Genomic DNA, 576716 nt, shown 5'->3' on the forward strand with positions numbered 1-576716 from the left:
GAAGTCCCATCATTTTTAACTAATTCTAAACAATTTGAGGGGACAGCTTGTCAAATATAGATACGCAAAGCCAACATATATACGTATCTGTGTGATGTGGAACAGGTTGTAATGCTACCTCAAATAAGTCATTTAGAAGGAGTGAAGAGAAACTGAACCTCATATAAAATGAGACAGGGTGTGACTAATGTGGGCAAGTCACACTTGGGCCCTTAGCCAAGACAGAACAAAGTCAATGGGAGGCTTAAAAATGCAGCTCTTCCTTTCTGGAAAAATTTTTAATTTAAAATGACAAGATTAGTGCGCAGCCCAGGCAACCCTTGTGTCAGCAGTGCTATCTCCTTTTATTTTTTACATCTGACAAAAGATAAGGCTTCTCCAAAGATTAATATTGCTCAGTTAATTAACTAATATATGAGCAGATGTTAACCGCTTCAGAAGTGCCAAACATTTCTGTTGTTATTCACTGCAGAGTCAGATGTTTCTAGATTACTTTTTTTTTTCAGAGCAGTGAGCAGGTTTTGAAAGCTTAGGGGCACAGTTGTCACTGGCTTGAACCACAACTCTGATTAAATCTCCACACCGGGCTTCAAAACCTGCCCTCAAGGCAGGGCTGTATCCTGCCACTTCTACGCGTATGAAGAAAGGCAATGTTCACAGAGTGCTCCCGAGTATGGCCCATAGCTAATTAACACTGCCTCATTTATCTCGTCTAGCTGAGAAGCGGGACTGGTTCCTGTCACATTTCCAAGTGATGTCCAATAGCTACAAGTCATCAATAGGGGACTAAAGACACAGAGTTTGGGAGGCTGTGTCTGGTGTAAGCTGAAGCCCCAGAATCAAATGCCAGTTACAGAAAAAAAGAAAATTTGAAGCTTACTGAATAGATGAAAGGAAGAAAACTTTACAAGCACCATACTAGCAAGGCTACATTTTGGAAACTGCTGTCAGTTCGATCTGAAAGGATTAGGGCTGAGTTCTCACTTCAAGGGATGGCGGTACCACAGAGCTCCATTTTGTTGGATGATTTCTGGGAAAAAAAAAAAAAAGTCTCTCCATCTAATCAAGCACTGCTGTAAACAGCAGTCTCTGACCTATCACTTCTACAGTTTGAATACAAATCTCCACACGCTATCTGAAGTGCTATGTGACGTTTATCTAATTTCTTGCCCCTTTATAAAATGTTCTGCGCTAAAAATGCACAGGAAAAACCAAGCAGTCAAGAACCTAGCACAAAATGATCTATTACAACCCCCTCGCCCCTTGACTTCTATTTATGCTGCTGGGAAAAGAAATGTTAAACATCAATTTTGATAGGCAACCACCCAGTGTCCTACAAAGTTTTTAACTCTAGTGCAGAGAAGCTTTGAAATCAATGCAAGTCCTGCTGCTCTACTCCCACAGGCCGCATTCTTGCTGCATGTGATAAGCTAAGTAGCACTGGGTGTATTCAGGTTGAGACCTGCAATTAAAACCCAGTTTCTTTAAAAAGCACAGCAGTTTTCATGTTGTGAGAGGAGCTGTGCCTCTTTCCAAAATGAGAGGTAAAACTGAAGTTCTAACAAAACTCTTCTCTTTCTTGAAGATGCTGTATCACTCTGTGGTAGTGGCAGGCCTCAGACTCCAAAAGGAGTACGTTTATTCTGCCTAATAAAGTTTTCCCTTTGGAGCTTTGTAAACTGTGCTGTGTGTTTTTGTACAGCCCCAGTTACTAATTCAAAAATTGGCTACATGTCACTGCTGTCACCATATCTTTGAAAAACACTCGAGCATCTTCTGGAGAAATAATATTAAGTGTTACCAGTGCATGTGCCACATATGATTTGTAAATCTGTAACGTAAAGCAGTGCATGATCCATACAGCCTACAATAAATACATAGGTGAAGGAGGAACATTCCCTGAATATAAGGAATTTCTATTTATTCAGGCCTTAGATGACCTTCTCTTGAATTTCTTACCAGGTCAGACAATCTTCTCTGAGTAAGTGGAGCAAAAAGAAAAGGAAAAATAAATAATTTCCTAAGCATTTTCAGGACACTGTGATCGACAACTCTATAAGCCCTACTACAGAGAAAAAAAAAAAAATCTCAAAAACCAACCAAACAAACAACCAAACCCAAACAGAAACAAACAAACAAACAAACAAAATCAGATCACACTCAACCAGATGTAACTTCCAGAGAGCTAAAAATCTAAGGCTGCATCTGACTGTCCTGGCTCACAGACCAGCTGCCAAATCAAATCCCAGAGGCTGTCCCAGATGCAACACAACACAGCACAGAAACTAATGGGGGCCCATCAATTCTCAATCAAGACTTTCCCTAATCTGCCATCAATCACAGAATATCATTGTTATTATCTCAATTGCCAATATGCTCTGGAACTCCTAAAGCTGTGTCTAGAGATTTTCAAGTGTTTTTTATCCTACTACAATATTGAGCTGCTGCATATACAGAAGATGAATGACCCTTTTTAGCTCTTCCTAAAAACTTCTTTCTTCTGACCTATAGGCAGCAAAAGTAAGATCATGCTCAGCATAACTTTGTTTTTCCTAATTTATGAATCTGTAGCGGTTTTTAGAAATGTGTGTTTGAAATGCATGGTGCACCAGGGTTCGGGAAAGCTCAATATGATAGTGTTCAAGATCACATGACAGTCTCATATTTTTTTATGAAGCAAACCTCAAATTAATGAAATCTTGAGAGATATCCTGGCTTTCCTAAAACACAGTGCATACCTCAGTCTGCTACAAGGCTAGGGAAGAGAAAGGCATTCAGTAGTCAATATTTTTTGGTAACATCTGGATTAATAAAAGTCAGGCTTTAACCTAAATTTCTGGGATTTACTTTATGTTACAGAAGAACCAAAATGTATTTGCTACTAATGAAACCCACAAGACAAGTCAGTTCTTGCCCTTAAAGCATTAGAAAAGTTTCCTTTTTAAAGAAACTTTGGAATTATTACCATACAATTTGCTGCATGCGAAGCTACTGGGAGGCAGAGATCGCTGTCAGGAGCATGAGGCATTGAGTTGCGCTTGCTGCTTATCTATTTCCCAGTAGAATTTAATCTTTAAAGCTCTCTTTTGCCAAACACCTGCACAACCAAACAACTGCTTCTATATCATCTTTCCCCATTCCCTCAACAGTCAGAGCTTCCTCAGCCTTCCCCTTCTAAATCTAAATGGAGCTGGAAATATTCCCTGACTGGGGCACAAAATTCCAGGTAGGATTTATGAAAGAGTAACAACAACAACAAAAACTCCTGATGGATGCTTGAAATAAAGGGAAAGAGCATCTGTCCTGAGCTCTGATTTTTTTTATATGTCATGTTTTTCCTGAACTTTCTATCCTGGACAGTTAAATCCAGTCCTGATCAGACAGCCTAGGTGTTAGATTAACTGACTTAAGCTCTCAGAAATAACACCAGCTATATGCCACGGAGACACAGTCTGGTTCTACCTCGCTGCCCTTTCAGAAATAGTTCCTCTGGGTCACCTGGACCTTTCTTCACAGAGCCTGGCTCCTTCTTGCTTCAGGGACTCCCAAGCCCTTCTGAACTGGCTTCTGAACTGGCTCATAGTGCTCCAGCATTCCTTGCCAGACCCCATGCAGTGCAGCCAAGCAACCAGTGGGATATCACAGACATATCAGCATCCTGAAACAATCCTCTCCTACCTCTTTTGTCATCACCCAGAGTAAATGCCCAAGAACCACTGTTCTTGCTCTGGGGAATCATACTACTTTTACCCAAAGCTGTCTATTTGTGCAAAACATAATGTCTCCAAGTCAATAATTAGAAATACCAGTGTTTTCAGCAAAACCTTACCAAGAACTTGAAATTGTTAGTTAGTTCTTCTGTAAATCTTACCCTAATCATTAGCAGTCATCCCTATTACATTTCTATTGGTAAATTAAGCAGCGCCCGGAAACATTCCCAGTCACTGGAACTAAGTCAGTTGGGCTGTTAAATTGTTACTGTGGTTCCTGCCACAGTTTTGCTCCAGGTTATCTAGGGGCCTCCCAAATATTCCCTGGCCAGGCACAGGAGATAATAAGGCTAAGAAGTACAGTCAGAAACTGCCCACTCTGTGCTAGAGGGATGAGAATTTAATGCCGTGGACCACCTTCTGTCAGGCACAGTCCTAGGCATGTTTCATTTCCTAACACAGACATAGGCCCTAGGTCTCCCAAAAAAGCCACAGAAAAATAGATGAGATTCAAAAGTAAACATAACAGAAGCCATTCAGGGTAAGACAAAAAAATAGTGAACATTTTGATCAAGAGATCCTCACCAGAAATACCAGCCCTGTTCCAGCTATTCCTAAAGTCAATTACCATAGCTCCCACAGCATCAGACAGCAAGAAGCCGGTTCACCACCAGGATGCAAAGTATTTTACATTTAAAATCAACACCATGAACTGCATCCAGAACTAAGCTGAAAGCCAGGAAGACTTGAGAGCATAAATGTTATCAAGTTCCCTGAGGAAAGCACAGCTGAATTGGGAAGCAGCTGCATCCTTCCCCAGGCAGAGTGCATTGCAAAGGTTGACGTGTAGGGAACAGCCTGGATCACTGCAGCAATGCTTGCATCTAAAAAAACATCACAATCTTCTAGCTAAGAACAGGTAGAAAAATGTACGAGGTTTGTTCCGTTCTACATCAAGAAGTAGCCAAGGGCTCATCTTGCCTCGCATTTAGTGAATTTGGCTTCAAAAGAGAAACAGACTCTCAGTTGCTCCCTCACTTATATAATTTCTTTTCTATTTTTCCCTACGAGCCACCTTAATTTCACCTCATTCAGACCAAGTATCCGCCTGATCACTCTTTCCCCATTAACACCACAGGGAAGCTTGGCTTGCTGCTCCATCCCTTTCACAAGGAAGAGAGAAGTAACAGATATGTCTGCACCCAGCTTGGTGGGCAGAGGTGCTCATGCTGGGTGAGTTGCTACAATGAGAGACTGTAGACACTGGAGAGGCCTGAAAAGAGACTGTTTCAGGCTGGCTCCCCAAATGTAGCTCTGCACAGTGCTAGTAAGCTCTCAGCACTGTGCTGCCGTGGTCAGGGGGCTTAGCTAGCCAGCGGTTCTGCCCCAGGCCAGCAAACTCTGCAGCCACAACCTCCTCATCGTGGTGAAGTATGCGCTACGAATCATAACCCATCTCACTTGACTAGCTTAAAAAGCAAAATGAAACCCTTTTTCTGCAATATTCATAACAGCAGTTTGGAATTCACTGCCACAGGACATTGTGGAGGCTGAAGAGTTAAGTAGATTTGAGGAAGACTTAGACAAATTGCAGGAAGATCAGCCATTCGTGGCCATTAAACACAGCAGTATGGATGGGACCTCTTATCCAGAAAGTCCCTGGACCACTGAGTGCTGGGAACGCAGGTATTACTCTAGGGCAATGATCACTCTTACCTTCTTCATCCAAGCATGTGCTGTTGGCTCTTGGTGGAGACAGTGTCCTGGGCAAGATGGACTTTGTCCTGAAACAGCATGGCCATTGCTACGTTAACTTCTGAGATGGGCCACTGTGTACACTGGAAGTGCCTGGTACAAAGGACTGAGACAACCCACAGGGAACACTAAGGATAGCTGAGCATCATACAAACTTACTGCACAAGTTGTCTCTGGAAAGAAAGAAACCCCTTCTCTGCTTGACCATTTGAGAGGCATCCAAGTGCCAAATCCTTTGCTAAACAAGAGCAAAACCAGTCAATAGGTGCAGCCAAGATCTGGTCTTCCTTTTATTTGAGCTATCTAAACATTCCCACTCACAAGATTAAATTTTCTCTGCGTTGAAAGACAAAACACTTCTACCACTACTACAAACTCAATCTACTTTCTTGCTCCACATAATAACTAAATAAGGCTGTGGAAGTGTACAGGACTTGCATTTGTTCAGTGAAATCAAACAGATAGAAGGCGCTTCACGAACCAAATGCCCCTTGATTCCACCCTACTGACTCCTAATCCACAGCAAGTGCAGTTTGCTCAACAGCATACTCTGTCGACTTACTTGAGTCCTCCCCACAGGACACTCCAAACTCCAGCAGCCTTGTGCAAAAGAGAGCGTCCTTCAGCACCCAGCTTACCCTAGGAATAGGAAGAGGGGCACGTGGACACTGGGGCTGCCAGAGAAAACAGAGGTCCCACACTCTTGTTGAAGGATCCCATTCATACAATTGATTATGACAGGACAAAAATTTAAGACATGAAGAAGTTTGCCTTGTCACAGAAGTAAGCTTGACACAGACCAGTGTCCACTGAAAAATTAAAGATGATTACTTGTCTAATTATAGAACATCATAATTTATTACATGTAATTTTGTCAATTACAGCAGGGTATGTAAAGGAACAGCCTGAAAGAAGGGATTAGGAATATCGCAGCTACAATGAGGAATTATCATTTTTACAGAATGGGCCCAGTTATTGTACGTTAACACTTCAAGCCCTGGTTGGGTTTGTCGGAATTACATGCACTTAACCTCCTGTGAAGCACAAACTATTTAATTGACTTCTTACTAACAAAGCATGCCAAATTCATTTTAGTAGGGATATTAAAAGAGGACAGACCATGTCTACATTCACACTGGACAATCAGCTGCCCTCACCTAATCTCCTACCTCCAGACCATTTTCTAGTGCCCTTTTAACCCAAAAGGCATGTGATAAAATATTACTCAGAATATAATACACTACTGAGAAAAATACTTTCTTGTTAACTAAGGTTTCTTAACCTGCCTGAGAACTAAGAGGCACCTAGATCCAGTACCCACTGCAGTCAATTTACAATCTTTCATTGACTTCAGTCAGGCCTCAGGCATAAGACAATGTTCTTGTCTTACTCAGAAAATATAGATCTGCTAGGGAGGAGAACTGCTACAGACAAAGCCTTGAAAAGAGAACTGAAATAGAACTGTGCAGGGCTCTATGAGTTTTGGGGTGTTTTCTCTTACATATAAATATTTTTTCAACTGCATTTATCAGAATTAAAAAGCAGAGCATGTGAAGATTTTTGCCACCTTCAAGTCTGGGTTGCTCACAAACAAAAACAAAAAAAAAAAAAAAAAAAGAAGAGGAAAATAAACAACACAAAGTCTTCATTGTTCCAGCATTAACTTGAAAGGAGCAGGAAGCTCCTTTTCACCCATGGTACCATCAGCATAAGTAAGGTACCACAGTTAAAACAACACTGAGGATGTCTTGCTAGCTTAATAATCAGAGCAGGAATTTTGGAAACAGAAAGAAGCTAAATGTGGCAGACAGATCTGCTTTGTGGTTTGAGAAAATAAGAAATAGGGGTTAAAATTATGTTAGAGGTGGTGGGAACAGGAAAGGTCACCTTCATTAGAGTTGACCATCATCCACAAGTCCAGCCAAATTTACCCTGTGGAGGATCTTTGAGGTCTGAGTGACAATAAAATTATTTCAAAAAACGCAACAAGATGTGACAGAAAATTCTCTTTATTTAGGTAACTGTTACTGGATCCCTAATTGAAGGGAAACAGGGACAGCTGGAGGGTAGCAGCAGTCCTCTAGAAGGCAAGAGATAAGGAACATCTGCTAGCAGAGACCTGAGTGAAAAAAGACCTGTCTGGGAATGGACATAAAATATTAATATTCCCATATCTAAGTTCCTCTAGACAATGGAAGAAATGAACAGCAAACCTTGAACAAACAAGACTTTTGCAGCAGATCTCTACTCTGTGAAATTTAAAGTCATATTTCATGGTATGACATGATTCACAGGATGCTGCTTTGCTATTGTGCTTCCCAGGAGGAATCACAACACACAGCCCTGGAGACTGTGGCAGCACAACCCTTTTAACTGATATACCTCTTGGTGACAGAGGTCGGCCACTGACACCACAAGGTATAAAGCCATTTCATAGCCAATCCAAGGCCCGTTTTGGAAGCAATCGCTGTATTTTGGTTGGAAGGCTCTTCCAGGATTTCACCTCTGCAACGATAAGGAGCCACTTTCTCATTTCTAGCCTTTTGCTCCTGGCCCATTTATATACCTTCAGTTCTTGTACCACTTTTGCTTTTTTCTGAGCTTTCCCATTCGTCCCACCGGCATTTTCACAGACAGCAGCTCTTTCCCCTCCAGCCTCCATTTAGCTAAGCTAAACAAGAAAAGCTCCTTTAGTATTTTCTGATATGACATGCTTTTCCTTCTCCTGTTCCCTACAGTAACCCTTCCACAGACTTTTTCCAGTCTGAATGCAAAGCTGCACACGTGATCCCAGACACAGTCAGAACAAGCCCTTGCAATAAATCCTACCATTCTCCACTGGAAATACAGGGATATTATCTTTTACATACCTGCAGTGCTGCCAGCATCACCCTTAGATCAATCAATACACCAAAGATTTTCCTCTGGAGAAGCAGCCCAACCCTCAGCTCAAGTGGCTCCACTTCCCTGCAGTGCTGCCCGTTGAAAGGACTCAGGCAGGGCATAGAGCAAAACCATTCCTGTAGGAGGAATTAAGCAGGAGGAATTAAGATGCAGCCTTGCATCTTAAGACTGTATATTAAGCCCTTCTCCTTGGAAATGGGAAACACTGATTTGAATTGTTCTATTCTCAATCTATCTCTTCTACTAGCTCTGCAGTATTCCAGTATTCCTTGAAAACAAAAGCAAAAAAAAAAGTGGTATTTAAGTTTCATTGTTGAGACACTTATTAGGGTGATCAAGCACCCGGATGGATCCAAGTGGAGAGACTGAGACCCTTCCCCTCCTGCAGCATGGACATGGGGCCACATAAACTCGCAGGCTGGTTAGGGAGTGTACAGGTATTCAGCATCCCTTTGGGTAGCTTACAAAAACTGCAGATAGTTTCAGTGTGATCACTGCTGCACATGACAAAATCATTATGATTTTTCTTTTTAAATCAGAGCTCTCAATCACAGAGCCCAAGTAAAAGCAATGAACCGTGGTTTGAACACTCCCAGCTTAATGATCATCTGTCTGCACTCGTTCTGCCTTTCCCTTGTCATCAGAAGACAGAGGGTATTTTGCACATGAAAGTGATTCCATGCAGACCTTTGAGCACTGAAAAGGTCTGGTAAGTCAAATTCAAGTTTAATTCTTCTCCTTCTATGGCTTTATAACTGCAATAATTTTTGGGCAAAGATAATTGTTTGATTTGGTTTACCATCCATTTAAGCGCAAGTCTCAGGTGATGTCTGCTTTATCAGATGAGAGACAGATAGAGCAAACCATGACCACTCGCAGGTCACACAGGGCTGGAAACCACCCTTGTCTTGCACTGGGGAGGACAGGGACCCCCACATCACATCAGGGAACAAGCACCAACTACGAGAGCTACAGGCTGTTCTCCAAGCTGTGTTAATTCTGAAATCTTTGGGGACCTGTTCCTTGTGGTTCATCACTGAAGGGTTCAGGGCCAGGGTGACACCAACAAGCAGGGCGTTAGGAAGAGGACGGTGATCAGAAGCAGCTTGGCTGCAGGGAGCACAGTCCACACTGGCAAGATGAGGAGCTGTGCAGGCAGCAGTGGAGTGGGAAGGGCCACTGCCACCTTGTGCCCCGGGAGGATGAGGAGGTTGTTGCTTTTGGACAATGAGGTGGTGAGCGCTGTGGAAGCCACCACAGCTTTCCTGGACTGTTAAACTAGCAGAAGCTCTGATCTATTTCTCAGTGGTCCTGTCTCTCAGGAGGCAATTTCATCAGACTGAATGGCCAAATAGATGTTCCAGATGGTTTATTAGCTAAAACTGATGGCAAATGTATTCAACTGCTGTGTTTTAAGCCTGTTATCTACCTGCAGCAAAATCCACATTGCCAAATTTTTCTGTCTCTGTCTATCCACTCCTATGTTCGATTTGCACTCAGACCAGCTGACATTTCTTGCATCATCTCCCAGCATGAGCTACTGAGTGATTTCAGAGATACTGACAGAATTTGCAGCCTCATAAGTGAAGATTTACAGGCACGCATGCTAGGTAAGCTGGAAGATTTGCAATGTAATGCTTCTGACAGTAGAAAACAAAGCTATGATAAAGCACCGATGACTGGACAGTATGTGGGCCTGCAAATATACGAAGAGACATCAGCTTCATGGCTGATGTGAGTTACTACACATCCAGAGCTACTCCTCAGCACTTTGCAAAAGCCCTTTAACACTGCGCATGTGTATCTCCTTTTTGCAATGTGATGCAGAGCTTAGTGCAACTTGCTATCAGAAGTTTGAATCACCAAAGAAACGGGCAAGACTGAAGCTCGGCTGCAATGGGAATCGAATGTTATCTGGACAGGGGCAGCACCACACCCTGGTGGGTTCAACAGGGTAAATGAACTGGAAGGGAGATGAGGCTTGATGTCAGACATCATCCCACCCAATTCAGTGTGCTGCCTGCAAACAGCCTTTGCACAAATGCTGCAGAAAACAGCTGGAGATACTGCAGATGTGAAAGGCCCTTCCCAGACTATTTGAGAGGAAATAAAAGCCACTGTTGCTATTCCTGGGTTTGGCTGAGGAGTATCTCTGAATGCATCAAAAGGACAGGAAGAAACAACAAGCTCTTTTGTGGTCCAAGCATACTCAGCTGAGGGACCTGATATCAAAAGCCTCGCTGCAAAATGCTGGGGACTGAGCTGTGCCTGTGTGCAGGTGAGCAAGGAGAGCAGCCCTCAGCAGGAGTGGTGAGCCCGTCTCAGCAGTCCCCTGGCAGCTGTGTGACCCAGGGGCTGCAGCGATGCTGAGCCGGACTCAGGCGACAGAGGATATTTCTTCAGCAGGTACCCAAAAGGCTGCACAGTAGGCAGCACTGACACATTAAGACATTTTCTTGACCTAAAAAGAAAAGTGCACAAGCAACAATACAGGAGCCAAAACCATGTGGTCAAATCAACCAGAGCAATCGTACTCATCAAACCTGTCACTGAGAACTGTTCAGCAAGGGCTACAATCAACACATCTGCTACCCAGAAACCACAAAGGAGAAGTCCTCAATGCTGCAGACTCCCTGTGCATTGCTCGGTACTCAAGCACCTGGGACTGGAGCTATTTATCTACTTATCTATTTTACAGCTCTACAAAGTTGCTCTACAGTGCTTCACTTTGCCTTCTATTTTCCCACAGATGTTTCAATATAAATTATAGTAATTATCCATTGTGAAGAAATTAATTGGCATTAACAATTGTGTGAAATGTAATTGTTATCAATTTCATGGGATTTCTGTCATGTTCAATCGCCCACATAGCTTGAACAACCTGCATATTGTGGAAGTATAGATGTATAGATTATCCTCAAAGGACGAGTTATCAGGATGTGGTTTGGTCCATTTGAGTTGGAGCTTTGGGACAGACATGAGTTGTCTGAAGGAATTTGTACGAAGTGGTGCTAGAAAATCCTTTCTAGGGCCAGGCAACATTACAGAGGAACAAAAACTGTAGCTTATCCTCATAACATCCTTCTCACATCATAGATATTCAGAACTCAAAAATGCCATAGCTAATTTCCATCTTTAGCAAAAGTGATGGGACAAGAAGAATTTTAGCTGGAATTTTCATCCTAAAGACTGAAAGAGCACTTTCCAACACACTTTTCTGGAGCTGAAGTTAGAGACTTTTGGCAAGGCATTTGAAGAAAGAACCTAAACCATTCCTCTCCTATTCTGGAGTGTTAAATGGGACTTAACAGAAAGATAAGAAAGAGCCAGTTTGAAGCAGATTTAATCGTGTTGTTTGGTATTTTCAAAATAACGTCCCCAGACCTCTCACTCAGTTTAGTCCCATCTTGACAGCGATGTTACTATTTCCATGACTGATTTTGCTGAAGTCTCTATAATGAGTCTAAATCACAGCCAGTTTAACTACAGATGATGTTCTTACACATTTGGGTTTTCTCATTCTTTTTAACTCCTGACAATCTTTTCTTAGTAATACCTTACAAATGTGAATTGCAGAGATCAACAACTTTACTTTTTAGCATTCACTTGTTCCATGAGGAGACAGAAAGTGGAGTAATCCAAATGACACCTGTATAATTGACCGCTCTGGATGGAAGTACCCAGACTTCACGAAGGCATTGCATCATAGCATTTCTTTTCTAATTATTTCCAGCAGCTGTTTAAAAGAAGATTGATTTTGCTACTTTTTTGTTTTGTCCCTCCCCTGTGGAAGTTTGTTAGCAAATGTGATTACTCTTGACTGATGGCTAAATCACCCTTTTGACTTTAACTTTCCAGTTATTTATGACAAACACAACCCCAGCTGTTATTATGTGACCGTGGCCTTTTGCAATAAACAGTTCTCTCTCTGTGTTGCTCACCTCCTCCTCCCTACACTGCATATATTTTTTAGATAGAAGTTTGAGCCTTCCAAGAAGGACTGGCACTCTAGGGCCCTTCTCATCCCAGTGACCCCTTCTCGGCACTCTCTACAGCCTGAATCCATCTTCTACAAAGCACACAAACACAGGCCAACTGAGGTGGGAAAGCCCTTCTGGAGATCCTCTAGCCCAAATCGCTGCTCAAAGCAGTCACCTAGAGTAGATTGCTCAGAGCCATGCTCAGCTGGGTTTTGAATATCTCCAAGGATAGAGACTCCATAACCTTTCTGGGAAACCTGTTTTAGTGCTCAGTCATTGTCGCAGTAAAAAAAAGGTTTTTTCTCGTGTTTAAATGGAATTTCCCATGTTTCAGTTTGTGCCCATTGCCTCTTGTCCCATCACAACACACCACTGAGAAAAGCCTGGCTCAATCTTCTTTACTCAGCCCATCAGGTATTATATACATTGATGAGATTCCCCTGAGCCTTCTCATTTTCAGGCTGAACAGTCCCAGCTCTCTCAGCCTTTCCTCGTATGTCAGATGCTCCTGTCCCTTCTTCATCTTTGTGGCCCTTTGTTGGACTCACTCCAGTATGTCCATGTCTCTCTTGTACTGGGAAGCACAAAACTGGACATAGTACTCCAGATGTGTCTCACCAAGGCTGAGCAGGGGAGAAAGATCACCTCCCTTGATCTGCTGGCAACACTTTTCCTAATGCAGCCTGGGATGATGGTGCTGGGATCACTATTTCTAGCATTCCTCACATAACAGCATTGATATTCTCCTACCACCACTGCATATAGCTAGCCTAGTTGAACAGTCTTTTCATAGACAAATCATTTTGGATACTTACAGCCACTCTGATCTACCAGTGCTTCCATAAGCTTTTCCTCCTCTGTCATCTACAACTGATAAGATCTCAATTTGTAATAAAGGTTTTGTTATTAGTTACCCGGTACCTGACCTTTCCTTTTGTACTGTTAAATTTCAAACCCTTTTGATTACTGCAGTCCTCAAGGTCACTCAGTTCTTTCTGAAGATGGTATGAATATTGTACATTTGTCCAATACATAACCTTTCTTTTTGGAAGTTCTCATTATCTTTTAAAAGTTTCTCTGGATGGAAAACCTCTGAAGTCTTAAATTTCTTATTCATCTTGCTGCCCTTTTCTCAACTTTTATTATTTCTGCTTTGTCCTTCATCTTATCTGCAGTCATGCACCATAGCAAAGCCCTCCATCTTCTTCGATATCAAGAGGAATGCTTGACACCACCCATTAATTTTCTATTAGCTAAACACAAGCCATAGATACCCTGCAGCAGGAATAACATAGGTAGATAGCGCAGGTACATTCAAATTAGCAACCTACGTCAAACCAAACTGCTTTCAGTCTGGGCTGTTAAACCCACTTAAGAAACAGTCTTGTGCTTATGTTGTACTGGGACAGATAGCTGCTCCTTATGTCTGAAATGCTAGCTTGGTTATGTCAATGTAAGATCACAGAATGGTTTGAATTGGAAGGGACATTTAAAGGTCATCTAGTCCAACCCCACTGCAACAAGCAAGGACATCTCCAACTAGATCAGGTTGCTCAGAGCACCGTCCAACCTGGCCTTGAATGTTTCCAGGGATGGGGCATCCACCACGTCTCTGGGCAACCTGTTCCTGTGTTCCACCACCCTCAGTGTAAAAAATGTCTTCCTTATGTCCAGTCTGAATCTACCTCCTTCTATTAAGTCACATGTTGCATTAGCCAGAGATCATCACTGAGCTACAAATGATGACTGAGTTTCTTCCTAAAGTCTTACAAATAAATCAGAGCCTAAAAACTCTATATACAGAACTGAATATGTTGTCTGCGATGGATGTATTCTCACTCATGGAATTGCAGATGCTATTCTTTTACTTCCTTTGGGAACCTCTTCAACTGATTTAGGCATCAGTATGTAGGACATGTGCAGGACAAGAACAGGAAAAAAAATAGAGCATTCTTAACAAAGCTCTGCAGCTAGATTATTTACCAAACTTTCAAGCCAATTCAAAACCTTTTAAAAAATCTTAATTATTTATAATTTATATCCTAGCCTTAGGCAAAAACACATTTCCAGATAATAGAAGTTCATATGTGCTCTTTGGGAGTGGGGCCAAAAGTATGCAGAGTTGTTAATAGCTATATATTTTTTGAAATTGAGAAGCACATGGCATAGCCTTGCTCTATGTTGTTTGCGTATGGAGTTTAAGGTATTGCAATACAGTTCTCTGCTTCAAGTTATTTGTAGCTCTGTGGTGAACAGCTGGGAAATGGTCTTTCCTGAAGTGGTTGACAAAATACATGGATTTTTTTTTTTTCCTCCAATTTTCCTTTGGTGTTTTTAGATCTTGTTTGAAAAATTGGAAAGCCCTTAACTCAAAACCACACCAGAGTATCAACAGTTAAAAACATGTTTGGGTTCCAATCTGTTATCAAAAACCAAGAAGTAAATCAGTAAATCTAAATTTAAATAGAAAGCCATTAGTTTTGGCAGTGTTTTTTATGGGAAAAAAAAAACACCACATTAAGGGAAAGTTTTGCTTATTTCTATGAAAGCTGAAGACAGACATACTTTATGAGCACCCAGGAACCTCACAGTGGGTTCATGCTGAAAACAGCAGCACTGTTCCCCCTGCATGAAAACCCTTTATACTTTGCCTTTTAGGGTACTTTTCTGATTATTTGAGGACTCAGAGAATGAAAGCAGAAGAGAACCACAGCCCTGTTCATTACTGCAGAAGGAACCCCACATAGTCCTTTGTCAATCAAGTAGTCCATGAGAATGAAGCACTATCAGCAATTACTGCGTTGCGAGGGGTGGAGATGAAGGCTGATGGTTGTCTCCACTCGCAGAGTACACAGACACCAGAGACCCGCCTTTAACTTATACACCAGCAAAAGCTGTTAAATACACAAGATATGGTGAAACAAGGAGCAGCTAAAGTTGTTCTTGTGCCAGGCAGCAGTATGTACCTTTCCCATGGGGAGAGTGAAGATGCCCTGCCTGCCAGCACAGCCCAGGGTGACAGAAGGAGGGTTATCATGGTTTAGCTCTGCTCAGCTGCTAAAATACCACACAGTCACTCACTCACTCACTCCCCTCACCACACCCCACAGTGGGACAGGGAGGAGAATCAGGAAAGAAAAGAAGGCAAAACTTGTGTGTTGAGATAAAAGAAGTTTAGGAGAACAACAGAGGAAAAGAAAACAGAGATGGAAAAGAGAAGAGAAAAAAAATAACAAAAAATACTTAAGCACATACTTTATAGTACATCTGTTCTCAGTGGATCCTGATGCCAAGCTCCCCCCCAGGCAGAAGAACCTGCCCCATCAGCACTGTTCCCACTTAACATACTGAGCATGATCTCACATGGGATGGAATAGCCCACTGCTAATTTGGGTAAACTATCCCAGCTGTTGGCTAATTAGTAAACTGTCCCAGCTGTGAACCCAGCCACAGGGGCCACCAGCTCCAGTTCATCTGGAGATGTCACCTTTGGGGAAAAATAAAACAAAACAAGATACCCCAAATAAATGAACTTGCAGTACTCCAGTTACCTCTGTCAACACTCACACTTGCTCTGCGCCAGCACTGGAAACCTTGCAGATAGTCCCATCCTTACCACTGCTGGCTTATATCATGTCTGTTTGCTGGGAGGGGAAGGGAGCAGAAGCTCAGGAGCCTGATGAAGAGCTGGCAGTGATCTGCTGGTGTTGGGGAGGTAAAAGTGGGAGTGCTTGCACAAGGTCATTTCAAGCTGAGCTGTGAGCAGACATAATGTACCAGACACCTCTCAGACTTTGCCTGTGAGACACACAGAAAGTATAACTAAAAGAACCAAGTTACCACATGCCATCTGATCTGGAGGAGGTGCCTTTGTGTCCATCTCACTCCTCAGCAAACTGGAGGTATCAGAGGGTGGTTGCTGCCACCAAAGGAGGAAAAAGGGGTCTGGCATTTACCTTGACATATCATGAGATGAGAATGTGCTTACAGGCTGCTACCATCCAGCAGCTGACACACACAAATACAAGATCACAAATAATTTATGGTGATTCTGTTTTTCAGATTTTTTTTTTCTTGTTGCACAAGTTATTGCCTAAATGATTGGCTTGTAGAGAAGTCTTCCTGGCCATACAGCTTCCCTACAGCAGCTAAACAAACCACTTACAGGGAAAGGCAACTGCAGGAATAAAATTTCAGATGTCCTCTTTAAATTACAGCTACTTGTTTGAGCCAAAGAGGAGGCAGCGGTTACCAAACAAGCCTTTTGCTCTCTGCAGAGCAGCGTGAAGGATTTCACAAAACAGTCTGCGAACCTTTCAATTAACATCCTAGCCAGTGGGTCAGTGATGTGGAGACCTGCAAAAAGAAAGAACAAAAGAATGCTCAGCATTCATTTTTCAGATCACAAGTTTTCGCATATGTAAACAAATACTTTCATGAGTATGTTCGCTCTTTCCTCTACCAAGTAGTGGTTTTATAGCAAACATAAATTTTCTGCTCTAGAGAAAAAAAAAACAAGAATGCATAGGAGTTAGATAAATTACAGATGTAAGGGAAGTGCAGTGGGTTCTTACAACACTGTAGCCTTTATGTTTTGATAGGCAGGTTCCCAATGGGTGATAATGCAGTTTACTTACAGATAAGGTAAAAGCTAACAATTTAGGGAACATTACTTTTAGGGAGAGTTGAATGCAGCCAATAAATCCTGAGTGCTGGACTGCCACTTTTCTCCCTGTTTTGAAGCATGAACACAGTATAAAAATGGGATGGATCCTACCTATCCATAAAACCAGGGTAAATTACAATTAAGTTAAAATTCAGAAAACAGAATGACAAAATGGCTGAGGTTGGAAGGGAGCTCTGGAGATCATCTAGTCCACCCGTCCACCCCCCGTCCACCCCCCCCCAGCTTGTTTAGGTGCTTGTCCAACCCCCCTGCAGATCAACCTTAAGCTTATTCCTACTGAACTGATTTTCACAGGACTTTAGGAAACTGACTGATCTGAAAGATCAGACTGCTTAATGTTTAATGGGCAGGAGAACAAAGTTATTTACAGAGCAGGGTCTCCAGAGTAGGTAACCCAGCTATTGCTTTTAATAAAATATAGTGTTTCATAGGTAGGAACTACTTGGTGAAGGATAGGTATTAAAGACAGCAAACTCAGAAGAACATAAGCAAAAAATACTGAGAAAATATAATATTAGAAAAAGCCTTGCAGAATAGAAAGAAGTTGTGACACCCAAAGAGCAGGGGATGGAGTTCATTTGCACCCATCACAACACATACCTGATAAAACCAGTAAAAAGACAGCTGAGCAATAGCCACCTGCAGTGCTGAGTCAGAAGCAAGCAGTGCAGGAACACAAAACATATGCACCAGGTAGACCACATGACACAAAAAGTGGCATTGTGTCCAGCAGTAGAGGAGAAGGTTCTGAAGGACCTGAAAATCCAGCACATACAGTATAGGCAACTAAAGGCTGTCTCTTATGAGAGTGGGTCTCTCTGGCCACCTCAGAGAAAAAGGAAAATGGTGGTCATAAGCTACATGCAACTATGCAGAAATATCCCAGAAAGATCAGAACTGACAGGCTGGACAGAAAGCTCATCATGTTAACAACTTCCAGCTATCTGTTAGGAAGACAGAGCTAATGGTGGAGGCTCTTTGGTGTGTCCTCCACACGAGTTATTCCATGAGGCCATACTAAAAGAAGTCCTGAAACTCTGACAAGCTTGGCAAGAGGCAAGATCACCTGGTGATGTTCCAGCAGCTGGCAGCACCAGAAAGCAGCACAATAAATCCTAGAAGCACTCCTCCCAAACTACAGACAGCATGACCTAGAGGCAGACTACAGCAGATCGCAAATCAATACGTAGCAATGCAATTTTGGTCACCTTTTAGGAGATGAAGGAATCCAACTCAAGTGAAAGTGACAATGGTTAAAAATACTAACTCCCCAAAAGAACTGAAAAGGGACACAGCTGGAATAGCAGTGTCAGATACAGAAGAGGCAGTCACCCTCACAGCAAATTTACCATAAAAACAGCACTTCAGTGACCTGCTTTACAAGGAGTGGTTAGAGCAGAATTGCTGCAGGAAGGTGTTCCAGTGGGGAAGAAATCCAAATGAAAGAGAGCATATCATACTCAGACCGAAAAAGGAATTATTTTCCTTTGACCCTGGAAGTCAGAACTTTGATTAACACATGCGCAGCTGCACAGTAATGATTGTAACAGGAATCACATCCCTTGGGAATATCCTTGGGAGAAATCTGACTCCTCTACTAGCAAAACTTCAGTACATGATCTTATAGTTACAAAACACCAGTAAAAAGTAAAAAAAAAAAGGCTTGTAACAGATTCTTTCTCACATAATGCTAAAGAAGAGGAGGGCTTGAGAACAGGGACACATGATATTATAACAATTGCTAGTGTCTGCAAATAAGAAAGCCAGCAAAAGTCATGAGAGAAAGAGGGAATTATCGTACAAGCGAAACTGCTAAGAAAACAGGTATCATCAGGCAAGGCTGCACAAAAACAAGCAGCTCCCTGCAATGCTTATGAATTTTGAAATGGAAAAAAAAACCCCACAAAAATGAAAAACACAAAACCCCCTGAAACTTAAACCCAGAACCAAACAAGAAGACGCATACTTGTCTGGCCCTACATGAACTCAGAAGATAGAACATGTGTTTAGAAATTGCTGCATTTGTTCAAAATGCCAGAGAGAGAACGGCGAGGAGCTGCTGATAATTTGTGACACTCCTCGCAGAGTCTGGCAACTGATTTATTTGAACACAGGAAAGCTCTGTGTGATGATAGTTGATTATTACTGTCATTTTTTTCCAAGTAATTCAGCTAAGCTTCACATTATCCAGCACAGTAGTGAATGACATAATATAATATTTGCCAAACCTCCAACAAGCTTGTTTCAAAGACAGCACAACACGCAGGACACTTCCAAGACTGCAGAGGATTGTGCTTCATACAGAGAAGCTGCAATCTATTTCAAATGTGTGTATGACTAACCAAAACCAGATGTAAAAAGCCAAGAACAGGGGTTCCAAAAAGTGCCAGCTGCAGGCCTCAAAGTCTTCACATGTGCCCATTAAAGGGGCTTTTGAACTGAGGTCGTCCTCAGCAGAGCCAGCTGAGCTTGAGGCCATAGTGGCTACAGCCCCTTTCAGTTGTCTGGCTGGCCATTAAGAGACACTTAGATGTTAACTACAGCCCCAAATCTCACTTCTACAGAGCTGCTGGCCGATGTGAGCTTGGAGATGCCCCAGCCATAGTCCTGTGCTGAAAATGGCATGCACCCGCCCCTCCTCACCAACTAGAAATGTCTCAACCGCAGAAAGCACCTTCTGCTGCCTCCCAGTAACAACTGCAGTGTTAATTGCACAGGTGGCAAATGTTGCTGCAAAGCTAAAACCACATTGCAGAATAATATCTTAGTTGCTGTATTATATGAGCTCTACTGTATCTGCAAAGCTAGCACTAGATGAAGTTGGTTTGGACTGGAAGATCTAGAGTGTGTTCTCTCAAAATCTGGATATATAAAGGCCAACATGAAGGCGTAACAGCAAGCAGGCCTAACAGCCAGATAACTCCATTTACCAGATTTACCGGATGAGCATCTGTGCAAGGACTGATAACACCTTGGTCAGGTCTTTCTCACAAACTCAGCGTACGAGCATATTAATGCACAAGGAAGCATTACCAAGAATTGCCTGGCACAAGGGAAGTATCAGCAATTGTCAGTGGTTTTTTCTACTTTTTTTTAGTACAACAAGCACTAGAAGTCAGTCATTTTCTACTCTGCTCACTCTGTAACAGGTGGGATGTGCAAGCAGATCAAGCAGCTTTTTTCTTTTAACAAACCCCCAGTTCTTCCAGCAACATTAGAAGCCACTTTTGGCATATTTTTTTTCTAGGGTAACACACTGAAAAGCTGACAGAGAGTTTCAGCTGCAAATGAAAGAGAAGTAATCCTGAGCAGGGGTGGGACTGGGATTGCTCCAGCAGAAGGGCTACACACGTGCGACAGGAGATGATGGCTGTTACATCTGTTGAACATCAAGCAGTTCATTGCAACTTTGCCTGCTGGGAAATCAGGAGTGCCGATCACCTAGGATTTTGTTAACAAAAGGCTTCAATCTGTTACATCTAAAAGAATCTGCAGCCCTCTGCTGCATCTAAACTTCCTTAAACAGTGATGTCGCTCCCACCAGGCAAATTGGTCTCTTAGGGGAGACTGTGCTTTTGCTGCAAAGAAGCCCTGCAAGGATGAATGCCGCAAGCCCTGGAGCTGTTCCAGCAGCACGTGGCCAGATGTTGACACATGAGGTGGACAGCACTGCTTTCTATGCCTCTCTCATTGGCCATGACATGCAAAGAACAGCATTGTCACTGCAGCACTGCATTGGTGTACCGGGATTTTACACTGAGGCCTTTAAAAAACAGCCAGCTGATATTGACACACACTGACACAGTGAAGGAATAAGCTGTAATATCACTGCAAATTCAACTTCCATGGAAAAATTCAGCAAGGCTTTCAGTATTCATCACAAGAAAGACAGCACTTCTCAAGATTCCTAAATAATGTATTAAAAGCAGAAGAGTTAGGTTTTCCTTTAGTTTCTGTGGCTTTTTTGTCAGCATTTAACATTACTGATCACAGACTCTCACTTTTCATCCATGGGAGGTGTATTGTAGGATTCTCACCCAGCAAGGGCTGTGTCAGAGCTGTTCCAGTACAGCCAGCCTTGGTGGTCTGCAGGATGCTCCAGTGAGACCCTACAGCAGAGACACTCTGCCTCTGATGTGATGCCAGTTTTTCCGTCTGGAACATGAGGGGCTTTTGGTACTACTGGCCTGTGGCCTGTGTGTTGCTTTTGTGCCCAGGGCACATTCCTGACAAACACATGTCAAGCAGCAACCTCTCTGGAACTGGGCGTCCAAAACAACTCAAGTAGCATTATGTGCTTTGATACACCCCTGTACCTATGTGTGCGTTACAAGTAGGAATATCTTCTTTTTTCGCTTGGCCTCAGTCACATCTTGTAACATCAAAGCAAAGGTCACTTAGCTAGTTCCAGTGCCAGCCACCACAACCTTATCTTTTCTGGTTTTCCTCCTCATTGCTCTTCTTTCTATTTCAGCTGAACACGGCCAGCGTAACTCCATTTACTTTTCCCATAAGACGGTGAATTTTCAGGCCACTGCAGCAACCTGTAAGAACTGTCCTTAACCAATTCTTACCCCCAAGGGAAACAATCATCTTCCTGGGTTGCTATGACCATTCCTTCACTTCCTTTTGGGAAGAACAGTCAACCCAAACTTTTACTTGTGCAGACACCACTGTCCAACATCAATATCATAACCAGAGTTTTTCCACCCTGACGATGTCCTCCAGTGTATTGGCACTTTTGTTTGGGGAAGGTTAATAGGGGTCATCACCAGGGAATGGTAACAAAGAGGACAGCACAGGGTCTGGAGACAGAAGTATGGAGATTAGGTCAACGCCATAACGTCAGTAGCTCCTCTTTCAGAATAGCTTCTCCCTGGCCAAAATCACTTCTTATTTGTAGTGACTTGCTCAGCCCAGAGGAGCAGCTGGCCATACGGAATCTCTTGGCTGTTTCTAGGGCTTATTACTGTATACACATCAGAAATAGTTTAATCTCCTCAAAAAAAAAAAAATCTAGGATTAATGCGGTATGGGTTTATTTTAGACACCATTTTTGCTCCAGAAGCCCTGGCCTGTAGGGACAGAAATGATGGAGGAATTCTTCTCTTTTCAGTGAGCATATGCATGTGTGTAGCCAAGTTTTGAAACAAAATCAGCTTAAAAATTCCTGGGGTTGATTGTTTTCTTCAAAGGTAATTTGTCCCTGCGTAATCACATCTTCTCAAAGAATGGCAGCAGGTTGATGCGTACCAGCCTCTGCTGCTTTCCAGGCTCTCGGTGCCTCTGCAGGTCTGTGCATCTCAGGTTGCTCTGCAGAGGCCTGTAGTAACACACAACTTACTGACCTGCAAGTAGCTCAGAAATTCAAATTACAACTTTGGCAGTGGAGAAAAAAAAAACACCAAGTTCTCTTCAACTTCTGTGATAAATAAAAAAATCATAACATTTAATAAGAAAGAGGTACCTGCTAAAGGTTATTCCTTTGTCTCCATAAGCTTCCCTCCACAGAAACCTGCACTCACTACAGCAGGTTTCTTTGCTGTTACATAAATCTGGGTGGAGGGGAAACCCCATCAACCAAAGAGAGCATCTGCAGCATGCAGGATAGAGGATTCATTTGTCAGAAGTTTTTCTATGTCCACTGCAGGTCTGTCAGTCAGAGAACTCTGAAAACAGAGTTGGGTTAACACTATAAGATACCAAGTGTGGTACCTGAGCTGTCTTGGAGAGACCATGTCCCTGCTGCGAGCTCTGCCTTTCCCTAATGCTGCACTTTACACAGAGATATTAGTGAGATGCAGGCCCGGTACTTATTTCTCTCTGTATCCTCTGCATTGCATGGATATGATTTTCCATACCACATTTCATCATGACCAACATAGGACTGACCTATACAAACTACAGAGAGGTTTGAATAACATTTCCTTGCATTCCTGGCAAGCTCTGATGTGGGCATCATTTCTTGTTTTACCAAGAAGGTAATATCACAAATAACCAAGAAGAACAGGGGGGGCTGGCCTTGTATGAGGCTGGTAATCACAAAAAAAAAAAAAAAATCAAATTTTCTTTGTACAAATTATAAGCATTTCCTAGAGATCACACCAGAAACATCTTAATTAAGAGCTTTAAGATCACAGTACAGCTGAGATTTCTTCTCTCTTTGTCTCTCTGGTGTTTCTTATATAGAAAAGGGTTACTTGCCAAAGGATCCCAATTCAGTCCATGCTAAAGTAAGAGGGAGTTTCCCTTTCGTCTCAGCCAGTGTTGAATGAAACCCAGTGTCCTCATACAGGCCACAGCAGCCACAGCTGGACTCCTCCATGCCTTCCCTCTTCTTCCGAGCAAACTGCCATGACTTTGCTGATGGAATATGTGGTTTCGTTTCTTTTCTCTTCTCTTTGTCTTTTCTCAATAATATAAATTTCCACTGTAGATCGTTGGTAGTAAAATTTTCAGTGCAGTAAGCAAAGGGCGGTTCAGTCAGACGACTTCCAGTTGAGTTTATTAAAGCTGGAAACCACAAAGAAGTGGTGATAGAAAGTTGAAAGTAATTAGAGATGTTTAGCAGGATGGTGTAAGAGTATGTTATGGTTTTGATAAGTTGGAGAAACAGCCTGAAATTAATAACAGAAATTTCATTAGGACAAATATAAACTTGCTCACTTCAGAAAATATTTCCCCAGATGCAGAAAGACTAATACTATTAAGACATCTTCAGAAATTTACTGGCAAGCCCTACTGGTAGTGTTCTCATGAGGGTGATGTTGAGATAGCAGGGAACAGCTGCATAATCTGATCAGGGTTTTCATAAATTATCCTTAAAAAGAAATACCTTAAAATCTTCCCTGAACAGCAGAGGAAGGGCCATTGGCTTCACTGGTTTTCATTCTCCTCAATCTTGTCCCTGAGTGCTATAAAATCCACAGTAATTATATTTAAGTAGCTATAATCAAGAATCTTGAAGGAGGATATATGAGAGACCATAAGCAGCAGTAACACTGGTGCCATCACTGTAACAGTCACAGGCAGAGAGGAGCCAGGGAAGGCAGCACAGGGTCGCTGGTGGGAGAAGGAGAAATCCCCATCGCTCCTCCTCTGCATCCCTAGGAAGTGACCCCCAATGCCGTGGCAATCTCCAGGGGACTGATGCCAGGAGGGCAGCTTGCTGGCATGAAACTCAATGAGAAAGATGGCTTCTCCTGAAAAAGGATGGAACAGCAGTTCATCCAGACTGTGGTTCTCCAAAAACTTTATACTGTCTCCAAATCATTAGGACATCTGCCAAACCACAAACACACACAGTGAAACATGCCTGCTTAAACCTGAGCCCCATCTCCAGTCATACAGACTTCATCACAAATAGAGCAAAGTAACTTTTCCCCACAACTACAAGACAGCATCTATGGCTGCACCAGAGCAGTAAGCCAAAATAAATCACTTAAGGATATGATGTGCAGTGAATACACCTACAAACGGGGATCTGTGTAAGCTCATTCCACAAAGCCCTCATGGGGAGAGGGTAAAGGTGGGGTATGTGGTCCTTCTGTTCACTGAAGTCTTCTGGTTCTCTTCCTGTTGAAGACTTAGCTTATGCAATTTTAATGTTAGAATCGTAGAATCATAGAATAGTTAGAGTTGGAAAGGACCTTTAAAGGTCATCTAGTCCACATCCCATCCCCCCCGCCCCACAAGGAGCACAGACATCTCCAACCAGATCAGAGCTCAGAGCCTCATCCAACCTGGCCTTGAATGTTTCCAGGGATGGGGCATCCACCTTCTCTCTGGGCAACCTGTTCCAATGTTCCACCACCCTCATTGTAAAAAAATTTTTCCCAATGTCTAATCTGAATCTACCTCCCTCTATTTTAAAACCACTAGCCCTTGTCCTATCACAACAGTTCCTGCTGAAGAGTTTCTCTGCATCTTTCCTGTAGGACCCCTTGAGGTACTGGAAGACCGCTATAAGGTCTCCCCGCTTTCATGCACATGTTCAAGTGCATGTTCACGTGCTTTCTTTTAATCCTCAGAAAATAATAGTTAAAATCTGTATTTATTGTTTCCCTTCTAAGAAAAAGGCATTTCATAGTCTTGACAAAGCCAAAATACTCTGTCCATTCAAAGACTACATCCAGCTAGGCAAGGACTCCTAAAGACAGGCTTGTTTTATTTGTCATTCATCCAGTTCAGTCAGGAGATTTCAACAGAAGTGAACCAGGCAGGAGTCAGTAGTCCCTGCCAGAAACTATCTGACACCACCTATGACACAGACCTCTAGGTCCCCCTAACCACCTGTGTTAGACCAGTCCCAGCCCCAGTGTTCTTTGCTTTGGTCCACAAGGTCCTTTCCCCATGCACAGCAGCCACATCTTTCCTCCTACACAGAGCCTGTGTGCCACCCCCCACCCCATGGGAGAGTGACAGATGCTCCCGGCCCACATCTCACCTGAGGTGCCCTGGATCTGGACTCCCCCATCTCTGCAGAGCTCCTCAGAGGCCCACAAGCTGCCTCTCCCTCCCTAAGTTTGTCTAAGAGCAACCAAGAGGTTCAAAATTTATCATAGATGTGGGAATAAGCAAGCAGAGAGGTGGGTAGGATAACTGCAGAAATTTTGTCCCCCTAGGAAATGGAGAAGTCTTGTCTGGGAGGGGTTAAGCCTTTCCTAAATTCCCAAGAAACTTGAAAGATGACTTAAAAATCTTTATTAATCATATACTTTTCAAAAATTTTCCAAAAATATGTAAACCTACTTTCTCAGTGGTGACTGTTTCTCTGCCAAGTCATAACTTAACATCACGAGCCATTCCAGCAGTCTGAAAGATTTTTTTTTTAAGTAAAAGGCAAAGTCTTTCTCATGTTCATCATTACAAAAGCAACAGTATATACACTCACAGAGTCCCAGCTTAAACAAACAAAAAAACAGATAAAAATGTGTACTCAGAAGCATGTAAAACCAGAATATAATAAAAATTCAAGTGTCAATCTTACTGCATCAATAAAATTTTAGTACCAGTGACTCTTTTCCCCAGAGGGCTTGACACTTCAGATCTGAAAATGTTGTTGAAATGATCACAGGGATAAATTTGGAAATATATTTAAACTGTGAGAGAATGTTAATTTAAATTATGGTAATATGACCTATTAAAGAAAGAAATTAAAGTCTCCCAATTGATTATGTCAAAAGACATTCAATTCCAAAAGGAGTTGAAATGCCAGTTATGCTTCAGTTTTGAAGGGGCAGCGAGAATATGAACATTGAATTCTCCGGCTATTTACAGAAGTGATCTAGTGGCTTTCAACCTTCTCCAGTTTTCAGATCCCTAAAAATTTACAGCAGAGGATCCCATTTAAGAAAACACAAGCTTACTCACAAAAGGCTTGCTTTACATGGTTGCTTTTACTGATCCATGAGAAATAGTCTGTGGAAATTAAGGGCCTGAAAAGCCGCACTCAAACCCCACTGAGGACAGATGCTACTTCCACAGTTAATGGATACGAAGGCAGCTTGCTGTCAGCTTACAGCATGCCAAAAGTGAGACTTAGATTTGGATTTGCAAGGCACATGCAGGCGCAGGTGCTGGTGAGACCACGGATGGAAAAGTTCGGGTGTGCAGATGTAATTAGCAGAAGGCTTCACCTGTATGAATTGCTTAATGGGAGGATAAGGAGGTATGGGCTGCAAGAAGACTTCTGCTACCTAGGAGAAGAGCAGATGTGGTGAGAGGTCATAGGGAGACCTCACTGTGCTACAGCAGGACTGAACTCTAGACCCATACTGCCAGATTTCCTCTAGACTGTCATCCATTTACATTTCCAACAGCAAGTCACTGTAAATCAATGTTTTTTTTGGAGAGGGAAGCCCAGATCCCCTGTACTTTTACTCTGCTGCTAACAGCTTGGCCTACCATCAGCACCTCCTCTTTCCCTTTGCCCTCAGCTGAGGGATGGGGCAAGGAGAGCAGAGCCAACAGCTCCAGACAGTCTCTTAATCTCACCTGAGCAATTAGTTCTTTATACATGCAGGTAAATATTTCATTCTCTCCCTGGCACAAGGCAGCAGAGGCAAGTGGGAGGCAAGGGTCTGCCACTAGGGAATGTGGGGACTGGAGCCGTTCTTTGACCCACCAACTCCACTCCGGTTGGTTTGGCCCTTCTCCTCCCAAACTGTTAGCTGTTTCAGGCACTTCCTTTCTCCCTTTTTGCACAAAATCTAAGTTTTCTTCAGTCGTGAATTTTCCACGACTTCCAAAACCTTCATAATTCTTACAAATCAGAATGTTTACATTCTGTCCAAACAAGGTCATCCAGATCTTCTGCTGCAGGGACCAGGACAAGCAAAGTGACTTCATCACCTTTGTTCTCATCCTTGATATTCAGCTTCCCTTTTTAGGATCACTTTATGCATTTACAGCAACACAGCACTGCTGAGGACAGTGCACACACTATTCGTCATGGGACAGAACATCATGCCAATTATTCTTCATCTCTCTTTTACAAATAACAGGTAAAAAACAGACAGAGCCTCCTGAAACATGTTATGTAGTCTTGTATTTTTAAATGTATTATGATTATCTAAGAACTAGGAGGCCAGAACTAGAAGGTCACATAGACGTTAAAGGAGTAAAACCTACAATATCAAGTTAATGCAGACTAGTGAAAGTTGCCCAAAACTCGACTTTTACCCAAATAAATAAGTGGACAAGGCATGGCCCTGCTGTATTGCTGGAAACATAGTTTATTTCCATAGCTCTAATATCAGCTGTGTCCCGTGTCCCCCAAAATTAAAGGCACATATGCACTGGCAAATGACTAGAAATTACAAGACTAGGCCTGTGCCACAGAAAGGAAAAGGGTTATATAAAGAATTAAATCAGTATGACTCATCCCGAACATTGGGTTTGAAGAATGTTAATAGTACTATTGTGGTATCAAGCTGGCTGCTACACTTGGAATTTCCATTATAAATCCTATTTTCAAGGGTTTATAACTTGGCTGTAGTATAAATTCAATCACAGCTGAAACTCAACACACAGAGTCTCGTGATTGGAAGCAAAAGGTTTTTCAAAGAAAAAATTATTTTGGTTGTTTGAGGTTGAAGGAATGAAAAAAAAAGTAGAATTGTTAGGGAGAGTTGACACTTTTCTGCCCTCCTGTAGATTACAAATGACCTATGTATTTAAACTCAGGATTTCATAGATCATTAATCCAGAGCTGAGAATGCTATCTCTAGGTGTATGGAAACAAAACTCATTGATCTGTTACCCTCAAAGAGCTACTAGAAGATATATTCAACAGCTTCCCCAAAGTTACAGTGTAAGTTTTGATATTCAGAGGAGCAAATTTCAGCATGGGCATGAACTGCAGAGCTTGCATCAATTCCTGAGCGACTAATGGCACCATGTTTCAAGTATGGAGTTGTCTCCAATTATGTCCAGCAAAGCCATCCTATTGGCATCACGATGGATTTGCAGGGCAGGCAAGCAATCTAGGTTTCCAACAGTCAGCTTACGTACATTCATGTCGTCAAACTCTGGCTGCACCAGAGGCTTCATGTGATCCCTGCACTTTCTATGGAGGTCAACAAGACCTGCGCAGGTCGATAAGCAGAGTTTTAGACATGGTCAGTGCCTCCTAGACGTGAAACAGCAGAATACATCCCAGTGAGGTGTCTTGTTCAATCCACCACTTACCTGGACTCTCGCCCACTCCTCTCTTCCCCTGTATTCACACAGCTGGTTAACAGTAAGCATTTAAACAATCTGTTAATCCTGCATTTTCAGTTCCCTAAGCGCACACTTACTTTCTCTACCTTAGTTGAGAAAAGACCACCGCTTCCACCAGCTTCCAGAAGATACATCTCTCAGTTAGTCTTTGGGCTGAGGCCTTTGTTTCTACACAGTTTATATGCAAGGAAAAGAGCAGGAATCCATTAAATAACAATGATTTTGAATAATCCGAACACGCAGCATGCCACATGCTTACCAGCTGAGCCACACACCGACAGTGAGGAAAGCCTCTACCTGCAGAGTCACCTTTGTGTTTTTAAAAGAGGGCTCATAGGAAGTACCCAAGGCTTCAAGTGTTTCTGAAAAGATGAGAGGCTTGGGAAGGACGTTGCTGGCGAGGCAGGAAGGGTGCAGTGGTGCTGCAGGACGCAGGGCTGTGCAGGGAAGGCCACACGAGCCCTGGCAGAGGCTTCCCACCAGCCAGTGGCTAGCGGGGCCCCAAAAAGGCTCAGCAGCCCCAGCCCACAAGGTGAGGTCACCTCAGGCTGGTCCTGCTAGCAGGGCAAAGCACTGTGGTGTGCCAGCATATAAATGATCTACATTAGAAGGAAAAAAAAAAAAGAAAAGTGTGCACATCGGCATCTGGCAAAAGGATTTCTCTTAGGTAAGCAGCTTTCACTTCAGATCAAGCTGTTTACTCATTCCTCGTCAGATTTTTAATGTCAGTAGTGGTGGTTTGGAGGGTTAATAGCACTTTAATGATACAGGTTGCAACCTAATTGGAAGCTTCTAATTGAGTGCTTCTAAATTAAAGTAATTAATTGCATCTATGAAAATTTGATGGGGCTCTTGTCAGGTGTCTATCTAGATTGGAAGTATTTCCCAAAAGCTGCCGAGTTAATAAGCTTCTTAATTTCATTGAAGGAGATTTTGTTTCATTAACTTTCCTCACCTGCGTCTGTCTAGACTTGTCAAAATAATTTCACGTGAACATCAGACCACCTCGATGCATCTCAAACACATAGCTGCTACAAGGACTCAGATTGTGGGCCCTTGAGACAACATGTATGAAACATTTCAATAATGGCTTTGATCTTCAAATTTACAATTTTCTTTCTTCCTCTTTTTTTTTCCCTTCACATGACATATACGTTGGCTAATGAGCAGTGCCTGCCGGCCTCCACAGGAACCACAGGGTTCAGGCAGTGCAAGTGGCTGCTCGGCCCCTCACAGGGACATCTGCAGGAGCTGGGACGCTTGGACCTAGTGGGCTTCATCATGGCTCCAAATTCATCCTTCTGCTTGAACTAAAATCAAACCACTCAAAATGTTTGGGTTTTTTTCCCTACATTAAATCAGTGTTAAGGGGTGTCCAGTAGGTTCCTCTGGGATGGCAGTCTCTGCTTCATCTCACCTCCTGTTTGGTAAGTGGTGTTTTGGCTCATGTAACAGCCCTCAAATAATAGCCCCAGATGTTATAATCAGAGAAGACAACAAATTGCTGAACAAGCCTTTCCCCATGTCACAGAGTTTCAAGTGCTGAGCAGAGAAAGCCATCAAAGACAGTCAAGAAGTGTGTTTACGGGTGTTTAGGAACAAAACTGCTTCGTTTGCTTCAAACTAAAACTGGCACAAGCCTACTGGTGGGAGGGAAAATGAGAGCTCGTCTGGACTTCTTCCATCTTAAAACAGAAGGGGAAATCTCTAGGAAGCAAACCTACACACTGAGCAACGAGGAGAGCTGAGCCTTGGGAATCACCTGTGGATTTTCTAGACCAAGATGGGTGCGGCTTCTGCAAAAGGTAAGCTTCAAAATTAGCCCCAGCATGGCAATGAGCCAAGAGGTACCAAGGTACCACTGCAGGGATGCCCAGCAGACAAAGTTGGGGAGTGGTGGCCACATGGAGGACTGACGGTCAGTGGAGGACACTGGTTTGCAACCTGTTGAGTCAGGGACACCCACAGTGTTGCTGAACTGGTAGACAGAAAAGAGAGAAGAGGCTTCGCTTAGACAGAGGACTACTTCTACACCAAAATATTAAAAAGGGAGGGCTGGCACATCTTCAGAGCATTCGGGCTGGGATCATGCTTGGTCACTTCCTCACTGCTCCTTCTCTGGCCATGATGCTCCTTGGTGAAGGAGCACGTTCCCAGTCCTCAGTGAGGTGAGAGAGCATCGTCTTCTGAACTGAGCCACAGTTCCTCTTAAAATTAATTTTGGTGGCAGCACATATGGACTAGGGTACAGTGCTAATCAACATAAACAAGGTTGTCAAAATGAAAGAAACAATGATAGATTGAGTTCTTAACTTATTATTGAAGAAATCCTGAAATTGCTTCTCTTTAAACTCAAATACTTTAATTGCATTTGATGCGTTGTAAAATTCTTCTTACAAGCAGAAATACATATTTTTTTAAAAAATACTGAAGAGACGTTTTCAAAGGACTTAAAAGACATTTTGTTATTTTCTCAGAGTAATTAAACAAAAATAAAAATAGTGTAACTGTTATATCCAAAATAAGGCGGAAGGAACCCAGCAATCTAAAACACTGTTGTAAAACAGAATGAATTAAAATTGTACCTTCCATTACAGAGAAGTGGTGAATCTATGTATATTAGAAATATAATGAAAAAATATGTAACACCTGAAAAATAAAACGATAAAAATCCATGCCATCTGCGTGTTCCACAGCTGCTATAGCAGATACACTGCTGTGTTCCTGTGGGCTGTCCCCTGAATACCGTCCTTGCTGCACTGCGTGAACGCGTGTGCTTTTATTGTACACTAGGTAAGTGCCGTAATACAGAAACATGAAACTTTGCCCATAATTTTTAACTGCATAAGGATTTTTTAAATAGAAAACACCACAATCCTTTTTCGATCTGTGAAGCTACTCCAAACAAGGGAAAGTAAAACTTAATTAAACCTAATTCAAATCTATTCCCTATCTCCCAGTGGAAAAGCCTTATCTACAAGGGCCCAGCTGCCAGGCATGCTGAGAGGAGCATATTCCGGGTGGTTTATGTTAAGCACTCATTGCATTGCACGTATAAACCGTTCATATAGCCAAGGCTGGAACTCACATCTTTCAAGTGAGAACACAAGTGCCACAGGCATTCACTTGCATGCTCTCTCGTCCCATGATTTTTTTAATGCACGGGGAAAAAAATCCCTTATTTGATGATGAAGAGAAGTGGACTTAATTTCTTCAGGCAAGGGAAGTTTGGCCTTGGTCTCCTGCATGACGGAAAGAGCATCTCTCATCCTAACTACTCGATTGTAAAATAAAGGCTTGATCCCTGCTCCTTTGTTTTGGCAGTACTAGCCTTCAGGAAAAGCTTCCAACTGTAAATCCAGACTGATGAAGGTGCTTCCCTTAGCTCTGAGAAAAGATCTGAGTCCCAGAGAAGGAAATAATTTTAAACACATCCCCATCTGAAGTGACCTTCGTTAACTGGCATAGCTACTGCCTGTTCAGCAGGCTGCCTCCTGCTGCCGCCCTCCATCCGTGCTTAAATCTTTCTCTACGCCTTGCAGAGAGACAGGCCTCTTACCTGCAGCTCTGGAGTCTACTGTCAAGACATAGCGACTAAAAACACTCCACATAGTGGTGCACAAGTACTTTTTTGGGCAGCCATTCCTGTTTCACAGGTCACACACCCCATGTGTCAGATCATCAGCCCCTTGAGCCTCATGTAGCCCAGTCCAGCACGAAGGGCCTGGGGCACAGGACATCACTCTGACCAGTCAACTTGTGGAGCTGTGGATGACAGCTTGGCTCCTACACTTTGTGGCTCCTCCCCTTGGCCTTCAGCTTCTACACACTGTTGCACACTGTGTGTGCTGCCCTCCTCCTACCCAGTTGTTTTAACAATTATTTTTCCCCCATGTTAATTAGCATAGCCACCAATGGCTTCACTAGTCACATAGCCCAAGGCAGGCCAGTAGTTGCCACCATGGTTTTCATCTGCTTCTGTTTCCCACCAAAATTGCAGAAAAATGAAATGTTACCTTTGTTATCCGGCTCACACAGGATTAATTAGGTCCATGCTGGCTGGCCAGAGGCAGATAAGTCTCATTTCCCCAGGAAGAGCCCCAGAGCAGGCTGTAGCCATGGATGGATCTACTGTAGAGATGCTCAGAGACTGGGAGACCTACCAGACAAACAAGAAATGTACAGTACAGGACTTTCTGGCTAACACTGATAATCAGAAGGCTGATTCTTCAGCTAAAGTATCTTCTACAAACGGATCAGCATACCAATCATAATACCAAGAACTGACACTGGGAGAATCAAAAGACAAAAAGTCTTAATAATCTTTCCTCAGTCAGATGCCTTCTCAAAATCCACTCCCTTCTGCATCACCCCAAGAGATTAAGCCTATAAAAATTTATATATTTAACAGAACCATGGAGCTATACCTACTTCTCATTATAAGACTTGCCTTCCTTTGTCTTCTTTCTATGGTGTGTAACGCTTTCACCTCTTTTCACAACTCTAGAGTAGAGTATATGCTTTCTAGGACAGGGAATTGGCTGTTATTATTTATTTATTTAGTTGTTGATTTGCACTATGAGGAGACCAGCACATTTTTGGTTTTTTTTATAATTAAGTAACAGACTATGAACTTGATTTCATGTATCCTAAACTTGATAACATTCCAGATAACTTTACGAAGACACTCTGTAGAGTAAGAATTACAGCATCTGTATCAAAATAGGTAGTGAAAATACTGGTCTGATTAACAATCACACAGTAAGGTGGAATTTAAGCTGAGTTTGTGGAGCTATTCATTCAGTTTTATTCATTCAATTTATTTCATGCAATCTAGTAAATATGTGGTAACAAATCATAGAATCATAGATTCATAGAATCATAGAATCATAGAATGGTTAGGGTTGGAAGGGACCTTCAAAGGTCATCTAACTAAATCCTTAGTTATTTTTTTCTGTACTGCCTTCAGTACTGTCTTCTCTCATATTTCTGGACACTCTGTAATAATTAAATACTTTTACATGAAAACATGCCAACTGGTTATTTCTAAGTCAGTGCAAGCAGAATTACTCTCACTGAAAAGCTAGGGTAGTTGCTATAACGTTTACTGAAACTATGAATGTTTGCATTTATAGAAAAAAAAAGTGATAATCAATATCCAATACAAAAACTGTGAATACATTTTTGTACCTCATGGGGATTCCTAAAGGTCTGAAGGGAAAATTCCAAGCCAGCAGATAACTTCCCACGGGAGCCTTGTTCAAAAAGAGGACTTCACTGGACACAAAACTCATCAGAGAGATTTTAAATTTGGTTCACAAAATATCATTCCAACATTTGAGTGTTTATTTAGGATCTAACTGGGACAAAAAGCACTCTTACATTGACTTTGAATCTCCCAACTTCAAGAAGTTTATTTTTTTCACCCATCCACTGAGGATCTTTGTCTCTGAGAGGTTTCATGCCTCTTCCTTCACTCACCTTCATTCAGAGGTGATCTCTGGTTTCTCTTCACCCCACGTGATCCAGTCTGTTCAATTCAGCTGCAGTCAAGTGTCTACAGCTGAGTCTACTGCAGGCCTCACTCGAGAGCTGCAGATGTTCTCTAGATCTGCCTGCTCTACGCTGTCGGCACTGCCAGAAAATCAAGTAAAGCAGAATTCAAGCTGGATGAAAGTATTGACCCTGCCCAGGCACACCTGCCTCCGCCGATCTCGTATAAAGCTCTGTTGAGGAGCAGCACTGACTCAACCCTGTCCAAGGAGCACAATACACTTGCACAGTAATATAACCCAGCACAGTAATGCATCCCAGCCAAGCATAAACAACATAAAAGAGCTTCTTGAAAAACTTGTTGGGGATTTTATGGCTTTTTTAACCCACTTTATCTGTTCAGCCTGTTCAGCAAGACGTTTACAATGTAATGTAAGGCAGGAGAACAAGAGCAATTTATTCTATATCCAAAACAGGACAAATCATAGAATCATAGAATCATGGAATGGTTAGGGTTGGAAGGGACCTTCAAAGGTCATCTAGTCCAACCCCCCTGCAAGGAGCAGGGACATCCCTGACTAGGTCAGGTTGCTCAGAGCCTCATCCAGCCTGGCCTTGAACGCTTCCAGAGATGGGGCCTCCACCACCTTTCTGGGCAACCTGTTCCAGTGTTCTATAACCCGCAACGTAAAAAATTTTTCCCTAATTTCTAATCTAAATCTACCCCCCTCTATTTTAAAACCATTACCTCTCATCCTATCGCAACAGGCCCTACTAAACAGCCTCTCCCCATCTTTCTTGTAGGCCCCCTTGAGGTACTGGAAGACCACTATCAGGTCTCCCCGGAGCCTCCTCTTCTCCAGGCTGAACAGCCCCAACTCTCTCAGCCTGTCCTCATAAGAGAGGTGCTCCAGCCCTTTTATCATCTTCGTTGCCCTCCTCTGGACCTTCTCCAACTGGTCCATGTCCTTCTTGTGCTGGGGGCTCCAGAACTGGACACAGTACTCCAGGTGGGGTCTCACCAGGGCAGAGTAGAGGGGGAGAATCACCTCCCTCCACCTGCTGGCCACGCTCCTCTTGATGCAGCCCAGGATGCGGTTGGCCTTCTGGGCCGCAAGGGCGCATTGCCTGCTCATGCTGAGCTTCTCATCCACCAGCACTCCCAAGTCCTTCTCCTCAGGGCTGCTCTCAATCCATTCCCCGCCCAGCCTGTACTTGTGCCTGGGATTGCCATGACCCAGGTGCAGGACCTTGCACTTGGCCTGGTTGAACTTCATGAGGTTGGCACAGGCCCACCTTTCCAGCCTGTCAAGGTCCCTCTGGATGGCATCCCTCCCTTCCAGCATGTCGACCGCACTACACAACTTGGTGTCATCGGCGAACTTGCTGAGGGTGCACTCTATCCCACTGTCCATGTCGCCAACAAAGATGTTGAACAGGGCCGGGCCCCGCACGGACCCCTGAGGGACGCCACTCGTGACCGGTCTCCACCTGGACATCGAGCCGTTGACCACCACTCTCTGAGTGCGGCCATCCAGCCAACTCCTTATCCACCGAGTGGTCCGTCCATCAAACCCATGTCTCTCTAGTTTAGAGAGAAGGATGTCGTGCGGGACAGTGTCAAAAGCTTTGCACAAGTCCAGGTAGATGATGTCAGTTGCTCGTCCCTTGTCCACCGATGCCGTCACCCCGTCATAGAAGGCCACCAAATTGGTCAGGCACGATCTGCCCTTGGTGAAGCCATGTTGGCTGTCACCAACCACCTCCTTGCTCTCCATGTGCCTTAGCATGGTTTCCAGGAGAATCTGCTCCATGACCTTGCCAGGCACAGAGGTGAGGCTGACCAGCCTGTAGTTACCTGGGTCTTCCTTATTCCCCTTTTTAAAAATTGGGGTTATGTTCCCCCTCTTCCAGTCATCGGGAATAACTCAATGCAACACAGAGAAATAAAGAGAGAAACATTTTTAAAGCAAGCTAGGGATCTCCTTTGCAAAGCACTTTCTGGTTTTACTTTGCTTGCTACCAGCATGTTGTCCTTCTCAAGGGGATGGCCAGATTTGAACGGCCAGTCTGAGTGGCACTGAGCGCGTGCGCAGCGTGTTCAGCACCGTTGCTAACAGAGAGCCAGGGATGATCTCCTTTGCATACGCATTCGACATACGAAACAGCTTCCCTGCAGTACAGGGGACTTTTTAGCAAAGCGCATGGTTCCTGCAGCTGTAGTGGGAGCCGAGACCACAGCCTGCGGGGACGTTCCTGTCCCCTACTGTGCCGGCTAAGGGCTCTGATAAAGGCATTCACAACAGGGTATCTGATTTTACTGAAAGGGTGGAATAGGAGAAACTGGAGGTGAAACTTGCACCCCCTGCTCAGCACTTCCAAACAAGACCCTGCGCTTCAGTTCACTCTTCTGGTTGAGCAGCACTTCTGACTTACTCAGAGGATTTGCCAGCCTACAAAACACATTGCACCAGACAGGAGAAGCCTAGTGGGACTGGCAATCAGAAAGATGGGGTATAAAACCCAATTACTCAGGGGACTAGTCGATCACTCTTAATCCCTCAACTGTTTTAAAGTCTCGGTGTGACACTGGAACGCACCCAAGGCTCCTCGAGTTACAACCGCCTTCACAGCGTTTCAGCCAAATGGAGGTGTACTAAAGTAAAAGGGAGTTTGACATGGTCTTCACAGGGCCCCTAATCTCTCAGGAGTTATTGAAATGGCAAAGATATTTGAGTCACCTCTTCTTCTTTAACTGCCTAATCAGACAGATGCTTTCATTGTCTGATTTGTGCCAACATAGAGATTGAACTTAAGATTCACATCTCGTAGCTCCTAATTTTACCACATTAGGGCTCAAATGAGATACAGCAGCCCAAGCTCTTTCCAAATGGTAGCCTGCAGGACTCCTTTATGAGGTGAGTTTAAAAAGACCTTTGATACTTTGCTAATAGATAGCCTTCATTATTTACAGATGTTAGAATGACAAAAAGGATTCACTGCAGAGCTAAAGCAAGCTGATGAGCTACAGTTAAATTGTATCTAATAGATAAGGAGACATTGCAGTACAATGGACTTTAAATATTTCTGCAGCTCTGCTTTTCAATGTGTTTTTAATACATAGAGAATTTTCACCCTCCTCTGCTGGACTTTTGATCATAAGGAGGATAATTTCTGGGACAATTCCTTTCCTGGAGCCCATGTGCTCCATTTATACTATGCGAGATGTGATCTGGCTTAGTGTCGAGGTGTTTTAAAATAATTGAGAAGGGGGAGAAAAAAAGGCATTTTGTGATAATTTCTCTTCTCTTGATAGGCAGGAACAAAGGGAGCTTTGCAGGATTATTTCCTACTGAAGCCTAGAGCATGGGATGCCCAGTCCCAACCCAGTGCTCTTTTTGATATGATGCAATATGCTATCCAATGGGCTGAGAGCAAATATTGGACCACAGGTTAGAGGACAACATTTTTCCTACTTTTTCTTTTTTCATCAGGAAGAAAATAAGCAAGGCAGCCAGTGGCTGATCCTATGCAAAAGGCTTATCCATTTCTCTGGTTATTAGCTACAATTAACTGTGTAATCATGCAGTTTGCTGTTTTATGCTTCCTGGCAGGCTAATATATTTTATCTGAAGCAGAGGGTGCAATGTGGGGGATTTAATTGCTGGGCCTTTTGTCAAACAACTGTCATCTCCTCCACATGCACAGTCTTTGCGATATTGTAAATCCAGCTAAATGAACAGGTGACAGGTTTCCTCTCCATGTAAGGCAGAGAATAAGAGTAACCACTACCGTCTTTTTGGTGCTTATATAGAAAAATTAGAGTGTGTGTCAGCAACTGGAAGATGAAGAGAGAACCTTACAACCATAGCATCTGGAAACCTCAGCCGAAGTGTGTGCCCTGCTGAGCAAGGCCCTCATCAAACAAATACATAAAACCTAACTTCAGTCTTTAAGAATTCACAGCTTAGACACAGCCTGGACAGAGAACAGGGGGTAAACTGGAACCAGAAAAGGAATGGCATTGCCCAGTGTGATGGTGAGGTAGACAATCCTTTCAACTCTCTATTCAGGTTATTCTTCCTTCCAATGGTACGATTGGTCCTGTTGTATTGATTTCTTGTTCATTAAACATGAAGGATGACACTTTCAAAGATGTCCCTTTAGCTAAGACTCCTGAGTCCTATTTACAAAGGCAATTTTCAAGATACCTCTGGCAGACAGCTATTTACCCAGGTCACTGAGACACTTCAGATATTTTTTACCCAGATGTTTAATTAACGCAACAAGAGGGGCAACACCAGCATTGCAGTCTTCCCCCATTTCCCCTTGGCCCTGGCCCTCAGGCTTTGCTCAGAGAAGACAGCAGGCCAGGCTGAGGAGCCACATGGACATTTGACAGCCCTCCTATGTGCCAGGGAAGGCTGCCACTGAAACTCATCTGAAGCACCGAGGCAATGGTGCAGTGAGATTAACCAGGCCCCAAGTCTGTGGCATGAGTCCATTACATTTGTGCAGCCTCAGGAACTATCTATTGCATGTGATAGGAAATACATTCATATGTGCGTAGAGGCTTGAGCAAAAGAGCCGACAGATAGTAAAGGCCAAATCCTCTTTGCATTATTTACAGACATACACATGCCCAACTACCTACAAAGAAGAGATCACAGCTAAGTGATAAATAATACCTAGCTTTCACACGAGGGCAGCTCTGAGAGATTTCCCATAAGCTCAGAAGCACAACTCCACAAGTACCACCACCACTCAGACACTGCTAATCACAGAGGAGGGCATTCAAACCCAGCCTGGGTCCATGAGGGGTGGTAGTAACTTGGGATGTAGAGGTCTCAAGCAAAACCAGAAGTGATGCTCAGGCAGCTCAGGTACTTGCTGATCTTCCCTTGGCTTACTGGAGCAGGGCTTTTCTCAACATGAGGCACCTAACACCTGACAAGAATACTACTCTGGCAATACTTCTTCAGAAACAGTCTTTGACACTATTTTTCCTAAATGACTGATTATTTCTGTTTAGCCACCCACCCAGTAAAGGGCTATATTAAGCCCCAGCAGCACTCCACCCATCGCCTAATGTATTTTTTTAGTGCAATATGCTTATGACCTTGGACCCTTCTACTCTTTTAATGCCCAAAGAACACCAGGGCAGAGCACTAACACAAAACAAAAAGACCATAACAGGGCAAGCAGATGCTGACAAGATGCAAGCTGAGCATCCATGGAAGTTTTTTTTCCCTGCTTCTGAAAGAGAAACCTTCAAGTAAACTCTGCGTCATCCATGCCCTTTGTGCCATCATCCAGGCAGCCTGGCTCACCAAAGCAGGCCACATTTCCACCTTTGCAGTAATTCTCTAAAAACCTGGGCATCACTGTGTCCAAAAAGTGGGGAAAGAAATCAATTAGGTCCTTGTGCATAAAGTCAGCTATAGAATAAAATGGTTAAGTGAACTACAGCCATCCTGTCGAAAGACATCCAAGACAAAGTAACAGCATTTATGACTCACTGCCATCTCGGTATGGGTTAACACAGTGTCCTCAGGGCATATATTTAAATTAAAATTAAACCAAAGATGCTGCTGCACAATGGAGATCTACTCAGAAGAGGGTTGAGGGGGTGAGTGGTGCTGGTTCTGGGCACAGAAATAAGTGTGTTTCCAGTAACCAGGATGGATGCCCAGTCCTGGCAGCTCTGCTCTGAAGATGCAGAGTGGTGGTTAATGTTGCAAGCAGATGCAGTGGGAATGTATGGATGAAAGTACCTGTAATCTTCAGTTCCCATGGCTCCCTGCATCTCAGTCACCCTCAGAGAGCTGCCTCAGAGAGCTGGAATCAAAAGAGCCATCTTATTCCTAACTTATGATGTGCCACAGTTTGTCTCTTGCATACATCACAGTGTTATCCATCTCCTTGTAAAAGGACAGAGATAACATCCTCCTCCAGCTCATCAGCATTTGTGTCCCCAAATAAATTAACTACAGCAGCTACTTTGGTTTTCTCAAACAAATTAAGATTTTGTTCTTAAATTAGGCTACAGAGAAAACATGTACAGCACAGGGACAAAGAGATTATGGGCTTCATTCTCAGGTTGTTTATTGCTGCTCTGCTCCAATGTCATTTCAAGGGATTTTCTTTCAATTTCCAAAAACATGACAGTGATCAGAATCTCAATGTGCCCCAGTTCTCCACCTGGACAAGGTCAATGAGTTTCTGTCCTAACCTCTGCTACGTAAGAAAGAAGATGATGCTTCACTCTTGTTATGATAAATTACTTTTATATACTCATTCAGGCTTTGATCCTCGGAGTCAGAGCTGGCACTAATTTCATCAGATACAGAGCATGACCCTCACCCTTAGTCCTGCAAACACGAGACCTCTATTTAAAAAGAGACTATGCAGCTGTTAAATGTTTGAAGTTCAGTTCTAAATAAGGCTGCCTAAAACTTAGAAATTTACATGCCTTCCTGTTTAGTTCAGTAGCATATAGAAATGCTCCTGGATTAAATGGAGCAGTTTGTGTCACTGGGAACAAGATATGCAAAATATTTCTGGTGACTATTATTCTCCAGCTAAGCTGGAGAGCTGAGGTCACTGCCCACTGCACTGCTGGTCCTGTCCCATTGTTACAAGGTGTTTCCCACCTCTGTGTACATATGTTTTTGCCTCCTGTCATTCCTAGAACAGGTTGCCCAGTGAGGCTGTGCAATCTCCATCCTTGGAGATGTTTGAAACTCAACTGGACTGGGAAACCTAACCTAACTGGAATCACTTCAAGAAGGTTGTGGGACTAGATGACCTCCAGAGGCCCCTTCTAACCTAAATTCTGTGATTTTTTTTCACAAGCATATGAAACAGTAGTTACCAGTTCTTTGATTTTTCATCATATAGCTAACTGGTCATTTATTGACCACAAAGTCAGGTAGTTCTGTTTCCCTGACTCAATGTCATGGGTGTAAGAAGAACAAAAGGGTAAATCAAAGGGCTTTTTCAGGAAAGAGTTACTGCATGGTATACAAAGCAAGCAATACATTTCAGTATTATTTGGTTGAAATGATAAAGAATAAGGCTCTCAGAAGAAAGAAAATTATGAATGACTATGAAAATTGGGTCCCTCTGCCAAAACCAATAATTTTGCCAGAGACATTACCTACATCAGTAGACACTGTTCCCAGTTTTGCTGGGAAGGCAAAACTTCACCTCAGCCAGAACATTGGGTCAGCACTGTAACAAGTACCATGGGTGGATCAGTAAAAGGCAATCTTCCTCCAGGTGAATGTTGAGCTACAAATAATCTAATGCTAAAAGCCCTGGATTATTCTTTCCACCTTTGAACAGATGTCCTGTGCATCCTTGGCACTCACTTAGACCAATTCAGCACAGCTAACTTCAGCTATCTAAATGTAATCATCTGCTTGTCCAGGCTCTACCCGCAGCAAATGGAGAGCGAAACACCTCCAGATTCATCCCTCTTACTTTGGACAGGTGGCTTAAGTTTCCCATTGGGGGTGCCTATCTCTCACCCTTCACCCCTCGTTGTCTCTACACAGGGTAGAGATGTCTGCTCACTTTGCCCATTGAGATCACAGTCCTGTGTACCGGTTATTTCTTGCCCAGTTTCTATCTGGCACACAAAGGAGCACTTGTCCTTGTCTGGGGCATCAAGGTACCCTCACCGGACAAAGCAGGCAGACAGCACTGGCATGGCCAGGAGCAATGAACAGACCCACAGTGCTATCAACCAACAATGCGTACCCCCAAGAGAGGCACCAAGAGACCCAGTGTGGGGAGGAGACACACACCCGGCCTCCCACAGCTGCTGGACCTGCACACTTATGCAACAGAAGTGGAGAGATAGCTAAAGTTTTACTGGTAAAAGGATTGGTCTAATTCTATTTTATGTTCAATTACCTTGCTTTAAAAAAAAAAAAAAAGAAAAAAAAGAAGACATTTTGGTATTCAACGTGGAACGGTACTTTATCATAAGTTCCCTGCACAGCACCAGAAATGTATGATATGCACTTTGAATAAATATTTAACACCTAAAATGCAGACTCCAACTTTGATCAGGGACCACACTTGGGAATAAATTGTCATTGCTTTTTAAATTGCTGCAGTTAGGCTATAGCAGGTTCTACACAGCGGTTATATAAAGCTATATACAAGGAACAGTTTCTGTGCCACCACACCAGGAGCAGGGTATGAGTTATACAACACTTAGACTGAGATACTCTGTCCAAGGGAAACCATATTCCTCACTCTGGGATCTCATATTGGACATTTATACCCTGGGCAAAAAAAAATTGGATTTTCATTGGAATACATAGTTATTGCTCTTATTCAAACACAGCATTAAAAATGTGCAAAGTATTTTTAAATCCAAATTAGAATTGAATTGCAGTAACTGTTCAATGCCAGGTCTTCTCTTCCTCTGAACAAAACCATATCCAAGACGCAGGGCTCAAAATGTAATTAATCCACTGCTGTTCATTGGGAATATGCCAAAGTAGTTGTAGTGTCTGTTGTTCAAATAGCACTGACAACCGGTCCCCAATACCGACATCGTGGTCGTGGACTCTGGTTCCTTCCACAACAGTAAGCACAGAAAGAAGTTACTTTCAAACTCTCTTACATATGTGTGAAAATAATCAGTGGGAGGAAGAAAACAAAACAAATATAATTATTTCAAGACTGTTTTATAGAGCACGCAGCATTGCAGAACCATGTAACTATTTCCAAACTCCTGGCACATCCCTGTCAGGAGCATCAGTTCTTATATCTTTTAGACATCTTGTATGCTTACAAAATTAAAACGTCTTTCCCTCTCCAGAGCCTTAAATCATCCCAAAGTGATGTAAAAGAAACACTAAAAAAAAGCTAACCTGTCTGTGGTAGAAATATTTTCAGTTGCCTCTGCAGAACCAACGCAGCCAGCTGCTGTGTCCCCAGGATGGTGGTGAAACTTTTCATGATCTGGAGCAGAAAAACGCCGCCAACTAGTAGCATTCTGCAGCAAGCAGATGCTCTTCAGCTCTCTCCAAGCTGAGCTGAACTGAGTGTCCAGAGTCATACAGCCACCCCACTGCATCTGCCTGCAACAGGCACACACAGCTCTCAGGCACGCAGCGGGTCCGACGTGCTGCAGGTACGGTACGTCCCTGAGGAGGTACCTCCCTGCACAGAGTACGGGCACATGCAAAGCAGAAATCCCAGCCACAACTTTGCAAACCCAGGTCAAGGCAGCTCACTGGGGCAGGTGAGGGGGACCCACAGGAACCAGTTACACAGCCCCACAGCACATGTCACAGGACCTTGAGACCTCAGCTTCACATCCTATCCAGGCAGTGCTGGTCTAGCATGACCCCACCTGCAGTACTGCATCCAGCTCTGGAGGCCCCAGGATAAGAAGGACATAGAGCTGTTGGAGTGGGCCCAGAGGAGGGCCACGAAGATGATAAGAGGGCTGGAGCGCCTCTCCTGTGAGGACAGGCTGAGAGAGTTGGGGCTGTTCAGCCTGGAGAAGAGAAGGCTCCAGAGGAACCTTATAGTGGCCTTCCAGTACCTCAAGGGGGCCTACAGGAAAGATGGGGAGAAACTCTTTAGCAGGGCCTGTTGTGATAGGACAAGGGGTAATGATTTTAAAATAGAGGGAGGTAGATTCAGACTTGATATAAGGAAGAAATTTTTTACACTGAGGGTGGTGGAACACAGGAACAGGTTGCCCAGAGAGGTGGTGGATGCCCCATCCCTGGAAACATTCAAGGCCAGGTTGGATGGGGCTCTGAGCAACCTGATCTGGTTGGAGATGTCCCTGCTCCTTGCAGGGAGATTGGACTAGATGACCTCTAAAGATCCCATCCAAGCCAAATTGTTCTATGATTCTATGACATTTGTTTTCTTTCCCCAGGACCAAGACACTGTTACATGTGTTGGCAGTGCTATCTACTACGCTGCCCCAGTGCCATTTCTCTTGAAAGCTTCAAAGAGGAGAGAAAGTAATGAGTAAAACTGCTTCGCTCTCTCTTCTTACAGAAAACAGGTACAGGGTCACTGTGCCATTCCAAAGAAAAAAAAAAGAAATAAAATCATTTCCCAATGAAGTGTGTACCTGCAACTACTCCCTCAAACCCTTTCATCCCCCCACCCCAACTTACACCACTCCAGAAATCAAACTGGAGAGCTTGTGTTTCTGTCCATAATTGCCATGCCTTGAGCACAGGTAATAACTGGAATTATTGAGGGTGATATCCTATCACCTAAATCAAGACAGCATATCCTAGGCCTTTATCAGATATGAGAAACTCTTCCATTCATCCTGGGTAAGGAGGTAAGCCTGGATCCAGACAGGCTTTTAGCTCCTACCTCTCACCAAAAGCAACAAACCCATAGGTACCTGCATGCTCCCGCGGCCCCAGCAAGGCTCATGCTCTCCAAGTCGCTCGTGCCACAACCCATTTGCCGTTAAACCCACAGCCCAGGGGAGGTGGAGAGCAGCACATTGAAACTCCACCAGTACACACAGAAATGCAGCCTGCATATTAAAGCTTTGTCAAGCATAGTTACTGTATAATTTTACCTGTTGTGATGTGAAGAATTTAAGTCTGGCTCTTCTTTGAGGTTTCTAACAGTCATTTCAGTTCAACCTAGTGCACGAAGCCAGCCTGGAAAGCCCGAAGCTACTCCCTGGCCAGCACCTTCTGCAGGCTTTCAATCACACCAGCAAACCTGCGAGCGTCAAAGGACTTATTCCGGCATCACCTGCCTGCCCCGTCGTTTATCCCAAGCAGACTTTCACAAATGCATTCTCTTTACACCAGATTTTATTTGTGTTTTGCTCATTTGTAGCCATAAACATCTGATCCATTAAGATTTACACTTTAGTGAGCGGACTTTCAGCCCCCAGAGAATGGTGCCAAGTGGCAATGGAGCACCAGAAATCCCTCAAGGCATTCCCAGCAAGGAAGATGGAGGCACGGTTCGGTCACACCTGGTTCGGTCACGCCTGCCCCTCCAGGGACAGAGCCCCACAGCCCCTGCAGCCACCTTGCTGGGGCTGGCTGGGGACCCTACTCACCTCCAGGTTCTCCTCCAGCAGAGGCTTCTTGCGAGTCCTATCAGCCAGGCTGGATGGAGTACATTGGAGAAGCCACTGGTACCATACTCCAGCTCAGGAACTACCAGTGTAAGAGGAGCTGCAGGTCTCAGACGACTTTGGAAAAAACTGCGGAGCTGTCATCCCTGTGCTGAGGCTGAGAAGGGCCATCAGCTCTGGGCTGAGAAGAAGGAAAGTCTGCAGGTTGCCCAAACGGAGAACTAGTCAACGTTGGAGACCAATTGCTACAAGACTGTGCTCGTGATAAAATTGGAAGTCACTGGGAAAGGGATAACATTGGCTTCATGAAGACTAACCAAAAGAGAGCATTGCCAGGGGAAAACATGAATATATTTGCATAAACAAATTCCTTGCCCAGACTAACAGAAACAAAATCTTCTCTTGATGACTTTTTGCAGCTGGAGAGAAACAGAAAATCTTTCTGTAAATATTGAGGAGATTTTCTCTGCTCTTGTAGTTGGCCCAAACATCAAGGGAGACAAGATTACATCTAGAGTGAGAAAAGGCCAAGTATTTGCAGAAAGTAAGAAGCATTGTCTTGGGAGGATGCTGCAGCCACCTGCCAGAGGAGGGGACCGATGCTGGTGGTCAGTAATGTCCCCTGCAGGACAACGCTGAGCTTTCAGACTCCTTCTCTGACACATGGTCCTGAAGGGACCTGGAGGGCCAAAATCAAGAAGGCTACAGCAGAAGCAACACAGAAATGGAGATAAGTTATTTTCATAGGAAGGTAACCAAGCTTGCAGGAGCTACTGAGCACTTTCTGTGATGCCTCCTTGTTCTGGTTTTGTTAGTGAGGGGGGGCCTAAGGTGGTAGCTTCTGTAGGAAACTGCTAGAAGTCGCTCCCCTTTGTTCAGTGGACTCGGCCGGGCCTAGGGCGGACCTGCTGCTGGCCAAAGCTGAGCCGATTGGTAGCAGAATGTCCCGTGATAACACCTCTGTGATAACGTATTTAAGTAGGGGAAAACAGAAAAAAAAAGAGGAGAGATGTGAAGCAGCTGAGCGGAGGGCAGAGACGGGGGAGGAACAGGCCTCGTGGGCCTTGCAGGCCTCACCCTCTGGCCTCCCGCCGGGCAGCTGACTGGGCCCGGCTCCGCCTGGCCTGGCTGTAAGAAGTGGAGAGGAGATGAGAAGTGAACAAGGTGTAAAAAGGATCCTGAGAGGTGTCTGCCAGCCTGTTGTAAGGAACGGCTGCAGACGCCAAGGTCAGTGAAGAAGGAGGGGGAGGAGTAATGCGGCTCCTGGCCAAGATTCCTCTGCAACTCGTGGTGAAGACCATGGTGGAGCGGGTTGTCCCCCTGCAGCCCATGGAGGTCCATGGAGGGGCAGAGATCCACCTGCAGCCCATGGAGGACCCCATGCCGGAGCAAGTGGAGGCCTGAAGGAGGCTGTGGCCCGTGGAGGGCCCGCTGGAACAGCTGTTCTAGAGGGACTGCACCCCGTGGAAGAGATGACCCACGCCGGAGCAGTTTCACGAAGGACTGCGGCCTGTGGGAGGGACCCCACGCTGGAGCAGAGGAGGAATACGAGGAGTTCTTCCCCTGACGATGACACTGCGGCGTAAAACAACGCGTGATGAACTGACCGCGACCCCCATTCCCTTTTCCCCACCCCGTGCCGCTCGGGACGGGAGGTAGTATAAATAATGTTAAGCACGGGAAGAGGGAGGGGTGGGGGGAGGTTATCTTGTTCCCTGTCTTGTTCTCCTGCTAATTTTAGAAATAAATGAATAGTTTTCCCCAAGTCGAGTCTGTTTTGCCCGTGACGGTAACTTTAAGGATTTCTCCCTGTCCTTATCTCAAACCTCGAGCCGTTTTCCTTATATTATCTCCTCCTATTCTCTTGGAGGGTGAGGGGAGCGAGAGAGAGACTGCGTAGTCTGGTCCCGATTAGGGCTGAACTACGACACTCCTCAACCTGGATGAGAGACCTTCCTGGAGCACTAAGAGATGCAGAATGCCACCATGGGGAACTGGAGTTACCTGCTGCAGGTAAGCAGATTGGGAACTGAGAAAGTCATCCTGTGTCAGAGACACTTGCAAGTATTTCAGCCTGTCCCAAGCACACACCAACCGTGTGCCCGCTCTTGAAGACAAAGCAGCACAGGAGCAGGGCACGGTGCTATAAAAACTAATGAAGAAGTCCCACCAAGTGTCAGTGCAGTTCACGGCACGAGTGAGTCCCACGTGAGGAGAGGAGGCACGGGCAGCGGCCAGGATGACACAGGCAGGCGCGGGCAGCTGGTTGGAGGCAGCTGCAGCACAGGCAGAGCTCCAACGTCTGCAGACGGTGACAGAGCTCTGCAGAGCGCAAAGCTTGTTTGAAGGCAGGAGGAGAGAAATGAGAACAGGAATCAATTACAGAAAAGCAGATAGAGCTCGTACCTACCACAAATGAAAGAAAATTGAAAAACAGTCACAGCCTTCAATAGTAATAAAAAGAAAATTGTTCGGTCTGTGGATGAGAGGCTGAGAGCAGACCCAGCAGAAGTACACAAGGAGAAGGCAAGGCTGCTTGACTTGGCTCTTTGCAGGAGAACGGACATGCTGTGGGTAAAGCTCACCCGCAACTTTCAGTGAAACCTTTTAACCTTGTCATCATGAGCACCTCACTTCTAGAGAAATAAAACAAAAAATCAAATGTGGTAAACTAAATACATGGGGAATTCTTTGCCAGAGACATCCAAAGCACTGCAGGCAATTTGGGAAGATAATGCTCCATAGCAAATTGGGAGGCAGATATATAAAAGATCAGATAGCACAAAATCAGTTGTGGGATCCCTCTGATGAGATGCAGATGGCTACATCTGAGCTAGCCATCCCAGGCACCCTGTGTGCTCACCAGAGGGTTTTCGAGGGGACAGGGTCCCCATGTCATTCCCTCTTTCTTTCCCCTGTGAGTAGTGGGAAGCATACGAACGGGAGACAGGATACATGAGTTATGGGAAAAAATAGCTGGTTTATTTTATAAGGTGAGAAACACGATCTTAACAGAGAAGCTGCACTGTGAGACACCACGGGTGGAAGAGCTGAAGTTTCCTGATTCACCTCTGCTTATCTGTGTGACCTCGATAACCTCTTCTCCAAAGAGTCTGTAGACTAGGCTACACACGGCACACACACACGGCCATGCTGGTTAGAGGGTGATTGACAGTGAATAATTAAACTGCCGCAACCGTTCTCCAGACATTTCACCTTCTGATGGATAGACGGAGATGTATGTCTATGTGACAGAGAACAAAGTAATTACAATGTCTAGGTCTTCACTCTTTCCAGTCTCTGCCGCCTGGCAGTTTCCTCAAGTTGCCTCTGTCTGTAGCCAAGTTTTAATCACTGGTAAATCACACCATATGACTTGTGCTTCGGAGCGCTTTGTCAACATCAAAAAAAAAAAATATTATTCCCACAAGGAATCCAGCTGGCCTCTAATTAGCTTTCAGAATATATCAATTAAGGTGTTAATGTGCTGTCCGATGATGAAAGCCACCATCCCCTCAGCTTCTAGAAGATCAATAAAACTGTATGATATGAAATATTCACCAATCTATTTTCCTGGCAAATTAATCAATACAGGAATTTTAATGGGACCAATCATTAAAGAAATATTATCAGTGCTGAAGAAGACCCAAAATCAAATGTATACATTCGAGTAACATTTTTAAACAGTTGCAAATTTCTTTCTGGTACTTCTCATTGCTGGGAAAAGACACTTGCAGAACAGTGGAAGTACCATCAATGTAGCTAGTCCCTGTCCTGAGCGTCGAGCTATGTGTTACATGGCAAAGCTATCTTTCTTTTTCTGAGGAGCTATCTCCTAGCACTACCTTGGTGCCAAGGAAATGTGTATGCAATTCCAGAAAAAAAATGCAAAAATAAAAAAAAAAATGCATTTGTCCGCAGTCCCTCTGCTATAATGTATTTCTGATGAGAGAGTGGCTATTAATGTTCACCTCTTTAGAAGTCCAATGTATTTCATGGCCATCTGAGCAGTGTCCAAAACTCCTAGAAGTCAGGTTTGCTGCATTTATGCTTCGTTTTGAGATTCATTTGGGTCTTTTCCATAACCAGGAACAACAGGAGGTTTTGCTATGTGATGCTGGGGGACGCCTGTGCCGCTGGGAAGAGGGCGTAAGCTCCAACATAGGAGAGGCTTGCTCTCAGAGGGACACTGCCCAGGACAAAGGATCAAACAAGATGTTGTTGCCACATTAAAACCTCTCACAGAAATGCTTCTACACACCGAAGGAAGAATTCTCATCAGCCCTAAAAATGGGTCACGAGTCAGCTCAGCTACACTGACAGAGGTACAAAACGCTACAAGAGCGTCTCAGCTGCTTCAGGGACTGTTATCGCCTGCTATAAAGCACTTGTCAAACCAGAACAAAAGCTGAGTCAACGGCAGATTTCTCATATCAGCGGTGAGAACACATTTGCATTACTGCTTGCAATGAAAGATCATTAGTACAAGGTGTTTGAATACGCTGGGAAGCAGCAGCAAGCTCGTGGGCAGGGCAGCAGCACCGCAGATCACCACGAACCAGAGGGCTTCAAAGTAATCAAAGCCCAGCATTCACCACAGGGCATCCCTTTCCCCACCTCCCCCTGCTCCCAGGCGATGCCCATCTGGTTCGATTTCCAGTCCCTTCATCTCCCACGCTGAAGGCTCCAGATTTTTGCTCACTTTTCACATGAATATACTGAGCAGACCAACCCACAGCTGGTCTAAACCAATGCAGTGCCATTGGGGCAGGGCTGGTGGCCACCAGCTCAATTTCTGGACAGAGAAGGGACAACACAGAAGTCTCTTGGCCCAGGCAAGCAGGGTTTGTCCCCTTGTAAATCTTTCCAGACAACCCTTCCTCCCAGGCTGCTCCTCAGGGGCTGGAAATAACCCTCTGGGGACATCGCCACCAGCGCCACCTGCCCTGCACCTTTCTTCTAGGTGGAGGATGGGCGCAGAAACAGCCTGCCTGGGTCTGTGTCTTCTGTTTGGCAGAGCATCTCTTCTGTTTAATAACTAAGACCAGTGCTGGAGCAGGGATTAGGATGGGCTTTTCACATCTAAGCTCAGGTTTTACAGACTCAAAATCAGTCCCTTGTCTCATTCCAAGAGTTTCTGCAGCCTTGTCTTGCCAGCCACCAACTTCAATGCCAAATCTGTTGTTTGCTTCAGGAGAGAAAGTGGAATGAACTTGCAGCGAGCTCAGGGGCTACGCTCAATGCTGTTGCATGCTGCTGTTGCCTACAGTAGTGCCAGAGCAAGGTCCTACTTTGAGTATTTTCAAACCACGATCAAATCTGCTTCACAGACAAAGGAACTTTCTGGTTTGTCTCCTGAATATGGGGCACTTTTTAATAGCTTCTCATTTTTAACATTACAATGAATTATAACCCCTTCATGACTCCGTGTAATTACTTCTGCAGTTGAATTGCGTATGTATCAAGTGCAAATCCCTGAAATAATAACAGATACAGCAACTGCTCCTAAACAAAAGGTACAGGCTGGTAAAATCAACCAGACACCTTCACAGCTTCATTTCTGCACATACAGTTATGGTCAAAAAGTACTTTTCCCTCCTTTAAACATCATTCCTCCACCAAATTCAGAAAATGCCAATCAAGTGATGAGAAAGCAATCAATGGTGTCCCTGCTAATTTACAGATTTTTTTTTTTTTTTTTTTTTTGGCAGTGGCTGATCATTGCTGAATTCTTGCAAAGCTGTAAGAAACTTCAAAGCCTGACGTGAGCACACTTACCTCCTGATGCATCAATTTGCACCGCACACATTTTTCCTCCAACAGCCATCGTACGGCCCATCGCCACCTGGCTGTTGCTGCTGTTTGGATCAATGTGTTAAACAGAAGTGTTATTCATGCAGAATTTTGTTTATAAAATTTATAAAAGAGATTATTCTTTATAAGCCATAGAGAAAAAAAAATCAAAGTGATCTAACATGAACAAAATGCTTTTTCCCACGTATCAACCACCATGTTTCTGGGACAGCACAGGTAGCCTCCCAGAAGGCAGAAAAAGGCTGCAGCCCCATATTGCCCCGTGCCTGACTCACACACAAATTATCTTACTGAAATGGCCACAGGTCTCCTCGGAACTGGGCTCAACTGTGCTGAAAGCACCCTGACAAATACCATTCCTACAGAGCTGATGCTCTTGAAGGCCAAAAAGACAGAGGATTTGTCATACAAGCAAATTGTCCCAAAGTGTCTCAGTTGGTCATCTCATAATCAGTCCAACTTCCACATCCTTTGTTTGGGTTGCGGTCAACAGCTCAATGTCCAAGTGGAGACCAATGACGTGTGGCATTCCTCAGGGGTCGGTGTTTGGACTGGCCTTGTTCAACATCTTTGTCGGTGTGGACAGTGGGATAGAGTGCACCCTCAGCAAGTTTGCCAACGACACCAAGCTGCGTGGTGTTGTCAACACACTGGAGGGAAGGAATGCCATCCAGAGGGACCTGGACAGGCTGGAGAGGTGGGCCTGGGCAAACCTCATAAAGTTCAACCAGGCCAAGTGCAAGGTCCTGTGCAGGGGTCGGGGCAATCCCAGGCATAAATACAGGCAGGGTGGAGAATGGATTGCGAGCAGCCCTGAGGAGAAGGACTTGGGGATGTTGGTTGATGAAAAGCTCAACCTGAGCCAACAATGTGCGCCAGAAAGCCAGCCCCATCCTAGGCTGCATCAAAAGAAGCATGGCCAACAGGTCGAAGGAGGTGATAGACCCCCTCTATTCCCCTCTCATATATATATGGGTGAGACAGAGCAGGTCTCCACACCATGGCAGTGCTGTGTACCTCCTAGCAATGAGGGCAGAGCAACCTTAACACATCCTTGCAGAGCTCTACCAGTGGTTTCTCATGGCTCTTCAGCTCTGAGGTTACTGCCCATAGATGAGCAACCTGTGCTGGAAGAGGACAGACCACCACCATGGCTGTAACAGCCTTACATGCCCATGACCCTGCCGTGCCTAAGCCCTGGTGCTTCTGTGGTTGTGTTCTCCAACAAGATCAGCTGCCTGGAGGAGACAATCCCAACTCCTCATCGAAATGCAAGGAGTACTTGATGGTATAATTATACTTCAGCCCCGAAGTTGCTGAAAAGCCCTGGCAGTTCCTCCTTTCAAGACAGTAAAGGGCTCAGGGGAAGGGAGAAATGAGTGAGAGTCCATTGGCAAAACAGTAAAGCTGGGAAAAACTGGAATTTTGAAGGGCCAAGGCCAATATGCATTATTGCACTGGAGTGGAGTGTACCATGTCCATCATCCCTGCTCACCACAACAGCAAGATGTGCTCAAGACTCCTCCTAGGACAGGTCACCAGTGAAATGTGCATCTCTTCCCTCCTCCTGCCCAGACTGGGGAATCCAGCCCTCCCTGCCCCCACTTCCAGCCCATACACCAGCTCTGCTGGGTCACAGTCAGCCCCTTTTTCTTGGCTAGGTTCACCCTCAAGAAACCTGAGACAAGAAAAAGGCTCTCCCAAAGTCTTGTTACCAACTTACCCTCCCTCTCATGCAGGGATTACCTACGTGGACTTTTTAAGAAACCTATGCCAATGCATAAGGTGGCATCAGTAGCTGAAATTCTGCTCTCCCTTACATCCACACCTCCCCACCATTGCTGATACAACTGAACCACTGCCCAGAACACAGAAGCAGTTCCCCAAAGCTGCCCCCAAGACAACCTCACAGGCTGTTTTGTTTTCCCAACACTTTGGCTAAATGTAAGGCCTTCAACACAGCTCCAACCAGTAAATGCTGCTCAGCGTGAGCACAGGTGACAGGTCACAAGCTGGGGTATCATTTCTCTACAGTTGGGGTCAAAAGTGAGGCTTTTTTCAGAAACGTCAGCCCTGAGGCCACCTCTGCTCTTAACAAATCAGCAGGACTTTTATTGCTGACCTTGAGGCACAGAAAGTGCCAAACATTTCAAAGAGCTGACCCAGTGACTTTCAGATGCTTCAAGCGGTACTTAAAGCACTGTCACAAACACACAGGGTACTTATTCATTCATCCTGCCTTCAAACGAGGATGGTAGGCTGGTGCCAGCAGTCCTTCAGGCACTGATGTGAACAAGAGGGAATTAACAGCAGACTCTCCCAAGGCACGCAACAAACTTGGGGTCTCTTTTTGAAAAGGAGGGCAGGGGCACTGGCAGAATTTGCTTCTAAAAGACCATTGTACCGAGACCCAGGTGCTCTTCCCAGCAGTGCCGCTGGCCCCGTGTTCACCTGGGGTCAACAACCCTCCTCATAATACGAGTGTCACGCTGCAAATCAGGATCCTTAAACCCGCAGCAGAGACTGTGCACTTTCATTAGCTGCAGCGCAATCCCAGGCTGGCAAATGGCAATGGAAAAACCTATTTTTAATTGAAACGAGCCATGCTAGGCAGATTTTCATTAGCGTTCATATTTAATACTAAAATTGCTCTTCGTAGGGTAATCGCCAATTAGTCTGATCAAGATCATGGTTTTGTTAATGACATGGCAAGTCAATGCAGCATTTTCAGTAAAGTGAAAAACGTCTCCTCTTTCTCCAAGTTGATGGTTGTTCATTTCCAGTCTCTGCAATCTTCCTTACGCTGTGCATAACATCGGCCTCTTCAGAGTTCACATCGTTTGCTCAGTGCTTGTCCAGAAGGCTCAGCATCCATGTACGGCACCGCTTGTCCAGAGAGCATCTGTTGCATCAAGGATGCGCTCTGGAGTTGCAAAATAAAATCAGAATGTTCTCTCCACAGTTCTCACAGTGGACCAGAGACCACACAAGGACAGTTGGCTGCTGGATGGGACACCAAATATTACGGAGTACATCTGCTCCTTCACTCATTAGCCTCTGCTCCACTGAACCCCAGGCAGTTTTCAGGTGACGTGCTGGCAGTATGGAGGTGATACGTTCCTCGCTTCAAGCACACATGAACCATGATGAATCTGCAAAGTTTTATGTAGTTGTAAAAGAACTGCACAGATAACCAAAGACACTCTCCACTGGTAGGCAATTAAAACATTGTAGATGGCCCATGAGAGCTGCCCGGACACAGACTCTGACCTCGCAGTACACAAGGACTAACGATGGGGAAGCTTTGTCTCCGGTGAAGGGAGAGTACACAACCCTGACCCGGGAGTCAATGACTATCCTCACACGGGCACACATGTGTGGGAGGACTGCCAGGGGTTTGCAGCATCATCCTCTGCTCTGCACAGACCCCAGGATCCTCAGAGGGACCTCCCAGCCCAGCCCTGGGAGAGGGACATGGCAATTGCTCAGGGAACAAAGGCAGATGGCCAAGAGGAGTCAAGGCGGTGGTAAATAGATGCCGGGGGGGGGGGGGGGCTGTCTGCACATTGGACCTGACTGCCCGGCATGTCTGTGGAGGTTTTGCCACGGGGAGGCCATAGAAGGAAATGAGACATCTCGCAGGAACGGCACGGGTGTTTTGGAGACCACAGCAACACGCAGTGGCAGCTGGGGATGGACAGGCCAACACAAGCTCCCTGCCAGTGCTCGGACCACCACCAGCCCCTCGCAGGGGCGGACCACAGGCATTTTGTTGGTCTGCTCCAGAGCAGGTATTGCCTGTCAAATGGGCAGTGATGCACAATAACACACGGCAGACCAGGAAAACGGGGAGGTAGGGGGCTGAGAGCAGGGGTGGGAGGATATTTTAGATGATTTACCATAGAGGATCAAACACTGAGCTTTGTATTTCCCTAATAAAACATTCAGCACATGATTTTGTGGTGTTACTTGTTCCTGCAGAAGCTGCGGCTGCTGCAGCCACATCCATTAACCGAACACAGAATGGGCGCTAACATCACTGCAGAGCTAAATAGACAAGCTCATATTTTCACTTAATTAAGAAAAACTGTCCCTTTTAATGCTTTATGATTTGACTGACAAGACTAAAATTTCAGTGTCTGTGCAGGCAGTCAAGAGTAGATGAGAAAATGATGAATATTTACAACACAGACGAGAATATTGAGATGAGATATTGAATATTACCCGCCCGAAATGTGAGTGTGAATTGTTGTAAAATGTCTAAGGCTTTATACTACCACAGAGAGAGTCGTATTTTGAACATTCAAATAATTCTGTGTAGTTAATGCAATGAAAGAACTCATATTAAGCACATAGTCTTGCAAAAGAGCGTAGCTGGCCAATCACACATCAAATAATGGGAGAGGATTCAATCAAATTTTGGAAAAGACCAAATGACTGCATTGGCACTGGCCACCACGGCAGCCTCAGGGGATGACTGCTCACGCCTGTTCCCCACAGCTGCAGCCACCAGACAGGAACAGCCGCTCAAGAGCTGACAGCCGGGAGAAGACATCTCCCCCTGGCCAAACCCCCTCAAGCCATCTCTGAGGGGCCCAGACAGACTTCAGTAGGCAGAAGAGGACACTGGCCACCTCCCACACCAATGTCTCATCCTTTCTGGCTTTGCTTTCCTTGGTGTTACCTTACTCCTTGTTCTGCCAAGGGTCTCCCAGCACTTGGCTTTTTTCTGTGCCATTTGTCTCTGTGTAGACCCCATCCCACTACATTAATGCAGACACCGCTCTTAGGGACTTAGGCATCTTCTGGTGGCCTCGCTTAGCAGGACCAACTGTCCAGGTCCCACTGGGGTGGGAGTGCATCAGCTGCTCAGCCCTGGGCAGAGGGAGTTTGCGGCAGGATGAAGGTGGCCAAGTCCTGCACCCCTCTCCTTTGCTTCCACCACAGGAAAGAGAAGATAGAAATAAGAACCTCAGATGCTTAGCAGGGTAAATTTGGGGGGGGGGGGGGGAAGAGCTTAATGCAGAATTTCACCCTTCCTTGATATTTATTTAGCAAGTTTCTGGAGGAGAGCTGCTCTTTTAGCCAGGCAATTCTGCATCACTAACAGATTGGTATTGTTTATGCTGAAATTAGGTGCTGAAAAAGCAAATCAGTTTGCAAAAAAAAATATAAATGTATCAGCATCTCCAAGAAGAGGCAGAAACATTAAATAGGCTTAATTAGTCACTAGACAAGGAACTAGATTGATGCATTCTTACATATATTTAAGAAATGCAAGCTTTTCATCCTACCCGGAGCACTTGATTAGTTAAGCTGAAGAACTTGTCTTTGTAAAGACAACTCTTTGAACAGCTGCACGGGTCAAGGACCATCTAGCTCAGCAGCTACAGCCACAGAGCAGATGCTGGACAGGAGCACAGCCTGAGGGAAGGCAGCAGTGAAGCCTTTGCCCTGGACGATGAGTGCTGATCCCTTGCAATCCCCTCCGCTGGCTTTCTGCTGGGTGTAAGATTAGGAAAATAAACTTACGGAGTTAAAAAAAAGTTGTCAGTGGGGATGTATGCTTGAAAGAAAGCTCCTGGCCCAGCCTCTGACAGCTGACATCCTTGTGTCACCTGGTCACTGCCTTACGCTGTAGCACACGGGTTTGCCAGGCACATCAGCCACAGCCCGGTGCTTCTGTTTGCAACTGTTACTCCCCTGTGACAGGGGAGGGAGGAGTTTGGCAAGAGGGTGCCAAAGACAGGCTTGACAGCTCCCTACAAGGCTATCGGGTGTTCTTATCTTCCTAACGTAGGATAGGGAGATTTACAGAGGAAAACTCTAAAAATAAAGGCAAATATAATGGTCTATTTAAGGCCAGGTTGGAGAGGGCTCTGAGCAACGTGATCTGGTTGGAGATGTCCCTGCTCCTTGCAGGGGGGTTGGACTAGATGACCTTTAAAGGTCCCTTCCAACCCAAACCGTTCTATGATCCTATGATCTCTTGGAGGGAGAAAGGGGCTCATGTACCACATGTTGCGTTTCAGGCAGTGTTAGAGTGAAACAGGATGTTTGCTGCTCACCGTAACCTCGCTGGTTGCTTTCTGTTAAACCACGCCCCAGGTCTCTGTCACACAACTATCCCCACAGGTTGGCGCCTCACTGAGGGCAGATGTAGCAGCACCCATGTAGGAATTGTGTGGTTTGCCATGACCTAGGAATCGTGAGCAGGACGCCTGGTTTACCTTCAGGGAACAGGATCCATCTGCAAGCTGACTTGCAGTTATTTGCATGTGCGATATTGTGTGGGTTAACATCAAATCATTTACTGAATTCCCAGATTTTCTTTGCACCCACTAATGATCACTTCAGTCAAAACCAATCAGGTGAGTGTTGCATAGACACTGTGTTTGTTGAAAGGAAAAAACCCAAAACCTAATTGTTGGGATGTTGGCATAGGGTAGCACTCACATGGGGAATCAAATCTCCCAGTTGGGTGACCAGGTGCTTTCTGGTGGCAACAAGATTCTCCATTGCAAAGGTCTTTGTGGCAGCATCTTCAGCTGGATTGGGAGGGACTCCTTGAACCATTGTTTTGCTCAGTTCTTCGCATCCAACTGGTCTTGGTCCTACGTGACCACCCATCCGCACGCATAATTCACTGCTATTGATGTACCTTAACCACATACAAAACATCCTTTAAATATCTTAACTAGGTACAAAAGACTGTCTCGTGCAATCATTTTTGCAGGAACAGTTTCTACTGACTATTTACAAATGTCTTAACTGCACACAAGAGCCTAAGCATGTTTCCAGGAGACTTCACCCAGGGTGTTAAGGTGGGCACACAAACTGGACCAGACACAGCAGGAGTTGCCTTGGGGAAAATTTCCAGCACTGTCCAAAATTCCCACCTGGAGTCAAATACTGAATTGTGAATTGTCAATTGTCTCATTTGAAGTTGGCCCATGGGCTCCAGCCACTCCATCACCTCATCGCTGCAGAGCACGGCCTGGGGGTGCCTGGACCACCCAAGGAACGGACCTCTCCATGGCTGGGTGTGCATCTCTGCGCTGCCCTGACACCCAGCTTGATGGTCACACTTGTCATAACTTAAGCCCCATAATCCTTGTCACTTTAGTCAGAAATTGCTACGTGGAGGGTGTAAGAGACTTTTACTACCTCTGATGTTACTCATAAAAGAAGCTGCCTATGACAGAGCAGGGGTAGCTGCGAGGCTTTAGCCGCTGTGTCAGGCTGCCCAGGGCTGGAAGCCGAGGCTGAGCTCGCACTGGATCAGACCCAGAACAAGGCACACTCACCCACCCACCAGCAGCCCTTTTACTGATGAGACAGGGCGTCCATTTGAAGCACATCAGCAAGTTTCAGAGCACAAGCAAGAGCGTACTGGGATAGACTTACCTCATTGCTTGGGGAAATGATTCACATTGGTCTGTGCTTTAAGAAGGGAACACAAAATTATCTTAAAACCAAAACCAAATCCCAGTGTTTTCCACAAAGGCCCAGTAACATCTCCAATTAAATAAAAACTGTACTTGGGGCAGTGGCATTAAAAACCTGTAACCCTGCTGAGATGTAATTTGTAAGACATTTGTGGTGACTAGTAAGCTTAAATTAGTTCCTAAGCCATATTCATTAGCTTTCACTGAGCCCATGGAATAAAAACACATTGCATTTCAGTATAATTGAATGCAGCTGGTAGGAAGGATCACACGAGTACGGCCATTAAGCGTTCAGATTGGAGGAACCATTTCCCTTCCTTATGAAGTGCAGCACAATGTATTTCTGATGGACTTGCAAAAAAAAAAAACAACAAACAATGAGCCCAATTCCATTTCATCTTAAGTATGATAAGCTGAAGCACATCAACACGGCTAACAGCAAGTTCAATTTACACCCTGCACTTACGCATAGCTTTTTCATAACAACTGAGGCTTAGCACCAGAGGAACAAGCCGTGCATGAGAGAGGACTCCTGCAGCCCCGGAGAGGCCGTAGCCAGCAACATTATCTTCTTCCAGGATCCCATACATGAGTAGGAAAACAACGCTCATTAGTTTCCTCTTAATGCAGCTGAAATCTCAGCACGGCTACTTCTCAACTCGAAAGAATTTCAAAAACTGCTGAACAAAACTAATTTAGTTTAATTAAACTTATCTATATTTTATAGAAAAAACACATCTTAGGTGATGTGCAAAACTTAATAGATAGCATTCACCTAAGAGATTCCACTCCTGGGTAAATCTGCCAGCTGATAACCCGGTGTGATTTAAGCAATCATTTGTACATGACTGAATCTGATGAACAGTTTTCTTTGCAAAAAATGGCTCTGGCCAGACATGGACAAAAGTAGGCAATGCACAAGGCATTCTTGGAACAGATCGATTACTCAGTGCTGATTTAATCGTAGCAATACCTCCTCTTAACAGGCCTGAAAATAATCTTCTGCACTAGGCTTTCTAATTTGTTGATGCTCTGGACTGACTCATTTGCCTTTGAAGTTTGGGGAGTACTTCACTATAAAAGTGTTCATTTGCTATAGACTAAGGCCTTGATAGTAATTTTTATGATTTACAAAGATGACGACAATGTAATTTTCTGGCATCTAGTTCTACCTTTTAAAGATAAAACTTGCAGATCCTTCTGAGAATAAAACATTAATCCGAAAGGATGAGACTAAATTCAGAGGAGCTGCAAACACCAGAGAAGAGAGCAATAAAACAAAGAAATCTAATGAAACACGGTCCAAAAGTGAAGGTAATAGTCTTTTCTTACTAAAGCTATTGATTGGAAGTTTTATTTCTCTTGGAGTTAAGATGTGTTCTGGATCTTCCAGCTTGAAACACGCTGGGTGCAAGGTTTGGCTACGCCCTGCTCAAGGCCACCAGCAAATTAACAGCAAAAGTGGCTGCTGCCCAAGAAAAGTGTTTCTGTCCTTCACCTGCCTGTTAACCAGCCCTCTGCCCAGTTAGCAAAACGGACAGTGCAAGGATTCATTTGTTTCAGGACCGAACCAACCAGCTTAATTTCAAGCTCAGGTTATGAGTCAGAGGAGGGTTTCCTCTGGGGCAGTGACCTCCAGCATAAAAGCAGCAGCGTCCTGAACCACAGTGGCCATTTCTGCAGCAGCAGCCAATGTAGCTCAGCATCCCTGCTGCAAGGCGTGCTCAGTCTCTCAGAAGAAATAAGGATCAATCAGGTCAAACTAGAGAGCAGCACGATAAGGAAAAATACCCATTTGCAGCCTTTACTAAGAGCCATTTTCTTCTTGTGTTTTTTATCAGTTTTATTGTATGTATCCAGGATTACAGGAACCCACAGGGTCACTTCAGTGTCTTCAGATCTTGTACTATTTTTTATAGTCTGAATTGAATGTTCTCTACTACAGCTCTCTAGTTTTTAATGTTTTGCTTCAGGCATTTCTCTGTCTCTATGAGCCTGGCCAGACAGCAGGACACACCAGTCAATGCTCTAGCTGGACTCAGCCTGTTACAGGAGGAATAAAATATATATTAAAAAAAAAATCTATTCATTTAATATTTGAAGAAAAATACTCATTTCAAATGTTAATTTGCAACCACTTATCTTAGAGCCTAAATTTCTTATACTTTTCACACAATTTAATGTGCTGCATCAATAATGTCTTTACAAAGTGAACACCCAACAGAAATTTCTGTGGTGCTGAGCCAGAACAGTATCTTTGCAACGACACATTTTATATGCCTCATGAAAATACTGCAAGCTGGACACCTTCAGCAGCTAGCAGATTTAGTGTCAGTCTATTTAACTAGTCTAAAGACCCAAACTCTTCAATGCTCTCACAACTTTTACCTGACTTCCAGTTTCCATCCAAAAGAGGCTTCAAATAAATTGCAATAGATTATCCAGTAAAGAAATATCTCTATTATTTTGTAGGCAATGAGACAAATCTGACTAAAAGCCCACTAAACTATACCATTATATAAATGCCTAATGTGTATTTTCACAATTAGCTAAATGTACCAGATTTAGTCTTAATGCTATACCCAGCTATAAATCATTCTACCAGCAGCAGGAAATGAATCGCTATCACTATAAAGCATAAATGCAAACTAATATGAAAATTCATTATTGAAAGCAAGATTCCTTCTTGGTGATTTAAGGCTCCCTCCTGGCCAATGGCCTTGGAAAATACCCACCCTCACACTCAGATGTCGCTACCCCTCCTGAAGGAGGGGGCTTTCCCCCGCTCCTCGCGGAGGGCTGCAGCCTACGGGGGCGAGAAGCCTGAAACCCATCCCAGGGTGCTCACAGCGCCGGACACCGCAGCACCAGAAGGTTAGGGTCCTGCACAGAAGGCAGCTCAGATGCCAAGTGGGAAGATACTCTTGCTAAATCACAAGTGATTTAGGAGTTGTGGATTCAACTACATAGTCACCAATGAAGTCTTTATTACAGGCAAGCCAAATTATTTCCACACTTTCACTTCTCCTGTGTAAAGCCAGGATTATAATGCATGTGAAGTACAAACATGCGAAAGTTTGGGATTTGTTCAGATGCTACCACAGCAGATGCCGTACCTGGGACCAGAAGAGAGAGATGATGGGTGGCAGCCTCAGCTGGCCGCACTCCACCTGCCCGTTAGCCCTGGACATGCGTGGCAGGTCTTTTGGCAGCAGGTTGAGAGGTCTATGGGTGTGAAATGCAATGAGCTGCCTGGAAAACACCCTTCAGTCAACTCAATCCCTGCATTTCTGAAATTGATATTTGGTTTGTGTGCTTTGCACCTTTTTTCTCACTCCAGAAGCACAGCTAAAAGCAGGACTGATCAGAAGCTTCTTAAACCAGACCTACAGCTGACAGGAGTGAAAACCCAGAACCACAGCCACTGCCTCAAAATGCTGAATCCTGGCTTTTTACGCAGCAGTTCCCAGTTCTAAGACACACTGATAGCATGGAGCATCTGCCTTAAGCTCCTTTGCTCTACTTTTTCACATGGCTCCACTCTTGTGGGAGTCACACCCTAGATACGCGCCTCTCCTCAAGGACAGTTATGTCTGAAGTAGACAAACGTAAGGATTCAAGAAACAATGGCTCTATATCAGAGAACGTAAGTACATTAGAAATTCCATTATCCTAAAATACAGAAGAGCACTTGAAAAATTATTTTATGCAGACAATGAAAACATCACAAAAATAGAAGTGCAGCACAGTCCTTCCAATAATCTTTTAGTCTTACTGCTCACTGGGTAAGAATACTTGTCTTGCACCCCAGCATACAAACAGGAACACTCCAATAAGAAATGGTAAATGTTGTCTTTGTTCTACTTACTTGTCCCCCCAAAAAAACTATGTTTAACCTTCTCAGAGCAAAGATTTGAGTTGAGAGACATCAGGTGATATGCAAGACAACTGCTCACCACAAAGTACGCTATCAATCTGAGATGTATACACCACTGTACGGATTATCATCTACATCCAGCTCATCTTTGAACAGCTTTCTGCTGCTGATGCTCCTCACACTGAAGTTTATCACCTTCCTCCATGGCTGCAGGAGCAGGACCTCTGCTATCCCAGTGCAGAGGCATTTGTTGACACTGCTCACCACATTCACTGCAGCCGTTCACGTGACAAAGCCTAAGCACAGGCACAACAGCATCCTATCGGATCCTTCTTCATTAACAGATTCATCAGCAGTTCCTATTCCCAGACCACGCTATTTTCTAGGCCCACTGTGGCACCGTACACTAAACAACACTGTGCCTCAGCTGCCAGGCAGGTCCCATCTTTCATGTTTAGCTGTTGTGAAATTCAGTCATTTCTTCTCATTCCACACTGTCAGGAAGGAGCAGATGGCAGATGTGCTCTGCCTATAATATTGTTTTGATGATACCCTGCCTGCTGGCAGAACAGCAGAAGCAACATTTGGAGACAAGAATTTGCAATATATTTTCAGTTTTGGGTAACTGAGCTAAAAGATCGCATGGGGCACAGGGAGAGGAAGAAAGGCTTTTACTGAACTGGTGCTGAAGGATTTCTGTAACAAAAAAAAAAAAATCAGAAAAAGTAATATTGAAAACAACTTGAGTATTTACTTTAGTATCTTCTTCATATAGGTGATGGGAAGACCAGATAGATACAGCTTTTTGAGACACCATGTACTTTAGGATTTGCTGAAGGGAAGCAACAGGGGAAAGCCCTCAGGCATTTGTACCTACTCAGTGTTTTGCACTCTACTTCGCAATGTAAACTTCACGAAGACATGGGTCTGCTGAAAAAAAAAGACAATCATCATTTTACATGCCTGTTTGTTGTCAAAAAACTTGTGTTAGCAAACAAAACATTGGATGTTCCTGCTCTCCTTCATTTTCTCGCACAGCAGCCTTCCCTTTGCCCAGCTTATTTCAGAGATGTGTAGAACTCTCAGCAGTTTTCATCATTCTCCATAATGCCTGCAAGGGTTTACCATGGTTTTTTCTGAATGCTGTGCCAATATTCTTGAGGGGGTAGTCAAGAATGCAAGCAAAAAGACAGCGCATTTAGCTCACAATTGGCACATTTGGGTGCAAGCAAGAAAATCTACTTGAATAACAAAGAATTTGGTATTGCATTAAAATTTTTCTTTTGCTTCAGAGAGAATGCCCACTTCTTGCTCACTTCTTCCCTCCCCCGGGGAACGACCCACACAGCGTATTTCTTGCTGCTGCTCATCAAGGTGCAGCAGTTACGGGTAAGCATGCACAAAATCTGTAATGAACCACGATAGTTTGATGGAGTGAAACTTAAATACACACTCAAAAATAAATTATTTTACATCATTAGATTTGGTCATAAAAAAAAAAAAGCAGCTCACTTACAGTTTTAAGTCTGCTACAAAATCTACCTTGTGATCAATTTTATCAGGCAGTGGTATGCTCTACCTTTTCATGGCATCACTGTTCACAGTCAAATGCGAGACAGTTTTAGCTTCTAAAAGTGGTTTTCTGAATTGCCTAACACCAGTGACAGAATCATAATAGAAACAGTAACTGGAGGATAAACAAATGGTTTCATAACAAAGCTGGAAGAGACATCAAAAGTTTACACCAAGGCTTCGGAAATGTTTAATAAAATATTTTTTAAGTATGTGCATGATACACAGAAGAAAAAATGCATTTTATGTAGTATGATTTGAGCTGCCAACAGTATTTCTGCTTTAATTATTTTAGTACACATTTATCTTCTAAAATAACAAACCTGACACAGTCAGGAAAGGAGCATTCTGTTTTTATTTAAAGATTAAAATAGAAAAAGATAACTGCTTGAAAAGTTGGAGATTTTAAATTATGAACGTGTTACTGCAAAATGACATCTGGGGATTTAGGTTGGAAAGTTCATTTAGAAAGCCTTATAAATCAAACTAAATATTGTCTATAATCTATGAGCCAATCTAAGGCAATCCCATTGCACATGGAACTCACTTATCTATGTCCGCTGGTACCCAGCTGCCCAGATGCCAAATTCATTTTGTGTAGACTACTGACAAAATTGTGGATATGTCCCAGAAAAGAAAACATGCAGAAAAATAATTAGCTGTGACTGTTGAGCAGATGTAGTACAAGCTCTTCGTCCTCTGCCAGAGAAAGCCCAGTATCCAATGGCAAATCGGGGTCCTCCTCTTGGCTGAATTTTGTCTTCTTTCTTTTCAGTGGCATTTCTTCCGCCGCGGTACTGTTGCTATAGCTTCTTTTCTTTCTTCCACTCTTCTCCTCAGGTTCACTGCAGAAACAAATTAATTAGTCTTTTTAACAACTGTGGTAATCAATATCATCATGTAATCAAACAATTCATTTTAAACAAGGCAAATTTATGTTAAGATAAGAGCAAACAAAATTACAATTCAGCAGGGTGAAGCAATAGAAGTCGATGAACTCAGAATGTCTAAATTAGAAATGCTTTCAGGCCGAGGTGGTGCTGGATGTTCTGCTGTCTTAATTGATTACAGTATATCAAGATATTGCTATCAGTCATGTCTAATACTTGCTGCCTTATAGAGTGACAGACAGCTTGACAAAACTGATTTAGAGATGTGTCAGTGGACCTTGACATGCATTCAAGACCTTGTCTAAAATAAATATGCGACAAAAATAAAAATATGAGAACTCTCACTTCATTGGTGAATCCTACATTTAATACAGTTTTCGTTGGGGTCCATCTCATTCAAGCCACTCTTTTCTCTTCTTTCAGCAGCTTTCCTTGGAAGCTATTAGCCACCTCTTTGCCATGAAAGGAAGAGGAAAAACCCAAACGCTGTTATTTTCCCTGGTGAATTCCCATTTCTTCTGCTGATTTTCTTAAGACTTGAATAAGTTGCCTTTTGCAGCCTTCAATCTTAACTAAACAGCTGTGTGTCTGTTTTAATACTCTATCACATGGCAACATGACAGCAACAGCGGGAAAGCTCAAGCCTTCATGTATCCTCATGTGGTTTTTGTCCAAAATATAGAAAATCTGCTATAATCCACCTTATCTAGGATTAAAATAATCTAATCTAACAAAATGTATTCGAAGATATAATATCCATGTACCAAGATATAGAGAGCTGGTTTTCCTGTGCTGTAGGGTAGAATTTACTAAAAAAAAAAAATAAAAATATCATAGAATCATAGAATAATTTGTGTTGGAAGGGACCTTTAAAGGTCATCTAATCCAACCCCCATGCAAAGAGCAGGGACATCTCCAACCAGATCAGGTTACTCAGAGCCTCATCCAACCTGGCCTTGAATGTTTCCAGGGATGGAACATCCACTACCTCTCTAGGCAACCTGTTCCAGTGTTCCACCACCCTCATTGTAAAAAAATGTTTCCTGATGTCCAGTCTGAATCTATCTTCTTTTAGTTTAAAACCATTACCCCTTGTCCTATCACAACAGGCCCTGCTAAAGAGTTTCTCGCCATCTGTCTTAGAAGCCCTCCTTAAGTACTGAAAGGCTGCAGTGAGGTCTCCCCAGAGCCTTCTCTTCTTCAGGCTCAGCCTCAACTCTCAGCCTGTCCTCACAGGAGAAGTGCTCCAGCCCTCTCATCATCTTCACTGCCCTCCTCCAGACTCGCTCCAACAGATCCACGTCCTCCTTATGTTGGGGGCTCCAGAACTGGACGCACTACTGCAGGTGAGGTTGCACCAGAGCAGGATAGATTGGCAGAATCACCTCCCTCATCCTGCTGGCCACGCTCCTTTTGATGCAGCCAAGGAAGGCAGTTGGCCTTCTGGGCTGCAAGCGCACATTGTCAGCTAATGTTGAGCTTTTCATCAACCAACATCCCCAAGTCCTTCTCCTCAGGGCTGCTCGCAATCCATTCTCTGCCCAGTCTGTATTTGTGCTTAGGATTGCCTCGACCCATGTGCAGGACCTTGTACTTGGCCTGGCTGAACCTCATGAGATTTGCACAGGCCCACCTCTCAAGCCCATCAAGGTCCCTCTGAGTGGCAGAATGCAACCCTTCACTCTCCAAACAAGTTAACTGAAACAAAATGGCATTCTCAGTTTTTCATGTTCGTATTTTAAAGAATATAACAAAAATTAAAATGGAACTTCAAAGACTTGAGTTTTGGTTTTTCTAAAATAGATAGTTAAATTCAGATTTCCAATTAAAATTCAGCAAATTTCTACCCAGAAAGTTCAATTTACTTAAAAATAAATATTTCAACATTTTTTTTTTAGATTTCCCTAATTTTTATAATTGCTTAAGTGTAAATGTAATGTTCGTGAAATATTTTGTTTAGATTTGTAACAATTACCAACAGCAGTTATAACAAATAGCTCAAATTGGGGAATATTGTCCTTCAAACAAACACAGCACAGGAACCCATCACCCAATTCCAACCACCTTCAGCTGCCCACCTTGTTTTTCCATCAGTAGGACTAGTTACTAGTCTGTGACTCACTGGAAACCAGCCCAACCCAAACATTAACGCAAAAACATGGCAGTTTTCAAGAAGTTCCTGAATGCTCTCTGAGAGGGATTGGCAGCACAATGCTTCCTCCTCTTCCTGGCTCACACACTGTGCTTTCTGGCTGCCTCTCCATCGAGACAAAGGAGTAACATGACATCTGACAGCCTTGCATTGGACTGCAGACGTGTGCCATGCCTCCCGCTCTTGTCCATCCCACCTTTCACAGAAGAACAGTGCCAATTCCTGCCTACTCATTATAGTAGAGAGAGAGGAAGGGAATCCTATGAGAAACACCTTCCATTCCCACAATTAAAACAAATGAAACACCCTACCTTTATATTGTCCATCCCCTGCCTATCCAAAAGAAATAGTGCAAAGCAACCTGACCTAGTGAGAGATGTCCCTGCTCACAGCAGGAGAGTTGGAGTAGTTGATCTGTAAAGGTCCTTCCAACACAAACTATTCTGTAAAGGTCCCTTCCAACCAAAACTATTCTATCATTCTATGAATAGCTGATGATTGTGTACCAAACACTTTTCCTAAAATTGAGACATTTCAAAGGATAAAGCAACTTTGCCAGCTTTAAGTTCTCATTTGCATGGGGGTGGCTTTTCAGTGCTTGCTACCAAGGTTTATTTTATTCCTCTTCTGGGGAAAGGACTCTCTATTTCTCTCTGTAGTCCTTAAGACATTCCGTAAATGCTGAAGCTGTACTGACAGTATATGAAATATTCTGAAGCACTCAGACCTCTCACTTTTCCAAGTGGCCAGTGTGGGGTTGGGCTGGAGTTTCATGGTGTTCACTTTGATCAGGACAGAATATAGGGGTTCACTCTAAAAGCGTAAGGCTGAACCTCATTAAGTAAAAGCATTTTAGCTTGTTTGCAAAAGAGCCAATTATTTCCAGAATTTTAATGGACTCTGAAGCCCAGTTTGCATTCATAAATGACTAACGCTTCATCTAGGACATCAGTTCAAAACATCTTAGCAATTAAAACAATGCAGAAATCTCACAACTTACGAAATAGCAAACTTTAAATAATAAAAATTATACTCGTTTTTGGAATTTCAGAAGTCCATAGGCCTAAATGTCTGTAAGGGGTAACATTTAAATATAAAACACATTCAAAAAGAACTGTGAGATTTCTGTTTTTTCCCCCACAAACAAAAGCACATCAACACAATTATGATTAACTTTCATCATAAGCTTTGTGGGAAGACTATGCTGAGTCAAGCTGTTTCTTATTATTACTGAGGGATCATGGTGCTCGATTAGTAGGGCATACTAAAGACGTACCTACATATTAGCAGCTGTATTTTCACACTAATTTGACCCCTACTGGGCTGTAAGCTGGAGAGGTGAATAAGGAGGAATGTGTAAGACAGGAAGCAGCATCAAAAGCAAAGCCACTGAGTGAGGAAGAGAGCTAAAGGCTTGTGTTTTTATAATGCACAAAAAATAGAAGCAAAACAGTATTTGATAAAGGCAACTTAGGAAGGAAAGCAGAGACTCATGTGGAACATGCGAATAAGATGTTCATAATTCTGAGATGCAAAGAGAAGACAGACAGTGCCTGTCCATAGAATGGTTTGGGCTGGAAGGGACCTTTAAAGATCATCTAGTCCAGCGCCCAACCCCGTTCCAGCAGGATGGAATTTTACCAGCAGTGGCTTGGGTGTGGAGAGGGGCCATATTACTCTCAAGGAGCATTCAGAGATGTAGCTTTTACAAAGGGTGAAAGTAGCAATTTTTCAAGGAAGCCAGAAAAACACCAGGAGAGATGTCTGGCATCATGATGCTAAAGGGTACCCTGTACTCCACCTGGGCACCTCTCCGTAGCTGTTTGGACAGAAAGCTCTTTGGAGGAGATGTAATAGGTGTAATTCTCAGGTGTGTATGTTAAAGGGCTGAGTGTGTGACAGCAGCTACACAGCAATGACTTCTAAACTTATTGTCAACTGAACTCCCCCTTGGTCTCCATCGACCAAAGGCCTGTCAGCCCACCCTGCAGAGCCAATCTTTTTATCGTTGGTCACTTCCCACGGACATAAATGGCCCCTTATTCCTCACAAATACACAAACTGATCCACTACCAGCTGGTGCCCACAAATAGCAAAAACAAAATAAAGTTATTCTAAGGTGAACTACTTTCTAACAGAACAACCCAGTTAGAAAGCAACCCCACAATTCAGATTCAAACCAAAGCCAGTGCATCTTTTTGTCTTCTATTTATAACCCTTAGAAAGTGGCATGTGCAGCTGGATTACAATTCCTTCCTTTTACCATCTGGTGCAATTTAGCTTTTCAGCCGCCTGAACGATCCGCATGGTCTGAAGCTGCCTGATGGAAGGATTTACTGGGATGGGCTGTTTACACAGGCAAGGAGGTACTAACAGCCAACTTATCAACAGGCACAGCAATTTCTTTGGTCACCGTTTGCACAGCTGTTACAACAAAGGAAGATACTATCGTTTGATTGGTAAAGTTTGTTACTCAAACAGTAAAGCATGGTTTATGAATCCTGTTCCTTAAATAAATGCCAATATATACGAATGGTATCTGGGAAACCGGGGATCTAACTATGACCCTCACAGCTATACACCAAAAGCCTCTAATTTAACTAAAAAATAATCTCACAAGTCTGTTTTGGCTGTAAGGTCTAGATTTCAAGTGCTCGAGAGTCAGCCATTTGAAACGTACAGCCATGCAGCCAAGTTGCTGTTGTTTAAACAACGTGGTACTGTGAGATCTCTAGGGAGGCTCTGCTTCAGTTAGCATTTATGAGAGATTGCTTTGGAGCCCAGGTTTACCAGCACTGCTCTGGAAACAAACTGCCCTTGCCACTGAATTGCAGTCCATGAGTGAAGTTTCCAAGCTGCAGTATAGCACACAAGCTCCTTCTCAAATAAATGTACAGGACTAATGAATAAATCTGCTAATAAAATACAGTTCAGAAAAGTTAGGAATAATTTATCCTATAAATATTGGCATTTTGGTGATCAAACATGCTGTGCCACAAACCTTTTTCCACCTAATAAATTTTAATTCACAAGGCCATGGCAGTAATCCTAATGAAGATTAATTACTGCAGTCCCTTTCATAAAGCCCAGTGCATCTTCTTTCCTTCTTGCTGTCAGAATGCTACAGCACATAGAAATGGTAATGAAAATATATCATGTTGTGTTATTTCCCTTACTGGCCATTCCACTGATATAAATCAAAACAGCTCTAAAACTAGATTTATAAAAACACAATTGGAGGAGAAGGGATGAATAATCTACTTGTAATGAAATACCAGTGTAATAATACTAAAAGCAAAAGATAAGTCTGTCTTGGAGCTGAAGGACCACAATCTGTAAGAAGAAAAAAAAAATTAAATAGAAATCAGACCAGCAAGAGAGTATGCTTAATATTTCTTACTATTGCATGGGAAGCATACAGAAAATTTGACAGGAAAAAGCACTCAAACCAACCATCAACATCTCACTCCTGCAGCAGTACCTGACCCAGCCCTGGACCACTGAGGTTTTTGTTCAGTGTATTTGAGCTAAGCAATTTCAGCTTATCTTTACACACCAGTCTGAAAACTGAAATAATTCAGGGGTTGATTCTCATATGGATCAAATATCACTGCTCTGGGTTGAAACTGCTCCAGCTGGAGCTGACTATGGCTTCAGTGAAACCATTTTGATTTGCTGCATGTTCCTCTGTCAGAGGCTTAACCTTCTCTGAAACGCGCTGCTGCCTTTGGAGATGCTGCTAACCACCTACCTAACCCTCACACCCATCTGCTCCTCCAGTTCAAATCTGTTCCTCTCCTCCCCTTCCATGTGACCACTATCATCCTCCAATTGTTGATAGTTAATTTCTGAACTGCAGAATTTCAGTAAATACTCATCCCATTTCTCCTTCATTCAGGCAGACACCTGCTGATGACATACTTTTTAAAATAAAAAGTATACATAAAAAAATTATTTTTTTTTTTAAATAAAAGGCAATTTATGTAGCTGACATGTTTACAGGAACCACAGGAAAAATCTAGTCTGATCTGCCGAGCAGAGGTTAACAAATTTCACTAGGAAATTCTACCATCAGGTCCATTTAATATAGTGGGCTACCGTATAACTATCGTAAAGACTTCCATGGCATAAAAAAATAAAAATATCATATCTCCACCAACAGCAATCCCATGTCTCAATGTCCAACTTTGCAACTAAACAGCATGATCAAGCCCTTAAACAGAGACCTTTGAAAATGTCTGTCTTACAGTGCTTTTCTGGTCATCACAACATTGAAGTTCTGGCCTTCACAAAGTCACTGGTGTGACCTGCATAACACATGTTAAAGGAGCACCACGATTTGCAGATGAATCATTTCAAAAGACAATGTAACCTGCATCAAGAATCACATAAAACTTGGCAGGTCAACGTCAGCATCCTGCGATAAGAAGGAGGTACAAGAAACTGCAATTTGCCCACAGTTTTCAATAAAGGAAGGCACACAACCAAACAGCACGGGCTGCTGATGGGCCATAAAATCACAAACAAAACAGTACCAGAACTAAGACATTTCTCCTTTCCCCTCATGTCCAAGATCTTTTCCATGCTGATCTAAGAGTTAATACGATCAGTCACACCTATTAAAGATGTAAAGAAGGTAATGATGAGGTCAATTGTAACTTTGTTCCTCCTCAACATTTTTATTTAAAGAGGTTGAGGGATTAGAAATATCAGAAACTCAATTTGACCGCAAAATTAATATTTAAGAAATCTAGCTGCTTTTCTTCCACCCTATCTGATACACTTAAATTTTTCACCTCATTAACAATTTACATTGATAGCCTTAAACCAAATATGATGAATGTTGCTAGATATACAAAAATTAATCTCATATTACATGCTTGGAGTCATTAATTACTCTGCTTGTAGAGGTATGGCTGGAAGGGAATTTTATTCAAAGGCAAATTTAACTTATGATTTGTATAGCTCCTCCAATTTAAAAAAAAAATGCTGGGGGGAGGGAGAAAAGATTAATAATGTTTTTGACTTCTTAAACTATGGACAGATGGTCTATTTTTAAAGACTGTTGAAGGAAAATACTCTAGCTCTCACATACTTGCTTTGAATTATCTCTTTTAGACACATTTTTTCCCAGTTAAAGCAAGTAGCAGCTAGTATAGCCCAATGTATTGCTATTTTAATTCAATACTTTGAGCAAAATCTCTGAATTTTGGAAATATAAAACAGAATAGAGTTGTATTTTCTACTCTTAAAGCCTAATTTCACTGTGTGCTACTCTCGGCTGATTGTTTTTGTTAAAATCATTAGGTCAATATTTCCCAGCCTCAAGAGCAACTCATCATACAACTCAGTGACAGCTCTAAGAGAGATGCATGAGGCATGAGTGTTGACTTAACAGAAACCCCCCCTTCTCACTGGCAGCAAGATTTCTTGCCTGTTCTCATATTTATTCTTCTTGACCCACCAGATCCCTTCATCCTCCCATCTCCTTTCATGCATACATCCCCTCCACCTCTTTCCTCCCTCATGCAAAATCAGTATCACTTCTCTATGGCCTTATGCTCACCCACCAGCCTCTTGAGCTACCACTTCCTTTACCCACTGGCTTATTGGTCACTCAAATTCTCTCTTCCTCTTTTTCCGGCTCTAAATGGATTTCCTTCACTGCATCCTCTTTCAGTTGTGCCTCTTCTTTCACAGAAGCCTCCAAAGAGGTGCTCAGAGCACGTCACAAGTCTCCAGACATACTGACACTGAGCCTCAGAGCTGACTTCAGAGCTAGAGAACAGACTGCTACATTTTTCACCAACCCACACATCTGAAATAAACGTGGCTCCACCAACACTGCCTACTGAAAACAGCCCTTGGCCTGTCCTACTGCACCAAAATACACCAGGACATTGCCCAGAAGAGCTTTAGTTGTCACTATCCGATGTCACAGCAGTTGTGGACAATACGGAAAAACACATGCCAGTACTTAAGCCCACATCCTTGCCAAATCCATTTAGCCTGTACAGACATGAGTGATGTTCCCTAGGCAGGCCCAGCCAGCATGGGATTAACTACCACATGCTGTGCCACACACAGGAGCCATCAATGGCTTTTAATTCTGACACACTCCTTTTGGGCACTCCTAGAAATGTAATTTTGTCCTAGATCCCGTCATCTTCTAAACCTATCGGCACGTTGTTGCCCACTGCTCTTACCCTTGTGAGCATCCCCCAGTTTTTCACTCTCCTCCTCCTTTTGCATACCTGCCCTAGCTGTTCTCACTTCAATTTAATTACCATCCTTAGCAATGACTGACAAATCCACTCCTGGCCTGTCCCTGGCTATAATATAATACCAGTGTCTCTGCTATCTGCTTCTGGAAATCACTGCTGATAATAAATTCAAAATTGTGCTCTTTGATGTTTCAGGTTTATCTGTAGGACTTTTCCCAGTGCCGAAACTGATGTGGCTTCTTCTAGACAGCCCAGAATGCCACGTCTAGCTAGACTGTTTGAAACTGCTCTTTGGGTCCTTGTTAATTCCCGTTCAGCTTAAATGCTGGAGAAGAACTTGAAGCAATTCGACTCCTTTCCAAATTTCAGTCCTCTTGCCTTCTTAACCAAGGCTGAAAACATCTACTGTCCACTGCCCTAGTCCTCCAGCAAACTCAGACAAGACTGAAAAGCAGCAAAGTATTCAGTCCAATTGTGTAAAGATGGAAAAATGAACAAAAACCTTTAAAAATCCCCTTGGAGAACGTTAAGGACCTTTCCTACTATTAAGAAGTCAATTAAAAGTCAGGATGAACAACTGAGACCAGTGCTCTGTCTGGAAGTTGACAGAGGCTGGTAATGAAGCTTCAAGTGGTGGCAGTTCTTGAGACATGATTTTTACTCCAAGAATGTCTTGCTCCTAGCCAGGGAAAGCTTAAACCCCCAAACTGATACCAGAAAACTGACCCAGCCAGATTATAATCCCAGAGTGCTACATGGACACCACAGATTTACACAAATATTTTCCTTAAGGAAGAAAAAGCAAATTGCAACTTTGTAGTCATAAAATGAATGCCCAAAAAACATAACTATGTAAAAGTCAGTAGGGTTTGCATGGCAAGAATGTGTTGACATTGCAGGTGAAAACCATAACAAAATTTATGTTTTAACAGTTTCTTTGCAAGATCACATTTTAAAGAACTGCACAATGTTGAGATTTTAAATGGCAGTCAACTACATTTTCAAACATATGGAAAATCTTAAATCAATATATCATATTAAAGAAATTATAATATAAAATGTGTTTTATTTCATGAGCCTTGGTGTGTCCTATTCAAAATCTGAAATATGATTTTTAGACAAATTACCTTCTACACATGACTAAGTTCCAAAGACCAAATAAAATCCAGCCTTACAAATAAATGATCCTTTGCCAAACTCAAGGAAAAATTCATAATTTAAAAAAAGAAAATTTCATTGGTAAAACTCTACTAGATGTTAAGTTCTATTTCAAATACATGGATACAATGCAGATAGCAGTGTATCATGGAAAATGTTCTAACCTTGCAGTTTGTTCTAAAATCACCTCCAAACATAGTTCAAAGAACATATTTAAAGTACACTTAGTAAATTAAAACCTGACAAGCACTAATAGGTGGCAGAAAAAAATCCATATCTCAACTCCAGTTGAATCATATATAGAGTGTATTTTTTGTGCTCAAAAGTTACTCTCTTCAATTCAAAGTACATTCAAGACTAGTCTTGCTGGGATAACTGAAATATTGTAGACATCAAAGTTCCAAGAAAATATTCCCTGAAAAAGTAACTCAGGTAAGGACAAGTCCAATAAAATGGAAAACCAAAAAGGATTAAACTGTGTCCGTGTGGTGTTAAATTTACATGTGTAAACCTGATATACTGAAAACAAGAAAAATATTTTTTATAATCAGTTACCACATGGGATTAGCTGTACTTTCAAAGGGAGTGCTCTCTGTCTAGTGGACGGAGCATTCAATGGGCCCTCTGGGCCACTGAATTTTATTCCCAGACCTGTGTCACTGCCATGATCTTAGGACATGTTACTACCTGACTCAACATTCCTGCCTATGAAAATAATACTGACATCCTTCTAAAGTGCTCAGAGATTTGCTGAGGAAAAAACTTTGTCAGAAATTATTACTACATTCCAGTTTTCCTTTTTGGTATGTTCTTTCTTTTCCAACCTACTTCACAGGAAGGAGAAATGACCAAGGCCCTAGATCTTCTTTGAGTCTCAGCTCTCCTTAAGAGCAGGTACTCTGACTCCAGGGGGCAGTGATCATCAGCCAGTGATTCCAAAAAATCTGCACTGATTACCACTGCCAAAAATCTGTCCACCTCTGTCAACTTTTATTCTTAAAATCAACTTAAAATCAACTCAACTTTTATTCTTAAAATCTTGAGTCTAGCTGACATCTTTAGGGAAAGGATCAATACAAAAAGTAAAAAAGACAGAAGTGATCTTCCCTGGATAAATGGTTACTTAACGATACTGAAAGTAAACCAGACAAAATTGCCAATTTTAAACTGACTGACCCCATAACTGGTTCAAAATGCTTATTAAGTAGTTATGCTACAAAACATTCTATTGTCAAGACAGGTAAGCCTAGCTATGGCTACAAGTTGAAAGAATGCAAAACCTTGTTTAAGAAATGCGGCACTAAAACATTACCTTTTTCCTACAGGAAGTATGCAACAATTTAGCAGTAATTAGAAATGCCTGAGGTAATTAAATATTTAATAGGTAGTGGTGTGACACAAGGTTTCCTATACTTGGTTGTTGGTAACTCCTTCCCACCAGCTCAGTTGTCCATCAGCTTAATGGATGCCAGGAATCTGTCCTTCAGCAGCAACATACAAACCAATAAACAAGGCAAGTGTTGCTCAGTGTCCAACCACTTCCCAAATCTTTATTTCAGACTTTCTGAATAAACTCTTGGTTTTACTCCTTCTAGGAAACAAACTACCAAGATTCCCTCTCTACTTTGTTACCTGCAGCAATGCATTACTGCAGAAGTCAGCTCAGAATTTGCTCTCTAAGGCAAAATGACAGAACCAGCACTGCTATGGTCCCAGATGGAGAAGCGGTAGCATCCTGAAATACTTCTCTTGGCACCTCCATTAATGTCCTGTGTAAATGCAGAACTGCTAAATATACTTTTCTTCTGGTCCTTGTCTCACAGTTAATATCAGACCAAACAGAGGTGGCACCTTCCAGCAAAACAGGGTTTTACAGGATTCTCTAGCTCAAATTGTTGTCTTATATTCAGGTTTCACTCATAGGAATTTCATACATTAAAAAGATAATATTAATCATAGTACTGATGTTACCTGGGGGAAGCTGAGAATAAAGTTTCACCATACATAGCTTTTTCATTCATTTTACATGGAGTGGAGATACTGAGTCAGCTTAGGGAAGTGAAAAAACAGAAGGAACTATAATTGACTTAAAGTCACCCTTTTTCTCCCCCTTGCACAAAGAAGGAGCAATTTACTGCAGCTCAGAAGCAGCAATGCATTTTTCTCATCCTTGTCAGTTCCCAACACACAGGTGAACAGGCTGCAGGCGACACGGTCATCAGCCGCTTAACTTAGGCCTACTCAGTCCTTAAATCCATGCCCCATCACCCAGTCCTACACACTGCCCCCACAACATGCAGTGACACAGAGCTAGGAACAATCTAGGCACTAGGATTTAGCCAATTCACATGTGAAAAGCAAGAGATTTATGATCCTAGACGTCTAGAAGAGAGCAAAACAAAGATCTGTACTCCCATGTAAGTGTCACAGTCATGTTTCTGAATGTGTTACACGATAGGCTGTTTGTCAGAAACACACAGATAGACTTCTTGTTGCGGTAAAGCCAATGACAAAAACTACACAGGACTTCATGCAGTATCCCTATGTCTTCTGCAGTATGTACTGAAGAACTGCAGTGTTGCCATCATCTACAGATCCTCATCCTCACCCGGTGCTCTTCTGTTAAACTAGAAGAAACAAAGTCTTCTGGTTTATATAATTAAAAATATTGGTTTAGATTAAGAGGAAAAGTTTAACATTGTTAATTTTTTCATATATTTGCTTCTAACTCAGATTCCACTTCCTTTGTAGTGTTGAAGAGTTTGAGCAACACTGAATCATAAAACTTATCAAGTTTCACTGTGCACAAATTTATTTAATATAGCGCAGGTACAGTGGGCTCATCCAAATCCTCAAATGACTTCAATGTTTTTCCTTTCAAACAGAACTTGTAATGTGACAGCAGAGAAATGTTATTTCTAAAACACATGAAACCTCCAGGGAATTAGTCAAGATTTTTTGCATGTGGAACAGTCTCACCGAGATCCTTTCAACACTGATTCAAGAACTCCTTCTCATACAGCTTCACAAAAGAAAATAACAGCCTTTAGCACAGATTTCTGCTTAGCATCTGCTTCACAAACGAACTTAAATACTAAGTTCCAGGAACAAGAGGATGACTGTAAAATGAGTTCCTAACATCTAGACAAAACAGTTTCTAAAAAACATACACATTTCAACAGGTAGGTGGAAGATATTTACATACCTATAGCTGTCTTCACTTTCTGAATCCTGCTCTTCATCAGAATCTTTGTATTTATCAGGATCTGGAAGAGTACTTGGATCAAACTCTTCTTCACTTCCACTGTGAGCAAGAAAGGCCACTGTTTCCTCTTCATCCTGCCAGGTGACAAACCGAGAATTACAAGACAAGCAGACAAGTCCATGTTACTTGCCACAATCTCACTAATGGGGATGTCGTAACAAAAAACATCGCCCTCAACTACAGTCAAAGGCCACCACCATTGCAGCCAGGAAAACAGAATCGTTTCTGTCATCATCAGTGCTCTCCTCCAAAGCTGTCAGTTAGAGATTGAAGAAATATATTCAAAAAGAAAGCACAAGGATTTATGTTCAAATTCTAACTTCCCAATACCATCATCTTAAATCTACCAAATCTAAGAGAGATTTGGGCAACAACTAACCAACGGTCATCAGAGAGCAAGTGTTTAAGTAGCATGAAGCTTGACTGCCTCACAGAAACACACTGGCAAAGATATACGGACACAGAAATCATGCTGTAAGGTGTATTTCATTAAATACTCTGATTTAAAACTCATCTGAGTGTCCTTGCAGTTAAAAATCAAAATGGTGCTTAAGCTGAATGAACTTAGGGAGTTTCAGCCACAAATGATATATGTTCTTCAGGCTTCCTCCCAGACGTCCCCATTCCTCCTCTCTCTGGGGCTCAGCTTCCCTCCCATCCCCACATCACATCTTGGGGTGGGGTGCTGGTGTTGCCAAGTTTCCCCAGGGTGCAGGAATGCCTCTCTTAACAATGCCTCACTAATTCCTTAACAAAAAGGGCACAGAAGATGCTGCTCCCCATAAGTCTTGGATAATATAACAAAGCTGACTGCTTCTGCAAATACAGATTCTACTCCATGCAGTCCTGAACTGACGGCATCACTTCTGTAAATTTTTACCAATAGGTGTGAAGAAAGCAGACAGACTGGAGGGCACATGCAATTGTATGTGCACACAAAAATGCAAACAAAAATCTTACAAGGCATTTCTAAGCAATGTGAAACCTAGATCCATGCATATTTATGCTGAAAAGCAAAAACAAATGCAAAGTAACTATAATTAAAGACATCACTACCTCCAGTTCATATATCTAATCAACACGTACACAGCTGAGTTTCCAAACCAGTACTCATTTAAATGATCCCTCATTCTATGAATAACTTCATATCATTAAATATTTAAAGTTATTTTTGGTTCTGATTTTTCACCATTCCCATCTATCACCAGGGTTTTAAAAGAACACTGTCTTTATGTACACACACCTCACCACAATAAAAATAAACATAAAAAACTCTAAACCCAAAGAAAAACCATACCAAAGGTCCTTTTATATCTCCATCCAGAGTGAGTGAAAGGAAATGAGCTGGTGAAGGGTAAGATTAGTCACCACTGCAAGAGTCCCTTAATGCTTGCCCAGTGACACTTCTGCAGTGCACCAAAAGCAAGCAGAAGAAAGGGATAAAAGCCAAATTTGCAATCAGAAGGGAAAAGAAAAACATACTAAACACACATTTTGTTCTTGACTCTTTTGAAATACTAGTGAAGGTAATTGTATAGCCAGGCGCACAAAATCAGTAAAAGCATCATCAGACTCAGCAGCACCGTAAGCTGCCCAAGGTAACACAGCCACTGACCGAAAAGTATATTGATCACCACGAACTTCAGGTGCTACTTCACAACAAAGTTGTTTTTGAAAAAAAAAAAAAAAAAATTGCTTACAAAAGTATCTTCTACCTCATCTTTTAGCACAATATTACAGAGCAGAACTAACTCAACAGAAAACTATTTTGAAGGTCACCTTGTTAATGAATTTCCATGTCTGAAAAGCATTCTGCATTAAATTACAGTTTATTTCAATTTCCCTTAAGCATTAAGTATTTGCTCTTTACTTGTCCCTCCCATTGCATCTATTCTTTCAATACAACTCATGCATACCAATTATATATTTTTTAAAAAGGGAGAGAGAAGTAGTGTTCAAAGCTGTTGTATGGAACAAAGTATTTTTTAATATGTATGTGTAAAACTATGCACCAGTGTTCTGTAATACTAACATTTATTGGCAATCATCTTTTAGGACTTGGTTTGCTCATTCATATTCTCAGTTACATCAGTAAAATGTTGAGACGGCACGGTTTCCTAAGTTTTGTCATTTACATATGCACACATAAGACAATTGCACACACACAGATCAAACCTTCGCTTTCATTACAGATTCACATTCATTTTTTTCCAACAGAAAATTTGCAGAGATGTGTTCAAGGTAATGCTTTCTATAACAAAAGACATAATTGGCAAAGATGCCTCTTTAATTCATCAGGAATCATTAGGTCATATTTCTTGTAAGTATCACTGGTTACATATTCATTAAAACATTCGTAAGACCCTGAATTGTTAAGAACTTGAACATGAACATTTATCATCCACAGCTGAACAATAGAAACTCATTATTTTTCCTCTCTTGCTTCAGACTTACATGAGCCAGTCAAGAAGAAGAAATCTTGTGACTTAACTTCATATTGCTCAACATAAGTGCTGGAGAAAAAAAGTAAAATCATAGTTCAAGATAACACTTGTAAAAATTCTTCATATACAAATAAGACCATAGACTCATAGAACAATCTGGCTTGGATGGGATCTTTAGAGGTCATCTAGTCCAATCTCCCTGCAAGGAGCAGGGACATCTCCAACCAGATCAGGTTGCTCAGAGCCCCGTCCAACCTGGCCTTGAATGTTTCCAGGGATGGGGCATCAACCTCCACTCTGGGCAACCTGTTCCAGTGTTCCACCACCCTCATTGTAAAAATTTTTTTCTTTATATCCAGTCTGAATCTACCTGCCTCTATTTTAAAACCATTCCCCCTTGTCCTATCACAAAAGGCCCGACTAAAAAGTTTCTCTCCATCTTTCTTATACCCCTTAAGGGTACACTTTAAGTACTGGAAGGTCGCTATAAGATCTCCCCGGAGTCTTCTCTTCTCCAGGCTGAACAGCACCAACTCTCTCAGCCTGTCCTCACAGGAGAGGTGCTCCAGCCCTCTGATCATCTTTGTGGCCTTCCTCTGGACCCTCTCCAACAGATCCACTTCCTTCTTACGTTGGGGGCTCCAGAACTGGATGCAGTACTGCAGGTGGGGTCTCACGAGAGTGGAGCAGAGGGGGAGAATCACCTCCCTCAACCTGCTGGCCACTCTTCTTTTGATGCGGCCCACGATGTGTTTGGCTTTCTGCGCTGTAAGCACACATTACTGCAATTCAGCAAGTCAGCAAAATTTCTGTGCTGGAGGCTTTGGAATACTCGTTGCCTTCAACCCTCCACACTGTACCAAATAATAAAATGATTACACTCTACCTTACTCTAGTTCTTTTGGAAACACACACCATACGAGGCAAACAGGGCAGGTTCCTCTAGAGCTTTTGCCCTGCTTCCCGACAGAATATCTCCAACTCAACTTCTGGTTGTTTTTGTTACAAGATGTAACGACAACTTCCTCTCTTCGCAAAGAAGGCTGAATGGCTGTTGGAGCTCAGGTAAACATCTTAGGTAGGCTAAGAGAAGCTTAAAATTAAGAAACTGATGTGCCTTTTTACGAAAATTTGAGTCAAGGGACTCAAATGTTCAAAAGAGCAGAACAATGTCTCATTTCTACCAGGCATTAGGCACTCAGATGAAAATTAGCTATTACCACCAGATAAAAAGGGAGAACTGAAAAAACATAGCATGAAAACTTGCACATACATAAAAAAGTTTGTATTTTCCAAGATTTAATTTATAGAATACATATTTATTATGGTACTTAATTTATATCTACTTTAATAGGTATTTTAAAAATCCAATTAAATTGTCTGGAGTTACAATTTTTATGTTCAGTTCTGTTAGCAATTTAACAGTTCCTAGCAGCCAGGTTGAGTGGGGAGAAAGAATTGTTTTGGCGCTATCAGTTCTGTCCATAGTATTTATAAAGCAGTGGGGGGATATTTCTGACCAGCTAAAATCAAAACCTTTAAAGTTTGTTTAGAATTTGAACAGACTTGATTTGAGTCCATCAACAGTCATACTTATACAATATTCAGTTCTGTTTGACTTATGCCATCCTTCAGCTTTTGCTAGTAATATGGCCTCTTGCGGTAAGTGGTGTTTGTGATTTTAATGCTAAGAAAAGGTAAGCTTTAAATTCTGCTAGGAGGCTCCCCTCCACAAGTACATGACTTTTAAAAATTCAGCATATTATGGCTCATATTAAAGGATATTTAAAAATATAATCCCTTTCATGATCTGACAGCATCCCAAATTTTAGTAATTTTCTTCTTTTCGATAATTATTTTTCAGATAGAAACGGAAGTTGTTTCTGCACCATGTTTATGATGGAACACGTTCACAGAGAGGGTTTGCAGCATTTCCTTTAAAACATCTTACTCTGGATTCACCTGATCACCCTGTAGGGTTTTGGTTTTTTTTTTTCATAGCCTGTAACCCCAACCCACAACACTGTGTCCTCAGCTGATGCATGATTGCTCTGATATCCCATCATCTACATTGCCCCAAAGGAATACAGCTATTCTGGCAGTTCACAAATAGAAATACAGCTTTTGATGTAGCTAGGGTGTTTGATCCAACAGTTGCTTTGAAGATCAAGACCAAAGCCTTAGACGATACTGAAACCTGACTGAGAGTCAGTGGAGTGAACCAAGTGCTGATCTGACGTACAAAGAGCTGCCTAAACCATGCCAAAACTGGACAACTACACTCCATACCACCTAATGCTCATCAATAGCCTTCAAATCCGAACACAGAAAGCATAATTTCCACTGAGGGAAGGATCTTGCAAGCTAAGAGGGGAAAGGGCACCTTTTGACCACATTTCTAAGATGTGTGCAGTGGTGTTTAAGGTTAACCTTTGTGAACTGTGACCAAGTCACGCGGGCTTTCTTCCTGTTGTTGTCTACCCTTTGTCATCTGCATCAACACTGAACATTACTTCCGATAGCTACATACACATCCATTCCACAATTGGTTTTGCCACTCCATCTAGGCTTGTTTCTTCTTATGGGTAAGTATGAAGTCATATACAAAATGGTGGGAAGAGCAGAAAACAAGTTGTTGTTGCAGGACTTTCTGTTCTCTTGGCCTGAAGCATACAGACACATTCAAGTCACACCACACAAAGGAGATGATGTGAACACGAACACGGTTTCAGAAGGACTGGCCAAGTTCCATGGGTCTGGCCAGAAAAGCTAGTAACCAAAAACTGAAGAAACCAAGGTTGCAGCTTAGTCAGACAGACATAGCCTTTGCACTACCATGATCCAACTGATCTTCAGGCTCTGGGAGAAGTCAGCCATAGCTCCTGGTTTTCACACCACTTTATACAATGTTATCGTTGGTTTCCAGTAGGAGGGACAGACAGTTCTTAGCTTCATCTTCAGAGTGTTTGCCCTTCCCAATCACTAGCAGTCACACTAAGGTTCAATTTTATGCAGTCATTCTTTATTTCTTTTTAAGCAGTCTGGCATGTTAAATAATAAAATTAGCAAGATTCTGCTGGCTAAACTAGGCTTTTACCAGTGGTCTGAAATAATGTACATGAAAGGACTTAATTTTCTTTCTTGCCATTCCTAAATGCCTCACATTTTATGGTCAGTAAATGGGTAACCCTGTGTTCCAAACGAGCACACACTGATGCATAAATACTGACATTCACACCTTTCCTGTGTAACTATAGCAAAGCAATTTGGGCTGAAAATGGCTCCTGCCACAAGCACAGTTTACAGCCATTGAAAATACACACAAAAAAAAAAAAATCATAGAAATTTCCACACATTCACTTCTGGCTTTTTTATATTAGTAAAGCTTCTGTCATTTTCATAGTAGTAAGTATATGTTTTATTTGTAGACTTGGTCTCTGCAAAGTACTTACAGTCCAGATCAGAATTAGTAGCAACACAATGAATGCGTATAGATAAAAATAATATAATTTGGTTAATGTACAATTAAAAATTCATCTACTCAAAATGAAACGCTGGTAACTTCTAAATTTACTCAAAGACTTTTTTTTTTAAAAAAGTAGTTGCTCTTATTTGCCTTTGAATTATAATGGATATATCTTGTAACTTGACCTTATGCTTTTCATTTTTTTATTTGCTCTTATAAGGCCCATGTGGAACACATATTGTAAAGACAAGATTCTTCAAACTTTTACTAGTCACAATTACCAATGTGATTTTAACCAAAGGGTAGACTAATATAATTCTGGTGGGAAATGTCAGGATAAAACTGTGTCCAGTTCTGGAGCCCCCAATACAAGAAGGACATGGACCAGTTGGAGAAGGTCCAGAGGAGGGTTACAAAGATGATAAAAGGGCTGGAGCACCTTTCCTATGAGGACAGGCTGAGAGAGTTGGGGCTGTTCAGCCTGGAGAAGAGGAGGCTCCGGGGAGACCTGATAGTGGTCTTCCAGTACCTCAAGGGGGCCTACAAGAAAGATGGGGAGAGGCTGTTGAGTAGGGCCTGTTGCGATAGGACAAGGAGTAATGGTTTTAAAATAGAGGGTGGTAGATTTAGATTAGATATTAGGAAAAAATTTTTTACAATGAGGGTTGCGGGACACTGGAACAGGTTGCCCAGAGAGGTCGTGAAAGCCCCATCCCTGGAAACGTTCAAGGCCAGGCTGGATGAGGCTCTGAGCAACCTGATCTAGTTGGGGATGTCCCTGCTCCTTGCAGGGGGGTTGGACTAGATGACCTTTGAAGGTCCCTTCCAACCCTAACCATTCTATGATACATAAACTTAAACATAATTCATGTTACAAACATGAAATTACATCTTAAAAGAAACTAAGTTACTAGTTGGGTAGCGCCAGAAGCAAAATACACACTGGAATATATGAAATTTTGACAAACAGAAGTGTTTAGTCTACTGCATAGATTCTTGATTTTAGAGACTGCTTGTATACAGATTTCGGAGTAGTGCAAGCAATAGTTCCCATGTAATGAAACACAAGTATGAGCACGTTGTTGTTCTGTTTGCCACAACAGAACAAGTCTGGGATCTTTAGTACCATAAATAGTCTCTGGCATTTAAGTTAATAGAGTACCAGCCTCATCTCTGGCAAAGTACAAAGGTGCCTGCACCTGCCAGGCCAGCAGCTAGACAGAGATGCTACCACGCAATCTCTCTCTGAAACAAAATTGATTTAAAGCATGTAATATACAAAAGCTTCAAACCAGAAAAGTCTAAAGAATTTTTACTTTGAAATCTTTCTAGTGCTAGGCTGTCAGCTATCATTTTGCTTGCAAGTGAGCAAGTAGTACAGGCGAAAAAGGAAGGGTTTTATTTGCTATGCCTTATTTAAAAAAAAAGAAATTAGTAAAAAGGTCTGGGAGAATTAAATGTGCCAACAGACATGTCCAAAAGTCTAATGCCCTCTCAAAAAAACCAGAAAACCACACTGCAGAACACTGTTTTTAAACTTATATTCTCCATATGTAATCCTTGGACTGTCTCCTTACACTCCCTCTTTCTCTCCACTTTTAGGTTCACAGCAGTCATGGCTGTCAGCTCAAATACAGAAAGTAATTCTCCAAAGTAGTCTCTGTGTTCCAACATTTCAACACATCAGTCTTCTCCAGGGAGCCCCAGCATATGTCCACAGAGACAGTGCCTACATGAAAGAATTTTCTGTGTTGTTTTCTGGCACTTCTGAACGAGCCTGAAGGAACCGTGTCCTCTGCCATGTGGCAGCAGAGGTGTCCCACCGCCACCACCGCCCACAGCAGAGACCACTCCTTGCTTAGAGACAGGTGTATTTTTCAAGAAGGAACAGATCAATGGCAGCACTGACAGGAAATAATAAGAACGGAAACCTCCTAAGTCACGTAATTCTGTAAACTGGTTACTTCTGCTCTCTTTCTTGAAACAATTCATTTGTATTCAGTGCACAAGAAACAGCAACACTGGCGTTAAGCGCTTGTCCTACGACAAGGCTTTAATGTTTCCGCTGTACTGCTTGTCACGTACTCTAAACACTTGTACAAAATACACACATAAAATAGCACATTTACAGGGCGAAAAATATGAATCAAATTAATTCCTCACAGTGAAAGTTATTTTAACTGCCACTGGTGCTTCTACGTGCAGAACGGAGGAAAAGACACCCAGCAGTAGCATTGCTGCTCACGGTACTGCCTCAGTCGCTTGCTGTGTGAACAAGACCTTGTCTGCCTTTGTTCAGTATCTATTTAGCAGCAGCAATAGATTCATATTTGTTCAAATACACAAACAAGTAACCAGAAAATCAGAAAGTGCCTGACTAATGGGGTCAGGGTCATTGGCAGGGTCATTTATTAATAATTTTGTTGTTGTTGTCAAATCCATCTTCCCAAGCCATAAATCCCTTTTTACTAAATTTTGCAAAAGACAACTCCTGGCCCAAAGAGCCTAAGGGTTAAATAGAAGACACAAGAGAACAGAAGAATACAGCCTGATAAAGGACAAGGAAGCAAATTGCTTGGGGAAGATTTTGAGCAATGGCCATGACCCAGCAGGAGACCTGCCCTCTCCTATTTCCACAGGCATTGCTGCAAAGCGGATCCTGGATGAAGAAACCGAAAAAACTTCTGAGGTAGAGTGGCAGCCATCCACCAGCAGCTTTTGTCAAGTGTGAGGAAAAGCTGAGGCCAAAAAAAAATCAGTGAGAACTAAGCTTTTGATAGCAATTGATAGATGAGAGGCCATGAAGGGTGCTGATTGAGAAGGAGGTAGAAAAACAGTGAACAGAGAGAAGAGCTAGGAACGTGTATAGGAGTTAAACGAACAACAGAACTAGGAAACACGTGGCTAAACACCCGAAGGCACCTCTTCCTGTGGCAAGTGGCAAAGCCATGAATGTTTTGCCAAAGAACACAGAAGGTGTTAAGAGTTTACATGGGGTCAAAAAGTAGATAGGTAGGTAAAAGTAATTAAAAAAAAAACATCTAACAAGGGATAGTAAGCACAGCAGTGCTGTGCCTTTGCCCCTTGAAGTCCCTGAGCTGCAGATCTCCCCAACCAGGGAGTGTAACACGATCACAGTTTGAAATGTACTCTGCAGTTACGACTGCAGATTTTCCTGCTCACCAACTAGAAAGAACTGCCAGATCTGACAGGGAAATGGGAAGAAAGTCACCCTCATTTCAATATGTAGCCATTTATGGAAGCAACCTTTTTTCCACTGCTACGTTATATTCTATCAATCTTTCAGGGCTTCTCGTACAAATAGCATCGTTTATTAAATGAATCTGGTGAAGACTACCATCTCATTCTCAGCACAAGAACAAAATGTTTGTAACGGTGCAGTGAGGTGAAAACAGAAAGTTGAGACAACTTTCCATCAAAAGCCTAAGCCTATGCCTAATTATATCCATTAAATATACCTGTGGTGATCACATGAAATGGCTATTCAAGAATCCACACTGTACTACCTCAAACAGTCACTGGGTTTTGTACTGCTTCTACCTTACTTCCAGTTACTGAGTAACAACTTTTGGTTTAGTAATTCAAATACAAGTGGTATACAAATACGAATAGCAGAAGATCTGGCACTCACCTGTAGGTGTAATTAGAGTACTATAGACTTCTAACTGACTGCTTGCTACTCCCGAAAAGTCCACACTTGCAGCAAATCAGTCTCAAATATGCTGGAAGCATTGAAGGCATCTTTACAAATGCTAACCTAGGACACCACAATTTTCAGCTAAAGACATAGTATACCTTATAGCTGTTCATTTGCTTGCCTGTTCATTTCAACAACATCTGAAAAAAATCTCTATACTGCATGAAGAATGTATTATATCCATAACAACAGGATACAGTACACTGCATGATTGATTACCTTGGCATTTAGCACTTGTGGGAACAGCAGTTGTGAAACACGGCTCTATTGGACTCCCAGAAAATTGCATTTTGGTAAAATTGTCTGAACAATCTAACTTTGGTATGGCTAGATATAATGTTATTAACACTGCACAGGCAGGTACAAACTTTAGCTTTTCATACTGTACCAAAATGGTGCTATTTGACATTTGCTTATCAAGGAATCAGAGATAGTAAAGTCAGGGTAGATCAATTTAAATAGGTGTTTTAAATCAGTAATCATAATGATGATTAAAATTAGTAAACTTTTAATTCACACAGTGGTTTACGTAAGTAAGCAGCGCTACTTTTGTTTTTATTTCAGTATCCTGAAGGACAGTTGTTTTACGCTGGACTTTACACAAAATTTGGTACTATTTCATGCTAACTCTTTAAAGTGCCAATTTTTCCTTATCCTTTTTCTTTTCCATAATGACATTAGCAAATTATAAAAAAAGGATCACTTATTTGCCAAGCTATTATTATTCATTTTTCAATCACGGTTAGTGTCAAGTTGACTCCTATTCCATTTTAAATTGAAACAGATTTCAACCAGAATTTTAATTATTTTCTAAAATATGTATCTCTCATATTATTTGAAAGTCACTAATTCATAATTTAAGTAGAACCACCTTAAATATAGCAGACACACGGAAGAAAAATTAAGTTCATCCAAGCAGATGCTGTATTGTAAATTTAACATTTATGGTCCCTTCCAACCAACCCAAACCATTCTATGATTCTATGAAGGCATATGTTCTTTCTTGCTGACAAAATTTACTACTTCTGAGCATGCTATCTTATGAGACTTTGGTTTGGCTAACAGCCTCAGACTTAATTTATATTCACAGAACAGAAGAGGACAGTAAACAAACAAACATACCCAGTTCCTCAAATCCTAATACGTTTTTCAACCTTTAAATGCACATTAAATTGAACTGAACAAATATATCTAAATGAATAAAATATTATTTCAGAACCAGGAAAGGATACAACTTCTGATGGAAACACAATTAACTTTCCTAGTTGTTTCTAAATCACATCACTATCTGAAACTTTATCAGAAACTTTATTTATTGTTTATTTTTAGGTTATTCTAGTAAATTTTTTTTCATAGATCATTCCTTAATACCTTCATTTTACCTACCATTTTTAAATTCTCAAAAATAAAAGAATGTATCTAACAAATTAAAATATGTATTTAAATAACTGGTTTGGTCTTTTTATTGAGCTTTTGATTTTTAGCTCTCATGTTCTTAATAATTATAAGATGGCTCCTCACCGCCACTCCCCCAAATACTTGCAACACACATACAAAATGTCAAGGAAAGGGAGAACAAGAAGGATAAATGTTAATCTCACTGATTTAAAAATAAATCACAGCATGCTTAGAAAGCTGTGAGGGAAAGTAATTTTAGCCTAACTTTACTGCTCATTATGAACTCCAGTGCAAACAGCTCATTTGCTCTACTGACTTCTGGGCATTACACAATCTGCTCGCAATTATGATTTGCCACATATTAGTAAATACTGGAAACAGAAATAGCAAACTGAAAACAGGATCTACCGGCCTGAGTGTAGACATATTGCCAGTTCCCATTAATTCATGGGCCACAACTGATATAAAGGCATAGGTTTTTATTACCCTAACAGACCTCCACCACCATGGAATTTAGTACAGCTCCGTGACATGATTTCTCTATAGGTCACATTGATGAAAAGCACTAGCTTCATTACAAATAAAAATAAATACACCAAATAAAACATAAGCCTGACACTATGTAATATTCATGAGTTCATACAGTGTTACTCTGTAAAGTTTAGGCTCTAACTCTGCATTATATTATCATCCTCCAGAACCTTTGCTTGTTTTAAACTAACAAAATTAGTTAACCCCAGATTTCAGATTTGCCATAAGAAGCTCAAAGACCTGACCTAGCTGAACTGCTGTACCAGTAACTTCTTGAGCCTGACAGCAACTGGATGACTGGTTAATGCCACTACACTGATAATTTCAGTTCCCACAGACAAATATTGGTAAGTGCTCTCTGACAGAGGGAACACCCAGTGAACAGCCGTATTCCAAAAATCCCAAAACTCTGTCTCTCGCTTTCCTAGCTGGGATGTCTTGAATCCTGACAGAGAAGCCTCTCTAACACATGCTCCAGTGCAGCAGTCTCAACAGCAAACAAAGACTTTCAGAAAAACAGGGCAGGTGGCCACCGACTCCATCCCCTTCTCTGGTGAGTAAGGTACAATTCCATCATTCCCATCTTTGGTTTTGAAGCCTTCTGTAATGAGGATCCCACCGTCTCCTCACAAACTTGTTCCAGTATTTACATAATCTCACCACTGGAACATATTTCTAGTCTAATACTGAATTCCCCTGTTAGAAACTTGCTACTTTTTGCACCAGTCCAAGAATAGATCATTAATTTACTTTTCAAGTATTTGACCTGTTTCCTTAATTTCTCTTCTCTAGATCACATCAGCTAACGTACAAGCTCATCAGCCTGGACACAGGTTTGAAGAACACTTTTTTGGCCTGCTGAAAACTGAGATGCAGAGCTGTTGCTTGTCCTGCTCAAGGACAAAAAGACTCCGCAAGCCTACTTTCTGAATGGACCATCAGTTAGGAAAACAAACACATCTCCCAGCCAGTTTGGCTTCCAACCAGCAGACAGAGATAGACTGACTGATCAGTCTGACACGTGCTTATGTTCTCATGCATGAGGAGAAACTAGCAACTGGAGAAGGACAGAGAAGCAAAGTGCACCAGCAGAGCATGGGAGAGGAGAACGGCTGCTGAGCGGTGCCCTGCCCGGGGAGTGGTCAGGGGTCCATCTCAGCCACCTGCCCCAGCTGGGCTCCCCTGCTCCAGGCAGCACTGTCCACCCCTTCCAGTCTTCAGGGAGCGCTGGGAGCCCTGACGCAGCATAAAAATACATAAAACAAACAATGGAGGAAGCTCCACATTATTTGTTTTCACATTGAACAAATTCAAAACACACAGTTATATCATTGAGAAAACATTAACAAAACCTTCACAGTGAGTTTGGTTTCTGTGCCATACACTCAAATTTGAGAACTGCAAGCAGCCCTAGGATCCAGGCTACCACGAGGTTCTGGAGCTTTTGGCTACATCTCACCACCGGCGCCCCCAACTCACAGGCCTCAGTGTGCTAAGCTATGCAGCCCCAGCAACCTGCTGAAGAAGCAGGCACCTCAGCGTCTCTGAGGTCCCTATGGGAGTCCAACAATAACCCACCCATTGCATCAGACTGCAGGATGACACTTCATCCTGTAATTTCTGTTTTTAATGCAAATCACCACTTCTGCAGAAAAACAAACAAACCAACCAATCCAACCAAACTCAGATTGACCTAAGTGTTTTACCACTGGCAGAAATAAATGCTTAAACATCTTTCCTAAACCACTGAAGGGACGCACAGGATCTCCTGTGGCCATATTAGCACCTCCTTCTCAAGATTTACTTGGGTCTGAGAACATACGAAGCCACATAAAGGCTCAACTAGCAGTCATCGGTGTTTACCATTTCAATCTCAACAAAAATCCAAACCTAGCAAGCGTAACATACCCCATACATAAAAACTATATTCAATTGCTACTTTCTTCACTACCTGTCATGCAGTTATTTAGATTTACATAATTTTTCAATTCTTGACCTGATACTTAAAATGATAGATGAAAACTGATGTTGATTGGTTTTTTTTTTTTTTTGCTTAGAAACCTTTTTCATGTTACATTGAACAAAGATAAACAAACAAACCAAAGAATTATGACTTTGAAACAATGTTAAACATTATTTTATAGACAGCAGTATTTCTCCATCCGAGAAATGGTGGACCCTAAGTGCCTGGTCCTCTTTACGTAAGTCACATATCTTTGCACAGGGAATATTTTATCTTGAAAATAATATTTTTGCTTTCTTCAGGGCTACTCTTCTTTGCAACAGACAAGTTTAGGATTTCAGTTTTATGGAGTAACTAAAATAATTTCTGCCTCAGTAGTGCCACCTGATTATAAAATTCAGTTCTGATTTCATTGCATCCACAAACCTGTCTCCTACCTCAGGCATGTAACTTAAATGTATTACGCTTCCTTTCTAAGTTCTTCCAGTTTACAAAATTTTGAGGATAAAATTTAATGACCTATTGAAAATAAATAAATCATTTGTTATATCACCTTCTACTTGGCATACAATATCAGCACAGAGAACATTTGCTAGAGGTACTGTTAAGCGAAAATCCTTGTTACATTATGCATGACTTCCCAAAGCACTGAGTACATAATATCCATCATGAAATCCAGAATATATAACTAAATTTAGAAAGAGGCACATTCAGAGCTGTGATCAGCATTCTGACATCTCCAGTTACGAGTTTTAATTAAACTTGCTTTTTGTATTAAGTCTATTTTTATTAAACACACATAGAATAATGTTTTATACATTATGCATAACTAAAAAGATATTAAAAAGTTATTTGTAAATGCCTTTTCTTAAAGGGACTTCATAATTCAAGTCACTGTTCCGTAACTCCTCTTCACAGTTGCAATGAAGAGGCATCACCACTGAACATTATATCTTTGAGGGCCTCAGCCATCTCTCTGGCAATCTGTTTCAGCACCCCAGATACTACTTCCAGTGACAACAGGCTGATAAATGAGATCATTGGATGACAGAGGGCATGCATTACTTTTTTGTCAGGAAGTAAATTATCAAAACATAAAACCAAAGAGATTCTTGGGCATCTCTGATGCATCAGACCAACCCTCAGATTCCACCATTCCTGTCCTTTGGTACTAAGGATCTCTCATCACTAAGCAGAGGTCTCACTCTCTGTATTTTTAATATGACACATCACATTTAAAGAATCTTGTAACTCCCTACTATCACAAATACGAAACACAAAGACGCACCTAGATTAAAGCTCTGAAGGCTGAAGACCTAACTGCCCGAAACGTCTCCTTTCTCTTGGAAGCAGTGTCTCCCAGAGCAGAGATAGCAGAACTGCGCAGCAGCAGCCCGGTAAGCTATCAGTTTACTGCCCTGCGTATGAAAGCCACACAACTTGATTCTGGACTGTGCCTGAGTTGGGGTGCAATCACAGCTGGTTCAGGTTCATCTCAGTCACTTCTACTGTGAAGTCAGAAACTGCCAAAAGAAAGGTGGTTCCTCTCCAGTCACAGGTAGGAGAAACCCTCTCAGCAGGCTATTCCCACTCATGTTCCCAGGTCTTCCCCACTGTATCTTCTCTGACAAGCAATTCACGGAGTCCTATCACCTAACTCATGAACATCACATGCACGAATACCATGCAGTTCTGCCTGACCATTACACATGCTGTCAGCCTGCACAGTCACACATTAGAAGTGCTTGTATCTTTGCCAGACAGGAGAAGCTGGCAATGCCTGTTCAATCCAGCATCTCAGCCTTGTGAGCATGAAGGATTGCTCATCCAACAAGAAACAGCAGTAAATTTATCAAGTGTTGTCCCCCTAGATATTCCACTTGCAAAATTAAGAGTTTCAAATGAGTCTCAAGCAAGAAATTAAATTAGAAATTACCAAAACCAAATAGTACTTCTTAAACAACAAGGGAAGCCCAGCTTAAAGGACTCAGTATTTTGAGCTCCAGGAGACCTAATGAGAATGGTGTACTGACACTGTGACACAAAAGACGAGTGGTTTTGTGGTTGGTTTTGTTTGTTTGTTTTTTACCGTTTCAATGCACTTCTTCAAAGGCTCCTCTGTCTACATTTGCCAAGAAATAGTTTTTATTAATAGAGGCTAGTACTATAGCATTCAACATTTGCCCTGGATAAAAACATTTGCAGAATGTTCCAAACCAAAATTCCTTGGAATCAGCACATTTATCTTTACAAATTCTACATCACTTCCTCTTTGATGCCAATCAAATGCACAAACATAGATTTACTGGCTAGCCAGTATTAAGTAGAAGCTGAAAGCAACTCTATCTTTGAAAAACGCCTTTCTTGAAAGACCAGAAAGCTATTCTCCTGCTGGAGACAAACCTGCTTAGCATCAACGTGAAGGAACTAACGACCTCAGATTAATCTGAGCAACTTCACTTCATTTCCTGAAAATCAGACAGCTAGAATGCAGCACCTATTAAAAGTTTCAGTACTAATTCAGCACAAATTGTGCTTTAAACTGCCTTTTCTAAACCTTTGAAGTAATCTATACTATCAGAAAATTCAGGTTTTACATGCGTATTTCCTCTTGCTTTTCATATCAGTAGGTAGCCAGAGGCTGGCACGGCCACGTACTGGTAGAAAGAATTTCCAAGACTTTTTGTGCGTATTGAGTTGTGCAAACAAGCATCTCATACAGACAACAGTCACAGACAAACAAAATATATAGCATCTATTAGAAGTTTCAGAGAAGTTAAGATTTTGTGTAGAAAACCTAAAAGATGAGTCTTTTCAAAATATCTCTTGACTACATCATTCCTGTAACAGATTGTGTTCATACGCTAATGAAATGCTGCATATACGTAACAGCTCAAATAAGAGGAGGTAAAATGTTTTAAAGATATGTGCAGATAAACTGAGAACTACCATCAAATAATCAGCATCAGAAGAAATTCAAATATTGGAAAGCTGTTTTGGTTCTAGCTTTGCTGTTTGTGCTCCACTGCTAAAACGTTGTTAAATTCATTTTATCGCAGGCATGCAGTGTACTGCATTTTCAAGATCATCTCATTTCATTTTGTAAATGGGAAATATCTAGAACGTCAATCCAGAATTTTCCTGGAGAGAATTTTGGACAATCAGTACTGTCAAATTTTTTCTTAACTTTATTTTCCTATTCCTCCTCACTTTTTCAATCTATTCAGTGCTTCTGATACAGCTTGGATACTGCACGCTGCAGCCACTTTCATTTTGTTAAAGAACACTTACTTGGAAATGAAGATGCACCAAATTATATTCCATAGCGTTTGGAAAGAATTAGAAGTGAACAACAATAAACCTCCTGCATGCTAAATAGAGTCACTGCAAGACATACAAGAACGATTGTGCCAAAGTGTTCTTGCTGCTGCTCCACTGACATCTCTGAATTTGAACAAATGTGGCTCATGAAGCTGAGGCAGAATAAAGACAAAACTGAAATGGAGATTTTTTCCGAAGTGCTCCATTTGTAGGTACCTTATATATGAATTTTATTTTCTTTCCAATATAGGCAGAACGCCACGAACCAGTGTATTGCATATGCTGTAATAAGTCTGAAGAGGCTTTAGCTGATCAGTCTTAAATCTCCAGTTTTGTCAAAAGGTGTAAAAGAGCCAAATGAATGGTTTAAACAGAATAATTCTACAGATGGGTAAAACTGGCATTTTAGAGGAAAAAATAAGAACCATCATGGCACATTTGTACAAAATGTAGTTGAGAGCAGTTAATTCTGGAACCTTTCCAACACTGAGAGGATGTTGATTTTTTTGTTGTTTTAACTGAACGGTGATTTGAATGCGGCAGTAGTGTTATCCTGTGTGAATGTTCAACTCCCTGTACCTTATTGATACTGTGATTTAAATATAAAGAAGACTATTATATGTGCATTTTTCAGCAGATCATGCACATTTTTGAGAGAGACCTAATGCTCATTATTTTTCTCACTCTTAAAAACAAAGCATTAGATAGGAATTGCTCAATGCAGTACACACGCAGACTGGGATTGTTAAAAATAATACCAAGCATTGGAGAGAGAGAGAGGGTCAAGTGAGGTTCACGCTGCTTCAAAAATCACGGCCTATGAACAGCATGCCAGCCCCTCCACAGATGCCATACAGAGGGCTTACATTCCCCCTGCCTCTGTGCACTGACCAGATGAATTTGAGATGTTAAAGAAAAATAACTGGCTAACAGAAAGTGAGCTGCACATACACTGAGCCCTTTCATGCTTTGGTAGTTTAACGAACATTTCGCTAACCTCTCCAAAATTATCATAACTAATTTGCTTCTCCATTTAACAAAAGTAATGCATGTTGGTATATGACATTTTCAAGATTTCTTTATCACTTTTAATTATCTGTTCTATTATTCATTTAAACTCAATTCTGTTTAGTCTGTTAATAAGAGCAGTGATTTACTCTGTCATATATCAGGTATTTGGAGAACATTTGCACAGCTACACCAATTAGATGTTCTCCTGTAGTCAGGAATTTATAATATTTAATTCAAGTATACAAAAGAAAATCCAGTAGGCTACAGCGGAAGGGCTGAAAGACTGATTATATCAATGAATTCACATACAGGAAACAAAACTAAGTTTATTGTACACTCTAATTTAAATCAGGCACGCTTATTTCTCCAGGATTACTTCCAACCAGCGGTAAACATAATTTTCAAGAAATTATCTTTCCATAGAATGCTTTACCCTATTTGAAGCTGCTCAGAACCACAGTAAGATGTGATCTCCTATGGTCCAACGCAGAAGAATATGTAACCACTCCAGTCACCTTCAGTCAACAGGTGAGCTTTCTTCACACTACTGCGCAGTCTAGCAGTACAGAGATGGTCAGCAGCAATTTTACGTCAGAAGATTAGTTCAATATCTATCAACTCATTCTTAATTAAACAAACTGACATCTCTCCATCAGTAATCAACACTGACAAGATCAGTTACGAGCAGTAACCAGCCAATTTCCCGTTAAGATTGGCTCAGAGGAAACAGGCGTATTTGCTTTAATCTGCTCTAAGTGAAAGCATAAACGCAGTCATGTGTTCCAAAATATGATGGTCATGTGCCCATGTTCTCCTAGATGAAGCTAATCCCGCACACATAATTACACACATCCAAATGCTGTTAGCTTCTTGCAGCTTTTCAAGATCTCAAAGATATTTTTAAGTGCTAAAATGGGCATATCAACAATCATATATTACACGTGGTTTATCAAATTTCTGTCACATTGACCGGATTACAGCTCACAGAGAAGCCTAGAGTTTCATTCCCTTTGCTCTGTGCCTATTCAAGCAGTGTTGTTTTGCCCGTACAGTTTTAAAAAACTGTTATCTATAGTGCCCTACCTTTAATGCTAGCTTAGATGATGCTCAAAAGAAGACTAGACTCCATTATTCTTAGCTAATTACCTGAATAAGTATAGGCTTTTAAAATAAATTCTAATTATAAATGTTAATGAGTAGAATATGCAGTTATTCACAGTTACTTTAAAAATACTAGCAGATATTTTTAGGATCAAACAAATTTATCTTGGGTTTGTTACAAGCTGTTCAAGTTTAGCGTTTATTTTCCTAAACAAGTAGTCCAACTCCATAAAATAAAGGTGCCACATTTAATGTAAACAATATTTACAATGACTTGTTTAAACAATTAGCTACATTCTTAGAAGTCAAGATACAATCTGACAAATGATGGACTACTTGCAAATGTGCTGAATTTGCAAAAAAAAAAAAAAAAAAATTACAAAGTCACTTTCTTCATTTCAGTCTCCTTACTGGGGGATGAGAAGAAAACAATAAATTCAAACTACTAAACTCATCTGGAATATCTGAGATAGGCTGTGCTTCCAATCATTTTTTTGGAAAGCACACTGGACACACGAGACTTGCCTCCTTTAGTTGTTCAAATGTTTGTGGCTGCACTCTAAGTCATCCCTATTAAATGGCCTCTGATTTAAGACTCAAAACCAGCATTTAAAACAAGTAACTAGCAAGTAACGAGGCTGAAATTTGGGAAAATGGGCTCAATTCTCTGCTCCAGCCCTAAGTCAGAAACGAAGCCTAAGGAATTCACTCAGTTTCTCCCTCTGCTCTTTGCCTGCACACAGGAACAGAAGTAAATCCTGATCACAGACTGCTGTAAGGAAAAGCACATTAAAAGATCACGAGGCACTCAGTACTACAGTCACATGGTCTGCAAAATTTAGAAAGGCTAAAATACTGGATAGAAATCTATTAATCTATGTAGGTAGCACGCCTAGGAATAGCATTTCAGAAGTGAGAGCTAAATGATAGTTTAAAACTTCAGTCCATGAAGACTTACACAGCACTATTTTAAACGAGGCTTACATTCACCGGCGATTCCATTAGACTAAAGGCAGACCCACTTCATTCAGCAGCTCCTTGCAGTGGGAAGGCTGTCCTAAGGCCAGTTTCTTAAATACGACTAGAATTACAGAGGACATCTCCTGCTCCTTCAGTAAGTTAGATGGTTGTGGGTTTTGGAATACAGGCAGCAGCTTATCACCAGCCTTTGTCACAATTTTCCAACAGAGAACTCAGTATCTTTGCTTACAAATGTCATATTTACAATGCATGTTTACAAGAACAGGAAAAAAAAATGTAATGGTTGATGGGCAAGGAGACTTCTGTGCTGACATCTTCAGCATTATACAGCTGTCTAAACACAGAGACATGCAAAAACTGACTGAAAATAATTCCATTGAATGGTGAGAGTTGCAGATGATAACTCCAGCAGCTATAGATCTGTTTGAGTCAAGAAGACAGTAAAACATTCTGAAAAGACTCTATGATTTTCGTTTGATAATGAAACACAAATCAGGGCAAGTAGCTCGTTTTTTAAAAAATACTGTTTATAACACTATTCACTCTGGTATAGAGCTTGTGATACAAATATCTGAAAAGCACTTAAGCTAAAAGTGCCTTTCTAAGGATGGTACTATATACAAACAACTTCAAAGATGCTAGGCATCTTACTACCAAAGGTAATTTTAGAGATCAGTATGCAGAGGCACAAGGCCTACTCAAAATCACCACAAAGACAGCAGATCAAACAAAAAAAAAAAACAAAGCCAAACTTGAAAATTTCATTTTCTTGCTGTGTGTTTGAAATTATTCTCTTGTGCATATTCTGGATTAATATCAAACACCTTCCACTTTGAAAAGATCTGCAGTTTGTTTTGAGGAATAGCTAATAAACACTAAAAAAAAAAAATCATAAAACTGCAGGACAATTCTATATACAACATAAAACTTTCATCGTGGCCAAATAATCTTTGTTCAACAACAGACATAATTAGAAAATACTCTCCTTCTTTGGAATACTTCCAGACTCAGCAACCAGGAGAAATCTTGCTGCCGCTGTCTGTTCAGGAACCAGCACGCTCTTCCTCCGCAGACCCTGCTGCTCAGGCTGTAGCCAGAAGCCACCCAACAGGCAAAACCAAAAGACTACAGCAGCGTTGCTCACACACAGTGAAAATACAATGTTTATGAGAACTGGTAATTTATTCTGACTAAAATTTGTAACTTCAGGCTTAAAATGGGATAGCAAACAGCAACATGATCTACAGGAGTCCCTGTACCAGACAGAGAAGGAACAACTATCAGAAACCAGCTCTGAATGAAATTTTTGCGATTCCTCTTGCTAACATGAAAAGTTAAAAATAGGAAGCAGAAACCACAACGTTTAACATAGAAATCCATCCTTACATTCACAGATTTTAACATAAAGAAAGGCTCCAGAAGAATATAGGTCTCAGATGGTCACAAACTGATCCTCGTATTAAGTCAACACCTGCTTATTGAGGCAGATCAGAGCCTTGGATTACACAATAATTTATACATACTAATGTTACTTTAACAGGTGCAGTGATAATTTATTAAATATCTTCTAGGCAGTCATACAAAGGCAAATCCTTCCAGAAGCCTGAAATATTTTGATGCTACTGTGAATGCTTTCAGTGACACGGGGTGGGGGAACCAAACCCCAAATACATTTACATATGCAGGCTGTATTAATCTTTTTAATACTCTTTTGTGTTCCTACCAAGAAGCCTTCCAGGAATTTAATTCATTCAGTGTCTGACAATCAAATGCAATTAGTGATCTGTAAAAAGATAAACAATTTCAAACAAAGACTGTTTTTGAAATGCAATGCCTAATGAATTACAAAGGGAATTGTCTTTCAGACACCTATCAGAAAAAAAACAATACAGCAGATTTTCTTTAGCACCTGGAAGACTATTCTTATGGATTTGTAATAATCAACTATAAGTATGTCAACTCCTTTTTAAGCAGAGCTGATTGACAGAAATAGTCTTTTAGTTGGTGGATCAGAAGTCACTAATACTATCTACAGAAATCTCTCAATCTTTGTCTACATTTAGGTGTTTTCTGAATGTTTTCAGTATCACTGGCATTACCAATTATAAGAACAGAGACATTTAAAAATACTATGGGGTAAACTAGAAGGTGAACTCTCAACAACTCCTCACTGACTCCCCATAAAGTGCTTTCATCCCAAGGTAAAGCAGACCACTCTCAGAAGAGTAATGGCTACCTAGTCTGTTTATGAACAAACACGTCTGCACAGAGAAGCCAGCATGCAGCAAACTATGACCCCAAGCTCATTCCTGACCTATGTCCATATAGCAACTCCATAAAAGAGAAATTAAATACAGGAACCTGTATTTTCTACCATGGTACGGATGATGTCCACATTCACCAGTCACAGAGGAAACTGGATGGAATTCTCTCACAAGTACACTTACCAGAAAATTCCTTTTTGCAATGCGAGACTATGATGTCAAAAGTCCTTTAACCAGCTATTCAACACATCATACAGTTGCATATTTCTGATAAGCTTCTAAATAAATTATCTTTGAGGTTCATAAATAATCTATCTTCCTCTCTTGAGGCTCAAACAGGGACCTGGCCCTTCTGCCAACTGCAAACATCATTGCCACATTAATCCACTTCAGAGACGTTGACTTTTGATAGACTTCAATAAAATTTTAAATATATGTCTTCCAGCATGACATCTTTTTTCTTTTCTATGAACTCTGTCTGAGCTACAGTCTGACCTAATAAATAGAGCAGACCTAACTGGCAGAATTCAACATAAATCTGTTGCTTACAAGATCATTCACACAGCATTCCAACATCTATTTTTACCTCTTCTAATTTTAGCTGTTTCTTTGCTTTACATCTGTCAACCAGGACCTTTATGTAAGTTTTGCATAATTTCACTGGAAAATAAAGCAACTATTTAAAGAAAGAAAATATAATATGTAGCAGCATAGTGCTAAGACAGGAGTTCTGGAAGAACAAGCAGGTGGCACAGTCATTTTTTCAGTGCCAGATTTAGCTACTGCCTGCTATCTGCAAACCTCCTACTAACTGAAAACTCCAAGGTCTAACTCTAGAAGTAGAAAGATTGGAGGAAGGAACCCAAACTGAGTAAGCTTTTTAGGGAAGAGATGGAAAGGCAGGTGGAAAGAGATATTTGGAGATCCCTAGGCCGGTTTCCCACACCAAGTGGTACTATCACAAACACCAGACCAGGTCAGCTGAGGCTTTGTCCACCTAAGTTTCAAAAACCTCTAAGTAGAGAGGTTCATCCTCTTTGGACAATCTATTTCAAATCATAATCAACACCAAAAAAAAAAAAAGCAGAGACCTCGATAACATTCTCTCTCCCTTATTTATCAGAGGAAATAACAGTTTGTGAATAAGACAGAAGCAACCACCAAAAAATTCAGGAATCTGTAAAAGAAAATGAAACAGAGTAGAAGATCATTTCAGAAGCCTAGTAGATAAAAGCAACATACTTGGACAAAAACAAGAGGAAAAAATAGTACAAGATACAATCAAAAAAGCATAAACTCTATGCAAATATTTACACAAATCATGTGCAGTGACAGCAAACGCAGCCTAGCTGTGGAGTTTTTGTTCAGCTCAAGCTCAAACCGACAGACACAGCCAACCTACAAAAAGGATTTCTGGCTATCAGTGATACAGGAATGGAAAGGAAAGGCAGTGTAAGGGTTTACTTCTGCACAAAAATGACTGCATGAAAACAGTAGTCCTAAATCAAACCAGTGGCCCTGTGAAAGCAACCACATCAAAAGTTCAGAAACAAATTACGCAAGTGAGCACATTCAGAAGGCTGCTGCCCCATTACAAATTTCCAGCCTCAATAAATAGCAGGTAAGGGTTTCCTGAAGCAGAGACAGCATTTGAGCAGCTATGAAGCACTGATACCTGCCTAAATTTGTCTGTTCTATTTTTAAGTACAACTCAAACTTCAGATTTCTCATTATCCAGTCACATTATGATCTAAAATATTACTATATTCTTTGTAAAAAATATCTCTATTTACTTTTTTTTATCTTTCCATTTTTAATTCCCCCTGTCTCAAACCTGCTGTCAGTTCATCCATCAGGCTCCAGCAGTGCACGTGTTCCTGTGTTTTCATCTGTCCACAGTGCAAGACAGAATCTTTTACAGGAATCATTCAGTGTATTTGCACATCACCTTCTGCATCTGTCCCACTCACTCTACATCCTTTTAGAGAGGGGCTGCCCAGAAATGCAATGTTGCAGACATGTCTTCTGTTTTGTTCTGTATTTCTTTTCTAATCATTCCTTTGCTGACGACAACTGAACACTGAACTGACATTCATTAAGAAAATGCCGTAACTGCTTAACTTCCAGAATCACGACTCTGAGATGTATTACAAATTCAGATCACAACCCGGTTAACATGAGCAGCTCCCTTTCCTTCACAATCAAGATATGGAACTAACATTTCAAAGAATATCAAGCAATTTTTTAATTTTAAAACTGAGAAGTCAGAACAGGTAAAAAGCATCACTTTCAGCCAGTTTCTGTCAAATTATCAGAGAATCAGTGATATTTGAATAATCAACCAACAAGAGAAAACGAAAAGAGGATTCTATGAAACACAGTGACTTCATGCAGGCACCGAGAAAGAAGAAACAGAAATGAAAGAATATTATGGTTTTTTTTGTAGAGCTAAAAGAAAATTTTAAACCCAGAAAGAAGAAACAAAGCATACATCAAATGGCACAATCTACTGACATACATTGTTGAGATATCATCACTCCAAGAGTTCTTGAGAGCACAGTTTCATCATCCAGATCAAGCCTCAAAATGTTATGTCCTTTTACAGTAAATTCCCTTCCTGCAGTAGCTTTCCAATCTCAGAAATCTGCACAAGGGCATTTAAAAATCAGCAACTAAGAGGAAAGATGGGCATTCCTTTTCTTTTCCTGCACCAGGAGGTGAGAGGGGGGAAAATCAACCTCCACTTACTTCTTCTCTTGTTTGGAAAGAAAGGTTTCTTTCTTCTGCTCTTGTGTATCACTCTCAAAAGGCAGAAAGGTATAGTGATGGTCCACAGAGGTCAGCTCTAACATACATCTCAATTTGATCTACTCACTGTCAAGAAAACCAGTCTCAAACTGTAAAGTCTCAGTTCCTTCACCATGTGAAGCCTCTGAATTTCGCTTAAACTTTCTCATACTTCTGCGGTTCTGCTTTCTCAATTCCTTTGAGGACAGTTCCACTGAAATAGGTGTAACACTCAGAGTCTCTCCAAGGTCTATGAGACTGGTAACGACTTACAGGGAGGGAGACAGAAGAAAAAAGAAATTACTTTTTTACTGTTGGTGCCTTGCAGTACACCTTTAACATATTATTTTACTTATACATGCAACTTTAATTTTGTCTAACTTTTACAATGCTTGTTATCATGGCAGCAAGGTGCTCTTGAAGAGCCCTGCACACCATGCTCAAGTGATTTTGTTTTTAATGAGGTCCTGATGGAAGTCAAGGGAGGACACACGAGTGCCAAAATATTCAACAAGGCACTTTTTCCTTTTTCCTAATTCAGTGAAGCCTGTTTCCAATACTTGTTTCATCTCTTTGATGTCACAGCATCCTTCTTTATGCTGCTCTGTACTTCTGGGTATAATGATAACATCACAGTAATTTTGCCACTGTACAAAGCTGAGCTGCTACAAACAGGTACTGAAATGAAACATCTGCAGAAATGTCACTAGCAAACCCTTAATAATCTTTGTGGGTCCAAGATATGGCTAGAATCATTACATAAAGTTTTTATTTGGCAACCGTTTTGTTTACTTTTAAAAGTATTTAATGTTACTGAACACCTAATGCATAAATAGAAGTGTTCATTAAAGTACAACTATGCAAAATAACCTTTTAAGACAGCACACTGAGAAACGTTTTCAGATACTGCAAATGGATAGTTAACATGCTCGTATTTTAACACAAATAAAGAGAAAGAGCTATTTTACCGTAAGTAAAGAGGAAGAGCAGACTTGAGCTGGAAACCTAGTATTGCCTATTTGTCCAAACCAGATATGATGAATATGTGACTGACAGCCTAACTGAAACTCTGAAACAAAGTGATTTAATAAAATGTTCACACCTCAAAGGGGATAGAGTTCATTTGGGAAGGACCCAAAACTCACGTGTTTGCACCTAAATGGACACCATCTTTAGTCAGAAAAGAATAATTGAGAGTAAAGCTAAATCAGCCACTTAGGTAGCACTAAGCACCTACACCAGTACCTCTTCTTTGAAAGCATTGAGCAAACATTAATTCTTAGAATATATTCGCTTTTGTACACACTATCTTCATTGTATCATGCTCAGACCATGATCTAATACCTCACTGGCCAAACCGGCTCACGGATAATTATTCCATGTGCTCTTCTCATTGAGGTAAAGTAGACTTCACTCCAGTTTAACTTTCTAGAGGTAACAGCACCATAGAAATGGTGGCAAGTCTTAACCAGGCATCAGAAAAATAATACCAGTGAACTTCAGAGTTCTTCTAAACTAAATATGACAGCAACAGCACATGAGTGATTTTAAAATTTAAACAGAATAATATAATATTAGTCAAGGAAGTGTGTTACCTTTTGTATTATTCATAGAATTTTACCACATAAGTGCCTGGGAAGGATTAATTTCACAAACTCTATGCATCTCCTAAGTTAGACAATACCTTGAACAGTGATAATTACCCTAAGCGCTGCTTTTGTAGATATGTGATCTGCTAGAATATTAGGTGATGGGAAATAAGAAATGCTAGTAACTTTTGACATTTTTATCAACACGTGAATTATCAAAGAAAATGGACTGTTTGAGATTGCCATTTAAAATGAAGCCTAATGATCTTTATGAGCTTCCAGCTCAAATAGCCACTCATGTTAATCACATAAACGGAAGTTGACTGTGACTGTAATTAATCAATCACGTTCCCTTGTCCACCCACAATTTCTCTTGCTGAAAATTTCAAAGCTTTGGCAGATTGTCCAACAAGAACGAACAGAGGAGAGCGATACACTTGTATAAACGAAGTCTAATCCTATTACATGCTGCTGACTGATTTTTTTAAATCAATTCATCCCTATGAGCATCCATTTGAAAAACTGATTTCTGATATAATATACTGAAATACTGTACTGCATGAACAGTTACCTAAAGATCATACATTAACGGAGTACCTCATAAAACTGCTATGTTGCTACTCATATAACTACACACAGAAAAAAAATCAAGTAGCATATAGGATCAGAAATACTCTCAGCTTTTCACTGTGATTTCTCTCCCTACTGACTAATGCTTAACCTATCTTTCTATCAGTAGTAACTGTTTGCTTTGCATAACTGCTTGCAAGGCAATTCTACTTATTTATAAATATTTTCCACAAAGCAAGAAGAAGATCAGCCTCAATATACTGTGAAACTGCAGTAACGCATTTTTTAAGATATGGGACCATTTTGTCTGCCATGTCACAAACAGAAGGGTACTTGCTGACCTCTCCTTAGTCTACAGGGTCCGTTGATTATATTTGTTATCTACCACCACATGGGCAATGGTTGGAAAATTCAGCACAAAAGAAGCCCAGAACAAGTACAAAACCCTATAACTACAAGGTCCCCTTCCCAGCTGTTGTTCTAAATGTAGAACAATGTGAGAAAAAAAAATAAATCTAAGATTATTATAGATACGGTTCAATTCCATAGTAGTAATTTAGAAAATCTCACATGGCAAGACACTAACTTCCCCCTTCATCAGTAAAATGGAAGTTCAAAGACAAGGGGAAAATCAAGTACCAAACAAAAGAAGGAAGAAACTGCACAAACACACATGAGGAAATGAGACTACAGGCAAATACCACGCAAACAGCAAGGCAAGCTGTGATTATGTATGAAACAAAAATCACCACTAACATCTGGGCATCTATGGAGTTAAAGCAAACCTATTTCCAGATCTCAGGGAATTTCAAGCACCATGAAAAAGAAAAAGGATGGGTAGGAATGCCACGACACACTTTTGCAAGACCTGTGTGTAGAGTTCAGCATGTGCACAGTCACCCCAACTACAGATTAATTCATACACAAATCACAGTTCTCAGCTGTTACAATACAACAAATTGTACTTCCCAATGATAACAAGGATAGAAATGATACTAAGGCAATTAAAGAACCACATTAAAAAGCCCAATCTCAATTGTTTGGCAAACAAAGCATCTGCAAACCAACCCTTCACAGCCTTCAATGAGCAGCTATTACATTTAAGCATAAGCTCTGAGAACAGCACCCTACTGCTCCATGTTCTCCATGTCCAGCTTCATGCACACATTCTGCCAGTTTTTAATGGCATCTGCACAGGGTGGACAAGGTGGGGAGGAAAGGAAACTGAGCTCAATCCTTTTGTTGTGCCAGATCCACTCTGTGCCATGCACTGTGGTGTAAGCCTGATTCCAAAAGGAACTCTACTTGGAGGACTTTTCCCTATGAAGAACTTTTTTTACTTCAATGAGTTAGGAAATGTCTTGACATCTCCCCTCACTTGTCTTTTTTCTCTATTAACATGAGACCTTTTTCCTGAGTTTTTCCTCATGTTTTCTGGACCTCTTTCTACTACATCCTTTATGAGCTGAGAGGGACCAGAACAGCACATAGCTCCACAACTACACTGAGGCTTCCTGGATTTACACCTCCCAGAGAAAACTTCAATTAAAAAAAAAAAACAAACCACCAAACAACAACAACCAAACCAGGTGTCGTGCGAGTCCATGCTAGTTCTAGCACAGTTCTAAAGACAACTTACATATCACAATTTCTGGTCCAGAAAAGAACTCAAGTTTCCTGGATCCAACTCCTATTTGCAAAATAAATGTTAGCAAAGAATAAAACCTGAGTATTCTGGAAAATACAGACAAAAGATACAACAGTTTGGAAAAAAACCAAAACATTACATTTTAGAGATAAGGATGTTAGCAATAGGCCAGCTTATAGTTTATGTATACTTGTTGTTTGCCAAAGGATTTTTATTAATTTATCTAACAGAAGGCACTCACACCATAAGCAAATGCAAACACTGAATAGCTGGAAAATGTACAGTCTCCTCCACTCATTACTACACACTAACCAAACTCCGCATTGAGGATCCGGCTCTGCTGGAAGTGCTGGCCAGACAAGGGAAAAACAGAGTCATCTCTCTTGATCTGCATCGCTATATTTTGACAGCAAGAGACAAGCACTGACAACTTTAATTCTGGCTTTTCTTAGCTTACAAGTAATTAGCTTTGAACCTTTACTGATGCTCTTTTACTAAAAGGTTTCTTGTGAGAAGATAAATGCATGCAAGGAGTAATACAGACTGAACCTCTTCCAGCTCTCCGTACAATGAAGGAATGGTGGGACTGGAAAAATCAACATTTATCCAGCAGTTCCAACTGGAACTGCCCAGCCGACATAAATATAACTGGTATGTATTTATTTGAAGAAATGTCAGGAGAATATGAAACAGTACAGAAAGAAGAAAACAAAACAAACAAAAAAAAAAACCACACACAAAACTTTTCCCTAAAATGCTAAGCACATTTCCTGAGGCTTTGCTCCCAGATGATGCTATTGCCTTTCTTCCTGTGGTTTCCCACTGCTTCTGCTCTTGGTTTCCACAAGGCAGAAAGTAACCAAATAGCAGCAGCTTGAATTTAGCTCCTTTGGAAGAAACAGAAAATGGGATGAGGAAGCTGCAAGAGGTAAGAAACCTGGAAATCCTCAAGAAATTTCACAGAAAACCAGAGAAAAAAAAAAACAAAAGGGAAAAGAAACATTAAACAGAGAAAAAATAGAAAATAAAAATTGTGCAGTGCCTTAAGGAAAAGAAACCTTGAGGGAGACCTGGAGTGAACACAGGAAGACACAGGTCCTGGTCCTAACAGATGCCTCCAAATAGAAGGTAGTGCTTGATTTGGGGAAAGCACAGGGCTTACCAGACTCCCCATGCAGTCTGCTAAATAACCATATGTGTCAGTTACTAGTTTGGCATTTCCTAATCACAAGCTGCTTGGTTTATTAACGCAGCTGATAGTGTTAAACAACAGAAAACCTGTTACAAACACTGCATGCTGTGGTACAATATGGGATACTGCACTACTCCTGATCTAGTATATCTGCCAAAGGAGGACTGATAAAACACTAAATCTTTATAAACTGTCTCAGAAAAAAAAATATATCTATTGAGAGAGTCATAAAGAGCTTTTTCCTTTTCTTTTAATGTTCATGTAAGTTTCAGCATAAAGCAGCTGGAATCCTGGTGACTACATGACCCTGGACTATTCTGAAAACAGCAGTCAGAAGAATTTTTAAATGTTGGCAACTGCAGCATTATCAGTCAGAATGCAGATAATGGTTTTCTGATTGCGCAAATCAATTTTCATCACTAGTAGCAATTACGACTGCTGAGAGTAGTTATAACAGACTATGTACAATACTGTAAGCAGCACATTCCAAGAATATAAGCAGGGGGAATGCTGAGAAAACAGAGCTGCTTAATTTAAAACTAACTACAATTACCTGCTGCATGAGGATGTCAGCATCATCAAAACACATCTGAAAGATTACCCCTGCTCATCAGCCAATTAACTCATCTTTAAGAAGCTCATTCCCGAGATATGCAGCAGAGTCCCTGCATGTGAAGTCTAAGAAAGTTTCAAGCACATAAGGTAAGTTGGGAAGTGTCTCCAAGTAATATCAGAACAAACCAAGATGCAAAATAAACAAGTTTGAACAGTCTAATTCAACTTACTTGTGAAATACAACCATCCACATAATATTTATACAGACAGAATTGAGGCATGTGAATACACGATTTTCACAAGAACAGAAAAAGACCTACCAATCCAGAAAGAATTTCCACTTCCTAAGTGAAAGCTTTGTGTGAAAGCTGCTGCAAGCCTCAGATCACTACTTCTGGATTGTCTGGGATTTCCCACATCTTCAGGACTGAGCGTGGAGGCAGAAAAGACTGTTAAGATCTCCAAAAGTTCATTTCCAGGCTCTTCAATTGTACTATGCTGGTTAAGGCAAAGGACTTTGGTGAGGCAAAGAGAACAAGAACATCACACTACAAACAACAACTTGATTTGCTGCTCAAAATGTATACGGAACACAGCAAACAAGCTTGGTGTAACAGCTTTAAAATCTGTGCTTTAGAGGGAATGAAATTTCAAATATTGGTTACTAGACAGTACTAACTAGTAGCATAGAGCAAATTAACAAATTACTCTATTTATCCGCAGAGCTTCTCAAGGAAATTCAAAACAAACACAAACTTGTAATGAATAAATAAAGCTACTTACAGTTTTTTTAGCAGATGTACAGAACACAAGAGCTAACAGACCAGAGTTACTTCTAAACTAAGGTTAATTGAACTGTTTTAAGTAAGAAGTTTGGCTGAATAAAAGGGATCTAATTCACATGGTAATTTCAGTTGTAAGCTCCCCACACAAGAGATACTGGAAAATTTTGTGGCTGAACAGAAGTATCATTGCTTCATTTTCTGCTTTCTTTGTGGTTTTCAGAATCAAGAATAATTACTGATGAAGAACAACTCTAAGTCCTTTGCAACTCCCAAACTGCAGTGACAAGATGCAGCCTGTCCTGAGGCTGTATCAGAACAACATAACCCTCTCCTGAGGTCTGCTATGAACAAAATGAACTCCACACAATCTCTACATCCTCCAGACCACCAGAAGGATGTAGCCCTGAAACCCTGCTCCAGCTCCAGAAATTGCAGGGAGCTAAAGCAATGGCTCCTCAACACCATCCATAAGAGGCTCATGAGGTGAGATGCAGAAGTAAAGCACCTTCACCATTAACTGTCAGCATGCAGGGCATCCCATGAGACTTTCCTGAGAACACTTAGTGATAAACCGATCAGAGGGATTTAGGAACCTGTATTCACAGGAGGCACAGACCAAATTCCTCCTTCACTCCTGTAAACTCCTCTTCGTGCCAAAATTACTGTTCACATCCACACTGAACCTAGAGCTTCCAGCCTAAACACCAGGTCATGGGCCAGATCTCAACGAAAAGGAAATTCAAGGCAGAAGCAGAGCTGTGAGGTACGAGAAGTCAGTTCCAGTAACCACAGGAATGACAAACAGTGGATGCAGAATTTTCATTGTATTTTAAAGACTGTATTTCTCCCACTGGATTACTAGCAATAGCTACCCAAGAAATCTGACTCTGCCCCTTTCTTATTTGAATTTTGCCACACCCTGCCCCATGGAAGGCAGTGAAGATTAAAAGAAAATGGTGGTTTCAAGTATTTCTGGTTAAAATCTCAACAGAGCACAGCACAAGGAGCAGAAAACAGAATGCTATACTGAGGATTATACCTTGCACTGATGTGATACAGGCAGATATCAATGCCTGAATCTGTCATATCTTTAAGTATATGCCTCCTGCTCACCCAGGTGTATTTTGGAGATGTGCTCACATAAATCCCTTCATAACAGAGTAGAAAGATTCCTAACTTCACTGTGACTCCATGAAAATCTTAAATTATATATATAAACTACATCAAGTATATATTTTGTAAAATAGGTAAAATCTCATACACAAGTTCCTCAGGGAGTAGCAAAATATGTTGGGGAGAGAGCAGGGGAGAAAGAGAGGCAATGAGAAAAGCTAAAGCATACTTATTATCCTATTCTTGCTGTTAAATTTTAATGCTCTAAAATTATTCAGCAATAATTCATTCCTATGAAAAAGAGCCCCTGACAACCAAGTGCTTGGATCTCTCTCAGAAGTTGTTTGTTTTCCAGCCCGATAACAATCGCCATCCAAAACTTCACTCCAATGATTTGCCCTCTTCATTCTTTCCTAAAACAGAAAAATCCTCTCACAAAGGAATATGTACTCAAGCTGGACTTCTCTAGGTTTCAGCAGGCTACATTTTTCTTACGGACCTTGGGTAAACAGCCTCAGGTCTGCTAGTCGGTCCTTTTTTCAGTTTTTTCTGTCTTGCCTTGGACACCACCATGGTGTAATTGCTATAGGATTGCCAACGGCTGAACTGATGCACGCAAACTTGTCATGACTGAGCAAGTTTTACTTCCCAGCACTGCTTACAGACACTGTCCGAACTATTTCTAGCAGATACTGACACCTTCTTTTAGGGGATAGTTAGCACTTCTTGCATGATGTTCGGAGTCGATGGCTGAAGATCACACAGCATGTCAGCGCTGGGGCAGGAACCAGTACCTTCTTCTGACTCCTGCTCTGCTCCTCCACCTTGACCCATAGACCTGTTCAACTGCTCATGGAAAATGCCTTTACTAAAAAAATAATTTTCTTTAAAAAAAAAATCAAAGCCTTCCTCTCTTCATAATTCTTAACATATCAATACTGCTAAGGCATCAGGACAGCAAAACACTGAACTCACTAAAGGAGAAACAGTCCTGTTTAGCTTCACTGCAGTTAACAATTGCAGAGCAAGGATCTTTAAATGCTGGTTGAAATCTGAAATAAAAGCCCTTTCTGTATACCAAGAAATCACTATGTGATAGGTTACTAGAAGCAAAAGAGTAAAGTCAAGAGCTGAGCACTGCATGGTGCAGGGATGTCCTGCCTGGGGCCAGGGGCTGGCTTCATCAGGTAACTCCCAGCTGCTGCCTCAGAGCAGTCATCCATCTTGCTGCTGCTTCTGCACAATGCTGGACCTCTTGGACAAAAGACAACACAGTTGCCTTTCTCGAGCATAGAGTATGTTTGAGGGCTTGAGGACTGCAATGTTATCAGTACCACGTGAGGACACAATATTTGCTTTTTTTTCATCTTAAAACACTGCATTTGTAAATATCTCATCAAACTCTCCTAAACTGGGAGAAAATTAAATATCTAATGATAAAAAATTCCCCAAAAACTAAGTTTCCAGTTTTTCTTCAATAGGAATGTATGAGGAAACTTTTTATCTGTTTTCACAGCCTTTTGCACTCAAATTTAATCAATGTTTATAAATTCCAACAAATACTTTCTCCAAAGCATCCTTTAAGAGCCCTCACTTCTTATCCAGTTTATTTATTGCATAGGGATTTATCCAAGGTGGAGTCAATAACACTGCAGCTACCTACTCATCTAATCCCCTGCCCAAGCACATTCAGCAGAGCGTGCTAGAATCTTGTTGTTCAATTCCAGCTGCAGGGAGCCTGCCCCGTCCCAGTGCAGCGAAGGCTGAGCAAAATCTTCCCCGCAATTGCTCCTGTGGCACCAGAAGAAAAAGAAGGAGGGCCATCTCTCCTGTGATCTATCCTTTTTGTTGGCATACAGACAAAAAAAACCCTGCAGTCATGCAAGGCATTAAAACTTTGAAATGAAAGGACAAAAAAAAAAAAAAAATTAAAAAAATTTAAAATGGAGATACTCCCCCTCCTCCCAAAAACAATATGGGAGTATAAAACTGAAGGAATGCTGTTATTAAAAAGGGTAAGCTATGAATTAAAAAATTACAGGTAGAGTAAATGAAAAATGTCAAGAAGTTAAGATTCCTGGCACAGGAAAGGGATGAACATGTACAGGACAAAGACATTCTAAAGGTAAAACTATCACAATCCAAGAATCTAAGATTAAATTAAGACTAAGATTAAATCCCACAAGTGTATGTTTTAAAGGCTGAAAACAAACAAACTGTAAACCATTAAGGTTTAGTTCCAAATAAATTCTTTTTTCATTTTGGAAGAAAACAGTATACATTAAGAATAACATGCTAGGCCCTATCCAGTCAGCTGCAGGGCACAACCAACAACAGGACAAGAAGAATTATACTAAAGCAGAGATGCAAAAGTCATAATTGATGAATTGTTATTTCATGTTCAGAGTGGGAAAGTAAGTTGCTGTTTTGTTTATGTCAGACACAGTGAGTTGTGTACTAGTGAAAGATAATAAGTAATGCTCTGTAATCCAAGGAGTTTATAAAGTGAGCGAGACACAGCTAATAAAAGAAACAAAGGGAATAAAGCAGGTAGACATGGAACAACAGATTATGACCACAGTTGATTTGAAGTGACTGGCTACTCATAATTATTGACCTAGCCCATTTCTCCAGCTGCTAAACTGCTTTAATATAGCTAAAAATACCTTTTCTGCTTTTTTTTTGGTTCTCCTTATTGCTTTCTCTTTTAAGAAAACACTACTAATTGCTAAAAGAGTTGTGTATGGCAGAGCAAGTGGGTCACGAATCATATTGTGAAAGCACTAGTGAAAATGTGAATGTTTGAACTTCTGATTTAAGTAGCATATATTTTCTAAACTAGTTTCTGTTTCAATAGTTTCTGTGTTCTACTGTTTCCTCCTTTTTTCTTTCCCCCCTGTGTGTCCCCTAGGAGCTGCTTGAGTCATATCCTGCATAGACTATGGAGAGCTTCAGCTACTGTGGCTTCATCTCTAAGATTCTGTGAAGCAGGGAGCGTTCTTAATTAATTCCTCAGACACCCAGCAGACTGAAAATGTCACCTTTATCTACCGTCTACTGTTCCCTTCCACTTCCAGGCGTGAACTGCCCAGCTCCAAGCTGGCAGCCTTTCCCAGTGGAAGCGTTTTCCCTTCAAATAAGCCCCACTGAAAATGACAGGACTCGGCTGCACACAGTTCTGGCAAAAATAGCCTCTAAACAAGAGAAAAAGCCCAGCACTTTTCATCGAGGAGACATGTCAGCTCCTGAGGCTTGCACCTTCTTGCAGAGAGCGCTTCAGGAGTAAAATTAAGTCAAAGTAAAAGCAGCTTTACACAGTTGCTGCCCTCACAGAAAGCATATGCCGATCTCACACCAGACCAGGACTACTTTTAAATGAGCTTTTCAAGTGCAAGTGTGGCACAGAAGAGAGGCAGAGGTGCACCAAATTGTGGCTTTATCTTACACATTTTTGAGGGTGAGGCTCCACATTTAACCCGTACTGCAGCCACAGACACACAAACCACACGGACAGATCATCCCTCCACAGAGATCAACTTCATTCATTTTCCAACAGGACAGAGAGATTAATTTGGTTAGCAACAAATAGGATAGGAGAAGTACATCAGCAAGCAGATGCTTTTGAAAGGAATGTGTTTATTTCTCCAGCTGCTGAATAATGATATTGGGAGGTTTTTTATTCCTTAAAACGTGGCAAAATCAACAAGCAGCATTTACAAATGTCATACAGCCCGATTTGATCAATGTTTTCTCCCTATATTAAGATGTTTGTTAATCATTCATTCCATAATTTTCCTAAAATACTTGCTCAATACATCAAAAAGCATGCATCTCTATACATTCAACTACATGCAGAAAATTTCTGTTGCTTGATTGGGGAGTCACTATGCCAATAGCTCTCACAGCTTGCCATCTCTGAAGACAGAATCATACTTATTACTTAGCATAACTATGCTTTTCATCTTAAACTATAATTACTTTCCACTTCAGAACTACAGAATAAAGCATCTTCCTATACTTAAGCCTCCCAGCGCATGGCCAGTTTGCAAAAATTGGACAAAGATTAACAGTTTTCTCATGGGAGTAAGATATTTGCTAACTGACAAGAACAAAACGTAACTATTCATGTGTAGCATAAGAAGATGCAGCATCAGAAATGACACGCATTACTCTGTCCATATTCTGGAAAATCATTGTAGCTGAATGAAGTCTCAGTTTTTAACAACCAAGCAACACGAAAAACTAGAACAGCCTCTAGGAAACTAGTAACATACATACGCAGAAAAGGATAGCAAAGGTTTTCTTTGTGGGTCTAACAAGAGGAAAGAATAAACTTCAATGTAAATACTTGCTGTTTGAAGAAAAGGTTCAGAAGAAACAGGTTTAAATGATATTTGACCCCCCCACTGTCGTGGTTTTGTTTAGTAGGGGGGGGGCCTAAGGTGGTAGCTTCTGTAGGAAACTGCTAGAAGTCGCTCCCCTTTGTTCAGTGGACTCGGCTGGGCCTAGGGCAGACCTGCTGCTGGCCAAGGCCGAGCCAATTGGTAGCAGAATGTCCCGTGATAACATCTCTGCGATAACGTATTTAAGAAGTGGAAAACAGAAAAAAAGAGAGAGAAGAGAAGATGTGAAGAAGCTGAGCGGGGGCAGAGGCGCAGAGGGGGAGGCGCAGGCCTCATGGGCCTTGCAGGCCTCACCCTCTGGCCTCTCGCCAGGCAGCCGACTGGGCCCGACTCGGTCCAGCCCGGCTGCAAGAAGTGGAAAGGAGATGAGAAGTGAATGAGATGTAAAAAAAGATCCTGAGAGACATCTACCAGCCTGTTGTGAGGAACGGCTGCAGACGCCAAGGTCAGTTCAGAAGGAGGGGGAGGAGTAATGCGGCTCCTGGCCAAGATTCCCCTGCAGCCTGTGGTGACGACCATGGTGGAGCAGGTTGTCCCCCTGCAGCCCATGGAGGTCCACGGAGGAGCAGAGATCCACTTGGAGCCCATGAAGGACCCCGTACCAGGGGAAGTGGATGCCTGAAGGCAGCTGTGGCCCGTGGAGGGCCCGCTGGGACAGCTGTTCTAGAGAGACTGCACTCCGTGGAAGAGATGACCCACGCTGGAGCAGTTCCACGAAGGACTGTGGCCCGTGGGAGGGACCCCACGATGGAGCAGGGGAGGAATGTGAGGAGTTCTTCCCCCGACCACGAAGCAGCGGCGTAAAACAACGCATGATGAACTGACCGCAACTCCCATTTCCTCTTCCCCCCTGTGCCGCTCGGGAGGGGAAGGTGGTAGAGATAATGTTAAGCTTGGGAAGAGGGAGGGGTGGGGGGAGGTTATCTTGTTCTCCGTCTCATTATCCTGCTATTTGTAGTAATAAATGAATAGTTTTCCCCAAGTCGAGTCTGTTTTGCCCGTGACGGTAACTTTAAGGATTTCTTCCTGTCCTTATCTCAAACCTCGAGCCGTTTTTCTTATATTTTCTCTCCCTGTTCTCTCGGAGGGTGGGGGGAGTGAGAGAGAGACTGCGTAGTCTGGTCCTGATCGGGGCTGAACTACGACACCCACCCCCCCAAAAAAAAACTTAGTGTCTGCAAGTTATAAACAAGACCAAGTATTTAGAAAAAAACAGCATCAGCACTGCAGCTGAAATTGCAACTCACTTGATATACGCATAAAGAGTCTGCAATTCCAAAAAGCTTCCATACATTTTATATATTTATACACACACATATACATACACACATATCCATGCTTTCTCAGTATCCTTCCACAGCAAGTCATTATAACCACATCAGAGCAAGGGAGTAAGAAAAGGCAAGCAAACAAAAAATGCCTTTAAAGAGCCATTAATCACAACATTGCTTATTAAGGGAAGGAATGAAATAATCTAAAAAACAGTTTCAAACCCACAATCAGTAGCTTGTTCAAAATAACAAAAATCATTACCTGTGCATTCTTATTCCTGGCTTCTCTCCTTGCTGCTTTTTCTTTTAGCCGCTTCTCCTAAAAGAAACAAGATGCACAGTTTTAAAGCAAGCTCTTATTTTGTGCAGGTTTTTTTTTTCATTTTAATATTTTAAGATTAAAGTTGAGCCACCTAGATATTTTTAATGCACACATGTTATACTGGTGGTATTCACTCTAGATGTTACTGATGAAAAATGATAAATAAAAATATCTGATTGAGATATCATTCATTCTTCCTGCTCTTAAAGGAAACAAAACTACAAGAGTGATTCAAAGTCACATTTTATCTTCACTGAGACTTGTTACTCTTAAAAGAATGATGCAGCTCAGTATTTTGACAAAGAAAGTATTTGTCTCTAAAACAAGGTAGTTAAAACAGCACCAAGACATCCAACTTTTCTTATTTCTCAGTGGCTTAACCAGAAATCAAACTCATTTAACAAACCAAGATGATAATTTTCCTAAATTCAGAATTGCTAAAGCAACTGGGGACTGAAAGCTAAAATGTGTTCTTCCTAACTTTCACATCTCCGTTATTACAAACACTCCACATTTGCTTAGTAATCGCATTGATTCAGAAACCATAACCCTCTACCAAAGGGATTCTGCTATGAGAAAATGCACAAACGCAATGACAAAATTCAAAGCTGTCTGCCAGATTTCTGAGCATACAAAAGTGGCCAAGATATTTAATTCAATTAACATTTATTGCTGCCTTTTTTTTGTGTTCTTATTGGGATTGGTTTATTTTTAAACCAACTGAAAGATTATCTCTAATTTAGACTCTGTCAGGTCCTTGCAACTGAACATCCTTTAAATTATCTGTTTCATTCAGGTGAGTGCATGTGTCCCTTAGAAAAGCGCACCGCTCCCTCTTTTTTATTTGTATTAGTGATGCTGATGACACTGGCGTTGAAACTTTTTTATGCTAGTATAAAAATGTTTATGGAATACAACTCTCTGTTTCTTTGAGCAATATAGGCCATTCCTAGCATCAGCACATTTAGATCTGAGTCTACATAAAAGGGGACATTACTTTAACATCAGTCCAGGGGCAACACCTCAGCTCAGAGAAGGCTGAAGACCAGTCACATTTCAGCTCACTCGTGGAAGTAACGAGAAGGCTACAGCTCCAGCACTCCTTGTGCCACGTCATCACGATGATGCTGCCAAAGCATATTGGTAGGTACCACACAAAGTTGCTTGGAAAAGCAGTGTGTTTGAGTGCAGACGTGGGAAAAGGAGAACACAGCTGCCAAGATTTTCAAAATTGGTGTCTAAATACAGTTTGAGTCATTTATCTGATATGTGCCATTTCCTATTCTCCCAATTGCTCAAACTAGAGAAGTGTTAGCTTACTTTCAAACTCTCTTTCTGAGCAAGTCAACCTCTTCTCTCCAAACTAAACAGATCCATCCCCTCCCCAAAAGACAGAGACAAAACTGCACCAGGTTTGTGTCTCTGCTTTATACAGTTCTCCAGTGCTGTATGCAAAGTTGTCTGGTACAAACACTTCAATACACCCAGACCTACATGCCAGGGCATTCAACACATGCTATGAAACAAAACAAAAACCTCACCACTGCAGACACATACAACAGCTATCTTATCATTTCAGGTTTGTTAAAGTTAGAAAAAGTAATTTAAAATAATAATTACATTTCAGGCCACAAGGGCATCATAAGAAGCAGAAGAAGCCACCAGGATCAAGTACTGTCTGGTACAGAAACAGGCAGTCTACTCTCCAACAAGTTAGACCTAAGCATCATGACCTCATGGTGATAATATAGTCATCCATGTTACGATTCCTTATTTTCAAAGTCAAATTTGTACTAATTTCTGTTCATTTTTACTTATGCTTTTCTAATGATTTTACTTAAGTTTTCCTCTTTCATCCACTCTGTTTTTAAATGGTTTAGTTGTGCATGCTTCACTTTTTGGGGTCACCATTGGGCTTCTCTCATTTTTCTGCTAAAACTGTGATCATTTTCAAACACTACCACTGAAAAAGTGAAAGACAACAGAGCTAATACATTAGATGTTAAAAAACAGGATAAAGCAGCTTTTAAATTGGATAGTCCAGAAAATTTTAGATAGAAGAATTCTAAGGTATATGGAAAGGCAGTGTCTTAACTGCAGCTGCAGGCTTCAGCCAGTACAGCAGCAAAGTCCCTGCTCAAGGGATTTACAAAAGCGCACTGAAAAGACAGCTACGAAATCAGGAGACTGAGGTAATGCCATAGAAAAGAAGTATGGCAGACAGCATAATATACATAAGTCTCTGAAGAATGGTAAAGACACTAAAATATTCTAAAGTTAATAGGTGCAGAGATTGAAATCAAGAGTACAAAAGAAAAACAAGAGAGAGTAGCAATCAGCAACAGGAAGAAAGATGCAGTCAGGATCTTTTGGTTTTTTTTTTTTCAGGGAGAGAAAGGGAACTTAGTTCCTTCCCAATGAAAAATAAAAGCAGATTTTGCATAGGGTGCATGTATGTCAGCACTGAGCTGCAGTTCGGAGTGCACTGCAGAAGCCAATGTCTAATCAGCCGCGCTTATGCTGTGTTTCATACTACAAGGCAGTCTTCAGGAGCACAGCTAATACACTCCAACCAACATTGGGCATTCACAGGTTCACAGGATCATTCTAAGTGAGAGGGACATCAGGGTCTCTGGTCCAACCTCCGGATCAAAACAGGGTCAGCTCTGAGATCAGCCCAGGCTGCAAAGGGCCTCATCCAGCTGGGTCAAAATCCAAAGGTTAGAGACTGCACAACACCTCTGGGCAACCTATGCCCCTACCTGACTGTCCTCACACAGAAGTTGTTACTTTTACATCCATGCTGAACCTCTTCTTTTACCTTTGGTCAATGTCTCTCGCTGTCTCACTCTGCACTGCTGCAAAGAGCCTGGCCTCATCTGTCTTCTCCATGACCTCCCTACAAGCACTGGGGGCTACTGTCAGGTCCCTCCAAAACTGTCTCTGCTCCAGACTGAAGTCCAGCTCCCCCAGCCTCTCCTCACAGGACTACTATCTCAGTGACTTCAGCCAATGCCCTCGTGTACTTGGGGTAGTGGTGGTGTGTAGGATGTCATGAAAACTGAGTAGAGGGACTACTTCTCTCAAAGTGGTTCAGTTCAAAGCATCAGATAAGAGTTAATCCAGTATAACCCACCACCACAGAGCATGCAATCTGGCTCTCAGCACAAACTATCTTATCCATAATCTTGCTCTTATTGGGCTATTTCGCTTGCTAATGCAGGAATAGCCATCAGGCTTCAATTCCAGAAAATGATCCTATTAAGACACTGTTTAAATTTATACACAGCTTCAAGCACATGTGTAAGTACACACAGTGGGCTGAGCAAATCTTAAATACTTTTCCCCAGTCAGGACCTCATTAGAGGACACCTCTATATTCTACTGTGACAAGGTAATATCCCCATATAATAAAGACACCCTTTTATATGACTGCATAAAACCCAGAAATTAACTACCTTGCCTTAGGTTACAAAGAAATGCTACAGCACAGCCAGGAACACAGATCTCCAAAGACTCAGATGAGTATTTTAATGATGATGTCATTAATTCTCACATTGCTAGTGCTGGGAAGAGATATGGGAACATGCAGAACACACATGGACAACATACTTTAAGACAGCTGTAAAAAAGTAATGAAGTGCCCCGCATGTGCAGTACAACCAGAGGATTAGGCCTAGAGAGCATGGGTTCATGAAAGGCAGGATCTCCTTGACCAACCTGATCTCCTTCTATGACCAGGTGACTCGCCTAGTGGATGAGGGAAAGGCCGTGGATGTTATCTACCTGGACTTTAGTAAAGGCTTTGACACTGTCTCCCACACCATTCTGCTAGAGAAGCTGGTGGCTCATGGTTTGCACAGGTGTACTCTTCACTTGGTAAAAAACTGGCTGGATGGCCAAGCCCAGGGAGTTGTAGTGAACAGAGTTAAATCCAGTTGCTGGCCAGTCACAAGCAGTGTTTCCCAGGGCTCAGTTTTGGGGCCAGTCTTGTTTAATGTCTTTATCAGTTATCTAGATGAGAGGATTGAGTGCTCCCTCAGTAAATGTGCAGATAACACCAAAATGGGTGGGAGTTTTGATCCGCTCAAGGGTAGGAAGGCTCTGCAGAGGGATCTGGACAGGCTGGATCCACGGGCCGAGATGAACTGTACAAGGTTCAACAAGGCAAAGTTCCAGGTCCTGCACTTTGGTCACAACAACCCTTTGCAACGCTACAGACTTAGAGAAGAGTGGCTGGAAAGCTGCCTAGCAGACAAGGACCTGGGGGTACTGATAGACAATTGACTGAACATGAGCCAGCAGTGTGCCCAGGTGGCCAAGAAGGCCAACAGCATCCTGGCTTGTATCAGGAATAGTGATAACTGGGACACACACATGCGAAAAAATAACAAAAAAGTCTGGATTTTCTTGGAATATCTAAAGTGTAACACAATAGGAATGCCAGATTTTATCACTCTTCTATCAAGCTACAAATCATTACTTGTAAAAATAGCATACAATTTAGAGATTAAATGGATGTTTCACTTATTTCAATTTACTAAGGCAGGAAAACAAAATATTATGTTTCAAGGTATGAATATGTTCCTGGCTGACATTCTGTTATAGCATAACTTTAAACACAGCACCATGCGGTTGTCAGATAAAACTCTATAACATCACAATCTGATTAAATACTCTTATCTATTATAGTGAAGTCAAGCATCCATATTTTCTTTTGCATTTATATTGAATAGTTCTCCTTTGTACCCATAGAGCACTTTCTTCCCAGCTGAAAGATCTAGTCATGTCCTTTCCAGGCTATCAACACTGAGGATGAGAAAGAAGTTTAACCAAAAATCAATGCAATAATTTGTTGTAGCTTAACTCCAAGAAAGTGCTTCCAGCCCCTTTAGACCAAAATCAAGCAATCTCACCTTAAAGGCAGTAGCCAGAACATTCATTTATCACCTTAGGTTAGCAAAATAGTATGCAGATTCTGAATAGTAGGTAAATGCAGATTATCTAGACATCATTTAAGCATATAGGTCTACTTTCCTAAATATTTCAGGAACAGACATATCTGAGATGTCACCATCTCCCCAATCCTATGTGTCACTTCTGTTCGCATATACAGTAATCCTACCAGTCCTTTTGATCCTGTCAGAAAAATCCCACTGCCATAGTTCACATTGACTTGATCAACCACCATATCACCCACGTCTTTTTCCAGGTCTGTATCTCTAAGGGAAGAGCTCTCACTCCTAAAATTTTATTCTAAACTATTTCTTTCTCTAAATTCATATTTCTGCCTATCTTAAAATATAGGCTGCTTTGTCTGAGCCCAACTTAGCAAGAAAGTTATTCTCCATGTCACTAAAAACAATGAATTAATACACTTCAAATGGAACAAATTCCATGCGTCCACTAGAAACATCTACTTAATCAGAAGCCACTGGTCTGAGATGTTCCAGTTAGTGAGGTTTTGGTCCATTTAATTTGTGCCATGTTTGTTTATTTATTAATCAAAACACTTACGTGAAAAGGCTTGCAGAAATTTCAGTGTATGCCATAGATGTATTTACAGATCAGATTCTGCTCTGATAAAAATAGATAAACACACACAGTTCACTACACATCTACTTTCCTCAAAACCACACTGGTTAGCATTGTATTCCTTTCATTTGGTTCTTCATTAGTGGTATTACACAGCTCAGAGAACTTCTTAATCAGCTTTTTAAAACTTCCTGCAAAATACCTTTTTTAATCCCCAATTACACATCTAGCTAACAAGGATGGTTAACAACCTCAGTAATCACAGGGATGAAAGTTTTTAGTCATCATCATGTAATATGGCTAAATCATTTGACTTTCAACTAAAGAAAGAAGAGTTACAGCTACTGAAACCTTCCACCTTTCCTGCACTAGAACCAGCAGAACCAGCTCTGCCTAACAAGGAGCCAAAGCCATGGATAAAACTGCTTCCAATATACAGAAAATCTGCTCACTGTTCTTAACTCTGAAGTTGAGTCGTCTGCCATTGGCCTCTTTTCCCACTCAGATTTCCTCTTTCTTTCACTGTAAGGTTTTTAAAACAAAGACTCCAACACACTTATTAAAAATAAATATTCTAACACTTATATTCCACATTCTCAAGTTGAGGAAAAAAAAATAATTAATAGTAGCATGGCAGCTCTCTCTACTTGGTGAGGTTAGGAATATATGAAAGATGCATATATAGACAGTTTATAAGCCAAGTTTTCTTTCAAAAAAAAAAAATGTCGATTTTTAAAACTGGAAGTTCTTCCCTGCCTCCCACGCCCCCCCAGAAAATCCCCTCTTCCTTTGACTGTCATCTTTCTACAGTTGATTAAGAATTCATTTGACTTTGTCTAGCAGGTTAGCCAGGATATTAAAAAAAATACAGGGTTTATTGCCATGTATTATTAACAGCTTTGTTTCATACAGTAATTTTTCTTTCACCTTTTTAATTTGCAGACAATTTGTACAATGAGTCTCCTTTCCTTTTCTTAAAGAATTTGTCCATAAGTCATAACTGCTCAGATTTACATTAAATAAATTCCTTCAGCTGGTGCTGTACTGCAGTTTTACCAGCCTAGAATTTCACTGGCCTCTTCTATTTGCTTACCTAAAGTCAAGAAATTATTTCACTCAATACAACTAATGCATCTTATGGCACATTTAGCCCCCAGAGCATTAAAAAAAGCCTACGGCAAACCTACTTCCTGTAAAAATTTCTTGTTCATCTGAGTAATCTGGAGTCTTTTTATTTAAATGCTCAAGGAACTCCTGCAGGTTTTCATCAAAGATTTTAACACTGCATTTTTAATAACTGATCCTTTGCATACTGAGGCCATAATTTGGAGCTACCAACCTCTATTTAACAGCTGAGGGAATGGTCTACCACACAACAGTTCCTAAAGGTGGCCAAGGTTTGGAACAAATCACTTTGCCCGGAAAAATTGGGCTGTCATTTGCAAATACAGCTTAGTTGATACCAGCACCTGATATAATTTCTTGGTATTTCACTGTCTCTTGTTATTTTAGCACGATCTAGCTAGGGACAGTCAGTTGTGCTCCAGAAAATATACACACAGCTGTGCAAAAGTTCATAGCATCTCTCAGATACTGGCATCATCGTATTCAAGAGCTGCTCTCCACTCAAATTTTAAAGCACAGATATGCTCTGAAAAGTGACTTAATAAATGGCACCGTGGTGTCCCACATTTGTCTTCTCTCAGAATTCACACCCAGTTTGTGCTGCTTATATGCAAAATATGTTTTTATTATTAACTGCTCAGCTTGCAAGCAACTTGGTATCAGAAAAGCCAGCTCTAATAAATACAGCACCAGCCCATAAAGCACAATTATAACTTCTGCCTACACAATCAGCACCCATACAAGCCAACAGAAAAATCAAACTGTGCCCTCTTCCTTGGTGGTTTTGCTCTGCACAAGTGGACGGAAGGAAAACTAGAATTAGTGAGAACTATTTATTAATTACTTAAAAATAAACAGAATGAGGGAGGACTGAATAAACGTTGAATAAGAAAATTCTGTTTCAGTAGTCACTTTTTGGCCATTACTACATTTTCTATTTGTCTTGTTATAGAGATCAGCAAATCATCCACATGCAAGCAATGCTCTACCCACCAAAACAAACCAACATTCCCAACTGCAACATAAAATTGAAACAATTTATTATTATTTCTTTGAATATTATTTTTTTTAAATCTGGAAATTAAGTATAAATTGGTTACTATTAAATGAACAAATCTTAATACCTTCAGGGGTACAGATACCTTCAGGTATCTACAGAAATCAAAGGGATTCTTTCAAATGAATTCACAGACCCTTCCATCCTACTCTGTATATAGATAAACAAACACAGAGAGGTAAACGTAACCCTAAGTCAACTCAAAATACAGTTTCAACTGAATTACATCAGGAATTAAATTAGTTAATGGTGTTTAAAAGTAACATTTACAGTTGTGAACGAAAATCTTACTGACAAAGTCAATGGGAGTTGCACTGCAAAACACATTAGCATTTTCTAGAGAGAAGGAGAGGGAAAAGGCCAGTGAAGAAGCGCTTCACCTGATTCTGTGGCTGCTTTTGGTTTTGAAGGGATGATGCTGTTTTGCAAGTGGGAATTCATAATCTAGACAGGTCAGAGACTCTTGAGCTGTCTTAATGCAGCCGCTCTCAAGGGAACACGCAGGTCTCATACAGCAAATCTGAGAGAAGGCAGAAAAACCCCACAACTATCTGCACCTGCTCATGCAGGTACAGGTACCCAGCAGTACCCAGTCCTCAGTGAGCGAAGGGAGCAGCTCCCATGAGAAGCTGCCAGGTTGCCTCCAAGACCTGTGACAGATACAGGTGAGCATTTTGGGCAGTTGTACTGTTACATCCTCCGGCAGGACAAGCAGCCTAGCACTGGAAGCTCCCTTACAGCAACTCCACCGTAGCTGAAGTTAAGTGAAACCTGCACTACTTCAGCCTCCACGCACAGCTGCATTTTCTGATTAGGATGTACACAAACAACCTACCCACAGTTATTTCATTTTCTTATTTTTCACACCAGGAAGATGAGGCCAAGAACTCTGATTTTGCTGGAAAATTCTCAGAAAACGTTCAAGAGCACTTGAAGCCTTAAGTGTAGCCCATCCAGCTGTTGCAGTGAAAGAAAAGCAAACAACAAGGAAGCCCTTGCATCCGCCAGCAGCACAGCAAGGCCAGACAGATGCTACTGCTACTACTGAAAAGGGATACCTGTCAACCCTCTTGTCAGTGCTCTTATCTTAACAGCTCTGCACTTGGAACATAACAGCAGCATTGCCTGCACACAATAGCTATGAAAGAGCTCAGATAGGCTTTCTAACAAAGTAATACTCCCTTACTTACACATCTCTCCATCTCTCATACTTTTCTTCTTTGCCATTCAGCTAAATGCTCCTCTCAGCAGCAACATCTTCCCTTTATATTTTGCTTCTACATTGGCACATTCTATACATGAGAAAATTTTATCATCCTCACGCAGCACCACATTAAACCAACTGAACAATTACACTGAAATCTGACAAATTTCATCTCAAAGTGAAGGACTTTTTAACTGCTTTACTTAATAAAGAGCATAACAAATACTGCACTGAGATTTTTTTCCCTCCAGATTATTTCCTCTGAAATATGATGCAATCTCTCTTCAGAATTAATGTATTGATTGATTTCAAACTACAAATACTATTTTTACAGGTGCATTTATCTTCCAGCATACTGAATGGTTTGCGCTGTATAGCATCTATTTTTCTTTTTATTAATTGCATATAATTTTTTAAATCATGAGTAAAAATTTGATAAAGAAAATCTCTGGGGGATCTTTCCTGTTTCTTTCTGAATACTGTTATATACAGTATCCAATGGTCTATTACAATATGCTACAAGTACTTTTAGCATTAATTTATAGAACTGCAACACCTTGAAACATTGCAGAGGAGTTGGACCAGACAACCTTTAACGGGGTCATCAATCCTAACTATTCTATGATTCCATTATTAAATCACAACTACTCTGTCATCAACAGGAACCATTTGCAAAAACCAGATTGGGAGCAAGACAGAGCCTACAGCTCCAGTTGGAGAGGGGCTGTCAAAGGAAGGGGCAAGGCGCAGGGCGTTCTACCCGGAGAGCTTTCCCATCGGGGCCATGGCTCAGCCAGCACATGGGGTTGCTCAGCCAAGGCACGGGGTGAGCATTGTGGCAGGGGCTGGAGGTACGAGAGAGATGAAAGCTACACCATTACAGTAGGAAGTAAATCCCAAGAAATGCAGTGTGGCACAAGATACACAATGGAAAAATAATCTATTGTAAATACCAGCTGACATGTTAACTGATTTGGTCACAGTGTTGTTCTACGAGTTAAAATTGCCACCATTACTGCTTTAAAAAAAAATAAACTCACAGTTTGATTCTAACCTTTGGCCAACTGCAGGTTGTAAAGTAAATTAATTCCTCCTTCATAAGTGAGCCTGCCTCTCTTTCAAGTTTCTGCATCAGGTGCATCTTTCATTGGATCAGTTCAATCCATACAGATTTTAGGTCATCGTGAGGTGACCGTAGCTCTCCAAGTACTCTCTTCAAGCCTGTTGGGTATCCTGTATAGCTGTATAGTTCCTTTTCTTCCCCTAAATGCCCCCAGAAATCTTCATGCTTTTTAAGCATCAGCTCTAAACTCAGTACTGACCCTGTTATATTATCCCTAGTATTATAACTCCATTTTTCTTCCTCAGATGAAGCATCCTTTCCAGATTCTGAAGAACTGTATGTGAATTAATATAAAATTAATAAAGTTACAGTTTCTCTCCTTCTCTCTCCCCTATTTACTGATGTAAAAATTATTAGGAAATACTCCATTTGAACTCCGTGTTTAAATCTACGTGGATGGTCTCTCTAGGGATACCCTGAATGTAATAATGTGGTTTGAAAAGATAAGGTCAAGGTCAATAACTGTGTAAGGGCCCTATGGCATGGGTATTTTGGATATACCAATATATGGATATATATTTTGGATATTGGACATACTTAGGGCCCACACTATTATTTAAGGGATCAGTGAATGTGAATGTGCTTGTGAATCAAGGGAGTGAGGGTGTTGGTAGTTCTGCTAGACACTTCAACCTTGATCAGCCAGCAAGAAGGAATAAGCTTCTGCTGCCTGTGCTGCTCCTGTTTACGTGAATGCTGCCTGTGTTTGTCTTTTCTGCCTCTCTTCTCTCTGTGGCCACCCGTGTGTGTAGTGTGTGTGCACATCTGTGCAATATCTGTGCAGCCCTTCTAGAGCTGGGTCTGTAACCTGGAACAACAGCAGTCTCCATCTAACAGACCTGCAGAAGAAGCCTCCTGGGTTGAAATCCATGGGATCTGGCTTCCCTTACCACTCTGCAGTCTTCCATTTTCAAGAATGAATTTTAATCAGAAAGTTATTGAATAAATTCACTGCGGTAAGCACACTCTTCCTGAAACTGCAAGTTTTTTATTTTATAAAAGTCCTTCCATAAAGTCGGGTATGATGAATTTCCTCTTTTAGCTTGGAAAGAGTTAATTAAGTAATAATATTTGTGAGAACGAATATACAAAGAGTGAAATATCACAGTGTATTCTCCTCATTAAAACTATCCACTCTCCCATTAACAAACATGTTTAGCGAACAAGAGACAAACCAAACAGCGGTACTCTGTTTCAGTACAGCTTCTAGAGTAGTTCTTCATTTTCCACTGACTTGAGAACAGTGTGAGTAAAACTAAGAGACCATGTACCTTTGCACTTCAGGTGGTACAAATCAGCACCATTTCCTCAGCACAGGGGACACAAAATACCTCCAGTTTCCTCCCAGCAATAGCAGAATCTTCTGAAAGATCCTCCAGTGACCTGAAGTCTAACTGCTGTCATGCCTCTACAGCCGTGGTTGTTTAACTCCTCCCAGGGAGGCACAGTGCACACCTTACAGTATCAGTCCCCTGAAGACAGCTTCAGTTCGTTTGTTACTAACATTGCCCAAACAAAATAAAATCTTCAAAAAATTTCTTCTAGTCATCTTCTCACATTGATCATCCCAAGTTCACAGTGTATCTTACTTGCTGGAAAGTGAAGTAAGAAATAGGGCTCCTATTCATTTTTCCTTTGGCACCAATGGGCATTTTTCTGAGCTTGGGTTAGTACAGAGCGAGAGGTTATTAAGAAGTGAGATGAATCCCTCTCTACCACAACAGCACATTTTCAGTTGAAAACATAAAAAAAAAAAAGGAGTGTGAAAGCATGTTCTGAATACTTTATTCACTTCTCCCTTTTCTGTTGTTTATTACATTTTACACAATTCAAAAGAGCTCAAATCTATACCTCTCGCTGGGCTGTTATTAAATATCCATTAACGCAGAATTCTTTTCACATCATCTTGGCCAGTATTACTGCCCTTTCCCTTGTGCTCAACTGCTAAAATTTACCTTGGTTACAAAACTTCAATAAGCATTAATTACATCACAATCATACTTCAGATTTTTATTTATTTTTATCCATCCGATTTTCATTTTTTCCCCCCTTTGCAGAGGAAGCAGAGGATAACAAAATGTGAGACTCATGAAGGAAACCTAATTATAGCAGAAATGCTTTGCAAGTTTCCACAAGCCTGAAGGCACTGCAACACACATCTCATCTAATCCAAGCATCTCATGAATGCAAGAAAACATATTTCTGATCATACTGAAAACTGTGCTCATTTAAATGACATTCACAAATGGATTTAAAAGCAATGGCCTGTGGATACTTTCGGAATAGTTCTGCTCTTCAATAGAAACGGTTTCACAAGGACAATTTATATTAAGATGACAGGCCATATCCACCTAAAGAAAGCTATTTCGTGCAAGTTTTGATTTTAAGAAGTTCAACTTTTCCCCAAAGATCTTTTATCTTTGAGATTATACTGAAGAAGTATAATAATACGTATGGAACCTGACCTATAAAATTAAAAGCTTTATAAATACACTGTTTTTTCTAAGGTGTTTTCTCTACATCCACTCACAATCTAAATCAAAATCTGAACCCATGCGCAAGATACAAAAAAATGGATGCAACGTGCTTTCACAGCCTTCTGTAAACTATTTTGTTATTCTAAGTCATCATTTGAAAGGTAATGTAGAGACTTCTGGGATTAGCATACATTCAGCTTCACAGGACTCGATTACTGATGCACCTAACCATGTAGCAGTCTGGTACATTTCCTTTATACAAAACCAAAACACATTCGTCTCTAGAGGTCTTCTAATCTACCTATATAATAACTCTATTAGAGTTAGCATGTTTCAAAAATTGATTTAAAGGAATAAATAAAAACTGCCAAACATACAAACCAGGAAACTATAACAAGCACCATCTGCAGTAGGAAGCAAAGGAATTAAGAGAAGGAAATATGATTTAAGATACAGACATATGAAACTTGCTGAAAGTGAAAGAACACAAGAAAGTTAAATTGATGAAAAAAGTTAAGTAAAGATCTTGAACAAATCTGAAGCAAAAGTGGAGAGGAAAAAATTAACCTCGGCTTTTTCAAAAAGCTAGGAAGAAGAAAGAGAGAATTGTAGGAGAATTCAGTATTCGAGGTGGAAAAACCAAGAAACAGAAAATTGTCACATCTGGCTTTTAGAAAAGATGTCAAATGGACAAAGAAAAACTCTGCAGCAGTCTGCTTGCAGGAAGGAAATTAAACAAAGATGAGAATGAAATAATTAGCGTTATTGCAGAAAGGAAAGGTCAGATGACAGAGTTCGTGCTGTGCCGTGATGTATTTTGGCTGATAGTGAAATACGGAGGATTTTAGAAGCAGCAATGACAGTCACAAGTGATGTATTTAAGACTTTGTATAAAAAAAAAAAAAAAGGGACTGCTGAATGTCAGTGAGGGGATGTATAAGTCAGGATGAAAGTGTGTGACTTCAAAAAGCTCCTCTTTCAATGACACAAGAAGGGGCACTAAGATATCCGTACTTTGGCAAAATCTGAAGTCATAAAAATATGGGAAGAAAGTCTCCTAGTCTTTTTGTTGCTTTCATATCCTTTCTTGGTAACACACTTGAATCTTTTGTAGGTTTAATCCTATCTTTCCAAACGAGGCTAAGAAATATCTTATACCATTAGTCTGTCAGACTTCTACAGCCAACCAAACTTCTAACAGCAAATCCAGACAACAATCAGGCACCGGATCAGGCTTCTGCAGTGCAGTCATGATACATGGACTTGGGCAGTTCTTTTTCCCTCACATCACTGCAGTGCCAAACAAAGATTCAAACTCACCTAAGTATCTGCTGTGGAGTGATTATGTTATCTTTTGGGAGGGGAAACCATATGAGGTGGGAGAATTTTGAACACCATTGGGTAGTCACTGTGAAAGCGGCCACACGATTCCTTTTTACTGTGAGGCAGTTCAGATTTTTCCCTAGTGTTCTTTCATCAATTAAGTACTGATGAGAATAACTTCTTAAGCCAGGTAACAGACAGCCCTGCCACAGGAGATGCGATACCGGACGTGATGGACGCCAATGCAAGTGAGCTAATTGGTGATATGGAGATGGGAGCCAGCCTGGGCTGCAGTGATCATGCACTGGTGGACTTCGCAGTCCTGAGGGAAATGGGTCAGGCAAAGAGTAAAATCAGGACCATGAATTTTAGGAAAGCAAACTTCCAGCTCTTGAAGGACTTAGTGAATAGGATCACATGGAAAACTGCCTTCAGGGACAAGGGAGCAGAACAGAGCTGGCAGATATTTAAGGAACGCTTTTCATAGAGTGCAAGAGTAGGACAATAAAACAACACTTTTTAATGCTTTGGAAATTTGAAGTTTTGAGTGTAAAGCAGGCCTTTCATAACACATAGTCTTGGGATTTCACATTTATCTGTTAACTGGAAAAATTCAAACCCTTTTCACAAAGACTAACAGAACAATCCCTGAACTCAAAGACATCCAGCTGTGTTCCATATGATTGGTATGTGACAAGTTCAGAAAACTGCTTTGGTCCATGACAAATAATACAGAAGCAGTTTGCAAACTTATGGTCTGCTGTTTAAAGGTTTTTTAAATGTCAGAGAGAAGCTAGGCTGCAGATACTGAAGTTTTCAAATTACAGACAAATTATATGACTCTATTTGAGTAATTCATAAAGTTAATTCTGATAGCCCGAATAACATAAATGCAAAAGGTGAGCACTTTTGCCTACCTGGTATGTAATACTGAATGTTGAGCAAGTGGTAGTCTGAAGGCAGTTCAGAGACACTCTTTCACTTCCCCTTACCCCTACACATCTTCAGCACTGGTTAGCTCACGTATGGCAAATCACACTTTCTTTTTGTGAAATAAGACCTTCCACTGAACACTGCTTAAAAAAAATATAATGCTCCTACTAAACTCTTACCAGATTTTAAAGCTGTAAATAAGGCTCCACTGTTACCAACAACTGCTACTGCATAAGGCTTTGTGTTTCCCAGCTACTTAAGTCAGAAGAGTCTTCCTGTGTGTAATGTAGTCCTGAAAAACCTGATGAATTTAAATGAAATTCTACTAAATTTATTTCACAATATTTTTGAGTATTTTTCCTCACTGAGCAACCCATATCACAGTATCTACTTCTGGACTTCAGTAATTGAGGGAGAAATCAACTTACCCTATGTTTTTCCTTTATTTTCTTCCTGTATTCTTCTTTGTCAAATTTGTCTTCTTCTCGTAGTATCTCTTTCGCTTTATCTAAGTTGATACCACTGGCATCATCTTCCTCATCTGCTTTCGCCAAAGTCGATTTCTGCACAGGTGGCCACTGCTGCACTAACTTAATCATACATATCAATGAGAAAAATAATGGTTAGAACAATTTTTTCCACATCAAAGTTTTGATGCCCTAAATATTCCAATCCTTTATTTCTCTAGACTAAATAAAAGTGTCATTTGCAAAGGAAACAAACAAAACTTTTGCACAATACAAACTCAGATACTTTATTTAACACAACATCCAGTAAAAAAATAATATTTGAAAATAATGTCTCCACTACCCCATCTTTCTGTTTAATGGATTCACTTGAACTTCTTCGCCTATTTTTCTCTCTTTGCCTAATGAAATAAATAATTTATAAACCTGCTAGTCATCTGGAGAGAAAAATTATATTTGCTTTCAAGAAATGACTCTCCAAAATACATGCAACAGAATAAAATAACAGTAAATCTAACCAGTATGTTTTCATGAAAACAATCAATATTCCAACATATTAACGGAGAGAAAAATGAGATAGGCCTTCATCACACAGTACACAAAAAAAAAACCCATGACTGCAGGTTCAAGTTTTGGGGGAAGCAAGGAGGACAGATGTAGAGGGTTTTATTGGTTATTGTACAAAAACTGGGTTGTAATGTTTGATGATTCAGGTTTGACTTGTGGGTGACATGCTGAGCATATCCAGCTTCCCTCAAATATCTGAAACTCTGAACTGAAGATAAAGACCACATATTCACCAAAAAATATCTCCACCTATATCTTATGAACAGACATCATCTGGGGGTAGTCTTTGAGAAATCATTTTTGCTTATGGATTGGTAAAGTAGTAACTTTAAAAAGAAATTATATGGCAGAAAATATAGCTCAAATGGATACAAAGGGATACAAATGCAAAATCAAACCCTTTTGGACTACCTAATGCACAAAGGGTGTTATTCACCTGGATACTGATGAACTCAACCCTTCATTTTGTAAAATGGAGTTTGTGTACCTGTATTTTCTAGGCAGATACATGTCCTAAAGGAGTTTAATTTTATCAAAGAGAAGCATGTGGAGTAGAACAGCGAAGCACAGTTTTACATAGCTCAGAAAAAAAAGCAGGAAAAACATCCATAGCTGCAAACTTTATGTTTCCTTAAATATGTCACCCTTCCTCTTTCGTGCTACTTTTCTAACTATAATCTTTGTGCTAAGTTTTTATTTTCTTCATCCTTACTCCTGTTTGCTTCATTGCATGGATACAAAAAACATTTGCATACGTATTTTAAGATGAGACAACAGCTTTTTAATATCTAAAAATATCGGAAGATACAATTTCCAGTCAATGGGGCAACCTCTAAAACCTTTTACATTTTGTCTAATGTCAGTAATTACATGGCTATACCCCCTTCACCTGCAATATAAAATACTTTATTTTCACTTGATCACAAAAGCTATTTATATGCTTGTAAAGGTGACCTCTGTTTTGGTTTATGCCTTACTGCAAAAAAAAAAAATGCTACTTTTTTCTTAATGCTGGAAATGGAAAAACAACATACACAGCATATGAAGCTGTGAAATCAAATGTTAGAAAAGTTTATGGAGTGTGAAGGCCTGCTAGTGAGGTTATCGCTACAGTGAAACCCCAAAGTGACTAGCCTCCACAACAGTTCACTTTTGTATAAAATCAATACATTCTTCCAGGGGCTATTAAAAGATTCAATTAAATTACTGGCAAATTTCAAAGTACTGCTACATCAGCACAAGTAGGCAAAAATTTGGTACTTCCTTAGCTTTCCTAGCAACACTTTCAATCTAGGAATAGCGAATGCTGGAAAGAAAACCAAAGACTTCGTCTAATTATAGTAAATTAACTCAAGACTTGGGGGAGCTTTGGCAAATATCTATATGAAAACTGTTTTAAATTTCTGTAAGAAAAAAAACCAGGCTCTTTATTCCACCTGAAATTGAAGATAATAAGCAGAAAAGAGGCACAATCCTGTATATCCACTCACAGCTCTCATACAAATATCTTACATATATAAAGGTGCAAAGAAGCCGGTGCTCAGCCTTTTTCCCTGGAATTGAACTCTTAATGGAAGCCGAACAGTTTTGCAAAACTTAAACCAACTACAAAAACTACATTTTTGAATAATGTATCTCTTTATATACATATAAACTATAAGCATTTTTGTCTTTATAGAAACTACAAATTCAGTTCCCACCAAAACAGTTATTTTGAATTGATCTTACCTCTCCATCTTCAGTAAAGACTATTTTTGTGTTGACTTTAAATTTCTTCTTCAAGATTTTTTTGGCTTCTTGGGTTTTAGTTGGTTTTTTCTTCAACTTTGATTTTGATGCATTCTGTATAAAAGAAAATGAGAACTCTTATAGGTTTTTTCCTAGTCACAGATCATATGCTTCAAACTTTCTTAAAAGCAATTAGATATATTAGAATGTAATTCCTAAACCACACAAGTAAGAGTAATTTTCAGTAAAAACTAGCTAACAGGTCTTTTCATAAAAGTGTTTTAAACAGGCCATATCATGAGAAACTCATTTACTCTGTTAACAATTCAGCATAACTTAAATCCTATCAGCAGTAGGGCACTTGACTCATTCAAATCTCTCTCACCTTCTGGAAAAGGACATTAGATTCACCAGCTTACGTTGTCTGATGAAAGAAATCCAGTATAACTGACTGAAGCCTTTAGCTACAGGTGATCAGATACCACTTTCATCTCGGTTGTCATCACATTGTCCCCAGGCACCGCAGCCCACCAGTTTATTTCTGTGTCAATGAAGGGCACAAGTGGCCATGTAAGAACATTTCTATTTCTCTTGTCCCTTGCAGTCCCATTGGGGTGAAGAACACCAGTGCCAGGAGTTATTTACCAAACTTAGCATTAAATAACATTTAGAGTCACAAAAGTTATTAGCATCATCGCAAAAAAGCTGCAGTGAAACAAAGTGGTGAAGACACCAGGGAAACTAATGAGTTAGCAGATTGTGAAATCCAGACATTAACACTGTTTAAGAGGCTGTGGGTTCTCTTTCCTGACTACCACTGAGAAAACACCACTGACTAGAAAAAAAACCAAATATTAGCACAACATTATCTCTGCATAAAACACATTGACCCTGAAGTTACATTTATTTTTGTGTTCAATATTGCTGTTAGAAAGAAGAGTTGAAGAGGTCACTTCTATTTTTGACAGACATTGAGGATTTATCGACATTTTGGAGGTAGTTTGCAAGTCTGGGAGGACCATTTTAATTCTGTAAAATGCAGTAGAAAATAAGTTGTCACATCCACAGATGGCCCATCTAGGTTTCTACAGAGCCACCCATCTGGTGGTAACATCATGGAACCAAAGAACGTGAAGTTTCCTGACCTCCAGCTCTTCTTCTGAGAGCTCTCCTTTCAAGTACAAAGACCATATATGTCCAGACACAATACACACAGAGAACATTTTAAGCAAGAAATGCTTAAATAAATGCAGGAAGTATTTTATAGCAGAAGATATTCTGCAGGAATACATGGAGACTCCATACGAGAACACCCACAACCCATTCATCATCCTGTAAAGACTGCAAAGCTCTGTTACTCAGGAAAAAGTGCTTGAAAAACAGTCACTAAACTATCTGAACTTCTGATAAACAATAGAAAGTGGTCAAAGCAACCAGAGAGAAAAAGGAAAAACTGAACTTCTTTCTCTCACTTTTTTATTTTAGTCATTTTAATCAGTTTCATGTTTTATACCAAATCCACTATAAAATGAAGCAAAAAAAAAATTAATTCAGAAAGTCACTGTCATTACGGTCAGCCCAGTAATGCACTGAAATATTAACTATAAAACAGAAAAATTACAGTCTTCCTAACAGGAAAAATGGTTTGTGACAGCTACTGTGCAGTGTTATCAAGTAATGATCATATCTATTATAGAAAATAGTAACTCCAGCAGCACTTATGTCCTCAGGATTGTCAGACGGTTTTTGTTGCATCGTGCAGCTACTACTAACGAGTCTCAGGCACACCCTGAACAGCCCAGAAAGCTCTGCTCTTTCCTCACTCCTGTCGCTTATCCCACAAACACAACTTGTGTGAGAGTCTCTGCAAGCGTAAAACGCTTACCGTGAAATATGGACTACTTAGAACAACAGGAATTGTCCAGAGGAAGAATTTAAAGAGAGATACACTTCAAAGTGGTAGGATGACATTTTTCACTACCTCAACATTTTCTTTCACCATTTACTTTTGGTTTTGTTCCTTTTTGTTTTTCAGTCTTTCATTTCTGCACCGTCAGTATTATTGGTACAAACATAACAGGGTAATGTAAAAAACAGGTGACAAAGTTTAAAATTGGTACATTAATATTTTGTTAAATTATATTTAAACATACATGTCAGCTGTTTACATTTCTTGGGTTAAAAAAAAAAAAAAAAAGGTTTTCCTGGCTGAAGAGCACAAATATTCAATGGGCTGTCGCTGCATGCATACATATACAATACTTCCAATTGTACCTCATTCCTTCTCCCTCCTCTGAGTGATGTTGAGAAGTAAAAGTACTTCAATGCTGCAAAGTGCTGCAAAGTGGCAAGGCAAAAAAATGGGATAGGATGAAGCTTCCAAATAGGAAATTTCCTTCTTTTTCAGAGGAGGAACAAGAGGAGGAGGAAACAAAAGGGAAGCTAAATTCCCTTACTATACACCTAAAAAGCATAGTATAAGATCAGTGTATGAATTTGGCAGATTTACAGTATCCAAAATTAAGGAAAGATAAGAGATCAGAATTTTAAAAAGCATACAAGAAATAGGATCAGTATAAAACTTTACATACCCCACAGATAACTAAACTGTGTTTTTTACTAGGATGCTTTCATTGCTTTACTAAACGGAGCACACTTCAAATACAATGGCTGTCAAGGCTCCCTCAGCTTCAGACACCATCCCCTGACTGACTATCACAGTTTAAGACCAAACTAACAGCATGGAGACCAAGTGGGCTCAGACACCAAAACATTTTTATCACAGATGTAGGCACAATTTTACAATCTACAAGACTTCACTGATCAGCCGAAGAAGAGCTGCAGCCCAGGAGGGAAGTTGGGTGGGTTAGTGCAGTGGTTCCTCCCAAGGCCTCCCTGTCCCATGTAGGAAGCTACATGGTCCAGGAGAAGAGTGAGGGAGGTCAGACATGGGCCATATGCGGTTCTGGGACTATCATAGGGTCCCATCAGTGCTGCTTTGGTTCTCTTCTGGGGGCCTCTCTCACAGAGTTCTGGAGTCTCTATATAGTCCTAAAGTCTCTCTTTTCTGTCACCTAAGTCTCTTCCTCCATGTGTCTCCAGTAGCATCTTTCAGAGCCTCTACTCCCCATGTCTCAAGAGCCTCTCCCCATATCTCCTGCTCCAGTGGCTGCCACTCTCTCTTGAATGTACCTGAGCCAGGAGTTCCTCCAACTGGCTGCAGTCTTGATGCAGGATGGGTTGTTTACATTCCTCTCAGCTCATGGCCTTCTGATCCCCTCACACAAATACCTAATACCCTCACCCAATTTTCCAATGCCACCGCCTGTCTTTGCTTTGACTCCCCCATTTGAATGGCTACATTGGAACATCAGTTCCTCACCAAGCAGAGGTCTGACTCATCCATTGTAAGAACCGTAACACCAATGGACAGCAGACCTCAGGCCTTCCTAATCTTCAGTGTAAACCCCTGGCTCCCTGCATTTTCAAGCCATTCTGCTTACTCAATTCCTCTTTTAATCTTTTGTAGTAGAAGACACCTGACAATTTACAAGCAGCAGGTTGGCATTTAACCCTCATTTGCCGCGGCTTCCTCTCTTTTCTTCACAATGAGGTCACCAAATCAGCAAACGGCAGCTGCTGGAGGCTGCCAAAAGATCTTCTCCATCTGTTAACCTCAAGTGCTGCAAAGAATACAGCTGTGGCAGGAGCCATTACTCCTCTCTAACTGCTCAGTAAAGAACTGAAATCTGGTGTCACAGGCTTTGCAGGCAGAAGCACTGTCACATCAGCAGACATGAGTGAATGGAGGGTTTCTGCTGACAACCAGACTTTGCCCCCAGTGCCAGAGCAGTACATGGGCCCGGGTATTCCAAAGCAAGCTGCAAGTGCATAGCAGCTCCCCACACTGACTGGCTGACTCGGAAAACTTTGTGCATCAAAACCTGCTCAACTAATATCTACATCAGTAAACCTATTTCTAAAGTTGAATTATACCACCGTGTTTGCAGCTGGTACAAGTTTCCCCTTTGTCCAGTGGACTTGGCTGGGTCTAGGGCAGACCCACCGCTGGCCAGGGCCTAGTCGAGTGATGACAAAATGTTCAGTGTAACGCCTCTGTGATAACACATTTAAGAAGGGGGAAAATTAAAAAAAAAATAATTTAAAAAGGAGAAGTGGTGAAGAAGCTGAAGTGAGGGGAGGAGGGGTAGGTGTGGGGGAAGGAGGTAGAGATAATTTTAAATTAAGTTAAGCCCAGGAAGAGGGAGGGGTGAGGAAAAGTTGTTTTTGCTGCCTCTCTCATTATCCTGCTTTGGTTTTCTTAATAATAAATTGAAAGTTTTCCCCAAGTTGAGTCTGTTTTGCCCGTAACAGTAACCTCAATGATGTCCCCCTGACCTTATCTCAAACCTCAAGCTTTTTGTTATATTTTCTCTTCTCCATTCTCTTGGAGGGTGGGGAGAGCAAGCGAAAAACTGTGTAGCTTGGTCCCGAGTGGGGCTAGGCTACAAAAACCATCAACTAAGCCACCGATCTGAACAAAGCAGGCATGCATGATCTGGACACAGGTTTCCACATTGCTGTTAGATAGCAAAGGGATTCTGTGGTTGACCTCAAGTTGGTAACAGAAGTTAAAGCACCAGCCGGTGCATGCACATTTCCCCAACAATGAAAGAGGCTACCTGCTGCTCAGCAGCGCACACACTTTGCCCATGCCCAACAGAGACAGGCCCTCAAGCCTCACCTTGTCTTCTACAAAGACTTCTACAAGACAAATAGTTAAATTGATCAGACAAGCTCAGTGATAATCAACCTCTTTAAAATGGTATATAACCGTTAAGCAGTAAACGTTAGAGTCACATGAGTTTATAAAAATTTCATAAAAAGTAGGCTCAGCTGCAAGGTTGGGGGATTTTCTATTGTTGCTAATCAAAAGCCTAAATTTCTTCTTCCTTTTTCACATGCACATGCCAGTGGCTTGCTGGATTATTTAATGAGTTAGAATAAAAACTAGCTCTTAGAAGCAGAGAGAATTCAAACATTTTGATATATAATCAGCAACAATACAGCTAATACGCAAGTTATTTTTTATTTTTCTCAAGGAGGAGCAGGCTTTTGTTTTCTGGCTTAAGACATCTGATATTCTTAGCTGAATCTATTACAAAGGTTTTCTAAATGAAGATACTGACAAGATTAAGACATAACATTTATTATTTTTCAATTATATTTTTTTTCTGAAAAGACAGGGCACCAGAAACACAAATGTCAGTAAATTTTTGTATTCTAATACAGAATAATTATTCTTATTAATATTATTTTTAAAGTCAATAGTTTAGATTAAGTAGATAATCCTCAGTAACTCAGGATCAAAGCACTTACAATCTTATACCATAACCAAGTGTTACCTTTGGAGTGTTTACATTTGATGATTTGTAAGTTTTTTTGTCTATAACTATGATTTCCTTTTTAATTTCAACTCAACACACCCGTGAAAGCAAACACAGTATATTCACTACAGAAGCTATCTCAAGACAGGACTACAATATTATAGTAGGGTAAAATATCAGTAGGAAAAAAAGAAGTTATAATCAGTTTTCCAGTCATGTTAGCTGTAACAAACATCACTGCTTTTCTAGGGTTTTGTGGGCTTTTTTTCTCCCCTCTGCCTATACCTTACAATTCCTAGGAAGAATGGTGCTGTACCTGGAAATATTTTTCAGTCTCTCCCTACTTTATTACATTACTTTACCCAGAATTCAACAGCAACTACCTCTGAGAAACAAAAATCGATGTGGTACTCAATTTCACAAGCTTGTTTTGTATTTCTTCAAGAAACTGCCCAGAATTGGAGCAAGTATTATCACATTTGTATTATCAGCAAGCACGTCAATCTCCCTGTCAAGCTACCGAGTTCAGACTCAGGAGTCACTCCCCACAGAATGACATAGGCTTGCCAGAGTGAAGCTACCAAACCTCAGACAAAGGGAATGGCCATGTTCCTTTTCATGCCATAGACAGTATACAGATGTGGTTTTCATCTGGCAGGCACTACAAAACTTTCAGAAGACTGAGTATCCCCCAACCACTACTCTAAAGAAGCCTAACCATAAAGCGTTACCTCTCAACCCCATAAATTTCCTGAACTCAGACTATGAGGCTTTGATTACCTACAACAGAGATAAAGTCAGAGAAGATAAAAATTTTCACTCATTTTGACAAATATCTAACATTAGAAGCAGCAATAAGATACAAACTTCACACCTTACCCATAATTATGAAACATAACAGGGAAAGCATCAAGAGAAGCAAAATAACCAGACTTTGAAGTCCAGTCCATATTACTTCAAGCATCTACGAAACTCTAAACACCAAGAAGCTTCCTCTCAGTAATACAATTTGACTCAACCAACCATCCATCTTCCCATTGAATATAAAGGATCAAAGAAGCAGAAATCTTAGGATGCAGTATGACCAGAAGGAGATGTATGGATGCTACTTTCCTTCATGATCTGTGGTACCTAGGCGGTCTCCATCTTAATTTCCAGCTCACTTCTCTGCAATGACAGCTATTTCAGCCTTTCCCGATTTCTGCTGACTGCTCAGAAGCCACACGCCAGTTCGTGCTGTCATGAACACCAGAACAAACTGAAGCCACCAGGAAGCTGCAATGCAAAGTTCTTCAAACCATCTGTCCACTTCCACAACACAACTATCCCAACCTTTCCTACAAAAAGAGCTTTTTTGTTTAACATGTGCTGGGTTTTTTTAATGTAATGCAAGTGAGGTTAACTTTGCTTTAGTGAAGTATTATAAGTTATTTCTTTTTAAATTCAGTGTTAAAAATCAGGAAGCTTAAATTCACAAACACTAACCAACCGACTTGCGTAGCATCTATACACATCACAGAGCACAGCTTTTACCGTGACAGCTGTGAAGATACAGAGATAGGCAGGTTGATACTCAAAAGGCCAAACCAGCACCCCTTACATGTTGTTCCATCTGCTTCTCTAGGAACTTTTAAAGCACGAGTCATGTATCAAGATCAACATGATCCTGAATTTTTCAAATGGTGTCTTAAATTAAAAGCGTGTATTGATGGGGTTCTTGTTGTTTTGGGGTGTTTTTTCTTCAGAGTGTGTTTCTGTTATTTTGGTTTTTTTTAACTAGTATCATGAAAGATTTCAATCCAGATACTGAAAAAGCACAAAGTCAAAATTACTGGTTGGTAATTCCTTATGTAATATTACAGTTTGAACATGCAAATTCTGGACAGCTAAATTATTTCCTACATCTATGCATTATTTACTTTCTAAAGCTATTGAAAGAATGTTGATTTTGAAAGAGACCATTTTCTAGGGTAAATCAACCTACACAGAGAACTGAACACGGCTTTTAGAGTAACAACTGTGAAGATAAGGATAAATCCAAGTTGGTATTCAAAAGAAAAACAGCACTCTTTGCATACAGAATCGCATAAATACAAAGCCTTTTAAAATCACAGCAACAGGAGAGGAAAAAAAAAAGAGAGAAAAAAAAGAGAGGAAATAAGAAAAGCTTCTAATAACCACTATTCAATATTGCTAACCACATTATGGACAAAGGCCGCAAGACCAGCAGTCCACCACACTATCACTCCCATTTAAATTGCCCTTCAGATCAAAGAAACAGCAACAGATACAAGAAACCACAGCAAAGACAAAACTGTGCTATGGCAACCACACACTTAGATGATGCTTGCCTTTGTTTTTGATTACCGTTAGGACAGAAGATTACATCTGAATCCGAATTTCATTACAGTTCTGTGCTTGGTTCGAGAGGATGTCTTACTAAATAACATACTATTATTTTCCAGAAAACAAATTCTGTTAAGCTGCGAAAACTGGAAAGAACTAAATATTAAAACCTGAGTATTTAACACATTCTTTCTTTCTTCCAACACTTACATTTGGGAGTTTTGGCATAGGCTAAACAGAGATAGAAGTTGAAGTATCTTTTCCTTGCAAGGCAGGAAAAAAAACCCAAAGATTTAAAAAAAAAAAGATGTTGATATAGCAAAATTTACACTAAATTACTGAACTTATTCTGGGAATTACAACCTAAAAATCATAACCATCTAAACAATGGCAAAGACATCAGCATTTTCAACACACACTATCTTTACAGAACACTGGGTGTTCAATCAGTAGCTCTGCACTTCCAACTACAAATTTAGATGAGAAAAAATATTTCTTATTCCAGAAACATTCCTACCTCTCATTCATGTTAAGAGGTTTACTTCTGCTTTAACTATTTCCTCTTGTTTCTTCACAGGTAATTTAGAAATGCCTGGGTATCATTCCTACTCCTGAAATGTCCTCTGAAATATAATTCCTGAATCCCCACAACAGCATTTATTATCTATATATTTAAACCCAATCTTGAAAATAAAAAAAAAAAAAAAAGAAGTGCACCTGTATCCTTCCATTCCTGAGAAAATTTGCTTTGCCTTCATGTTCTATATTAAAAAAAAAAAAAGTTAATGTTTTACTCAGATATAAAATCCCGCAATACCAGAAGGAACCATGAATAAGCAGCATTGTACAATCAATTTTTCACGCTTTTTCCCTCCCTATCTTTCCCTCTTACGTTGCATTCCTTTTTTTTCCCCTTGGTTTTTTGTTGTTTATTTTAATATCTCTCTCTCTCTCTGGCTCCTTCACATAACAGGAAGATTTTAAAGAATGCTTTAGTGAAGAGCTGAGTTCCTCCAGCCCACAAAACAAACATTCGATTTGCATACTATAAATTATGTAATTGGACACATAACTCTACTATCTGCATATGCCAACAGTTTTTTCATTGATCTGCAAAATCACTGCACCTCATTTTCCAAATCTTTTAAGAATATTATAAAAGAAATAAGGCAAAAAAAAATACCCCCTAAGTTTATCATTGTAAGATCTAACGTGAACAAAACCACTATTTAAGAAATCTGTGAGTTACAGTAATTTGATAATATCTCACCCTGAAAGATGTCTCTCTAATGCACTAGACCACAGAACTCTTCAGCACAGCTACTGCACGAGCCTGAAAATCTCCATTACCTGTGAGCATAAGCAGCAACGAGATCCCTCTCTAAAGCATTAGACCTTTAGCAACATAAGACCATGACTTCTTATGCAGTTTACTTAAAAGAAAGGTAACAGAGAATAGTTAGCTACTTTACATATTTCTAGGCAAAAAGTACATTAAGTTATAATTTATTATGTCTGACTAAACAAAGATAAAGACATTCCAGAAGACTGTAATTCAAAATCAAACATATTAACATAGCTTGCGTTTATTCTTGGGGTTAACGTTGGTAGAAAAATATATTTCAAAGAAACACATACAAGCCAAGACATCCTAATAACTCAAAGACTGCCTCAGACTGAAAATATACAAATAGTATATAATAGTGATTAATACCACTGGTAACTGCAGTGCCAGATCAAGACATAAAATGTTTTCATTCCACCTCTCCCTGTCGTTATAAGGTAATGAATCATTACAACACAATCTTCCCCTGGTAAAATCCAACAGTAACCATTAAATTCTCCAGTACTTCTACAGCCAAGAGAAGTAGATTAACTGCTTGCAGTTATCCTAAACTGAGCATTATGTCTTAGTAAATGAACGAGTGTTCCTCATACAACATCAATTAACAAGCAAAAGCCATGATTTTGTTGACTGCTATTCATGCTCCCTATTCCAGAGCTTCCATTTTTGTGAGCAAGAAAAGGCCATCATGAAGATGCTATTTCCAGGAAAACATGGCAAATTAGAAATAAAAGCATGAACGTGTCTTTGATGCTGAACTAAATTACAAATTACTTCAAACACAGCTGCCATAAAGGTCTCCCCGGAGCCTTCTCTTCTCCAGGCTGAACAGCTCCAGCTCTCTCAGCCAGTCCTCACAGGCCCTCTCATCATCTTCACGGCCCAGCTTGGTGTCACTGGCAAGCTTGCTGAGGGCACATTCTATCCCACTGTCACTGACAAAGATGTTAAACAAGGTCAGTCCCAACACCAGCCCCTGAGAAACACCACTCATTACTGGTCTCCACCAGGACAGTGTGAAATGCTTTGTGCAAGTCCAAGCAGATGAAATCAGTTGCTCTTCCCTTAACCACTGATGCTGTAACCCCGTCATAGAAGGCCACCAAATTTGTCAGGCACCAAATTTTGTCAGTGAAGCTATGTTGGCCATCACCAATCACCTCCTTACTTTCCATGTGCCTTAGCATAGTTTCCACAAGGATCTGTTCCATCTACTCTGCTCGAAATACTCCGAGAAATGTAATCACTGAATGATACAGCAAGAAGGCAATGCTGAGCTGACATTTAATGAAGTGAAAATTTGAAGCTTTTTAAGGTAAAGAATAAAATTCCCTTTTTCTAATACGACTGTATTTTCTAGTAGTTAAGACACAGTTATTCTAAAAAAAAAAATAATTTTCTGCATAATCATTAAGGCAGCCAAGGCTTAAATAAATGCCATAACATTATTAAAATTATGGCTTAAAAACGCTCTGTAGAGGAATCTTATGTCAAAAGGTGAGATGAGAAGACCACATGTTGATGCTGTTTTCCTTCAAGGTTGAATGTATTTTACCATCCATGAACAGTGTAACACTCTCTTTCTCCCTGAAAAGCCACCACATGTGGCCCCTGGAACACAGTGGAAGCCAAGACTGAAGCTTCTTAAAACATTTCTTTCACTACTTTCTCCTGATCTGCTATCAGAAATTAACAACATAGTTACTTTGCAAAGATAAATATATTTATCTCAGCTCTCTCTCTCTCTTCCTCCTTTTGTACATGCCAAAACAAAAAACTATGCCCATTTAATTACCACACCACAATGATATCATAGTCACAGGCTATGACTACAAATAGCAAAGATTGCATATTTTTTTACAAAATACTCAAAATTTATTTTTGTTCATTTGAGCAGCATAAGTTTTTCTGCAGTAGATAACCATCATCATTTTTTAAAGAGTTTTAGTTCACACTTAGATTGACACAGATGGCACATACTCCTTCCCCTTTCGAGGCCTCTAAACGTATTTTTCTGAATGCACAAGAGCCAACACAAGTAAAAGCATTCACCTGGCCTCCACCTGGACATGGCACTACTGAGGTCAGTTAAAGAAGAGGTAATACTAGTTGGCAATCTGTGAGGGTTTATCTTCAAGATGAGGCTTGTCTGAGCTTAGCTCCCAAACAGGGAGTGCACAGTCTATCTCAGAACCACATCACGGCCTGCTCCACAATGCCATATACCAAACAAGCCGCTTGGCATGGGAGATCCAGCTGGGGTAAACACAGCCGCACAGGAGACACGAGGAAAACACACCACAGAACAGGAGAAAAAAAAGAGGGGTCAACTGAGCAAGTTGCTCACTGCTGGTAAGAGATGTGAGAAGAACATAGCCAGTTTCTTCCAACCAAATGCCCATTAAGGATAATCTGGAAAGACAGAATGTCTTCACAACTAAAGGCTAACAGAGAAGCCACAATAACAACCATAAAAAAATTATTTCATGCCTATTATTTTTCTTCTTTTAAAAACACTGAGTATTTTGATTCCTTTCTCCGTGTATTCAATACAGACTAAAAATGCTGCCAGAAGCAGTCTCATAATTCCTGTGTGCCGCTCCTTCAGTCACGCTCATTGCTGCCCTTTGCTAGCACAGGTCCTTTCCCAACACTGAGAAAAGCTGCTTCAATGATTTAAAATTGGCAGAAAGCTAACACTAAGAGGACTGCGAATTGTATTCTATTTTCACTCTTAGGGTCAGACAAGAACTCCCACAGGCTCACGGAAAGGAGCAGAGCTGCCAAAGGAGCGACATGCAGTCCCTTCAGTAACACCAAGCATCTCAGCCACGCTGCTAGATGGAAATGCATCTTAAATGCATTTGAGAATCCAGGTAAGAAAAGAAGCAAAACTTACTCTGAAATCTTATGGTACACAATGAGAACCTCAAGCATTGATAAACATGAGGAAAAGTGCATCTACTCTCTAGATTCCTGTATAGGAAAAACATGCACATGTGGCTGGTGCCACTGCCATCACAAGTACATGAAGCACACAGAGCAACCCTGCTCTCCAAATTCAGTAAATCATTATGAGAAAAAATACTGGAGGGCCCAACATCCACTTGAACTGGCACAGCCAACGGGACTGAATCAGTCTACTAGGGTTTTGCTTTTTTGTTCGACCACAGAAATGCCCTGGGAAAAATCTTTGCCAAAAATAATACCCACTTAAAGTTGTATGACAGAGTTTGATAGCTGCAAGTACAGCCATCTATATAAACAGGTGTTTAAATCTCAGAACACTAGCAACTACTTGTCTTAGGGCTCCAAAACTGTCGGCAATTCCACAGAGTCTGCAGTTTGCAGCATCTGCCTTCCCATTATCTTTTGAAACATTTTCCCTTTAGCTGAAAGTCTCCACACGTCCCTTCTTTGCAGGAGTCAACTTTTAAGAAGGGGTCAACTTTATATAGAAGTTTACATAACTAATATTTTCAATTTTTTAAAAAATTATTTTAAAATCATACACATCTCTGTCTCCAGTAGAAGCAATTAAAAGTTTTCATTTGTTTCAGCAATATATTTTCAGATCATCTAAACTCTGACTAACTCCCAGTGCTTAGTTATGAGAGAGAGTTAAGAATCTGTTAAGAACAAACGGGAGGGCTCAAAACAAATTCACAAGTGAAGGATGTCCTGTATGGCCACAGTCAGCTGGTCCCAAACTCCTCTCCTCTGAGCTTATGCCTTCAATAGTTTTCTTCAACTCAGTCCTGAATCCCTTACACATAAAGGGGTGTTGCTAGAAGAAAACACTCATGAAGGTGATGTTGCTTCATTTAAAACAGATATTAGTATTTTCTCAGTCCTTCTCTCTCCTCTAGAATTCTGTGGTAGTTTGTCGGAAGTTTTCAGCATTTTTCAGACCGATGAAATAAACTCCACTAATTTAAAAATGTTTTCAGTTGCCAGGATACAATGACCTAAGTACAGTAGGCCGATACACTGAAGTACACTAAGACTCCCTCTGTTGCTTCTGAAGCAACTGCATCCTGGGCTGCATCAAAAGAAGCGTGGCCAGCAGGTCAAGGGAGGTGATTCTGCCCCTCTACTTCGCTCTGGTGAGACTCCACCTGGAGTACTGTGTCCAGCTCTGGAGCCCCCAATATAAGAAGGACGTGGACAGAAATCCACAGATTTCTGTGCTGAAAGACAAATTACTAGGGCAGTAGTGATTCTCCCCCATCAGTCCCACGGTCTTTGCTCTGCGGGGTTAGCAATGAAATGTCCTGATGGCACAAAGCTGGGAGCTGTTGCCAGCTCAAGAGAACGAGCAACAAATTACTCAAAAGAACAAGACAGCCTTGAAAACAAGACACATTAAAATGAGATGAAATTCAATAGCACAAAGTGCAAGGGCTGTTCAGAATTTAAAATTTTAAGTGAGACCTCAAACTGAAGAAAGAACAAGAAAAGGAATCATGCACTTTCCATCACAGGATGGCTGAGCCCTACTGTTCACACAGTCACTGAAGAGACAAATACACGCTCTAAGACCTCTCGGGCAAGCCATTGCCAGTAAAGGCCAACACGGATTCATATGACTACAGAAGGCAGTGGTGCGAACTACACGGCACACTGCTCACCTCTAGCTTCTCAGACTAAGGCAAGACAAATTCAGATGGAGTAAGCGCAGAGAAGAGTTACTAGGATGAAAAGCCCACCCTTTGAGAGGAAATGAAAAGAGTTAAATGAAGCATCAGAAGGAATATAAGAGCGTTCTTTTAAACATATCTGGGATAAACACAGGAAAGGGAGAAAACACATTTATGCTTAAGAACAGTCTTTGAACAGGAATAATGAGTATAAACTCACCATTAAAATGTACGCTGGAAAACAAACCAGGATAAAGAATAACCTCAAAAACAGCTCTTGCAAACGGGTGTAATAAAAGCAAACACCCTTTTGTAGAAACAGCTGAAATAATTTTATAAAAAGAACCAGATATGTTTGATATGTGGGCTCAACCTAATCAGAGCATTAGACCCTGAAAGGATCAGGACTCAATTTGTTGTTAAAAACAACAACAAATGCTGCAACAGAACATTAATTAAGAAATTTTTTAAAAAAATGTTTAATCCATATTTGGACCTATGACAAATCTTCAGTTACTTCAGCAAATGTAAGTATGCTAAAATTTAGTTTAAAAACTTTGAATATGGTCAGTCATTTCAGTTGTCTTGAAAGTGGACAAAAAAAAAAAATGTTCCATAACGTTTTAATTCCAGTATGTCTACTTTATACAGTAGCTCTGCTATAATATTTTTTTAAATGGCTTCACAATAAAATCATATATTTAATATTCCATAAAGGCATAGACAACACTCCATAGTTCCCAAATAATTTTTAAAATAAAGTGTACTAGTGATAAATAGACAAAAGAGAAATACCAAAAAAGTACATTAAAGAACAGTTTAATCTACAAGGATTAGAAAGTATGCTTCTATTTTCCACAAGAGCATGTTTATGTTCCATATGCTATAAACAAACGCCTATATTCTAGGCTTTTAGGAAATATTTCTATGAATTATTGAAAGAAATTACTCATTTTACAGCAAGATACTAATTAATTTTTCTTCTAGAATTCAGTATGGCTATTATTTTGTGCAGCATCTTACATTCTTCATACACTACTGCTGCACAAAATGATAGTTTGATATTGGCAGCATTAAGAACGTAAGTGGAGAAACTGTTACAGATATCTGAGCTTTTGCTTTGAACACAATAAAACTAAATAAAATATAGAAATTAAAAACTGGTAAAGCACATTCCACAAATTTTAACTCTGAAGTACCTCACTTGGAAGTCTGAATTCTCAGTATTCCATAAAAGTTACCTCCTTAAAAGACATCTGCTATCAAAAACATATTCTGTACCTGGCCAAACTACTTCAGAAAGAAGGTCAAGAGTAAACTTTGATGGATACTAAAACTAAAGAGACAGAAGTCAGGAAAAGGACATTTCAGCTTTGCACTGTCAGATGCCAGAGGCAGATCCAATATGTCTACAGAATTTAAAAACCTTAGGACCAAACGTGACTGATTTAACTATCAATAACTTCATAAGTTGACTACTTAACCAAACTTCTGCTTCCAGAAACATTAGCGCTTAGCATTTCCAAAAAGCACTGAATCAAAAGCATTGATAAGAAAAGAGCAACGCAAATACATGCAACACTGGGTTTCACTACAGAACCAAAAAGCACCACTTTTCTCCCCTCTTCAAACCAGTTCCACTTTCATACTATGGAGGACTCTCTATTTTTCATGTCACAGAGATGTCACATTGTGATGGTTTAGCCCAAATCACCACACAGTTTCTCGCTCACTCTCCCCCTCCCCAGGGGGATGGGGGAGAGAATTGGGAAGGAAGGAGAACTCGTGGGTTGAGATGAAGACAATTTACTAAAATAAAAGGGAAAACTACAATAATAACAGAATATAAGGATATTAAAAATATACAAAGTGAACAATATGTGTTTTCTCACCACCCGATGTCCCAATGACCGATACAGCCCGTCCCAAGCAGCGATCACGGAAACAAAACCGAGCAGCAAGCAAAGGAGCAAAAGGGAGCCAGCAAGGTAGGGGGAACGATGCCAGCAAAAACAAGCAGGAAGGATGGATGCCAGGAAGGCAGATACCCACCCTCGCCTGCCCCCACTTATATACTGAGCATGACGTTTATGGCATGGAATACTCTCTTTGGCCAGTTTGGATCAATTATGCTGTCTGTCTTTCTCCCAGCTTCCTGCATCTGCAAATTAGCGACACTTGGAAAGCAGGACGGTGTCCTTGGTCTCATTCACAACAACTGGTATCATCAGGGTGTTTATGAACATTCTTCACACACAAAATCCAAAACATACCAGCTACTGAGAGGAAAAATTAACTCCATTCCTGCCAAAACCAGGACACACATAGGCAAGATAACGACTTCCACTGACCTTTAAAAACCAGATTATTTCTTTTTCTTAAGTCTGCAGTAAGGTTTGTTCCATGTATTTTTACAGAATTGTTCCACTGACCATGCCATTAAACTATGCACATAGATGAGCTGCTGCATCAAGTTAGTTCTGAATCAACTACCTTTTGATTCGATTATCAATTTTTTGTACCTTAAAAAAACCACTACGAAGAGGTAATGCTTTCCTACCTTATCTCTAAACAGTTTGAGAGGGGAGACAAATCCCTAGACTATAATTTGGCTTCATGTCTTCAGGCACTATATTTTTAAAAAGCATACAAAACACCATCAAAATGTAAAAAAATCCAGCATAAATTCCACCTATTACAATGACCTATACGAAAAGGGAGTTTGATTAAGTCTTCAGTAAGTACAGCATGCAACACATCTCTCATACTATTGGACTTCCACTATTTTTACATATTCATTTAAAATATCCACCATTACAAACAGTAAAATCCTTTAGCAGAAAAGATTTAAAAAAAAAAAATCTGTGCATTATTATATTTAATACTATGAGTACATCTCAGACAATAGCATACTTCCCAGCTTATATATTCATTCATGACAGTTGTTTTGAAAGTAGAACAAACATCTGTCATTCACAATGCTAATTGTCTTTAAATTTATGGCAGGCAATTAACTGCATTCTAATACCCAGAAGAATCTCTCTTCCTGAACTGCATTTACAACTCTACTACTGTCTCTGGGAAAATTTACATTCTGGTTATCCTATGTGAGCCATAACACTCATATTTAAAGATTCTTGGAAGAGAGTCAAGCTGAAATCAAATTAGTAATTAATTCTAAAGGAATACACTGGACTTTACAGACATTAAAGAATAAATGTAATCTACTTGTAGTTGTTTCATCATCATAAATTAACTTTATTTTTCTATAATATTACACACTTTTCTCCTCCCTTTAAATTGAATTGTAGTACTTTTGAATAAATGTGGATTTTGCACTCTGCATAGACAGAAAAATAAGTCTACAGAGATAACATACAAGTGTTTCTTGTTAGCTATTCACCAAAATATATAGCTCAGACTTGGACAGCTCTTGTGCTTACTGAAAATCCTTAAATTTTAACAATGACATTTCACAAACCAGAGGCGATGGAAATGTATCACTGATTTAGCAAAGAATGCTCTGAATCCACCAAAGGGAAGACATATGGCAGCAATCGGTCATCCCCATCTCTCCCATTGTCACACCAAGGCCAACACTGCAGCCACGTCACATGAAGGCACAAGCAAGGAGAAGAGGAGTGGCATTACCATTCGTTTGAGCTCTAAGTCCCAGACTAATTGCAAGAAAAGGTTCAACATTTGATGATGGAAGATACTTCTACCATCCAAAGAAATGTCTCCAGTCTTCCCACAGCTGGAGGACACATCAGGTACACAGGTCAATAGCTGCACCATACCAATTTAAGCAATACAAACTAAATAACACTTTCCCACTCCTGAACCATTTTTATGAGTACTGCCAAAAAAGCTGCCAGTTGTCCATTTTCAGGCTTAATTCCCATCGTTGCAATTCAGAGCACACAGTCTCCCGAGAAAATTCTCTAAATTAAGAAATTCTCTCTTAACAGACATCTCTTGGCTGGACCTTACTGCACTTCTCTACCACCAAAGAATTATCCCATTTGAGCCTTGGCTAAGCTCTCTGCGCACACACACAAATTCCTACATTGCCTTAAGTGAAGAAGTAAGCTGGAGCCACCAGGCACACCAACGCAAACAGCCTGGAGCTGGTAACACAGTGGGGACACAGCAGCTTGGGTTAGCACAACTGGGCCACTGCAATCCAATCATGACCCCCTGCTCAACCCATGCTCAACCTCGCTCCAGTGAGATGGGAAAGCCAACCTCGCTCAGCTGGAGCAACTTTACACACACAAATTTAAGGAAACTCGTATAGTGAAGAATCAGGAGTTTGAAAAAGTAGTTTGAAACAGATGAGAGAAAAGGAAAAAAAAATAGGTTTAGGCCCAAGAATCTGTTATCACTACTTTAAAAAGAAAAAAAAAAAAGAAAAAAAGAAAAAGGGTTTTGCAGACAGATCTATTTCTTACAGGTAATCTCTACGGGCTAACATGTTGGTCCTATTGCCATCTCACTAGAGGTCTCCATTAAAAAAATAAATCTAGAGAGGTAGCATAAGAGATAAAGAAAATAAGGAAATACTCATCTCTTACAAAAAAACATAGTTTCTGAAGCAGTTTCAGAGAATGTACAGGTCACGTACAGCAGATGATATTTGTTCAGTTAAAAATAATCTGTCTGAAAGTCAAGATTTCTAGGATGGTGAAAAATGTTGCCCATTTAGATTGCAAGTGTCTTCACATTCTGCCAGAAGCCACTCATTGATCACAGCTGGAAGAATCCCAAATACCACTTACCCAGAAAGTGCACAACTGCAGAATGTAAAGGCAGCCAGCCAGAGTCTTAACAGCAAAGTCAGGAAAAGAAAGAATATCAGGAACAACGGCAGATCAACTGCCACCGTGGAAAATGGATTTTAAACATGCGCATTCACAGTGACACATCTTATTCTAGATTAAACAAAAACATCCCCTTAAAACTTTTCAGCAGAAAAATAATTTCCTAAAAAGATCCTAAATAAGAAACTGCTGAGTGGGAAGACATCTGTGTTCCCTGCATCAGTAGTGATCTTCTTCTATTCCAACAGTAATCCAAGATGGAACCACTTCTCCGAAGTAAGTATTTTCTCAAGTTCTATAACTGTGATAATGCAGTCAGATATAGCTGTTACAAACAGACCAGTTTGTAAGAACAGCCAATTTGAGCTTCTGCACAAGCTGCTGAATTTAAAACTACAAAGTATATTACTTTGAGATAACGCTTACGGCATTTCATACATATATTTTTTCAAAGATCATATATAGCAGGAAGAAAACTCAAGGAAGTCATTTTTCTTACTGTATCTACAGAGACTGAGGTTATCCCATTGTATTGCTGCATAGATATTGCTTTGATTTGTTTCAAAAGGGAGAAGATCCTATGACTTATTCCTACTCTGGTAAGGAAAAAAATTCTGAAATGCTTTTACCAGCACTTTTTACAGTGCTTCCATGCTTGAACAGTACAGCTTTTTACAGTGCAGTAAGTTTTTATCATGCAATTCAACAGATTTTATTCCTGTAGCTATTTGCAGAAATGTAGGTAAGATTCTTTTTAGTTACCATTTTCAACTGCTCTGAGGGAAAATATTTAAAAAAAAAATCCAAGTTTAGGCTAACATAGACAAGCAGAGCTCCAGAGATCATTACGGATAAAAGCTAATCTTTCACGTCAGCCTAGTGTGCAACTATCTCTTGTGCTTTGTCTAGCATGAAACTTTCCTTATAAAGTAGGGAAATTTGATTGATTCATTTTTAAATGGAAAAAGCAGCTCAAGGTACTCAGTGGTCAATAATCAGAACATGACAAGAAGCATGATAAAAAGTTCACACTATGTTGCACAAGCAAGCTTATTTCAAGGGCATAACCACAATATATGTTTGATCTGTTTAGAGGTTCCCAGAAGATAACCGCCATAATTTATTATCTTATTTATTTGCTTTGTTGTTTAGAAGATCAGTAGGTTTTAATACTTAGTACAGCTACAGGAAAAATAATGAGGCAGCTACAGGCCATCTGTGCAAAGAGATCAATATTTTAGCTAGGATAAAACGAGAATGTTCAGTAATCAAAACTACATATTACACAGAGCTAGTCCACCAGTAAATATTTCTTTTGAACATATTTTTATATCTACCTTTAATACAAGCTTATGCAAACCAGATTATTAACTTTAGAATCTATCTGCTCACTTATTTACACTGCTTTAATAAAATTTGTCTTTTGGTAAGTCCCACTCTCATTGTTTAAAATAAAATGTATGTGAAGAAAAAGCCATACTTTTACTTAAAAAAAAAAAAAAACAAAAAAACAGTAATTCACCCAGTAAACCGAATTTCAAACGAACCGAGAAGGAAATATTTCTCTTCCTCTAAGGAAAAAAAAATGCTGAAAGTGGCAGTAGGTATTTGCCATTAAAAAAAAAAATCTTGACTTTGAATATTCAAATTGAAAATGTGAGCGCACTTCCCACAGCAGAAATAAATTCCTTTTCCATGCACATTTGCTCATTCAGGTTTTACTTGTTCATAGGTTGCTCATTTGCTAGGACTGTGGTTCAGACAGTCATTTTTTTCTTTTTTTGGCATTTGGGGCTTTTAAGCCCTTCACTTGCAAAATTATAACACTTGGATTTCAAAGGAGCCACCACGAGCTTGTTTTCTGGTAGGGGATTTTCAAAATCATCATAAGGACGTCAAAACTCTAGACAGCTAGCATGCTCCTCAATTGCTTGGGTGGTTTGAGAAATTAACTTAATTTTAAAGGGAATCAGGCATGAGACTCCTTTCGAACCTTCTGAAAAGCTCATCTGGAAAATTTCTGCATTTCTAGAACAACAATAAATGAATCTGAGAATTATATTTTTCTTTCAAAGGCTGGGGGGGGGGGGAGGACAACTACTTACAATTTTAAAATACCTAACACAAAACAATTTTTATCATTATTACTTTCTAGCCTCAGGGTACTCTGCACCTTTAGCCATAAGCAGTTCTCACTGATGCAACCCAAGACATAGAACAATAGTGGTGAGCAGTTTAGTGACCAGCAGGTACCTACACAACAGATAGGCATTCTGCTGCCTGGATTATTATTATAATGCCATTTTACAACAAAGCATTAACATTCACCCTAAGTAAGCCATTAGGCAGTCACTGTTTGATATGCTATTTTTCAGCTATAGAGGAGCCATTTTTACTTAGAAGATACAGGCAGAATATGTAATGCAGTACAAATATCAACTATGTACAGGGTAGATATATACCACAGAATTCTTTTTTGTCTTCCAAATATTCTACGGAGCAAGTGGCAGGCATTCTGCAGAGAGCAGGACTGTACAATGCAGATCTAGCACATTTCTTACCTGAAGTGAAGAATAAGAGAGACTCAGACAAAGTGAGGACAAAGCAAACTGGAAGAACAGAGAAGCACACTAGGAAGCAAAGGAAAACTGTTCTCTCCTAGCTGCTTCTGCACACAAAGCAGGGTGAATTTGAGCAGGAGGTAAACATTAGGAGTTCTGAATCAACTGCCAGAAAAGCATCACTTTCCTTCTCCACTACAGGAGCAGCCTTGGATGACTGTCCTTCCCAGGAGAAATTAAGCTTGTGATTTTCCTCTCACACAAAATGCTCCAGCTCCTTGCTAAATATTTTCTTCCCTAGAAACCTTCATACTCTTTACATGCCCTCTGCTACTGTACCCCCACCACAAAAAGGTGGTGTGGTACTGGACTGCAGCACCACCCGTACTTCAAATGGCACAACTTACCAGCATCAGTCTTTTTCACACAACTACCTTGGATTCCCCGTTATTTTTGCTATTTTCAGAACCACCTTCCAGAGTCTCACCACATCATATTAAGCTTGCCTTCATAAGCAGACATACCTCATTAATGTATTGGCATTCAATTCTTGTTCAGAAATTTTGTTGACAAATTTTGTTTCACATTAAAGTTCCCACATAAAACATTTCTACGACCTTCTGGCATACAAAAGCTTAGAAGACAGAAGTTAGACTAAGCTGCAAGAAATCAATACCAGTACTTATTATCTGCCTGACGTAAAGGCTGCAGATGACACAGATATGCCGGCAGGGATCAGATATATTTATACATCTAATGTTGTAAATTCTGTAAGCGATGTGGGCCCTGCCCTGCAACCGTCAAGATTACTCAGGACAAGACACTACCAGAAGTCCTGAAAACGTTACAGATGTGATAAAACTTTATTTTCATTAAGCTTTGTGAAAGCCTCTCAGATGTGCATCTTACTGCTACAATGGCCAAAAGAAGCGAAGGAAATAACTAGGTAAGATAACAAGCTATGTCCAGCAATGTTTTCTATTGCAATATCCACATTCTTCACATTTTCCCCATGCAAAATAAGCTTTGCTCGTCTTCCCAAATCATATTAAGTTAATTAATTGTAGTTTCTCCACTCATCTTTCTCTTTAAAATGTATTTTCAGCATCCTGCTATGTATCCAGTTGCATTTGATCTAACTAATTTTATTAGTTGCCACAATCAACTCTGATGGAAAAAGCTTTTTGAGAAAACAGTGATATATAACAGTCCCAGTATTTTAACTCTCAATAACAGGGGGAGGGGAGGGGAAAGAAAAAAAAAAATAAAAATCAAACTTCTATTACTGAGATGAATTGAGTTGACTTAGCTTATCAGGGCTTAAAGGATGATTTGGGCAAGGGAAGCCAACCACTTTAACAGCTTTAGAAAAAAAAAAAAAAAAAAGTGAAAACTCCAATTCAGGCAAAACTTGGGAATGCTGTATACAAGAGAAGTGTTCTCATTTACGTCCCCAGTAATTTTGCACTGTATGAAAGATGACTACTCTTAGCTGGGTAGCCATAGTAAAAATCTTTAAAATCTCAGTCAAATTTAGTCATAACAGTAATGCAGCAATAGAAGAAAATACTTCATTGCAAGACTGGAACAAATTAACTGGATTATTATTAAAGATCAACACTCATCGATATTCCCTTACCAAATGTAATCGCATTAAGCAGGTGCCAGGCACCCACAGGTCTGGATGCTGAACGCAAATGAGAGCTGAGGAACAACACTCTGCCGCCGTAATAACCTTTACCAACCAATACTGTGAGGCATATCGTTATATGCACACACACACTGCTACAGCCTTAAGGCAGAACGAGAAAACGGTGCACTACAATTAAAAAACAATATTACAAAATTTCCCTCCATAGCTGGGCAGATGGTACACTAGAACTACAGCTTATTACAACACTCATAATTATCTCCAGTACTTTGTGTTTCCATCTGTCTTTTGCGTCCACCTGTTTTCTCGCCTTAAACTGGCAACTCTGCCACAGCATATATTCAGTATGCTAAGTGCCTAGGGCAACAAAGTCCCAGCCTTTCCTTCATCTATGTTAAACAAAATCTAAATTGCATTAAGCTTGTGCATGGATTATTTAAAATGTACATTATTAACATTCACAAATCATGTGTTATATTTTTGTTGATTTAGTAAAGGAAATATATTTTCAGTGTTCTCTTGCCCTCAAATGCAAGATTTTTATTTTACATTGCAGAAGAGGAACTGCAGAATTCAAAGCTACAATTCAAAACTACAGAACTCAAGATAGAAGCTCTCTCCTTTTTATTATCTTGCCTCTCCACTTCCTCCAACGCTACTTAGTGTTCAGCTTGCCTCATTCCATAAACCTCAAGGATTAGTGTTGGTCCACAGACCAAAACTCAGGAACTAGCAACTTAGATGCATTTTGGAGCTGAAACGCTTCACTAGATTCTACTGGACTCAGCCCAAAGTATCAGAAGATTCCCATTGCTCATAAGACATAAAAATCTCCATTGCCACAGTAATGGAAAGCACAGTGAAACGCGAGGCATTTATTTTTATCCTGCTGCTTCCCCATTGGCAGTGTTGTGATTGCATTAAGTGCTCCTCGCCCCCAGTTTCTCCAGCGTTATTTGTCAGTAGTTGTAGCCTGCAAAGGAAATTCTCATTTACTGTGCCACCGGGTAAGCATCGCTGTGAAGCAGCGCATCTCCTCTGTGTCCCAACCTTCTCCTTTACAAGTCTTCATTAGTTGTGTCCTGGAGGCTGTACTATATAAGAAAATACAACATCAAATGCAAAACCTTTCTGCCCAGATCAGATGTGGTCTTACTGCTGAGCCGTTGCCAAATCGCTCTGCTAAAATACCACCTACATTAGTGAAATACGTGGCTAAGGCAAGATGGAAGTAAGCAATAAATCTGATAGAAATCATTTGATCAATTGTTTTAATAAGGAGTTTAAAAGTAAACTGTACCTGTTAAGCCTTTATACCAGTCTTTTTTTTCAAATGCAAACTGTTAACCTTCAAGGCAAGCTTTATGCTTAAAGATCCATTACTGCCTTTGCCTGTGTGTCATCTAATGAAGGTAGTAACGGGGGACTATTTACTCTAATACCTTTGATGTCTTTCAAATTAGATCCATTAAGCAACTTTTATTCTGATTGCAAAATTAATATCCTACTATTCTCCTTCTCTATAAATTCTTCTTAAAGCAATAAATACTCCAGAAATTCCAAAGCTTAAACACTGTACGATATTCTTTCTTGTAGAGCCTCCAGAGATGTATTTCCTAAATAAAGAGAAATTTCAATAAAACTTTACATCAACCCAAAATGTTTCTGAAAAACTAATGTATTCAAGAAGGCAGAAATGCAAATTCCAGCAAATTGAGGTTACATAACGCAGTAAATAAAAAGTACAGAAGACAAATAGCAAGCTCTGAGAATAAAAGCCATCTGAAAAAAAACCAAACAAAAAGTATTAATCCAAATAGGCATCTTCTGAAATTCCTTTTCCTTCTCTAAAGATCAGTTTACCCCAAAACATTTCATGCATTTGCTTTTTTACTTCTTCTACATATACTACTTATAGGGCTATCGTTTCTTCTCATACATTACTTTTTTTTTTTAATTGTTTATCTCAGTGAAACTGGGAAAAGATACGAAGTGAAAGGAGAGATGAAAAACAAAAAGGAAATTTAGAAGATTTAACAATAAGGTACAGTCAGAAAGGGAATAAAGTTAAGATGCAGCACCACAAAGCAGTAGAGCTGTGCTTTGAATCACAGCATTAGCTCAGAGACTACATCAACTTCCACAGGCAGCAAACGTGGCAAGAAGAAAAAGAGAAAAAAAAAAATTAAAAGCTTTTTTAAAAAGCAACACAGTAGTGCAAAGCTAAAATTAAAACAATTTTTACAGAAAGACTTTCCAGTTTTATATACAAGAAGGTTATAAAAGAAACACCAGGCTAAAGGTAAACAAATGAGCTCCACAGAGGCACACAAAAGGCTAAAGGCACATCAGGTGGGACAGAGACATGCTGACTAGAAGGTGACAGACCAGCAGAGATAAACAAAGTTAAAAATTTCAACATTAACTGGTAAAACAGAGATTCATGATCTGTTAAAAGCAGATTTGAATATTTGTCTCTATGTGCACGGCAATGATAGAAATGCTTGCTTGTTTATAGCAACTATAATGATCACTTTTATGCAGTTTTATTTGGATAGCCTGAGAAAAGCTTCCAATTGTGGACAATTTTGATATAACTATCAGTCACTCGAAGCAATATTAAAAAATGAACAAAAGAAGGAACACTAGGGTAAAAAAAATAACAGGGGATGATTTAGCATAATTTTAAACAAAATACATTTGTCATTATTAAGCTACTAAAAATAAGTATTTTCAGGAGAGTAAAGTAAAATTAAAGGATAGAAATCAGGGATATGACGTCAAATAAACTTTTCAATAAACACGTAATAAACAAAAATAGCCCGATTCCTACAGAGATTGGGATGAAGTACATTAAGCTATTTGCTGGCTACATTAAATAAATATTTATTTCTTTATTATGAGAATGAACAGATTATAACTTTTCTACTGAATACCAGGGTTTGTTTTTTTTACTGCTATCGTTGGCCTAATGGTCAATAATGTCTGATATGAAACAGACATTAAGAAACATCACTTTCTTTCCCCCAAGTGCTACAGAAAGCTGATAGGAAAAGCACTGCATATTCCTGCTATAACACGCTAAAGAAAAAAGATCTCAGTAACAACAGAATTAAAAACTACCAGTTTGCACCTCACAAAAGCAGGTTTTTTGGGAATTGTAAATACTATCCACAGAGTCAAATTTGGTCTGAGGTCCCTGGAGATAGCACTTAATTCTCTCCAAGGAACTGATCCCTCTGGACCTGCGCTTCCCAGATGCAGAGTATCAGTGTCACGAGCTCAGGCACCTCCTGCCTTGCATACCCCAAGCATGAAAAATTAAAAGTCCCAAAAGGGTAGGCTGAGAAACTAAGAAACTAGAGATCAGCTGGAAGACTGTTGGGCTTCATTAGGAAAGGTGTTTTGCAAACAAGTGTGACATTCTTAAGAATACAAATCTAAGTTTTGGCTTAGATCTCATTTTGGCTGGCAGAGAGTTAATTTTCTTCATAGTAGCTAGAATGGGGCTATATTTTGCATTTGTGCTGCTATGTTTTGGGTTTGTGCTGAAAACAGCATTGATAACACAGAGATGTTTTTGTTACTGCTGAGCAGTGCTTACACAGAACCAAGGGCTTTTCTGCTTCTCACACCACGCCACCAGCGAGTGGGCTGAGGGTGCACAAGGGGCTGGGAGAGGACACAGCTGGGACAGCTGACCCCAACTGACCAAAGGGATGTCCCGTACCATATGGCGTCATGCTCAGCATGTAAAGCTGGAGGAAGAAGGAAGGAAGGGGTTGACATTCGGAGTTATAGCATTTGTCTTCCCAAGTAACCATTACGCATGGTGGAGCCCTGCTTTCCTGGAGATGGCTGAACACCTGCCTGTCAATGGAAAGTAGTGAACGAACTCCTTGTTTTGCTTTGCTAGCATGCACAGCTTTTTCTTTACCCATTAAACTGTCTTTATCTCAGCCCATGAGTTTTCTCATTTTCACTCTTCCGATTCTCTCCCCCATCCCACCAGAGGTGAGTGATCAAGCGGCAGTGTGGGGCTTAGTTGCCAGCTGAGATTAAACCACAACACTAAACAAAAACAAACTTGTAGGATTATAGAGCTTCTTGAATAAATAACCGAGAATCCTCCAAGGAGCACAAATAGGGATCATCGTGAGAGGGAGAAGTCATGAAGTCAGCTAATAGCACTGAAGACAAACTGATTCCTAGGACTGCACATAAAGACGGAGTAAGAACAATACTGGTGCAGTTGTTACGCAGGAAGAACGAAGGATTACAGGTTACCTGAATGTACTTTCAGAATGATATAGCATAGTAATAAACTAAGCCTAAAGAAAATAGAGCAACTATCAGCAGATGACTCAATGGGAAGAAAGGGTCTGGAATAACATTTGGTGGAAACAGTAACAGAAGATAAAAAAATATAAAATAAGACAAAATTCAGTGGGAGTTGACCAAAGATGCCAAGCTAAACCAATAATCTTCAGTTATCAGAAGATTTTAAGGAAAGAAATGCAGAAAAATCTGCTCTTCAATAAAGTTTTTGATACAGTGCCACATGGAAAATTACTACTTAAGTCAAAGAAGAGACACTGGTGTAATTTAGCTACGAGTCATCTAGCAACACTGAAGACAGCACGAAGGTGTTACTGCAAGTTTAAGTGCAGGACTGCAGAGGAGGTTACAAGTCCCTTAAGCACAGTCTAAATGGCCTGTAGGCGGCACGAGCAATTGATAGCATAAGTAGCCTATGAATGAACCTCCCAAAATAACTCCAGCAGCTGCCACTGTGTGATTTGAGACTCCCTAAGCATAACAGAAGGGGGGAAGGGAAAAGCCAAATAAATCGTCAGTGGAAAGGCAAGGAAATATGAAGAGTTGGAGGGAGGAAGGAACTGCTGAGATAAACTGAAGTCCCACTGGCTTGCTTCTAGTAGAAAAGAAAAAAAGGCAACGAGAGCAAAGGAACTGCAAACGCACCTAAAGGAGTTGAATCTGCCTGGCTGTCGATGGCCATCTCCAGGCCCTCAGGATTATCTGCCTCCAGCTCAGCTCAGCGAGCTCCTACCAAACGGCTCCACACAGCACGGCTTCTGCTGGCACAGCCGAGCTCCTCTCCTGCAGCTGCTGTGCTCAGAGGAGTCCCTGTCTGCATCCTGCTCGCTCGCTGCTCGGCTGCCCACTGCCCACGTGTACCGTGCTGGCAACAGAAATCTCAGTCTTGGCATGGCTCTTTTCAGAATTCTAATTAATGAATTTTGCACAAAGACTACGTTAGTGATATTTTCTGAGGAAAAAGAACAGGGAGGCAGTCACAGCCTGGAAAGGCCAGGAAAGAACATAAAGGAAGAAATACTGCAGGATGAGAGGGCAGACCCCCTCATATGTTGATAAAGAGCTAAGTAAGAGAAAGGAGTGAAGGACATTTTTCACGATGTAGGAAGATTGTTAACAGAATCTTCCAAGGATTTAAGCCAGGATTTATACTGCTCCACACATTCCCAAGAGATTTTGAAGCAAGAGTGAACAACTAGGTTAGAAAAAACTGCAGACAACAAACTTAATTGAGAAGGCATCACAGTGATATTGAGCAACTTGATAATAAAATGATGTACTGAATTACAGAAAACACAAAATAACACAGAAAAATGGCTATGCAGCACTATCTACACACTTATAGTCTCCCACTTACAGAGATCCACCCACTTAAACATCTCAAAAGCACTGTGCATAATTATTCAAACATGAGCTAACCACTTAAGCGCAACCAAAAAAGCAAATAAATCAAGAACAAAACACAAAACTAAATGTTATATAGTAATGATACACTCTGCATGCTGATAGCTACATCTGCTCTGATCATCTTGCCTCAAAGACATAGAGCCTTTGCAAGAGATAAAGAACAAAGCAACACAGATAATCAGAGGTATTGAGTGCCTTCAGTGCAGAGCAACCACAGGCAAATCCTATGTGTTAAACAGACCACAGGGATGAGAGTGTGTAATATAATAAACCCTCCAGAAAGCTCTCCACACAGTACAGAATCAAACAATATGCCCCTATAATACTGAAAGTAAATACAAAATGTGAATAATTTAAATTTTGAAATAAAACCTGCACAGGAATCTAAAAAAAAAAAAAAAAAAAAAAAAAAAAAATAAAAGAGCTGTAAACCAGAAGACATTTTTAATCATTACAGAAGTAAAAGTATGGGTTCCAAAACAAGTTGGAACTGGGAGAAAAAAAGGAGAGGAGGGGAAGAAAAAAAAAAAAAGAGATGATGGTGTTTCTAATATGCAATCATAGGAACCTGAATCCTGAAACCCAAGAGTTCATTCCAAGACTTTGTGTTCCTTAAAAAAAAAATTCCAGATTATAAAATTCTTCTAGATTTCAACAGCTCATAAAGAAAATGCTGCGAATATGAAAACTTCAACCAAATACAAAGAAGAAGTTAAAAGAAAAATTGAGACGAATGAGAAAATTTTGAAGGACTGTAAAGTGATGAATATCCTGGTGGCATACAAGGTTCAGTGTGACCTTTCAGAGCAGAAATAATAGTTACATTCAGGAAGAGAGATAAGGATACAAAGACTTGACAAGCCCAATATTGTTCCAACATAGATCTGACACGAGAATCTTCTTGCCTTCTAGCTATATTCCAGAAATACACTATTTTGTACAGTACATTTAATCTGTAGAACTATTACATTCAAACTATGCTATTTTATAAACTGCATCAGACAGCTAATAACATTTAAAATTTTGTGTCTCTGTCCAGAACCAGCAACTTAATTCCTCCCTTTCCTCCAGTGACGTACCTGTACTTCAAGAACAAATAGAGAAGTGGCGTCATCTGCCTTATCTTCTCTGTAAAAGCTGTGGCAGATTTTACTGCTAGAGGAGACCTTAAAGAGTTCTCTGAATTCTTAATACTGCAGTTGCTATGCAGTCTGGAGGCAGTGGCTGCAGAAACCTTCCCTGTTTTGTTGCTACCACCAGCACTGATAAACAGTCCTGAGCAAAAGGCCAAACACTTGACCCAACTTGATAGCTTTACTTGATCCCAACAAACCCTCAAGTAAAATACTGAAAAACAAGTGCTTAGCTCCCAGAATCCCATTACTGGGCAACCACCACTGTCAGCTCAACACCTCTGTGGAAAGCCACACACGCATCTGCAGAAGCAGCAACGTTTCCTGCGGGTGTGAAGGCTTAAATTCCATTAAATACACCAGTGCAGATCATTCAAGGTTGACTGTACACTGTAAGCCTCACTTTTGGATGCAGTGATTGGGGCTGGGCATGCTGTGAAATCATTTTTTGTTCATGATCTCAGTCTTCTGTTTTAAAACTTTACCATTATTTACGTCCCCAGTGGAAGCACAGAATTTCAACTGAACATCTAATAGGAGCTTTGGGTATTCAAATATTACATTTGAAGCTTTCCTAAGCAAATTAGGGCAAACTATAAATCTTTGTCTCCTTTAAATTGTAAGTCACATTACAGTAACATCTCAATATCAAAAATAAGAACCACATTATGAACTGCATAAACATGCAGAGAAAAAACACTGACTTTGTAAGAGAGAACAACACATTTATAAGTCACTATGTCCCACTGTTTGAAGTAATCTCATAAGGCAGGGACTAATGAGAGTAGTAAGTCATGAAAAGGTGCCCCCCAAAGCCTGATCAAGCACACTACAATCCTCCATTTGCAGGGAAAGGAAGACAACCTGGTCCTGAGGAATGCAGTTACAACACTGAGCTGAAAAGGACAAGGGTTACAGTTGGTTTCAGTGCAAGAAAGACATTGCCAAGTGTATGTCATTAATCATCAATACTGGGACATCTCTCCATCCTGAATGCCTGCCTTAATCACTACCAGGACTACATCGGGTCAGAGGAAACGGACTGAAACACCTATTGACCTACAAACTGCTCACCACAAGTATGTGCAGGCACATTTGCAGGGATGCATATACACATATTCACTTAATGTATACTCTGCTAAGAACAGAAGTAAATTGATATAGTAAATCACAGGCATTTTGTGCTGAATAAATCTCAGTGATAATCAGTAACAAGTAGAGAGGAAAGTTACTCAACAAAAAAAATAAGCACTAAAAAAGGCATAATTTAAATTAAGCCATAGAATATACTATCAGCATTACAAGGTGCGTCTCCAGTGACGTTTCAGTTTGCATGAAAGGATGCTTTTGAAATTATTCTCCTGATTATTCCTACCTACCATGTTTTGGCTGGCACACTAGAGCAGTCTCAGAGCACATGAAACGGGCTCCTTCTGCATGAAACAAGACTTGCAGATGCACTCCAGGAGGGGACCTTACATGCTCCGATTGCTTATTGGCAGTCGATCCAGAGGAACAGAGATCAACTCCAAAGTAAAACCCTATGTGTGCAAGGTAAAACATGGGGGTTGCTCTGCAGATTCACTCTTGCTGCATTACACTACTTGCCTCTGCAGCCACTGACGTAAATAATTCTGTACTTCCACTCTATCAAGGAGAAAGAAGATAAGTCAACAGATTTCACAGATTTTAAGTGTCTTGCCAGTTCATACATGCCCACTTCTCCCCTCACAGTGCCAGCTTGGTATACAGTCTTTTACAGAACACAGCCTGCCTATGTGCTGTCACATATGGGAGAAAGTGTTAACATACTGATCTATATTTTAGTGGAAACAATCATTTAAGGGCTAGAGACCATTGACAGCATCATGCTATATTTGCTAACTAAATTAATGTGCACACCAAAAAAAGCCTTGCAACCTGCTGATGAAGATTCTTCTTCCAACTGCAGTATTTGTTCCAGTGAAACCAATCCATAATCACTTGGCTCCTCACCAAATTCACCCTATGTACAAGAATTAGGCCTGCTGAACTTACTAACAGTGGACAGTAAATACAATAGGATCAGAAGATTTTGGAGAAACAAAGGCAATACACTAGAGATGGAATTTATTCATACATGAATGAGACACATCTGTGTTACCAGGGTGCTCTGCCAGAAAGGCTGGTAATGACATATCTACAGTTAAACAAACTATGTTAGGACACGTTGTTATTAGATCTCAATGAAGGAGGTTCCTGACATGGTAAATAATTCCCAAGAAAACAAAACACTCCTGGAATAGGTAAAGAATGAGCACGAATGCTCCAAAATGTTCTAGGAATCAATGCTTAGAGGTGTCATTTTTCTTAATGCTAAGAGAGAAGAGCATTTCAGGTTATTAAAATTCAGTGTTTTCTGTGGGCGCAGTGTGCCTTTCTCAGACTCCTACTCTTCCATTTATATTTTGTCTATATAAAACATGTCATACAGTCAGTCAGAAAAAAATATTTTAAAGCTTAATCTCATTACACATGAGCATCCTGTAATGGGGAACAGCCAGGTAAGTACAAGTCCCTAGAATCTACTTGTACAATCAATGACTCGCTATCCTATACATTAAACATCCTTCTGTTAAAGTTTTTTAAATGCCCAATAGAACTTTATAACCTTGCAGAGGCTGAAAGATGTGTCCCTATCAGTGAAAATGCTTGGAACTATTTAAAACAGCAGGCACTGGTGCAGTCCTCTCAGCAGAGTTCTCTCCCAGTGAAAGAGCAACAAGAAACATATGCAACAACTGACGCTTCTTGCACAAGTGACACGCAAGAGTCTTCCCACCAGCTCCCACAGAGCTGTGGGGTCACACCACACTCTCTCTCTCCCTTGTCCCTCACCGTTCCAAGAGACTTGGCTTGCACATAGCGATGGGGTGACCTACAAAGCACCCAGCGCCCCTCTGTAGAAGGCATGCAAACCTTAGCTGCAGAGAAATACTAGGGGGAAATCAGCCAGGTAAGTCTCATTCCAGACTCAAGGCGCGGGCAACTTTGACGCCTTCAATATTGAAGACAATGTTCACTCCCCGGTTTAAGCTGAGAAGATGATCACTGAATGATCGGTGTAAGGATTCAGAATCAGAACGGCAGGTTTTCTGCTGTTGTTTCTAAGAAGGCAAAACACAAAGTATGCAGCCAATTTGCAAACTGAGTAAAACACTTGAACATCAGGTATGGACCAACAAAAAGATCTCTTGGCTTTTACAATGTGTATGTCTACATCAGTACAAATCATTTCCTCTTGACAAAAATAAACAGCAAGAAATTAATAAAGAACCTATTTTTCTTTTTAACACATTAAAAGCTCCAGGCTGAAGAGGGAAAACAGAACATATACCAGAAGGTCCACAGTTGAAGTTTAAAATATTATTAAATAGCAATACTCCTATTCATTAAGTTATCACATTTTCACCAAATTAAGAAAGCATCATAACTAGTTTTCACTTTAATTTTGTACAGTTAAACTTCCAATCATTTCATTTAGTATCAGCTAAGTTATCAATATTTATGAGTGGAAAAGGTCCCGAATGAAATATGTATTATCCTCCACAGGCAGCAACTTGCTTACAATGACACTAGCACAGGGGATGGAAACTAGTATTTGCTTTACTTTACGCAAAAGGTTATTCCACTACTTCTTAAACATATACATCTAAAGGCAATTTTAAAAACCTATCTCATCCATATCTCAAGGTTCATTACCGGGGAGGTGAGAAGCATTTTAACACAGCAGGTCTTGGTCTGCAATGAACCTGGGTGTCAGTGGATTTCTCTAAGGACCCACTCTGGCTCTAACATTTAAATTCTACCAAAAAAAACCAGCATCATTTTAAAGGAATAGAGATTGCACTGGGTGCTCTGAAAATACAATCAAACCTATGTGATTCTATGCAGTAGCTCTAAGTATCCCTCTAAAACATTAAAGTACCACTCAAATACCTTCTCAGAACAAGTACAGAAGCACTTACAAAGCAAAATCTGCCTTCACAGTTAAGCACAGTATAAGGCTCTTGACTTAGTTTGCACTCAGTGCAGGGACAGGTAAGTCAACAACAAGTTGAAGTCCAAGTATTCTGCTGAATTAGCACAGCACGGCCCTGGAAATCAACACTGATCTAGGCAAGTATTTTGTTCTAATTGCTATATGGAATGAAGGAAAGTAAGGCAGAATAAGTTGCACTGTTTAAGACCAACAAAGGGAAAAGTCACCACAGGCAGAATGAAAAATAAGTTCTGTTGGTGTTTTCATAACGAAAAGCACTAAAAGAATACTACACTTCCTACTCGACTTTAGGGGTAGTCCAGTATTTTCTGTAAGACTTCTTAAAAAAATAAAAAAAATAAAAAAATTTCCCCCAAAAACTCCGGAAGGCAGCACAATCTCAAGCCATATGAGAAAAATTACAACTTGGAGCAGCAAAATTCTGGTCCCTAACTTTTAAATCTACAATCTCAACTCCAGTATTTGCACCTGCATCCAAACCAGGATGCATGTTTGTCTGCTTCCAGTTTCAATTTCCACTTTCAACTGGACAGAAAGTTAAGAAAAAGAGAGCAACATAGTAATTTTAGAACCTATCCCAGAACTCCTCTGAAATCAGCAGTAATATTTGCTTTTTCCCTCCCTCACCGCAATAGAGGAAATGAAGGATTAAGCAACTCTAAACTCAGCCCTGGTGTCAGGCTTGCCCACATCTTCATATCAGACCCCTAACGACAGAGGACAGTGGTGGTTCAGCTTAGGATAATTTAAAGGTTGACTGTGCTGCCTGCCACATCCATACCACATTACCGTATAAAGGTGTTCAACCATCAGCTCTGGAATTTCTGCAGAGTATAACCATACGTTTTTTGGCTTATCGAAGTGTGTTACTTCACCCTGAAGTGCCACACAGAACAGGTTTGTTCAGGAACTGATTGCTGAGTGTGTCAGGCATCCAGCAGTGCTGGGTGTGTTGCAAGTTAAGGTCACTGCGCTAAACAGCTGATGCTTGGCAGTCCTGACTATACTTTGGGACGCTCCTCACGCTCCTTAGTTTACAGGCCGGTTCACCAGCTGTATTACCAATCTGTCACATAACCACATTAAAACAGAATCACAGAAGGACCTCAGAAGATCACCTGGTCCAGTCTTTCATGGGAAAGGGAGCCTGGATGAGATTATCTAGCGCTCTGTCCAGTCACATCTTGAAAACTTCCAGTGGTGGGGACTCCACCACATCCCTGGGGAGGTTGTTCCAGTGACCGATTGTTCTCCACATTTACTGTTCTTAAATTATTTATTTTTGAAAATATTTTATCTTGATATTGTGCAGCTCTGAGAAATTCAGGAGACATCATGCAAGTGCTTAAAAGAATGAGAGCCTTCACCCTACAGGTCCTGCCATTTAAGACACAGAACAGCACGCAAACCTTAGCTAGCAGGCAAACCAGCAGAGTCTGAAACTCCTCCTGCTGCAAGCCCTTCCATGCTGAAACCAAGGCAGTCTCACTTGACAAACTACAATCCTGCTGACTGCCTTGCAACAGCTAATCAAAGCTCCCTGTCTTACCAGCACAGAACTGAAAAGTGCTGCAACAATAACCTGACATCTTAATTCTGGGCATAAAGGCACATTTTCAAATCATAAAGCATTCAACACATACGAATTATGTTTGTTAAAACACTCCTGTGACACCTATGCAAATATTTCACAATGTGTGAAGAGACCAGAGACAATTATAGTTTGAATCATTATCACGAAGTCAATAACTACTACTAACTATTCTGTAGTACCTTTTGGAAAGGCTTTCATTAACTTAAGTTTCAACAAATGGCCAAAAGTCTAAGAAGTTATGCACACTTGCAGGCTGGATAAGCACACAAAATGCATCGTGGAATGTACCAATAAAACTATTTCCAAAGGTAGAGTCCTAATTTTCCACCTGTCATTTTAGTTACACAGTATTAATAAAATCGTAATTTCAAACTCTAGAAACACAATCCAGTGTTGACTTCGAATAACATCTTGGCTATTCTGCAAATCCAAATCCGCTTTTTAAGCTATTACAAATAGTTTTTTAGAATAATGAAGGGGTTTAAAACAGTCCAGACCTTTTCTCTTTTTGTCTCGAGAGTTCATTTTTCTACATCAGTTAACATTTAAAAAAACTACTTGTACTGAAAACTCTTTTGTACATTTGTGTCAAAAAACAACAAAACCCAAACATTTGCTTCTGAGACATCCTAGACAAATGTTAAAGCTCTATTTTTGAGGACATATTGGCAGGCCAACAATTCAGGCTACAGTAACTTTCCATCTCTGAATAAAGAGGGAGGACTTTGATATGCTTATTTCGTACCTGTGCTTATCAATACATCATTTTTATTTTGAGCAGATACAGTCTGCCCAATTTTGGCCAAACTTGCCATTGTGTCACCCTCGCAAATCGTAAAGTAACACAATGGGAGACATGGGAGACCTTTTGTAGGGGACATCTGAATGTGAAACTGGAAACAACAATACAAAGACTTAAAGAAAAGGTTATTTTTGTCTTTTCATAGACTTTCACTAAGTTAAGTTACTTTACGAGTCCTTTTAAAAGAGACAGTATACAGAAGTTTCCTATTTAACAAGGATGATGTATTGAGCTTTTTCAATCTGCCGCTCCAAGAAAACACCATAAAGCACAAAAGCTTTTTTTTCTCCACACAAATTTGAGTGGTTCAAATCAATGTTTGTTGTGAAACAGATTGAAACAAGCCAGTGCAGATAAAATATGTCCAATTTCACTGTGATTCATTTTGGCTTATTTTACGCATTAAAACAAACATCTGTATACCCTCGGATTAAAATAGATATCCATATGTAATTTCTACTGCACTCACTAATCTCTTTACACTTGTTATTTAAATCTTTGAAATCACCTTACTCTTCAAATTACAGCACTGCTAAAGCTTGTTTTTCCATTCACTCCAGACAATTTCTGAGACTGGGCACTTGCCGCTCACAGGAGGCCTTACACTCTCTGCCTTTTCCCGACACTGCTGTGTGACAGCCACAGGCCCAACCACCTTATCCCCCACCGCAACCCTTTGCAATATCTAATTTGTAAATGGATCAGCTGTCAGCACTGAAAACAGCATTGGAAATTATTGCTATTGCCCTTGAGAATACCACTTAATAGGCTTATGCAAATTATGTACCTTCTATTTATTGCCCTAACCAAATCCAAAGGGAACACGTTGTCAGTCAGAGCTCCTCTTCCCAGTCACATCTTCAGCCCACTCCATCGGGTGGCTGAGCGCAGCACTTAAGACTGTCATTCCAGAAATAATAAAAGCTGCTCTTGGGACGTATCGCCCATGGAGTCTTAGCAAACTACAAAATTACAAATTCTATTATTTGATAAAAACCTCTGCAAGCAAGATGCTTTTAAACTTTTGCGTTATTTGAAGTACATCTTCACACTCAAGTGAATGCAAGGAAACGCATCAATAGTTACCGCAAGCTGGTTGCTGCCACAGCCAGCAAGAAGCATTTCTAAAATGAGAATAATCACATACTTGGTTACGCAAATGTATTTTATACTTTACTTTTAAATTTTCCTGCTTCAGATTTAAGTACCAACTCTATTTTAAAAGCATGGGGCACAGGCCAGATGAGCTGAATAAGGTTAAGACCCAAGTGCAAAAGGAATAAACACTTTCTAAGAAAGTCTAGAGACCCGAGCTGTACTTCTTGGGGTTTTGACACTGTTTACAGAGAGAGGAGCTTTCAAATTTCAAACTACCTACACATGAGCATACCTTGCTTGAGTACTGGAAATGCTAGCAAAGTGAATGCACGTGCAGCAGGCTGTCAGCCTCAGCGTTTAAGTATACGTATAAAGATAAGATTGGTTTCCCAATTTATGAATACTCCACTTGCCAAGGCATTATTTTCATTTGCCAAGTAAGCTGCAGTACTGCAGCCTGTGTCACAAAGCTGATTCATACTTAATGACAGAATGCAACATTTTCATAAAACTGCCCATAAAAATGCTATTCCTATGAACTCATCAGGTTTGCTTTTATGTAGGGAAGGGAAGAATTCCAGAGATTTGCATACATATAGCTACTGTCAAAGTAAATCATCCATTTATATTTTAAACTCCAACTGATCACTCTGTGCATATCAGGTAACTTTTCTCAGCAGCTGTGAAGTTATTCAGGGTTTCATATCAAAGATCATGCTCAGTACTGACTCTGTCAGGAAAAGTTACAAGCAGGAGGGTACGGGTACCAAGTCGCCTTTACCACACACTGCCGCTCTCTTAAGGACAAGTCCAAGTCTGCATCTATTAATCACCGAGTTACACAAGCTTTTTGGCACTAAACCTGTTTGCTTTCAGAAAGGGTGAAAGGAGCACAAAACATTTATTTTAAAGTAGCATTTCAAGAGGATATACTAACCGTCTCCAGCAGAAGTGCACAGAGCAAGACTAAATTCTAGTAACTCCACTTTCCAGTTCCCTGCTTGCTCTCTCACAGCACAAAGACACCAAAGCTCCAGCTATGACTCTATTCTTTATCATTTTAATCTACAGTTGTGAAATTAGAGTTTTCTGTGAATGAAGGACAGAAGGAGAACAGTCTCCCTTCCACACTCCTGGTATCTGAAGGAGGCAGATGTGTAAGAGACATATGAACATGCTATGTGTGACCTTAGCCTGGTTACACAACTGTCGCTACTACAGTCTGGCTGTATCGCTTGATTTTTGTACTGTTTCCTCATTTGAAAATAAAATATTGTATCCACTGAGACAGTATAATAGGAATGCTTTTATTGAATTCTGTACCTCCTCTATCTTTTCTGCCAAGTAACTTCTCAAAATTAACATCCCACAGGAATACAGATGATGTGTAAGCAGGTACCACACAACAATACAAAAGAATCTCCAGCCAACAAAGGGATGCTGATTCCAAATTCAAACATTTACTAGAAAAAAAAATCCTTCCTTTTAAAAAGGAGAAAGCTGCTCAAAATGAAGTAAGGAATAAATGCTGAACATTCAGGGCTGGATGAAAGATATAGCTCTAGCTATCACATAACTATGGAGCTAAATACGAAAGATGCTTCTGTTCTCCATAAAAAAAAAAAAAACAACCAAACAAACAAACGTAACTTTTTTGTTCTCCCTTACTTGTGGCTGACTGGTATTAAAAAAAAAAAAATCAATTATTTCTGCAAATAAATTTTGTCATGTGAACAGTCACTAATGCAATGGAACTTTAATATTTGTACTTTTGTTCTAATACAAACCCTGGTCTTGCTTCATGGTAACAATGAGTGTTAACTAAAATAAACTTAAGAGCAGTTTCTTAAAAGAAAGGCTCATGCATATATCCACTGACTTGTGATGCTGCAGAACGTTCTTCTTGCACAGGAGAAGTAGCATTATTCAGGTCTTCAATGTGTAGAATCACAGAATCATTTAGGTTGGAATGAACCTTTAAGATCATCCACTCCAATCGTTAACCTCACACTGCCAAGTCCACCACTAAACCATGTCCCTAAGCACCACATCTACACATCTTCTAAATACCTCCAGGAATTACATACCTCCACTTCCCTGGGCAGCCTATTCCAATGCTTGAACCCTTTCAGCGAAGAAATTTTTCCTAATATCCAACCTAAACCTCCCCTGCCGCAACTTGAGGCCATTTCCTCTTGTTCTATCACTAGTTACTTGGGAAAAGAGACAAACATCCACCTCACTACAACCTCCTTTCAGGTAGCTGTAGAGAGCAATGAGGTCTCCCCTCAGCCTCCTCTTCTCCAGACTAAACAACCCCAGTTCCCTCAGCCGCTCCTCAAAGGACTTGTGCTCCAGACCCTTCACCAGCTTCGTTGCCCTTCTTTGGATGCTCTCCAGCACTTCAATGTCTTTCTTGCAGTGAAGGGCCCAAAACTGAATACAGTACTCAAGCTGCGGCCACAACTAGCGCCGAGTACAGGAGGACGATGACTTCCCTACTCCTGCTGGACACACCATTTCTGATACAAGTCAGGATGCTATTGGCCTTCTGTACTACTATTCATTTAATGTATTTACTTCCAGACCTCTAGTACCTTATTTCTAAACATGAACCTATTCTGCAAGTCAAGCATGAGGTTTCTTCCACTCTTGTTTGTTTGCTTGGATGACTCTGGCCATAAAATTTCATCATGAGAACACTGCTAAGGCCAATAACTTTACAGTTTATGCAGTACAACCTTCAATGGCTTTTTTAACAAAATGAAAGGAGTAAGAATTGACAGCAGCCCTGAAGAAGGACTTGGAGGTGTTGGTTTGTGAGAAGCTCAACATGACCAGACAATGCATGCTTGCAGCCCAGAAAGCCAGACAGATCCTGGGCTGCATCAAAAGCACAGCCAGCAGGTCGAGGGAGGTGATTCTCCCCCTCTACTCTGCTCTGGTGAGACCCCACCTGCAGTACTGCATCCAGTTCTGGAGCCCCCAACATAAGAAGGACATGGACCAGTTGGAGAAGGTCCAGAGGAGGGCCACAAAGATGATAAGAAGGCTGGAGCACCTCTCCTATGAGGTCAGCCTGAGAGAGTTGGGGCTGTTCAGCCTGGAGAAGAGGAGGCTCCGGGGAGACCTGATAGCAGCCCGCCAGTACCTCAAGGGGGCCTACAAGAAAGCTGGGGAGGGACTTTTGACAAGGCCATGTAGTCATAGGACAAGGGGTAATGGCTTTAAACTGGAAGAGGGGAGATTTAGATTAGACATAAGGAAGAAATTCTTTACTGTGAGGGTGGTGAGGCACTGGAACAGGTTGCCCAAAGAAGTTGTGGATGCACTATTCCTGAAAGTATTCAAAGCCAGGCTGGATGGGGCTTTGAGTGACCTGATCTAGTGTAAGGTGTCCCTGCCCATGGCAGAGGTGTTGGAACTGGATGATCTTTAAGGTCCCTTCCAATCCAAACCATTTTATGATTCTATAAATACTACAACAAATATTACACACTTGAAAGAAGTAATGTAATTCTCTCACTAAGCTATAAACTTCCCAGAAATTTGTGCTTTAAAGCTACTACTTTGTATGAACATTATTTTGATTTCTTGATTTAATTTGTTTTGTCTTTATTAAGAAACAATTACAGGAAATTCAGAGAAAACAGACTGGAAGGATGAAGAACATTTAAAATAACTTTAATGCACAGAGAAAATAAAAACATCAAGCATCTTTGCCCTTAAAAAGAAAAAATATATTAAAAAATTTTAAATGCATATAATAAGTGCAGAGATGCACTCTGTTTCATAATACAGGAACAAGGCATTATATGAAATTAAAAAGTCACAATAGAACTAGAAGGTAGGAAACAATTTTTCATATAGTACATAATTAGATTGTTAAACTCATGCACAGGTAGCAATGCATGTCAAGAATTTGGTTTGATAGAAATGCATTACACTTTACAGAACTACAGGGTATTTGGGTATAATAATATCGCCTAAAAGAAAAAAAAAAATCTGCAAAAGGCATTTGTTCAATCTCTTTCTCTCCATGTTTATTTCTAACCAATAAAAATAAAAATGCATGCTCTGGAACTCTTGTGGAATCAAACAGGTATTTTTAAGCAAAATATTTTTCTTGAAACCGAATTTTGAGAGACTTCCTTCATATCAGAGAAGCATGGAGCGAAGCAGTCTCCAATTTGAGAATATCATCAGCTGCTCCAATTTGAGAATATCATCAGCTGGTGGCTTTTTTTTTTTTGTAAACACAATTTAAAACTGTCAGTATGCTGAAATTTTCCCAACAACCGGAAGTATTATTTTTTACCATGTCCACTGAAGCCACCCAGCTCTGACAGGTGTGGCAGTTGCCAGCACAGAAGTCCTATCCGGTGAAACGCAGGGGGTTTATGCCAGAACTCACGTAGCTTCCACCATTCTAATCATCTGAGCACTCCAAAAATAGCGATGATTTATCCTTTCAAAAACATAGTTTTCTTTTCACAGGCGAGTAAAGACAAATAATTTAGATATGTGCACCTGTAAATCTATGAATGCATTTACAGGAATTACCATTTAAGCTTAAGCACACACGTTAAATGCTTTGCAAAAGGGCCTGAAAGATCGGGCGAGCTGCCCCAGGCCATGCAGAAAGGACTGTAACACTTCCTAAAGCAAACTTTCTCTCTCCTTCTGAAGCAGTTACTTTTTCTCACCTTCTGAGGTGTATTTATTCAATGCAGCACTTTGCTGCACTCAGTGTGGTAATGCCAGCATGAAGAGGAAGGGATGCTGCTGCTGCCTCAGTGTTTTCTCATTCTGTGCTGAGCAAACACTAAAAATACCTTTTTTTTTTTTTTTAATGTGCTTTCTCCCCGCCCCCCAGACAATACGAAAAATAATCTCTCCTGTTGTCTACCACTCATCACTCTGCCTACAGCAGGCAGCTATCAAATCCAGGTCTGGGACAGCTGGCACATTTCTCCAGCTACACAGCTGGGATTAGCAATACCCCTCAATTCAAATCTCAAGAAGAAGCTCTTAGGTAGGCTTTTTGGTTGGGTTTTGTTGTTGTTGTTGTTTGTTTGCTTTAAGATTCTTTCAACAGAACTTTGAAAGTCCTTTCATCAACAACCCATACATTAGAATATCCTAATTAGTCCAGACCCAGTATTCAGAAGGCTTGCCTGTTGTGTGTGCAGCTAGCCACCAAAGCTTCCCAGTACAAGTGCAGCCCGTTCAGCTCTTAGAATTCGTTTATTCATTAACAATTTGGGGGTTTGCCAGCCCAATAGTAAAAGTGACAGATGTTCACAAAATCATGTCTGATAACTGCAGCAGCTTTCTGATAAAACAAGTAGGTTTCACTGGCTTAACTGCCATTAGCATATCCAATGCAAAATAAGGAATACAATAAAGAGGTAAAATATTAACAATTCATACATTTTAATTTAACTCGTGTCCCAGAAGAACTACACAATTCTCATTGCTACTGGTAAACTCCCATTTCTTTTTACACATCAGTGTGTTTCTGCCTTCTCTCCTAAAATCTACTATTCCTCATACACTTCTAATTATTGTATATGCCTTTTCGTTGAGCAATACCCTCTCTGAAATTTGCCTAGAACAAAACAAAAGCAAAAAACTCAGATCTCTTCCCTCCCTTAGAGCTAACACTAAGCAACAGTTAGGCCACTTCTGCTGCCCCTGGCACACAGGGGGCATCTGCCAAGGTTCAAGCTACTAATCATAAGCACATACACTGAAGGAAATCATGTAGGCTGAATAACCCAAAAGGAACAACTTGGTTTTCCACAAGTCTAGCTGCTCATTACCATACACAGCCATAACGTAAGTGCTATCCTCCAGCATCTCAGTCTACACCTGAAAGTAAACAGGATTGCTGACGTTACAACTATTCCTGAAAAGGGGTTGGGGAACTCAACACTGTTCCCTGGGATAAATAGGAAATCTTCGCATCCAGCCTGGATTACACACAAATATGAGCTCCAGATAGTATCAACTCATTCTCTTTCTTGAAAATCTGACGACCAACATTTGAGACTAAGCATAAGGCTGGGAAATTGGGCAGATTTATCTTTCTGCACAAATAAAACCGATTGAGTGAGAATTTTTCTCTTCCGAGTCAGCTAACTCCTGTGTTTGTGACAGAGTCTGCACTAATGAAAGAAAAAAAACAGAGAGGAAGTAAGAGAGAAGAGAACACAAAATGAGGCACAGCTCCTGCACCAAAAAAAAAAAAAGTTTGCCCTATAACCACCATATGAAATATCACCAATACCAAAATTGCCTGAGAGAGGGGTATATCCTGCTTCTCTGTAGCCTTTGCTAATCATGTTCTAAAACAGGGCATCTTCCAGAGGATCACAAAACATGGAAAAATTCCTGTTAAGAGAATGGTGGTCCTAGCTGAGACTAAGAAATACCACAAAAACTAAAATGTTAATCATCAGACTCTTGCCACTTGCATTAACAAAATCAATCCCATATAAAATGTGCCGAGTTCAGACACTCAACAATAAGGTTTCTTAGGAAAGACATTGGAGGTAGAAGTATTTGGGCAGCATCTTTTTCACAGATATACAAATACACATATATATACACATCAGGCTGAGAGAGTTGGGGCTGTTCAGCCTGGAGAAGAGGAGGCTCCGGGGAGGCCTTAGAGCGGTCTTCCAGTACCTCAAGGGGGCCTACAGGAAAGATGGGGAAAGGCTGTTTAGTTGCGATAGGACAAGAGGTTTTAATGGTTTTAAAATAGAGGGGGGTAGATTTAGATTAGAAATTAGGAAAAAATTTTTTACGATGCGAGTTATAGAACACTGGAACAGGTTGCCCAGAGAGGTGGTGGATGCCCCATCTCTGGAAACGTTCAAGGCCAGGTTGGATGAGGCTCTGAGCAACCTGACCTAGTCAGGGATGTCCCTGCTCCTTGCAGGGGGGTTGGACTAGATGACCTTTGAAGGTCCCTTCCAACCCTAACCATTCTATGATTCTATGATTATATATATATATATATTTTTATATACACACACATATATACATATATGTATATGTGTATATATTTTATTTTTTATGAAATGAAATATATCTAAATTAATATTTTATATAAGGCATTTTATCTTTATACATTACATACACTTTTATATATATAATATATAAGGGTTAAATATTTTATGTATACAAGTCATACTTTATGGGGGGGGAAATCTAAGACAATCCACCCTGGCACGCAACTTAGTCATGCACTGAAACCTGAGCAACTAGGTAGCCTAGTAAGTCAGTAAATTAACTTAAGTGAAAAGAAAACAGGGTCAATTCCCATTCATCTCTGATCTACTTGCTGACCTTATCCTTATGACAACTATAAATTTAAACTATATTATCCCTGCAATCCTATTAAAGTAGGAGAAGAATGCAATTTCATCAGATAGAGTTTGACATTCAGATGCCCCAGGTCTCACAGCACAAGCACTGAATTTCTATTTTGTACCGAGTCATTTTAGGCTGTGAACACGGCGAGCGCAGTAGCTATACACTCCAGCAGGATCTCAGGAAGGACAGTTTGAAAAGGCAGATGACAGATAGCCCTAAACTGCTCTCGTTGATAGATTTCAATCCCCGCCACCCCCCGACTGAAGGTAAGAGAAGCGCAAGATAGTGAAATTCAGTCTCAAGATAGTGAAATTCAGTTATAATTCATCGATCTAGGCAGGATAGGAAGTCCTGCTTTCAGAGCGCTTGAAAGATAAAAGCTAGAGCTCTTCCTTGGTAAGATACACAAAAAGAATAAATAAAAAAGGAAAGGGTAAGTTTTAAAAGCCCAAATGCACTGTTCTATACTCACATTACAGATTATAATGAGACAAGCTTTGACCTTCAACAGTTTTCCATCATTTTGCAAATGCAAGCAACAGGGGCTACGGGTACCCAGCTCCTGAACAGTGGACATCAATGTACACAGAACTGCCCAGTAATTTTAAGTAACCTATGTGTAACAAAAAAGAATATTTTTACATAGCATGGAAACTAAGCTCAAAGTATGTGCTCAGAGTAAACAAACCAAATATAGGAAAACAAATCGGTTACAGGTTCACAGTTAAAAATAACAACCTGGATTTCTCCCATCACCTTAAATTTCCTTAACTGCTATATAATCTGCCATGACTGAAGAACTTGAGTCACCCTACGTATCACTGTGCTCAAACACACAGCTATGCCTGTGAAAAACTTCATGTCACCCGTATCTAAACAACTGGTTTGTTATTATGCTGAGCCACCTCTTTAAACATACTGAAGGTAAATCCTGGTCACTCACACCTGTAAAGATCCCTTTGAACTTTGAGAGCTTCGTACCTCTTTGCAAATATACTCACAGCATTCAGCAACACATGGCACTTTTTCTGTAAATGACAAATGCCCACCACATTTCAAGGAGGAAGAAATTCTAAAGGAATTGATCAAAAGCACCCAAGAGAATAAAAAATATGAAAACCTGCATTTACTCTGGAAACTAATTTAGTAGATGTGGCATTTGGAAATTAAATACTCATATTTTACTCAATTTGTAGCAACATTATTAGCTTAGCTTACAATTTTCCTTCCCCCTTACCAGCCCAAACTGGAACATTATTCTCCTCCCCTTTCTTTGGGCATACACATACTCTATCTCTTGAAAGTCAACCTGAGACACACTTTTTCCACACACACTGTTTCCTATGGTCCTTCTGCCCAGGTACTGAGCTCTAGGTTACATCCCAATACAACCCAAGTCCTCTGAAACTCTACAGAGTATCACTGAAGACTACTTGAAACACATACAGGGGAAAGAACACTTTGATCAATAAAACAGATTTTACAGTTTGAATATTTAATATAAACATTAACCTGTTGAATATGTACCTCCATAGAACTTCAGTTTGAATTTATATTAATCTGGTTTTGATAAAAATACTTCAATGTAGATTTGAGCCTTCCTGCTGCAAAAATGAGAACTAATTTAATCGGCAATATATCTTTTAGAAGCACTGAATTTCTCAGATGAATAACTTCAGTAAAGAGCTAATAATTTTTTAGCAGTAAAAGCTTTATTTAGACACAGTTATACGTGAATAAAAACCGCTTTTGCTAATTTTTGTGGATTTGATCTAGCTTCTTCCTTACGTTCAGACTTCAGAGATAGAAGCAACAGTACAACTAGCCATTCCTCCAGTTTAAACACTAAAATCCCTGCCATTAATTGCCCTTTATCTAACTGGGTGAGTATCTTCACCCACCAGAAGCCATGCAACAAGTCACGCCTTCAGGAGAGGGGGAACAGGGGACACAGCCATAGCCCTGTCCATGCAAACAGAAGTAACTGAAGGGGAAAAAAGGAAAAAAAAAAAAAAAAAGAAAAAAGAAAAAAGAAAAAGAAAAAAAAATTCCAGTCTGGCACCTGTCTCACCTCCACAAAACTCAAGCACCCTAAAGAGCCTCCTCCCTAAGTCCCTTCTTCACCATAACCGTGAAGAAGATATTCTTCTTATCTGATGGATGTATCAGCTGCTGTATCAACTTGGTAGCAAACATCCTGCACCAGCAGAGAATGTGCCCTTTTCTAGATTCCCCCCAAATCAGAACGTAAAGTAAGATCTGCTCCAATTTCCCTTACATCTCTTTTCAAGAAAATATCTGAGGAACTGCCTGGCTCTGTAGAAATTATGGCAAAGAAGTTCCAGTACAAGAGAATACGCTGGTAGGCTGGTACAGCTACAGAGGCAATAAATTCACCTAGTGAAGACGCATACAAAAAGGATAAGCGAGATCAGTTTTCAACCACATCATTACGGCCTACCCCAAAAGCAGTACAGTGTGGATGCCACGACAGCCCCACCCATTTCAGAGACCACAACGCTCACGCTCCATTAAGGTGAGTACATAGCAACAGCACCACTTGAAATTCATTTCACTGTTATTTCAGCAACTAAAGTAAAAATTGAAAACAACATGCCAAGACTTCTGTTTCACTGAGATGCTCACACTTGACAGAAAGATTCAACCTAAAATTACATTTCAGTTCTCCAATGTTTTTTCACTAGAAGAATTCAACATTTTTCATACCACTACTTACTTGTTAGTCTCTTCTCAACATACCCAGTAAATATTATGATAGCTGTCTCTGTTTTAATCATTAGCAGCTGTTCTACATTACATCATGAAATGTTTTATAAGACTATTATTGCTCATAAGTGCTTTAAAAGGTGTCCAAAGATAAAATAAAATATGAAGATGTTATTTTTCCAACCATAAAAGATTAGCAGTAACAGAGAAATATCAAGATTGATTAGCTTCAACAACCCACTGAAAAATTTATCTACACTAAAAAGAATAAAATACTTCTTGAAAATGGAGAGAAGTCAAAGTAATTTATGCTTTAAATTTCCCACATTAAAAAAGGATTGGGAGAGTGCAGCCACAAGAACAAAACTGGCTAATGAAAACATAACATTTCCTTGGCTTAGAGTAAATGTTCATCTTGAAACCAAAGAAAAATTACCTCAGATGTGGTATACAAAACTTTTATTTTAAGGCTTGCCTTGTTAAGCTAATGATAATACTTGAACAAGCAAGGATTAGAAAATTGTCCCAAGTCCAGTCACTCAAAATATTCAACCTTCAACTCCCACACCATCTCTTCCATACCTAAGGAACTATGGGATGCCTTCCAAATTACTTGCAACATTTGATAACATTCAGTAACAAAGTGTCCCTAAGCTAAATACTGCCTTAATTTGCACTTGCACATTGCATTTTCAATTTATATCATATCATTCACCTCCTCCATAACAGTATCACATTTTCTTCTCACACTCCTCTGTGTGCTAAAATAAAATCTCTCTTGCAGGTCAAAGGAATATTTGCCGGAATATCTTTATTTTCAGCTACTATCCTCTTATTATGTCCTCTGCTGTCTTTATTCTTCAATCCCATACTCACCTCTTCAATGCAATGTGAAAAAAATGAGTTAAAAATCACTGGAAAAAGTTACTAGTCGTGGTGGATTTTTAATCTCTTCATGTCTTCATATCCAGACAGGATGCCTTTTGAAAAGATGCACTTAAGCAAAACTCAATTTTTGCATTCAATACAGGAGTAACAGAGTAAAATATCAGAGTTTTGATATCCAGGGAAGTCAGACCAGATGACTGCTTCTCTTTACATCTATAAAATGTAACTACTGTAGTCTAAGAGAGCTGTAAGGAAGGGGAAGGGGGGGATCACACACCAGATGAATAGTCTATATTCTAAACTGCAGTAGTGAGCAACACACCAACACATATTTTTAAAAATCGGCGCAAAAAGGTACCATAAATTTTCATGAAACGTGATGTTAAGAGAGAGATGGGAATCTGCCGACAGTATCCTATGGGCTCCCCAAGGATCAGGCTGGAAAGATGTCTCATGCATTTGTGATCCCTGTACAAAACCTTTCAGCTCTGGTCTCTCCCCTTATCCCTCCTTTCTCCCTTCAGTCCCCTCTTGACATCAGTCCCAACAGCTTCTGTCACAGGTATTTACAGAGCTTCCTTTTACAGTGCGTCTCCTTCTTCCAACATTGCTTCTAAACTGGTCTAAGAGCTGTATGTACTAGAAACACCCGTTCAAAATTTGTGTCCTAAAGCTGGAAATAAGATGAGTATTTATTTTCAGTCCACTAATCAAATAATATTAATTTTGCTTAATGCAGAGATTACAGAAACAAGGAAAGCTCTTTCACCAACATCTCCCTCAAAAGCCATCAATGACAGATAGTTGTTCTCTCTCGAAGAATCAAACTCTTAACAACATCCAAGAGCATCTTCTAAACATCAGTTTGTTTACTCCAGGGGCACGTCACAAAGCCAACGCACTGCTCAGACACCATGCTTTTGCAGGGAAGGCAGTTTCAGCAACTCCAGTTTAAAATGAACAGTGGCAGTAGTAGCTATCATTTCAAATAGATACTGGCTTGTATTCCCTTCCCAGCATACTCATAGGAAGGATGGCATGGCACAAATATCTCAAATACAATCCTTCTCTTCCACACTGCTAGGTGATAAACCTAGTTTTAATCATCACAATACCAAGGAGGCTGGCTTATCTTCTCCAGCTGCCTACCTGCACAGTCTCTCTGCAAGAAGCAGAGTCAACATCACCACAGAAAAATACCATGAAAACAGTTTTAAAAAATGCTTTGTGGCCTTGGTCATGTAGAGGACAGATTTGACAGAAATTATACTTCCATTTAGCCCCTCAAAAGGTTACCTTTGTCATCTTGTTTTCCCATGGGTTTCCCCTACTCAAGGACACCAACGCTTCTTCCCATCTCTACGCTCTTCTGAGGGATTTACAAATGCACCCCCATTTTCTTCAGGCATGTTTTCCAGACATCTCGCTTCTCAAGCACAACTTTATTACTTCACAGGGGTCTGTACAGACATACAGGGCCATAAGAAGCAGACAGAGCAGTCTACATTGATCCAGCGAGCATCAGCTAGACCAAGATTTCCTGCTGGAGGAACAAACACACATGCAGCTCAGGCAAAGGAGCAGAACAACCCTGTCGAAATAAGCAAAGAGCCACCACAGGAACAGCATAGTATAGGTAATGAAGGACTGGAAGACCTCTAAGATTTCCTCACCAGGCTGGCCCAAAAGCAATTTCTACTTCATTTATTTTTGACTGAAATAAAGCTAGCGGCTGTGGCCTTAATTGTTTTAATTTTCTTTCAGTCATTCAAACCAAAGCTCCTTTATGATATTTTTTATCCCCCGAGGCAGGAGCTGTTTCTTTACCCAAGATGGAGAGCAGAGAGCCCAGCCTGCAGAAGGTAAGAGACTCCCTCCCAGCTGTTCCTGACAACTGTGCAACTCTTCTCAGTTGAAACAAATCAGTGTCTCCTGGAAACAAGGAGCATCAGCTCCATGTGATCAAGCAGATTTTCTGTGATCACTGGCCTAGTTCCTGGTCAGTCAGAAGGTCATTGCTTGGAAACAGTGTACTGCACGCATTTTTCCTTTTTAAAATAGCCATTAAGTTACAATTTGCATGTTAGTGATACTGTAATGAATTACCCTGGGACACATTTTGGCTAACAGCTGATGAATCATCACCAAAACCACAATTTTTTTTCCCCATAATTATGCAACAATTCCAGCTAAAAATGACATAGCTCAGATATGAATTCAGAAATCTGTCCCAAAATATTGTTTAAAATGTGCATGGGTAGCTTGTTAAGGAATTCTTACAGTAGCAGATGTCTGTATCAGAGAAGACATTCACATATAAAATAAAGAATAATTCTCATCATTTTAACTGCCCATTGTGCTGACAGTAATCGGGAGACTCCAGATATGTATTTGTTAGTAGGGCTGCTTTATCACTATTTCAGGAAGCGACATTTCCTTTAAAAATTAGTGCTGTGTAATTTCTAGTAGCATTTCACAATTACAGCACTCAACTTCTAGAAAATCACTTATCCAAAAAACTATGTCATAGTTATAAATGCTTCCAACACCATCACTCAGCAAGCATTCAGGCACTAATGTTTTTAACGGAAATCGTGGCATTTTAGAATTTACAAATCCTGTGGAATCAGAGAATATTGATTACAACTAGGCAGTTCTAATGCAGAGTACTTGGCTCACCTTCATCTATAAAACTGCTGCAATATATTAAACAAGGCTATACATCAGTGATTAAGCACAATTAAAACTGAGAGTATTACTGCAGGCTTGGGTAACCTACTAGAAGTATTTAACAAATGATATTTTAGGGAATTATTTTAAATCATACAGTACCCTAATATTTCTTGAGATACAAGACCATGCATCTCTCTGTCATTTTGGGTCTATTTCAGTCACAAAACAGTGTGCCTCACTGCAACCTCAATTCGCTCCAGATGCTGAAACCTGAGCATGTAAGTAATAGTCTACCCTGCTCACATCACTCTGGACTGCACAGACCATCAATCTACCAGCAAGACCTTCACTAAAGAACAAGTTCCCAACTTACATTGTTAAATGCAATCTAAGTACTTCAGTACACGTTAAGTCACAGAAACGCCTTGCAAAATAGCTTCCTCTCGTTAGGACAGCAAATGATGTGATGCTTCAGCAGGTTCAGCAGAGTAAAGACAATTTGTGAGGCTGCTTCAGATGGCACATGGAATTAAGAATTTTTTAACCAACAGCTTCAGTAACTGAAATAAAAAGGTGGCACTGCGTAGTTCAGGAGTGTGGCTACTAACTTGTGAACATTGCGTGCTCTAGAATGTAAGTAGCACATTGCAGCCAGCTGGAAAAGCCACTGACTTGTGAACAACTCCCACCAGACCTCAGGAAGCCTTTCTTGGCTCAAAGGATAAGGTACTTTCTAAAGAGCTGCAACAAAAATGTTCAAAGCAAGTCCCCTACACATGGCATCTCTCTACATAAGATTCTTATTTACAAAAGCAATAAAGGCCCAGAAGATGTGGACACGAAAAATATCACAGTTCACAATGGTTCAAAAGCACTTTCAAATGTAAAGCTTTCCACAGAAGCTAAGCCCAGCACATCAGAATTATGTACTCCATAGCTTATAACAGGGAAAGCTAAGATCTGTGATAAGGGCAGATATTAAAATAGAATTCCTAATTTATACTTTCTATCCAGATTTTAAACATGATTTGAAATGTTTAGGATGACCATTTTATGCTGCAAACATACCTTAAGAGATATATAAGCAAACACTTACTTGAAATATATAGCTTACCAGTAACTCAATAGAGAACTGTAATCCTACAGATTTCCCAGTTTTCCTAAACATCACAGGGACTGACACAAATATCTGGAATGCTGCCTTAAAGGTGCAAGAAACTCAAATATTTACAGCAATTTTTTTCATATACTACAGAATTCTCTAGCACATTGCTAAAAAAAAAATAATTTAAAGAGAAATCATTAGACAGAAATCTGAAGACAGATGTGGAACAGACAGAAGGGTGCTAAAGTAGCTAACCTGAAAGAGCAACAAAGAAAGATTAAAACAGTAAGTGACCCATGGGTCTGGAGTTTAGGGTGGATTATAGGTTTTTACAAAGGACTGTCAGAAAAGCCTCTGTTACACAATTTAACCTAGCAAGTCAGTCATGAATATTCTACTTACAAATAATAAAGCCAGGAGAATGAACAACCCTGCAAACCTCAAGAGCAAAAGTTGTCCAAGAACACAAAAAAATGGTTTTGCTCTGTCCTTTCTGTAGCTTACAGAAGTACTCCTGAATGACAAGATTTTTTAAAATTACATAGAATATAATAACTGGACATCATAGACACTCTTAAAAAAAACAAGTTTGGTTCTACTTAAGGTACTGAACTTGCATGGAAGGAAAATGTGATTTCTTGAAAATTTTTCATCCGGTCTGTGGAATGTATTCTGTATCGCTTGCTGTGCATAAAGAGGCTTGAGGGACTGTCAGCAGGTTTCATTTTCATTCATGGCTGATAAAAGATATTTTTTCATAACACTTGAAGCACTTTGGCTAATATCCAAATACAGGCCTACTTCACTTGTATGCAAATATTTTGTACTTCATATAAATCATAACTTGCTATAATTCAAATAGAAATACACAAGCACACTGTTGCTAGGCTGAGAACCTAAGGCGCTTATGCTCTGTAGGAAGGAGAATTTATGGTATATAATGCATTACAGTATTGATTTTTATTTAACTTAAAAATAAATAACGTCTATATTTTCTCTGTCAGGATGCTAGCTTTGCAACGTATCTCCAAGGAATAATGCTCTTTTTATAGCTAGGGGGATGCCTGAAGCAGCTTTCTTCTCCTGGGCACCACACACTGCTACAGCAAAAGCAGAGATGGCTATCGGTAAGGGAAACAATGCCACTACCAGAGTCAGACAGCTCACTCCATTGCTTCTTACCTCCTCTGAGCACTTGCTATGTCACTGTCCCCCTGAAAAGCACCGCAAAGACAAAGTTACACATTTAATACAAACTAATATGAAAGTATAAGAGTAAAAGCTGGTAAGAGGAATGAGAAAACACTTCACACAGAAAAAGTAGTACATATAAACACAAGATTGGTGAAAATCTATCTAATAACATGGAAGAGAAGGAGAGAGATTCTATTCAGAAGGAAAAGCCAATGTAAAAGAAGCAATCAAGATGAATCACAACTCTGAAAATTAATTTTTATTTCTCTAGGCAATAACAAGCCTTCTTCTCAACATTACCAAAGAAAATTCTAGAGGACTATGCCCTCACTTTGGTGCACACTGAATTATGTTTCCTTGATCCATTTTCTATGCAAAGTCCACATTACAACCAGCTATCACTCTCTGTTTCTTGGCATAGACTTGCCTATCATCTCTAGTTAGGCAGATTTACCCTTGCCTGTTCTCTCCCACTTTTACAAACAGGTACATATCCAGGTCATAGTATTTCAGCTTACAGTGTGCACGTGTCTGAAGTGTCAGAAAACGTCACTGTATGTAATATTATTGGACTACAAGGCAAGCCAGCTAGCTGAGGCAGAATAATGACATATAAAATAATTTCCCTCCATAGCCACAGTATTCAAACAAATGGCTCTTCAAGAGTGCAGACTAACTCCAAGGAAGCTGCAGGTACTATTTAAGGCAGCCCTCTGTAAGCTCATGCTTACAACAGTGTTCCAAGCAGCCGGTAAGTACCCCCACATGAAAAGTGTTAAGCATCCATAAATCAAGAGATGAGGGAGCAAGGACGGAGTTAGAGCAATCTTAAGAACTCAGTAGTTTCATATTCTCTATCCTAAACCAGAAAAACTGACAGCAGAATACAAGTCTGACAGTATGCAATGTCTGACAAGATGACTAAAATTAAAGTGTAAACAAAACTAAGGAAAAAAAACACTATAGGCTGAATCTTAGTTCTCAAAATAAATAATATTTGAAGTTTAAGAAGTATAGCCTTTGCATTTCCAAATGCAACAACTAATTTCATAAAATTAGTATTAAAAACAAAGTCTGTAACCAGGGAGTACTGTGTTAATACTGTTAAATGCACTTTAAATGAATAATTTCCATAATGTTAACCCAACAGCTAAATACTGCATATCCGCTAATGGCTCTATGCACAAAGCTGACCTTCTTTCTATGCATAAGAACACTGTACTTCTAAATAAGTCCCATGAGTTATATCACCAGCTAAAAATCCTGACATATTCAAGTAAAATGCATAAATAGGGCAGCAGGCGGCTAGTGCATAGCTCTTAAAAAAACGAGCTCAGAAGCTCATAACAAAATTGTAATATCTGCCAAGGTCTTTCATCTTATCCACAGCTGCTTCTTTTATACAGCAGTCCAGGGAGAACAGATTTTTCTTTGTATCTGTTGTCACAAAATGAGAGAAAGAGTATGCATGTGGCCAAGGGCCACACTAAGAAAGGCTAAGAGGAAGGAGTGGAATCAAGTCACAGGTCATGCTAATAGAGGAACTAACATTAGATGTGTCTCAGTTCACACCATGACACACCTTTCTCTGTTAGGTTGGGTACCACGGGCATTCAACAAAAATTATATGTTCTTAGAGCATCACACAAATCCCCTTCTATTTCATCCTCAGTTTAAGTAACCTCTGCTCCTGTTGCCTAGTTCCTTTCCCTTGTTACAAAGACAGATGAGCCCACCCCACCTGTGATCAAAGGTCACGGCGCACCACCACCACATGGGATACCTGGAGCCACCCCAACACCTCCTCTTGCTCCTTCTTCCACTGGAGGAGCTAGAGAAGAGACAAGGATAAGGAAGCAACAGTGTCTCTAACAACAGCTATTCTAAAATTGAAATGGAATGTAATGTTTCCATTTACAAAAACATTCTGAAGCCCAACAATCACAGTGGGACTGTTTTGCTGTCAACAATAAGCATAAAGTAAGAACAGTGAAATTGGAAAATCAATCATAGACATTAAAAGCATAAATCCAAACTGAATTCAACCTTTGTGGGCATACTCATAATGTCCCAATTAGATGATCACAGACTAATGTTTCCACAGGACTCCTACCTTATTCAGCACACTGAATAGATTTTTAAAAAATCCTCCTACCTGATTCAACCGAGTATATACTCTACGTTCATAGTCCTAGACTCTCTCCAGCATTTGATGCTATTAATTAATGCACTGCTTCATCACAGAAATGCAGCCACAATCCAGTACGCTGCAGTTAAACTGGTTCTGGAGTCCTCCAACACACAGCAACAGGAAAACTGCACCCATACTGCTCGGTGCTTCTCACACCCCAGAGGAATCAGCTCTGTCTAGTTCTTTGGATATGAACTGATCTACCTTAATGCACTAATAATCACTTAAAAACTTTTATCCAGAAAACAAACAAATGTGGAAAAAATATGAAAGTGTTGCAAGTTAGGAATTTATTTTTTTTTAAACATCCACAAAAGGTGGTGCTGAGGTATACACATAAAAGATGCACAATGCGTGAATCTTTCTAAGTAATTTCTATTACGTGCATTTGTATACCAAAATATTAAAAGACAATATATTGTTGGTGATAGAGACTTTTATCCTCTTATTCCTACCTGAAAAGAGAATCCTTACATTTAAAGCATTCCACAACTTATCAACAATTTTCACAGCAACATAAAGCCATAAACACCACACCATATGCATCGATCGGGACCAGTTCCCACAGCTAGGCACAGTATGCTCTGCATTTCTGCTTTCCAGAAATTACATATTGCACTACCACAAGCATTTCTGTAGGAGATTATTTAAATTATATTTAAGATATTAATGATACAGATCTTGAAACTTTTTTTTTTTTTGTTCACAGCTGCTTAGAAGAATAACTAAGTATTTCATTCTACACCTCTATGTATAAGAGGTTTCAGGTGATACAAGGTCTTCCACACCTGCATGCCGAGTCCAAACCACTAACGCTTACTGCTGTTTATCAACGCTGAATCACAGAAAATAATGTCTGACTTGCCAGAGCATAAAATAACCTATACATTTTAATGCTGGAAAACTGTTAAAAGGTTACCCAATGAGGTTCCAAATTACTTTCTAAATCACTAGTATTTTTCATAAAATTTCTTTTGTCTGTTCTTTTATATAAAAGTTTCTCCTTTTACCATTTCCTGAACAAAACTTCCCAATTCACTTTCCAATATGCAAAACCAAAATGAAATTGTCTGTGTATTTCAGCATGGAAAATTGTGGAAGCAATATTAAAGCTGTGAGAACATAATTCTTTAACTACAGGCAGAAATCTTTTACTCTACTTTGTTTTTAAAATAGCAGTATCTTTTCTACATGAAAGAAGGAGGTAGATTTAGATTAGATATTAGGAAAAAATTTTTACACTGAGGGTGGCAGAACACTGGAACAGGTTGCCCAGAGAGGTGGTGGATGCCCCATCCCTAGAAACGTTCAAGGCCAGGTTGGATGAGGCTCTGAGCAAACTGATCTCGTTGGAGATGTTCCTGCTCCTTGCAGGGGGGTTGGACTAGATGACCTTTGAAGGTCCCTTCCAACGGAAATCATTCTATGACTAAATGTAAGGCAGTGCCAGGCAGTGGCTGTGCCCGGGCAGGGTATCTCAGGCTTAGAATAACAGGAATAGAAAGGTAATTCCAGAAGCATCCTCCTCCTATAGTTCTGGGACAAGATGGCAAACTGCAGCAGCCTCATCACGGTAGAAGAGAGAGTGCAAGCAGTGGTTACGTTACTGTGCAACTGCTCATCTTCAAAGTTAGCTGATAAAACTAGTTTGTAACACTTCACTACATACTAAAGGAAAGATGCTGCTTACAAATGCAGTTAGTGGGTTGATTAGTGTAAGTTCATGACAAGTGCCCTGTGCTGTTAAATAACAGCACAGAAAAAGAAAGATTTAAAATATCACTTGAAAAAACAAACACTTTGCTAAACAGGAGGTTTCCCTTCCATGCACGTAAGTTCAGAAAAACATCTTGCTGAAGCAGATGGCTATTTCACTTGGATCTCTTTACTACAGAGATATAGTTGCTAGATAGCAAAGGATACGCAAAAAAAAAAAATCACAACATGCATGTATCAAATCTGCTTTATAGAAATACGAATTTTAAAAAAAACCAAAACAAAACAAAACCACCCTTACCATAACATTGCATTCAAGGATTAAATGAAAGTAACATTTTTCAGAACACCAAGCCCGGACAAATCCTGAATTATGAAGCTATTTGCCAAGGAAATGAAAGCTCTACATGAATATTTTTAATAAGCCTTTATAACCATGCTTTACAGGAAGTGTGTGCACTTTCTCTCTCTCCCTTTTCTCTGATACTGGCTTAATTCCTAAGAGCAAAGGTCCTGTTGAACGTAAAATTCATGGTTTGAAGGTTACATTATTGTAAAGATCATTTGTTACGATGTGTACCGGGAAGTGGCTCATCATGTATTGCAATTTGGTTCTCAGTGCCACAAATTTCCGTACAGCATCCAAATTATGGCTGAAAGTGGCAGCTATTTTACAGTGGTACAAGCAAATTAGTAAGTGATAAGAATTAAAACTGTCAAAATCTCCCAAGAATTCAAATCATGTTATTCATAAATTAAAGCAACTACAAGGATATTCATTATGGAAATAAAATTACTTTCTGCCAATAACATAAAATAATAAAAGTGTAAGTCACACCACTCATCTTTTGGGAGCAATTCTGACTTCCGATACATATGGACAGCACATCTTACATATGGGCAACACATCTGACTTCAATCGAGCATTCTGCTAAGAGCAGAACTTTCTCTTTTCTCCTACTCCTTACTTGAAGCATGTCCACTATAATATCATTCAGATTCATAAGCCTTACTATAAAGGGAACTTACCGGTGCTGAATTATCTTTAGCTTCCACACCAAAAACATTCCGTCGTTTCACGGTCAGCAAATCAAGATCTTTAGTATCATCATCATCATCATCTTCTTCTTCTTCAAAGAACTGCATGGAGTCTGGGTTTGGAACCTTGCTTGATACAGGAACTTCCTTTTCCTCCTCCTCCTCAGATACTTCTTTCGATTCATCCTCAGACTCACCACTCTCCTCAGCACCTTCACCGGAAGCAGAACATTCCTCAGTTTCTTTCCTTCTCTCCTTTTCCTTTGTCTTGTTAACAGAAACCTTTCCAGTGAAATTAGTTCCACATTTCTCCACCGCTTCATTGTTTATCGAGGAGATGGTATTTTCATTTTGCTCTGTCTCCTTCAAGTGATCTGTCCCATCAGCTGCCTCGTTTGCACAGAGCTGTTTCCGAACTTTTTGAAGAAATCTCACACGAGGTGCCATTGCAAGACCAAGTGATCTAAAGCATGGAATTAAACAAATAAATTAATCTGAAAGGTAGATACACAAAAGTTGACTAAACTGGAAGTTCTCATCAGTGGCTCAAATGATTCGCTTTCAATTATGGTATTGACAGATTTGACCAACACATTTACAAAACAACACTTAGCCTACAATAGACAATCCAGGTTGAAAAATACAAGTGAGCATTGGGAGAGGAAGGAAGATAAAATAACTGAGAACACTCAAGAACAGTTACAAATCCTCCCAGAAAAGAAAGCAAACAAAGAACCTGAAAAGCTGCAGACAAGAGCAAATTATCTATGCTTCACAGTAAAATACCGTGGAAGAAACACCAGTGTAATTTGGTATGGAATATACACAGATGTCACACTGATCTCTGTCAGTGTCCTTCACTGCCAGAAATGCACCCAGAACACTATCCCCACCACCTCGCGGTGATGGAAAGATTAGAAGAACAAACACCATATGGATAAATAAATGACTAATTGCAGAAAAAGCTGAGACACACACATTTCTCCCTTATAGCCAATGTCACTTGTCTGCATCTCTCTACAGCAAGGCTTTATCTTCATGGCATATGTAACCAGCAGTTACGAGTCAGCTGTAAAGAATCTGAGGTCACTTCTGTAGAACTGCTGCACAATACGACACAGGTTAGTGCTTCATTCTAATGTTATGTTACTACATTTACTAAATACACAGCATATTCCATTAGTGAACTTCTTCAGAATGTTCTGAACACATGAAAACACAGCACAGTGACTTCTTTTACTGTATAACAGATTCAGACCAAAACTTAAAATAGTCTGAAAAAGGTTAAATACTCCGAGAAGCTATTTCAAGAGAAGAAATGTGTATTACTTGCCTTGCAATATACGCTACTTCTATGTTTAACATTTAAAATACTTTCAGAGGACAGGATGAACAACCATTTGAAAACAGAAAATCAACTGAAGTCACACAAATCTGAATTAACAGGCTTTCCACATAGTCTGATTAATAACCAAAACAAACAGAGAAATTGCTTTTGCTGTCTTATTTATTTCACTAGCCAGCTTTAGTCCTCTACGTTAAGGAGTTCAAATGCATGGTACTCTACTAATAAGGAGAGCCAAGCTAATCAAGAGTTTATGGTCAGGATCAAAAGAGCAGACCAAGTAAGATTGTCACAGTTGGAATCCAATCAGTTAGAAGACCGAGATGTAGCCTTCTTTACAAAAGTAAAAGAAGCCTCCACATCGCGGTTGCAGGCCCTGGTGCTCTTGGTACCCGAGCCACCCTGACACCTGCCCAAAGGGCAACAGAGCAGAGCACAAGCAACAGAGATTTCCAGAGTGCATTAAAGACCATTTCTCCAAGTCAGCTGGATTAGCCAGCTCTGGAGGCACTCTGCTGGAACTGCTACTCATGCACATGCAAGTATACTGACTTCTAAGGCCAGTGAAGGTCAATAGCAGGCTTGGCTGCACAATGAGAAAAGGTAGTTCAAGATCTTAGAAGAATCAACAATAATGACTAAGAGACTAATGACCCTGGGCTCTGAGAGAGGAGACTGCAGCTTTTTCAGAGATCTGCATGGCAAGATCAGAAAGCTCAGAACCTTACAGAATAGTTACAGAAAGCTCAGAGAAGGATGGCTGGCTCTCACAGGTGATTCAGTGGGAGTTGCGTGACAAATGCCCAAACTCTACAGATCACTGGAGGGAATACTGAGGTCCATATAAGTAACATCATATGAGGCTGAGATTAACTAGTTAACAGCATGAGAAATACAAAATCTGGCTACAGGTGTATGAAGACTGGAAACAAATGGAAATAAGCAATTAGGAGCAGGTTTTTTAGTTGGAAGGAAACTGGGGTCTAGAAAAGGAAATACAATGGCAGTGAGAAGGTGGGCCAAGAAACAACAAAGGGATAACAAGATGTGCAAACCCTCTGCCCTGACCATGCAGTAAGGGTGAGGTCTACATCCACAGCCAGGGGGACTGGGGTGAGAGTACAGTGGGTGCTTTCCCTGGTCAGTGAGAGGACAGACAGACGTGAACAGATGGATCATGCATCATGAACCAACAGCACCTGCAGCTATCTACTGCTTTGTAACATTGATCTGTAAGCAACACTTGCAAAATCAGCAAGAAACTAAATTGTGTGTATCAGATATTTTCCAGATAACTTGGCTTCAACCTGCTTTATTTATTCTCTATGTACCAATACAGAGAAACAGAGAAAAATATGCTGCATTCCTACTTCAAGACACAACAAAATTATATTCCTTGGCAGCCCCTCAGAGCTGTGACTAACCTGTCCATCCAGCACACTCACCTGTTAAGATTTGCCCCTGGAAACTGATATATGTATGTTAGCATTTAACAAAATAAAATGCCTGAGAAGTAAAATATTTCGAATCTCTGCCTCCTCTTTACTTTTTCTCCTATCCAGGAGGCCAGACTAACTAATTATTCCTTTCCATTCCATTTTTTGTTTACATTTTCTTATGTTCTCAAAGCTGTCCTTCGTAATGCAAGCATTGAGGTTCTCCTTCACCAAACTTAAAGGCTGTTTATGTTAACACAAGGCCTGTGCAAGTCCTCCTCCAACAAATTATTCCCGATAGTAATTTGTAATGAAAGGATAGTGGAAAGAATACTAATGTACCACAGCTTAAAGGTGATGAATCTCTAGACTATATGTGTGTATATATGTATAGACATGCAAACACACTTTTCTTATTTTTTCTATAAATTGTTTTCTAGATGCATATATAATAATTTTACATAATATATAAATAACTTTTTATATTTAAAAAAAAAATTAAAAAGACTACTGCTTTTCTGCCAACTCAATCAACAGAGCTTAAGAGAATCTCAGTGCACAGACATGCAAGGCAAGAGAGCAATGGAGAAAGCCGGCAACAGTCTGACAGACTGAAATGCAAACCTGACAGGGTCATTAAGCAGCCTGTTTTCTCTGCAGGATTTTTAGTGAAGTAACATCTATCAAGCTAACAGTAAATCTCCACAGAAAGGCTGAAATACTTTTTGGAGAATACACACAGAAGGCAAAGGGAAGAAAGGATTCTTATTCCAGGCTTTGCCATGAGTTTGCGCACGGAATGTAAACTGAGGTTGCTCTGGAATGCAGAATTCAAACGTACCAGACTTTGAAGGCCTTTCAGATAAATTAAGATGACTGATCCACTGAATCAGTGGACGTGCACTGAACTGAAATACACCTCGCAGTCTCCTGGGTTTAAGCAGACTAGCAGTCTGGAGAGTGGGGAAGAAGAGTGCCAACAAACTGTTCACTTAGAGCAGAATCCTGAAATTACATCACAGATTTACTATCTTCTGACTTTTTGATTACGCTTCCATATATTTCACTCTCTTGATTAAACCTCTCCTACTCTCTCCAAACAACTGTCTGGTTTCTTCCATTTTAATACAGGAATGACTTACTAGTAACTTTGCAAAGCTGAGATTAGAATTGACTTTGACGAAGGACCAAATTCTGGCACAAAGGCTTGAGAAAAACAGAACTGGACTACTCTGTCCACGTCAATATCAATACTAGACGGCACACCATGCCGAAATCCAGAAAGAGATGCTTTGAGATTCCAAAACTTCAGCATTACTGGCATGTGTCAGTTTCTTAACATACTGGTTAAATATGTGTGGTCATCCCTTAGTCCTGACCTGCTGCCACTACCCTTTACATTCAGCACAGTAAGACCTACGATAAGGTTTTAAAGATGCTGAAAACTCGCACAGGTGAAGGGGGCAGGCAATGCATGTAGGGAAATTTTTCAAGTTTTTGCTAATTCTCCTTTTTAAAAATTTCTCAGTCCATAAAGTGAGAAAGTATCTTCTATAATATGCTTATGTACCTTAAAAAACATAATCATGTTAACTGCAGCACAGCACAGGAAGACCAGGTGTTCTACAGTCTAATAATTTGTCACATTTTAGTTCATTATGCCACGTGCCAACAAGTTTGAAGACTTAAGTCTTTTCTGTATGAAATTCCAGAGTTGTAAAATTAATTTACCATGCATCTTTGAGCACCCTTCCTGCTCCCTTCTGACTAGTCTATGTCCCATGAGATTATTCAAAAACTTCACATCTTAAAACAATCTCAGATAGTTGTCATCTGTAAAGTCAAACTGTCAAAATTAATTTCCCTCCCATACAAAATGTGGAACGGTTCACATATAAGTACAAAAATAGACACAGTAAAATAGATGCTATTCAGTCCAGTGCAGATGTTTCATCTTTACTAAGTGCACTGAATCTTCTGAGCAGTAATTTATGTCCAAGGAGCAATGTCCCAATCACATTCAAAATGAGACTGCAATGTATCATCTTTAGATACTCCAATTTCTTTTTAAATAATACACCTTACAGGTTGGCATTTAGCAAGGAGACTGAAGGGCAAATCTGGAAAAAAGAACAACAAAAAAACCCACCAAGACCTATTGTTCTCAATCCTTTTACTTCGCAAGTTTTGTCTTCAATATAGCAAATGTACCTTCTGCTGTACGAGTTATTTCTCTCTGTAGAGATATATTGTTTTTACGTTTAATTTCTATTTAGAATGCCTTTCAAAACAGCTATTTAAAGCTATTACATACTGCAAAACGTTTCACTACACAGTTTTTGCTTTCCAAGTTGATCATACTTACAGGGCATATTCTGCTAGAGGCAATTTGAAAACATCAAATACTTCCTTATTCTTCATTAAGTAAACTGAACGCAAGTAGGATACAAAACACTGGAAGAAAAATAAAAGTATTTTAACAAAAAAATAAACCATTCATCAACACATAAAATTAACATTATACTGTTGCTCTAAACACAAAATAGAATACCACTATTAAATTCTCTAACATCAATTTTAGACTGAAATTCTTTTACCCAATACCCATTAGCCAAAATTTATCAGTACTACAAAAGTGATGTCCTTCAAGAATTCAAATATTTCATTAAATGCACATGAATTGGCTGAATTTCCCAAAGGCAGGTCATGTTATTTTTGCTAGAAAGAAAATACGGCAAATTAGGCAGGAGGAGACATCACGGATTCAATTTGTTTTTCTCCCAGCTTTTCTGAATGTTGCTATGCTATTCTGACTTCTGCATGAGGTGGAAGCAAGAACCAACTGTGTTGCTATCAATCTGAGGTGCCCTGACTATCTCAGCCACTAAGAGAAAGTGATTGAACTCAATGTAGTTGCCTTTCACTGTGGCCTAGGACAATTCATATTACCTTGCCTTTGCCATCAGCTCATCACATACTTGCAGTCAATGAATGCAACCCAGCTGAACAACATAAATTCACTATACAACATTTACTAAGACCAGTTCAAGGTTGAAGTTTCAATTAATCCCAGAATTTCACCAAGAAAACTGGAAGCACAGTATAACAGAATAACTTAATCTTGTGTTGTATTTTCCCTCCATCCTTCACAAAAGGAAAAATTCTTATTCTTCTCATGTTTCTTTCTTTTACATAGTCTATTTCTGCCTATCAGCCGCAGTATAAATACTGAAATATTTTAAGTATTAGAAAAGGTCCTTGGATTTCTGCTGTTTGTAACCTAATTGCTAACACATGCCAAAATTCCCATCATGAGGCTTAAACCAGCAAACACTAGCAACAACAGCAAATTAAGCTCATGGGGTTATATTCAAGCACACTACAATCACACCCTTGTTCAGTTATGTACAGGCATCTATTAGAGAAAATTATTGTACTACTAATTCACATGGAATTTTAAAAAAATAAAATAAATTAAAAAAAAAAAAATCTATTTCTTGTTATCCTGAGACAGAGGTTTAGGAGTTAACAGTTAGGAGGACTGATCTCTTACGGGGATTCCTTAAATGCGTATTAGAGAAAAAACATTTCCAAAGGTGAAAAAAGAGATGAGACAGTAAACTAGGTAATATCATAAAGTCACACTTTTCCCCTTGGCAAACTGAAATAACAACTATTAATTGTAAGATATGTAAAGCTAAGAGATACTGAGTCAGCAATGCACGCTGGCAGCCCAGAAGGTGAACCACATCCTGGGCTGCATCAAGAGGAGCATGGCCAGCAGGTCGAGGGAGGTGATTCCGCCTCTCTACTCTGCTCTCGTGAGACTCCACCTGGAGTACTGCACCCAGTACTTATGTTGGAGCCTCCAACATAAGAAGGACATGGACCTGTTGGAGAGGGTCCAGAGGAGGGCCACAAAGATTATAAGAGGGCTGGAGCACGTCTCCTATAAAGACAGGCTAAGAGAGTTGGGGCTGTTCAGCCTGGAGAAGAGAGGGCTCCGGGGAGACCTTGTAGCGATCTTCCAGTACCTAAAGGGGGCCTACAGGAAAGATGGGGAAAAACTTTTCAGTAGGGTCTGCTGTGAAAGAACAAGGGGTCATGGTTTTAAAATAGAAGGAAGTAGATTCAGACAAGACATAATGAGAATTTTTTTTACACTGAGGGTGGTAGAACACTGGAACAGGTTGCCCAGAGAGGTGGTGGATGCCCCATCCCTGGAAACATTCAAGGCCAGGTTGGATGGGGCTCTGAGCAACCTGATCTGGTTGAAGATGTCCCTGCTCCTTGCAGAGGGGTTCGTCTAGATGACCTTTAAAAGGTCTCTTCCAACCTAAACCATTCTATGATTCTATATACTTTTCAAGTCACTCAACATGTCACTACAGAAGTAAACTTTCATTTGCTTATTTTTGCAAATGCTAAGTTTTTGAGTAAAGTTTCTGGTCCGGATTATGTCTTTCAATTAATTTTAGCAGTGGAAAGTGCTAGCACAATCCATTCAGCTGCTACCAAGAACGAGCTGTGGAATAAAACACTTGTTTGCTCACAACATTAATCATTTTACAAAGATATCTAGAATCTTTAGGAAAATGCTTAACATTTGACAGATCTCATTAATCTACTGGTGTCTAGCAAGCAGTGACAAAAATAAATGACAGAGCTTCTTTTTTCTCTGCAGTGACAGATAAAAAAAAAAAAAAAAAAAAAAAGAGGGTTCAACAAGAAGTATCTTTTCTCTGAATCTGGGAGTTGCAGATCTGAAGATCTGCATGAGTCACTACATGCCAGGGTGGAAATCTCGTTCTGCCTTTTGGATAACCTATAAAGCCATCCACTTACTTTACTAGTATGTCTCTGGTACACGTGGTCTAGAAATTAATAAATGATAGCTAAAGGGCAGAAAGAACGCACCTGTTGCACACATATCAAGTCCTACAATAACTATGAATGAACCACCAAGCAAATCGCAATGTGCTAACTCACATCTATCAGCTGTCAGCAGGGTTCAGCCCAGTGAGACTCAAAACAGTTTTTCAAGTTTGTCATGGACTGTATGCAAGGCTATACTGCTCTATGTTCAAAGAAATGGGCATCTAATTAGGGTAAGAGGCTTCAAAGATCATTCAGTAGTAACACAATGATGACTTAAGTCTTCAGCTGACCTCATCCAGTGCAAACACTTCCAGCAAAAGATACTCCCTGCTCCAAGAACTTATATCCAAACTAGAAAAGTTAGATATAGCATAGAAGAGCTGTTCAACTTTATAAGAAGAGAAACAAAGTACAGAAAGAGAAAATTACTTCTTTGATTTTTATTTAGTTTCTCTACCTTCACTTCAACCTCCTTCTAAAATACTGTCATGTCTCTTGGGTTTCATTAAATACCCCTAAGACTTGGTCACTCTGCGCATGCACACTGGAAAACAAGTTTAGTCAGTCTGAACTTTTTTCCTGCTCTTCCATCAATTGCTTTTGTTCACTGCTATTTTTAGCAATTTGATATCATTTCCAGGGTTGTTTTTTTTAATAAATGAACATTACAAAATTATTATATGAATTCATTTATACCATTATAGAAAATATTAATGTTGGGCATCAGAAACATATCACAGCTCTATTACAATAGTAGCTAAATGCCCTCCAAACCACCTGAGATTATTGTACAAGTACTAGAAATGCATAAGGCCACAAGTACTATACTCTACTGATTTGCTACATTTAAATTTTGATTTACAGATGTATTTCTTGGATAATTGTTTTAAATATTAAAACACACGATTCACTGCTGTTTTGACAGAATTCGAGTATTGTGTTCAGTTTTGGGCCCCTCACTACAAGAAAGACATTGAAGCCCTGGAACGTGTCCAGAGAAGGGCAACAAAGCTGATGAGGGGTCTGGAGCACAAGTCTTATGAGGAGCAGCTGATAGAGTTGGGATTGTTTAGTCTGGAGAAGAGGAGGCTCAGGGGAGATCTCATTGCACTCTATAGCTTCCTGAAGGCAGGTTGTGATGAACAGGGGTTTGGCCTCTTCTCCCAGGCAACAAGCAGGACCCGAGGAAATGGCCACAAGTTGTACCAGAGGAGGTTTAGATTGGATGTGAGGAAAAACTTTTTCTCTCAAAGAGTGGTCAGGCACTGGAATGGCCTGCCCAGGGAGGTGGTGGAGTCGCCGTCCCTGGCATTGTTCAAGAGGCAGCTTGATGAGGAGCTACAAGATATGGTTTAGTAGCTGTGGCAGCAATGGTAGTGGGAAGACGGTTGGACTAGATGATCTTATAGGTCCCATTCAACCATGTGATTCTATGATTCTAAGTAAAAAGGTGTGACTGAAATCTCAGGCTGTAATAGCCTGCACATCCCTCTGGGTGCGATGAAGAATTTAATGGACAGACTTCACTTCAGCGTCCCAGTACCCTCTCCACAGTAACATTCAAACTAGCAAGAAAAATACATTACTTTTTTAAACTGTTTTTCAGAACTGGATGAACTGACATATTAAACATTGAAATTAAAAGAAATACCAAAAGGCAGTATCAGTCTGTAAGAGGAATTGTGAAATTTTCAAAGGAGCCCAAATTTGATTCACCCTCTCTCTTTCCAGCACAGGAACCATGTCCTATCAAATGACCCATGAAGTTTATTGAAGCAATCAAGAATTTTCTTTTTTCTTTTTCCTTTTTCTTTCTTTCCTTAAACAAAGTAAAAGCATCTTGAAGTAAAACAACAGGCTTAGAGGATGCAATCACTTAGACCTCATGTCCTCAACACAGTAAACTACATCCTACGTGAACTTCTGTGCATAGCTATGCTGTTTCACAGATATCTGATTCGTTCAGGTAGGGAATTTATTTCTTACAAACGTCAAGAATTTGGCAGCTTGCAACAGACAGGCTAGACAGCACAACACTCGTGTCTTTGAGAAATCCAGCATTCCAGATAAGGATCCAAGGTCAGGATTTCATTTGCCTTATTTTTATTGCTTTATTCACATTGATATGTAAGACTACTAGGGCATATTTGCATAGTACATCTGAACACTCATACTTAAGTCTTATTAAGGAGGGACACTTCTATGCTAAACCACTTCTCTGTACTTCAGGATTTTCAAAAACTGAACATATATACAGTCTGTCTGCAAGATGGCACTGCATTGCTACCCACAAATGAAAAATGGCAACAAAAATGGTTTGAAAGGATAATTAAATGGTAATTAAAACTATTTCAAAATTAATTTAAGTTTTTATCTGTAACACTGACAGGCAGCCCCTGTTTGATTTTACTCATGTTGTTTTTAAATTTCATCATTATTTTCTTTTGCCTAATTCAGAATGATCTTTCTCTGTCTTTTAAGAGATCTTAAAAAGTCAAAGCCAGAAACAGAGAGGTTTGTTAGTATTTTAATTCCAAGATGATGCTGGCTTCCTCCTACTCTTGTCCTCCCCCAACCAGCTGCTTTGTCACTTCTGATACAAATTGGTGTAACTGCAACTTCCTGCGGCAGTTGCAGATGATCATAATACGTCACCAGTACATCTAGCCTGTGCAACGTTAGGATGAAGCTTGCACTGGCATTCTACTACATGCTCTACTGGCATTCTACTTTTTGCACTGCAAAAACCTGGGATATCTAAATGCCCAAAACAGTTTTTAAAGTAATCCCTTGAACACTGCCTTAGATTTTTTATTCAAAAAGCTCCCACTGACTTCCTCAGGCACTTTGATTTAAGACCCCTTGTTCAGGGAAGTAAGAATGACGTTCCTCTGACCCACTAAGCGTCTCTACTGCAGGCATCCAAGCTAGGTCACATCACACAAGCTACCTCTGCAGTGCAAAGAAACCGCCATTCATCCATCCCCAAGGGTTTTTAAGTATCTATGTCAGAATCATCCTAGAAGTGCCTATTCCTCTCTATCAGCTAGTCTCAGGCAGACTAGCTCACACAGGACATCTAAAGTTAGGTGAGATTAACCTTACCTTAAGAGTTTCAAATAGAGCAACTTGCCTCATTTTACATTCGAGTTCAGCAGAGAGGCTACAACTCTCAGTCTGTCTTTAAGCATTCATGATCCCCTTTACATTTTACCCCATCACTCAGGATTACCAGAATATCTTCAGGTGTCATCAGTCCTCACACTAGCTTAGATAAACAAAAAAAGTTATGTACACTAATCCAGAGTTTCTGTAATCTTTTCCTTAAATAGAACTTGTATTTCTCAGGCTTTCACATTTATGGATTTTTGATAATTTGGCCTTTGGTAATGCTCTTTAAATCCGACCTATGTATTAAAAAAAAAATTAAAAAAAAAAAAAGAAAAGTGACCAGAGATATTTTCTTTTTTTTTTCCTTCTAATCATCTTGTTCCCCTGCATCTCAATTTGAACTCCTGATTTTGCAGAGTTTGGAAGACATTTGGTACAACTACAGAATTCATAGGCTCATGATATCCACACTGTTCAAAAACAAACAAACAAGCGAACCAAACTCAGAAAACCAATGCACTGCAGTGCTTCAATAAAACAAGTAGTAAGCTCTATTCCAAAGAGTTCAAGGCCTAAAGATACTACAAAATCAGGGAAAGGTCAGTAAATGTGTCTAGTGATGGGAAGAAGAGGTAGTGTGATGCCCAGAAAAGTTTCACAGGCTATCTTCCATGAAAGTGTTATTCCAACAGCCGTTCTATTTGACCAGCTTGCCTCGAGAACTATAGTGCAGCAGATGACTTACCCTTTGAGCTTTGTCTTTTAACTCCTGATCTTGAGCTAAGAAAGCTTGCATCCTCTTTTGGATGTCTGTAAGTTTTTCAGGATTAATTCTAATTTAAAAAAAAAAAAAAAGTGTAAGCAAGCTTTAATTATTAGAACATGCAAAAATAAGCACCTATTAAGTTCTCAGGAGCACCTTCACATCTTTTGCATTGCTTTCATATGCATAGAGCTGAAAAAGCTCAGAATGGAACCATATTAAGGATGAAGCGTACACTCCTCAAACAAATAATATAGAAAAGACAAATGAGAGTTAAGACTTTTTATCCAGAGACAGTTTTCAGTGAAGGCAGTGAAACTTCTTCCAAAGTGAAGTCAAAATCAGGAGTAAAGAACTTCTTGAATTTATAGAAACACTGAGAAAAAAAAATATAGAAGCAGCATAATGAATTATAGTACTACTTTATACTGAGACAGTAGTCTTCATAAGGAAATCCTCAGCATTTCTGAAAGCTTAAACAAGATCCACTGCCCTGGGAACACCGAAATTTAAGTAGTTCTTTCTTACAGCCAGATGAGCAAAAATAAAGGACATTGTGATTAAATAGATTTAAGAACTCAACATATTGATCAGGTGAATAAAGAACAGTGACTGTATTACAGAAAATGTCATTAAACCTAGCAAGAAGTTACACAAGTCCTCTCCCATACTCCGGATTTTTACATCTATTCCAGTGATAGCAACACTATTCCAGGTTTATTTGCCCAGATCTTATCTCCTTCTGGTTTTGATGTGCTAGTGTCACTCAAGTCCCTCATACGACCTACCAAATGTGGTAGGAGGGCAGCCCTCAAGTAGAGGTCAAAAAAGATGCACAATTACTGGATTTCTTAACTCGGTTCTTGCTGCTGTGTGCAATGTCATCCCGTATCATACAATAAAACATAGCCTTTGCTTTGAAGGAGGAAAAAAAAAGTATCAAAATAACGCTTCTTCACATAGCACTATCTCAGTCTAGAAAACATGACTGATTAAAAAACATTTTATAGTCACTTTCTGTAACATAAGCCACTATGATTATCAATTATTCTTAGTAAATATGAAAGTAGCAATCAAGCAAGGGGTCGAAGAGAATCACCAAAGAATACTTTCAATATATAAAAAGACATGAAGTTTTATCCCCTCACCATTTCAATTTCTAATCTCTGTCAGATACAGCCAGTGGAAGGCTGTAGCGAATACAAAAGCTATTTAGCTACAGATTTAGTGAAAGATCAAAAAGCCGAGTTCCAGGTTCAAGCCAGCAAATAAATTACTCTGAAAATGTAAAGACATAAGAGAGAAAAGAAGAGGCATGAAAAATTCAGTGGGACACAAACTGACCAACAAGTCTTTGAAATGCAATGCAGGATGGAATGCACACAAGATATCAAAGACATAAAGTAAACAGAGAGAAGGCTCTTCTAGATTTAATTCTATAAAGCAAGACTGAGAAGGTGACAAAAAAATATTCATGATCCTAAAAAAGGAAAAATGGCAGAACAGCAAAATAAAAGCAGTGGTTTGCTCAATATCAAATAGTATAAGAAGGTACAAACATAAAGTATACTACCTCATTGCAGAGGAAAGACAGAACGAAGAGTAAAAAGCCTGGCTACATGAAATGAACATGGTTACAACAACCTGACCTGAAACTCAGGAAGAAAGCCTAAAGTAGATTTGAAGACAAGTATAAAAATAGCACAAGTACACTGGGATAAAATAAGAATTACAAGTACAAAATGAGATACTGAAAGTAAAGAAGGGATAGCATGAATACAACAACAACAAAAATTAACATGAACACCAGTAGTAAGACAGTCTAGAAGCATTGGATTGCTGTTAAGGTATGGGAAAGCTACTAAGAAACGACCTCAAGGCACCTGAATTGCCCAGTGCCTTTTTTCCCTTGTTTTCAGTTTAAGTGGCAGCTGCAATCGGACAGCTAACAGCTACAGCGCAGTCCAAGCTCACACCAGAATCGCAAATCAGGGGATAAAAGGTACTTAGATAAATCAGTTGGGTCAAAAGAAATTTGCTCCACAGCAACTAGAGAGAAAGTCAAAGCACTCTGAATCATCATTGTATCTATTCTTAAGAACTCATCTGAGATAGATAAAAATCTATGAGACAGCACAGGTAAATATACTGCGGGGGGGGGAGGGGGAATTAAAAAAAAAAAGCTAAGTCAAACTATTAACTTTTCTTTATATTGAAAAAAGCAATTTGTAAGCATCTAAAGAAAACAAGCAAACATACAATGGCCAACATAGCTTAGTCAGAAGCAAAACACAACTAATCACATTGATTATGCTTCATGACAGGATTAGCAGGCTTCAAGATGAAGAAGAAACAGCAGATGTCATATTTGATGTCAGTAAAGCATCTGGGAGTTGCACATTCTCGTAAGTGACAGAAACATGGTCTACATTAAATATTTAAGTAAATGCAAAACTGGCCTTGGAGCTGTACTCAAAGAGTAGTCAGAACTGTCAACTACTCACTGTTGTCACTGTCAAACTCAAAATGCATACCAAGTTCCAATTCTCACCTAGGCCTGCTATTACTCATTATTTTCTATGATTTGATTACTGTAGGAATACAGTAGACAATACATCATTTGGGCTCTAAGCATAAAGGCCAATAATCTTGGACACAATGTAACAACATTTTGTTGACGGCACATAAATGTTAGCTTGAGTGATTTGGTTGAAACTTGCAAGAAAAGGGTTTGAAAAATACAGAAAACACAAGATACTTGACAGTTAAAAGTAAGGCAGGATAACATGGGGTAAATCCAAGCAATGTCAACCAAGAATCTGGTGCCCCAAGCACATTTTGAGGTTATGTGTTTGTTAATAAATGAGTAAATTTGCAACACTGAATATTAAAAAGAGTTGTAATACTGGATTATCTCCTCTCCAACACTGTATCATGACAGCCGCCCACTGTCTCATGCTGTGCTTTCAAAAATAAGAAAGTTGGTCACTGTTAAATTGGATTTCAGTTTTAATGAGTTTGCATGTTCTTTCCTTCTGAGCAAATAAAACTCTTTACAATAATTATATACCTGTGACTATTTGGAGGGAGAGACAAACCTAAAATCTAAACACGTAAATGAATTATTGTAATTTATAAGCTTGTCTGAATAGCTAAGAACCAGTGAACTAGAACCAATTATGCAAAGACTAGAAGGGGATTTTATGACATTGTCTGTCATTTTAACTAGACTGTTTCTTTCTTTTCTTACCCTGTGAGTACAAATCTTCCATTTAAGGAGCAGCACAACTTTTTGAAACTGCTGTTTTGCCTAGCAGTTGCATAAATGGCCACACCTGACTGTGCCACGATACAAATACGAACTCAGCTTGCTTGGTCTTACGAACTGATCAGACAGCACTCTCCAAATTCCCTGGTCAGTACGCACTGTGCTTTCCTCTCATTTCCCCTGTTTTTAACACCAGGATACAAGCACTGCTTTAAATAGATACTCTCTCTTCCCCATCTTCTCCAAAGTGAAATTTAAACAAAAAAGTTCAACAACCACCAAAAAGATCCTGCTGCCACGATGTAGCAAAACAGTTTCCATACTCCATCTAGCTTCCAATCAGCAGCAGGTTTTGCTCTGCGCTCTCAGCCTGGAACCTGGCTCCCTATGGTTACAGGGGATGACCTGGAAGGCCGGAGAGAGGAGGAAGAGCTGAGACCTGAAGAAGACTGTTCAGAGTTGCCAGCCTCATTCACGTACAGGTGCATAACCACACTGATTAGTGACAATTTCTTACCATCCTTCATTACTCTAGAATTCAAAGAATATAGTATAGTTAATTTTGAGCAGACCTGGAGGTCTCTAGTGTGTAACATGACCTTTTAGCACATCTTCTATTTCCTGTTCTTCAGTTAACTGATTAAGAAAGATCACAATAAACTGAAGAAATAGTCTATTACTAAAGACGAGACAGGTAAGAGAAACAAGAATTATAGAAGATATTTAAAAAATGGTATTTGCTTAATCTGCAAAATAAAAGAAGAGAAAGAGACAGCATGATAATGTTCAATTACATTAAAAGTAGTTGTAAAAAGTAAGAGAATACATAGTTTTACATATGTTCTTAGCACGAGACAAAATAAATATTTCACTTAAATTACTTAAAAAGCTTATCAGACAACTGAAAAAAAAAATTAATAGCAGGAACTGTGGAGTATAGATGAGATCACTTGGGGAAATTGTGAAGCTAGACTTGTGAACTGGCAAGCTAGAAAAGCATCTGATAAGAATCATTTGTGCAGCTGATCCAGCTTTTGGGAACAGGGTAACCTCTCAAGGTCTTTTCCTTCTACAACACTACCAAAAACTCCCTTGCTTGTCCAGCTCCAGGCAATTCAAGCACTTTACTCCATCAGTATCATCAAAGACTCATCACACCTTTTTCCTGTAGAAAGAAGGCTGAGTAAGACAAGCCATTAGTCACTTACTTGATTTCACTGATAGGTACTTTCCTCTGTGCCAGCTGTTCCACCATGCCTTTCTCTTCTGAGGGAAGCAACACTAACAAAGCTTCACCACCTTCTTTGTACCTGATCAGGGAAAAGAGACAGAAAAGAGATCTCAAGCAAACATGCAAAAAATACAATTTTTTGTTTATGTTTTCAATAACCAATGAGAATTTACATTTGCTTCCTTATAAGCAGCCTAAAGAGCAGACAAAAATTCTCACTTTACAAAGGGAAAAGAAAAGGCAAACTAGTGAAGTGATTTGTCAATATCTCCACTTGAGCTGATTTCAAAACTACACTTAGAGCCCTAAATTTCTGGGACTAAGACACAGATTCAGATCAGTGGATCTTCTCTACACTAGATCAGAAATACTTCTGTAGTAATCAAATGGCACTTGATCAAAGCTTACAATACTAGAAGATCTAGCTACTTGCATTCATCCTTTACCAATAGGCAAGTCTTTACACCTGTTAACAACTGATGCTCCCTTGCACATCCTGCAAGTGAAAGAAGGTAAAAGCTAGGAAAGGGTAAGTGCCTTGATCCCAAACAACTCGTACTTGCATGTTCAATAAAGGCTACTTTTCTAAAACATCACAGAGGCATCATTGAAAGAAAAGCATAAAACCAGGAGTTCTTTCATTTATAGAAGCAGGGGTTTTTTGGGGGGGGGGAGGGGGGGAGGAAATCAGACTGATCCCATAAGAATATATCTAGTATTCACACTTCAATGCACTTAACAGCTGTATCAAATGTAGATGACTTGGTAATTACTCAAGATACACAGTTGGCAAAGAAATAAAAACTCTTTTATTCTTGAAGCATCTTCATGTTCACTTTGTTTTTGTGTAAGAAAATGTCAGTTCCTACTTTTGGCAAACTCAGCAACTTGAGGACATTTGTAGAGAAAGAAATACTCGACACCATTAGTAAACAAACAAGACGATGGGTTTAAGTCCTACTGACAAAGTAGTAATGATGAGTTAGCCTATCTGCACTATCTACATCCGTATCTATTGTAACACGTGTATTATTAATTCATTCACAAATAGTTCTTAACAGTACAGATTGATAGGAAAATATTGCATAGAGTTCTCCATTATATAAAAAAACACCAAACTAAATTTCAGAAATATGCCGTAATTGGACAGAATCGAACTCACAGTCAACTGACGAGAGCAATGTGCAGGTCAAAGCAAAATAAGAGAGTGGTAAGTCACTATGTAAAGCAGCTCTAACTGCCAAGAGCTCCTCACAGGGAAGTCTCCAGGCAGCAGCAGATTTTAAGCCTATACATAGCTATGACTACAAGTATTCCATTTATTTGAAACAGAAAATATTCATCGCATTATTTTTCAAGTGTCATTTTATATCAAATTATTTACTGCCTTAACAGGCCTTTAGTTTGGTTCCTACTCCAGCCATATTTGTCTCTTTTTCCTACACTGGTAACTTTTCATCCATCTTAAGCATATCTGGCTTGTGCTTTGTGTTTTCCATATGGAAACTTAACTGTTTCTGCTATCTCTGTTCCACTCAGTCTGTTGCCCTTTCAGAAGTCTTCAGCTTCTGCTACTCTATCATACATTCTCCTGTTGGGTCTTTATGCCAATTGCATTCACTCTTCTCCATGAAGAGAACCATCAAGGGAAGGATTCTATATAAAAGGTATGAACTGTCAGGAGAAGGGTGGGAGACGTTACCAGCTTGTCTTTGGGTCAGAGACCACAGAAAACAAGACTATGCCAGGGTAGGTCACATATCTTTCCAATAAAAGCTCAGCAATGACAGAAGAAAACACCAGTGTTTGTGCACAGAAAAGGGGACATAAGTGCTTTTTAAGCAAGTATTAGTCAAGACTCCTTGGCTTAAGAGAGCTTTTAAGGTGGAGGCAAGAGAGCACAGAAGGATCTTCTCAGGCACACCAAACAAGATTCATGCCATTAACTGACAAAAATCATTTCAGATGGAATACAGGGAGCCCACATTTCTCCACGCATAAACACTTACCACTTGGCAAAAACAGTACTGCAGAACTGTTTGAAAACTATAAACACTATCTGTCACAGCATAGCAAGCAATGCAAGCAGCAACAAAATCTGCAGTTAAAACACTCCCACAGCTTTTATTACAGCTCTCTGCTTTCATTTGACGAATTTGAAAAAAATCACAACAAAATGCTCTAAGATGGGTGGTTTTTTGCCCAATGCTATAGATGATCAGTTTGACTTTTAAAGATAATTTAAAAATACTTAACAAAACGTTTTCATCATCAGATTTTAACCCTTACATCCTAGATTTTGAAATCTTACATGGAAATCAAAAAAAGGAGAGTCTCCACCACATACCAATACTACATAAATTTACTGATTTTATGATTTTTGGTAAGAGTACCAAAAGAAACAGTGAGACATTTGGACTTTGACCCAAACAATACTGCCTTAAGACTGCAGCTGAGGGAGACATGCTGTACAAAAACTATACTAACTTGACTTTAACCCATTTAATTAGTAGACCTAAAACGTTCTTAATGCAGAAATATCAGCTTGTAGAATTTTCCTTAAACAGAGTTCTAAAGCAAGTCATACGCTTGGTTTAAGTCAATTGATTATCTTTACCAACAGCATAGGAAGACATAAGTCACTGCTGACCAAACATCTTATGAATGTTTGGGCCCTTTGTATAATAATTAAGGTTGGGAATAACTTGCTTACATAGACCAAGTGCACCTTGTAAGAAGGTGTATATATTTTAACGCAGCCAAATTCCAGATGATATTTCCACAAAGTGGGTGCATATCGGACACTGACACTGTTTCAACAAGCAATGAAATCCTGGAAAGCCACTGAGCCTTAGAAGACATTGCATTTTATGGCAAAAAAAAAATTGATGATTACAGTTCCAAGGCAGCTAATTATTCATCAAAAGAACCTGAGCTCTCAGAGCACTGTCAGAAAGAAAGATGAAAATATTCTCTTTCATCTACCCAAGGCTTGTATCAGACAGGAAGACAGAGATAATATTGCTGCCAATACTAGTCTCACCAGTTTACAGTACAAAATAACACACAGCTCTGCTCTTCTCTTCAAAACAGATGCTACAAAAGGAAAGGATTCCAAAAAGAGCTACGAGAACAACTCAATATCTGGAAAGCATATCTATTTAGCCTCTTAACAAGAATCTTCCTCATTTGTCAAGATGACAAAAAGTCTTGATCACACTATATGAACACCTACACAGGATGATTTTTGCAGATTCCTTAAATCTAGTCAAAGGCATTAAGTGATTTGTGTAGCCTTGTTGCTTATGGCATTTCTTTTCCTGGAGTGTCTGACTTGGCATTCTTAAAACAGTTGCTTTATTATATTTATTTTACTCAGTGTGCAACACACTATGAAAGACCAGTGCCATAAAAATCATGGAGGAAACACCCATCAAGGGTCAGAGAGTGCAGATATCCTCCCCGCAAGCCACAAACTGAAACTTTGGAATGATACAGTACAGGAAATATCATTTTACATTACTTTCACTTTTATAGCTTTTCCTCCATACCCACAAGGTCACTCTCAAAACAGGATGCAGGATCAGATGAACCTTCAGTCTGACCCCTGAAAGGTGTTATTGTGTTATTATCGCTATAAACATATATGCTGAGTCAGTTATCTTTCCAGAAAGTACAAATTCAGGAGATTCTAAAGGCATATGCCACAACTAATTCACAAAAAGAAAAGAAGCATTAATTCTGATTTCTATGGACAACAATTAATTCAAAGTTTAGATTAAATCTTTCTTAGCCTTTATACAGGGAAAACAGTAGTACAACTAAGTTAACAAACAATCACATAAGATAGACAAGGATGACACAGAGGTTTCCAAACACCTATATTTTCTCATTTTTGGCAACTACTAAGGGAAAAAAAAAGCTACATTAAATATATTTTTCAGAGCTGATGTTTTCAGAAATTCCAAGGGATTGAAAGACATCTGGTAACTATTGATGCAGGGTAATGTTTTTCCTTACTTATTTTAGAAACATTCACTCTTTTAAATGCCAATATACTTGAAGTTAGGGAGGGCCCTAACTAGGTCCTTGCCCATTTTTATATTGTAAGTGTGATTTAATTAATTAAAACAGGCAGTTTAATATAAACACTGTTCTTCAGAGATAAAAATTAAAATGAAATCATTACAGAATTGAGAAAGCTGAAAAACAAAAAAAATCTTAAGTACCATCTGGGAAGGTTTGCATCTGTTCAGTGATCCCAATGGATCTTTAGTTACAGAAAACAAAAATGTTAGCCTATTAGAAAAAGGAAAAAAAAAAGTTTTATGTGGGCAGAGTATTCTCTTATTTCTCAAAAAAAAAAAAAAAAAGAACAACATAGTAATGTGTTAATAAGAAAATCATGGTCTTAAAGATAGCCTCAAAAACAGAGGTTGTAGTGGAAAATTGAAGTTTTCAATAGTATTTTCTCTGTCTTTCACACTAAAATCTTCTATACTGGCAAACTTATGAAAGCTCAAGCTACTAAAAATTGGCATAAACAATAAAGAACACTTAGATTTTTCTGCTCAAATTTGTTTCCATTACAATGCCTAAAACATGTGGCTAAAGAACATCCCTCAGTGTCCAGTATCCTAAGGGAATTAAGTTCTATACTAAAGCTAATAAAAGAACATTTCTGTTATTATTTTCAGCAGACAGACAAAATCTTTAAAACTTTATAGATGATAAAGCAGCAAAGAGTGAACCTTAGCTATAGAAATCCTTCAGCAGGAGGATCACTTATTCTGTAGATGAGAAGACATTAGAAGTTGTCCCCATTCTTGCTTACTGCAGCCATCATCACCAAAACCAAACAACTGTCCTAAAAGGCTAAATCACTCTGGTGAATTATTATTCACTAAGTATGCACCCCACCTCTGCTGGAGAAAAGTAAATTCAAAACCTCAAAGTAATCTAACTTTCTTAGACTGTGTAGTAATTGATATTACTTATCTTGTCATCTCCTCAAGGTGATCAAGAAACCAGAGCGGTGACTCATCTTTGCATTGCAATTTTAACAGTCTCTTAGCATACCAGATACGATTCATTCCAATTTTACAGAAAATTGCATCTTACTTCCAGAAAGTCTTTGGGGGGGGGGGGGGGGGGGGGGAATAAAAATCACATACTTCTAGCTCATTTCTGTCTTATTGCCTAGAGTCTGTTGGCTTCAATATGTACCTAAAATGCAGCTAACTTCTCTGCAACTCAATCTTCACTTACAAGCAAGCAAGCTGTGACAAATCATCACTAGCACTATAAAGCAAAGTGTAGGAATGATATATTTGCAGTGAACGCAGATGAGAAAAAAGAATGCCTACAATCAAGGGCAAGAACCAAAGGCTGGACAAGAAGGAACTGGGGTAAATTATTTAGGACAACGTAGTGCTGGCTAATTAGAAATAGAGAAAAATGGTTTAAAATGTCAATAACATTTTCCTAGCAAAAATCACAAAGAGTTGCCAAATAGATTCTGTCATGATGAATAAACTATGCTCTTGATTTTAAGTGGTTTTATTTTATTTATTTTTTTGGTGTGAAATTAAACTGTCTTAAACTTCTGCTAAAAAAATCACCCTGAGCCAACAGCTAGCATCAAGCATGGAGGAACTAATAACAAGGCAACCATTCAGTGAGGACAGGATGACAAAAATGACAGGATGATGCTTTTTCTGCAGGCCAAACAGACACTCAATTTTTGCTAATCTTAACCTATTCTTGATAAGATCCAACCAAAGGCTCCATAAACCCCTAGCTAATAAAGCAAACAATATTACCACTATCACAAAAGGCAACAGATTAAAACATAGTGGTTATTAATCAGTTCCACCTTGCCATGCAGCTAGAGTGGAGCTGCTTCTAACTACATTCAGAGTAATTTTACATCCTTGCCACAAGCATCATAACATATAGTTCAGTCAGATGTACCATATTTTAACTGTCAGTGACATACGAGTCACGGTGACACCAGAGTAGGAACGGGAGCCATCTGATTGATGGTCATCAGGCACCAGTGGTCTACCATAGGGCAAATATCCAGCAGGAAAAAAAAAAAAAAAAAAATGGTAAAACAATGGAAAAAGAACTGTATGGATAGCCTGTGTGGATATGCAAACCTTACAGGAAATGTTATACAGGTTGTCTTGAACAGATGTATTGCAACATGTTTCCCTAACATTTGTGTTTCAGAAGATATAAGTTGATGCCAAATTTCAAGAGAGTTAAAGGCAGTATTTCTGCTTTGTTTGGCAAGCAAAAATAATCTATTTTTAAAACTGGCAAAGGAGAAAATAGAGATGATGAGATAATTGTAAAATTTGGAGGAGGATATAAAGATACTTGCATTACAGTTTCCTGAATTTGAGCATTTCCCATTGCAGAAAACTCAATATAAAGGAGGTGATAATGTTTTTGAAGATATTTACCACACGTGAACATGCAAGGAACCGTAAGTATATAATTTTTATGCTTTGGAGATCACACATCTACCACCATATTAAAAAAAAAAAGTACCTTGTGGGGTTTTTTCAGTCTGTAACTTAAATGGAACTTTATCAAGTTGTCTTGATTAAAGATCTAATTTTAGCCTAACTGGGCCAGGATGGATAGTATCAACATATGCTGTCATTTCACCTGTCAAAATACATAGAAGGAAGTAAGGTATCACTGTAAAACTTGTGAGCTTAAATCAAAGCCCATTCCTAAAAAGCCTTGCATTCCAAGCCAACAAGCTACCTTCAGCTACATTAGTTTTGCAGAAACTCTCCACAGTAGATCCCTTCAGAGAAAGGAAATCAGGCATCAAGGAACCCAAATCAACTTTCTCGACTGTCTCTTTCTCACCCAGATCAAATTTGCTAGAGACTCACCAGAAGTAAGCAAAAGACTACCTTCCTTAAAACATTAAGGTCAATAAGTTAAGTATTTGGAACAGCATCAAAATCAAGATCACTGAATTTGCCTGGTTTTGCACATGCGTTACGACACACTCTATGTACTTTCACTCTTCTTCCACTGGACCCTTTGTTCATCATACATGGTTGCCAAACTATTAATACAAAACTATTTAATAGTTACTTTCACTTTGAAGTGAAGTTATTGACAATGTAAGGTGATCATTTATTCACTGTGCACCATTCGCACCCTTCTCAGAACATAAATACTCTGGAGCACTTGATTTTGCAACAATAATGTTCTTTAAACCTTTGCATACAATTTTGGTTTCCATAAAGAATCCAGAACAAGATCATGCCATCACGTGGAATAACTGACAAGCAAAATCCAAAAAGCAGCACAGATCTCCACTTCTAGAGCAAAGACTTAACCCTGTAAAGACTGAAAGCATATGCCAGTGAAATGATATAGGAATTTGTTAACATACACAGTATTGCAATTGAGACATGAGGACAATGGAAAAAAAAAACAAAAAAAAACTGGCATAGTACAGTTCTTCATCTGATGTAAGAAGTACTTGAAGAGAGAATCACCATCTGAGTATGCAAATACACACCAAGTTTTTGGAAGCTAGATTACAAGTAGTGACTTTCCAATCTAGAGGTTAGCTAAAAACCTAACAATCATGCTTAATATAATACAGACTAGAAAAAAGTTAGTGAGTCATGTTCTATTATTTCTAGCATGTAATTCATATGTTATTTTAAAATTATTTTTAATTCCTTGATAAAATAACTACAGTACTGAAGGAAAGAGCGTTTCATTTGTCTGTGTTGCACTCTTTATATGTAAAGGAACAATATCAGACACGTATAAGAATACATCCAAAATATATAAAAGTGGACAGGTTTATTCTGAGAAGACCTATTTCAATCTGATATGCATATGAATAAATCTGTTCACCCATACACTATCCTTCAACAAAGGGAAACTAATATCCATATCTACCGCCTCCCACAGAAATACAATAATTCATAGTTTTGTTTTAAAATTCAGCTATTAAATCCAATTATATAAGCTACCATTTAAAAACGTATTTCTTAAACAAAGTAACAGCTTTAGGGCTCTCATATCAGGCTCAATTCAGGCAAAACTTTATTTCCAATTATACTATTCTGTGGGCCTTCCAGCATGATGAGAACGTGAAATCTAAGCTTCCAACGAAGAAAACATTATTTCTCCAAGCCTAGGAGCAAGAAGAGTTTTATCTACTGTTTATCATATGTTCTACACTGCTGGGTTTCTTCCCCTAACATGTTAACTTGTTATTCTATTTTTTTTAAGCAACAAATGAGCACAGAAAACAAATGCATGAATATCATCTACAGGATCAATGGTCTCTCTTTTAATAGGTATTTTTCTTTAAAACAACAAATCTTTAACACGAGATGTGTGTGCACTGCTAACTGAAACTGTGCTGTATCATCTACAGCAAGTCCTACCAAAGCAGCCCAACAAAAAATACAATAGCTGAGCAAACGCTGCAGACAGCCCACGTTCACTACTGCTTCCATGATTCAGCCAGGTAGAAGAGCTCCCTCCCATGGGTTGTGAAAAACCCAACATACCACAGATCATTTAAAACAAAAATAAATAAAAAGCAAACTGGCTTCATTTCTTGGTTTTGCTTTCGCTCACTTCTTATGCTAAGTTCGCTCCTGTTTCTCCATTGCACAGACCTTAGATCAGTATACTCCGAAAATTAACAGTAAATATTGCTACGAAGTCAGAGATTGCTTCGGGGTTTATTTTGGGTTCCGTTTTGTTTTCCTCTGATCACTTAATATCCTTTTTCCTTCTCCTGTCTGGACAGTAGCCCATTTATATCTATCGTCAAGTTCTGAGAACCACGTAACTGGGTTTTATTCATATCACAAAACCATAATCCCCGTCATTCAGTCATACTGGCGAGGCATCCTTGTTTGCAGACAGCTTTAGTCACAAGAAATAATGGACAAGAATAGGCAACGGCTCACCAACCTTATCATGCTAGTCTCAGAATAAATCAAATTGAAAAGGCCTTGCGAGGTTGTTGGGTCCTCCAGCCTAGACTGTAAGCAACGCATTTTCCACAGCAGCTGCATCCACTCTACTGTGTTAAAATACACGTGCTTATTTATTTTTTATCACAGCTTACAGGATGGCTTCATGCCAGAAGGTAACAACCTCAGCCACTTAATATTTCAGTGTATTGGAACACTATGAAGAGGATGCCATTATGAAGAGAATCCTAATGGATAACATGGTGCCAGTGAGTACGACTGCAACATCACAGGCTGTCACAAATGTAGCTAGGGTACAGTGTTTAACTAATTTAACAAGTTTAATGTGAATTGCAAGTAAATATGTGGTGTCTACAATTTATCAGAAACTCCAGTGGCAGTTAGAATGATTGCTTGACTGCATTATAATATGAGATGGTCTAAATACTGCATTTATTTTCCCAGAAACGTCAGTAAAAGTGACATTTCAATGGGCCTTAATCACAAAAGAAATAATCAAACAAGGAGCTGCCATCTTGACTGTACTGTTTATTCAGGACCTAAGACATGTATCCCTGGGACTTATGTCCCAGTGGAGGGGGGGGAGAAACACCCACCAAAAAAAAAAAACCAAACCCCTAAAGCCAAACAAGCTTCCACCATTGGAAAAATGTTCCATTAAGTCACTCACATTTTCAAATGCTCCATTTGCCACTTGCAAAGATTACTCTAAAGGCTTATTAGTCTCGCTTTCACACACATCATGTGCAAATACCTAAGAGCAGCCTCAATAAGCGTCCTTCAAAGCATTTTACTTCATGACAGAATAAGATCATTATATGACCTGACCCTTTCACCTTTCCAAAATTTGATGTGTGTGTATTCTTCAGTATTCACACAGCATCAAAAAAGAAATATAGATCTTTTAAGTTTTTACTCATACTTCTTGGCTTTAATCACCATACGAGCCAGTACAAAGATGGTAGGCAACGGAGTATCCTGCTTTGGGAAGATGGACTTTTATTATTACATTTGTTTTCAGAATGTAATTTACCAAAAAGAAAAAAGCCTATGTAGAGCAGACAGAACACACACACCTGTATGCACACTACATTTAAGGACAAGAAAATTACACTGATTTTCCCAAATCAGTTTAAGCACATAAGAAACCTAACCAACAAGCTCGGATTAAACACCATCAGAAGTCTGAGTCAGACCTAAAGCCTACATAAAGTTCTGGATATACGACAGATAAAAATTGCAGAGCGAAAAGATTTATTCTGTTTAATATTCCACTCTCAGTGTCTTTAAAAAAAAGGCTTCTGACAGAAACATCACTAAACTCAAGTAACATTTTTAATAGTCTTCTCTGAAGAAAAAAAAAAAAAAAAAAAAAAAGGAGCAGAGGGAGGAATGTAATGCTACGACAGAAAGAAACTAATTACTGAGACGTGCCAGGATACAGGTACATACAAAATACAAGATATTCATGCACGAATAGAAAGATAAAACACACTTTTCAGTGTCTTTTCTACTCATCAATGCAATCATGACTGAAAGAAAAATATTCCTATATATATATATATGTTTCTTTCATGACATACAATTTACAAATTATGTTTTGAAAAACAGTTGGGGAAAAAAGTGACTATCAATGTGCTTCAGAAATTATTATCTTCTGCTGTCCCCTAGTGGCACTGTAACTTTTTGAAAAAAGTTGATCAAAGAATATTTTCAACTGTATGCTTCATAGGCTACAGAACAGAAGGCATCAATAAAAACTAAAAGCCAGAAGAAATTAGTTTTGCAGACATTTACTACAAGTAGCTTTTATTTACTTCAAATTTTTGAAACTAAAACACACAGGAAAACACTGCGATCTAGTATTTTTAATTATAGACATCAAGAGACTGCATGACAAAAATGTAGCCAAAAATATTTATGGGCATGGCCATGGTATTCTCAGTATTTTAGAAATTCTGTCACTGAGCTAGTTAAGACTTTAAAAATACACTTGAAAATGCAGTTGGAAGAAACAGCTTCCAATCTCTCCAACTGTAGCATACTTTTCAAGCTTAAAAAAGAAAAAAACAAAACAAAAAAAAAAGATATGCCAACTCTATTACAAAGTAAAAGCATTACTGGACAACACCCAGGCTTTCTTCATCTTACTTTACTATAAATCAGAAATGCAGGAGTTGCAATTTATGTTCTTCAGTAGGATGTAACACAAGTGAAATGCTACTTAGGGAACACTCCAGCCTCATCCACTCAAAAATCAATCACTACCTTTACCTTACATAAGGCTTTACAAAACTGTAAAGCAGATGTGGGAACACATCCACAATTGTTAGTCAAAGGTTTTTCAGCCCCATCCCCAAAACAATTTCTCTCTTTACTTTCATATTTGCTTTTGTATCACAAAATAATTTTATTTCAAAATTAAACAGTATTTGGCATCCCAGTTTTAATTATATTTTAACAGTCTCTTAATTAGCAGAGATATTTAATTTAGCTTTCATTCCATGCAATTATACACTCTCATAATCCATGAATATTTGTAATTATCTCTAACCTCATTAATGAGGACTACTAAACCGCAGCTCATTTTTATCAAGTTTCTAGAAGAAACACAAGCTTCTCATACTAACTGTAGCTCTTGAAAACAAGTGAAGTTTCCTACTCAACACTTAGGAGTTCACGGAGAAGTACATTCTCAATTATCCACATCTAACACTGCATTAGCATATCTACTTAGTGCACAGTATTTACTTAAAAGGATTAGACATCTCTCGTTTCATTTTCAAATATTTATTTCATGCTGTTAAGTTCACTGAACGAATCTCTTTCAAGGACTGCTTTACTTCAAGGACAGAGAGAGCCTGTACATCTCTCCAAAATGAAAGCCCACTGTAGGTCGAACCTTCCTTGATCTTTGTATTGGATTAAGAGACAGATAAATCGGATTAAGAGACGGAAAATACCCATAAATCTTTTCCTACAGAAGGAATTTGCTTTCAGTATCAGTCATCACCCTGCCAGCTCAAACAACTTGTTCAGATGTACTCCCAATTTCAGTAAGGTCTGGCTACTGAAAAATTCACATAGAAGGAAATGTAAATGACAGCCCAGTGAAACCAGGGGCAGGCATCCGGCACAGCCCATGGCCTATGGGACAGGCCCTCTGCCCCAATTTTCTGTCTAAATCTTTCTCCCAAGCCATCACAGAAGGTTGTATTTAAGAGGCCACTGAAGACAGAGACTCTTAAGGTTGCAAGGCTAACAGCCTTGTCAGAGTGACACTTTATTAAAAGCATTGTGGAAAAGGAAAGTTAGTTGTCTTTATGTAGCTGCTTCCCCTCTTCAAACCTACTTACAATCGCTCTTCTCAGTGGCTAATGAGAATTAGGACAAAGCCTGAGGACTGTAACTCTAGGGAGGTGCTTTAATTCAGTGTCACGGCTTGGCAAGAGCTCAACAAGGCCTCCAGAAACTGCCAGTTAAATAGTGCCAAATATATTGTTTTCCCTTCCATGATTACACTATGCCATAAAGACAGAATTCCAAGCCTTCTGTGGAAGTCATACAGGATTAAAAAGCAAGGAAGGTGGGCAGGGTGGGGAATAAAAAATAAAAATAAAAACTCAGAATTCTAACAGAATTCTGACAGATTCTAACTCAGAATTCTAACAGAATTTACTGATTTTGTTCATAGACAGTTTCTTTCCAAAAGCATTAAAAAATGTATTATTCTCTTCCGTTATAACAGGTAGATAGGAAAATGGAGGACACAGGAAAGCATGGGGCAGAAGTGTTACCAATTACAACAAAAGTATGGCCAGAACTGAAAGAGGGCTGGAACTACACACTCCTAGTCACCAAAATTTAACACTATCTGATTGAGAAAGACAAACTTCAAACACCTACAGTGCAGAGTGCTGAAGTCCTATTCTAAGAAACTGTTCTGTCATTAGGTTGACAACTGCCTATATTGCAAGCCCTACTACAAACAAATGAAATTATGTACAAGGTGTAATGCCAGGTCTTGCACTTCATCGTTCAGATAACTGAGTGAAGTTTTTGATCTGCTAAATTATACGCAATAACAACCCTTGTTTCTCTTAAAAATCTACTTCAGACACCAAGGATCAGGTTTTCAGCTGCCTATCCAGACAACTCCCTTCTGTCATAAAGGCTTAGCCACAAATATTTTAACTAATTCTATCCCTAAGAATATAATTCTACAAAAGACTTAGAAAATTAAAAATTTAACCTGTAATTAACATTATTTGATGTCTTCCTCTCCAGATTAAAATAAAGAAGAAATATTTCCGTTCTTTGAAGTCTTCAATGACACAAAAAAAAAATTAATCCACAGTCTAAAGTCTTATTAACCTACAAATGGCAGTGGTAAAACAAGCTTTTCCACCCACAAACGGGCTCAACTCAGCCTTTGAGGTAATCCTGCCAAGTATAAAAGAAGATTTTTGCTTCTTCTCTATTAATCTTCCCTGATCAGATTAAATAACTGGGCATATTTTTTTCTTTCTGCTGTAAGGGAGTTTCTGAACGCCACTAAGAAATTATTAACTCAAGCCTTTACTTCAAGTAATTAAAGGGGTCTTTTGGTGATAACAGCCCTTCTTTCGTTCCAATTTATATCTTGATTTTTTTCAAGTGAGTCTTTAGGCTGTTATCTGTCCCTACAGTGATCTAGTTTTAAACATTAAAATATTAATGAAAAGTAAAAACCAACCTGGCTGTTCTCCCCACTCTGTGAATGTATGTGTTCGCATCTTCTGGACAATCAAACTGAACGACCCAGTTCACTGCTGGAAAATCTGTGTAAAGAAAAAATACATCAAAAATTAAGCTCACTGTACTCCAAATCCTCCTATTCCAGAGCAATATATTCTTTTCAAGCATTAATTCCTGTAAGAATCATCATTTAGGCCAATTTACAGACATTGGGTGCAACCTCTGAAATAAAAGTAAAATTAATTGCTTGTATTACCATATCATAAACAATCATCCTCTTCAAAGAAAGCTAAAATTAATGGTGCCTTCATTTCATAAATTATGACAGTGCACTGAACGGAACATAATTTCACACTTGACAAGAACAGACATGCTTTGTGGCACACAGATAAGACACCATCACATTTAATAATTAAATAACAATATCTGACCCACTTTTCACCTACAGCATCAACATCCTACACCACCAGGGTATGAACTTAGCTGTGGTGAGACAGCACTACTTCAGTTGTCCATATAGAGTATCATAGTTCCCCTCAAAGACGGGAGGGGGTGACCAAGCCTGACAACAAAGTCAACATTCAATGTGAATGATATTATTAATAAGCATTTTCTAACTGCCACACTTCATCTGGCAGAAGCATGCTTTGCATTAGAGTAAGTTTGTGTTAATTCCTGACCAAATCTATAGCTACACTGTATTCCACAACCATACTTACACTCTAAACCTAAACAATCACATTCATATTAGCTCCTCATTAGTGAGATTTCAGCAGGCTTCACTTCTGCCTTCAGGTTTTAGACCATATTCCTTCCTTTCATAGCATACTGACAAAACCTTACATTTCAGACAATGGAGTTTGCTATCAGAAAGAAGAACAATTAGATTTCTGAAAACAGTCTTGTGTCACACCTAAATACTTGCAAGTACTAAAAAAAAAAAAAAAAAAAAAAAAAAAAAAAAAAAAAAAAAAATCCAAAGCAGCCACAGAAAGTATAAAGTAGAAAATTATAATTCAGAAGGTAACAACCAGAGGAAAGAAACTCAAGTCAAAACAAGTCCTATAAATATTCTTGGTTTTTTCCTCGTCTAGTATTTTGCCTCCTTAAAAATACAGTCCTGTAATGCCATTCATATTTCAGACATTAAAATTTATTCAGGTTTTGTTTTCCACATACTGGTAGATTAGTAATTTTTCATACCCTTTGGAATAACCCAGAGGATACAGGCATATCAGAAATATTTAGAACTGCTGAAATTGTGCCTTAAGGCATGTTGTAAGCAAATACATCACTATTTGCATTTTCTCTCGTTCCAGATATTTGTCACAGAACAGGGCTGGAAAAACTAGACTGTCTACAGGCTAAAATAAATAAATAAGTAAATAAAAGACAGCTTCCACTGACTACATCACTAACAAATGCCATTACAAAACTAGTGACAACACAGGTCATTCTGGGCCAAAAAGAAGCACAAATGAAGTGCGCCTCTTCAGTAAAGAAACAGCAGAACTCTAAGCAGCACAGCTCTTCTTAGATACCCTAATGAGCTCTTAAGCAAACTACAGCTTTATTTCTTACAAATCAGGTCAGTCTTCAGAGCATGCTATCACTGATAAAGTCTCAATAGGGTTAGACCACAACTTTGTGAATAACTGTTGCTTCTGTGGTACATACCCAGGCCACGAGCTGCTATATCTGTAGCAAAAAGTACTGCTGCTTTTTTCCGAACAAAACAAGTGTAGACTTCCATTCTTTTCATCTGATGCTGCTTGCCATGGAGTGCCAGTACGGGAAGACCAGGCTGAAGCTTACAGAACACTCTGAATAGATACTGGACCTACCCGACAAATCAAGAAAAAACAATTAAAAATGTTAACATTGCATGGTAAAGATCACATCCAGTATATAGCAAGTGAGTTAGCACATCAAATGAAATAAACTCTTCTCCACAGCAGAGACAAGAGATGTTATTTTGAAACTTTGTCACATGCCCAGGTTCTAAAAGAGGAAATTAACTGTGGCACAAGACTGGCATGCCTTTTGACAGCATTTCCTAAAAAGAACAAGAGCAGGTAACAACAAGAACGACTTGGGACATAACTAGTGAGGCCGTATGCAAGGGAACAAAGCATCACAAGTCTGTTAGGCAGCACTGGAGGGTGTAACTTGCAACTCGAGCAGTCTACACAGTCTTGTTTTATTATTTGAAGCTTCAACAGCAGCTTCTCTTATTAGAGCAGTATGTTTGCCCCTTACATATAGTACCATGATGCAGCATTATTTTATAGCAGACAGCTCTCTAATATTTTTTAAAGAAAATAGTTACAGAAACTGCATAGATTTCAGGAACAGCTGCAGCTCGGAGAATTTCTGTATGACTAAGCCCACCACCTCACTGTACTCACCAGTCAACCACAGAACAACAAAAATATTGTAACCTCTTGCACAAGTGGAAGAGCTGCAGTGAATATTTACTACATCATTATATGTTGTAAAATATTTGATACATGCAGCAGTTACAGGAATAAACACCTATGCCATACAAACACATACAAATAACTTCAACAGAGTAGACCCAAGACATTTGTACAAGTAGATGCTTGAAGGGTTACTTCCTGTACAACCATAAGAAAAACCTTTCCCTGCACTATTTCACAATTATAATTTCTTATATAGGCATTTTTAAAGCTTATAAAGAAAGTAGGTACAACTATTAAAATACTCTGTAATCCAACTACAAAATTTGTCATGAGACAAAACTGAAATAGCTGGCCCTTAGTGGCATAACTTTTAGCATTCTTTTTTAACAGCAGAGCACAAAAATGGCTGAGTACACTGAGGTCTCCAGGATCTGCCTGGATTGAGCCTGGGTCACCGAGTTTCCCAGCAGCTAGGCCCTGCACGACATGCCTACAGGAGTAGGTGATGTTTGGTCCTCCCCCCAATTTCCTGTTGCAAACTAGTCCAGAACCTCACCTCTTTGGTGCCTTGACATCTACATGAATGTCTTAATTTTAATAGTTTTAAAATGCTACAAGGGATGCGGGCAAATAGCCATACCTCTTTACAGCTTGCAAAAAACACAATGCTCTTCTTTTTCAAGTGACTTCTCAGGAAAGAGTATAACATGTTTACTTTTTGCTGAAGCTCACAAACAACATAGTTCTGATCCAAAGTTGCCGGAGTACTGAAAAAAAAAAAAAAAATCCCAAATATACATTTAGATACCGTTAGTTCCCATAACATTAAAATGAGAAAGAAGGAAAGGGAGAGAATATATAGGCATACAATATCTACAGAGTTGCCTGTCCTTTCTCTTAAGTCAAGAGCATCTGAAAAATACGCACAAGAAGGAGAAGAAAAAAAAAAAAAAAAAAGCAAAAAAAAAAAGCATCAGGCTGGAAAGTTGTCCCACTTTGAGGAACAAGTCTTAGCAGCTCCACTAGAAAGCTACTCTTGAAAGATGAATTAATTTCCTTACTAAAAGCCAGTGGGGAAAGGGGATGACTTTTGACATTACTTCTAAATTCATTTACTCCTAGCAAACCAAACTCCTTCCACATCTAAGCAGCGACATTCAAATTGCCTTGACTAACAATGCAATTTTGTCTGTTAGTCCTATTAAAGCATCATCTGTGCTTAAGGCAATGTCAAAGCACAGTCTAATCATAAACAGAGAAAGAGCATTGATGTACTACTTCTGATGATACCCTGACACGCAAAGTGACTTTGTAAAGCTCTGAATTGTCATCTTAACTCATCCCTCCATTCTTTACAAATAAAATAAGCCAAAAAAAAAAAAAAAGAAAAAAAGAAAAAAGTTCTTTGTCGTATTTGTCCTTGAAATAAATCTAAATGTTCATCTCTCACAGCTACTCTGCTTCACCCTAAACAGACTAAGGGTATTCAAAATTAATTTTATTAATGGTAATTTCACCCTCCCAGGTGGCACAACACACTGCTGCAGTTTTTATTCTGCTAGTAAATTTGAATTATGCCACAGCACCTTTTGCTTTGTAAGTCTTTCAGAGGAAAGTGTTTCATAAGCAATAATCTATTGTACGCTAAGCCAGTAATAAATACTGTCCTTTTTTTGATTCAGCTTATTATCTAATTGCAGTCTCCTAAATATTTAAAATTCAAATGTAATTTAAAATAGACTTCACAAAAAATGTTAGATCTGTGAAACAGATGTCTAGTCAGTTCTCAAAATCAAGACACACTAGGCTTGTACATCCCCTTCTGCTAAGAGGCTATTGACCAGACAATTTTTTCAGATACTCATGTTTATTTAAGATGCCTTTGATAAGACTACTGATTAAAAAAAAAAAAAAAAAAAAAAAAAAAACATATTTGCAATATAATACAGAGATAATAAAATCAAATAGTTAAAACTGCCTCAGGATTCAACCTGGTTCTGCTGTTCAATTTGCTGATGATTTCTCATCTGCTTTTGGGAAAGCCATTTTTATCGCTGTGCTTCACCCTTCTCCTGCATCTTACGTATAGAAATATATGCATGCTTCATAGGAAAAAAAAAAAACAACCATACATGTTCATAAGCAATTTGACACTTAGATGACAGAACCCATAGAAATGCAAAATATTAAATAACATTCTTCACTTAGATTTTGAAAGAAAAATTGTGCCAAAAAACAACATGCATATTTTTTTCATTTAGTGACACATTACGTTTTTTTTTAGTATGGCAGACCACATACTTCACTTCTCGCAAGGTCCTTCCATTCTGATCCAAACACAAATTTATTTTGTGTGCACAGTAAACGCAGCATGTCAGGAAGCCACAAGACTTACTGCACATGGACTAGTGACAGATGCTTTCCTTTGGGCACCTAACACTGAATACACAAATCAGACTCTCATTCTGCACTTTCCCAATACAGTAGCATTTCCTTGGAAAGCCAAATTTATCAATGGCATGCAGAAAAATTGTATTTGTGCAACATATCTGGTGGTTCTGCACAGTGTATGCACACACAGGAGGTAAGGAAGCCAAACAACAAAAAAGTAGTAGTTCAGAAGTGAGTGATACAGCCAGGATGCTACTCCATCCAGGCTATAACCCACTCGGGGCTTGCTCCTGAGGAAGAAAATTTCCAGTCTGCGAAGCTGCCCGAGGAGCCACAAGGAAAGCATAGGTTCAGCCTCCCTGTAATGAAGCAGTCAGAACTACTACCCTCTTGTCTGGAAATTCCTTGCTTTCAGGAAGGCACAAAAGAGGATCAGACACCATAGAAAGAAGGATGCAAAATGTAACTTGTGATGCAGGGAACCAACAGTCAGAGAGCAGTTAAGTACGATCACCATCTGCTTAACTCTCCCAGAAGACGAAAAAAAAGAAATTATCTCAACATACCTGAATTTGGCTTTCTCGTGAACCCAAACATATTCTGGATCTTTCAGACTCAGACGAGCAAGATCCTTCACAGATTTTGTTTGTGTTGCAGAAAAAAGCAAGGTCTGGCGTTTCTTAGGTAGATTTTCTAAGATTGCATTCATTGTGTCAGCAAACCCCATGTCTAGAATTCTATCAGCTTCATCGAGAACTGAGTTGAGAGACAGTTTGAGAAAATCTTGTTTTAGCTTCATTTATATTAAAAAAACCCACACATCAAATTCATATAGTACAAAAATCCAGGCCTACTTAAACTGCAGAGATTAATTTAATCACTGTACATGACAGGATTCTCTTTAGAAATTAATGTACTCCATAAAATACGTTTTCTTTAAGAACCTGCAATAGAAGTCATAGCATTTCCCATAATCTATGCACTACAGCCCTCAGTTTCACATGCTGAAGCATAAAAGATCAGCATTTCAAGTAAATAGTTCGGCAATTTACAGACAGACTGCAAATTACAAACTCCCTGTCCTATTACTGAAACAAAAGCAATCAGCGCTGTACTATTCATGACAGAGCAAAACAGACCCTCCTGTCCTAAGCTGAACTGAAACCACTGAAACACAGGGCATAAACAGAGTGGCTCTGAGACAAAGCTTTAAGAAAAGGGCCTATATTTAAAGCAATTCTTGTCTAACTGCCATGAGTTGTACTAAGTGTAGCAAGTATAATTTCACATTTTATCAGCTTCATTAGCCTCTTAATTGCTTTTAAGTTCCTCAAGCTATGCCAAAAATTATGCAGCTCTTAGCAGCAGGCAAACCTTTTCATTACACTGAAATTTTTATTCAGGTTGGAAAGATGAAAAGAAACAATGTTAACAATGCTAACAAAACAAAGAAAGGCACAGCAATCTGTCTTAAAATTCAAAGAAAAGTGTCTTCTAGAACTGGTCCAAAATACACACACTGCAACAGACATTCCATATAGTTAATTATCATGTCAGAAAACACAAGAGGCATAGCCAGAAAGGAAAGGCCAGCGTTAGTCATGACAGATCTAAAGGATTATATAGGACACGACACTTGATTTTGGGCTCCTTACTAAACTCACCTGCTTGTTCTTATTATCCTAAGGAAGGCATGCTCAACAACTGTTTCAGAGAAAGTACACATAAGAAAGGGGGTTTGTTGTTTTCTTTTTTTAATTTATGAATGTGTGAACTTCAATGCCATTTCATCTACATACCATGAGTAGGATAACCTTTTTACCCATGGAAGTGCTCCACACAACTATGAAATGTTACAAGATATTTCTGAGTACTTTTTAGTACTCAAAAAACTTACTCAACATTTGCAGATCAGATGCATAGAAATATGAAGTTTCATCCATATGCTGTAGAAGCCGTCCTGGAGTGCAAATTAGCATATTTATGTGGTGGATCCTTTCAGACTCTTCTTTCAGATCCTGAAAAGGAGTTAAACCAGCTTAGCTCTAGTTGTTCACACTAGAAGCCCAATACAAGAGATGGTCAGGCCAGCTTAATTTATCAGTAGTTTTTAGAAAGAATAGTCAAGGATCAGCCTTTCCTCTTTCTACAGAGACACAAGAATTTCTTCAGTATGTTCACATTTGTGGCTTGAGCAAAAAGTATTTCTGAATAATCTAAACTAACAAGATAGTCCGGAGGCTTGGCAGGAAGGTCCATCCATTCACATAACCTGGAAAGACTGTAAATACACAAAAGCTTCAAAAGAAACAGAGTATACAGGCAGAAAATAAGCAAGTCATTGACAGGTTCCCATTAACTGCTTCTTCCCTGACCTTTTATTTGCAGGGTTTCCTTCCTAAACTAGCATTTAATGCAGTACTCATTTATGCTTCCATACAGCAGACTCCAAGACAGGACACACCTTTCCTCCAATGATAAGGCCAGCTGAGAATTCATGATTCTTTCCCACTTTACGCAGAACCTTGAAGGTTTGATATGCCAGTTCCCGGGTAGGCGATATTATCAAAACTCCCAGTCCATCAGCTGAAGTCCACTGATTGCGATACAGGAGTTCCAAAGCCTGAAAAAAAAAAAAATTACCATATTCTCATTACAAAAACCTCAGAAGGAAAACATATAACAATGATAAATTTGTAACAAAAAGTGTCATAAAAATATAAAGCCACACTAATTAAAATAATGACTTGAAGAAATATCAGTATACATTCCACGTAGTTTGATTATGTATCAGTTGTAACTGACGGTAATGATACCTGCTGTAGCAAAGCTCCCCTGTACCAATGTACGACAGACAGTAATGGGTGGTAACTCAAACGTTTTAATGCACAATTAATCCTACTCTGCTAAATTCTGGAAATTAAGCCTTAATCTTAATTTATATGAGAACAGAAATCAGTATAGAAAAACAAAGGGAACTTCCCTGCTCCTAAGATTTTTGTGGGGATCAGAACGAGCAACTACAAGAAAGCCAATTACTGAGGCTTTAATTCTGGCTATAGGTTTGCAGTACTATTCACACATGCTGTATACAGAGCATTCCAACAAAAGTTGCCATACCCCTCAGACCAGGATTATTTCTGTTTATGAATTCACACTGCAGAAACACTGTCTTCATCAACTAATCCAAACACAAAAGATTTCACAGGTATGACTACCTGAAGCACTCTGAAATACTGAAGGCTGTTAAGCATCCTTGTACAATTAATTTTTTTTTCGCTCTTCATCTCTACAGCTCCTATCTGACCGCTTTTCTCCCCTAAAACTGTTTTAAAATAAGATTTGTAAAAAGAAGTCCTTCTACTCCTAGATGAACTAATTGAGCAATCTCACTTCTGCTTCTCAAGTTCAACAAGACTATTTTGAAGCCAGCTACAATTTTTATTCCTTATTAAACAAAAAATAAATTTTTAAAAAACAGCAAAGTATAAATCTTCTCAACTAGAGAAGTTATTCAAAAGACCTACTACTATACCCATAATTACTAACAGAATAGACTCAAAATAAATTTATGCTCAAGAAAATGCAAGTAATATTTAAACAAAAAAAACTCCATAATCAAAATAGCATTTATTTTTCCCTTATCTAATGTTCTGGTTTTGTTAGTGAGGGGGGGCCTAAGGTGGTAGCTTCTGTAGGAAACTGCTAGAAGTCGCTCCCCTTTGTTCAGTGGACTCGGCCGGGCCTAGGGCGGACCTGCTGCTGGCCAAGGCCGAGCCAATTGGTAGCAGAATGTCCCGTGATAACGCCTCTGCGATAACGTATTTAAGTAGGGGAAAACAGGAAAAAGAGGAGGAGAAGAAGTGAAGCAGCTGAGCGGGGGGCAGAGAGGGGGAGGCGCGAGCCTCATGGGCCTTGCAGGCCTCACCCTCTGGCCTCCCGCCGGGCAGCTGACTGGGCCCAACTCGGCCCGGCCCGGCTGCAAGAAGTGGAGAGGAGATGAGAAGTGAATAAGATGTAAAAAGGATCCTGAGAGACGTCTGCCAGCCTGTTGTGAGGAACGGCTGCAGATGCCAAGGTCAGTGAAGAAGGAGGGGGAGGAGTAATATGGCTCCTGGCCAAGATTCCTCTGCAACTCGTGGTGAAGACCATGGTGGAGCGGGTTGTCCCCCTGCAGCCCATGGAGGCCCACGGAGGGGCAGAGATCCACCTGCAGCCCGTGGAGGACCCCACGCCAGAGCAGGTGGAGGCCTGAAGGAGGCTGTGGCCCGTGGAGGGCCCGCTGGGACAGCTGTTCTAGAGGGACTGCACCCCGTGGAAGAGATGACCCACGCCGGAGCAGTTTCACGAAGGACTGTAGCCCGTGGGAGGGACCCCACGCTGGAGCAGAGGAGGAATGCAAGGAGTTCTTCCCCTGACGATGATACAGCGGCGTAAAACAACGTGTGATGAACTGACCGTGACCCCCATTCCCTTTTCCCCACCCCGTGCCGCTCGGGAGGGGAAGGTAGTAGAGATAATGTTAAGCCTGGGAAGAGGGAGGGGTGGGGGGAGGTTATCTTGTTCCCTGTCTCATTCTCCTGCTAATTTTAGAAATAAATGAATAGATTTCCCCAAGTCGAGTCTGTTTTGCCCGTGACGGTAACTTTAAGGATTTCTCCCTGTCCTTATCTCAAACCTTGAGCCGTTTTTCTTATATCATCTCCCCCTGTTCTCTCGGAGGGTGGGGGGAGCGAGAGAGAGACTGCGTAGTCCGGTCCCGATCGGGGCTGAACTACAACAGTTTGCTATATAAGGTCCAAATCCTAAGATTTTAAAGAGGGGAAAACCACTCATCTAAAAAAAAAGTCTAAGGAACTGAAGAAATTTCACCATTCTACTTAACGCACTTAGTTTTCAAATTTTAAAAGAATTAGACAACTGGAGTTGCAGGAAAGCAGATTCCCGAGAAAAAAAACAAAGCGCTTCCTAAATCACACAGGGTCTACTAATGTAAGGATCAAAATGGAATTTTCAAGTGTCAGAACATTCCTAGGGCCAAAAATATACTTCTTTCAGAATCTCAAGCAGCTTTATTAAATTAGTATCTTGGCTTTCTTTGAACATTTAGATGAGCTGAATTACAACTTTTCTCCCAGGATCTCTAACCTAAGCTGTCTAACATCCAATACTTCACAGATAATGTTGAGTATAAATGGAAGGATTTAAATTACTTACTGGGACAATAAAAGCCAGAGTTTTGCCTGATCCAGTCTTCGCAGCTCCAAGTACATCTTTGCCTTGTAAAGCCAAACCTATGGTTTGCCTCTGTATCTCTGTTACCACGCGATACTGAGCTTCCTGCAATCCTAGTATTTGCAATGCGGGAAGAGAAGAAAGAGTGCAAGAGGGGAAAAAAAAGAAAAAAAATATATTTATTTTTGTCTTGCCTGGAGCTGTATTCCTCTGTTTAGAAAACACTGTACATGGCAAAACTTACCTAAAACTTAGTTTTAAGCAAAAAAAAGTTCAGATGCAGATAAATAATACATTCATTTTTATTTTAATTACTTTCTAAAGAAAACTTTTTTACTCACCTTTTAGGGTTTTCTTTGACAATGGAAAATCTGAAAATCTTTGAATTTCACTTGCATTTATCTGAAACAAAGTAAGTTTAATTAGTGTTTACAACATAACAGAGAAATTAAATAGCATTCTTTACGTTGCTGTTAACAAAAATACATAGTAATTCAGTATGACCTGATTCAAGTTAGCTGGTCAGGCAATCTATACTAGTTTGACCTAAGCCAAACCGCTCTTCCACCATAAACTGTTTAGTATGTAATAAGATACACTTTAATCATATAGGCTACTAGCACAATTTAAAGCTCAGATCACCATGAAAACATAGAACAATTTTGGCTGAAAGAGATCTCAGGAGGCCTCTGGTCCAACCTCCTGCTCACAGCAGGCTGGCTCTGGGGTCAGGCCAGGCTGCTCAGGGCTTCATCCAGTTGAGGCTTGAAAATCTCTGAGGCTGGAGACTGGAGAGCCTCTCTGGGCAACCAGTGCCTGTGCCTGACTGTCCTTGTGGAGCAAAAGCGATCCAGACCGAGCCTCTCTTCTGTCAACTGAGACCTGTTGTCTCTAATCCTTCCACCCTGTGCCATCTCCTCAATGATCTCCCCAGGAGTACTGGGAGCTTCTGTAAGGCCCTTGTCCCAAACCCAAAGCCATCTCTGCTACAGACTAACAAGCCCAGCTTCCCCAGCCTCTCCTCTCAGAGCCAGCTCTAGCCCCACCATTTCAATGGCCCTCCAGTGAACTTATGTCTTTTTTGCCTTTATTGATGCCACTGATACCCTTTATTGATGTCTTTTTCCTATTGGGGGGGGTCAAAACTGGATGCAATATTCTTCAGGGAAAAAAAAAATTAAATCGCATTTTAAATGATAACGCGGTATGCAAGCAAGGTTTACATTTTCTACAACACAGTTGAAGTCTTCTGCCTGTGAACATACAGATGGATGCCCACCTAGCTTCCTGTCTTCAGTCCTTCATAACTCCGCTGCTCCACTGGGACCATCAGAGGAGAGCGGTCAGCTCATGGTTCCTGAGTGAGCCCCAACAAGGAGTCAGTGGGGCCACCCCCTCCCCAGAAGGCCCTGCAGACTGGCAGGGATCAGCACCTGTAGGGGCGTGGGACTCATCCATCTATGCTGCCACACATTCACCATCACATCAACAAATGACAAAAAAGAAAAATCTAGTAACAAAGTACCTTGGTTATCTCTTCATTATTGTTTAATTTTATCTCCTTTATCCACTGCAGTCATTCTCACACTGGAAATTACACACAATACTCTCTAAGAGGGATATACTCTCACGTCCAGCAGCCATGCTACCCCATTCCATGCCACATGCAAGACAACAAAAGCATATGAAGACCTAACCTACCCACAGACCGTGTGCCAGAGACCCCAGCCAGTGCTCCTCCCAGAGGGGAGCTTACCAAAGAGCTACTAATTCCCTAGTCCCTAAGAAGAGACCTGCCTCATGCAGAACTCACTGGAGACCCCTGAAGATCGGAGCACATGGCACTTTGTCACAGTCACCACTCCCACTAGAACCAGGTCCAGGGTAATAGGGAAGAAATAGGAGACCAAGTGGAAAACCTTGTCAGGGACCAGAAAAGGAGATATGAAGGACTGAAGACAGGAAGCTAGGTGGGCATCCATCTGTATGTTCACAGTCAGAAGACTCCTGGAGATAGAAGGCAGCAAAATTGCAGAAGAGTTGAGACCAGGAGTCCCCAGAACTATCCTAATACAAACATATGTTGACCGTGTCTTCAGTGTGATGGATACCTGTCCGACCACTACCAGCCTCTCTTGTTCAACCTCTATAAATACACATAAACACAACCTCCCACTACTGCGTCCTTACCTATGTTGCTCCAAGCTCCACAGAGACAAAGAATTATCACCCATATCCGAGAAATAGATGCATGTGCAGATGCATCAGTACATATTTATACAGCAAATAAATGCAAGTACCTCTGGAAGCAATTAACAGAGGTGACCATAAGACTGTTATAAACAGAAATCTATGTAGACTGAGTTGAAATTAAATGCAAGTATTAAATGTATAGGATGTGTTTCAGGGAAAAGCGACTGCATTTAAATATTACGCAAAATATTTAAGGCTAGGAATAGAGGAACAGACTACTGTGGAAAATCAGAATGGGGACTACTCAAACTAAAAAGTCTGAGAACTGCACATTTACCAACTGCAATCCAGACATACCACCCTAAAATTTATTATAAGAAAGGAATACTACAGACCTCACTATGGAAAAGCAGGGGTTACATCGTTCCCTTAAAGAATGTAGTTTCATTAACTTACTGCTTGTGTGTATTCCTTTTAAACCTCTCTCCTGCTTACATACATCTGTGAGCAATGCAGTCACACCCGCTGATGAAACAGTATACAGAGAAACAAACACTGTGTGTGTGGGGGGAGATCAAAGGTGTAAAGGCAGCATCAAGTGGAAGAGATGCTGGCTTCCCAGAGATCATTTTTCAAAATATTTCTGCCATTTCACCTCTGAGACCAAATGCTCAAGCTAAATCTTTTACTTCAAGTGTTCTTGCTGCCTTGTTCTAAACAATTAGATTTTTTTCATTGTCATCATCGTCCTCAGATGAATCCAGATCAACTAAGGGCATATGACAGATGAACAGGGATAATGTTTTGCCATTCAGTCTCACAGATGAAGAGGCTGTAATCCACTCAAAAAAGCCAGCATCTCCTCCAGTTGATGATTCTGGTGATCCTGCTCCTGCCTCTCAAGATGTCCATGCCATATACATATAATTTCAGCACTCAGGAGAAACATACTATTTAAGCTTCTGCACATACACGTCTACTACATTAGAAAAAAAGCTATCCACTGAACTTGACCAGTGATGGGACTCCAAAATAAGAGATAAAGAGTAAAGAATAGCTAGATATTGCCATAGTACCCTAAGGTAACGCAGCAGGCTGTTTTGCATATGGCATTATCAAGTAAACGCAAGCTATTATCAAATGTTGAAACTGTCTGCTGTTTATGTACTGCCATGTGGTATACAAACAATAAGCCCACCATGCTGGGATCCGTCCAGAGAGTTCACAAACTGTACACAGCCCTTATGAAGTTGCTTTAACTCAGTTTCTCTCTCTTGCTCAGACACGCACCCTCCAGAGATCATGCAGAGGTAACTGTCTAAGCCTAGGTTATAACAAGCAACCCAATAGTACTCTACTAATGTAGGAGGTTTTTCATTCCACAATGAAAGACATACCTACCAGTGGTTATCCTACTCAGAAAAACACAAGCTTCTAACAATTTGAGTAGTCTGCTTGCACAGTCAGCATCTAAGTCCTCTGCTACTACAGTGAGTACAAAGATATTGCCAAAACAAGTTAACTCAAAATTTATCCACAACAAAATGTATTAATCATTTATGTAGTTATGTTATGTAGTTATGTAGCCGCAAATTCAGCAAAAGTTGGCAGGAGGTAGAGCAACACCACAGGCAGAGCACATCTGAGCCGTTATTCACAATTACAGTACCTTCCACTACTCAGTATGGTTCAAAGGACTGCAGACGAATTCAAGGGACCCTGGGTGACAAAACCAATACCACTGATCCCAGCTGTAATAGTCAAATACCTGTTTCCTGACTTGAGGTTAAAGAACAAACTCTCCTAGTGTGAAGCTTCCCTGTAGAACATCTGCTGTGGTGACAAGCGTGTCCCCTCTCCAACAGCGAGACACCCATGCTGCCTGGTCAGAAGGGCCAAGCGCCACTGCTCTCAGCCGCTCCCACCATCAGCTCCAGCCTCCCCCTCTCCTCGCTGCCCTCTCAACCACCCACCCCGCTTCTGAGGGGCTCGCCATCCCGGGCCCCACAGGTCACCTCCGCCGGGACTGCGGCTACTGCCCTCTCCTCTGCCCGGGGGGAGAAGGGAAAGGAATGGAGGATCATCCCCACCCCATGGAGGGGGAAGCCCTGCCTGCCACCGAGCAGTGCCACCCAACAAACCTCTTACCTGCAGGCTCCGCTAAAGGCCTGAGGAACAACTCTGTCAACTCGGCGTGCTCCTCACCCCTGCCCAGGACCCCCCTTCCCTCCTCCCACCCTACCCCTACACGAGGAGAGGGGAAAGCGGCCAGCACGCCCGCCCTGCAAAGCCCCCCGCTCTCCCGCTCCCCAGCCCGGCAGCACCAGCCGCCCGCCCCGGCCGTACCTCGGGGTAGCGCTGCACCAGGCGGCCGATGCCCTCCCGCTCCACCTGCCACTCGGGCCGCTTCCGCTCCTTCCGCTGCAGCCGCAGCCTGCTCGTCCGCCGGGTGTATTTCTTCTTCCAGCGCTCGAAGCTGCGCACCGGGTCCATCGCCGCCGACCCGCCGCCGCCATCGCCGGCGGCCCGCCCCATGCTGCCGCTGCCGCCCCGCGTGGGACACACACGGCCGCCGGGGGCGGGGCTGGGCGCAGGCCGAGCGCGTCAGCCGGCCGCGCCAACGGGGAGGGCCCGGCTCGGCTCAGTTTGAATCGGATCGGATTGGCTCGGCCCGGCTCGGCTCAGCTCGGCCCAGTTCGGCTTGGCTCGCCTGGACTCGGCTCAGATCGGCCCGGCCCGGCCCGGCCCAGTCCGGCTCTGCCCGGCTCTGCTTGGCCACCCAGGGCGCAGCGGAGGCCCTTGGGCCCCCTCTGGCCTGTGGCAAGCTTGAGAGGTTGCACAACAGTTGAAGAAAAGTCATGGTTCGTGTAATACAACCCGAAAAATGAGCTGTTGGTGCAGCATGCAAAGTATGCTCTGTGATAGAGCTTACCAAACGAAAAAGGGAAAAAAAGAAAAAAAAAGCCTTAGTAGAAAAGGAGTATGTGCTTAGTACTGGCATAAATTTTGTCCTGTGCGATAGGGTGGTGTGGGGGATCGGGGGAAGCGTTCTGTGACAAGTCTGTTAATGCTTTATTTTTTACTTTGTTACAGGGAGAAACTGTCAAATTCTGCAAAAATCAAAAAGCAGTTGAAAGACATGCAGTGGGCCTTGTGTCTAAGATGCTGGATTTAAGCTCCGTTTGACGGGTGCTCTGACCCTGCGTAGCTCAGAGCCTTGATCTGTGCGAAGGGTTGGCAGGATATCGCAGGGCAAACCACAAACACACGGAGCTGGTTTATGCCAGGTGGTCTAAGGGTGATCTCTATGAGAAGCACGTGTCTCAAAAAGTAACTAGATTTAATCAACCTGCAAATGTATATTCTGCTGTCTTTAAAGGGAAAGTCCACGTGGCTCCGCGGTTGTTACACGATCAGAAACCATTTGCTGAGTCAGTTTTAGCACTTCATCAGCACACAGAATCAAAAACAAAAACAGGCTGCAGAGTCATTGAGCCACATCAGGAAAAGAAAATTACAAACGTATTTATGCAATGTCATAAGAAGGAAGTAAAGACGTTGATGAGGGGACCATAATTACTGTCTCTGATGAGGGTTTGGGATTCCAGAAAGCCGAGGAAAAGGGGAGTGTCTCTTAATTAGCTCCACTTTTGCCATACGTATGTTGAGTGTGTCACTGAAGATGTTTTCCCTCCTCCCTGAGACTGGGGAAACCTGTGATCATAGAAATGTTTGTTTTCCCTTTAAAATACATTAAGTTCCTAATTTCAGGAAGGACTGGAAAAATCGCCATTAAACACACCCCGATGGGATCTCTCCTCCCAGGTACAGCTTTGAGTACCATGGTTTTCTCTAGGGGTTTATTTGCTGTTAAGACAAATAAGGAAGGATTCCGGAGGTTTTATTCTTGAAACAAAAATGTTTTTTTTCCAGAAGTATCTGGTGAAAAACCAGTCACAGGAGGTGCTATTCCACCCCAAAGGATGTGCTTCTGGAAGGTGGTGGCACATCTTTCCCAGGACGACAGCTCATTAACTTGACATACAAAACAAGGCCCAGGTCTGACAGGATCTGACTGTCACAGAGCTCAGCTGCCACTTCCAGTGTTTCTGTAACAGAAAAACAAACAAACAAAACCCCCTCCCATGTAGAATTCCTGCTGTTGCAGCACTGGAGTGAGTTTAGCCTTTTTGTAAGTAAATGCTCAGGTAAAAGTGTTGTGTTTGAACATGCTGTCTTTGCTCACCTAGCCTCTGTTTTGCCTACAGGCTCATCCATCTCCAAGCAGAACAGCAGCAGTGATCTGTGAGTCACTACAGACATAAATCCTCAATCAAAAAAGTCATATGGAAAATAATCTCTTGCCATCATATTTCTAAACTAACTTTTAAGGCTGCTGCCATGAAAAACACTTTTAATTACGCTTCTGTGTTCCCAATGCTTTTTAATTATTTGTTTGCTCATTGGCCAAGAGGTCCATATACCAGGAAAGGAAAACCAGAAAGTCAAAAGTGGCCTGTCCTGTGTCCCACAGGAGAAGGGAGAGCCTCTCAGCCCTGTGCTGGGGGTCTGGGAGCCTGCAAAGGCCCGGCAGCCACGTGTCGCTCGGTTTTCTCTGCTGTCCTCCCACCCTGAGGGGCTTGACTGAGAAATGGCAGCCGTTCGTACAAGTTTCCCTTTTATACAGGAACAAATTCTACCATGTTAAATTTGATTTATTTATAATGTACAAGACAACCAGTTGTCTCATAATAGTACTGTCCCTAAAACTGTGGCAAAACCAGGGATCCTTCTGAGTAATAAAGAGCAAGAGAGAGAAAAAAAAATGTTTTTACAAGCTGACAAATAAACAATTCAAGCACCGCCTGGTTATTTGCAATTTGGAGAAATGAAGGAAGGCAGTATGGCTATAACAATAAATGTAACAAGGTTCTATATAAGACCACAGAGAAGAAGGCAATTTTTTTAAATTTTAAACTACTTTTTTCAGTAGCAGACATTCTCCATAGATTTCACTCTCGTGCATGCTTGGTCTTTCCTACTCATAAGCACAAATGTGTATGTGTCTGGGCAGGGTTATTTATGGTGATGAGGAGGACAAGGGGCACCAAGTATCAAGGTCAGGGCCCTGAGGGCACTCGTAGACCTTAATGGCCCTGACCAGCCTCCCCTGACGCCTCCTCCTACACCCCTACCCCAGCCCAGCTCCACCCTGGGGCTTCAGGCCCTGCCTGAGTTGTGTCATACCTCATGTTGGTCCCCAGCTCAGTCACAGGCGTGCCTGTACTTGGCCATAGACCCCACAGATTGGGTCTCAGAGCTGCAGACTGACTGGCTTGACCTGGGACCTGCTTTGTCACTGTGGGCCTACCCGGTCATCAAAAGCTGTATCTGACCCTGGTTCTGGCCACCAGACCTGATCCTCAGCCTCATCCTTATCCTGATCCTCATCCTGTCCTGACCAGGGAATTGATTTCCCAGTTTGCCCTTAGATCTGCCTCGTCACAGACCTGTCTGATGAGCTTGGTTGACCCTGGCTGCCACCCATGAGCATGCCCTGCTCCCTTGCTCAGGGGCCCTGTTATCAGACTTGGTTCCCGGCTCTTAGGGAGCAGTCAGCCCTCACTGTGCCCTGTTAATCACACCCTCATCTCTTATTCTGGGTTCATCCTGAACGATGACAATGGTGCACAATCTTTGGTATCCTTTCATAGAATCATTAAATCTTAAGGTTGGAAGAGACCTCCAAGATCATCAAGTCCAACTGTCGACCTAACACCATCATGCCTACTAAACTATGTCCTGAAGTGCCACATTATATTCTCTCTCGACAAACGTCAAGGCCAAGTTGAGTTGTATCACACTGCTGTTGATCCATATCTGTGTTGTGGGGCTTTCTTCGTGGCATGGACTTAACACAGTTGGCCCTACACCCAAATCCTGCCACTTCGCCATTCTTACCTGTATTCTTTCTTGCATTTCATGGTTGGTCTTAATCTCTTGATCTGCTGCACGTGCATCACTCCCTGCACTCCTGCTGTGCCATTTCTCCTGGTACCTCATGCTGCTGCATAGACTCTCATTCACATGCCATGTACCCCAGTTAAGTATTTCCTTTGCAAATATCTACAGGAATTTAAGATAACTAGGGGTTGATTTTATTTAATTAAAATGAAATGTAACATTCTGTATGCTTAAGTTGAACATTGGGGTTTCCATTAAATGTTTTATTTTGTACTAAGCTGTTTTCTTTCCATTTTTCCACATAATCTTGACCACCTGTCTAAAGAAGTAATCAACAAACCAGAGGAAGTGACCCCAGAAATACAAAATGTCAATGAAATACCACTAAAGCCTTCCTCAATGAAACAGCCAAGTGCTAGGAGAAATTCCTCAGCTGAGAGGCTCTTGACACTCCACTCCTTATCCTCCAAGTCTTACTTGCTATGCTTCAGGAGATTTGAGAGAAAGCATGTGCGAATATGCGTCTGAAGATTGTGCTTGAGTGTCTGTGAATGAGACATAGAAGCTTGAAAACATCCGCAGTGAAAGGATGGATCTTTAATGTCATATTTGCAGTACTATCATGTAACTTCAGACTGTTTTGAAAAAATTACAGAAATGGCAGTCAGATTTGTGAATTTTATTTTTAATATAAGTAATGTTCCTATAAGAAACCGCATCCTGGGTTGCATCAAAAGAAGCGTGGCAAGCAGGTTGAGAGAAGTGATTCTGCCCGTCTGCTCTCCTCTGGTGAGACCCCACCTGGAGTACTGCATCCAGTGCTGGAGCCTCCAACATAAGAAGGACATGGACCTGTTGGAGTGGGCCCAGAGGAGGGCCACGAAGATGATGAGAGGGCTGGAGCACCTCTCCTGTGAGGACAGGCTGAGAGAGTTGGGGCTGTTCAGCCTGGAGAAGAGGAGGCTCCAGGGAGATCTTATAACTGCCTACCAGTACCTCAAGGGGGCCTACAGGAAAGATGGGAAGAAACTCTTCAGCAGGGCCTGTTGTGACAGGACTAGGGGTAATGGTTTCAAAATAGAAGGAGGTAGATAAATAAATGAAGAAAACCCATAGAATTGGGTTTTCCTATATTGGGTAGCCTTATAATAAATGGGCTGTTGCTCAAGAAACTAAATTTTAAAAGTTAAAAGTTAAACTGGATTTTCTAAAACACAGTAGATACACTCTGCTTCAGTAATTCCTGGTCTGAGCAAATGGGTAAGTTGAGATGAATAAATACTGTCAGTTATGACCAAGAATATTGTCTGGTGTAATTGAGAGCTTCTACTTTCCTCTTAGTAATGAGCTGCTGTTTCCCAACAATAAAATAAATATGATTTTACAGATGACATTATGGGCTTTTCTTGGCAAAGTAATAAAATGAAAACACTTTTACCAAGCATATAAATTACAGGAATTTGGTTTTATGTAGACACTCCAAAATATATTCTGCTCTGGAAAAAAAGTAGTCATACTATTACTCTAAACATGAATGCATGGTCTGTCATAAAACTCTTGGAACAAACTACTGGTTGCAACTTTGGCAATACAAACATATGTAGGCAACATAGAGTTAATTCTGAAAGATTTCTTACAGCTATTTGAATTTAAATGTTCCTACCACAGAAAATTTTGGAATTAAGTATTTTCCTTATACATTGGTAAACAGTTTTATAATTTGAAAAAGCCAACTATCATATATAAAATAATATTAGAAAGTAGCTGCTTCTTTTTCAATCCTGAGCCTATGAGAGGACAAACGATATCTTCATGGAGAGAAATATGTCCCTCTTCAAAGCAGTCCTTCACTCATTCTCTTTGGCCACGCACAGTTTAGTAGCCACCACTATGGGAACAGCCCTCAGTTCTTAAAATTGTCCTTCAAAACATTTCCAAATTGAGATTCTTTTAGGAGACAGAGGTTATAAGCTGTTATCCTTTTAAAACCTGGGGTGAAACAGACTGGGAAAAGTGGAGGAGGAGAGAGGACTTATTCTTTGCTGTTCTCTTGATTACCTGGAATTTGACTAAATGCCAGTTACGTTCATCACAATGACAGCAACCAACTTACTAAATGTTTAAATGAAAACTGCCCTCCAAAGGACAGATTTAAGTTTGCACTTAATAAAATTAAACTTTGTGCCATGATACTTCAAAAACACTTGATGTATGTGAAAAACAGCAATGGGGGAAAATTAACCAACTTTCTTGAAAATCAGAAGCAAAACCATGTTGTCAAGCCTCTAGAAATGCCAAAGAATATAGATATTGTTGGTCAGGATGCATTGGATGATATTGGATGACAACAGAATGCTTTAGGATTTAATAAGATGACATAAACACATTTTTTTTCTGGAATTGCAAAGGACTTTTTGTGTTCTAGAGGACTGCTGGTGGTGATTCTAATATTCATTATTTAGTCTGCAGGGTCCTCAAAATGAACTTTTTGCCAATGAAAGCCCACCAGAACATTGGAAAAGTGTTGCTGAAAGCCCTGACCAAAGAGAACACTTCCATAGCCGAGGAAAAAGTTTTCATTTAGATTGTCAGCCAAGGTGACCACCTATAAAATGGAAAGTAGTTTTTAAAAATTAATTATTTACTGTGTCATACTTTCAGTCTTTAAATAAAACCATCTACCTCTTCAAAATGTTATGATATGGGTTTTTTTTAGTTAAAGACATATGATGGAAGTTAAAACAAATACAAAATTGAAACACATGGAAGTGTTTTTATTGAAAATTATAACCATGACAAATCTTGCAAGAAATATATGATGAGTTTTGCTGAAACTTGTTTTCCCTCACAGAGCTGTCAAACACACCTAGGCTCTGCAGGCCCTGTCACCTCTCTGCTCCCTACACTTTGCCCTGTAGCACTTTGGACTTAGAGCTTTTGGTGCCAGGACCACAATGATGTTCAGGTTTATCTAAGCCACTAGAGGCCGTAACAGACCTGTAGAAATAAAAATGAGTAATAAACTGTGATCATAACAGATACACCCTAAAAGGAACCATTAAATAATCAAGCCTGCTTTTTTTTTGTGATGGCCAGGATCTGCGTACCGTGTCAAGGCATGGGTGGTTATTCCAGTTCAGGGAACTCCATAAATGTGTGTTTAATTTTGAACACATTTGACAGTTCTTTCGCAAACTGAGCTGATTTCCTGACTCAGATACAGAGTTGACAAATCAAATTACAGGAGATTAGTTAACGTTTCAGATGATCACACATTTTGGGAGAATGCCATTTCAAAAACAGAATCATATACACCATGATGTTACTGAGGCTTAATATGAAAATGACACATTTAAATGCTGTCCTTTAATTAGAAAATAACTTTATGGAAAAAAAAGGACTTGCATTTATCACTGTTGTTAGGCTCTTTGTATTTCAGAGTCATTTCAGGAGACAGTTCATGTGTTGTTTTGCCCAGCTCATTAGCATAGCACAATGTATTTAGTTTGTCAGATATGTAAAAAATGGCCCTGCACCTTTATGCGGCAGGCACTTATGCCTTATTATCCTTGGTTTTATATGCTTGATTATTCTTGCATTTGGAGAAAGAGTCATAATTTATTGTTTTGATTCTGTAGTTTATTCAGTAGGCATATTGCTCAACTCTGAGGTGCACATTTCCCTCCTATTTATAATGACTTAGTAACACCTCTTCGTGTGGCTGTGAAGTGTAATCCACCCAACCTGTCTTATCTATCTGCATATTTCTGGCTGTAGAAATCAAATTTTGTTTAAAATATACTCATTAGAGCCATATGTGATAGTAATGGGTCATGAGACCAATTTTAGAGAAGAGACATGGCCTGGGAATCAGTCACAGAATGGCAGTGTGGGAAGGCAAAAGGAAGCTGAACATAAACTCCCCTGGTAATACCTGTTTACGCTGATAGAAGTGAGGCTGAACCTATGCCCATGTCCATACCATTGAATCGTTCCTGCTGACAATCCCTGTACTTGTGCTTTGGTAGGAATCAAGTGGGGGCCCATACAGGCAACAGCTGCACAAACTGTAAAGTTGTCAAACCAATTTTATTCCATATGTAACTGCAAAGTCACATAAAAAATAAATTTGTCTTCATGCTTTATTATTTCAGTTGTACCAGATTTCTCAAGTAGAAGGTGTTGTCAAGACTCAGGTGAAAATGATACTGTCACTGTAGCATGTATCCATACCGTCATGGATAGCTGTGTGCGGCCTCCAAAAACCAGAGCGATCACAGCATTCTAAAAAAATGGAGACAGGAAAAAGTACAAGATTTTCTTTCAGGGGAGCAATGTGGTGATGAAGTTGTGCAGATTTGTCTACAGTTCCCTACTGATGGATGGAGTGTGTGTAAGAACATAGGAAAAAAGCAAAACCGGGAACACTGTTAAGAAAAAAAAAACAAACTTTTTTATGGGAGATTCTGGATACTTTCTTTAGACAAACCTACATAATAATTTAACATTTCTTAACAGTTAAATACCAGAGGTGGGATTGAGCTCCAGACTGTAGGTATATACATAGAATCACAGAATGGTTTGGATTGGAAGGGACCTTCAAAGGTCATCTAGTCCAACGCCCCTGCAAGGAGTAGGGACATCTCCAACCAGATCAGGTTGCTCAGAGCCTCATCCAACCTGGCCTTGAATGTTTCCAGGGATGGGGCATCCACTACCTCTCTAGGCAACCTGTTTTGGTGTTCCACCGCCCTCATTGTAAAAAAATTTTTCTTTATATTCAGTCCAAATCTATCTCCCTCTATTTTAAAACCATTACCTCTCCTGCTATCACAACAGGCCCTACTAAAGAGTTTCTCCCCATATTTCTTATAAGCCCCCTTTAGGTACTGGAAGGCCGCTATCAGGTCTCCCTAAAGCCTTCTCTTCTCCAGGCTTAACAATTCCAGCTTTCTCAGCCTGCCCTTATAGGAGAGGTGCTCCAGCCCTCTCATCATCTTTGTGGCCCTCCTCTGGACTCACTAGAACAGATCCTTCTTATGTTGGGGGCTCCAGAACTGGATGCAGTACTGCAGGTGGGATCTCACAAGAGCAGAGTAGAGAGGCAGAATCACCTCCCTCAACCTGCTGGCCACACTTCTTTCGATGCAGCCCAGGATGTGATTGGCTTTCTGGGCTGCAAGCACACATTGTTGGCTCATGTTGAGCTTCTCATCAATCAACACCCGCAAGTCCTTCTCCTCAGGGCTGCTCTCAATCCATTCTCCACCCAACCTTTATCTGTACCTGGGATTGTCCCTTGCTCAGGACCTTGCACTTGGCCTGGTTGAACTTCATGAGGTTTGCACAGGCTCACCTCTCAAGCCCATCAAGGTCCCTGTGGATGGCATCTCTTCCCTCCAGTGTGTTGACTGCACCCCACAGCTTGATGTCATTGGCAAACTTGCTGAGCGTGCACTCTATCCCACTGTCCATGTCGCCGACAAAGATGTTAAACAGAGCCAGTCCCAATACTGATCCTTGAGGAATGCAACTCATCACTGGTCTCCACTTGGACATTGAGCCATTGACCACTACTCTCTGAGTGTGGTCATCCAGCCAATTCCATATCCACTGAGTCCATCTGTCAAATACATCTCTCTTCAGTTTAGAGAGAAGGATGTCATGTGGGATAGTGTCAAATGCTTTGATATACATATAGGCATCTAAATGGAGGGCCTTGGTTCAGTTGCTCTGTTGCCATCTGAGATGCTGTAAGGCATCCTGCTGGAGCTGCAGCACAGATCTCTCATATGCCCAGATCTCCTCATGTCATATCTGCCAGCCTTGTGCAGATGCTTTTTTACCCTAAGGCACAAGATGCTTATGTTTAATCCCACTGGAAACTGTAGAGCTATTTGGTTCTTTTTGAAAGAGACATATCATTCAGTCATCTGAATACCCCTCTAGAGTCCATTAGCTGTATAGATCTCCACTCACTATAATGGGAGCATGACATGTAGACACAACATTTAAGTGCCTACAAGCTGGAACTGACTGTCCCACATCCCTCCCCAGAGTTTAATGTGCACCAAATGTAAAGACTCAATAAGAGGCATGTGAAAACATGGACATAAAAGGCTTCGCGGAGCCTCTCAGCAGATTAGTGTTCCAGTTTCACTTCATTTAGCAATCCTTTAAACCATTTTAGCGTCAACAATAACACTCAGGAAACAGGTTGTTTCAGCAGATGTGGTTGATTCACAGGCAAATTTAAAGCCTAAACAAATCTTTCAGTGGCTATTTTTTGGATCCGGTTTACAAAATGTTCAGTATCCTTTAATGAAATTAGCATTAGCATCTCTATTTCAGATTTAAATTATACAGGTTTAACGACTCATAAAAACAAACAAACGAAAAACCCCATAAGAGCTCTGCACAACTCTACAGAAGATTGGTTCCTGCCAAATTCAGGAGCTTGACAGCCAGAGCCGCTCAGTCTAAGCTAACAGGCTGTGCTGCTCAGTAGAGTTTGGCAGCATAAACTTCCCATCAGAGCTCCGGCTCACGGCTTCCAGAGGGGACGTGGATAACCATGCAACTGTCAGCACTTATCTGTGCAGATGTTACTTGGCAGTCTCCTATTTTGCTCACAAAGGAACAGATCAACTGTGCCTGAACAATATTTAAGCTACGTTTAAAAGTGCCTCTTGCATAAATAAATACTTTGAAGAGCAAAGGGAAAGCACCACTGGAAATCTGTAGGGTTTTTTCTGGCCCATGATTTTAATCACTTTTGGAAGTGATCTGAAAATGGAGTTAGGAGTGAGGAGACAAAACCTTAGTACTGCTCCTTGTCTGAGCTATGTTGTGAGTCTCCCTGTGCCTGGCCGTGCACCTCACTGATCTGGACACAAACCCTGACGCAGTGAGATGACTCCCTGGTTTGACCTTGGACCTTGGCTCACCACAGACATGTGTCTGGCACTCACTGGCATGTGGCTGAGCTTGGTGACCACCACGGGACCTGCTCAGCTTGCCCTGCTCAGGAGGCAGTGTGGGACTGTGCCCCGTCAGTGAGGGGGACACTGGGACACTGTGCCCGCCTGCCTGGCTGTCACTCTGCACTCCCAGCACATCTTCCTCTGCAGAGCAGCCCTGCTGCTCCCAACAGTATGCTCTCTGGTGTGACAAAGGATTTCCTGTGAAGACTGAAATAACTGGCTAGGTAATAAAACAGCAATTAAAATTCAATGTAAATAAAGGTGAAATTATACACATGGGGAACAACCATCCCAACTTTACATGTACCAAAGATGGGCTCTGAGTTCATTTTTACAACCCATAAAATCTGAGTGATATGAAGAGACTGTTTCTATTATTCTTATTTCTTATTTAGGCATTCACTGTCTATCTAGCTATCTAGCTAGAAATTACCCCATAAGGGACAAATAGGAGCAAATAAATGTAAAAGCAACAAAAGCCCCAGAGCTATTGCTGTATACCATTATGTTGTATTTGTGTACGTTGTCCAGTTGGATGGCTACCTGTAGAGCTTTAACAGCAAAAGTACTTGGCTTTCTACCCCACCCCGACTGTAAACGGTCTGTGAAGAATTTGTACCACATGCCGGTCAGTAAAGCAAATATTCTGTGCTGTGGCTTTCCTCGTTTGGTACAGAAGAAAACTGCATGCACTCATTCACATCAAGCTCCATTGGTCATTTTGAGTTTTCCATACCATCTGGCCCCTCAACAGCCTTCTGACATCAGGAAATAGTAGCACCTTCACTACACAGAAAGGGTAAATAAAGCAGAGAGCATCTGAGTAGCTTATCTTCTCCTAGAAGAAGACCCAGAATATTTGTGTCCCTGTAAACACAGCAACTCAAACACTGCTGAAACTTGAAATCCAGTCCTTACTGGAGTTTTGCTGGAGATATCCATAAGGCTGAAGTTTCACTCTGCAATACTTCAGACGTGGAAAGAAAGAAGCTCCTTTTAAGGATGAATAAAACTAAGAAGCACATCTAATCACACTGAGTGTTGGTAGAAGCACACCATGGCAACAATTCATCAGGCACGGCCTCTGTGCTCAGGATAGTATCAATGGGTTCAGAGAAAAACAAATATGAATTCAAATTTGGAGTGACAAAAAGCTTCTGTTCTTCCTACCATTTATTATTGTTACTGTGTTTCATTATAAACCTGCTTACTGTTTGTTGTGCCATAAAAATTGGCGTAATACGTATCCGCATAAGAGGGCATATTACGCTATTGAATGAGATACAAAGATAACAGAAAACACAGGTCTTGCTTAAAAAACACGTGCTTGAAAAGAAACTAAAGAAAAGAGGAGAAAACCCAGGATCCAGAGGGAGATATTTCAGTTTAAATTTAGGAAAAAGGAAGGGGCATTTGTGTCATTATTTATGTTCTGGTAGAGAAGAAAAAGATTTCTTTTCCCTAATGTGATGTTGTTTTAAACTGTGCAGCATGAGTGAACTTGGTGGACTGAGCAGGAGTCAACTTGATGGATTGAGAATCCAGACCAGTAGCTTTAATTTACTCACAACTGTCTGTATGTTTCGCTTTGTCTTCCATTTAGTCACCTTTCAAAAGCAATAACAACCAAAACCGCCCATTCATCACCTTCTCTTTGATCCTCGCTCTTGATAGCAACTATTTTGCATCTTCATTCCAATCACTCCACCCCATTCCTTGCAGTAATGTTAACTCGAAACTTCCTGTTGGCGAGTGCCTGTCTGCAATGAATCCAATTACTGGGGCTCCAGGGAGGGGTTCGATGGGCAACAAATGCAACGTGAAAGACAGATCGGTGTCACAGATAGATTTTTGAAAGCTGTTCACAGTCCTCAAGGCTATGAGGCAGGCAAGGCAACTGCTACAGGTCGGAAGAGGCAACTGCATTTTTTAGGCCCCCAAAAATCCTCGTACAGGATGAAAGATTCTGTGTCAGTTCTTGGCCAGTATGAACTGGAAAAATGTGCTTTGCCCAAAAAAGACCTTGGAGATATACTGTAATTCATGAAGTATGTGACCATCCATTCAAATTTAAAAAAAAAAAAGTAGTGAAAAATAAGCTGTTGAAAAACATACTCTTTCTAGAAAGACAGAAAAGCCTTTCTAAATCCTGTGATAGACATAGTTAATTGTATCTTTTACAGGAATTACAGGCCAACCACATTATGAACTATCAAATCATCTCTGTTTGTGCTGATGTGATGTGCAAGGCATTTATCTGAAGAGTTCTGGCAAATGGTTCCTCACAGTATCTGGCCTCAAACCGTGCTTGCCAGCATAGTAATGGGATGTTTAAACTCAACGCCATTCCCCAGCTCCTCAACAGCTCAGCACAGCGCTGCAGGGGAGCGTGGAGGAGCAGGGATTCACAGCCACTCTTCTGCGCTTCCTAACAGTCGTCAGGAGGAGGCCATACTCAGAATATTAAACTCTTGTGAACAGATAAGTTTCTGATGAGCTGCAGATTTTTAACAGTCCTTGCTGTAAATTTATCACCATTTCTGTTGTCTATAGCAGCTTAAATGTGCAAGAAGCATTTATAGTAAATTAATTTTGAAGTATCTTAATGGTCTCAGTTGCCATTCCTGTGTTGGATTACCTTTTTACTGGATAGATGGAAGCTGTCCTGGAAACCTTGAAGCTTAATTTTCATTCATATTCTGTGGTCTAGGATCAACCAATAATGGTTTAAATTTACTTAAAAATAAATATCTTGGATTTACTTCATTACTTTCTTCTGCAGTAGGAGATGATTATCTGAACATAAGCTCACAGTTTATTACTCTGATCACTTAACCACATCATTTTACCTCTGCAGCGTGTAAATCTAGAAACAATGAAAAGAAGAAGAACAGATTATGACAAGAGAGGAATAAAACCCAGACACATTTGAGATTTTCATTTTACTACCATAATGTAGCCTTTAAAAGCAAGTTGGGAAAGTACTTAACAGGCTGGATGGTCTCCAAAAGGTAGAAGGCTCCTACTGACAGTTATCAAGATATCAGCATTAAAGTAGTTTCTCATATAGAATTCAACATGAGCAGCTTTTCAGTGAAGAGTGCAGATATAGAAGCTGTGTTTGTTTATATCATATATATTTGCATGCCTTTAGAGACCTTTCTTCTGACTCAAGGCCCAATTTTGCAACATATGAGATGAAAATTGGTGACATATGAGTTCCCCTCTTCTCTTGAGTTTCAAAATAAACAAAACCAACTTTTGCTTTCCTAAAATGGATCCTTCAAAACCTGAGACATATGCTAATTTTACATCATTTTACAAATATTTGTGCACTTATTTAGTAATTGTCGTTTTGGTCTTCCAAGAGCTTCCAATTAGAGCGATGAAGTTGCACTGTAATTTCTCACATACCATTGTAGTTTTTTGCCTTGTTGCCGCTTATAACACCCATAGCATAGCTACATACTAGGATAGGTAGACTGTTATATGGCAGCTCTACAGCTGGTGGAGTTACATCATTCACAAATGTTTAAATGGATACCTGCACTGATATCACATTTAGTGAGATGAATTGATGTCATCAGTCTTCTGCAAAGGCTTCTATGTAATAGTGACAAAGAAACAAACTGTTCCCACAGATACAGAAAAAAACTCCCGCCAGCAATTTGACTCAAAGAACACTGAATAAAGAGATTCAGATCATCAAGAAATCCAGCATTACTGTAAAATAATATGCAGTTGCACTGGAAAGATGGAGTTTATCTTTTTGTCAGGAAGACAACTTAGGAGAAGTGGGTGGAAAATAACAGTAATATTCCAGGGACTGAAGAATAGACAGAAGATAAGAAAAATCCTCAATGGCTCCATTGCTTTGTACTTTGAACAATCATTTACATTATCACCAGATGAACATAATATGCTAGCATTGTTATTAACAATGCCTCCAATTTATAATCACTTTGCACTGGAGCAAGATCTTATTTCATAAAGTTACTAACAAATTATTGATATTAAGTATATGGTTAAGCAGATCCCCGTTTAACAAAGTTACTCATCCAGTTTGCAAATACCTCAGTATATATAAACTGTATTTAATCCAAGCAGCTAGACAGTATTCAGACTATTTTGTTGGATTGTTTTCACTGGAAGAAAAATATCCATTCTCTCTTTGCATATCCTGGTTTTCCAAATCATCTATCCAAAGTCCTGTTTCCTAACTACAGAAACAGCACACAACAGCAGGAGGGTAACTTCCAATTCAGAAGCCTAGTTCTATTTCCAGATAGGTCTGAGTTCAGAATTTCTCATCCATATAGAATCACAAGTACCAGATTTTACTGTTTGTTTTATTCCTGTAGTGGAAGACAGGCATGACATGAACACAAATTCAATGTTTACTATTTTCTGTTAAATGAGAATTATATAATTCCTGACAGTGATAATAGAGAATTATATGTCATTAAGTAATGTGAATTTAAAATCCAAGAAAAGATTTGAAGAAGGCTGTAAGCCATTGACTAAAACTTACTCCTTCTTTTGGGTTTCCCTTCACATCACAGTACTAGTGCTCTCCAATGCTCTTTCCAGCATTCCAGTTGCTTTCATACACTCACACAGTCTGATTCTCATGCAACAAAATCAGCATGCTTCCCTTTCCTCATTCTAGGAGTCGCTCTGGTTTGATCATTCACTAGAGTGGAGCTGAAGCCTACTGCAACTAGGTCAATAATATTTTACCTTCATGACACAAATCAATGACCTAGTCAAAAGTATTCTCGCAGTTCAGAGTTATTCCAAATATATTGCCTGGTCAACTACCCACTAGTAGGCTTTGTCAGATTAGGCATTGCCTCTCTGTGCAAGTGATCTGTGAGACTCTCCACAGCTGTCTCACCATCCTTTTCATGAGTTTCTCCTGCCCCCTCTCCTAGTTAACGATGCTGATGATTGTTGTGTCTGGATGCTGCAGGTTCCAATTTAACATTTTTCTGTCTCTTCAGACTCTAAGCTCAGTCAGAATTTTCCTAATCTTTTACTCAATCTCTCATTTGCCTTTCTCAGAGCCTGTTTTGTTTCACCCTTGGCCCTTGCCGTTGCTTCCATCATCTCATGCACCAGCAAGGTATCACCACAGCCCATGCTGGAGCCAAAATTAGGTTTCCCAGGTAGGAAGGTCATTCAGTAGGTCCTTTCCTGGTTTCCTCTTTTAGCATTTTCCAGGCACAGAGCCAGGACCTGGGCATTTTGCCCGGACACACTGCTCTCCCACCCCACCCTGGACCTCATGTCTTCGTGCCTACCTCACCTCTGGAGCCGTGCCTGGGGCCGCACCCCTCCCTACACCCCTGCAGTGGAGCCACTCCTGGTCCTGTCCCAAACACCTCTGCGTCGGCCCCACCTCTGAAGCCATGCTCCAGGCTGGGCTCCTCCCCACACCCTTGGCCTTGTGCTTCGCTGTCGGCTTCCTCCACGCGTTTATCCAGCAGCGGAATCCAGCCTGGGTCCATCAAGCTGTGGTGCTTGATGGCTTGAATTTGAAATACAGACAAAACATATGCATAGATACAATTATAATTTATTCGGTTTGAGAATAGGAGAAAACATGGGCTGTAACAGTATGCATCTCTCCCAGATAAGCATCAATCAGACATCTAACATGTTATGGATTTTTAATTGATCTGTAGGTTGACATACAACCTACATAGCCATCCCCAGACACATCAGGCTCCCCTGTAGGTACATCTTCCAGCACAGATGTTCCTCTTCTCCCATGATGACTTTGCTCCAGCAGCAGCAGAACAGGATCAGCACTTGTACTGGGTCTGGCTGGGATGGAGTTAACTTTCTTCATAGCAGTCCATACCCTGCTGTGTTTTGCATTTGTGACTGAAAGAGTGTTGATAGTACACCAGTGTTTTGGATGTTGCTGAGCAGCGTTTGCACAGCGTCAAGGGTTGGGTTTTTTTCTTTTCCCATTCTTCCCCCTCAGCAAGTAGGCTAGTGGTGCTCAAGAAGCTGGGAGAGGACACAACGAAGACAGCAACCCTGGCTGACCGAAGAGATATTCCATGCCATATGACATTGTGCTAATCAATAAAATCTCAAGGAAAGGAGGAGGAAAGGCAATATTTGTGGTTAAAGCATTTGTCTTCCCGAGTAAGTGTTATTACTTGCAGAGCTCCTGCTTCCCAGGAAGTGGCTGGACATCTGCCTGCCAATAGGAAGCAGTGAATTAGTTCCTTATTTTGCTTTACTTGCACATGCAGCTTTGCCTCACCTATCAAACTGTCTTTATCTCGATCCATGAGTTTTCAGCTTTTGCTATTCCAACTCTCTCCCCCATCCCTCTTCGGAGGGAGAGAGCAGGAGACCAGGTGGGGGCTCAGCTGCTGGCCAGGGTCAGTCCCCCACAGCTTTCAAACTACCTTGGTCTTGGCTGACAAAGTCTTTTTGTTGCCCTAAATTAATAGAGATCTGTTCTTTGTCACCAGGGCTGATGGAAAACAAGTTAAAGTGTCACCATCAGGGCACGGAGGAAGAACTGGTTTTGCTCCTTATGTTGAATGAGGAGGTGTTTGCATGAAAAAGTATTTTTGCTACTCTGATCTAATCATCCATTACAAAGGTTGATTGTAAAGGCATAGAATTATTTCTGCCTTCTTTTTGAGCATCTTTTTCCCAAGCATCACAGTGCCAAGGAAATTAAGGAGAGAGGGAAAAATTTTTGCTGTTCTCGGTGGCAGAATTCAGCTCCTCCTTAGATACACAGACTGGGTTTTTTGTTACTATTCTTCCCATCCCCAGGGCAGCAAGTCCAGCTGCTAACAACATTATTCTTGAGATCATACAAAAAGTAGCTGCCATCACCAGAAGCTGCCCATACAGGGGAGAGAAGTTAGGGGTGACAGGCAGCTCCTAACTCCCTCTGGATTAATTATTTGTTTGTGTGGGAGCCGTACTGCTGCTTCTACTGCTGCTGGCAGCTGCTGCTATTGCTGAGTAATAATGTGTCACCCAGGTAATGCAACATGTTGCTTTTCAACGTGCTAAGACACCTAGGGAGTCAATCCAACCAGATTAAGGCAGCCAGTCCTAACAGTGCCATTTTCTGTTTCCTGGGGCAGCGACTGATCTCAAAACCAGGCTGTCAGGTCTACCAGCACCACTATGTGAGGATCCCCATAGTGCAGTAGGATTGGTATCAAAGGACCTGCAGATTAGGCAAGTCTTTGCAAGTTAACCAGTATCCATGCCACATGTGGCACAAAATCATTATTGTGAAATTTTACTAATTTGGTAATGCCTGTTGCATGCTGATCATGTGGCAACATTTCCACAGTCCAATCCAGCAAAGTAGATTAACACGACTGTTTACTGAATATATGAATTTCAGATGAATCCCAGCTGTTACTAAGGCTGTATTTTTCATTTGCTCTTGAAAAAAGAGGCATCTGCGTAGTTCATGTGAGCTGGTAAATAAAATAAGAAGCTAAAACTGAACAAGTCATTTTGACAGCTCTTGTGCCATCAAAATGCTTTTACTAGAATTTTTGTGCTAGTAATTGAGAAAGTGAAACTCATCCTATCTTTATAGTGTTATAAAACCTGTGTGTAATTCTGTCATCTGATGAAACAGACCTGTATAAGACAAAATTTATGGATGGTATTACAGGAAAATGAGGTCATATACAAATTCTCCAGCATGTCACCATACCAAAAGTTACCAGAAAATGCTGTGGTTATATCAATATATATATATGCAGCTTCTAACACCTTCCCTGTGAATTACTGATACAATTTATCTGTTTTTCATCATTCCTCATAAAAAACCTATTAGATTACATATCACTGTCACTTTTAATGCACACAAACTTCATTATTCTTTCAGTATGAAATATAAAGTCTGCAAGTTAATTAACAAAGTGATAATTTGCAGGAAAACGACTGCTGTAGTTAATTCAATTGGAACAGGAAAGATTTCTTAATTCTGCATCCCTTCAGGACCCAGAGTTTCAGTTCGTCTGCACCAAATTTTCTTAAGTACAGGTTGACACAATTAGAGTAATTCAAGCACAGATTTACCCAGGAGGAGAGCACCAAAGGTGCTGGAGTTACCCTATTAGCATTACATGCTATCATCTTCAGTAGTCCCTGACACGCTTACACAGACCTGCTGTTCACAAGTGGCTGGATTTGGTGCTGCAATCAAGGGCGTTAAGTGGATGAAAGCTAGGAATGGCACAGCAGAGCTAGTCTACAGAAGAACTGCTTGTTTAGCAAAAATCTCATGCCACAAGAACAGGGTAGGGAAAATAAAAATAAAAGCATTTGATTTTGCGTCATTGTTTGCTTCTAACCTCTCAAAGCTGCTTATATTCCCCTATCTAGTTAAATCCTGGTTTTTACTACCAGATGCACTGGAGAGTCCTTTGCCTTCAGCCACTCCCATACCAATCCAGTTCTTTTAATTTAATTCTGTTATTAATACACAGAGTTGCTACTTCAGTTTTTAATATGTTTTAAAAAATCCTTCAGGCTGACTTCTTTTGCCTTTGCACCAGGGTTGTCAGACAGGGGCTGACTGAGGAACCTGTAATGCACAGTTCTCAGAGCCAAGGAAAAGACAGCCTTCTCTCTCACACTGCTCACACAGCTCCTGGTAGTGTTCTGGCTTCAGAATCTGGCTTTCAGAATTAGAAAACAGAAGTTTAGAGTTTAGTCTAACTCTAGAGTTTGTTAATCTCTCTCAGATGCTAACTCCTTCCTTTAACAGAACTCCCTCTCTCAAGACCTCTGTACCACTTGCACATGCAAATTAATGAACTGTGAAGCCAGTTAGATATTTAGCATAAATTCAGCAAGGAGGAAAGAGAACAAATCATTTGGCTTCACCTCTCCCATTAGTGCCAGCAGAGGCTCCTGGTTACATCTCACGGTCACAGTCATGTAAGTGCACGCCCACCATTTCCTCAATTCATAAAATCACAGAATGGTTTGGGTTGGAAAGGACCTTTAAAGGCCATGTGGTCCAACCCCCTGCAAGAAGCAGGGACATCTCCAGCCAGATCAAGTTGCTCAGAGCCCCGTCCAACCTGGCCTGGAATGTTTCCAGGGATGGGGCATCCACCACCTCTCTGGGCGACCTGTTCCAGTTCCCCCCATTGATATCAGGACTGGATTACACCCAGGCTACATAGTAACTCTTCCATGGTTTCTTTTAGATAGCGGTTCATTTTCATCACCTATAATAAGCTCATAAAGTTTTTATCAGATTTTCCAACTACAACTCCATTGTACTCAGTGTTATAAATAGTCCTGTATGACTGTTGTTATCTGGGGTCCAGCACTGGGGAGCTCTGCAAAACCGGCAGCGCAAAGCAGTTAGAGTCTTCACTTAAACAGAGCAATAACATCCTGCTGGACTTTGTTTAATGTATTACAGGTATTAATTAAAGGGCTGATCATCTTCTGGAAGGAAACAACATCTGTACTTTCTGATGTTACTTGTATTAGAATTATTAAATACACTTATCACTAAGGATTTCTCTATAGTGCTCAGATATTTAGTATAAAGGATGGAAAAAAAAACCAACAAACCTAATTTACAAAAAAATCCTGTTCAAAGTATAACCCATATTTATAGAATATCCTTTCTCATTAAGCATTAGGTATCCATTTCTCATCAAATTTAGTTAAGTATCCTTGATGAGAAAGTAAACAAAAATAATTGACAGGTCTCATTAAATTCCCCTTAAAACATACAACTATTGACTTCAATGGCAGCTGAATTAAACCCTAAATTAAGAGCTGAATTGCTCAAGATTAAAACAGTTGTTACTTGTTTGAAAGCCTGGGGACAGTTCATTCATTTTTAGACTGTATTGGTACTCTGCCTTTATTAAGTGTACAAACAGGTGGGATGGGATTCCTCTCACCTAACTTTAGACATACGCAGCGTACCCTTCTGAGCTGGTCATGCCAGACTCCATTTATATGCAATGGAGAGAAAGAGCCTCTTCTAAGGCATGATTCACCTGACCTATTTTAGATGTCTACCTTAGAATGAGATAAATGGTGTACTATAAGCATTTGGTTTTCTTCATTGAAAATAAAGGTAATTAGGCAAACTCATTTAAAGGGAGCTGTCTGCACTGTAAGTGTTTACATTTAGTAAAATGAAGACTTTCTTGGACGGCTGAAGACACTTAAACTCATTGTCAATGTATGTGGAAGAGGATTAGCCAGTGAGTTGAACTGAAGAACAAATGTGTCTTTTACCTGATCTTCCAGGTAGAACTTGCCTGCTATAAACAAAGCAAGGGTAAAATATTTTCAGTCAATAATACTCTTTATGTTTGTTCTTCTGGCATACTATATACACAGCTGACCAACATCAATAGCCGCTGATATTTAAAAGAAGGATGTGAGTGGTCTACTCCTCTGCGTCCACTGTTAGGGGTACTTATGCAAATCGGTTACAGTAAGGATTTTTGCCTTATTCTAGTGATCCTCCTGCAATAACAGCACTCTTGGATTTAAGCGCTAAAAAAGAATCACAGAATTATCTGTGATGTAACTAAGTTCTAGACAATCTGCTGCTTAGCTGGAATGGAAGGCATTTTTACTCCACAATTCATATTGGTTTCCCCTGGTATGTTCACAGAGGCATTCTGATTTTGCTATATCATAGCTGCTGTACCTTGTCCTCCAAAACAGAGTATGTAAATAAAACCAGAGTTTTCTCTGGGGCATTAATAACTACTTGCTTCAGGGTTCAAACAAAGAATGACATGCTTTTAACTCAAACAATTTAACTAAAGATATCATTAAGTTTTTCTGTTATGCAATTTTATTTTAGATTGTGAGATTTTTGTTGTGTTTCATTTTTAACTTTCTTAATTAAATAAAAGTTTAAGTAATAATTTTTGTAGGATGTATTAACTTTCTTCTTCACCCAGCACTGGAAATTATGAGATTCGAAGGACACCAGTCACTGTTGCTGATAGTTACTAACTCTGATGATCTGGTTATTATTCTCTAGTAAAAGATGAGCTGATGTATATCATGAAACAAACTTCCTCACAATGGGTTACATATACATTCTGCAGTCAGTATGCAGAATCATTATATATCTCAGCAAATCTCTGGTTTGAAGATTTAAGTGTGACATATATGCTATAAACCACTTGGAATCACAGAAGCGTAAAATAGCCTAGATTGAATTTGGGAGGTCATCAAGCTGAATCCCATGCTCAAAGCAGGGCTAACTGAAATGTTAGATGCTCAGTGCCTTCCCCAGTCAAGTTTTACGTATCTGCAACCTCCCTCCCTAAACAATCTGTTACAGCATCAGGCTGGGCGGAGCTTTGAGTAACCTGATCTAGTTGAAAATGTCTCTGCCTGTGGCAGGGGGGCCGGACCAAACGATCTTCAAGTGTCCCTTCCAAACCAAACCATTCTATGATTCTATGTTTTGGGGTTTTTTTACAATGGTGAATAAGAATTTTTTCATGCAATTTATGTCCATTGCCCCTTTTCCTTTTGTGGTGGACCTCCAAGAAGATCACTCTGTAACCACCCGCTAGGAAGTTGTAGGCAACAATTAGATCCCATTAGCCTTTTCTTCAGACTGAACAAACCCATTTCTCTCAGCCTCTACTCAAGTGTCACAGGCTGCAGCCTCCTAGTTAGCTTTGTGCTCCTGCACTGGACTTGCTCTAGTATGCTAATGTTTCTGGTATTTGGGAGTCCAAAACTGTACACAATATTCCAGACGCAGCCTCTTGAGTTCACAGGGAATAGCCACTCTCCCTGGTGTGCTGGCTACACGCTTACTCATGCAGCCCAACATGCTGTTAGCCTTTGTTGGTGCAAGGACACAGTGCTGGCTCGAGTTCAGGTTGTTCACCATGACCCCCGGGTCCTTTTCTGAAAGACTGCCTTCTAGCCTGATGGTACCCAAATTGTATGGTGGCATAGTATTTTTCAAGCCCCAATAGAGCTTTAGATGGCCTTTACTTGCCTTTTTTTTCACTTGCCTCTTTTTTTTTTTACTTGCCTTTTTGAACATCAATAGATTTCTGTCAGGCTGTTTCTCTAGCCTGTTGAAATCCCTCTGAATAGCTGCCCTGCCCTCCAGCACACCAACTTCTCCCCAAAGTGAGGATGCATTCCATCTCATCATTCAGGTCACTAGTGAAGAAGTTAAATAGTACCACATTCAGTATCTAACTCAGAGGAATACCACTCCTAACTGGCTGCCAGTTAGACTTTCAGCTACTAACCAGAACTCTTTGGGCCTGATGGTCCAGTCATTTTTTCATCAATCTTGTAGTCCACCCATCCTGTCCATCTCTCTTAAGTGCAGTTACAAGGATACAATCAAAGATGGTCTTGATAGTCTTGCTAAAGTCAAAATAACCAATATCCATTGCTCATCTCTCATCCCCAAAGCAGTAATCTCATCATTGAAAGCAGCCAGGTATCTGTGGTAAAGCCATGCTAGCTGCTCTTAAATTGTATTTTTTTTTTTTGTGAAGAAAGAACAGATATATCACCCTACCCAGCTATAGCAATTCCAGGGGCTATAGATGGCTTTATGATGCAGCAGTCAGATTTGGGCTAACTTTTACATAACAACACATGCAGGGGGAAGCACAGGCACTCTTGAGCTATGTCTGTAGTGTCATGTTAGGTTGGACCTGAATTTGCATGCCTTGCCTGTATTCCTCGTGTGCTGGTTCACATAAGCCTGAATCTAGCATGACAAGACAGCTGGCCTGGTAAGGAATTAACATACAACTAGAGGAGTTTTAGTTTGAACCTAATTCCTGTAAGCAGTTTGGATGTAAAATATGCACAAGTCACTTAAATTGGCCTACTCTTAGTCCTATAAAGTTGTTCCATCATATGGAGCAGCCCCACCTATCCCTCAGTATGCCTCATATCTTGACACCACTCTGCTTCAACTTAACACCCTTCTGTTAGCTGTAGTTAATGAGCTGCAAAATTTTTAAGACCTTGACAGTGAAAAATGTCTGGTATCAACATGCAATCTGTTTGGCCCCCAAGTATATAAGCCTTAGTAGTATCTGTAAATATCTGGAAATTGTTTTGGGGACAGCCACTCCAACAAGATCTCATGGGAGCTGGTCATGATCACATTAGCAGAACAGCTGAACAGAAGGCATAAAAGAAGAGAAAACCTCAGGAATGTCTTATCTAAGATAAGGAGCCCTCTGCAGCCACATAGAAGACTTATTCATGACTGTAGTTATGGATCTAGCTGTGTGGCAGGTGAGATCCCAGAGACAGATCTCTAACATTGAGGCGTTATTGTTCTCAGAGAATGCCCAGCTAAGGGTCCACAGCTAGTTCAATTCACAGCCCATGCAGAGAAGACAGTACCCTGCTGTCAGCCCATCTCCCCAAGTTTCACATACATGCTCTCCAGGTATGTTTGTTAGAACATGCAAATGTTCATACTGGTTCAGAACACAAGTCCACCTAGCTCAGCATCCTGTTGCTATGAGTAGCCATGAGCCTAAGGAAGAACAAGAACAGGGCAAGTGTACATGAATAGTCAAAATGTGACTATTCTCAGGTCAGGGTTTTTCCCAAGTGGTTTTTTTATTAAACACCCGTGAGTGAATCTCTCTTTTAACTACTTCTGCAGTCTCCCCTTGAAGCCTTTTTCATCCATAAAACCATTTGGCAAGGAGCTGCACAAATTCATCTCCTTTTGCTGGCATTGAAATCAGCTTCTATTAGCTACATTTGATGGCCTCTCATTTTTATATCTGAAGAAATGCCGAAGTGAATTCCTTTCCACCCTTTCTATGCCATATAGAAATATAGAACATACAGAATTCCATATTCTAATTCCATCATGTACATAGAGAACATATATGAATACATATACAGAATGTATAAATAGATGAATCTATGTTCACATCATATAAGCAGTATAATCTATATTCCATACAGAATTCCATACTCATATACAAGTTGTAGGCAAACCATGGATTTATTTTTCTTACCCAATAAATTCTAATATTTGGTTTGGTTTTCTGATGGTTTCACAAGTTATGCATATCATAAACACTTTACTTCCAAATGCCCGGAGTCCATTGCTTACATGTGAAAGCTAGCTTATATGTGAAGCTAGGGGTGTTTTTCCACACATATTTCTTAGTCACTCTGTCTTACAAAGGCCTCTTGTGGTCCTTCATAGTTTGCCTTTGTCCTTACTATCCTGAATATCTTCTTATCACAACTTTCATACCCCACCAGCAAACTTTCTCACCTCACTGCTCACTTCTTTTCCATCCATTATACTTAAAAGTATAATGAACAACACAGAATCCAGCTCAGAGCTCTGGGAAACTCCAGTGGTAATAAGTAACCAGCCCTCCTTTCCTCTCTTTCCTAACTTGTAACCTGCTATCTGCCCGTAAAAGGACCTTTTATTTAATCTTATGGCTACTACGTTACCTTGGAAACCATTGATGATGGTACTGTCAAAACTCTTCAAAAGTCCAAGCAGATCAGATCAACTTGGCTGTTTTTGTCCAAATATTTGCTGACACCCTTCAAAAAAAGGATTGTAAAGTAGGACTTCCCTTTACTGAAGCCACACTGCCTCTTACGAGGTAGCTTGTATGAACCCAGGTAACCACTCATTCTGCCCTTTATTACAGTTTCCACAAATTTTCCCAGAGGCCTGATGCATAATTCCATAGACCCCTTGATTCCCTCTGAAAACTATTTTACAGCTGGTATCTATTTGCCACACTCCAGTCCTCAAGGACTACAGTGAGCAGTTACAGACTATGATAAGTCTTCTTAGAACCATTGGATGAAATAACTTGTAGTACTGGTGATATGTTAGTTTTACAGTCATTTCAGTTTCAGACAGATGCTCTTCTGGAAAAGTGTTCTGACATGTGGGTTTTCCTAGTTTCTTCCACAGTGAACATCAATTTCTTCTCTGAAAGGGCCTTCTGCTCTCTGTAGTGCTTCTTTTATACCCTCATCATTGATCAGCCCTACAGACTCTGATGAGCTTCTTGATATGTTTGAAGAAGGGTTTAGTGCTGTCCTTTAGTAGCTTTTTTTTTTTTTTGGTCTGCTTAATTTTATTTTTATATGTTATCAGCCAGAATTTATGAGTTTTTCTATTTTCTCCATTTGGATATTACTTCAGCGTTTTGAAGGTTACCTTCTTGCTTCTAATAACATCTCTTCCTTATTGTTTAGTCATGCCTGGTTCCTTTTACCTTTACTCAAGCCTGTCTTAATAGGTTGCATGCACTGGCACATAACCTCAATATATTAAATGCATAATTCTGCTTGGTCCCAGGTACTGGCCTCTGGTGATTACGTTTATGTGCATATTAGTTAAGGAGGAACAGAAGGTTATGTAGTTTCTGCCAAGAGAGCAGATGTTACATGCGGTACTAGCCAACATATGGCTCTGTCAGTCAGGGCAGCAGACATAGAAGTACACCCGACAAAGCAGAAATCCTCCATCATTTAAACAAAACAGTTTCCCCCTCCCATTCCAAGCAGTGGTGTTATACTCCAGAGATGTACTGATAACCACCCTCTTCCTTCTTCATCAGCCTCTCCAGGCAACCCCCTAAAATCCCAACCTGTCTTGCCCTGTGAGGGATCCAGCTCGCAGTTTTCTCTCCAGTCTGGAGAAAGCACAGTCCCAATGAGTATTCAAAATGAAATTAGTGATTAAAAGAATCCTAAGAGTAAGGGAGGAAGAAGGACACGCAGTCAGTCATGAGCAAAAAGCAAACTGAAGGGGTGTCATGGAGTCGTTGTCCAAAGTAGCACCAAATACACCGAGAGTAGCATCAGAAAGTGCAAGGGTCAGACTGCAGCCACTATTTTGGAGATCTCTCTTGTCACCACTTTTCCTTGCTGCCATGCAATGCATGCTGTTGGGGTATCACTCTTCCCTCTCTTCTGGTAGGCAAAAAACAGATCGTATTTTGCCATGATGCCCTTTTGCCATTCTAAGGAATCAACAAGTCTATTTCAGCAGAAACCACCACGTACTGGAAAAAAAATTGAGTTCATATAGACAATGTATGGGGTAGGAAGGCGTTGGGATGAGAGGCAGCAGCAGCAGCAAGCAGGACTTGTGAGATGAGGAAATCTGCCATGTTGGTAGGGCAGAGTGAGGGAAGGCAGCAGCCTATGCTCAAGGGGTTGGGAGGAGAAGAAAAGCAGGTGAATAAGAGTCTCGGTGAGAGGAAGTGCTGGAGGAAATTGTGAAAAGGAGCAGTCCACAGCCACACAGGCTGCAAGATGTGACTTGTGAATGTGGTGTACCTTGCAGATTGGCTTTCCCTGTGGGAGCAGGCCTACTGCCTGTGGCGGTTTCAGGGTGGACAACGATAGCCTGCGCTCTGCAACCTGCTCAGCCCAGTCCTGGCTCCCTTCTTGCCTCACGAGAGGCTGTGTAGTATGCAAACGACTGTAATAAGAAGAGCAACATTTCAATGTTAACATCGAGGCAATCTTCAAAGCATACCACTTCACAGTTTAAACACCTAAATGAAAGTCCAAAGCTCTTTTGAAGTGGGAGCGGAGGGCCCAGTGACAGATCCTGGAGGACGCTCACTGCTCAGCGGGAACGGCTACCTGTGGCAGTGGGAACCATGCACTGCAAGCCCCCACGTCCCGTGAAATTCAGCTGGACCTCTGGTTGTTAACTTAATACAGATAAATCAACAATGACTTTTAGAGTAAACTGAGATATAAACTATGGACTTGTTAAACAGAGGTAGAGGCACTGCTTTTGTTCTTACAAGCAGTACGATCAAACTATTTTTTACCTAGGTTAGTGTTAGAAATATTTGTTTCAAACACAATAAGCAGATTTAATACATTTTAAATGAAGGACACCGCATATTTATTCTTTGCCTTGCCGTGAAGCCTTTTTCACCTAATGCGGGGACTTAATTAAACTAGCCTTCACTAATCTGCATGACAATTTACACAGTAATTAGTTCAACAGGACTAGACAAGACCTTAGAGTTCTTCCAAGCCTCAAGGCTGATAGGAGCCTTAAGGCCAATTGCTACAAGATTCACCCAACCCTCCTGCACATTCCCCTCAATTCCCTAGCTACAGATCAAGTTTTAGAAACAGCCCCTCTGGCTTCCTGGAGTCTGACACTATGAAATCCTCCACTGCGAGTAAGTGGAGTTAACACCACGCATTAGTACAACAGTATTTGTGAAATGCAGTTTTGGAAGAATTTTCCCTGTAATTAAGGTATGTGTGTCAGCATCCTCTTCAGTGGCATTGGCAATTAACATTACTAATAGCTGTCTCATGTCTGCAGCCTCTCACATGCTATTTTGCCCTCTGTTTCAGGTTGCTAAGCAAAAGAAATGCTACTTATTTACAAGAAAACACTATTGTAGCTTCCTGGAACAGCTGTTAACTAAAAATCATGGAAAAAAATTTGAAGCATTGTCATAGTTTAGCCCCACCAGCAGTTAAAATATGTAACTTCCTTTGCAAACTTGTAAGAACACGCACATCCTTCCTAGGTATTCTGTATGTATGTGTTTATTTTTTACGATAGAATCATAGAATGGTTTGGATTGGAAGGGAGCTTTAAAGGGTCCAGCTTCCCTGCAGGGAGCAGGGACATCTCCAACTAGATCAGGCTGCTCAGAGCCCCTTCCAGCCTGACCTTAGATGTTTGCATAAGAATTTTAAAAACCACAACTTCACCAATAAGATAAAAAAATTGTTTTCAAGGCAAGAGTGGGCCTGATGAGGTTCATTGCAATGGATGTAAAAAAAAAAAAAATGTTATCACATTCCCTTTCAGCTCTGGGAGCAGATCTAATGTGAAGCAGAAGCACCTTGAGCAATTGCTTCCCACATCCTGCAGGTGCCAGGCAGAAAGGGAGAGCGATGTCTAATCCACTGCCTGGGAGAGTCCCAGGGAGAACTCCACACGCTCAGCTTCTGCCGGTGAAACAGTCACTCCACTATGCTCACGGCAACAGAACGGGGAGGGCAGGACATTTACCCTTAGAGAGAAGTTCTGTAAGCTTCTAATGCACCAGTGGTGGCTGTGGCTCTTGCACCTTTAGAAACAACACGCTTGGACTTTACCCAGAAGCATCTCCTATACCCTATTAAAAATTCACAGCGTCTTTTCTCTGTGAGAGACATCTCTCAATATCTTCTGCACATCATAATTCTTCATAGTTTTCGTTACATTTTCAACAGTTGTCTCATAGTCTTGATTTTGTTGTTTGGTCACCAGGAATCAGGAAAGTTCCTCTTTGGACCAGACTAGTAGTGCCAGAAGCTACACCAAAAGAAGACGGCTCCTGCAACCTGTTATTCCCACTGTGCTCTGAGGTCCTTATTTCCACTCGCACCGCACGACTTCCTACTGGGGAAGCATTCTTCTACAGCCCCACATCAGCCTGCTATGGGGTGGGAAGGCGGCTGCGAGCCACCCAGCCCTGCTCCTGCTGCACACTGCTGTGCCGATGTTTCCACTGACTCACACTTCTGTAACAGAAATGGCGTTTAATTTTCTTTCTCCATATAGCTGTGCTCACATCTGCAGATTGGTCCTGAATAAAGCCCTTCTTCGACGGAAAAATTTCAGAGTACGTTTTAGGATCATAGAATGGTTAGGGTTGGAAGGGACCTTCAAAGGTCATCTAGTCCAACCCCCATGCAAGGAGCAGGGACATCTCCAACCAGATCAGAGCTCAGAGCCGCATCCAACCTGGCCTTGAATGTTTCCAGGAACGGAAACAGAGGGAGTAGTATGATCAAACTATTTGCTCGCTATGCAAAAGCATCTACCACCTCTCTGGGCAACCTGTTCCAGTGTTCCACCACCCTCACTGTAAAAAAATTTGTTCCTTATGTCTAATCTAAATCTACTCTCTTTTCGTTTAAAACCATTACCCCTTGTCCTATTGCAACAGGGTTAGGGTTAGAGTTAGAGTTACTTTACTAACTACTCAACCCGTACAGCGTACCAGATAGACACCTACTTTGGACAGACACCCTTGCTTGTGCTGCTGCAGCCCGGCGCTCGGTGCAGGTACCGATCAAACCGCTCCCCCGGCTCCGGCTCCAGTAGCGGGGCGGCCTGGCCTGCCCTGGCCTGGCCTGGCCTGGCCTCGCCTCCCCGCCCCGCCCCGCCCCGCCCGACCGGGCCGCGCTCGCTGCGGAGGGCGTTGCCCAGCGCGCCGGGGCGGTGCGGGGCTGTGCGGGGCAGGGGTGGGTCCGTGTCCCGCCGTCCGGAGGGGAGCTCGGTGCTGGCGGGACTGGGCCATGCTGGTGTCGGCGCAGGCTGCCGCGGGGTCAGCGCTGCCCGTCCGCCTCCGCCCGTCCGCCCGAAGAGGAGCCGCGCCATGACCGCAGCGCCCCAGGGGCCAGATCTCAGCTTTTTGAACGAGGAGGAAGCCAGGGCGATCTTTCAGGTGCTGCAGAGGGACTCGGAGCTCCGGCGGGCTGAGAAGGACAGAGTCAGGTACCAGGCTTAACACTCCCCTCCGTCGCTGCCCACCGCACCACGGGGGGGTGGAAGGCGCGGAGCCGGGTAGCGGCGGGTGGGCGGCCCCGCGGGGTAGGGTCTGCGCCGGGCAGGGCCGGGCCGGGCCGGGCCGGGGCAGCGGGGGAGCGGCAGTGCCTGCCGCCACCACCGGCCCGGGCACCGGCAGCGTCGCGGCATTTGGGAAACGCGTGCTGTGAGTGAGGCGGCTCTGAGTCACGGCTGCTGCTCCCCGCGGCTCCGCTCCTTCCCCGACGAGGAGGAGGAGGAGGAGGCGGCCCCTTCTGCCCTTCAGCGTGCGGCTGGCAGCGGGTAGGCTCAGCACCGGTACCCGGGGAAGCGGCGGTGACGACGGGGAAGTTTTGCGGGACTTTACAGGGCAACGTGGCGGCTCTCGGGAACATCCCGGAGCCCATCCTGGCAGCTTTTGGAAACCAAGCCAGGCACTTTCCTGTGGAAGGTTGTTCACAAGACCCTTTCAAGTGATATAACTGAATTCCCTCCGCATTCCGGTACACAACATCTTACATGAGCCATACGGAGAAACAGAACAGCCTTGAGCTTGTTTCTAGCTCATAACTCCCCTGAGTGCAATCACCAAAGCTGTTTGTGTTGATAGTGAAAGCAAAGGTCAAGGAATTAATAAAAGTTATGTTGGAAAACGAGCCGTTTATTATTAAAGGTTGTCATTTCCAGATGAGACTTGAGGTACCCTGTGAGCAGTTTGCAAGTGACAGGCAGTGCCCTCTCAGATTCACCACTGGACACTTTTCACAAGTCACACTTTCGTGTAAGATGTAGAAGGAATGTTAATGAGTAACATTTCTGTCAAGTGGATTTTTGTACTGTGTATTTTGTATTTCAGTGAAGTAGCTTTTATGATGGGCATGGTTAAACATTATGTGTCAACACTGACTTGCATCCAAAGCTTGTCTTAGTTTTCCACAGCGTGTGAACCCGGGCTGAATTTGACAACTTCTATCTTCCTTAATTTGACATTGCATTTCTTTCTTTCTTAATGAATTTCTGGTCCATGTGTGCCGTTATGACCCCCCCCCCCCCCAAAAAAAAAAAAAAAAAGGAGGAATATTTTGCTGGATATGGAGAATGACATAGCTGGATAGCTGTAAGTGTAAAAGTCTGGATAAGACTAAAGCTGGAGCAGGTGCGGTGAGGCCTCCAATGCTGTAGAGAGGCTTATGAAGCAGAAGCCTGCTCCTTAACTCAAGGCTTTCACCTGCCCCAATATTTGTATTTGTTTCTCAGTCTGTGTACTTAGGACTTTCTCAATGGAAAGTGGTCTCTCTCTGTGCAAAAGCTGTCAAAATAAACATGATATGAGAGGACATTTCTGGTGATGCTTTACTGAGATGGAGTCTACTTTAACTCTCAGGTGAAGAGGCATTCAGAAGTTGAGCAGAAGATAGGTGAAGTGTTTATGATCAAGGCGCCATACTGAAATCTAGGTTAAACCCTGGATCTATCAAAGGCTTTGTATGTCCCCTTGGGCAAGTTTCTTAATTTCTCTTGGGATTAATAAAAGTACTTCCTTTCTCACTCCGCTTGTCTACCTGGTCTTATTTAGACTGTCAGCTCTTCAGGCCAGGGGACTCCCATCAGGAGCAGACGGGTTCCAGCCTGTGTGGTGTTGCCCTGTGCTACTGTAATCTAAGTAATAACAGTGGTCACCCTGGAGGGCCAAATCCTGCAGTTCCTATATGACCACAGTGAGCTTCAGAGGCTGTAAACAACATTGTATTTATTCCTCTTGGTCCTATATGCCTGCCCTCTTGGCTCTATGTCATTCTTATTACTATTATTTTGATAATTAACATTGCACACATTTTTTTTTCAGTTCAGAAGTTTTAAAATAATGCCTGAGCACTGTGGCAGCCCACTCCTGGGATGTTTTCAAAGTGTGATTTTGATGCTATTTGATTTGTGCCATCAATCAAACGAGGCATATGGATGCTGTGGAATGGAAGGAGCAGTTTCATCAATACTAATTTTTTGCTTGAAGTCACTGAAGCGAGTTGTCCCCCAAACTGCTCTTGAGCATGGTTTTGGAAAGAGCTAGTTGGAGCTGGACAGGGCCAGGGAGCAAGTCAATAATAAGCAGTGGGCTCACTGGTTAAGTTTGTTCAGTGACCATCTTCATTTACAATACAGCTGTCCCTATATAGACCAGCCTAGACTGGATTGACGGAGGGAATGAAGCGTTTGCTGGCAGACCACAAATCAGGTTCTAATGACTGTGCTGATCTTGTGCATGCTGTTTGATGTCATATGAGCAAGCACATAGCTGTTTGCAAATCTCTTAAAAGATCAATGAAAAATTGAAATCCATTCCCAGATACAACTCTGGAATAAAAAAAAAGCAGGAACGGGTTTTTATCTTTTTACAAGCTACATTGATTCAATAAAAAACGTTAACACCAGTTAATTTTGAAAGATAAAATCAGAAGTAAGATCAAAAGATTAATGCTGACATCCTGCATGGCTTATCATGTCCAACAAATTACAGCCATAGTTCAGAGGAGTTGATTTTCACGTAAACACAAACGTCTTGCAGTGCAGCATGAAATACTGACCTCCTCAATGTCCTCCTCAAGTGCATTGAGCTCTCAGCTATGTAACCGTAATTGTTTCCAGACGAATATACTTTTTTTTTTCTTTTCTTATTGCTTACTGACATTGGAAACTTGATAGAACCACTTCACGCAGACAGCCCACGCCTCCATGAAATTAAAACATATTGGGGGCATTCTCTGGGAAAAGGCTAGTTGTTTGAAACAGCCCCTCTCCATTTCCCTTTCCCTTTCTCTCTGTAGCCTTTATGTGGAGCAGGAATGTGTGACTCACGTGGTCAACCGCGCACATTCGTGTAGCTGTGAGCCCCGCTTTTGCTGGCCCTCCCTGTCCCCCCGCTGCCCCAGCACATCCTCTGGGTCCCGCTGGCCCTTTCTCGGCTCCCTGGGCAGGCTTCGGACCCCTAAGCCTGGCTTGGAAGACCTCTCGGTATTGCTTTCCCTTTTATGCAGCAATGAACTGTGTGACCTGTTGGACCTTTATTTGTTCTTGCTACTAACAGGGAGCTGAGGTCCTGATGTGCCCTGGGCTGCTGGTTCCCACGACTGCATTTTTTTTTTTTTGCCTGTTTTCTCCTTTCCAGTGCCCTCTCGTGGCCCCTCTCAGCAGCACCTTTGCACAGCAACAGCAAACCAGCCGTACCTGACTCCTTTTCCCATGAAACGGGTTCAGAGAAGTAGCAACAGTCAGCTTTGGTGTAACTCACATGACTGCTCACTCTTATATACACTGAGAATAATTTAGAAACTTAGTAATCGCTTATTTAATAATTTTAAAAAAAATACACATTTGGACTTGGGCCACACTCAGCTTCAGTATTCTTTGTTGTTCATCAAATCCAGTCTCATTCATAATATCAATTTGGAGAAAGCCTCGTTTATTGCAAGCATTAGTGTAGGAGAAAAAAAATGGAATATAGGGTCTGTATATCAGTATACATGCATTGTTCTGTAATAATAATTGTGATGTTAAGACAGAAATCCCGCTCAAGTCACAAAATGCTATTTGAGTAAGCCTGGTTAATGAACCTGATGATTCTGCAGATGCTTCTGGAAGAAGGTTCCTTCTCCCAAATATTTCAATCACAGTTAGATGCCAAGGAGGAGAGAGGGAGGAACCTAGCATGTCCAGAGGGCAGTATCATGTTCAGATGGCTCCCTAACAAATCAGTTTCCATAAGGATGCAATGAACGCTTGCTGTAAGCAGTTATTAATACTACAGGTCAGCTTTCCATATGTAATGAAATAGGCTTGAAAATCGTGACATAAAAACATTCCAGGTCTTATTTGACTTCTGGTTTCAAGGCTTCGAGGTGCACCCAGCTCATCTTCTCAAGCTTTGTTCTGCAGCTGCTGGGGCTAGAAATTAAAAAAGAATTGACAGCTCATATTTGCATGCAGAGCCCCAGGTCCCAAAGGCTTAACAAACCTGTAGGTGCTTCTCTTTTCTGTCCTTTCTCCAAGAAGCTGATGGGCAAGGTGGACAAGGGAGGCTGGCTGCTTCCTGTCTCTTCAGGACAGCACTTCAGAGCCTGGCAGAGCCGAGGGACTGGCAGTTGCTGCAGGAAGGCTCAGCAGCAATAAGGCATGAAGCTATGAAGGATACAGAGGTGGAGCTGCTGCCTTTTACCTCCGAGGCAGCTCCTCCCTTTCCAGAGTGTGGAGAGGCGAACAGTGTCCAAGCAGGTGTCTTTCCAGTCAGATTTGGGGCTCCAGTGCTTCAGACTGTCTGAGCACTGGGTGCAGAGATGTGCCTCCACCGCTGAAACAGCACCAGGGCCCAGAGAAAGCAGCTGAGACAAGAGGAACCAGGAGACATGGAGCCAGCTACTTACAAGAGGCAGCAGGTAGGGGGTTGTGGCATGGAAACAGGTAGCTGGTACATTTGCAGGTTGTCCAAAAAATGAACAGTTGGGAGATACAGTAGAAGAGCTACAAATAAAGAGAGAATGTATTTAAAAGGACAGAAGAGCTCTGAATTCTTGAATTATTAACATTTATTTAGGAGATTTGTCTGTTTTATATAATGCTTCTGACTACATACAGTAGTCTTGTGTTGTTTTAGTTTAGTAATCCTTGAGAAAAGGGGAAATAGTTATCTTCCCTTTCAAATGAGGCACTGAAAATAACTGAGACTGAGCCACTGAACAGGGAAATGAACCCACCTCCCTGAACAGCAGCTCACCTGCTAGATCATGTGTTGAAAAGTAACTATGCCTGTATTGTGTAAGGAATTTTTTCTTTTTTCAGTAGGAAGAATGGGAAAAAAAATAATTACCAGCTCTAGAACATATCTTATGCATCAGCCACTGTCTATGAATAGGAACTGAAAAAAAGACGAAAGGGAAATGGAGGTTTTGGGAGAGAGGAGCACTCAATCCCTTTGCTTTAATTTGTTTTACTTATTTCCAGGTTGCTTTATGCTCTTGTTTTTTTTATTTAGTAGATTTAGTCTCACAGATGACAATGAGATTAGATGGCAGCAAAGCAGAAGTTTGTTTTAATTTATCCTCAAATTCAAAGACGAAAAGTGAAATAAATTAATTAGTACAGTCAGCACTACTCACTGCTCCTCTCTTGATGACCCATTAACAACATATGATTCTTGTGGAAAAGATGAATCCCCTCCTTACTTTGTTCTAGAGAGTCTCTACAACAAATCATTTGGACATAGTTATTTGTTACAGGAACACAACTGTTCTTACTGCCTTACAGCAGATTATTTACTGAGTTCATAATTTGTTGCAAGTAATTTCTTATTGTCTTCTCTTGACTGACATTTGCTCTCAGACATCTGGGAATAAAAATGATGAGTGGGGAATGTTGGGGTTTTTTTGCCTTTTTCCATACTCATAAACTTGGAAGGCATTTGTTGCAGAGGTACAGACATACTCCGTGCCTTCTTGGTGGCTCAATTATTTTGTCTTTCTTACAATTTGAGGGGTCTGACATTGCAGCCTTTATTCTGGGTTATTCACAGAAGTATCCTGTTCACCGTCTCGCAGCCTCTCAGAGACTAAGAATAACTTCTTGGGTGTTAGTGTTCTAGACTAAGGGCCAAACTCCTTATAATTGCAAAGAATTTTTAGAATCTAGCCCAAATACCCATAAGCTGCGTGGGTGAGGAAAGCAGGCAGGATACCAGGACAGCACCACATGGGTATATTGTTGTTCCACTGGAGCTCCCTCCCTGAACAAAACATTAATAAAGAAATTCTTTCATAAGAGATACTCCGCCTGGGATGTTTCAGGACACAAGTGCTCTATTGTGTCTTGTTTGTGGAGGAGATACTATTATTATTTACTACTGATACTGTGCCAGCAGCATGTTTAGTGGTTTGTAAACACTTGCAAAAACAGGTCCTTGAAGCCCTGGAGCACTAATATGCTAAAGAAGTGTAAATACAAGCAAAAATGGCAGGCAAGACTGTGATTTCAAAACCTTTACTTGGTCTGGTAAACAATTACTGTCATAAATAATCCTGCTTTTGGACTCCCCTTGTTTGAGTGGAGATATTGTAACCAAAGCCAATTAGTTAAGTTGCATATCAAGTTTTTTCCTCATTGCTGTTTTTTAATAATCCTATCTTGTGGTAGGGCCTGGAGTCAAGGACTGGAGCTTCCTGTGAGCTGAGGAAGAGCAGGCAGTAACAGCAGCATGTGCCATTCTCTGTTTAGGTTATTAGCCCTGTGTGTCTGGGCTAACTAAATTGGTGTCTGTGGTGTAACTCCAGTTTTACATCTACAGAGCATTGCTGCTCATTGGTCTTGTCTTTTTAAAGGAAACTTATTTCAATGTTAATGAAAGGTCCATCCTTTCCTCCAACACTTTGCACTTCTTTGTGTTGGAGAGCAGGGGGGTTTCTACAGTGCATATAGCAGAAGGAGACCCAGAAGCACCTTTTGAGGTGTATTATGTTTGCAAGAGCCTCTCTGGTACTGCACTGAATGTGTTTTGTCCTTATTCATGTTACAGGGGTCACAGGGGCTCCCTGTGGGGCTGGCAGGGCCTCACCGCCAGGGCCTGTCCCACCATTCCACCATCCCAGCAAGACAGACAGGGGCAGCTCCAGCCCCATCTCCACGGTGGCTTGGCAGGGCCCAAGCCAGGCCATGGGGTTGAGTCAGGGTCAGGATCAGGCCCTGTGAGGGTAACCAGGTCCACCGCAGCCCGGTGATCACGGGGCAGGGCCATGGTGGTGATACAGAGCCAAGGTCAAGCTGTGAAGTCACATCAGGGTCCGGCCTTGTGACAGTGACCAAGGTCAGCCATGGCCCCATGATGGCCAGGCAGGCCAGGGATGGGGTGGCTGGGCTGAGGCTGGATTGGGACGTCAGCCCAGGGGTCAAAGTCTGGATCAGCGTGGCACTGGCCATGGACCGACACAGCTGGGGATGCAGCTAAGGCAAGGCCCAGCGGGACAGCCTCTAGTTAAAAGCAGCTCCCAAGGGATGGAGGAGCAGCCCTTGCTGAGGCTTCTTTCTGGCTGTCTTCACAACAGCTTTCTTCAAGGCCACCAGCTCTGCTCTTTCCAAACTGGCCCTGGACCCGTGCAGCCAAACCCGCAGGAGCAGGAAGGACATGCTCAGGGCATTCTCACCCATGCTCATTCAAACACAGGCCTTGTGCCAGGGTTCAAGCTAATGTTTGCACTTTCAAGTGACAAAATACTGTAAAAAAATGAAAAATCATAATGATTATTCTTCTTATTATTACCTAGCCCATCTAGCCTACTTTTTGATGTCACCAGGGCTGCCAAAAAGAAGATAGTTGTTGAAACTGATGAGATTTAAGCCAAGAGTTACTGTTAAGCCCATGGGTAGACATTTTCTAAGTCCAAGCTTAATAGCCAAAGTAGAATTAATTGGCCTTTGTCTAAATGGATAAATTGACCAGGATGCAAGAATAAATAGGTCAGCACAGCAGCACAAGCTAGCATTAACTACTAACTAGACAGTGAATATGAGGAGTTACTCTGAAATAGCCAATGCAGAACAGGCTGATTTTGTTAATTTTTCTATGGAGCTGTGACCTAGTTAAGGACTCGTGCACCTTGTGGGAAGTCTGTGCACTTGCCAGGTTTGACTTTACCCATAGTAATGTCTCTATGTTCTCAGCACTCTCTGTCTCCTCCACAATTCAAGTGCAGAAGTTAAAATAATAATTGACATTAGTGGAAATTGGAAATGGCCATCAGGTGGAAGACGACAGCTTCCCATACTAAGCAAGCGAAGAGTCATGGAGGTGCATGGAGAAGAGAACTATCTGAAATGCTGAAAACATCAGCAAAGTATTGTTACTCTTACTTTAGCTCAGCTTTCTTTATGTATGTCTATTAAAAGTTGTTTGTAATGCCAGTGGCATGTGCGGTAGAGTCACTGGGCCTCTGGAAGGTAACACCAGTGAAGTGTAACACACGCTGCCTGTCATTGCTGTAAGGAAAGGAAGGAATATCAGTCTGCAGTGAGCTGCCTTGGAAGGACTTCGAAAATGTTTTCAGGTGCTGACTGCTTCCATACACTGTGCCCCAGCACCTTCAGGTCCTTGCACATACTTCAGAAATAATAAATTGGTTATGCCAGGAAGTCAAAAAAGTGTTGTACAGGAATATGTCTGATTCATTTTCAGAGTGGCTGGATATCTCCCCTGGTACTGGCATGGCTGTGCTCCAGTGGTGTGTTCAGGTTCCATGTGTCTTGTAATCCTGTCAAAGACTGCAGCACACGCGTTCCGTGGTGAAGCCCAAGGCACTGGAGTTTTGCTAGGTTTTGTCCCTGAGGTACTTCAGATTCTTGGGTCCATCTAGACTTGCAGCCTTTGCATGGCCTGTAGACATGACTCTTGGAGAAACCTGGCTAACGGCTGAGAGCAAAGCTTGTCGGGCTGTATGTCAAGGCTTCAGCTGACTTTCATTGCTTTGTATTAGATACTGTTTTGACAGCATTTGAAAAATGTTGCATGCATCTGCCTTCTTTTCTTCTTTAAAATTTAGGTTTTGTCAGTGGTTTATGTATACTGAACTTAATCATCCTTTAAAACTTTTTGCTCTCTTAATCTCGTTTTAGAATCAAGTGGAGTTTGTCCCAATAGAGTTTTAAGCTTTGGGCACAGAGACCTCATTTTCTTCTGTGTTCCATAACTTTAACTAAATAGACTAAGGACTGACCTCAGTTTGGCCTTTCCTGTACTTGTTTTAAATTGAAAAATTACTTAATTCCCTGGAGCTGACAATCTGAAAAGTTTCACAACTTACATATTTAATGTTAGAAATGCATTAAGGCAAGTAGGGGAAAATTGGGACTTTTTCCTGAGGATTTGTGCATCTAAATGTTCACATGAAATGCATTTCTAAACCTTCTTTGCAGCTAGATTATTTATTATGTTAACACTGTTAAATGTAATAAGCTATATTTCGATGCCTACATTTTAAACTCATACCAAAAATTATATTCTTTTTATCAGTCTTACCTCAGAAAGAAATAGGTATATGTATTGGTACCATACTGTGACCAAAACCATCAAAACCACGAAACAAAAGCTAAGAGTAAATGATGAAAAGTGCAATTTACACTTTATTGCACATAAATTACACACAGTTTAATTCGTGTTTGGAATAATCAAGGAACTGCAATAGTGTTTCCCCTGTCTTTGGATTTCTAGATACAGAGGCCTGAGTGCAGAGCCGCAGTCAAGCAAAGCTGCAGCAGTGTAGATGAGTGCTCTGCAGTCTGTTTCTTCCTGCATTACAGACTTGCGTGGTCTTAAATACATACTTATATATATAAAATTATATACATATAAAATTATATTTTAAAGTAGTATTATACTATAGTATTTCTATTTCCAGTGGAAAAGTTGTGATAAATTATGACATTCCAAGCCACTCTAGCAGAGGATTTGTGTAAGTATATATTGTATGCATGTATATAAGCATTATATTTCCAGATGAAAAACATCTACTATGTCAACTTCTAGAGCTTACATTCGTTCTTATGACTGCTTTCCTTAATTTAAAGCAATGGAAATGAGGCTTTTGTAGTGTTATAGTAACACATAAACTGTGTGCAGGTACACTCTTAACCTTCTGTCTTACTTCTGTTGTCCAGAATCTTGCTTCACCTCTGTGTGAGACTCTGCACAATTACCTGGAATTGCAAAGGTGTATTTTGAGAGCCCTAGGCTTCAAGCTTAACTCTGTACAAACAAACGTCTAAGCCTGTCTGGAGCCTCTCAGTTTTAGAGTTCTGTCCAGACCCATGGGCTATCATACACAAACCTGCTTGCAGAGATCAGACCTTGGTCTTCAGTTGAAACCAATTCCCCTCATTCAGAGTTCTCACCTGGCCTGTGTCTGTTTTCTTGTTTTTCCTCCTTATATTGTTACCTTGGAAATTTTTTGCATAAAGAAAGTCATACAATAACATGAGGAATATGTGTTTGTAAGGCAGTTAAATTTATAGTATATGGCTGAGCTGTAAATTCCTTGCATAGCCAGCTGTCTCTTTGCATGCTATCAGCTAGCAGCTCTACCCTGGAAGAGTAAATATGTCTGCTGTTAATCATTAGCTTCAAGTTTACTGATAGACCTAAGAAGATCTGATGCCCAGCCTTCCAGCCCATCATGTGGCACACACAGTATACACCTGTATTTCCATGTAAGATTTCGGAGACAGAATTTCAGGAGCCCAAAACTTACTCCTGTCATGCAATGTTTTTGTATTGAGACTACATCTATCCCTGAAAACAAATCAGAATCTTTGCATGGAGAATTATATTCTTTGCACCTATTAGCATGTGTTATTGCTAATGGAAATTCCTATTAATGAAGTCATCTCAGTAGAGATATTAATTACTACCATTTAGAAGCTATGTGACACACTTTAAAAATGATAGGTAGCCTTCCTTTCCATTGCATCATGGATTTGTTTTGTTATTACCATGTAATATTGGTAGGTAGCTTGTGAGTATTGACAGCATAATACAGTAACACCCTTTTTTTTTAACCTGTCATTTGCCACCTGTACAGACAGATTGTAAATCGTCTGTAAAACATTCTCAGAGTGGAGCTTTCCCCTGTTTCACACTCACTGCAGAGAAAATGGCGGAGAGTCAGCCTGAGCTGGAGAGTCACCACAGTTGTGACATTACTAGCGGTATTTCACCTCATTCACTCTTGTTGACCAGCAAAGCTTTCATAGTCTAAGTATGTATAAACTAAATTAAAAGATATATACTTACAACCTTTTCTGTTTATTCCAGCAGGCCTGAAATAATATTTTCACCAAGGCAGCTGCTAAAGAAATAGTTTCATGTTAAGAGTAAGGTTTTGAGGCATTGTTACACCTTGAGATGGGTGATTAATCACCCTCAGCTCCCGTGGTCTCAGTTTTCAATGCTCTGTGCTTTAAAAACTTAACTTTATGAAGACAGCCATTGAGCTCCTGATTTCTGAGATTTAACTGAGAACTTCTAATTCCTGAGCTGCCAGAGCAGAGAGGAGTTATGTGGTCAGCATGAGAATGAACCTCGTCCTTGCCCTTACAACATCTCCTAGTTTTCTGTTTCAAAGCAAAGTGCCAGTCTGTGTTCTTGCCCAGGGGAACAGCCAGAAGCTTCAAGAGGAAATGGAGTGTTGGACTTGGTGAAGGAAAACAGCTGCTAGAGTAAGTGATCTGCAGTATATTAATTGCTTAGAGTTTAATACGAGAAGTTAATGCTTTGGGAAAAAAACAGAGGTAGCTTTTAGCCACTGTACAGAGGGTGCTTAAGTTAAAAAAAATGTAGACACAAAAGACATTGTGAATTACAGAGTGGAAAGAAGTATTGAATGCACAGTGGGAGTCCCATGAGAATGTTTCATATATGCTGACAGTCTCGCTGTCTTTGGATTGTGTGTAATCAGTGTACACATTGCCACCATATTAGGCTGTCTCAAAGCAGGTGATCGGCTTTAATTTAAAAGAATAAATCTGCTGAATAGAGGTAGTGTAATAATGTCAGATTTTGTGATTTTTCTACTTTTTAATTAACAAGAAGAGAAGTGGAAATTGAAGGATTTTCCCCATCAGCAGATAAGATGGAACCTCAGTAAGGGCAGAAAAGATGCTCTGTCTTTTAACTCGCGTATTCCCTGACACACGTGACAGAACTTAATGTATGAATCTGATGTCTATTGTCAGAAGAGTGTTCTGAGGACGAAATGACATTTACTGTTTGCAGCTATCTGCTTTAAGTAGCCCTACTTGCTGCTTGGAAGGGTATTTACAGGGTGGGTATCAAAATAATGTGCAGAACTGCTATAATTGTCTTTAATGTACAGTCTGGGAGGAAAAACTAGATAATATTAATTCCCTTTTCACTTTCTCCCTGCTTCCGTCTCCTGGTTTTGCACATTTCCAGAATATAAATATTTAGGGTGAATTGTAAGCTGGCAACTTGATGCACCCATCAAAGTGGGATTGAAAACACATCCCATAGAGTTCAGTGCTGGGCTGCGAAGTGTTTCCCCTGTCCTTCAGGTGAACCTTTCTTGGCACCTCCAGTTACTCCTTTCCATCCAGGGCTGTCACCACTAGGTGACTCTCCAGCAGCCTGACCTGATGCCTGTTCAGGACAGTGAAAGTCCTTCCATTTATTGATATTTGCGTCATGGTCAGAAAGAAACACTCAACTAACACACTCTTCAGTCTTCCTTGTTGTGGCACATCCTCTTTGCCCATACACGTCTTTAATTTTATTGGCCACGTCCTCAGACAAGTAAGTCTTCTGAAGGCAACTTAGTGGGTTAATGGGCACTATAAAATCAATACATAATAACAAAAATGACAGCAGCAGTAACAATAATGAAAAAGATAAAGACTTAGATAGAAAACTAGTATTTTGAGGGACGAGAAAATAAAATCTGAGTAGTGGCTTAGCAATGACCTAGCAGGTTAGATTCAAGCATTACTGCCAACACAACATTTTGTTCACCGAAATAGAGGAGGCCTTGACTTTTCAGAGAATTACTGCAGGAATGCTTAATTTTACACATACAAAAGCCAAAGAAAAAACAAGTGCATTTTCAGTTACATCTTTTTACGTTGTCTTTTAGTGTGCGCAACCAAAACATGAGAGTCAGTTTTCCTCTCTGATTCACCTACTTCTGCATAATGCTTTACAAATAATAATGAAGCTGACTTGGTTTATTGACATTAGCCAAACAGAAAACAGTAAAAAATAAAAAGAAACAAAAGATTACTGTATTGTGAGTAAAATTATACCAGCTACTAAGAAGAAAGACTGCCTTAGAAAATAGACCCGTTGTGTGTCTGACAGGCTAGGAAAGAGTATCTTGGCTCTGTGTATCATTATTTTTCTTCCTGATAGGATTAACCTGCCACAGGAGCTTCTCTGGCACCTGATGGTTGCTGTTGGAAACCAGAATGTTGTTGTTATTGCTATAATTTGTTTATATGAAATGGCAAATAATGTTTTTTTCAAATTATTTCAGCTGGGGTAATCTTTGCCATTGTCAGCAATACTTCTTTTCCCCCCCTTTTTTTTTCAAATAAGATGACAACTTGAAAGTATGTCTTTAAATTATTTTTATAAAATTAAAAGTAACTATAAGTAGAGAAAATGTTCTTGCATATGCATTTTAGAAGTACCCATGGCTGTGATAACAGGCAGAGTTTTCTAAAAAATTATCTGTCCATAGAAATGAGAGAGAGATGCACAGTTCACCAGTGCGGTATAATGTATAAAGCAGTGGGAAGGTGATAAATTGAAGCAAAAAAATTAGGAAAGAACTAGTTCTTCAGGCACTGTTTTTTAACATCTCTAGCCTTTTCTCACTGACAAAGTATGGAATATAAAGAGTAAAGACATAAGCTTGTTTTAGGTTAACTGTTTTTGCAAATTATCTGCCCTGTTGCATTTTTTATCTAATACTTTTGGCACTGTTTTTGTCTGCAGTCCTTTCAGCCTTGTCTTCCCAGACACTGAGAGCTTTGATCCAAGGAACAAATACTGATCTACTTATCCTTCGCCTGGTGCAATTCCTCATGCTCAGTGGTTGCTGTGTATCTGTTCTCTCGTGAGGTATATGTGAGAGTCCTTTAGGGCCAAATCCTGCTTCTGCTGAAGTCAATAGGAATAATAATTTCCGCTTTGGCAAAAGTGGGATTGAGTGCTCTGTCCCCTGCAAAGAGTAAAGCTGTCCCCAGATGTCCTATTCGGCAACCCAGTTTCTCTTACCTTACACATCTCTCTTCTGCTTGATATTCAAGATAAAGATGGTAGAGAAAATACTTTTCCTCTTACAGTAGCAATTAAAGCTCCTCATTATCCTAACAGGAAGCAGCAGGGGGAAGCTTACAGCTCTTTTCACAATATTTATGATAACCCACATGAAAGTCCAGAATATTCAAACATTTAGGTTAACTTTTCCTGAAACACGTCTGTATAAGAAATACTGGGACATCCTTGTGCCAGTAAGGAAGAGATGTTTTTAAAAACAGTGCAAAGGAATTGCTCCGGAGTGATTCATTAGTTTAGATGCTGTGTAGGATAATAGATGGGAAAAGGTAATGAGGTGTAGCCTGTGAGGTCATTTAGGATTGCTGCCTGCTCCAGTTTGTGGAGCAGTCTCCTGTAAATTATCCTGGGAATGGAGTTGCCTTTAATCCTGCAACAGCTTACAGGTACTTTTCCCAGTCATAGTGATGTTATCTCCTCTCTAAAGGAAGTGGCTCCAAGCATCCAAAGTGGATGTAGAGAAACGAGGAGGAAGGATGGATGGCGCAGGCCGGGAAGCAGGATTAGTACAGGTGGTTTAGAGGGCAGTAGGTGTTCTGACACTCTTACGGAGCAGTGTCTCAATACATGATTTGCAATCCAAGTGACAATAGCGCTGCCTCAAAGGCAAGTTCATTGCAATACTGACTGCAGATACCATCTCCTGCTGTAATTGTTTCTTGAGATCGGCTTACCTTCTAGTTCACAACTGTCGTTCATTAGTATCATGAGGGGGCATGTCGACTTGACAGAGCAGGTCTGTAGGGAAATGGTGTGGTTTGGCTGGGAGTCATCGCAAATGAGAAGTATTTAATAGTCATGCGATGCTGCAATTACATATTATATATCATATTGATATTATTTGCCACTCGCATAACAATATAGGTGGGCTTCAGTATACGGGCCTGCATGTGTGTGTAGATGTAGAGATGCAGAGGAATTTAAAGGGTTTGTTTCCTGAGTTGTGGATGGCAGGACAACTCAAAAGCAGCACGCTCACAGGTCATGACTGCAGATAATGCCAAGCATGTACCGGCAAAGACTTTACGGCGTGTAAATGTTAATGTCAGGGTTTGTGCAAGATCTTTAATACGTTTTTGGGTGAAAGGCGCGTTCAGGCAATGCCCGATGTGCTCGGTAAGCGTGGGGTTTGCGGAGCGGGGCGGGGGCGTGCTGCGGGGCGCGCTCTCGGGTGCAGTTCTGCCTGCCGCCGCTAGGCGGCGCCCGAGCCTCGCCTGCCGGCCGCCCGTGGGCGGGGGTGGCCGGGCCGGGCCCGAGCGGCGCAGGCGGGCCCTGCCGGCCGGGCTTGGGAAGTTCCCCGGGTGGACGGCGAGGGATGGTCTCCCCTTCCGGGCCTTCAGCTGTGGGCTTGTTTTCCGGGCAACCGCGGTGACTGCCGCCGCTCCCCGGAAGCCTCACGCCTGGCTCCGGGTGCTGCGGCTCCTCCCGGTGCCTTGGATCCCCTTCGCGGAGGCCCCAGCAGTGAGGTCATGAAGTTGGCGCTTGAGAGCACTTTCTTCATCGCCTCCTCCTGCCTCACATTACTGCTGGGCTGTGTTCTATGCCGCAGATGGCGTTTACGGTGTTTAGTCACTCCCATGGTGCGGTAATATCTGTGATGATTAACATTTTTGCCTTTGTAATAAGTTTATTTTGAACGGCTAGTACTTGTACATGTGTCAGTGTAATCTTCTTCAAGAGAAATAGTCACTTACTGACCAAAAATGTCTCTCCTGTCCTCCTGTTCTCCAGATGCCACCAGATGAAAGTAGGTGCTAGTATCGACAATATATCCTGTATCAGTTCCAGAAGGACAGGCATCAGTTTCCAGACTAGATATTTAATTTCAAGTTTGTTTTGTGAAGTGATGTTGTCTCAGAGAATATGAGTTTTTATTTAAATTGATAGGTGAAATAATTTATGTTCTCTGAGAGCATCTGTGTTCCTAGACATGGGTTTTACCACTGATTAAGGTGGAAGATTTACATGAAAGCCTTGCTAAAACATTAGCATTACATCTCCAGGCTCTGCACGAGGTCTTGTTCTGTTGACATGAGAATCAATTGGGGCGTGGATTGGCTGCATTTGCATCTGTACTTTAGGCACTTGTGTAATGTCATTTGAAAACAGCTAACTTTGCATGTCTGTTGCACTATTCTGACTCCTTTGCAACTGTACCTTGTTCTTTTAGGTCCAGATAAACAATTCAGTCCTGTGACCTCCTGGTCTAAAACCTGAACCTGCTGCTAAACAGCTTCTTCAGTTGCAGCTGCCTGTGTGTAGCTTGTTCAGGCTTCGTCTCTGCATGGCAGAACATTCATATTCATTATTAGTTGCTTTCATACATATTAAACACAGGCAGAATCATTATGCAGCAAGGAAAGAGGAAAATGTGATACACTCATCGAACATGGTGCATTAATACCTATTGGCTGAATTAATAATTTACCATTTTCCTTTACAAAGAAAATGTGTAGTGGGCACCACTGTCAGGCCCTCAGTGAGCTGCTTCTTGAAAATCAGAATAATCTTGTTACTGCTTCTGCTTAAAAGAGTGAATGAATATTTAAAGAATGTCTTTGTTAGAGTATTATTTATTGTAATTCGATTATTGGTTGAACTTAATCTTCCTTTCAATTAGTTTTATAGTGCTTATGAATTATTACCTCATTTTTGCAAGGAAGAAGGATGCACTTCTTCGAGGCAGAGAATAATGCAAACATATGAGTTGTCCACTTAACCTGGGCACATAACCTCATTGTTAAGCTGGAGAATTCTGCTGTCGCTAAAACTTTATGTGATTGCTGTGAATGTATCATGTCCCATTATATGTTTTAAAAAGTCATTACATGTAGAAATAGACTGTAAATACTTAAATGAACAAGAAGGAGAGTTCCTAATGATGTGCCTGTAATATCTAAAATAACTTAAAAATAATTTGTTCATGTTCTCTTTTCCTTTCTAGCAAACTTCTGAAGAGAAAGAAGTCTGAAACAGGGCTGCAGGGAGTGACTGGAGAATGGTTTGAAGAAATACAAAGAAAAAAATTTCAGGATTACACTGATGTCAATAGAATGCTTAAACCACCACTAGAGCACCAGCTAAGGAAAAGCAAGAACACCAGTGAGTTGCATTTTTCCATTTCCTTATCTATATGATAATGGTGACCAAACCAGTGTCTTAGAGCATTTCAGCATGTAATAGCTAAGGAGTTTCTGAAATTGCATTGAGTTTTTTCTCATGTCAAAGTTTTACCAAAGATATATTTTCTAAATGACTATGTTTCTTTAAGCAGGTTCTGTTAAAACCACAGTTGGGAGTCACAACAGAAAATCTCTGGTATTCTCATCCTGTAGTTAAAATTATAGAACAGCCCAGGTTGGAAGGGCATCACAAGATTATCTGGTCCAGCTTTTCATCAGAAAGGGAGCCGGATGAGATTATCTAGTGCCCTGTCCAGCTGCATCTTGTAAACCTCCAGTGATGGGGACCCAGGGAGGTTGTTCCAGTGATTGATTGTCCTCACTGTAAAAAGTGTCTTTCTTCATCATGATGAAGTTGCTGTAATTATAGTAAATATAGTGGTGGTTTCCCAATCAAAGCAGTAGTGTTTACTTTGTACAAAAACTGTTTCAGTTTTACCTAGTTTTCTTAAAGAAGCTAGAAGCACCTAAATGGCTTTTGGAATAAGTAAGTAATCTGGGTTTGGGTGACAGAGATTTGACTGTTCGAGTGGAAAACTTTTCCTGGTAACGCTGGGCTAAAGCCATGCCAGAGCTGATTATCAGGGCGGGTGACAAAGCCTGGAAAGTTGGGCTGACCAGGAAGCAACTTCTGGAGATCTCATTTCACAGGTTCTGTTGCCCATTCAAAATGAACATGCCCAAGAAACACAGTGTCTCTGTACCAAGCGGGGCATTCTGTACTGTCTTTATCTTCCATCCAGATAGTTTTTATGCGTAATGTATGCTTTTATTCCATTCATATTTCTGCATGTTTTTCATTGAGCTCTTCCTGTTCGTGCTTCATAGCAACTAGAAGCAGAGCCATGTATTTCGAAACAAACATTTAAAAATATCCTTATTTTAACATAAAATTTTCCCTGAAACTACAGACCTACACAGAACAGATCTCTTGTCTTTCCTGACTGGTTTTCCACAACATCCCCTCTCATCCACAGCTATCTACTCTTTCAGAGATGGTCTAATTGATGCATTAACTAACTAAACTCTGTGTAATTTTCGTGGTATTTAACTTTGAAAGCTGCTGTTTCTATTTCAGATCTGAAGAAGGGTTTGTGTCCCTCAGAGGCTTGTCTGACATTACCAACTGTATAAGTTGGTTTAATAAAAGACAGTACTTCTACCCGCAAGCCTTGCTCTGTCTACGTCCCTAGACTATCCTGGCTATGGCAGAGTCTTATTAGGACTCTGCTGATGTCACCTTCATTGTCAAGTCAAACAATGCCACCAAGAGGTTAGGGTCTGAAAGGCGTAAAGGATGCAGCATTTTTGTAATACACAGTGATTGTCACTGAAGTGAAAGCCTTGTATTACACACAGGATTTAAATCACATGACAAGCTGCCCCTTGCTGTCGTTATCAGTGACACTTTGCTCTCATTTCTGATTTTGCTTTCTCCTGCAGTCATTGGATAAGCCATTTCAAGCTGTTGTATTGTTTCCGGTATGTGGTATTTTAAGTGGGGGAGAAAAAAAAAAAAAAGATGAAGCGCTTTACTCCCTAGTAAAGTTTTGTTTCCTTATGTCTTCTGGTTTCCTGCGGCATGTTTTAATAGAAGACCCTGCAGTTTCTTTCCCTAACCTGTGAGCAATATTCACCCTCTCCTTCACACCAATTGCCAGCTGCTTTTACAGGCAGACTGGGTTTATGTTCTGTTTGAAGGAACCAAATCATAACCTTCCCAAATAAATAGTTCATGATATCTTGCATTTATAATACAGTTCTGATACACAGTTTGTAGCAGAAAAAAATATATTCCAGTGGCCATGGGCATCCCATCATAAAGAATTGTATGATACAGAAGACACCTGAATCTGAATTACTGTTACGTAGTTACATTACCGTCTATTAAGCCATTGCATATTCAGGGTTGTCATATTTCTATTTCTTATGAAGGTGAAAAGAAAGTGACTAATGATTGTGGGTGCCTCAGTTTTCAAATGTCTAATTTGCCTGTATTTTTAAACAGTTCTAGTTTTCAAATGGTTGAATGCTGATTACTTTCTGAAAATCAGCTTCATTTATCTCATGTGCATCAGCCAAAACCAAAAATACTTTTTTTGAAACTTCAGACCTCTTTAGCTTTTTCTTAGTCTTCTAGTTAGTAATTATAAATGCACGTCTCATAGTCTGTCTAAAAATGTCAGTAAAACTGGATTTTCCTAGCATAAAAGGTAAGCAAAAGAAAATTGTTTATGAAGACTTAATTTTTTATGTATATTTTAATATTGTATTTAGTAAGAACTTGAAACAAATACAATTTTTATAATATTTTTAGATCATAAAGAATTAAAAATGTCATCTCACACAAATCCTCAAGCACAAAAGAACACTTCAGCTTCCTTTCTGGGGTTCAGATCACCTTTTGCTTGGCTGTTCTCCTTTAGAAAATCAAGGAAAAACCAGACTCAGAAGGAACAACGGTGAGCTATAATCAGAACATACTTTATTTCCAGCTTTAAAAAAGTCTATGAATTGTTCTGTGTTTTGCTTAGAAAACTTTGTTAAAATTATTTTTCCTATCTCTTGCTTTTCACCTCCCTGGGAAGACTGACTATTACTTGGTCATGTAATATGACCAATGAGGGATTATCTGTTCTGTGTCAGAAGAATGAGGACTAAGTTGCAAGTAATAGGTAAAGTTTCTTGGCTAAATCTATTTTGCTCAAGTTTTGCATAAAGGCTTTAAGTGTATGAAGCCCCTAGACTTAGCAGCAGCTGCATCCTATTTAATGCCCTCCCAAGAGGACAAGGTGTAAGGCACATGGGGATCTGATGCCCTATGGCTGTGATAGAACAGCAAAGCATAGCTTTCCCAGGCCATGGCAGAGTACCAGCCTCAGGCAGCTCTGCTGCATCAGTTCCCACCATTTCTAGCCCAGAGGCAGCTTAGAGGCAGGCCTGCAGCTGCAGGACAAACAGGGCCACTCCCCAGTGCTTTTGTCTTCCGTGCTTCGTCAGGGCTTTGGTTTCAACTGGATCTGAACCAAAGATGGTCTCATATGCACCACTGGAGGTGCTGTTTGAAGAGCATCCTTCTCCCTTGCCATCCACAGGGTTAAAGCTGCTATTCAGAGGGAATGGGGCTGGAGGGGCTATGCTCGAGCTAGTTAGGCTCACTGTTCTCTCCTAACTTTTATCCTACGTGGTCCTGCATGTCAGCAACACCTGAGCGAAATATTATTATTTTTGTGTGCACCTTAGGGTAAGGCTTGGGACTGGCAATGATAGGTAAAAGTGCATTGTGCAGTGCTGTGAAATCTACGTATGAAGCTGCAAGATCTTTGGCACAAAGAGCTGATTTTCACTCTGTTTGTGACAATCAGGCTGGTATTCTGCTCCGTGCCTGGGGCTCCTAGGTGGCATGACGCTAAGACAAGGAACAGCTATAATAAACAATGACAGGGAATGCAAGCCTCTAAAGAAATGATGATTAGTCTGGTAGGTAGGTTTTGTAGCACAGCAGCTTGCCATTGTGGAGTGTTTGTGTCAAAGCAGAAGGAGATTCAAGGAGAGGTTTGAATAGAGGCTGTGAGGTTAGCTTTGTGGATGTTTACTGGTAACAATTCTCCTGCATAGCAATGCAGCATATTAAAAAAAATAATCGCAGAGTTTTAACACTGGTCCATACATGTCATCTGCTCCCTCCTCTTTCCTGTGACGTGGTAATGCCCCCTGGGCTGGGACACAACAACAGGGGACTCTCTGCAGCCCTCCCTGCAGAATAAAGGGGCACTTGTGTAACAGAGTCAGATTGCAAGGGCGCTTTACCCTGGTGCACGGTAAGGTAGCCAATGCACAAGCGAAGGCGTGGGCTTTGCTGTAGAGTCTAAGCATTGGAATTATTTCTTAATTTATGAAGGGAAAAAAATAAACTGTGCCTACTCATTGCATCAGCTTTTCTAATATGTGTTTATCTGGCTTTTCCACAGAAAATCTATCATATCTCAGGCTCAGATGCCTTTGATTTCTTACGGAGCGTAGCTTGAACAATAAACAAGTCAATCCTGACGTGTAACTGAGCTGATTGCTACATTTTCTGGTCACGCCTCTCTGTCGAAAACTTCCCCCACCCTTTTCTAGGTGTTGCCGTGGCATGTGGTTTGTTTTATGCATAGGCAAAGCACTGAAATAATCTGCCTCTCACCAGGTAGAGTTACTCTGGAGAGCTAGTGAAATGCAATAGGAGGCAGCACTGTAAATCCTGTAAGTAAGACTAACTGGCAGAAGCTTTTAAATAGCTAAATATTAGAGGGTCCTTTCTGTGCTGGAGAGACAGTTTCATCAGCTGCAGTGGTGTTTTGCTGTGAGAATAAATTATGGATGCTGCAAAAAAGAGTACGCTTATGTGGAGATACAGAAGATGCTGATAAAAGGTTTGTAACCGTAGTCTGAAGGTAGTGAAATGTTTGATCACTTTTGGTTCAAAGGTGTTTGGTGTTCTTGAATTCATCCTTTTTCTTTTCTAATATGTAAGTGTGATTCATACTGGAAAAGAGATGCTGTTTAATTGTGTTTTCAGCATATTTGAGTTACGTGTTTGTTGCTTAGTTAGCTTCTTATGTAGTATTGATAAGAACAGTATAGAAGAAAACAGATTATACTCTGACATTAGACAACTTGGAGATGGACTGGGGAAGACAGGTGCCTCAGTTAAAATACTAATTCGCAGCAGATTTTAATTAATTTATTTATATTCTTGTTACCAGTAGTGACAGTAGTATGTAGAGTCATCTTTTACTTTTAATCTTACATTTGGTTGTCATTAAAAAAATATATGTGTATATAAGTGAAAAAGTTGAAAATATAACTTCTCGTTTTCCATAGTGAGTAGTATTTTTTCTGGTGGCAGATATTTCTTGAGCAGTAACTTAACTTCTTTTCTGTTTATGCATAATAGATGATGTTTACAAATATGTGTCTTTGTGCGCGTGCATGTGTGTGTGAAATAATGTAAACATTGCTCAATATCCTTAACCCAAAAAGAAACCAAATTACTTTTTCCTGAAATTAAGCAAAAGTAAGCAAAATTTTAATTTTGAAATGCTGAAAAACTTAAAAGAGTTCAGAAAAAACAATTAGGCTGTTTGAGGAGTGGAGGATTGGCATAGGGAAAAGATTAAAATAACCTTGTCTGGATAAGTTGGCAGGGAGGAAAGTAAAGCAGGATGCAATGACCAGTTATTTCTAAAAGAACAGTGACAACAAAGACATGGAGGAATTTAAAATAGTGCCAGAGGTATAAATAAAAAAATAATTTTTGCCTAGACTATCAGAAGATATTTCTAACTAACATGTCTACTTCATGTAGCTTCACTGCAAGGAGCAATTAGCGCAACACCAAGCATAGCACTGAGCGCAGAGAACTGTATAGCGACTTTGCACACTAAAGCTGAAGAACAGAGCTTCTAACAAAGCTTTTACATTTTTGTTATGCATATAATGAAAATGAAGGTAACCTGCTAAGCCACAGGATTTCATTGAACTTGGTTTGCAGGAAATCTTTGTAAAAACTCTGAAACTTAAGTTTCATTCTTAATTTGTTGTAGAAACATTAAAACATATTCCACATTCTTTTAGTTTAAAGGAAGAGCTACATACATCTCCGAGTACTGGTTCTGTAAACTTAATTCACAGTAAGCCACTGAATTAATGGTTGTTCATATTCAGTGCTACAAGGAACAATTAGGAATTTCAGATTCAGATTGTTTGGCCAGATCCTAAGCCCACTGAGGTCAACAGGCTTGTTTCCTTTGGTTTCAGTTGGACCCTATGTCAGGGAGGAATCCTGGTTTTACAGTTCACAATTACAGAAGCAAAAACAAATTGCGCCTTTCAACTGTTCTTCCCTGCCTGCAAGCACATTGCAAACAAATGACAAAGCACTTCAGGAGGAAAGGCTGGGCCACAAAGAACCTGCCAACAAGCCGGTTTATACTTGCTGTTGAAGCACAATAAAGTAGTCTACCTGAGCACAAGAAGATTTTAAGAGCTTAGGAACAAGGTAATTAAAAAAAAAACTTTGAAACAAACAGGACTGAGCAGAACTGTCTTTCCCTGCTTCACTATCTCTCCAGAATTAACCTCCTGGGAAAAAAACAGTTTCTGAGACAAGGAAGAACTGGCAATAAGCACAAGCTGAGCAACATTTCCTTCAAGGCTTTTGAAGGGACTGGGTTTGCTTAGTTGTAGAATAAGGATCTGCAGACTTGCATAGACTCAGTGAAGTCAAGTCCAGTTCTTGTTTCTTTAGTTTATTTTGTATTTGTATGTCTGCAAGTCATCCCGTAGAATGGAATACCTTTTATGTTCAAGGCTTGTTGGCTTGTTCTAACCACTGCATTACTCACAGATGCTCTAGCCAGTTCTCTGCCAAGCCCTTGCAGTCCTACGTAGCTTAGGAAAGCAGGCAAGCCTTCTACCATGTGTTAAAAATTGGTAAATAAAGGCTGTTTCGAGTGAGTAGCAGCAAGTTCCAAAGTTCACAGTGAAAAAATCTGCTGTTTGTCTGTCCTCCTTCACAGGGGCAGAGCACAGCTCTGTGTCTGAGCAGGGTGAAATGGAAGAGAAAAACAATAGAATTGCAGATGCAAACCACTTACAGATTTACAAGTAGTTAACTTTGGCTGTTTGTAGTACCTACTAAATTACTGAGGAAGTAATACCATCTTATCATAATGCTGGATTAAACAGTTGCTTCATGGCTGTTGCAGACATTGAGGTATCAGTAGGTTGAGTTCATTCTTGGCTGTGCAGCTACGACATTTGCAAGCTGACAAGGCCAAACTGAATGGTACATTTCCGCAGCATTTTTTTGTTAGCAGGGTTTTATTTGGAGGAAGGATGAATTCTTCACAGAGCAGTCTTTTTTCAGATGCTTCTCAACAGTTAGTAAAGAGAAACTGCTGGATATTTACTATCTGGCAAAATTACATCATGTTCCTTTTCAAAGCCAATATTTAAATCCTTCTGCCTACAGATACGACAGTTCTGCTAGCCCATCTTCAAAAGTGGAAGAAATGGCAACGGTAAGTAGCTTATCAGCTTTATTGTCAGCAATATTTAAACCACAGATTTTTCAAAACCTAGTCCCCTTTGTTTAGGGTCTTGGTATAATGCCTGTTTAAATAGTATTGATGCAGTAGAATGAGCTTGCCCTGTTAATTATACAAATCCAAAGCTTTTCTAGGTAAGCCCTAAGTCTAGCTCTGATCAGGTTTCAGTTCTCTGTTAATGATGGAATAATTGCATGGATAATTTCCTAGACCAAAACCCTCACATATTTTGGCAACTGTAACCAGCCTGCAAATAGGTCAAAACACTGAATAAATAATCTAGTGTATTTACTTTGTTTCGTTTTGTTTGTACAGGTGGGAAAAAGAGTAGCTTGGGCAGGCAGTAAGCTAGAGCTTCTCCTGCAATATTTCCATGCACAGAATTACCATGTAAATGTAAATTTTGACAGTAGGAAATTATTTGTTGTCTGAATGTTCCATTTTTTAAGCACAAGCTCAATTTAAGGATGAAACAACAGATTTATTTCTGATGTAATTTAAATTACAGGAAATCTGTTGAAATAAACAGGTTTCCTCCAAGGATGATATTTGCTGTTTTAATTACTTTTTTTGCCCTGTATTACTACCATGCCTTTCCTCCTCTTCAGTTGTGTGGTTTAACCACAGAGGGGACTAAGAAGGTGTACAGCATATAATCACAGGTATAGAGGAGAGAAATTTGCCACCTCCCTTCTCTCATATTTAAAAAACAAAGGGTTAACCTATATTAATAAATGACTGAACAAAGATCTTATCAGAGAATCCTGCCTATTATATAAATAGACTGTTATAGCTAGACAAGTAAAATATTGCGAATATTGAGAACTAAAAAGTACTAAGGGTCTTTATTTAAAAAAAAAAAGGAGGAAGACTCTCAGCTAAAATAAATCAGCAGTTCAGCACCCGTCTGCACTTCTGCCATCTGAGGCTGTGATCTGAGAGAAACATGGATGGGATAGGAACCTCTCCAGCTTAACATGTAAACTAATCTCAGATGGGCGATAGGATGACATTTTCCCCACTGCTAAGGCAATTTCTCACAAACCCCTAAAGTGCTGTCTTGCAATGTGAAAATTGACTATGGTGTTAAATTATTACATCTCTGTTGGGAGGTCACCGTGTGAATTTTAAAATGTGCTGGTCAAGGAAGAAGTGCTTATGAAAAACTAAATTAAGAGATACAATGCAATAAGGATGCATACAGAGGAAGTGAGTAAACTATGCCCCTTATAATAAGGTCATTGTAACTCATGTATCCAAACCATGCTACAGTATGAGGACAAGATGAGCAAATCTCCTTATTACATATGTAACAATCTCTAACATGAATGCAACTTTACAATCCTCAGTTGTCTATTTTAATAATACAGTATTTAATGGACCCACAAAGAGTTTACTGACCTCTGTGACTCGTGACACAATTTGTGATGTGACATGTGAAACGTGATTTGAACCCACATGTAGAATTAAAATCATGTTGCCTTACAATTTTTAACAGGCTGAAATGTGTAATTCCCCGATGTCAACTGAAACAAGTGGTCATTGTTTTGAGGCAAACCAAAATGAAATGATGGAGAAAAGTACACAGGAATGGAATGAACAGCTAGAGAAGGAGTTTTTCAGTGGTAAGTGTATGTCCTTACTTTGTTCTGATATTATTGTTAGAAAAGTGACTGTGGTGACTGATTTCAGAGAATTTTCTGCAAAAGCATAGGCTGTGAAGATAGGCTCATTACTTTCTAGCTTAGTGGCTCCTTTTTGCTGGCTTCATCTGACAGCAGAATGTCTACTCTGACATTGACTTCAAAATGTGCCACTGGTCACTCTTAGAGTGCGTTTCATCTCATACTGATCCAGTTCAGAAGAATCACAGCTTAAAAGTACACTTTTCTCTCTGCTGGTTCTGACAGGAACCTATATTGCATCCTTTAGATACAGACATACAGTTATGTGTGAAGAATTTCATCCCAGTTTCCTGCATGCGTAATTTTGATAATTATTAATTACTGGACCTGTTTTTATGAATTGTAAAGCCTCAAACCACAGAAGCAAGAGGCATTATGGCATTCAGTTAGCGTTCTGGGAGCCCTTACAGCACCAGTCAAAAGTTGCTGATTCTTTTTTTTTTTTTTTTTTTTTTTCCTGATTGCTGGGAAGCAAGGCAAGATCAGACCCAGCCTGTGGGAGTACAGAGGTGTTCTTCAATAATCTTTCTTAGATCTATGACAAAAAAAATAGCCACAAATATTACTTTCTACCACCCAAAATTACAAGAGGTCGCAGACTGAAAGATTGGGAACCAGTGGGAGAGTCAGCAGTGCTGGAAGAGGAGAGCACTGCATGGTGGACAGTGGTTCTTCTGAAAGTCACATCCCTGTCACTGCTTTTGGGTGGCAGTAACTGTGCATAGTTGGCCACTGACAGAGGAAAACTGTACGTAGCTTGGCTGATGCCCTGCAAATGGAAGTCTCAGAACCAACTAGTCTTTTTTCTTGTTCTAAACTGACTCTCTCATGAGTCTTTTCTGTGCTGAAAAGAAACTTAGAAAAATGGAGAATTTTAGTACATTTCTATCACCTTTTATTCCAACTATACATACCCATTAATGCTGTCTTAATCAGTCTGTACTATTAGCACAGATCTGTAATGACTGATCAGTTAGACTTTTTTATTTCAATGGATTAGGAAATGCTGTAACAAAACAGCCATATCCATTTGAGTTTATATCATGTGTGTGCTATTTTCAAAATACAAAAAGAATACCATTAATGAGGGCATAATTGGTTTTGACAATAAAAATACATTAAATACATTACTGTCACTCAGTCTTATGACTGAATATCTTGGTTAAGTGAGCTGTATAGTGTTTAATTCCAGTTCATGAGACATACAGCTTTGTTGGTAGAATGATTCACAGGTTCCTAACTATTTCATTATCCTTTTTTATCCAGAAAAAGCAATTTTCAGTGCTCATTTTAAAGTAGTAAGCTACACTTTAGTGAAGAACTTATTTTCTGAATGAAGTGAACAGTGGACATGCCAGGCTACTGAATATGCTTGTTTGATGGTTTGCCGGATTCTGTGTTTTCTTACAGTTACATCATAACTGCGCTTTGTGAACCCATAGGAAGGTCCATGTTTGCTTACTGAATTATTTTCAGGAATATTTTGCTTACAAACTAGATTTGGAAAGTTTACATATACACACATATAGATAGCGCATGAGTAAGAATTCAGACTTCAGATTGTTTTGGTTTTCTTTTAAATAGCATAAAGGCTAACATTTACATAAGAGCAGTTTTAAGATCAGTCATGGAACAGTGCATTTTTTTTCCTTGTAGTCATAATGGGTGACCACTGAAAGGTCCTGTGGAGGAAGAATGTGTGTTTTGGGAAGGGTTTTGAATGCTGAGAAGCCGACTCCTTTCAAAACCAGTTCTGATTATTAATGTAGTACATGAAACTTTTAAAAATAAATAGTCAGAAGATTTAGGAAACAAAACCTAGGAAACAAAAGGAAACAAAATCTGGTTTTTTTTCCTGTGCAGTTCTAAATGATCTGGATGACCAGCTGGCCCAGGAACAAGCCCAGGACCCATTGGACAGGACAGTTTCTACTAGTAGTGCATCAAATGTCCAATACAGTAGTGCATTCCCTACTTTAAAGAGACAGACTGCTAGTAGACGGCAACACAGAAATGACTGGAGTGACATGCCTAGCACATTTTTCCCAGATGGACTGAAAACAATAAGAGCCAAAGATGAACACAAGATTTTCATCAGACCAAGGAAATTACACAGTGCATATATAAACTGGCACCAGACAGCCTTTCAGGAAGATTACAAATATGGTGATCCAGTTGATGGAAATCCTCATCTGCCAAGCAGCAGGCTGTCTTCTCTTTCTTTCGGAAGGTCTTCAGAAGGTAGCTTGTATCCTCCTTCTGTAACACAGAACAGTGGATTTAGGCACAAGAGTTGTATGAACAGGGATACAGCTAACAGAAGTTACTCTGTATGTTCCCTTCAGAGATGTCCATCATCAGTATCTTCTGACCAGCTATCAGCATCTAGTTTACAACATCCATTGGCAAGGGAGAGCAACAATGGTTTTGTACCAAGGTTTGGTCGACAGACCCCAAAGAGAATTCCTCTGTCTTCTATTGTATGGAACAACACACCAGACTCTCCTAGACAAACATCAACTCAAGAAAAAATGTTTAGAACCCAATCACTGATGGAGTTTCATGCTACAGACCATGGTAAATATCCCACCTCGTTGCAAGAAACCAAGAAATACGCATGTTACCACTCAAAACACCACTACAGAAGATCCATTTCAAGCAGTAATTGCTTTAGTAGAGTTAGTTGCCCTGACAAAGTTACTTCTCCATTGCCCTTTGATAACTGGGAAAATTATCCATTATACAAATCGGAAAGTAACCTCTCTAGATCCTACTGTAGAGCTACTTCTTCTCCTGGCAAGCTGTATGCAAACCAAAAAAATTCTCCATATGGAAAAGACGACACCTATCCTTCTTGGGCTGATATTCCTCAGTATTACAGTGATGAAGCATTTATTTCTCCTGATGCCAGCTTTGAAGTGATTATGGCCAATTTAAATGACCAGCAGTGGGCACGTACAAAGAGTGCCAAGTTTGGTTCACAGCGCCTGCAGAATGATTTTCATGTGTATTGTCCAGAAAATACGACTATCAGAAGGATAACAAGAAGCACAAGTAGAACTCTTTCAGAATTTGCCAAGGGCTGTCAGCCTTGGCTAAGTTGTAACTCCTCAGTTTCTTCATCTAGTATGAGAAATGATGAGTCAGTCTTTCCTAATTTGAAGGACCAAACAAAACCTATAGGACTGAACAGGAATGCAGTCACTGTTACCCAAAGAAGTACTAAGGCAGACTTTACACAACCAGAAAAAGCTGAAGATACGAAACTGCCAGATGAAGACATGCTGTTACAGTCAGTTTCTCAACAAGCAGATACAAACTACATCAACACCCAGAGCTTTCCCCGTAACAGCCCTGCTTCGGCCATGTTGCAAAGCGATGCATCTCTCTTTAACACAGTGAGATCAAAGAGACAAACCCAGGTCACTGCCAGAGGAGATACTGCAAAAATGTACACATCAAATGGTGAGAAAAGAAATGTACAAATGAAGGAAAATGACTGCACACCCAACAGTGCGTTCAGTCAGCCTCCCTGTATTTTGCCAGCTGATGAGAGCAGGAAGGGACCTTTTCTTCCAAGTCAGAAAGAAGGGGAACATAATCTGCATTATGCAGCAAAAAGAGAGAGCATCAAACAGGATAACTGGAGTGCAGAAGCCATTACTCAAGCTACTCCAAAGGGGCAGTCCTCACTGCTGAAGGTTGCTTCTGCTCCACCCACTGAAAAATTAGCAAACTGTCAAGGCATGTTGTCCTGTCCTCCTGAATGTTCATCTAGCTCCTCTCAAAGCTCTCCACAAGTGCTTTCTCATAAAGACAATTTTAAATGTTTAGAAACACTAACTAGCTCTTCAGTAAATGGCACGGTTACTGAATCTGAAGCAGAAGCTGGAAAAACAGCTCAAGTGAGCAGAACAGGTGTTACCAAAAAGATTTCACAGAAAACACTGCAAAATACAAGCACTTTAGTTACTAAGAACTGTAAAGGACAATTCACTACTAGTTCTCCACAAAATGGAAGTTCAGAAAATATCTATGTCCATAGCTTTGATGGAGACCCCAAGACCTCTGAACATAGTTTAAGTTATTTTTGCCTTGAAAAAGAAAGCAGAAAAATAAGGAGTAATTCACCTTGTATTGAAAGGCTTCACAAGCAAGACAGCTTACTGAGACACAGCAGTAGCTGCAGCTTTGCTGGCTCCCCTAGCAGTAACAGCCTCAAATCTCATGACCCACTTGTTATTTATTACACTTTGCCTAGAAAATCAGCTAGCATCGCTGGTAGTATTATGTCAGATACGCCCATCTCTTTACCTAGAGAAAACAGAACAACATATGATTGTTTATGGTCTGAAACTCCACATAGAGCGGATGCCTGTTGTTCTAATCAAAGAGATGTGTCTTGTTTAGACTCAAAACATTCCTTTACAAGTAACAGAGAAAAAGATTACCCCAGTCCTTTAACCAAAAGTCCTAATGATTCCTTAAGTAGTAGTACATCACTTGAACTGACAGACAGATGCAGATGTATAAGCAGAAGAGAATCCTCTGTGTTTTCAGACTCTAAGGAAAGGGGAAATTTTTTGCAGAAATATAAAACTACAAGCACATTTACAGTTTGTGTTGATGAAGATCATATCAAGTATCATGAACTAGTTTCAATTTACTACACGTTACCACGGAGGCATTCAAGAACATTTTGTAACCTCTTTAGAGATGATCCAGAGGATGCAGATTTATCTTGTCCCAAAGAAAATGCTCAGTCACCAAGAATACAAAACAAGAAAAACGAAGGTCATGTGAGTTTAGCAAATGTTTTTTCCCCCAGTGCTCTGGAAAAAGAGGTGCCTTCATTTTCTTCTGACCAAGTATCTTCAGCTCTGGTCGCACCTCAGAAGTTAGGAACTGCTGTGGATAGTGAAGAAAAGAATTCTCACTTATCTCCTAGCTCTGAGAATATATGTACTTCAAAGTCAACAAGTATGGTACATAACAGGAAAGACAGTTCAGCAGATCTTTCATTAGCAGAAAATGTGCTTTCTGACATGGTGACAAAAGAAATTCCTTTTAGTGGCCCACAATCCACTGAAATAGTGGCTAAGTCAGGTAAGGCTATTTCTGATGCTTCAAGCAGCCAAAATACAGAAATATGTCTAAAAGAAAAGAAGGAAATTTTACAAACAGCCACACCTCTGATTTCCACTTTATCAACCCCTCCCAAGCCAGGCAGACGTTTAGAGAATCCTTTGTACTGTACTTCAACAAATAACAATATTATACAGAAGGGAAACTCTGAAAACTGCTGCCAGCCCCCTCCAGTGAACACCAATAAAAATCTGAACAGTTTACTCCTCCACCCAGGAGAGAAAAGTTCCCTTGGAAGGAACGGTAACACACAGTGTGCTGACGTGCCGCTTCCTCCTGTGGGAGACACGTACAGGGATAGTACCGAAGTCAAACAGAGAGTGAATTTCCGACACCAAACCACCCCTCTGTATAATAACAAACATAGTGGGCTGCAGTTAAGGGCTGACAGTTCAAGAAAAAACGCAAATGATTTAAACTCTTGTAGCAAAGTGCTTTCAGAGTCTCAGGCCAAAGCATCTGAGGTAAGTACAGCTTCCAGTGCTGATCCATTACTTCAGTTAGACAGAGTGGTTAGCACAGAGACAGATGAATTAAAGAATTCAAAAAATAAAAAAGAGCAAAACTCACAGGGTATTTGGATGAGTAAAAATTATAGTGGTTTGCAGAAATCAGAAGGGCACAGTGAAGGCAGCTCGAACATTAACTGTAGAGATAAAGCCCTCAGGGTTACAGAGGATCAGAAGATAACACAGCGTGCAGAAGAAGAGAAAAAGCTTCTCTCTGACTGCACAAGAGACAAAGTCAAAGATATAGAAAAAAGGAAAAATAGGCCTTCCATTAAAAATAAATTGGCAGCTGTTTACAAAACAAGCCGAAAATTTTCAAGTAAAAATTTGCCCCCCAAACGGCATATAAGTAACATTTTTTCACAGAATGATGGAAGTGCCACTTCTTTAGAGGTCAACATGTCCCTTGACTCATTGATTTCAACGGATTCCCATCAGCCATTCCTGCAGTCAGACAATGAAAATCAGAATCACATTTTGGACCCTGATAAGAACACGCAACGAATAAGAACAGCTGAGAATAAGACAACTGAAAATCAGAATGATCATTCTTTGCTTGTTAATAACACTAATTGGAGGACTTCTCCAAGCTCATACACCCAGAAGGAAGCCATCAGTCCCAAAAAAGCTCCAGTGAAAGTAGAAAATAGGCCAAGTCTTACAACGCTATTTCCAGATAAAGCAGTAAATGCAAGAAATAAGAATTTCCAAACACTTGATCTCAGGTTGGAAAGCAAAAGCCAGCCCATCTCTCCCAGTGCTACTACATCAGACTCACTGGACGGTGAGAAGAGAAGAGCTAGCAGTCGTGCCTGCAGTCCTCCCTTGCCGCTTTTAACTGACAGAAACTCCAACACCTATGTAAATAGCTGCTTGCAGGCAGACATATGTCCAGAGCAAAACTTGACTCCCCAGACAGTGCTTGGTCAGCATCAAAATAGCTCTCGGTCTGCTAGCTTAAAAAATGCTAACTTGCGTAGCTATCAGTTGCGCAAGAGTCATGCCAAAAGCCACCGTGAGCGTCACCTTTCTGAGAGTATTTGTGCTCGAGATTCCCATGAGACCTTTGCCTTGGGAAGCAGTATTCTACCAAAAGATGGTATACATGGGAAGAGATTTAAATCTTACTCAGAGCTGTTGTCTTATGATGAAAATGAAAACTGGGCATCGGATGATGAAAAATGTTACAGCACTAGAAATTTGATGTATCCTTCTGTTGAATTTGGTATATTTGGCAAAGAACAGCAGCTGGCTTTCCTGGAAAATATCAAGAGGTCACTCACAGAAGGGCGATTATGGAGACCTTGTCTTCTTAATAACCCTGGTGTTCTCAGAGACGGAGAGACCCCTTCTATAAACAGGGCTCAGCTTTTAAGCTCCAGTTCTGCTGGGAGCAAAATGTCATCGACTGCGTCATCCCCCCAAGAGCCAACTGATTTCTATGAGGAAGACCCAGCAGCTTATTCGGACTCGGACAGTGACACCACCACCGATGACGAATACTACCTGGATGAGATAGATAAAGAATCGGAGCTATGAAGGGCCCGTGGTACTAAGATGGCACGATAGCTCGGTAGTTTCTGGGCAGGCAAAAACATGGAAAATGCTTTGAGCCAGTTCTTGTGCTGCTATAAATTGGTACAACTTCATTAGTTTTAAAGAAGTTAGTATGTTATGTTAGCTGAGCATTTGACTTTTGTACCAAATATGTGGCTTCACTATTGTTGTTTCTCCTAGCAGGGAAAAAGAATGTTAAAAAATCCCTTCCCAAAATAATAGAAGGTAAACAACTGTGGAGTTTTGGGCAGTGTAGCTCCAGAGATGGCTTTCCTCTGAGTCAGCGAGCAGTGGCTTAGGCTCCTGCCAGCTACGCGGTGCTGGAATGGATAAATTCTAGCTTGAGCTACTTTTTCTCACAAGACTTAACAGAAAACCAAGAGGCTATTTTTTTTTATAAATTGCTGTTTCTCCAGTTTTCCTCATTTACCAGAGGAAGCATGATAGTGTAAATCCATCCCACCCAACAAACACTCCCCACAAAATGAAACCTGGTCAATTTTTACAGCATATTCTGTATGATTGTTCTTTTTCTGCCTTCCTGGGAAGTGTAGCAGCAATGTCGCTGGTGGTGCTTGTTCTGCCGTGCAGTTGAGGCAGATTCCACACTGGGATTTTTCTCCTCAGCACTGCAAGAGCAGCGAGCAATGTGAGCTACAGAAGTGCTGCAAGTGCATGGGAAACAGCTCAGCATGGGCACAGCACTGGAAAACTCAGTGAAATTCCTGAGGATTTTACATATGAAGTAAATAAAAACAGTAGAAAATGCTCTCTGCCTTTTGCTAAATTACCATCCCTTTTGGATATTTTTCAACCATTCCCACCGTCACCGCGGTACTTTGTATCCTTCAGACTGAATGGCTGTAGCCATTTGCCGGTGGCTCTTCTTCAGCCACAGTAATAGTATAGTATTATTACTCAGTAGCCAAAAACTCGTCCCTGGCCATTAAATTTCTAACTAAGCTTTGATCTCTTTTTATGCAAAATCAGAAGTGGCTCACTGAGCCAGAAGATAGTATTTTTAAATAATTATACATTTTCTTCTACTTTATTTCTAATTTCACATATAGTCTAAAAGGATGATCCATATTTTTTATACAGTTTTTAATTCAATAAAATTTCTGTAGGACATAATTATATTTTTGTAACTGGAAGGACAGTATACTGGTATTTTAAAATAATATATTTTACAAAAAACAAGCAATGCTTGTATCACTGAATACTCCACAAGAAACTAAAAGATGAAAATATTATAGTAGGTAACTGGTATCCTTATTTTTTGTACTGTAAACTTCGTTGAAGAAGTGGGTCTGTAGTTCAAAACTGTACTGATATGTAAGTATTATTACTTTATACTGGGGTGATTTGTTGTACATAGAAGGACTAATAGAAACGACGTATTTATAGTCAGAATCGATCTCTGTGACACGCCTGTTTCAGAAGGATATAAGCACATGCTGACATATGCAATGCTGGAAGGAAATGACTACTGTGTGATTGCAATCTTGTAAAATGTGGTATTCTAAGGAGAAATTCTGTAAATGGCTCTGTTCTGTCTGTACAGGGTTCTATAGAGTAAGACAATAAAACCAGCTGAGTATCAGTGAGGAATTCCTGCTGCTGTATATTTCTGCAAACTATGCTAATCCAAAAATTTGGAATATCAGCCTACATAAGGTAAAGAATAATAAACTAAATGTTTACAAGGGACGTAAATGGTCATACAGTATTTCTTGACTACAAGTAGATGGTTTAGAACATTTTTATTTGTAAATATTTTCTACCTGTTCAACAGAAGTTGGATTAAGTTCTCACTTTGTTGGCATAATTTTTTTTTCATTTGCTGTGCTCTGGATATACAGGAAATCAGGTGGCTTGATTTAATGTAAGCAAATAAAAACTACTTTTGGTCATAAGTCAGTTGTGGAAGACTGCAGCCTATTGAGGATCTGTGAACTCGTATTTACACCGAATAACTGTATTCTGTGAAACAGTCAATTGTGTGAAAACATAGGGAGAAGTACATTTTGAACAGCAGTCAGTGCCATTCAGTTTAGCAGAGCCAGATTTTGCTTGACACCTTCGCTCTGCCAAACTTTTTATTTGGCAAAAGTATAAATGTTCATAATTTATAGGATTTTCATATTTAAAATTATTTGTTTGAAATAAATTATGCATTCAAATGAAAAAATGTATTGGTACTGTGTTTATTTTTCACTTACTGTGAATAGACAGTTTATTAAAAAAAAATAATAAAATCCAGCATCTTAGTATTGTTGCCAGGGTGCTGATGCAAAGGATGCCATAAATTTAAAACAGAGCACCCAGCCGCGGTCCGTCACGCAGCTGTAGGCAGTGGTTACGCCGGCTGGGTGGCTCAGTCCTGCCCCGTGCAGAGGACGGATGTGCCGCCTTAGCGACGTGCGTACAGCTGCCGAGTCACTAGTACACAAATAGTTCTCCATCAGCGTAGCATCATTACAGTAGCCGTGTTAACCCCTTTGCGAGCCACACGCCTACATCTTGCCTTGAGGAGCTGATACTCCACGTAGGGGCCAAGGGTGGTACTTGATGAGTAGTTTTATGAGGTGCTGGGCTCCACATGCAAATCACTTTGGCTGGAATTAGGCCTGAGTGGAGCCTGGCTGCCACGTGCAGCGTGATGGTGTGTGAGACTCGCCACTGTCTTTCAACCTTAATTACTACAGCCAGGGTATGGGGTGCCTGAGTTCAGTGGCGCAGTCCCTCAGCCTGGTTTCAGAAGGAAACACAGTTTATGAGCTAAGGAGGTGTTTCTGTCTAGATCTCTGTCCACCTATTAGGTCACTCGTGTCCCCAGACAACTTCTGACTTTTATAACATCTCAATGACATTTGAAAGAACAGGCAGAAATCTCGTGGTTTCATCACAGGGAGCTCAGGCCGGGAGGGACCTTAGGAGGTCTCTGCTCCAACCTTCTGCTCACAGCAGGCTGGCTTTGAGGTCAGGCCAGGATGCTCAGGGCTTCATCCAGTTGAGGCTTGAAAATCTCTGAGGCTGGAGACTGGAGAGCCTCTCTGGGCAACCAGTGCCTCTGCCTGACTGTCCTCGTGGGGGAAATGGGTTTCAGGCTGAGCCTCTCATCTTTCAACTTACACCAGCTATCTCATCCCTCCACCCTGCCCCATCTCCTCAGTGATCTCTCCAGGGGCACTGAGGGCTTCTGTAAGGTCCATCCTCTCCCCAAAGCCATCTCTGCTCCAGGCTGAACAAGTCCAGCTCCCCCAGCCACTCCTCACAGGGCCAGTGCTCCAGCCTCACCATCTCAGTGGCCTCCTCTGAATTTGATCCAGTTTATTGATGTCTTGTAGTGGGGAGCCCAAAGCTGGATGCAGTTTTAAAATAGAGGAAGGTAGATTTAGATTAGATATTGGGAAAGAAATTTTTACAGTGAGAGTGGTAGAACACTGGAACAGGTTGCCCAGAGAGGTGGTGGATGCCCCATCCCTGGAAACATTCAAGGCCAGGCTGGATGAGGCTCTGAGCAACCTGATCTGGTTGGAGATGTCCCTGCTCCTTGCAGGGGGCTTGGACTAGATGACCTTTAAGGGTCCCTTCCAACCCCAACCATTCCATCATTCTATGATTCTGTGCTCTAACAGCTACTGAGTGGAGGGGGATAATGACTGCCCTTAACCTCTGTCTCTGCCTCTGTTCACACAGCCCGGGCTGCCGTTGGCTATCACTGCTGCTGTTGGCCATTGTTGCTGCCAGGACCCACTGCTGACCCATGTCCCCCTCACTGCCCACCAGAACCCGAGGACGATTCCCTCAGAGCTGCTCCCAGCAACCAGTCCCAGCCCATACCAGGTGCCTCCTTCCCAGGCACAGGGCCCCAAAAGCACCAGCAGACCATGACCCATTCCCCAGGTCCTCCCTCACCCTGTCCTTGGCCCAGGATACCATTTCAGCCCAGCCTGGAGCCAGTAGTCCCTGCCCCAGAGACTATGTAGGACATTGGTCTCCATCTCCCCACAGCCCTTCCTGGCCGGCTATGGGCCCCGCCAAGCCCGGCTCCACCTGCAGGCTGACATCCCCAGGGCCCTGCAGCCACCCCGGAGCTGTGCCTGACCCTGGTTCCCCTCACAGGGCCTGATCTTGATCTGCAGATTGATGTCCCTGCCTGACCTCAGCCCTGCCCTGTCCCCACAAGCCTGTGGGGTGATGTGGCCTCTCAGCTGCCCCAGATGCTGTTTGTCACATGTGGGGCGGGCCCTGGTGAGGCCCCACTCCAGCCATGGTGCTGTGCTCCTCAACCCCATTTCCCAGGGAGCAGCCCGCCCTTGCTGGTCCCCAGCACCCAAGTGCAGGACTTTTTGTTGAACTTCATGGCCCATTCCTCCACCTTATCAGGTCAGGATGGCAGCCCTGCTCTCAAGCACACCAACTTGTCCTCTTGTTTGGCAAACCCAGTGACGGAGCTCTGCATCGCCTCATCCCAGGCCAGGTCCCTGCAGTGCTCCCCTTGTTACCGGCTGCCAGCTAGAGACAGCCCATTAACCAGCCCCCTCTAAGCCCAACCAAACATCTCGATGGTTTTTTATCCACCTGGCTTTTCTCCATCCAGACCATAATATCCTGACTTGGATACAAGGGTGTTGTGGGAGACAGCGACATCTTTGCTAAATTCAAGGTAAATGACATTCCCTGCTCTCCCCTCATCCGCAGAGCCAGTTTATTGCCAAAGGCAACTGGGTCAGCCGGGCATGGTTGGCCCTTGGTCAGCCCACACTGGTCCCAGTCACCTTCTTCTCCAAAGGTGCTCCCAACTGGTGCAGAGGGAGAGGGAAGCCGCCCTCGCTGATCCCTGCACTGAGGGCAGCAGCCAGGGATGCACTACCTGGCCAAGAAGCACACAGATTAACGCTAAACGTGTTTTCTCCTGCCTGTTTGGAGTCTCAAACACGGTGTGTCGGTGCAGATCTGTGGTTATCTGAGGTGAGGGAGTTTCAGAGACTAAAGACAAAAGCAAGGAGGAAACTAGACTTGATAATTCCACTTTGAAGGAACCTGTTTCCATGGTCTGTATGCATAGAGACTTGAAGTTCATGTTATTCAAAAACACGCAGCATTCAAGTTCTTGCATTGTTTTGCATGTGAAAATCCAGGCTTGCATGGAACCTTGACTTGATTCTCCTACACCTTTGTAAGCCATCCATCTACCGACACCCTGAAATACTTCCTAGTAGCAGCAAATGCTTCTGATAAAAATGATACAACCACCTTAGGAGACAAATAATTTGAGGTTTTCCCTGTTTACTTGTACTATAATTTTAAATCCATTAAATTACTTTGTTGTTACATTTTCTAGAGAATAATACCATGATCCCTGACTCCCCATCACCATGTGTTACACCACTGATGAGACCCACCCGTACCTTACCTGCAGGCCCCAGGAGCACCCTTCAGCTCTGGAGCGTGGGTGCGTGTCCAAGCCATGCTGGGACAGGGGCTGGGCTGGGAGGCGTGAGCTCAGCCTCCACTCCAGGATGGGAAGTTGAGCTCAGTGGCAGGGAACAACATGCCAGAACATCCCAGCAGGGTCCTTGCTCTGTCATTCCCTCTTACAGTCACTGTGGGAAACTCTAGGAACAGTGAGGACGAATTTTGAATTGTGTATTTTTTTTTTTTTACAGCAGTTTCTGTCTGTACATAAACTGATACAGGCAGTAACAATTCATAGAATCATAGAACGGTTTGGGTTGGAAAGGACTTTAAAGATCATCCAGTTCCACCCCCCCTGCCATGGGCAGGGACACCTTCCACTGGACCAGCTTGCTCAAAGTCCCATCCAACCTGGCCTTGAACATTTCCAGGGATGTGGCATCCACAACCTCTCTGGGCAACCTGTTCCAGTGCCTCACCACCCTCAAAGAATTTCTTCCTTATGTCTAATCTAAATCTCCCCTCTTCCAGTTCAACGCCCTGACCCCTTGTCTTATCACTACAGGCCCTTGTCAGAAGTCCCTCCTCATCTTTCTTATAAGCCTCCTTTAGGTACTGGCAGGCCGCTATCAGGTCCCCCCGGAGCCTCCTCTTCTCCAGGCTGAGCAGTCCCAACTCTCTCAGCCTGTCCTCATAGGAAGGTCAGCCCTCTGACCATCTTCGTGGCCCTCTGGACCTTCTCCAACTGGTCCATGTCCTGAGGAGAAGGACTTGGGAGTGCTGGTGGATGAGAAGCTTAACATGAGCAGGCAATGCGCCCTTGCGGCCCAGAAGGCCAACCGCATCCTGGGCTGCATCAAGAGAAGCGTGGCCAGCAGGTCGAGGGAGGTGATTGTCCCCCTCTACTCTGCCCTGGTGAGACCCCACCTGGAGTACTGTGTCCAGTTCTGGAGCCCCCAACACAAGAAGGACATGGACCAGTTGGAGAAGGTCCAGAGGAGGGCCACAAAGATGATAAAAGGGCTGGAGCACCTCTCTTATGAGGACAGGCTGAGAGAGTTGGGGCTGTTCAGCCTGGAGAAGAGGAGGCTCCGGGGAGACCTGATAGCGGTCTTCCAGTACCTCAAGGGGGCCTACAGGAAAGATGGGGAGAGGCTGTTTAGTAGGGCCTGTTGCGATAGGACGAGAGGTAATGGTTTTAAAATAGAGGGGGGGAGATTTAGATTAGAAATTAGGAAAAAAATTTTTTACGATGCGAGTTATAGAACACTGGAACAGGTTGCCCAGAAAGGTGGTGGAGGCCCCATCTCTGGAAACGTTCAAGGCCAGGCTGGATGAGGCTCTGAGCAACCTGATCTAGTCGGGGATGTCCTTGCTCCTTGCAGGGGGGTTGGACTAGATGACCTTTGAAGGTCCCTTCCAACCCTAACCATTCTATGATTCTATGTCCTTCTTATGTTGGGGGCTCCAGAACTGGACGCAGTACTGCAGGTGGGGTCTCACCAGAGCGGAGTAAAGGGGCAGAATCACCTCCCTCGACCTGCTGGCCAGGCTTCTTTTGATGCAGCCCAGGATGCGGTTGGCCTTCTGGATTGCAAGTGCACATTGCCAGCTCATGTTGAGCTTCTCGTCCACCATCACTCCCAAGTCCTTCTCAGAGCTGCTCCAAATCCATTCTCCGCCCAGCCTGGATTTGTGCTTGGGATTACACCAACCCGTGTACAGGACCTTGCACTTGGCCTGGCTGAACTTCAGGAGGTTTGCACAGGCCCAGCTGTGAAGTTCTACAGAAATATTTTTTCCTCTTGAAATTCCAGACCAGCTGCCCGCGGACAGGCGGCTCTGAGCCTCCCTCCTCACTCCCACACCAGCTTTACCGGACTTTCCCCGGCTCCCGGAAAGCGCACACGCCCGCACCCCGGCCCTCGGGACCCAGGGACCGCTGCGCCCTCCCTCTGCCTCCTCCCGGCCCCGGCCCCGGCCCCGGCCCCGGCCCCGCGGGGAGCCCGGGGTCGCGGACACCCGTGGTTTTGCCGCCCAGCCGAAGCGCCAGTGGGCCCGGCCGGGCTCCCCGCTCGCTCTTCCCGCGGGGTGCGGGACCTCCGGCCCCTTCCCCTGCGCTCCGGCGGGGCACGGCCCGCACCCCCGGCAGGGTCGAGTCACATGGGTTTTGCGGGGGGAGGTTCTCGCTCCCCGGCCCGCCCTGGGCTCCCGCGCGGGCCGGCCGCTGCGACTCGTCCCGGGCCGAGCGGGGAGGCGGGAAGGCGGTTCCGCATCCAACCGCCCGGGGCCGGGCCGGCCCTTCCCGCGCCTCCCTCCGGCGCTGCCTGGCCCCGGCCCCGGCCCCGGCCCCGGCCCCGGCCCCGGCCCCGGCCCCGGCCCCGGCCCCGGCCCCGGCCCCGGCCCCGGCCCCGGCCCCGGCCCCGGCCCCGACGGGCCGCCCCGCAGGGCGGGGAACAGGCGGCAGCTGCCGGCGAGGAGCGGCAGCGGGGCCGCGCAGGCCCAGAGGAGGACTTGGCCCCCCGCCCCGACCGGGGCGATGGGGACCCGCGGGCCGCTGCCGCCGCCGCTGCTGCTGCTGCTGCTGCTGGGCGCCGCGTTACCGGTGCTGGGGGCGGCGGAGCCCGTCAGCGCCCAGCAGAGCCTGGCGTGGGGCCCCGGGCTGGAGGCCGGGCTCACCGTGCCCGTGCGGTACTTCCACATCCAGGCGGTCAGCGCGGCCGGACGCAACTTCTCCCGCTCCCCGCCAGGTACCGTGCGTGTGCTCGGGGCGGGCAGGGCCGCGGCACGGACACTGCCTGCCGCTGCCACGTCCCCGGAGGGGCTGGTGGGAGCTGCCCCCCTCTCCCCTCCCTTTCCCTTCCCTCCCCGCTCCCGAGCGCTCGCTCGGTCGTCGCCGCTCCCCGGCTGTCCCGGCGCGGGTAGAGCTCGTTGTTTCGCTCTGTATTTACTGCTCGTGTACACGGTACTGAGAGGATTCCTACCGCGTGTGCGCGGCCTCTTTGTGACCTGTAGTTAGCAGGCTGCTGCTTGTGAAATGAAAGAGCAGACACACGTTGCACAGGTCTTCAGAGCCCCAGGTGCCTCAGGTCTGGACTTTCTGCAGCTGCTGTTGCAATTTTTGCAGCTTGGTGCTGGATGGCAGCGCCGTTTTGCAGTCGCTCTGAAGAACGACCAGCACGCTCGGTGCCAGGGCGGCCGGGCAGAGCCTTGGCCTCGAACAGGTCGTGAAGGTAAAAGGGTGTGGAGCTCAGTTGGGATTCTCGTGCCAGTTTAAATATCCGAGATAAACTGATGGGAAGTAGATACCTAGAAGCTATTTTTTACCTCAGTGTGTTTGTGTATGTCTGAATTTACGTTAATAAATAATTTATTAACATATAATTTATGTTAATAAATTCAGTGTTTTTGGGAATGTTACCAGGTCCTGACGATGCCTTCTGGCATGGAGTAGTCTCCACTCGCACCATGACATTCTGTAGCCTCCAAACCAAGAGGCTGCACATGTGCTGCCGACAGGGAAGAGCTTTTGGGTTAGCCCGTGCTAACTGCTGAGCCATGCCAAGGATTATTTGGGAGAATCCTTTAACAATTTAGCCATGCAGTGATATGATCATATGATATCATATTCTAGTGCATGAGCACTGTTTAATGTACTCATATAGACACAGGCTATAAATTTCAGTTCTCAAATGATTTTAAGTGTTCAAATTCTGTTTGTAAAATGTCAGTAAGAATTGCAATTAATAATATTTACTAAGTCACTGCTTTCCCATATAAACTAAATACATCTCAAAATCTCCCTGCTGGGATAGCTAAATAGTGCACATTTTCACCTCCACTGCACGGACAAGAATACCGCCATCAGAGCACGAAAGCTGCAGTTAAAGCTTCGCAGTTTTAAAGCTTGTCCTAATCTATTAAATTGTGTTTTGTGGATTAGAATTTCAGTCAAGTAGGTCAGTCCTTACTGGTATCCAGTGTGACAGTTACATGGGATAATTAGCAGATTTCAAATCAGGTGAGTTTTCTGAGTGTCCAGTCTAATCAGAATTCGTGTGCACCATTGCACACCACACAGTAATTCCGACCTACAGGCTCTTAACTGTTTGACCCGTCGTTTTAGGAAGAAGCCAAATGATGCAAAATTCACTTTTCCTAGAAAAAAATATTGCAAAGATTTAAAAAAAAAATCACTGCTGACAATATAGAACTTACTTTTATATAAACTGCATATTTTTTTCTCCGGAGGCTTGGATCCCCTTATCCTTTTCTGCTAGGTTTTCCCCTAGGTTTAGCAACTGCCCACCATGTCTTTATGTACAATTGACCATGACAAAGTCACCTGTTAACGGTTTTTCAGATGATCTATTTACTCTGCTAACAAATACTTTCAAGGCCTCCCAGGTATTCTTTTACCAAATACTTTCAAAAAGAGAAGTGTCACACTTCTTCCAGCGCTCATTTCAGCATAGCTAAACGGTGCATCTCGGTTATGCTCACTTTCGTACCTGCAGGACCTCCCTTCAGGTCTTTTGTTGACCACGATGCCTGGGCTTTTGTGACAGTCGCACACAGCTTCCTGCCACGACCTGTATTTCTTTGTTCCTGGATGTATGCCCTCACATCCAACTCAGTTCAAGTACGTGCTGCTGAAAGGAGCCCGTTTTGCTAAGTGAACCAGTTTTGTTCAGCTGCCTCTTTATTGACTCTCCCACCAACTTCCATCTGTGAAAGTAACCAGCAGCGATTTCATTAAAACAGTTGAGGATAAAACCTTCTTTTCAGGTCTTTTCATTTCTCTTCTGCGTACATGTCAGAAGCAGGGTGACTGGGTTTTTTTGTTCTTTTCCAGCAATTTGCATAAATCAATACCTTGTTACCTTTTCTCCCTTTCCATCCCTGCATTTTTTTCACTTGTTCATCTATGCATGGAATACCTCTTTTACAAGCTATAAAAGAGAAAAATATCCCTGCATAAAGCAAGGTTCATCATCTGGGTTTCTTAAAGTATCTCATTTTGACTATGTCTGTATTTTAGTCTCACATTAGGATTGGCACATTAATTTTTACTTAAAATGCTGTCCCAGACAGGTTTTCAGGGTAAAACAAAAGTACTGGTAGTGATGATTCAACGAGGACACATTTTGCTTTTATAATTTCTTTGGATAGAGAGAAACAGAAAAACAGGAGTGAAAATACCATGGTAACCTTCCTTCAATTTAAAAAAAAAAGAAATCCGTGAAAAGCTGTTATAATTAAATACTGTTATAATTAAATAGTACTTAGAGGCTTTGGCCCCATGACACATTGAATGCTGTAAATCATAAACAAAAATCCTGTTGCCTCCAGTGAATAATTTGTACTTATATTAGATATTCAGTCTCCCTTTTCTTCCCCGTTGCTTTCAATGGGGTTAGCTTTTTCCCAGAGAGCTTTGTTATCAGGTCACTCTTCCCTTACCAAATGCTTCCTGCATCTAAACCACCACCGACTAAAAGTAGCATACCCTTTGGGTAGATCCAGAGCTCCTCATGTCTCTAGAGCAGTACGTGCATAACCAGCTGGAACAAAGACGTGATTCGTCCAACTACTGCTAGGCGATAGTCACAGGGAGAGGATACTTGGCTGAAGTCCGCTGCTTTTAAGCAAGTTGAAAAAGGGATCGGCAGTGACATTTAGAAGCAGAGATGTTCATTCCTTCAAGTCAGTCATTCATGGAATCCATTGCCAGATTCAAAACGAGGGGACTCACTCCTCCACTAAGACCTCTGGCAGTATTTAGTTGAATGAGGAACAGAAGTTGTTACTCATCTTTGGAGAAATGTGTTTTTCCTTTTATTTGGATACAACTCCACACTGTCCTCATGCAGAAGACCATGCATGAGGAAACCACCTCCCTGATGTTTTCTTCTCAAGCCTTTCAAAAGACTTAACACAGTCTTAGTGTTTGTGCTGGCACTAGATTCAGAATCTTCAGTCTCTGAAGTCTCTTCACACTGGCAGAATGAAAAGCAGATACTGTGGTTATAAAAATACGGATCACACAAGAACAAATGAATAAATTGCTCTCCCAGATGTCTTACACCTGAGTACATTGTCTTTCTCATTTAATAAAACTGTTCCCAAGTCTTAACCACAGGGTCTCAAGCATTTGCGGTGTCATCCTAGTTGGCATTTATTAATTTTCTCTAATCCAAATCCAAGAGAAGTCCAATTCCATCAGAATAATTGTGAAGAATAAAAATTAAAATAGTCCTTTTCTTCTGAAGGGAAGTCTTTCCCTGTTGCCTTCTCAGCTGCCTGATATGCAAGGCTTGCCTCCCCTGGCTCAAGAATATCCATCCTTACTAGCTGGAAATCAAAGAAAGATGGCAGGAAGCCTATATGGATGAACAAGGATCTTCTGGCTAAACACAGACAGAAGAAGGAAGCATGCAAGAGGTGGAAGCAGAGGCAGATCACCCAGTAGGAATATAGAGATGCTGTCTGATCATGCAGGGATGGGGTTAGGAAAGCCAAAGCTCATCTGGAGTTAAATCTGGTGAGGGATATGAAGGGCAACAAGAAAGGATTCTGCAAGTACGTCAACAGCAAAAGAACTGTAGGGAAAATGTGAGCTTGCTGCTGAACGAGGCAGGGGACTGGTGACATGACACAGAAAAGGTCAAGGTACTGAAATGCTTTCTTGGCCTTAGTCTTTACTGGTAAGACCAGTCTTCAGGAATCCCAGGCCCCTGAGACCAAAGGGAAAGTTTGGCACAGGAAAGACTTACCCACAGAGGAGGATCGGATTAGGGAACACTTAAAAATCTGGACATACCTAGGTCTGTGGGGCTTTATGGTATGCACCCACGAGTGCTCAGGGAGCTGGCTGATGTCATTGTGAGGCCACTTTTTGATTATCTTTGAAAGATGACAACACAGAGGTTCCTGAAGACTGGAAGAAGTCACATGAAATTCAGTCTGAACACAAGAACACTTTTTTTTTTTTTTTTTTTTTACTGTGAGGGTGGTCAAACACTGGAGCAGATTACCCAGAGATATTATGGAGTCTCCATTTGTGGAGATACTAGAAACTCAACAGGTCACAGTCCTGGTCAGGCAGACTCTTCTGAGTAGGGGCATTGGACTAGATGGTCCCTTCCAAACTCAGCAGTTCTGTGATTCTTGTCCTTCTTGTTTCTTGTCTTCTTCTTGTTTCTCCGTTATGTTTCTGTTATCAAGTGTTGCATGGTACAACATGATCTTGCACAGAGCAAAGAAGAGCTGAAGGATATCAATGTAGTTCTACTTTATGTCATTTTGAAAGGTAATCAGTAGCTAGATGTCAAAATATGTGAAGGGGGCAAAACTATACTTCTCCGCCTCTTCTCTGATGATGACTCTGCTTGCATATACAGCAAAACAAGTTGAGGAGCTCTCAAATCAGGAGCCAATCTGAATCAATTCTACTCACATAGATCCAAAGCTGTGACAGTCTTAGACCTAAACCGATATACCATTCATAGAAATGGTTCTGGAGTTTAAATCTATTAGCATTGTTTGAGCTATGCTTGTGCTTGCCCAAGGAAATGTTACACTGCCTAACTGTACTGCTGATGTGCCTTCAGCCTACCACCTAGGCAAGCAGGGAGGTGTCCACTCATCGTTCCTCTGAAAAGGAAGTACCATGTATCTGGAGCAACCCCTAACATTCCTCTACTTCTCAGAAGTCAGAATTGCACTTCTGGAAATCATTCTGGACTGATACTTTATCAAATGAAGGCTTCTCATGATAGGTCTGCTAGCTACCAAAGACAATATTCTGCATTCCTTAGTTGGCACTTGCCACACTGGCATTCCAAGAAGGAATTAATGCTTACTTCCTTTTATTTTCTCAGTATGTTGTCAAATGAAGATATTGTGACTGGCTTTTTGGCATGTTTAGCTGGCATGGACTTTGAACAGTAAGAAAACTGAGGGTTGATTACAAATAATCCACATTTTATATTCTTCCATTGGAAAACAAAGCAGAAGAGGGTGTCTGTTCAGCCTTGAGAGATTTTTGGTGCCCACAGACATTGACTCTATGTTTATTTATAGAGGGATCCAGTCTGACAACAGTATCTGGAAGAATCCGCATTACTCAGGGTGACTCCTCTCTTTGTGAAGAGGCATGACATCCATTGTCAGGAAGTACACATCTGAAATCATAAGGATTCTGCCTCTTTGATTCTGGAGACTCTTGCACAGTAATTGATTTGAATCCAGTTTCAAGATCCGGTGCTGAAAGGAAAACATGATTGGTCGTTAAATGATTGTTGTACTTATATACCACACTGGTGCGTTATCCCTGTCCTATTCATGGATGTAAAGTATGTTAAGAGATGGATTGTATAGGAGTAACTGTAATATCTCAGTCTTTTAGTGCTATTGGGACACATTCAGACTTTAGTAACATCTTTATCTGGATTTTTTTCAGTTTCCTTTCCTTCTGAATACTATTTTATGGTAACATGCATTACATTTGTTTGGTTTTCCTGCTCTTTTTTGAAGAGTAAAGTTGATGATGACCATTTGTGACAGAAATAAGGGACTATAACAGATTTATGTTTATGCATACACATGTTGTCCACAAAATATTCCATGCCCAGTTAAAAAGTCACAGTGCATTAATGATGAAATGCTGTGATCTTTAAGCACAGGTCAGACAGATATCCAGGGAACATCTCCACTGTCACTGTCTTACCCAGTATCTTATCTTATTCAGTAGCTGGGACTTTAAATTTGCAAGACAGTCAGCTGCAGCCCAAAGGTGAACAATTTGTATCTGACTACTGCATGCTGCAACTGCCTTTCCACAAGCTGGCAAGTATTCTTTTCTCCTGTTTTTATAACTTGGTTTCCTGTCTCTCTCACTCTAGAAGAAATGATTGTTCCTCAGAGCACTAACTTGAAACTTGATAATAAATCTAATCTTTGCTTCAAAATACTGTTAGCCTTTCCTTCTGTGTTGTAATAATTATTTAAATTTTTATCTCCATCTACAGGTTTTTAATTTATTAGGTATGTGATGATCAAGAAAATTTGGTAGGATGACTATCCATCACTGGAAATTAATTTTACTAACTTGGTATAATAAAAAAAAAATCCAGTGCAAAGTTAAATTAAATTCCATGGATTTAATCCAGTAAAGTTTGCTTTCACCTTTATTTCATATATGTGATTCTAATAGCTTAAATTGCTTTTATGTGTTTTTCTTTTCCTTTTTTTTTCAGGAAGAACACAGTTTAAAGTGGTAATTCAAGCACTTTCTCCAAAAGAAGTCACCAGAATTTATACTCCTCGCCCTTTGGATAGAAATGATGGCACATTTCTTATGCGGTATCGAATGTATGGGAGTGTCAGAAAAGGGTTAAAAATTGAGATACTTTATGGTGATCAGCATGTAGCTCAATCTCCTTATATTTTGAAAGGTAAAGGTATTTTTTAATTTAATGTAATGTGTGATAGTAGCTGCAGAAATGCTATGGACTAATTTACTGCTAGAGGAAGAGGTGGGAAATTAGAAGTTTGTTTGCCCTTGTTCATGGGGTCTCATCACAAATGTCCTCCTTATACAGAGAAGCAAGCAGTGACAATCTCTACACATTGCCAAGTTACAGGACCTAGATGCACAAGCATGTAGATTGTGGCCTCTGACTTTAAGGTTCTGTGTCTGGACATCTCCTCTTCCCTCCTGCGTAAGGAAATGGGGCAGATTTGGTAGGGAATAAGAGAGCAATGCTTGTATTTTTACTGGTTTCAAGTGGATATTCGCTTAAACATCATGTTACTGTTATCTAAAGTAGAAAATGCTACGTACAAAAGTAAGGAGTTTGTCTTGTTCCCAACACTGTATAATGTAAATGTCTGTGTGATTTCTAAAAAGTGTGATCCCTCATAACAACAAAGATACTGTTTCTCTAACCAGACAATATTTACTTTTATTTCCGTTAGCCCAGTTAAATTCAGCGCAGGTCTATACTATGGAAGAACTATTTAAAAGTGGGGAAGACAATGCAAATTGTTCTCTCATTCCAGATCTGCTTCTTTAATTTCCTTCTCTTGCTCTCAAATTGATAGCTGTTTAGGAAAGAAAAAAAATATGAAGTTACTTCTCTGGAGAGTCTTGTTTCAGTTCATCACTACTTCTTCTAACCAGAATTTGGTACTTTTTTTTTTTTTTCTATAAATAAAATTTCCTAAATACAAACTTGGAAATGTCTTCAAAATAAAGCTTCTTCTTCAATAAAACTGTCCTGAGTCCTTAAGGTGGTAGCATGCCTTCTTTTTGCTGGTGCACATTTGCCAGCAGCCATGATACTATGACACAGGACAGAACCTGTGATTTGAAGTCTGTCTAATAAGGACTTTTTTTTCATGCTCTGTGAGGCTTTTGCTTATACCTAAGCTCTCTGCTTCAAAATGGCAGAAAGAATAGTTGATTGCACATAAAGAAAACACCTAATGCCAGAGGTAAAGACTACTGTACCAAAGTTCTGATTTAGGCTAAAATTGAAACTGTAGTACCTGAGCTTTGGTAGTTGTGGATAGTTAGAGCAATTCTACGTATTCTGCATGGTTGGCAGGTAGGACAATGGAGCTTCATTTTGCAGATTAATTTTACCCTGATAACAACAAATCTAGTATTTTGATTTCTGAAAAAAAGAATGTTGCTGTTTTCTCAGTGGCACTCCTAAATCCCAGAAATGTTATAGGGAGAATGATTTCCCAGGAATACTTTAGAAAACTTGGAATAAAAAAGATTCAAGCCACTGTAATTTCTAGATGTGTATGCCCATGTGTTTAGAGAATTATGGTTGATGTAGAATCACAAATGTAGATGCTCAGTAATTTGTTTTCTGCAGGACCAGTTTATCATGAATATTGTGACTGTCCTGAAGAAGACCCTGAGATCTGGCAGAATGTTATGTCTTGTCCATCTGAAGAACCTCAGATTACAAAGGACTTCATTTCTTTTCCCACCATTGATCTTCAGCGAATGCTTAAGGAAATCCCAACAAAGTTCAGTCAAACAAGAGGTGCTATTGTTCATTACACTATTCTCAATAATCACATCTACCGTCGCTCCTTAGGGAAGTATACAGACTTCAAAATGTTCTCCGATGAAATGTTCCTGTCACTGGCAAGAAAGGTATCAGTTTCAATAATTTAAGACTATTAAGGCACATTCTAATATAGCAATACTGCATTTGTTGTATCTTCAGATTTATAATTCGTGAAGTAAGATTGTACTTCTGTTTTTTCATTAAGATGACAGTATATCTTTAGGGATCAGACTGTAACTAATTTGGGGGGGTTGAGCTTGAAATTGCTAGGAAAGCTGCAGGGGCTAAGGTCCTACTGTGAGCCTTTTCCTGGCCTCTGTGAGTGTTCCTCAAGAAACTTGAAATTCATACCTTAAGCTCAGCTAAATCTGTATCATCTAGTAGGTTTATTGATTCTGCATGACATAAGAGAACTGAGGAATATATGTAAGAGTGACAAACAGCTTCTACCTTTGTGTTATTATCCTTTCTTGGGTATGTATTTAGGTTCGCCTTCCTGATGTGGAGTTTTATCTTAATGTTGGAGATTGGCCAGTTGAGTTTCGGAAAGCTAATGATACACCTGGTCCCGTACCTGTCATTTCATGGTGTGGCTCTGTGGATTCAAGAGATATAGTCCTTCCAACGTATGATGTAACCCACTCAACTCTTGAAACTCTGCGTGGTGTCACAAACGATCTCCTTTCTATTCAAGGAAATACAGGTAACTTAGAGATCATGGATTTCAAAAGAGAATTTGTACATTCCATCAAAGCAGCAAGTTGCTTTCAAATAATGTGTTAAAGTCTTCCATTCACAAGAGCCTTAGGAGGTCTCTTAATACAAGCAGGCTAGTCTTTACAGATTCTAAACACTTTCAGCACTGCTACTAAGCAGGTGTTTAATGTGGATTTAGAGCCAAAATTTAAGAAGTCCAGTTTACAATAATGGTGAACTTTAACTTAAAGGTATCCAGAAGATAGCTACTGTGATCTGTCGCAAGAAAAGTAAATATAATGAAAAGGCCTTTCTCCTCAGTGAAGGACTTGAATATGTTCCTCCTAATCAAATTGCAATACTTCCTGACAGTGATGTCACCCGATATTGCTTACATAAAAATGAATTTGAATCCTTAAAGAAGTAAACTAGTACTATGCTGCAGCCTCTTTCAAAGAGCAAAATACTGTCTGCATAAAAAAATATCTCAGAGTGTGATCTTCTGAATTGTTTTTCTAGCTTTGAAGGAAGAGTCAGTTTTACTGACAAGCGTCTAACCCCCCCAGAAATTAATGAATACTTAGGGCTCAGACAAATGGCATGAACTCCCTAAGGAGTAAAACTTGAGTGAGGAGGTATTTCTTTTTATTTGATTAGTTCACAGTTTCTCCTCTCTTTATTAGTTTTTAAATTAAATATTTTAATTATCAGTTTGAAGCACTCTTCAACACACAGTCTTTACTGACTTAGTACAGCTGCTTTTCCAATTGGGACAAGATAAGTGGAGACTTCAGTAGGCCCTTTACAGAAATTTCCAGTAGAAGGATGAGGAGGGATATATTTAATGCTTTTAAAAGCAGGCAGTAAGAAGAGTTTAAGACTTTCAGGCTCTTGCTAAGTATCTTATGGACACAGTGTAGCCATTTTTTTGCCTTTTTAAGTCATCATTAAGTGATTCTTCAAAGACCTAACCAAGTTGCTGGGTAACAGAAGTGGATTTTACTAAAGAAATTTTGGTTATTGTGACAGGCTTTATGGATGGAGAATTACTTTAATTATTAGTATTTTACTTATATAATTTGTTTGTAATCCCTTATGTAGCTTTCAAGTTATTTCATATTATTTAAATATAAAATCGTTGAGTGGAAAAACAATTCTCTGCTTTTCCTTTTATAAGTGTCTCATTTTCTTGTCCCAAAATTCAAGCCAGAACTAGGAGTTTAAACCCTGTGATTAATAAGTGATTATAGATTCACGAGAAGTCATGCCTGTTTTACCACGTCTCTGAGTGTAATGCCACTGTCATAGCAAGTTCCTTATTTGCACTAAACATATCATGAACATTTCATTACTGTTTGCTTTTACCTTATCACTCAATGCTTGTAGGCCCATCCTGGGAAAACAAAACCGAGCGAGCCTTATTTAGAGGTCGAGACAGCCGAGAAGAACGTCTCCATCTTGTCAAGTTATCCAAGGAAAATCCAGAACTACTAGATGCTGGAATAACAGGATATTTCTTCTTCAGAGAAAAAGAAAAAGAGCTGGGAAAGGTTCAGCTGATGGGCTTCTTTGACTTCTTTAAGGTAGCAAGCAAATTATAGTCTTGAATGAATTTTGCTGTCAAGTTCTTACCAACTGAACAGACAAGGCTTACTTTTGCTAGTTCCATTCAGTAAACAAAAAAAATATGCTACACTGGGAAACGCTGGTCCATGCAGGGTAGATAGACCACCTGTAATCAAAGTCATAGTGTGATACACTTCTGAAGAAAGCCATTATACTTTTTTTGTGGAGTCCCTTAGAGTTCTTGGGAGATTTTTTTTTTTTTTAGATAGATTGAGAAATTTGATTTCTCACCATCCGGGTTTTTTTTTGGGGGGGTGGGAGGGCAGTAAATATGAAAACAATGGACACAACAGGGCTTTGAGCTACCTGGTCTAGTGCAAGGTGTCCCTGCGCAGGGCAGGGGCGTTGGAACCCGATGATCTTTAAGGTCCCTTCCAACCCAAACTGTTCTATGATTCTTTGATAAATTGTGTTCATTCCAAGTAGGTTATGGATGTCAGGAACAGTCCTTGTAGTAACAAGTTAGAAAAATAGATGAGTGTTTTTGTTGCACTTTAACACACAAATTCCACTGCAACAGAGCTATAAAACTAAAAGAGGCAGAGTCCTGTAAAAAGCAGTTATAATATATGGCAATTGAAGTTGTGTTCCAGAGATGAATATATCAGAAATGCTGTAACAGCCAAGAGCATCTGCCAGAGCAGTACATTCATGGTTACTTTTAGTATAATGTTTCAGATTATTCCATACTATAATAGATGTTTCAGATTATTCTACTTAATAATATAATTTTAAGTAAGAATAAATTCACTCTTCTGAATTTAAGTATACATTATTCTTATTTCCTTCCCAGCTCTACCCCTTGCTCTATCCCAGGACATTTTAATAGAATACCTATCAGGCAGTTCATGTGACACAAAGGTTCTTGACTGTCAGTCTTGGGTGGAAAACAAATTATTTTTCCATTATGTTCTCCAGGACACCATGAAACTACACGTGCTTAACACTAAAACAGGTTTGAAGATGAGAATTAATAAACACAATTATGTTTTACCTGTAAAAATAATCTTTTATATGGTCAGTGTTCCAATTCAAAACATTTCACCTTTTTTTCCTCTTTCTTCACATTGTAGTACAAATACCAAGTGAATGTAGACGGGACTGTAGCAGCTTACAGGTTTCCATACCTCTTGCTGGGTGACAGCCTAGTATTGAAGCAAGATTCCCAGTACTATGAACACTTTTATATTGGATTAAAACCATGGAAACATTATGTTCCAGTTAAGAGAAACTTAGAGGACTTGCTAGAGAAAATCAAATGGGCTAAGGTAAGTTCCGTTACTAATTCAAGTTAAAAGTGATAAACAAAGATGTAAATAATTTATCTTAATACTCTCTTCTTTTTGTATTTCCACATATGTATTTTGCATGAACTCTACCGAGATCTTTGGGTAAAGAAAATACATTTAGTAGAAGGTGGGAAGGCTTTAATTCAAGTAACAATCTGTATTCAGGGGAATACTTAAGAATTCATTTTAGGTATATGCAGAAGTGTTTCGTGAGTCAGAGCCTTAGTACGCTGACTAATGCGGGTAATTTTCAAAGGAACACCCAGAATCCAAGATACCACTTAATTAATTCTATTGCTTTTCTTTTTAGTTCCTGGCTAGAACAGAAGTCATTGCATATTCTGTTTGAACGTACAAAAAATCACTGCTCTGTAACATGCTCAGAATAAGAGGCTGGGATTCTGTAACCAAACAAACCGGTACAATTACGTGATTGAAAACACCATTTGTGCTTTAAGTTTAGCTATTGAGTTAAAAACATAGGAAAAGTTTCTGTTCTGACAGTACTGTAGTTCTTCATAAAGAATCAGATGAGAATACTAAAAGCTTTGAAATACAGACCTAAAAAACTTGAGAGTAGGTACATTAATTCAAGCAGAGGTTTTTTTAAAAGGAAAACATTTAATTGCATTGCATAGGAGAGGACAACAGCTGTGGCTTTATCTTCTGTAAAACTAAGTATGTGTGGGAGGTGTCAGACCTGAGTTTGAAGACGCTTGTGGCTTGGACAAAACAGTAGAGCAGTAATGAACTGGATTTTCAAAATTGTACAGTTATCCATGAAAGTTGTTATTGATAGCCCTAAGGTACCAGTTGTGACCATAAAAGCAATCCAGTATTTAAAAAAATCTGCAATTTAAAGTGTGCCTTTGCACTCTACCAGTAATTGCCCATAAAGTTGCAGATTTGAATACCCCTTTAATAAAACTTCTAATGCCAGCCAGGCTTTGAGTAACTCACTGATTGCTCTATTATTCATTTGTTTTGTCTCAATTTTCCAGGAAAATGATGAAGAAGCAAGAAAAATTGCTAAAGAAGGACAACTAATGGCAAGAGAATTACTTCAGCCTCACAGGTTTTACTGCTACTATTATAAAGTGCTCCAGGTCAGTACAATAGATCACTTTATTACTTCCCCGCAACTGCTACTGATGCTGCAGATTTCATATTCAGTCCTTACTTATATCAATAGCAGGCATGGTTCATAGTATTCACAGGAGGTCAGTGTGAAGAGCTTTGCTAAAACTTGCTTCATCCTTAAAGAGGCAACCTGACATAATAGTTGTTTTACAGAATCAGAGATTTTTTTTTTGCCACCATCCCCACAGTCAGACCTGTTTTCAGTGTTATTTGGTACGTAGTTTCTAATAGATGTAGGAGATAAGAAAGCTGTGTAAAGGTTCCTTTTCCCCTTCATACTTATCCCCTCATGAACCATTCCACTGTATTACAAAACAATGAATACATGGAAGAGAAATTCCGGAAGTATGGCTAGTAGAGTGGTAAGCGGTAAAGCAGGCCAAACAGTCATTGCTTCCCTAGGAGATGCAAATCTCTAGTGAGAGAAGTTTCTGTTCTCTGAAAGTACTAATTTCTTTTTCCTGTTTTGCTGTGCGAAGTTAGATCTCAGCTTCAACAGCCACAGGTTGACACAAAGCTTGGAACTGTTCAGTGTACTAAAATGACAGCATTATCTGCATAAAGTGGTTAGAGGCAGAAATAATGACAATATTCAAATTACCATTAATAATAGGACAGGGGAAAACATTAAAGGAGGTTTTCAGAGGCAGTGTAGCCTACTAGTAGGTGTGTTATAAAGACACCTCGTAAACAGGTTGTAAACAATGCCATAAGGAACCTGGATAAAGGCAAGCTTGTGAGTGGAAGGGAGGGGGAAAATTCTGTTTCATGAATTATACGTTGGTGCTTATAGCATTCTTAAATGTTGTTTACATATTTCAGAAATACGCCAAACGCCAAGCCAGCAAACCTGAAATACGGGATGGAATGGAACTTGTACCTCAGCCTGATGACCAAGACTCAGTATGCAGTTGCCACAGGAAAAAGCCTTTAAGGGAAGATCTATAACTGTACCAGATGGAGAAAATCACCCACTTGCAATGCAAGAATTTAAATAGGAATTAAGCTGTGAAATCTAAGACACTTATGCACTAGCAAACATTCTTAGTTATGTATTATTCTTATATTTACATATCCTTTTTCACACTGACTCTGATCTGCAATGTTGGTTCCCACAATTTTGTCTCCATGACCACCACCAGACAGATACTGAGCCTGTAATGGGAGTGTCTAGGGGATTTGTTTGATGTTCTGCATCATCAGGAAGAAGAGCACAGTGCTGCTCGTGTTCCAGTTGGGACCTAGTTACCAAAGTTTTATGAGGAACCAGTCATCCACAAAAGATCCTCCATGAGTCAGCGCAAGTTATTCTAAAGAAGCATTTGCAACATACTAAAACAGCGTTATGATTTCTTCATAAAGTTTACCCTCAGTGTTACATTGTTTATTGTATACAAAACAATTTTCTAACTAGACAAAGAAAATTAATATTTGAGATTTACAGATATCAAATCTGGTGTTGTTTTGAGATTATTTTGTGGTCTATGACAGATAACAGAATAGAGAACATGATATAATACTTACCGAGTTCAGAGGAAAATGGAGAGGAAGGGGAGAGATCAGAAGAATATTTTTGTAAGCACCATGGCTGTCAATCACCAAAATGAAATGCTGCTTTAAAGCAGACTGTAGCTATCACAGTCCCAGTGCTTTGAGTGCCAAGACACCGCTCTGAAGAGCTTTCCCTTGCCAATGACCATGTATGTGAATATAGGCACAGATCCACAAAAGGACATAGGTATTTCAGATGAGACCAGGTGAAATAGTAGTGTTTTAGTTCAACAATACAATCTACAGTATTCCAGGCTACTTGAGTATTGACACATCTGAAATTTGTTAGTAGACTTTCAGACCACCTAGGTTTAACTTCTCTGTAGAGCTAAGGATGCTGCCATCTTTTTCACTGGGATTCCTGAACTACTTTTTCCTGTGCCTGAGTCCCCAGAGGGATCTTAACCATTTCCTGAATGTAGATCATACCTAACCTTATACTGAGATCAGACAGCAGATCAGACTTCATTGTTTTGGTTCAAACATAGAATCATAGAATGGTTAGAGTTGGAAGGGACCTTTAGAGGTCATCTAGTCCAACCCCCCTGCTAGGAGCAGGGACATCCCCGACTAGATCAGGTTGCTCAGAGCCTCATCCAGCCTGGCCTTGAACGATTCCAGGGATGGGACATCCACCACCTCTCTGGGCAACCTGTTCCAGTGTTCTACAACTCGCATTGTAAAAAATTTTTTCCTAATATCCAATCCAAATCTACCTCCCTCTATTTTAAAACCATACCTATGACAGAAAAACTTATGTTGCACTTTCTATGTAATAGTCTAGGGGCTGGAGACCATACTGAGCAGTTGTGAAGCCAGTTGTCCTCCTTGGTTTGATTGAAAGCCATTTTTCCAGAGAGTGCCTTAGCTCCAGACTGGAGAGGACGTCTTCAGGTCTTCCACTGAAGTGTGCAGCCATGAAGCTAACAATACAAAATTCACAGGGCCAGAAGGAGCTGGTCATACCATTGCAATAAAGAGTGCCTTTGGGTGGGGCGGAGGAAAAATCCTTGTCCTGGATATGGCTCCCAACACTTCTGTTGATTTTTGCCCAAGTTTGTCTACTTCAAAATGCATAAACAGTCCTGGAAGGAGAGACCACTGCCAATACAAAGACCAATGGCCAGAAGCCAACCTGTTCCTGTCCTCTGCATTTTCATTTTGGCTAATGTAGCCTGCTTGAGCAGCTTCCTACTGAGCTACACTCAGATAATGTCTTCCATGGAAACCAAATTCTCCTTACACAAAAAGGAATGGAAATGCCTTAAGATGTGGACTTGTCTAATTGTTTAGGTGACCAAAGTTTAGTGCTCCGCACCTCATGCAGGCTTCATTCTTGGTTCTACACTGCAAGTTACTCTCATAAAATACATAAAACAAAATTTCTGCACTAGAACAGGAAGAAAGACTAGAATTTCCAGTATGCTAAATAAGGAAAGAACTTCATGTTTCTAAAGAGGTTAATGCAACTGTCCGTCAGTCATTTATTACATTATGCCAGTTAAGAAAAAACCTGGAACATGTTGCTCTACCCATCATCCTCTTTGTCCTGGTTGTAACACTAATATATATAGTGGTTTTGTTTTTGTTTAGGATGACAATCAGTTGTAGAAATTCAGAATATGTTCAGCTCATCTGACATAAAATTTATTACAGCACAATTCAGGAAGAAGGTTCCATTGCTGAAGCAGACACTTGAAACTGAGTATGTCTTCTTCCTTCTGTGTGTACCGTCATTTTTACTATATGATATGATCTTATTTTGTGATATTATCCATTATACCATGTGCATTTTATATTCACCAGTATTTATGGAAGTGGTGTGCTCAGCAAAGGCAATTAAGCATACCACATGGTTGAAGCAACAAAGTTTTCCACCTTTCACACATATATTACAAATGGAAAGTCCAAAAATTATCTGTTTATTTTTTAAAAACTGGGAGGGAACAGGGGGGAGTCATGACACATCCTTTAGGGTTCTTTGGAAATATCTGTGTAGGAAAACTTTCCTGGGTTGAAACAGAAGTATTTCTAACTGGAAGAAGAATCAGATAAAATCTAAATGGTCAGGAATAAATGTGAGTATTTCATCACTTCTTTCTTCCCTTGTAAAAAGGGAAAAAAAAGTATTCTAAATTCTTCTCTTGACAAAAAAAAAAAAAAACCTCCTTGCTTTTTTAATAAGCATCCCTTCAAAGCAAAGACTAGTTTGTCACAGAGTGCCTTAAAGGTGCTTTTATAGCTTAAAGGCAAGAAATATCCTGGAAAATATGAATACATTCATCTTCCTGCCAAAATCAAAAAACAGTAGAGACATGGTAGAACTTCCATTAAAAGTGCATAGTCATTTGAGAAAATGGTTCAGTTTATAACTACCGATCTTCCAAAGATAAAACAAGGCAAAGCCTCTCTTCTTTCCATTGGTGGTACTATATGCAATGTCAATTGTAATGAAGAGCAAACGTAACAATTGCACCCCCAGGACAGAAAAGATGTCAGATCTGTTTTAGTTTGATGACAGGATGATAGTTATTGGCCTGGTATGTTACAGGAATTGCTAACTATTCAGTAAAGCACGTTCAGACAAGTAAGCTGTAATACATGCATTGCACTATTTTTAAGCGACATACATACTCTAGTTTCTATTACTCTACAGTAGTTCTTGAACAGCAACCAAGTAAATCTCTTGTACACCTAGCAGTTGGTGGTAATTTTAAGAAATAGTTACCATACCACAGTACTGAATTTTGCTCCAGTAATTTCAGCTTTTAATGCACAACATAGGATTTAATATGGAGAGTAAAATCTGTCCTGTTTTCATCAATGTTAGTAATTTTTAACACTGTAGAACTTCTCACTGATGACAGAGACTGGTAGGTTTGTTTGAAATAGTATGTCCTGAAGTACAGGGACAATATTTTCAAACATAGGAATCTACATAGTAGTGGTCTGACTTGCAAAAATGTTGATCATGCAGAGTCTTTACTTAAGGTGTCTTATTATTTTCAGATCCCTTTAACCTTAACAGTAGCTTCATCCAGTGAGCACTCCAGAAAATTAGTTCTTTTATGTTATGTCATATGTATGTCCTAATATATTTAGGCACCTACATTTGGAAATGCTCACCCAACCTCAATTTCATCTTGAAATGAGAACTAGTTAGGCGTGATCTGTTGAACATAAAGGAGAGATAAATTCAGTACATTTTTAGACTGTATTTTTTGAGATTTACCTCAAGAAAATGAATATACTAGTTTCATGACAGTATTGTGCCAGATCTGCCTTGTACAATCATAATTAATAAAACCTGTAATCAAAGCCTCCCTGATGGAATGTTAGATTCAAGCATCCATCCTGGGAAGTACACGCCCGACATTTATTACATTAGAAAGTAAATTATTTAGTTAGGGAGGAGAGCTGACAGGAAAAACATACATCACCTGTTTGAGCACGTTTGAGAAGCTTGCAAAGAAATGATAATAAGGAAAAAAAGCATTACATAAACCTAGGGTATCATCAGCTCCTTTACCACTTCAGTTTTTCAAAAGTGGTCTCTGTAAGGGCAGTGACGAAGTGCAAGATTTTTATATAAATGTGTTATTGTTTAAATTCACAGGATTTAACCACTAGAATCTTCTCGTCTGTTAATACTTCTACAGCATTTTAATGAGGCTATACGAGTACTAATGCTTGGCTTTTGTTTTGAGTTGTTAATAATGTAAGAAATTACATACTGTAGAGAGTTATGGCACTAATTTTGTATTTTTCTGTAAGAATATGGGGAAAATTATTATTTTTCATGTCTCTTTGAAGACATTTGAGACATCTGTAGCACATACCTCAATTGAATCCCATCATGTGAGTGGTGATAAGCAAGAGGTGTATTAGCAAAAATGTGGCCAGCAGGTCAAGGGAGACGTTTCTTCTCTTCTGTTTGTCCGTTGTGAGACTGCAACCGGAGTACTGTATGAAGTTTTGGAGTCCCCTATACAAGAAATACATTGACATAGCAGAGGAGATCCAGCCAAGGACCACCAAGGTGATAAAGTGGTTGGGGCACATGAAGTACGAGGAAAAACAGTGAGCAGGGTTAGGTCAGCCTTAAAAAGAGAAGGCAAGGGAAAGAGTACTTTGCTGAACTCTAAAGGGAGGGTGTAGAAAAGATGAAGCCAGACTTCTCAGAGGTACACAGCAGAAGGCCTACGGACACAAGCTGCAACATGGGAAATTCCAATTAGATAAGGGAAAAACTTCACACTGATATCCCCAAGGAGATGAAGCTTGGCCTACATGACCTCCAGATGTTCATTATTCTATGAACTAGATTTCAGTCATACAACAAGCATTTATCTAGTCACATAGCAGGAGGATAAAAACATCCAGCTCTTGAGTGTCTCCAAGAGGCAGTGCAGCCTTTCTCTGTTGACACTTTTGACAGTATTCATGTTTATGTCTCCCTTGATAATATTGACTAAGTTTTGCAGATATTTTAATATTGGCTTAGAAGTCTATAAAATTATATATTAATATTATATATTATTACTATATATTATCACAATCTACCATAGTTGTGCAGTACACAGAGGAACCGACAGAAATAGGATACATTGATTTAGCATTATGTGCTTGGACTGATTGAAAGTGCAAGACTTGCTCTTTCAAAAAGCTGAATATCCACTTTACATGTATGAGACAATTACAAAATATTTTGAGTATAGTTATGAACCATCAAAGTAATTAATTTGCAGCAGTCAGTGGGAATATTAATGTACTTTATAAGTTATACATATACTGAAATGCCAGCATACTTTGTAGGCCTCTGGTGAATGAGCATGACATATTCCCATCCCATGGAGAACACTAAAAAAAAAAAAATCAGTCAGTATTTATCTGTTTATCCAGCTGTACCACAGATACTCAGGACAGCTCAGCAGAATACTAGAAGGGCATACCTGAAATAGGACAGAGCTTCACATGACTACCTTCCTGCTGCAAACCCATGGAATACATTACTCTGGATGGAACCTGCGTAAAGCCGATCAATTCAAGCTATACTTGTGAGACCATAATTTCCACCATAGCTTCCACTGTAGCTCCGGGAGGTTGTTTAGCATTAGCAGATGTTGGTGCTTACCTTTGGGTCAACAGTAACCACACTTCCACCTTCTCTTTCTCCCAAAATGTCTAGCCAAGCTGTTATACCACTCCAACTGTAGGGATATGTTACCTTATGACTGATAGCCAGGATAAACCAAAATGGTTGAACTACGTTAGCTTCCTGCAGGTCTGATACCTGATTTCATTTTGCATGTTACTCTCACCAAATTTTTCACTGTTGCAACAGAAAGACATTTCAGTATTTTATTTATTTTAACATGTAAATCTCCTGACAGAGTGAAAATGGTTAAGAGTAAAAATCAGATTTGCTTCCAAATGATAATGGTTTTGCTCCTATACTCAAAACCATCAGCTGTTACCTCAGGAAGAAGGCAATTTTGTCAGTACAGTTCATTTCATTTAATGACTTTTTAAAAATACAAACCATAATATCCCAAACCAAACCAAAAATCACTCTGCTGGTAAAAGTTGTTACTGTTTTTAAAGAAAGATGGCTGTTACAGGTACTTTGGTACGTTCTTTGTAGTGAAGGCAAAGCATGAAGTGAACTTCATAAGCAAAATAAGTTTAAAGGGATACTTCAGGAATAGTCTGTACTGTATTACTGTACACGGATACTGAACTCTAAGATTAGGTAATTCCTAACAGTGAAATCAAGAGTCAGGGTTACACAATAAGATTTTATCTGCTAAAATATAAGATGCTGAAGAATCAAGAAAACATCATATCTCTGACATAACCACCCAAACAAAATCCTATACGCAGGTTCACCTCTTTCTGGAAGGTGTCCTTTAGATAGTTTATTTATGCTGTTTGGTAAGGTGAGCTATTTAAAAAATATCAGGAAATTTGTGTTGCTGATAGAAGCTGCCAAGAAATTCTGCTTTCCTCTGCTCTACAAACAAAGCTACTTTAATGTGGACTACCCCCTGCTGACCAACTCCAGCATCCCCCTTTGTCCAGTGGAGCTGGCCAGGCCTAGGGAAGGCCTGCTGCTGGCCAGGGCCGAGCCAATTGGTGACAGTGATAACGCCTCTGTGATAATGTATTTAAGAAGGGGAAAAAATAAAAAAAATCAAAAAAATAAAAAAAAAGAAGCAGAAGCAAAGGCAGAGAAGGGGAGGTGCGAGCCTCGTGGGCCTTGCAGCCCCTCACCCTCTGGCCTCCCGCCAGGCGGCCGACTGGGCCCAACTCGGCCCGGCCCGGCTGCAAGAAGTGGAGAGGAGATGAGATGTGAAGAGAACCTGACAGGCGTCTGCCTGAGCCAATTGTGAAGAATTTCTTGTGAGAGGAACGGCTGCAGGCGCCAAGGTCAGTGAAGAAGGAGGGGGAGGAGTAATGCTGCTCCTGGCCAAGATTCCCCTGCAGCCTGTGGTGCAGCCCATGGTGAGGCCAGCTGTGCCCCTGCAGCCCGTGGAGGCCCACGGAGGAGCAGAGATCCACCCGCAGCCCGTGGAGGACCCCACGCCAGGCCAGACAGTAAATAGTTCCAGTTCACTGGAATTAAGACCATAGCTATTGCTATTTACTCTTTTGCAAGATAATCTAGTTCACTCATCACAGTTCCATTCCAGTCACAGAAACACACACTAGCAATTCCATTTATTTCAAAATGAACAGAGACACAGGAAAATTGGCTTTTCCCTATAAAACTTACCATCATATGCTTGTTCATGAACCAAATGAAATGAAATCTTGGGGAAACCCTTCATTAACACACAGCTCTACATACCATTAGCAACAAATCCAAGCATTTACTTGAATCTGATGATTGAACTACCCTCATAAGCAGTAGGCATTTTCTCCATTCTAGTCACAAGACAGTATTATTCCAAAGTCAAACAGTTCTTCTGTTCTTAAGTTATCACCTTTAACCTTCTCAAGCAACTATGGTGCCCTATCAAATCTGTTTGCTATATTATTTTAATATTAAGTTACACCCTGCTTTGATGACATTCACTAATGTGTAATAGTTGTCAAACTGGATCTGTTAAGTAGGTTGCTAAGTGCAGTTGTCATCAGTTCCTTGATGGGTTATCTTGTTAAGGAAACCATTACAAAATCAATTCTGATGGGGAATACAAATGATATTCACATAGAAAGGTCAAATTCTGGTCCTGTTAGAGTAAATGGCATAGGATTTTTGCTGAGTGCATTCATATTTGTAATAAAAAATAAGGTCTACAAGGTTACCTGATCCAATGAAAAAATTAAGTGAGGGAAAATGATCTACTGTTCATAGGCAAATGAAAAATTAGCTTGAATATCTTTGGCTTTGAGACACAGGACATCTTCTAAGAGTGGCTAAGCAGTTTCCTATTTCTAGGGATGTAATACCTTGACAAACTGTTCCCTAAACCAATTCCCTTTTATCACTCCATCACTTGTCAAGACTAGCCAAAAACCTTAAGCAAGTAAGAAATTATATGCAGAACTCACAAAGTTATGGAGAAGAAAATTTTATTGCTTGCCAGTTAGGTTTGTTTCTTGTTGTTACACCATCAAGTACAATTTTAACAATCTATGCCCAGATTTGAAGAGCCTAATGAATGTGGCCGATTGATAAACTATGTAATTTTCAGGGCAGCAGGAGCAACATCAGCTCTCACTGAACTAAAAAAAACTGGCCTTTGAAAATTACATCATCTCAGACTGTAGTCTCCTACATGTTTCTGAGAACAAAATGGTCTGTTCCTAAGGAATTTTCAGTTGTATAGAAAAAGATAAATGTATAATGATACCAGTCACTTAAGTGAACCAATTTAATAAGTAAGTGAATAAATTCAGGCATTTTATGGAGCTTCTTACTTAAAATGTTTTGGCTTTTACTGCAAAACTGTGTTAATAACAATTTTATTAATTTTTTACTTTTTAACGGATCACTATGCTACATTGTCCCAAGTTAATAAATTGTTAAAAGCCCTTTTCTGTAACTCAGCAATTTCATAAGAAATAAGTATTTTCTGATTAAATAAATATATTCTGATAGTGCCCAAAGACTTAAACTGGGTTGCCTGAAAAAGAAGACAGAAAGAACTAAGCTAAGGCTCTCTTTCACACAAGAAATATTGTATATTGGATTGAACCGAAACCTATAAAGTTTCTTCTCTTTCTCTTCTTGAAAAATCGTCCCTCAGTTAGCGTCACAAGATCTGAGAGCCATGACACCTCTCCTAGCATTCTCCTGTTACCAAGCAGAATTCACTGACAGAAGATAAATTAGCCCCTGTCTTTTCAGTTAGGTTAGCAGTTATTACAGGGTCCTCTCTGTTCTTCCAATGAACAATGTCATGTATTTATCTTCATAGCTATATATTTGTATAATAATGTACACACATTTGTATTCTTCCTGTATTGTCAAACTAATACTTGTCTGGATTTAGGTTGGCATTTTAATTTAATATGAAATTACATGTGATTACTTTCTGTAATAATTTTTAATTTGGAATACTGATGAGAATGAAGGCCTCTGGCAAGATCTGGCTCTTAAAACTGGCCTGAGCACCCTTTAAAAGCTATCTTGTGAGTTAGCACAGTTGGAGATATTTTCAAACAGAATTCATATTACTTACAGCTTTTTGATCGCTGTTTCACAGTCTTTGTCTTTGAAACCAGTTGGAACATCATCAGTAAATCTAGGGTGGCTTTCCTCTGGTGCTTTATGTCCTCTTATTCATTCAAGGGTTTTGAATCTCATTGTTACATACAAGGTAAAAGTTTTGGTGAAACAGTATCTCCTGAATTAATCAGTACAGACATTCTTTCCTTCTCTTTTATCTGTGTGAATGTTATTGGTTTTGTTTAGTGTGGGGGCTACAGAGGCAGCTTCTGCAAGAAGCTGCTAGAAGTCGCTCCCCTTTGTCCAGTGGACTCGACCAGGCCTAGGGCAGACCCGCTGCTGGCCAAGGCCGAGTCAGTTGGTAGCAGAATGTTCAGTAATAATGCCTCTGTGATAACGTATTTAAGAAGGGGAAAAACAGAAAAAGAAGTGGTGAAGAAGCAAAAGTGGGGCAGAGAGGGGGAGGCGTGGGCCTTGCAGGCCTCACCCTCTGGCCTCCCGCCGGGCAGCCGACTGGGCCCAACTCGGCCCGGCCCGGCTGCAAGAAGTGGAGAGGAGATGAGATGTGAAGAGACCCTGAGAGGCATCTGTCTGAGCCAGTTGTGAAGAATTTCTTGTGAGAGGAACGGCTGCAGACGCCAAGGTCAGTGAAGAAGGAGGGTGAGGAGTAATGCGGCTCCTGGCCAGAATTCCCCTGCAGCCTGTGGTGAAGACCATGGTGGAGCAGGCTGTCCCCCTGCAGCCCATGGAGGCCAACGGAGGAGCAGAGATCCACCTGCAGCCCATGGAGGACCCCATGCCGGGGCAGGTGGATGCCTGAAGGAGGCTGTGGCCCATGGAGGGCCTGCTGGGGCAGCCATTCTGGAGGGACTGCACCCCGTGGAAAAACAAGTCATGCTGGAGCAGTTCACGAAGGACTGTAGCCCATGGAAGGGACCCCACGCTGGAGCAGGGGAGGAATGTGAGGAGTTCTTCCCCCCGAGGAGGAGGGAACAGTGGAAAGTGACAAGTGATGAACTGACCACAACCCCCATTCCCAATTACAACCCATGCTGCTCAGAGAGGGAAGGAGGTAGAGATAATTTACATGAACTTAAGCCCGGGAAGAGGGAGGGGTGGGGGGAAGTTGTTTTTGTTCTCTTCCTCATTATCTTGCTTTGGTTTTATTAATAATAATAATAAGTAAATAGTTTTCCCCAAAATCAAGTCTGTTTTGCCTGTAATGATAACTTAAATGATGTCTCTCTGTCTTTATCTCAAACCTCCAGCCTTTTTGTTGTATTATCTATCTCTCCCCTATCCCCTCGGAAGGTGGCGGGAGGGAGCGAGAGACTGCGTAGCTTGGTCCTATGTGGGGCTAAACTAGAACATCCATCTAGCTGACCTAGTAGCATTAACCATATTTAAAATATTTATGTTTTAAAAATTAGTTATTTTTTGCACTCGATGAAATGAATAATACAGGATAATGTGCTGCATAATAAGAAGGATTAATAAATCAAAATGAAATGTAGTATCTTCTTTCTCTGATTAATTAAAAAAATTCCCATTACCTGGGACTGGATCTACAGTGTGACTATGAAAGTATCTATCAGGTCTTCACATTATTGACAAAGAAAGTCAAAGTAGTACACATGCTGCTACAATATCTAACTGATCACAATTTTAGCTATCCAGAAATAAAGGGATTTATTATTTTATCTAGTAATCTGTGATTTAAGAAACAGAGATTCCACTTACAAAAGTGATGGACATATTGCATAAAAATACAAAGGGACATACATATCCATTTAAGATGGGAGAGATTGATTCAATTGCATGTCTTCAACTGTCATTGAAACCATTGACAAAACTGACCTTGCTGACAGTGGGTATTATTTCCTTCTTTTTAGATTATTCTTTAGGAAATGAGATGCTCTCTCTGACAGGCAGGATACTCACCGGTGTTCTCCTTCCTGAATGTTCATGATTCAATAATAGTTTAAATGCCTAAACTATTCAGTAATAGAAGTATCATACTAAACAAATACAACATTTAAAAAAACCCCAACACCTTTTTGGTGCTTCTGTTGACAGAAGCCAACAGAGTAATCAAAAACCCTAAATACTCTCATCTCACTTTTGTACATACTTAAAAACTTGTAAGGGAGAGGAATTGTCTGGTTTGCCCCTCATTGTACCCAGCAGAGTTCAGCAGCACACACGTTTCTTTGTAGTCTGACTTTTCAAGGGCTATAAACACACACCAGTTGCACTTCACAGTGATTTATTTTCTGAAACAGTTGTCTTTACGCCCTTGTAGCTCTTTTTGGTGAAGAAACTTCTTGCATCTCTCTTACTTTAGACTGCCATGCCCTTGATCTTGGATTGCTGCAACGTGGCAGGGCTGAGCTCTTCCCATCAACTCCAACGATCCCTGTCGCCACAGGACACTGCCCACTCCGCAAACATCCGCATCTCCCCAACCTGCTCCAGCAGCCGTTACACCCTTCCCTGCCCCGAGCTGCAGGACTGCCAGCTCACGGTCAGTCACTCTCTCTTCCTGTCTTGCTCCTCAAGGAAAAAAAGGCAGGTTTCTCCTCTCACTCCCTGCATATTGCTCCGTGGGACACTGCTCTCACTGGTGCTTCCTTACCACAAGCACGACCTTAAATTTGGAGCTGAGGCAGGCAGAGGCCTTCGCAGCCCCCAGCAGACCCGCTGGCAGGAGGCACAGTTTATCATGTCACGACATGAATTTCAGCTGGGGGAAACACCTGTCCATCAGACTGAGAGGGGAAATAAGCACCTTGGAAAGATAAATGAATCCAGCAAGGTAAAATGGAGCTTGTTTCACCGTTCAGGAGTTGGGATAGCTTTCTGTGATCTGCATGAAAGCGGTTAAGATTTTTGGAGGAAGTACTATGTTTGATAAACAAGGCTGAGTGAATGGACAGCCCTGGGATTTTTCAGTAAATTTTGAGCTTTTAACACAGTACAAATATTTTAAAAAGCATCCCCTTTTGTATGCTCAAAATTACAGACCAAAATGAGGGGTGGGAGCCATGAATCTTAAATAATTAGTTTTCCCTTAGGGCTTAAACCAGTACGTTTTGGAAAGTAAGCAGTTTTACAGATGAACTGGTTTTATTTTTGCGTATGGTGGAGTTCTGATCACATTTTAACAAAGAAAGAAGAAAAATGAGTATGAAAGTAAAATAAATTTGTTGGCTAGAAGTACTACCCAAAGCTGGATACTCAGATGGATGGTGACAGGCAATGTCTTTAGCCAGGAGGTCTTAAGCATGGGTCGTTAGCAACAGAAAATACCGACTCAGGATGGACACCATCTCATTAGCATTTTGCATAATTTTCTGCATTTAAATTTCTGATGTTTTTTTACAGAGATGTTTACAGATGGTAGAAAGTCTTCTGTCTTTCCTCACATAAAACCTTGTTCTCTTTTTCTACCTTTGAACATGAGGTTTATGTAGGTATCATCACTGACAGGGCTGTTCTCCGCTCGCTGAAAAGGTGTAATCTCATTTGCAATAACAGAAATCGAGTTTATGCGTCAAAAAGAGAAAAAATCATTAGTAATTTAATCACTGCCTGTGATTAATCTTGCTGAAGCAGAAACATTGATAGCTTTTTCTTTTAACCAGAGGATGTATTTTTTGTGTTGCTCCAGAGATTATAGAGGGCAAGTTTTATTTTATGAGGATCAGATTAATAGTATTTAGACATTTAAAAGTCCCTTTAGCGCATGCTTTTTGTGCCACTGATAATGCAGATTTGTTCATTACTAGGTACTTTTCCCAATCTAGTGCTTAAGTCTTCCAGGAACTATCCTTTATTTTCAGTTAAAGTGGGTTTTGTTCTTGCTTCAGAGCTTTATTAGCAATAATTTTTATTTATCTTAAGTAGTTCTTTTCCTCCCTGTACTAAGAAATGTGTATCCCATTTATCTTTTCAAGAAATAAAAATTGTATTCTGCAAACCTTTCTGTTGATTTGAATCCTTTCTGCTGCTTTTTGGAAAAGATGCACTCCTGCTCTGATTAGTTTGTGTGATACAAGCCTCCGTCACCAAACGTGGCTACAGGCAGGAACAGCACTGTGTCCAGCTCTGTCCCAAGTCAGACGTGGTGAAAATGTGTGAGAGGATTTTGCTTTCCGTTAGCCCTGTTATTTTCCCTGGTTTTTACTTGGAGGATTCTTTAATGCCAGCTTGATCTCTGAAAAAAGGTTCATAGGAGTGGTTTGCAAAGACACTTTTAAACATGCACAGGCAAACTAGTTTAATTTTGCATGTAGTCATGGTGAATGATCATGGGAATGATCTGCTTGCAGTTATGAATGACCTTTAAAAATTAGGTCTGTTATCTCACCTTGTCTCACCTCCTAACAGTTAGAAGTACAGGAGGCATTAGAACAACAAAGGTATGTGGTACATTTATAGATAACAAGGGGTTCACATGGAAATTGTAAAAAAAATATAATTTGTAACTAAAGACTATGTCATTATATACAGGGTTGAATTAACGTTGGATAAGAAATCCCATGTATCCCAGTCTTAGGGATGATCACAGAATTATTCCCAACTCCCACTGGTATCCTATTCAGCCTCCGGTCCACCTCTCATCTCTTTTCTGCTGTCTCATGATACCTATGTCTGTTTTCTGGATCAGCTCTGATCAGAGGCCGCTCACAGACCTGCTCCCTCCCACTTTGCCTTCTGTCATCCCCGCTTGTTTCCTTCCGTGCACTTCTGTGTATATCCTTTTTTATCTTCCCAGTACTTACAGAGGTCGTTCTTCCATAAATAAGGACCTGTCCTACAAGTTCACTTGTCCAAGTTACCAGATGAGTGTAATGCATCGATTATACATGTATCCTCTGTCATTACTTAGAAAGCTGCGTCGTCTGCCTGCAGTATCAGTCTCACCTTGTTGTCTTTGGATTATTGGTCATTACGAGACAGAATAGACACAGCATATGTCCTATTGAAAACTCTCTGGAATTATCTGCTCTGCCTTTTACTTAGAGTTTTTGAGTTTGACGTCAGTTTTTAATCTGCCTTCGCTACATGAGTTCCATGGCAGATCTTAAGGTCCATACAGAATGTCAAAATGCCATTGTTTTTTGGCATTATATCCATTGCTAAGAACTCACTGACAAGCATCAAGGAGGAGAAGAAAATAATCTGGAAGCTCAGGTCAGTTTACCCTAACATGTTGTACTGCAATGTTTCAGAACATCTCTGCTCTCCTACCAGTAGACACAAATCAACCCATGGATCAGTGGAGTTTGTGGTGTTACATATGCTCCTTTTTACCATAGTCCATAGGGTGTGGTGAAGGACCCATTTTGGGGACTTCAGGTATAGAGGGATAGCCCTCCTCAGGAGGACAGCACTGTATTGCTGGAGAGGAGTGTTCTTCAACAGCCCCCAACACAAGGACATGGACCAGTTGCAGAAGGTCAAGAGGAGGGCCACAGAGATACTCTCCTATGAGAGCAGGCTTAGAGAGTTGGGGCTGTTCAGCCTGGAGAAGAGAAGGCTCCAGGGGAACCTTATAGTGGTCTTCCAGGACCTCAAGGGGGCCTACAGGAAAGATGGGGAGAGACTCTTCAGTAGGGCCTGTTGTGACAGGACTAGGGGTAATGGTTTCAAAATAGAGGGAGGTAGATTTAGATTGGATATTAGGAAAAAATTTTTTACACTGAGGGTGGTAGAACACTGGAACAGGTTGCCCAGAGAGGTGGTGGATGCCCCATCCCTGGAAACATTCAAGGCCAGGTTGGATGAGCGTCTGAGCAACCTGATCTGGTTGGAGATGTCGCTGCTCCTTGCAGGGGGTTGGACTAGATGACCTTTGAAGGTCCCTTCCAACTCTAACCATTCTATGACTCTGTGGTAACACCCATGAGTAGTGACTGATGGCTAGAAAATAATTCAAGGAAGGATCTGGATATGATGACCTGATTTTATTTGAAAAAAAAATAAAAAGGATTTTGGGTAGGATTCAAACATTTTTAGGAGTAGCTGTGTAAATCTAAGCTGGAGAAGAAGAGCTGAGTTTTACTCAGTGTTTTTTTTCAGGACAAATAAACTGAGGGATCTAGATGCTCTGTTGCAGCATCCTTTCTAAGTACAGAGTGTGGGACTGTGCTTATACCAATATGTATTTCTCTCTGAAAGCTCTTTCACTATTAGCTTATTCTAATGTAAAAATAAACTATTTCTTCTAACAACGTGTTCAATTTATCTTGCAGGAAATCAGACCATTTCAAAGACTTCTTAAATTCTGTAAGGTTGGACATGGGAAAATCTGTTCGCAGCTTTTTTTCACAACTGCAAAATGAAAAGACTATTACTTTTTTGGTGTATTTGCACTTCTCTGCAGGATGTGCATATATTTCAGTACAAGGAGGAACTTACACATTTCAGAGGAACGGATCCTCCCCTTCTGGTGCAGTGTGTTGACTCTCAGGAGGTAAGGGCTGTACAAGTTAACACAGTACAGTGCAAAGGCAGATACTTACGTTCTACTAGCAGCTTGTCTCCCTGTTTTCTGTTTATGGCATGGTGTTGTAAAACAAGGCTCGTTACAGGAATATAAATCAAACAGTATTTTTGATTGCCCCCAGTCTTTTCTGGGTCCCACAGTTATGGATGCACTGTGAGGCTGGAAACAACTGGAACTATGATCGCAGGGAAAACAAAGCTGAACATCAAAGTAAAGACAAACAAAACAGAAGTGAAGAAAGGAAGAGACTAAGCACACAGAAGGCAGCTGTCTTTTAGAAGTAATTACGATGGACTGGAACTCATTTCTTAAAAGCCACTTGAAAGCTGTTTGATAATTATTAAAATATTTATAGGCCAAGTTTACTTCCCTTGCTTATTCCTAGGAGACTGTAGATGGTGTATTCTTTAAGCAGCTTTGTCTGTTTGCTAGAAATCTCATTATGTTTTGCATGTTTTCTAGTTTCTCTAGTAAAGGACCTAAACCTGATCAAGAGCCTGTTTCTGTGAGTACTACCAAGTAGTTGAAGCAGGGTATTCACAGTAATATACCATTTCTGACTTAATTTCTCAGTAGAATGAAAGCATTGTAGATTATTATTTTTCTACTTTCAGGCAGAGTTGTTAGGTGTTGCACCAGGTGCTTTCATCAAATTCAGCCTCAGTGCTGTAAGTATCATTTTACAGTATCTGATACTCACTGTGGTGTTTGCTCTGGATGCACAAAATTGCCACGGTGTGAAAGTGTTAAGTATATTTGCATTCGTTAAATGTATTCAAAACTAAGCAAGTCAGGGTGGATAAAGGCAGATTCCTAAATCCATCATCCCTGCAGTCCTAAGCACTTGTCAGTCTTATTGACTCAGAGATTTGTCGTTGGTCTGCTCCTAAAAAACACAGCTTTTTTTTTTTTTTCCTTAATCTTAGTTTTTCTGTGGCTTTCAGTGGAACCTGGTTTTTATGGCAGACTTTTAGTGGCCAGATTTATTCCACCTGTCTTTGGTCACTTAGCAAAAATACATCAGCAAGGAGCACAGTTGTTCAAGGTCCCTGTGTCGTCAAGAGGAAGAAATTGTTATCCCTGCACGGCAATTAATATCTTAGCTGTTGTAAAATTGCTCTGAGGAAGTACCTTTCTAGCTCCGGTAGCCGCAGAGCGAGCCTATGGTGCATAGGCTTCTGCTTAAATACTACAGTGAGATTTTTAAAATGATATGAAATGCTTAAATATTATTTTACTTGAAATGTCTTAGTACATGCATCTGCTTCAATTTAGGCATAAAATACTTACCTCTTGATTTTTGATATTTAAATAACTTGAAACATCATAGTCCTATCTATATATCTCATGCTTTTAAGGTATTTAATTAAGAACTAAGAATTACAGCTACAACACCTGAAATTGCTGGAAGGAAGCTAATTTATTACCAAAATTATTGCCCTGTTGTCTGGCGTTTTTACTATATTTATGCTTTTCTTCTCTAATTATTTGATTTCTGTTGCAAACCTCCTCCTCCTCCTTATTTAACATTTTTTATGGACAAAACATCATTAGTATAGCTCACATCAATTATACATGATGCTGCATTCAGCCTTAGACACTACTTAGACTTTTGTTCAAGTTATAGTGTAGAGGCTAGGGTGAAAAGTTAATTTATTTTTTACAAGATGATCCCCTTCAGTGCGAGCTAGTGGTTGTGGTTTAGTCCCAGTCACCACACAGTTTCTCACTCACCCTCCCTCTCCCAGTGAGATGGGGGAGAGAAATTGGGAAGAAAGGAAAACTTGTGGGTTGAGATGATGACAGTTTACTAAAATAGCAAAGGAAAACTACAATAATAACAGAATATAAGGATACTAAAATATACAAAATGAACAATGTACGATTTCTCACCACCTGATGTCCCAATGACAGCAAGCATGGAAACGAAACTGAGCAGCAACCAAAGGAGCAAAAGGGAGCCAGCAAGGTAGAGGGAACGATGCCAGTGAGCGAGAGGGATGGATGCCAGGAAATCCTGGCCAACCCCCACTTATATACTGAGCATGACGTTTATGGCATGGAATACTCTCTTTGGCCAGTTTGGGTCAATTATTCTGTCTGCCTTTCTCCCAGCTTCCCGCATCTGCACGTTAACGAGACTTGGAAAGCTGGACAGTGTCTTTGGTCTCATCAGCAACAACTCATCAGGGTGTTTATCAACATTCTTCACATACAAAATCCGAATGACACCAGTTACTGAAAGGAAAATTAACTCCATCCCTGCCACAACCACGACAGTTAGCATGAAGTAAGGAAAGAGTATGTAGATACCAGAACCATTTAATAACTTTCTAGAGAAAAAAAATGCACACACTATCTGTGCAGTAAGTTAGAACTCCAGATGAAAGTACTTACAAAAGGCAAATATTTTGTGCTGGACTCATCATTGCCAATCATAATTCAGCATTTTTTTCTGAAGTTAACTGGTCATCACTCCAGACACAGATGGTGGTCATCTTTGAGAAAATAAGTACATACTAATCACTCTTATGTAGGTTGACACTATGGAAGAAAACTGTCTTTCCACAGTGAAGCATCATACACAATTATTGCCATGAACCCTCCTCCGTAGCAATATGTAGCAGGGCTACCGGTCAGCTGAATCCCAAAGCTTTAACAGTCCATTAAAGTGTGGTTTGAAATATGCAGCTGTTGCAGTCATCAAGATTTCTACTTCATCTAAACTTTTGAATTGCTCTAAGGGTTAACTAGTTTTGTTGTCTTTTACTGTTGGCATATGGTTTTGTTAATCAAGGTTGTGATACAACTGCATGTGTACTTAGTGTATTTCAGAATTTACTTGTTCTTGACTGTGCTTTTGAAGAGAAACAGACAATCTCATAATGGCAAATGCAGTTCTTTGCAGCACTTTCTGTCTGTATTTCTGTATTTTATATATTTATTATATATATAATATTTTAACAGGTCCCGTAGTGATAGTGTAGTGTCCATTAAACTAAAAGGGTAGATTTAGACTAGACATAAGGAAAAAATAAATTATAATGAGGGTGGTGAAGCACTGGAACAGGTTGCCTGGAGAGGTGGTGGATGCCCCATCCCTGGAAACATTCAAGGCCAGGTTGAATGGGGCTCTGAGCAACCTGATCTGGTTGGAGACGTCCCTGCTCCTTGCAGGGGGGTTGGAGTAGTTGATCTGTAAAGGTCTCTTCCAACTCTAACCATTCTATGATTCTATGGTATTTAGCAGTTAGTATTAGGAAGTGTGTGTCTTCTTGCACATAACAAAAAATGTCACAAAGGCAAGACATCAATACATGGGAGTGATCTCATGAATCTTTCAGGAACAACACCTAGTTCATATTATTCCACAAGAATAAATCACTCTCAGACCATAAAAAATCTGAGTGCTCTACAAAAGGAAGCCCTAATCTTTTTCTTAGTGGATGATAAAGCATTTTTTAGTAAATTCTGTGTAGTTCATAGAGAGACTTGGAAGACCAATATAAAAATAATGAGTTATTCATAAATTGGATATGTTAAATGCATTGTGGCAGCCAGCATTTGAAGTAAATTACTTATTTTATATACAGAACATGTTGTAACAGCCTCCTCCTCCAGCTAAGAAATCCATTAAACTCGGTGTATCCATTATACTTGGTGTGTAGCCAGCAGGATCACTTGGTTACCAAGACCATTTCTAAGAAAGAGTAATTGGGCAATGCAATAGGATAGAAATGCAAACAGAATTTTTCTTTTTATACCATCAGATTAATTTATTGAAATGATTTTACAGACATGCATTTTCTTAAAGCATTATTTAACTTTAAAAGCTTCAAACATGCCTATAATTAAGTGATAAGTTGTTCTTTCACAGCAGCAAATTGTAAAAAGGACCCCTCAGCTACATCTGTAGAGCAGATGCTGTAGTGAAAACAGGAAACAGTGAGTGAAGTGCTGGAGAGACGGGCTGAAAGCCACATCCAGTAAACGCTTTTGGGATAATAAAAAAAAGATACTTTGAAATAATTAGAAATAAGAGGGGAAAAATAGTGTAGGCGTGAGAAGGAAAGCAATTGAGACGGACAGTGGGAACAGCGCAGACAGGGAGCCCACAAGCTTACGTCTGTGTTTTACATAAAATAAAGCTGGTAATTTGGAACTGAATGATGACAGAACACTTTTGCTTTAAGTAATCGTTGTATATTCCGAGGAGAACCACGGTCTCAGAGGTCTGTATTTATCTTTCCGTATATAATGCCTGCCTCAACACAATACCTCGTTTATTGTCATTGCTTTACGAGACCTCGTGTGGAAATGACAGGATGAAGATAAACAGATAAGAGATAATTATAAACATATGTGCGACACACAGAGGTTTGCACCCACAGTGGTTTTCACAGACCTAAATAAATTGATTTAAAACTGGTTTTAATTACACCGGTAGGACTGCTCTGTGCTGATAGGGCATCAGTGAGGCCTCAGTTTCTGTGTTTTGACATAGCCAAGGGGCTTTTAGTGTGTATGATCTACTTACGGATTGTGCAATGTATAGGTGTGTTAACATACATCACTGACTGGTTAAGGTAGTGAGGCAAGCCAAAAAAAAGAAAACAAAATCATACAAAGAGCCAGATTCTCTTCTCATTTACATTTATATAATTTAAATTGTTTGATGTAATTTAGGACTTACTGTCTGGAAAAAAAATTGGCCAACAAACTGATTTTGTGATAAATAATAGTTTTTAACAACAGAGCAATGCTAAGTATAAATTATTAAGTAAAAACCCAGAGCCTTGATATCAGATTATGTCTTATAATTACAGAAACTAGCTTGTTAGATGTGCAATCTTAAGGAAAGTTAATTCTCTTCTATCTCCGTTTCTGTAACACGAATAGAACTGTCTCTAGCTTTGATTTTTTTTTTTTTTTTAAGTTTTAAGTTAGTGTTACAAGGATTTGTAGCACGTATAAGTAAAGATCTGAATTATGTCTTTATTTGCATTTTCACTCTTTTGTTTAGACTTCCAGTTTCTTAAGTAACAGCACACTTGTCACGATAAGACACGATATTGTGTCGACAGAGAACAGAGAGGAGAGTTACCTCGAACGCTTTTTGATTTGACCAGCCTGCCAGTTTCCCAAGAAAGATGAGACTCTCGTATCCGACCAGCCTGCCACACTGCGTTTAAGGACAAGGGGGGTTTCCTCGAACCCTTTGCCATTTGGCCAGCCTGTCAGGCTGGTGCTGACAGCATCACGGGGACAAATCCCTCTGGACAGCCCACAAGGTCGGAGGGTGGTCGCCTAACCTGTTCAGGGACTCTTCACAGGCCACGACACTAAGACAAATCCCTTATATCCCCTATATCAATTATTAAAGTTTCCAGAAACTTATATTTCTAGATAAACAAATGTTATTATATATATTTGTGACATGATAAAGGTTCGAAGACAGCCGGTGATAAGATAATGACTGTGAAAACAAACTTGAAACAATATATATCTATACACACACACACACAGAACTTGTGATAAGCTTTAATAGCTAGCAAGATGTTGGTATCTAAGGGCGCATAACACAGAGCTCTTACCCAACAGGCGTCCCTGTGTGGGGGATAGAGAGGGTCAGCTCGTCAACTGGTCCCAGATGTGCCGATGGAGGTCTTCCCCAATATCTCCCTTTCCTTCAGCCATTTTTAGATGGTTTTTAACTTTTATGTGGAGCTTGAATGACTCTAGTCACACATACCTTTGTTAGGATTGGTGTCAATTTTTCTTGCTTTGCTTTTAAAGCTATAGACTAAAAGAAATTCAGAACACATGCTCAGTGAGGGGTGGTCGCACCTCAGAGGCAGGTAGCTTTTGGGATGGAGGTGTGTTTTGGTATTATAATGACATTATAATGAGCAAAGTTCAGCTACAGGACACGATTTCACCATCATTGCTGAGACAGTAGTTGCGATCCATTTTCCTTGATAGCAGCTATGCGATTATCTTTGCCAGTCTTGATAACAGGGATGAACCGTGGTACCTCTGTACCACTCTGTTCCCCATTTCAAGGATGCTGTACATTCCATTAGGCCAGAGTCGGCCTTGTCCATGGCAATTGCATTCCGTTCCCACAAGCAGCAACTTTGTCTTACCTCAAGACTGTTTTTAATATTATAGCTTATGTCGCGATTGTCAGCTGAACTTTGGGAAGCAGTATTTTTCCATTCCCCCCATTTCTGCTGTTTTTCCACAACAATACCTATGAATTGTCACAGACTCCGCACCATAACTTAAAAAGAACAGAAACTTCTACTCCCTTTCATGTAGAAGAAGCAGACTTCATATCAGGACCAGATGTAATACTATAGAGTTCACCTTTTCTCTGAGGAAGACATTATTCCAGTGGACACAAATCCTAAGTGGCAACTTTGCTAATATTTGTTTATATTTTGCTCTACTCCATTGTGATGTGGAGTTGTAATTTCAGCAACAGAAGCTGACTAAACAAGCACTCCCTGGCTGAAAAAGCAGATACCAGCTGCTGTATAGTGGACTCTGCTGTTTAGAAACACAAATGGCAATGGAGTCTAGTTCTGCTCAAAATCACAGTTGCAATAATTTCCCTTTTCAGAATGCATTTCTTCAGAGTACAGTAGAAGGCTTCTGCACAGTAGATTGCTGAATTAATGTGCAAACTTTATACTGGAACCTGAAAAACTTATTACAAAGTGATACTTATTTTTAGCACTTATCACCAGGAATTTTAATCTTTAACCTGTTTCGGAAACATTTACTTAAATGTCTTTGGCAGTCCACCCATAAACTGTTATTCTTCTCTCTCTGTCCAAGGCCGTTTGCTTTACTTATGGCAGCTGATAGAACACAGAAGCACTGCTCAGCAAAGAATGTTATAAGGGGATGTTTCGTTGCAGTCAGTATCGCTTTTAGGGAAGATGAAGCCTAACCACAGGGCTTGTCTGAAGCATTATCCCTAAGCTCTAAAGAACCATTTAATTCATCTTGGATTTTGCTTAACTGAAGTCTTTGTCTATACTGCTAAATAAGAAAAGGGCCAGGAACCATGCTCGAGGGCCATGGCTCAAGCAAGTTGGATTCCTGATTCTTCACACTGCTTAATAATCATCTCATTTCTGGGCTCTGCTTTGGACAGCACCAGCTGGCTCTTTCTGAGCAATACTCATCTTTAGTTTGGCAGAGAGTTCATTCCAGGAATAGGGTCCAAAAGAGACAGTGAGGTAGCACTGCATTGCTCCTCCCAGCTACTCACTGGCCCAACAGGCTTTGTATCCTGGAACACTCCCAGATAACCTCATGTTACACCCCAGTCATGCAACACAGGGTTCAGCGTCATCCTAAAGCTGCAGATTGGTCTGCAACAGAGAGGTATTTCAGAAACTGACCAGAAGTCCCTCCTAAGGCGATAAAATGTACGTGGCACCCAGAAGAGCCCCAGACAGGGATCCATCCTGGCAGACAGGGATCCATCCTGGGACTTGGCCTGTGGGCATAGTCAGAGAGTCTGCTAGAGAAATGAAACAAACCAATGTGAAGACAAGCAGAGTGAGAGATACTAATGAGGCTGGTTAGGTACGGCTTCATTTTTTGTCTGATAAGAGTAACTGACTTAATTTTTAAATTTTAATTGAATAAGCTGATGTTACTTTCAGATTAAAGATTTGTATAATGTAAGAGTTATTTCAGATATTTTGGCAAACTTCACAGAATGGAAATCTTAAAAAAAGGAATACTGCTCTAGTCCTGAAGTGCCAACCACTTGAACACAGGTCAGGAGCACTCCAAGAGTCTCTTGTCCACGAAAACATTTGGTTTGGAAGCTGCCCATGGGAAGTACTCAGCTGAGCAAAGACTCTCCTGTTGACAAGTGTGATCTACAACTTGCATGGCATGTTAGGGGGCTGGGAGCGGGGCTGGAGACTGAGGACTGTGACTCTCTGTCGAACAGTTATTGTCTTGATAAAGTTTATGGTGCACTACCTTGCTCCTAAGGTGGGGGTGGAAGATACGTTGTGGAACGTGCATACCACAAGTTTCAGCTATTGTACAACTGTGTAATTTCAGATTGACCTTTGGCTGACTGTAGGCACATTTAATTATTGATGGGCCAAAATCCAACAGTAGTGTTCAGTCAAAGGTAAGCTCAGGGGTACAATGACTGAGTTTCTGGAAATTCCAGGTAAGTCATGAGTGATGAAGTACCTGAGGACATTTCTCCAACAGAAGTTTCACTAGAAAAAGCTGATTTAAAATAAATATATTGCTGCTTAAAAACTCTTCCCCATCATACTAAATCACAGGCTTATTTTTCTTAGAAATTATATTTTCTATATGTAAATGTTTAAAATTACTAAGATGCATTCCAAGAAAAAAAAATAATACTAAAGAGGCAACTTGACTTATTTCTAGCTTACTAATACAGTAAATGTATTTGAGGGCCTCAAATACTAATCCACCTTACCATCAGTAATAGCGATTTGTGAGAAAACCATTGTTCAGAATTAAACAGCATTTCCACCCAGGTTTTATTTTTCTATTCTTATACAAGGAAACTGTGTATCTATACGTGATACACTTCTGCAAACCATTCACTTTCTGATTTTGACTTTTAAAAATCAAGGTGTTACTGGAACAAAAAGCGGTCTCTGGTAGTTACAGTTTGGCTACGTGAGGCTTTGGACAGATGACAGTTACCTCGAGAATGTTAGATTAGTTGAACTCAGATCTCATAGCAACAGGATTGTGTCATGCTGATTGGGACACTGTTTTGGAGACGCTAAGGTTTGTTAATAATTCCAACTGTTTTAATATGTTTGTCAGCTAACTAGTGTTTCACTGCTACGGGAGCTTACAAATAATGTAAGCAGGTTTCAATTACATTACAACATTTACGTGCATTTTTATTTGCATTTCATTCGGCTTGAACAATGAAAATGTATGGACATTCAAAATACAGGCACCGAACACCAAGTTAACAGCATCACAGAGGAATAATTAAATTTCTTAAGGAATAATTAAAATTTCTTAAATTTAAATTATTTCCTCTGAAGTTAGACTTTCCTCAGACAATTGTATTCATATTCATTATTTCAGTTTGCTGTAAGTAAAAAAACCCTGAATTGTACCCCAGCAAGATAAAAGTCGTCAAGTGGAGCATCAGTCACTCATGAAGGCTCTGCCAAGTGCTTTTATGCAATGTTCATTGATATGATTAGCCAGAGTTCTAGTATGAAATAACCCCCAAAATGCCTAAAGAATTTCCTCTATAGGAAGCATGAGGAAAAAATTCCAGAAATAGTACTCAATTTGAAAAATCTGTGCTTAAAAATAAAAACTTCAAAGTGCTTTTTGTTTAATCCTTTCCTACCTGCCATTCTGTAATTGCTTGGTAGGACTTTTCTCCCTTTCTTAAGTGTCATTTAGAATTCACATACAGAGTGCGTGCTGTGAGGTAAGTTCCATTTTCAGAGAACAAATCACCGTATCCCTGGATAAGAGCTCTTCCCCACAGAAAAGCCAGGATGCACTTTTGGTTCCAAAGATCAACAGAAATTTATGTCAGCTCCATGAAAACATAATACAAAAGATTCATCTTGCCATGTTGACATTAACTTATAAAACAAAGATACAGCATAAAAATTGTGGGAACACTGTACAAATAAAAATCAGTTCAATGCTAATTAGAACAGAAATCCTTCACTTACACTGCTGTAAAAATGGACAAAGTGTAAACTAAGAAAACGTGAGAGTATGCCAAATTTTACTCATATTTTTAAATACAGAGCTGATTTGGGAAGATTTATTAAATACACCAGTGAAATGTTACTTGAGTGGATTCTCCTATTACCTGTATTCATTGACCATCCAATTACTGTAGGTCTTTTTATTTCAGAAGGAGCAATGTCTTCTGTAAAACTACGAGTGATCAGAATGAGATTTTTGTGCTCTGCAACTGCAATGTTTCTGACAGGTGTTTATTCAAGATACAAAAAGACTGATTGCTTTAGAGGTGTATATGGCATGCTAGGCTTCATTGTATAGTCAGTCTATTTTATCAAGGAAGCCTGAGCTACAAAAGCTAAATATTTCTAATTCTTTTATACTATTAAAGTAACGTTATAAAAATAAAGTACCAGCATAATTTAATTTACAACAGGGAAAAAAAGCATCCGTATTATACTTGGCTCAAAGTCCGTCTCTATATAAAGGAGTGTCCACTTAACCAAGCTAAAAAAACCCAGGCCCAAGAGTCCTCAGTTCATTAAACATGAGGTTCTCTGGTTTTCTTTTACATTCACTGTAGCACTAAAGTGGCAAATTCCTCTTTTGAAATGCACTTTAGCTAGTTATTTTGTGACTCCTGGTTTTCAGATCATCCATTCTACAGTCATGTTACCGCACAGAATGATTATATACAAGACTCCAGCTATTTAACATTTACGCAAAAGTGATGAATCTTGGGCTTTAAGAATATAAAGCATCCAGCAAGCCCAAGCAAAGTCTTTGCAGGTCACAAGGAACATCAAAACGCTGGTGGGTGTTTTATACTGTATGATGAATATAAATGGACAAAAAACATTTTCTCGGTAACAGGTTATTGAAAAAACCCCAAAACATCCACCGAATACTAATACCTATAAGCCTTCACAGCTGCTCCTGATACAAGTTTTAATTGTGAAATATCAATGAGAAATGTTAAGACACTTGCTGCATAAAAATAGATTTCTTCTAAAAATGTGCTGGATCCTTCCAAGTCACACCCAAGGTTTCCATCCAGGAAAGAGTCGGCACAGATTTTTAGGGTCCATGGCCTGCTGTATGAGGAGGTTCACCTGCCCTCCCACGCTGAGCACTGTTCCCTCCTCAACACCCTTCAGCTTCTCCTGAAGTCTCATCAGAACACGCTCAGCCACTTTGTTAAAACTCTGGTCATCACTGCTGGCAGAACAAAAAAAAAAAAAAAAAAAAAAAAAAGAGGTGCACTAGATGTGGATCCTGAACAACATGAGCAACATTCAGTAAGAAAACCATAAAGCAAGGCAACAGTGCAGTATGCAGACAGTAAGAAAAAGATTTTGCACCTGGCTTTTCTTTTACATTCTCGTGGATCAGTATTGAGTGTAGAGCTCATGTCAGCCTCGTCCTCTGGTCTCTGCTGCAAATACAAAGCTTTCAAGGGGTTCATGGTCCAGTCGAAAAGAGGATCATAGAGCAGCACCTACACAGTAAATAAAACTCTAACTTAAACTGTTAATCACTGCTAGTTCAGTGCCCGAGCAGGACAGAAACACTCAGCTGGTAATGCCCACACTAACCACAATATTAGGATCCTTCAGTTTTTAAAAAGAAACCAATAGAATTGGGCTAAATTGCTTAGTAGACAATCCAACAATAAAACTGCAGTTGATCATTTGTGGGTATTTGCGTTGTTCATACTTGACTCAGTTTTGCCACTCAGTCCCACCTCAGCAATGAAGAGATGATTTTTTTTAATACACTTCTAAGCACGTAATTATTTTTTAATGCATAGTATAAGTTGCTTTTTAAAAGTCAGTTTAATTCTCATCTTTGTGACTTATGCAAAGAGGATTTAATTCAATCGGCACTACTCATGCTCGGAATGTTGCACTATGGCTAGGAGCATTTAGATGCTGGGGAGGGAAAACGGCATATGCCTGAAATAAATGCAAGCTGGTCTTGATTTTATTTAAGATTGCATGAATTAACAAATCTGACCAACACTACTAAATTAAAATTGAACAAAAATCCCTACATGAATATATTTGGTATAGTAATGCATAGGAAAACAAAGACAAGAAACCAAAGATATTCTGGCAGGTTACTATCAGAAAGAATGAAAAAATGCTTACCTCTACAATAGTTAGCAAAGCTTCTTGAGAATTTCTCATAACAGCCATTGTTTTCTCACAGCATCTAGAAAATATTTTATGTATTTTTAGGTTCTTTACAGTACAATGGAATGGTATTTTCATCAGTTAAATAACGGATATTTGTACCCTTCTTAAAGGTTAATTTCTAACAAATGAGTAACCTCTCTGATGTTTCCATTTGGAAAAAAAAAAAGTGTTTCTGAAATGTTTCTACACATAGAATTAACCACTGAGTTGAGGAATACCTCAATACTGATCATTGAGGTGTTCCACAATGGCAGAATTGCTCGGCTGGACGAAAACGTGTGTGCCAGAGGTGCTCTGCAACATGTCTGAGAATCTTGGTAGGGTTCCTTAACATGAAATGAGCAGATCCAGTACCAGAGACATTAAGCTATTTCTGAACTCTCTGCAATGACTTTAGGTACAGAAATGGCTACCTACAATCACCCTCACGTAAACTGAGCTTGTGGAAGGAATACAAAACTTTCCATATGGGACAGGTACTCCAGTGAAAGCGGGATTACTCCTCCTGTCTGCTTCAGAACAAGAACACACACGACAAAGTTAACTGACTATGTTCACACCCAACCCTGAGATGGCGTGTCTATGCACTTACACCAGTACTGCTAATTACAAGTCAGTCTGGCTGAGGCAGAAACCGCATCTGCACCAGTGCCTTTCATACTGCATTTACTTAAGCTGGAGCCAAACAATTCATGTTTTTCTGTATCATGTGACAAAGGTTTCAGAAGTAACAAGAAACAAAGTAACAAAGAAATTTGAGAGCATCATGTTTAGAACAGAAGTGGCAGTGACTGTTCCTTCAAAGGACAAAGGTATTATTAGGAACTACTTATTAACATTAATTGCTACCTTACAAAGACCACACTTACCCTATGTACATTTTAAAAACATGAAATTTGGGGTTTGCAAGTACTATGGTCATGAACATCATTAAAATCTTGAATGAGAGAAATGTCCTGCTTTTTAGGGTTCTCTTTGGTCATTCTGGGGAAAGGATGGAGGTTCACAGAAAGTCAGCCCTTTGGGGATTCTTCAGTTTTGCAGCTCAAATCTATTGTGGGATTTGTATTTTGCACTTGCATAAGTGATATCAAATATATGATCCAAAAGAGGAAAAAGACTGCAAATTACTTACATAAAACTGAACAGAAATAAGAGACAGAACAAAATGGTTCAAAGAAGCTTAAGAGCTCTAAATAATATAGTATAGCTCTGAAAGTAACACATAGTTCTGAAGCAAAAAAAATCCAGCAGTCTAAATCAAGGGAAGAAATTTAGCTGTGGAGCCTTTGGAAGCACTGAGCCATTCCTGAATTCCACAAGAGGATGGCAATAACCCAGTAGTTAGTGAGGAATATGGAAAGGTGAGCAACAATAATGAGCTTGTAATTGGTTATATGAGTATATGAATTAGAGGACAGCACTTAGGTTAGATATTATCAGAAATCCGAGTCTCCTCTCAAGCATCAGAACTCTTTAACATGTAACAATCATAATGCTGAAAGTACTCTGCTGCCTCCTTATCCCTATGCAATACAGGAGCACTTACCTTCTGAAGACTCCTTCCACGCCAGTAATACCCATTCCATCCACAATGTCCCTGGTTAATCTAAATGGAACTGTCTCTGGGGTGGGAAGGATTTTACCTTGCTCAAAAGCAACCCCTAAATGAAAGGATAATAAATGTTTTTTAAAATGTTGAAGTAAAGAAAAAGTAAGGTTCTCTTGCCTGCCCCACTTACCCAGATCTATATGCACTAGTTCTGCTGTTTGTTCATCTATCAAGATATTCTGAACATGTCTGTCTCCAAGTCCAAGAATGTAGCCAACTAAAAGAAAAAGGTAAGTGCTGAAACCATATTTACATGCCATAAAAAACAGGGAAAATTTAACAGAGAGTATTATTAGAATCAGTGTAACATGTGCAAACAAATTAAACGTGAGAGTATTTCTTCCCCCCATGTATACATATTACTCCCATAAAGAGCAAATGCCGTTCCACAAATCCAAGAAGGTTAACCAAATGCAACTGCAAAAAGGTTATTTTCATACAGATGGGTATTGTTTTATCTACTCCACAGACTTCTTGCTCATTTCTTTCTGTAGACACATTAACCAAGCAATTTCACAGCTTTAAAAAAAAAAAAGATAAAAAGCAAGTGCACAATAAAATTAAAGTCTGCTACTATTACTATTTTAAAGAAAACCTTTTAACTCACAGAATCATATAATCCAGAAAAATGGATTGGACAAAATTCAGTCCGTAATTCAGTTGGGGCAGCTCAACTATATCTAAATAGTTCCTGAGTAATTCTTGCCTAAGTCTGTTCTAAAAATCTCCAGTAATGCAAATTATAAGATCTTTCACATAAGCCTATTTCAGTGCTTTACTGTCCTTAAATATGAAACCTTCCAAACAAAATCCCCCGTCCTGCAAGGTATACCTGTTACTGTTTTTCTATTAGCTAATGGACATGGATTGCAGTCCACGTAGCAGTAGTGTTCCCTACAAAAATCTTTCATCTGAATTCCACTAAACTCTAGATTTACTACCTTTTTTTTTTTAGGAAAAAAACCCAGTGTATAAACAACATGCTACATTAAAAATAGGAGCTACTGCAATGTATACAATCTACTATCAAATGTCTTCCAGAGACTCAATACAGACCTGAGTCATCCAAAGGAAATCCACAATCCAAGCACATGTATTTCCTTAGTAAGACAGAAATATCAAAGGAAAAATGCCAAAGCTTAAAAAACCATTTCAGCCATGGCTGATGATGCCAGTATAAAGAAAGTAAAAGATTAAGCTTTTCAACTCAAGTTAAAACATTTGAGGCAACAGATGAAATGAGTAAATGTTAAATCAAAAAGAACAGAATTAGTCAGGAAGAAACTTCAAATAAACTACCAGAATCTAAAACCACAAACCACTACATAAAACAAAGAACCACAGAATTTCACTGCAGAAACTGCAGAAAGGGGTGGGGAACATATGTGAAATCTTAATTATAAAAATAATGCTGGTGTTCTTGCTGGCATTTTTTGCCCCTCAATCCCCTTTTTCTGACATGTGACAAAAGCAGAATAGCCACTATTTCTGAAATGGGATAAATTAGTTGTTTACATAACATAAACGTTCAGTGTTAACAATCCAGTAAAATACCTATAGAAGATGTAGCCACACTGCGGGTGTACGCCAACCGTTTTTCAAACCACACAGCTGGATCCAGGAATTTTTCCATGCAGAAATAACGAAACACAGGCTGAAAGTTCTCACAAACTTTCATGAAGATGTTGTACTTCTCTTCAGAATGTTTCTTTTGTGCATCCTTTAAAGAAATAAGAAATGTTTTCCCCATGACTGACTACTTTGAAAGGAAATTATATTTTCCTTTGAAAGACATACCTTCCTCCTTCCTACCCATCTCCCCTCCATCAAATGCTGTTCTCACTCCTTTCTCTTTGAGCTATGAATTAATGTCTTTTTTACAGCAATCACTAATGCACCTATCTGTCTGTTTTAGTAAACAAGTACATTTTCGTACACAACTCATGGGCTACACGTGAAAATCACACTCCCATTTCTTTGGCTTAGCAAGTGTATCTGTTTTATAAGCATGTACAGGTACGCACATCTTGTTGGGAGATCCTTCCCCCTGCATTCTGTTCTGGTACCTTTGCTTAGCTGATGGCTCATGTGAGAAAGTCATTCTCACTCATTCACATGCAGAAGTTGCACAAAGCCAAAATTACACATACTTTCATCCTGTCAGTACTATACAGATTGAAAAGGAAATTATTTCTTGCACAATCATGGTGATATAAAGTAAAATCTGCAGTTTTCTACATGTATGCTGAGGTGTTTTCTGGCACTAAAGTAAAGCAGCTGAATCCATCTAGCAGCTACCTACCATCAGAAGAAAGAACCTTCCCCTACTTGTATCTACTGAACCAAGTATTTTTCTGCCATTTTACATAAAGTTAGTCTTCTTCTGGCTTAGCTCCCTGAACTGGCTCCCTGTGGGGGGTGCAGGGTACATGTCTGTCACGGTGGAGGAAGCCAGACCCCTTCACATGTCTAACAGCCATTAAGACACTACATTAATCTCATCTGCATTCTAAAACCATATTTTTATTTTCAATGACTGGTATTTAGAATTTTGGTTTATTCATGAAAATAAAATGACTTTTCAATGCAATGACAAACATGAAAAATATAAACTAAATCTATAAGGTAACTTTATACTGACTTTGTTGGGTCTCTATAATGATGGTTTTGGAATTCCAATAGATTTATAGTCTAGAAAAGAGTTCACAGACTTCCTGGAGATTCAGCTGTATTGAAATATTTTCCTGGATTTCCAATTCATTTAGCAAATTTTGATTTTGTAAAAACTCTTCCTAGGCTGCATTTAGATTAGTCTGAAGAACAATTAATTCCATGCCACTGGTCATATTCATGATTATGGACTAAAAGCATAGCTTATAATTCTCTGTAAATATGTAAAAAAACCCCAACCCTCTGTGTAAAAAAAAATATAAGCCAGGTATTTTTCTTTAATTATTTTGACTCACCATCATTATATTCTGACACTGATAACTGGAGTAATCCTTTGGCCTGTATCTCTTGTGAGCTCCCTCATCGACATTCACAAGAAACTCCCCAATGGGAGTTGTCCCCGCACACCACTCAAGAACACCACTTCTCTGAGAAAGGGGAACCACCTGTAGAAACAAAACCACTGCTGCTTGGGGGAGGGTTATACACACACAACTATGAACATGGATGCTGCAGAGCATGCGTGCCTATTTGTGTTTGTTTAAAAAGAGAAAAGACCAAACCATAGAGCTGACTACAATATATGTTGTAAATGCACACGTATACATATATAAAATACACTCAAGGTTTTTCTATCAAATACTTGCAAATTGCTTCCTAGCCCAGAGAACCTTCCACTGGGTACAACTTACTGATTATACTCAATTTGCACGTTTGCATCTGTGTTTTGGATGACCTGTGATTGCCAACAGCTTGCTATGCCTGAATGGGACAATGCAAGTATTGTGCAAACTGCACATAAAAAGTAAAATCTGGAACAAACACATGGCAGCTGCGTGAACATACTAGGTTCGTTTTAGTCTGCTTCCCATCCTAGGGAACAGTTTCTCACTTTTATAACTGACTGTAACAGTCACCTCAATTGCTGCAGCAGACAGAACTGGCCAGAATGAACCATCTCCTGTTCTCAGAGAAACAGCTACCACCTGTTTCCTTCAATTTTCTTATCAGTGTCTCTTTATATCATAATGCAACCCCCATTCTTTTCCCTTGTTCTCATTCATTTTTACACACATAAAAAACTGAGTCTTCATCGAAAATTATTCAAAAAAATTTGACTCTATCTCCACCTGTGAATTCTTAAAACTATGCTGGCAATTCAGATAAGCTATGTTACAGATTCTGGGGTGCAAATTTCTCATCTGTCAAAGCCAACAACTTCTAGTTAAGCGATCACTTTTTCACAGGTCACCTCCACAGCTATTATTATAAACCCAAGCACATAAAAAGGAAGGGGGAGGGGAAAGGTCCTGTTCAAATACATTTTCTGCATTCACAGTAAGAATTTATTCCTGTATTTCCAATTCCAGCAAAAACAGCTCTGCAATTCAAATTCTGCATGAACAGAATCCAGATGGGACTTCTGTATTCAATTGTAAGGAATATTGCAAGATTAAAATTAATTATTAATTAATTAAGGAATCTCGCAAGACTAAAATTAATGAGAATTCATAAACAAACTCACATGCTCAAGTTTAATGACTAGCAACTTACAATTCAAAGACAGGGCATGACTTAATTTCTTTTCAATTTTAAGTTCATATAAAGAAAGGTTTGAGAAGTATTTACATATATATTTAGCATCATATTTTTTTCTTAAGGATTTGGAAAAAATTAAACTGTAATAATTTTTCTAATTGCAATAACTAAATTGTATTAATTGTTTACTCCATACCTTAAGGAGCAGTGACTATTTTAATAACACATAAATAAATATTGGGTTAATAAGAGGAGACTGGGGAAATATGCTTTATCAATAGCATTTATTCCTCTGCTGCAGCAGCTGTTCAGGGTTACCTTGTATCTTCGTATAGTTAATTTTCTTTTTCGTGTTTCAGTGTTTTGCTGGAGCAATGTGTTGCACATCTGGAAAACCTGTTGCATAACAGCATCTTGTCTCAGGTCATCACGCCCCTTTAGCATAACCAAAAAAAACCAATTAAAGAACAACTTCTAACATTCAACTTCTTATTCTGCAATTTAAGAAAACTATTTTTAAAAATTCCACAAAACATAAGTTACTTTTCCACAATAATCACCTGCAATAAAATGCTTCCCTCTGTATTTGATTTTCTAATAGTGCTCAGCTGCTTAAGATGAACCATAACTAATGTAAATCATAATCCTTTTTTTTTTGACAAATGTTATTTGATTAAGGTTTTGATCAATCAACATGCCTTATGGTACCCTTTTAAAAAAGAGATGTTTCATTCGCCATATTTAGCAATCCAGCACACAGCTGAAGCAGCATCAGTTGGTACTGCAGTTCTGATTACTGGATGCAGATCTAGTGATTCACACTTCTCTTTAAAACTTTCAAAACTACCCCATACTTAACAGCAAAAGAGAATTCTCCCAGCAGCTGCTGAATGTTTACATTCAAAGACAGACAGAATTAAATAAATTTGAGTTTAAAGAGAAATAGTTTTTTTAAGAGATTTGTGTTCCTATGTGCATATTTTTGACTGTCTCAGAACTGTAATTCTTTTTATAAGGGGAAGAAAAAAAAAAAAGAGGTATTTAACACAAAATGTTGATGGCTTTTATTTGCTGTACACTCCAGGTCACTAGTTGAAACATGACCATGCAAGTCACAGGGCTGGTAGTTGTCAGGTAAGCTACTGAATATAAATGCATTGTTGAAAAATAATTACAAAAATATTTGATATTATTACTTATTATTACATTACATTATTAATTTTATTATATTACTTCTTATTTAATTACTTCTTATTTTATTACTTCTTATTCAATTTACTTTATTAAAGCATTCCTGAAGTAAGAAAACTGACACTGAACTGTCAAAAGTCTGCTCATGGTACAGAAGCGATACATGAGAAAACCGACACGAGAACTTAAAAATTCCAACATGCCAAATCTCTGAGATGCCATTACAACTGACAGAACCTACCTTAACCAGCTGCCTCCTTTCTTTACCGTCTGATCCTACACAATCTATTATTTTTGGCAGATTCAGGCCTCCTGCTAATCGAAATTCTGGCTTAAAAGACCTTATTGTTACCAAATTTTCATACTGTCCTGTAGGATCCACCTGAAATTATAAATTACTTTAAAATGAACATAAATATTACCTCAATTTCACTCAGAGAAAGTGTTAATGAGTTCTTTGCAAACCTCGTTAGCAGACTATATGCTAAACATTAATATGAGCATTCCATCCTCTACAAGGACATTACCCACAAAGGCTACCAAAATACGCCGAGCAAACGAGTGAGTCTGCTTCCTCCTTGTTCACCTCACTGGTAGAGGGGGCCTGGTGATGCAGACTTCCACTGAACAAGCTCTGACACAATTTCAGCCTGTCCCAACAAGCATTCTCTCAAGAAATGTTCATGTACAGTTGGGGGGCATTAGGCTTAGAGCAGGCTGCAAATGGACCCAATCTACAATCCTAAAACTGTTGCAGTCTACAGGATCCGTATTGTCAGCCATCCTCCATACCCTCATGCCGAAAAGCAAACCTACTCAGTCAGCCGTAAGGAAATATCCCTCCAGCTGTTTACATCACTGACCTCCAACTATTTCAGATAGTTTGTACCAGAGAAGAAGGCAGGGAAATAAAAGGACAATCGAGTCATATGAAGGAGCAACACTTGGGGACAACAGGAGCCCTACAAACAAATGCTATTTAGCATGAACGGCAATTTCTGGCCTCTGAAATCAAATGGCGTAATGTCCCTTGGCTTGTTTTATTTAGTTTTATAGACATAGCCTGAGAGGCTTCAACATAGGGAAGTCTGGTTTCATAACATGTAAATTTTAGGTGGCTGGCCCAAAAAGCAACTCTACACTCCTGAAACTGGTAAGTTTTCCAGGTAGAGTGTGTGGCATCTAAGAATGAGTGCTTATGGGCCCGTCCAATCAACCACTCATGCTAACGGCAACGGATCATTCACCATTACTGGATGTAAAAACATGTAAGCTGGCCATTTAGGAACAGCTGAAGAGGCCTATCAATTCTCACAGCCCTCTGGACATCAAGTGCCTCCCTGAAACCCTGAGCTAGCTCCTACAAAATAAGATCCTCTCTGCGATTTCGGTAGCACATCACCCCTCTGGATAATGAAAGACTAGTCAGTGGGAACAGCGGCAGTGGCAAAGCTGTCTTTGTACAATAAGCCACTATCCAGTAAGTGTAAGACTTGGGGTCAAGGTTTTCTAAAGCCTAAGGAAAGCATCTGTCGCTGCATCTCCCACTGGACAGAGAAGGTACCCCTGGTAGGCTGACTTGTAAAGAACGTGGGAATTTGATGAAGAGATATATGCCCTGAATGCCATTATAAAAATTTGAAGCTGATTTGAAGATTTGATATTATATATATTATATATATTTATTTCAACCTCAGTCACCTTAATTTCCATGGTAGGAACAACAACATGCTCCAAGTTCTTCAGTTTAATAATTGGCTGGTCAGCTGGAATATTTATTCCTTCTGTAATTAAAAGGAATTAGTATTTTTTAATTCAGAACTATAAACATATATCAAAGTTCACAAAAAACATCCTACGTGGCTTTTGAGACCCAAAACCTCACTGCATGCTTCTGTCAAGCTGATGAAAACGACCACAGGACAACTGGAGTTTTCTGGAGTTTCATACTCAGAAAGCCTGAACCTTACAGTGCAAGTAATTACTACAACTCTTAATCCAGACTAAGTTCTGCATTTTTCAAAAATAGGACACTGTGCTAGCACAGTATCTCCTTTAACTAAATATCAATATTTAGAAACATACTTTTTAATCTAAGAAAATAAATTCTATCTTCACTATTAAAAACAAAAATAATTTTTCCAAGACTTACTTCTTTGAGATTTCCATGGTGTAGCATCCACATTTGCTAACGTGATGTAAGCATCACAAAGTGCTTCAACGTCTCTAACCATATGAGCTCTCCTTTTTCTTACAATATTGATTATATTGCTAGCAGCCTCCATTCTGTCCTAAAAAAAACCCCAATGGAATACAAATATCAGATCTTGCAAACTATACCTTGTAAGATTAAAGATGCATGATAACATGCAGTCAATAAGTGCCAGTGAGATACACCCTAGGAAAACAGAGCAAATTGCAATAATGGACAGCCCTTTGTGATATGAGCAGAAATAATCTGAATGACAGTTCCGTGTTGTCTAATCTGATATAACAAATAAAGTCAAATATTATTTGGGATGGTGATGGAGCAAATCTGTCCAGGCAAAGTGCAAAAAAACTTGCAAAAATTCTTCAAAAAAAGAGACAGGCAGTTTTGGGTCTTCTTCCATCACCTTCCTACTTCTGTTATTTCCTCCCAACTGAAGAAAAAGTCTGTATGCAAAAGGCAAACATTGGACCATGTGTCCCTTCTGTGCTTAACTCTAGGAGACTATGCTGAGTTTAGCATAATCCTAAGGGTGGGACCACAAAAGATCTACAAATCTGAGAGAAAGGCAAAAAAAAAAGCCACACAAAAATGTGGTGAAAAATTGTACTGGTGTCAGGGATTAAGAGGGTAATGACAAACACCGATGCCAGGCCTATAGTGATGGGGGAAAGAAGGGACATTAATCTAGATATGAGATTATTCCAAAGACAGGTTCCAAAAAAATTTAAGCAATAACAACATTAACATGAAGCCACAGTTCAGGATTACCCATCATAATGGCTTTTAACTTAAAAAGGTTATATAAAGGAACAAAAGATACACTGCACAAGGCTAAATACTTAGATAGAACAGATGTTATCACTCAAAGCAGAAAAAATACTCCATTCAGTACCTAGTTTTAACAATAAACCCACTCAAGTCTTTGTTGCATCTAAAATGCCTTTTACAGAATCAAGGACATTCATCACAAAATTCTTCGCAATAATTGGGGCTATTTGTTGCAGGAAATGTTAACCATGTTTTTGTTCAACCCCACAATTACTTTTTTCAATAATTAGCAGCAATGTATGCACAAAAGGAGGGCTTTTTTATTATTAAAAGTCCTTTTTTCCTCCTATCTTTCTTAACAAAAGTCAGCTGCTAAGCTCTACACTAAAATACTCAACCTGATTTTTATTTCACATTTTAACAAAATAAAAGGACTGAATGTGATTAATAGGATAGAAATTTTTGTAGTCACCACATCAAGCTGGGAGATTTCTTTTGGTGCATTTTTAATTAACTTATTTCTTCTTATTGCATCTGGTTTTGTGAGGAGTTCATCTTTGTTAGCGTTTGCCAAAGCTAATATTATAAACAAAGTATGATGTGGATGATCCAGTGAAATTCTAGACATTAGCTGTCAAGAAAAACAAAAAGGTCCCATTACTGAAAAAGGTACAGAAGAAAATATTACTTAATTAACATTAATAATTCTTTTGAACTTCTAAGGTTCCTATTAAGAAATAAAAAGTAATACTTAGTTGGTATGTCCATAACTAAAATATATTCAAAGTATATTCCTATATCTGCATAAGACTATTCTTATATAACAAGAAAAACAACTAACTAGCAAGGAAAAAAGTCCCCAGTCTTCTCTCTCTGCCCCCACTGTACTGATTTTGCATCACTCAATTTTAATACCCCTTTATCACCTACATAACTCAGCTATAGCTGCACAAAGGAAGATATATATTGTCCAGAAGTATGCACCAGTAAGCCAACCAAGATATCTTTAGATATGAAAATCATAAATTACATTATTCAGAACTTGATGAAATCCTAAACCACCCATCGTCTTGGTTCCCATGCGAGCAGCCAGCTGGTACATCAGAGGCAAAAACTTGTATGAAGGGATCTTCTCTGCATTTTTCTGTGGTAGAGAAAAATTCAGTTAGAAAGCTGGACTAAACACCAAAATAAATTGTAAACATAAAATACCAGGTAAGGGCTAGCAATTTTGATTTTGTATTTTTTTTTAAACTGAGCGTAATCATTGCTGTGTGATCAAATGGTAACCCAGTGAGAATCACATCATCTTGGTCCATGTCTCCTGAATGCTGCAAGTCCTTAAAAAAATACTATTTTCTATTCTGTTAGAGCAGAGCTTAGATATAGTGATTCATTTCTAGATTCTTTGTGGCAAGAGACAATCCTAATTTAAAAAAAATATATAATCTAGTTTAAAACAAGAAACATTTCTGTGTTAAAAATATGAGTAAAGGAACACTTTCGGGTTTTCAGTTAATTATAACACAAAGCGAAGAATTAAGTTATACAGATCTCTGTTAAAAACAGATGATTCCTGTAAGAATTAACAGATTTCTGGCATGATCCTAGAAAGTACAGAACCAGCCAGAGAATGAGAACTTTACTGGTCCCTTGCTACTGTCTTATAGAGACAATTCAAAAGCACATCCTTTCACCAAGAAGTAGGTATTATATAAGGTGGAATAACATACTAAAGGCTGTTGAAGATGAGTAGTACCTATGGTATGTAAAGAACAAAGCGACAAAAATGAAAGATCATGAGATATGCTAATCATACAGACTTGTCAACTTAAAATGCTAAATTAAATGAAGTTCAGTTAAAATGCATCAAGAGTTACAGCTCTCACTGATGAGAAACTGATGAGCAATGATGACTGAAAAAAGTGAGTTTTGAAGGAAAAGTTAAGGAGATACATAGGAAAGCATACTGCACAGCACTGTAATTCATCTTCTAGAAACACAGGAGGACAAGGAGAAGAAAGATGGATAATTCAATGTCTAAGCGTAATAAGGAAAAGCAACAGCAGACAGGCACCTTCATCATTTCATTGACTCTGTCAACTCCAGAATTTTCAAGCCACAAGGAACAGAGTCGGAAGATCCACATATCATATTCTTCTCCACTTAGTAAACAGCTGATGTAGTTCTCCACCGCTTTACACAAGAAACGTTTACGATCCTCAGTTAGGGCATGTATAGCACATTCATCCAGTTCAAGTTCTCGCTGAACCTTCACTGTATATCTATGTGAACAGAGGTTTTTAAACAACAAATTATCTCTTAATAAACTTACAAGCAAGGCTGTCCCTACATCTCTTGCTTACTAATTTAACATTTTTAAACTCATTTTGTATGTACAAGCACAGTAAAATAAAGAACTGAGAAACCAAATTGTGGGAGCTATTTCTTTGGTGTATGTTCGCACAGACCCAGGACTCTAAGTAAATTTTCAGTCAGTGTCTTCTTTCTTTTTTTATGATTTAATCTCAGTACTGGCGCAAATGTGAATATCCAGTACAGATCATTGTGTAAGGACAACTACTGAAGGTCAAATTTTTCTGCTCACTTGCAATTACTCTTACTAAATCTTTAAGAGTTCTGTATTAAGATGAATTCTACACTTTCACCAAATGTGTGATGGAGAAAAATCTCAAACATTTGTTTTTTACTCTGTAATGTCTTCTCTGTCAAATAAACTAAACAGATCCAGGGAATAAGTGTGAATTCCAGCCCACGATCATCCATACTGTTTAACTGCTGTAATGTGCCTTGGTTTAATTCTGGCCCACACTAGCTAGCACTCTCCTAGACCATGTTCATGCACAATACAGAAACTACTTGCAACAAGCACTACAGATTTGGCTGCTATTTTGTGAAGAGAAGGAAAAACTCAGCTGCAGAGATGTGACCCATGCTGTACCACTTGCCCAGAGGGACAGAGAATTAGTAAAGATGGAGCCTTTGATGGCTCCATTGCAACCAGCTCTCTATTTCAGTGCTCACCTATTTGCCTGAACTCTGCGCTCTCTTAGGAGCCCAACCTCCTCCTTGGCCTTCTTCAGTAATGCCTGCTTATTTTCAAACTCTGAGGATTTCATGTAATTCTCAATTCGCTGGTACTGACTATCTGAGAAACGAGCCAAAGACAGGAAAGCCTTCATCTTTCCATTCTTCAGCTCATCACTGCTGTCTCCACTGTGGCTTGCAGCAACTTCCACAGCCTAAAAGGGAAGTTACAATAAAAAGATTGATGATCAGATTAATATTGCTGTGTAATACTTGGTTAAACTCTATTATCACAGAAAAACAGCATGGTTGAGGTTGGAAGGGACCTCTGGAGGTCATCTTGACCACTCTCCCTGCTCAGGCAGCATCACCTGCTTGAACAGGTTACTTTATGTTGCCTATGATGGAACATATATGCATACAAAATAAAACCTACCAGGCTGAGTATTTTTCTTCTAAGTGACTTAAATCTTTGAGGAGTGTATCAGTGCAAATGGTCAAAAAGATAATCCTGTACAAAACAGCTTTAAGAATCATACAGGAGTCTCCTACAGCTATCTGTCTTTTAGAGTAACTAAGCATGAAGTTTGACAATAGCTTTATGACCTTATATCATAAGATGGTGAGAAAAAAATAGAATATAGGCCCAAAAGTGCCAAAAAAAGAAAGAAATAATATGTGTAAGTTTAATCATCAGAGTGAAGAAACCATGTAGCGAGTAACAGAGGAAAGCAACTATGTAGAGTTTCACAAATGAGCATGAAATAAAGAGTAGGCAAGTATTAATAAAAATGTTTCTGCTATTCACTAAGAGTTTTTTAAAAATTACAGTGTGAGCACTAGTACAAGACTTTCCAGCACCTCGAAACAGACTGTTATGAATACAATCCTCATACTGAAAACACGTAAAGTGAATGATCTGTCCTGAGAAGGAGGGTGGAATACGAAAGGGACACAAGACAGCAGTCATTATCACTGAACTTTTAAGCGGACATTACACAGAAGTTTCACTATGAATTCTGTAAAACCTTATTCTGAATATTTTATAAAATTACAATGCTACACAATAGTATGTGAAACTGTAGTATTTTTATAAGAATTCGTATTTTCAATCTATAAAAATAAAGGCTGCATTGTAAAACTGACTTGACCTTTTAACAACATATGTTAGCACAGCATTATCTCAAAGTCTGCACATTTAAAAGACCGGATGCACCTTTTCTAAGTACTTCTGCATGATGACTGTAGGGTTTTCCAAGCATGTTTCTGCTAACCAGGTTCCGCATAGCCTCAGACACTCTGTATACATCAATTTCAGATGAGGATCATTCTCAACCTTTGAGAAAGCAAGTTTTGTGGAAAAAAAAAAAAAAAAAAAAAAAAGAGGGAGGCATCAAATAAAAATACATTTTACATATGAGGTAGGCAATTTATAAAGCTTTTAAACTCTGAATATAATTCAATCACTGGGCCCTATTACACATAATGTATCTACAGAGTCATTTACCATCCACATCTACAGTCATCAATAACCTTAAATCACATTCACATTCTATGTTAGACTAAAGGAGAGCACATATTTTTAAATACTTGACAGTTTGAACAATGAAAAGCAGAATAAAACAATGACAAAATGTAATAAAATTTAAATTCAGAGCATGTTTCCAGAATTGTATGTTCTAATATCCCCACTTAGTCTGAAGTACCACAGTACACTCTGTAGGAAACATTCAGGAATTGCAATAACTATGTGTGATCATTAAATTTTTCAGACAGACCTCTACATGGAAACTTGGTTAAAAGTGCTCTGAGAAGACGATGGAGCAGGTTTCTAAAGGACTTGTCTCCAGATTGGAAGCTCAGCTTTAACTGTGTAGTATGACATTTCCAAAACACTTTTAGTACAGGGTACACATTAAAGACCACCTGATGAAGATGGCACCACTGACTGTGAAATACTGAAGGATGTCATAGGCTGTGAAAACATAAAACCTCCTTATGCGGACAGGGTAAACCTAGCACTGGAAGGTGAGAGAAGGACTAAATTTTTGGAGGCCCTCATCAACTCCATTCATGGAGCAATAATGAAAATCAAAAGAGGAGCAGCAGCTCTTGATTTTGCCCTGATATGTAAGGAGAGTTTGGCCTCAAATTATCCAGCTTTTCTTAAGTGTGATATTCCTTAATATGGATTCAAAGTGAATGTTTACTACCCTCCAAAAAATATCCAAAGAAAGCCATCATAGGTAAACACAAAGGTAAGGATGATGAATAAATTTTTTTACCACATCAGTATGCAAAATGAAGTTTTGACAAAGTAAAAAAGAAAATATATTTAAAAAATCATAAAATACCCTGCCAAATAAAAAACAAAAGAACCCACCATCAAGCTGTCCAAAAGAACCAAACAACTTGAAAACAAAACAAATAATAAAAAAGCATTTTAAAAACATATTAGGAACAGCTAACCATCAGACAGTCCACTTGATAAAAAGACAATAGATTTATAAAACAAAAAGCACTCTGAGAAGATAAAGCAGAAAAAAATTAAATTATTTGCATTTGTGTTCACTGTGGTGGAGCTTGAAAAGTTCCACTGCAAAGTCTTTCTTTCTGATGGATTCAAAGATCTGTCTGCCATTGAAGTGTCAACAGCAAAGGCTGTTGACAAACAGGCAAAATGAAAACTATCAACTTACCAGGATCAGAATGTATTTTTCTGAAAGGTCTACATAAATTCACAAATGAAAAAACCTACTAAATGAGGTATAAAAGCTTTTGCTTAAAACTGCCTTAATATAGGAGTAGTAGCAGGTGGCAGATGTGACACCAACATTTTAACAAGCTCCAGGGAAGCACAGGTCAGTAAGACTCTTATCAGAAGTGGCCAATTAGTTAAAAAAAAAAAACAAAACCAAACACCAACACAAAGAGAACTGATGTATTAATAGGATGAAAAGCCAGAATAGCTTTTGCAAAAGGATATCACAGAATGACAGAGAAGTTGAGGCTGGAAGGAACCTCTGGAGACCATGCGGCCCAACCTCCTGTTGAAAGCAGGGCTTAGATTTAAGTTTTCTAGGACTCTCCTAAACTGAGTCTTGACTATTCATTTCCAGCAAGGCAGATTCCATCACTTCTTTGGGCACACCGTTCATAGTGTTTAGTGGTGAAGAATTTTCTTCCTGTATCCAGATGGCATTTCCCTTGAAACAACTTGTGCCATTGCCTCTTGCGTGTTCACTGTGCATCTCTGTCAGCAGAGTTACCTCCGTCTTCACTATAACTACATTTCAGGTATTGAAAGACTGTGACTAGATCTCCCTAAGCTTTCATTAAAGGTGGCTTCACTTAAGGCTGAAAAACACGAACCCCTCCAACCTTTATTTCTTTGCCAAGTTCTCCAACCCTCTAATCATTGTGGTGGCCTTCTGCTGGAGGGAATAGAAAACATTCCCTTCCTTCTCTTCTCCAGGCTGAACAGCCCCAACTCTCTCAGCCTATGCTCATAGAAGAGGTGCTTCAGCCCTCTGATAATCTTTGTAGCCCTCTTCTGGACCCACTCCAACAGGTCCATGTCCTTCTGATGTTGGGGGCTCCAGAACTGGATGCACTACTCCAGGTGGGGTCTCACCAGAGCAGAGTAGAGGGGGAGCATCACCTCCCTCGACCTGCTGGCCACGCTCCTCTTGATGCAGCCCAGAATGTGGTTGGCTTTCTGGGCAGCAAGTGCACATTGTCAGCTCATGTTGAACTTCTCATCTAACATCACTCCCAAGTCCTTCTTCTCAGGGCTGCTCACGATTCATTCTCCGCCCAGCCTGTATTTGTGCTTGGGATTGCCCTGACCCAGGTGCAGGACCTTGCACTTGGCCTGGTTGAACTTCATGAGATTCGCACAGGCAATATAAAACAAAGTACAACATAAAACTCAGCTCAGTGTGCTTGTAAATGAAGGAGGATTCAAAGATGTGAAATAGCACCCCAAATCATATCTATGCTCCTTGATAACGGACTAGTTCAAGGGACAAAGTAGTCTGAGGTACAGTAGTGAATGTTTATCAGTCAAACTCTTGCCTGGAACTTCTGTACACTATGATACAGCTTCATACTCCCACCTCTGCACAAAGATTCCCTACAGACATCACGGAAACGCCTCCCACAAAGAGATGATTCTTTAGCATAAAATATATTATCAGTGTCTCCCTATATTAGTCTTTTTCTAACACAATAAGGACCAGAGATAAAATCTCTATTATTCCTCTTCTTCTAACAAAAACATGTACATTATTAGAGTTCCCAGCATCCTGGCTTGTATCAGAAATAGTGTGGCCAGCAGGAGGAGGGAAGTGACCATCCCTCTGTACTCGGCACTGATGAGGCCTCATCTCAAATACTGTGTTCAGTTTTGGGCCCCTCAGTACAAGAAAGACATTGAGGTGGTGGAGCGTGTCCAGAGAAGGGCAACGAAGCTGGTGAAGGGTCTGGAGCACAAGTCTTATGAGGAGCGGCTGAGGGAACTGGGGTTGTTTAATTTGGGGAAGAGAAGGCTGAGGGGAGACCTCATTGCTCTCTACAGCTACCTGAAAGGAGGCTGTAGTGAGGTAAGTGCTGGTCTCTTCTCCCAAGTAACAAGCAATAGGATGAGAGGAAATGGCCTCAAGTTGCGCCAAGGGAGGTTTAGACTGGATGTTAGGAAAAAATTCTTCACCAAAAGGATTGTCAAGCATTGGAACAAGCTGCTCACGGAAGTGGTGGAGCCACCACCCCTGGAGGTATTTAAAAGATGTGTAAACGCGGTGCTTAGGGACATGGTTTAGTGGTGGACTTGGCAGTGTTAGGTGTACAGATGGATGTTATGTTCTTAAAGGTCTTTTCAAATCTAAATGATTCTATGATTCTATGCCTAAACAATTCTGCTTGGCCATTAGTTTCTTTAACTATTGGCACAGAACAAGATGATACATCTCTATGTAACAGTTTTGTTTAAAACAAGCTATTTTTTATCAAGGAAAATAATCTCTGATTTTAAAAAGCTATATATTTCACACTGGTAGCACTGGAGGCAAAATAATGAATAATGAATTCTAACATTTGCTACTCTTACAGACTCGCTTTGAACATCCCTGAAAAGATTTGCTAATACAGATTTTTTTTTCTTTCAGACATTTTGAGAGTACAAAATAGATTCCGTAATACTGCAGTCTTAATTTTCTTCCAAGAGAAAACTTCAGAAAGCGGAAATAGAATCTTAAGTATTTTAATTCCCCTAAGTTTATACATTATACAACACATACCTGAAACCAATCTGCATCTAATTTTTTTATCATCCTTTTAAGAATGTTCAGTGCAAGACTCTCTTCCTTTTTAGCCCAGAAAACCTGAGCTTCTTCTAGTTGCCATTCAGAAACTTCATATCCTGTTGGATTGTATTGTTTGATCTGAAACATAGCCCTTTCTGGAAGCTGAAATTGAAAAAAACCATTACAAACAATTATTTAAGTTAAAGATGTATCTCACTGCAAGTTTTGCTTTCAAACTCCATCTTCACACTCTACTTGGGCAGCATATTCTGCCTATCCAATGCTATGAATTTATTTACCATAAAGAGATTAAGTTATTTTTCTGTACACTTGCAGAAAATTCTGATTTACAACAAAAATAGACTACGGAATTAAACTTCAAACTCCAAAACAAAGTATCAATATTTACCATATATATTATATATGGACTCATAATTCTAGCTTAGTAATTATCACATCCTAAGAGACTGCAGAAAAATAATAAGAAAAATGGCACCACCATCCACTAATTCTTTTGCATGTCTACCTCTTCACTTGTATCACTGGTGAAGTAACATCCTCGTTATTTAGTAATCTAATACCACTATGATAGGACAAAGAGCAAACTATCTTTTTAACAACGTCAAAGACGGAGACGAAAGTGTATTTTCACAAGTTGTCCAACCAATAACCAAATCAATTAAATTTTTAAATAAGCAAGGTAAATAATTAAAATGTAAGAATGCCTGTAAATTACAATGTAAGTTTGAGTACTTCAACTGGTGGTCAGTGTAATGATTCTGTATGGCACTCTCTTCCTTTTCCTAACAGATGACAGTGGCACCAAAGAGGAGGAAAAGCAGTTAGTTGCAAAGAATCCTTCCTCAAAAACTTTCCTACATTCACACACTTAGTGTTGTTAACTACTGCCGGGCCAAAATAAAACTGTTATCGTCCCATGGTTTGAAAGACTGATAAGGCCCAGAAGTACGTCCCAAAGGCTCCACATGATCTACAACACTGAAGAGGCTAGAACGATAGTGTTTTCAGAAACACACTAGCTCAATCTTTCAGAACCTTCTAATTCTCTCAAAATACGGTGCCCAAATTTTAATCTTCTGTAAGTAAAAATCAAAGTGAAAAAAAATTAACTTCTGTTGAGGCTTTTACAGGACTCATCATGACAGTGACAGTGGCTGGGCAGGTAGGAGAGAAAAAAATTCTGAAGAAGTAATCTTCCCAAACAATTCTGGAGGCACTGAGTAAACTCTGCAAATTTATTAAATCAAAAGACAACTGTTCTACTGATTTCATCATTATACACAAAAAAGAGTTAGATGCTTCCTGAAATCAAGGTTTAATATGGTCCCACATATGTGAAGTGCTGAAGATCTTTCCAGGTTATATATTTAGCTGAAACTATTTTCTGCAGAGGTTCTTGGAGGAGAGGCACTACCTAGAACAAGCCAAGTCTGACTCTGGACCTCAAATTAGCAGCTGCAGAAGTCATTGATACTGCAAATCCCATTAAGTCATTCACAGAGAGAGATTCAGCACAGTGCAACGGTGCTTCGAGAGTATAAAACCTTGAAGACAGCACAAAATATACAGATGCAATGGAATTCCTTCTGCAGCTTTACTCTGGAACACCACAACAGTATGATGCAAGTGAAAGCTGGATATATAGAACTGCACCAAAATAAAGTAACAGAGCTGTAAGAGCACTCTTCACTAAAAATATCATTATATTATTTACCTCAGAGTAGCTTAAACTTATGAAAAAAATTCAGAAAATATGTCCATAAATACAGTTTATGGATAAGTCCTACATAGTTTAAGTCTCCAACTAATTGATTCGTTGAATAAACTTAGAATACAGTTAATTGTTAATACTGTTAAAATTAATACTGAGTGATTTTATACTGAGCTACTTTATAAACTAAAAATAATAATTAATTATTATTAATTAATACTGAGTTATTTTATAAATTAAAAAACTAAATATCCATCACTGATCTTTCCTAGAATTTGTTACCTGTGTATTTTTAGCAGTTCTTGCCAATCTAGAGAGCTCCACTAGATGTTTGGTCAGGATGTCTTTAATACATTCTCTTTTGGTATTTTCATTCTCCTTTTCAAGCAAGATCTCCAAAACTACAGTGCGCAGAGCCATGATAGGTTCCTGGAAACGGAAGTCACTGTCCTTGAGAAGCTGGGACTGTCTCTGCCATTTCAAATACATATCATTCAGTTGCTGAGTAGTAACAGATCTGCAATTGTTACCAAAAGAAAAAAGACCTGTTATTAATTCTCACTAAATATTAGTGAAATGTAAGATGAGTAACAAAAGTAAACTACTGAAATAGTTCACAATCTATAGTTCAAAATCAAGAAACAGTCCATAAAACCCTACAATAATTAATATGCAGAATAAACTGGCAAGCTTCCAGTTTTAACAAATATGAAGATCAAGAGATCAACATTAATAAGGTGAACAAGTCCACTGTAAATTTTATTGATTAAGCATCAAGAACTGCTGTGATAAAGGTCCACCAGAAAGGGAATCACATTCAAACAGAGGGTTACTTAAAAGATTAGAGACCAAGATTCCTGTTTTGTTATATAGGTCGTATATGGATCGACGTAAGAATAAATTCCAAACTGTGATATTGTAGCTGTGTAGGGTGTCATTATATCTATTATTTAGACATAGTAAATGACTGTAGGATGACTACAAGCTACCAAATTGATACAACTTATAGCAGAAAAAATTCAATTTTAATAGCACTACAGAGATAAATACCTTCCCATGACTAAAAAGCAATGTTAAGAATTCAGGTAGAATACTGATCATAATACTAGTCCATGAAGAAAGTGATTCAAACTGAAACTTTCAACAGATTTATGGGATTCATCAAGGAAATGGGAAACATTTTTAGAAAGGAAATTACAAGAGGATGACTCAGTTAATTAGCAAACCAAAGGCTAGGAGATATGACAGCTATCGTGAGTGTACCAGGGAACTCAAAACAAAGGAAAGAAAACAATTACTTGAAATACAATGTTGGCATAACATCAAATAATTAAAACTAGACCATGAATAAATCCAGTCTGGAAATACACAGAAACTAGATTTATCTTCACATAGTAAAGCTAAAATCTATATAACTTTTAAGATTAAGTTTGAAAATAAAATTTGTTGAGGTCATTTTATTTTTGTGCTAGACTTGATTACCAGAAATCATGAAAACTGAGAAAGGAGTAAGAAACAAGCTCAAAAAATACCTGGAGAATAGCAGACCTATATTTTCCAACTCTCCAATCAGCTGTAGTCTGCACAGAGTTGGATATAATGAATAAACAGACTCAAGACTGCCTTTGCACAGCTCTTCTACTTCATTCACTCTATGGATTCAACAGAGAAATAGTAAATTATTTTTTTAATATCCACAATAATTCTAAATAATCATAACATCATTTCTATACAGTTAAAAGAATTTAAACAGCAAAACTATTCAGTTCAGAATTATTCTGTATTACCATCAAAGTTCAAAAAATTAAATCTGTCAAGTAAATGAAAACATGGTAAGCATATATAAGCTCCAAGGCCTGTGTGACAGTTCAGCTAAAGAAGAGTAGTCTGCATTCAAATCCACTTAAGAAGACTGCAAAGTAAGGGATGTACTAGAGGAAATGTATCTTCAATAAGCACACAAACTGTATATGCACAAAAGATAAATTTAAGATAAAAAACTTAGAAATGAAGATGCAGTCCAGAAGTACCGATTTTATTCTATGCATGAAGTCTTTCTTGAGGCCTGGAAAACCCTATAATAGTCTTTTATACATAACTTGTGACTACAAACACACACACACTCCATCTCTCTCTCTCTAAAAAGCCGAATACTTGCATACAGTTACCTGGCATCTTTAAGACTGTCATAGAAAGCAGAGAATTCCTTATCTCGTAAAGACTGAAGAGCATCATACAATGATTCATGGTACCCTGGTCTTCCTGTCTCATCTCTTAAAAATAAAAGTAACATAAAAGGAAAATTGTATTTCTCTACAAATCAGTAAATTTTATTTTTATGACAAATATTTTAGTAGTACATTTTCTGCAGTTGGATGGATTGTTGTTTTGCATGATAAAAAATAATAACACAACTCTACATTTTTAATTAATTTAGTATTTTATAAAGTCAAGCTGTTCTTTTAAAACAAAGAAAAAAGTAATTGTGAAAATGTTTGGAATATGGAGAATATGTTCAAGATTGTATCAACAATATATGACACAAAACCAAATGCACAATAAAAATTTAATCATAACACATTTCTCACAGTATTATGCTGAAAGAGATATATTACAGAACGTATGCAACTTCAGTTCAGAATCAACAATTTTTTACATTTAACTTCAGAAATATTTTTAAAAAGGAAAAAAAATAAAGAAAATTGGAAGGGTGGAAAAACTCAGCGTTCACTTTAATTTTCTCCTTTTTGTCCGTTTCACTTTTCTTTTTTCTTTTCCCTGATCCTCCTCTTTCCTGCCATCTCATTCTCTCATCTTACATGTTGTTTTTCTGCTCCTGCATTAAAGCTGAATATTCGGTTTGCGTAAGAGGTTTATAACCACAACAGAGGTTTATACAGACGCTAACCCAGGGACAAAGAGAGACCACCTATATAAAGTTTGTTCTGACTGTGGCATGACATATGCCCTTCAACAGGATATGTCTGTCAAGTCTTCCAGATGCTTCTAAACAACCATCTTAAGACAGTGCAGGAGAAGAGAATGAACACCAAGAGTATGTTCCCCACATCCATCTCTCTGTAAGAGTCTCAGGAGAAAAATCCTCCATGCTCCTGACTACTAAAAGTTCATGAAGAAGGAGTTACTGAAGACCTCATCATGTAACTTCTGCTTTTGCCAAGATGTACTGAACCTGTTTTGTATTCCTCCTAAAATTTGCGATCATGTAGCTGTACTAGGAATAGACGGAGTTCACACTATATCCTAATAAATAATGCCAGGCATCCAAAATTACACAAGGGAGGAGATTACTCCTTATGAGGGAGTAACCATGAATCAACACTGGTGTTGCATATTCCAGTCTTGATAACCTCTTGTGACTTACCGAGTAATATCTTCCTCATTTTCTTATAAATTAAAAATTAAGGTCTATCTATGTACTCAAGATACATCTACTATCTGAGTCAAAACCAGAAAATTTCAGTTTATATAAAAAATAAGCATCAACAATTTACCAAGAAAATGAAAAGTGATCTGCATACAAAACAGACAGGTCTAAGTGAAAAAGACTGCTTTTCAGTTCAATGATTAAGATAAATCAGGTGATCTGCTTCACAGAAATTACATTCTAACATTGTCTTTTTGCTTGGAATTGGAAACATTCCCTTTCATTTAAAAGAACTAGCAAAAAAGTAAGTCGGTTTACTTGACAGAAGAGATGTGGCCCCACTGCATATTCCTCCATGCTGCCTGGTAGCGCATTTCCTGTAGCTCCGCACACCACTCAGTGTTTTCATGTTCCAGTCCTTTCAAATACACAGAAAGAGTCTGGCAAAGCCCAAAATTCTGCAAAGCCTGGAATTAACAAAATTAGTGAAAGTTGGTTTTTCTCCTTTAATAAACTGAACGTTTTTTTTTAAAAGGCTTTGTTTTACCCTTGGAAACAAAGAAGCCTTTGCGGGTAAGGCAGAACCATAAGTATTTCTAAACTGAGCACTATATAAGATGAAAACTTTTAAATAAGACTACTAATCACACTACTGATACCTTCAACCCCAGAAAAACTGTTTCATTACTACTGTGGCTGGCATTCTTTGAAATAAATTTCCATGTTGTGTTTCAAATGAACTATCTGCTCACATTCCTCCATTCCATCATTTCTGGGTAGTAAGCCAAACCTGGTTTTACTTCCTAATGAACTGCTTTTCCTGGTGGGGATTTGAAAAAGTTTCCTACAACTCCTGAACTCTTATCTGATTGAAAACCATAATGACTTTATAATGCTGACCACTTATCTAGATTATATGGGCAGGCACTATGAAACAGAAACACAATGGAACTTTAACAATGATACTAAATAATTTGGGGAAGGAAAAGTACCACAGGAAAATGAAATGAGAGAAAACACAGATATACTTGTGCTATGGTATTACAGGATCGGTGTAAAGATTTTTTTAGGCTAAAAAAGCAAGATCTCTTTATTTTTAAGAGATAAAAATAAGACAACATAAATTCTATTTATTTATTTTATCAGAAATATCACAGTTTCAATAGGATAGTTGCCATAATGTAGAGGTTTAAAGAATGAGATGGCAAAAATAACCAATCACATCACTTTTTAGATCCTGTCATTTCAGGAGCTGGTCAAATTCTGTATAAAATTAAATAATTTTGAAATATCTAATGAAATTTATTACCCAACATAGGGATTACGGGTGAGTGATAAGAGGACTAGAAGCCTTAATGTTTTCAGGACAAATATTGAGTTGTCTTATATTATACAATTTGGATGCCTACGACAGTGGGCTGGACTTGATGACCACAGAGATCCCTTTTAGTTCTAAACCAATTTTGCATTTCCTACAAATGAGTCTCAGTACAATGGATATCAATCCCTACATTCATTTCCTATTATAAAATAAAATTACCTCTATTATTCCTGCTTGGCGAGTAGATGGAGAGAGGCTTGCTTCAAGGTCATATGTTACAAGGGCTTTCTCCCATACTGCTTCATGCTCATATGTTCTTATCCTGTTGTAAGTTAACCAAAAGTTTTCAATTTAAGTTACTTACTAACAAATGAAAGCAATTACTTTAAATAACATAAGAACATTAATAAATTATACCGTGCTAATGGCTGTAACATTCTTCCTCCACCGCAGCCATAGAGACTGTCAGGTTCTCCAATGCTTCTATATATGTCCATGAGAAGGTCCTAGAATATTTGCCATAAAACAGTGAATTACCTCTTTTGGAACCAGTTCAAGTGAGTTTTATACATATCATGTAAGTTTATAAATACAAGACCTTCCACGTAACATGTTGTTATCACTGTTTAATTTTCCTTTATGCAGTACCTGAGCCTGCTCATCATCTCAGGAAGAAAAGTGTTGTAGTCTAGCAAAACCCTTCATGACTACCTAAATTCTCTGCTAAGTTATTAAAAAAACAGCGCTGGGCCTTAGGTGGACTGGTTGAAAAGCAAAAGGCAGTAATACTGAATGAGCATCAGACATACCAGCTAAGCAATGCATTTCAAATATATGCAAGCACAGTTCTGGAATAATGACCTATGGAAAGAAGTAACTTAGACAAGGCTACTAAATCAGATTTTATGTACCAAATAAATTTGTAGGGAGATAATATTACTTTGTTTTTTATTATTACAACTTGCTACACCATTTGCTGATTTTTAATGAACATAACTCTCTGACAAAACAAACTGGAAAATACTTGGCTGGTTACAACCATGAGGCCAGTTTGTTTGAGGAACGAAGTCTGCTTTGCTGCAATTTAAAATCTGCCAGTTAATTAGTGTTTCAAGTCAACAAATACTCAATTTAACTTGACCGACAAGGCCATGGAGTTCACTTTCAATTAGAGCATGAGGAGAACTTTGAAATACGGTTTTTGAAGTTGAACTAGATCTGCCTTCAGCTCAGATGAAACCTACTGTTAATTCTAATTATGTAAGAAGGTTTGCTTTCAGATTTTGAAGCAGACACATATACCTGTAAACCTATGCCAGTTTCTTCTTTACTTTTTTCATTCAAAATAGTAATAGTTGTTCTTTGACTTTCCTCTTCAAATGTCAAACTCTTAGCTGCTTTAAAAGACGACCTAAAAGAAATGTTTCAACTAGTAAAGTTAAATGAAATTTCATACAAAGAACTAAAGAAATTATGAAAAAATACTTCAGATGTAAGGGGGACAAACACCAAATATAAGATCAGGCCTGTCACATCCTCAGGTTATTCAAAATGGCTCTCCACCAGAATGATAAAAGTGATCAGCTGAACTGAGAATATCAACATCAAGGGATTTCAACATCAAGGCGGTTTTTCAGAGAAAAAAAAAACCCCACTCTGTAATGTCTAATCTTTTATTAAATCAAATTGCTTTTGTGAATGCCTGAAGCAGGAACGCTGTCTTCTGGGAAAGAATAAAAGCAACTACATAATATGCTTACAACCATACTTTTGTTATACGTTCATTGCCTTAGAATTATGTCACCAAAATGAAGCTAGTAACCTAGTTCCATATTTTCAACTTGCTAGACCAGAAGACAAAGATAATTGTCCATTATAGAAGAAAACTTCTACAAGGATAATTCAGCTCTACCCACACAATTCTCGTCATCATTCTGTGGTTTCTCTCCTTGATTCACTTCTGGCCATAATTTAACCATGAGCACACTATTAATAATGAGAAATAGAATCTGAAAAGTGTTCAATTTAGAAAGTGAGATTCAACACATTTTAGTATTCAGAAGCACTAGCTTTAGTGAAGTTTCTCCAGAACACACACTACTAAGAAAACTTCTTTGTTAGAAGTCAAAATTAGACTACTTTGTGTGTGTCACAGCTAGCAAATTAGCAAGGCTGGGAACACATTCAAGGAATGATACAAATATTTTGTTTAATATACACACCTAAGGAATTTTTTTAAAGTTTCCTTGACTTTTCATGTAACAAAACCTTACTGTGACACACAAAACATGATCCATTTCACCAGAAATGTCAAGAAACTGCATTCCTCAAGTCTTGTACCTTTTTTGCTGTTTGTCTATATTTATCTTGTCTGCGTAGATTTCTGCGTAGAGCAAAGCTGTGAAGTGAGCAGCACAAGACTGTGCTGCTATAGCAACCTCAAGATAATTCAGATCTAGCCAGAAGCTGTCATCAAAAACTGTACCTGAAACAGATCTGATTAAAAAAGACTTTAATATTGTTGTAACAGACCTTCTCTTTAACATTAAGCAAAATAAATCCAATCTAACTATAAAGCCTTCCAAAAGCTAATTTTACCTTAATCCCCCCAAAATCCATATCACAAAAAGTTTATCAGACAAAAAGTTTTCTAAAAACTCCTTCAACATAGTTAGAACCCTTTAAGGCCAGCCATATCATTTCTGTAACAAATGCAAGGTGACTACTATATCTTCATTCTTTTAACTGACATGTTCTCTATCACATCCTTCTTCCTTGATCTAGAGCACCAACAGATCTTAGAATAGTCATTATTAAATTAAAGCAACATTTTGGAAAGTTATAATTCACCTCTTTTGTCTTCTTAAGTAATCAACAACAGCAAGCATGGCTCGTCGAGATACTTTATCCAAACTTCTATAATTATGGGTTTCTGGCTCTGGGATGCATATTTCAAAAGGAAGAATATAATGAACTTTTGTCATAACCTATGCACTTACAAAATAAAAGGTGTATTTTGTACTCAGTAAAATAGCAAAAAACTTCCTTGGACAGCATTTCCGAAATCAAATTAATAGTTTGTCACAAAATGTATTTCCCCTACATTGCAGTAGTTTATAATTATCTTTATCAAATGATCTTTGCATTAGTAATTTGTGGATTCTACTTCTTATAGAATTCAGAGATGATCCAATGTAATTGCACAAAGCTCCATAATAGACCTCTTCACTTACGCTTGAGCCATATAAAGTTATTTTAAAGCCATGGAAATAGAACCATAGAATAATTCGGGTTGGAAGGGACCTTTAAAGGTCATCTAGTCCAACCTCCCTGCAAGGAGCAGGGACATCTTCAACTTTCCATGCTTCGCTTCTGGATTAAAAAAAAAAACCCACATGGCTACAGGTTGCATTCTGATCATTTGGTTAATATTTTTTTTTATTTTTCTGGATACATTTAATTTATAAATTACAAGAAGCAAGAAAGAGGGAAAGGATAAGCAAAGTCTTGATTACTACTATACTACAGTAAGATGCAGAACTAGAAACCTCCCCTAAAGAAAGGAAAAGCTACGTTAAAAAAGAGAAGTATCTGGGCATTTCATGTCTTCCAACAAATAGAAATGAACAACACTTACTTTCCACTGCTACCAAAGACTTTACAGAAGGAAAACCAACTCCTTCTTTGTAAGTCATTTCCCACATGCTCAACTTTGAAAAGACATACAGTGGCAATATCCGACTCTCAGTTCCTAATGCACCATGACATTTTGCTCTCCAGGTCCATTCCCATGTCCTGCGCTACTTGCAAATGTAGATATAGCGTCCCACAGGCAGGGTCCAATTGGTCACCACTGCACAGTCAACGCCCAAAGAGATGGCTACTTCCTCTTTAATAATTTGATCAGATTAATAATCGAAAATCTCTGAATGAATTACATTTGGGTACCAGAAAGTATTAACGAGTCAGGGGAAGGAAAAAGCACTGGCCAAGAAAACTGGAAAAAAAAAGTTATTCTTCAAGATTTGTTGAACAACAGACCAAATGACTATAATGGTAACTATCAGCTGTCAGCATGGTATTCATACTCCCTTGCTACAACAAGCTTACAAACAAAAAACGAAAACAGTGTCTGTTTTTTCATGGCATCAGATAGAAATTCTAAATTCTGAGGAGAAATAACTAAACATGTATTTTGAAAGATTCATTCCACAAAAAAACTACATTTCTTCTTCAAAATAACAGATTCAACTGACATATGATTCTGTCCAGACTGACACGCACCATGTTCAAAAGATTCTTCATTTTCAGTTTAGTGGGTCTGACTCCTGTCAAACAGTTGGCAATTTATGATTAGGTTTGGTTTCTCAAGCAGAGCAGTGAATTGGCATGATGTACACACTAGTTATGCTTTAAATTACCAGGATTAATAGCCAATTCCTGTATGTCAAAATGGACCAATGGTAAGACTCTTGTTCAGAAGCACTCAACTGTCATGTCTAACTGCTTGGTCTTTGCCACAGTTTGGATCCTGAAGGATTGGAAATAAATTTATCTAGGTTTTCTAGGAAGATTTTTCTCCTTATTTTGATACGGTAAGAGTTTTTCCTTGAAGAAACTGGTAGTCACCAGATGCTTAATTTTTTTTTTTTAATACAGCTGATGTTCTATCATTCCAACTCGGTATTAGCATATTTTTGCTTTGTTGGCTAATGCACCTCCAGTTTATCTGTAAACAACTACTTAGACAACGAGCTGCGTGCTACTTCATGGGTTGTTTTTTTTTTTTTTGTTACCAGGGCAGTTTTTCATCTGAACAACTCCTTTTAAAGCTTTCACATGTCCCTTTTTTCCCTCTTATTGCCTCAGTAAGATACAGAATCACAATGTCTGAAGAGGCTCATTGGTGTCACTGAACTAACTTCAAGTTTATCAAACTTAGAAAACTCCCTTTATATTTTTCATAGAAACTTGCATTACTCTGTACATCTGAATGTTAATTTGTGCAGTAGTTTCCCTGGCTGCTTACAGGAAAGAAACAGGAAATTGTTAATCCTTTTCTATCTTACAAAGTGGGACAATAACAAAAATATTTGGATTGTGGGAACAGCTTGTTATCGGACTTCAAAAATGTGAAAGAATACTGGTCTAGTCTTTCTGGCCAGGCTAGTCAGCATCTATACAGAGTACCTTAAAATACACCTAGTATCATTAGGCTTATTTACACCACTCTTAGTACAAACTGCAGTACTAAGGATTCCTTTACCTTTCTGGCAACCTGAAGCTTGCATGACTTGCCTGTAAAGAGACTGCAAGACATTGTACAGACTCATTCCTTTGGTGATTTGTCACTGAAGAAGGAAGTTAAAAGATATGGCAGACTAGCTACCCCTCAAACAAATAACTCACCTGAAGTTACTGTATTTGTGTGAAGTAAGGGATATGCATAAATAAAAGAAATACATTATTTCAGCTCCTGAAAACTAAGTGCATGCACCACTCCCATAGTCTAATAACAAAGATCTTATTTTTTACACAGATTTCTGCTAACTTCAGCCACAATCTAACTGGAAAGGCAACCAACCAGCTTGATGAGAAGGTGCTTTGCTTTTAATGGAACTCAGTGCATTACTCATACTCAGCTGCAGCTCTTTTGGTTACAACTTCCTTTCATTCTGCTGGAATGGAACAGGTCTTTTGAATGTAGAGGGAGACCATTATCAACATTAGGCAGAAGCTAAAGCAAGGAGAAAATCCAGGCAAAAATTGCCTTTAATAGTTCTTGTTTGAGTAAAAGAGGAATTTAACTGCCAAATAGTCATTTTCAGAGACAGTTCAAGACTCAGTCTTGCAGCACACAACATTGGATCACATCTAAATTCAGCAAGTAATAAACATTATCCAGTTGTAAATAAGGGAAGAAGCTATACAGAAGAAGCTACTTGGGTGCTGCCAATGAACAGCTTCAAAATTACTGGTATCTCCACTGAAAAAGATTGAACAATTGGCCAGATGCTTCTAAAATTCTGTCTGCCTACAAGTGCGTATCATACGTTTGATGTCAGAAGATAATTTTTTCACAACCAGAATCCCTCTTTCAGTTGAAACAAAAATATTATGACATTACCTGAATCAGAATTTGGAGGTGTAGTAGATCTACTAGATGAGGCAAATCTGCAACAGGCTGTAAAAAACTTCTGGATATGAACTGACAAAAGATTTCTCCAAGATTCATTTGCGTCATGAAGAAGGATATCATGAATCAGGTACGGAAGCAAAGTTTGACACAAGTCTGTTTTCACCTAGAAAACAATCATACACAGGAGCTGCTAAGAAAAAGAACCAAAAGCCTTTTTTTCTCAAGTTATAACCAAACTGACAACTACTCAAACAAACTCGTAATGGTTGAGAAAGAACATGTTGTATGAAAAATGTAAACCACTCAATAGAGCTATGCTGGCATTCAGTTAAAGTAGTTATATAAAGTTCATCTATGTTGATTGTTATCTCTCAAATCCTGTATTTCAAGAGTCTATTTTACAGGTATCTGCAATATCTGATTACAAAGGATCTGAATTACTGTTAAGAAAAAGTAGTAACTTAATAGCAGAAATTACTATTTGCTATCAAGATGAGTTATCACATATTTTTGTGCATCACGGTGCACATACATATACATATACACGTAATGCGTAATTTAGCTCACCTCACATAGTGGTTTCATTAATTGGAGAACTTCATTTTGCACACCTCCACTGTCCAGTACTGAACTAGTTAGGCGCTTGATCCAAGTCTCATGACTTTCTCCCAGAGGAATCCACAGGTTTGTGTCATCCAAAGTTTCTAAAGGAGCCTCCATATCAGTAGCAGGTACTACAAGAAACTAGAAGGAAAATATAAATATTGCAAATATAAAAAAATTCTACAGCATTTAGAAAAACCATGCTGCAATCTACACAGATTAAAACATTAAATATTAATTGTGTTTTAATTGATTGACAGTATCAATTTTGTTCATGTAGATGTAAAGTTTTATATGGAAATTTGAAAGTATTAAAATAAAATTTTAATGATAACATCCACAAGGCCACATGAGACATCAAAACTTAGGTTACAAACCAGAACTTTGAAAACTACAAAATATCTGATTTATGGTTAATTATGCACCTTTTTCTCTGATCTATTTTCCACTAAGTTTCTGCATCAAATGATACTGGAATCCTGAGAAAGAGTGTATAAGATTACCAAGTAATCGAAAATCGTTTGTCTAATAACGAAAGTACACAGCTTCCTAATGTTAAATTGGTAATTTCTTATATGAAGAAGCCGCAAATACTGAAACATAAAGGAGAAACAGATGTACAAAAGCAATCACATTTGCAATCAAACTGATGAAAAGTCCAAATTTTTTATTCATCAAAGCCTATCTCAAAAATATTTTCAAATTTACTTTTTCAAAAATACATATTCTTATGTAAGAAGTACCTTCTTCCTAGATGTTCTGAAAGGCTGTAGATAGATTAACATGGGATCAGCTTTATTTTTATAAACTTCCCAAAATTCACTGCCAGACTTGGTGGCTAATATGTTTTTCAAACAGGAAACAGCAGCAGCTCTAACATCAATACTGAAAGAATAACATACACAACATAATTATTCTTAATTTCATTCAGATATTTTATTTTCAAAATCACCTTTATAAACATACAAGACAAAAATGCCACAATCTAACAACGTGTGCATCAAATCTGAAAATTTTGGACTAGGATATGCCATTGCATATTTTGTTATAAAGCAAAGCCTCAGTATTTACTCCACAGCACACTCCTCTATGGCACAGAAGAGACTCTCTGGTTTGAGTCCAACTACAAAATTTCTAGGAAACATCTATGCTTTACTGGGTAAGTAATCTAAGCCTTGAAGAAGCACATGGTTGGACATTAACAGGTGTTAATAACACTTTCAGAGTGTTACTCTTAGGTGATTTAAACAGTTTACAACTAAATGGCTCCCATTAAGCTTTGAACTAAATAAATAAGCATACTCACCAATTATCTGTTAAAGCAGTATTTATTTGAGTTAACATTACAAAGACCCACTGAAGTATTCTATCTTCAAGGAAGTCCACTGCTTTAGAATCCAGCGCATTTTCAGCACACTGAAGAGCTATGGTGGAGAAATCCACGGGACCTATTTCTCCCAAGCAATTTCCAACAGCCTCTGGAAATGCAGGTAATTTTATAGTTTTATGTATACTAAAACAAGGTCTCAGCCCTAAAAAGCTGCAATTAATACAAACTGCTTTTAGAACTGAGATTGTTACGGGGTCAAAAGCTGCAAATATTTATAAGTAATCACTTGAGGAGCTTTATGATTAAAATTATATGTATACAAATTTTGCAGCTTAAAACTCACAAATAATACACTTTTCTAGGAGCACCTATGGCTCTGGATTTTGCAGTTTAAATCAGATATGGATTTTATTTTTGCTTGTGTTAGAAACAGGTAAGTGCAAAAGGTCAGAATCACAGCTACTAAGACACGCTCATTTTCATTCCCTAAGGGTATGAAATACAAACAGCAGCCTGTGAACACAAACTGTAAACTTACACAGCCTGTAAACTCAGTAAGAACTAACCTACATTTTACATAAAATAATGTATCAATGTATTCCTCATTTGCATCCCAGACAAAATATTTTATAAAAATACATGACTACATACAAGAAAAAAAACAAAACTGACCTTTAAAACAGTTTCTAAACAGAGATGTAAGTTTGTCAGAAAGAAACCAAAACCCATTTCCCTGCTCTTTCCTTCATACTCAGCATGTGTCTTGAAAACATTTCAATTTTCTAGAACGTTGTTTTAACCACCAAAGCAAACAAAAAACAGACTGAAGATACACAGGTTGTGTTTTGGACTAAATTTAAAAAATAATCTAAGGAAACACAATGCAGAAAAGGCTGAAACTTACAGCTTGCAGAAGTGCAGAAGAATGTATCCTACTGAAGTCCTATCCTACTGTGAGCTTCAATTGCTCAGCATTTGTAATTATCAGTTATCAGTCTTCTAGACAAAAAATATATTAAGGTAAATGTTCTCTTAACTTGTGCTTCTGTCTAGTTTAGACATCTCATTTCAGTAAACATCACCTTCATAGAGGTACTCCCCACTTGGGGAAGAGGAGATTTAGATTTTAGTTTTAGTGCTTTGGATCAAACATTAATCGGGTCCTCAATGTAAATAGTGAGAATAATTTTAACAGTACAGAAGAGGCTTTAAGACGGAGAACAACGCTTTTAATTTCCACTAAGATATGCCTTTCAAATTAGTCCTCTTCAACTCTTCTTACTATTTTTCAACGTAATAAAGTAACCCTTTATTTATTTGCAATATTTATTTAGAGTACAGAGGAGACCACGATCTAAACTGATGACAATTTAAGTCATTAGTCAAAGCTGTAAAATACAGTGACTTCAAAGAAGACGTATCACCCATTTTAACATTATTGATTGCTGCCTCTGGCAGCAATTGCAAAATAGCAGTGGGAAGTAACACCAAGAATGGCAATAGTTTCAACCTGGGGTTTGCAGTGACAGCCCTAGGTTGCCCGTGGGCCTAACTTACCCAGCACTGCTTTTTCACCAGTATGGTTAGCGGCCATCTTGGACAGCTGCAGTAAGCTCACTACCAATTTCACGACTACAGAATCTTCCGGCTTTTCTATCAAACAGAAAGAAAAATAAACCCTGAAAACATCACTGTGTATTTGTAATGTGAACATATCAGAAGAAAATATTGCTTTAGTATCTTTTCTCTACAAATGTCAACATGCATTCTTAATCTTGAAGCAAGTTAGTACTAAACAGTACATTACAAAAAATTTCTACGCATTGGACTATGCCAAAGAATTCCCAAAATTAGAATAAACAAATGCTATTATTTTCAGTGTTTTGATGCAGAAATGGTAATTAAAGACATGAAATATCAGCATAAGTTAGTGTAAGAATTTGAAAAAGCGAAGTCATACTACATGACTCCACTGACAGCACTTAAGCTAATATCATCATTCTGTTCTAAATCCAAATTCAAGGAATATCCCAAAATAAGGCTTTCTCATAGGAATTTCACAGAATTTGACTAGCTTTCAGCTGCGTAACTCACTTTGCCAAATTCTAAACTCTCAAGATCGATATTTCCTTATCTGTTTCCTGTCTGCCTGAGGTTTTCTTTTTGAATAAACATTCCAAAATGTTTTTGATGTTTCCAGGAACAAGAGCTAGGAAAAGATATGATGATTTGCCAATGTGAAAAAAAAAAAAAACAGCTGTATTTTCTTTAAAAAAAATCCTGCTGCCCTGTTGAATGGAATGGAAACCTGGAATCAGGCTTTATGCTTGTTGACATTTTTATAAAAACGAATACATATATGGTCAAACTACCATAGTTATTTCTTAAATGTTATCTTCCAGCATATAGTTTTATAGCCTGTATCAATAACTGTTTTTTTTACTTATTTTTAACACTACTACTACTACTGATATTTTTTTAAAAGTTATTTGTAAGTGCTTAATATACTCTCAGTATAAGGCGAAATCAAGGCAACAGGCCCACCAAGCCTGCTAGCCCTCCTCCACAGAGCAAGTATTTCGTCTCAGGTTTTGGCAGCCAGCAGATTGGGGATTTCTGAGTATATCTTCATTCATACCTAATAATCTCTATGAGATATTTCTAACTCATTTTAATGTCCATTATGCTTCTGATCTCCACAATAAGTAGCAGTAAGTTCCACGCTACATATATTTTGTTTGGAAAAAATGTGGTTTATGTTGTATAACTGCTGACAGATAATTTAATCTGTTCTTGTACTGTGATAAAAGTGGTAAGTGCTCCCTATGCAGCCTCATCGTACCAGTCATCAGTTCATACTCTCCAAATTCCTATTCAATCTCTTTTCCAAGCTCACAAGGCTCTCCTCTCATTAAAGTCGATCCACACAAGCTTGCTGCCCTTTTACTAACTCTCTTTTCAAGCAGAATTTGGAGACTAAAATTGTAAATTATAATCAAGATTTAAGGATAATGCACTTACACATTGGCCTTATGACAGACTACTATTCTTCCCCAAATTTTACTTTGCACTTATTTACAACAAATTACATAAACTCTTTTTATCTTTCTGTCATGCACACAAGCTGAGGAAGACTTGATGTAGAGGAGAAAAGTGAAATGATCTGGCACAAGCATCTGAAAATCAAAACAGGAAAGAACTGGGTCTGGACTGAGGGCTGAAACAGAATGCTTGGATATGGCAACGTTCAACTAAACTTAATCCTACCGTTTTAAAAACTTCTGTTAGCTTTACTTCCTAGCATATTATGCCTTTAATAAAATCTAGCCTCATTACATTACAAAGAGTAGAGATATTTATATACTTAATATAAATGAGAAAACACATTAAGCGGCCATAAAGCAATATACTCATATTATACATTATCCTGGTCATTCACAATCCTAAGTGCCCCATGCCAAAAGCTGGAAGGGCATTTTACCTTCTCTGCCATATAATATCTCATGTAATATTTATAATACACTCCGCTAAAAATACTTCAGATTTTGCATGAATAATAAATGCCATTCTACTCTGCATGTGAAATTATAACAAGGTTACACTGTCAAGCATACAAAAAACAAGACACAAAATAAAACATTCAATGCCAAATTAGAATACAGTTACATTGCTACACATCTAAAACCAGAAACAAAAGAAACAAAATACATAATCAGACATCAGTACCCTTGGAACTTTTCAGGAGATCCTTCATCTGATCTTTATATTGTTCCAACTGTTTGCGTAAATCATACAGTCCTTGAAGTCGTGTTAAGGGCAGTGAATCACAAACACCAACTGAGAGAAAGTGATTAATTTCCTGCAAAACAACACTTTGTATTAAGCACATACAGCATACAAATAAAGGCTTCAAGTAAAGAAGTAGCTCTCTGCAGTCCACACTATGGAAATTAATAGATGCAAAATAAGAATGGAGACAAACATCTCAGATTTAAATTAGATGTGGATTCTTTTTATTGCCAGTTCCAGAGACTTTCTCAACTATACCTACAGCTAGAAAACTGATTTTCTTTTGAAAGTCTGCATTACAAAAAAACCACTATGTCATGAGATATATTTTTAAATGTAATTACCTCCAAAAGAGAATATGGTCCTTTACTGTATTTTATCCTCCGTTGAGTTGCTCGCAAATCTTTAAAAGCAGGATATTCGGGAAAAGGATCTAAGCATCTGATTGCTTGGTACAGATTTTCATTATCCTTATTATCTATCACCAGATACTTCAACAAGCCTAGTACCTGAACATAAAAAGTGAATGAAAAAAAAAAAAAAAAGAAAAATCTTTTTGAGCCATATTTCTTTTCTAGGTTATAAAGTTTGTATTTCTCCAAGTTCCATTAAACTGAAAGCTCTATTAAAAAAAACTAGTAAGATAATTTATTCAAACTGTTAAAAATTACGAAATATTTAGAGGCTTTGCAAAACCACAGATATAGTCTAAAATGGTGAGGCACTTTTGCTACTCCCCCTCCCAAACAGACATCAAACCTTTTTATTATCACAGCCTGCAGTTTTATCCTGTCGTTTTGATGAAACTGACTTCAAATACTGGCCAATACAATCATTACAATATTGGCAATGATTTAGCAACACACTGCACCCAAGCAGTCCTTCTGATGTTATTACGACTTTATTATTCTTACTAACTACAGTGCTGGTAATTTGGAATCTGGACAAATGCCTAAATATCATAATTTACTGCCCAAATCACTGAACTCTGGCAGAATTTGTTTTATAAGAGATCGACAACTTCAATAATTTCTTGCTAAAGGGGTACCATACTTTCTTTGCAAAAATGCTGCTTCTACACATTACTTAGAAATCAATGCAACTGGATATTCAATCCAGAAAGCTTTGAGGAGTCTAGAATCTAAATGATGAGTTTTTTATTTGGAGACTTGTATTTACCTGAAAATGATTAAATAGCCTCCATCAATGCTAGAAGAAAAATAAAGAGAAGAAATTGAAATGTGATCACTAGAGGAAGGACTTCTCTGCAGGAGAATGATATGAGAAGTTTCATATTTGATTTCCATTTCAATTCAGAGAAGTTTCCGCCCTCTCCACTTTGTTTCTGCCCAGGGATGCCCTTATGTTGCCTTTGCAGTTGTGCACGTACAACTGCTTGCAATCTGGTCATAATGATTAAGCTGGGAAAAAGATTGCCAGGTTATTTTCAACTGGATCAGCATAGCCCTCCAGCTGAACAGGAACTACAAGAAGGAGGACAATGCAGGGCTACACTGCAACCATGAAGGTGCATACGGTACCATGGGACCAGGTTAAGCCAGAAGATAACCATGAGGACTGAAGTACAAAAGGCATAGTTTCCTCATCTTCAGCTACTAATTATAGATCTCCGAATCCAAGTATATTTCCAACCCCAGCAGAATGCACGTACAAATCATCACCAGAAGGAAAATAAGGTTTCTCACACAACAGAAACTGCTTCATTTCCCTTTTAAGGCCTATTCATTACATTAATTTTAATGATAACTTATTAAATAAATAGCTGAACTACTGAAATCTGTTCTTTGCATATATTTCCTGGATCAAGAGCAGCCCTGAGGAGAGGGACTTGGGAGTGATGGTAGACGAGAAATTTAACATGAGCAGGCAATGCGCCCTTGCGGCCCAGAAGGCCAACCGCATCCTGGGCTGCATCAAGAGGAGCATGGCCAGCAGGCCAAGGGAGGTGATTCTGCCCCTCTACTCTGCTCTGGTGAGACCCCACCTGGAGTACTGCAATCAGCTCTGGAGCCCTCAACATAAGAAGGATGTGGACCTGTTGGAGAGGGTCGACAGGAGGGCCAAGAAGATGATGAGAGGGCTGGAGCAGCTCTCCTATGAGGACAGGCTGAGAGAGTTGGGGCTGTTCAGCCTGGAGAAGAGGAGGCTCCGGGGAGACCTTATAGCGGTCTTCCAGTACCTCAAGGGGGCCTACAGAAAAGATGGGGAGAGACTGTTCAGTAGGGCCTGTTGTGACAGGACAAGGGGTAATGGTTTCAAAATAGAGGGAGGTAGATTTAGATTGGATATTAGGAAAAAGTTTTTTACACTGAGGGTGGTGGAACACTGGAAGAGGTTGCCCAGAGAGGTGGTGGATGCCCCAATCCCTGGTAATGTTCAAGGCCGAGTTGGATGAGGCTCTGAGCAACCTGGTCTAGTCGGGGATGTCGATGCTCCTTGCAGGGGGGTTGGACTAGATGACCTTTGAAGGTCCCTTCCAACTCTAAGCATTCTATGATTCCTCTTTGTCCTCTAGACACCTTCCCCTTCCAAAGATCTTAATCATATTTTCTGTGAAATCATCCACAGAGCTTTGTAGGTAACTCCTTGGCTTCTCAATGTGCTTGTACTGATAAGCTTGCCATCAGCAGTAGTTTTTCAATGCCTATGTTCTCTCTCTTCTTCTTAGTGGTACCACTGATTTAGTACCTCTACTCAACTAAGGTAACAATTTTTCTGAAACTTACCCTCAAGGTTTTAAACCTCTTTCAGATCTGGCTGAAAAAGGCACACAGATTCAAAGCAGATATAAAAGGCATTACAACAGCACTAAAACTCTTTAAGAAATGTGATTTTTTTAATGAACTAATAAATAATTAGAAAGTAAGTGATATAGCAATCTCAGCAATTATGATACATCTCAATCACTGTTTAAAGCCGTAGGAATTAAATACAGAACACATATTGGTCAAAATACAAGTATCAAAAGTAAAAACACTTTCATTAAAAAAAATAAAGGTACAGTGTTACATCTCACTAATATTTTTTATATAAATCGACAAAGCAGAGAAAAAAGGAATGAAAACTGAGCATGAGTATAGATACAGCTTTAACACCAATGATACTGAACTAAAAAGCTAACAGATAAGGAATAAGCAGCAACTCAAACCTACCTGTTCCTGAATCTCAGGCTGGTCCACAGCAAGAGGTATTAGGGTTCCCACAATAACATGAAGGTGGCTCTCTAGAGCATCATTGCAACACACAACTGCTGTGTGGCAAACATGATGGAGAAGATCACAACAGAGTGAAAAGATGCGCATGGACATGTCTCTGGTAATAACAGGTCTGTCACAGGAAACAAAAAAGTGAAATTAAAGAAATAAAAACTGTCATTGTCTCAAATATTAACCTACTACATACAACAGGGAAGAACTGTGAAAAAGTAGAAATATAAATAAACTTTATAGGAGGAACTGATTCTAAACTTTAAAATTTATCAGCTCAATCAGTTGTAAAGATTTATCTCAGGAGACACAGAAGAACTAACACACACAGAATTTAACTGATCACTTTAAAAGAACTGAGTAACAAACTTAAAGAAAAATATAGTCCAAAAAGAAAAAAAAACCCAACCACAAAAGGCTTTTAGATTATTATTTGCCAGAACAATGTTGACAGAAACAGAACAAAGTGGAAAGCGTGCTCTCTGAACCCTCCACCCTTCTCTCTCTTACATAACTGTTAAGTTTTTTTTTAAAAAAAAAAAAAGAAAAGAAAAGAAATTCAGGTTACAAATGACACCTGGGATTATCTAGTCCAGCTTCCTGCCTGAGGCAGGGTCAGCTTCAAAGTCAGATCAGGTTTTCAGGATTTTGCTGAGCTGAATTTTGACACATTCCTTAGCCTCTCTGAGCAACCTGCTCCAGTATTTGACTATTCTCACTGAGAAAATCTTTTCCCTTATGTCCAACCAGAATTTTCCATGTTGCAACTTGGTGGGTGCTACCTCTTGTCCTTTCACTGTGCACTTCTAGGAAAAGTCTGTCTCTACCTTCTCTACAAGATATCTTCCCCACCAGAACCTGGAGAATAGAAATAAGATCAATTCCACTTACCCCACTTGGGGGTCTTCCACTCAACCCATCCCAATTTGTCATTACATCTCATGTCCTGCCTGGAGCTGTCCCACACCGAACACAGTGGTTCTATTGCAGCTTCCTAAGAGTTCAGAGGGGAATGACTACGTCCCTCAACTCGCTGGCTACATTTTTGTCAGCACAGTCCAGAACGCAGTCAGCTTTCAGTGATGAAAGGCACATTGTTGACTCATCCAGCTTGTCCTCCAAGGCTCCTGTGTCCTCTTCTGCAAAGTTACTTTCTAGCTAGTCAGCTCCCAAGCCTGTGCTCATGCATGGGGTTACTCCATCCCAGGTGAAAGACTCGGGGATTGTTTTTGTTCAACTTCTCAATGTACCCATCGTCCCATTCCTAGAGCTAGATGAGGTCCTTCTGAATGGCAGCCTTGCCCTCTAGTGCATCAACTGTCCCCATCCCAGTTCAATGCTGATTGCAATAAGTCTCATAATAATGGCATTTACCATAAAATCCATATTTTTCAATATTTCAGGGTACAAAATGCTTCCAACAAGTGAAGCAATCAACTTGCACTTAAACTCAATTACATTTAGGTGAATAACTGTCTTGGAAACCCAAAGCTAAATCTCAAGTAAGAAAATATCTCTAGTCCTTATGAAAGATAAAAATCTCTACTTAAATATTTAGGCTGGGGAAGTACCAGTTTTCTCAATCTGAAGACAAGCTAAGATAACATGTACCAATTCTCACTCAATTTGTTAGCTACTTATTGGTGAGAATGTAAATGTCAATACTCTTTATTAACTCAGTAAGCACATTTTATTTGACAGTGTTTCACCTTGCACTTAACTCCACAGTCTCCCATATCCTTTAAATTCTCAAACATGCTTTCTGTCATCAAAATCTCACAACACTTCTAATTTCTACAATTTGACAGCCTATTACTGATACATATTCTGCAATATAGCGAATATTTAAATACAAGGATAGCATAAAACATTCCACATTTTAGTAAGCTGTAATTTTAAATTCCAAGATTATCAAAGAAAGGCAATTTAATTTTTTTCCTTCAGCAAATTTCAATTATTTTTACAAATGAATTAACATCTACTAGTGATACTGAAATGGAAGGTTACAAGAACAAGGGATCACAGACAGGAAGAACAAGATACATTTACCATATTTACCTGGTATTGATGTGGTGAATCAGCGTGTAAATTACATCTCGGAGGACAAAAGCCCATGCTCCTCCTAAACCATCTTTTATCTCTTTGAGTAACAGATTAACAAACAAGTGATAAATTGTAAGAACTCGGTGTTTCTTGTAGATGTTGTTTGTATCTGATGCATGCTTACAAAGGGCTAGAAGGATTTTCTGGAATGAATCCTAAAAATGAATAAACTATAAGTAAAAAAAAATTGATAATGCCAATACAGATTCACTTTACATCAAGAAAAAAGCATAAGCAATAGGGATATATATATTTTTTTAAAGGACATGGACAAAAAGGCTTAATTATTTTTACTGCTTTAAACAAACAGAAGACCTATACACAAACCAATTCTCCAAGCAGGACTATAAGCCCCATACTTCGTAATTTTCTTTTTTCTTTTTTTTTTTAGCCCACATGCGAAAGGTTATGCCCATTTTTCATAAAACCAAACAGTTATGGTAGTTTTCACCAACAGGAGAAACACCAAATAAAACCCATTAAAACATCAAGTAGTGCTTCAATCTATATTCTTTCAAATACAATGTTCATACATACAAAATGCATGATTCCACAGAATATATCAATACAGATGGTAACTGTTAAAACTGTAAACTTGAATTTACAAAAGGTAACTATCTGAAAGTACCAGGCAGATTGTGTTACATTTTAAAGAAATTATTCCTGGACATTAGGAAGCATTTCTTTACTAAGAGGGTGGTCAAACACTGGAACAGACTTCCTAGAGAGGTGGTTGATGCCCCAAGCCTGTCAGTGTTTGGACAATGCCAACATGCTTTAGCTTTTGGTCAGCCCTGAACTGGTCAGGCAGTTGGACTGGGTGATCACTGTAGGCCCCTTCCAACTGAAATTATTCTACTCTATTCCATTTCATTCCACTGGCTGGGAATATTAACTTTTACACTCAAAAGATTTAGACAAACGTGGCCCCAAAAAAGTATTTTTTCTTATTTTTAGATTGTTTATGTATAGGCAAAGTAAGCTGTTGACAACATATGCAATAAAACAGCATAAACTTTGAAAAGATAGGTTTCTAAGGAATTATGTTACAAGACAGTAATACGTTTATGATTTATTGCAAGGGCTGCATAATTTTATATGCCTTTGTATTTGCCTTTAAACAACTGAAAATAAGATGTCTAAAAATACCACAGACTATAAAATTTCACACTGCCAGTAAGGGAAGCAGACTTTAATATCCTAGTTGTAGATAGTATTTAGATAAAATCATCCAAATGTAATTATTTTAGAGTGTTCTTCAGACATATGCCAAAGAAATAAATTGCGTATAAACTATGTCTGGTACACACAGATTTCCTCAATCTTTAAATAATTGTCTTTACTTACACATTATTTTATATGTATTATACAATGCATGTAATAGTTCAAGCACGCAATTTTTGTAAGGTTACTGTGTCCCTGAATTTAGGACTTCTTCCATTTCACAAGCCAAACAAAAGAACAGAAAGGTTTCTAAGGCTGTACTTCTTCCTCATATACACATGATGAAAATGCCTAATTAAATCAAGATGTACCTATAAAAGAAATTTTATACTCTAAGGAAAAAAAACCCAATCATTACACACTTACTGGGCTTTTAGAAAGAACTGCTACAAGACTTTTTAGTTTGCTTTTATGACAGTTGCTAATATAGTCCAAGGTTGCCTTGATCACATAAGATGGAAAATGAGGAGGATTAGGAGCAGGATCCAGTTCCCTAAGTGAATAAAAAAGAGATTTTTATTTTTCTTTCCAAAAATCAAACCCCATGTAGTAAATAAAATAAGTCTAATTGAATAAAAAGGTAACTCCTGGGAAACTTCTGCTTTCAGTAAGTAAGAAGCACCAAAAGCTTCAGCAATGACATACACCTTATTTTTAGCTGCCTGCTGTCCCTCTACGGCAGCTTTCTAAGTTGTATTTTCTTAATATTCCTTTATTATTTTTTGAAATGTCATATTGCTAAAAACTCACACATTTGTCTCATCTAAGGTACTTTGTATGAAAAATAATTGCAAGTCTTGGATAAAGCTTCTGCATTTTGTAATTACAGGAACAATTTGGTTGAGAAAAAAGTAAGTGTGAGTCTCTGCATTACAAAAAAAAAGGGTAGTCAACTTTTCTGGGACCTTGAAAAGAAAAGAAATGCATTATGGTAGCAACAAAACAGTAAAGTCTAAGTTTCATCACTTGTATTCTTACTATTCCTCTCTTAGAAAGAAAAACTTTGGTTACAAGCAGACACCTTACTCTGTTGATAAACTCACTGAAACAAAATTCTTTTATTAAACGTTCTGAAATCCTCAGCCATTTAATTTTTGGCAGATTTTCATAGAAATTCTTTGGTTTCTTTCAACTTTCTATTTCTACAATAAAAATATCTTCTTCAATAACTTCAGAAAGCATTAATGTTTTTTTTTCCAAATAGTTTGTATATAAACATTAAAATCTGGAAAATTATTTCCAGATACAATTATGCAAATAGTAATACTTACAGGACAACAAAAATGCTAAAAAGCTCATAAAAATGAAGATATTTATGGCAATAGAATATTTCTAATAATCAGGAATTAGTTTATTTGGCTTTGCTTAAGCAATCTCCTTACCAAAGACAAGAGCTGCCCCTGCAAGAACTGTTAAGAAATGGTTCACTTCACTTCTCAGTGACTTCCAGATATTTAAAGACTTTTAAAAAAATCACTTTAATTTAGACATTAAAATCTGACCAATTTTACAGAGAGCGCCATCCATCCAAATTTGAACTAATCTAAATTGGCATTGCCATAGTCCAGCTCACCAACATACGATGGCATTCTCCTGCCCACATTCCTTCATTCCATTAACTTACGTATGACAGAGGTTCTCCTTATGGATACTGCAGAATAACTCTGTGAGAAAGCATGTCTATGATACATCATTACTAATGACAATCAAATCCTTCAAGGCTATCTCTTCCTACGCCTGAAGAGCACATTTTAATGCACAGTATTATACAAACACACTGAGCATGTAGAAAATCTATAGACAAATACCTTATGTATTTACTTAGATGAGCTCCTCCTTCTACTGTGCTACCAGGTGGTTCATGTAAGGTCATCAATAGTTCAACCACAATCTCTGGTAAGTTATTATGAGATAAATTGTCAATTTGCTAAAAGGGCAAAAAATAGTGCTTTAAGAATAAAAAATATTTTAGCTAAAATAATTTTACATTTCTTCTAATTCTGAGAAAATCTATTTTTTCCTGTCTGACTTCTCTATTTGTTCGATTACCCATGACATACAGTTCATTCAGAAGTTAAGCCTGGTTAAGTCTTATCTATGGCAGTCACAGATAGAACAATTTGCTTTCCTACTGTATCTGGAAAAAAAAAATTATGTTTAATTTTACTACTAGTTCTGAATATAGTCTGCCTCTGGGGAAGATGGCTCCTCATAAAGTATTAACAAAGCATTTTAAGAGGAAAACATTACTTATTTAAACAGATATATAACAAGGAAACTCAAGGATGTACAATGAATGGTAAAATTTTTTTATTACATTCTGAAAAAAATTACACTTCAAGTCAACTGTGTGCCTGAAAGTTTCTATTGCATAGCTACTTGAAAAACTTAAGAAAAAAAATTGGCTAGTTTGGCTTTATTAAAATAATAATTTTGTATCTATAAACTTCAACTATTTACATTTTTACAGAATATACAGAAGTTTATTTCAGGGCTCTTAAATGCTATAAAACTCAATTGACACATTTAAAACAGATACCTGTTTTCCTAAGCAGTTTTCATCCTTAAGCATGTCGTAGACTTTAGAAGCTGTATCTCTTTGCTCTGCTACCTCACTCTTTCCATGGTTTTGATAGGCAAAATACGGGAGGATATTCACAAGTATCTTTGGAAAACAGTCTGCCAGGACCTGCCTCCAGTCTTTTTCAATCTTGTTGGCAAGTGATTTCACATCTTCAAACTGACTTCTAATCACCAGGTGTGGAACCAAAACTTTATAACAAGATCTACACAGAGTAAAGACATTTCCAGAATTTCCTTGAATTGAATTTTAGAAAAAAACCCTCAAATATAATACAGCAAACAGCATTCCTCTACTATGTAACTAAATTTGTAATTATTCAGTTATTGCAAAACAAAAAATCTTAGCATAAATATAATATACAGCATACTTGGAATATACTTGAAAAGCTCTCAATACGTTCTCTTACAAGAAAATCCTGAAATTTGAAACCCTCTCTTACAATAATAAATAAATCTAAAATAATTGCTTTCATACATACTTACCTGTAGAATTCCTCAAGGCTAGTATAGTTCAGAAGAACATAGGGAAAAGCAGACAGGCTATATCCACTGTCATTTATTTTCAGCCACTCCATCACCAAATAGTCTAAATGTGATGCCATAAAATCTTCTATACTTTTATAGCCAAAAATGTCAGATACTTTTTTCAAAACCTGTGCATGAAGTAAGATTGCAGAAATAGCATGTAGAGTACATGACAGTGACAGTACTACACCTCCATGTCCCCATTAACCCAGCCTTTTAATGAATATTTGTATAACTCAGCTCCTATTTAGTATAAGCAATTTTTTAAATTTGTATTGCCATATCTCCAAAGAGCGCAATCAAGGAACTAGAACTACCCCATGTGAGGTGGTATGCAAAGAAAGGACAGCCAGTACACATTTTGTGGGGTAGAGACTCTGTGTAAAAACAACAGGCAACAAATGGAAAGAAAGGATAAAAAAAAGACACATGTGCACATGTGCACCAAAAAAGAATGACAGGCATGAAAGGTTGCAGTATAAACAGCAATTATTTCAGTACACCCTTGTGAATATCAAAATAAAAGTCCCCAAGATATACCATCTTCCAATATTCTGCACTTATGGTATGCATTTTCCACATTGCAAAACTCACTTTAGTTCTACTGGGTAGAAAGATTTTCTTAAATGAAATCTGAAATCTTCAATGTATAAAAATCTATTTGTATTTCAGATCTGTGCCTTTAACATACAAGATTTACCACTAAAATTGCTTTTTATGATGTCATTATTTCTATGTAGGTCATTAAATATAATTACAAATTAATTCAGATATTGAAGTCTGACATTAGTCACACCTTTACGAAATTTAACAGCTTTCAATACTGACAAAAGCATTTTGTACCATTCCAATTTTAACCTAACCTTAATTAAGAATCTAAATATAAAATGGGATTTTATACTCACCTTTTTCACAAGGTGAGGTTCTAATCCATTCTCTTTCACAGACTGGCAAATAGCAAACAAAGCTTGCTTTTCACAGACTGGACTGCAGCACAGAACCATGGTTATAAGCATCAGCAAAACCGCTTTTCCATTACACTGTTTGTCCAGAAGATCTTCAGGACTTGCATCACCCCTGACCTTCAATAAGAAATAATGAAGAACTCATGCAAATATTCTGTTAAAGCAATATCCTAATTAATAAATGAGCATAAATAATTTAAAATTTATGGCATTGATATAAATACTGATGAACATCTTGCTTTGGTTGCTTAAAAACTACTTGCCCCAGCTGTCTGCTCCACTCCTCAATCAGAAGTTACTGCTTCCAGCATGCGAGCACACATGGTGATACCTCATATGCTCCAGTTCATATTATAGTCTCGGCAGCTTAAAAAAATGCAACACACTTAAAAGAGAAATGATGGAGGCATCGAGAAGACAAGTCTCCTTTTTGCACCTCCTTCATGCATACGGGAAAGAACTGCCTTGTAATTCAAATACAATTCTTCCCCTATTAAGGCACAGTGTTGACAAGTGATTAATATTGAATAAAAGTAACAAGAAACTGCAATGAAAGGGCAGAAGGTAATAGACAACAGCAAGATGAGGTGACAGAACAAGGAGCCAAGGTAATAGAGAAATGAGATGACAAAGCTGGAGGCAACAGTATAGAGAGATGACATGAGATGACAGAGAGATGAGGCCTCAGCAGCGAGTCCAAGCTACAAGAAAGCAGGCAAAGGAACAAAGAGAAAATGTAGCAGAGAGATTACATGTAGATAGATGATAGCATGACAGAAAAAAAAGGGAAAATGTAGATTATTTAGATGACAGTATGGTAGCAAGGAAGGAGGAGAAGTGAAAGACACTAACAAAAGAATTAACAGTTAAAGAAATTCCACAGGAATATACACCATTGTACTTCCAGTTACTGCACTGAAGTAAAACTTCTCCTTCTTGTGAAGTTTCTTCTGAATAGTTTAATTTTTTAACTAATTTTTTGTTTTCTGAAAACCACTGCTCTCACACCACTGGAAACATGACCTTACCGAAATTTACAAATCTGTTTTTATACTATGGAAACACCTAATTTGAATTTACATTGCCTCTTGTTCACTATTTATATGTTGTCTAGAATATGGAGGGTCCATTTTCCTTTGATTCTTAAGTGTTACAGTACTGAAACCCACAACAACAAATAGTATGATACCGAAGAGCAGTGAAAAAGTTTACAAACTTCTAATGTGGGCAAAACACTGACTGACTGGATGTGTAAAGCATTTCCTGACTACCACCTTTTTTCATCACCTTAGATTATCGGAAGTCTAAAAGAATTAATGTTCTTGGAAAATTAAACATGATCATTTTTAAAGTCATCTTACTCGTAAGATGAAAACTACCCAAAATTAATAACTAGATGTTCATACCAGATTTCTCATTCCTTCTTGAACTCTGAGATATGCATTCTCAAAAGCCTTTTGTTGGAGCTTCAAGGGAAGAGGTTTTGACATTCCAGAAGAATCCCTCTGTTTCACATCTTGAAACAAACTTCAAAAAATGAATAATAATTATTAGCATAACATTTAGTCTACAGAATTACTGTCTATTCTGCATCTCAAATAGTAAGATTCTAATTTTCTGAATATGATTATTTTCTTCTTAACTTTCTTGTACAGTCTTTCCTTCCTCTCCCTCAAACATTGTCAGTAACGCTGAGAATATCTATTGGGGCAAAATGGTGGAGAACTGCCTGAAAATATCTAAGTTTCCCAATCTCTGCCACTGCAGGAAGCCAAACTTCAGTTGTCCATCATAATGGAACATTTCATGCCATGAAGTACTTTGGGAATATATTTATTGAATAGATGTACATTTAAAAAGAGTTTCTCAAATAATTTGGGTTTTTGTAGATAAAGGCCCAACCCACTTTGCAACAAAACTGGGAACGCCACAGTAGATCGGACCAAATGGTACTCTAGCCATTTCTAAGTGACTAATAGTAGATAACCAAGAAAAATCACTATATGCTTGCCTTATATGCATAATATTTCCCTGAATATAACATCTGACTACAGCTGACCTAGGCAGATCATGAGTTAGAAGTGGTGACCGTATTTAGTATCCTTCAATGATCTCCTCTTTCGTGAATTTGTTGCTTTTTCAACCCTTGTAAACGTCCAGACAGTTGAAGGTAGGAGGATAACACTCAAGATAACTGAACATTGTACAAGGAAGTAAATAATATTTTCTAGAATCTTAAACCTGTCAGCTTCACATGATGTCTAGTCTTTAAAGCAGAAAAGACTGCCAATCTTCATTCTGTTCCACTCCAGATTTTGTAGAGTTATGTTATACCTCCTGCAATTCAACTCTTTTTGTGCTGAAGGGCTCCAGTTAATGCAACCAATAGCTGTGCATAGTGTTTCACGCTTTTGAACATCCCTCCTCTACTCCCATTCCGGTTCATTTATGTCCTTTTTGATGTATGGAGAAAGAACTATATACAGTATTCAAAACACAAGATCCTTTGAAAAAGTTTTTATGCTACACAACGAACCTAATTTATTTCTAGAGGATAACTACTTTCTATTGAAATTTTGCATAATAAATTTAGTGTTAAATTTGCTATCGTATATAATTTTTTTATATATATGTATAGTTTCTCTCTCTCTCTCTCACATCACAGAATAATTGAAATGTAGACAAAGTGTGAACACCTTCAACTAAGTATCTTGGTAGGCTTTTATATTCTGTCAAGATTAAAGCCCCAGAAGTACTGAAAAGAGCAGCTATACAGCAGCAGAAGTAACATCCAGTTAAGTAAAATTAAGTGTTATTCTTATAAAAAGAAAAAAGATCTACATTTTCACCTTGTAATTGACTTTGCAGCAAGAAGGCGAACTTGATGGTGACTGTCTGCGAGAAAATGTGGGAAAGCATCACTCACAGGCAGATCTTCATTTAATACATTAAGGATCGCCCACTTGCAGTAAGGATCAGCCTGAAAAAAATTAATATTGTGGTTTAAAATACACAAAAGACCTACAATGGAATATACACCGATGCATGCAAAAGATCTTTAGATACTGTTTTAAGAGCACCTTAAGTATATACATAAACATGCTAATAAATGTCAGAAGTTGTGAGATTACCTCAAGCAGGGCTTTCATGCAGTTTAAAAGGGCCACTCTCACTGGTGCTGTGCATTTCCCTCCTTGAGCTAAATGCCTAAAAATAAGGAAGATTTGAATAAAGGAAAAAGTTGACAACAATTTTGAGAAAAAGTCTAACAAGTTAATCTCTGCTGCTCACAGTTCATTCTTTTGCACTCAACAGGTATGTTTGGGAGGACTTGACATTTTTATTGATAATCTGCAATTGTAACCAATATTCATTTTTGGTTGCTGAAGTTATCACTTGTTATAATTACTGATGCAATTCAGAGTACAACCAGTCTTTGCTAATATACAACAGTGTAGCATTTACTGCTCTAACACCATCTTCAGGACGATACGATTGTTTGCTACAAATACAACATGACACAGAAAATCTGGAAAGTTAAATGCTGCATAAAGATATAGGATGCCAACAGCAAGACACGCAACAGCACTACAGTCTTCACACTGATAGCAAAATTAAAAATTTTATGCCCAACAGACTTCTGCATTAAACAGATAAAACATACCAAAAGGCTCCAACAACTGTCAAAAATTGTCCTTGGGCATCCCCTGTTTCTTCAGCATGTGGGTTGGACTGGGCTAACCCCACTGCTATAGGAAGCAAATTATTTAGAATTACTTTACAAACTTCTTGATCTCGGCGGTACAAAGAACACACAGCACTGTGAAAGAAAGAAAGAAAAAATATTTTTAAACACTAAACAGCCCTTAAAATCCTCTAGCTGCTGAACTAAAATAGTTCTAACACATGCTGAATAGTTTCTCTCTTACGAAAGAGGCCTAAGAAGCATAAGAACATCATCTTCAGGCAAGACGTGTTCTTCAACAGGGAGCTCCTTCAAAAGGACCAAGTACTGGTGAATAAAAAAAAAAAAAAAAATTGAAAACAATACTTAAGAAAATAAACAGACAAAGAGAAAAACAATAAAATATTTCCAGTAATCCTCACATGAAATCACGCAGCAAGGATAACTATTGTCAGCTCTCACATCTGAGACTGACCATCTTTTCATGCAAAGACTGTCAACACAGTAATATGTCTCATTAAATTTTTAGTTTTGGCAGTTAAAAATATTTCCTTTGTAAACTAAACCACAGATCCTTTTCTACTACAGAGACCATTTCTAGCTATTTAAGTAATAATTACTGATAAAGGTAAGATGTTTATACTTCTTAACTCTTTATTTTCTGGCTTACAACAAATTCTAACCGCTCCTTCCCCAACCACAAAACACTTCGGAACACTAAAAGCAGTCATTTTGATGTCTTTTCAGGGGATAAATGACAAGACAAAGACAAGAATATACAAATTTAAAAACAGTACAAATAGAGAGGTGGGTCTGCTGTAAAAAAAGCTCACACTCACCACGTGCAGATGCAATGGCTTAGCACTATCAAAGACACTGCTGTCAGTAAGCATTAACAGCTTCCTCCGTATATCAGAGGCTCGGAAGCTCATTGCCTGAATTTGGACTGTAGTTACACAAATACATAAAAATCTCAGAATTTCAAGGAGAAGTAAATCCTGCTTTGTCAACTGTTCTTCAGCTAATGGGCTCAAAGCACCTGAAAATAAGATTTTCACGTAAGAAACGCTTCTCCAAGAACAATTAAAAAGTTGATAACATTTTAGGTCTTTACAACACTAATTTAAGTTCTCAAAATAGATAACTAGCAAACTTTATTTGTAATTGAGCAGTTACTGCATCAGTAACAGCTTCCTGAGTGTGTTTTCCACTTCTACAAAGGCCCTCTCTAAAACAGAGGCTTTTAATTTTATGTGCCTGTACCTATGGCTGATTTCTCCATCATGGATACGATGAACTCAGCGAAACCATCTGCAGCTGTGTTTTTTTTGTGTTGTTAACTATAACTTGGAATATATTTTCAACTACGGATTCAAAGCTTCCCCAAAACTGAAATTATGACGACTACTATGCTAATATCCTCATTGAAATTTCAATTATAACCTAAACAAATTAGTTACAAATGCCATTTTACTGTCACACTTAGAACTCCTGTAACTTTCTGCAATCACAAACTTTATTTATTAATTTACTGGATGACTGGAGAAGATACTTCTGCTGTTTGTGTCATTTACATAGCACACCAATTTCCTTCTCATTCAATAATAAACAGAAGACACAGCCCTGATTAAAAACTAAGAGACACACTATTTTAAGAAAGATTTTAAAACAAAAGAGAACATCAGTATTTGTAGCTTCTAACAGGAATAAACAGACAGATTCATGCTCCTGTCCCTCTGCAGGTCCAGAGATGTAAGAAAGCTGACCTTGTCAAGAATCACTGATCAGGAAAAGGACAAAAGTTAAATAGGACTACTTTTAACAAAATGAAGCACAGTCTAATGACAGAGATACAGACACACTTCCTAGTCTCCTCTTTGCCAAAACTTCTGCCTGACTTTGAAAAAGTCAGCTAGCTTCTCTGCTTGTATTTTACTATTTACTAAATAAAAAACAAATTTCTCCTTTCCAAATGAGCTAGAACACTTCACTAACATATTTAGAACACTAACAAGGTACAAAAGAATTATTATTTTTTAGAAAGTTCGTGGTTCAACCACTACCTGCTTCAATTATTAATAATGCAGCACAATTCTGTATCTCTGTCATTCAAATAAAGAGCAATCTGTAAAAACAAGCTTTTGCAAATAATTTTGGGCAAAGAGAAGACTTACCTGTTACATTTTGCATCTCACCAGATTCATTTGTATCACTGATGTCAGTCACTGAATGATCATCAAACAGATCATCAGATACCTGGTTATCTACTTCCATTATACTCTCCTCAGGGTCATTCCCCGTTAGAGTCACTTCTCCCACTTCACTTGGTTTTCCAGTAAATGTCATCTGACAAAAACATCACATCCTTTTAAAGTTGTTTTTTAAGGACAGGAGAAACACCACAGACATAATGCAAGGAAAGGCACTACAGTTTCCCAGTGAACTAGAACAGGTGAAGACAATAACAGCTATGCTGAATTGATTAATTTCACCCTTTGTGATAAAACTGTCTTCTACACACGTGAATTGTTTGATTTGAACTATTCTCTTCAGGACACAAGCTTTCCAAGAATAGATGCTAGCCTCTGTGTTTTAGATGATGCCAAGGACATCGTTAGTATTTAAAAAGCAGTTCTCTCTACAAGACTCAGGAACTTCTCACTGTACTTCGTAACCACAGAAAAATGAAAGGAAGGCATACGAGCTTTTCGTGGACACAGTAATTACTACTTTCCCTACCAGATGACAAGTTAACAGAAGGTAAGACTCAGCGTCTTCTTACCTGAAAAAAACAAAGGATTTTGCCTACCTAGAGCTGACTACAGGGTGTGCCAAAAAGAGAAGTTTTGAGAGTTGTGTTAAACACCGTGATGTGCCATCCTATTACTTTCACCAGTGAGAAAGGAGAGTCATTTACAGTTAGAAGATTTAATATCTATTATAATAAACACCTTTAAAGTGTTTTAAGGCATGTAAGTCCATCAAATGATGAAATAAAAAGAAGTTTTTAAAACTTCACAAGTGCAATAAAGTGAAATGTCATGTGATATAGAATTTTTTTTCTGTGGAATAAAATCTGCATATACTTTTACTCTAATATGGTATTTAAAAATTTCCAAAAATATAATTTGTTATTTAATGTGAGTCGGTATGCTAACTTTGATCAAAAGTTATCCATCTGTTCTCATTTTCCCCCTGCGTCTGTGTTCATGTGCTAAATAGAAATTTTTCCAGTTAGGAACACTCTATAAAACTCAATGTATTTTGATTTATTTTTTCATTAATAAGAATCTCATTTGGATTGCCTCCAAATTATTATACTGTAAAAGCAATCCTCTCATCAAAGAGCACTGCATTTAGAAACAGACAGAATGTACTTACCAGATTTTTGCAAATATCTACAAGATCATTCATAAATTTTGATGTCAACAAATGCAGGAATACGTTAGACAGCATCTTATTAGCACTGTTCTGTAAGAAAGCAAGATGTGCAGATAGGTTAATTCATTTTTTTCATGTACCATATGTATGATATCAACTTTGTAATCTCAATAATGAAGAAAGAAATATAAATTCCTTTATAAACTTTACCTTGGTACAATTGCATAAACATTTTGTACACTGCATTATCAAAGTCCTCAATGAGTTGATCTGAGCATCTTCATTCAGTTTGTTTTTCGACTGAGAAATGCTTTCCCCAGCATAATGAATGAGAGACTGGTAAAAACATAATACAGTTAAAATACCTCAGTTAAATTCATTTACACATTAGCACACGCACAGCACACACATAAGAGACAAAAAGACAAGATTCTCATTCATAGAGCTTTGATATTTATAATGTGCATCAATGAGTTTGGACTTTTTTTTCCTTTGATTTTTGTTTCACTCATTCTGCTCTAGAAATGACACAAGATGGTCTAGACCTGCCTGAATCATTTGTATTTTCATTACAAAAGAAAAATACAGCACTTCTCCATAATGTTTACATTTTGGGTTTCCATATTTAAGCAAGAAACTACTTAAGATAGTAGTAGTCATACTAGTAACAATAATTAATAATAGCAGCTGTCTTTGTAATGTTTTAAACCATCAAATGATCTCAACGAATTCCTGCATAAAAGACATATAAATGAAAGGACTTGCTATCCTCTAAGTAGTCCTTTGTCCACATGCCCATGATTGTTTTATTTTTTTAAAGGACTGACTCAGAAATGTACCAATATTTAGAATATTCTCACTGCAAAACTGATGCATTGGCATACTGATAGAACTTCAGTGACTCCTCTCTTTCAGCAGCAGTTTATTTAAACCTCTCTCCACTGCCTTTTTTTTAAGCAGAAACCAGTGGAATTATTCATGCTCTGAAAATGTGTCAATAGAATTTTAAAAATTGTTTGATATTTAATGGTTTATTTAACGTTTAATAGCTCCCAAACACATCACTGCTTACCTTAGCGTTCTGGAACAACTGTGATTTACAAGCATCCTCTTCTTTCAGTATACCGGTGTGGCAATAGCAGCCAAGAACACCAATCAAGAGACTAACACATCGGACAAGGTGTTCTGCAGCAACCTTAGACTAAATAAAACACACAGTATAAATATCACTGGTTTATCATTAAACTTTTTCACCAAAATACAGAATTCTTTAAAGTCTTTTTGAAACACTTTTATATACAGATTTCACCAAAATTAACGAAGATTTGCATCCTAGTGCTCTGCTTTGCAGTTACCTCAGTTCCCTAACAAGTCCTTTTGGCTCTCCACATTATCATATTTTATATATGTCTCATGGACTTACACTTCCTTCACAATACTTTAAAATCTCCCTTTCTTTTACATTCCATCATAGCAATACTTCCAGCTCTTCCCATGTGCTCTGTCTACTCTACCTCCTGCCAGGAGAAGAGACAGTACGAGCTAGTCAGGAACCACATCACATTCCTACTGCTGTCTCTTCTGATCTTACTAAATTCATAAGTTGCTTCTTAGCAGCTACTCTGTCAACAAACAAATCACATAGATGGTTGTAAACACATGCAAGCCTACAGCAGGAGTATTTTAGAGATCCCTTTTTACCTGTCTAAATTATATGGATCAAAGGAAGAGAAAGAGGAGGTAAATAATTATTTGTCTTTATCAGGAAGGGAGAACAAAAAGAATTGCCATTGCATTCTTGAGAAGTGGTTATCTATAAAAAAAGATGGGAAAACTTATGCACAGATGTAATTGTTACACAGGCAAAACCAAGGATAATTTTTATAGCTCCTAACTGCCAGTACCTTGTTTCAAACTTCGGTACTGCCTCTTGGCTCACCAAATACCACAGGACCTTAGCAGTGAATTGCAAGGAAGGCACACCACTATATTAAAATCAAAGCTAGCCTGTCAAAGAAACCAGAAGTTTAAAAAGCCTGCTGCTTTTGTTTTCACAAACTTTTTACCATTATGTGGTGGGTCTTCCTCTACAAGTTAAGATTTTTCTCCAAAGGAGAGATTCTGTGGTGTTTCAACAACTGGAAGACACAAATAGGATCACAGGACTGTTCAGGCTGAAAGGGACCTCTGCAGGTCTTTGGTCCAACCTCTGTCTGGCAGCAGGGTCAGCTCTGAGGTCAGAACAGGTTACTCAAGGCTTGACCCAGTCAGGGCTTGAAAACCTCCAAGGATAAAGACCGCATAACTTCTCAGGCAGGGCAATCTGTACCACTGCCTGACTGTCCTCATGTAGATAGAATTCTCCTTTTATCCATTGTGAACTCCTCCTAACTCTGCCTGTTGTCTCTCATCTTCCTGCAATACACCACTGTGAAGAGCCTGGATCTGTCTTCTAGGCAATCTTATAGGCACCAGCAGGTTCCCCTAAAGCCTGCTAAGGTGCCCCCAAAGCCATCTCTGCTCCAGTTTCCTCTGTGTCTCCTCATAGGTCAAGTGCTGGAGCCCCCACCATCTCAGTGGCCTCCACTGAACATACTAAATGTCTGTCTTGTACTGGGAGGCCCAAAACTGCATGCAGTATTTCAGATGCTGCCTAAAGGCACCAAGCAGAGGGGGATAATCAGTTCCCTTGAGCACTGGCTGTGCTCTTGTTAATATAGCCCTTATTTGCAGTTTTTTTTAACACTTACTGCTTTAAACAGCTGCCTCTTTTTACAAAATCTAGCTATCTGAGACCTCTATGTCTCAGGCTATCTTGGCTAAAAACTTGCAAGAGCTTAAAGCATTACAGGGCCACAGAAGTTGAAAACATCAAAAAAAAGAAGGGTAAGTTGTTTATGTGGCAACTTAGCAAACACTTCCACTTCTACACAGCTTGTATGTATTTCCACATACTTATGAAAACTATGGATATTTTGCCAATGATGTAAAGAAATTAAGATTTCTCTTATTTCATATTATTTGATATAGTTTTTTTTAAATGCTTGCAGTTCATTTTTATCAGCAAAAGGAATAAAAATCTATATACTTTGCCTTGAAAATATATTGTTTAGGAGCATGAATATAAGGATGTAACACTAATTTCTAACTTACCTTAGGAGAATAGCTGCTTAAAAGCTTTTCTGACATTGTTAAAAGACAGTACTCCAGTGTTTCCCTAAGATTTTGGTTGATGGCAAGTCTTGAACCAGTCACATTTTTATCTGTACCATTTACTGCAAAATCAGTGAAAATATCCATTTCATCATATGTTGTCTGCAGATACAGCTCTTCAACATCAGAAAAATTTTCTTCTTTCCCTTGCAAGTGTTGCACACTTGAAGAAGAGACAAATTTTTTACTTTAGCAGCCAGTATACAACTTACAAGTCTTTAAAACTATTATTTAAATGCAAGAAATAAACAAAAGCAAAATAAAATACTTTATCTTTTTGTGCTTCCAAACTCTGGAATGATCTTTAATTTGGTTGATCTTTAATTTCTGATGTGACTTTCATTGTGGAAAAGATACTACCATTTTAGCTCTGTCCTAAGAAACTGCAAAGAAAAACGAAGCCTGCACACACATCATACGTTCTAGTGTGGTTCATATAGCAGCATCTGGTTTGTATTAAGATGGCCGACCTACTTTACACAATTGTTGCAGAAATTCAGAAAACCCTTGAAACTAGTATTTTTAACTTCTAGTAGGAAAATCTTAAATATCAGAAAAATTATACACAGTTTAGTTTCATTAAGAGGAAACTGGATATAGTCCAAGAGCTTGAACATATGCATCAGAGCAAGATGCGACAGCATTCACAGAGTGACTGCGACAGACTCAACTAACACGTGGCTGGGGCCACAAATACAAGTGGAGTGGCATGAAGACATATGGACAGGAAGCATCTAGCCAACTTTCTACTTAGCACCTATCTTCAAGAGAACTCTTAAGATATATGTTTCCTTTAGAACGGAAGGTAATGTTAAAAAGCATGAATACGTGTATATTTGTATGAAGTTACAAATTATTCGAAAAATATAATTGTAATGAGTTAAAATACCTAATGTACTTATGGATACAGAGACAAACATTTAACTGTATCACTGATGAGAGATGATAAATATATTCCTTACAAAGTATTTCATTCAGTACCTAAAGCTTTGACTCAGTCAGCAAGAGACTATTTTAACATCTGCTTAAAGCATCTTAACACATTGCAAAAGAACTATTATTTTAACGGGGTCTGAAAGATGTATAGAAAGATGGAAAACAGCTTGAGGAATTATGCATTTTATTATCTCTGCTTGCTAAAATGACAAATATAAGAAGTTTAAGTATCTACAAGGACTGATTTAAAAACATACCATTTAGCATCATTTTGGAAAAAGATCATGGCAGCTCTACAGTTCTTCATTGTAAGGCTCACAAGAATTTTTTGTAATATAAGATGAGGAAAATCACTGAAAAAAAGGAAAATTGTTTTTATTTTCTTGCAATCAGACAAGCTCTTGGGATTCCTGAAGCTCACCCAAACATCAACCAGATTAACACTGTGTATCTTCAAAGCTTAATTTTCCACTTCACATTGCTAACACATAATTCATATACCTGCTATGCTATGGACAGATAACTAAATTATGTCCCCGGAATGACACTCCACAGTAAGCTCAAAAACCCTATAAACTCTACCAAAGCACTAACCTAATAAAATTACGCAAAATCACTTTTCCCTGTGCAATTTTCTGTGTTATAGGGTGAGCTTACATATAAAATTATGCCACAAAGACTTTACCTGCAGAGCACAGGAGGCAATTCTGCACATTCTTCCATTTCTTCCTCCAAATAGGAGGACAGTACCCATTTCATTATCGCCTCCTTTAACAAGGATTCCAGATTTTTTTCACAATTATTCTGTTCCATTCCTACATCCAAATTCACTGGCACCGAATAGGCAGACATCACTAATGATAAACAAGATACAGCAGAACTGTAACAAAAATGGAACACAGGGCATTTGTGAGAAACAACGTGGTATTTGTTGATCAGCACTCTAAAGCAAAGTCAGTATTTCTGCACGCTCAGAGAGTATGAAGTACATAAGCAAGTTAATAAACATGCATACTGGAAAACTCCTTTATTAGAATCTGCATTTTCACAAGCCATATTTTGGCTATTAAAGACATTTCCTGTCTATTTTAAACACTGTTTCAGAATACCCATTTCAGAATCAAAATATATTTAGAAGAAAACACACTTTTTAATTTCAAAAAATCTACATCTCTTTCAGTCAGATTTTATACTTTTAGTTAGATTTTAGTAAATTTTAAATTTGAAGATGCCTGCCTCTCCTCTTCTGCCTCTGCTTCCAGAGTTACGCATGTACTTATGCCAATTTCAAATGCTTAAAAAACAAACATGGGCGGTTCCCAACTAGAAACACAGCCACAACAACAATAATACTGTTTTGAATAATACAGTGGTTTTGGTTGCACAGTAAAGAGCAATTTGAATCAGACACAAAATACTATCTTTGCTTCCCATTCTACCTTGAAGGCTTGCATGCAGGTCCTGAAAATATCTTCCAAAGTTCTTTATCTGTTACAACAAGGTTTCCTTGAATCATAGCTCCAAGCAGCCCAAAGCTCTCCACTTCAATTTGCTGGAAACTTATGCTACGAATAGTAAGAGACCAAATCTTTGCCCAGGCTCTCTGGAGCTCCAACTTGTGGGTGCTTTTCAAATCCGTTTTCTGGTTTTGACACAAAGCTACCTCAGTAAGACACTTCAGCACATAGGGGGTCCTTTCTCCTCGGCGCTGCTGAGGCAGTAACTGGTGAAGTACATTGAGTAAGGGAGGTAGCTCACTGTTAGGAAGACTCATGGGATACTTTGATATTAAACAAGCTGTAATCTGTAACCTTGAAAACACAAAGTGAAGCAATTAATATCGAACATACACAGATTTGCATCTTCAAAAGTAAATGAACAAAGCATTCTCCGATTGTCATTTTGCATTAATATTTTCCAGTACTGAGCTGATTTGTTCACTATGAAAGGTTAAAAGATCCAGTATTTGTATTGGTTTTAGTTGTAAAGGCTGCTTGTCTAGCTTCATTATCACTAATAATTTCTTAAAAGCTGACTTCACTGATTTCTAACAATGTCTTATAAGCTGAGTTCACTGATTTCTGTCCACAAGGGAAGAAAATTTCAGGCAAGAAAATTATTCTGGTCTACCCTGTTACACACTTTGACCACGGACTGACCTCAAGGGTGAAATTAAATAAACAGGAAACAATACAACAACACATCTGCAGATAAGAAAAATAAAACTTATCAACTGAACAAAATGTTAAGCTGAAGATCATAAGTTGGAAGGGTTTTGTTCATAGCAACAAATGCAACTCTACTCAAATGAGTAAATTACAGTACTCACAGTATTTCTTGGAGATTGACACCTCTACACAGACTGGCATGTTAACTTCTCAATCAGATCCTAAATAGCCACTTTGCCTCAATATTGTGAGTGATAAACACACATACACACACACAGACCTGCTGTCCCAGCTCAGGACTGGACTCACAAGCAGCTATACTGTTCTAGTATCTGGTACAGCAGTTTCCAAGAAAAGTCAGAAAGACAGAGGGAAATCATAAGAGAAAAAAAAAATCAAATGTAATCTATTTTAGCTTAAAAGTCAACATTCTTGAGCTTAGGACTACAATAGTAACTTCTGGAAAAATCTAACTGGGGTCTTTTAACAACGACCTGATTCCATGCTATGCTCCGCTATGGAGTCCTCCTGCGGCAGTCAGTGGAAGAAGCCATGTAGCTATACCTCCATTTCAGAAGCCGCTCATGTCAAACAAGATATCTCTCAATCAGGGTCCAAGCTAAGATGCCAAGACTTGCACTTCAACAGTTTTTAGGCCAAGTATTATGGCAAACTGTTTGAACTAGTACAGATGGCCAAACTGCCAATGGTTGCCGTCCTACGACAACAGTCAGCTTAAGAGAGCCATAAATCTCACGCTGATTTCCGAATACTCATAAGCCAGATCACACACACACCACTTTAAGACTGGTAATATCTAGTACAAAAGACAGGTAAAAAATCAGAGGCAGTAATATCTTATACACTACAACACAGTTTACCAGACTTCATTTGTGATTTCTTATTTTAAAGCAAGCACGTCAAGAACACTACTCACTACTTTCCAAATGCTGTGAGAATCCAAGCTTATTGCTTAGATATTTATTTACAGTTTGTACAGATATCTAGTTTGACGGCACAACGTATTCAGGAGAACATGTCTGTAGTGATATTTGTTTCATGTAAAGATATTATTACCAAGGTATAACATCAAAATCCTTCTGTGATCTTTGCAGGTTTTCTCGAACTACCTCCCAGCCCAGTTCAATCCTCCTGCGCTTGCTTGGCACTGTTTCATCACTGGACTCTCTCTGGGAAATGGCATATGACTGGGTAATTTCCAGAACTTTGGTATCCTCTGCAAAAACCTTTTTTAAAGAGAAATCAAAAAGTACGCAAATAAAAAAAAAAGTAGGATTTATGGGAAAAGTGAAATGTCAAATTAAACCGGTCCATTTTTTACTGTGTATAAAGCCTCTTAAAAGGCAATCAGCATTATTATTTATTATTTTTTACTACAACAGAACCTCTGCTTATAGTCTAATAAGCAACACTAGTGAAACCTAGCAAATTTAGGAGTCCACACATTTCTAAGCTGAAAAAAAATTAACAACTGAACACAAGAGAACACAGACAAAAGGTACTAATACTTCAGTAAATGACTTTGAAGAAATGTTAAAGCAATATTACTTTAAAAAGCAAAACATACAACACAGCAACTATATAGTCAACTTTATACTCAACTAGAAATGTTACCTGATGACAAATATCTGCCATTAACTCTATCAAGTTTTCCTTTACAGCAATATTACGTGACCCTGAAGAATACTTTCCTCTACTTCCGATGAGATTTATTTCATTCACCAGCAAATCATACAGGTTATGTAAGATACTTTGCCATTTTGGTGAGTCATATGCACCTGTACATGCAAAAACAATTAAAAGATAACATGTACCACCCACGTTATACTATATGTAAACCTACCTAGACAACACAAAATACAGCCAAAATCAGAGTAAAGCATACAAAGCTAAACAAATGTAGGCCTGCAAAGCAAGTCTTACAATGGAGAATAAATAAAGTAAAAATGCAAAAAAAAGTTAAGAGATAACTTAATCAGTGTATACAAGTAATTAGGGTAGGAAAAAAGTTTCTAACTGGAAACACTACAATGAAATGCAATGGATAAATTTGGACTAATTGTAAACTCTTTGCCATTTGTAGATAAAGAAAAAAAAAAAAGTAAAATAATGATGCTACTACTGAAATAGGCCATGACAAACAAACACAATTACTGAGTGACGATCTCTGACCAGTTTTACGCACTAAGTCAGATTTAGACCACAGTAGTAATTTCTGGGCTTAAACAGATCTGGTAAAATAAGAATACACGTGGCAATCTAAACTCAATCTAAACTATTATTCCTCTTCCCCAAACACTTTGTGTTTTGATTTAATAATTAAAATAACCTTTTGATTAGAAGAACAAAATCAAGCTTCCAAGGAATTAATACAATTAATATTCTTAGCGCATACAATTTGAAAACCCATTTTCCAGTTTCACTCAATATTAACCTATAGCATAAAACTACTGACAAGTAACCATCACTCTCACTAATGTTTCCAACATTCAGTATCAAAATTCAGAAAGTTGGCACAATAATTCGAACAATCACATATAGCAATATAAAAAAAACCAGGAAGCTTTTTATTGTACCTTTTCCCTGAGTTTTTGCACCTTTTGGATGATGAATATGAACTTGGAGACGAAATAACTCAATTATTGATTCCTTCAGGGAATTCTTTGGTCTATATTGAGTCCATATATAAAGCACTGTAGGCAAAATTTCTTCCCCTACTTTACAAATCCGTATGCGACAGTTGACAGCAAACTTATTGCAGAAGATATTCATTGCTCCAATAATATGATCCAGGCCTGCAGTATTATTCTCCTGCCTGCAATATAAACCAAACACTCAGACTTCCAGAAGTAATAACCTTACTTCTTTTCACAGGAATTGCTTAAATGTAAATATTAGCAAGTAACTGCATTCAGAATATTGTCTGCCTAACAAATGCAGAAGTTATTAATATTTTATAGAATTTATTAAATTGGTGTTCAAAGACAGAACAAAATATGTCTAAAGAAATATTACCTGCTTTACTAAAGTCTAATGCCAATACTTAAAATGAGTTATTCTCTGAAAATAGGAATTAGCATACAAAAGGAGCACTTGCAACGTACCTTGCACACTGCATTGCTTTTGAAAAGAAGATAAACATATCAGAACTCAACCCATCAGTTTGGGAGCAGTACCCCCTCATAAGCGTGTGAATTATCCTAGCCACCAAGACTCTATTAATCTTCCCAGAAGGTTTGAGGTATAATTGGCCATACAGGATCAGTAACTCTGCAAATGCATTAAAAAGAAGTGTATATTATAAATATACAAATATATACAAAATCATGTATATTACAGAGAATTACATAAAAATGCTTGAAGAAAAAATAGTATATTAAATATACAGAAACCACCTTTTTAAATTCAGCTGCATGTTATTATTTACAAAACTTAACTGGGAAAAACACTCTAATCATATGTGGTCTTGTCTACACTGGAAGTAAAGTTAAACTCATTCTGAGCTAGGATACAATCTGCTCTGCGTTAACACAGAGCCAAGTAGCTACAGTCATATGGTCATCTTTCCACAGCTCAACTTCTTCCACACTCAACTTCTACTCTACCTTGACCCCTCAAGCACAGTGGGCTCCATGTGTTGCAGAACACACAATAAAAGTACTCAAAAACGATTTACAGCCACAAGTATATTAACAAATAATTTGGCGCAGCAGGAACAGGTCAACAGACCAGAACAGTTGGTACTGAGACTCCTCATATTTGGATTACGCACAGTTCTGCTAGTTCACTTCAGTCTGCAGATGCAACACATCCATGCTTGGCACTCATTTAAAAGTTTTCTGAAGGAAAGGCCCCTTCCATTGATTTTTTATTTCTTATTTCAAGGCCCATTTAGGAACCACCACTGTCCTCCATCAGCCTCATACAAATCACAGTAGCACATTACTGCTCCAGCCATCACCATCAATTTAACAAGACACATATAAAAGCGTGGCTGCTACTCGATTTATGCCACCTGAATAGAGACTTTATGAACCAGTCCCCACTCTGCAAGTTGTTGGAAGAGTTGAAATTCCCTTCCCTGCCCGACTGAACTTCCTCCTTTTTCTCCAACCCCAACTGCCTGCACACCAGTCACTACCTAACAGCATGGTTTAGTGTATTTTCATGCTGGAAGTGCTACTCCTGCCACCTCTCCAGTGCTCCATGTTCCCAAGCCTCTGTCAAGCCTCATGTGAGTGAGCCAAGTCCTGCTACCAGTCCTGCTTATAAACCTTCATGATCCTTTCAAACACAGCTTTCATGCTGTCCTCCATCTCCTCCCTCCTTCAGCCCTGCAGTACTGCAGCGTCCTCTCGGGGATGCCTGCAACAACACAGGCACCAGATGGGGGTGAAGAGGTAGGGGAAAGAAGCTGCTGTGGAATCCTCCTCTTAAGAAGAATATGCAGAAGAAAAAAAAGCAATTTGTTGGTCCTTAAATATATGTGACAATGCATGGTTCTGTTGTTTCTTGCCATCCTTCCGACAGTTCTCAGAGTACAAAGGACATAGTTTTCTGCAGGTGGCAGTAATATTTGGGTAGACCCAGTTCTGCTTTAAGTCCCATAGCAGACAGGTGAAATCAAGCTCTGAAAAGCCTACGACATGCTAACTTCAGTACCAGGGGGTGGCACAGCAAATAGTGCATTTGGACATTTAGATTAAGAAAGACACAGTGTAATTTGTTAAGCAGCAAGAGTGGAATGAGGCCTCCTTGGCAGTATCAGTTCCACCTTGTTTTGGTGGCTGGTGTTTGCTGGAAGATGAATCTTCTGCTGCTTTGAGTGCCCGAGGGGGTACTGGATGAGGTGTTTGAGCTCTAATGGAATATCTTATCCGTATTTGCAATGAATGTGCGCTGAACAAAGCAACTACCTTCCTAGATTAAGGAACAGTTTAAGCTTGCATACTATGGAGATCACACAAATGGCCCACATCAGTGACTGGCTACCTGGAATTGTAAAAGTTTACTTATACGTCTGTTGCATACTGGACAATACGCAGGGCTGTGTGTGGGGAAGGGAGTGTCACCATACTGCCTGCTATCTCACTCAATAACAGACACTCTGAATAAATGGAAACCTTTCAACCTACTATCATGGTTCAGGTCAGGACAATAAATGTACACATTAATTACTGCCCAGTCATTTGCATTTTGAGAAACTACAAACAGAACACCATGAAGTTGCAGAAAAAATGTTGTTCTCTCATTCTCCTCTCATTGCTGACACGAGCAGCGGTTGTCAGTGGTCAGGAGCAGTGGAGTGTTAAGCATGTTGGTTCTGGCTATGCAAGCTTGCTGCCAGGCATCCCTAGAGGTCCTCCACAGTCTGAAGGCAGACAGGACCTCATGCTGACACACCACCAACCGTCCGCTCATTCAAGCTGAGGTAGATGAGTTTTCATGAGGTGGAGAGTGTCTTTCAGATTGTTTTGTGTATACTGGTCAGTACTGTGCTCTGAGCTGCAGTTCACTGACTGGCGTAGCAAATCACCAGCTCATTGAAGCAGGCTCAGCTATGAGGTCAGACCATCTGGTGTTGTTGGATCACTCATTCTTGTGTAAGTTTGTTTCTGCTATGTCTGCCAGTTACATCATTCTTTCCCTGCAATACCTGCCTAACTGTGCTTCATCTGACAAAAAGTTACATCTCCAACACCTGCACAGCACCATGTGGGCCCTCTGGCATTTGCCTCATTGCTCAAGTTAAACCAGCTCAGTAGGCCACGACACTTTTCCTCCCCTTGCTCTACACCTCCCTAACAGTCACTTGTTTAATGGTACATACTGGGAGGTTACTTGCATTGTAAATTACATCCTTTGCAATAGTCTCCAGGCTCAAGGCTTGGAGATAACAGAAAATATGGTATATCTGGTCAATCCCATGTTTATTTGTCCATAATTTCATAATTCTGTTTTTTAAGTGAGGCCAATTAGCAGGCTCAATTATTTTTCTGGTGTCCCATATCTCTACAAAATTTCTTTTTCAAGACCTACTATAGTGCTAAGAGCAGTGGCATAAACTACTGGGCAAGTCTCCAGCTGGCTTGCAGCACTTTCTTTAAAACAGCTAGGACATACTGATTCCCCTTACGAGGCCTGCCCAAAGGTCCAATATAGTCTACTTACCACAAATCTCCAGTCTGCTAGTCTAAATGACAGCTTTCACATTCAACACCTTTTTTGGTTTATCTTTTTTCACTAATAAACAAATATCAAATACCTTTATTACTTGTAGAATGACACCCTTAGAGAAATCACTCTTCAGTCTTTCTTTCCCAGAGATAGGGGAATCTCACTGTACATTCCTAGTCCAGGACTTAGTTGATTGCAGCAGCTTGGGTAGTTCAGTCTAATGGATAGTTGTTGATTTGTTCTTTGCTGGCTCTTCCTTTTGGGACATAGCTAATGACATGTCATACCCATAGACTCTTTTTTTTTTCCAAATCCTGTATCATGTTTTTCCACAAGGTAGCTATCCAAATAGTCCTCCTTCATCTTTGCTAATTCCTGTTTCCACTGTGTAAGCCAGTCCCAGAGGGCTCTGGTCACCATTCAAGAGTCAGCACACAGGTAAAATCTGCGCTATTTCCTCTGTAATGCTGCATTAACAGCCAGTCTTATGGCTCGGGCTTCTGCGTATTGACTTGGCTGTCCTTCACCTTCATCAGCTTCTATTACTTGTTGGTCAGGATTCCAAACGACAGCTTTCCATCTTCGCCAATGGCCACCAATTAGGCAAGAACCGTTAGTGAACCGTGCAAATCACTAATCTTTTGAAAGCCTGTCATATTCCAGGGCTTCTTGAGCATGTGGTAATACCTTGGGTGACACCCCAAAAGTCACGATGTTTGGGCCAATCCACCAACTCCTCCAGTAGGCTAGGGCATCCCTGTTTCCCCTTATTAATCTATTCCAGGTCACACTACTTGTATGGAAAGTCAAAGGCACTTCTCCTTTCAGCTAACAGCGAAGTACCAGCAAGTGAGGCACCAGCAGCATTTCCAATTCCATTGCCACTACTTCAAATGCTGCCCATATTCCTTCATTGAAGCCCAGTATTTCTTCTTCTGACAGGGAATAGTTGGTAGCCTATAGCTGGATCTTACTGTTGCTCAGGTTGTCACTCAAATGAGCCCATTTTCCTTGTGACTCGGTACAGTGGGCTCACGAGTAGACTGTATCCAGGGATGTGCGTTTAAAATCTCACCATTCCAAGAAAAACTTGTGTTTCCTTTTTATTGATCAGCGGTGCCATTGCTGTGATGCTGTAAATCACATCAGTAGGAACGCAACAGCACCCATCTTGCCATTTGACACCAAGAAACTATTTCTTGCACACATCTTCTCACCTTATTTCTTTTGAGTTCAGCTCTTGCATTTAGTAAAAGTCCAGCTATCTCTTTGCTTTTGTTACACACCTCATGGGCAGTGTTTCCCAACACTACAATGTCACCAATGGACTGTAAGTGTTCTGGGGCACTGCTGTCTCCCAAAAGCTTTTGTACAAGACAGTGACAGGTGGGACTATGCTTCCATTCTGGTGGCAGAAGGTTCTAGCAATATCGTAGTCCTCTCCAGGTAAAGACAAACTGTGGTTTACAATCAGGGACCAGGAAAACAGAAAATAAAATGCATCAGCTGTGTCAATGGTTACATACTGGGTAGGGCTCTTTGCTTTGAGTCCCTACTGTAGTTCTAGTATACGTGGTACTGCAGTGTTCAAGGGTGATGTTACCTCATTCAAATATCAATTATCTCTGATTAATCTCCAGTCCCCATTGGATTTTCATACAAGCCTGATGGGACTGTCAAAGAGCGAATGGGTTGGAAGACCTACCCCATAACTTTCCAGTCCTTTTCTAAGACCATGTACAGGAGTGAGTAAATCTCTGTTGGTCCAACAACGTCACCAGTGCACTGAGTTGCAACCAGCAACCAGTTGCAACTAAAGCGATGTCTGTTGCAGCCCTGACAGAGTCAGGTAGTTGAGCAGAGGTGTCCTCGTTCATTTCTACAGTGGCAATACCAAACACCCACCGACGTCCTCACAGGTCCCTAGAATACCTATTCTTTAAAAAGTCAATGCCCAAGATGCAATAGTCACACGGTCGCATCACCAGTTCACAGGGCTTCCAGGTTCCTTTAGTCAGACTGAATTCAGCTTCTACTACACACAGCTCCCACCGGCCTCACTCAACTTCTTTGATGATGCAGTCAGTATATACCAATATGACAACTCCTCCTTGTAATTTTTAAGAGTGTGACCATCAACTTGCAGAAGCTCAGAACTTTCAGCAGATAGGAGTGCCTCATGAATAGGTATTTGCTTATCAAATTTAATTGCTTTGGGGCAACAGCTGGAATCCATGTTCTTACTTTCAACTCCTGTATCAGATCACTGATTTTATAAACAGAAAACAGACTTCTCCATTGTACTCCAAGAATGAAAAATAAGTATTAAAGTGTAATCGCTAAGAAAGGTTATGATAACCTTCACAAACCTCTTTTAATAAAAGCAACTTGTTCAATTTAATGGATTTAAGTCTGACTGCCTCTAGATTTATGGCCTTCATTTCTGTCTCACTTCAGTACTTAAATTCCACTGTGCCCCTTATGAGCTCATGTTAAATTTTTTTCTGTTACACGTCCAGCTTCCATCCATACACACACTCAGCTAATTTCCATATTCCTAAACTACCTGACTACCACACAGCAATTCCCATAGGCTGACACCGCTTTGTTTTCTACCCTCTTCATGACTGCTAGTCTCAGGCAGCTTTCCCATACAGTTCCAGCTTTCCCTTCAATCTTCAACTTCCAGTTCTATCTGCATGGCCAAATGGAATCAACTTCTCTAACTTCTGAGATCCCATACTCAGGCTCTCCAGTTACCCAACCACATCTCCCATCCTGAATGGTTCCAGTTCAGTTGCTCTGCTTTGCCAGCCTTCATCAGGTTTTTTGTCTCCCCTTTCACTCCCAGTATAACCAGACCCCTCTTCTGAGTTCTTCGCAGGTTTATTTCCATCCCGTAGTTAAGGAACTTTCTTCAAGCTACAGAGCAGAATATTTTCTTATAAAATGCTTTTCAGAAATCCAAACTCAGGACTTTAATGCACTACATTATGGAGATAAAGGTAATATTTCTACACTTTCTCCAGAACTGCACATGCAACACCCAACAAACTAGACTGTAAAACTTCTAATGACATTTTTTTCCCCAAATTACTGTTCTATTACATCAACAAATGAAAACAGGTGAGTTGAGAGCTTACTAAAGGCCAGATGATCCAAAATTCAAAAACATTCCCCTCTATGCTAAATAAGTTAACTGTCTTGAGTTAACTCTCAATCCTCTGAGAAGTGAAAAATTATGTTTGCAGTTCTACTCGGTTGAGGTTGCATGCTATACGATTACCCAACTTTTTAATCTGGTTTAATCTATCTAAATCTTAAGCTTTCTAGTTCTTTCTTTATATGCAATATGTGCATAAAACAACAGTGACTCAATGTTTTTTTAGGACCTTCATAAGCCAACAAAACTCAGATAATAAAATTTAATAGTAATACATAAACTATATCACAACTATACCAGCCCAATACCTAATAACTTGCACACACTGCACACCAACACCAGTTTCACTGAGGCTGTTTCCAGCACACGCATTCCATGGATTTGTTATACATGTTAAGCCCTGCGGAGACCATGCATACAAAACCTGATTTTATGTAAGTATATTCATTTCAGCAAGCAAAAGGAAAATAGTATGCAGAAAGAAATAAATAAATTCCTAACGTTTGCTGCTTTGTTTATTTCAACTGTAAGCCTTGAAGGCTAATACTATTTTACTCCATGTTTTGTGTAGTGCCTCACACAACAGGGCATCAAGCAAATTAAAATGCATCCAAACATGCTTCTGTAATAGGCAAAGATATTTGTCAGTAGGCTTAAAAATGTTACCTGTCCACTGCTGCTGGGATATCTCGCACCAGTATTTCCTTACTGAGAGGATATCTTTTAGAAGTATACTACTACAGTCAGATCCATAAGCAGCACAACTGGTTGGATCTCTTATAATTTCCATGACATAGATCAGAAGTTCCTGACATTTCAGTCTGGGTCCTCCTACATGAAGAAACAACGTGAAACTGTAATTAACTCAAAGTGTGGAATTAATTGTCAACGTTTAGTTTAAAAAAAAAAAAACAGCCCTACAGTTCAGAAAAGTTCTGTTAGGAACCATTTTCTTAAACAACTGTTTATAAGAAACAAATTACTTATGAGAGGATATATCAGTTACGTACACATTGGATAATTAGAAAAAGGCACTAAGAACATCAGCAAGGACAGAGAAGGAGCACAAAGGACTGATTCACATGAAGATATTTAAACTGTAAACACCTGGAAATGAGCACTCTATCTGGTAACTTACTTCAGACTAAAAATTTGGAAAGCAAAGCACAAAAACAAAACAAAACAGGAATTACGTATGAGTATAGATTACTGACTTTTATTAGCACATCTGATGAAATACTTGACCAAACTTCCAACTTCTTGCATCTTTTTCTGTCTAGTAGTTTGGGTTGAAGCAGATGCATTTGGTTTTGTCAGTTGCAGGTTTTTCATTTCTTTCTGGAAATACTTCTGCAAGACACTTCAAAAATAACAGAGATATTAATCAAGGATCTGCACATTTATGGTTAAAGTAAAATAACTAAATGTTGGTTTAGCTAGAATATCAGTGCTTGTTGTTCTGACAGTTCTAATTAACAAAGACTAGAACCAACTGAAATATATTACAGTCTAAGCATAATGGAAATAATCTGGAAAGGAACTGTTAGTTTTAAAGATAATCCAGAAGCAACTTGAACAGGAACCAAACATACCGTTTATCATTAGGAAAAAAAAGCAATGCTAAGTCTTTTTATTTATGCTGCAACATTATACAACAAAATAATAAATACTGTTCATTGTTTTTAGTGGGGAAAATCTTCAAGTCCTATTTCTCCATAATTTAAAATTAAAATATATATTAGATTTGAAATCTAAGAATAAATTAAACTTTTCACTGGCTTTGTCACTGTAGATTTTCTGACCTACTATTGGTTTTCAATTTAGCGTCTCTATTTCTGTATTCCTTTTATATATTTCTAATATATTATTGACCATCTCAAAAATAACACACAAAATTTGTCAAATACTTCCTAGGATATTTTTGGCACAGCTATGAAACAAGAACTATTCCAATACTGTCCAATTAAAAAACATAACAAAAAGCCAACCAGCTTAAAAATAGGCCAAATAAACAAATTAATGATGTTTCATGTAAGAAAACTGCAACCATTCACAAAGAAGAAAAAAGAGCTACCTAAATACAGCATCCCAGTTGAGTTGTTTTCCTTGTTTAGAATCAGAATTCCGGTCCAGCTGGAGAACTGTTTCAGAATCACGGAGAAGTCGCTTGAAATTGTCAATTTCCTTCTGAAAAGGTATTTCCAGGGAAAGAATGATTAATGATTCCCTTAACTGATAACTGAGGCACACACACCAAAAGAAAACTTGTTACCCTTCGCTCCACAGCTTTCTCATTTTCAAGGCGCCGACAACAAATGAGCAGATCATGTAATGCAAGACTCATTGTTCAGTTTAACAGAGGAGTCATTTGTGTCTGCAAACAGAAGAAAAGGATAAAATAGTAATTACTTTTCTTAACACAGAGCCAAGTCATATAGTCCAAAAATTGGGAATGCAATATATTGAAAATCCACTATCAAACAAAATCACAGTGTTATTTCACTGAAAAGCTCATTTGTCTCTGGGTTAGTCTTACTGGTCACAAGACTGAAGCAAAGCCTCACACCAAGAATGTGAACTATTCCCATAGGCCACAGCTGCAGACTGTAACTGCAGAGACCCCCTTCATGTAACTATGACTTCCTTTTTATGAGTGGTAACAGAGTAGTCTTGGTCAGACAATATGGAGTGAAATTATAGTAAGATTAAAATGACACGGAGCTGAATACATTCAGGCAAACAGCACCCACTTCCAGTAGCCAGCTGCTATCAGCAGCTGTCTTAACCTGATGCTGCCAGGAGAAGGTAGCACTTTGAAAACTCTTCCTCTCTCACATCCTACATTTTCATAGCTATCACACTGACAAATCCCTCTGGATTCAACACATCAAGGGATGCTCGAGTACCAACCATAAGAGGAAACCTTTTCATTCTGTGACCACTTAAAATTATGCCTCATCTCCTTTAACAGAAATTGGAATTAGCTAGACCTCGTCTTTCTGATTTACACAAAGTTATGCTGATGCAGATCACAACAATGACATTGTATACAGCTTCCATGCTTCTCCTTTTACCCCTTTAAAGCAGCCCCAAGAAAAACTCTGCCTGAAAAAGATCGAACAAGTTGGAAGCAACTCCAAGCATACGCTGCCACAGTTGCAATAAGCAACTGAGAACGGGCGTTCAGGATGCAGAGCGCTGCATCTTGAGCACCTACATGAGAATATTAAAATATCCACTTAAGAGTTGTAAAAACTTCAAATATCTTAACAGTATATTTATTTCCTTCAGCTTCAATGAAGATCAGGCTGGGACTAAGTATGATCAGAGTTATGGTGACCGATCAGGTGCATAGGAAAGGGAAAACGTGGTAAGTGTGAAGGCTGGCTGTACTGTACAACCGGACTCATTCACATGAAGTGCTCTCTGCTAACTTCCTGCTCCTGCTGAAAAACAAATAGAAAGGAGGAGGCAACTTTTTAAACAATAATGGCTTCTAAAATACTGATGGGCTGAAAAAATGGTTGACAAGGAACTGTGGCAACATGAGTTGTATGCTGTACGGAGTGGGTATCAAAGGGGAAGCAGTCAGTCCTCTCCTTTGCACTTCATGGTATTTCAATTGCCTCAGCAGTAGTGAAAAATTCCCAAGACTGAATCCATCTACTTTCTTTTACTAGTCACACAACTCTCTATCACGCTATGACTGTGCAACCCCTACTAAAATTACTTAGAGCAAAGAAGGAACACACCAAAAAAAACAAACAAAAAACCCAACCCAACAAAAACAGGCAGAGGTGTTTACTAAGGAGATGCAGAGACGCTCACGCAGAGGCGCCCGGGGCGATCCCAACTAACGGGCCCCACTCCGCCGCTCCTACGCGGCGAGCTCTGGCCCACCCACACCCACGATGCCGCCCCACGACAGGCGTGAAGCCCCTCAGGGGAATGCAGCCGGGGTCGCCGCCCGCCCGGGCCCCCCACCTCAGGCCAAGGGCCGGGCTCACCACCTCCCACCGGGGTTCGAGCCCGCGGGAAGGGAGGCGAAGGGAGGGAAGGCCGAGCCGCCACCGCGGCCCAGCCAGGGTCGGCAGGGGAGGGCAGGAGCGGGCCCACCTCCGAGCGGCGCGGCGGGCGGCGGGGGCCGGGCAGGGAGAAGGAGCGGCCCCCTCCCCGCGCTCCTCCCGGCGGCGCGGAGCGCAGCGCAGCGGCCCTCACGTGTGGCTGCGGGCAGACCTGGAAGCGGATGCGCGGCGGCGGCGGGTTCCGGCGGAAGGGGCCGGGTCCGGCGCTGGCTGGCGGAGTTTCCGCGCCTTCGCCTCGGTGGCGGGGCGGCCGCGCTGCGCCTCCGGGAGCTCTGCCCCGCTGCCTCCCGTCCTCCCTCCGCCGTTCCCCTCGCCGCTTCGGGCCATGCTGCTGCCGTCCGACGTGGCCCGGCTGGTGCTGGGTGAGTGAGCGAGCCAGTCGGGGCGGGTGGGGTGGCCGCTCGCCCCTGAGGTCTCAGCTGGGGGAGCCGTCCCGGAGAGTGAGGTGGCTGCGCCCTTGACCCTCGTCCCCCCGCGCCGGGGGTGACCCTGCCTCTGCCGCCGAGGCCCGGCGGTCCGCAGGCTGCTCCCCCGGCGGAACGATCTTGAGGGGCTCGATCTTGAGGGGCTTTGGGGCCTCTGGAGCCGCCGCGGGCGCAGGGGAGCCGGCCAGGCCGCGCAGGCCCGGCCGCGCTGCGCCCCGCGCCCTCTCCGTGGGGCCGCCGGGCCCGGGGCGGGTTCTCGGCGGGTTCAAGAAATTGGGATGGTCTCTGGTGTCCGCCCACAGCGAGGTGCCTGGTGAATGGGGTTTAACAAAGTGTCTGGCTGCAGGAGGAGCACGGGGGTGACCCAGAATACCAGAGGAGACTGGGTTAAGGTTCAGGTGGTTTTTCGTTGCCTCCCTGTTTCTGTCACCTGTGAGGTCGGGTTGAGATGGTGGGTCTGTGCAGTGCTTGTGGAAAGGGCAGAGTAAGTGTTTTCAGGACAGTGACTTTTTAAACTCACTTTATGCTTTGGATTATTTGGATACTGTGAAAGATAAGAACAAGTGGATGGTAATCAAAAATACGAATTATGACCCACGTATTAAAGCCCCACATGTTGGCACAGGTTACCAAGATTCCCTGATAGCTTGCATTGTGAGATTCAGTTGTCCACAATTGTTTTTTTCATCTAAAGCCACTGAGGCTGATTTTTTTCTTCAGTGTTCTTGCAGCACAATCTATTTTTAAGTACTACCTGAAATGTTTCTTACTATTGTCTTGAGAAACAAGGTTAGTAAGAGATGCAATGTTTTTATTATTGTGAAGTAATAGAGGATTTTTAGAAGCATCATGCATTGTAAAAGATTTAAAACCATGCAAGGGAGATCTTTCACTGTACTTTTCTATTAAAAAGTTGACTATGTTACAAGTTTATCTCGCGTGCTTAGCAGAGGCTTGCGGATATAGTGGACAATCTTGGCAACGTCATGTGTACTAAGGATGATCCATCCTACCTGGTGTCTGTTGTGGCATGGTGCATGCATCATGCCCAGAAAAAATTCTGAGTAACCTAAGGTGGTAGAACTGGATATTCCTTGTAGCTCTTTCTGTCTTCTAATAGGGATTCCTCTTACATGAGGCATCTCAGAATGTGGACGAATAAACAGGCTTCCTAGTGCAGCCCTTCCTCCATCTTCCCCTCCCCTCAGCTGAGTGTTTCTAGTGCTGTGAAGGTTGATGAATATTGGTTTAAGAAACAAAAGTAAAATGATAGAATGAGCTTACCCACAGAAAAATACTTAAGAAAATTTATCTTTTTCTAATTAATGTAAGAGTGAGTTTGTATTATGATTTAGATATATGTTATTACGTTTCTTAAGATAGAACAAAATACTGAATCATTCCTAGTTCAGAAGTTACTGTACCTTTTGTGCCTTTGATTCGATTTTGGTGATGTTAAAGATTGTGTACTGTTATGTCATTATACAGCGTGTGCACAAACTGTTCAGTTCAGTTGCACAGAAGATCTCGATTCAGGTATTTTTAAACTTTGGAATGCCTTATTTTGCAGGAAATTGGTGTATGTGCCAAATGTACCTGTATGCAGGCGTTTGATGATTCCTTGCAATACTGTAGTAGTAGGTTCAAGAAACAGAAAATGCAACTTTTTGCATAAATGTCCAGATGAGTGTGATTTTAAGAGCAGCCATACCAGCACAGGTCAAAGCTGCAGCTAGTGTAATACCTGATCTTCCATCCAGGCCAACAGTGTGGATGGTGTAGTGGATAGGAATAAGAGTGGCATGTAATTTTACACTTTCAGCAATTTGTGGCTTGAGAGTTTTCTAGCAAAATGTATTTGAAAAATTAAGTAGGCCAGCCCTTTCTTTTCCACAGGTACCACTAATGTTTTCTGTCAGATAGGCCAGCTCATACACCATGATTAAACTCACAATGATCATTCCCAAACTGTGTTTAACTTCCAAATTTGCTTCTTTGTTGGAGAGCTGAACAAGGGCTTATGTGTCTGGAAAATGGTCCTTTTTTTCCAGCTATACTTGAATCTGCTGAACGATACTTGTCTTCGTGCAAACTTAAAGGCCACATTTTTCTTTAGGTGTTCCTGAACTGAGGTGGACCATTTGGGGAGAGTCCACTGAAATAGATACGCTAGTGTGTATGTATCCTGCCTTGTATAATTAGGCACATATTTTATCCTTTCTTTAAAACATTGCAAGTTCAGTTCTGCTACAAGCAAGAAAGAGGAGACATTTTCTTTTGTGGTTCTTTGTTCTGGGATCCTTTGTTCAGATTGGTCTGTTTCTATCTTTTCATGTTTAGAGCATTTGAAGATTAAAGCAGGGCTTAAAAAGTTTGATTAAAGCAGAACATACTTGCTGAGGAATGGGGTTTTGGAAAAGTAAACTTTACTTCCTGTTAAGGTAACTACTGAGTCTTGGGGTGTGTACAGTGCACAAGTTGCAGCTAGTACCTCTATTCAAAATGAAAATTACGGTACGTGAGGGGAAGAACCTTTTTACGTTATTAATTTTTGTACAATGGCAATTTTAAAGATAAATCATGTACACTATTTCAACAGCTGCACAGGTTTTACCTGTTTTAAAGCAGGAGGATACATGGAGAGTTAGTGTTACATAGCAGTGCATTTTATTAACAAAATATTGTAGAATTCCACTCTATTAACAAACTGGGTTATTCAGAGTTAGTTAGTGAGCCTCTTGAGTCAAGAACTTTTATTTTCTTGTCTATACAGTACTGTCTGTACTGAAGATCAATCAGAAACAGTTTATATTACCTCACTTCTTGTCTTGAATAGTTTGTAAATACAGTGTGATATCAATAGTATTTTGTGCTCTTTCTGGTTCTAACTATTAAAGAAATATTTGCAAGATACTTTTTCAAAATAACTTTACTTTCCTTGTCTAACATACAAATCTTCACCTGATTATTTCAACACTATATGCAGCTGGTCGTAATGCTTTGATACCTATTGAGCAGAAGTAATGAATGAAATAGCAAACTATCCTGTCTGATTTGTTGCAGGGTATTTACAACAGGAAAAACTGCTAGCTACCTGCCGTGAATTTATTTTGGAAAGCTCAGATTTGAAAGAATATGCAGAGCACTGTACAGAGGACGGGTTTATTCCAGCCTGCTTGCTGGTGAGTTTGTATTTGCAAAGCAGAAAGTTAAATTGTCTTGCATTCATGGAAAGGAAAATTAAGATTTCTCAGTGAAAAAATTACTTTTCAAATGCTGCTTAAAATGTTTAGTTAGATTGCTCCCTCTGTTTTGTTTTTTTTTTGTGGTGGGTTTTTTGTTGTTTTTTTGTTTTGTTTTGTTTTTTTACATCCCATAGTAATAGTAGTTATTTGGTGTCTGTTTTTTTATATTAGTAAGGAACATTGAAGCGTAAAATATGCAAATTGGTTTTGGCACATTACATTTAGTCTGCTTTATAGCTTTGAGGTTGATTTATGGAAGAGTGTCACAAGAGTTTTATTGATTTCAGGGTTGCTCTTGTACTTTATTGGCAATTGCTTTGCTATCCTAGATACAGCAGCTGGTAATGCTCCATTTCAAGTACATATTAAATATTTAGGTAAGGTACCTCAGCTTTGTCTAAGGCTGCCAAATTTTGTTGACAAAAACTGTGTTTCAGTTCAGCTTCCTCTTTGGTCAGTATCATCTACTTTGTCCCAGGTGAAATGTGGAACTTTGGGTGTGCATAAATGTGCAGCTGCATATGCAGATGTGTGGATATAGCTACAGGGTAATTAGATACTTCTCATTTTTGACATACACAAAATGGGATTTTTAATATAGTGTCCAAATTACAGGGGTTAGATATTGCTATGTATCAACCTTTTAATGTTTATATGTGCATTTTCTTCTTGTTTTCCATTTCATTCTTCTAATATATCAATTAATTATATGATCTAGCATTTTGTACTCAGTATTCAAAATCTGGGGATCTTTTGATGCACCTATTGAAAACAGACCGTTTAATTTATTTCATTTACAAGTGTTTAATTGTCTGTATGTTGGGAGTAGGGAATTGAGAACCAAGCTATGGCCAGCAAAAATTAGAAAAACCGAATGTAGATAGATTGTCCAGATTTTTAAAGCTTTTAATTGTCTTCCTTTTCTCGGTACAAACATTTTTCCTGTTTTTTGTAGAAAAGTGATGATATGATAGTCTCTTAAGAAAAAAATCTCACTGCAGCTCAAACAAAGGGCTGTATTTGTCATACTTTGTAGAGTTCCCACTAGCAAACAAGACAAGAAGGTACAACATATGATAGTGGTGACTTTAGGATATTAATTTTCTTTGTTTCACATAAAATAACAGAACAAGCAAATATGATATGAAAGTTAATTCTGTGTGACTGTTAAGAATTTTACTTTAGACAGAAGTTCTCTTCACATTTGCATCTTAACGCATGTTGCGTTCCAGGATGATACATACTCATTACTCTGTTACAGCTGTTCATCATCTTATTTTTGTGTTTTTATTCCATAATAACAAAGATGAGTGGAGGTTATGCAATTCTAACTGCTATACAAGTGTTGTGCAGTGAGATCAAGCGCTTCAGACTTTGTGTTCATAATGCCATTTTGTTCCATAGATTGCTTTCTACCTAGTTTGAGACAACTCAGCACCAGCAGCATACAGTTCCTTGTGCTGAGGGTCAGTCTACTAAAGAACTGTTTAAATATCATGTGATACAGCGGATGAAGTATATGTTATTAGTGAAGATTCAAAGATTAGTATTTTTTTTTTTTCAGTCTCTGTGTGGAAAAAACTTGACAACTATTCTTAATGAATACGTAGCCATGAAAACAAAAGGTAAGCCTTCACAATGAGATTTTACTTTATTTTTCTTTTTTATCTGTTGTGAACTCCTTGAGGAGAAGGTAGGATCTCCACCTGTATATGGACTTAGAGCAGTACCCCATCTAGAAGTTGAGAGTTTCCATATTATGCGGACAGCAGCCAAATAGTGGATCGGCATCTTGTGAGCAAAATTGATTGATGATCTTAGTTTGGATTTGCCAGCATATATTTTCACTTCAAATTTGAGCGGAACTTCTAACAGAATAAGGCAAAAGGATATAATAAACCTGTCCCAGGGTTGCACCACCCTCATTGGAAAATATTTTTCCATATGTCCAGTCTGAATCTACCTCTTTCTATTTTAAAAACATTACCCCTCGTCCTATCGCAACAGGCCCTGCTAAAGAGTTTCTCCCTGTGATTCGTATGAGCCCCCTTTAGGTACTGGCAGGCCCCAGACCCGCCTCTTCTCCAGGCTGAACAGCTCCAGCTCTCTCAGCCTGTGCTCATAGGAGAGCTGCTCCAGCCCTCTGATCATCTGCATGATGAATGAAGCATCATCATGATGAGTGCCTTTGCCTCAGTTTCATTTAGGCTTCTAAAACTGAGAACTGTATCCATGATAAGTATGTGTTCATATCAATCAAATTACTTAAATTAGGAGTTAGGGATCTATAATTAACAGAACAATAAGGCAACTAGACACCTAAAGTTAGATGATGTCTGAAACAGCCCATAATAATTATTTTGCTTGTGATTTTACTTTTTCTCAACATGTATCTCTTTTAGGCATCCAAAATGGTTTTTTTATGGTTTATTTTAGAAACAACAAGTGAAGTTCCAGCAATGATGTCATCTCTGTGGAAAAAATTAGACTATACCCTTTCTCAGATCAGGTAATGCGGTTTTGAAATCAAGAAAGTAAAATTTTGTCCCAAGAATGAGTCCGTATGTTGATCAACTCGCCTTATCGTGGTATGAGAATGGTTTTGCTCTCTGTTGCCTCTGAGAGGTGGTGAGAGAGATAGGTATGTGAGAGTTGATAGTTGAGTAGACATTTCAAGATTTTAAGGCAAGGACTAGCAGATAAGGAGGGCATTAGTGTGAGTATGTGGCCTTCCTGTAATGAAACAGTATACTAGGACTCATTTAGAATCTGATACCACTGTGGTTACTCATGAAAAATATAGTAGTTATCTTCATTTGAAGAATCTGTGACCACTGTCTAAAAGAATAAAAGTAATGATCAGTAGATTGAAGCTTTCTGAAATAACACGTGGTTGGGATCAGACTGACATTAGCCATATGTTAGATACTGTCGCAATGTGTGGCTGAGTGTTTCCATTGTGTTCCTTGTATTTATGTCACCTGCTTTATTTTTTAGGAGCATGCAGAATTCCACAGGATTTTCTGCTAATCAAAGAAGTAAGTAACCGAGTCAATTCCATGGGATCCATGGGGTTTGCATTCAAATTGTCTGTTTTGGCAAAAAATGGGGGAATGCTACAGCAATCAGTAATGCATCCTTAGTCTTAAAATGTTGTCGAATCTCTGCTGCAGTATTTTTTTTTCAGCCTGTCTGTTGTCTTCAGTGCAGTCTGTGAATTACTATGATGACCAAGAAAGGAAAGTAAGAAAAGCAGAGCTTTTTGCAAGGGGCTTAAATTTTCTACATAGCATTTTCCTCTCTGCTGAAAACTTTTTAGAAGTCTACACAGTTAAAAGGTTTAAAAACTGCTGCTTCAGTCCTGAAGCTATTGACTTAATTCGTGGTTCATAGAGGAACTGAAAACATAACCAGAATAATTATGCTGCGGTTTAATTTCTGTAGAAGGGAAATATAAAAATTTATTACAATCTTGAAACAATTACTTTTTATGCATACAAACATAAATCTAAGCAAAATATGAAAAGATACTTGTTCTATCTAGAATTGTTTCTTTCATTACATAAACTGCCAAATGAACTTTCAAAAAATAAAAGTTATTTTACCTAAAGGTAATTTTTTCTCTCTGTAGTACTTCTACTGAGTAACCAGTGTGAGAAAAGAGAACGTCAAATATAGGTAGTGATTGTTCTTGGATCTGAGATTCTCTGGATCAGGTGGTGTTCTGTTGTTTAAATTTGTCAGATTTAGACTGGTAAATAAATGCAAACTTGCATTGGTTTAGCTATTTCAGTTAAGGTCAATTATGTGAGTGGTGTATTATGTAAGGAAATGTAATTTTGGTATGATTTATTCCTGTAAATATTTAAGCAGTGAGGCAAGCATGGTTACAGGGTCTATGTAAGTTAGTTGTACTACTTGAATTCTTTTGGCTCGAACCTGTAACAGACGAGATGAAGATGGGTGTTGCTTACTTTTTGAGTTTCGTGAATTGCTGAAGCACAGAAAGTTTCAGTGGAGCATCCTTAATTAGGTCTTGGAAAATCAGCAATCTTTTAAAATTACTTTATCATATATTTTCAACTTGTCCTTATTATCTCCAGCACGTACAAGAAGTGGAATTGTAGAAATGAAAAGACAGAGGATGCTTCAGCAATCAGCTCCTCCGAACGCAGGATTGTTGTCAGTAGCCCATCAGTCAGCGCCACAGAATTCCTCTTCTGTTATATCTCCTCAAATTATTCACAGGCCAACGATAAATCAAGGTGTGTCACAGACAAGACTGAATACACTGTTTGGGCACCAGTCACAAATGCAAGAAAACAAGATCACCAGTAAGTTGCACACTTTTTGAAACCTTTTTGTCTGTGAAAAATCTGTAGATATAGATGCAAGTTTTCCAGGATCAGGACTAATCGTCTTCCACCAAAAAAGTTTCAGAAAATTCACGCTTTGTTCCTTGAGCTCTCCAGGCTGGTTCAGGTGATTAAAATAAAAGCTGCAGCCAAAAGAGAAGTGGCACTTGCATACTTACTTGCTAATGTGGCTTCGGAGATCAGAAGTGTGTTAATTTGTCATCATTCTGTCCTGTGTTCTCACTCTGACCCAAAACACTTGTTTTAGCAGATAGGGATGATCCACATCAAGTGGATGTTTTTTTCCAGATATATTTAAAAGGAATGGTTCTTGTTTTGATTAGATTTAGTATTATTACTAAATTATTTTGCATGAATTCCCAGGAATTGATTGGAACATGATAAATGATGTATAGATTTCTATAGTGCTTTAAGAATGTGGCATCATGATCTTTTTTTTTTTCCTTTATAAAGCAGGAGATTTCATACACATTCAAGTTCCAGCGTTACAGGAACGAAAGCTTCATTCAAACTTGCTTTCTCCAGGAAGACGGAAAAGGTAAACAAGGGATTTTTTTAATGTTTTATTTTTAAGATCATTTTGAGATTATGCAGTATTCTAATCTCTAGTGTAATTTTTTTCAGATGGTGGACTTTCACATTTAAGATCCACTGAGAGTGGCCAGTGTGTGAGGTTTCACAAAGAAAAAGAAAGTCAAAGAACTTAACATTAGACTAATAGGAGGCTGCTTTTGCTTCTTTATTGCATATAGCAAGTCTTTACAGTATTCCAGTCTTAGAGATAGGTAAATACTCTTGGAGTCTGAGATTTAGTATTCCTTCTAAAGTATCTGTATCAATTATGAAAATTCTCAATATTGATAAAGATGTCCATTTTAGTCTGTCTTTAACTTAGAAAAACTATTGCCTTCAGTAAATTTTGTCAGCATAAATTTTTACATTCTCAGTTAAAGTGGTGTGAAAATCTGTTCTTACACTAGGTTTGCATTTTTTATTCTTTGATTCCAATGTCTTTTTGTTTTTACAGAGTTGATTGGTCTCTTTGTGTTCTATTTGTTGTCTTTATCCCTGACTAAATCCCAGTCAGTGGTTGTGCTAATCATTTTTCCAAATCCTTACTCATTTATACCTTTTCCAAGTCCTCTCTATTCCTATATTACTTTTTTATATATAAGTTACTTTAGTGCCACTGCTGATTGATAGTTTCAGAAGAGTCTACACCATGATCTCACATAAAAACATTACATTTCCTATTCATCATCTAAATTCTCATGCAGCCTAACATTTGTTTGCTTCTTTAACAACGGCTGCTCCTTGAAAGATCTTTATTTTCAGTGGCGATGCCCAAATCTTTGTCTTGAGCGGCAATTATTAGAACCTGTGCTACAAGTTAAAGTAACATGTACTGGAGGGGGAAAAATACTGAATAGAGGACATGGAATTCAATTTGACATGGTGCTGTTTACCTACAATCTGTATATTTGTTTGTAACTTCTTCTATGCAGTCAGACACAATATATGCATACTACATAATGAAACAGGTAGCAGATTTTATTGTATTTCCAGTGTACAGTTAATTTTCTGTTGATTAAAATCTTTCATTTGCTAAGAAGGAAGAGAAACACTCGATTTACTGACCATTAGGTCTATTGTTTCCTATATTCTCACAAAATACATCATAAATCTCCTGGCATGTTTCAGTGAATCTCAGAAGAGGAAAAGTACTGCAACATCTGGACCTCTTCCAGCACCTAGAAGTTCTCAAGACCCTGATGAAGTAACAGTAGAAAAAGAAAGTGAGCCCCTTGAAGAATTCATAGATGGTAACTTCCCAGTGAGTATATACTTATGGAAGATATTTATATTTAAGAAATAAATTCAGACTAGTGAAAACTAGACTTTTACATGTTGTTTATCTTGGGCATTACAGAAATTAACTTTAGAAGATAAATTTATTGTTTTGTGTTTGAACCAGCTCTTATTTGTACTAAACTAGTGAGAATGGCATGGCTATGTGGCGGGGGGGTTGGGTTTTTTTTGCCTTGATTTATTGGGTCTGACCTGTAAGCCATCAGAGTACAGTAATTTTTTAGAGAATGGAAACCAGAAAGGACAGTAAACCTTGCTGTACTTTAGGAGAGTAGAAGTACAAAATGTTTTGGGATGGTTTTCATAGCAAAGTCAGGCAGTCACAGATTTGCTGTCTGTTATAAAGAGTGTTCTCTGTGTTGAATTGATTTTTTTCTTTTTTTTAACCAATAAGTTGGAAATTCGTGCTCCTTTTCTAGTGATGATAAAAATCAAAACCTGATCACTTTAAAACTGTGCTTTCCAGCAACTGGTTATTGAAAATGCCAGAGAAAAAATCTTGAGCAACAAATCTCTTCAGGAGAAGCTTGCTGAGAACATTAACAAAATCTTGAGCAGGTAATAAAAGGAACCTCTAAACTTTATACGTACTATTACTTGTTTTATTTTTGAGTTCTGAACTAATGGCTAATGTGTTCCAGTGATGGCAATGTCACTCAGGCCCCTAAACAGACAGACAGTGGTCCCACAGAACAGGAGACTTCAATTGATGAAATCCTTGGACTTCAGGTAGGTGTGGATTGCTGTGTTTACATTTTTTTTAAGACCAAGCACATGAGAATGATCAGTTACAGGAACTATGCGGAACCTCTGCCTGCTGTCTGACATCTGAGATTGCTGTCCTCTTTCTCTTCTTTCTTTTTATTTGTTTTGCAATACAGCTAAGCCTTTCTAATGGGTAGCTTATGCCCAGAGGCAGTTCCACAACTTCATAGGCATTAGTTATTATGTATGGTGGTGGGCAGGTTTGAGGAGCTGAACTGATAGGATACTACTAATATTTTGCTGGAGTTAATTTTGAGCCAGTTTAGCACTCTGAATTCATTCCTAGCCTGTACAAGGCAGGAGAAGCATGCCGCAGGGTCAAACGCCAAAGGAGTGGGACCGCTTCTGATGGTCTAACGTTACCCACAGACAGATCTAAGTACACTGTCCCACAGTCACCAGCTGCCTGTCTGTCATTGGATCTTTGGTACCAACTTCTGACTGGGGATCTGGTCAATAGCTTTATAAAAGAAAAAGGAATTTAAAATATCTTTGGTCTCCAAACACATTTAGTCTGATCTAGTTTTCTCATTTGCTGCAAGATAAATGTGGATTGTCTAGTATAGCAAGATAAATTGTCTCTGGAGCCTAAATAGGGGTGTTTTTTCTTCAAATTTAAAATAATCTGAAAAGAAAACAATTCTTGTCTGGTTTTCTTTAAGTTATGGAAGTAACTGTCTAACAGTTCTCTATGTCTCATCTTTTCTCAGGGTGAAATTCATATGTCAGAAGAGGCTATACAGGACATTCTAGAACAGACAGAATCAGATCCAGCTTTTCAGGCCCTCTTTGACTTGTTTGATTATGGTAGGATATATTATTCTCAACTGTACCGTTACTCATCATGATGAGTTTTCCTAAGTACTGCTTGAAGAAGCAAAGGTGATTCAGTAGGCCTCTTTTGCAAGAGAAATGGACTGTATGACATCTGTGTCCCTCAATTCAGAATTAGATTTTTAGATACGTTTATATATGACCAAAAGTACAGCATTTTCTTGTGGCTGGAACACTGATTTTGTGCTGGCTCAGTGATTGTTTTATTGCTATTATTGTAGACTCTTCTGGTCTAAAGTTTGTATTTGTTTTTCTGTTTTGTTGTGAATTTTTTTATTTGTCTGATCAGAGGTATCTTCATATAAAATAGAAGGATGTTTCTATGCTATTTCTAGATTTGTAATGAATATAAACAAATAGTTCTTTGAGTTTAGGATCACATTTCTTGAATTTGAAATCTCTATGCTTCGTTTAAAATTTAATAATCTCGTTTGTGTGTAAAATGACATATTTAGTAATTCTTCATGCTTTATTTTGAAAATAGGAAAGAGCAAGGTAAATAAGAACTTACCTGCTGGTGTTTCTGGTCAGAGTGGAGTAGAAAATGCAATCCTGGTGGATGAGGATAACCTGGAAACACTTGAGAGTTCTTTAGGAACAGAAGAAACTAGTAGATGTAGGTGTTTTTTTTTCTTTAAGATCTCTTCTAATCTGTTCACTTTTCCTTATGAAAATATTTTTAGACAATTAGTGCATTTCAAAATCTTTGTTTTCAATGGTAATATCCAATCTGACATTTACACTGCATGAACATACAGGTCTGCCTAGTCTGTTGGAAAGTTTCAGTCTATTCAATTTAACGGTGGTCCATCAGTGAACTTACAAGTTCTACTTGAGAAGCTCCTAAATGAAACTAGAATATCTGCAAATCTCTTTCCTTTTTCATAACAGAGGTACTTGCAATATTCATTGTGAAACACATAAAGATAATATTTTACACCTAACGATATTAATCTTTTTTCTCTATTCTGTAATATATTGGTTAATTAATACACAAATTCTTGCTCTGAACAAAAGGTATGTTCAGTCTGTCTACCCGTTCTTAACAGTAGTCCATCGGTAGCAGATATTTAGTGAAAGTATATGAGAAATAGAGCCAGGAGTTCTCTATCTTGAGATGGTTTTTGTGCTCCTGGAAATCTGATTTAGTGACTTGAGCCATTTGCTTATTATATTTAGACTTATTATTTATGTACAAACTGATGTGCCAGATTGCCTAATGTGCAAAATCTAAGTATACGTTTAATATACTTTCCACTCAGCTTGAAAGTAAGGATGAGTAGCATTATTCCCACTTAGTTTCATGTGAAACAGTTTTCCATTGAACTGATAAGTTGCTTCTAAAGTACTGTAAAAGGATCATCCATTCTAATAATTATGGAATGAATATATTCTCTGTTTTACAGGTGATAATTCTGGAGAATCACTATCCTGTAAAGGTTTTCAGCTAGGAGAAGCATCCTGTGCCTTGAAGACCAGCATTAATGATGATGATATGGCTAAGAAAAATCCAACCAACGAACAGTTGCATGGAAACTGTAGACCAAGGAAGCAGACTGAAGTACTTAAAACCATTAGCCCTGAACATATTGGAGAGCTTGAAATAGCTTTTGACTCTGTGCCTGGTTTGACTGAACATAACAAGAGACAGAGTTCTGATAGCGAATGTAATGAACACTGTGAGGATTCTTATGATAAAAAAGAGTCTTCTGTGTTAGTATGTGACAGTGAAAGAGCCATGGAAATTGGAAAAGGTCCGCTAAGTCATAGTGCTCAAAGTAGTCCTAATTTAGAATACGTTCATTCTGGTAGTCCGCAGGTTTCTTTGATTTCATTGGCTGAAGGTACTACAGCCAGTGAAAACAAAACACATTCTGGAAGTGAATGTCACTTATCACCAGATACATCACTACCTGAAAAAACACTTAGTAAAAGCCCTTCTGATGGGAGCCCTGGCCACAGCGTACCTTTGAGAAAAAACAGTTCATCGATTTCTAGCCCATCAGCAGATGCAGGAAAAGAACAGGCTGTAACAAACGATACAGCTGCCTTACCTAGTATTTTACAGGAGAACTCTAGCCACCACTCTAACCATCAGGAACAGAGTTTGCAGTCAGACTGTGCTACAACATCTGCAGTGAAGATTTCTGATCTTGACAAAACAGAATTACAGCTTGAAGTTGTTGATACTTCTAACAAACCTTATTCCAATGATCAGCATACACTTGATAAGCCTGGTAAGAAAGATTTTAACCTCCCTTCAGGACTGCTGAACTCAGAGGGAACACAAGGGGAAATGCAAGAACCTTCATCCTCTACAAAAGTAGATGCTGATAATATATATTTCTCCTCTGGTGAGGATGCATGTACAGAAATTTCTGTAGTATCCACTGAAAATAATCTTCCTACATCTGAAATATGCCATTCTCCTCTCCCAGAAACTGCATCCTCAACAGATGAGTCGGGTACTGAGGCCAAAGGTGTAAGTGGTGTGTCTTCTAGCAGTCAACCAATGGATGTTGATCCTTCTAATATAATGTCCCTCAAGATCATAATCAGCGATGATCCGTTTATGTCTTCGGACACAGAGTTAAATAATGCTGTTTCCAGCATCACTGGAGAAAATTTGCCAACTATAATATTGTCTTCTCCAGCCAAATCCCCAACCAAAACTGCAGGCCTGTCCAAATGTCTAACTTCAGAAGACACAGAGAAAAATGTGGATTCAGCTTTGTCAGAGCAGAATCTTCTTGTGCTGAGACCTAAGGATCCCGTGGTCACCTCAGTTAGCACTCAGAATGAAGACTGCACTGGTTTTTCAGTTGCAGGTACAACTAATCTTTCCAAGGAAGGGGGATTTATCCAGTTGATGCCAGCAACAAGCACAGCTTTTGGGAGTTCAAACAACCTTTATATAGCCACCTGTGTGACTGACCCAGCTGCCTTGGGCACAGCTGTAACACCGTCAAATGTCGTCGTACTGCCTGGGAATTCCATGCCGCTTGCTGCCCAAGCTCCAGCTGTACAACAGTTACGGACTCCTCCTAGATCCAGCAGCACATTTGCAGCAAACCAGGCTGTCTCCCCAGGTTTCCCACAAGGTAATCTCATTATTAGAAAACGACTGAAAATGTGTTGTTTATATAGCATTTTTATTGGGTTTTTTTGTAAGTGCATTAAAAGTAAACTGCATTTTTAAACACTGCTCTATCTTTCCCCTTGAAACTAGCCAGGAGTTTTGTATTTTTTGAGTACATTAGTTGCTACTAAAAACAAAGTAAAAATTATGAAGAGTCATTGACCAGGCTACTTGGAAAAATAATAGCCTCGTATTTCAGAAGCTTAAATTTTATAATTTTAACAGTGATAAATTTAGGAAGCGTATTTTGGCTTACACTAGAAAAGATTCCATTGTTTCAGATAAATAAAGAGTTTGGTTGTTTTGTTTGTCTTAATAAGATTCCTGTAATAAATAGAATCCTATGTGTTATGAGTACCTTTATTTAGTTTAGATAATTGGCTAGGTATAGATACTCCTTCCAAAAGTACTTCGTTGTTTTGTTTTGTTTCATTTTTTAAAAACCTAGTCTACACTAGAAGTACATGTAAACAAATATAAAAGTGTAACGTTGTTTATTTCCATAATATAAAATCTCTGCTGGTGCAAGCATTTTTATTACTATAGTAGTAAAAATTTTAAGTGCTTTTTAAAATATTAAACCCAGCTATGAACCAGTTATAATCAACACATTTAGATTTCTTTGCAAAACTGAAAGCTTGTCAGAGTTATCCATGGATTTCTCTTTAGTCATTTTGTGGTGGTCAGAGGTCAGCGCAACAGTGTGTGCAGGATTTGAGAGTGCTGGCCTTTTCTATCACTATGGTTTCTTTATGCAACTATCGTCTTCAGGCTTTGTTCACAGGGAGAGAAATAGAAGTTTGCCCCTTCGTCTACATTTGGTATTTTTCCTGGTGGTGCTCATATAACTGAAGAACTGTGTGGAATCAATTTTTCTTTAACTTTTCAATTAATGTGCTATAATAGTTTCCTTATTTTATAATTTCTGTTTATCTGGCAGCTGGACACTCTTACAACCTGTTAGCAAAACTAATTTAAAACATCTATTTGAACGATGATTTAAATAGTTAAGTGGAGACTTTGGGTTAAATAGCCTAAAGTAAGTCTCACTGTGCTTCATTATTATTTATTTTTTTTTAATAGCTGATCTCAAACCTATTAATTAAAGTCTTTGTGTACTACATTTAACACCTCCTGCCAGCCAGGAATATCTATACCTTAGATGGCTCCATACAGACAAAACTGGCCTTCCCAATTTCTTGTGTGCTCATAAGGGGAACGTGCTAAGGGTGCACTGGAAAAAAATAAGCAAACAACTTTTGAGCATTGTTATTGTAGGGAATAGAATGTCAATAATAGTTAATTTTTGCTATGCAGCAAATTGAGCTATTTAATGTTACTTTTTCAGGGTTTTTTTTATAAATTACTTCAAAGTTCAAGCCTTAACATAGGTTATACTTACTTCAAGCGTAAGTTTGAACCATTTCTTAATGGTTCATTTAACTAAAGAATACAATTTAAACTAAAAATAATAGCTACTTACCCAGTTTTCTAGTAGTGATATATAGTAAGGACCATGAATTTTTTTAAAAAGCCGGAGCTTTTCTTGCCACAGGTTTGACCATGTATAATTTTAAGAAATCCTGTCTTGAAGCTTTTCTTTTCACTGAAGTCTTTTAGTTTCTGTACAATTTTAACATTTGGATATTTTTTAGGTTCTGCCATTATAATTGCGTCTCCAGTACAACCTGTTTTGCAAGGAATGGTGGGAATGATACCTCTCTCGGTAGTAGGACAAAACGGGAATACGTTTTCAGCACCTACCCGCCAGGTAGCGCATCACAAATAAATCTTTGTCTTTTCAAAATTAAAGCTGAAGTGATAAGGAGTCTTCTGGTAAATTTTAATGGAAATTATGATTCTTTCAAGGTTCTACATATGCCTGTAGCTAATCCAGTGTGCAACAGAAGTGTCCCAAAACTTCCCATCCCTCCCAAATCACAAAAGATTCCTGGAGCAAGAAACAAGACTAATACAGGTACCCACCTTGCATTCTTGAGAAGGGCAGAAGAAAAGTGGGGTTCTACAGGCATGTCAGTTCTGAGTAATAAAGTTTTATAAAAACCAGTGCTCCTCTGCCAGGTAACTGCTGGGATAGCTTTGAGAGAGGTCTGTAACCTGTAATTAGTAACTATATTTGCTCAATTTACAAATAAAACTCCCAGCATATAAAATAATTCCAGATTTGAGATCAAGCTTATTTTGAAAATTTAATGTTGCAAGGCTCTAATGCAGTTAAAAAAACGTACTTTTCTTTATATTTCTGGTTATTTTTTATCTCATTGGTTGTAAATACAGTTTACTGCTGCCATCAAAATGAAGCCACATGGAAATACAGAAGTTATTAGAAGAGTCAGCAGTTCTAAGCATTTATTAAGGAATATATTTCATAGAAGGGTTGCATATTTATACAAAAAATGCACTCTATCTGTTTTCTCTTTCCTATTTCAGGTGTACACTTTGCATATTTATTTGAGACCTTGCTTCTTTAAATAGTAAATTGAAACAAGACTGGAGTTAGATTAATTTCTCAGTGTTGGGGGGAAGTAAAGAAAAATAATTGAAAACACGAAATAGATTTAGTTATAAGAACAACTTATAAATTAGCCTATCTACTTTTTTTTTTTTAAAAAAGTAAGCTTACACATAAAAATGAATATAGACTGAAGTTGCAAGCTAAGAAAAAAGCTAGGATGGTGTAGTTAGTCTGCATTCTGGTTTGTTGATGGATAACTGAGAGTTCCCTGTAGTTATTTCCCTTCTACTTAGAAATCCCTGCTGTGCGTTTTTAAGCCGAGCTTAACTGGTTTTGTCTTGCCAGGCCCGTGTATTATCTAAGTGTAGACAGCAAGCAAGCTTCTTGTTTGTACTTAGTTGGTGACCTTTGCTAATCTATTAATCTGTAAATTTGACAGTCACGAAAAATTTGCAGAGTTTTGTTGCTGGGTTTTTCTTTATCGGTTCTCTGTCAGGTGAAATGTCATGGAATGGCTTAGGCTGGAAAAGACCTTTGAGGTCATTGAGTCCAACCCTTAACCTAACACTGCCAAGTCCACCGCTAAACCGTGTCCCTGAGCACCACGTCTGCATGTCGTACTAACTGTGAGATGGTTTACTCAAAATACTCTAGTTATTAACGCTTCATCTGTTCTTCCAGGAAAACTGGTACCAAGTGTAGCTGAGCCTTCGAACCATACAAACTCTCGAACACAAAGGTCAGTAGTGCTATGTGGTCAAAGTTGCTTTCTTTTTCCTGCCATAAATTTCTCTGTACTGTACTGACTGGGAGGAGGACAGCTTTTTAACAATGGCATAAGCAGTACCACCCCCCCTCTTTCCCCCCCCCCCCCCCCCTCCTGTCTCTCCACTAGGAGTTTTGATGCAGATGTGTATTAGTGCTGGTGCAGCAATGTATTAATGACAAGCCTGGGCTACAATTCTGCTGGTACTGTTCCTCTGTTAATTTTTTACAGCTTTGTGTTCATTTTCACTTGTCTCAATCATCAAATAAAAATTGAGCAGAGTCCAAGCTAGCAGAAATTACGTTACATTTCCTGCTACCACCTGTACCTTCTTTATCATCTCAAAGGTACCCAATTTACCATCCCAAAGTTAATTTTACTTTTCCTCTTATAAACCATAAGGGCCTATCTGCAGGGGCAGACTCTTACTCGCACAGATGAATATGCAGAAGCCTCTCTCAGAAATCCAGCATAAGCCAGGAAGAGGGCACAGACATAACATTCCAGACTACCTAACTGTTCTTTGTACAGACTGTTTCATACCTTTTTGTCATCCTTTTTGGCCTTCTCTGAGCTTTCTGCAGTTGTCATCCCTTACTCTAGGTCGTTGTGTGTTGATAAAATATTTACATTTAGAGAATGGAGAGAGCTTTAATCAGCTGTTTTGAGGGGCAGGTGAGGACTTTAAACCAGCTAAAATGAACTTGCCTAGTAAGAAAAAGTGTGTTGCTCAAGTCTGTTCATCTCATTTTCAGGACTGCAAATTCAGACAAGCTAATCACTGCAGAACTAGGAAGGAAAGTGGAGGAGAACTTACCTGTTGCACCAGTAGAGAGCACAAGTTCAAATTCAAGACAAAGTGAAAGTCACAGGAGAGTGCTTTGCTTTGATAACATCCTACCTGCTCCAGGAGGGAACACCCAAATTCAGACTACTAAGAATTTATCCCAAAAAGAAAGAAATGAAAGCACTTCATTTGCTGTTGATTCTGCATCATCCTCTACTAAGGCACAGGTGGCAAAGAGAGAGAAAGAGAAAACGTTGCCTAGAATTCTGTGTAAGCCAGAAGTTGGTAGCAACAGAAGCGCATCTGCAAAGGAGCCACAGCCTGAGCGGAAGGTGGCAACTGCAGGGCTTCCATTAGATCCCTTCCACAAGACTACAGCAAATAAAGAAAACGAATTACGAAGGGATGCTGATGAAAAACAGAAGACCCAGGACACTGCCAAACTCTCAAATGGCCAACAAAATGTCAGCTTATGGAATGAGAAGACAGTTGCTTCGGTGCAAGAGCTGAACAAAAAGCAAGGGTCACTGTCGAATGGGAATGGCAAATCCTCAGCGTCCGTTTCTTTGTCTTCAAAGGAGCCAAAGCGAGAAGCTGCTAAAGTTTCCAACCAAGGCCTTTGCCTGTCCAGTCCATTCACTAAACAATGTGTGGAAATGTTGCAAGACATTCAGTGGCACAGCCCGCCTAGTAAAACAGTTGAAAATGGAGAATTGCCAGTACCCCGTACGCCCTCCGGAGTTGGGGACAGGCACACAGAAGATACTACAGATAGTGTACGGACACCAACCTGTCGGCGCTTCAGTGAGGACAGCGCGACCCCCAGAATAATGGTACCCCCTGCAACGCCAGACTTGCCTGCCTGCAGCCCAGCTAGCGAGACAGGTAGCGAAAATAGTGTCAGTATGGCCGCTCACACGCTGATGATACTGTCACGGGCGGCTATCGCAAGGACTAGCAGCGCAACCCCCCTGAAGGACAATACTCAGCAGTTCCGATCTTTAAGGAGCACAGTAAAGAAAAGGAAACTAGAGGACTTGAATGAGGGCGAGAGAAATTCTCGTTCTGCAAATAGAAAAGATGTTCAAAGTTCTCCAACACCATCAAAAAAGAAGAAAATAAAGGCAAGTACAGGCATTTACTTCTTAATTTAAAATACTAGATATATATTAGAAGTCTATATATTATCTATAGTGGGATGGTTCAGAGGTTCTGTTTTTATTTGTCACTTTTAATAACTTTGCCTGCTGATCCTACTCTGAACTACTAACAGTTTTCGTAAGATTAGCATATCTTCACATAGGTACACACAAGTAAATCCTACTGACTTTCTGCACATACTTACGAAAATCAAATTATTTCTCTTAAAACATGAATGAGTTTCTAAATTGTAAATTCTAAATTCAGACTAAGTTTCTAGGTGGAATGTAGGAATTAGGCCAGACTCAAACTAGGCCTTACTAAAATTCAGGCTATCCTTGCATCCTCCTTTACCTCCAGGACTAGGAATCCCCATTTTGTGTATTCCCAGTCAGTCTACAGCACCATGCCTTTGACTTGGGCATTTAATGGCAAATAACAAAGGTGTGAGCCATGAAAAGGCGATGTATGTAAATAATCAAAAAGGAGACACTGTAACTGTGTAATTCACCATGCTTAGTTGTAGTGCACTCCTGAAATACTACAGCTGGAAAACGCTTGCTCACTTGTACTGCATGTGTGACAAGAGCCAAGAGGCTGTGCCCGTCTGAACTCTGTGTGGGCTCCTGCTGGAGCTGAGAGCTCCAGCTGCTCCTGTCTGTAACTGTGCCGCTTCCACCCTGGGGGCAGAACGTAAGCGTGTGCTTGCTGGGTGAGCTTTGTGCAGTCACGTCTACAAAGTAGATGGAAGGATGAGGAAGCAAGGAATGCTTACAGACTCTTCTGCAGCCCCGGGTTCTCTGTATTTAACACAACTATTCTTTTCCTCTCCTACAGAAAAAGAAGCTACCAAATTCTTTTCCAGCAGGAATGGATGTGGACAAGTTCTTGTTGTCTTTGCATTATGATGAATGAAAAAAAAAAAAAATAGTTGAACTGTGACTAAAGTTAGGTGGTGTTATGCTGGGGTTTTGCATGGGAAGAGAAGTTAATTCTAAAGGGTGAGTTGCACTTTCCGTGCACTGAAGTTTCACTTTATAGCAAAATCATGCTGTTTCTGAAGCAGGTTGCTAAGTGTAAATATCATTGACTTGGTATATGTTTATTTTTGAAAAAGCACTTGCGTAATTATAGAGCCATTTAATTTGCAAAATTGTAAATTTGTATAAATGTAATGTAAGAAAAGTTGTATGTTTCTTGTTACACCACGTTGTCTGTGTTCTGCTGCATTCTCTACTCACCCACCTGAGCCGGTTAGCCAGTTTGTGAAAAGGTCGTGAATGTGAAGGCTGCGTTTGTAGCTCACTGTTCTGACAGACAGCTACCCTGGCCCCTTCCCCTTGTCTTGTTGAACCCAAAGGGACTTCACCTTCAGAGGCAGCTGGCTTGTGCTAACACTCTGTTCTCGTAACTGTCAAACCCATGATTGTAAGGCTTTGAATGAGTTAACAAAAATACCAGTAACTAAAGGTAAGGTCAGTAAAACCTCCAAAAGTGTTTCTCATCTAATAAAGCTTTTCCCAGCCGCTCATTCAGAGAAGAACTTGAATTTGGATCCGTCTCATCTCTTTACAGTATTTGCTGCATCGGATGTTGTTTGATTGTAAAAGCTGTTTTCAAACAACATACTTCGTTGTGGGTTAGCCCCCGTATTCATACCCCGAGTATGAAACTGTAGTGATAGCCAGACAAGAATTTCAGTGTGTCCTAGTGCCAAAGCAAATTCTTTTAACTGTCATCTGTACTGGTGAGAAAGCGTTTGTTAGTATCATTTATGCTTTTAGCCAGACATGGCACAATTTGCATCTAATCTTTCTTTAACATAGAATTTGTCATAGCTGTTATACAAACTTACTTCAAAACAGGTACAGGAGAAGCTCAGCCTCCATTTTAGTAATAATTAGCATGGGTGAAAGTTACCACACTAAGCCTTGCTCCAGTACTGCACGATTTTTTCTACTGGTATTTCCTCCGTTGTTCTCAAATTGTTGAGGTCTTAAAAAAATGCAAGTTTTCTTGCAAGAGATCTGTACAGCAACAGGGCAATGTTTCAGATGGTATACAAGGATTCCTAAGGAACCAATATTATGCAGTACATGTTTATATTAAACCCATCCAATAATTAAATACTGCATAGCATTTACAGCTTGAATAAATATTTTCATTTTAATAAAAAATTGTGTGTCTTGCTTGAAAAGCTGATCAGTGTTGTGGTTTAACCCAGCAGCCACTTAAACACCACACAGATCCCAGAACTGGAGTAAAACGCGTAAGTTGAGACAAAGGCAGTTTAATAAGGCCAGAAAAGGAAGGGAAAATAACAATAAAAGAATATACAGAACAAGTGATGCCTAGCCAGTACATTTTTGGCTGTAGCTGTGCCCCCTCTCCCAGCTTCTTGTGCACCCCCAGCCTCCTCAGTGGCAGGGCAGTAGGAGAAGCTGAAGAGTCCTTGACTTGGTGTAAGCATTGCTCAGCATGTGGCATCAACATTATTTTCATCCTAAATCCAAAACACAGCACTACACCACTACTCAGAAGAAAATTAACTCTATCCCAGCTGAATCTGGGACAATCAGTCATTTTTTTTTTTTTAGATGAAGAGTTCAGTATTAAACACTAAGTTCTAACAGCAGCAATTGTAGGAATGGCAAAACAAGTTTCTTTTTGCTACATGGTGGCAGTTTATGCTTAATGATATTCTGACAGTTGATACCTGATATTTTTAAATAGATTTGCTATTTGAAACATAGCATAGCTCTTTCATGGGACAGCCCCCAGCCACCATTGTCTGTCTGTCTTAATTCAGGTAATTCACATCTTCAGTATGATCAGGTCACTTAACACTTTCAAAGGAAGAAGCATCATCAGTTCCAAGCTGCTGTCTTACAGCAAATAATTTTCAGAGCACAAACAAAGGTTAGTTTGCTTAGTGTGTAGCATTAAACCCCACTATTAATTTGCTATGTCTACAAGTACGTTCCTTCCCAGAAGAAACAGCTCCCACCCCATCCCAGTCAAAGTATCTATTCCCCCTACTTTATGGAGGGAAATGTAAGGACAATCAGTGGGTAAAGATTACCTTCTGTTGAAATTAGTGTCAAAATCAGAAAGCAGTTTTCCTAAATCCCAGTTAACTGTTTGATATTTTTCCTTTGTGAAAAGCGTGAGGCAGGAATAGGTGAAATAACAGATCTTCACCCTCTGGTGAAGCACCTGCCAAACAAACTGCATGAACTTCTCATTGAAGTCTTGAACAAGAGTCATTCCAGGAAAGGATTTTCCTGTCTCCCCATACCTGCGATGTGAATGCTGAACCCTCTGTTCCTGAAAACTTAACTGTGAATTCAAGAGCACAGACAGCCGTTGTGCAGCTCCTAGTGAAGAAGCAGGAACAGCAGTTTGGGCCGTTTCCATCCTGAATCTGCTGCTACTTAAAAGCCTATTGACAGAACCGTACACGACAGAGGTAGGAAAGAACAAAAACAAACGGCAGCGTTTTGAGGCCCTATTAGCACTTGCATGTGTAAGTTCCACCACCCCGTCTTCCTCACCCCAAGTCAGGCTGGGTGAGTGCTACGGCAGGGCTCCTCTTCTACAGTTAACCTGGCTTTGAGGTATGCAACAGCAGAAAGACAGCTTTTGAGTAAAGTTATTTTTTTTCCATTAAAATCACTCAGTAGTTAGAAAAATGAAGCAACAAGTCAGTAAGAAACTAGCTGCTTCTAGTAGCAACCTGTGTGAGTTTTACCAAGAAAATTCACTTTCAGTGGCATTGGAGAAACCATATGTCAGTGACAGAGGAGCCACAGTTAGCAAACAATATTTATTGTCAGGGCTCAAGACATTATCAGAATTTGACATTTATTTGTACTGTATAAAAACTTGCACTGAGTCTTAAGTAATAAAAGCCCAGTTGTCTGTATCAATAATCAGTGATGCTTTAAGAAATTTCAGAATAGCAGTTAAGATATTCATTCACTTACTGATAAATAAGATGTAACAGGTACCACTCATTATTTTGATCAGAGAGTGTTTAAGGCTTTGTTTCCAATGCTACTTGGACCTACAGCTTCTCTATCAATATTGCAGAAGCACCTCCTCCTCCATTGCAAATTCCTGCAAGACCGTATTGTCCTTGTTTCAACACATGGACCATGTGAACAACAATTCTTGCGCCAGACATTCTAAATAAAAGAAAAAAAAAGTGTATATAGTTAGTTTAAAGGAAATTCTTAATTTGACCCACACAGGACAGTTGGCAGAATTAGTACTGAGTTGCTGGAGGGGAAAAAACCACCACCAAAAAGACCAATCAAACCCTTTCATCTGTATTTAGATGCAACACAGGTTATTTTTCTCTAGCTACAGGACTTAACAAACAATCTTATACATATACAAGCAAAAACTCCCATGTTTAGATAAAGTTTCTTCTGGAAAAGCAAATCTCCTCTAAGTCAGTCTGTGTATTATGAAGTAACCCTACGTGTAGCAAAGCTCTTTCAAAGAAGGTACCACATCTACCACAAAAACCAAGTTGATACTAACGATTAATTTCAAACAGTTTCTTATTTGCTTACGACTGGATATACTGCAGTATCCTACTCTGACCCACATAATGTGCAAAATCAGACATTTAAATTCTGTCACTAGACTGTTGAAATTAACTTTTAAGACAAAAACAAAAACAAACAAATCATATTTCCTTATCAGAAGCAGCTGATATTCCAAAGGAGATGTCAGCATGTCTTGTAGGATTATGCCTGGATTACAGCTTTTTAGGAACCATGAAGTACTCCTACTTGTTCCTGATGTACGCTGAATACTTCCCATCTATATTTAGTCAGAGTATTTGAAATGCGTTTCTCCTCAGAGACCCAGACCCTGCAGGATGATCACCTCAGGGAGGATTACTGGGATGTACCTCAGCTGCTGGGAAGCACAGCAGGTGATCCGACTCCTCTAACCAGGTGACAGTACATCAAACAAAAGACCCACTAGCATCCCCCAGACTGTCCCTGGCTGCTGCATTAGGAGCTCAGGGACTTAGGAGACATTGCCAAAAATGCTTTGACAGGACCTGGAATTTCACTTTGCTGATGTAAGAAAAATAGAAGTCCCTGTACCATATCCTTAGCTATTTTCAGAAGTTTGCCTGTACATTTCATTGCCTTAACTACTTGGTTAATTGTTACAGGTTATTCTGTCATGTTAATAGTGATTTGGTTTAAATACTTCATAAATCCACATAGCTATGGTAACAAGCCAGCTCTTTATAAAAGTAGGTGATAACTCTGAAGAGAAAAATGGGATCCTGCTCTTTTCAAGGTACCTTGAAATTTAACACCTGAATTAAATCGCTTTGTACTTGTTAGCAAGTTTCTCTTACCCTTCCTACTTGCACTAAATTTGAGAATAAAGGTAAATACGTTAGCACTGTCTAGAAAACAATGCCTCAGTGCAGAACAAACACCAGCGTGTATCTACCTACCCTATTGGATGTCCAAGAGAGACAGCACCTCCGTTAATATTTACTTTTTGTGGGTCAATACCCAGCATTTTAATATTAGCCAGCACCACGACACTGAACGCTTCGTTGATTTCCCACATTGCAATATCTTCTTTTTTCAGGCCCGTCTCACTTAGAATCTAGAAGTAATAATAAAAATAATTACTACTATTAAAAAATTAGGAAGCTAATTACAGAAATAATTAGGTCTATTTTGAAGTGGGTGACTCAGGTTGTCCACAGTCCCTACACTATACCAAGCAAGAGATTCAAGTTCCCATTTCAAAACCTCTTTGTCAGATGGGAAAAAGCAAAATTGAGGTACTGAAGCACAAACTTCAGTTTTCACAAAAGAAGAAATGGAGTACCCTATCCGAAGAGTATATTCTCATCACACTATACTAAGACCGCTGCTACAGTCAGTACAGGAAGTACATTTAAAGCGACACAGTATTGCCTCACGCCATACGCTTGGCTCCCGTTCCCTGTTGAACTAGTCTCTACTGGTATAACCGTATTTATTTTGCCTTTTAGCCATACTAGCTGCAGAGCTTCAGAAGTGTAAACAAACCCAAAGTTTGTGAAAGCAGTATGAAACAATGTTCTAATTTAAAATAGGTGTGAGAAATTTGTTACTCTGAAAATTCCTGCCTTGATCCTCTGGAAAACATGTGTTCTTTGTATTTACGACGTAATTGTAATTTCAATCCTAATTACAGGAAGATCCACTGAGGGATGAGCAAACGATCAAGTGCTAGGGAAGTTTGTTGTTTTTGAAAAAACACTCAGTTTTATTCCTACCTTGGGAACAGCATGTGCAGGTGCAATTGGGAAGTCAATAGGATCAACAGCAGCATCTGCAAAAGCTGTAAAAATTGCAAAAGCCGCTTAAAGACCTTTTGTTTTTCCCATACATTATTTTTACTTGTACAAGCAGCAAACCCAGTCAAGACAGAAAAATTCTGAATGTAGTGGTCCATGAAATAGATACACCTAAAGTTTAGTGCCTTAAGTGATCCACATAAAAACATTTTCATGTATTTAATATTATTCCATATAGAAAACTGTTTATGATCAAAAGCATGCTGGTACAGCACTTGACATTTCAATTGAGAAGATGCTGCCATAATGCCTCAGAGCTCACCTTTTCTGTCCAACAAACATCAGATAACCATCCAAACAGGACTCCCAGTCCGAGAGCGTGCTATGGGAGCATTTTCCAGGAATGTACTCAAAGATTAGAAAAGAAAAATCTTACCTACTATCCGCGCCAATGGTTTGACTTTCAGTCTCTTGGCTGCCTCTGTAGTCATCAGCACCAAAGCAGCTGCTCCATCATTCAGAGTGCTGGCATTAGCAGCTGTAACTGTTCCTAGAAAAGGTAAAGCATTGTCTAAACTGAGGGGGAAGCATGATATAGCTCAGGTATATCCTGTTAATAATTTTTTTTTTCCCACCTTAGGGCCTTAAACATATGGTGGTATCTGTTGCATCAAGGTAACTAAAAATGAGTTGGTTTAGTTTCATTAAACTTCCTATCTTTATCCGAGTGATGGTTTAGATCATGCCTTCCACGTCAGCTGTGTTGCTGGCAACAGAATTCCAGCTCAAAAAGGAATGTGAATGAGTGGCAGCTTTGATTCAGCCAGAAAGATTTATCAATTACAGGTTCAGGGGAAGTAACAGGCAACCATGTAGAGACACTCCAACTCCCAGTGAAATGAGAGCGTATACTGAGTGGAGACCAAGGCACTAGCTAAACTGAAGCCAATCTGTTTCAGTCTTTTTAAATGAAATGTCCAAAAGAGGTTTTCACTGGTTTACAGGTTCTTGGAGCATCATTTAATCCAAGTCAGTTCACGATGTTGTGAAGCACATTTCTTTATCTTAGCAGACATTTAAAAGTTAATGGACTACTGCTGGGCATTCAAGCTCTTGTGAACAGTACACTTCACTATCACAAAGTCTCTTTGAACTACGCAAAAAATTAAGCAGTTGATTTTACAATATTTACCATTTTCTTTTTGGAAAACAGCTTTCAGCTTTGGAACTTTACTAAAATCAACACGTTTGTATTCTTCATCCTCTTTCACTTCTGTATCTGGCTTTCCTGAAATTCAGATTTAGTTTAGTCTTTCATAGTACAGTCCATTCTTAAGACATTCTAACACTGTACTTTGATTAAATGCTGCCTTATTTAAACAACTTATTTCAGTAAAAACATGTAAACTTATTTATGCATGTCAAAAAATGTGCTTATGAAAACTGAAAAAAAAAATTCTTTAATCCCATTTATTCACAGCAAATCCATTTATAGTTCCTCATGGCTGAATGAAAAGGGACAGAGAATATACCTTTAAAGTAATTAAAAAGGAATTTAAAACACAGATGTCCTCCAGCTATACTAGCTAAGTTCAGCATCTAGTCTTCCACTTGCATAGAAAAGGAAGATACAGTATGTAACATCAAAGAAAAATTAAAAAATAAAACCAGATCACAGGTCACTGCTGTTCATAAGAAATTCTGCATAACAGAAAATTCTTAGCTAAATCTAAAATACAAACACATACATTGTGTATACATACGTATACATATGTATACATACATATATACATGTGTGTGCGTGTGTTCATGAGATCTGCACATTTAAACATAATTTTCACTAAACACAGACAATGTTACAGCTTTCCATGAGAAGCACAATTAATTTTATCACACCTTTCCATAATACCTTTTTTTGAAATGGTAACAGGAACAATTTCATTTTTCAATATTCCTGAATCCCAGGCTGTTTTGCTCTTAGTGTAAGAGCCGATGGCATAAGTGTCTTGTTCCTCTCGTGAAATAGTAAACTTCTTCGCAGTATTCTCAGCACAGTTGCCCTTGAAGAAAACCAGGCATGTTAGGTTTGGTATTTCTAGAGGTGTGAAGTAGAAATGTAGCTGAAAAAATTCAACCAGCAGATTTCCAGAATTGAATGTGACTAATAATTGCTGTCCATTTCTAATTTACACAGTAATGATCAAACAGTAACTTCTGGTGTTGGAATATGAACTTCAGATTTAGAAAATGCTTTCTTGATCTAGATTATTAAAGCCATGAAGGAACCTCCCTTACAAGGTTTTTTTTAAAGTTAAAAAACTGCATGCAAAAGTAAGTTTTAAAGTGCTTAGGGCTGAGGTCTTCAGAGACTGAAGATCATTGTCCCCCCACAGAACAGTCTGTTCACATCACCTTACTTGTGTTCTCATTCCATTATCAGCTTGCCTATTCCAAAGGTTACAAAAGCAGATCAACGCACAGGGCTTACTTGGCCTTCAGGATCTGATACTCTAAAAACTGTACAAACAAAAGCATGTATACCTTTTGTCTAATAACTGGAATGAAATAACTAGAGTGAATCAAGCCATTTTATATAAAAGTCACTCATAATTATACAGTCATAATTCGTTACCAACACTGCCTAAATACCTGTTGACAAAATTAAAAATAAATAAATAAATAAATACTTATTTAGTGAACCTGAAAGATTTGTTCTTAAACAGGTTTTGTTCCAACTTGTTTCTGTAGAAAACTCAAAGAATCAACACAAAACCCTTTAGTACCACGTTCCTTCAAACAGGCAAGTTCACTTCTATGCAGTTCAAGAATTTAAAGTCTCTGTAGCACCAGCGAGTTGGTCTATTGCCAAACACAGACTAGAGCAAGTTCCTAAAGGCACCAGATATGCTTTCCTGGTTGTTCTCACACAGACTGTTAAGGTTTTTCCAAGCAACCTACAGCTGCTATAATAAAGACAAGAAGTTTTGAAATATTGTCTGAATCTATTAAAACTTTGTGTATTACAACCAACTCCCAGAGTTTTTCCCCACACACAGGAACTAGCAAAGCCACTATTTACATTCCTGTAAAAATCCTCACAATCAGAATCCATTTTAGCTGAAATGTGTGAGTGGATTTCAACCAACAGCCTAAGCAGAGCGCACAGAAGACTGCAAAAGAATTCTGCAAAAAGAATAAATCACACACAGAGGTCTGTATCAAATATATGGGTGACAGTAGAATATTCTTCATGAGATGTTTTCCTGCAGAGCAGCAAGAACATTAACTGATCAATCAATAACGCCCTACAGTTGTGAATCACCACAGGCAAATGTCAGAAATACTTGTAAACTAAAAGCAGTCATTCTCATTTCAAACTGTTCTTCACTATCTTCCTATCAGCTGTTTTCCAAACCCATCCTAAGTTTGCAGGTGTTCGTCCAATTTAAGTTACCAGCTGATCAAAGATTAAGATATGTTATATATATATTATATATATGATCAAAAGATTAAGATATGTACGTCGGGAGAGTGAAAATAAACACCAGAGCCTGCTGAACCATACAGAGTCTGTACCCTCAAAGACACCAAGTAACTCCATTGCTCTCTCCCACAGATAGAGCAACAGCAACCTATCAGTGGCAGAATTTTTATTTTTTTTAAAATCTCTGCTCTAGGCTATTCAGACTTCAGAGGCAGATAAATATTAACACACAATTTGCTATTCTGCTTTGGTTTTCTGTCTAGCCTCTCCGTTACAGTTACTGCAGGAAGCCTGGAAACTGAAGATTTTTTCCTCCTCCATTAACATTATTCCTCATTTCTAGGTTTGCTAGATGAAATAGTTTCAGAATAATTGTAAGCAAGCTCTCCAAAGCTGCATCAGGTCTATGGTTGACACTTTAGTACTGTGCAGGAGTATTTACCATATGGATATGGTTATAAGCATCTGTAAGCCCATCTTTTACTATCAGGTCTTCCAGCTTTACTCCTCCATAAGGTGTTGATCCTCTGCTCATTGTATAGGGAACATTAGACATGCTCTCCATTCCACCAGCAACCATTACATCCTGCTCAAAGGAGACAAGTTAAAATTATTTAAAAAGCAGTGTGTTCTCTACAATTTCTTGTAGCAATAAGTATTAGCAAAAGCTTAAACATGAATGCTTTATATTTCTGAGGAGTCTTAGAGAAAGATGAAAAAAATATATTATGCATTTAAAAAGCAAACAGCAGGAACAACAGCTGAAGACAGTTAATCCACCCTGACAGAACAACTGGACTTTAGTCTCATATGTAATTTTAGAAAGTTGCAAGAGCCAGGTCAGCTCCTTGCACTTCAAAAGCTTCCAAGATACTGTTATAAATTTTACTTTAGTTTATTTTTCTGTAAATTTCTCAATTTTGTTCTTCATTAGCAGCTTCGTATCCCTACAGAATAAGCAACAGTCAGAATCTAAGAGACCAACAAGAGACAGAGATGTTCAACTACCTGCAGTTTTACGTAATCTTGTTTCATCTCACTATGTAAAGAGAGATCACTTACAATACAGTTTTATCATCTGAAAAAGCCAGCAAAAAAGCAGACATTAACAATTAATGATCACTGAACTTGAATTAAGCTGAATCACTATGGTTATTTATAAATTAGTATACTTCTCAAGCTGAGACAAAGCAAAACAAAAAACCTCCAAATAGCAAAGCTGTAAGGACCACAGATATACCTACTGTTCTTCTGGCTATGCCCCCCCAATTTCTAGGATCTCAGGATGTCAAGAAGAGACACAGTTGTATTTAATGCCATATTTGAAATATGGATAAGTGCAAGAAAAATACAAACACAGCACTGTAGGTCTTTGAGAGTGCAGTAGTGCTGTTAATATAAATACAAAAATATATTTTGCATCAAAAAAGCACTAAGAAAGAAAAAGATTAAAGCTTTTTTTTTTTTCCCCATTTAAATTAAGACTCAGAGAAGTAATGGTTTGGTTCAGAACAGATTATTATCTAGATCCACAAACAGTGACATGAAGTAATAAAGAGAAGAAAAAAGGAGAGAGAGAAGAAAAAATGAGAAAGGCAGATAAATCCAAAAGGCAGCTGAGATATAGAAGCAGCAATAGATCAGAGGAACAAGAGTCCCCGGCATTTCCATTCCATAAAGTGAAAGACTTGGAGACAGAGGTAATACAATTGTACATACAATGACGTACACTGACTCAAGCCACTGGGAACTATCATTGACTTTCATACCACAGATACCTCACCGTCCGCAACCAGGGAAAACAAATATCAACCTCCCATAACTTAAGAGATTAATAACTGGCCAAGTCTCCGCTTTTGCCAAGACTGGCAGCACAGCGTGTATGATCAGCTCAGCTGAAAACTCCAGTTCTCTTCAAAACTCATGGCCTGCATCTGTCAAACCAACCAAGTGCACAACCACTCTCAAAGTCAGTGGATGTAAAGTACCAAATCCAAATGAAGCTGTTTACACAGACATACTGGGCCTCGTCCAAAGTCCCGTGACAAGACTTCCACTGACTTCAGCAGACACTGGACAAAAGTGCCGACCTCTGCAGAGCAAGGCCAAAGCAATAAGCAGTTGCTTGACTCAGCTACACTGTTATTTTCACAGAAGGAACAAACAAAAAGAATAGTAAGTACACTTCTCATTTAGGAGCCACTTACTTTGTAAGCCAAAAATACATATTGAACTGACAATATTTTCATTTCAGAGAAGGGCAGACATTGCCAAAACACTTCTGAGTATGGAATTGAAAACAAAATTGAAATGTCTTTCTTCACTTTCAGACTTCTCCCATATTCTTTGCTGCACAGAATTTAACAGCTTGCTGAAAGTGGTGTATTCTCCCACTAAGTGATACTGGTTTTCCCCATTGTACAGAGAATGTTAGAACACAGGTGACAAGGATGACCAGTTCCCCTCCATCAAGCTCTGTTCCATGGAAACGCTGATTCAGCAACAATAGATTCTGCTTCTTCCAAAACAATTGAAAAAAAAAGCCTGAAACGCCTTCAATGTACCTGGAAATAACATTGCTTTAATATGTATATTTAATTCATTTAAGTGTTTAAAGTGTCTGAAAGTCAAGATTAACTGTGTTTCATCAAAAACTAAGTCTATAAAAATTTCTTCAGTTTTTCAAACCAGAAAGCTTGAAAATTCCCTTAGCTATTTTTTAGGGAGTGGGGCCGGAGCAGTAGAGAGAGTACGTAAATACTCAAAAAAGAAAAAAAAAAACCACCTTACCTGCTTAGCTCTAAAAGTACATCTGACAATTTCCAAACTATAATACTTACAATTTTTTTTTCTGTTTTTAAACCAAAACACACTTACCTGACTATAAAATTAAGGTTGCATAAGCAAAACAAAACCTCACTGATTAGCTTTATTATCCCAAATCAAAACACAGTCCCAAATCAAAGACTCATTAGTAGGCCAGGATCTACAACATCAGTTGTGTGTTTTTTCCATAAAACACTAAATTCACATACCTGACTCCCACACATCAGGCTTTGTGCTGCCATCATGATCGACTTCATTCCCGAAGCACAGACTTTATTGACAGTGGTAGTAGGAGTGCAGATTGGTAGACCTGAGTCAAAGAAGTTGTACAAACAACTGTATTATTTAAAGGGTAGGCTAACACTTTATTGGTGTTCCAGCAATATGGGACCAATTGTTATCTAAGCCCAGGATGTCTAGCTTGCATTATTCAGCCTGGCACAGCAATTTATCTACCTTCACCCCTAGTTACTATCCTTCTTGGAGACTCTTGCTGTTTCTTCCCTTCCAACAACAGACCCATGAGGAAGGAGCAAGCAAGTGAAGAATCAGAAAGACAGAAGATCAGGGAAGCAACTCCAGAACGATTCCTCCTCCTGACGCCCCAGTCCCTGCCTCTAAGAAGCATTCAAGACTGAAAAGGCATAAACAAGCTGTAGAATTTAGCAACTGGCAACAAAACAGATCCCAGAAGTAAAGGGACTCTACACACATGCAATACTGACCAAAACCAAAAGTGCAAGGGGTCAGTGTTATTCACACAGTTATTATTGAGGTATTATTGTTATTGTTCATTACAACAGCTCTGGGCTCTGCTGTGGGCAGCTTTGGCTGAAGGCCATTGCATCACTGCCTCTACCCTAGGCTTGCTCTCTAGTATTATGGCTCTGCTACCAGCTCATCGCCTCCAGGCCAGCAGCGAGATGTGGAAACTAACCAGGGGAAAGAAAAGAGCCATATTCACCCCTTTGCCTCAGACAGAAGCAGCTCCTTCTCTTTCAAAAAGCACACGGCCAGAGCCAAGAGAGTATCCAGTTCTCCCCTAACCCACAGATTTTCCTAGAGTCATGCTAAGGTATGGAATCCCATCCCCACAGCAAAAGGGATAAGAAAATAATTCCTGCACCCCAATAACATTCGTGCTGCAGTTAACATCATAGAGTGAATTCTTCCAGTGACAATTCCAGACTCCCTGGGAAGATGAGTGTAATGACATACTCTGAGGAAACTCACTGACCCCTTACCCAATAAGGCTTAACAGTAATGATATACTGAAGAAAAAAGAAGTCTATTTCACAAAAGATTCAAACAGCAGCATCCATCATCAGCATAAAGTGCTCTGGAAGTAGCAGCCTGGTCTCTGGTATCGTCTTCCCCAGGTTCTGCAAACACCAAACACTGTGGGCAGGAACATCCACTGTGCATATGAAAAGGGACTCCTGTGGATGCACAATTAGGCCCACCGACATGAGTACAGCAACACCGGTCACTCATCACGGGGGAAAGAGCGTACACAGACTGCCTGACAAAAGGCTGGGCACCACTCTGCTTTAACTCATAGCTCAATAACCTACACTGTCTACATAAAGACAGAAAAACTAACCCCAGAATCCAGAGAACCAATACCTGCACCCAAGACTGCCTGTCTTGTTGGAGCTTGTCCTTGTCCAGCCTGCAGGACATTTCCCATATATGCCTCTTTCACTTCTTCTGCAGGGATACCTATAAAACAGAATTGGTTAGATTCAGGACTTTTTGCATGGAAGATGTAACTCCCTTTCATAAAGCTTCCCATTTAAGTTTTCTACCAAAGACTGACAAAACGTGCCGCGTCCAACCTGAATGCCAAAAGCAGCACACAGGCCCCTGTTGGGTGCACCCCAAATCTCTCCCCTCATATTAATGGGCCACAGTGAACTGGTGACCCACACAGAAAAGAATTCCTTTCTTACCCTGCAGAACAGTTAGCTAACTAAAGGAAACATTTCCAATTCTCACTAGCCACCTGAGAAGCTCAATTTCCATGGATGGTTAAATGCACAAGTCTTTCCACCTGCCACAATTATGTCTAAACAGTTTTGTTCATTTGTTTAACAGGGGCGAGGCAAGGCCACAGCTAGCTGCCACCAGACAGAAGAGGCCTTCTCTCCTGCTGTGAGGCATCTCTTGCAACAGCCCTAGTGTTCAAGTTCTTGTAATAAGCTGTTTAAAGAAGCCAAAGACTTAAGAGTGCCACAGGAGAAAAAAAAACCCGGGACCTTCTGTTTACCAAGCAATATAGAAGACACAGACTGGTACTGTTTTGAGCCACTTCAGCTTTTCTTTGTCACAGAAAAAATCTTTACATATACCTGCTCTGTCAATTGCTCCCTTAATTGCAATGGAACCAAGTTTAGTGGCTGGCAAAGACGAAAGAGATCCTTGGAAAGATCCAATCGGTGTCCTTACAGCACTTGCTATCACCACCTCCTAAGAGGAGAAGCATGGAGTAAAAGTTACAGTCTCTCTCACATATGTACACATATGCCACTATTTTTAAGATGTATCCACTTTTACTCTTTCACTGGTGTCACAGCTTCCCTTTTATCCTGCAAGTGTTTCAGAGCACTAAAATAACGTTTATTAATGCATGCAGCATTGGGAATAAACATAAACAGACTGGTGTGCAGCTGCAGGAGTACAATCTTGGGATCACGGAGCCATGGTGGGATGGCCCCCATGGCTGGAGTGCTGCCATGCAGGGATACGGGCTCTTCAGAAAGGACAGGCCAAGAAGACAAGAGGAGGCATGGCTGCCCTTTATGTGACAGAACAGCTGGAGCGCATTGAGCTCAGCCTTGGGATGAATGATGCTTGCAAGCCTCTCAAAGGTCCTGGAGCAAAGGAGGGTTGAAGAAAACCGGTCAACATTCAAGGACCTTGAACATTGCCTCTAAGCACCAGAGCAGTCCATTCCAACAAGCAGTAAGTCAGGTAAAAATGCCAGGTCTGCATGGATGACCAAAACACATACACAGAAAGGAAGCATACAGAAGGTGGAAGCAGAGACAGGGAACCTTACAGACACTGTCCGAGCATGCAGGGATGAGGTTATGAAAGCCAAAGCCCAGCTGGAATTGAATCCAGCAAGGGACGTCAAAGGCAACAAGAAGGGCTTTCATAAGCACCTAGGAAGCACAAGGAAGTCTATGGAAAATGTGGGCCTGCTGCTGAAAGGGGCAAAGGACCTAGTGACATAGAACATGTAAAAGTTTCAGGTACTGAATGCCTTCTTCCCCTCAGTCTTCGCTAGTAGGACCAGCCTTCAGGAACATCAGGCTTCAGAGACCAGGGGAAAGGCTGGAGCAAGCAAGATGCACTCTTGGTGGAAGAGGACCAGATCAGGGAACACTTAAGCAAACTGGACATACATAAGTCCACATGTCCTGCTCAGATGCACCCACAAGAGCTGAAGGAGCTGGCTGATGTCTTTGTAAGGTCACTCTCAATAATCCTGGAATGGTCACAGCAATTGTGAGAGGTGCTCAAGGACTGCACAAAAGCAAGCATCACTCCTGTCTTGAAGACAGGAAAGAAGGAGGACCCAGGGAATCACAGACCAATCAGCCTCACCTCAGTCCCTGGGAAGGTGATGGAACAGCTAATCCTGGAAACCATTTCCAGAAACATGAACAACAAGAAAATCATGAGTCATCAGCATGGAAGTCATGCTCAAACATCCAGATAACCTTCACCAGTAAAATTACTGGTTTGGTAGATGAGGGGAGAGCAGTGGACATTGTTTGTCTAGACTACAACAAGGCTTTCAACACTGTCTCCTACAAAATCCTTAGACAGAAGGTAATGAAGTATGGGCTGGATAAGCAAATAATGAGATAGACTGAAACCCAGCTGAACGGCCAGGCCCAGGGGGTGGTGATCAGTGGCACAAAGTCTAGTAGGAGGCCAGTAACTAGTGGTGTTCCCCAGGGGTCAATACTGGATCCAGTCCTGTTTAAGATCTTCACTAATGATCTGGATGATGGGGCAGTGTACTCTCTGCAGGTTTGCTGGTAACATCAAACTGGAAGGAGTGGCTGATACACCAGAGGCTTGTGCTGCCACAGAGAGGGACCTTGACAGGCTGGAGAAATGGGCTGATGGGAACTTCACGAAGTTCATCAAGGAGAATTGCAAAGTCCTGCACATGGAGAAGAACAATCCCAGGCACCAGGACATGCCGGAGGCCAGCCAGCTAGAAAGCAGCTTGGAAGAAAGGGACCTGGGGATCCTGGTGGACACCAGGTTGAACATAAGCCAGCAAAGGGCCCTTGCAGCAAAGAAGGTGAATGGTATCCTGGGCTGCATCAGGCAAAGTATTGCCAGCAGGTCGAGGTAGGTGATTCTTCCCCTCTACTCTGCCCTGGTGAGACCACACCTGGAGTGCTGTATCCAGTTCTGGGCTCCCCAGCACAAGACAAAGGGCCACGAAGACGATTAAGGGACTGGAGCATCTGACGTACAAGGAAAGGCTGAGAGAGCTGGGACTGTTCAGCCTGGAGAAGAGAAGGCTCAGGGGCTCCTCATCCATGCATGTAAATACCTGGAGGGAGGGTGCAAAGAGGACAGAGACAGGCTCTTTCAGTGGTGCCCAGTGACAGGACCAGAGGCAACAGGCACAAATTGATACACAGGAAGTTCCCTCTAAGCATCAGGAAACACTTTTTCACTGTAAGCATGACTGAACACTGGAACAGGTTGCCCAGAAAGGTTACGGAGTCTCCATCCTTGGAGATACTCAAAAGCCCAGGTCCCAGCATAATGCGTAAGCAGCAGTTTAAGACATGGTATGATATTCAGCTCTATGCCTAGTAGACCCTCAAAACAGATTTTACCTCTTAGCTTTACTGCTACTCCAGCATGTCTACCTGCTAACTCTGTGACAGTAACATGAGGACCTGGCAGCAAAAAGATGCCTATTTCAGACCTCTGGCTGCCCCAGACAACTGAGCTATTGAGAAGAAGCAATGAATACCTCCAGCTGCACTGGTTTCAGTGGAAGTTAGACACAAAGCTTTATAGGGTCTCATCATGAGTTCTTTATTTAGAGAGACATGCAGAGAAAGAGAACACTAGAAAAAAAAAATAACTCCCTCTTAAAACATATCATACTTGTTTAAAACTGAAGAAGGGCTGTCTGTTTCTGTAACCTCTTCTTCATTATGACTGACTTCAGTGATAGTAACATACATCTTTTACATCGTAACAGCAAGTTGCAGGATAACACACAAATAATTTCCAAGGGATTAGTGGGCATCAGCTGTATTTCCAATCACAGGCATATAGATGCGTTAAGCTTAAGTTAGCTGGCACACTTCTAAACAATTTTGTCCAACCCCACATAACAACTAGCAAACCAAAATAAAAAAGGAAATCTGACTTTTATTCCAGATTTTGCAGCAAAATGTGACTTGGGCACAAGCCACATTGTCTTCAACACAGATTTTTTTTTGCGATACCTTTTTTAAAAAGTTCGGTGATTTATAGCAGTCAGATGGTGCTTTATACTTACATTTAGAGTACGCTGTGATGCATAGCCACGGCTTGTATACTTCAAAGCCTGAAAATAAGAAAGTCCTTAGAATTTCATATCAACAAAGCCAATGTCATGATGTTTCAGTAACATATCATTTTCATAGAAGTCATTATTTAAAAAGTAATATCTAAGAGACATTGAAGAACATTAAATTAAAAATCATAACCTGCCTTTTTAAAAAAGTGTAGTCTACTACACAGTCTCACTACAACATCTGTGATAAAGTATTTTCTGAAAAATAAATAGATACTCCCTTAAAAAAAAAAACCCCAAACAATTCATTTTGGCCAAGTCTGTTACGTACACATATAACGTACATCTAAACAAGGAACTGAGTAGTCCTGTCTTGAAAAAGTTTACTAGTCCCTCTGTTTGCTCCTCTGGACTTCGGTTCATTCATTCCTATCACTAGTTTCACTGCTTTTTAAATAGTGGCAGTTTGCGTCTACAGCTTCATTTCATCGGTGTTTCACAAAAGAAAAGAGGATAATGAATTCAGAATGCTACACCAAAGATGACAATAAAACAAAACCAAGAAAAAGAAACCTGAGCAGGCTAATTCACCAGCTACTAGCTTCATCTAATTAAGCAGTGTAAATATACAAAAACCCCACAGCTGTAGGCATTGTTTCCTACATTAACAGAACGATCTTTCAATTAGCCACTTCTTAGCCATTTCCTTAGACAACATTTCAGCACACTGGAAAACTTCTGGTCAGCTAAATAAACACCAATTAGAAATAACTACTTAAGGACACCACAAAACCACCATCTGTTTTATAAATCAAAGAATGCCTTATGGTATTGTGTCCACCATACAAAAGTTTGGTCTCTTTCTCTCTTCAATTGACAACCTTCAAACAATATAAGACAGATTTTTTTTTTTCTCACTGTTTTTAAATTAGGGTTTTTTTTTTTTTCCCCAGCTTAGGTTGCACTCATCAACAGAACATTTTAAATTAAACTTCCCCCTAAAACTGAATTATGCCCCTGCAGGGCTTTAACAACAGAGTTTCCAAGGGTTCGTGTCAAAACCAGCCCTAGCAAAGTAACACGCCCTCAATGGACAACACCTGAGGTTCACCTTTGCAGTAAACCGGACAAACCAGACAACAGTCTTCCAAGTGTAACTGAAATCTGCCAGTAGCATTCATGGTCTGTGTCAACTACAGATTTAAAAAAAAAAAAAAAAAAACCCAAAATAAAACACTTCTACAGCTGGTAAAACACAACCTTCAGCTTTGCATATGGCAATACGGATGCAACCCAGCACAGGGCAGATGCTTTACCCGCTCTTTTCTTCCCGGTACAGCTCTCCGTCCCAGTGAGCGGATCCCCCGCGCTCCAGCCAAGCCAGGCGCCCCCGCAATGAAGCCGGCGGTGCCTCACCGCAGCCACGCGCAGAGGCTTTTCGGGCAGGGGGGCTCAGCCCCCCACCTCCCGGCTGTCTCTCTGCGGAACCCCCCGCAGAGATGTCAGGCTGGACCTGAAGCCTCTCCCGGCCCTTAGGCAGCTGCTGCGCGGGGTAAATGACGGACACAGGGGCTCTGCAGGGCCACGGACGCGGAGGGAAGGAGCCGCAGAACGCAGCGAGGGCCCCGGCCTCCCGCTGCACCCCCAGCGCTGACAGGCGGTCATGAGGCGGCGGAAAAAGCCGCTCCCGGGAACGCGGGTAAAGGTCCCGCCGGGCTTAGCGCGGTACCGGTACGGGGAGGCCCAGGCGAGGGGGGGAAACCGCCCTTCACTGACCCGGCAGCGCGGCCCGCCCTGCCCCACAAGACGCGGCGGACACCGGTCCCCGCTCCCCCGGCTGACGGCCCCACTCCCTCCCGCCGCGCAGCCCGCAGGGTGGGGTGGGCTGAGGGGGTCGCAGACGCGAGTGTGACCTTGGCCGAGTCCCCCTGGGCCCCGCGACGGGGCCGGGGCTGCACGGGGAGGGAGACGGGAGGGGCTGGGGCCCGCCCTGCGCGTGCCGCCCGCCTCACCCGCAGCAGCTCCGCGGCCGGACGCCGCCAGCCCAGCATCGCCAACGCCGCCATGCTGCCGCCGGCCGCCCCCGTCACCTTCACGGCCGCCCCCACCTCGGCCTATAGACGACGACGCCCCACCCTCTCCCAGCTCCCATTGGCCCCAGGGCCGAGGGCTGTGCCAAAGCCGTCCCTGCCATTGGCTGGGCTGGAAGGCGGGCCGCGGTGTCGGCGAGGCTGAGCTGGGAGGGGGCGGTTGGGCGGCCACGGCGGCGGTGTGGCCGAGCTGGGCTTGGGGGTGTCTGCCGCCGCCGCGGAGCCTCTGCCCGCTCTGGGAAGCCTTCCTGCAGGGGCTGGGCGCATTTTTTCCGTCGTCGGTGCCGCCGCTTGGGGACCGGGATGGGAGAGGGCACCTCAGCCCGCCCAGGGGAGAGGGAAGGGGGCTGCGAAGGGACAGTCCTGGGCGCGGGGCTGACGAGTTTCGGTTTCCATGTAGAGCAGAAAAAATAACCTGTACCGAACCGTACGGAGAGGGCGTGGAAGATGCCTGCGTGGAGAGGGCCAGCTCGCAGGGCTGTCTCCTCCCCCGGGGAAGGGAAAAGCAAGGCTGAGGCTGAGCTCTCGGCCCAGCCCCCCCCGCCCCGTCAGTGTCAGGCAGAAGGAAGCGAAATAGAGCTACACGGAAAGGTATCCCGTGTGCGACCCGGGTCAGAAACACCTGCGCTGGTAGAAGGTCTGTGAGGAGACAGCAGCGTTTCTGAGTATTTCGAGTGCCCTTGTGCTGTAGCCACGTCCCGTTTTCACAAAAGCCAGCAGTTTAATTCCCCTTAAACTCCTTCCTGTCTAGCCCTGGTACCTACCTCTAATACTGTTATCTCAGAATTCAAACGCGTCTGAGGAACTTCCCGGCAGCTGCATTTACAGAAATGTTGGTACCAACTCGACCCCAGCTCAATCTCAGGACGCCCATACCGGTTCTACAACCTTCTCTGCATTTTGCTCCCCCACCCCATGCTCTGTGCCTCCAAATCTAGATTTCTAAATGAAGGTCAGTATTAAATCTCTGCAGCTGTCTGTCTGGCAGTGCCTCTTTCCCCTCAGTCTATGCAACACATACGAAGCTAGGCCAGGAAAAGCCTGATTCTTCCTGGGCTTGAGCTTTCTATCTCAAAAGAACAGGCTGAAAAGACAAGGTGACATTCTCTGTGAAGTATGCTGCTGCACACTGTCTAGGACAAGCAGTTCCATATTTGTTTCTGATCAGTCTTGCTTACCTTCTTCTCAGCCACTTGTTTAATTCCTGAAGGAGTTAGCATGCTGTCTGTTACAATATCTCATGACTGACTGCTGTGTTCCCTGAAGACGATGCCTACAAGCCCGGTAAGGCATTTAGTTGCAGCCTTCCTTCCCTTCCCTTCAGACTACAAACTGGAACAAATTCCAAGAGCATCCTTTGCATGTAGCATCTGGAAAGCAACAATCTCAACAACTTGTTACCACCCACTTGCTTCCTTCACTGATTTTTTTTTAATTATTACTTTTTCTTCATGTTGTAAAAATAATATTCATAGCATTCATCAACATTGCTCCTGTTTATTTTCTGTTCTATATCTCATTCATTTCGCTTTTAGAGAAGATTTCACTTCTTCTCTGTCTGCTCTGAAAAATAAAATACTTCTTGCTTTCCATATACATCTAAAGATTCCCCAGACAGAGGGTGATTGCAACTGGCACATGAGGGAAGCTTTTGTACTCTTCGCTTCCTTGACTGTTGTTAGCTGGTGTTTTGAAAGTCTGACCAATCTAGTCTAGCCTTTCGATTTAGAGCCAGCATTTTCAGGTACAAACCAGAAATAACACAGGAACTGACAAATATTGACTTAGAAAGAACTGAAGATTTTACCCTGAAAATATGTATGTAACATATAGGAAAGACATCCAACTTGTCTGGATAAGGATTTTTTCAGAAGTGAGTAATGCCAAAAACATACAGAACAAAAGAAAAAAGGGAAAGCTCTTATTTAGCTTTGCCTTGACTCCTGCAATATAAGGCCCTTTTTCTGGGATACAGCCTGCTAGTGCACCAGGACGAGCATTTGTATCATCTCAGCCAGAAAGACACTTGGACTCCCAGACATGTGGATTAAAATGCCTTTTACTAGAGCTCACATGAGAAGGAAAAAGAGGACAGTGCAGGTAATCTTACCTCCCTTCAGATGCTGGGAACCCCAAGGTGTGCAGGGGCACAGCAGGACTTGAAGCACGGGATCCAACTGAAGTTACATAGTAGATCTCCATCACTACAGTGAGGATGAAATGCAGGCACCATGACTAGGAAAAGATGTTTACACATAAAGCAAATAAAGAAATAAAGCCAAGTTCTCAGTTTATCAGAAGAATGAAGCAGGTTTAGAGCTTTTCGTATTTAGGTCAATGATTCTATCTAAGCTGCAATCAATTTAAACTGGTAGGAGTTGATTCAGCTAAGCAACTCCTGCAGCAGCTGGCTTATTTCTAGAGAACAACTCCACCTGGAAAGCCATTGCTGTGAAAGACTACACTTTGCCCTAACAGAGAAAAAAGTTCAGGCATAATGGCAGCATGCTATCAAACTTCTGCCTCCAAGATCCACCAGTTTGCAAACTGCCATGCATACTAAATAGTCACTCAAAAATAGTTATTTATTTGACACAAATAGTTCTAACCTTTGCGTATACCAGAAAGCATAAAACACTGATGTTAGTGCACTTAAAGAAAAAAGGAGTTGAAATGTAAAAAGAGATTCACATTAAAAGGCAAGGACAAGGACAAGCAGAGAAGAAAAGCCATTTACAGTAAAAGCACTCCTTCGGGCAATCGACTGTTCCCACATCACTGTTTCAAACTGCAGGATAAGGTACCTGAAGGTCCCAATAATCTGGTGACACCACCAGTTAATTTGCAGTGACACACAAGTAATTTCAGAGACAACTCAACCTAAACATTCAGTAATCCAAGTACATCCCAGTAAGTTACACAGAGACATAACCCTTTTTAAAAAAATACAGAACGTCAGGCGCCCCTAGCCACTTTTGGCATGGCAGGCTTTGATATTTGAAGTTAAAGACTACAGTTCATCTTTAAATAGAATTTGTAAGAGTAAAAAGCTCTACATATAACCTTAAGTACTTGAAAAAATCATACCAAGAGAAGAACTAGAAGACTTCACTTTTTTTTTTTTTTTTTTTCCCCTCCAGTACTCTGATTATAATGGACTTTGGGACTTGAAATCAGGCCAGTTTTATACAGTGGCATTCTTCAGGAGCAGCACTTGAATTCGACTTAAAAATTTAGTAGGGGAATACACCAAAATACCTCATTAAGTGAGTAGTCTTTTATATTACATTTTTATTTTGCAAGAAAATAAATTATACAACTTAAAAAATAAAATTCAAAAATTAAGCAGTACATCAAAATAGTTCAGCTGGACTGCCATACAGAAACTACCACCATTCAAAATTGTACAGCATTATTATCTCGGTAGTGGCACACATTCAAAATTGTAAATACCATACGTAGATAGATATTACAACTCAGGAACTCAAGTTTGCTCAACACTCCAGACTACATATAGTGTATGTGACAGGAAAGCTTTCATGTATTGTTTATTTCACAAATATGACCTCAAAGAATTACAAAGATAGCATCCCAGTCATTTGGATGAAAATAGAAAACAGTTTGAGTTGAAGATAGCAAATCTTTCTGTAAAACTATCAAATATTTTTGCCAATTGTATTTTTAAAATTTGCACTTTACAGGACAATGGCATCCCAATGCAAATCAATGCAACATGTGAACATTCAGAACATTTATATTCAGTTTAAAAAGGTGAAAACGAGAAAGTCACATTGTCTTTTGGAAATGTAATTGCATTACAGTCATAACAAATGAAAGATGAGTAAAAAGAGAAGCTAGGAATACCAACTGTGGAAAGAGGAAAATGGAAGACTTCAGAATTGAAACTGAGATCCTCATCAAGTTGTTGGGACAGAGAAAGATTTAACAGTATTTCTTAATTAAACCTATGAAGAGTGATTTCCCCCCCTTCTACACCAGATTTCATTCCAGAGCTAGTCACCGTGGCAGTGTGTGTGGCAACGTATTTTTCAGATGCAGCACCTCTTTAAGCTAGGTCTTTGGACATATATACTCATAGCTAAAAGCTGCAGCCTTAAAAGTGCGTTGTTGCCATATTGCAAGTGAAGAATAGTTCATTTTCATTTACATCTGAACTCTACCCTCCCCAAAAGAACAGTTTACCCCAGGTATCTCCCTGTGCCCCAGGCGATACGAGTTTTAAGTGCATATTGGTGAAAGTGACCTGATGAAGGACGCTAAATATGATTCTGCATCTTTAACAAATTTGCTGGTGTGAGTCTCATTTAATAAAAAACCCGACATCAATTTCTGGTATATATTTAAAGAAAAATGATCATGTCATAGGCACATTACCAATTATATTTCTGCATCCCAGGTGTTGAGAAATATATAGATATCATTTAGGTTGTATTATTTTATATTTATGAGCTGGGGGAACGTGTAGCTCCTTAGCTTTTAGCAACCTGCTGCTTTCTGCATACACTCCAACTTCCTAAACAGTTGTAGCTGAGATGCAGTTTCTTAAACTTCTCTCTCAAACGTAAATCAATGGCTTCAAAATCAGCATTGCCCCTTTTGTAGCTCTTTCTGCATGACAATTTCACACCTGTTTTCTGGTTAAGGGCTGGAATTGTTTATTTTGGAAAGAGTGTGCTCAGACTGTCATGTTTTCCCCTAATTATCCCAAGTGAGTGTTTATTACTTTTAAGTTACAAAGACTGAAAGTCTTGCAGCAGAAAGTTTTTTATTAGAATTTTGTTTTCTAATGTTCAAATAGTTTTACTGGTTGACTACACAGAGCACCACTTGCTTTTGATTCTGAATTGCAACACCACAGGGCCAACATAAAAGATGCAATATTTTTAAACAGCACCTGCTTTTGAGTATTAATAAAAGCATGTAACATAAGCTGTGGGATTTCAATCAATGGTAATTGGCCAGGTCTCGATTTCTCTCCATCTCTTGTTCACAAAACTCTCACTACCAAAAATTTCTTACTCAAACAGATGTCCTCAGATGTTCTCAGGCAGTCACGCTGGCATTTACACAAGTAATAGAGCATGCAGCCATTCTTGTAGACTTAGCTTTTCTACCACTCTTACTTTATACTTTACTGGAACCATGTGAAAGCAAAACCCCTGCTCTTAATTACTGGAAGGTTTTCCTTTTTTACTGAAGTTAATTGTATCCTTTTCCTCCTTTCAATCATCAAAGAAGATGAGACCTTTAGATGTTGTACTTGAACTGGTTAATTAAAAAAAAAAAAAAATCACACATTTGTGATTTATAGAAGAATATTTATACAGAACTGAGTAAAGCACAACTTACCTTTTGTACCAAGACAGGCACTCTGCTCCAGTGATTCATATTATCAGTCCAGTACATGCTGGGACATTTCAAAATAGTAGAGAGGCAGGTAGTGCCAAACGACTACTTAAGATGATTGAAAACAGAAGAGGTAACATTAAAAAGTTGAAATTCCTGATGTGTATTTGGCACTCTTTCTGCATACACACAAAAAAAAGTATTTTTCCTTAGCTTTTTACCATTTTTGTTAGAATTGTATTTCCTACCCTGCCAGTTTTAAAATAAAAAGGTGAGTTTGTTTTTCATATAAAGATGTTGACTCCTAAGGAACAGACTGGTCCAACTGGATTAACCTTGCATGTATATATAAAGTTACCAATGAGGAATTAGTATAGGGATCTTCAAGTGTTATTTTCTTTCTGGGGAGTTGTGCATCAATTACTCTTTAATGCATTCAGATATATGTAGTCATACTTAAATATTTGGAATACAAATATTAAATGTACAAAGAAATACACTTAATATTTCTGTTCGGTATAACAGATCCATCCATGAAAACTGCTTTTAGAGTAAAGTTATCATTCAAGAAAGCTTTACCTTCTCAGAAAGGATTGTAGCAAATAATCCATCCAAATAAGGTAACAAATAATGTATATCCACTTGTTTACAGTAAACAATTTAAAAACAATGTTCTCTTGCTTAAGGAAAAATATCACCCATGACTTGGAATTACTTTTATGTCACTTATGTGTCAATTATTAAAATCCAGTTACTAGATTGAAGCACTGCTCTAGCCAACAGGTTTTAACTGTAACAAATACATATCAGTTGTGATGCATGTGTTTGTGTCTCTCAAATGTTATTACATAAAAAGGATCAGAGGTGGACAGTACATTACTCTGTTGATCCAAAACACAAAAGTGAAAGTGCTACTTCTAGTCTTAATTGTGTTTAAAAAAAAAAAAAAAAAACCAAACAAAAAAAACCCAAAACTCAGAACAAAACTAATAGCAGTTCCTCAGTGCATGAATATTTGAATATTTTTTCCTTGTGCAAGTACTGGTCATCTAAAAACCCAAACCTGTATTCTTCCTGGTGGGTGTAAATCAAATCTACTTTAAAAAGTTCAAAATGGGCTCTTCATGAATGCAAGTTTCCCACAAAACAGCATGCTGTTAAAAGTGTGCAACATGAAGGGAATGCCATCATGCTAGCTGAATGAGATTGGCAAAATATAGTCCTCAGTAAGGTAAGGCAGGGATTTTAATACGTAACGAAAGTCAAAACAAGTCCTTCTGCAGCACAAACTGTTGCAGCTGTCTGTCCAAGCACCCTTCCATTTAATGTTCTCAGCAACCTGCAGAGTCCTCAAATTATGCCATATATATGAAGGTGTTGATATCCGACTCATCTCTTCTGATATATTTGTGCTCTATAAGCCATTCAATTTGCTCTTTTATCATTTTCTTTTGTGGCAAGAACATGTTTTTCAATATTTCTACCAGTTCAGTCTGAAGCTGGGCATTAGTAATTTTCTTCCGCATTTTCATTATTTGGATGATAGCCTCCTGGTGAGGGATGAGAAAAAAAAAAGGAATTTATTTGAAATGCCTAGGTGAAGTGACGAAGTGAACACAGCATTAACAGAGGGCTCCTGGTAAGGCAAGGCAATAAGGAACTCCGTCTTTTTCCTTAAAAATCAGATATATGCTGCACTTCTTAGCCTAAGCAGACACTGAACTGCTTTTACAAAGAAGCTGATAAAGGAAAAGAATGAAGCATTGGCAAGATGTATAAGACAAGTCCAATCAAAGGAGAATCTGCAGTTAAATCTTATATCTAGAGCGTGAATTACTCACTAAAACCTAATGTTCATTCACTCTATGAGCAGAATTCACCATTTCCATGGTGACTTTGATATACTTTGTGAATACCTCATGAAATGCAAACTTAAAGTCAAACTGGAACTCAGAAGGAGTTCTCATTTCATAAATACAAACAGGCATTAATCCTTCCACTGGAAGTATGATCAAGATGTTAAGTCAGGTGGTACAATTCAAATGTGCATGGCCTGGAATCTAATCTGACTGACAGAAGAGACCTGCAATTTGAAGGTAAGATGCGATTTTTGAGATTCTATTGTAGGTAATGATCTCCGATACCTGACTGAAGGACAACCAACCACAAAGCGGGAAGCTGGAGTCTGTACAACTAAGATGTACTTATAAGCTATCCCTCTAAAGAGAAGGTCTCTCAAAAAGTCATACTGCTATTACTAAAGTGTGATCCCATCTCCGAGATTACTCTCTTCATATAGAGCAGTCAAAGGGATCTCAACAGTGCTGTTTGTGCATGTTGGTGGCTCAAGTCTGTCAGCTTTACCATCTGCTGCTGCCACCCACAGTCACGCCTTCACCGCTTGCTTACTATCTGCATTGTCATCTTTAAAAACAATGACCTGATACATCAGAACAGGAAGCTAACTACCAGGGCACAAACACACATGCAAAATCCGGTATTCGCAAAGGATCTAAGCCAAGTAGCAAAAATAAGTTCCAATGGGATTCAAAAGCATTGATTTCATACATCGACATTCAAGTGTGGACAGCATGCAGTAGTGGTAATACAACAGAAGAAACAGGATAATTGTATATCCCTCTGGCAGTTTACTTGCCTGGGTTCGTAATATTCTTAGCTGGACTATTCCTTCATTTTCCTCTTCCCGCATTCTCTCTGTAGTAAGTTGCAATCGACCAATCAAATTTATCTTGCCCCTTTTCTGAACTTTAGCGTTTTTTCTGAAAAAGTTGTATTGTATGAAAATAAGCAAAAAATAGACTTTTCAATTAAGGAATTCCTGTTAAACTCAAATTACAGCAAGGAGTACCATCACATATCAGATATTTATAGGCTATTAGCATTGCTGCAGTAAGATAGCTCACGGAAAAATAAAAAAACCCCCTCAATATCAATGTCTCTGCACAATAATACCTGAATACACTAACATTACAAAAAATCCATCAATTGAAACTGACAGTGTCCAAAGTTGAAAAGCAGATTTGGAAGCTCTCTCTCTCTCCACAGATCCAGATGTCCAGCTGCTACTGAGAATGAGGCCCAGAATCTGAGGTTACTACCAAGAAGCCAGCTCTAATCATAGTCATTGATAATAAAGAGAGGCAAAACCCGAAGAAAGAAAGAATATCATTTAGATATTCTTTCTTTATACTATCTTATGCTCTGAAGGATTCCAAAGCACCAGTAAAGGAGCACTGCAGTTCCCACTGGAATAAAGACACTCTTCTCTGGTGAAAGCCGCACCAAAAATCCTGGCTTTTGATAGTATACCGTATTATTAAGCAGTTTCACTTCCTTTTTTTAACTTATTACTCTGCTTCTGAAACTTTGTGTATGTGTAATAATCAATACAGCACTAGTGTTCTGCTTACATGCTGCTCTTCACATATGAAATTTCATGGCCTCCAATTTTGCACCTTTTTAAGAAATTTAATCTCACAGAAAACATAATCATAGGAACATTTGTTTGAAGGAGCTGTTGGAGGTCATCTAGTCCAACCACCTACTTGAAGCATGATTACCACCAAAACTAAGCGGGGATAGGGCAGCAAAGCACGTGTCTAGCTGAATCTTGAAAACTTGCAAGGATGAAGCTTAACTCAATGTGAATTCCTTTAATTATAAAATAGTACATTGTTATTTTACTTTTCAAACATCATCTTACATTAAACTGAACTCCTGGTTCACCGAGAAGAGGGTTCCTTCTGTAAAGTCTTTGGGTGAATTGACTTGAGGTTCATACAATAAAACCTGACGTTTCAGCTTTGGAAATGCTACAAGAGACTACAGAGAAAAGGGGGGGGGGAGTGAAAGAATGAAAATAAAACACCAGACTTTCTAAATGATAACAATTACTTTTTAAGAACATAGTTCACTGCTGTGCAGACTGTAGTGAGGGAACCACGTAGCCTTGTTTAGAGCTGCTAGAAGGCAACACAAAGATACCAGTAAAACCAGAGAGGGGACACAGTTTACCAAATCTCCTTCTGAAATGGGTTAGCATAAGTAAAATCATACAAAGGAAAATACACAAACTCATGGCTGAAGAAGTGGTGTTAAGTCTGACTTACGTGACTTCTCTCTTTATTCTGGAGCTAAATAATTAAAAGTCTGATAGAACAAACACTGAAGTTATTTTTAAGCAACATGTATTTATCAGGTGCCACTGATTTTCTAGAGTTAGACCAGTCCCACTTCACAAACCACAGTCATAACTGTGTGCTTTAGGCAGCATACGGTCAAAAAGATCTTGCTATTTCCAAAAGCTTAAGTTAGATAATATTGGGTAGAGAGAATGTGTTAATGTAAAGGCTGTGTGTGCTCAACAGTAGTGCAAGGAGCCAGCATTATGACTGACTACTTAGCAAGAAAGGTGCTCACATTTCAGTTTCAAAGTGTTATCTGACAGTGCTTTAAAAATACTAATCCAGTATTTCAGAGTACAAAAATCAAGAAGAAATCTGTTTCAAGAGAAAGGGAAATACCCATAAAGTCCTCCTAAGTTCTGCATCAGGGAGTTCAGTTGCCAGTTTAAGATTTTCAAAGCTGATCTTCTCTCTGGGTCTTTGGTTCCACGCAAATAGCACAGCTAGCTGAAATGTTGTTACCTCCAAGTCATACTGGCCAACCTCATTCTTAAATGTTATCTGTGAACAGAATGCCAATTTTAGGTATAAGCTTTTCTGGATCACAAACTTTCCTACTATTTCAAATACACAGAAAGTACAGTCATCGAGATTCATACACCGAAAACGATGCACTTACAATTCCATTGGACATGAGGTGGTGCCAGTGCAGTTTTCTACCACTGTGATTCTTTTTATAAAATTCTTCAACTTCTGGGATGAGATCTTCTAATTCCGTGGGCAAGGAGACAAACACTTTTTCAGAACTTCGGGACCAGGCGCCAGCATTTAAAATTTTAATATTCACAGAGTCAGCTGTAAGACAGTATTGGATTACGTGAATCTCCAGGTACAACAGACAGATAAACAAAGTGCTTTTTTTTTTTTTCCTACTCTAAATACAATTATGGAAAACTGAATTTTCGGGAAGTAGCAAGGTGTCTACCTACTTAAACATGAAAGTACTCTATTTATACACCACTGGCTTTCTGCCAGCAACACTGACTGAAATCTCTGGTTTTCTGGCTTGCCTTTGCAGAGCTCCTTAAGCCCTGATGGAGCTTTATAGCTGATGCTTGTAAGCACTACTAAAGGGTTTTCAGCAGTAGCAGGTCCAAAACTGGATGTTCCTCAGCTTCCCTCATCAGTGAAATTCAATCTCAGAAATGTGATTTGAGCTCTTCATAGCGTGCATCCAGCTCTCCTGCTGGCAGGTAAAGGATCAGCACAGCTTGAAGCACTCATGAAGAATGATGAGGGCATAGTAGGAGGAGGTTGTTCAGGCATTCACCTGATTGATACTGATTCAAGCCCCTGCTTGGAATTTAACTAGAAGAGCAGGGAGTCTGTATCTACAAGATTGCTCATAATGAAAATCCACAATAACTTACAGAATGATATAGCTCCAATGTCAACTGTAAGAGAAAGCAGAGCCTACAGACACTTCCAATCTAGGGATAACAATGGTCTGAAGACCTACATTCAACCTGCAGTTGCTATAATTTTTAACTCAAGATTCAACAGAATTATTTTCATTAAGAGAAAGGAAAAATAGCAAATCATTTGAGAACACTACCTGGTAAAGCAAGTTTATTATTTTTGTGCATTTCTTTGAAGGCCTGGTTCAAGTCTTCAGACACTTTGATATCCTGGAACATTCTAGCCAGCTTGTTTACATAGTCTGCTGGCATTCCTACTTCCTGTATAAACAAACAGAACACTAAACTATGACACAGACAACTGTGAACAGAAAGCTTTATTTTTAAAATAATAAACTCAAAAAGCTGAAAAGCATTAAAGTACACAGCTATCATCACTTTACAATAACAGTTAACCTGCAATGCATATGAATTTTTTTTGCATGGATCGTAAGTAGCTACCCCTTAAAGGCACATGATGATTCTTTTAAAGAAATCCAAGTGCTGAAGAACATATGCATGCATTAAGGAATCAATGAATTCTGAGCTTTGAAGGAATGTTTGAGGCATGCAAATAATATTCTAATCTACACAAAATTTCGGAGTTAGAAGACACTTCAAATTATTTACATACCTGAACAACAAGTATACTGCATTTTGCTCATTTGCATATGAAATATACAAAGATAATAATATCTGAAATATTTTAAAATCTATCAATACTAACTATTATGCTCAACATTTCTCTTAGAAAAGGACTGAACTGTTTTACTTGCACAAAGTATTGCAATAAAAGGGAAGTATAACATGTCCTGAGTGGCTTGCAATTTAAGATAGAATTCACCTAAGCAAGAAGGGTATCTAAGATCAAGAGTAGGAATTAATACCATGAGCAAGAGGCACAAGCAAACAAAGAAAGATGTCAGGCTACTTACTCTGAGCCATTCCACCATATTCTCCTCAATTTCACTATCAGCTGATATATCTAATATCAGGCGTCTTGTTAAGTGAGCTTTGTGATATCGCATGAAAACATCTTTATTCTGTACATATTTAAGTACCAAAAGCTGTCAAAAAAATACATTTTAAGATACTTATTTGCATTGTCAGTCAGACAAGTCTTTGAATGCTGATCTAATGCCACTGTAGACTATGAAGTAGAAAAAAGGCTACTTGACATTGCCTTAAGAGTAACTGTGTTAATACTATCACACCGGCATCAACTATGAATCTTTCATATCACACCTCCAATTTCTTCATTTGTCAACCACCAATAACCTTCTCTTAAATCAGAAGAGATACTGACACCGGTATGTAAAAGTCTCCTGCATTATTTTGTAGACTAGCAGTCTGATATAGGCATTAATTTAGCATACTAATTTTGTGAACTGACACACAGACATGAAACACTGCATGGTTCACAAGATTTAAACACACAAAGTTTATTATGATGACATAATAACCTCTTTTCCTTATTGTTACACCTTCCATAACTGTTTTTGAAGACCAATGCCTCAATCCACAAAAGGAAAGAAACCAAACAAATTCATTCTTCAGAATAATCGAGAAGTAGAAAGAAAAGCTTACCACTTCTTTAAGCTTTGCTTCAATTTCTTCAGAGGTTAGTTTTTTGCTTAGTGGTGTTTTTCTTAGCAACATGTCACAGTAATTAGCAAGAAGCTCAGGACATTTGGATTCAGGCTGTGTTTTCAATCCAACACTAAATAAAACAACAACAACATATCTTCAAACTGTGTAGAATCCTGCTATTCTGGAGCAGTCAGACTGTTAACAAGACAGACCACTCTTTCCTGATCCCCTTGACAAGGATTCTGGTATCCTTGTTGAACTAATGAAAAATTAGGGATAAGTGCCTTTTCTTCTTGAAAGAATAAACACTAACATTTTCAGACAGCTTCTACAGCTTGATCATTCTAACTGCTTTTAATTTCAGAACTCTAACAATGAAGGATTACATTCAAACTACAGTTTGAAACAACTAAATACCGCATAGCAATAAGTATTCCAGTAAAGAATTAACAAATGCTGCAGTGAAATGTTCACTCATCCTGTCAGTATTCTCTAATGAGAGGCTCAGGAAGAGCCTCCTGCACTGCATTTCACAGACTTCAAAACCTAACATATCTATTGCATAGCAACGGAATAAAATTATTTTGTAACAAGTATAAACAGCAGACTAACAGTTTGCAGCTTAAAAGCAGATTAAAGTTGAACAAGATGCTACACTAGACAGACTGTGGTTCTTCAAAAGGCATGCAAGCACAAGGTCGCACTCTGAACCTGTGTCTAGACTGGTGAGTAAAACAGTGCCAATGATGAATCCCTATTTCTAGAGTCAGGTGGCACCAACTTTATTGCTAGTCTCAAGCGCCCAGAACAAAGGCAGTGGGTAAGACAGCAGGTAAGAAGCTGTTGGGATGCTCAGGGATCCAGTGTTCTTGCTCATTCTCTCATCGACTAGTGTAGACAGTGCTAAAACTCTTCAGACAACTTGTCCTTCTTAATTCACAAAGCAGCTTGCAGGCCAGTGTTTTCTGCCCTCCTAAAGACCACTTGGAGTAAAAGCATATCACTGGTCTTCTGGTTATTAGAAGACAGAACCACTATTTAATCAATGTGTTCCCAGGTATTTCTGAACAGGAGTCTTCAGGATCCTAACAGCAATGAAAAATTAACAAATTCCATATTCTTAGGCTGAACTTAATGGCATAAGTTAAGCAGGATAAAGTTTCATTTTACTTAAACCAGGTTGTTCAGCTAACAAATTGACTCATTACATACACAGACAACTTGAAAGAGCTTGGGAAGAAGAATGCTGAACAGAAGACCATCGCCGTCATGGTGGTTTCTAAGAAATCACTAGGCAGGTGTAGCTTTAGGAATGAAACAGTTTGAATGAGGTATTGATTTGGATGCTCCCAAGGGAAATGAAAACATTACCAGAGACCTAAAAAACTCCTCTACCTTGCCTACATCTACACAAAGTATAGAAAGCAGGGATCCAGGCTTTCGTGAAGAGGTTCCTCCAGTAACAAAACCAGCAAGGCTAATCCCTGTCTAGGTTTACCATTAGTCCAAAACCAAACACAGAATAAGAACTAGAATGCTGAACAGGTATTTATACCCATCCACCCCTAAGCAGAAGTAATTGCAAAGGGAAGCTGGCAGCCCAGCCACATCAGCTTTGTTTCCACAGTAAATCACACTACGAACTATATACAAGCAACCCCAATCACCTAAATATATACAGATTCCTACTTAAGTGGCACATCACATGTTAAGTGTAACCATCAATTAACTGACTTCTACCTTATCTTGGCTGAGTTAGCAGAGTGTTTTTTCTTCTTGAGTCACACAGGTCTGCTTAACCTACTGGAAGTTGTTTAAACTAACCTGGTTAATCCTGCACTGAAACAAAAATGTAACACCCAGACACGTCACACAGGTGGCACAACAGCAGGTGGTAAACAGCTTGTGGATAGTTACACCTTCATCAGCCACAGTTATTCCCATAAAGATCACTGCCTCAGTTTTCCCCAGGGCTTTTACTGAAGTTGCAGCAGTTATACAGCTCAGGTTTTTGAAATTAGTAACCCAAGAAGTTATTATTAAATTCAGTTAACAGATTTACTCATTACTCTACCATAAAATAACAGATCCCCAATCTCTTGATTTGAATTTAAACAGGCTGCTATTGTGACCCATTGACCCATGCCATGTGAAGAGTGTTTTACCAGAGGCTGAGAAGCGATCTAAAGTTCCATAATCCAAAAAACACAAAGCACTTTTAAACATAGTGTTATTTTTTGAAGAGACCTTGATTCACATGAAGTTTATATGGCTTACCCCTTCTGCTTCAATGGCAATTCAAGTTTAAATATTGTAGCATCATTCACAACTGCTTTGTACGCCTGAAAAATAATTACATTTTATTAGTGCTACACTCTCTTTAACACACGAATCACAAAAGTTTTCTCTCTCTTTTTCGGTTACTGTAACATGAAATCAATCTGATTTTTACTAGCCCATAGTTTGTGGATTTGATTTTCAATACGAGAGTTCAAATCCTACAACTCAACTGCCCATTAACCGATGTTCTCTTTGCCATTACCATACTACTTTCCTTTAAGCAACAGCTTACCAAGGGACTGCACTGAGCAGGTTCCATATCCGAAGTCATGAGACTATACCCAAATATGCAGTAAATTCTAAACATAAATATATTGCTGAATCAGACATTAAGGTGCTCAACACAAAGCTCATCCTCTGATATACTCTACAACATTACAAATGCAATTTTCTGCATGACTACAACACAAATGAAAAGCTAATCAGTTGGTAGTAGGTTTCATCCATATTTTAGTCTGCATACTTACTAGAGTAAGAGCAGCTTCTAGATTTAACAGTGAATGGGCACAAGGATTTCAGAGACATTATAGTATGAATTACAACAATTCTTAAACTGAAAACAAATGATCAGCAGAAACGCATACCTTATCTCTTGCAGTGAGAAATCTTGGATCATCTTGAAAAGCTTCTTTAACCAATTTACTAAATCGATTAAATAGTGTGAGCAATTGCTCTACATATTTCTCAGAATCCTAAAGTTAAAGAGGCAAAGATCAAATAAAAAATGAGGCTCCACAGAATTCAATATGAGCTTGCATGTAATTCCCTGATCTGTAATAACGTAGTATCCTCAAGCCTGAGCACTAAGAATGAGCATTTTATCTTCACTCTCTGTACTGAAGAGCTCTACAGCATGTAAGCTTCAACCCAGACTTTCAGGACAGCATTTCCAATATACAAACATACATATATATACACTCAGAGAAAAAAAAAGATATAACTTTCAAATATTGTAATGACTTCTAAATAAACAAACAAACAACTTTTCAAGGACCAATAAAAAGTACATTCTGATTGCTGCAGATACTCAGGCCTCCTAGACCCAGAGAAAATGACAAAAAAGCTGAAAAAGAACAGTGGGAAAAAATGTTTTAATTTCTACACTGAACAACCTCTCTTAGATCGAAAGCAAATTTCAAATTTCATCAGGAAGTTAGAATTCTGAAAAAAAAAAAGGATTACGCCTTTTTAATGAAGATGCTAACACTATCCTACCATATAGGTATGCCATGCGCTTAATTTATAACCTTTTCTTTATTGCAAATTAGGTACACATTTTAAAGATACAACTGAAAACATAAGGAATAAAAAAAATTACTCTAAAGACACTTAAACTTTTCAATGGATCAAAATTTGACTTTTAAACAAAAATTACTTCCATTGACATGTATGTCCCAGAATTAGAAAGTATTTAACTTCTGAAAAGTTGTTTTTTCATTGCTATTTTATTAAAAACCAATACTTACAGTAGTAATAGTTTCAGCAGCTGCTACCATATCCGCAAGTCCAGCACTAACAATATGTTCTTCTAAGTCTTTCAGCATAGGCTCTATGCCATTCGGAACTTTATCCATCAGTGAAAACATTAAATGCAACTCTGAAAGATAAAAATACTGATAAAGTCAACAGTCAAAGACCTGTGTAATAAAGAAACATACCACATTTCTGCTAGGGATAATTCCAAGTGGAACACTGAATATGTAAAGAACAGATAATCCAATTAATCCCTTAAAAGGAAAAATATTTTGGATACTGTTCCAATTCTGGTCCCACAAAGAGATTCTTCTCAAGGCAAAAAGAGATATTTATTGCAAAGTAATACTTGCTTATGCATATAATATCACAAGCTTGAATAAAAACCCCTAAAGTCAATGGCAATTTTGATTGAGTCCAGGTTCTTCGTCTAACTGCCTTAAAATCCCCATCAAAAATTGGTCTCTTTCAGTTGGAAGCCTATAGGAGTTCATGCAGGAAATTGTATGGATTTCCTTTTTTTTTTTTTTAATTAAAGATAGCTCTGTTTGGCTTTGTGTATCTTCCAATACCATGTACAATGTTTTGGTTTTGTTTTTTTTTTTTTAAACTAAAAGCATGCCAAATTTTAAAGTAACCAAAACTGATTAAGGTAGACAGTATTTTTTCCTTTATCTTTTCCCACAGAGTTTATTTAGTTTTTCTGAAAGTTACCAGTTCAAAAACTTTTAAAACTGGTTTATTTGTCTACTTTTTGTGAAGGTATTTCAACACTGCTTTAAAAAAAATAAATAAATAAAAAAAAGGTGCTGAAACATCAATAATCATCCTGACAAAACTGTCGACAAAGGAACACCTGCATTAAGGCGACCAGACTGTTTTAGAGACACCACAGAGATTTGCACTAAACACAAAGGTCTCTGCTTAATGAAGTAGAACAAATTGATCATGGATTCTGATTCTTTTTTTGACAGAAAAAAAAAAAAAGGTAGATTTGCTTAATTCCTTGATTCTATATCTACTGTGAAAGGGGAAAAAAGCCAGAGGCCCTGTCTATGTTTTCTCCTCTGCAATACTTTTGTCAGCAACATCTGCAAGATCCTGTCCCACTGAGGATGAAATCTACATTATCAACTTCTGTATTCCTACAACTGCTGCAGAACCAAATAGAAAAGCAACGCACAGAAAGGAAAAGAATCATTTTAGAACACAACAATGCAAATTAAAGAATGGAAACTACCAACAACCTTCAACAAGAACTTGCAATGCTACTAGAGACAACTCACAATGGGCTAAAATATGTGATTTCAGGATGGAGAAAAAAAAAAATGGAGTCAGAGGTATTCTCAGTGCAATTTAGATGTACTGTAAGTGATGGCAGCACTGTTATACAAAGAGTAAGTCCAAAAAGCTCACTCAACTTTTACTGGATCTTTTAATCTGTACTTAAAAAAAAAAAAAAACCAAACAAAAAAGGGGTGAGAGGGAGGAAGAGATGGTTAAAAGATGTATTAAAGGTTTCTGCATCTGTTTCTGTAAACAAGTGATGGCATGAATAATTCAAGAAAAATAATTCAGTATTTTTTCCTAATAAATGGTGGCAAAGGAAGACTTCAGGTGCATCTCTAAAACTGTAGGAACTCCCCCTCACCCCAGAAAAAAAAGAACATTTCTCTCAGAATACATTATGAGAGTGAAAAGTAAAAGAAATACATATTGTAGATGCTGGGGCACTTCAACAAGTTCTGTTTTCATTTTTTATTCATAAACATCAAATTTCCTTTTTATTTCCGTTATGAAGTACTTCACAAATAAAATTTAAGCCTCCCAACACTATAAGCAAACAAAAACACACTAAGCCAGTTCTGAAGAGTGTCTGCAAGTTATGACATCTTTGATAGCTTTTAGCTGGAAAACATTATGCCTTCCTTCCTTTGCATGGTACATAAATATTAAGTACTTAAAGTAACACAGTATTTTACAGTAGTGGCCAGCTCACAGCCAAATGAACCCAGCCCTTTTTTGTCAGATGATGTTTAGTAAAGAAGACACCATTAAATTCTTCAGGGCAAATATTATCAGAAAGACACATGCCCAAGCAAAACACAGCAGAGCATGCTATCAGATGTATATATTACTATGTATCGCTCCAGTCTTTAAATAAATTTTTAATCATCTGCACCTGCATCCTTCATTAAAACATTTTAAACAGCATTAGTAGGTCTAGGGGAAAGAAAAGAAAAAAAAAAAGATTTGAAAGAGATGCTTGAGTTCTTCTGAAGAAAGATGCTTCGGATGCTATAGATGAACTCTTCTGAAGATCTACATTTCAATAAGCCTCTCGTATTCTCCTAAATGCTGTAACATATACTCAGAAGAAGTTTTGTGGCTTTCTAGATTTAGCTCTGGACTACTGCCAGAAATCATGCCGCTAGATAAACAGATCAGTATGACATAGTTCTGCGGTCAAGTATTTTCTGAAATGCTGGCTTTAGAAGTATTTTCTACACTGTTTTAAGTCATAAAACAGTCTTCACATTTGCATAGAAATGAAAACTTCATACAGACATTAGTAAATATTCCCTGGCTGCACGACACAGAAACTTAAAAAAAATAACCTGTGACTTCACCTTTTAGATTTTTTCCAATTTCCCTACTTGAATTATGACATTTTAATGACTTATCTAGTTTGGTTTATCATACAGGACCCACACAAGACTTTTGAATTGCACTAACCTGTCAATTTATGGCAGCAGAGTTAAAAAAAAAACATTTTTGAGAACTTTAAAAAGAGTGTGCAGAGCTAACTTTAAATACTCACAGTGACATACTGGCTATAAAACCAAAAAACATGCAGAGGTTTTGTTCATTGACCTATTGGTCCTGTACCAATAATCAGAGTAAGAAAAATATCTCACTGCTTTTCAGAAAAACAGCTTTGTAAAGAAATGCTTCACGTTTTTTCCAGGAGGAACAGGGTAGTGGGGGTAGAATGAAGGGGGAGTTTTTGTACCTGAACTATTCAAACAGAAAATCAGACACATGCAACATTTACCAGAGTTGGTCAACATGAGGAAAATATGCTGTAGGAAAAATAAAGAAAACAGAGCACAAAATATTCTTCTCTTTCAAGCAAGACGAGAACTATCCAGTCATTCAAATTAGGGTATGGTACATACGCATTTCAGAAGTGATATAAAAAATACTAACCAATTATGTTTTTTTTTTTTGTGGATAGAATTGCCCATGTGCATTAATATTTTATCTATGAAACACTGCCACCATCTATTAAAAACTGTAATTTGATATATCTACAAACAAATCTATTTTTATGCAGCTGACGCTGAGTTCATCCTGCACTGCTCTTGAAGCTTCACTTACTTTCTGTTTCATTTCGCTTGATCATGCCTTGGCATTCAGCTAAAATAGTCTCTTTAAAAGACGTCACCAGGGCATTGACGCAGCACTCCATTAACTGAAATATATTAAACACAGAATTAGCTCATTCAGCCATCTGAACAACAAAGTCTGATCTCTCTCAAGTTTGCTATGACACAAAATCTAGCCTGTTCTCAACAACTGTGCTCTATAAAATAATTAATTAATTCACTGACTCATAAAAGTATGTGTAGTATACATTTTACTATATAGGAAACCATATTTCTTCAAAATGTGTAGATTAGTAAATGTGCTAAACTCTCTTCCAAACCAGTAATGAGCTTAATATTTCAGTTGCCTCTTTTCTCTCAAGGGACCCATCACTTTTGGAACATCAGCTATCCTACTTAGTTTCCAAGTATACACCCAAGAGCTAAGAATAGTTCTCATTCCAGCATACCCTATTTGGACCAGGCTGGCTGGCAGGAATGAGACGCTATGGCTAGATCTGGAACAGAAACTGCTTATACATGTCAGGACCATCTCTCTTTCGTCAGCCTCTTTATACAGATTACGTTTTCTAGTTGTGCAAAATGAATTTTTTACAACTTAACAAAAGACAGAAAATACATTTTGATCTAGTGCAGAAAATTCAGATGTAAAGGGTATTCATTTAAAAATAACCTGTTTCCTGAACTAATTTCAACACAGACAATTATGAACTAATGATTCCAGTTAAATCTTCCTCCAGAATCTGAACTGTGTAAAATTCTGCTCAAGGAGTATGAAGAGGAAAAAAAAAAAAACCAAAAACAACAACAACAACAAAAACAAACCCATCCTTTATATTGAATGGCCATATTTCAGCCTCAGCAGAAATCTAGAACAGTTTTAACAAAATTTCTATTGCTCCTTTTGATTGCAATGAACAATAACTCTTTCAGGTATTCTAAAATGAGCACTGAGAAACTCTTTACCTACTAGACTGGCCAGCTTATTTTCAAATCATTCTCATTCACTGTTAAGCACAGAAAATAAAATCATGCCTGACTCAAAATGAAAGACTAGAAATTAACTTAAATAAAAACCTGCCCTTTATCTGAACTTTTGATCTACACTTACTATTAAAACATGTGGAGAAATTTTTAATTGCCAGATTGGAAAGTAATACAAATTTCTGCAAGAAAAAATATAATGGATTATTAAAAAACATAAAATCAACAGTTTCATATCAAGTTATTGCTACCAAAGAATACTGTAACATACAGAAAAATCAAAGCAGCAATGTAATAGTACAATATAAACATAAAATAAGTCAATTTTTGTACACATTATACTTACCGCTTCCACGGAGTTACATTCACGCCTTGTTTCTAAATATCGTAGTGCTCTTTTCTCTTCTTCTTTTAGTTTAGCATCTGCCTGTGCAAAAGTAGAACAGCAATCATTTTAAGCACTAACACTTTCAGAACAAAGCTACAACTGAATTTTTACTTACATATTTCATATAATTTTGTACACCATTCTGTTGTAAATAAGAAGGAGCCTGTGTTCTATAAAATCTCTCTGTTGAATCCAAATACGCCTTTTCAAAGTTATCCCGATATATCTGAAGCTTATCTTCAGGATTAGAACAAAGGTTAACTGCAAAGAGAAAGTCCAAACTTACTCTCAGGTCTTGGAAACTTAAGTGGCTAATAATAAGCAAATCTCTCTTGTTAAAGTGAGTCTTGTATTAAAAGGTTGTATTGAACAATTTGAAGTATCCTATAAATGCACTCTGATCTCTGAAGGTAACCAAAATTGCCCAGTCTTTGCTCCAAAAATATTTAGATTAACTTCAGGGAACTGGAAAGAACTTCATACTTATCTCCAGCATTTTAGACATTCAAACACGGTAAGCAGAAATATACATACAACTGCAAAATTGGAAAGAAAAAGAGGAAAAAGGACCTCAACATAATGCCCAATAAAGTGAAAACTTCTCTGCCTGACTCAGCAAACAGCTTTTCTTAGACACTGTTCTCAGAATCCCAATGTCTTCATTTTGGACTTTTCTTTTTGCCTTATTTTTTCTCTTGTCTTACAAGAGTGGAGACGGTGAGCTTAGCCACAAGTTTAATTCAACAGGCTGCAGAACTTTGAAGAAGAGGCAGGCAATAGTGAAATGTCATAGAAGTTTCAGATACACAGATCTGTTTTGCAAAGAAGAAAAAGACCGAGAGCCTTAGATACAGCCTGTTCAGCCTTTCTTCTTCCAACTGCCTGAAGTGTCAGAAACAGGACAGAAAGAAACACAGACATAAGGTTATATGTGCAAACCTGTAAGGTCAAAAAGTAGTTTGCTCTTTGAAAACACTGATTTTGTAGTAACTGTTAAGTAGCTAAATCACTTAGAAGTTCAAGATTTTAAACAGAATTTAATTGGTATCACATAGCAGCAACAAAAAAATAAAGACAAAATGCTGAGATAATTATTCCAACCCTACCGCCACAATTGTCGACTTTGTATAATGAAAATTCATTTACTAAAGCAAGGACACAACAGAGAGCAGTCTGCGCAAGACATACCATATGATTCTCGAACTCCAATAACGAGCTGAGAGTCGAAAGCTTCTCCTAGTCTTTCAGCATGAACTAGTTTCATTGCACTGTCCTGAAGTCTGTTTTTTATATTTGAAAATATGGATTCATTCCACGTATCCAGCATGAGCTGTGTATCAGGAAGAAAGAATAAGCAAAATTCCTGTCAAAAAGGTATACACAGACCTACATTTGTGCAAAAGAAATACAACAGATCAGAAACAGAAATCAAGCAATTTCTAATGTCATTTTCAGGTTATATACAGCAGTTCAGCTACCTTAGAACTGGATCTTGCTCTGAACTTGTTACAGAAGTAATATCCAGCTTACATTCTAAGCTTACTTTATGTAACTGGACAACTAGGGGAAGCAGTATTTGATTCATATATTAATTCCAAAATTTTATATTATTTCTACAGTTCACAGTAATCAGTCAAGTAACTTTTCCAGCAACGCAATATGTCAGGCGTTGCAATATCAGGGGGTACTTTTGAGCCAAACATACAAATATAGTTCACTATTTGGCAGGCTCAGTCTTAAAATGAAACCAAAAACTCAATTAACATCAGTTATGTACAGAAAAAAAATGATGGGTTTGGATTTATCTAACAGGAAAGTTTAATATGCAAATAATGTATATATAATTATAAAAAACTCCAAAGCTCACCTAAGCACTGCAAAGTTTTAAAATTAGTTATGGAGGCTTCTAATAAAATCGTCATCACTCAAAGGGTCTCTTCATATTCCACTGTGTGAATTATTTTTTTCTTTTTCTTGGTGATTGCTACTGACACTGCTGCAAATGTATTGCATTACACCTGATCACCAGAGCCAATGTGCTGCAGCCAAGCAACATGAAAAGCTCATTGGGAAGCTAGGCCACACTTATGTCCACCTAAGCTCCACCAGCTGTTCAGTAGTAAATACTCAAAGCACGTTTGTTAAAAATCTTATGTTGCTTTAGAATTCAAGGTACTGTGCTCGGGTTTTTTTTGCCCTTACACACTGGTTCTTTCTATATGCTACTGAACACCTAATTAAATTATGCTAAAGATTAAAAGATAATTCTAATTTTTTTCTATCCAACACATGCCATTTCATTGCTTTAGAAGAAAGCTCAAACTTACAGTATCTTCAAACTTGACAGTAAGTGCTATGAATGTAATTTAAATATGCCAATTGTCTGTCTACACTGGCAGTTGAAAGCAGATTGGAATAAAATTCACCAGTTCAAACTTTACCTCATGATTGTGAATAACCTTACTAAAAACAAACTTAGGGTGACTTGATACAGTTGCATGGCAAAGTGAATAGTAAAGATTAGATTGTCTTGTTCCATTCTCGCTTTTTAAGTTTTAGATTTTAGCACATCAAGCACCTAATAAAAAGTCAGACATTCTGTCAAAGCAGTTAAGTATACCACCCTTTATTCTTAACTTCTCCATAATTGTCTCTCAATTTCAGCTAAATTTCAATTTCTGACACCGAAGTCATATGCATTGGAAGGGAAATATTGTTCAAAACACTGGAACATTCTTAGAAGCAAAGCTTTATTTGATTACACTTTCTTAATTTCTTTTTTCATTATTTTAACAATATTGATATGCACATTATGGTTGCACTGCATAATTAAAGAACTGGTTTACAAAAACTGAAATGAGTAAAAAGTGGAAACGAAAACAGTGAGATAATGTCAAGCAACCTGGCAGGCACATTAACAGCCCTGTCATTGTCAAACTGCTTTTAGACACTATGGATAAGGAAGTTTTATGGAGGTATTTGAAGGAAAACACACATATCATTTTGGGTGACTATATGAAGAATTTCTCAAGCGTGGGAAAAGTTTTCACAAGGTGCTTTTTAGAAAACTACAGAGAATGATGCCAGAAACAGGAGTGACCTTGAGCAGTGAATACGAAGTAATAAGATAGGCTGGAGACTCTGGGCTTTGATGACCCAATCATGAGATGGTCCTAACTGGACTGCATGTGAGAAATAAGACATGTCTCTGTCAGCTTCAGTCCCAAACAAGATCTGAATTCTTAGACACCAGTTCTTTCTCCCAGTTTCTCCTCACTACCTTCTTCACTCCACCTTGTTTTTTCTTCAATTTTCTTAGCTTGCCTGCCTTCTGCATACAACAGTTAAGAGTTCAAGTTTGCCAGATCTTGGAGAGTCTAATAAGATACTTTCTCCAACAATGAAAACAAAAAAGGTAACTTGAGGTGGTGATTCATCTCTTTGCTGCTGTTCTCTCTTCCTTTCTTTAAGGGGTATAGAGGATCAGATGTAAAAACAGGAGGGCGAAGAAAAAAACCTTGCCCAAAGTAATGCATTCAAACTATTTGTTCTTCCCATCCTAGAGATCTTCAGTACCACATGAAAGATTGCTAGAGAAATTTCATTCCCCTATATACGCTTTCTGGAATGAAAAGGGATACTGAATGACGTTAAAGTAAAGGACTTTACAACTGATATGCTCCATTTTTCTTAAATAAAAGACTAAAGCAATTTCAAGGACCAGTATTCTCGGGACTCAGAACACTGAGCACTCCATACTCAAAACCCTAGACTTTCTTTATGTGTTTGTTATGAAACAGTAAAGAGATCGTATTCACAAGATTCTACACGTGCAATCTTTTAATTGATACGACTAACAGTTTGGAGGAAAAATGGGAAATTAGGCAATCAATAGCCATATTAAACTTAAGACGATAGTATTTAATCAGTCATTTACAAAATGCAGAGATGTGACCCAGTTAAGATCTTGGTCAAGGGGAAAAAAAACTCCAAGAGTAGAAAAACTACTCACTTGCATATGCAAGTACACTTGCTACTCACAAGTATAGCAACAGCAAGCAAATTTACAACTGCCTCCTATCCCAGGATTCAAGTCATAACTGAAAACAAACAAACAAAAAACCCCAAACAAACCCAAAGCCCAAAGAAGTGCTTTAATCACCTGAACAAAACTGTTAATAGTCAAAGCAAAACTGAAGAAACAGACTGAAACTATTGGGGGTGGGGGGGTGGGGAAAGTTGCAGGGTTGTCCTGACCTTCACACTGAAGCAAAGTGATACGTCACCTTACATGATTGGTGCAATTTCATCTTCAGCTACAGCATCCCTTCTGTAAACTACTACTGTAGGCAGAACAGTGTGCAACAAAACTCTTAGTACCTATGACTTACCTTTCGAACAATACTGTCTTCTACATTAGACTTCTTGTTGCTGCCCTGCTTGCCCATTAAAGTAATTTCTAATTGACAAAATGGCTTGGGCAAAATATCACACTGTGTGAAGAACTTGCGCCACTCCACTATATATGCTTTTAGTAAAGCTGTATCATCTTGATGACTCAGCACTCTCTGGAGAAGAGGGGGAAAAACGAGGTAATTTATAAACAAATTCTGCACAAAATACGGATTGGTTTTGCTTATACTGAAAATCACTCCCCATATAAAATTCAAATATACAAATATATCAGAATAAGAAAGTCTACATATTTAAGTGCCATTTAGTTTAGAGAAGCAGTTACCAACACATGGCATATGGATCATTTCTAAAGGGTAAAGAAAGGTAATAGCAAACAAGTAGTAAGTTTAAATTTTCCAAATGAACCATTTTTTTTTATTTTAAGCCATCTGCTAGCCAAAAAGATTAAAACCTTTGGTCTAAATGCGTGTACTTGTACAATCATATCTTAAAAAAAACCCCACCAAAATAAACCTGTAAGGACTATGTTATATTCTATACAGTGAAAAGTTTACTTCAATGGCATCTACTAACTTTTCATTAGACCCTGACAGCTAGTTAACATATGTATTTTATTAAAGCCTGGAAACTACAACTACACTGTACAACGGCTATCATAGTGCCTAAAAAGATGCCCTCAAACAACAGCCAACACAGACCATATGGAAGGCCTCAGTTCAGCATAGCATTTATACATGTAAGCAAGAAGGCGGATGGAACTTAAAATTATATGGTTATACAAAGGCCTCTATAAGAAACTATTTTCCTCTAAGCAAAGCCTTAGTGATATAAATCTCTTCACTAAAGAAAGTTTTTAGTCTTTCATTTTTTCCTTTCCAAATCTTTGTCATGAGATTTTAATTTTTTAACTTCACAACAACCTCCTTATTACAGAAAACAACTTTTGCTATACATTTGACAAACACCAAAAACTTATTTTGAATCTATTGATGAGATCAGTTGTTTGGGTGGAAGTCCATAAAAATGGACAGCTAAGCTTGCTGAGTAGATAGCATGGACATTTCTAGTATGCCATACATATGGCTTATTTTAAAGCCACCCATGAATATGTCAGCATAGCACCGAAGCTAGACAAACAAAATTTTTTTTCAGACAGTAATTTCTTGCAGAAAATTTTGCCTCAATAAGTTTTCAAGTGGAAGAAGATTCCATAAGTACTGTTGGATAAACAGAAATAACACTGTGTTTTGGTTTTTTTTTAGTACAACACAAAAATCATTGCCCAGCCCAGTTTCAAGGACTGTGAGAAAACAATGAGCCAAGGCAAATGCTCAAGGCTACATCTTCTTTCTGTCAATAGAAGTTCGCAGGGTAATTATGATCTCCAGAACATCACAGAATTTCAAACAAAAAGCAATGCATTTAGATTCAATGGAAGTCTGAACTATTTGGTTATTTTTCTAACAAAATGAATAGAAGTTATGAAACATTACAAACTTACTGCTTGTGCCTGTTTAATAAAATCAAGGATGTCTTCCTTCAGAGCCTGATGGATTTTTGCTGGACCTTTATCATCCCACAAGCAAACTGCATGCACATCTCTAAAAAACAATTTATCCATCTTTTAGTAACAGCTACTTAAAAGTTTAATGCTGTAATGTATGAAGCTTAAACAGTCATAATTCAACTACATCTAAAAAATTAATAAACTTTTTCTATCATTGTCAAACAACACATGGTTAGATCCCAGTGATACATGCAAAAAAAAAAAAACATGTTTGGAAAAGAGACTGAAGCCAGAAGAAAGTCTTGCACACAAGGAACAGCAACCTATCCAGCAAAAGGCTATGGTCAGGAAGAAGCTGTAAAGAAGCCAATTCTGCTTCAGTATCTATTCAATAATCCTTCCTGCATTAAGGACAATTTTTAAAGCTTTTTTTTTTTTGACAAAGACAGAAATTACTTGCCAGTAGAAGCATTACTACTCAGTCCATATAATTCTAAAATACTCTTATTAACATGCAGCCTTCACTCACAGTTTCGCAATCCAAGCACTATAGCATCCTTGTGCTACAAAGGAAACAGAGCTTCCTTGTGAGAATTTCGAGCTCGGGGCATCAGGTAAATTTAAAAGATGTTTTAATTAGTTTAATAAGATCACTTAAACATTTTGTGGCAGTGGTACCATTTTAAAGTGAAACCTTAGTGCAGAAAAGCTACCAAACAGCACTGGAAAGCAAAATTTTATTAATGAGTTTTAATCAATATTCAAATAAATTCTTGTTTTTCCTAGCTGACAGCCCAGCAAGCGTAACTTAATTCCTACTTTCTTTCCATACTAAAGACTAAACAAAGCAAGTTACACTCCTAACCATACATCATATATAATGTAGCCTCAAAAGCCTTTTCTTGACTCATTACCTTCCTCTGGTTCCTCTTCCTGCTTTCCATAAGGCCACATTTCTGCAGGAAAGCAACTAAAGCAACTAAAGGTATGACTTTGTTCCTATTAAATCAACACAGTTATTTTAATACAAAAGCATCTTTTCCAGTTTAACTGAAAAGACAAAACTTACAAGGTAAAAAATTACTTTGACACAGATCAAAGGTCCTGGCCCAGGATTTACAGAGGTCTACCTAACTTGTGTGACTTACACAACTTTCACATGCAGAAAAGGTGCTGCTGTATTTAGAACGCCACTGTTTCCTGACAGCAGTGAAAAAAGCAATAGTGGGCAACTGTACTCAAATGGCAGGTAGAAGACACCTACAGATTTTGAATTTTTATCAAAAGGCTGAACAAAAAGCACCATCCAAAAATAGCAACCTTGGAGAGGTTCCTAGGTTTCTTTCCCTCAATATCCTTAATTTAGCCATAAAGTGACTTAAGTTCTATTCAATAATTCAGTTACAAGAAAAAGAATAAACGGAAAGTTTCAATATAAATGCAGAATTACTGAACTAGTTATTAAAAATGAAAGCAATCACTCAAATCTTAATTTGTACCATAACTACACCATGTTTCCAGCAACTACTATAGCCGTGACATCATAAGATATTAAAACTCATTACGTGATAAACTACCTTTTCTTTTGGCTGGCAGAAAAGTGTGACAGGTGCAGTAAGATGGGTGTAAAAAGAATCACTGCACTGTCCTCATCGAAAAGAGCAATAAAGATACAGACAGCAACAAGACTGTTTAAATTTAAAAACCCACTTCTGCGACAGATTTTAAAAGGCAGAAGGAGAGACTGCAGATTTAAGCTAGAACTCTACTTGAGGAAAAATAACTATGTTGAAATAAAGATTATTTTAGATATACTTTTGATATATATGTTGTAACTCACTTACATATTATGCTGGCAAAGGCCACATGATGTATTTTAAGAAAAAAAAACCCATCACCTAACAGGAAGCAACTTCTGGCTTTTTGGAAGGAGGAAAATGGCAGGGCTTTTAGAAAGTACAGTAAATGAAAAAATGTAATATGTATTATTCTTAGGGTATAAAACTATTCAAATTATACCAGTTAAACTGCATTACCCTGTTACTTCAGTAGCATTCTTAAGTTATTTTAGAAGAAAGCCATTCAAATTGGAATAATGTAACATTCAGCAAACTGCCTTTACATTAACTTAGTGCCAAAGCAGTAAACATTTTCTCTCTGATTCTAACAGGAGATTTGTGGGCAGGAGCAAAACTTGTTTACTATGATCAGCTGAAGTCAAAATCTCTGCTGTTCTTTCTCCATCCTATTTGCAAAGATCTGAATCTCACCAAAACTCTACTTTTGCACATTTACAGTGATGTAAGCACACTTACCACTTAATAAAACTTAAACTAGTACTTTTGTTCCGTGTGCTTCCGTATAGTGTGCGTCCTATGTGACTTCTGTATCAGAAGTAGTACCATAACTGTATTCTCATTATGCAGAAGGAAGACACTAAAAAGTTACTTACGAAAACAGATCAAACCATTGCTGTTTTGTGACAGACTCCTGACGAAGAAGTTTCAGAACAATAGGGCGCATGAAATCCCATTTGTCTTCAAACTGAAGTGAACCTTTATTCTAAAAGAAACAAAAAAAAATACTGTTAATAAAACAGTTTCTTATTTAAAGTTTTGTTTAAGGACTGCAGTTTCTATGGTTAACATAAAAATACCTTTTTCTCAGAGGTTCTCTCATAAGCTAGCATTTGAGCTACAACACTATAGCTGAACAACACTTTTCACAGTAAGTATTATTTTAAAAAGTGACAGTGCTATTATTTGTTTTTTAGAGAAGTAGATTGCCAACTTCTTCCTTTATTCACTGCATTAGCTTACAATGCAACAAGTTCCAACAAGTGTTCTTCATCTGTTAATGGAGTTACACATGGACAATATGAATGATACTTGGTCAGCGTCATCACCTCAGCCAAGATACATGGAATCAAAGTCATGAGGCAGAGTTGCAAACCTGTCTTGACCAAATTACCGTTACCAAAATTGCAGCAAGGCATCAGGAATAGTACCTGTGGATGCTGCCACGTACCTTTTTTCTCCACTGTGCATTTGGCACCAGCAGCAAAGAGGGAGGAAGGAAGCAGAGTAATGTAGGAGCTGTTGTATCACAGACTCCTTTCCTGTGGGTTAACTGGGCATAGAAAGTTTGACGGTCAAGACTATAGTTGGTGCAGATAAAAATTATTTATACCGTGTTGAAAAATTTAATCCAAGGCGAACTTTTTCAAACTTACAATACAAATTAAGAGAAAAGCTGAAGAAATTAAGTGCTCTCATACCATTCTGATTAGTCTGAAAAATCTCACTGTAGTACACAAGCTAACTTTATCATTAAAGAAAACCCCAAACTTTAAGAGAAAAACAACAGTTCTATTGCATATGTTGTGATCCTATTTGTTTACAGTTCCACATTTTAGAAATAAAAACCTGCAATTAAAAAAACCCCACAAAACTGTTGATTGAGAGTTCTGTGGCAGAAAGATTACCGGTTGAGTTATCTGCAGTGTTATGTTCCAGTGCACTGTTTATTTTTGAACACATCATTGTCTTGGCTAGTAATACTACATTTGACACAATTCACCTCAAATATAGCAAATAATACAGTGTAACTAATTAAAATTCTGACAAGCGCACTGTTCTGCCACTAAAATCTCTTTAAATAAACAAGCACAAGCAGTACCCAAGTTCTCTCAACCGTCTCCCTCAGATTAATTTCTATATGGAAATTCACAATTAGACCTGTTATTTAATATTCAAAATAAGCACAGTTTGGAAACTATCTCCTGCTGCTCTTAAGCACAAAGATGTCTCATCTTCAAGTAATAAAGATGTAACAGGCATCATAGTAACTATTCTTACAGCAACAGCACCTGGAGGCCTCACAGCATTATCGAACCACTGAGGTAGGTACTGAGCATGGGTTTCATGGAAGCCACCTCTATTTGAAAAAGTTTCTAATTCTTTCAATGTTAAAAAAAAAAAATTGAAAAAGAAATTGTTTTCCAATTGAGAGAGGCAGTTTTGCCTGTTCTCTTCCACTGTAAAAAAAAATAATAATAATTTGAGTGCATAATCTTTGAAAATCATCAACTACATGCTTCCCCCACATAGAGTTAGTTTTACAATTATTCCCTAAACTTTGATGAGTTGCTCTAATCTTTCCTAGACCTCTGAAAATGATCAGTTTCTACTTGCAGATATTTCTATTCCCAGTGCCTCTTTGCAGGATAATGAACTTGAAAGATCAGCTATTGAACAGTTAGAAGTTGCAGAAAAGGCATTATAAAATAAGTAAAACCAACTTCCTCAAAAGTTTTTCTTTGCAATGAAACTTCAGAGCAGATCCTGTAAGTTTTCTGGAAGAGATAAAAAGCCTGTTCTGCAATTCTGGAGAAAAGCAATTCAGCCCTTCACTGAAAACAGCCGAAGAAAAAACCGAATGCTCACTTCTTTGTGAATACGACTAGTTTAACTGTAAAACATGGTGGGAGCGGGGAGGAACTGGAAAGACTAGTGTTTATATAACTTTGATCATGATTATGTAGTTCATGCTAAGAAGCACACACAAAACTCCCTTTCAGTTGTAAAAATTGCATGTCCACTTGTAACAAACATCTACCTACTTAAGAAGAATTCCCCAAATAAAGCTTGACAGAAAATGCCACTAGGGAAGTTTAGAACTTTGTTTCCTATACATGAGCAAAAACGTTTTTCCCCTCTCTTTTTACATTTTCTCCTATATTCCTAAATTAAGCAAAAGAAATAACATTAACAGATTTAAAAAAGCACTCAACTAAACTATTCTTTTAGTTCAATAAATAATTCAGCATCTTCTAGATACATTCAGGCTTCCATGACTTTACACGTCTGTACTGAAATAACAGGAAGAAGGGGTGCATTTTGACACTGTCCCGCGCGACATCCTTCTCTCTAAACTGGAGAGGCATGGAGGATGGACCACTTGGTGGATAAGGAGTTGGCTGGATGGCCGCACTCAGAGAGTGGTGGTCAATGGCTCGATGTCCATGTGGAGACCAGTGACAAGTGGCGTCCCTCAGGGGTCCGTGCTGGGCCCGGCCCTGTTCAACATCTTTGTTGGTGACACGGACAGTGGGATAGAGTGCACCCTCAGCAAGTTCACCGACGACACCAAGTTGTGTGGTGCCGTCGACATGCTGGAAGGGAGGGATGCCATCCAGAGGGACCTTGACAGGCTGGAGAGGTGGGCCCGTGCCAACCTCATGAAGTTCAACCAGGCCAAGTGCAAGGTCCTGCATGTGGGTCGTGGCAATCCCAGGCACAAATACAGGCTGGGCGGGGAATGGATTGAGAGCAGCCCTGAGGAGAAGGACTTGGGAGTGCTGGTGGATGAAAAGCTCAACATGAGCAGGCAATGCGCCCTTGCAGCCCAGAAAGCCAACCGCATCCTGGGCTGCATCAAGAGGAGCGTGGCCAGCAGGTCGACGGAGGTGATTCTCCCTCTCTACTCTGCCCCGGTGAGACCCCACCTGGAGTACTGTGTCCAGTTCTGGAGTCCCCAAGGACATGGACCAGCTGAAGAGGGTCCAGAGGAGGGCCACAATGATCAGAGGGCTGGAGCACCTTTCCTGTGAGGACAGGCTGAGAGAGTTGGGGCTGTTCAGCCTGGAGAAGAGGAGGCTCCGGGGAAACCTTATAGTGGTCTTTCAGTACCTCAAGGGGGCCTACAGGAAAGATGGGGAGAGATTCTTCAGTAGGGCCTATTGTGACAGGACAAGGGGTAATGGTTTCAAAATAAAGGGAGGTAGATTTACATTAGATATAAGGAAAATGTTTTTTACGATGGGGGTGGCGGAACACTGGCACAGGTTACCCAGAGAGGTGGTGGATGCCCCATCCCTGGAAACGTTCAAGGCCAGGCTGGATGAGGCTCTGAGCAACCTGATCTAGTCGGGGATGTCCCTGCTCCTGGCCAGGGGCGTTGGACTAGATGACCTTTGAAGGTCCCTTCCAACCCTAACCATTCTATGATTCTATAATACCACCTACTGCATGTCATTCACATTCATTAATTCTACCACTATTAGTGCATGAGGAAACCAAATTCTACAGTAGAAGAGGAGGTCAAACAGTGGTAATTCCTAGTTGCTACCAAAGTCATACATACACCAGCGACCCAGACAACACAAGGAACCCATTCCCCAATCTGTTGATCCACTCACAAACCTATGCAATTTCTGAGCAATATTTCCTGGGTGACTTTTCTTTCTGAGCTTGTTGCCGCAAACCACAGTTCCCAAGGGAAGGTAAGTCACACCTCTGACAAAATAAAATTACTCCACTTATCAAATCTTCTCTGAAAACATGGATTACGATTACAATTGATAGCCATACTCTAAGTAACCATTCTAAGAGTTTAAAATTTAATGCCTTGAAAAATAACTCCACTTATGAAATATTTTATGTTTCAAAAGTCACTTCACCAAATTTGTCCACAGAGATTTAAAATTATATTTTAACACTAAACTTCACTTGAAACATATACTGCTTCAAACACTATATTGAAATATACACTACAACTTTACTCTTCAAACTTACTTTTTCCTGTTCTTCAGTTCTATGCCTAAGTACCTAAACAAAATATGTTAGGATAGCAGGTAAAAAACCTCCCAGATGATGTTGGTGGATTTTATGTAGAATTAGTACAATGATGGAAGTGGAATTGTTCCACTAACCAGTTTTCCTGATTGGGGTATTATCACATAACACAAAATTCCTCTCCTTAACTGTAAGCAAGTTTAAGAGAAGTGCAGCAGAAGCAGGCACAGAATATGGTGTAACAGCCTAAATAAACGTGGAATGTAACAAGGCAAGGCACAGAATAGGGTATAAGAGTCTAAATAAACATGGAATGTAACAAGGCAAGGCTATACAACAAGACCTCCACGTTACTGTCCCTCTGAACCTTGAAATGTCTATTTCGACATTTAGCTCTCCTCACAGAGATATTTCAGGCCACACACAAATTCAGCCCTGATCTCCTCAGATACTCTAAACAGTACTGTAAAAAAGGCATCATCCTCTACATCTTGTTGCACATCTTATCTACGTATGAGTAACACCTTCACTTTTATTTCACTGTTTTCAGACACTACATATATTAAGGCTAGTTCACAGAGGGATGAAATAGGAAATATGAGGTCCTAGACTGAAATAAGCATGAAAATTCACTGTCTGACTAATCTCTGCTACCAGCAGTAGCAGAAGTTACTACACAAAGCAGAAAAGTAGTCACAGGGAAAACTTTGCCACGTAACTAACTAGTATGCAACATTCCCTAGCTTCTTAAGGATTTCCTGATTGGAAATAGCCAGGAAGAAACAGACAGACTTAAACTACAGGTCTGGAAATATGTACTTTAAGTCAAAGAATTAAAAAACTTCAGATATGTTTCCAGTTGTTAGTGACAGAGGTGAGAGATTAAAAAAAAAAAAAAAAAAAAAAAAAGGCTGAAAGAAATGTAAATAATGGTTCTTATTTCACTGAAGTCTATGGAAAATCTGCTTCCTTTGCTGCTTCTTTTCTAACACCACGCTCAAGCTGCAATTCATCTTGCAAGGATGGACTGTTGCATTTGCTGGCAGCTCCAGTAAAGCTCTATAGAAGCATCAAGATCAGCTAGCAGATACAGCTACAGGTTTTCTTTTTGCTGCAACAAGCTGAGGTGCTTTAGAAAAGCTTATGTATCATGTCACATGAGTGAACTGGTTTAGACTATCTCATTACTGCAAAGGCAACAGGATACAAGTTCAACTCATCGCCGGAAACGAAGTAGCCCACTTTAAAAGTGACTTGCCACAGTCACATGTACGTTAACAGAAGAAACTCTAGGGGACTCACCTCATAATGGCTCGGTCACCTATAGGAAAGCCATGGCCTCAGTGTGGGAGAGCTGTTCTGCTATAGGTAGGGTACACACTAGCTTACCACACAACAGCCAGCTCTGAGGAAGTACTTCAATAGTATAATCACATTACAATTTGTTGTATTTCACCAGGATTCAGCATATGGTTGGTCATTCTAATTTTGCATTTAAAGGCAGCTCTCTAAGAACACGCTTCTCACTAAAAAAATAATTTACAGTTAGGAAAATTATGCACTAGCGGAGTTTAAATGATACTCTTTAAAACTACAACAGCCAGTCAGATTTGGATTCAGCTAGTATCTGTTACTAGAATATAAAAACAATATTTCACTTCATTTTCTTAACTATGCAGAAAGTCAAATGAGGAGGGAGAAAATCAGAGAAAACTTAGTTCCTGTTTATCCTAGCAAAAACAAGACCTGTCTAAACCCAACTTAGATTTGATTATGCAGGCTTATTCAGAAAAAATACGGAAAAAAACCTTACAGATTTTAACACCTCTCCTTTTTTATCCAGGGATTTTTACTGTGCCGAGACATTGCTTGTTTTGTTTTTTTGTTCCCCCCTCAAACATTAAAGCAGAAAGAAGTATGTTGCATAGCCTCAAACGGCATGGGGCACTGCCCATCAACACTGACCTGTAATCAACAGTTTGCTTCTCTGAGAGCACTCTGATGAGCAGAACTGGGGAACAAAAGCCCTTATCTAGTTCCAATTCTTGCATTAGTTTATTGTGTCATTATAAACAAAGCCAAATCACTGTATAATCTCTCCTTTTGTAATGCAGGACTCATACTTTATTGTCTTTAGAAAACTCACTGATTAGTAAGTTATAGTGCTTAAAAACACTCCAAGTCACCAGAAAGGTCTATTTTAAAATAGGTACCTCTGTAGCATTTTTCCTAAAACACACTCTGCATATGTATCTTGTTGTCAATACAAAATATTAATGACTCGAAGGCCAGTTGCAGAAACACCACTATCCAACACAAAGGCTTCGGTTCAGCAAGAGTCATCTTGCAGAATCAAGGCCTTTGACTCTTATTTTCACTAACTGCACACCTCTTATTCTTTCAAAAACAGCTAAAATGGAATGCTGACAAATCTCATAGACCTATGTTTCTTCTGTCTGCTATGGGCTGTGCAACCACACATCTTGTCAAAGCACCCACTGGTCTTTCCAGAGATTCTCAGGCATACAGCAAAGGGATGCACTAAAACATTAACAAACTGTCTGAGCCCTGCTCTAAAACCCCACTCTTCCACAAAAAGCACATTTCTTCTTACAGGACATTATTTTTTCACCTTTTTTTTTTTCCCCTAGGTTTTTATTTAAGCCTAATCTGCTTCAAAATCTAACTACTCACTTAGGCATTAAAAACATAAAGTGAATTAAAATGAATTTCAATTGCATTTCAATTTCAAGAAAAAAAATTTAAAATTATCTTTTTAATACTAAAACTTTTTTTGGATATCAGGAAGAAACAAGGCTATCAATTATTTCTCATTTCTGCATACTGAGTGTCTTAAGAGTAATACAACCAGCAGTTTCAGGCCAAATCTATACATCCAAAATAGGTCAAATTGCTAAAATATAAGCCACTTCTTCAGAACCACATTTAACCATAATATATAGCGCTGAACACATGTATACTTCCATGTTTATATATATTTTGCATCGCTAACTGATAAAGCTGAGCAGTCGGCCTTCCCAGGGCCTTTCACCCTAACTACACTTGTGTTCTAGAAACAGTGACTGGAGGCATTAGTAACAGTTGTTTAAAGCAGGCCCGTCTTCCATGTGCTGGCATGGCCTCAAAGGCCACATGCAGTCTTCTCCACACACACACACACACGCCGCAAATATCAGGACAGGCAGTGCTCAGCTCAAACACTGGACTCTCATACTGAAAACTTCTGTTCAGGTCTGCACCAGTTTGGGGTGACTGACACCTGACATCGAACCCCGGGAAAGTGCTTGAAAACATCAGACTACAAAAGCAAAGCTGCTTCACGGAAGGGAAAGGCCTCCAGGAGTTTTTCTGTGCAGAAAAACTGTAGTTGACAAAAAAGGTGGAATACGGTGGCAACCTGAACAACGACACCTGCCCACCGCGAAGACATTTTTCAACTCTTTGTTTAACTTAAAGCTCATTTCCCTATACCTAGGTCTTCTTAAATAAACAAAGCGACGACACCATGCCCTGTCTAATAGCACGACGCAACGCCGTTTCCCAACGACGCCTGTTTGGGAAGGGAGAGCCGGGGGGCGGGGGGTGCTGGCAGCCAGGAGGCCGCCGGCCGGACCGGGCCGGGCCGAGCCCAGCGGTCCCGCACCGAGGGCGGGCGCGGGGCCGGGGCCGTTCACGTGAGGGAGGGTCGCCGGGTGTCCCCCTCCCCCGCCCAGGGGAACGGCAACTTCAGGGAGCGGCGCCCCGCGGCCTGTCCCCGCCGGCCGCCCAGCCCGGCCGACCGCAACAGCCACCCGCAGGGCCCAGCTGGCGGCGGGGGGCAGCCCCGGCCGCCCGGCCCCCGCCGCCTCCCTCCTCACGCAGGGCCCGGCCAGGCCCCGCTCTCACCTTTAAGAGATTAGACGTCGCCATGATCCCCCCCGCGGGGCCTCCCCGGCGGGCGGCGGCGGCTCCTCTCCCCGAGCTCCGCTCGGCTCCCCCCGGCCGCTGCCGCTTTACATGGCCCCGGGCCGCCCGCCCGCCCGGCCGGACCCGCAGCGGCCGCAGCACTGGGCTCCCCTGCCCGGGGGCGAGGCCGGCGCCAGGCTCGGGGTACTCTGCAAGGCGACCGGCTGGATCCTCTGCACGCAGCCACCCCTCAGAGCCTCATGGCGGCGTCCGCCCAGGAGGCGCTCGGCAGCAGCCCCGGCTCCATGGAAGGGGCCGGCCCACATGATGCGGCGCTCGGGAGCCGGCCCCGCCGCCAAGGGCGGCCTCTCGGGCTGCGGGCTCCGCCGACAGCGACCCCTGGCGGCCCGCCGCTGCGCTGCGCGGGGGAACCCCCGCCGCCCCGCCCCGCCGCGCCGCGCGCTCCCGCTCGTCGCGGCCCGGCCTTTGCCCTCACGGCGCCACGGGGCCAGGCCGTGCCAGAAGCCCTTTGGTCAGGGGCGGCCGCGGGGCCCGCCTCGGAGACACTCCCCGCCCAAACCCCTTTCCTCCCTCTCTCTCCCGATCCCCCGAACCTTCTCCCTGTCAGACCTCCGTGAGGGTGCGCCACGTCAACAGGGGGGCAGATTCAGCGTGGCTGAGTAATGTGGTTTATAACCAGAGAAACAAATTTATTTCTCGCTTGGCAGAGGTTGGTGAGCGCGGGCCTCTGCCCCGGCTCACCGTCACCATCTGTGCGAGGCCATCGGTGACATGGCACCAGCCTCCCATGTGCCTGGCCGGCCCAAACGCCTATATTGCGAAGCCGGGTCGCTTCCCTATGCCCAAATCTCCAGCTAAGCCGTCATTCCTCCTGCCAAACTGTTTCCATCTCGCAAGTTTTCTACTTAGTAAGAAAAGGTTGGGTTTAGGTACCTTTTAGGAGGGATTTTGAAACTTCCAGAACTTTAGAATTTTACTAGAAAGTAGAATTTTACTTTCCTGTTAAAACATTTAGCCTTCATCTAAAATGTGTCTTGAAGAAAATTTCAGTGAGCTTTTCACCCGAAGAGTCACCACCATCGGTTCAGCCTGGCCTGCCATACGTCCCCACACAATACCTGCTTCGTCTTGTCCTGGGGCCTAGGGAGAGGCACGGGATTTGAAGATAAATTCATATTATAGAGCACTGGGCCCCTGAAGTGATAGAAAAACTGTAATAAAATATTCAACAAATCTGTACACTATGGAAGTTTTGATAATGCTGACTAAATATGGCCTGCAGCCCTATTAACTTAATGAGATAGCCATATTAAGGCCTTATCTTAACCGAGAGGTAAAAAGGAGGTACTGAATAATCTCCTCTTTTGACAAAGTTTCCAGCTTCGGAATGCTTCACTTAGTCTTTAATTTTTTTCTTTGCTGCTATTAGGTATTGTGTATTCTATACTGTAAATATTTAAATATACAGTATTAATTGCACCCATAATATTAGCGTGCAGTTGCACAGTTGTATGTATAATATATAATTATGCAACACAGATCCAATTGTGCCCCTGCTCCCTGCAGGGGGGTTGGACCAGATGACCTTTAAAGGTCCCTTCCAACCCAAACCATTCCATGATTCTATTCTAATTGTATTAGGTGCTGCCCATTGCATCTGTGTTCTGCCACAGTGCTGAAGTCAGGAGGCCTCCGGCAGGGTCAGTAGAATGTGTGCTTGGGTATTTGTGCATCAGCCACCCCGCTCCACAGTCTGCATATTACGTTACAGGTATGCAAGCACCAGAGAAGCTGAGATACAGGCAAATATTCTATGTGTGATATGGAGGAACTAATTTCTGGGAGCCACTACTCCATGAACGGATTTATCGTCTTTTCCCCACACCCTTTAAAAATGTGATTATTTCCAATTATATTAGATTTTTTTTGTCCTTTTCTATTTCTACTGCATCTATTTTTTTTTAAACATACGCTTGCTATTAATGTCACAGTTTGGTGACATTTTTAAACCACTTTGGAGAAATAATGTAGACATCATTCATCCAGAAAATAAGCTCACTGTAGAGAACTTCATCTCCATTACCTTTGATGCAAAGCTTGGAGTGCAAAATCACAATGCAAGTCATTAGAACGTTATAATTGCAAATTTTGCTTAGCCAGCATTTGAGCTAAATGAAGTTGGGCTGTGTTTTAAAATGCTATGTTTTGAAATGATGGGTTACTTTGCACTTTTCATGCAAACCTAACAAATGTTGCCACAAAAATTGTAAGAGTACACAGGACGCAGCAGTATCTGAGTACCTTCCGCGGTCTTGTCTGTTCTAAGTATCCCTAGGTACCCAATAGCCATTGCTGTAACATTTTTGGGGTTGGCCTGGAAGGGTCAGCAATGGAGTACTGAGTCCAAGGGTTCTCACTTCCTGCCCAAATACGCCCCTGTGGAGTGCTTACGAGTAATGCTAGCCAAGGAATAAAGAGCACTCGAACAGCTGAGAAGCAGCGAGACAAGGTAACAGTGGTGTGTTTTACCGATATTAAAAATAATGTGCATCTCCTTTTGCATGGCTTACGTAATGACTGTAATTTTTTTTTCTGAAGATCTTTGCATTAATTTTCTGGGAAGTAAAGACATCTATGAGCCTGAAGGTTTTGCGGTGTTTTGGTACCACTTCAGGGTGCTTTGAAAGTACACAGTGTTACATACTATTGTTTTATTTGCTTTAATTCTGTTGCAAATGGATTATTACTAAATTCTGATGGTAATGAAGATATTAATTATTGATTAGTATATGGTACCACATTGGCCTACAGTTTTATATCCTTTGCATGGATTGTGAATGTGAGTGACACTTAATACCAGAGCTGTCCATGGGTTCAAAGTGATTTGTAAGCAACAGCTCGTTAAGATTTGGATGATCAGTGAAATTAATACCATCCATAATATCCTGGATGTCTCAGACTGAATTGATTCCAGGCACAAATCTGTTGGCTTTGAATGAGTTGCATCAGAGAGAAATATGCACTGCTGTGTTTTCTTGTAATACCCTCAAACACATTGTACAAATCAGATGCACATAGTTTCTTCTAATCTTCACTTAGTCCACGATGGTTGATTACTCAGTTTTAGACTCCAATCAAACTAGGTATACTCAGTAGGGATACTAAATCTTACGTTTTTTCCTTCAGTAGGAAAGTCTCGTTTATCACGAGAATGATTGTGGGCATCGAAGATGATCAGAAAGCTGGAGCACCTCTCCTATGAGGACAGGCTGAGAGAGTTGGTGCTGTTCAGCCTGGAGAAGAGGAGGCTCCAGGGAGACCTTATAGCAGCCTTCCAGTACCTAAAGGGAGCCTACAGGAAAGATGGGAAGAAACTGTTCAGTAGGTCATGTTGTGATAGGGCAAGGGGTAATGGTTTTAAAATAGAAGGAAGCAGATTCAGATTGGACATAGGGAAGAAATTTTTTTTTATGATGAGGCTGGTGGAACACTGGAACAGGTTGCCCAGAGAGGTAGTTGATGCCCCATCCCTGGAAACGTTCAAGGCCAGGACGGGGGTCTGAGCAACCTGATCTGGTTGGAGATGTGCCTGCGCTTTGCAGGGGGGTTGGACTGGATGACCTTTGAAGGTCCCTTCCAACCCAAACCATTCTATGATTCTGTGATTCTATGATCACTGCCATGGACAGTCACGATGACCCTATGCACAAACCGTGCCATGAGAGTCTCTGAAGACAATCCTTTTGAAAGGCCAAGGACACACAGAGATCTACTTGCAGCTGAAAAAAAGGAGGACTGCCAGTGACCAAACTTTTCACATGAAACAACTTCTTCTATGTTTGTTTCTATTTCAAAAAGAAAGCAAACACATTTATTTCTGGTGTTTACTATGTGGACTTCATGTTAACAACAATAGCATTCTGCAGAAATTGCCCGTGTGTGGGAGTAAAGATTAGTGTTCCTTTCACTTAAAGCTGTGTAAGATTTTGGTATCTTAGCATCGCCAGAACTCCCGATCCAGTGCATCTCAGGATGACCTGTTTGTTCTTACGCCAACATTGTCCTTTAGCTTAAATAACTTCTCTCTCCCTGATGTTTATTCTTCTCTGATGTATTTTTAGACAACAGTGTTATTCCCTCGCAGTTTCCTTGCTGGAAAACTTTGCACTTTTTGCCCTGAGTTACACTGAGGATGACGTGAGGTGGTGCAGAGCAACTGTTTGTAGGCAGAACCTGCAGAAGGGTTTTTGCTGAGGCCAAATTCCTCCTGGGACATGGAGGAGCACGTGTCGTGCATTGGGAAAATGTGGCTATTGTTCCATGCCCAGGCACAGAGTTGCAGAGAACTGGTGTGGAGAATTTAATCTCATGTAATTTTTCCTCTCCTAGCCTTTTTCGAACAGCTAGAAATTTACTGTTCCATTCACTCTGTGTACTCCAGGAGTTACCGTTGGTCTGCGAAGCACGGTAGAGTGAAAGAGGATACAACATGAAAAATTGTCATTTTATGTGCTGCTTTTCTGACACTTCTTCACATATGCAGCTCTTTTTCAGTGCTCAATAAGCTTTGTCTCTCTTTTGTTTTAAAAGTTTCTCTGAGAATAAGACTTCGTTTTCCACAGAGAACTGGGCAAAGAAAAATCCTAATAAAATGAACGGTGTTACTGTGAATTTCAATGGTCTGACTGACTGGAATTGAGACTTAACATCTTCTAAACTTGTGTCCTGGCATAGCTTGCTCTTTTAATGCATATAACACCAGCTATATGTCAAGGAAATGAGAAAAATGATATGCACAGAGGAGGTTGGTTTTTTTTTCCTGAATAATAAGCAGTAATTATTGTACAACAGCAAATAAATATAAATTATTACTAAACAGCTAAACTATTTGCTTAGCATTGAAAATGTAACCAAAATGGATGATTCTCAAAAGTGCTGCAGAGCAGTGCCAGCCCTGCAAGGTTTTTATTACTAAGATTATGACTGAAATATTTTCCATGATTCCTCCCCTCAGTGTTAGTACCTTAATACTTAGCAACATCCACTAATATTTTAAACTATTGCCCTGCTCAATGGCAGACCTTGGTGTCAAATACGGCTTCTGGCACCACGCAGAGAAGGTGAAAGGGGAAGAAGCTTGCAACGTGGATGCAGTGCTGGTGTAGAGTCATACCCAGCTGTTCCTCTGGGGTGGCTGTCCCACAGAATTAACCGATCCTTAGAGGGCTGCTGAAGTTGAGGAGTCAATAGCTTGTGTCTCTGTGCCAACTCTGGGTTCTTGGCGCTTTCCTTCATCCTGCAAGTCCCGTAACAGTGATGGAAATTTCTGTAGGGTCTTAAGGGCTCTGGCAGTGGTTAGTCTCATGGCTCCCAGGGGCTATGCAGGGATGGAAGAAATGATCCGTGTTTTCCTTTCCATCCTTATCTTGTGCATTCATTTCCCTGCTGACTGAGTTTATTGCTACAGGAGGCTCAGTCTGTCCCTCCACAGTTTTCATGGAGCAGGAAAAATCTGTTTGCACACAAGCAGATTTGAAGCCACAGCAAAGGAATCACAGTACCTGAACTATAGCTGAAACTTCAGCTAGGTTACCTAAGCATTGATCTTACTTACGTCTGCAGCCGTTCCTCACAACAGGCTGGTAGATGTCTCTCAGGATCTTTTTTACATCTTATTCACTTCTCATCTCCTCTCCGCTTCTTGCAGCCAGGCCGGACCGAGTCGGGCCCAGTTGGCTGCATGGTGAGAGGCCAGAGGGTGAGGCCTGCAAGGCCCATGAGGCCTGCGCCTCCCCCTCTGCACCTCTGCCCCCGCTCAGCTTCTTCACATCTTCTCTTCTCTCTCTTTTTTCTGTTTTCCCTTTCTTAAATACGTTATCGCAGAGGCGTTATCACGGGACATTCTGCTACCAATCGGCTCGGCCTTGGCCAGCAGCGGGTCTGCCCTAGGCCCGGCTGAGTCCCCTGAACAAAGGGGAGCGACTTCTAGCAGTTTCCTACAGAAGCTACCACCTTAGGCCCCCCCTCACTAACAAAACCAGAACAAATGCATAGAATTTATTTTTGTTATTTCTACTCTTATGATTCTGTAGATGCTCTTCAGCTGCAAGGTGGGCCTTTAGCAGTCTGTGAAGGTAATCAGTCTGAGCTGCCCTTGTAGCCTGCGAGGCTGCTGCAGGTTGGTGTCAGCGCTGCTCCCACGGGGTCATAGTCTCAGCAGATCACACACCGAGTGTCCATCCCGAGTAGCTCAGCCCTAGCCTAAAACATGACTTTCTCTGGGAAATGAGTGAAGGAAATACTTTCAAAGACGGTGATCTATTCTAGCAGCTTGGGATTAAGATTTTGGATTCCTCAGTTTAAGTTTAAATGACAATTTACCTAGCCCTGCATAAAGAGCCTGCTACTCCCCATTCCTGCCTGGCCTCTGTGGGCGATGGGCAGTGGCAGGAAGAGATCCCATGCAAGTGCTGTGGTGGCGCTTGCTGTCAAGCAACTGCTTCCTGTCTCCCCAGGGATAAAAAGCCCATAGTGTGTATGTTATATTTTGGGGGATTTGTTCTATCAAGTTCTTTTCCTGGATGCATTTTAGCCATCTGTTTGCTGTTCCACTGGTTGCTTATGGGAGCAGCAACTCCATGAAGAAAAACGATGACTCTGTGGAGTCCTGTGTCTATAGAGCCAGCTCTTCCACGTCAAAAGTGCTGCTTAGGAAAACATTTTTGGGTTTGCAGAACCAATTTAGTTTTCTTCACATGTATGCTACACTCCCACTAATTAAGTATTATGCAAGGCAAATTGTCTTCAGGAACCTGTACAACTTCATAGCCTTTATATTATGCTCAACTGGCACGTCTTCAATCGCATTACTTTCATCAGATTTGCATATTAATTGAAATGTGAGCAACAATTCTGCCATGCTGAAAAGTAAAATTCAGCTTTTCCACAACTATATTTGATTCACAAAGGAGGAAATATTGCTGAGTAAAATGACAGAATATGTAGGTAGTCACTTTTCAGAGGAGAGCCTCACGTAGCACTAAACCCAGATGAAGTACCACTAGAAATGAGCTGGGAAGTAAGTATTCATGAGATAGTAATTTTTTTTTTTTCTCTGAGGATCATGCAGATGAGTTTTTTGTTGGATTCTTCTAGTTTTAAATACATTCAATTATACCATCATTATCCTCAAGAAACCTAGGCATCATGGGTGCTACCGCATACAGTTAAGTACTAGAGCAAAGGATCATTACACAAATGCTTGGACTGTTTTTTCTTTTTTTTTTTCCTTTTTTTTTTAAGAATCTGTTGATTTTGTTTTGCAGTCCTATCCATTAGGTTTCTTAGAGAGATTTATATTTTACAAATTCCTCTTTCAATTTCATTCACTTATTTAAAAGATCATCTTTGGACTCTGAGAAATGAGCAATGCAAATGTTTGCTATTGACAATTGTGTTTTGATATTTAATGACTTCTTAAGGAGTTACGCTTGTGGTATGGTTCCATACACACATAGAGAATAAACCCTCAGCCCTCCTTCTTTCTCGCCAAGGCTGAATAAAGGCTGCTGAGATTGCTATGCCAGCTCCAGGCAACAGGCATGGGTGGAGACTTGGAGGAGCTGATGCCATGTGCTGGGGTCTACAGCTGGGGGAAAAGTGCTCTCCTTGGCTGTTAATTATGTAAAAAGAGGGCAATGAAGCAGGTATTCTATAGGGAGCTGAAACACTGAGACTGAAATATCTGTGAGCACGGTGCATCCACCTATCTTTGCTTTACGGTAGGCAGCTTGGGTACCAGTAACAGTTTAGCTGTGGCAGAAGGGGTTTCAGCACAGAGCAACTGCAGTGTACTTGGCTGCTCCGTAAAGCCTGTATTATTTTCTGTGAGCACAGGACAGTCACCAGGAATTGAGTCATCTAGCTTGAAGTTAGATTGGTAAGTCTATTCCATGCTGAAGGCGTAAAGGAATAGTATGAACATATGCTACCTCAATTTTTTTTCCTTGGTTGATTCCTAGGGTGTGCAGCTAGGTTCTGCTTCTTACACAGGACAGATGCAATTATAAGCAAGCCAAATTATCTGAAGAATTCATGTGTAAAATATTTAAATTAGTAGAGGAAGGTTTTTATTTTTCTTTATGAAACTTAAAGCAATGAAAATGTAAACATTTTAGGAGTCTAAAACAATACTTTATATCAATTCATTTGCCAAGCCTATGAATCCAAATACAAATTGTTTACTATTTCAACAGCTTTACCTTTTCTTAACTGGGATTTACCAAACCTTAATTTGCAAAAGTTGCGAGGTTTTCTTAATAAATATTTTCTACTTATTAATTTGTCTGCCAAATGAAATTTCTCTGATTTTTGTAATTTCTGGAAATTTCATTCTGGTGCCAATAGTAAGCATCCCATTTGCCCTTCCTTGGGCTCCTTGGGAGCAAAAAAAGAATATACATGCACTGAACTACAATTTGTTCCACTGCCTATTCAAGCTGTTACTTATATACTGTACTGCAAAGTATCTGAAAACAAAATGATGTATTTCAGCAAACCATCTATTTATCAGACATTTCTATTAACTGCAAGTGTGTAGTGAGAAGGTTCAGTAGTGGTTTAATATATCATTCAAGATAGACAATGTTTGAATGTACATGTTCATCTACATTTTTAGGAATTACAAGTAAGACAACTATGTGCACAGTACTTTAAAATGCAGTGAACTTCTCTTCTAGTTGCATTGACAGTACCAGTTCCTTACACAGTTGAATCTGGTTAAAAGCTCTATTCCCAGTGTAATAAACGTGACACTACAGATACAACATTGACAGCAGAGATCATTAAGGCTCTGTTCTGATGATTGTTTATGTCTCTGTGTATACCTCCCCTCCACTTCCCTCTTTTCCCAGTGCCTTCCTGCCCAACACACCTGACTTTTTTGCATACAGAATGAAAAGCTTGTTGGCTCCAGAGTATTCAGGAAGAAAAGTTTAAGATAAAAGATTTTAACCGGAAAATAATGAAATGTAGATTCATAGTAATAGCAATACCTGCTACTTATAAAGCTGTTTTAATTTTTTTTTTTTTGGTATGGCAGAAGAAACCAGTATCCACATCTTGTGCTGCTAAAAACTCTACAACAAGTAGCACACAGAAAAAAAGCGTGCAGACTGAAGATCATACAGTCAGACTGGGTCTCAGCAGTCTTTGTGAATTTGAGGAAGAACAATCATCTCTATTTTTGAGATATAGAAGGTGAGGCACAGAAAACGTAAATGCCTTGCTCAGAAACACACAGTGAACCAGTGGTAGACTTTGGGTCCATTTGCTCCCCAGCCACCTATTTATTCATTGGCCCATTCTGTCCTCTTAAACAACTAAGAGAAGATCTTCTGAGATACACAACATGAGCCTGGTATCGTAGGGGAATCAGCGTCAAATGCACACGCCTGATTCTGCACTACCTTTTGGCATCTGTAGTCACTTACGTTTATGTAAAGAGGGCCGAAAATGCCCTCAAATCAAAGTTCATTTGATGTAAATGACTAATATATGTAGTTTAACTGAGAATCAGGCTCACAGCAATTACTTTGTGGCATACTGAGACTAGAATTAACTGTTTTAATTGCTAATGAATTAAGGCTGATTCCTGTTTATATTAAGGCCTCTGTATCCTTCTATGACAATGTAATTGTGCCTGAGTGCAAGTGAGACTCAGGCTACTGAAAAAATTAACCTTTCAGTTCCCTTTGAAGTCAATAACTTTAGTGGCCCTAAATGAATAAAATAACTGGAACCAAACAACCTGTCTCTAAACTATTAAATATTCACAAAGCGATTCTAAAAGGACATAAAAGTAACCTGAGAGAAAATCAATTATATGTTTGTTGAAGAAAGAAGTTAGATTAGATTAGATAGACTTGTTGCCTGGTCTTGAAAATGGAGACTTGTAACACAATAACACACCTTTATATGAAGATAACTGGCTTGATGTTTGGAGGTTATGGGTATGCCCAGGTAAACTGTAGATGCTTATCAACTCTGGAGATCAAGTCATCTTGTTACACTACTACAATAAAATAGAGTAGACTTATTTGGTATTTAAGTGCTAGACGTATAGGGCATAGTTTGCATAAAGCTAGTGTGTGTTATATTCAGAGGAGTAGGAAGATGACCTCAAGCTTAGTAAAATGCTACAGGATCACAGCTTTCTCCTATTATTATTGGTACTAAAAGCTATTATGTGTTGCTTTCTTAGAAAAGAGGTTCTCCAACTTTGCTCTCTGTAGGCAAACATTATTGTAGAAATTCTGTCATCTCCAAACACTCTATTCGTAACAGTTTTGGTTTTAAAACCTTCATTTTTTAGACAACAGTTTAACATTTGCTGGCTGAGAATAAAACAATCCTTGCTCTATTCAAATTTAAGGCCTGAGTCCCCACGGGTTGCAGCACTTTTAAATGTTTTTTTTTTTTCACTTCTAGTTAGAAGTAGATTTATTTTTTTAAAGCTAATATGGAATTTGTTTGTGTAAATTAACATAATTCCCTAGGCATCAGTGTGGCTATGATAATTACCCAGCTGAGGATCCAGCCTCCAAAATGGTTGGGAAATCTGTTTTGTATACAAGTCAAATAACAGCTGGATCATATATGATCTTACATTTAGTTTCATTGGCAATTCAGAAAATATTTAATAATAAATTTCATTGCTTCTATTCCCCATTTTTGTATACAAATAAATCATCTTTTCTAAAACATTCTTTTTCTTTAGTAAGGCTTGTATTCATAGTCATATCAAAAGTGTTTGCTATTGGAGCAATCTTTCAGCTTGCTTTCTTTAGATTTGTCTTTACTATGAAATGGTCATTAGCAACCCTGCTCTTGAGTAAAGAATAACATTAAAAAAGTATAAGGTATAATATTTTCTTGTCCAAAACTAAGGCAAGATGAACAAAAGTAATGAGCTTATCTGATCCTCACCTAGCAAGCCTTGATTTTAAACAGTTCTCAAAAGAAAAAGCCCAAGAGAGGATATTGTCACAACGATTATTGCGCTTTCTCAGTATCTTGCTATAGGATTAGTTTTTCCTTTAGCAATATAGAATTTCTTTTCCTCAAGACCTCACAAAGTTATTGTACTCTGTAAAAAAAAAAAAAAAAAGCACTTAAAGTTTTATGAAGTTATGACCTAGACAGAAGGATAAAAAAAACCAAATTACCGTTCTATGATTCAGCTATGTCATGATCTAATATTGTTTCAAAATTATTATTTTGTTATTTAGGTTGGCATCATCTTCTGAACACTCGATGTGCTCTTTGGCATGCTACAAATTCAGCAGACGCACTGTCTTCTGGGCTTCACAGCTTCTTCTGACGAATGTACAACATTTGGAACAAAGCCGCTCTTGACACCTTCCCATCCATCTTGAATTGAGATTTCTCCCTTTTTTACAAGTTCATAGATGTCTCGTGTAAGAATTGTAAAGGACTCTTCAACATTCGTGGCATCTTTTGCTGAAGTTTCTATATATTTCATACCACAGTCAGATGACAGTTTTTCAGCTTCTTCTCTTGTAACCTCACGCTGTGACACTAAGTCACATTTATGTCCTACTAACAGGAACACAATCTGAAAGGGCTGCACATGCATTTTGGCTTCTTCTAGCCAGTCTTTCACATGTTCAAAAGATCGTCGATTTGTGATGTCAAACACTAGTAAGCCACCCACAGAATTGCGATAGTAAGATCGTGTTATTGATCTGTGAAGGAAAAATAAAAGAAAAAGGAAAATTAAAATACACTTTCACTTTCTTTGTCAATAGGTTACTTTTCCATGTGGCAATGTGTTTTTATCTACTATAAGCTTTATGAAATATCTTTGCTTTTTTAAAACTAATTGGAATTTATTAGTTTACCTTCTACACACAAAAAGTGTTGCTTTTTCATTTTTTTTCTTATACTGAAAAGCCACAATCTAAACATTGTTGCAGCCAGCATCTCTAGTGAGAATTTTGAATGCTGAATTATTCTGCCAAGTAATCCCTATCAGCAAACTGTGGCACATGTTCACAGAATAAAATATATGTATTTACTTGTCAAATACTTGTTAAAGTCTGAGTCCTTCAGTTTTACACAAACATGCACATTGCTTTGTTCTAATCACTTATTTCAAACTGAAATACATAGGCAGATGTTGAGAAACCTGGAGCCTAAGCTTCCCAATGTACAAGTGTATCCTTTTGTATTCCTTGTGGAAAAATTCTTTGACAGAAAAATTTGTAAAAATAATCATAATTCTTTGTGCTTGCAGGAGTCAACAGGTAACAGACTAAGAAAGGGAACTCCCTAAACAAAGCTGTCCAAAATTAACTGAGGTGGGCAAACACACAGTTGTTACAGCATTGGCAAGGAACGCTCCTACCTCCAGGATCTCTCTCACATAGAGGTTCAAACGCTCCTTATAATTGCATTTACTCATTTTCAGCAGGAGAATTCCAGGACTGGCAACAGATATTTTCTACTTTTCAGCTCTCTGCATTTCAGGGCATTCACAGAAAGGAATTTTGGAAGAAGGAAACCCTTCCTCTGTTTGAAAAGATTTTTAATATGTTTTAGAAGAAGAAAAAATGTTTGTTAGAATGTAGAGAGAGAGAAAGAAACAGGGATGAAAAAATGATCGTAAGTCTCTAATCTTGAGCAATAGGGGAGGATGGAGAAGTGAGAAGAGACATTTTAAAGGAAGTGACAGCCAACCAAGGAGTGGACACAAGCACTCATTACTAGCGTAACTATATAGCTAGCATATGTGTAAGTATTCTTCAACTGAAATGAGACACACAATCTCTATTAACAGTCATTATTTGAAATTATAATTTAGCCAAGACTGAATTCCATTTTACCTTATGATTATGAAGAGGATGCAGCCTCAAAATTTTTGGAATCAGGAAGAACTGTACACAGTAACATACCTTTCCATAACAGTAGCTCCTTCTGATTTTCAGTTCATCAAATTTCATATAGTGTTTTATACCAATTTGAATATATAATTGTATAATTACCAGTAGTAAGCACATTACAGATAGGTAAGTGCACAGCTAGATAAGGCTTAGGTTTCTTGGCACATTTGAATTCATTTAGCCACACCAAACAGCATTTGAAATGGTTTTATTTAGATAGCAGGGAGGGATTGTCTGTCCTAATGTTTAGAGAGATCTTTTCTACGTTAGAAAGATCTTTTCTACGTTCCTAGCAGTAAGAGTCCATGGAGAGTCTCTCTGAACAGTTTGAATGTGAAGACAATAGGATCTTACCCTCAAGATTAATTCAAATAGTTTGGATGTGAAAAATTACACATGGTTTCACAAAATTATTTAAGACGATAAATGAGGGGTATCACATTTTGGGAAATATTAAATAAAGGTGCCATAAAGATCTGTTTCAGGTTTTCTTAAGCATTTTGTTTTCTGTAGAGCAGTTGCAAATGCAAATGAGTACATGAAAATAATTCAAGTGGTTCCAGAAAGAGCGGAAGTGGGTGACAAAAATGAGATTAGATTTGGAGAAGTGGAAGCTAATACAGCCTATTTTCATTTTTAAAAAATCTTAAAAACAGTTATGCCAAGGAAATGCATTAGCCGGGGAAGAAAGTAGGTTAGTATTGAAAATGCAGTGTGTCATCTACCAAGCATTTCTATATAGAACGATGTTATATCATGTATCTGTGAACTGGAGTACAGACAAAGCAGCCCTCTGCGTGTTACTGGTCGCTTATACTCAGCAGTCAGTACCCCCATCTGTTGTAACTCACTTCTGCAGAGATATGCTAATTTACACTAGCTGATGATCTAAGCCATTATATTTAATTATGTGTATGTATTGCCTGTAACAGAGATGATTGAAAAGCATCTGTAACTTTGGGCTGTACATCACAAAAACTGTGAATATACGGGATGGACAGCAGTCATGTTTTCTGTATTTTCAGTATGTATAATTTGAAATTAGCTTTTTCAGTACTAAAAAACGGTTTATATACTAAGAGGTTTGAGAAAACAGTAAGAAAAGAAAAAAGTAGCAGAAAAAGTTTTAAAGATACATATAGCTGTCCCATGTTATGTGATTGTCTAACATCTGAAAAAAGGACGATGTTTGTTAAAATATGGTCTACAAATATTTGAATAGTTTTACTATTAAGGTGAGTTATTATTTGCTGTTATATTTTAAAAGAAAGTATTCCTGACAAGTAAGACAAAATTTTGAAGCAGAAAGTTTAGGCCATCAACTGGGAAAAAATGTTTGGGCACACAAATCTGGTAGGTTGTTCAACAGTATCTGAAACATCTTATAGATGCAGAATATTTGACTTAAATATGACAATTAGAGTAGATTAAGTATTAGACACATATATTTAGTAGACCGCTCAGAGTTATTTGGAAAATGAACTGTGTGAGGTGGATGTATTTCTGCTCACTTATGCCCTATATCACACCTGGAAAGAATGAAAGAGCATTGACTTAGATGGTCTGGTAGGTCTCTCTGCTTTTGTTTTAGTTTGTTTTTTTCTTTATAAAACTAAGTGCAAGGGTAATTTTTGCCTCTCATTAATGTTATCGCTAAAGATTATAGGACTTCTAAGTGCCTTCCAACAAGGCTTAGGCAGAAGTATAACAGCAATATCTGAAGTTGTGCTCCACTCGGCTACATATCTAACCATGGTGCCTGAACAAGTTCCCTGGGGACCCGAGTGCTCCGCCTCCGTGCAGGCTGTGAGCCACCGAGCAGGGACAGCCCTGCCTTCCCTCCTAGCTTGGATCAAAGCTGGAAACAAACCATTGCTTCAGGTGAGAGCTTCCCAAGAGCACACCAACACCCTCAGATGGGTTCAAGCTCCTCACAAAATGCAGAGGAACTTCCCTTTAGCACAGTGGCAGTACCTATCTTTCACATGTTTACAGAGCCCATGGTACAGAGGCCGCTTGAGGGGTTTTGCTCGGAAGACGTACAGCTGTATAAGCTTCACAGGCCATATCAATGTACTGTGTGTGTCTTCACCGAAAAGCTTGATGATGAGAGTGTGTGGTGGCCAACAAAAGATATGGAGGGCTGACAGTAAACGGCTCTTCATACAACAGCTGGTAAACTTGTAGATCTCCTTGGGAAAGACATTATGAATGCAAAAAGTTTATCTGTATTCCATGGAAGACAGAACAAGTCCTGAACAAGAGACTGAGTGAGGTTTAGTAAACAGCCAAACCGTAGCACTCTCCAGAAGTCCCTCAAGTTGAAAGTAGAGGATAGCAGAGTACTCAGGAGAATTCAAAGACTCTTATCAGAGACAAGATATCAGAGTACGGACCACAGACAAAACCAGATTGGCCTTTCATGTTCTTTCACAAGCAGTGAATCCACTTACATGATTATACACAAGATCAGAGCCTAAAAGCAAAATTAAGTTCTTAACTCCCTTATTGTTGTCACATTTTGAACAGAAGGAAAAAAAAGCCTAGAGTCCTGCGGGTTTTTCCAGTCAGGATGAGGAATTGGTGCCAGGTCAGGTTTGATGTAGACCAACTTATACATAAAGGATGTTCAAATTTCCATTTCCCAAATTACCCATATGCAGATCCTAAATTCTTGTTGAAAAGATGGCTTCTCGTGTAAACTTTGGCTCAGCTAATTAATGTCATTAAACTAGCATTGTGGAAGAGAATGCATTACTTGCAGCATCATGATTAATTTTCTGTGGGGAAGGCAGGAGAGGGGAGTACTTCCTTTAGTAGAGGGAAAGTCTTAAGTTAGGGACAGGGTAGGATTAGGGTGAAAAAGTAATGGCCAAAGAGCAGCCTTTCTTCTAAACTTAGGGAGACAGCAATGAAGCCTGCCATCTCCTTTCAGGAAATCGTTCTGAGAAGGCGCTGGTTGGCAGTGGGAAGCAGAACTTATTTCAGATTTAGAATCTGGAAAATCTGCCCATGGCTTTGAATGAAAGGAGGAGTGGACTCTTAAATCCATTCCTGCATCTGTCTTTAATCATGTCTCTTATCTCTCTGCCTAAAACACTTTGTTTTTCTTCTATTCCTTTGTGCCCAGTACTTCCTTGCTGCCTCCCCTCTCAGCTTCTCTTTCATAGAGGACTCTGAGCCTTTCTTTAAGTGATAGCTAACGGAAATGCCCAAACCCATGCGTCTGCCTGGGCCTTTGTTCAAGGTGCAAGCTGATATTTCAGGAGGGTGTTTGCCAGCCTCTCACAGCTACAGTGATAGGAAACAACCCTTCTTCTTAATAGAGGTGACTCTAACCCCTCGGTGAGCAGAGGCCTACGTGGCTGTGCAGCTCCTCCTCTTTCAGGCTGCAGTACGCAGGCCCGCCAGCCACTGATGATGGGTGTGCTGCAGCCTCCAGCTGGTCCACACTAAATACACCAACTATTATGCCATCTTTGCCTGAAAGTTACAAAAATTGGTGTAAGCATTATTGAAAAAGTAATTCTTATTTTCTCCCTCACTCCATATAAATAAAATAGAGATTACAAAACTCCTTATCTGTCCTGTTGTTAAATAGGCACTGTCCTAGCACCCTCAAGACCATCCTAAGTTTTTATTTTCAGCAAGAATGCTTGTACAAATAATATTTTTGCTCATTTCATTTAATGCTTGGCATTTCTAATAAATGAAAGGTAAATACAGATAAAAGGCTGGAGAAAATCAGTTTCCCCTATTAGAACATGCTAAAAAGGTAAGACTGCACCAAGTATTACAAAGGAACCATGATACCTTGATATTGAATGCTGTAAGGTTCCTCCAGATGGTTCTGTATTCGGAATTGCTGGAGGTGAGACTGCTCCTCAAGAAGTTATACGTTATGATGTACAATAATAATATGTTAGAATGTTTTTCCAAAGGATAACTTTGAAGTCTTTAGTTTTAATTGGGAATATTTGTTAAATGCAGATCCTAAATTATTTTTGAAATTATGACTTTGCATGCAGAATACATGTTGGTTCCACTAATTAATTCTGCCTAAATTAGCATTACGGAAGGGGAAATACCATCTAGAACAGAAGTCATACTCTTATCTTCATCTAAATATTAGGTTCAAGATGTAAGACCCTAATTAATACTCTCAAGAAGAACGTTAGTAAGATGATGGCCACTGACCAATTGTTTCTGAAAATGAATTAGAAGATGCATTAATCAGATCAGACCGTGGCTTTAGGGTGACTTTAAATCAGCCACAGTGTTTCTTTCTCATTAGGATCTTACTGATCTTTACCAGATGAACCAAACTTCCACTAAAAGCTTTATCTAATTTTGAAGACTTATTTTTATACGATGACTAAAGACTACATTGTAATAGTAATAATTTTGAAAATACATATTGCTTACTCAAAAAGAAGAATAAGGATAACGTTTTATTTTCAAGCTATGTGTTAGAAACAGAATGTATCTAATATCATAGTCTCCTAAAAATTGGTTGATATAATTGAGGCATTCCCACAATATTTTGCCCCTGCATTCTTGACAGGAACTTTCAGTCTTAGCACCACTACCAAGCACTTTATAGCCTTGGAATTTTCATTATTTAAATTACAAAAATGAATTAATTTTAAAAACAAACAACATCACAGCAAAGCAGACAATTTGAAACACAGCCACAGCAGCAGACATTGCTCTAAATGACAACTAATCGCAAGACAGAAAGAAACCCAGGGTGTACCCCTCATTTACTGTAGTGTGCTTTACAGACCTGAGTCTACACTAAGCAAGTCTGTAGGCTCCTGTTCTACTGGTGTTAAAGTTCTTGATGATGCCGTTGTTGCCCGTATAGCACCTAGCACAATGGGAGATTCTGCTTAGCGAGGCCTTACTGATGTCAAAGTAAATATAGTCAGTAACTGCTCTGCCTGAGCTCAAAATAAGTAAACTGTCCAGCACCAGTGTTTGCAGCTTGCTCACCCTTCTTGTGGAAGTGGTGAGAATTGCTTTAGTTGAGAAGTAATGCCAACAGTGCATGTTAAAGTCGATTTCTAAGACCATGCAGAGAATCATAGAATCATAGAATCTTTAAGGTTGGAAAAGACCTCCAAGATCATCAAGTCCAACTGTTAACCCAACACCACCATGCCTACTAAACCATGTCCTGAAGTGCCACATGTACACATTCTTTGAACACCTCCAGGGATGGTGACTCCATCACTTCCTTGGGCAGCCCGTTCCAGTGCCTGACCACTCTTTCAGTAAAAATATGTTTCCTAATTCTAACTTAAACCTCCTCTGCTGCAACTTGAGGCCATTTCCTCTTCTCCTATCACTAGTTACTTGGGAGAAGAGACCAACACCCACCTCCCTACAATCTCCTTTCAGGTAGTTGTAGAGATGAAATACAACAACATCAATGAACTATACATGTAAGTTTTTTTTTCGAAACAATTTCTCCAAGAAAATAAGTGCTCTCTTTCAAGAGAGTGTGATGACAGGTGTGTCACGTTACTTTTCCCCTGGAAATGTCCCTAATGCCTGGGATCAAAAGAAGGGGGTTATTATGCAGCCAGTAGTTTGCCCTGCATGCAGGGAACTCCCCAGGGAGCTTTAAAGGCAGGTTTTACCTCCTCCAAAGTCCGAGTGCAAGTGAACCAGAGAAGAACTGGGAATCAGAACTGCAAATTGCTTGGTGTTTCACAAAATTAGATAACTTTTCGGAATAATTAGTTCTTCCCCAAGACCATCTTTGCTTGTGATCTGTAGTCTTCTCTATTAGCAGAGAACAGAATGTGCAAGATTTTAAACTGTGGTGCATAACTTAGTAAAATATTTATAATTTACTTGAGGAAGTGTAAACCAGACTATACAATAAATGCTATGATATTTGGTACACCAGCTGACAAGAAACTCTTAGCAGAAAAACAAACTCAAATGTTTAAAACTACCTCCTTCAGTTTGTATCTTCCTGGTATTAGAAAAAACACAGATGTATACTAATGGTAAATGTAAAAGCAACTGACTGCATGACTCATCACTGTATATCCCCTGAGCATTCCCGGGTTAAAGGATGACTATCATTTAATTTAAAATGTATGCAAAACTCTCTGCATTTGCATTCCTTTCAGTCAAGTGCCTTGTCATTGGCCATCTCGCCTATTTCTCAGCAAATTCAAAATAAAGAGAATATACGTTCTTAGTCACTTGTTCACAAGTATTTTACATTCTCTGCTGGAAAGCACAAGGAGGGTGAAAAAGATGAGAGCTTGCTATTTTTACTATTCATTTCTTCGCTAACCCTTCACAGGCCTGCCTGCAAAAATGCGTATAAAGTTGTGACTCATGCAAGCTCAGGAAAGTTTTTTGTTGTTTCACTGTAGTGCTTGTTATTGGGGGAAAAAAAAAAAAAAGGGTTGGTGTCCCCCAGTAAGACAGTGAAATCCCACCTCTTCGGCTGAGCACAAGAATGTGCACAACTGTTGCAGCGGAAGACAGGCAATATAAAATCATTGATTCTGGCCATTTCAACCCTCCTGCTAGCACCTCAGTAACGACAAGTGTGTGGGTCAGGTACCACGTCGATGGGCTGCATGTGTTAGCCTCCCACCCAAGCTCATACCCACTGAACCCCAAGTCCAAACTAAAATCCATGCACAACTTGCCTGAAGTGGCAAGCTCTGCAGATACGACAGAGCCACAAGAGTGAGTGAATGATAGTACCAGTTTGTATGTTGGGGAATGACCGTGACTCTTTTGGGGCAGGAAAAGAGGGTAGTTTTGCTACCTGTTTGTGTCAGAGAGGAGAAAGGAGAAGATTTAATAGTCAGTGCAGCATTTGAGCTAGTTTAGCTATACTGTAAAGGTATTAGTGAAGGCTCCTGGCAGCCAGCAGTGCGGAGCAGGTGCAGAAGGCAGATAAAACACTCAAGAGGGGCTAAAGCTGGCTGCCCGGTGGCTTCCACGCTGCCAAGGCTGCACTGCTGCACGCAGAGCTGCTGTGCTGGAAGGTGGAAGAGCAGGGAGGAGGCCTGGTCTCTCTGGATTGCATGGAAGGGAGAGTTATGGCAGAGGGAAATACTGCAGGGGAGGATGAGTTCGGAGGTGATGACAAAGTAAGAAATGCGGAGTGAAGCAGGGGCCTCCTGCTGCAAAGCAGGGAAAAAAATGTGGAGGAGGGATCGCTACCCCAGGGCCAGGCCTTAGGGACAAAGGTGGGGGAGGGAAGGAGAGACTGGACAAGGCCACTTGTTACCCCCAGCGTGAGCTGGGAGGGGAAGGGCAGCTCTTCCCCGGTGGTGGGTGTGGAGGGAAAGGGTGAGGAAGGAAGAAGCTACTGGGGGGGGAGCTGGTGGGAGGCTGTGGGTCACGGGGCTGGGGGCACCGGCAAGCCGGGGGGGGGGGGAGGCTGGATGGCAATGGGGTGGCGGGGCGTGGGGGGCACAGCAGCAGGGTGGGTGCAGCGAGACGTGCGGGGGGCGGACGGGGGAAGGCAAAGTCCTTGGGGCAGGAGATGAGGCGGGCGAGGAGGGAAGGGCAGCGGGGGCCGGGGCTGCGGGGCAGGGTGTGCCCAGGGGCCGGCGGGTTTGGGGGGCGGACGGGGGTGGATGGGGCGGGTGGGGGAGCTCCCTTGTACCTGAACCGCTCCTGCCCCGCCGTGTCCCAGAGCTGCAGCTTGACCCTCTTGCCGGGCTCGATCTCCACCAGCCGGGAGAAGAAGTCCACCCCCACGGTGGGGTCGGAGTGCAGCGGCCCCGGGAAGCGGCCCTCGGTGAAGCGGTGCAGGAGGCAGGACTTGCCCACGGTGGAGTCGCCCAGCACGATCAGCCGGAACTGATAGATCCAAATCGCCGCGTCCATGGCGGCCCCGGCCTGGCCCGGCTCCGCCTTGGGGCTCTTCCTGGGGCTCCTGCGCGGCCGGTGCCTGCACCGCGCTCCGATCGCCCCAACGCCCGGCATCGGCTCAGCGGGCGGGCGGCGGCGAGGGCGGGGGGGGGAGGGGGATGCGCGGGGCGCGGGGAACCGCTCCCGCGGGTGCCGGCGGCGCCGGGCAGGGCGGGCGGAGGCCGGGTCCCCCCGCCCCCCAACCCCGCGCTCCCGGGGCGCCGACGCCCGGCTCCCGGTGGCTGCTCGGGCGGGAAGGGCGGGGCCGGGCGGGGCGCGCGCTGTCCCTTCAGCACCGCACCGCTCCCGCCACCGGTCCCCGCGCCCCGGCCTTCCCGCCGCTCCCGCCCGCCCGCTCTGCGGTGGCGTGGCCCAGCCGCCCCCCGAGGCCTCCCACCGTGCCGTCGTGTGGGCGGCGAGACGGGCCTTCCCCCGCGGCGGGGGGCCCGCGATCGTGCTGCGGGGAGGACGCTGCCGTGCGGCTACCGCCCTAGCGCGGGGTCCAGCCCCTAGCCCCTCCCGTGGGCAACAAGTGCGGGGCTGGGCCTGGAGAAAGGGGGATGGCAGGGGAGGGGGAACCGGGCCGGCCTGGAAAATCAGGTGAGAGAGAACAGGGCCGTTAAAGCGTGAGATTCGCATAGGATAAGCGGGAGCAGAAAGGGAGATTGCGGGGAAGGAGCGAAAGAACCAGATCGGGGGGTGAGAAAGGGGCAGGGAGCGGAAAGGAAGCTGTGCGGTGGGGTGGGAGCTGGGCAGGGGCTGGCCAGAGCTGGAAAAGAGGCAGAAAAACAAGGAGAGGAACAAGTACCAAGTGGTAAAGACAGGCAGGGCCAGTGGCGAAAGGGAAAAGGAGAGTTAGCAATCTGGCTGTTCCCAGAGAGAAGCCTGCAAAGTCTCTGGAGAAAAGGTGTAATACTGGAAATGACAGGGACACGCACTCCTCGTTTCCTGGTGGAACAAACTCCATATATTGGGCCTTTGTGAAAGTACCTTTACCCACAGTGACAGAACAATTCCGTCAGTAGAGATGCCCGCTGGAGAAACTTCTTTACCCCCCTTGGGATCTTCAGCGAAGTATCATGTTATGATAAATCTGCTGAGTGATAGATTCCTTAGATTTCTTTTACAGTCTCAGGACCACGCGGAATAACCAACACTGACAGGCCTCAGAGTGCTGGTAAGGGCATTAGCGCCAAATCAGCAGAAATCCTAGGGCTTCTGGTAAACAGAACTGCAGCAGCCTCTTCTGTAGATTGGGCTGGGGTGAGGGAGCCAGGGCAAGGAGCCTGGGAGCCGAGCAGAGTGGGCTGGGTGAGCTGGGGAGTGGGTTGGTGCTGGCAGAAGGTCGGCAGCAAGTGGATGCTCGTATGAATGGGCACTTTGATAGTGAAAAGGACAGGGAGAGAAGACGGGCGATGTTTTTTTTTCACACAGCCTGCTGTTTTCCTCTGTCAGGCGCAGATGCAGCTAAGACCATAACTGCCTGTAGCTGGTTAGGGACATATCCAAAACCACATTTCCTTTGGAACTCTGGAGGGCAGTTTGTTATGGTGAGTATTCTCATTGCCCAAGTCTGCTTTTGTTATTCCAATGTGTTACGTAGTCACCAATGTGAGGCTGCTGTATTTCCTCAAATAGATTTCAGTAGACCTTGCAGCTCCACAGCACCGATGAGTGAGAGCAAGGGTGCCTTGGCCCTTCACCTGACCAAGGGCAGGGTGAAGTCAGAAGAGGGAGCTGCATGCACCACTCAGGAGATCATGTCTTCCAGCCCCAAAATGAGTCTGGCTGGGATGGGTAGAGACTTGGCCTGGCAGCACAGAATCTATAAAAGATGTAGCCAGGAGCTGCCAGAGGGATTTATCTTACTGTGCATGCTGAGCTGAAGCTGCAGGATGCTGCCTGCTCCAAGAATCTGGACTCTCCAGTGACCTTTTGGGCTGGCCAGTCAGTCCTCAGGACTTCGCGATTGTGTGTCTGCGTGTGTCCGCGAGTGTGTTTCCCCTGGAACCCTGCACATTTCTCCTCTCTATTTTCACCAGCTATTCTTGTAAAAAAGAAATTGAACATAGCTTGTACTTGACTAGTTGCTCATTGGAGCAACAATTACAATAAAACAATGTTAACTCAGATAAATGAACCTTCAGAAGGGCAAATCAGTCCAGTTCCTGCAGTTCTACATGGGACATGATTACAGGTCATTCCTAGGGATCTTTTGTAAGTGTTCTGACAAAAGTGGCACTTACATACAGGAAGTATTTGCATGGAAAACAGATGTGAGGTATGTGATTTCAGTAGCTCTGATACTTGCCTAATGTGAATAGGGCAAAATTTCAAGTGGACTTTGCTCATTGTGTAATCCCTAGATCCTGCATGGATCACCACCCTGGCTGACACCCACAGGTCTTCAAAGGCTCAAGTATGTGCTCACTAACTTAGACATCCAGCAGATGGCTGTCCTCTGCACATCTGGGCTGGAAGAACCTCACACTAATGAGTTACATAGCTCATTTCATTCCTAAGAAGTGAGCAAAGTCAATTTGCCTACGGCATTTACAGTTGAACTGAATATTTTCAGGCTTCCAGAGTCTGGTCTGTCTAGCTAAGCTTGTCATTGTAGAAAGACAGTGGTATAAAAATTCACATATATCCAAAGCACAGCCTTATACATTCATTTGGGACCTTTTGAGTGTCATATGTTAAATGCTACCTAGGGAACCTGCATTTGTTATGTTTAATGTGGAGTCTACAAAGTGGGTGAATTGTCTCTCTAAGTCATTCAGCTTTTACTGAGTACAGAGGCCCTGACAGCATGCAGTCCATCACAAAGATCTCTGACCAGCAGTCAGAAGAAGTGATAAAAAATGGATATGCTTTATGGAGCTGGAAAGGTTAAAATGGAGAGGTTAAAGCAGCAACGTGAATCTGACCTTTCCTCAGATAGTTTTCACCCCTTGGGCATTGGCAGCTTGGATCTGCTTTTCCCAAGATGGGAGAATTGAACCTAAATTCTGGGAAATAATAAAAAACCCAAACAAACACAAACCTCCAAATCTACTGCATTATTAGCTGGATGACTGCTCTAAGCTATAAATCCAAGACCTTGCAATCTAAAAGGTCTTAATTTCTTTTCACATTTTTGACTTGGCATGGATTTTTCTCAACCTTTGGTAAGTGCGTAGGTCACCAGGGATTTCATAGATCACAGTGCTCCTGAAGAATGTGCACACATGGTTACATGCAAGTTTAGAGAAGCAAAGGGAAGTAATTGATTCTCAACCCCAGTCAACCTGAGATTCGGAAACTATGTTTTCTGCTGCCACCCAAGAACATAAGAGAACTGAGGGACCAGTCTGGAAGCAAGATGCCATCCATCCCTGTTTTAATTGCCTAGGCTATTGGTCTGGGGAGGCTGATAACGCTGCTCATTTTATCAGATGTAAGCTGTTGGAAGATGTTGCCAGCTCTCTTTCTTTTTGATAGAGTACTACTGGAGGTGGGATACTCCCTACTAATGAGCAATGACTCTCCTTCCTCTAAGATGTCATCAAACCAGGTGGGTTTCACCTGATGGTGGGAAGCATATTTCTTAAACCACAACATTCTGAAAATGTTTCTTCCACAGACTTCTTTGGTGCACACATACAAATTTAGTAGCTGAGTAGCAGAAATGGTGAAATGATCAGTCTGCCCCAAAATCTCATAAGTGGTATGAGAACAAATCTACTGTCCTTACTTTTTGCAGTTCATAGTATTTGATGGGTTTCACACTTCCTCCTGGGGTGTTAATTAGTGAGTCACGCCAACTCTTGCTGAAGCTAACGCTCCCGCTCCTGGCTTGGAGGGCCGAGGGGGGTCAGCAGGAGTAGCAAGTTGAGGCCGAGATTTTAACACCACTCTTGGTGTAAGCCTTCCCTTCCAAAAGTTTCCAAGAGTCCTCATATCTCCTCAGACACCAAAGGACAGGAAACATGCAGGACTGTGCTAACCCTGTGGTCCACGAAATCCTCACCAGTACCGACAGGAGCAATGGGATGTTCGAGCTGCTGAGGTTCAACTTCTTGATCTTGCACCCAGATACCAGGGTTCACCTGTGAGCTTGCTGTGTTTAGCAGCTCCACGTTATGCTGAGGCTTATCTCACTATGCCAGTTTTACAGTGGTAAGAAGTGATGGATAGCAAAGAACTGCAGATGGCAGTTCTTTCACCTGGCAAGATGGTGAAAAAAAATCCCTGAGTAAAGGGAATTGTGTTGGAAAGTTTTGTGTTTATTCCTAGCATCATCTTACTGCATTTATTATTTGTTGCTGGAAGTTTATTTCTGATACTGTGTCTGGCACACCTGGAGCTCTTCACAGGTGAATAAGAAAGGAATATTCTAGGAAAACATCATAGGAATTACAGGCGTCTTTCTGTTTATGGTATTATCAATGACCTCCTGTACAGATTTCAACAAATAGATGGTTGGTGAGGGTATTTTTATAGTCTAAGTCTCTGTGTGATAATGTGGTTCTTCATTCAAAGGTTGTTCATTCACTCTGACCTCTTAGAAGATGTCCTTTTTTTTTGATGAGGATGTTCCTTATGTTGTTGAGATAGATATGTGCATGGTAGAACATCACTATAAACACAGAAAAAAAAAAGCTGCACAACTGAGTCATCAGAATCTATGGATCCTACACCTATGGATCCACTTTGTTCCATGAGGCATTAAAATGGCTCTGCGGCGATGATGCAAGTGAAACTACTCCACAGCAGAATGAACTCATAGGAGTAGTCAGTGAAGAACTTAGACACCCATCTGGGACAAGGAAAAATTCTTCTAACTCCTCAGACCTGATCTTCAAGAAGGACCTACAACTTAACTTCAAAGACAAGCCTGGGAACTGAAAGTCATAACTTTTCAGAATATTAAAAACCAAGGACTGAGTATTTACTCAATAAACATTTTATGACTATTAAATATTTTTATACTTTTTCTCACATCTCACCAACTGTTAAGCCATCTCCTTTCCACACAAGTAAACAACCTCTATCTGATCTATACTCCCATCATTGTCTCACCCCTCTTTGCCAACACCCTCCTCCCTCAAAATTTTAATAATATGTTACATTCGGAGCAATCACTCCCATCTTGATGCCTGCTGTGTCTAGATCAGACATACAACAACAATTGTATTCTCCTTCCAAATGTCCATTTACTCCAAGTGTAATAGTTGGTGTCTATCTCTGCAAATCTTGCCATTTTAGACATCTAAGATGGCATCATAGCTAGCCACAGTTACAGAAGCACATCTAACTCAGTAAAGTGTCAGGAAAATACAGGAACATGCAACCCACTTCACTACAATACTGACTCGAATTCATGGACATTGATATTTCAGCGTTAATGACTAAACTGCATAAGAATCCGTTGTTAGGCAGGATTATCTTTAGGTGAGATTAAGAACAAAACCAAAATGATAATTTATTCTAGTGTGTAAAATAAGTGTTCTGCACCTTGCTGAACTTTTCCATTTGTCATTTGGAATGACTCCTTCTAGGATTCTGTGCATTCTTTGCTCTGATGAACTCCATCTCCTACATCTGTTTTCTATTCGGGAAATGCTGGTGTGTGAAACAATATAAATTTCCGCTAACAAAGAATGCTCTTTGTCTGAGCTTTGTGCCATGGGCACTTTAGGTATGTTGATCAAAGAGATACTTTTTTTTTCTGTAAGCATTGCACCTCTGAAGGAACTCTACAATCCATTTTCCATGGTCATAGTCATCTGTTTTTCCCAGATTCCCACTTTTGCTCCAGATGCATTCTCTGATAATTTCTTAAGAGAAGTATTATTTCTAATTGCCTTCCCAATGTCTCTGACCTATCCAGTGCCTGCAATTCTTATGCTTTTGCAGGCCTCACAAAGGACATACGAAACACTGATACGTAAATGTAATTGCTGAGCTAGTTCAGGATGGGCAGACAAGTCTCCCTGCATTGTTTGCAAAACTTAAACAAAGAACTTCCATGTACGGTAGGTGCCACTGAATGTAGCCTACCTGGAAGAACTGCCAGATAGATGAGCTGTGATTACATCTACCAAGCTTGAGCTGACTAAATTAATACAGTATGAGCTCATAACACAAGTAATGTTTCTTTTTATTTTGTAAATTACTTGGGTGGGAAGCTGGAGGGTTACAGAAATTGAGATTGGCCTCAGGGATGGGGGACATGAAAGAGATTGGGCCTCAGGACATGTGATGGCAGAGTCATTGCCAGCTTATATCAATGATTTAATATAAAAGGTAATAAATAGTTAAGACGATAGCCCTTTGGGGCAAGCGCCATACATGGTCATCTGATACCGTGTAGAAGCTGAAGCCCAAGAACTGCAAGACACAGAAGCTACGCTGTCATCCACAGACCCAGCATATCAACCAGTTAGAATGAGTGACCTGTTCCTCTGGGGTTACTGGTATAGGAGTGGTCTAAACGAGATTGATGGGGCTGAAACTATGATCTGTGTGTGACATGCATTTCTGCAGAACAGGAATCATTGTCCACTTGCTATACCCAGGCAAATAAATAATAGACTGTGTATCACTCAGCACCACACCACTCAATCTCTCCATGACCACAAGATGCACTGTGTAGATAACTTTAATTCCAAAAAAAGTAACAGCTGCCCTCCACCCTTATTCCTGGCTTGTCTTAGACTTTGTAACTGGAAGTAGGTCCCATGGTCTTTCACCCCAAACGCCATCCCCTACACTTCCCCCACCACCTTGTTAACACTGGAGGTAGACTGAGTGCCTTTAGGGCAGGAAGTCTTCCCTCCACCCATGGGAATTTAAAGACATTTAAAAGCAAATAAAGTTTCTTAAAAATTTAAGAGGCTATATCTCTGCTCAAAAAGCTTGCAACACATGAGGGTACTTAGAACAAATAAGAAGTTTATAAAAGGGTATGAGTAGACATCCATGGATGAAATTTTCATAGTAGATGAAATCATCAGAAGGGGTTAGATACCCTTCCCTTGTACTGCTTAAAAGACTACTGTCATAGAGCTATTTAGGGACCTTTTATTCCAAAGAACTTCAAGAAGTGAACATAGATGAGACCAGAGTTTACAGATGCTAGGTTACGAGACTGAAGGCTCATCCCCACAAAACAATCCCCCATGACAGGCAGGGGAACCCCAGTAACTGAACCAGAGCCGGCTGAGCCGCTGATGGGATTGCTCCAAGGGCTGTCACAGGTGAGCCACCAGCCCCAAGGGTTGGGGAGACACTCCCAGCTGAGTCAATGGAAGACACTCCCCATCAACTCCCCATCAATCCCATTACAGACTCAGGGAGAATTACTGCCTACAGGAGCATGGGACTCACTGTGGGAAGGTGGAAAGAACATTTCGGGGTTGTGCAAGACTTACTATGGGATGTTTAGGGGAAGGACCACAGACAGGCGAAGGGAAAGATTGAATTGGACTTGGGAGGAACAAGTGTGGAAAAATACAGAAGAAAGGGGATAAAAGGAGCTGCACATATGTAAACAGGTTTCTGGTCAGTATGCTTGTGCAGAAGTGCAGCAAGGGCTGGGGCCTTTGCCAGCCAGAGCTCCATCCCTGGTGGGGATGGTTTCAGTGTGCTTCAGGACACAGATAGCCAAGCTGTGCAAATAACCTGTTGATCATCAAGAAGTGCAAATCAAGAAGCAACTGAAGCAAGAATCAGAAAACAACAACAAATAGAAGAAAAATGGTGTAATCATTGATGAGGTATTCTCTAACCAATCTTGTAACTAAGGACTTGGAAAGGTACTGGGGTAACTGGAGGTGGCTGAAAAAAAACCGTGGGGAAGGAGGAGCTATGACCCTGCTCCAGGATGCAGGACCATCCCTGCGACCTCTGTGGAACTTAGGGAGCAGAAAAGAGCCCAGGAAAACCCATGATCCTCTGCTGGGATGCCACAGCATGGCAGGAACCACCACACTGAGCCACCCAGCCTCCCTCCAGGATTGCATCAGCTCTCAGGCAGTACAAGGAGCTTGTGAAAGAAACCACAAAGCCAGCCTGCTCAACTTCTCTCCCTCACTGCACCATCTGTCCCATGGCACAGGGAAGTCATGTAACTTGTAAAATGGCATACATCTTTGTATTGAGCATAATTAGCAGGGGCAGGGTTTGGTTTTTTTTCTTGAGGGTGGCTGCAGGGGTGAGCTCTGTGGGAAGGCCACAGCTGCATCAGACACAGCCCTTTCCAGACAGCTCCAGCAGACCCACTGCAGGACACAGCTGAGCACACCAGCCAAGCTGGTGGTGCCTCTGAGCCCATTGGGTGAGCTTATAGTGCCTCTGAAAGAGATGTATTTAAGAAAGGGTGGTAAGTGCCAGCACAAAATAAAAAACAACCAGGCTGGAGGAGGAGGAAAGAGGAAACCATGCCTGAGCAGGGTCCAGAGCCGTGTAGCCACCTGAGCAGGGCTTGCAAGGCACAACTCTAAACGGACTGCTAGTGATAGAGGGACCACCACTGATCCGGCTCCTGCACTGCCCATTGCCTTACCAAAGTGACTGAGTGTAATGTGTGGCAAAGGGACGGGAGAACAAAAAGATGGTGGAAAGGTGTGCACAGGGAAGAAGGGGTGTTTTTTTTTTTTTTTCTGAGGGTTTGTTTGCACTCTATTACAGAACCAGAACTCTGAACGCCCTTCCAAGAAGAGAGGGTTTCACTTCCACTACCTCTCTGAGTCATTCTGTGTTACTGTAAGGGATATTACTGTCCTTCCAAAACAGACTCTTCTGGTTCAGAAATACTTATAGACAAGCCTTCCACTAGTGAAGTCTTGCTCCTGATCCCAGCTAAAACATACTTTTGAATTGAAACAGAACTTGGCAGATCTTCTGACTGACCCCAGGAATTAAAATGAAAACTATTATCACCAGGTCAAAACCTCACCCTACCACCTGTCTGAGATTTCTTGAAGACCATCTGAGTATCTTTGCTCTCAGCTCTTCAGTTCCTATGCCCTGGAATGTGTATAGGTTCAAAAGGAAAGCTCTCCAGATTTGTAGGAACCAGTCAAAGATTTGTAGGGATTCTCAATGTTCAAATCCTGGAATCTTGCTGCTCACATGCTATGACTGGTTTGAATCAATGTATTGATGCTAACAGATGTGTTTTTGTCTTTTTATGGGCTGAAGGATACAGTGTTGAAGGAAAGGAAGCTCCTTAAACCTACTTTATGGGCCACAGTAGACAAGCTGACAAGCAGCACTGTCCACTGGAGGGCAGTCAGAGGCTGGGGAAATCAGAGGTAAGACTGAAAATGCTTCTGCCTAAATACCACCCTTAGCTAGAAAGATCCTGAGTCGCCCAAGACTGAAAAAAACTTGTTACATTGGGCATGATTGGCAGAGTTTTTGCAGCAAGAGGACCACCTGCATAACCGCTGGGCCAGTAAACAGATTGGATTATAACACATTGCCAGTGCTGGTAGTGAACGGGGCTGTTCCTGTAACGCATTTGAGCGATACCGCGCTGGGGACATGAGAGATGTAGGGGACTGTTTATCTTAATGACTTACTACCACAGGGTGAGCAGATGATTCCAGAGTGTATTTTTCTACAGTGCTTGTTTGCTATTGCAAATTTTTAATAAGTTCACAACAGCAGCATCCAGCCATTGCTGGGTCACCTGCCTCTGGTTTCTGGCCTGCCTGGCTGTTGGTGGGGGCTTGCTCTAGCAAAGCCTGAGGAAGAACTGGAGTGGAATCACAGAATCATTTAGGTTGGAAAAGACCTTTAAGATCATCAAGTCCAATTGTAAAAAGGAAGGAAAGCATGTTTTCACTTCCAAACCCCAGAGAGGCTGCAGTGGGCAACAGCAGCACTATTGTGTTCTCTGTAAAACCTGTTCCCTGTTAAGTCCAGAAAGGGGTGAGGTGCTGCTTGCCCCTGTGGGGAAACAACACAGACCGCACGTAAACTAGGATTGATTAGGAAGATGCTGGAGTTCTCTTCTCAGCCATATAAAAAGTACAGTATGAGTCTGAAGAGATGTATGTAGGGAGGCAGAGAAAGAGATAAAATAGGCAGAATTGGAAGGAAGCCATGCGTAACTTTCTAGAGTACTAACACTAGAAGTGGATGCACCCAAGCCTCTATTCAGATGAGTATTTGTCTGTATTGCATGTGCAATAGCCATTTAATCCACCAACAAAAGGTCACTGTGAATGCAATGCAGCATAGTGCTGAAACTTCAGCTTGCAAAATTTATTTATAGTGTGGAAGTGCAGGGACAGAATTTGTCATTCCAGTTGATTGAGAAGTTAAAGAAAAATCTCTGGAGCATGTCCAACATCCTCACAGTTCTTAAAATACAGCTACTCCATAAACCAAAGGTGTAATATCTGTGTATCTGTAATGTTTCCAGGTGTGTGTATTACTGTTTTGGCAGAATTAACATTTTAACATTTAGAGTATGATGATGAATGCTTCAGATTTTCCTGGATAAACAAACAATGAAACTACTTTTTCTTCCTCAAGATGGCAGAGCAGCGCAGGGCACAGCAGGTCAGGGCACACCTCCCACCCTCGCAGTGCGAACGACCAGCACCCACCCCGCCCCATCAGCCCCACAACCGCCGCCCCAACGGCCACGCACACGCCTCTCCCGCCCCTCTCTTAGCCCTCGCGGGAGGGGCGCAGCCAATCGGCGCCACCATTCAAGCGCCGCGAGGAGGGCGCATGCGCCCGTCTCCAGCGGCCAGACGACGACGGCGACGGGCGGGCTGGGCCCACGCGCTCCCGCCCCGCCCCGTCCTCACCCGTTGGGCGGCCGGTGCAGGCGCCATTTTATCGCGAGGGGGCGCCCGCCGCCGCGGTGACGGGAGTCTTCAGCCTCCGCCGTGGGGAGCGGAGGGGTTTGGTGTGGCGTTAGGAGCTGGAGTTCTGAAAACCCTTAATAAACTTAAAGCAGAGCTTTTAAAAAACAAACCTTTTAACGCAGAATAGTAGAAATCTATATCTTGCCTTAAAAGTATGTTGTATTTAGCCCATTGTGTCTTAGGGAACACACAGGGTTTATGTGGATGCATAAGCAATAATTAAACTCGGTAAGAAGTTGTGATGATGTGTTGTGCTAGGGGTGTGCTATGCCAGACATGTGTCTGCATGTTTGTGACGATTGGCGTTTTAAGATGGAAAAAGCACTTTGACAAAATAGTTTTTGCTGAAGCCAACGGGAAAACCCTTAGTACTGATGAGATTAGTGGTTTTCAAGGTCAGACCCACAGACAGGTTTATAGATGGATCATTTTTATGAAAAACACTTTTTTGAGAAATAAATTCCAATTGCTGTGGTTAAGATGCCTTTCACCCACTATCTTCTCTGAAGTCTCCTCAAATGACAGGATCACGTTCACTGCCCTACAGAAACACCAGAATTAATGTTTTTTAATACAAGCAGTTGTCCATATGAGACTATCAAACAGTTTGGAAGACAATGACCTGGCTGCTTGTAAGGGGGTTATTTTATGAACACAGACTCCCTTTCTGGGAAGGGCTAAGTGTGCACAGCTGGCCTCTTCACTCTCCAGGTCCATCGCCAGTTCCCTTTGAGCCAGACCTGAAGATAAAAGCTAGCTTACCTTGGTCAACACTTATTAAGCCTCATTAGTCTTACCAAACATTCTGGTTGTCATATTTCATTCAAATAGATGCATTTATATCAAACATTTGTAGAGACATTTTTATTATATCTTTTTTTTTTTTTTTTGCCTACATCCAGCAGTTAGAGCTACCCAAAGCCAGCTGGCAAGCCTAGCTACCTGGTCCTTTGATTCAGGTCATTTTTCTATGTTAAGCCTTCATGTCCTGAAGTGTGACTAGTTCAAAGTTCAAGTTCAGATGTGTATGTAAAGTCTTGGCAGTCACTCTGAATTTATTCCATTCTAACTCAAATCAAATTCTGGCTCGTGTCTTCCAAATAGCAGAATGCCTTGTTCTTTCTTTGGTAAGCTCTGACTTGTAAGGAAAAAGGTCTGACCATTCCAGGTGGGTCAAAACATAGGTAAATACATATTTGACTACAAATTTAGAAAGTTATTTTTCTCTAGTATGCATTGTTTGCTGTATTGTACTGTTTACAACTCCGGGAAGCACAATGGTCTCTTTGAAAAAGTTTTAACGCACCATTAATACATTGCAGATAACAGGAGAGCGTGTCTTAGCATACTGGTTTGGTGGGCTGGGTAACGGTGGCAAGGGGTTTGGTGATGTAAGTGGTATAAGTGGGCTGAGTGGTAGTGGTGGACTACAGGATATTGGTGGATCAAGTGGTTGTTGGGGGGGTACCTGAGAAATTGTTATCACCCAGAAGAAAAATGTAAACACAAGAAACAAGACACACACCAAAAATTACAGTTTTCATTAAATAGTGACTTTGTAATAAAATCACGCAAGTGATTTCTGTAAATAGTAATTCATTTTCTTCTTTCACAGATGCAATAGTAAGTAATTTCCTTGCATGGGATATTACATTTTTCATACCCAAATGGAATGACAAAGCAACAATCATAGTACTCTGTTACATGGTCATTCAGTTTTGGATACCAACAATTTGTCTGTGTATTCACCAAGACCTAAGTTTCTAGGACTGAAGGCAAGGTAAAGAAAAGTTGTAAGAAAAAAACCAAGTAGAATTCTGGTCAGTGTGGCATACCTTTGGGTAAGACCAGCAAATTTCATAGACTTATTGCTACCTTACACTGTTACAAATGAGATAAAATTCTGAAATGTAGAGAACACTTTACCATGAAACAGCTAAGCTTTCAGATAAGAACATACATTATTTTTGTACACACTCCCCTAACAAAACTCCAAGCATAATTCCTCTATCGTTATCTTATTTTTCAACATAATATTGATTTTACTGAGGATGCATATATATTAAGACTGTCAGATAAACCAAATTCTGTGATCAATCTTAGTCTTAATGGAAACATAATAGGAATAGGAATGGCTAAAACTGTGTGTTTACATTTCTTAGTAAAAATGTTTAGGAGGCATTTCAACACATGGAGTTAAGTGGGTACTTAACATTTTGCTAACCTGGCAACTAAGCTCTGCAAGTGTCTGGAAGACTAATATTTTCTGACACTCATGTTGACAAAAAGAAAAAAAAAAGAAGTTAATTAACATTGCTTATTTTGTGTTAATTTATGAGAACAACTAAACAATTTTCCTTTGAATGTATATTAAACTGTAGGTTCAAAATGTCTTCCAATATCTTCCCACATGGTGAAAGTTCAACTCAAGTAATGCTATGTTAAAGGCACAGCTTACGTCATTTACTCATTAGTTGTATCTCTTGCCAACATTAAAACAGAGAGTGGAATGCTGTTCCACAGGTCTGGTTGACACCTAACCTCTTTAACTTTTATTCTGCTTTTTCAAAACATTTTCCTCTCTTTCCTTGCTTAAAGAAGGTGTTTAGGAACTGTTCAGAATAAAAATACCAAGATCTAAACTCCAAATTTGATAAAGGAACAGACATATTAAAAAAAAAATTAAATACTTAATAACGAAATAGAATGTTCTTGAGAAAAGGTATTTTTCTATGAAAAAATCAATAGAAAACATGAGCATATTCTTTAACTAAAATTTATTCAAGCAGGAAATGTTAATAAAATGGCTTTCATATATGTAGGAATTTTAAGAAAAATAATTTAAAGCTATTTACCTCTGCATTATTTCTATAACCTTATAGTATCTGTTTTCTACAGTACCTTTTTATATGTAGAATAGTTTTATTTTACATCATTCAAATGTCTGGTATTGTGTTTTGTTGATATTGACAAAAAAAAAAAAGAGGAAAAAATAATTTTATCTTAGTTCCATATAGAAGTTGATACTCAATTTCTGCTTTTTCTTGTGCAACACCTAATATGCTTCTACAGAGTTCTTTTCCTCCAAGTATGGTTTAAAATGTAAGAAGTTTTGATTTTAAGATTAATGTCTTTCCTAAGAATAAGTAACACTTCTTTCAATATAGATACAAACAGCAAAAAGAATGAATCAAAAATAGATAAGTAAGACAATGGAAGACTTCAGGAAGGAACTGGCAGAAACCATGCTTCTGTTAAAACTACTGAAATCACTCTGCATGGTCACCTTAATAAGCATTACTGTGTTTGGGTTTGGGCTCTCCAGTACAAGAAAGAAAACGGCATACAGGAGGCTGTCCAGCCGAGGCCACCAAGATGTTTGGGGTCTGCAGCATATGACATCCAAGGAGAAGCCGAGGGAACCTGGAGGAGGCTAAGTGGGATCTTCTTGCAGTCTTCCTCTTCCTGATGGGAGGATGTAGACTTTTCTTGGAGGCATGCAGCAAAAGGACAAAGGACGACAATCTCTATTTGTCACAAGGGAATTTCTGTTTTGTTTTTTTTTTTTTTACCATGACAGTACTTAAGTACTGGAACAGAGACCCAGAGTGCTGTGGAATCTCCACCCTTGGAGATATTCAAGCTTAACTGGACATGGCCCTGAACAACCTGTTCTAGCTGACCCTGCTTTGAGCAGAGGGTTGGGTCAGATGGCCTCCAGAGATCCCTTCCAACCTAAGCTATTCTGTAATTCTATTGGTAAGCCCTGATAAACATTTTGAAAGGAACATTCATTAGGGTGGAAACTTGGAGAACTACATTAATGTGCTTACCTTATAACAATTAGGAAGTTAATTTCCTTTATGGAGCATATGCAAAATAAAGAAAATTCAGAGCATATTTTAATACTTGTAGTACTGATAGTATTAATGCTGGAGACTACAGAGACTCACAGTGTGACTACTGGAAATTTAATGATTTAGTTCTTATGAATTATATAAACCCCACAAATATTACACAGAGCATTTCAGGGTAGGTGCATTCTTTAAAGGGACCCTGTCATGCCTTAAATACATACAATGCAGAGATAATACTGTATTCAATACTTGAAAACAAGAATATTGCAAAGATGGACAGCAATGAAAGAACTAGTTTTTCTTTGCTGCCTTTCTCAGATGTGATCATTTATCTGTGCATCACAGACTGCGTGATCTCCTACCTCCCATCCAGTCTTTCACTGATGAAGTAAAATAATGCTGGTACAATCTCTTTCAGAAAACCATTTTCTCAGTTCCATATCTTAATAATAAGGTGTTGACACAGCCCAAATCTGCAATACTGCAAATCCAATTGGATTATTTGCCATCATTATGACAATATCCCATCGCACATAGGCAAGTAACCTGAAATGAATACTACTGAAACAATTAATTAAGAGTGATCTCAGAATGGCAAATTTCGCAATTAAATATACAGTGATTGTAATTTTCTTGTAATATCAAGGCTGAGTTCAGTGTCACAGGATATTTTGATTAAAAAATTGGACCAATGTAGTAAACAGACTACTTCGTTAGAAAAAGAAAGCCAGTCAGTCCCCTGCAGGGGACCACTCTCAACATCCCATACAAGAGCGGGGCAGGGATCCCATGCTGAAGGCATGAACTGAGTGGTGGACACAATGCACACCAGATTATCAGGTTCCAGGCCTACACTGCAGGCCAAAATAACCATTCTGTGTGCTTTGCCCAGTCTGACAGAAATGCAGCCAAATGCACCCATGTGATCCCCATCAAATTCGTGCTGCTGGGAATTTCTCTGTGGAAAACAAAATGCAAAGTCTTCCCAAACTTTGGGAATATTCATTGGGCTATAATTCTTAAATAATGTGGAAAGCTTTCAGATAGGGTTGTACCTTAGTCTCTGGAGAGGAAACTCTAGGCAATTTGCTGGGTCTTTTCAAATACTATTTTCATAGTCATCAGAGTGATCAACTAAAAAAAAGTCAGAACTGTCCTGTGTAGTCCAAAGAGCAGAAGACGCTTGTTGAAGAGGTCTTATTGTAGGCTGCGGCTGCACGGCCAGAGGTGTTAAATGCTATTCTGTGAAACCACTGGGAAAATATGATTATCTTAACAGAAAGAAATCTGTCTGAGGTTTGAAGAACAGTTTCCTTCATTTCAGGGACAGAGTTTGGAAAAAAAAAATCATGCTATCAATATGTGTTAAGTAGATTCAAATTTTGATGGTCCTTGGGCTTTATTATGTCTGCCTTTCTGAGATACAGCTCATGGTTTGAAGCCGTAATCTCCAGTTTTCCCATTAGCTCTTTCAGTATCATCTCTATTGGTGTCAGTGCTGGAAGACTAAAGATTTGAGGGAGCTGTGTTTGGACTGGGTGCAAAGTCAGTGTGATTTGAGATTTTACTAGTTATTACGGAAATTAGTATGCACATCAGCTTACTTAGGCCTCAGGGGCCCTATGTTTGCAACAAAACCCCTTTTTTTTTTGGCTGGGTACAATTCCAAGCAGGGAGTCACATCTCAGGTGAACGGGAAGGGAGGATGGTGTGTGAGACTGGAATTAATGATGCATAAAAACTCGTGTGAGCTTGTATTAATCACTCCCCTAATGCCACCCTCTGTTTCACTATTTCTGTTGGCTCTGGTGATTTTCTACAACAATCAAGTACCTAAATTCCAATCTTGTTCTTCTATCTTAAATAAAATGCTCCATATATTTACTTACACCCTTCCTTGTTCAGTTGCTTTAGCTTAGTTAATACCTTTTCTGACATTGCAATGTGGAAATGCATTCTGCTTCAAATTTCCTTCTTGGTAGAGACAGCAGACCCCCATTGCACCGCAGAGTATGTCGGTGCAGCCATAAGGCGTGTTTTTGCACTGAGTAGCTTACCATGATGTTTCCTAGGATTAATTTTTTTTATGGCTAATTTTAGAGAATACTAGAATATTTTACATTTGAAATTGCCATTTCCTTCATCTGCAAATCCTTTTTGTTCTACAGATACAGAATCTCTTGGCTATCGGGGTTAATGTCTGGCTGCCAGGTAGTTATTTTCTTGTTTCTGCTACTCCTATGGAAAATCTGTTTCAGGCCCTGATGGTCCTGATAGAGGCAGCTGTATTGCAAATATTAGTAAGGAGCTGACTCCTCATTGTCACCCTAAATCTAATAATATTTCATATACACATATTTGTTCATGTGCTAACTTTGTCTTTTATTTAAATACGTTTGTTTTTTTTTTTCCTAGGGTTTGCTCTCTGCCTTTTTGACAATGGTCCCACCCCATCTCAGTGTCCTTTTCTAGATTAACAAGCCAGGCTCCTGTGGCCTCCTGTAGACCTTTCTGCATCTTTCGGTACATTTTTCTTGAACAGGGGTAACCAGCACATACACTACATTTGAGAAGCCTCCCCAGGACTTTGTATAGTCCAACACATCTCCATTTTGATTCCAGCTGATGCATCCTAGGATTACGTTTGCCCTTTGTGCAGCTATTTGGCCTTTTCAGCTCATGGCCATCCCAGGAACAGCAAGTATTTCTTTGCCTTGGTTCCTAATCATTTCCAAATGTTGAGCTTATGTTACAAATCTTTGTTACTAGTTTCCTGATAAATGACATTGTGTTCTGTAGTGATAAGTTTAATCTCAGTCCTGTCAGTCAACTTCCCAAGGCTATACAGTTCTTCCAAATAGTTTTCAAACATTTTCAACTGGCTTCTAACTAGGAAAAACAAGAAGAAAATAATGAAGTAGCAGAGAAAAACTACCTTACATATTGTTTTATTGTTCCAGTGGTTTATCCTAATTTTGTTAATTAGTTTGACCTTTTCTTCCTTCTTTATTTTTCTAAGAAAAAAAGTGGTTATGTTGGAGAGGGGTGTTAGATGATGAAAAATTGGAAATGTTAAAACGTGCAGTTGTTGAATTAAAAAATAAATAATGTTTTATTTCATAATAAAATAGGATCTTTTATTAAAGAAATTCTATTTGAAAAATCCTTATATTGATATTTTCCCAGAAAAAGCTTAATCAATGAAAAATCACTCTATTATTCTAAGAATTATTACATTAAACAAAACAGATTTCTTTAGAGACAGAAATTATTGTATGTAGCATGGATAAAGCAATAGAAAAAAAAATAACACTGTCGAGGAAATAATAATCTGACCATGAAGGACCTCTAGTGGCACAAATATTTCCAATTTAAATCACTTCTGCTTTTTCAGATTTTAAGTTAAATTTGTGTGATATTTTTTGTCTTTCCTTTTGTTGATAAGGTAAACACAGAGAACATATTTTTGTTATAGTAATGGACAATAAAGGGTCTAGGTGCACGATGGCATTTCAGTTCCCTGAAACTTAAAGCAGATGCTGTGAACTTAAAAATTATGTTCTGTGTTTTTACTTGTTATCATTGTTATCCACTGTTATTACCTACTCAAACTTACGATTTTCTTAGCAGGAGGAACAGCCTGATAGAACACAGTGAAATAAAACTGTTTAACAAAAAGGAGTTGAAAGCAGATGAAGATAAGAGAGCTATGTCTGTGTCTCATTTGTTACGGCTGTGTTAATTCCTTTATTTGTTCTCAGCTCAAAAGTATTTTTTTTAAAAGGAGCAAAAAAAGGTATGCTGTTACTTCTGGGTTATCCTTCAACCATTCTAGAAGATAACAAACTATAAGAAATATTTAGATTCTTAGTTCCTTTTGATCACACTTCAAAATAATTTAAAATTCATATTGAATTTTGAATAGAAAAAATTCATTTTTAAAGAATTCTACAAATGTGGTGCTGGTAGTTCTTTGTCAGCAGTTTTTCTAAGTCAAAAAAAGTGGTATATGCCTACTAGTATGGAGGCCGATTAAGAATCCAAATACATCCTGCATGCAGATGAATTACAGCCACTCACCCGAGTAAAGACACAATAAACTGTGTTACGGTGGAACTAGTTGCTTTTGTAGAGCACCCTGAACAAAGTTTCTGTATCTGAAAGAGGATGCAGAGGCTTAGATGCACATACTCCCAAGTTTTGACTGGCGAGATGCCACGGGGGAGCGATAATACCAATTCTGGGCTGAATGGCAGGTGTCTCTGGAGCCAGGCAGCCAGGCTGGCACACACCGCAGGCTGCCGTGTCGCTTCACTGTGCCACGAAACAAACTCAAGGGCTGACAAAAATTCGGAAACACACAGCCATGGTGACACTTGAGATGAACCCTGAATTGTAGTAAAAGCAGGAGCCTGGAGCAGGAGTAGCTGAATGCAAAGTCATGTTCAGATATCTTAGATATCTCTGCACTCATGGCCGTGTTGTTCACAAGCCATAAAAATTTCCAGAGATAGCAAACATACTCTGAAATGAACTTAGTCCCCAAAGTCTAACAATTTTTTTTTTTTGTTAAAGAAATGAAATTAAGAAGAGGTCCCTACCTGTTTAAACTCTTATTACTTTGTTTCATATTTTCTCAGTACACAGATCCCTTTGGGGCTACAGGCCTTCAGCTGAGCAGCTCTGGTGTAAAGCCCCAGCCTGGCAGTGGCTTTCTGGTGTGGGGCTGCTGCAGCCTACGTGTAGCAAGGAATTCCAAGAGCTGAGCTGAAATGGAGGCAAAAAGCACCAAAGACATGATTCTACATCTGTGGAGAATCGGCAGCAGGTTGCAGGTATAGGATAAATAAAATTAAAGGCAAATATAATAATACCACAGTTGTGGAGATCAGATATGGTGAGATGTGCAGGGTCTGATAGTTCTGCTTATTTTTTAAAAATTTTGTTTTTATTTTAGGTTGTGGAAATTTGTGACTGGCAAGACCTGACTCATACCTATCACAATACTGAAACTAATCTTGACAGATTGATTTCTTGTGGGAGTCACGGCAGGATTTTAACTGGATTAGGAATTCAAAATTTAAAAATCCATAAACTATTCTGTTATGCAACTGAAGGAAAAATATATAAAACCATAATATAATATAGAAATGGGTATATATAAATAAATATCAAAGTATATTTATGAATGCTCTTTTAAGACATATAAATTTACAGCTTTTTTTCTCATTTTGACCTACGGCTTTAATATTGCACGATGGCAGAGTCAAAGAGGAGATTTGAGCACCAGTCGTCTCCCGCCCAGCCAATACTTTAGCAGTTAGGGCCTGGCCTTTGGGAAGTGGGAGACTAAAATTCGCCTTTCTGCTGAAGAGGGACTGACAGGCAGTTATAAAGTTATAAAGATGATCTGAAAATGGCAGAGTAGTGCCTTTTTTACACTCTTAAATCAAATCCTATGAGAATGAATTTGGGTGATTGCAAAGGGAGATGAATACAGCTTGAATGAGAGAACTGTGACAGGGTAAAAACATGTCAGAAAAAACATTGTGGTGCTGGGGGTAGGAAGATTAAGCCACGGTGCTCTGCAGGGAACGGGTGAGGGTAGAGAGCAGCAGTGTCTTGTGGCAGAAAGGATGCTGGCAGAGCCAGGACAGTGACAGACGTTTGCACCACCGCGGGCAGGAGATTGCTCTTCCTGCAGGCACCTCTGGGGTTTGATTCCATCACCTGCAGCACATACAGGGCAACACTGAAAGTGAGGGTCATTAAAAAACCCACCAGGGTATGGGAAATTCCACTAGGTTCTCCAGGTGAGTCCAGCTGAGATCTGGGTGAAGAAAAACAGGACGAGGTAAATCCTTAGCCATGGGAGTCAGCAAAAAGTTAGGAGTTGAAGCATTAGAAACAGAGAAGCGGAGGGCTGTGCACAAAGCTGGGAGGAATTACGATTTAAGGGTTCAGAGTGACTTTCACTCCTGTAACTGGAAGACAGGTGAGGCTTGAAAGGCCTGCACATGAGGCCAGCCGCAGTCAGGCCCCGACACGTCCTGGGGGTCGAAGCCTGTGGCGGGGCTGGGCCCGAAGCGGCCTCGCAGGGCCCGCAGCAGGGCACCGGGCCGGGGCTGCCGCCGGGGACCCCGCGGGTTGCCTGAGCTGGCGAGCAGGAACATCAGCTTGGCCTTGGCGCTCCTGGAGCAGCCGCTCTGCTCCGCTCTGCCCCCGCCTGCACCCCGCGGGGGGAAGGAAACCCGCCGAGCGGGGCTGGGGCTCGCTAAGGGGCAGGACCACCGGGAGCATCCCGGGGCAGGCAGCCGAACTCCCTCCCCCCTCGCCCCGGGACGAGCCATGCCCCTCCCGGGGGCGGCCCCTCGGCGGGCACAAAGCTCGCCTCGGCGGTAGCCAGAGCCGCTGCTCCTCCCTCCCGCCGGCGGAGCGCAGCCTGCTTTCACTCCCTCTCGCCAGGCGCGGGGCCAGGCAGCGCCGCGGCATGGAGGCGGCGGCGGCTTCTGCTGCTGCCGGATCGCCACCGCCGCCCGCTGCCGCGCCGGCAGCTGCGCCCGGGGCCGAGGGTCCGCCCGATGCCGCAGCCGCCGCCCCTCCGCGCCGGCTGCTGGCGCTGCTGAGGGCCAAGCTCTTCACCTGGTGAGTCCTCGGCCGCGGCCGCCAGCCTCCCTTGGTCGCGCTCCGCCGGAGAGGTGCGGTGGCCGGTAAGGAGGCCAGGATGCGGTGGCTTCTCTGTGCGGCCGGGAGAAGCCGTCTGGTGCCCGCCCTGGGGGGACGGCTCGGTGCGGGGAGAGGGGCGTGGGACCGAGCCAAGCCGCCCATCCTTCGGGCCGGTGCAAGGCCGCCGCCCTGGCAGAGCGGGCACCGGCGGGGTGCGGGCGGCAGCCGGGAGCAGCTCTGGCCGCCGCAGCTGGCGGGAGGCGTGAACCTCCGGTACCGAGGCCGCCGCGGGAGCACGGCCAGGCTACAGCCCGCAACTGCCGCGGCGTGACCGCGGAAAGAGTTCGCTTCGGCGAAGTTAATCATAGAATTAGTGAGTGATGTGTTTGATTTTGTTAAACTGAGGGACATACACGATTTATTTATTTTTAGTAATTCTGGCTTAAGATTTTTCTGGTTTCCTATTTTTTTCTGTACTTTTATCTGTTCTGTACTCTTTCATCAACATTGTTGCCAAGATCAGCTCGGTAGGCAGAGAAGGTAACAGAACAAAATAGCAGAGATGAGGTGTGGAGGCCAGACTGAGCAATATCCCCTTTCCCTCTTTCCGTGGATCAGCTTGGGACAGAGACCTGCTCAAGTATATAACTTAAAATGTGTGTACTGGTTTAGCATGGAAAACGTTGGGGAGGGGGAAAATCTGCCAAGGTGTGCAGACATCGCAGGCATCCCGAGGCTGGGACTTGTCAAGTCCTGCCTTGTGAGAGCAGAATTATCTCCTCTAACTTCCAGCCTGCAAGAGCTACCATTCACTCAGCTTTAGTTTCCGTCTGTGTAAAAAAAAAAAAAAAAAAAAAAAAAAAAAAAAATTTCAAACTGTTTAAAAGTCTTTTTTGGGGCTCTAGTTTTGGTTTCTAGTAACTATTCCATCAGATAGCCTCGGATGACAACTAGGAAGTGCTGTCTCCCCTGCCAGCCCCGCACTTACAAGCTGGAGTCTCAAGACCAGGCTGCGTGGAGGTGTGTGCTGGCCAAGCAGAGGCTTATTCCAGAGGGCACAGCCTGCTTTTCTCTTTTGGTTATAAGTTTTTCTTTTTTTCTTTCCTCCTGCCTGTCAGGAATGCCCCAAAAGACAAGATACAAACTTGTTGAACTGTTCAGTAACCTCACCAGTGCTAGTAGTTCTGCCAAAATGTTACCAGAGAGCTACACTAATAGAGTCTATTGATGATACTTGAAAGAAGTAAAGAGCTCTTCCTGCGTTTTGCAAGGTCTTGTCAGAGATACTGAATTGATTTTTTTTTTTTTTTTTTTTTTTTTTTTTTTCCCCCTCTCTCCTTTCCGTTTTCTTTTTTTCTCCCCAGGTGGCTGGAGGTTCAGCCACTTCAGTTTTGTTAGAGGCCTTTCTGAGTCATAGGAAGGTTTAATACTTGTATGTAATAAGCAAGTTTTTTTTTTTTTTTTTTTTTTTCAGTAAAACCAGTATAAAGTATGCTTTCTGGTTCTTGAAACAAAACAAGTCTGTCTCTTCTGTTTCTTGCCTTTTACAAACTAAATTGATCTCAGCTTCAAAGCTGAAACACTTCTGAAAATGTTAGTTCTTAAAAATACTTTTTCCTATCCTGAGCTATCTGCTAATCATGTTGGAATATGGCTTCAGTCTGAACCTGTGTTTTCCTTTAAGTGCTCACAGGAAAATATGAGATTATTCAAATGAAATGCTCTCTTCCCCCTGCTCCCTGTTCAGGAAGGGTTCAGTAGACAAAGCTGAAGTGCAAGTAAACTGTCTATGCGAAGAGTGTTGCCAGGCTTTGCCTGATAGTGTTTAACTAGTGGCATAAATAAATTTAATTTTTGAAAAGCTGTATTTATTTTCATGAAAAAAAAATCAGATTAAAGTTATAGGATTTATTAAACTAATAGCCAACAAAACTGTTAACTGTGGGCTTGTTAGATTTTCTTTAACTTCCTTCAGGTATAGACTCTGATTGTATTTTAATGTCTTGGGGTATTTTTCTTCTGCATTTCACATGGAGCCAAAGAAAGGTGGCCTGACCTTCTCATGGTGTCAAGAGCCGCACATGATTCAGTGTTAGCTTTAGACCAGTTTGTGGCAAACTCCCATGTTCTAAAAAAAAAAAAAAAAAAATCCCCAAAAGACTCCTAGTTTTCTAGTTTTGCTCATGGGCATAGATATAGCTAGCTAAGTATGGTGTTTGAAGGGAGAGGAAGAGTAATTACTTAGTAGCCAACTACTAAGCAGGAAAAAACAATAACAAATCCCCCAAACTATAAAAGTAAAAGGCCATTTCAGACCACTTACCTTGCGTCATCTGAGAGTTCAAAGTGATCTAGTCCTTACCAACGCGTTAAAAAAAGAGTGGACAGGATCAAATTCTGTCACACAAAAGTTAATAATTAATATATTTTAAAATAATGATAAATTATTAATAAGGAAATCATGGTTGTCAATACTCATGCCAATACCGGAATTAATGGAAACGCATGTCTTCGAAGCTTTTTTTTTTTTTTTTTTTCAATAAATTATGTCACCGAATGGAAACAATAGGATTTAAAGTTTGCTCTTGAGTTTTACAGAGGCTCAAATACTTTAAAAAATTTTCTATGGGAATTTAATAATAAGGCTCTTGAATCCATGTTTAATGAAGATCATATTACTACATTCAAACCACCTTGGGCACAGTGCAGTGTACCGGGAACACGGCATCACCTTTGCAATTTGAAGAAATTCATTCTGACACCTTTAGCAAACGGTGTGAGGGAAACTGCTGGTGCTTCCTGCTGAGACCTGCACCTGGTGTTGCTGTCAGGGCAAGAGGCTGTTATTTTACATGCAGCTGAGAAAGCTGCCAGAAATGTAGCGGTTTGGGATTCACATTTTTTAAAGGCAGCCTTTCCCTGTCAGTGGACAGTGTCTTTATGTGTCTCTTTCGATCTTAACATTTTGAATCTGTTCAGTACAGGGAAGAAAAAAATTCCTGAATTAAAATAGAGAAAAATAAAGAAGGGAATGAGGCAGGATGAAGCCTGCTTGCTTTGTCAGGTGCCTTCAGTACTGGAGAAGTAAATGCTGTAGGACTGCTGAGACATACATTAACTAAACAGCAGTGATTGCGGGTGCAGCAACCACTACGCAAACAGTTCTGTAGATTCTGGACCCACGTCTCTTCCCGTATGCAAAAACACAAGGAGATAATTCTTAATTATTACAAAAGCTGAGGATCAGCTTAGTGGAGTTACTACACTGCAGGAGGGCAATTAGATCTTTCCTGTTTTTAATAAGTGGTGGTTGAAGCTGATCGATTGTCAGCAAACTTGAATGACAGCAGATTTTCCCCCCTTTACCGTCTCGCTGGAATGCAGTCACTCTCCAGTTTGCTGGTGCGTGTAGAGTCTGGTCCTGTGCTATAAAGAGAGTGCCCTAGTTCAGGAGAAGCAAAGCTACCTCTTGCATATCATATCCTGGGCAAAATATTTAAAACCTTGCCCTGCAGAAGTCCGTGTTAAACAAGCCAGATGCTTGTGGAGTGCCTGTGCTTCTGCCCATCTCTGTGGCACCACCTGTGAGACAGGTGGACGGGAGACTGCGTCCAGGAGAGCAGGGCTTCTACCAGCCAAGGCACCTTTCACCTCTCCTGGTAACGTATTGACTGGCACAATTCATTTTGCGGACCGCTCAGGCTTCACAGCTTTGGGCCAGACCGCTGCGGTTTTAACTGAAGCAGTCACACCTCTACACAGGTTTGATCCTCGCCTCCACGCCCTCCTCCCAGCTAATCCAAGCATGGTTGAGTTTAGCCCAGTAAATCGCTGAAGGCTTGCTCTACTGAGGGTAAAGAAGAAATATTTTCTGCTAGTTTGGAACAAGAAACTCTTTATTTGAATAACAAGAAATATTTATGTATGTTTTAAATGCCTGAAACTGCATTTTTACTGTGTTATTTCTTCCTTGAAATTTCAATGGGTCTCCTGTCGTCTTGCCTACTGCAGAAGAGCCAGAGTTCAAAGCTGGCAGAGGATGAGCTGGAACCGCTGTCTGTGCCTGCTTGAGCGAAGATGTAGTCTCACCCTGGAAATTTTAGCTAAGCTATGTTACATTCTTCTTAGTCAGGCCTGATTAACTTAATTCTTTAGGTGAATGTAGAAAGACATTTCTGCATCAGTCAGAATGACTGGCCAGAATGTGTCGTGGTCATTGCTGAACAGTCAGGTGCACCGAATAGTGCAATTGGATCTTTAGCTGGAATAAAAAGAAATTCAATAGAACACAAGTGAGGGAGCTTCAAAGGTTTTTTTTTTTCCTTTTTTTTTTTAAATCCAAATATATATATAAAAAACATATATATGTATTTTATAGCACTGTTTACAGTTAATACTGTGCTACAATGTAGCCACAATAAATTTTTAGCTGAAACATGATCTCTGTTGCTTACTTCAACATTCACAGTGCTAGAAATGACAATGTTTGTTCGCACACCAGAAAGACTTATTCACGCAAGGCTGGATGTGACCTTACAAGATCGTTACATCATCTATGAAAGCTTATAATGTGGATGTGCACTGTTGCTGGGAGAAGCAAGGCAAGCTGTAGCGAAATGTGGGGCTTGAATCTCTTGGAAGTGCAGCATGGCTGGACTTTGCAGAGATTTGCTGTCTCATCAAAATGGACTTGGAGAGAAAAATGTTCCTAGCAGCATTTTTAAAGTCAGAAGAGCTTTGGTGTCAGGCTGAACTGAAAACAAGGTTCATGCAGCTGAATTAGAATCCATGGAAAGATGATGTCTCCCTTCCAAAAGGAGGGGTTGACTGGATTATTGTAGTTGGCTTCAGCACGCCGAACACACCCTTCTCCTTGCCTGACAGCTGGATCGCACAGCATAGCTGGGTGAGCTGGTATTTCCTATGTTCACATCACCCACCTTGGGAAAACAACTGGTGTTACTGCCACCTGGTGTGCCTGGCCAGAAATCGTCAGGGAGAGATGTGGAACAGGGTAGCTGCAGAATCTTAGTGGGATGCTTTCTTCCCTTGCTCAATTACTTTGAGTAGGAACAAATGAATCGGTTGTGCAGGCAGTTGAGTTCTCATCAGTAGTCTTCAAAGTAAACAAATTAGATGTGAACTTTACAGACCTGTACAGACAGCACAGCGCTGAGCCCCTCTCACTGTCTGTTGTGAGTATGCAGGCAGAGACTGGTGTGGTACAAACCTGCATAGCTCCACTGGCAGGAGAAACAGCAAGCCGGAAGATACACAGCAATCTGTGTGTGTTCATGTTTGTCTAGGAACATCTGGAATAGTTCACAGCCACTTTATATTAGGTGGTGAGTTGCTACTAAAACAACATGAGCTCCTCCCCGCCCCCAGGTGTGGATTGGACTTAAAAGGAGTAGTAAATGCTAACATGATCTTTGGCCAGAATGTGCTCTTAACTCCATCCTCAATTACAGCAGGATGTTATGGAGTATAGCAGAAAAACATCCACAATAAGTATTAATTTATTAATTATAACAGTTTTTATTATTGTGATAGAACAAGGGGTAATGGGTTTAAATTAGAAGGAGGTAGGTTTAGATTAGATATTAGAAAAAAATTTTTTACAATGAGAGTTGTAGAGCACTGGAACAGGTTGCACAGAGAGGTGGTGGAAGCCCCATCCCTGGAAACGTTCAAGGCCAGGCTGGATGAGGCTCTGAGCAACCTGATCTAGTCAGGGATGTCCCTGCTCCTTGCAGGGGGGTTGGACTAAATGACCGTTGAAGGTCCCTTCCAACTCTAACTATTCTATGATTATAAGAAAGATTTTTTTTTTTTTTCTTTTTTTTTACAGTGAGAACAATCAATCACTGGAACAACCTCCCCAGGGGTGTGGAGGTTTTCAAGATGTGACTGGACAGGGTGCTGGATAATTTCGCCCAGGCTCCCTTTCCCACGAAAGGTTGCATGATCTTTATGATCTTTCGAGGTCCTTCCGACCTGGGCTGTTCTATGGTTCTATGGTTAATGTTTTTGTATTTCCTTGGCATGGCTCAGCTTAGGGTGTCAGCTCACTTTCAAAGACTCAGGTCCTGGAAGAGCCTGAAGGCAGCTGTGCCTTATCTCCGTGTTGCAGATTTCTGTTCACCTAAGTCAGAACAGGACTCAGTGGAGGACGAAGGATTTAACTCAAGCCATGTGTATCAAAATCCCTCTTGATGAAAATAGATCCTGACATTGGTTTGAGCCTGCCCAGGTGAGCCACTTGAAGATCCTTGCAAATTGTTGCAGTCTCCATCACTGGTGGTTTGAACTGGCCTCACTTATTGTATGGCTGTCATGAGGTTAGAGTAGATCTGCTGTGTACAACTGGCAAATATTTTCTAAAAAAACTTGAATGTTTAATTCTTATCTTATTGTGTTGTCTTTTATATTCACAGGCATATTTTGAAAACGATAATTCTGGGCCAGATGCTCTCCTTGTTTATCTGTGGGACTGCTGTTACAAGCCAGTACCTAGCAGAACAATACCAAGTGAATACGCCAATGTTTCAAAGTTTTATCAACTATTCTTTGCTTCTTCTAGTTTATACAACAATGCTGGCATTTAGGACTGGTATGTGAAATATGGGATGGGAGATTTTGGTTCATAATTTTTTTTCTCTTCTACATTTTCCTGTCAGATTTTGAAATGAAAGGATTTAATACTTGTCCTAGCTTTTTAAAGTTCCTGCTGAAATTCCTGCCTTGTAATACCTATGAAATTCATTTCCATGTGCTTAAATGTGCATTTAATTTGATTTCATTTCGTATCTGTTTAAAATTATGTGCTTTTTGGTTTCAAATCCTATGTTATATTAGGGAAAATAGGCTTTGTTGTAGCAAGTTTCTTTGCCAGAGGCTATTTAATATTTGTCCTATTCTTACTAATTTACTCTTTATAAGCAACTCCAGGCTTGTTGAATTTTTTCCTTATGTGGAAGAATTTCTGTGCTTTTCACTGTCTGCATTGTCTCCTCCCAGGCTGCATTTTGCTGTTATTGTATCTTTCTAAAGCAGGGGCAACCTAAATCGAAGGTCTCAGTATTATTTATACTTCTAAAAAGCGAGATTCCTGTGCAACGTTTGGTTGGAAAGAAACACATATTGATTACTTCTTTCTTCTAAACAGGCAGTGACAGTCTTTGGCAAATTTTAAAACAGAGGTGGTGGAAGTATATATTTTTGGGACTGGCTGATGTTGAAGCCAATTACATGATTGTAAAAGCCTACCAATACACAACCCTTACAAGTGTGCAGGTAAGGACTGATCTCTCTTTTTGAACTGTTGCTTTTATTACAATTTTGGACCAGTTTCTGAAATGAGATTCATAGGACAGACATGGAAGCTATTTAAGCCTGAAAAGCTTTCCAATATCTATTTTCTCTCAGCAGTACAGAGAAGAGCATCCTGCATCATGAATAACATTTCCAGGAAGCAGAGAAAATTGGCTGGTATTACCCAGTGCCAGCTCTTGAGTTGAACTCTAGTTATTCTGATAGAAAGCACTTCTGAGAGTTTGCTGACAGCCACTCAAGTTTTTCTCCTGACACAAAATAAAGACTTAGGACCAGATAACACTCACTCAGTGCAGGTTCTTGCTGATGAGAGCGAGGTAGACCTCTTGCCTAGTCCTAGAAGCTGTGGGAGATGTTGTGAGACATAACCCCATGTGTGAGGACATGCTGATAATTAGCTGGTGCAGTGAAGGGTTAAGCCTATGGCTTTTGGATGTGGCACTTCAGTTCAGGCCCCTCTTTGGAAGAGATGGAAGGGAGATCAGCCTGCCAGGGTGCTGAAGTGCCAGTAAGCATCCTTGGTACAGTGTCGCTGTGCTAGGATAAATCTTGTGTTCTGACATAGTTCTGTGAGCAGGAGGGCTGAGGCTGGGGTTTCTTTGTCGCCCTAGACAGACACAGCTGCTGGAAGATAGAGTGCCTTCCACCTGCCTTCAGCTGCATGTTCCTGAGCTTGCGCAGCCCAATCGCTTGAGCAAACTGCCTCAGGGCACTGAGCAAAGTCAGAGTAAACCCTGCCTTTTGCTGGACTATAGGCGAGCCGTGTCAAACCCCTGGGTTAGCTCCCTGTGGGGCTCCGTGGTTGCTGCAGAAGCAAGGAGTGAGTGTGTCTGGGGACGTGCCAGCCTGTACCTGCTCTTACCGATGGTGGATCTGTGGCTGGGGTCATGGCCCCATTTACCTGAATAAAAAAATAATATACTGTACAGAACTGGCTGTTAGTTGGAAAGGAGTGTTTAGGTGTCAGTGTTTTACAGAGTCAAAGTAAAAAGGTTTAATATTTAAAAGAATTACCTGTAAAGCAATAAACTCCTGTTGTCTGAGCTCCCTTTAGAGAACTGCAGTAACTTTTCCTTGCACTGCTTAAAGACCAGTACCATCTGCCCCATGGATTTACTCTTGTCATGTTTCCACTTCATACTTACATGTTATGCCTCATTAGGCCTTTAATTTCCTTACAAATAATGCCTAAGAAATCAAAGCTTTAAGAATTATGTGTCTCAGTCTCAAGATCAAGTTAAGCTGATAACTAAGACATTGTTTGATCATCTACTTTACAGCTGAAAAAGCCAGGACTTTGATCTAAGTTCTCAGAAGCAGTAAAGCTATTCCCATGATTTAATTCGTAGAAATTAAGAAAGAATAGATACAGTAAGTTGTCCTGTCTTGTTGCCAAACTCAGGCACGTGCTGAACCTTTTTCCCATGTGGCAGTTTTCAGATTGATGCTTCTTTCAGTATCAGTTCAGTAACTGAGAATTTGTTGTAGCTGCCTGTTGCAGTAAGATTTCTTGCACATTCTGTGAAGTCACCAGTTTCTCACCATTGTCAGAAATGAGTTACAGAACAGAAACAAAAGCCTGTGATTTGCACCCCTACAAGGCATTTGCTGTCTGTCAGTAGGAAGCAGTTCTGCAGCTACATCAGAACCTGGGGCTCAGAGCACCCAGCCTGGTGGCCTGTCTGCAGTACTGGCTGTGAGTGGGTGCCCAGGGAGCAGAAGAGCAACGCAGGAGCGTATGCTACCTTCCCGAATACAGGGTAATCTGTTAAAATGCTGGCTGGCTGGAGTGTCAGCTCAGCACTATGAAACTTATCTTCAAAGTTAAGTTTTCTCAGCTCAGCAGGGAACTTCCATGTATTTTCTCACGCATGCACGCAAAAGCAAACCCAGTTTTCCTGTAGTTACCAAATACCAGCATTGCACGGAAGGAGCTGGGAGATTTTTAAGAAGATAACACAAGGATAACAGCTCTCATTTCTCTGTGAATAAAAAAAAAGACTTTGATCCACAACTGCGACTCCTTCAGTTTGTCTGTGGCTTCAGCAATGCCAGTGAGACTTCTTGCTGCCAGTGTCTTTTTGTCTTGTGGCAGGACTTCACTGTGCTGATCTTTGACCACCTATTTCATAGCAAAAAAAACAAACAGCATAGCTGTGGTTTCATGTTGTTAACATGTTATTGGGCACAATTAGCATTTGCTCCACAGATAATTTGAGTGGAGGCATTTTATAGGCAGCTATATCAGCTGATGAAAGAGGGTTAACCTCAGCAGGAGAAAATGGAAACTCCCCGAAGAGAGCCATGCGAGGAAGTGAGCAGGATGAACTGTTGAGCTTTCTTGCTCACAAAGCTGTCTGGAGCTGGCAATTATAAGCAAACCGAGGACCTTCAACAGTCTGTGATCATTTATTAACCACATATTAAAACATCTTTTAATAATTTACTCACCCTACCTTTAAAACCTTTCTATAAACAGTATGGCCACAGGCTGGCTTGAGTCAAAACATTTGTAAATCACATCAACAGGTTATCTGGGCTTTTCCTTTGTAAAAATACAGACTAGAATTGCATAAGATGAGAGTTTACTGAGGCTCTACTGGCAATGGTAATCAGTACTGCAGTATGGCTGTAAATGTTATAAAACCTGAATAAATAAACTTTATTATTTTAAATGATTCCATTGACACAATTCATTGCAATGTTACATCTGCTTTGCACCTCTTTGATCTTGATGCTGTACAGAAGAGAGCATTTTCCACCAAAAAGCTCTGTAATGTAGTAGATGAAGGGAAGGAAAGATCCAGTAGTTGGAAATCAGATTTCTTCTGTCTGTAATTGAGGTTAATTGTTCCCTGGAACAGATTACCAGGGTGTGGTGTTCATCATTTGGTGCCTGTATGTCCTGGCTGTGAGTCCTCTAACCAGGATGCTGTAGCTGTACAGTATGTTACTGGCCTGGGTGCAGCCGTTCCCCATCTGGCATTATTGGAGGAGCTTCTGGCTCATTATGTACTACTCCCTTACATCCTAATTAAGATTTTTATTTCTTTAAAGGGTTTTTGTTCAGCTCTTTCTATTTGGGTTGAAAAGCTGCTTGGGAGCTTGGAGAGCTATGTGGTAACATCTCAATAAATGGGGAAGTGAAAGCTTATGTATTAGTAGAAGAGATGTCTACTACCAGGGTGTAAAATTTTTGCTTTCTAATTTTTGTAATATTTCTTCGTTTCCATTATTGCAACTTCACACTAGAGAGATCAAATACATTTCCATACTTGGGACAGAATTGGTTCAGACCAAAGGTGGAAAACCAGAGTTATGAGAGCTAAATTGTACATTTTGCAGAAACAGATAAATGACACTTATTTGATGCTGATCAAAACAGCCAAATTTGGAGGGAATATTAGAAAATTTTTTTTGAGTCTAGACAAAAGGTAAGAGAGAGAAAAAGGCCTGGGACTAGATAGAAACTCACAGCATGATACTCTTCTGATAGAGCAAAGTTGTATTGACGTACATGGTATCACATGTTAGGACTTCTGTGGCTCTGATGTCTCCTAATGCAGCCTGAACAAGTGCTTTTGCACAGACTTCTCAAACGGGACAAGCTGGAGGCAATCCAAGGAACAAAGACAAATGGAAGGATTAGAGCGCACCATTAGGATTTGATCTATAGTAACTCCTGTTAATGCTGTGCGGGTAAGACTTTAGTATGTGTAGTTATGGACCAGTAAAACCAAACTTGCCATGGAAGTCTTAGGACTTTGGTTAAAACCCTTGGGGGACGATGACTGAACTAACGGAAGCCAGCACAGCGGAAGACAGTGATGGTGTACTCAGGCAGGCAGAAATTAGCGATGAGCATTAAAGTTGAAGGACTTTTGCCTTGATTGTAATGATTATGCCTCCATCCTATTGACCTGAACCTAATACTTCGTAGTGACTTCAAGAGGCCAGATTTAAAAAGCTGACATTTAAGAGCAATTTGTGAGCAGTCTTTGGAAGGATGACTGTGTGCTCTTGTGTAGACTGTTCCCTTATGTATGCTCATGGCACTCTACTGAGGCAGGTCAGAAAATACACCGCTTGTTTTTCCCCAGACAAATTCAGAAGCAAAGTCCATTTTATTGAATTGAATATTGAACCAATTATGATTAGCTTAATGTTCTTGGTATTATTGGGTTATTCTGGAACATTATGACCATCTTATGCTGCAAGGTATTTTTCTATATTAAGTGCACAGCTAACTCTTGATTTTTTTTTTTTTTCTGTAATAAAGGAGAATGGGTAGAAAATGGGTGGGTCTAACAAGGCAAAGATATGCAAGATTTTAGGAACACACAGAGAGGGAATAATGAAGAAACCAAAGAGAAGTCAGTGTCACTGCTTATCATGGAGCGCAGACGTCCTTGAACTCCTTGAACGGTAGCCATTGAGTCTGCTCAGGGCAGTGTCTGCAAACACATCCAAAGCGCTTCAGAACTCCATCTGCCTCCTGCGTCTCTGTTGCTGTGGTGTGGGTGAATGAGAGTGGGTTACCTACTGCTGACTCATGGAGAGTCAGCTCTGACAGAGTTAGGTGCAATGAAAATGCATGGGTGGATTGCATGTGATTTTATGGGAAGTTGGAAGGTTGGAAAGGTGACTTTAGGAAAGCTATTCTTCCATTCCTGTCTTCCTCCTACCAATTTTGCACATGACTTCCAGCTCATGTACTTTTTTTTTTTTTTTTCCAGTAGAATCCACCTGGGGAAAATATAATCAAAACCAAAACTGCAGGGACAGATTCTTGCCCTATTCTCTGTTATGTAAAATCAGATCACTTTGATCCTTTAATAGTTCCAGATTTTTACTTTGTATGCATGGAGCCCTAAATTCTAATTACTGATTGGAGAAGGAGTGAAAAGATGAGCTAGACAAAACCAGCTGGGAGGAAAGGAAATGTCAGTGAACTGCCTCCTTGTATTGGTGTCATGGGGAGCAACGTGGTTTCAGAGCAACATCCTAGCATTCATTGTGAAGTGGCAAAGATTGATTAGATCCATCATTAGAAGAGTTTCTAGATCAATGCCTTCCTACCAGGAGAGAGTGGACTCCCTGCCCCAGCTCCTCCTTCACTTGGAAAATGCTTTTCATGGTAAATTGTGGGTCTGACTCCTCTTTTAAATGAAGCCTCTGGAGTTGCTTTGCAGCCTTCATTAACACCTGATAGCGATGGAAGGTAAAATCCTGTACATTTGTTTACAGGATACTGCAATCCAGATTTGGGGTGGGTTTCTAATTCAAACTGTTTCTCTGTACACACAGCTGCTGGACTGCTTCGGGATTCCTGTGCTGATGGCTTTGTCGTGGTTCATTCTCCGTGCGAGATACAGGCTGATCCATTTTCTTGCTGTTGCCATCTGTTTGCTGGGTGTAGGAACAATGGTGGGTGCAGACATTTTGGCAGGGAGGCAGGACAGCGAAGGTAAGGAGTCCATTATCGCGGGGGGGAAGAGCGGAGAGATGGTTCCTGTGGTGGGCTAACTTGTAAAGGAGAAAGAGGAGCAAATATAAGGGGGAGTGGATATAGGTTTATTTTAAAAGAGCAGAGGAGAAGGCACACTGCTGTTTGCATTTCTTGTCCAAGAAGATAGTGGCTGAGGAGATGCTGATATTCTAGGGAGCTGTGGAATTTCTTTGCTTGTAGATTTGGATTACTTCTTCCACCTGAAAATACAAACGCTTATGTTAAGCTTAAATGTTGCAGCTGTTTCTCTGACCTGATGAAAGACCTCATTTGTGAAAGCTTGTTCACTTTTACTAATCATGTGAGATGGTGTAGTACACGATGCTGCCTCTCCCTGCAAACCTTGTCTTGCTTACGCTCTATCAGCCTGCTGGCAGCCAGACTTCTCTGGTTTGCAGTTTTCTATGAGCACAAATAGCAAATCAAAAGTTACTTAAGAGCAGGCTGACTTCTTAGAGTTGTCTTTGGCAGACCCAACAGAAATACCCCACATATCATCAAGGCTCACAGGCCACAGCCTGGAAAGCGCAGGATGCCGGAATTCCTGGGACCTTCGGGAGGGAGGCTGGGCTCTGGGAACCAGGATCTAGCCGGGCGCAGATGAGGGCAGGTCTCATCTTCTCTATGACAGATGCTTAAATCAACCCATATCGTAGTGATCTTATTTTGAATATGAATTTTGAATTTTCAGAGCCAGAGGGTATGAGGCAAGGTAAACTTTGGGGCATTGCCTTCGTCAAGCAGCATAAAGAGATAAGCCTGTTTGGCATTATTTTGGGGCCTTACTGTAGGTAAGACATCAAGAAATACTGAGGTTTAGCTTTAATGCTATGTGGTACAAGTATCTCAGTCCTGAGGGAGGAAAATCTTATTTCCCTGAGACAATTGTGCTTTATTCGCTGGCCTGAGTATCCTTACTACTGCTTACCCTCATATTTCAGACATACTTTCTTAGTGATTGCCAATTGGCTTAGCAAAGGAAACTTTAAATCAATTCAAGGATTTAAAAAACAGTGACCCTTTTGCTATTTAGCTGATGCGTAACGGCATTTATGTGATGAGTGATTGTATCACCGGGAGTCCCATTTGCACAGTACAAATAAATCGCAGCAGGACACATGATACCACCCACCTGCGGTACCCACTTAAGACCTGTCATAAGCTTTAAGCTGAGTTCAGGTCCTGCTGAAATCAATAGACTGAGTTTAGCAAGACTTGAATCAGGCCTTACAGCAAAAGCAGGGGCAGTATTAAGAAAGGCGGTGAGCGTCTCTAACTGGGCATTTTCTCAAGTCCCTGCAGTGCCTAAGTTCAGCAGAAGTAGGACTGAACTAGACTGTACAGCAGTGACTCGGTCAGGATGAGGTTTAAATGCCGGGTTTAGCTCATTCCAGACTGTGCAGGGTGAGTTAAGCTGATAGCAGAGTCTGTGCTTGGAGACCGAGCAACTCACCTGGACACACAGGAGATGTTTCCTTTCCCTTTACTCTGGAAGCTGCTAGGAAGGCAGATGTGTTAGAAATAAATGTACTTGTCTTTTTCAGGAAAGTTAAAAAGTGTTTGTAGCATTACCCTTATTGTGGATTAATATCTCTGTACAGGTAGTGACGTGGTGATTGGAGATGTCTTAGTGCTTCTTGGTGCTTCTTTGTATGCCATTTCTAATGTGAGTGAGGAGTACATTGTGAAAAATCTGAGCAGAGTGGAGTTTCTAGGAATGTTGGGCTTGTTTGGGACTATTATCAGCGGTCTACAGCTGTAAGGATCTAATATTTATTTTAAAACTAATTAAGAATATTCTACAGATGATTGCTTGTCTACCATGAAATGATGATGTTATTAAATTAATTCTTTGTTACGTCTGCATTTGGCCTATGTGGGAGTCCTTCCACCTGAATTTTATTTTTGTTGCTGATCAGCATCCATTTTCTATCCTTTTTATTTGCACTGCTCTTATTACAGCAATTCTAAAGCTGAAATCCTGCAATTGAGCATGTACAATACTTGGCTGTATTTTTGATTTTTGTTGATCTTCATGAGGACACTCAGTATGCTGAGGGCTGTTCGCAGGAATGTATTTCTTAATGGATTTTCTCTGTGGAAAAGTTTGGGAGATAATTGTTAGCAGGAGATGTTTCATATTAAACTTCAGCTTAAAATGAAGCCATGTATACTCCTACAAAAACCACATTAGAGTAACAGACCACATGCACTTAAGTCTATCTAGTGAATTTTATGTTCCTCATTTCTCATCATTATAGTTAATAATTTCCTCAAATGGTATTTCAAATAAAACTGAATCTCCGAAGAATGAAAAAGCCTGGGAAGAAGGCGTAAGAATTAAATAAAAGTGCTCTTGTCTTTCAGACACTTTAATTTTCAACTCTTTTTTCATGCTTCTTAGATGTTGGATTTAATGTCATTCAGTAAAATTTTAAATAAAAAATTAAGGCATTATAAATCAAAATGTTTCTTACATATTTGGATAATTAAATTATTTCTTTGAATATGATTTTTTTTTCTTTTTTTACTGTGTTATATCTTTTCTCTAACTCTAGAGCCATTGTGGAACATAGGGAGATAATAAGAATTCAGTGGAACTGGAAAGTTGGTATGTGTATGACAAAATGATGTGTGTTTTTATAGAACACCAGAGAATGATAATCATTTAGACTTTGAATGCTGAGGTTTTAATTTTCTTTCTCTGGGTATTAAGCAGCATTCATTTTATATTGTCACAAAGTTATTTTCTGCAAACCTTGCAGCTCAGCAGAGATAAAGTTTGCAGGACTGAATGTTAAAACCTTTGAGCTCACATTTTGCATTTTACGTATAACATGAAATTGTCATTCAAAATAAATTGAAATAAGTAAAAATTTAACCTGTTTAATTACAGACATGTTTGGTGTTGGAACACCACAAGAATATTTTTCTGTTGTCCTTCCTAAGTGAAATACTGGAAAAATGGGTTTTGTGACACAATTTGATGTCAAGAGAACTGTACGTTATTAAGAAATGTGGCTCTAAATTTCTTCAGTCAGCTCCTACATTAACTAGGAAAAAACAAGAACTTTCTTTTATAGATATAGTAATTTTTACAATGCATGGTAGTCTTGGAAAATAAGTTTTTTCTTTCATGTTTTTCTTAAATTTACATTCCCACGTCTATTAGCAGACCTTATCCTAAAAGACAAAAATGCATAGTTCTTTAAAGGAGTAAATTGCCATCTTGTTTTACAGCATTACTGTTCACAGTCTTTGCCCTGTGTATGTTTGGGCTGTACAGCTTTATGCCAGTAGTGATCAAAGTTACCAGCGCAACCTCGGTCAACCTGGGTATTCTGACTGCAGATCTCTACAGTCTGTTCTTTGGGCTTTTCCTCTTCTTCTATAAGGTAAGTACCTTCATTCTTTCACTACCATTTCAGTTATGTTTTTACTCCAAAATTATAAATGAAGCATAATGTTCTTAAAAGCGCCTGAAATAGTCATTTGGACTCGTACGTTTTTAGAGCTTATATCGTTCTTCATTGGCAGATGTAAATCAGGAGGAGTCACACTTGGTTAGTTACATAGCATTGCACCCTTAGGCAGAAAGTGAGTTTCAAACAGTTCCACACTTAATGGAATACCTTAGAGTTAATATTAAGAGATAGTAAATAATTTCCTGAGGTGTTCAAACGGTAGAGTTCTTGCTGTAAGCCCCATGTGGAGCTGTATGTTAAATATGGTTCATCTCCCCGAGTGTCCAAAGAAAGAGTTTGAATCTCCCTGTCCTGAAAGGCCTTTGGTGTCTGAGAGAGGAGCAGTTTGGCTTGATTTCCAGAAATTAATATTTAATCTGTTAATTACCAACATCTTGGGATACGAATCAAGTGCTCTCAGTGCTACTGCTAAGGAGAGACTAAAGGAACTGAAAAAAATGTGGATAAATATACTATTCTGGATGCTCTCCAAAAGGCAGTTACTTTTATTGCTCTCTAAAATATTTTTTGTAGTGTCTATTCAAGCTCAATGACAGTGCTGAAAAGATTTCATTCCACCCTACACTTTTCATCTAGAATAATTTGTGGAAACCTAGCTTGTTACCGTAATTGAAGTAATTGAGTCAGTTGCTTGGTGACTGGAAGGGCTTAGTGAGAAGCTTATGAACTTTGTTTAAGAACTTAATTTGTCTTATTCCATGTGATTGCTTTATCTTCAGCATTATGGAAAGCCAGAAGCTTTTAGGTCAGATTTGTTTCTCAAAATGAAGGCCAATTTATTTTATAGCGCGGAGGTCTGGTAAAGGTAGGGTCCAACAGCAGCTAGATTTTCCTTTTCAACAGTCTCTTAGCTCAGCTTTCCTCCCTGTTTTTTGGGTTCCAAAATTTGCTCCAAGCTATGAAGCATCCATTAAAAATGAATGTAGGAAGCGAACCATACTTACATTCTAACAATTAAAAAAATCCTTTCTAAGTCGCTTCCAAACATGTATTTTGTCACTCAGATAGCTTAACTCAAGAATTGATTATAAATTTATATTAATAGTAGTAAAGAGGAAGAAGTAAGCAAGAGCTTTGGAAGGGATATAGTAAGCTTTTATTCTTCAGGATTTTTAGCTTATTTTGGGAAGAGGGCTTTCTGGGAGCAGATCATCCCATAATTGTTAACTGTGGGGTATTCTGGTAGCAAAAAGGAAAAGTGAATTCAAGAAGACTGTGGGGTTGTATTATAAGAGAATTTCAGACATTTATTGAAATAGGAACTTACATCTGTGGTTAGAAACAATGAAGTAGCAAAAAGGGGAGCAATAATAATGCTGGATCTTTAGTAATCAGGGGATCCGAGATCGCGTAGGAACCGAGAACTGAGAGTGCCTGATTTTGACACGGCTTTGAACATAACACATAGCAGTAGAAAATCTTCTTGCCAGGTTAACCATATAGCTTCTTTACCTCCTGGGCAAAGAAACAAGGCAGGACATTTCCTGGATTCAAAAGCACCCTGGGTGCAGGAATCTACACACAAAAATGCAAGGAATCGCTCTGTATTCCCCATTACCAGATGATATTTCACAGCAAGCCACTGAAGGCTTGGCTGGGCGGCAGAGCGGGGTGAGCCTCGGGGAGCTCTGAGTTGCTGTGGTCTGAGCCTGCTCCGAAACAGAAACTGCACAAACCTGCAGCAGCTACAGCAGAGACCAGGCCCAGGAATTTATGAAGTTTTGACTTGTGCACAGTGTTTTGCTAGTGCACTCAACTTTTCATCCCCAACGATGTCTGTTTAAGGTGAAATGTGAATTTTGCGTCCCTGTTTTGATGAGCACTATTTTTTTTCTTGCTTCATAATGAATCTTTGCTATGCGTGTTCCTAGTTAGCTCATTATATACATACCTGTAATCTCTCAAGAGATACTAAAAAAGGTCTCCAAATGCTTTAGTTGTATAAACGCCTGTGGAAGGGAGTATACTGCAAATACAGACACTAGATGGAGTTACAGTCCTCCAGGAACATTTCAAGTAGTCTTCAGGCTTGATAGTGAGGATGGGGATATAAGCTGCACAGGTACGACTGACATCAGTGTCCGAAGCAATGGAATTGCTGTAGTATTTGGAATAAAAAAAAAATAAAAATAAAAAAGCCCAGGAAGAAACAACTGAGCCCTCCTCAGAAATGAAAGAAAGAAAAACAAAAGTTGGGCCTGTTGGAGCAGCATGGTTAAGGTTCATCTGTGTTGATACCTGCAAACACATAGACAGGCCTTGAATCACAGCTGCACTACAACAACTTTGGTACCCTGGCATGGTGACTCTGTATCTGCTCATGGAGGAATTGGTTCTGAGCAGCACTGGGGACAGATACTGCCTTATACGCACGGGAGGGGGTCTGGCAGTTACTGTGGTCACCCGGTCTCGCCTGCCAGCCATGTGTCCTTGCATGCAAGCAGATGCTCACTCATGGCCCTAGGTTGCACTCTGGAGAACGCGTGCTGGTGCCTTGATCCAGAGCCAAGCTCTGCCCGTTTGGTGGGAATGGGTCAGTCATGGGTAGGGCCATGGATGCTGCTGCTGCCTCCATCAGGACATCTTCAGAGCTTGGTTCTTCCCTGTGTGCACAGAGTGAAGGCTTGAGTCCAAGCTCTTCCAGGCATACAGCCAGCAAGGTGAGGGGAGAGGGCACGTATCACAAGGCCGGTGTGTTTCAGTCTGCTTTTCCTTTTGCATGGTGCCATCCAAGGGTTTCTGAGCCAAGTGACTACCAGCCAGGAATTGCAGTGCATTAATTGTAGATGCCTCAGTCTTCTTTGGATCAGAGTCCACTGTCCAGGTCTTACCGTTCATTTCATCCAGCTTTGCTTCTTGATAAACTAGAACATATTTTTCAAGAACGTCTAAGGAAGCTAAAGAGGTTAGGAATATTGACAGTGGGATGTAGGATGCACTATGTCCTTCATCCTGCCATTTAATCAGTGTGATTTGGCAAAGGCAATGCGGAGAATTTTAGAAAACCTACTGAAAAAATGTTCCTGGCTGTGGATAATTTGGACACTATATATTATTGACCCTGGTGTTATAAAGAAAGCATTTATTTTTCTGTCAGGATGGATGGATCTCGGCAATTGTTGGATTTTCAACAGGCAAGTGAACGTTAATGAATCAAATGCCTGATGTACCTCATCGGTTCATACTCTTGCCTCATACCACTCTGAACAGAGCACAAATGCTGATTGTGTAAAAGGAGCCGATCTCCCTCCGTACAAGGATGTGCTGGGTAGAGAGAAAACTGGTTTTGGTCTAGTAATAACATCTATCTAGCCCTGCAGATGGTTAAGAAAGTTGTGCAGAGAACCAGCTGCTCTGGTGACTTGCAGTAGGGTGGAGAGATTAATCTCTTGCCAGGACCTGAACTGTTTGGCTGTGCTGAAGCAAAATTCTCTTAGGGGTACAGTGTTCCAGCATTCACTTGTGTAAACAACTATCCTTCAGTATCACCATCTTCACAGGCATTTGATCTCTCTGTGGACCTAAAGGATCAGGCGCTCTCAGTAGTCTTAACAGAGGGATCTGTAGACCTAAAGGAACTCCCTGTCCAACAGTGTTGAGGATGAGATGCAGAGAAAACCATCCAGCAGCTTGAGTCTGTCAGTGAATGGAGCTGTTGAATTTTGATTTTCAGATCTGAATACAGATCATGGTGATAATCTTCATTAAAATAACTTTTAAAAGAAGGGTGGCTTTCACATTCTTAAAAAAAGGCAACATCGAAGATGTCCCTGCTCCTTGCAGGGGCGTTGGACTAGATGACCTTTGAAGGTCCCTTCCAACCCTAACCATTCTATGATTCTATGATTGTCATGTTTTTACCTCAAACAAGACTTAGTGTGTCTCTTTCTTTCCTCTGCCAGTTTTCAGGTCTTTACATCCTGTCCTTCATTATCATTATGGTGGGCTTCATCTTGTATTGCTCCACTCCAACTCTGACGGCAGAACCCACCGCCTTGCCACAGCCCAGCAGCACTGGCTTGGACAACGCCGCACTAAAGCTCGAGGAGAATGACGCTGAAACTCCGGCTGTGACTGTGCAGTTCACAAGAGGAGAAACTGTGGTGGTCAGCACTGATTAAAGAAATGGCGGCATTTCAAAATAGAGCTTTTTTTTTTACTACCAAATTTCCCTCAAATATTAATCTGGAGAATTGTTCTACTGCCAAGGCATACGTCATACTGCGCTGTTCTTAATGCACTGGATAGACTTTTAAGGCCAGATCCTCAATCAGTGAAACTGTATTGATTTACCCTTGCAGAAAATCTGGCCCTTAGAAGAAGGCAGAGTGATATTTATGTGGAGTATCTGGGAACTGAGAGACTGTTACTTTTAAATGCTTAATTAACTTAACAGCAAATACTTGAGGGAACAACTAAGCCAAAACAAGCTCTCAGGTCACTAACTGAGGCAAATGTGTTTTATATTTCATTGGGGACTTAAATGTGCAAGATGCTCTCTGGGGGCTTCATGCTTCCCACACCTGAGGGCTGGGTACCCTCAAATAGCATCTTGCAAAAGCCACTCAGTTTTTCACAGGATCTCGTTCTGCAAGCCATAGTACGTACCTACACCTTCCACGTGCTGATGGACTCTGTTCCTCCGCTGGAGGATTTGCTTCTTACATTCCGCCCAAACGTTCATCTCTTCAGATTGCTGCACTCCCTGCCGCAGCTGGGCCTGCTGCAAGTATTTTATGTTGAATTTCGATAGTAAGGGAAGTTTGAATATGTTTGTGTTTTTTTATAATCCTTTTTTTTTTTCTCTCTCGGTGGCCTGTTGTTCGGTGCATTCCCACTAGGTGGAGGAGATAAAGTTTCTGGATGAGACAGCAAAAAGGTTTGAACTGAAGTTCACTTCTCAGTGAATTTCTCCCTGAAATGCAACACATTTCTGCAGAAAGATTTGAATAAAATTGGCATTTCTTAAAATAATTAAAGCATTGTGACAATAATGACATAACCTCCAAAAGGTTCAGTGCTTTCAGTAGATTCATTGGCAGTTTCCCTCCCCCTTCATATTTACAGCAAATGATCAAAAAATACGAGGCTGCAGTTTTAACATCAGTAAAACCATACTGGGATTTTATTTTTTTTTTTTTTGTACAAGCCTTCATAGCTCAGGTGTATGAAGTAATAAAAGAATAAAGTTTTCAGCAGCTGAAGAGTTGGCTCTTGGTTTGTTTTTTTTTTAATCTAGAATTTCTTTATTGCTCAGAATTATATTAATTGATTTTACTGACCAAATGATTCTTTTAATGGCTGAGCTTTGCCGTAAGAAGTAAATATGACATTTTCTGAAGAAACTGGTGATCAAACAACACAGACTGGTTTTGGGTACTTCTGGTGTAGTTTATTCAAGCAAAATAATTTGTCAAAATCTTACCTGATTTATTTAGCGATAACAAAACAAACGTTCAGCAGGTACTACAGCAACGAACATTGCCTTTTCACTGAGTAGTTCATGCACAGAAGGGTGAAGAGGTGCTGATGTTTTATGAAAAGCGTTTGGGCTCAGTTATCTTTTGCTTTACCACTGGAGTAAGATTCAGGTCATGGATTCAGACACCTAAACTGGTGCATCTGTAGACGTCTATACATCTAAAGCTCAACAAGCAGCTGGAGACAGGTGGGGTAGGGATATCTGATAGCAGTAGGTACCTAAGAGAGACCATGAAGCAGTTCTCCATACCAAATTTTAGTTGCCTCCAACCTGGAGCTAAATCCCACCCACTGTCACCTGTGTGATTAGTTAACTATGTGCAGTAGCAAAACAGACAGCAAGGGAACCTATAGGTCTGTAGGCAAATGTTGCAGAACTCTGCACGTATTCACATACGATGAGATTCAGCTCAGAGCAGATTGTGGAGGCCAGGTGAGATGCCCTGTGATCTCTGAAATGGCACTGTAGCCTGTGGTTGAGACGCTCAACACTTCCCTGATGACCACGTGGAGCCAGATGTGATTACTTCAGATGCTTAAACTTTACACAGATAACATGGGATGAGATGAATCCCAGATGAAGCTTATGGCCCAGCCTGCAGCACGTTTGTTCTGTGGTCGCTGGGTGGCATTTCAGCATCTCTGGTGTTTGCTAAAACAGCTGTGTGTGTCCAGTGATTGGAGAGCGCTTTGGTGTGCCTGCACATCCCATATGCAGTGCAGCATGAAAATAGGTCTCATTTTATGCCCCTCAGGAAAAATAGATGGTGACTGAATCGCTGTGCAAAGAAGAGAAAGCACAAGGCAGCAGCTGGAGTTATAATAGAAGCACAATGGAAAGTGTGGTCAGTTAAAGGCTGGCGTCAGCAGATGAAAGCATTACCCTGGCAAATGGAAAAAGTAAAGGTAAGTTGGCTTCTGAGTTCATAGCATCCCTTCTGACAGTTCCCATCAAGAGAAAAGCGTTTTTCCTTTGTGCCAAAGCAAGGAGTAAAAGCCCACCAGCTTGCTAATGCTGTAGCAGCTCCACTGGAGGATGATGCTTGGCTGGTGTCCTGTAATGCTGGCATGAACGGGAGGGGACATGGCAGCTTCCCCAGGGACAACCCCGGAGGTTTTCCATTACCACTAAGCAGCACAAGCTCTTACAACGTGTTTGGGGTGGACCGTGTGGGGTGAGGCATCTGCAGCAGTGAGGATCGGAAGCGGCCTGTGCCCGCACAAGCGAAGAGATGACAGCCTGAAAGGCATTTGGAAGTGGCATAATGAATGGTGAAGGCAGGGACCTGAGTCAGCAAGCAACTGAAAGAAACAGCTGAAAACAGAGGCTTCTACCTGTGGCTTCTACCGCTTTTACAGGGAAGGGGCCACACGTTGAGGCTGTTTTGAGGAGGAATTGCTGATGGGAGCAGGAAGCTTTGGGGAAATCCCATTTATTGATGAAGGTGGCACTGAGTACTGTTGTTCCGAAAATGATGGATCCTTTGCTTCCTGCCAGGGCCCCTCCAGCTGCCGCTCTCCCCTAGCAGATCCCGCTCTGGAGCCGTGCCTCCCCTGCCTGTACCTGCTCTCCCCTGGACCGGACCAGTGCTCCCCAGTACCTGGAGTGGAGCCTGCCCCTGTACGGGAAGGGTGTTAGGGGTGATTCTGCAGCTGCCTTCAGGGAGATTACCTAACCCAAGAAGATTTTTTAGTGAGATTTCCACGTGAGAGGTAGAAATCACATTTGCCTATTGGGGGTGGTTTTGGCCCAGCTTGCTTTTTTTTTTCTCATTGCTGAGCTGCGGTGGGGTTGCTCCACTCATTTCAAATAACTGATGTATTCGATGGTAGAGCACGTATTGGAAATCATCAGGAGAACTTCTGAGTTTTTCTGTGCCAAAAAATAAAAGCGCACCTGGTTCAAATGTTAATCTACAACATTGCTTTGATTGGGCAATCATCTTGCTAAATTAGATAGCCAGTAGCTGTGGTGTGTTTGTCTGGGGCAGAACATGCTGCAGCTGTCCAAACATGAGGAATGGCAGTTATCCCACCTTATGAAGCTGAATTGAAGTAAGGCTTAGATCTTGATTATGTGTTAAGAAATAGTGAATCCTTGACAACGTCTTCTAGGAATTTGTAGATACATCATTTAGGGGTTGCATTTTTGAGGGATTGTGAAAGGAAATGGATGACCCCTCAGATCTGTGCTGTAGGTGATTATTGCATGAACAGTTCACTAAAGGTTTTGGGCTTCTTAAACCCATCAGCAGCAACAGGCTGTGTTTGAAGGCTGTTAACTCTCCATTGCAGCAGAATGAAGGGGGAAACACCTACATTTGATTAATGAAGTCTGGATGCCACTTTATTTGTAGTGCAACCACAAAAATGTTTTAATTAGGTGATTATTCGATAGTGTACTATAACAGGACAAAGATGATCCTTGTGGCAGTGCAGTATGTTATATCTCTAAACACAGTATTATATCCAGGTTTGTGTTCACTTTAACTTTAATTTGGATGCTCAGTCCCCTCCCATGTAGAATACTCCCTTTGAGGGGGGATGGTATTTTATTCTCTATAATTAGTGGTGTAATCAGTGGTAACATAATGTAGGTTTTATCTGAAAGTACGTAGAAGAGTGTATTGACTCAGACTTTGGCTGGTCTTCAAAATACAGGACCATCTTGTGGGGTGGTGTGAGTGCACAGGCAGTAACTAATCACAATATATAGATCACTGAAATCAGAATTGTGTAAAACGTGTGAGATTACAAACACATCCCATTAACTATGGATTTGTTCTGCAAAGGCTTTTAAAATATGACTATCATAGTAGATTGTGATCTGATCAGACTTGGGCCAGACAGGACTTCTGCTGAGCTGCGAGGAGAGGGGAGCAGCGCAACACAGCACGCCGGCTCAGATTCCCCATCTCTTACACTGGGACAGCTTAGTGATTTGGCTGGCTTATATTCTGAACTGAAAACTTAAAAACTCTGACAGACACAGACACAGACTGTGATTTAATTTCATACAAAAGATTTTTGTGACGCATTGTTGGTAACTAATGTTAAGATGTGTACTAATGCCACTAAGAAGCTCTGGAAGGTCTTTCAAGCTTTCAGTGAGGACAAGGTTGATATTTTTTGTCAATCCTTCAGTCAACGACCCCATGCCTTTGCCATCCCCATGATGCAAGGCTCTCATTTCTCTCCTTGTGACCCCACTGGATGTAGGGGCTCCTCTGGCAGCCCAGGAGGGTGGCCAGCCTCCTGCCTGGGGTCTTACCCTTCCTCACCCTAAATTCCTACTCCCATCCCTATGGAGCAGCTACCTGGGCAAAGAGGAGGCAAAGCTGCATTGAAGAAGGGCTCTGCATCACAAACCAGCACCACGGTGTGGTCCAGGCTCTGGATGGAAGACGTACTTGAAGCCTGGCCTTGCAAAGTCCTAAGCATAGGATGCTAGTCCCCCAAACCCGCTCTGTGTGAGATGGGGGCCAGATATACAACCACTACTCACTGTCTGTACCGCAGATGGGAATGAAATAGGTGCAGATTCTTTAAGAAAGACGCATCACTTCAGAGCACAAATGACACATATATTGCTCCCGGGGAAACAAATGTTCCATTAAAGAATCGCATATGCCAGATCATCTGGTACCTCTGAGAGAAGGTGCATGGATGAGTCTTTAACATGTATCTTTTTAACATTGGAATACGCTGGAGAAAAAATCCGTCTGTCACTTGTATTAAACCCAAGTATCCAAATAAAAATGTGTGACATCCAGCCTCCCTCCAAGGTTTGGTTACAAGACATCAAAAATTATCTGGCATCAAAATGTCATGATGTGTTGGAAAAAGAAAAAATTACTGTGGCAGTAATTGAGCGGTGACATTATCTGTGCTAGAGTTTGAGGGAGAGGATGAACTTTTGGACATCAGCTATTTTAAGACTTTTGACCTTTCCTAAGTTGCACATACTCAGTTCTATATGATGTGATGTCTGGGACAGGCATATCAGTTCTTGTCAGCACCATTCACTCACACTTTATGTATTGTGGGATATTTCATTGAGTTATACATATCTGTCTTGTAAATATATATTTCAATCAATTTAGGAAGTTTGACAGAGAGAAGCTGCACAAGCTACATGATCAATCACTAACAATTTTGAGCAAGCAGACAGAGATTCCTGAAAATGTCAAGTGAAGGATCCTGGGGCCGTCTTGGTCTTTCACCAAAATATGAACTATACAATCTCTGGGCAATTTAAGTGTTAGACCTGATGAGTTGTGATGAGTTGTGATGTTACAGAATGTAATTTGTAGCTTGGTCTACAACTAAACCTACACTTACCAGACCAACAACATCCGAGGTGTTGGAGTCTTGCCCTCTGAGCTCTCTCTTTGCAGACCTTGGAAGGACCAATTCAGCTCTCCCTTGGAGATTTGTTTATTGAGATTTCTTGGTTTGGGTGCCCAGTTTTAGGTGGAGCCGAACCAAGTCTAGAGACCCTGACCAAGTGCAATGCTCCATTTTTATGGGCACCAGTGTCTTAATAACAGTCTATCCAAGCTGCAGATTTTACAATTCATGTGAGAGATGAAAAAGGCACAGAGAGATTTGTTCGCAGCTATGGGAAGCTCATGGCTGGTTTAACAAGATTTGTGTGCAGTGGTATCCAAAGTGTGCATCCTTCACACCTCTCCAGATACAATTTAATTTTTCTCTTGTAAAAAAACATTCAAGACTGAAAGTTACAGATTTTATAGAAAAGCGCCAGAAGGAAAAATCTGATTTCTTGTACAACGCAGGTCAACACATTGCATCCAATTGCTCAAAATCAAATGTGTAGGTTTTAGTTAAGTTGCAGCATCCCTTTAGAATCTTGACATTAAATTCCCAAAGCAATATCCAGCTCATCTCTACTGGAAGTAGGAAAATTGAATTTTTTTCATGAGCTGGCTCTTGGATATATAAAGAGAGAAGAGAGAAAGTTACAGTTCTCAGAGCTCTGAGAGTATGCAGCCTCCAAGAGCAGGTTCCCATGCCCTTCAAAACTGATGTATTTTTGTCAAGCTACGAACTAGGAGCCGTTGTGATATTTTCATCTTAAATGTATGGCCTGGGGCCAGTGTCACCAAACTCAAGCCCATCACATCATCCTACTCCAAACAAACGTTATTTCACCAGCTCTTCTCCAGCTGGTCTCCCTAGCTGTCAATACCACGAGCAGAGCTTGTGCAGCAAAGCGGAAAGATCACTGGGACTGCGAGTGAAAGGTGTGTTTTGTGTTCATAAATCACAGTGTCAAAGTGTCCAGAGCACTCCAAAAGAACAGACAATGTATACTGAAACAGCCAACTTCCAAAGAAGGCATTAAAGAAGATGGCTAAAAAAAATACAGGGACGTATTATTATTGTACAAAATGAAAATTCCATGTTTATTTAAGAATGTTAAGATGTTTTTATAGAAATACCAAAGTTTATTGTGTACTGATGGCTGGAAACAGTGCAGTATCTCCAGGTCACTGAAGTTCATGTAAACAGCAGCTAGTGACAGCGGTTGCAATTCCTTAGGAATATTCTTGATGCTACAGCAGTCCAGGGCGATGTTGCTGCTTTTCAATACCATCTAGTGAAGCTGTATCTAATTATTATAATTAGGAACAGCACTCTGATTGATAGGCAAAAGTGCCCCTTCCACAAGACAACAATATAACTCAGTAAATGCATGACCAAGGAGGAGGTTGGAAACAGCGTAAACGTGGCAGGAAGACGACTGCACAAGAGTATGGCTGCTTGCCAGTAGTCCAGAAAAGGTTGGTTTTGCTTTACCTCATTATTATTATTTAATAAACTAGATAGCTCATCCATACACAGCTCTTTGTTGCAAAGTGGGGAATGTTTTAGGTTTTAGCCTCAAACTATTGAGCCAATAAAATACCCCCTTCTTGAAAAATTAACCAAAACCATGATGAAGATTCAAACTGACTGATGAAGCTTGCTCAGGGTGGAAAGATGCGACCAACCTCAAACAAACCACTGCTTCATGTTCTGATGATAATATAGATTCACAGAATCATTAGGGTTGGAAGGGACCTTTAAAGGTCATCTAGTCCAACCCCCCTGAAAGGAGCAGAGACATCGCCAACCAGATCAGGTTGCCCAGAGCCCCGTCCAATCTGGCCTTGAATGTTTCCAGGGATGGGGCATCAATCACCTCTCTGGGCAACCTGTTCCAGTGTTCTCTCAACCTCACTGTAATTTTTTTTTTTCCTAATATATAATCTGAATCTACCTCCTTCTACTTTAAAACCATGACCCCTTGTCCCGTCACAACAGGCCCTACTGAAGAGTTTCTCCCCATCTTTCCTGTAGGCCCCGTTCAAGCACTGGAAGGCCGCCATATGTCTATATGCATAATATTTGTGCCCTTGAAAGATCAGTGAGTGCTTTAAAACCTGGACAGATACAAGGTGCTACTGGTGTTCTTGCTTTGCTGTATTGTTCACAGCAAAGCTCCTTCAAATCGGTTGCGAGGAGACTGTGATGATCCTTGAAGCTCAAAAATCTTTGTAATTTGTCTCCCTCTGCCATTACTGTAAGTGCCTGTTGGACTTCTCTGATGAAATTACTTTAGTTTAATAAAGTTTATGCATTGCATGTGTTAAAAAAAAGAAATCCTGCTGGGTAAGCCTATCTCTTGTAACATCTGTAAATTAATTTGTTTCTTGAGAGCAAGAATGATTTATAACTCACAACAAAGCCAAATAGCATGACTAAATTAAGAGGAGCATTCAGGCAGCTGGAATGCAATTACAGCATAAATGCACGCACCGTGTTAATGTGATATTAAGGTTATGAATTTAGTGAAACAGGAATCAACGTGCACAAAGATCTGGTTCCTTCCTTCCTTCAGTGTTTGTCTAGTTGTGCTAACATGAGAAATGTCTGCATTAGCTGGATATGGTCTGAGGACTACTGGGCTACCTATGGATTTCGTGCGTGCACATGAGATGCCATCTTATCTCTGCGTTGCACCACTTTGTGGATGGCCGACACATGCTGTGCTCTGTCAGAGAGATTTTGCTCTTATTCTGGTTTTCCTTATTCTAAGGAAGGCGTTTGGTAGGAAGCACGAGGTTACTCTGCTTGGACAGAAACATGGGGAGGCAGGGTAGGGTGCCAGGCACCTCTCACCCATCCCTGACCCTTGCAGGAGCTGCCGTGGAGCTTCTCCTGGGGCAGTGGGGAGGACCTGTGGGAGCCCAGCCTTCAGCTGTAGTGTGTAGCAGCCAACGTGATTTTCTCAGGATCTCAGTCTCCAGTGGAGCATCATCTGCCAAAGGTGGGTGTCCCTTGGTGTCTGCAAAGAGTATCCGCCATGGCAATGGAGCTGTCATGGGTCCTCCAGCATCACTGATCTGTGCTTGCAAGGACAGGATGAAGGTATGGGGCCCCCAGATCATCCTAACTGCAGTGAAACTTGAGTTCGGCCTCAGTTTCTGGGGCCTGCTTTGAAATCATGGGTGATGAGCTTCCCTGGAAAGGATTTGCAGCAGGGGGTGAGGAACATGCGTCAGGATTTGGAACCACCTCAGCCCTCCGTTCTGGTGGGGACCTCACACAGATACAAGGTGCAGGGCTGCTATGTAAAGCTGGCAGACTGGCTTCTGTCTGGGAGACATTGACTCAGGATGCAAAGCACCGTACAAGACACTTTCTTGCAGAGCTAGGTCACTGGCACAACCTCATGGCTGCGTCCATACCAATAAATAAAGAGGCTGCTTGCTGCCTCCTGAGCCAAGGGCACAGATGGAGGCTTCTCCTTCAACCACAGCTGAGGTCTTGGTTCTGCAAAGAGGAGGGCTCTGAGAAAGACCAGAACACCACCAAATTTAACCTCTACCTTGTATTTGTTTTGCTTTGGTTTTTTTTTTTTTCCCTTCTGTTTTGCTTGCTATGAATGCATTTCTGTGCTTTTCTTGCCTGAATAATGTAAAAATCAGCTTCTTTGGCAGGTTGGTCTAGCAGAAAGAAGGGAGCAGAAACAAAATGAACCCTCCACCGCAGTGCACTTCCTCACACGCTGACTTGCAGTAACTGTTTTTCTGAGGAAGCTGTGAAACATCATGTAATTTGGCTCGTGCTCAAGCTTCAGTCTCCCGGAGCGGCGGGGAGGAGAGCCTGCCCAAGGCAGGGTGCTGGGGGAGGGTGGCAGTACATCCCTGGGTGTTCACCAAAGCAGCTCTCTGAATGAGAATGGCAGCATCTGAAGGTGACATGGTGTTGGGTGAGCCCTTCAGCCAGTTAAACACAGCACATGGCATCCGTGGCCACATTGCTGTGCCTACAGCAGTGGCTGCATCCCCTTTGCATGGTACTCAGCCCTTGTTTTCCATGGGCTCTGTGGAAATCCCTGGTTGTTCTAAGATGTTGGTTACTATTTTGGAGATTTCTTTAGTTGCAAAGAGTCTGAAAGGAGTGAAAGGTGAGTCACAGTCCATCAGCAGAATGTTTCTGTCTCCTGAAACTGAGGATGCATCTCGTGAACCCTGGCAGATGGCATGGGGGTCTGTTTGATGGGGCAAGACCCCCAGGAGGGTGCTGGGAGGCTGCAGAGGGCAGCAGGAGCCCAGCCCAGTGCAGCCTTGTCCATGCTGCCCACCCGGAGTGGCCCTTGCCAGGAACTACAAACCGCTTTAGTTTTGGCAGAGGCTGGCTGATTCACTCCCAGGAGACCATCTGTGAGGGAAATGACCTTTTAGCAACATGGATGATCAGGACAGCAAGATCCAGGAGTCAGTGAGGAAGCTAAAATAATCAAGACCCACTAACTGGCCCTGTGTGCAGGTGGTGTGACACAGCTCATGTCCCTACACTCCCTTCCTTAAAGCTGGGTCCATGTTGGTCTTCCCTGAATTTGTCTGGGGAAGTCCAGCCGGCATAGGCCATGATTTTTCTATCTTTTTAAAAATTTATTATTTTTTTTCTATATTTCAGCCTTTATTTTATTTTCTATATTTCATCCAGTGAAAGCTGCGGCAGAAGGTAGCTGCACCATTGGGTAGCTCAGGCAACATCAATGGAGGAGGACTCAGCAATTCTTTCATGTCCCCAGGTCTGGACGCACAACGATCACAACAGTTGTGACACCGTTTCAGGAGACCGAGCAGGGGTAAATGTACCAGACCCACCTCACTCATGCTCCAGGTTCCTTTTATAATGTCCTTTGCTCCCCTCTGCTGTGTGCTCTCTGCAACAAATCATTTGAGTGCCAGGAATCTGCACGTACTTCATCCAGGATCAGCCAGTGACAAGCGTTAGTGCAAACTTCATTAATGCTGGTGTGATGACTGTCTCAAATGTCAAACCTATGCGCCCATGCCTGGGCCCTGCTTTCTTTCAGCAAGGTCTATTTTTGTTAGAGGGCAGCCCTCACATTTGCAGAACACACATTCTTCATCCCTTAATGCTACTCCATGAAGTCAGTACTGTCCACCACGATGGACTGCAGTGTTTGGGATGAGGGAGAAGCCCGGAGGAGCGAGTGAGGCACTTCAAAGGCTCAAACGAACTACTATGACTTGTTGCTATTAAAACATAAAATGTTGTGTCAAATACCCATCTGGATTTTCTGTAGGTGTTTTCAAAACTCCTTTGTAATTTCAAGGTGTCTGTTGCTTCTTCCACCTGCAGTTCCTTCACGGATGTTTTGATCGCTTTTGAACGACTGCTGGGAAAAAAGATACTGCATGGAGGGAAGGGAATGATTTATCCAGGCACGAAGGACGTTTCAAAAGACAAATGTCCCAGCCCAGGCAGTTAACCTTAAGACTCCAACATGAGGATTGTGCTCTACTGAGAGCTAGCAGCATTTTTTTTGTAAAGAAAAGGACCTTTCATCTCAGTATTGAACAAGGAGAATTGAAGAACTGCTACCCTTTCTTTGAGAGAGTACAACTGTCTTTTAGTAGTGTTACCAGGCTGCTAGTAGAACTCAGAGTCAGGTCTGTAACAAACTGAATGAAGATTGTTTTAAAGAAGACCTGCATTTTGCTTTTTAATTTGTTGGTAGTGCTATGAATTTTTCCACGAGGACTGTCTCATTTTGCCCCAGGTCATCTGACGGCCTTTCAGTTAGCAGAAGTGACGGATCAGAGAAATTTCATTAAAATGATCCAATATTAGAATAACAGAATCATAGAATAGTTTGGGTTGGAAGAGACCTTTAAAGGCCATCTAGTCCAACCCCCCCGCAAGGAGCAGGGACATCTTCAACTAGATTGGGTTGATTTTCAGTTTTGATTATAATTTAGGGATTCTGTGTGTTGAGTTACTTGTTACTGGCTCAACATTTAGCCTCAAGGAAGAGCTCCTCTGAGGACTGTGCCCCACATCCTCCAGACAAAGCTGATGGATTCATGTCCCTGGGGTACTGACCACATACAGAAAACAAGGCTGCTTGTGGCCTTAAAGGCCAGTGTGGGACAGGTGCTGACCTGTGACCAAATCCTTCATGCTCTTCTCTTGAAAAAGGGAAGAGAGAGCAGATGACAGCTGCCAATCTGATTTCTTCCAGTAAGGGGTTGTCCTGTGGATGCTCTTGCTGGATCAATTTTGGTCACATTTCTGGTTTGATTGACTATTATTGGCTAAAATGAACTTGTATGCGTTGGTCTCCCCTTTCTGTGATCAACCGTAGCAAGGTTAGCCGTGCCTGACTATGGGCATGTCCCTCTGTCATGGCTTCTGGCAGCACAGCCTGGCAGGTGGAATGCAGTCCCAAGCGGTCCTGTGGGCCCCAGGAACAAGGGTCATGGGCCTGATGCCTGCCCCCGCCTCACCGCTCTCCCAGTCTGCTGCGGAAGGTTGCATGGACAGGGGTTGTTTGCAAGGACACCATGCGATGATGAGGCTTTTTGGAGTCACCTGAGCAGGAGCTATGGCAGCCAGCCCTGAGGATGTGCCCTGCATAGGCAGAGCTGAGGCTCACTGACATCCCGGCATGGACATGGTGCTGTTGAACACCAGACCATCCTATCACTGAGATGTAATCCTGCATGCTTCGGGGCTGCACAGCTGATTAAAACCCCTCTTCGTTATGAAGGACACACACTCCTGTGCATGCTGCTCTGATGCTTGCAATGACAGCCCTGCCGCCAGCAAAGCCTTGCAACTGTGTTTGCACAAGCTCACGCGGTTCCAGCTCTGCCCAGCCTGCGGCAGCCTTTGATCCGGCACAGCACCAAGAGGCAGCGGAGCTATGTCCTTCTGGGACTTCTTCCCATCCAATTAAGCTTCTGTGTGCTGTGATCTCTTTCTCAGTAGTGAGTTGATCCGCTGGCAGGCTATTCAGTCAGGAATTAATTATTGGAAGCAAAATGTTGTGAATATATACAGTGTTAAGTTTTTATTCTAATAACCTAGTTAATAATTTCATTCCTTCAAGCAAAGAGGGAAAGTAGTGTGAATTCCAGCGCTTTGATCAGGTGGTGACATTTTGATGCTAAGTTGCTAAGATAAGAATCTAGACCAATAGTCTTATAC

At 40.1% G+C, this 576716-nt stretch overlaps 10 protein-coding genes and 1 long non-coding RNA gene across 20 annotated transcripts; 5 read left to right on the plus strand and 6 right to left on the minus strand.

The window, feature by feature from the left end:
- Positions 1-64215: 64215 nt before the first annotated feature.
- On the minus strand, positions 64216-236367 carry DDX10 (DEAD-box helicase 10). Its single transcript, XM_086739555.1, has 18 exons — positions 236171-236367; positions 231973-232033; positions 231614-231744; positions 228861-229019; positions 228294-228414; positions 226963-227152; positions 224646-224772; positions 223260-223422; positions 221581-221665; positions 207821-207922; positions 203327-203414; positions 196958-197046; positions 191803-192274; positions 133727-133840; positions 131393-131554; positions 116128-116184; positions 77695-77828; positions 64216-64910 (listed from the first exon to the last, which is right to left on the minus strand). Exons 1-18 carry the CDS (start codon positions 236357-236359, stop codon positions 64721-64723), a joined length of 2634 nt encoding a protein of 877 aa, XP_086595681.1. The 5' UTR covers positions 236360-236367; the 3' UTR covers positions 64216-64720.
- Positions 236368-262741: 26374 nt separating this feature from the next.
- Positions 262742-266197, minus strand: LOC147602383 (uncharacterized). Its single transcript, XM_086739557.1, has 3 exons — positions 265833-266197; positions 263122-263266; positions 262742-262844 (listed from the first exon to the last, which is right to left on the minus strand). Exons 1-3 carry the CDS (start codon positions 266195-266197, stop codon positions 262803-262805), a joined length of 552 nt encoding a protein of 183 aa, XP_086595683.1. The 3' UTR covers positions 262742-262802.
- Positions 266045-301580, plus strand: EXPH5 (exophilin 5). The gene is made up of 6 exons (XM_086739556.1): positions 266045-266314; positions 283168-283325; positions 285723-285867; positions 290424-290472; positions 291998-292124; positions 294048-301580. Exons 1-6 carry the CDS (start codon positions 266196-266198, stop codon positions 299375-299377), a joined length of 5928 nt encoding a protein of 1975 aa, XP_086595682.1. The 5' UTR covers positions 266045-266195; the 3' UTR covers positions 299378-301580.
- A 5722-nt stretch (positions 301581-307302) lies between these two features.
- Positions 307303-322115, plus strand: POGLUT3 (protein O-glucosyltransferase 3). 3 transcript variants are annotated; one of them, XM_086739560.1, is made up of 9 exons: positions 307547-307569; positions 313575-313673; positions 314084-314277; positions 315712-315998; positions 316399-316615; positions 317995-318191; positions 319308-319502; positions 320525-320629; positions 321486-322115. In XM_086739560.1, exons 3-9 carry the CDS (start codon positions 314181-314183, stop codon positions 321609-321611), a joined length of 1224 nt encoding a protein of 407 aa, XP_086595686.1. In that variant the 5' UTR covers positions 307547-307569; positions 313575-313673; positions 314084-314180; the 3' UTR covers positions 321612-322115. The 3 variants fall into 3 exon arrangements, with proteins under 3 accessions (XP_086595684.1, XP_086595686.1, XP_086595685.1); XM_086739559.1 differs by having other exon boundaries at positions 307548-307569; positions 313572-313673; XM_086739558.1 differs by lacking the exon at positions 313575-313673 and having other exon boundaries at positions 307303-307569; positions 314080-314277.
- A 23818-nt stretch (positions 322116-345933) lies between these two features.
- On the minus strand, positions 345934-423605 carry ATM (ATM serine/threonine kinase). Of its 2 annotated transcripts, XM_086739561.1 has the most exons (63): positions 423145-423422; positions 421639-421740; positions 421441-421553; positions 420581-420726; positions 420033-420197; positions 413131-413296; positions 412603-412841; positions 411641-411804; positions 411083-411252; positions 409277-409648; positions 408523-408717; positions 408095-408190; positions 406842-407064; positions 404761-404889; positions 403899-404024; positions 403689-403778; positions 402482-402653; positions 401147-401346; positions 400552-400634; positions 400287-400442; positions 399754-399829; positions 399472-399602; positions 398029-398149; positions 396563-396739; positions 395616-395785; positions 395089-395335; positions 394358-394476; positions 392916-393042; positions 391281-391480; positions 389169-389343; positions 386340-386504; positions 385933-386065; positions 383764-383859; positions 382183-382354; positions 381620-381761; positions 380841-381017; positions 380262-380436; positions 376985-377072; positions 376475-376630; positions 375437-375545; positions 374552-374640; positions 374354-374456; positions 373132-373280; positions 371594-371698; positions 370958-371077; positions 369708-369942; positions 367688-367855; positions 363607-363726; positions 362388-362605; positions 361420-361627; positions 360373-360486; positions 359815-359973; positions 358515-358653; positions 358064-358146; positions 356604-356744; positions 355490-355606; positions 353929-354078; positions 352517-352682; positions 351093-351179; positions 350900-351014; positions 349303-349366; positions 348514-348650; positions 345934-348370 (listed from the first exon to the last, which is right to left on the minus strand). In XM_086739561.1, exons 2-63 carry the CDS (start codon positions 421708-421710, stop codon positions 348187-348189), a joined length of 9204 nt encoding a protein of 3067 aa, XP_086595687.1. In that variant the 5' UTR covers positions 421711-421740; positions 423145-423422; the 3' UTR covers positions 345934-348186. The 2 variants fall into 2 exon arrangements, with proteins under 2 accessions (XP_086595687.1, XP_086595688.1); XM_086739562.1 differs by lacking the exons at positions 345934-348370; positions 348514-348650; positions 349303-349366; ... (55 more) ...; positions 420033-420197; positions 423145-423422 and adding an exon at positions 423483-423605 and having other exon boundaries at positions 420567-420726.
- A 66-nt stretch (positions 423606-423671) lies between these two features.
- NPAT (nuclear protein, coactivator of histone transcription) lies at positions 423672-445475 on the plus strand. Of its 4 annotated transcripts, none has more exons than XM_086739564.1 (18): positions 423672-423813; positions 426940-427058; positions 428686-428746; positions 429558-429630; positions 430119-430159; positions 431225-431455; positions 431954-432035; positions 433199-433331; positions 433833-433924; positions 434008-434095; positions 434842-434938; positions 435450-435581; positions 436372-438066; positions 439760-439875; positions 439974-440082; positions 441262-441319; positions 442102-443257; positions 444111-445475. In XM_086739564.1, exons 1-18 carry the CDS (start codon positions 423777-423779, stop codon positions 444186-444188), a joined length of 4398 nt encoding a protein of 1465 aa, XP_086595690.1. In that variant the 5' UTR covers positions 423672-423776; the 3' UTR covers positions 444189-445475. The 4 variants fall into 4 exon arrangements, with proteins under 4 accessions (XP_086595690.1, XP_086595692.1, XP_086595689.1 ...); XM_086739563.1 differs by having other exon boundaries at positions 423710-423813; positions 431951-432035; XM_086739565.1 differs by lacking the exon at positions 423672-423813 and having other exon boundaries at positions 427034-427058; positions 429524-429630; positions 431951-432035.
- A 1605-nt stretch (positions 445476-447080) lies between these two features.
- ACAT1 (acetyl-CoA acetyltransferase 1) lies at positions 447081-464888 on the minus strand. Of its 2 annotated transcripts, none has more exons than XM_086739568.1 (12): positions 464731-464888; positions 461466-461513; positions 458266-458383; positions 457541-457636; positions 456124-456224; positions 453531-453674; positions 451514-451664; positions 450797-450892; positions 450041-450154; positions 449584-449648; positions 448765-448922; positions 447081-447460 (listed from the first exon to the last, which is right to left on the minus strand). In XM_086739568.1, exons 1-12 carry the CDS (start codon positions 464770-464772, stop codon positions 447340-447342), a joined length of 1254 nt encoding a protein of 417 aa, XP_086595694.1. In that variant the 5' UTR covers positions 464773-464888; the 3' UTR covers positions 447081-447339. The 2 variants fall into 2 exon arrangements, with proteins under 2 accessions (XP_086595694.1, XP_086595693.1); XM_086739567.1 differs by lacking the exon at positions 464731-464888 and adding an exon at positions 463475-463569.
- A 1935-nt stretch (positions 464889-466823) lies between these two features.
- CUL5 (cullin 5) lies at positions 466824-501403 on the minus strand. 3 transcript variants are annotated; one of them, XR_015257496.1, is made up of 20 exons: positions 501090-501401; positions 493061-493170; positions 490603-490702; positions 489077-489253; positions 485874-486015; positions 484801-484946; positions 484644-484724; positions 483306-483399; positions 479918-480048; positions 479036-479143; positions 478389-478453; positions 476109-476241; positions 475457-475588; positions 474680-474803; positions 473744-473919; positions 473464-473625; positions 472644-472762; positions 471576-471699; positions 468923-470469; positions 466824-468838 (listed from the first exon to the last, which is right to left on the minus strand). XR_015257496.1 is itself a non-coding variant. In XM_086739569.1 (19 exons), the coding sequence occupies exons 1-19, from the start codon at positions 501111-501113 to the stop codon at positions 470275-470277; spliced, it is 2343 nt and encodes a 780-aa protein (XP_086595695.1). In that variant the 5' UTR covers positions 501114-501401; the 3' UTR covers positions 466824-470274. The 3 variants fall into 3 exon arrangements, 1 of the variants encoding a protein (XP_086595695.1); XM_086739569.1 differs by having other exon boundaries at positions 466824-470469; XR_015257497.1 differs by lacking the exons at positions 466824-468838; positions 472644-472762 and having other exon boundaries at positions 470333-470469; positions 501090-501403.
- A 10939-nt stretch (positions 501404-512342) lies between these two features.
- On the minus strand, positions 512343-522046 carry RAB39A (RAB39A, member RAS oncogene family). The gene is made up of 2 exons (XM_086742429.1): positions 521724-522046; positions 512343-512875 (listed from the first exon to the last, which is right to left on the minus strand). The coding sequence occupies exons 1-2, from the start codon at positions 522044-522046 to the stop codon at positions 512449-512451; spliced, it is 750 nt and encodes a 249-aa protein (XP_086598555.1). The 3' UTR covers positions 512343-512448.
- A 1366-nt stretch (positions 522047-523412) lies between these two features.
- On the plus strand, positions 523413-526928 carry LOC147602384 (uncharacterized). Its single transcript, XR_015257869.1, has 3 exons — positions 523413-523521; positions 525455-525527; positions 526496-526928. It is a non-coding gene; the product is annotated as an uncharacterized LOC147602384 (long non-coding RNA).
- A 16264-nt stretch (positions 526929-543192) lies between these two features.
- SLC35F2 (solute carrier family 35 member F2) lies at positions 543193-564901 on the plus strand. The gene is made up of 8 exons (XM_086739570.1): positions 543193-543347; positions 549806-549981; positions 550537-550664; positions 556011-556170; positions 557814-557970; positions 558771-558823; positions 559453-559607; positions 563600-564901. The coding sequence occupies exons 1-8, from the start codon at positions 543193-543195 to the stop codon at positions 563816-563818; spliced, it is 1203 nt and encodes a 400-aa protein (XP_086595696.1). The 3' UTR covers positions 563819-564901.
- Positions 564902-576716: the final 11815 nt, after the last annotated feature.

This window comes from Chlamydotis macqueenii, chromosome 1 (assembly GCF_036417535.1).
Source record: "Chlamydotis macqueenii isolate bChlMac1 chromosome 1, bChlMac1.mat, whole genome shotgun sequence".
Taxonomy (NCBI): Eukaryota; Metazoa; Chordata; class Aves; order Otidiformes; family Otididae; genus Chlamydotis; species Chlamydotis macqueenii.

Excerpts from the sequence above, each read along its gene's own strand:
- DDX10 (XM_086739555.1), bottom strand. The coding sequence starts at position 236,359 with ATGGGGCGGGCCGCCGGCGATGGCGGCGGCGGGTCGGCGGCGATGGAC. Across the intron at positions 223,423-224,645 it reads TTTTTGCAAGCTGTAAAGAG|GTCCAGTATCTATTCAGAGT; the intron begins GTATGGCTATTT and ends TTTGTCGGGTAG. Across the intron at positions 131,555-133,726 it reads TCTTTACTGAAGATGGAGAG|TTAGTGCAGCAGTGGCCACC; the intron begins GTAAGATCAATT and ends TGTATGATTAAG.
- EXPH5 (XM_086739556.1), top strand. The coding sequence starts at position 266,196 with ATGACCGCAGCGCCCCAGGGGCCAGATCTCAGCTTTTTGAACGAGGAG. Across the intron at positions 266,315-283,167 it reads GCTGAGAAGGACAGAGTCAG|CAAACTTCTGAAGAGAAAGA; the intron begins GTACCAGGCTTA and ends TTTCCTTTCTAG. Across the intron at positions 283,326-285,722 it reads AAGGAAAAGCAAGAACACCA|ATCATAAAGAATTAAAAATG; the intron begins GTGAGTTGCATT and ends TAATATTTTTAG.
- LOC147602383 (XM_086739557.1), bottom strand. The coding sequence starts at position 266,197 with ATGGCGCGGCTCCTCTTCGGGCGGACGGGCGGAGGCGGACGGGCAGCG. Across the intron at positions 263,267-265,832 it reads AGCAAGGGTGTCTGTCCAAA|TCGTTTGCATACTACACAGC; the intron begins GTAGGTGTCTAT and ends TTCTTATTACAG. Across the intron at positions 262,845-263,121 it reads AGGGAAAGCCAATCTGCAAG|TACGTGGTGGTTTCTGCTGA; the intron begins GTACACCACATT and ends TTTTTTTTCCAG.
- POGLUT3 (XM_086739558.1), top strand. The coding sequence starts at position 307,359 with ATGGGGACCCGCGGGCCGCTGCCGCCGCCGCTGCTGCTGCTGCTGCTG. Across the intron at positions 307,570-314,079 it reads CTTCTCCCGCTCCCCGCCAG|GAAGAACACAGTTTAAAGTG; the intron begins GTACCGTGCGTG and ends TTTTTTTTTCAG. Across the intron at positions 316,616-317,994 it reads TTCTATTCAAGGAAATACAG|GCCCATCCTGGGAAAACAAA; the intron begins GTAACTTAGAGA and ends CAATGCTTGTAG.
- ATM (XM_086739561.1), bottom strand. The coding sequence starts at position 421,710 with ATGAGTCTTGCATTACATGATCTGCTCATTTGTTGTCGGCGCCTTGAA. Across the intron at positions 408,718-409,276 it reads CCTGCATGCAAGCCTTCAAG|TTCTGCTGTATCTTGTTTAT; the intron begins GTAGAATGGGAA and ends TTTTTGTTACAG. Across the intron at positions 354,079-355,489 it reads TAACTATACGAAGATACAAG|GTGGTTCCCCTTTCTCAGAG; the intron begins GTAACCCTGAAC and ends TTGTTTCTACAG.
- NPAT (XM_086739563.1), top strand. The coding sequence starts at position 423,777 with ATGCTGCTGCCGTCCGACGTGGCCCGGCTGGTGCTGG. Across the intron at positions 423,814-426,939 it reads CGTGGCCCGGCTGGTGCTGG|GGTATTTACAACAGGAAAAA; the intron begins GTGAGTGAGCGA and ends GATTTGTTGCAG. Across the intron at positions 439,876-439,973 it reads TTTCAGCACCTACCCGCCAG|GTTCTACATATGCCTGTAGC; the intron begins GTAGCGCATCAC and ends GATTCTTTCAAG.
- ACAT1 (XM_086739567.1), bottom strand. The coding sequence starts at position 463,528 with ATGGCGGCGTTGGCGATGCTGGGCTGGCGGCGTCCGGCCGCGGAGCTG. Across the intron at positions 461,514-463,474 it reads CGGCCGCGGAGCTGCTGCGG|GCTTTGAAGTATACAAGCCG; the intron begins GTGAGGCGGGCG and ends TCTTATTTTCAG. Across the intron at positions 456,225-457,540 it reads ACAGGCAGTCTTGGGTGCAG|GTCTACCAATCTGCACTCCT; the intron begins GTATTGGTTCTC and ends TCTTTGACTCAG.
- CUL5 (XM_086739569.1), bottom strand. The coding sequence starts at position 501,113 with ATGGCGACGTCTAATCTCTTAAAG. Across the intron at positions 493,171-501,089 it reads CGACGTCTAATCTCTTAAAG|AATAAAGGTTCACTTCAGTT; the intron begins GTGAGAGCGGGG and ends TGTTTCTTTTAG. Across the intron at positions 489,254-490,602 it reads TTATTAAACAGGCACAAGCA|AGAGTGCTGAGTCATCAAGA; the intron begins GTAAGTTTGTAA and ends CCTCTTCTCCAG.
- RAB39A (XM_086742429.1), bottom strand. The coding sequence starts at position 522,046 with ATGCCGGGCGTTGGGGCGATCGGAGCGCGGTGCAGGCACCGGCCGCGC. Across the intron at positions 512,876-521,723 it reads GCGGGGCAGGAGCGGTTCAG|ATCAATAACACGATCTTACT; the intron begins GTACAAGGGAGC and ends TTTCCTTCACAG.
- SLC35F2 (XM_086739570.1), top strand. The coding sequence starts at position 543,193 with ATGGAGGCGGCGGCGGCTTCTGCTGCTGCCGGATCGCCACCGCCGCCC. Across the intron at positions 556,171-557,813 it reads AGGGAGGCAGGACAGCGAAG|GTAGTGACGTGGTGATTGGA; the intron begins GTAAGGAGTCCA and ends ATCTCTGTACAG. Across the intron at positions 557,971-558,770 it reads ATTATCAGCGGTCTACAGCT|AGCCATTGTGGAACATAGGG; the intron begins GTAAGGATCTAA and ends CTCTAACTCTAG.